This window comes from Somniosus microcephalus, chromosome 21 (genome assembly GCF_052327205.1).
Source record: "Somniosus microcephalus isolate GS21.2 chromosome 21, FLI_Smic_1.0, whole genome shotgun sequence".
Lineage (NCBI taxonomy): Eukaryota > Metazoa > Chordata > Chondrichthyes > Squaliformes > Somniosidae > Somniosus > Somniosus microcephalus.
The window spans coordinates 77,603,440-78,180,155 of NC_141007.1; the positions used below are offsets into that span (position 1 = coordinate 77,603,440).

Below are 576,716 nucleotides of genomic sequence, written 5' to 3' on the forward strand. Positions count from 1 at the left end.
AGGGGACGGTGATGTGCTGTACGGGGAGTCAGTGGGGCGAGGGGACGGTGAGGTGCTGTACTGGGAGTCAGTGGGGCGAGGGGACGGTGAGGTGCTGTACGGGGAGTCAGTGGGGCGAGGGGACGGTGAGGTGCTGTACGGGGAGTCAGTGGGGCGAGGGGACGGTGAGGTGCTGTACGGGGAGTCAGTGGGGCGAGGGGACGGTGAGGTGCTGTACGGGGAGTCAGTGGGGCGAGGGGACGGTGAGGTGCTGTACGGGGAGTCAGTGGGGCGAGGGGACGGTGAGGTGCTGTACGGGGAGTCAGTGGGGCGAGGGGACGGTGAGGTGCTGTACGGGGAGTCAGTGGGGCGAGGGGACGGTGAGGTGCTGTACGGGGAGTCAGTGGGGCGAGGGGACGGTGAGGTGCTGTACGGGGAGTCAGTGGGGCGAGGGGACGGTGAGGTGCTGTACGGGGAGTCAGTGGGGCGAGGGGACGGTGAGGTGCTGTACGGGGAGTCAGTGGGGCGAGGGGACGGTGAGGTGCTGTACGGGGAGTCAGTGGGGCGAGGGGACGGTGAGGTGCTGTACGGGGAGTCAGTGGGGCGAGGGGACGGTGAGGTGCTGTACGGGGAGTCAGTGGGGCGAGGGGACGGTGAGGTGCTGTACGGGGAGTCAGTGGGGCGAGGGGACGGTGAGGTGCTGTACGGGGAGTCAGTGGGGCGAGGGGACGGTGAGGTGCTGTACGGGGAGTCAGTGGGGCGAGGGGACGGTGAGGTGCTGTACGGGGAGTCAGTGGGGCGAGGGGACGGTGAGGTGCTGTACGGGGAGTCAGTGGGGCGAGGGGACGGTGAGGTGCTGTACTGGGAGTCAGTGGGGCGAGGGGACGGTGAGGTGCTGTACGGGGAGTCAGTGGGGCGAGGGGACGGTGAGGTGCTGTACTGGGAGTCAGTGGGGCGAGGGAGTGAGGTGCTGTACTGGGAGTCAGTGGGGCAAGGGGACGGTGTACTGGGAGTCAGTGGGGCGAGGGGACGGTGAGAGTTAGGACACAGGCAGCTGAGTTTTAGATGATGTCAGCCAGGAGAGCATTGGAATAGTTGAATCTGGAGCTAACAAAACCATGGAAGAGGGTTTCAGCAGCAAGGGATGGGAGCTGTTAATGAAAGTGCTGTAGGTGGTTTTGTAACAGTGTGATCTGCATCACAACCACCTCTGTTCACGGCTGCGATCCTCATGGTTGCTTCAGTTGACTCATTACAGAGATAGATCTAGTCCTTTCCTTTGCCAAGGCCTGACTGATTCCTGGGATGTGACCACATTCCCTAAACACTGAAATGGGAGGTTGCCACTTTTCAGCAAAGATCCATCCCTGACCATCAGAAACACTCAAGTTCTAGGGATTCTCTCCCAGTGGAAGCAAGCACTTGTAATAAGCAGCATGACCTGCCCCTCTGCACACAAACTGGTTGTACTTATCACATGACTGCTCCATATGTATAAGTCACCACTTCAGACTTGAGCTTCCTGCCATCTCTCTCTCCTGACCTCTACATTCACTGATCATGTGCTTCTCTTGTCCCCTCCTGTTACTCCTCTCCCTCTGAAGCCTCGCCCCTTTGTAGCTCTTCAGTGCTGACTCTCACTTGCTCTCCTTCCCTCTGCTCCAGAGTTAAAGCTATCTTGAATGCCCTCTTCACCACCAGCTCTGGCTATTCTACCACGGTCACCTGCCTGTGTGGTGTGGTCACTGGTGGCAAAGGTTAGATGAGCCTGACCACATTAATGGGTTCTGCTGCCCAGTCTCTGCAGCATTCCTCATACCAACTTCATTTATATTGCACTTTTATGGCAGCAAAACATTCCAAAGGTATTTCACAGGAACAATTACCAAACAAAAATTTGACATTGAGCCACATGAGATATTAGGACAGGTGACAAAGCTTATAGATGCAAATAATTGAGGGAAAAAAGGTGTGTCGGGGCAGAAGGGAGAATAAATAAAATAGTTGCAGCTTTAAGGAACACCAAATCCACTGCAGAAAAAGAGGTTTTGGGAAAAAAGCCTTGCAATTTAAACCATTTTTATGAAGTGGTGGAAACTCAGACCATGGGTCAGCAAGAGGTGCAGTAATTTTGCACGTCGTATGAGTCATTGCTGCTGTGAATTTGCTGCAATCCAGCGGGAGGCAAATCTCCATGTTTCAAACAGGCTCAAAACAGCAGGATTACAGGCCGCAGGGCCTCTCCTGACTTCCTGTTTGACAAACAGATCCAAAAATCTCAGTCGTGAGCAGACTGAAGAACAGGTTTCAATCCATTCAAAAGGTTTTTATTGAGTGTAAAAAAATGACCATTTAGTGAACAATTTTCATTTCTTTGTACACAAAGCTGTGACTAATGCATCTAATGTTTAGTGAAAAGTATTTCTCTGAAAAAACAAAGAAAAGGTTCTCGGTTTGGACGTACAGATGCTGAGAGCTTAGCAGCTTCTTGCCACCAGCCACTGTACCAAGTAAAAAGGAGAGATTACATTTGTACAATTATCGATTATCAAAATACAGAGAGAAAACAATGTATAAATCCCACCATGAGCTACAACATCACTGCCCTTCTACATCATCAGGAAGAGCAAGAAAAGAATTTCTAGGAACTATATATAATTTTTTTTTCCCTTTTTGCAATTTTATCAAAATTCGTGCGACTCTAGAACAGGAAGAGAATCGAAGAAATTTCCTGAATCAAATCACAGTTTCTCAAAATCCCTCTTTCCTCCCACCCCCCCACCCCGATAAGAAATGATGATCCGTATTAAAGGTTCATGTAGCACCATATTACAAAGATCAGGGATGAGCTCACATTGTGTTAAAAAAACCAGTTGACACCCGTGTTAGTACTGTGTGCGTGCGACACGGCGCGTGCGGGGTCAGCAGGGGTCGTGTGCAATCCTGGAATACTTGCCTTCCAAAAAAATAACTTGTTTCTGAGGGAATCGCAAATCCGATTGCTGGGGCAGTGGGCCAAGGTGACAACGGGCATTCGACAGGGATCTGCAATTCCACCCAGCCCCCACTTTCCTCCCAACTTGCATTATACACCGACAATTCAAGTACAAAGACCGGTGTGGACAGTCAGTGTCTGAAAGATGCAGTGCACCCGTGGATAACACAGAATCAGAGGGAGGGCGTCTCCAGTTTACTTTCTGTAATTAAACGGTAAGCAGGATCTTCCTTCTCTCGGATATAACTTCAAAGTCAATGAAACGGGACCGAGTCTCCACTCCAGCCCCAGTGTCTCAAAGCAGTGAATGGCAAGGTATAGGCACTTGCCCACTGCACCCCAGAGGAAGACACTGCACAGGAGGGAGGGAAAGTGGCAAGTATCCGGCGGAGGAGCCCACATCTTCTCCCGAGTAACCAGCTACAGTGGGGCACTGGTGGAGTTCGAGGCAAGCTCCCTGCCTGTCTCCCTTGTCCCAGGGCGGAAAGAACATTTTAATATACACAAATCATATCTCTCATAGATGCTGTCATTTTGAACGCTTTATATCCTCTAGGGAAGCCAGGGATTGTGTTGGGAGAACACTGAACTTAGATTGCAAACCCCAACTAAGGGCACAAAGAATCGTCGAAATTGTAGCACAGGAGACTGCCACTTCCCAACCAGAATTTGCTGGTTTTAGACGCTATTTTAGCACCACACCCTCCATTCACTTCAAATATTGCCTCATTAGCGTTAAATAAAAGGAAAATTAAATAGCATTCCAAAACCAGGATGAGCACAAGAAGCCTGTACAGCGAGAGCGAGTACCGAGCGCGCCTCTCACTTGGCTCCGCAAGCGAGGGGAGAAACGATTTTAAGTTAACAAGTGTTGGTCACGTGCAAAGACTTCCGTCCTTGTGGGGCCCACGCCGCACTCGACAGTAAAACACACGACTGGCTCAGAGGATGAGAATTGGCTGCAGCCCAGACACACACACACACACAGGCAGAGTCAGCGAGACCAGGCATCGACTTCCTGAGAGACTGCGGGTCGAGTGGGCCGTCGCAAACACGCTGGGGGGGGGGGGGTTCCGGTTTTTGAAGTTTATACTAAAAAATAACAGAGTTCAGCTTCGAATGAAGAAATGAGGCGGAACGGTCTGGCGTGCGGTGTCTGGAGACTGCAGGAGCGTTGGAAGTTAACATAACTTCACCTGAATATGTAGTCAGAGAATGCTCATGTGAGCATTTCACCAAAAAAAAATTAAACACTAAAAACATTCTGCCCCCCCACCCCAGCAAAAAAAACTTCAAGTACAATATACAAGAATGTCCAACATGGGAACTGAAAACTTGAGTCTTTTTTCATCCTCCCTAAACCAGAAAAGAACTGTCCAAATATACAGTAAAAAAATTCACCGAAGTGCCTCGCCATCGCACCCTGCAGGAGCTGCGCTGAACCGTTCCTGTGTTGGGGATCAACCCATTAAAAGGAGCAGATCCTTCGCTCAAGGGTCCCCGCTTGATACAAGCTCGGAGGCCGGGTCTTCGAGGTTGCTGGGTTAGCTGCCGCGTCACCTCGGCTTTCCTGCGCAGAGGCACCGTGAAGGAGCCGGATCTCGGCGACATCCATCCAATTCACCTCTTGCTCCAGTGAAGTCACTGGGGGGGGGGGGGGGGGGGGGAAAGAGACAACGCGTTACAAAAGTTCATCACTTCAAACAAAGGGGAGTTAAAAGAAGAAATGATTTCAGAAGCGATTCTTCCGCCTTGCCCGGTTGCTCCCTGACTCGTGTGGGGAGACCTGGCATTCAGGCACAACAGAGACACAAACCACTTCTGGCTCATAACCCGGGGAACGCAAGCTTGGCTGAAGCATTGAACAAGGCAATGGGACAGATTTCTAATTCTACAAGGAGCAGAGAGATTTTGGAAGGATGGGAGAGAGACCGAATGAGGGGGTCTATCCATGAAGCAGAGGGCGAGCTGCAGGCTGCCACCTCACACCTCCTGTGATCACAAAGAGCCAGTTAGTAGGAATTGGATAACAGTATAAGAGCAAAACAAACACTGAAGGAGATACCAGGAGGGAGACAATATGGAATAACAACAGAAAAAGCTGGAAAAACCTCAGCAGGCCAGGCAACATCTGTGGAGAAAGGAAACAGAGTTAACGTTTCGGGTCGAAACCCTTCTCCTGAAACGTTAACTCTGTTTCTCTCTCCACGGATGTTGCCTGGCCTGCTGAGATTTTCCAGCATTTTCTGTTGTTATTTCAGATTTCCAGCATCCGCAGTATTTTGCTATCGGGAGACAATATGGGTTCTGGTTGTAAATCATCACCAACACCAGGAAATGATGTTTCTCTGAAGGAGCAGAAAATAAAAAGTGAATTTTATGCTGAAACACAGACTCCCTCCTCTTCAGGCCCAATGGAGATTGCAAGAGCTGCTCCCACAGCCCACCTGGAGGTGGCGTCACAGGACTGAGCAGCATCGCCCGCCCCAGCAGACTCTGAGCAAGGCCAGGATTACTGCTCCACTTTCCAGTAACCCCAATTTTATTTAAAGGGCGGAAAAGTAAAATTTAAAAAAAGTCAACAGATATACGGGTCAGATCATCCACTTCAAATAACCCAAAGAATTTAAGAGACAGAACCCAACGGAGAGGAGGTGTTGCAGAAAGGGCCGGTCTATACTGAGTGTGACACCTTACCCACTAGATAAAACACACTGTGTACATCTTACAGCCGTAGGGCGTTTATATACTCAACTCAGTCCTCGACATCTTCCTGCATCTCCCCCGCTCCCTGCAGCCGAGATTGGGACCTCCATCGCAGGGAGCTAGCACTATACAGTACTGATCCCCAGGCCATGCGACTGGCTTGCTCACACCTGTGCACAGCTCAGACTCCAGGTTGACAAGCCCCCCGCCCCACATCTGGAGCCACACACGATACTTTTGTGTTTTCAGAAATAATTCTATTTCATTGCCTCTTCCCACCCCCACTGTAACCCCAACACATGATTCCTCTGCCCACCTTCTAGCTCCTAGATCTCTCCCAGTCCCTGCTCTGCAGACCCACGAGCACAGCCTGGAGAGATCATCCCTCCGATCACACCACGGGTATTTGTGGAGGTGGGATTGCAAAGCATGCAGAAAGAGGCTGGTCGTTGCCTGTGGAATCTTTACACAGTAAGGAGCAGAGTTGCAGGTTTTCCACTCACCTGGTAGCTGCCGGTAAACGCTGTGGAGAGACGGCCGGCAGCCTCTGGTCACCAGATGATGATGTCTCGGTGCTTACTGCTGCTGGCTGGAATACACAGGGAAGAGAGTGGTCATCAGCAACCTGGGGACTAACACCAGGCTCCCCACACACAGGCACCCGACAACACCAGGCTCCCCACACACAGGCACCCAACAACACCAGGCTCCCCCCACACAGGCACCCGACAACACCAGGCTCCCCCCACACAGGCACCCGACAACACCAGGCTTCCCCCACACAGGCACCCGACAACACCAGGCTCCCCCCACACAGGCACCCGACAACACCAGGCCCCCCACACAGGCACCCGACAACACCAGGCTCCCCCCACACAGGCACCCGACAACACCAGGCTCCCCACGCACAGGCACCCGACAACACCAGGCTCCCCACGCACAGGCACCCGACAACACCAGGCTCCCCACGCACAGGCACCCGACAACACCAGGCTCCCCACACACAGGCACCCGACAACACCAGGCTCCCCACGCACAGGCACCCGACAACACCAGGCTCCCCACGCACAGGCACCCGACAACACCAGGCTCCCCACGCACAGGCACCCGACAACACCAGGCTCCCCACGCACAGGCACCCGACAACACCAGGCTCCCCACGCACAGGCACCCGACAACACCAGGCTCCCCACACACAGGCACCCGACAACACCAGGCTCCCCACACAGGCACCCGACAACACCAGGCTCCCCACGCACAGGCACCCGACAACACCAGGCTCCCCACACACAGGCACCCGACAACACCAGGCTCCCCACGCACAGGCACCCGACAACACCAGGCTCCCCCCACACAGGCACCCGACAACACCAGGCTCCCCACGCACAGGCACCCGACAACACCAGGCCCCCCACACAGGCACCCGACAACACCAGGCCCCCCACACAGGCACCCGACAACACCAGGCTCCCCACGCACAGGCACCCGACAACACCAGGCTCCCCACGCACAGGCACCCGACAACACCAGGCTCCCCACACACAGGCACCCGACAACACCAGGCCCCCCACACAGGCACCCGACAACACCAGGCTCCCCACACACAGGCACCCGACAACACCAGGCTCCCCACGCACAGGCACCCGACAACACCAGGCTCCCCACACACAGGCACCCGACAACACCAGGCTCCCCACGCACAGGCACCCGACAACACCAGGCTCCCCACGCACAGGCACCCGACAACACCAGGCTCCCCACACACAGGCACCCGACAACACCAGGCCCCCCACACAGGCACCCGACAACACCAGGCTCCCCACACACAGGCACCCGACAACACCAGGCTCCCCACACACAGGCACCCGACAACACCAGGCTCCCCACGCACAGGCACCCGACAACACCAGGCTCCCCACACACAGGCACCCGACAACACCAGGCTCCCCACGCACAGGCACCCGACAACACCAGGCTCCCCACACACAGGCACCCGACAACACCAGGCTCCCCACGCACAGGCACCCGACAACACCAGGCTCCCCACGCACAGGCACCCGACAACACCAGGCTCCCCCCACACAGGCACCCGACAACACCAGGCTCCCCCCACACAGGCACCCGACAACACCAGGCTCCCCACACACAGGCACCCGACAACACCAGGCTCCCCACACACAGGCACCCGACAACACCAGGCTCCCCACGCACAGGCACCCGACAACACCAGGCTCCCCACACACAGGCACCCGACAACACCAGGCTCCCCACACACAGGCACCCGACAACACCAGGCTCTAATCACACAGGCACTGTACAGCACCTTTCACTCGGTGACCATCAAATAGAGTAACCTGCTTAAACGCTCTGCTAAAAGAGAAAACACAATTCTGTATTAAAGCAGTTCCTGAGCTCAGGTTGTACGAGACACAGAGTGAGAGTAGGAGAGATGGGACTAGGCAGGAGAGAGAGTCCTCGTTACCCCTCCCAGTTATTGGGAAGCACCAGCGGGGGCTCTGCAGGAGGGCACAGCCCTGGGCAGGATCGAGAATGCAGGAACCTTGCTAAGTCGCAACGATGGCAGACTGCACAGGTGCTGCTGCAGGGTTTACACTGGATTATCAGGCCAGCCTCTGTCCTGTGTATCGCCCAGGGTCCAGTTTAAGAGCTGCCCCCCCGCCTCAGGTAGGAAACTGGGCTTCACAGGGTGAGGGGAAAGGTGGGGGTCGCAGAGAGGAAATGATACAAGGGACTGGATAAATAAAAAAGATACAAAATAATAAAGACAGAGCATTGCTGAATGATGCCTGTCCATTGTTGCACTGTACTGTGCAGCTCAACAGTCAGGAGTGCAGGGGTTCGCAAAAATCCCCGAAATCCCTGAAGATCGGAAAATATTGGTCCACATCGTGGACGAAGAATTGTGTGATTTGAATTGTTTCTCGGTTGGACAATGTTTTAAAAGCATACCCAGAACTCTTGGACAACATCAGGACTTTAAGATTAAAATGGTACCTCTGAGTTTCAAACTGTGTAAATTGCAGAGGGGTTTGAAAATGGCCGTCAGAAAAGCATGGCCAAAAGAAGCAGCTCGAAGGTCTGTGTAAGTGGGAGGATCAAACAGTGGCAGTCAGATTCTGTCAATCAAAGGGGATTTCCCTTCCCTGCTGACAATCGATGTTTATTTATTGAAACTGCTGTCTTGTTGACATAGCACTCAGGCTGCGGTTTCAGGGAACCACAGAACAAAGGGGCTTCTGTTTACACAGAAATCCAACCCCATTCAACACCACTTACACATAATGGGACACATCGAAACCACGGAAAGGACTTTGATGGGGGACAGGTCAGAATCGATGGGTTTTTGAATCACCCATTACTCCCTTTTGTTCAGCCCAGGAAACTCCGGATGTGGGCGGGAACATTTCGGCCCCAGAATGCAGACACATTCAAACCACTCCAATCAGGGCTTTTCTCTTGTGTATTTGAACTTTTCGGCGCGAATTTTACACACTGACCCTTTCAGCACCAAACAGCAGGAGCTGGCAGGATATAAAGATAGCTCCGGAGACGCTATCTCTCTCTTACATCCTTGGACCACAGGTGAGCAGGTTTCTGACTCCTCAGCAAGGTAATCTAGTAAGGAGTTAAAGGGGGGGGGGGGGTAATTTAAGGGAAATTGCTAAGATTGTTTAATTAACATTGTAGCCATTTATCCCTCATTTTGCCATCTGTCTTCCCCCATTTAAGTAATTGTACAGTGATTACTAAAATCGTGTGGTGTAATTTTCTTTAGTTTAATAAAGTTTGACTTTCTCACATCCAGGCCAGTTGTCCGTTTTAATATATTAATTATAAGTCCTCCAGTCAGAACTGGAAGGGTGGGTTTAGCGATTCGAAACCGCTGTTTGGGATTGGTCAGAGTGTCGTAGCAAAAGGCTGCCTGACCAGGTGAATTACCGTAAACCAGGTAAAGGAAGGTAAATTACCGTAAACCACGGAAAAGATGCCCCCTACAGGAGGTGATTTTAGAACGGTGAGATCAATACAACACACATCCTGCTTTCCTTCCATAGAGGGAGGGGTTTCACAGTTCGTCAGACAGCAGATATTACAGGAGAGTCAGGGAAACGAGAGCGGAGGAACATTCAACCGTCAGTACTCTACAAACACGTTACTGCATCCTCCTGCATGTAACCACTCACCGCTCAACACAAAGACTAACCAAAACCCAGGAGCCTATTGTATGCAGAAAACTATAAAGTTTTAAAAACACACAGGAACATTGCATGCTGAAAGGAAGCGTTGGTTAAAGCAGGAAGCATCTGAGCCCCGCAGGGCGAGGGGGCTGCAGGTTCAAATCCCAGTCTGTGTTGAGTCAGCTAATTGCAGCCAGGATGGCTTGGTGCTACAGCTGGTTTGAGTCCTACTTGTCCACTGTGGGGGGGAGAACAATTAATGTTTAAAAATGACACAGCCAGGGGGGGCCCCCCCTCGCCTCATCAGCAACCAGTGGTGCTTATCCTGCTATGCAGACGCTGGGTGAGCACAGAAACAGGCTCCCACAGTCCAATAACCTGTCATTGTGCAGGGTCACAGATGACCGGCCCCTCACCGAGGCCTTCAGGAGAGAAGGGAAGGAAAACCATCACTATCTCTGTCAACCCTGCGCTTTGACCTTGAACTGGGGATGCTCTGAATGGGATCGACTACAACAAACACTACTCCCTCCTTTTACAGCGATTCAATTACCTGTTCTGAGCCTGCCATTGACCTGTCTGCTAGTGCTGGGAGGCGTGTGGGCCTCCGGGGCTGCCTGGGTTCGATATGGAGGAGTCACCTCGTCATCTGCTGAGAAACTCCTGCGCGTCCCGCCACTCATGGGCAGGATCGGCAGGCTGACCAGCTTCTTCCCAACTGGATTCTTCCTCTCTAAACATCAAGTCAAACTTCGTTAAGCTCTCATTATAGTGTTCAAAACATCTGCACTAAATTCACTATCTATCTTATTAAACACAAGGAAGTGGCAGAGCTCGACTGTGTACCTGAGCTAACACTGGGCCTCACTGGGGACCAGGTCCTGCTGGAAGCTCTACAGAATTCTTCTGTTGGTCCTTGTTGGTGGCTTCTATGAAACGTTAACATTAGAGAGCACAAACCACATCGACTGCCACTAAAAGTTCCAGCCCAAACTCCCTGGATAGTCCAGTAGGTAAACATGTTCTCTCTCTCTCGACACACCAGTGTCCCTGGACAAGCAAAGGGGGAAAAACCAAGGGTCCCTGTTGGGGATCCAGTGGTGTCTACTTCAAAGTGCATGTGAAACTGGGTGAGGGCAGCATTGGGCTCGGCTGTGATGACTTCTATCATCCTGTTGAGGCTCTCGCATGCTGGAGTCGGTGGATCCGCAACTCTAACCCAGGAAGACTCCGCACTGTCCGGGGAGCCAGTGGGGGAGGTGGGAACCAAACAGGACCAAGTTGCAATACACTGGGGAAAAGAAGCAACTGGAACATTGTAGCTAGACGCAGCACGACGGCTGGCCGGTGCTTACCGGGGTTGCAAGCCATCAAAAGGATTACAAACAAAAAGACACTATCCCACTCAAGAGGATCCAAAATATGTTCTTGATAATCAAGAGGCTGCATGAGTCCTGAGAATGAGCGCGCTTTAACTCAGGGTTTCCTGCGTAATGCTGTGTTTGGGAAAGGGTGGAACGTTTCACTCAATGAGAGGCAGAACAATACAGAGAATGGAACATCTACCCAGTGTTGAACAGGAGCAAATGATCACAAACAGAGTAAAGCTCCCTCTACACTGTCCCATCAAGCACTCCCAGGGCAGGTACAGCACGGGTTAGATACAGAGTAAAGCTCCCTCTACACTGTCCCATCAAACACTCCCAGGGCAGGTACAGCATGGGTTAGATACAGAGTAAAGCTCCCTCTACACTGCCCCATCCAGCATTCCCAGGGCCGGTACAGCATGGGTTAGATACAGAGTAAAGCTCCCTCTACACTGCCCCATCCAGCATTCCCAGGGCAGGTAAAGCACGGGTTAGATACAGAGTAAAGCTCCCTCTACACTGTCCCATCAAACACTCCCAGGACAGGTACAGCATGGGTTAGATACAGAGTAAAGCTCCCTCTACACTGCCCCATCCAGCATTCCCAGGGCAGGTACAGCACGGGTTAGATACAGAGTAAAGCTCCCTCTACACTGTCCCATCAAACACTCCCAGGGCAGGTACAGCATGGGTTAGATACAGAGTAAAGCTCCCTGTACACTGTCCCTTCAAACACTCCCAGGACAGGTACAGCATGGGTTAGATACAGAGTAAAGCTCCCTCTACACTGCCCCATCCAGCATTCCCAGGGCAGGTAAAGCACGGGTTAGATACAGAGTAAAGCTCCCTCTACACTGTCCCATCAAACACTCCCAGGACAGGTACAGCATGGGTTAGATACAGAGTAAAGCTCCCTCTACACTGCCCCATCCAGCATTCCCAGGGCAGGTACAGCACGGGTTAGATACAGAGTAAAGCTCCCTCTACACTGTCCCATCAAACACTCCCAGGGCAGGTACAGCACGGGTTAGATACAGAGTAAAGCTCCCTCTACACTGTCCCATCAAACACTCCCAGGGCAGGTACAGCATGGGTTAGATACAGAGTAAAGCTCCCTCTACACTGCCCCATCCAGCATTCCCAGGGCCGGTACAGCATGGGTTAGATACAGAGTAAAGCTCCCTCTACACTGCCCCATCCAGCATTCCCAGGGCAGGTAAAGCACGGGTTAGATACAGAGTAAAGCTCCCTCTACACTGTCCCATCAAACACTCCCAGGACAGGTACAGCATGGGTTAGATACAGAGTAAAGCTCCCTCTACACTGCCCCATCCAGCATTCCCAGGGCAGGTACAGCACGGGTTAGATACAGAGTAAAGCTCCCTCTACACTGTCCCATCAAACACTCCCAGGGCAGGTACAGCACGGGTTAGATACAGAGTAAAGCTCCCCCTACACTGTCCCATCAAACACTCCCAGGGAAGGTACAGCACGGGTAAAATACTGATTAAAACTCCCTCTACACTGTCCCATCAAACATTCCCAGGGAAGGTACAGCACGGGTTAGAGTAAAGCTCTCTTTACACTGTCCCGATGATATATTAGAGGAACTTTCTGTAAAGCCTTTGAGTGAGATTGCCCAATTAATCTTTAATTTTAAACAATTCTGCACTGTGGCCTGATGTCCTTTGTAATAATTTGTAACTGCTTCTTGGAGCGCGAGTCATCGAGCAGGTACGAGGTTTGGAAGACAAGGTTTTCACCAACCACACCATTAGCATCTGGCTGGCACATGCTGTGGACTCCCAAACCTAGCCATGAAGAACAGAGGGAAATATACAGGAAAGACCAACACCGCTCACCACAGCTCCAGTTTTCATTGAAATTTTACTTTCTAGGGAAATAAGAAATTTGGAACATTTTACTGGGACTTCCCTCCAACAACAGGATTCCTCCAAGCAATGTTTTCCCATTTTCCTAGTCTTCAGGCGCTATCCTGAGCCACAGGAGGATCCCAGAGAGGATGTCACTCGGAGCCCCCCCCCAGCCCCGGGGAAGAGCCAGGTCGTGACTTGGGCCCTTGCCTGAACATCGCGCCCGCAGGCTGGAGCTCTGTTGGAATGAACACTGCTGTGAACCCACTTTCACCAACTCCAACACCTCCTGGTTCACAACTACTCCCTGGGTCGTTTCTCTCCTGGCCCATTAACATTCTAGGACGGCCATATTTTTCTTTCAGAACACAAAAAGGCTTATGGTAAAAGGCCATTCAGCCCATCTAGCCCAATCCTTGCATAGTTCATGCATGACTCCGAGACACCCCACCACACGCCCAGCCAAGGCTCCTTCTCAATCGTGGACCCTCCTGGGTGTGGACAGATCAGGCTTGGCTGTGATGTTGCTCCAGTTGATAATCTGATAAAACTCACCATCAAAACACAATGGGTAAGAGCCCCTTCAATGACGTGCCTCAGGGGGACCACGACCCATGGCACCAATTCTTTTTTCTTTAACACATTTTGCAGAACCGTTCACCAGAGGTACTGAGGAAATGATCAGGAACTGGCTCAGGGAGCTCACTGAACCCAGTCGTGTGAAGGAGCTAAATCAGTGTACACGACAGAGAGACAAACACCGCAAGCCCAGACACCCCATTAAATGACCAGGTCTTTACTCATGTTGATCTGCTCTTTAGAAGTGATCCCGATAGTCTCAGTTCTTTCCACAGGACAAGTGGTCAACACATGGAATCATGTTCCAGTTCAGAAACCGACCATTTGGCCCATCAAATCTGTACTGGTGTTCTTCACCACATAAGCTACCTAATCTCCTCCCAATCGCTATTCACTCCCCGCACGCTTCAAGTATTTCTCCTGTTCAGGCAGCTATCTAGTTCCCTTAGCCATCAGCAATCACCAATCGGTTTACTGCTGGGTTGATTCTGCAGAAAGGAACAAAACCAAATCCTGAGCAGTCTGCTCCACTTTCATTGCCAGGGCATCAAAATACCTGGATGCCCCAGGTGAAGGACACTAAGCTATCATTGGTCGACAGTGGTTCGAGGCCCTGCAATGCACAACTGGCTTCCTGGAAACAAATCCACAGGCTCATCTTAAAGTCAGTGATTAAAGAGTACATTTCTGGAAAGCTGTGCTCCAACTGCACCAAGGTCAATATATTCAAAATGGACAAACCGGAGCATTTACCATCCCCACACTCACAAACCGGGGCATTTACATCCCCTCACTCACAAACCGGGGCATTTACCATCCCCTGACTCACAAACCGGGGCATTTACCATCCCCACACTCACAACCAGGGGCATTTACAATCCCCACACTCACAAACCGGGGTATTGACCACCCCCTCACTCACAAACCGGGGCATTTACCATCCCCACACTCTCAACCAGGAGCATTAACCATCCCCACACCCACAAACCAGGGGCATTTACCATCCCCACACCCACAAACCGGGGCATTTACCATCCCCCCCCTCTCACAAACCGGGGCATTTACCATCCCCTCACTCACAACCAGGGCATTTACCATCCCCACACTCTCAACCAGGGGCATTTACCATCCCCACACTCACAAACCGGAGCATTTACCATCCCCACACCCACAAACCAGGGCATTTACCATCCCCACACCCACAAACCAGGGCATTTACCATCCCCACACCCACAAACCAGGGCATTTACCATCCCCACACTCTCAAACCGGGGCATTTACCACCCCCACACCCCGGGGCATTTACCATCCCACACACACTCAAACTAGGGCATTTACCATCCCCACACCCACAAACCAGGGCATTTACCACCCCCCTCACTCACAAACCAGGGGCATTTACCACCCCCACACTCTCAAACCGGGGCATTTACCACCCCCACACCCCGGGGCATTTACCATCCCCCACACACTCAAACTAGGACATTTACCATCCCCACACCCACAAACCAGGGCATTTACCACCCCCTCACTCACAAACCAGGGGCATTTACCACCCCCACACTCTCAAACCGGGGCATTTACCATCCCCACACTCTCAAACCGGGGCATTTACCATCCCCACACTCTCAAACCGGGGCATTTACCATCCCCACACTCACAAACCGGGGCATTTACCATCCCCTCTCACAAACCAGGGGCATTTACCATCCCCTCACTCACAAACCGGGGCATTTACCATCCCCTCTCACAAACCAGGGGCATTTACCATCCCCTCTCACAAACCAGGGGCATTTACCATCCCCTCACTCACAAACCGGGGCATTTACCATCCCCCCTCACAAACCAGGGCATTTACCACCCCCCTCACTCACAAACCAGGGGCATTTACCACCCCCACACTCTCAAACCGGGGCATTTACCACCCCCACACCCCGGGGCATTTACCATCCCCCACACACTCAAACTAGGACATTTACCATCCCCACACCCACAAACCAGGGCATTTACCACCCCCTCACTCACAAACCAGGGGCATTTACCACCCCCACACTCTCAAACCGGGGCATTTACCATCCCCACACTCTCAAACCGGGGCATTTACCATCCCCACACTCTCAAACCGGGGCATTTACCATCCCCACACTCACAAACCGGGGCATTTACCATCCCCTCTCACAAACCAGGGGCATTTACCATCCCCTCACTCACAAACCGGGGCATTTACCATCCCCTCTCACAAACCAGGGGCATTTACCATCCCCTCTCACAAACCAGGGGCATTTACCATCCCCTCACTCACAAACCGGGGCATTTACCATCCCCCCTCACAAACCAGGGGCATTTACCACCCGCACACTCACAAACCAGGGGCATTTACCACCCGCACACTCACAAACCAGGGGCATTTACCATCCCCTCACTCACAAACCAGGGGCATTTACCACCCCCTCACTCACAAACCGTGGCATTTACCACCCGCACACTCACAAACCAGGGGCATTTACCATCCCCTCACTCACAAACCAGGGGCATTTACCACCCCCTCACTCACAAACCGTGGCATTTACCACCCCCACACTCACAAACCAGGGGCATTTACCACCCCCACACTCACAAACCAGGGGCATTTACCATCCCCACACTCACAAACCAGGGGCATTTACCATCCCCACACTCAAACACGAACCGACAGAAATGATCTCCTCCGCCACGACTGACTTGTGGAACTGAATGTCAGTCGTTAATTCAGGGAGTGAGCATCATTTGGCCAGATTCCAGCTGAAACTGGACAGTGAACTGAGTAGCTCCGATTTCAAACACTTACCAAGACAGACAATTAAACAATATGAAACAGACCACAGTAGAAAAATACACCAAGAAAAAACGAACCTGTGTGTACATCCTCAGGACCTCCCAAAGTGCTTTGCAGCCAATAATGATTGTGTTTTTGGTGGTGTTGGTCGAGGGATGTGGTTACAAGCGTGTGGGAACTGCCGGAGCTGTTCACAAAGACGGGCGGCCCATGGAATGTGCGGCCACAGAGGGCCAGGCACAGACTTACTTCTGTTTGATGATGTTTGGAAACATCAGACCATCCCTGCTCCCTGGTGGAAGTGTGACTCACACCCAACATGATGTCTACTTCACTCCCGGAAACACTCCTGCCCAATTTTGGGAGAAAGTTATCGAGTCACATTCAGATATTTATGAATAGTAAATACTGGGAAACGAGTTATGGTCCTCGAGGTGTTGAGGACATTCACTAATGACATTAATACCAGCAAATGACAGTAATCGAAAAGGACAGAAAGCAGTAAAAGCAGACAACCTACTTTTTTTGTGCCCCTTGTACTGGCTGGACTTTGCTTTCTTCTTCTTCATCACGTTGGTTTGATTCTCCCTCGAGGCTGGAGATGAAAGAGAAAAGCAACATGAGAAGAGGCACAGGTTGGGCAGGAGTAACTCCCAGCTTCCGCAATAATTGCCGCACAGTGCAACACACTCGCTCGCACCACTTGGAGAATTACAAAGCAGCAATCAAACTGATTAATTTAACAAGTTCTCCCAGGCACCAGCATCTCACCAGTTTGCAGAGAACCAGTGGTAAAATGTATGTGACGGGGCAATAGAAGCGACAGTGATGTAGGACTTGAAGTACAAAGATGAGAATAATTGAAGGATTCAGAGACGTAGTAAAACCCCTGGAACAGCAGTTACTGCTGGCAAATCACAGACAATCTAAACTTTCCATTTCATTTCAAGTATTAAGCAGTTTTCTGTAGCAGTACACAATATAACTGGAATTAACTGCACAGGCAAATATCACCCACAATGAGTGCACAGCATTTCCTGCACTCTCACTGCCGAGGACAGAATGGGCAGAACCTCAGTGACAGCTTGAAAATGGCATTCACAAAAGGGCGGGCAAGTGTCGTCGCCAAGCTCTCCTGCTTGCCGGAGGGATAGGGATCGTCTCTGGTCCCTTCCCAGCACCCCCGAATGATCCAATCACAGCACACAGCTCAGGCTGCGGGCTGGCCTGCTCACTTACACTGCGATGCTGGAGGTTGAAGCTGGTAGCCCGTCAGCTCGCACCAGCCCACAGGGTAGAGGTCAGGAGATTGACAGTCCACCCACTGGTCGTACTCATCCTCCCAGCCATCGAAGTGGATCCGGAGGAGCCGATGGACAATGCGGGTAACGGTCGCTACGCACACCAAGCGCGGCTCCATTAGATCCACGGCTTCCAGTTTCATTCCCACTCGGAAGCCGTGGTTTGGGACTTCCTGTATTCGAAGAGAAAGTTGGAAATTAGTCGATTGGAAATAGTTTTTAAAAATAATATCCCTGTAGGCTGTACCTAATGCCGGGGTTGGCTCAGCGGGTGCAGCATGTCACAGGGACCACACTTCACATCTGAGCCTCAGTGAGTACAAGTAGGCTACTCAACCATGGGGGCATCACAGTGGTGCCTCGCTCGACATCTGCACACAAGCCCTTTCCAGCAGGAATTATTGGACAGCCATCAGGAGCAGGAGAGAATAATTTAAGGGTTCAGCAGGGAACTCCCTCCCCAACAGCACTGTGGGAGCACCTTCACCACACGGACTGCAGTGGTTCAAGGCAGCGGTTCACCACCACCTTCTCGAGGACAATGGGGGATGGGCAATAAATGCTGGCCTTGCCAGCGATGTCCACAGCCCATGAATGAATAAAATAAATAAACAAACCTAGCTGATCTCCCCCCTCCTTAGCCCTGTAGTGCGGAGGCCAGTTGCAGCACCCCAGGCACCCTGGTCAAGATCGACAAACTCTGCGGAGACCCGAAATCAAACCTGGGTCCTGCCTGGTCTGTGCAGCTCAATACTTATTCACAGCACGTCTGATCCAATAAACTCTCTTCACATCAGAATGTGGTGTTTACTATCCAAGTGTTAAAAGCAGCCACTGCGTGCACAAACCAACGCCTAACAGGTGCTGACAGAATCTATTTGGGGATCAGTGGGGATGGCTGCAAACACAGCAGTCGTGTCAGCTCAGTCCCCAAGGACACAAAAGAACAATGTGTACAGGCTTCAAATCGGTCCTAGTGTCAGCAGAGACCACGAGCTCTCGAGGCTCAAACATGCTTTCTAAAGATGAGTTCTCCCATTCCATGTTTTCTTTTATAAAAGAGACAGTATGAAAGGATAAAGGAAGTAAAAGAATTTGCGTGTCTGACATCTTGTGCTCCTACCTTGTTGAACAGTTTGACAGGCGCTGCAATAGAGCCCGTCTCCCGAAGGTAGTCGAACCATTTGAAAGGAATTTTGGAGTAACCTGTAAAATAGACATCATCGTCTTAGTATACCAATGATACTAAACCAGACGTGTCCTTCTCTACTCCTGACCTCAGGAACTGTAGCCTAGACACCTGCCTACATCACTGAAGTTCAGTTGGTGGAACAATACAACGGCACAAAGTGGCAGGATATCAGGTCACATTCCTGCTTCCAATCAGAAATCAGCAGAGGAAAAAAATAAACTGAAGCTCAGACAACCAACACGCTTTTTTGTTTTTTCCTCATTATTCTCCCCTCCTTCCTGCAGGCGACTCCTCATTTTGTATGGCTCCAGAGGTCGGTATCTCAAACATGTGACCATTTTTGACATTTGGGCTTCAGCTGGGTATTCGGCCATGGTGGCCATCACTGCTGTGCCCGATCCCATCGTGTATCCATTGTGCACACTTGCACTTTCTAGCAGGAGCGAGTGGACGGTGACCCCTGGGGCAGGAACCCCGACTGGTTTTACCTCTCCTTAACCCAGGGACACCAAGGATAACTGTAGCAGCCCCACTTCCCTGGCCAAGATCAGTTAACTCAGCGCCGACCGGGAATTTATCCTGGGACCTTCTTGGTCTGTGTGATTTGGTATTGCATGAGACAACAAAAAGCCCTCCATGTAAGGACAATGCCAGATTAGAGCCGTGATCAGATAATCAGTTTTCTTTTTAAAAAGTGATGGTGATTGAGGGATAAACATTGGCCAGGGCACTGGGGAGAACTCCTTGCTCTTCTTCAGAAAACAGCAGAATGAACACAAGTGAAGCCCTCAACAATAATGGCAGCAGCAGTGAGCTGAACAGGCAGCAGGAGGAGGAGAGGAGGCAGTGTGGACAGAGTGTAGTGGAAGGCACAGCAAGCGTGGCTCCATTATCAGTGGCACGAAGGTGCTGCAGGGTTGATCTAGAACACAGTATTGTTAACAAGGGAAACTGGAGTAATCTGGTTAACCTGGTTCTCCTGTAGCTGGGCTCAGCAAGTCTTTGTTTCAGGGCCTATAAAAACAGGCTTTGAAGTGCGATTTTGCACTGAGTGCGGTTTTCAACAGAGTGCTGAGAGTTGGGTGAGTCAGGGAGTCAGGTGAGGCAAGGCCTCAGAGCTTCGGCGGGTGCTTCAGCGGTAGAACGGGCCTACAAAGGGCTCCAGAGACCAGGTAAGGCTTACTTTACTGGTGGTATTGAATTAATTTAATTTAAATTGATTAAAGGGGTAGGTCATGCCAGGAGAGCCCAGCCCCGTGATATGCTCCTCTTGCTCTATGTGGGAATTCAGGGACGCTGCCAGTGTCCCTGACCAACACGTGTGCCAGAAATGCATCCAGCTGCAGCTACTAACGGGCCGTCTTGGGGCGCTGGAGCTGCGGGTGGATGGGTTGTGGAGCATTCACGATGCTGAGAGGGTCGCGAATTACTCGTACAGTGAGTTGGTCACACCGCAGGGTAGGGCTGCACAGGCAGAAGGGAAATGGGTGACCACCAGGCTGAATAGAAGCAGGCAGCTAGTGCAGGGGACCCCTGTGGCCATCCCCCTTTCAACCAGGTATACCGCTTTGGATACTGTTGGGGGGGATGACTTATCAGGGGAAGACAGCAGCAGCCAACTTCCTGGCACTGGGGGTGCTCCTGCTGCCCAGGAAGGGGGGAAAAAGAGTGGGAGAGCAATAGTGGTAGGGGATTCTGTAGTAAGGGGAACAGATAGGCATTTCTGTGGCCGTAGACGTGAATCCAGGATGGTTTTTTGCCTCCCTGGTGCCAGGGTCAAGGATGTCACTGAGCGGCTGCAGGGCATTCTCGAGGGGGAGGGCGAACAACCAGAGGTCGTGGTCCACATTGGTACCAACGACATAGGTAAAAAGAGGGATGAGGTCCTGCAGCAAGAATTTAGGGAGCTAGGTAGAAGATTAAAGAGCAGGACCTCAAAGGTTGTAATCTCTGGATTACTCCCGGTGCCACGTGCTAGTGAGTATAGGGATAGGAAGACAGAACAGATGAATGCGTGGCTAAAGGGATGGTGCAGGAGGGAGGGCTTTAGTTTCCTGGATCACTGGGTCTGCTTCTGGGAAAGGTGGGACTTGTACAAGTCGGACGGTTTACACCTGAACCAGAGGGGGACCAATATCCTTGCGGGGAGAGTTGCTAGCACTGTTGGGGGGGGGTTTAAACTAACTTGGCAGGGGGATGGGATACAGAGTGGAGCTATAGTAGGGGGTGATTTACAGCCAAATACAGAGGAAAAAACAAGTCAGCTGGGAAGGCAAAGCAAATATGTGAAGGCAAAAGGGAATATGGCAAGGCTGGAAGGCATTTATTTTAATGCAAGGAGTCTTGCAAATAAGGTGGATGAACTGAAGTTGTTGTTGAACACATGGGAGTACGATATTGTTGCTATCACAGAGACATGGTTGAGGGAGGGTCAGGACTGGCAGCTCAATATTCCGGGGTATAGAATCTTCAGGCGAGACAGGAGGGGGTGTAAAAGGGGAGGGGGTGTTGCAATATTAATTAAGGAGTCAATTACTGCTGTAAGGAGGGATGATATATTAATGGGTTCCTCTAATGAGGCCATATGGGTAGAACTTAAAAACAAAAAGGGGGCAAGCACTTTGCTGGGAGTGTACTATAGGCCCCCAAACAAACAGTCAGGGGGAGATAGAGGAACAGATATGTAAGCAAATCTCAGAGAAGTGCGAAAATAATAGGGTAATAATAGTGGGGGATTTCAACTTCCCCAATATTAATTGGGATAGTCAGAGTGTGAAAGGCTTAGAGGGTGCAGAATTCTTAAAGTGCATCCAGGAGAGCTTTTTGAGCCAACATGTAGAAAGTCCTACAAGAGAGGGGGCGGTACTGGACCTAATTCTAGGGAATGTAGCCGGGCAAGTGGTGGAAGTGTCAGTAGGAGAGCATTTTGGCGACAGTGACCATAATTCGGTGAGATTTAAGGTGGTCATGGAAAAAGACAAAGACGGCCCGGAAATAAGGGTTCTAAATTGGGGGAAGGCCGATTTTAATACGATAAGGCAGGATCTGGCCAAAGTGGACTGGGAGCAGCTACTTATAGGAAAATCCACATCAAAGCAGTGGGAGACTTTCAGAAGGGAAATAGAGAGAGTACAACGCCAACATGTTCCCGTAAAGGTCAAGGGTGGGACCAACAAGCAAAGGGAACCTTGGATGACAAGGGATATACAAAAATGCATTAGGAAAAAAAGGGGGGCTTTTGGCAGTTACAAAAGACTAAAGACGGAGGAAGCCCTAGAGGAGTATAAAAAGTGCAGGGGCATACTTAAAAAAGAAATTAGGAGGGCAAGGAGGGGCCATGAAATAACACTGGCGAGCAAAATAAAGGAAAATCCTAAGATGTTTTATAAGTATATTAAGGGCAAGAGGATAACCAGGGAAAGGGTAGGGCCCATTAGGGACCAAAGTGGCAATCTGTATGTAGAGCCAGATGATGTAGGCGGGGTTTTAAATGAATTTTTTGCATCTGTGTTCACTATGGAGAAAGACGATGTAGACATAGAAATTGGGCAAGGGGACTGTGATATACTTGAACATATTAGCATCGAGAGGGAGGAGGTACTAGCAGTTTTAGCAGGCCAAAAAGTGGATAAATCCCCAGGCCCGGACGAGATGTATCCCAGGCTGCTGAGTGAGGCAAAGGAGGAGATTGCAGGGGCTCTGACACAAATTTTCAGAACCTCTCTGGCCACAGGGGATGTACCAGAGGACTGGAGAACAGCTAACGTAGTACAGGTAGACTATCCTTTATCCGAAAACCTCGGGACCAGCCGTGTTTCGGTTTTCGGAGAATTTCGGAAGGTGGGTCGGCAGGGGGGGGGGGGGGGGGGGGTCGTGCGCACGACTTACCCTTTATCTGAACTTCCGAAACCGGAACCCTCTAAAAACCGAAGGTTTTTTGAGGTTTTCGGAAGTTCAGATAAAGGGTAGTCTACCTGTACCATTATTCAAGAAGGGTAGCAGGGATAAACCAGGGAATTACAGGCCAGTGAGCCTAACATCTGTGGTAGGGAAATTATTGGAAAAAATTCTGAGGGACAAAATTAGTTTCCACTTGGAGAGTCAAGGATTAATCGGGGATAGTCAGCATGGCTTTGTCAAGGGTAAATCATGTCTGACCAATCTGATTGAATTTTTCGAGGGGGTGACTAGGTGTGTGGATGAGGGAAATGCTGTGGATGTGGTATACATGGACTTCAGTAAGGCTTTTGACAAAGTCCCGCATAGGAGACTGGTCAAGAAGGTAAGAGCCCATGGGATCCAGGGTGCCTTGGCACGTTGGATCCTAAACTGGCTGAGTGGCAGGAGGCAGAGGGTGATGGTTGAAGGTTGCTTTTGTGACTGGAAGCCTGTGTCCAGTGGGGTACCTCAGGGATCGGTGCTGGGTCCCTTGCTGTTTGTGATCTACATAAATGATTTGGATGAGAATGTAAAAGGTATGATCAGTAAGTTCGCAGATGACACAAAAATTGGTGGGGTGGTAAATTGCGAGGAGGAAAGCCTCAGGCTACAGGACGATATAAACGGGTTGGTCAGATGGGCGGAAAAGTGGCAAATGGAATTTAACCCTGAAAAGTGCGAGGTGATGCATTTTGGACGGACAAATAAGGCAAGGGAATACACAATGAGTGGTAGGACCCTAGGAAGTACAGAAGGTCAGAGGGACCTTGGTGTGCATGTACATAGATCCCTGAAGGCAGCGGAACAGGTAGATAAGGTGGTTAAAAAGGCATATGGGATACTTGCCTTCATTAGCCGAGGCATATAATATAAGAGCAGGGAAGTTATGATGGAGCTGTACAAAACGCTGGTAAGGCCACAGCTGGAGTACTGTGTGCAGTTCTGGTCGCCTCACTATAGGAAGGATGTGATTGCTTTGGAGAGGGTGCAGAGAAGATTCACCAGGATGTTACCTGGGATGGAGCGCCTCAGCTATGAAGAAAGACGAAACAGGCTGGGGTTGTTTTCCTTGGAGCAAAGAAGGCTGAGGGGGGACCTGATTGAGGTGTACAAAATGATGAGGGGCATAGATAGGGTAGATAAAGAGGAACTTTTCCCCTTAGTAGGGGGGTCAATAACAAGGGGGCATAGATTCAAGGTAAGGGGCAGGAGGTTTAGAGGGGATTTGAGGAGGAACTTTTTCACCCAGAGGGTGGTTGGAGTCTGGAACTCACTGCCTGAAAGGGTGGTAGAGGCAGGAACCCTCACAACATTCAGGAAGCATTTGGATGAGCACTTGAAATGCCATTGCATACAAGGCTGTGGACCAAATGCTGGAAAATGGGATTAGATTGGACAGGGCTTGATGGACGCGCAGACACGATGGGCCGAAGGGCCTCTTTCTGTGCTGTAAAACTCTATGACTCTATGATGCAGAATACATCGTCAACATAGCCACTCAAATTCATTTCTCAAAAGGAATCCTTCTTTCCCATTCCACCCATCACCAAACCACGAGGGGAGACAGCCACACTGTTACTAGGACTTAAAGGAAGAGGTACGCAAAGCTAAAGGATGTAGAGGTATTGTCCTAGATCTCACCCGTCTTTCGGACCAGCTCCCACCTCATGTTCCTGCAGCATATCCTGCCTATCCCCAAGTCAACCTGGTGATGGAGATGTTATTGGCTAACTTGGGTTAAGGGAATCTGTGCTTTGGACTGGCCTGGGAGCCAAGCCAAACCCCAGAGAAACAACATTATCAACCAAGTCAGCAGCAGCAGCCTTGCAGCAGAAGATAAACTGAAGTTAATGGAACAAAAAGCAGACTCTAGGCTTGAAACCCCGTCACGTGAAATTAATTCAGGCTGTGCCAATGAAATAAAACTCAATATAATAATATTTCAAACACTTTTGAAGATAAACACTATAAATCAGTGAGAAAGACATTACCTCTGGGGGGCGTAAGCTCAATCTTGTTGATTTCGCAGAACCCCACGGGAAAGACTGACGGGGAAGTGGAGTGGTAGCAAAACCAGTCCGAGCCATCAGCTGCCTCCGAGCCATCGATGGCAATCATCAGGTAGCCCTCGGCCAATACCTGAGAAGGAAATGGAAAATTCAGCAACTCGGAGAGAAATAAAACACACAGAAACCACCACACATTTTCAGGGCTCCCACACAATGTTCCCTTTAATTTTTTGGGGTGGGTGGCCTTTTTAAGGGGCTGCGCGGTCCATTCAAAATACCACTCATGCACAGTTTTTCTTATTTAAAAGCCGGTGAGCCTGGTGCGTGGGAGCTGTCGAGCGCTGCACAGCAAAAACATTGGTCCCACACGCAGCGGAGGGCAGAAGAATGCCCGGCAGTGAAGATTTTTCCTCCCTGTATAAATCAGGGAATCCCAGCACAAGACTAGCAAAGGCATGTTGGAGTCACAACATTACCGTAGCTCTGGTTTGTGAAGCAGATAGTGAGGAAGGGCATCACAGGGTTATGGAGACCTTCATGGCAACACTGTCTCGTCATCAGTTTGAGACCTTGGTGGCTCCATTTCTTTTGGATGAAGCAACACAAAAAGGGACTTGCACCACAATACACCGCTGCTCCCAGTAACAAGCACCACAGGCAGTAATGGTTTGCAGCCAGGATTACTCCCACAGCCAATTCCACATCTGGAGGTGCGGCCAAGCAAAGAACAGGCACTTCCCTACAGAGGGGCATAGGAGCACGGGGGAGTACAGAAGCAGAGGTCCATGTGGCTGGTCCCAAAAATCAATGTCCACTCCCTCAAATATCCATCCAATTCTTCCTGATTTTATTGCACACTATTTGACCAGTCTCTTCCACAAGTTAACCACTCGCTGTGCAAAGAGGCGGTTGGTCTGGACTGTGTGTGCACCTTCCCTCCTCCAGGCTTAAACTTGTTTTAGAGTTTGTCGCAATCTCGAACATATTAGGAGAGTTTTGGAATATTTCCCCATAGCGTACACTTCTCCAGAGAAAACAATTCTCCACCTTTCCTCGCAGCTCAGATACTTTAAGCTCAGCATCAGCTCGGGGTGAAGGGAACGTTGGGAGTTGCCAGCAGCCAGTTTAAGAGAAGAGGCTGACAGCATGTTACCCGCCTGCACACTCAGCTTGGAAATGGGTCTGGACACCGGACAGGGAAGGTCTCTTCACCCTCCCACCGAAGAGAGAACACAAAAAAACAGACTTGGCAAAAAAAAAAATCTTTACAAAACCAGATCAATAGCAAGGTTGTATTTCATGAACAGCTTTCAGTAACATTACACGTTCATTATAAGACCCATTAACAACCGGGGGAGTGGTTATACCCAACCTCCGTGAACAACGTTGATCCAAGTAACCCAGAAGTAGCTTAAACGAATGTGGTGACTTTAAACACCAGAAATATTCTAACACTTTTAAATGTAAAAAAAAAAAGCAGCATAACTTTGTAGCTCAAGATTGAGCATTAGAGTTTGCAGACATGAAAAAAAAAGTTTTTGTCATATCACCTGCCCATACATCCGATATTCTTGGGTTCCACTGCAGCAGGTGTAACAAGTTATGCGAGTAAAACGATTGCACTCCACCCTTCAGAAGTGGATGGTATCAAAGGATTAATATTGCAGGTTTGAAAAACAATTTAATTTGGCAGCAAGACGATGATGAGCCTGCAGGCAAGACAGGAACCGACAATCAGCACACAATCCTCCAGGTCAAGCCCAACAGCTGAGAGCGGAGATTGACACTGCAGCTTAACGTGTCAGTAGGATATAAATCCGATTGGCAGAGCATCAACAGCCAGCATCATGGAGCAATGGTGGATCGGCTAACGCCGTCATCCCAATCCTAGCTGTGTGGAACCACAAAATATAGCAGGGCAGCCTCGGGAACGTGAACTCACTTGGAACAGAGCAGAGAGATGATCCCAAACCCATTTCTGTTAAGACAATTTCTGTCAGAAGGAGGAAACTTTCCTCCCATCAGGATGAATTAGAAGTCAGGTCCCAAGGGCAGCGAACAAATCCCACACGCCAGCCAGTCCCCATTCAAACAACTCCTGACATACAGAGGGATGGCCACAGTGGCACAGTAGTGGTTTCTGTGCACTCGAGAGCTTACCTTTCTGACAGTCGCCACACAAATCGCAGAAAGATTCAGCGGGTCGATTGCTTCCAGCTTCATCCCTTCCTGGAACCACTCTCCACTCTGGTCCACATCCTTTACCTGTAGATGGAAAGATGCAGTATGACCAAAGACCAGCAAGCCATTCTTAAAAATTCATTCTCAGGATGTGGGCATCGCAAGGCCGGAATATATTACCCATCCCTGTTGCCGAGAAGGGGATGGTGGGCTGTCATCCTGAACCGCTGCATGATACAACCTTGCTCGGCCACTTCAAGGGCAGTTAACAGCCCACCATGTTAGTGTGGGGGACTGGAGTCACATAGACCAGGACGGGTAAGGACGGCAGCTTTCCTTCCCTAAAGAACCAGTTGGGTTTCTAAGTCAGACAGCTTCATGGTCACTTTCACAGATACGGATTGCCAGATATTTATTAAGATGAATTCAAATTCTCAAACTGGGATTTGAACTCTGATTCTCTGGATTATTAGTCCAGTAACAGAACCACGACACCACCGTAACCTTCCCTAATGACAGACTTTTAGGATCCTGAAATCTGGAGTACTCAACCACCAAATCTGACAAGATTCTTTATATATTGTCTATAGACAATCACCACAATAGCAATGCTACTGGACAAGACGCGTGTAATTACTCGGCAGTCAATAATCTCGGTGCTGATACAGTACACTAAAAGTAAGGCTACAAGAAGCCTAGCATAGGGAGGGAAAAGTTACAATTACAATCACACAATGTATTCTTCAAAGTATGTATGTATGGATGGCTGACTAGGAAAAAACTGATCTAGACGGTGATGCCACTTAAAGTTGAATGTGAACCTGAACCAAGTGTGCGGTTGGACAAAGTATGATGACTTGGCCACAGTCCAGTTCAAACCTGTCCTCACCAGACCTACCGAAAGGTACTTAGCCCGAGGGAACTCGGGGACCCTATTCCAGCACACAGAGGAAAAAGTACACAAGGGAAAAGCAAATCTGCATCTAAAAAGGCCTGGCCATTTAAATAAAGCTGGAGCCTTTTTAAAAAAAAGTCATCGTACTTTTACATTCAGCAGGGTAAGGGTTAAAGCGTTGTACTTGCTGTGTAATCAGTGCAAGTGTGTGAAACAAATCACATTTATCTGAGCTAACCAGCTCCACCCCATTGATTCTCTAATGGCACATGATCAAACAGTATTTACTACAGTGGCCTGCTGCATGAGGCAATGAGCACTTAGTCAAAGTAACTCTGAGCACAGGCTCGCCCTAGTAGTTTTTAAAAACACACATGCAGATTCTAAACCGGAACAGCAAACCAGAAAAACCGTCTGAAACCAGGAAGTACAGGGGTACTTGGATATTCATCGACCCAAAACTAAATTACCGCTTTTACTCTCGCACATTCCTCAGAGTTAAGGGCACACTGCCTCATGTCTACAAGCTTACCTTTGCAAACAACTGTGGTGCAGCATCACACTGTCCTTCCTGCTTCTTTGAACCATCTGAATGTAAAGGAAAGTTGTAAATTTAATTGAATATATAATGGGCACACAGCCAAGCAATGCAGGAGGCGACAGTGATCGAAACTAAACCTAGATGCAAAGTCAAACTCAAATGCAAATGAAAAGCAGGCTGGCTGGTGGCCAGCACAGAGTGAAAGTTGAGCGCCAGTCTTCACAGTATGGTAAGTTCACAGGCAGGAGGACGTTAATGGTCTGAACAATGACCTCAGTCATTTCACACTTCAGCTCTATCCTCATTTTCAAACCCATCTGAAATTTCACAGCTGACTCCCAGATTTTCCATGTCTCGCATTTACCCTGACGATCACTGCTGTGGCTATTTATACATCTTTTGTTTCTCTGGTATCTTCTAATCCTTCAGCGCTTGGGTCTACTATTGGAGACAATCTGTTACATCATTCCACTGATGACTGTGCACGCGCTCAGTCACACACACAATCCCCTCCCCCTTTCTCCTGGTTGTATTACTATGCATTTCTGTCTCTTATTTCATCAGTTCTGAAGAAGGGTAAACACCCGGAATGTAGACGGTCTGTTCTCTCTACAGATGCTGATTGACGGGCTGCCTGTTTGCAGTTTTTTCGGTCTTTGTTTAAGATAGCAGTAACGCTGCACTGATTCGACCCTCCTGGGGTAGACACCTCAAAATCAATCTGATTTAAATGTTGCAATAAAAAAAGTGAAAATAAAACACACCCGTTTAACCTTTCAATTATAAACACTTTCCCCACCCAGAGCTACTTTGCCTCGTCCTGTCTCATGGGTGCAGCCACCCATCAGAACCGTAACCAAGTGGACGCTGAGTTACCAAGCTACTCGACCATGAAAGGCACCACTGCTGAGCCCAATCCTATTTTGACCAGATGTCCACATGCAATTTCCAAAAAGATACAAAAATTCTGAAATCAACCCTTACCCGATCGCTTGAATCTGTGTCCAATACTTCGAGACCAACCAATAGAGTGAATGAGGGGGCTCAGCATGTGGCACCAGAAATCATCTGTCCCATCGTCACACTCTTCGTAGATGAGCCGTAATCGACCTCCCACTATGCTTTCGACCACTGCTATCCTTGTTCGGCAGAGGTGCGTTTTATCAACGACTTCCACACGCATGGCAGTTTTGAACGGGTACTGCATGCTCTCAACAACCTGCAAGACAGCTTAACTTTACTGAAGGGAAGCGGCCGGCATTATCTGCACTTCTGTTCCTGAAGCATGATGATGATGATGGGTCCAGCATACTGATGCTCCAATACTGCCCATCAGAGTAGCAAGGCAGTGTTTGTGGCCACAGCCTCAGTTAGAGCATCAACAAAGGGCGACATGGGGAGTGCTCCCAACGGGTCAGCAACTTTATACAGTAAGTACCCGAGCCACAACTTTCAGCAAAGTCCCAGGTTCAATCTGCAACATAGTTGGTCTCTGGTGGGCCGTTAGTAGGTGGGGGGCTACACTGAGCTTCATCAGCCCTGGGTTAGAGGTGGGGTGGCGGGGAACCTGTCAGCAATGCCCTTTTTGGTCATGTGTCTCAACAATCAGGGTCAAGGCTCACATGTTGGGCGAGAGATATCAAAGGACAACTGGTGCCCCTGGAATCAGGCCGCGCCCCTGGAACCAGGCCGCGCCCCTGGAACCAGGCCGCGCCCCTGGAACCAGGCCGCGCCCCTGGAACCAGGCCGGGCCCCTGGAACCAGGCCGCGCCCCTGGAACCAGGCCGGGCCCCTGGAACCAGGCCGCGCCCCTGGAATCAGGCCGGGCCCCTGGAACCAGGCCCGAGCAGGAGTCAACACTCAGTAAAGAAACCAAGGAGAAAATAGCAGCCAATCACACAGAGAAGCATGGAATGAAATAAAATTGAACAGAAAGGAAAAACCAATGGGAGTGAAAAAGGAATAGGAGCCGAGCGTCTTACCTTGGAGCAGAAGTCAGGTGGAAGGGTCTTGGCACCAGTTAGTCTTTTCACAAGAAAAGCTTTCCAGTTGGTGTATTTGTGTTGGATAGCTGGGAAGGGAGAGAGAGGGAATTACACAGGACACACTGTAATCAGGCAGTAACCCACAGCACGTGGAGCAGAAACATGGATCACATTCCAACAGCACTTTCCATTCAGAATGCCCAAGTGAATTTAGCAGAACACATGTGCACCTACAGAAACAACATGGCCGTTATCTTTTAAAGCAAGTCTTTGCAGACACAAGCATGAAGCAGTTTTGCTATCTGAATACCTGCGATATGGTAGAAACCCAACTTGTAAACATATCCCAATAAGCACGCTCTCATCAACTAAGAAGGCTTGAGAAAAAGTACCTTAACACTGGCGAGCCACTTATCAAAAACAGACGAAAGCCGGAGGTTCCGTCCAACCACCACAATCTGATCCCTGAAGCACAGGAATCTGCAGCCTCAAACAGCCCACGAATTCACAAGTCACCTGGCTGAAGGTTACATCCAAAAGGATGAGCTATAAAATGGGATACTGGTGGAGATGTGGTTCCAAGTACCTCGGGCAGATCGCAGATGAGCCTCTGTGTGCTTAGTCTATCACAATCTGCTCGAAGCAACAGGGTAGCCTATATGAATAGGTGGCTATATTTGGTAAGGAAAACTGTAGTTTAATCGAAACAAACGATTGAAAGTTGCATGGATTTTTTTTCTCCATATGGCAATTGATTAACGATTGATGATCTTACTACTGGGACATTACTGGAAACCCACTAATTATCTCTCCTGGGTCCAACTCCAAAAGGTTACAAAACTTTCAAAAGCCAAGTGTATTTTACTGAACAGTCAGTCACTTAATCCTTGGCTATAAAGGGGGATATCTACACATTTTCTGGAGTCTCAGTAACCTGGTTATTGAATTTGGTACCTTAGATGTACAACTTCAAAGCCTAGGCTCCACAAGAGCTCTGACCCAACCTCAGGACAGGATAGGGCAGCTCCTGCATGCCCAGTTACCCTGTAACGACCAATGTGCATTTATATAGGGTTCCTCACGTCAGAACAACTCAGAGCTTCAAAGTGAAGAAGAATGTGTACACGTAGTAGGAATGAAGCACAGGTAGAAATAGAATTAGGGGGTGGGGCTGAAAAACAGGGGAAAAAGAGGCCCTTTGAAAGTAGGGAGCAAGCAGGTAATAGCAGAGGGATTCTGAGAGGGAATTTGAGTAGGCAAGGCCAGGGTAGCTGAAGGAGCAAGCACCAACGACAGAGAAGAGGACAGGTAACAACAAACAGCATGTGAGAGAGGAGTGAAGAGTACAAGTAAAAACATGAGGCTGAAGGAGTTCAGAAAGGCAGTGTGGGGCAAGGTCATGGAGTAATTTGGAGATATAGATGACGATTTTGAAAGTGATTTGAAGGGGCACAGGGAGCCCAACATGAACCTGAGCAACGGAAGTTTGGGGCTTTGTGGCAAGGATGAGGGCAGAGGATTCTGAAAGAATAGGTGGAAACGGAGAGGCCAGCCAGAAAGAGGTACTGGAAAAGTTGAGCCTCACTGTGATGTGGACAAGGGTTAAGAGTCTCACAGGCTATGGGGGTGTGTGTTGGAGGATGGGGCAAAGGTGCACAAGATTTTGAAGGTGAAAGGTTGTAGTTTTCGGAGGGAGGAAGCAGGGATCAAATAATGCATCAACATTTCACACTACAGGAAAAACCCCATGGGGACAGTCAGGAGGTTCATGCAGTTGAGAGGCACATAGACTGATAGGCATAAGCTGACTGGAGCTGAAAAGGAGAGTTTCGGCGTGCTTACACAGAGTTGGACTTTATTATTTCGCCCAAGACTTGATGTCAAAACAGCAGTTAGAGAGTCGAGGAACAGCCCTGCAATCACAAGAGATGGCAGAAAGGTAAAGCTGGGCATTGTCAGCATACAAATGGAACCTGACCCCAAGCTTCTCAATGTTGCTGTAAAGATGATGGGGACCAAGGATGAAGTCCTGGGGCACACTGCTGGTGGCCATGTGGGCAAGCAAAGAGAAGCCATTGACGATATGTAGGGTCATTGTTGGGAAAGTATGAATGAAAAACAGTGCCATGAACTTGGACTGCCATGGACAGATGTTGGAGGACAGAATGATCAGTGGTGTCAAAGGCAGCAGAATGGCCAAGAAGGATAAAGAGGGACAGCAAACTGCTGTAAATCACAGATGCTATCAGTGTCTTCAATCAGAGTAATCTTTGTGCTGTGCGCAGGGCAGGAATCAGATTGCAGGTCTCAAACAGCTAGAGGTCGGCACAAAACACACACACACAATCATCCCTCATCACAGTACAATTCTCTCACTTCCACAAGCAACTGGTCAGATGTAGAAAAGCTCTTCCAAGGGAAAGAAACTGAAGGTTAGGAGTGAGTTTCAAATAAGTGTTGTGAGGCACACAGGAGGCAAGCATTTACACCAACAGATTCTCATTCTTCATCAAGCACCCCCAAAGATTCAGACTTCAATCTGCCTTACAGAGACCACGATGTCCGTTCCACATAGGCAAATAACCATTTTAAACTATAGAACCACCATAGAACACTTACTGCGAGGAGTAACTAAAGGCTTGCTACTAGTTGCACACCAGCCAACTGGATGGACATCAGAACCACAGATATTACACCAGAAGTCGAGACTAGAGTCATTGTCAAAACCTTCATATCGGAGCAAAGCCTTGTAACCTGTAAGAAAATGAAGATCTCCATTTGAGTCCAAGAAATAAATCTCAGTTGTTAAGAACAGTGCAAATTGAACTGATCCACATGCAGTGATGGGGGCAAGGCCTAGATTTACACCCATTGATCACCCCATCCAGCTAAGATGTCAATCTCAGCCACATTACTGCGGAAAAACACAGCTCGCTTCCCACAGTGCAAAGTCCACCCCTAAGCCACTACTGCACACCGATCATCTACTTCAGAGTAGCTCTGCCCGAGTCCTGGGAGAAGATCTTCCAGAATCCTGACCGGGGCTGCGGCAAGGCATCAGACCAGGAAGAAAATTCATGCTCGACATCTTCCTTCCCTCCGCATGGAGAAAGCACTTGGCAATGGAAAGAGGGGGAGCGATTTAACAAATCTACATCCCATTGGGCAGGTTTAAAAGTACTTGGAGGAACATGATGCTGAAAGCAATCTGAACTGTTCGAGTCTTTATCTGGAAAACAGTGGGTTTTGGCAATAATTATGGAGACAAGAAGTTTTAAAATAAAAGGACAATTAAATGACTCAGTGGTATGAGGAGACAGCAAAGGCGACATGCTGTGTTAACTCTAGACCTGCAGTTCTTATGCTGTGGTGCAGTCTACCACACAGCACTATTTTTATACCCTTGTTTCCTAACTGGTGAGGATCATTCAAGGTGGAGTCATTTTTTTTTTTTTTTTTTTTTTAATTCCTCGCCCGAATTGCAGCCCCACTCCTCTGCATCCCAGCTTTCAGCAACCAGAGGCAGGACGGACACTTCTCCACAGCTGCACAGAGTATCTTATTCTGCATCAGCTGGACAGCAGCACCTTTCCTCCAAGGGTGGGAGGGTTCCCTCCCCTCCCCCCAGCAGGAATAACCAAGAACCAGCCAAAACTCAACAGAGGAAGCAGTGTTGAAATGACTGGGCTGCAAACCAGACAATCGCTGCTCAACTGCTGCAATAACCATCAAGAGTTCTGATGTAGCAAGGACTCAAAATCACTGCTGCCGAAACAAGTGTTTGGTTGTACCTGCTAACTTGATGATGCCTGCAATCCAGAAGACCTTGGTCGGCAGGTTGCAATCCGTGTTAGGAACTTCCACCCTTACACCCTCTGTAACGTCTCCCCAGTGAGTCCCCATAGGTACCTGTTTGATAACAAAAGGGAGCAATGTTACAGATGCTGCAGTCCAAGCTATGTTTGAAGAAGTATATGCGATAGACTGTACAAGTCCGAGCAACACATATTAGTTCTTGATTAACTTGCAGTTATAGATGTCACTGTATTAACCCTTCAGCATGAATAGAGCAGAAGTACACTAGGATTCAAAGTCAGTGCCAGCAGCATCTTTCAGCATGAAAAGAGACAGATACAACATGACTACAAATAAAATAAACAGACTCTGCTCGTCCTCACCAGGCCCTGGTTACGAGCACAACTGGGCTTTAACAAAGCTGAAAGTCGTACAAGGTGACTGAATCAGTAAAGGAATACTAAGATGAGCCACAGAGGGATTGGAGAGGGCGGGGTGGAGAAAGAGGAAGAAAAGGAGCGACAGGAAAAGAGCAATAGTTGGACACAGTCAAGCGAGGAAAGAGTGGAGGAGAAACACAGGCAGAGTTAGAGAGTGGAACGCAGAAGAGAAACAGTTACAGAAGGAGACTCGTGTCCGTGACCAATGCCACAGCAGACCAAGTTGTTTTAAAAAAAGTAAATTGATCACAGAATGATTACAAGGCAGAACCATAATTGAGGGGTTCAGATGACATCAGAATCCCCTTAATTACACTGCAACTTTATCAACAGGATATTTTTAAGATGCACATACAATGTTTTTAAATACGCACGGTCTGCTTGCACGAAATTACTGGTCTTATTGTAAATGCACTCAGTACCAGCCATCTATTAACCCACACACTGATTATATCCCTTCAAGATTCCTGTGACTGTATTTTACAATTACAACTCCAGAGGAAACAATTACATCAAATGGAGTCACAATTGTGTCTTCGGGTGATCAACATAATTAAAATAGCCGACAATCCCATAATCTCAGCACATCTCTCCAGAGAATTACAACATAGTCGTCCGCATTAGAAGAAAAATGGCCACAAACAACCACTGGAGGATTGGGGGGGGGGGGGGGGCGGTGGGATAAGAGAGCAAAACTGATGGCTCCGTGGGTAGATACATGGAACAATGTAGTACCAAGCCACAGAGGCTCGTACAGTCCCACATTTGATGCAAAGTCTGTGCTGAGTTAGCTTATCTGCAGCAGGGCAGTGGTGGAGGTGTAACTGCTCCAATCAACACTCCAGTCAGCAACAGCACGGGTCACATACACAGGAACATTAGACGACCATTCGGCCCCTCGAGCCTGTTCTGCTATTCAATTAGATCATGGCTTATCTGCACCTCAAATCAGTTTGCTCACCTTTGATCTGTATCCATTACCCAACAAAAATTTATTGATCGTACTCTTGAAAATTTCAAGCCATTCGGGAGAGAATTCCAGATTTCCACTACCCTGTGTGTGGAAAAAGTGTTTCCTGATTTCACTCCGAATTTACCCAGCTCTAATTTAAAGGTTATGCTGCCTTGCTCTGGGTTTCCTCACCAAAGGAAATAGCTTCTCTGCAGCTGTCATACCAAATCCGTTTATCATTTTAAATATCTCGATTAGATCACCGCTCAACCTTCTGAACTCAAGGGAATACAAGCCAAGTTTATGCAACCTGTCCCCATAATTTAACCCTTTAATCCCTTCAGTCACATTAATGCTCCTCACCAAATTGGCCATTGTATGCATGAGGCTCGACAGTGGGCTGAGGGTGTGGGAATCCCCGTGTGGGCCTAGCCCACTCCTCCCCTCACCAGTCGCGCATACACATGCACTTCCAGCACAAGCTCACTGGCTGGCGACCAGGAGAAGGAACCCGGGCTGAGTTTTCTTCTGCTAACCCAGGTGGCTCCCATACTGCCATCTTGCTCAAGATCGGCTTTTCAGTACAGGTGGAGGATCAAACAAGGGGAACGGTAGCATAGTGGTTATGTTACTGGACTAGTAATCCAGAGGCCTGGGCTAATGATCCAGCGACATGAGTTCAAATCCCACCACAGCTGCTGGGGAATTTAAATTCAGTTAATTAAATAAATCTGGAATGAAAAAGCTAGCATCAGCAATGGTGACCATAAAACTACCGGTTTGTTGTAAAAACCCAGCTGGTTCACTAATGTCCTTTAGGGAGGAAATCTGCCGTCCTTACCCGGTCTGGCCTGTATGTGACTCCAGACCCACAGCAATGTGGTTGACTCTTAACTGCCCTAGCAAGCACAGTTGTCAAGAAGGCGGCGTACCACCACCTTCTCAAGGGCAATTAGGGATGGGCAATAAATGCTGGCTTTCGCAGCGATGCCCACATCCCGAGAATGAATTTTTAAAAACTGTTCTGGTAAATCTGCACTGTATCACCTTCCAAGGCCAATAGAGATACAGAGTAAAGCTCCCTCTGCACTGTCCCCATCAAACACTCCCAGGGCAGGTACAGCACGGGTTAGATACAGAGGAAAGCTCCCTCTACACTGTCCCATCAAACACTCCCAGGGCAGGTACAGCACGGGTTAGATACAGAGGAAAGCTCCCTCTACACTGTCCCATCAAACACTCCCAGGACATGTACAGCACGGGTTAGATACAGAGTAAAGCTCCCTCTACACTGTCCCATCAAACACTCCCAGGACAGGTACAGCACGGGTTAGATACAGAGTAAAGCTCCCTCTACACTGTCCCATCAAACACTCCCAGGACATGTACAGCATGGGTTAGCTCCCTCCAGACTGCCATATGGCACAATGCCAGTTCCTATTGTACTTATCCTTGGTGACCCAAGCAAACTTTTATAAATGGCAATTTGCTTTCCCAACATTTGTGTTCTTTAGGAAAAGTGATTGATGTCAGAGACAGGCAGTAAAACAGAATTGTACTCACGTGTTTGAAGCAGCTGACAGGAGCCCCAATAAATTTATTGCTCCAAACGTACTGACCCCAGTCAAAGCCTTCCACTGTGACTGCTGTAAAATGATTACACAAGTAGTGAGAAAACAAACTGCAGCAACAGCCTGTCAGCCATTAATAGCAGGCCCAGGTAGCAATGGTGTAACTTAGGCTAATGGGGAAGAAATGTCTCGGAGCAGCACGGTTTCTCTTCTTTGCTCGCACATTTACCCTCGTCAAGGCTTTGATTCCTTGCTGGATTATGGTTCCATGGCAGTCACCTAAATGCTCCTCACCAAATTGGCCATTATATGCGTGAGGCTCGACAGCGAGCCGAGGGTATGGGAATCTCCATGTTGGCCTACCCACTCCTCCCCTCACCAGTCGTGCATAGACGTGCACTTCCAACACAAGGGATAAACGGGTCATTTTCAGGTTGGCAGGCTGTAACTAGTGGGATGCCGCAAGGATCCATGTTGGGGCCTCAGCTATTTACAATCTATATTAAATGACCTAAATGAAGGGACCGAGTGTAATGTATCCAAGTTTGCTGATGATACAAAGCTAGGTGGGACAGTAAGCTGTGAGGAGAACACAGAGTCTGCAAAGGGATATAGATAGACTGAGTGAGTGGGCAGTAAGGTGGCAGATGGAGTATAATGTGGGGAAATGTGAGGTTATTCACTTTGGTAGGAAGAATAGAAAAACAGAATATCTTTTAAATGGTGAGAAACTTTCAAATGTTGGTGTTGAGAGATTTGGGTGTCCTCGTGCAAGAAACACAGAAAGCTAGCATGCAGGTACAGCAAGCAATAAGGAAGGCAAATGGCATGTTGGTCTTTACTGCAAAGGGGTTGGAGTATAAGAGTAAGGAAGTCTTGCTCCAATTGTACAGGGCCTTGGTGAGACCACACCTGGAGTACTGCGCACAGTTTTGGTCTCCTTATCTAAGGAAGGATATGCTTGCCTTAGAGGCGGTGCAACGAAGGTTCACTAGACTGATTCCTGGGATGAGAGGGCTGTCCTATGATGAGAGATTGTGTAGAATGGGCCGATACTCTCTGGAGTTTACAAGAATGAGAGATGATCTAATTGAAACATACAAGATTCTGAGGGGGATTGACAGGGTAGATGCTGAGAGGTTGTTTCCCCTGGCTGGAGAGTCTAGAACCAGGGGTCACAGTCTCAGGATAAGGGGTCGGCCATTTAGGACTGAGATGAGGAGGAATTTCTTCACTCAGAAGGTTGTGAATCTTTGGAATTCTCTGCCCTAGAGGGCTGTGGATAAATTGAGTATATTCAAGGCTGAGATCGATAGATTTTTGGACTCTAGGGGAATCGAGGAATATGGGGATCAGGCAAAAAAGTGGAGTTGAGGTCAATGATCAGCCATGATCTTATTGAATGGCAGAGCAGGCTCGAGGAGCCGTACGGCCGACTCCTGCTCCTATTTCTTATGTTCTTATGCAAGATCACCGGTTGGCGACCAGGAGCAGGAACCCTGGCTGGGTTTTCTTCTGCTCACCCAGGTGTGCCAAGGCCTGCTGTCTTCTCAGTATAGGTGGAGGATCAAACAAGGACAGTAGCATAGTGGTGACCATTACATTTCCGGATTGTTGTAAAAACCCATCTGGTCCACTAATGTCCTTTAGGGAAAGAAAATCTGCCGTCCTTAACTGGTCTATATGTGACTCCAGACACACAGCAATGTGGTTGACTCTTAATTACCCTCTGAAATGGCCCAGCAAGCAACTCAGTTGTATTCAAGAAGGTGACTCGCCGCCACCTTCTCAAAGGCAACTGGGGATGGACAATAAATGCTGGTCTTGTCAGCGACGCCCACATCCTGCGAATGAATAAAAAAAACACCTGGGATCTTACAGTCTGTGTGGCTCAGCTGTTCACTGGGCAAACTCGCTGACCCACACAGGAAGCAGAGCAATACTTCAAAAACTGCTCCTTGTCCTTTCCAAGTGCCTTGACTTTTAAAAACTTCAGCGAGGACCTGCTACATCTTGTCTCCAGCCTGGGAGATGAATAAGCCCAGGAAAGCATGCTACCAGCTGCGTGTGGTACATATCCATGCTAAGGGGTCACCCTTTCTGGTCAGACAGTGCTGCACTATCAATGTAATCAAGACAGAAAAGCAAGGCCACGCAGGGTTTTTAAATAACGTGATCAATGCCCGAAACCTCAAGATACACAAAGTTTTAGTTGAACTGTTAAAAATAAAGAGATAAACAAATGGGGAAATGTACAAAAACCTCAAGACAAGTTTTCCAAATGTGCAAACTAGCTAAAACTTTTTTCCTCCCTAACCCGGTCATTTGTAGTTTTCAGCATAATGCAAGGTACCAGAGACAATGCGTCACCTGCTTTACTCTTGGTTTGGTTCTGTTGTAGGCTTGCCTGGTACTGTGCGTAGGCTGCTAGTTTTGCCACTAAAGGCTGTTTCTGTAAAACTTTGGCCTTCTTTGTTGGAGGTTTTCCCTGTTGAGAAGAAAAATAAGCACAAGTGACAGATTTAATGTCCATTCCAGCAGAGCAAATTCAATGCACTTGACAAGGTCATGGGTTCAAGCCCCACTCCAGAGACTTCAGCACAAAAAATCCAGGCTGACACTCCAGTGCAGTGCTGAGGGAGCGCTGTACTGTCGGAGATGCCAGCTTTCAGATGAGACATTAAACCGAGGCCCCGTCTGCTCTCTCAGGTGGGTGTAAAAGATCCCATGGCACTATTTTGAAGAGGAGCAGGGGAGTTCTCCCCAGTGTCCTGGGGCTAATATTTATCAATCAACATCACTAGAACAGATTATCTGGTCATTATCACATTGCTGTTTGTGGGAGCTTGCTGTGCGCAAATTGGCTGCCGTGTTTCCTACATTAGAACAGTGACTACACTTCAAAAAGTACTTTATTGGCTGCAAAGCACTATGGGACATCCGGTGGTCATGAAAGGCGTTATAGAAATGCAAGTCTTTCTTTCTTTATGGAAAGGACTGACTGTTCGTTTTTGCCACTGTAATTGTGCAGATGGAATCCTTTGCGTCAACAGACTTGGGGGCTGAGATCACACTGCCCAGTAGGAGAAATGAACACTTTGTGAACGATTCCTTAGTTTGTTATTTTAACAAAAACACTGACCAAGGAAATTCAGACAATGTGCTAACAGGTTTGTTGCTAATAATTCCTGGCACAATGTCAACCCCTCCTAACCAGTTCCACAAAGTATTCAGTAACGATTGTTTAAAGAGGGAAAAAAAATAAAAACTGGCGAATCTTCACAACTTGATTTCAAGAGCCAGTGTAACAATCCTTGGACGTTCAGTGTTTAAACACTGAACCTGTTTGGCACAATTAGTAAATTTCTTGCAAAGCGGTTTCAGGCCAATAGATCAAAATGAACACCATCTGCAACATTTTGCCAGTGATGGTGCTGAGGGGTCTAGAAGGAATGATCATTGTAATTGCCAAAGGAGAAGGCAGTTTTGAAGATTGCAGATGAGGTGATGAGGCTGCAAGGAGCAGTTACTAGAATGAGAAGCAGGTGGAGGAACATGGATTGTTTTAGCTTTGATTTAATTGAAATGGTTATCTGCAGGAGCTGTACTCTGGGGAAGGTGCACATGCACTGGAACCTCATCCCACAGGTTTACCATAGGGAAAAGAGGGACAACTTATTAACATCCACACATACAAACCCGTAAGAAGCTCTGTTAACATGCGTTGTTTACATCTCCTGTGGCTTCCCATCACAAAATTTGAGAAAGGGGAGACTAAATAGGGACTCTGACTGATTAGAAAAGTCATCTAATAGTAAATCCCTGAAAATGACTAAAATGCAGTTGTGTCTATTAGCAGTACCACTGTGTAATCAGATCCGTGTGTGAAAGACATGGTTCAAAACACTGCACAAGAGACAGTTCAGTCAATCACAGTCAAAAGCGTCAATTGTAAGCAACGACATTTAGGAGCTCCACGCCGTAAGTAAAGCACAAAAAAACAGCTCCTTTAAAAAGGGTGATTGCCACCTCGGGAGGAGAATAGCTGCTGCCATTTTAAAAGACAGGTTTAGTGACAAGATCTGAAATTGTAGCTACGGTTTATGAATACCACTGGAAAGCTAAACTAACTGTTCAACTGCCATAATGGCACTTAAATGGGGAAGGCGAGCGTCAGGAAACTCCAGGTCAGTCTGGGAACCAATCCAGAGCCATCCAACCTCAAAAAACAAGCTCTATAGGCTGTGTATTGCTGCATACTCAGAACTCTGGCTCTCATTCAAATGAAGAGAGCTGTTCGAAGACGAGCCTCCGCATAACTGAAATCACTGGGAGGGAAGGAGAGCCAAGATGGCAGGTGTACGAGACACAGAAAATCAATGCTACAGTATATACAGGAAATAGTACCTGAAGTCTAGCTAAAATGCTGGCTTTTTTCGAGTTGGATGAGTAGCTTCTGGAGCAGGACACACTGCAGAATCGCTTGGTCTTGGAATAAAAAGCATCCCTCACTCCGACCATCCCACACATCTCACAGGTGGCTAGTGAAGAAGGCACAGAACCATCAGAAAACCAAGCCAAGAGCTCACCAGTGACACGTGCAATCATTCAGTCGCTGTTTCATCACTCAAACAGAGCACAGATTACAGATCATGTTTTTAAAATACACAAAAAATTAGGACTAGGGCGTCACCCTGGGTTAGAAAACTGCCCTTTCTACTCGGGGACCTAGGTTCAAATCCATTCCAGTCCGACTGGGGGACAGTCTTCTAAAACTGCCGGTTGCACAAGGTTCTACAGTAAGCGAGTTGGAGCAGCTTCAGCCCAGCTACAAGTGGGCATGGGTTCACAGCACAGAACTCCCCCAATTGGCCAATGTTACCCAGGCAAGCCATAAGAACATAAGAAATAGGAGTAGGCCATCCGGCCCCTCGAGCCTGCCCCACCATTCAATAAGATCATGGCTAATCTGATCTTGGCCTCAAGTCCACTTTCCCACCCACTCCCCATAACCCTCGACTCCCCTGTAGCTCAAATATCTGTCTATCTCTGCCTTGAATATATTCAATGACTCCGCCTCCACAGCTCTCTGGGGAAGAGCATTCCAAAGATTCACGACCCTCAGAAGAAATTCGTCCTCATCTCAGTTTTAAATGGGTGGCCCCTTATTCTGAATTCCCCCACGAGGGGAAACATCCTCTCTGCATCTACCCTGTCAAGCCCTCTCAGAATCTCATATGTTTCAATAAGATCACCTCTCATTCTTCTAAACTCCAATGAGTACAGACCCAACCTGCTCAAGGATAGAGAATTTGCTCTTCGCAACAGGCTGTACTTCCCAAGCTGGAAATGGGAACCTCAAGGTGCATTTCTATTGGTTTAGTACCAGGTCTCGATCCATGGTCCTGTGCATTTGCCAAGCCTGGTGGCTGGTAAAGATCAAGGCTTTCTGGCTGTTACCTTCAGCAGGTATACCTACTACGCAAGGCCCGTGGATCGGACCGGACAGCATTAGCAAGGCACTAAATCAATGTAACAGCAGCTGCTGACATTTGGGTGCAGAGTTAAATGGGTCCCATTCTCTTGCCTTGATAAGCACCAAAGAAAGAGAGTTATTTTCTCCCTCCGCCCCCCCAAAAAAACAAAAACAAAATTAACCCTCAGAATTTCCAACTGTATGTTATTTATTGTGCTAGAATAGGAGTTTTAAAAACTTCATTAAATTTAACACATTTTACAGTAAAATCCTTCGTCACATATACAGCAATAGCTGATCTAAGTACGACCAAAGGTAGCCTTTACTTCCTACAGAAAGTTGGCAGGGGTCTGCACTCTTGGACCAGTACACGAGTCAAAGCCTGCAGATAAATTCATCAGCTATATAATCACACCCAGCTACCCCATTAGCGGATCCATTACAGCCGAATACCATGCAAAGATAGTGACAATCGAGCAAATATTGGATTTCTCCTCAAAACATTTTTCACCTGCTTTCAAGTGACTTGCCTTTAATGTGAGCAAAATAAGATACCCAAGTGCTGGGGAATTAAACACAATCCTACTTGCTCCCGCAGGAAGCCCCCGGCCCGAATTCCTGGGCCCTTATGTTATTTAGCCATCATTTTACACCAACCATTTTTGTCCATCAGCCATCCTATGGCCTTGAAACCGAGAGTTTTGTGCTGTGGACCTGCATTTACCAGGCAATGGGTTGAGACGGCATCAAACCCATTTCAGTTTGAATCCCGGTAGCCAATCGGAAAAGACTTCCACCCCATCAGTGAGATTGGATTTGAACCCAGGTGAAAATGACTGGAGTCATCAACTGAGCAATGCTGCTCCGCTTCTCCACTGATGGTGACCCAGCTCTCTCAGCCAGCCTCACTAATGCCGCCCCCCAAGACTGTTACCCATTAAATCAGCCCTCAATGCTCATTAATAAAGGAGCTGATTGGTAAGTTCATAAACGGACAATGGGTTGAAACTTTGGGAGTAGTGTGGAGATCCTGGCGACAATGCTGGGATGAAAGTCTCCTCTTACAAATCTTTGTACCCATGGGATTTGAAGAGGTCCGGTGGGGACACTCCCAACACTTCCTGTGATGCTGGTCTATTTAAAGTTTTTCCACAGCTAGTCATGTGTGTGAGACTGCAATGACATGTTGGTCAAAAAGCTGAATTGCCCACAGACTTCGTGCTCGATCAGGAATTCTGAAAACTGAAGAGTTTTTTTTTAAGTAAGTTAGTTGGCAAATCTTGCCTAATTCATTCATTCTGACCAGACACAGGACACACATCATAGATTTCACACGAAGGAAATAGGTGACAGACATGGGTCACCAGCTTTAGGTGGCATTTGGAAACCGGTTCTAATAAGCAGAAGGCTGGAAGCTGGATAACGGGACCACTGTGTTTGGACTTGGCATTCGAGACAATAGTGTGAATGGGAAGAGCTGGGTCCAATCGTATTCTATACAGTGAACTCCAATCCACATCATGGTACTCTGGCCATCTTGTAATAGCCCATGAGAAGGACTAACTAATGCACAAGAGGGAACTCTTGGACTGACCCATTCCAGATTTGCCATCTGGGTACGTGTAGACTTGTCCATTGGTTTTGATGAGTGGGAGACTGGCCGGTATCGAGGTAACTTCCTCTTCGCTCTCGTCAGAGCTGGAGCTGCTGCTGCTATCCTCACTGCAGCTGTCATAGCCGTCAAACATTCCAAACGAATCCCTCCTCTTCCTCTCTGACCGTGGGGAGTGCTCAGTCTGCAAACAGATTACAAAACATTTCAGGGTGTACCGCAGTAGATAGCCCACACTCTAGGAGCAAGAGTGGCTTTTGCACGGCTTGCTTGGATGCTTATGTATCAAGACTGAGAATGACTTTCTCCCAAGCTTCCATTAATCCTACTCAAAACAAACACTTGGAGGTGACTGAATGTACCTTGAATGTTACTACCTCTTATTTTTCCTCCCTCTGTTCAGCACATCCCCATCAGAGCATAGATATGACAGCAAAAAGAGTGCAGAAAAACCACAGACACAAACCTGCACCTATTACTCCACTGCATACCCCTCTGCCAGTGGTCTCCTCACCTCTGGTTCCCACAATTTACTCACCCACTGCCCAAAGAGGACAAAAGCCAAAAGTAAAGGCTGCGGCTGCTGCAGTGGACTTTGCACAACACCCCGTTTGTGAACTGACCTCTCCTTCCTCCATCATTTCCAAACATAACCTGCTGTTAGAGGCGGCTAACAAGATTACAGTTGTGACCCAATAGATTTGCACCAATCAGGATCAGTACATGAAGCTTGGACAACATCTGAATAGGAAGACCCCAATAAAGTGAAGGTTTTGTTCAAAGGCATTTCAGTTAATCACAGTAACTGAAGAGAAAGTCAGTTCCATAATATTCAAGTACTGTACCCCAGCTCTCGACATGAATGAACTCTGTCTCCCTCCTCCTTCATCCAGTTTCCTGACCTTATCCCATCCCTCCTGTTGTGGGACACAGTTCCAAAAGCACCAACTATCCTCCAATATTACACCCAAGTGATCAGAGTGCCAACATTCAACTAAGAGAAGGGCTGGGTGGGGGGGGGGGGGGTCGAGACAGAGAAAGAGCATCACAGTTGAACCCAATTCTGACTTCCAAGCACACACATTTTCCAGGAGGAGTCACTGGTTATTAATTCCGAGCAGGAGCCTTCAGCCCTGCCTGGGATGCCGAGGCATATTGTACAGGCCCCTTAAGTGAGAAACGAGCCCGGATTGTGCATGCAGTCCATAATTCAGTAATACCCCGAGCTGCACATTTGTCCAGTCAGCCACTGGGGTTCACAAACAAAGCTTTATATTCCAAAAAGGAAAGAACACTCTGGTTTTATTTGCAAGCTGTTTTGCATTTCCATCTCCCTGCAGCACATACTATTCAATAGTGGAGACAATAGGAAGGTGGCAGCCCTGGACCTCAGCTGGTTGCAGTCTGTACCTAGCCCCTAGGTGTGAATGAGGGCAGTGAGCCCACCAGATTGAAAAGCACCTATTTCACATTCTACACTTCTCCTTTATACCACAGCAATAGAACAGCAGTTCACTAAGATATCACAGGTGCACTTCTCAGCAAGAATGGGATTCCCCAAGTAATACGTGGTCAGACTTCACATAAAACCCAAGGGAACCTGCCTTTTAACATTACGAGAAGCAGAACTGATGAAGCATGACACACATTTTACCAGTTTAAAAAAGAAAGTACAATCACCGCTAACCTTTCTTGGCTCATTACTCTGCACAAAGTCCTGAGATTACCATCTGTAAATTCTGTCCATTTCTATTCTCAATGGGATTCTCCGCTCAATGGTTGGCAGTGTGTCAAAGCTCTAGTCTTGCACTTCCCGGAGAATACACAACCCCCGTTTATTACACAAAGTTAACAATGCCATCAGGCACAGAGACAGCACAACTTCCAACAAGACAACCGGGACCTGTTAAATGACAGGATTTGTGGGGACTTGTTGGTAACAGCAGGTGTTTCCCAGCAAGCGGAGCATTCCTCGGACAGGGATCACATCAGCAGCTCACGTTAAAGAGTGCAGAGAGAGCACTTCAGTTTGCCGATTACTGCACACAGACCGCTTTTAATTCACATTTTTAAAACTACCAAGCAGTTATGAGAAACTGAAGTGACTGCTTTTTAGGCCTTAGTTTTAAACAAAAGTACAGAGGAGGGTGTGCAAACAGCCCATCCTTGCAAGGAAAGTTCCAGTCACCCTCATCACAGCATCGAACCGTCAGCTTAGTGGCTCAGTGGGCAGCACTCTCGCCTCGGAGTCAGAAAGCTGTGGGTTCAAATCCCAATCCAGAGACTTGAGCACATAATCTAGGCTGACACTCCAGTGCAGTACTGAGGGAGTGCTACACTGTTGGCAGTGCCATCTCTGGATGAGACATTCATAGAATCATAGAAATTTACAGCACAGAATGAGGCCATTCGGTCCATCTTGTCCGTGCCAGACAACAAAGAGCTATCCACCCTCATCACACTTTCCAGCACTTGGTCTGTAGCCTTGCAGGCTACAGCACTTCAAGTGCATATCAAAAGTGCTTTTTAAATGTGATGAGGGTTTCTGCCTCCACCACTCTTTCAGGCAGCGAGTTGTAGACCCCCAGCACCCTCTGGGTGAAAACATTTCTCCTCAAATCCCCTCTAAACTTCTGACCAATTACTTTAAATCTATGCCCCCTGGTTATTGACCCTTCTGCTAAGGAAAATCGGTCCTTCCTATCCACTCTATCTAGGCCCCTCAATTTTATACACCTCAATTAGGTCCTCCCCTCAGCCTCCTCTGTTGCAAAGAAAACAACCCCAGCCTGGCCAATCTTTCCCCATAGCTAAAATTCCCCAGCCCAGGCAACATCTCCTCTGCACCCCCTTCAGTGCAATCACATCCTTCCTGTAATGTGGTGACCAGAACTGCACGCGGTATTCTAGCTGAGGCCTAGCTAGTGTTTTACACAGTTCAAGCATAACTTCTCTGCTCTTTTATCAGCCAAGGCATAGAATATAGGAAAGTATCCTGTATGCCTTCTAAAGCACCTTATCTACCTGTCTTGCCACCTTCAGGGATCTGTGGACATGCACTCCAAGGTCCCTCTGATCTTCTTCACTTCTCAGTGTCCTACCATTTATTGTGTATTCCCTTGCCTTGTTAGCCCTCCCCAAATGCATTACCTCACACTTGTCCAGATTGAATTCCATTTGCCACTGTTCTGCCCACCTGACCAGTCCATTGTTATCTTCCTGCAGTCTACAGCTTTCTTCTTCATTATCAACCACACGGCCAATTTTTGTATCATCTGCAAACTTCTCAATCATACTTCCTACATTCAAGTCCAAATCATTGATATATACCACAAAAAGCAAAGGACCCAGTACTGAGCCCTGCAGAACCCCACTGGAAACAGCCTTCCAGTCACAAACACCCTTCGGCCATTACCCTTTGTTTCCTGCCTCTGAGCCAATTTTGGATCCAACTTGCCACTTTGCCTTGGATCCCAGGGGCTTTTACTTTCGTGACTAGTCTTCCATGAGGGACCTTATCAAAAGCCTTGCTAAAATCCATATAGACATCAAACGCACCACCCTCATCGACTCTCCGTGTTACCTCCTCAAAAAATTCAATCAAGTTAAACCAGGTGAAAGTAAAAGTTCCCATGGCACGATTCGAAATAGAGCAGAGGGGTTATTCCCAGTGTCCTGGGGCCAATATTTATCCCTCAATCAACATCACTAAAAACAGATGATCTGGTCATGATGACATTGCTGTTTGTGGGATCTTGCGGTGTGCAAATTGGCTGCCGCGTTTCCTACATTAGAACAGTGACTACACTTCAAAAAGTACTTGATTGGCTGTAAAGCACTTTGGGACGTCCGGTGGTGGTGAAAGGCGCTATATAAATGCAAGTCTTTCTTTCTTGATTTATTCCAGTGTCTCCTTCCCTACCCGGAGAGATTTCAAACATGAACTCGCTCTTGGTGTGAAGTAGTGCTTGCCTTTTACCAAGTTGTAACTATGCCCCCTCGTCCTCCTGCTGAGGTTTCATTTTAAATCATGCTGATATACTGCCATAAGGTCGCCTCAAATGCCTGCTTTCAAGGCTGAAGAGTCCAAGTTTCCTAGTCTAACTTCAGGACTCAGTCACCCGACACCTAATGGCTCTTCTCTGCAACTCCAGGGCTGGGATGTTACCCTGTGTATTGGCGACCAGAACTACGCGCAGTACCCGAGGAGTGGCCCCGTGCAGAGAAGTTTCCTGCCCTCAGTTTTGACCCGACAGAGTGAGCTTCTGCTGGGGTACCGCTCCACCCTCTGAAACGTCACCCAAGTGCCCATTTTTCATGTGAATAACTGCAGGCTACTTGATCATGAAGGGCCTGTGCTCTCCTGAAATTCATACAAGGACGCTTGCAGCAGAGCTCACTGGACTGCAACTAAATCCTGGATCATTTTTCATCTCCCAAGAGCAACAAAACCAATGAAAGCAGCCCACTGCAGCCACACCCAAGATCAGTGAACTCAGCGTGGACTTGGCACCTCGCTGGTTTTATGGCTCAGTATCATGCCACACGATGCACTAAGCCACAGTGAGTCAAGGGCTTAAGAGATTTACAGCCGAGAGTATCTTTTGGACCTGTTCAAGAAAACACATTTCAAATATTACATTGGGCTCTGGTGTTTCATCTTCGCATGCTTATTTAGTTCCCACAAGGTCTACTCAATGGAGGGACACCAAAGACCAGCTTCAGCAGTTTCCAAATAACAGAGCACACAAGCATCTCGTGTCCATTGCAATATTCATGCAACCAACCAGTTTACAGAATTAAATAATGACTAAATCAGAATACAGTGATGTGATAGTGTAGTTATGGTACTGGACGAGCGACTCATAGAATCAAAGAGGTTTACAGCACAGGAGGTCATTCGGCCCATCGTGTCTGTGCTGGAGATTCATGGGCCGGGGAGATTCACGGAGTGGTGTGATTTAGAAATCTACTGGGACTCCCAGAGGTCGAGAGTTCCAATTCCACCATGGCACGTTCTGAAGTAATCTGGTAATTTGTGGACTTGCACTAGGGGGCAAAGAATAAGAACATAAGAAATAGGAGCAGGAGTCGGCCATTTGGCCCCTCGAGCCTGCTCCGCCATTCAATAAGATCATGGCTGATCTGGTTTTGGTCTGAACTCCACTTTCCCGCTCGCTCCCCATATCCCTCGACTCCCCTGTAGCTCAAATATCTGTCAATCTCTGCCTTGAATATATTCAATGACTCCGCCTCCACAGCTCTCTGGGGTAAAGAATTCCAAAGGTTCACGACCCTCAGAAGAAATTCCTCCTCATCTCCGTTTTAATTGGGCGACCCATTATTCTGAAACTATGCCCTCTAGTTCTAGATTCCCCCACGAGGGGAAACATCCTCTCTACATCGACCCTGTCAAGTCCCCTCAGAATCTCGTTTCAATAAGATCCCCTCTCATTCTTCTAAACTCCAGTGAGTACAGGCCCAACCTGTTCAACCTTTCCTCATAAGACAACCCCTTCAACTCAGAAATCAACCTCGTGAACCTTCTCTGAACTGCCTCCAATGCAAGTATATCCTTTCTTAAATAAGGAGACCAAAATTGCACACAGTACTCCGGATGTTTTAAGAAAGGAGAGAGACAGAAAGCAGGAAACTATAGACCAGTTAGCCTAACATCTGTCATTGGGAAAATGCTGGAGTCCATCATTAAGGAAGCAGTAGCAGGGCATTAGGAAAATCATAATGCAGTCAAGCACAGTCAGCATGGTTTTATGAAAGGGAAATCATTTTTAACAAATTTGCTGGAGTTCTTTAAGGATGTAACGAGCAGGGTGGACAAAAGTGAACCAGTAGATGTCGTGTATTTAGATTTCCAGAAGGCATTTGATAAGGTGCCACATAAAAGGTTACTGCATAAGATAAGAGCTCACGGAGTTGGGGGTAATATATTAGCATGAATAGAGAATTGGCTAACTAACCGAAAGCAGAGAGTCGGGATAAATGGGTCATTTTCCGGTTGGCAAACAGTAACTAGTGGGGTGCCACAGGGATCAGCGCTGGGGCCTCAACTATTTACAATCTACATTAATGACTTGGATGAAGGGACCGAGTGTAATGTAGCCAAGTTTGCAGATGATACAAAGATGGGTGGGAAAGCAAGTTGTGCAGAGGACTCAAAGAATCTGCAAAGGGATATAGGCAGGCTAAGTGAGTGGGCAAACATTTGGCAGATGGAGTATAATGTGGGAAAGTGCGAGGTTATACACTTTGGCAGGAAAAATAAAAAGGCAAATTATTATTTAAATAGAGAGATTACAAAATGCTACAGTTCAGAGGGACCTGGGGGTCCTTGCGCATGAAACACAAAAAGTTAGCATGCAGGTACAGCAAGTAATCAAAAAGGCAAATGGAATGTTGGCCTTTATTTCAAGGAGGTTGGAGTATAAAAGCAGGGAAGTCCTGCTACAACAGTACAAGGTATTGGTGAGACCACACTGGAGTACTGCGTACAGTTTTGGTCTCCTTATTTAAGGAAGGATATACTTGCATTGGAGGCAGTTCAGAGACGATTCACGAGGTTAATTCCAGAGATGAGGGGGTTGACTTATGAGGAAAGGTTGAGCAGGCTAGGCCTATACTCTCAGGAATTTAGAAGAATGAGAGGTGATCGTATTGCAACATAAGATACTGAGGGGGCTCGACAAGGTAGATGCAGAGAGGATGTTTCCCCTCGTGGGGAAATCCAGAACTTGGAGGCACAGTCTTAGATTAAGGGTCGCCCTTTTAGAACTGAGGTGAGGAGGAATTTCTTCTCTCAGAGGGTCGTAAATCTGTGGAATTCTCTGCCCCAGAGAGCCGTGAAGGCTGGGTCATTAAATACATTTATAGTGAAGATAGGCAGATTTTTGCAAGATAAGGGAGTGAATGGTTATGGGGAGTGGGCAGGGAAGTGGCTTTGAGCCCGAGATCAGCCATGATCTTATTGAATGGCGGAGCAGGCTCGAGAGGCCAAGTGGCCTATTCCTGCTCCAATTTCTTATGTTCTTATGTAGATGTGTTCTCACCAACGTCCTGTACAGTTGCAGCAAGACTTTCCTACTTTTATACTCCATTCCCTTTGCAATAAAGGCCAACACTCTATTTGCCTTCCTAATTACTTGCTGTACCTGCATGCTAACTTTTCGTGTTTCATGAACAAGGACCCCCAGATCCCTCTGTACCTCAGCATTTTGTAGTCTCTTTCCATTTAAATAATAATTTGCTTTTTTATTCTTCCTACCAAAGTGAATAACATCTCATTTGCCCACATTATACTCCATCTGCCAAATTTTTGCCCACTCACTTAACCTATTTATATCCCTTTGCAGACTCTGTGTCCTCCTCACAACTTGCTTTCCCACCTATCTTTGTATCATCAGCAAATTTGGCTACAGTACACTCGGTCCCTTCATCCAAGTCATTAATATAGATTGTAAATAGTTGAGGCTCCAGCACTGATCCCTGTGGCACCCCACTAGTTACAGTTTGCCAACCTGAAAATGACCCATTTATCCCGACACTCTGTTTTCTGTTAGTTAGCCAATCCTCTATCCTTGCTAATACATTACCCCCAACCCCGTGAGCTGTTATCTTGTGAAGTAACCTTTTATGTGGCACCTTAATGAATGAGCATCAAAACTGCTTCTTGTAAAAACCTGCCTGTCCTTCAGTGCAGGGAGCGTGGTCACCCCTGCCTGATTGGACTCCCATCCCGCAGTATATCAGAGCAACCATCGATGGTCAATAAATGTAGCACTGCCCACATCCGAGAACAAACAGTCTGTAACGTAAAAAACTGCCACTGCCCTAGTTTGGCATCATCTGCAAATGTGACCAACTTACACTGTGCTTTTGAATCCAATTCTGAAGCAATAGGAGTGCCCGTAGATTTCTAAATCACACCACTCGGTGCATCTCCCCGACCCACATTACTCCCCTTATTAGGAGCTGCTGCTGATACATCTCTCTCAACCAATTCCTTATCCAGCTTCAAGTTTTACCTCAGATACCCGCGACATGTGGAACTTCGTTAAAGAGCAACAAGAATGTTCCCAATTATAGAGGTGGGTTGCAGCGAAAGAATACAGAAGCTTGCACTGTGCTGTCTAGAAAGGTGGTGGTTAAGGAGCAGCCTCACTGAAGGTATATAAAGTATTGGACAGCACAGATAATGTGAACCCAGAATATTACTCGAAGGTTAGTCAGACTGGTAGAAACAATAGGACATGAATTTAGATGATGATGAATGTTTGGAATGATCTACCAGGTCAGGCAGTGGACTCTGATGTTCGGAGAGCAGATGCGGTTGGGCTGATTGCTTTAAAACATTAGAGGGTGAGCTCGATGGTCAACTGTCCTTCTCTCATCCTTTACTTTCTCCTGTTCTTCCTCAAACTGAAAATGTCACAATGTTCATGTGTTTGTACTGAGCAGGCTGCACACTCTGCTGTGAAGTAGGTTTCCATCACTGTAGATTGATGAGTCAGCTCGTGGGCCAAGTCACAAGCGAGCTCAAATCAGCCTCATTCATAAATAAAGCTACTGGCTGACCCCAACACAGGTCGGCCCTTCATTCACTGAACTGCAGTTTCTCGCTCTCCCACCCCAAAATCATCCCATGGCAGAGGCTACAAATTCACCTTGCGGCTAATTCCAGAAATCAAAGCCAACACAGGTACATGAAGCGTGGGGGAATACGGATGAGAAAGTGGAAGGAAAGGAAAGAAAGAAGTGAAAGACACACACTTCCCCAGAGAAAGGGGAACCTCTCCAGTTACTGCAGCTATTTCTCGTTCACCTCCCAGACACCTGTAGAGACACAGGAGCAGATTACCCGTCACCGCCCAGACAGCTGCAGAGACACAGGAGCAGATTACCCGTCACCGCCCAGACAGCTGTAGAGACACAGGAGCAGATTACCCGTCACCGCCCAGACAGCTGTAGAGACACAGGAGCAGATTACCCGTCACCGCCCAGACAGCTGCAGAGACACAGGAGCAGATTACCCGTCACTGCCCAGACAGCTGTAGAGACACAGGAGCAGATTACCCGTCACCGCCCAGACAGCTGTAGAGACACAGGAGCAGATTACCCGTCACCGCCCAGACAGCTGTAGAGACACAGGAGCAGATTACCCGTCACCGCCCAGACAGCTGTAGAGACACAGGAGCAGATTACCCGTCACCGCCCAGACAGCTGTAGAGACACAGGAGCAGATTACCCGTCACTGCCCAGACAGCTGTAGAGACACAGGAGCAGATTACCCGTCACCGCCCAGACAGCTGTAGAGACACAGGAGCAGATTACCCGTCACTGCCCAGACAGCTGTAGAGACACAGGAGCAGATTACCCGTCACCGCCCAGACAGCTGTAGAGACACAGGAGCAGATTACCCGTCACTGCCCAGACAGCTGTAGAGACACAGGAGCAGATCACCTGTCACCGCCCAGACAGCTGTAGAGACACAGGAGCAGATTACCCGTCACTGCCCAGACAGCTGTAGAGACACAGGAGCAGATCACCTGCCCTATCAGCCAGCGCACAGTGGGAGAAACATGGCAAAACAATTGCACTTACCCCAAAAGTGTCAGCATACCAAATTTCTAATACAGGTATCGAAAACTTTCAATTCATTAGTGGGTAAAGTTAGTGAGTGTCTAATCAAGAAAACTCGCTTTCATTCCGTTCTAGAATTCACTACAAAAACAGAAGCTGGAAATCCCAAACTTTTCATTACTGAACATTTAAAAAAAAAAATTAAGTGGCAAGCACCAAAAGTGGTGACGAACTCATATCAACAGGTTGCTGCTCAGCTGCAGATCAGACATTATGGGAAGGGTAGCAAAGGTAAGAGGAAGAAAACAGGGATTGCGAGGAGTGCATTTACAACGGGCCACTGCAACATGAGGAATAACTTGCTCCACAGCACAGAAGCAACTGGCCAATATCAGCAAGATGACTGTTCAAGATCATTCAGCACAACTGCCCCAAAGAACCAGTCTCCAGGCCATCCACAAGATGCTCTGTAAGACTCACTCTTCCTCTCTACAACCTGCACACGATGTACGCCCAGTAATTAATAGCAATTTTTTTTTATTTTTTTATATAAGGATAATTTCAATTCAAGTCGAGACAGCAAGTGCTGTTAATAAAACCAGTTACAGGATTCTTTTGACCAACAAGCCATTGATCAGCAGATACAAAGATACAATAGATGATACAATCCATTATAACTGTTCTGCCTTGATCAGAAACTTTTTGTTTTAATATGTAACCAACTCAAAACTCATTGTGCAAGAGGACAAATCAAATCATACTGCATGTTATAAGCAGAATACTTGAAGGTACAAGGTACCATATTCATTTGAAATAAAAGTCGTTAGATTGCAGATCATTTCGTTCTCTCCTGTCATCAGTGTCATCTCTTTTCAGTTATGAAATTGCGAAGAACTATATAACATACTGCACAGCGAGAACAATACATGAGGTATGAAATGAGGTCACCATCTTTGTGAATACAATAGCAAGTCACCTGCTCCGAGGATTCCACAAATGCAGATCTGCAGCAAATTCATAAAAATGGGACACAGCTGGATCCCTCCACAACTTCCCGTAGGGAAAGGTCAGATTACATGGTGGAGTGATGTGAAGATACACACAGATACCAGTGCCAAGACACAGCCTACAGCTCAGTGACACTGCATGACAATGTTTTTTAAATTGAGAAAAACAGAAGGAGGACTGATGCCCATGGTGCAGGACTCCACCAAGGCTTAAATGAGGAGAAAGAGTAAGGTAAACCAATAGTGATTAACCAACAGGAATCAGGGTTACTAAAAGCCTGCAGATTGCAGAAGGAAGGGAAGGCTGAGGGAAGGAGCTCCACAGAACTCTCTCACTGCCCGAAGTCTCGGGCTTGTCCATTTCTTTTAATTGTTCGCAGGATGTGGGGAACGCTGACAATACAACATTTATTGCCCATCACTGCGGAGGTGGCGGTGGGCCTTCTCCGTATGGTAGACAGCGCAAGGCTGGGTGCGCTCAGTGATCTCGCTGCTGTGCATCCTGTAGACAGCAGCCGGGCCAAGCGGCCGGTTTCTGTGCTGTAAATTCTATGTAATATGCAGCCACCTTGTGCCAGGGGTGGAGGAGATGGACATTCAGACCAATGGCTGGGACACCCGTCAAACAGACTGCTCTGTCCTGAGTGGTGTACAACTTCCAGGCAAATGGTGAGTATTCCATCACACTCCTGACTTGAGCCACGTAGAAGGTGGTGAGGTTTTGAGGGATCAGGTGGTGAGTCATTCGCATCTGCCCTGCCCTTGTAGTCATATTGTTGATATGGCTGAACTAGTTTAGTTTCTGGTCAATGTTGATCCCCAGACCTTATCCCAAAGTTGAGGTAAAACCAACCCACAGACAATGTGCAATAAAACATTTGACGGCAAGTCCAGTTCTAACAAAGATCTGCATCCGAAACATTAACCTGTCTTTTCTCTTTTCAGATACTGACTAACTTTTTCTGGCATTTTCAGGTTTAATTTTCTACCAGTCAGTTGCCTGTGTTGAACGCAGGAGTGAAGATTCAGAAATAAAAACAGAAAATGCTGGAAATACTCAGCAGGTCAGGGTCAGCCTGAGACGAGAATGCTACCTACTGAGCTTTCCACCTCCGTAACATCACCCGTCTCCGCCCTCGCCTCAGCTCATCCGCTGCCGAAACACTCATCCATGCCTTTGTTACTGCTAGACTTGACTATTCCAACGCACTCCTGGCTGGCCTCCCACATTCTACCCTACGTAAACTTGGTGATCCAAAACTCAGCTGCCCGTGTCCTAACTCGCACCGAGTCCCGTTCACCATCTCCCCTGTGCTCGCTGACCTGCACTGGCTCCCGGTTAAGCAATGCCTCGATTTCAAAATTCTCATCCTTGTTTTCAAATCCCTCCATGGCCTCGACCCTCCCTATCTCTAATCTCCTTCAACCCCGCAACCACCCCCAGATAACCCTCAAGCATTGATGGCCATGCCTTCTGTTGCCTAGGCCCTAAGCTCTGGAATTCCCTGCGTAAACCTCGCTCTCCTCTTTCAAGACGCTCCTGAAAACCTACCTCTTTGACCAAGCTTTTGGTCACCTGCCCTAATTTCTCCTTATGTGGCTCGGTGTCAAATTTTGTATCTCATAATACTCCAGTGAAACACCTTGGGATTTTTACTATGTTAAAGGTGCTAGATAAACAGAAGAAGTTGTTGTCGAGCCATGGTTGACACTTCAATGTACCTTTGACGTGTCGTCACTGCAGCCATGTCAGCTGTGGGTTCAAGTCCCACTCCAGAGACTTGAACACTAAATCTAGACTGACACTCCCAGTGCAATACTGAGGGAGTACTACACTTCGGAATTGCCGTCTTTTGGATAAGACGTTAAACCGAGGACCTGTCTGCTCTCAGGTGGGCGCAAAAGATCCCCGGGCACTATTTCAAAGAAGAGCAGGCGTCCAAGCCAATGTTTAGCCCTCAATCAACATCACAAACAGATTAGCTGGCCATTATCGGTTTGTGGGATCTTGCTGTGCGCAAATTGGTTGCCGCATTTCCTACATTACAACAGCGACTACAATCCAAAAAGTATTTAATTGGCTGTAAAGCGTTTTGGGACGTCCAGTGGTCGTGAAAGGTGCTATATAAATGCAAGTCTTTCTTCCTTACTTCTACTAGAACCTGCCAATGTAAACGAGTCACATCATAATGACACCCTCCTGTCAGTAGCGGCACCTGGGGCGACAGGCAGACTTGCTTTTATATAGCACCTTTCAAGACCTCAGGGTGTGATTACAAGTGTGACAAGTTCTTATCGGCAACTCCTACAACTGTAGACAAAGGAATTTAGAATGCATTAAACGAGGTGACAGGAAGGCTCAAGATATTTTAATATTTTCATAGAATCATAGAATGATGCAGCACAGAAGGAGGCCATTTGGCCCATCATATCTGTGCTGGCTCTCTGAAAGAGCTATTCAATTACTCCCCTGCTCATTCCTCATAGCCCTGTAAATTTCCCCCTTCCACATCACTAAAAAAAAAATTACCTGGTCATTATCACATTGCTGTTGGTGGGCGCTTGCTGTGCGCAAATTGGCAGTTGTGTTTCCCATATTACAACCGTGACTACAAGAAGTACTTCACTGGCTGCAAAGCTCTTTGGGACGTCCAGTGGTCGTGAAAAGCGCGATGTAAGTGCAAATCTTCCTTCAAGTATTTATCCAATTCCCTTTTGAAAGTTACTGTTGAAAGTTACTGTTGAATCTGCTTCCACCAGCCTTTCTGGCTGTGCACAACAACTTGCTGTGTAAAAAAGAATTCTCCTCCAGCTCCCTCCTGCAAGTGGAAGCAGTTTCTCCTTATTTACTCGATTGAAACCCTTCATGATTTTGAACACTACTATTAAATCTCCTATTAACCTTCTTTGCTCTGAATCTGAGGAGATCAACCCCAGCTTCTCCAGACTACTGAAGTCCCTCATCCCTGGTACCATTCACAAGCACATCCCTCGTTCACACAACCCTTCATATTAAATCTTCCCACAACCTGCTCTAATGCTCAGGAGGTTCCCCGTTACTTGCATCTCTGGCTGAACCGAGCAGCAGTGCCCAGCCACAGACAACAACGCCGGACAGTGGGACAAAGAGCAGAGGGAGCTGGAGCGGGGCAGAGTGCGGGGTCAGGGGGTGGGAGGCCGGCCTCCCAGTCGCTATAGAGACGGTGCAGCGGCCGACTGACTGTGCAGCGCCTAAGCCGCAATGAGAGAGAGATAGAGAGAGGAACCACCAGAGGCCGCAACACAAGCCGCTCCCTGGCAGCAGGAGGAGGAGGGTGATTCACATCCAGGCTTCTCCCACCTCACCAGAATCCCCCGAAAGCCTGAGGCCTCGGGTAAGCCCGCGACCAGCACAACAAAGAAGCCCGCCTGCCTTCCCTGGAAAGGCCCGAGGCGCCGCACTCACCAAGTCGCGCGTGTTTTCCATGAAGCCCGGCCCCGGCACGGCCCGGCCGCTCCCCGCCCCTCAGGCTCCGGCTCGCCGCTCTCTCACTCAGCCCCGGCCCGCCAGGCCGCTCGTGCTCCCACAGCTTCTTTTATTCAAATCTCCGCTGCGGAATATCAACAAAATTAGCATATCGCTCGCCCCCACTGCGCCTGCGCCAACCTCGGCCCCGGCCTCACTGCGCCTGCGCCATCCTCGGCAGCTGCCCCACTGCGCCTGCGCGGGCACTGGCCCCCGCCCCCAGCGGCCGGTCACGTGCTTCCAGCAGCTGCTGGGGCTTTAACTGGCGAAAGGTCAAACGCATGCGCAACCAGCACTTACTGTTTCAGTCTTGTCCACATTATGCATTTCACCTCCAACGGTACTAAAACAAAAATCTTATCTCTTGCCTGTTAACTTTCTCCATTATAAATCCCTATCTCCAGATTTATTCTGCGGGTGCTGGAACTCTGAAATAACAGCAGAAAATGCTGGAAACACAGCAGGTCAGGCACCATCGTGGAGAGAGAAACAGAGTTAACATTTCAGGACGATGACCCTTCATCAGAACTGGAAAAAGTTGAAGAACTAACAGATTTTTAAGGCACTCTCGTCTCTGGGTTCAAGTCCCACTCCAGAGACGAGCACAAAATTCAATTAAGTGCAGTACCAAGGGAGCACCGCACTGTCGGAGGGGCAGTACCGAGGGAGCACCGCACTGTCGGAACGCTGCACTGTCGGAGGGGCAGTACTGAGGGAGTGCCGCACTGTCGGAGGGGCGGTACTGAGGGAGCGCCGCACTGTCGGAGGGGCAGTACTGAGGGAGCGCCGCACTGTCGGAGGGGCAGTACTGAGGGAGCGCCGCACTGTCGGAGGGGCAGTACTGAGGGAGTGCCGCACTGTCGGAGGGGCAGTACTGAGAGAGCACTGCACTGTCGGAGGGGCAGTACCGAGGGAACACTGCACTGTCGGAACGCTGCACTGTCGGAGGGGCAGTATTGAGGGAGTGCCGCACTGTCGGAGGGGCGGTACTGAGGGAGTGCCGCACTGTCGGAGGGGCAGTACTGAGGGAGCACTGCACTGTCGGAGGGGCAGTACGGAGGGAGCACCGCACTGTCGGAGGGGCAGTACCGAGGGAGCGCTGCACTGTCGGAGGGGCAGTACTGAGGGAGCGCCGTACTGTCAGAGAGGCAGTACTGAGGGAGAGCTGCACTGTCGGAGAGGCAGTACCGAGCGAGCGCTGCCCCATCAGAAGGGCAGTACCGAGGGAGCACTGCACTGTCGACGAGACATTAAACTGAGGCCCCATCTGCTCTCTCGAGTGGACATAAAAGATCCCATGGTTCTATTTCGAAGAAGAGTATGAGCGTTCTCCCCAGTGTCCTGGCCAAAGTTGGCGGAGTACAACTAGGCTGCATGTGCCGACTCAACCGAGACAAGGCAAGAACTGCCTATGTAAACTCATCACACTGCGGAAGGAGCGGACCTGGAGGAAGCAAAGCGAGAGCGGAGCAGTCCCGAGCGGAAGGAGCGGACCTGGAGGAAGCACAGCGAGAGCGGAGCAGTCCCGAGCGGAAGGAGTGGACCTGGAGGAAGCACAGTGAGAGGGGAGCAGTCCCGAGCGGAAGGAGCGGACCTGGAGGAAGCACAGCGACAGCGGAGCAGTCCCGAGCGGAAGGAGTGGACCTGGAGGAAGCACAGCGAGAGCGGAGCAGTCCCGAGCGGAAGGAGTGGACCTGGACAGAACACAGCGAGAGTGGAGCAGTTAAAAGGAGCGGCAGCAACTCAAAAGAGGCAGTTTTTGAAAAAGTGACGTCAGAGTAAAAAAGTTATATCAGCATAAGGGAAAGAGCTGATTAGTGAGTAGCTGGTGAGTGTATTTTTTAAGTGTATAAGTTTATTTCTGCTAAGTTAGTTAATAGCCTATGTTCTATGTTTCTACGGAGTTGGATATATTTCTTAAGGCTAAAGGGATCAAGGGATATGGGGAGAAGGCAGGGACAGGGTACTGAATTTGGATGATCAGCCATGATCTCATTGAATGGCGGAGCAGGCTCGAGGGGCCGAATGGCCTACTCCTGCTCCTATCATCTTTGTTTCTATGTAAATAGAGGGAAAGAGCTGATTGGTGAGTCGCTGGGGAGTGTTTTTTGTTAAGTTTTAAGTTTATTTCTGCTGGGTTAGTTCTTAGTCTATTAAATAGAGGCATGGCAGGGCGGCTCAGTCCTGTGGAGTGCACATCCTGTGCCATGTGGGAAGTCCTGGATGCTTTGCGTAGCCTGGACGACCACATGTGCGGGAAGTGTTGCCAGATACAGCAACTCGAGCTCCGGGTTTCGGAGCTTGAGCGGTGGCTGGAATCACTGTGGTGCATCCGCGAGGCTGAGAGTTACGTGGATAGCACGTTTCTAGAAGTGGTCACTCCGCAGCTTAAGAGTATGCAGGCAAAGAGGGAATGGGTGACTGCCAGACAGAAGAGGACGACCAAGCAGGTAGTGCAAGAGTCCCCGGAGTGCATCGCACTCTCCAAGCAGTATTCTGTCCGAGTACTGGTGAGGGCGATGGTTCCTCTGGGGAGTGCAGCCAGAGTCAAGTCCATGGTACCACGGGTGGCTCAGCTGCACGGAGGGGGAGGAAAAAGAGGGGAAGAGCAATAGTGGTAGGGGATTCGATAGTTAGTGGAGCAGACAGGCGTTTCTGCGGCCGTAGACATGACTGCAGGATGGTATGCTGCCTCCCTGGTGCCAGGGTCAAGGGTGTCACTGAGTGGTTGCAGGACACTCTGAGGGGGGAAGGTGAGCAGCCAGAGATCGTTGTCCATATCGGTACCAACGACATAGGCAGAAAGAGGGATGAGGTCCTGCAGGCAGAGTTCAGGGAGCTAGGAGAGAGATTAAAAAGCAAGACCTCAAAGGTAGTAATCTCCGGATTACTCCCGGTGCCACGTGCTAGTGAGTACAGGAATAGGAGGATAGAGCAGATGAATGCGTGGCTGGAAAGATGGTGCAGGAGGGAGGGCTTTAGATTCCGGAGGCATTGGGACCGTTTCTCCCATCACACCCCCATCCACATCCATGGGGCTGTGGTGGAAAGGGTGGACAGCTTTAAGTTCCTCGGAGTCCACATCACGGAAGACCTCTCCTGGTCCCTCAACACCTCCTCTTTGGTGAAGAAGGCCCAGCAGCGCCTATATTTCCTAAGGAGGCTGAAGGGATGTAACCTGTCACCCCTGATCCTCTCTAACTTTTACCGCTGCACAATAGAGAGCATCCTGACGAACTGTATCACAGTGTGGTATGGCAGCTGTAGCTCCTATGACCGGAAAGCTCTGCAGCGGGTAGTCAAAACTGCACAACGCATTACCGGCACCTGGCTGCTGACCATAGAGAACATCTACCAGAAACGCTGTTTACGGAGGTCACTGACCATCATCAAAGACCCTACCCACCCCAGCCACAGTTTGTTCGCCCCCCTGCCATCTGGGAGACGCTACAGATGCATTCGCACCCGAACGACCAGATTTAGTAACAGCTTCTTTCCCAGGGCTGTCATCCTACTGAACTCCACAAATAGACTCTAAAGCCTGCACATCTGCCAATGCACTTTATTATGTTTATGTATTACAAGCCAAATGAATGTTGAATGTTAAATGCCTTAATCAAAATGTACACTCTCGGGAGCCGCAAGCCTATATTTCGTTGTACTGCACTTGTGCACTAACAATGACAATAAAGTTGATTATTATTATTATTCTGGGGAAGGTGGGACCTGTACAAGCCAGTTGAGTTACACCTCAACAGAGCCGGGACCAATATTCTCGCGGGGAGGTTTGCTAGTGCTGTTGGGGAGGGTTTAAACTAGCTTGGCAGGGGGATGGGCACCAGCATATAGGAGTAGAAGAGGAATAAGGTGCATAAAAGAGCGAGTGTGTTGGATAGTACTAGAGAAGGTAGTACTAGAGGCAGTAGTAGTACCATATTAGATAGGAGCAGACTAAGAAAAATTCAAAAATGGGCTTAGAATGTACATAAACGCACAAAGTGTGGTGAATAAGGTTGGTGAGCTGCAAGCACAATTAGCTGTGTGGCAATATGATGTTGTGGCAATAACTAAACGTGGCTTAAAAACGGCAAGGACTGGACACTTAATATTCAAGGGTACAAGGTGTTCAGAAAAGATAGGGAAGGAAAAAAGGGAGGTGGGGTGGCAGTGCTGATTAAGGAAGACATTGTAGTGTTGGAAAGGGAGGATGTTCTTGAGGGGACAAGGACAGAATCCATTTGGTTAGAGGTGAGGAGCAAAAATGGTATGATCACACTATTGGGGGTATTCTACAGGCCTCCAAATAGTGAGAGGGAGGTCCTGTTTTGGTGCCAACTAAAACTGTAACTTTACAAAAAAAACACAACAAATGAAACTTAACAAATTAAATTAAAACTTGGTTACTGGGGTTGACAATGCTCTGCAGTCCCCGCGGTGCCCACCGGTCGCGGAAGGCCTCGAGCGTGCCAGCGGACACTGCGTGCTCCATCTCCAGGGCCACCCAGGTGCAAACGTGGCCGCGGAAGTGAGGCAGGCAGTCAGGCCGAACGACCCCCTCAACCGCCCGCTGCCTGGACTTGTTAATGGCCACTTTGGCCAGGCCCAGGAGCAGTCCCACGAGGTGGTCCCCCAACCGACCCGCTCCCCTCCGCACGGGGAGACCAAAGATCAGGGGCGTGGGACTGAAGTGCAGCCAAAAATCGTGGAGCAGCCCCTTCAAATAATGGAAAAGGGACTGCACCTTCTCACACTCTACGTGGAACATGGACACCTCCAGGCTGCAGAAAAGGCAAGCGGCCTGGGAGTCCGTGAACCAACTTAAAAATTTATTGGACAGGAAGTGAGAGGGAGGTAGAGGAGCAAATCTGCAGGGAAATTGCAGAGATATGCAAGAGCTATAGAGTGGTGATATTGGGGGACTTTAATTACCCAAATATCGATTGGGATAATGTTAGGATAAAGGGAAAGGACGGGGAGCAATTTCTGAAATGTGTTCAGGAGAATTTCCTTGATCAGTATGTCCTTGGCCCAACTAGGAAGGAGGCACTGCTGGATCTGGTGCTGGGGAATGAGGTGGGCTAGGTCGGCCAAGTGTCTGTGGGAGAACACTTGGGTACGAGTGATCATAGAAACATAGAAGATAGGAGCAGGAGTAGGCCATTCGGCCCTTCGAGCCTGCTCTGCCATTCAATGAGATCATGGCTGATCATCCAAATTCAGTACCCTGTCCCTGCCTTCTCCCCATATCCCTTGATCCCTTTAGCCTTAATATATCCAACTCTTTCTTGAATATACTTAATGAACTGGCCTCCACCGCCCTCTGTGGCAGAGAATTCCACAGGTTCACCACTCTCTGGGTGAAGAAATTCCTCTTCATTTCAGTCCTAAATGGCTTACCCCTTATCCTTAGACTATGACCCCTGGTTCTGGACTTCCCGGCCATCAGAAACATCCTTCCTGCATCTAGTCTGTCCAGGCCTGACAGAATTTTATAGGTTTCGATGAGATCCCCTCTCAATCTTCTAAACTCCAGTGAGTATAAGCCCAATCAACACAATCTTTCCTCATACGTCATTCCTGCCATCCCAGGTATCAGCCTGGTGAATCTTCGCTGCACTCCTTCCATGGCAAGAACGTCCTTCCTCAGGTAAGGCGACCAAAACTGCACACAATACTCAAGGTGCGGTCTCACCAAGGCCCTGTACAACTGCAGCAAGACATCCTTGTTCTTGTACTCGAACCCTCTTGCTACGAAGGCCAACATACCATTTGCCTTCTTAACCGCCTGCTGCACCTGCATGCTTACCTTCAGCGACTGGTGCACAAGAACACCCAGGTCTCTTTGCACTTCCCCTTCTCCCAATCTATTGCTATTCAAATAATAATCTGCCTTCCTGTTTTTGCCACCAAAGTGGATAACCTCACATTTATCCACATTATAGTGCATTTGCCATGTTTCTGCCCAATCACCCAACCTGTCCAAATCGTACTGGAGTTTCACGACATCCTCCTCACAGCATACCCTCCCACCCAGCTTTGTGTCGTCTGCAAATTTGGAGATATTACATCCAATTCCCTCGTCCAGATCATTAATATATATTGTGAACAGCTGGGGTCCTAGGACCGATCCTTGCGGTACCCCACTAGTCACTGCCTGCCACTCGGAAAATGACCCGTTTATTCCAACTCTTTGCTTTCTGTCCGCCAACCAGTTCTCTATCCAAGTCAATACCTTGCCCCCAATCCCATGTGCCTTAATTTTGCACGCTAATCTCTTATGCGGGACCTTATCGAAAGCCTTCTGAAAGTCCAAATACACCACATCCACTGGTTCTCCCTTATCTATTTTACCAGTTACATCCTCAAAAAATTCCAGTAGATTAGTCAAGCATGATTTACCTTTTGTAAATCCATGTTGACTTTGTCCGATCCTGTCACTGCTTTCCAAGTGCTCTGCTATTACATCTTTTGTAATGGACTCTAGCATTTTCCCCACTACCGATGTCAAGCTTACCGGTCTATAATTCCCCGCCTTTTTTTCCACCACCTTTTTTGAATAGTGGGGTAACATTAGCTACCCGTCAATCCATGGGTACCGTTCCAGAGTCTATCGAGTTCTGGAAGATGACCAGCAATGCATCTACTATTTCTAGGGCCACTTCCTTAAGTACCCTGGGATGTAGATTATCAGGCCCTGGGGATTTATCGGCCTTCAGTCCCATCAATTTTCCTAACACCATTTCCCTACAAATACTGATTTCTTTCAGTTCTACCCTTTCATCAGACCCTATGTTCCCCGGCATCTCTGGGAGGTTATTTGTGTCCTCCTTTGTGAAGACAGAACCAAAATATGTATTTAGTTGGGCTGACATTTCTTTGTTCCCCATTATAAATTCCCCCGATTCTGACTGCAAGGGACCTACGCTTGACTTCACCAATCTTTTTCTCTTCACATATCTATAAAAGCTTTTACAGTCAGTTTTTATGTTCCCTGAAAGCTTACTCTCATATTCTATTTTCCCTTTCTTAATTAATCCCTTTGTCCTCCTTTGTTGAATCCTAAACTGCTCCCAATCCTCAGGATTATTGCTTTTTCTGGCCAATTTATATGCCCTCTCCTTGGACCTTATGCTATCCCTAATTTCCCTCGTTAGCCACGGTTGGGTCACCTTTCTTGTTTTATTTTTATGCCACACTGGGATGAACAAATTCTGTAGTTCATCCATGCGGTCTTTGAATGTTTGCCATTGCCGATCCACCGTCAACCCTTGGAATGCCATTCCCCAATCAATCCTACCCAACTCGCTCCTCAGACCATCGAAGTTTCCTTTATTTAAATTGAGGACCCGAGTCTCCAAGTCAACTACTTCATTCTCCATCTTAATTAAGAATTCGATCATATTATGATCGCTCCGACCCAAGGGGCCTCGTACAACAAGATTGCCAATTAATCCTTCCTCGTTACATAATACCCAGTCTAAGATGGCCTGATCTCTGGTTGGTTCCTTGACATATTGGTCCAGGAAACCATCCCGTAAACACTCCAGGAATTCCTCCTGCACAGTATTGTTACTAATTTGGTTGGCCCAATCTATATGTAGATTAACGTCACCCATGATGACTGCTGTGCCCTTATTGCACGCTTCTTTAATTTCCCTTTTAATGCCATCCCCAACCTCCGCCTTACTGTTTGGAGGTCTATAAACCACTCCCACTAACGTTTTTTTCCCCTTAGTATTTCTCAATTCTACCCATACAGATTCCACCTCATCAGAGCTAATATCCTTCATTACAATTGTGTTAATCCCTCCTTTAACCAGTAATGCTACCCCACCTCCCTTTCCTTTTTGCCTATCTTTCCTGAATATCGAATACCCCTGGATGTTGAGTTCCCAGTCTTGGCCTTCCTTGAGCCACGTTTCCGTAATCCCAACCAAATCGTATTTGTTTACTTCTATTTGCGCAGCCAATTCATCCACCTTATTACAAATGCTGCTCGCATTGAGACACAAAGCCTTCAGGCTTGTTTTTTTAACGCTCTTAGACCTATTAGAATTATTATTTACTGTGGCCATGTTTGATTTAAACCGTTGATTTCTCTGACTGCCACTTTTGTTTTTCTCCTTCCTATCTTTTGCTTTTATCCTTGTTTCCCTTTCCTCTGTCTCCCTGCTCAGGTTCCCAACCCCCTGCCATTTTAGTTTAAACCCTCCCCCACAGCACTAGCAAACACTCCCCCTAGGACATTGGTTCCAGCCCTGCCCAGGTGCAAACCGTCCGGTTTGAACTGGTCCCACCTCCCCCCGAACCGGTTCCAATGTCCCAGGAACTTGAATCCCTCCCCCTGGCACCATTCCTCTCGCCACGTATTCATCTGAAGTATCCTTCTATTTCTACTCTGACTAGCACGTGGCACTGGTAGCAATCCTGAGATTATTACCTTTGAGGTCCTGTTTTTTTAATTTATCTCCTAACTCCCTATATTCCGCTTTTAGGACCTCATCCCGCTTTTTACCTATATCGTTGGTGCCTATATGCACAACAACTGGCTGTTCACCCTCCCCTTCCAAGATGTTCTGCAGCCGCTCGGAGACATCCTTGACCCTTGCACCAGGGAGGCAACACACCATCCTGGAGTCTCGTTTGCGGCCGCAGAAACGCCTATCTATTCCCCTTACAATTGAATCCCCTATTACTATAGCTCTACCCCTCTTTTTCCTCCCATTCTGTGCAGCAGAGCCACCCCTGGTGCCAGGAAGTTGGCTGCTGCTGCCTTCCTCTGATAAGCCATCCCCCCCAACAGTACTCAAAGTGGTGTATCTGTTGGAGAGGGGGATGGCCACAGGGGACCCCTGCACTACCTAATCTAAATCATAAGATTTAGATTAGCTATGGAGAGAAGCAAGGAACAATCTAGAGTGGAACTTCTAAACTGGAATAGGGCTAACTTCAATGGGATGCGAAGGGATCTAGCCAGGGTAAAATGGAACCAAAGACTGACAGGAAAAACTGTAATGAAACAATGGGTGATCTTTAAGGAGGAGATGTTCCAAGTACAGGCCAGATACATTCCAACAAGAGGGAAGGGTAAGGGAACCAAAGTAAGGGCTCCTTGGATGATGAGGGAGCTAGAGTATAAATCAACAAATAATGGAAGCCTGTAAAAAAGGTACGGTAATAATCATGGGTGATTTTAATCTCTATATTGATTGGACAAATCAAATTGGCCATGGTAGCCTTGAGGAGGAGTTCATAGTGTATCCGGGATGGTTTCCTAGAACAGTATGTAATGGAACCAACCAGGGAGCAGGCTATCTTGGATTTGGTACTATGTAATGAGACAGAATTAATAAATGATCTCATAGTAAAGGATCCTCTTGGAAAGAGTGATCATAGCATGGTTGAATTTAAAATTCAGTTGGAGGGTGAGAAAGTTGTATCTCAAACCAGTGTCCTGATCTTAAACAAAGGCAATTACAGTGGCATGAGGGCAGAACTGGCTAAAGTGGGATGGAAAAATAAATTAAAGGATGTCTTGCTGCAGTTGTACAGGGCCTTGGTGAGACCACACCTTGAGTATTGTGTGCAATTTTGGTCGCCTTATCTGAGGAAGGATGTTCTTGCCATGGAAGGAGTTCAGCGAAGATTCACCAGGCTGATACCTGGGATGGCAGGAATGACGTATGAGGAGAGATTGGGTCGATTGGGCTTATACTCGCTGGAGTTTAGAAGAATGAGAGGGGATCTCATTGAAAATTATAAAATTCTGACAGGACTGGACAGACTAGATGCAGGAAGGATGTTCCCGATGGTCAGGGAGTCCAGAACCAGGGGTCACAGTCTAAGAATAAGGGGTAAGCCATTTAGGACAGAAATGAGGAGGAATTTCTTCACCCAGAGAGTGGTGAACCTGTGGAATTCTCTACCACAGAAGGCAGTGGAGGCCAATTCATTAAAAATATTCAAGAAGGAGTTGGATATATTTCTTAAGGCTAAAGGGATCAAGGGATATAGGAAGAAAGCAGGGACAGGGTACTGAATGTGGATGATCAGCCATGATCGCATTGAATGGCGGAGCAGGCTTGAGGGGCCGAATGGCCGACTCCTGCTCCTATCTTCTATGTTTCATTAAGGAAGCAGTAGCAGGGCATTAGGAAAATCATAATGCAGTCAAGCAGAGTCAGCATGGTTTTATGAAAGGGAAATCATGTTTAACAAATTTGCTGGAGTTCTTTGAGGATGTAACGAGCAGGGTGGACAAAGGTGAGCCAGTGGGTGTGGTGTATTTGGATTTCCAGAAGGCATTTGATAAGGTGCCACATAAAAGGTTACTGCATAAGATAAGAGCTCACGGAGTTGGGGGTAATATATTAGCATGGATAGAGAATTGGCTAACTAACCGAAAGCAGAGTCGGGATAAATGGGTCATTTTCCAGTTGGCAAACTAGTGGGGTGCCACAGGGATCGGTGCTGGGGCCTCAACTATTTACAATCTACATTAATGACTTGGATGAAGGGATCGAGTGTAATGTAGCCAAGTTTGCAGATGATACAAAGATGGGTAGGAAAGCAAGTTGTGCAGAGGACACAAAGAATCTGCAAGGGATATAGACAGGCTAAGTGAGTGGGCAAACATTGGGCAGATGGAGTATAATGTGGGAAAATGCAAGGTTATCCACTTTGGCAGGAAAAATAAAAAATAAAATAATTAAAATGGAGAGAGATTACAAAATGCTACAGTTCAGAGGGACCTGGGGGTCCTTGTGCATGAAACACAAAAAGTTAGCATGCAAGTAATCAAAAAGGCAAATGGAATGTTGGCTTTTATTGCCAGGGGGTTGGAGTATAAAAGCAGGGAAGTCCTGCGACAACTGTACAACGTATTGGTGAGACCACACCTGGAGTACTGCGTACAGTTTTGGTCTCCTTATTCAAGGAAGGATATACTTGCATTGGAGGCAGTTCAGAGACGATTCACTCGGTTAATTCCAGAGATGAGGGGGTTGACATGAGGAAAGGTTGAGCAGGCTGGGCCTATACTCATTGGAGTTTAGAAGAATGAGAGGTGATCTTATCGAAACATATAAGATACTGAGGGGGCTCGACAGGGTAGATGCAGAGAGGATGTTTCCCCTGTTGGGGAAATCTAGAACTCGGGGGCATAGTTTCAGAATAAAGGGTCGCCCTTTTAGAACTGAGATGAGGAGGAATTTCTTCTCTCAGAGGGTCATAAATCTGTGGAATTCTCTGCCCCAGAAAGCTGTGGAGGCTGGGTCATTAAATACATTTAAGGTGGAGATAGACAGATTTTTGCAAGATAAGGGAGTGAAGGGTTATGGGGAGCGGGCAGGGAAGTGGCTTTGAGCCCAAGATCAGCCATGATCTTATTGAATGGTGGAGCAGGCTCACGGGGCCAAGTGGCCTATTCCTGCTCCTATTTCTTATGTTCTTATAGAGAAGATGATGAAACAAAGAAAGAGGGTGTATGATGCATGTCAGGTGAATTCTTCAAGGGAGAACCAGACCAAATACAATAAGTTGAGGGGGGAAGTGAAGATGAAAATAAGATTGGCAAAGAGAGAATAGGAGAGTAGAATGGCGGTTAACATAAAAGGGAACCCAAAAATCTTCCACTGGCATGTAAACAGTAAGTAGGTAGTAAGAGGCGGGGTGGGGCCTATTAGAGACAAAGGTGGTGATATATGCTTAGAGGCGCAGGGCAAGGCTAGAATACTCAATAAGTACTTTGTATCAGTGTTTACTAAGGAGGTGGCTGCTGACAAAATATCGGTAGAAGTGGAAAAGGTAGAAGCAATGGAAGGGGTGAAAATTAGTAAGACAGGATGTACTAGAAAGGCTGGGTATGCTTAGAGTGGATAAGTCGCCTGGTCCAGATGGCTTGCATCCCAGGTTGCGAAGGGAATTGGGGGAGGAGATAGCGGAAGGGCTGGCCATAATTTTCCAATCTTCCCTGGATTTGGGGGAGGTGCCTGAGGATTGGAAAGTGGCAAATGTGACACAATTGTTCAAGAACGGGTGTAAGGACAATCACAGTAACTACAGGTCAGTCAGTTTAACATCAGCGGTGGGTAAAGTTTTAGAAACAATAATCAAGGAAAAAATTAACAGGCACTTGGAGAGGTTTAAGCTAATTAAGGAGAGCCAGCGCAGATTTGTAAAAGGCAGATAGTGTTTGACGAATCTAACTGAATTTTTTGATGAAGTAACAGCAAGGATTGATGATGGGAATGCAATGGATGTTTACATAGATTTTAGGAAAGCGTTTGACAAAGTACCACATTGAAGGCTGGTTAACAAAATTGAGGCTCATGGAATAGGTGGGTCAGTGGCAGCTTGGATAAGGAATTGGCTTAAGGACAGAAAACAGTGAGTTGTGGTAAATGGTTGTTTTTCAGACTGGAGGATGGTAGACAGTGGTGTTCCCCCAAGGGTCAGTGCTGGGGCCACTGCTTTTTTTGACATATATATATATATAAAAATGACCTGGATATTGGAATACAGAGTAGAATTTCTAAATTTGCCAATGACACCAAACTTGGGGGTGTGGCAAACAGTGAGGATGATACCAATCGACTGCAACAGGACATAGAAAGGCTAGCAGAATGGGCAGACAAGTGGCAGATGGAATTTAATACAGAGAAGTGTGAGGTGATGCATTTTGGCAGAAGGAACAGGGAGAGGCAATATACACTTAATGGCACAGTTTTAAAGAGTGTGCCGGGACAGAGGGACCTGGGAGTTAATGTGCATAGGTCCCTGGAGGTGGCAGGACATATTGAGAGAGTAGTTAGCAAAGCATATGGGATCTTGGGCTTCATAAATAGAGGTATTGAGTACAAAAGTAGAGAAGTTATGCTGAACCTTTATAAAGCGCTGGTTAGGCCACAACTGGAGTATTGCGTCCAGTTCTGGTCACCACACTTCAGGAAGGATGTGAAGGCCCTCGAGAGGGTGCAGGGGAGATTTACCAGAATGGTTCCGGGGATGGGGGATCTGTGGTGTATGTAACCTGTTCCACCTTAAGAGAACTACCTTAAGAGATGTACTACTTTCTCTTGGCTGCTGTATACTGTAATACCGGTGGTGACCACACCGGTATATAAGTGTTGGGCAAGGATTTGCTGGGCAGTTCAGCCCTGACCTTCGAATAGTAAAGACCTGTTAAAAGTTATTCTTGTTGTCTGTGTCCAGTGATTGATCCTAAACCTAACTGGGACATACAGACTCAACAGTGGCAACGAGTCCGAACTTACCCTGCGGCAAATTTACATCCAAGGCAGCTTCGTCCTCAAAACGGGCGTCGAGAAGAGGCATCCGCCCTCATCATCCTGCTGAGCACCATCGCACGGGAGGCATCGAGAACCCGGGTTAAAAAGAAAAAGAATTCTGACCACGAAGCCCTCCATCAGCGACAGGCAGTGTTCATCCCTTCTACCACGGTGGTGGGTAAGCCGATCAGCGACACGAGCAGAAAGTCGGCCGCGTTGACTGTGGAGTAGGGGAGGGAAAACGGAGGAATAAGGGCAGAGAGCTCGACCACGGCCGGTAGAAAGGGCCGGGCTGCAATCGAGGCCGAGAGGCGCAGCGACTGGGGCAGCTTAAGGCTCGAGAGCCGCGGAGAACTCAAACGCAGCCGGTGTACAGGACCGGGCTGCGAGGCAAAACAGCGTCGGGGAGTTGAGAAGCTTAAGGCTCGAGAGCCGCGGAGAATTCAAACGCAGCCGGTGTAAAGGGCCGGGCTGCAAGGCAAAGCAGCGTCGGGGAGTGAGAACCGCTGGGGAGGCGAGAACGGCAGCGGCAAGGCAATCGCCATTGCAGCCAGCGGGGGAAGAAGGCAAATGTGGGAATCCGCCATTGTAGTCGGCGGGGGAAGAAGACGAGCGCGGGAAAGACCGACAAGCGCGGGAAGCCGCCATTTAAAAAAAAAATTTTTTTTTTTAAACTTGCAAGGATGCCTAAATATGGGAGCATTAATACCTTTGATAGTGATGTCGAAGATTGGACCACGTATGTAGAACGCATGGAAGTTTATTGTAAAGCAAATAAGGTACCAGATGATGAGAAAGCATTAACCTTATTAAGCTCAATGGGGGCGAAGACATACGGGCTATTGAAGCACCTTCTATCACCAATTAAACCGGCGGATCAGACCTTCGCGAATATTGTTACTGTCCTAAAAAATCATTTGAACCCCACGCCGCTGATGATAGCGGAACGATTTAAATTTTACAGAAGAACGCAGTTGAAAGACGAAAGCAACGCTGAATTTTTAATTGAACTACGTAAGCTATCGAAGTACTGTCAGTTTGGGACAGGGCTAGCAGATGCGCTGAGAGATAAATTTGTGTGTGGATTGTTAAAAGAAGGAACACAAAAGCGACTGCTTGAAGAGAATGATCTTACGCTTGATAAAGCTGTCACTATTGCAGCATCGCAAGAAGCCGCAGCAAGAGGCACTGCGGAAATGCAGCTACGGTCACCGGAACTCTGTACCAATCAAATGGTCTTGAGTACAGTAAAATGTTATCGTTGTGGAAAGACAACACACGATCAGAACCAGTGCTGGTTCAAAAATCAGGAATGCAGAAAATGTGGCAGGCTTGGTCACATAGCTAAAGTATGCCGGTCAGGAAAGAAGACCAGCAACAAAATGTCACCGCAGGAAAAGTACAAAAAGGTACACAAGGTGACAGAGAACAGTTCGAATGAACAGAAGTCAGATTCAGACGCCAGCAGTAATGAACTGGGTAGTCTAAGAGTACACAATGTTGGTAAGGAAGCAGACCTCCAAACAATTTGGGTCACACTTCAGATAGCAGGAGTCCAAGTGAAGATGGAATTGGACACTGGATCGGCATTGACGGTCATGAATAAGAAAGATTACAAAAGGTTATTCCCACATATTCCCCTACGGGATACGGAGATTGTATTGAAAACATACACGGGGCAAAGAGTATACCCCATCGGGAAGATAGAGGTAAAGGTGGTCCACAAGGGCAAAGAAAGCCGAGGAATGGACTGATATGTGCTACCTGAGGGAGGTCCACCACTACTGGGACGGGAGTGGATTAGGAAAATAAATATGGACTGGCATTCCTTAAAAGCACTAACGGTAGATTCCGGTACAAAAGATGTCAAACCTAAACGATTGTCCAGAATATTGGATGAGGCTAAAGAGGTGTTCCAACAGGGACTGGGAACACTGAGAGGAATTACGGCAAACATCAAGATTGAAGAACATGCAAACCCGAAATTTTTCAAAGCCAGACCGGTACCTTATGCAATACGACCTGCTGTGGAAGCTGAGCTGGAAGGGCTAGAACATTCAGGAGTACTGTCTAAGGTAGACTGGAGTGAGTGGGCCATGCCCATTGTCCCAGTCATGAAGCGTTCATCGAGCAACAAGCCGGGGGAACCGGGGAAGGTTCGCATCTGTGGTGATTTCAAGATCACTGTTAATCCGGTGCTTCACACGGTGCAGTATCCGCTTCCACGGATTGAGGATATCTTCGCTTCATTGTCTGGCGGGAAACACTTCAAGATAGACCTGGCGCAGGCGTACTTACAGATGGAAGTTGAGGAAGAGTCACGCCAGTATCTCACGATCAACACGCATAGAGGCTTGTACCGGTATAATAGACTGGTTTTTGGAGTGGCATCGGCTCCAGCAATTTGGCAGAGGGCCATGGAGCAGGTATTACAGGGAATTCCAGGTACACAATGTTACCTGGACGATATTCTGATTACAGGAGATGATGACGAGGAACACCTTGCAAACTTGGAACTGGTGCTCACCAGATTGAAAGAATATGGTCTTCGAGTTAATCGCCAGAAATGTGAATTCTTTCAGAAGCGGATCTCGTACTGTGGTCATGTCATTGACCAGGAGGGGCTTCATAAGTCTCCTGACAAGATCGAAGCTGTTGTGAAGGCTCCCGCTCTGGATAATGTATCCCAATTGAGGTCGTTTCTAGGGTTGATTAACTATTACCATAAGTTTCTGCCAAATTTATCCACGGTGCTGCACCCGCTGAACGCTCTTTTGCAGAAGGGAGTACCATGGAAGTGGAGCGAGGACTGTAAGAGGGCCTTTCGCGAAAGCAAGGCATTGATCACCTCAGAGGAAGTATTGGCTCACTTCAACCCAACGCTGCCTATTCGTTTGGCTTGTGATGCTTCTCCATATGGTATTGGGGCAGTACTCTCACACAAGTTGCCAAATGGCCAGGAGAGGCCAGTTGCGTTCGCATCCAGATCATTGACCTCCGCTGAGCGCAATTATGCTCAGATAGATAGGGAGGCTCTCAGCCTTGTGTGGGGAGTAAAGAAGTTTAATCATTACCTGCAGGGCCAAAAGTTTACGCTTCTGACAGACCACCAGTCGTTGGTATCCATTTTTAACCCTAAGAAGGGTGTTTTGGTGATGACAGCACAGAGACTCCAGAGATGGTCCCTTTTCCTAGGGGCACATCAATATCAGATAGAATTCAAATGTACAAAGCAGCATGGTAATGCTGATGGGCTGTCGCGCCTGCCACTACCTACAGAGGAGGAGGCACCGACGGTTGACCCTGTTGAGTTATTTCACTCGACCATCATCGAATGTTTACCAGTCACCAATGCAAGTATTGAAAGAGAAACCAGGAACGACCCGACACTGTCCAGGGTCTACGAAGTGACAGTGAAGGGATGGCCAGCACATGGTGATCCACTGTTACCGGCATTCTCAGCAAGACGAGAACAGCTGTCCGTCTGTCAAGGAACATTGATGTATGGAACAAGGGTGATTATTCCTCCTAAATTAAGGGAGAGAGTTCTAAAGGAACTACATGAAGGTCATCTGGGGGGAGTCAAGATGAAAAGCCTTGCTAGGGCTTATATGTGGTGGCCGGGTATCGACCAACAGATAGAGGAGCTGACGAAAAGCTGCTCAGGGTGCCAAAAAGTGCAAAATGCACCTCCGATTGCACCGCTGCATCCATGGGAATGGTCTTCAACCCCATGGCAACGTGTACATATTGACTTTGCTGGCCCTTTCATGGACTCCATGTTTTTAATTGCGGTGGACGCACATTCTAAATGGCCAGAAGTGATTAAGATGACTACCACTACCTCGGAAAAGACGATCGTGGTGTTAAGAACGATATTTGCGAGAAATGGATTGCCAGAACAAATATGTTCAGACAACGGACCGCAGTTCGTGTCAGAAGAATTCCAGGGATTCATGAAGAAGAATGGGGTGAAACATTATACCTCTGCCCCATATCATCCGGCTACAAACGGGTTGGCCGAGAGATTTGTACAAACGTTTAAAAAAGCAATAAAGGCCATGAGCGAAGATCAGATTCCACTACAACACAAGGTGGACAAATTCCTACTGGCATATCGAAACGCCACTCATGCAGTGACAAACCAAAGTCCTGCCATGATGTTCTACAACAGGAGGTTGCGGTCCAGGTTGGACTTGTTAAAACCAAATGTGCGGAGGGAAGTTGAAAACAAACAGTTCCAGCATATGAATAACAAGACCACTTGGAGTTTTGAAATAGGACAACCAGTGTTAGCCCGGGACTATAAAAACGAGAAATGGCAATCTGGAACAATTCGGGCCAGACAAGGACCCCTGATGTACACGGTAGATATTGGTGAAAATGTAATACGGCGTCATGCAGACCAACTGGTAGAATCGAGAACAAGGGTCGAACCCATGGTTACGGCAGAGACAACCGTGAAAGAAGTTAGTGAACCTGAAGCATCTACCTCAGAAGTGAATGTACCTGATGATGATGTCCAATCCATAAGAGACCAACTAGATGAGTCACCCCAGCAACGAGAATCAGAGACCCCTGAAAGGCGTTATCCAACTCGAATCAGGAGGCCTCCTCAGAGACTGAATCTTTGAACTGTTTTGCATGAAGTTATATATATATATGTTATTATGTTATGTTAAATGGGGATATAACTGTTAAGCTAAAAAGGGAGGATTGTGGTGTATGTAACCTGTTCCACCTTAAGAGAACTACCTTAAGAGATGTACTACTTTCTCTTGGCTGCTGTATACTGTAATACCGGTGGTGACCACACCGGTATATAAGTGTTGTGCAAGGATTTGCTGGGCAGTTCAGCCCTGACCTTCGAATAGTAAAGACCTGTTAAAAGTTATTCTTGTTGTCTGTGTCCAGTGATTGATCCTAAACCTAACTGGGACATACAGACTCAACAGTGGCGATGAGTCCGAACTTACCCTGCGGCAAATTTACATCCAAGGCAGCTTCGTCCTCAAAACGGGCGTCGAGAAGAGGCATCCGCCCTCATCATCCTGCTGAGCACCATCGCACGGGAGGCATCGAGAACCCGGGTTAAAAAGAGTACACAGCGCGTACTCACCCGTAGGGATCGGAATATCTGGGCCAACGTCTCATCCAAATGATGGCACCTCTGGCAGTGCAGCACTCCCTCAGTTCTGCACTGAAGCGTCAGCCCAGTTTAAATGCTCGACTCTCGACAGGGAGGTTTCAAGCCACAGCCTTCTGATTCGGAAGCAAGAGTACGACCATTGGGCCAAACTCTGACCGTACTACCCCTACCCACCACCCTAGGTCTTGACTCTCAGTACCACAAGCAAACAACTAGTAAGTTTACAGTAAGTTGTACAATGTCAAGCTGGTCTCTGATGCTTTGAGGACACATCGTCTCGGTGGATCACCTCAAACAGGTAACATTGATCACAGAGATGATTAAAGTTGTTTATAATTCCTAGTCGATCTCCAGTGTTATTGCACGAGGCGCCAAGACCAAGTCTAGTCGTCAAGTGAAGTGGGCTTCGAGGCCAGGGGATATTTGGACCAGGGTGTGCCGATATAAATCAGTCCCCATTCTAAAGTCATACATTCTGTCCTTATTTTTATATAATATTTGGATTTTATATTTCATTACATAGAATGTCCAGCACAGAAACAGACCATTCGGCCCAACTGGTCCGTGCCGGTGTTTCTGCTCCACACCAGCCTCCTCCCACCCCTCTTCATCTCACCCCATCAACATATCCCTCTATTCCTCTCTCCCTCATGTGTTTATCCAGCTTCCCCTTAAATACAGCTACGCTATTCGCCTCAACCACTCCCTGTGGCAGCGAGTTCCACATTCTCACCACTCTCTGGTAAAGAAGTTTCTCCTGAATTCCCGATTGGATTTATTAGTGACCATCTTATATTTATGGCTCCTAGTTCTGGTCTTACGCACAAATGAAAACATATTCTCTACATATTATTATACTTATAACTTATTCTTCATTTAATGGCAAAACATACAGCAATTTGGGTTCCCTGAAGTATGGACTGCGAGCTTGGAGATACAGCAGCATCGCTGGTCGTGGGGTGTACAGTAATTAGTGTGACAAATGGCAACATGTAATTCCCATTATAAATGTGCACATAGGAATTTATAATGAGAAAGATTGACAGGGAGTGCAAACAGACCGAAGATTTTTTAATACACAGATTACATTACTACAACTAGATTTAAACATTAGTGTGCCAATAGCATAATTAAAATATTAATCAAGACGCAAATAACATCGGAACAGGAGGAGGCCATTCAGCCCCTCGAGCCTGTTCCGCCATTCAATGAGATCATCATGGCTGATCGGTATCTTAACTCCATCTACTCGCTTTGGTTCCGTATCCCTTAATACCCTTGCCCAACAAAAATTTATCAATCTCAGTTTTGAAATTCTCAATTGACCCCCAGCCTCAACAGCTTTTTGGGGGAGAGAGTTCCAGATTTCCACTAGCCTTTGTGTGAAGAAGTGCTTCCTGACATCACCCCTGAACAGCCTGGCTCTAATTTTAAGGTTCTGCCCCCTTGTTCTGGACTCCCCCCACCAGAGGAATAGTTTCTCTCCGATCGAATCCTTTGATCATCTTAAACACCTCGATCAGATCACCCCTTAATCTTCTAAACTCGAGGGAATACAAGCCCAGTCTGTGCAACCTGTCTTCGTAATTTAACCCTTTCAGCCCCGGTGTCACTCTGGTGAATCTGCGCTGCCCCGCCCTCCGAGGCCAATATATCCTTCCTGAGGTGCAGGGCCCAGGACTGAACACAGTTACTCCAAATGGGGTCTAACCAGAGCTCCGTACAACTGTGACAGAACCTCCAGCCCCCGAGATAAAGGCCAACATTCTATTAGCCTCTAATTATTTTTTGTACCTGTCCACTAGCTTTCAGTGATTTCTGTACCTGGACCCCTAAATCTCTCTGCTGATCTGTAGGTCCTAGCTTCTCACCATTTAAAAAATACTACATAGAATTACATAGAATGTACAGCACAGAAACAAGCCATTCGGCCCAACGAGTCCATGCTGGCATTTATGCTCCACACAGTCCAAAGTGGATGAGCTCACACTTCCCCACATTGAACTCCATCTGCCACAGTTTTTCCCACTCACTGACTCTATCAATGCCCCTGTACAACGAGTTCTGCTTCCATCTACATGATTGACTGAGCCACCTAACTGGGTGTCGTCAGCAAACTCCGATATACGGCTCTCTATTCCAACATCCAAGTCATTGATAAATATAGTGAAAGCTGAGGCCCCAGTACGGATCCCTGGGGGACACCGCTGGTCACATCCTGCCACACCCATTATCCCCACTCTCTCTCCTACCTCCCAAACAATTCCCTGTCCAAGCCAATAGGTTGCCTCCAATTCCATGCGCTCCCGTTCTTGTTAACAATCTCTTATGTGGCACCTTAGGGAATGCGAGGGGAAACAAGACAGAATGTAATACCCTAATGAAAGATAGGATGGTCCAGTAATAAGAGTTCATTGTCATATTCACACCTCTAAAGTATCTCGGTAGTTCGAACAATCACTCCAGTCCTGACAGCTCTGGGTAAAAGCTCAGCCAGTGTAGCACTGAGCTATGTTACTGACTGTATCTCTCCTGATGTTAATCCAGCTCCCTCACACGATCACTCAGTAACCCCTCTCCCCCAGCGCCGTGTGTTACTGACTGTATCTCAACTGATGTTAATCCAGCTCCCTCATACTGTCACTCAGTAACCCCTCTCCCCCAGCGCCGTGTGTTACTGACTGTATCTCAACTGATGTTAATCCAGCTCCCTCACACTGTCACTCAGTAACCCCTCTCCCCCAGCGCCGTGTGTTACTGACTGTATCTCTCCTGATGTTAATCCAGCTCCCTCACACAGTCACTCAGTAACCCCTCTCCCCCAGCACCCTGTGTTACTGACTGTATCTCTACTGTTGTTAATCCAGCTCCCTCACACTGTCACTCAGTAACCCCTCTCCCCCAGTGCCGTGTTACTGACTGTATCTCTCCTGATGTTAATCCAGCTCCCTCACACTGTCACTCAGTAACCCCTCTCCCCCAGCACCCTGTGTTACTGATTGTATCTCTACTGATGTTAATCCAGCTCCCTCACACTGTCACTCAGTAACCCCTCTCCCCCACCACCCTGTGTTACTGACTGTATCTCTACTGATGTTAATCCAGCTCCCTCACACTGTCACTCACTAACCCCTCTCCCCCAGCACCCTGTGTTACTGACTGTATCTCTCCTGATGTTAATCCAGCTCCCTCACACTGTTAAGCTAAATGACTCCTCCCAGCCAGTTCCCCCATCAGGTCAAAACTAATCCCCATCACAGAGAGTAAAGCACTTTTTAAAGGGTTTATCCTGTGGGCCCTGCCGATGGTTAACTTGGTAAATTCACTGTATAACTGAGCGGAAAATCCCAGATTCGATTCAGAGTCTAGGATGATTGAGCTGGTCTCAGACAGGGTAGCAGTGTGTCTTTTACAGTGGGCTCGGGAGCTGAAAATCAGACAGGCTCACTGTTCCTGATAGGTATCCAGTGACACCCCCCACGTCAAGAGAGGAGAGGATCAGGATTGGGCTGGGCTGTCATGCCCCCCTTGGGCACATTGCCTAACAACACTCACTGTTTCAATTCGTGCAGGAAGAGTGGTCACTTGCATGAGGAACCAGCGTGTGGTCAACAACCCATGGAACCGAATCTCTGCAACAGCTGACGGCAGAGGAGGGGAGAGGATTGAACTAAAATAAAGGACCTGCCACTTCCGGAGAGGGAGCCTCAACACGTACTCAAACCTGCAGGACTGTGCGGCTTTGAGCACACGCTGGCAGCAAGTTCATCATTGAGCTTCAGCTAATGCTGGGCAGCAAGACACACAGCTGAGCAGAAACTACCCCCCTGGGGCTAATTCAGAACAAAAAACATTGACCAAAATTAATCTGCGGTGGTAATGTTTGACAGATGCTTGACTGAGCACCAAAACCCAGATATGCAAAAGACCATCAGTTCCACAGACCCATGGGCGACATAAACCATGTATTGGTGAGCTGTTGTGTAAGATATTTTTATTTTTACATTTACAAATGGATTTTATGCTCAGCAGAGGGATGTTGGCGCAATTTTCATATATTGTGGACACACTCAAGCATTCCCATGTTAGGCATAGAATGGGTTAGATGTGGAGGAAAACTCTTACACACAGTCCCAGTCTATGGGAGGAGGAGCTCGATGGGCTGAGTGTCCTCCTTCATTTGTATTTAGCTTTGTGAAACACTCCCAGGGCAGGTACAGCACGGGTTAGATACAGAGTAAAGCTCCCTCTAACCTGTCCCATCAAACACTCCCAGGGCAGGTACAGCACGGGTTAGATACAGAATAAAGCTCCCTCTAACCTGTCCCATCAAACACTCCCAGGGCAGGTACAGCACGGGTTAGATACAGAGTAAAGCTCCCTCTACACTGTCCCATCAAACACTCCCAGGGCAGGTACAGCCCGGGTTAGATACAGAGTAAAGCTCCCTCTACACTGTCCCATCAAACACTCCCAGGGCAGGTACAGCACGGGTTAGATACAGAGTAAAGCTACCTCTACACTGTCCCATCAAACACTCCCAGGGCAGGTACAGCACGGGTTAGATACAGAGTAAAGCTCCCTCTACACTGTCCCATCAAACACTCCCGGGGCAGGTACAGCACGGGTTAGATACAGAGTAAAGCTCCCTCTACACTGTCCCATCAAACACTCCCGGGGCAGGTACAGCACGGGTTAGATACAGAGTAAAGCTCCCTCTACACTGTCCCATCAAACACTCCCGGGGCAGGTACAGCACGGGTTAGATACAGAGTAAAGCTCCCTCTACACTGTCCCATCAAACACTCCCAGGGCAGGTACAGCCCGGGTTAGATACAGAGTAAAGCTCCCTCTGCACTGTCCCATCAAACACTCCCAGGGCAGGTACAGCACGGGGTTAGATACAGAGTAAAGCTCCCTCTACACTGTCCCATCAAACACTCCCAGGGCAGGTACAGCACGGGTTAGATACAGAGTAAAGCTCCCTCTAACCTGTCCCATCAAACACTCCCAGGGCAGGTGCAGCACGGGTTAGATACAGAGTAAAGCTCCCTCTACACTGTCCCATGAAACACTCCCAGGGCAGGTACAGCCCGGGTTAGATACAGAGTAAAGCTCCCTCTACACTGTCCCATCAAACACTCCCAGGGCAGGTACAGCACGGGTTAGATACAGAGTAAAGCTCCCTCTAACCTGTCCCATCAAACACTCCCGGGGCAGGTACAGCACGGGTTAGATACAGAGTAAAGCTCCCTCTCCACTGTCCCATCAAACACTCCCAGGGCAGGTACAGCACGGGTTAGATACAGAGAAAAGCTCCCTCTACACTGTCCCATCAAACACTCCCAGGGCAGGTTCAGCACGGGTTAGATACAGAGTAAAGCTCCCTCTACACTGCCCATCAAACACTCCCAGGGCAGGTACAGCATAGGTTAGATACGAAGAAAGACAGACTTGCATTTCTATAGCGCCTTTCATGACTACTGGACATCCCAAAGCACTTTTAAAGCCAATGAAGTACTTTTTGAAGTGTCGTCACTGTTGTCATAGATACAGAGTAAAGCATCACAAAGAAGCTATTAGTTTTTTTTACACTTTATTCCCATAATTGTTTCATATTAGCCAACAGTTGGTGAAAGTTTTGTGCACGTGACTGCAAGAATATATAATCTGAATCCTGCTTTCAATTAAGATGAAATTATATATTATTGTTATACGTGCCAATCTTGTAATCTACGCTGAACTCAGAGTTCACCTTCATAAAACTGCATGAAATCACAACGGAACAAGAAACATACTAATCAAAAGCAGGCCATGACAACACATGGAAAAGCTACCAAGAGCATATAGAACCACCAAGCAACAATCAGCACTCCTCAAACGCTACCAATAAAAAGGGAAGCTTACATGATAAATACACCATGATGTGTGTGACAGGTGAAACCTTCCACTTTGAAATCTTGTCACTTTATTATATAGGAGGTTAAGGGGTGTTTTGATTGAGGATTTTAGGATTTAAAGGAATTGATAGGGTAGATAGGGAGAAACATTTTCCCTTGCTGGGGGAGTCTCGGACAAGGGGACATAACATTAAAATCAGAGCCAGGCCATTCAAGAGAGAAGTTAGGAAAAACTTCTTCATGTAAAGGGTGCGAGAAGTGTGGAACTCTCACCCACAAAAAGCAGTCAATGCCAGCTCAATCAATAATCTGAGATTGATAGATTTTTGTTAGCCAAGGGTATAAATGGATATGGAGCCAAGGCAGGTGGATGGAGTTGAGATACAGATCAGCCATGATCTCACTGAATGGCTCGAGGGGCTGAATGGCCTCCTCCTGTTCCTCTTCCATAATATATTACAAGTGGTTATAACAGCTGTATTTCTTTTATGAGAGTTTAAGGGAGAACTCAAAGCAATCAGCAATAAAAGAACAAATACAGGCAGTGAGTCCTGTACAAACTGTCCCATCATTTGTTTGCAGGGAGGTTCTGAATAAAAGCCCGGAGTTTAACAGAACCTTTCAGTTCCAACACGTACTACTATTAACATGCAATATTTGGTTCAGAGTGAAGATGCAAATCTGTTTCATGTTTTCTTAAATTTTGTATTTCTTGGCCCTCACTGTAAAATCCGACCATCTCAATAGATTGGACAGCGTGAGTATTCAATACCTCAGGTGAAGAGCTGTTTCCTCACGGGGCAAGCACAGATCTCTTACATAGAAACAAAATCAGACAAATATGGACAGCGAGTCAAAGGAGGAGATATTAAAAGGGGCGTGGTCACAGAGTGGAGTTCTAAAGAGGGTCTTGAGGGAGGAGGAGTGGCGAAGAGGTTCAGGGAGAGAATTCACTCGTGCAGGGCCTCGGCAGCTGAAAGCATTACCGCCAACGTTGGGCCGAAGGGAGTGGGGGATGCCCAAGAGGCCAGAGACAGAAGTTTGTAAAGAGATGTGCTCAGAAACAGTTAAGTGTTTTTGATTAATTCCTGGAAAACAAGTAAATATTATTTTTCTTACCCATTGCAAGTAAATAAATAGATTTGTTCTTTCATATTCCAGTTATATTTACCCATAGATCTAAAATATATGAAAAGTTCTCCCAGGACGGTGCTATTTATGTTTAATGTTAATGTTATTTGTACTGGACTCATGGGAGCTTGCAAGATCACATTTCGTTGTTCATGTACTTGTGCATTGTACAATGACAATAAAGTTGAATTATTATTATTATATCACACTTTCTCCATCACACCTTGTTGCTAACACCCCTATTATAAAGTGAATGCTCCAAGTCACCGTGAGCAAAGGCACAGATCTGTTAGTATATAATACAAATGACAAACCAAATCACGCAAACAAATGTCCAGCATTTTTCCCTCAGCTTACCAACTGTGGGCTCAAAATAAGATTTCCAACATGATAAAACTTTTTAAAAATTACATAGTTTGCAATAATAATATAATTAAAATTATCTGTATTTTTTGTGTCTTTGAGAACACCATTACCATTTTTACTGGGTGGTCTTAGCTGCTCTCTAAAGCCTGGGCTGTAGCTGATATTTTTCCCAGAGCTATCATTGAAGGCAGTTAGCTGATACAACTGTGGCCGCAATGTGATACAGCAGGGGACATCGCCTAAAAATTAGCGCCAGGCCTGTCAGGAGTGGAGTTAGGAAACACTTCCACACACAAAGGGTGGTCAAAGTTTGGAACTCTTCTGCAAACGGCAACTGATGCTGGGTCAATGTTCATTTTAATCTGATATTCATAGAGTTTTGTTAACCAAAGGTATTAAGGGATCTGGAGCAAAGGTATATGGAGTTGGGTCACGGATCAGCCATGATCTCATTAAATGGCAGAACAAGCTCGAGGGGCTCAATGGCCTCCTCCTGTTCCTATGTTCCTCAGATTAATTCTCGGGATATGGGCGTCGCTGGCAAGGCCGGCATTTATTGCCCATCCCTAATTGCCCTCGAGAAGGTGGTGGTGAGCCGCCTTGAACCGCTGCAGTCCGTGTGGCGAAGGCACTCCCACAGTGCTGTTAGGGAGGGAGTTCTAGGATTTTGACCCAACAACGCTAAAGGAACAGCGATATACTTCCAAGTCAGGATGGTGTGTGACTTGGAGGGGAACTTGGAGGTGACAGTGTTCCCGTGCGCCTCCTGTGATCAGCAGGTGTGGGTGCATTATGATCCTATCAGGAGTATGATTATTGCAATGCAGGTGGAAGTCACTGTACCTTCACTCGCGCTGTGTCAGGATTCGTTCTTCCAAACAAGCTGGTGAATGAATTTTAAAGATTGTTTTGAGTAAAGTTTCATATTTAAACTATTATCAAATGCTTATTTTTTACGTCAGAGCCCAGCTGAGAGGGAGGCACAGAGAGAGACAGAGCATTGATTACAGTAACTACGATTGCATTTGCTTGTGTTGAGAACTTTTAAACAATGATTGTTTACAGAAAATGTATTCCTTTTCTCCATACAAATGTCACATTGTGTCTTTATTCAGGCAATAACAGTGTTTTAGTTTGTTTTATAATGATTTCAAAACAAGCTGGAAGATTAATTCTAGAAGCTTTTTGAATAAAAACATCACATCAAAACCATTTTCAACTTACTTTTGTACTTCCGAGCCGAGCTCAGAGAGGGAGAGAAAGGTAACGACTACACCAGGGCTTTCATCTCTTCAGACTTAAAATTCCAAATGATTTTTTAATGTAAAAATGTAATTATTCAGCTGTCTCATTCCCGACTGCTGCCAAACCCCAAGCTCGTCCCCTTTCCACAGCTACCAAACCACATCTCCCCTCTTCATGGCGCTGCCAAGCCTGATTATCTTCTCCTGCCTCATTGTTGTCCAACACCAATAACCCCCTCCATAAAGACACCAAACTCCAAGATCTCCCCCTCCCAGTACCACTGCATCCTCTCTCAGTAAACAACACGATAAGAGATCCGCTAGTATACATAGGAAAGGAACCTGGAACTGATGGCAATCAGCAGGTGCCGTATGATGCTACTAGGAGTATGATTATGAGAAACTCCAGGAACAGACAGTGGTACACATAGAATTACATCGTGTTTACAGTACAGAAACAGGCTATACGGTCCAACTGGTCTGTGCTGGTGTTTATGCTCCCCACGAGCCTCCTCCCACCCTTCATCTAACCCCATTAACATATCCTTCGATCCTTTCTCCCTCATGTGTTTATCCAGCTTCCCCTTAAATACATGTGGACTATTCGCCTCAACCACTCCCTGTGGTAGCGAGTTCCATATTCTAACCACTCTCTGGGTCAAGAAGTTTTTCCTGAATTTCCCACTGAATTTATTAGTGACCATCTTATATTTATAGTCTCGCCCACAAGTGGAGACATCTTCTCTCCGTCTACCCTATCAAACCCTTTCAGAATCACTTGCAGGCGAGACCGGAACTCGGGGCCATTAGCATAGGTGCATTTAAGGGGAAGCTAGATAAGTACATGAGGAGGAAAGGAATTGAAGGCAATGTTGACAGGGTGAGATGAAGTAGTGTGGGAAGAAGCTCATGTGGAGCATAACCAACGGCATAGACCTGTTGGGCCGAATGGCCTGCTTCTGGGCTGTAAAATTCCATGTAATTCTCTTTTTAAAAATGTTTCTCCCCATCTCTCCTGATTTCTGCTGGGATTCGGTTCCAATGGTCTCCACCAACACCTCATACAAGTGGCCATTCATTATGTGATCCTAGACAATGATTGTTGGTAGGCTACTTGACTGTGGAGTGCATCACATCAATGCCGATTCCCCCTCCTTACAAAGTCACCATGTGCACTTGTAGCATTGGATAGCAAATAGAAAAGGGAACAGGAACCCTGGCTAAATTTCCTCTCCCTAACTCAACAGTGCTTTGGTGAACTGTAACCCCCCCTCCCCCCCGCCCCATCTGCTGCTCAGCACAGACTGCCAATGAATCCATAGAAACATAGAAGATAGGAGCAGGAGTCGGCCATTCGGCCCCTCGAGCCTGCTCCGCCATTCAATAAGATCATGGCTGATCATCCAAATTCAGTGCCCTGTCCCTGCTTTCTCCCCATATCCCTTGGTCCCTTTAGCCTTAAGAAATATATTTAACTCCTTCTTGAATATATTTCATGAATTGGCCTCTACTGCCTTCTTTGGCAGAGAATTCCACAGGTTCACCACTCTCTGGGTGAAGAAATTGCTCCTCATCTCTGTCCTAAATGGCTTACCCCTTATCCTTAGACTGTGACCCCTGGTTCTGGACTCCCCCGCCATCAGGAACATCCTTCCTGCATCTAGTCTGTCTAGTCCTGTTAGAATTTTATACGTTTCGATGAGATCCCCTCTCATTCTTCTAAACTCCAGCGAGTACAAGCCCAATCGACCCAATCTCTCCTCATACGTCATTCCTGCCATCCCAGGTATTAGCCTGGTGAATCTTCGCTGCACTCCTTCCATGGCAAGCACATCCTTCCTCAGATAAGGCAACCAAAACTGCACACAATACTCCAGATGTGGTCTCACCAAGACCCTGTACAACTGCAGCAAGACATCCTTGTTCCTGTACTCAAACCCTCTCGCTGCGAAGGCCAACATACCATTTGCCTTCTTAACCGCCTGCTGCACCTGCATGCTTACATTCAGCGACTGGTGCACAAGAACACCCAGGTCTCTTTGCACTTCCCCTTCTCCCAATCTATTACCATTCAGATAATAATCTGCCTTCCTGTTTTTGACACCGAAGTGGATAACCTCGCATTTATCCACATTATATTGCATCTGCCATGCTTCTGCCCAATCACCCAACCTGTCCAAATCATCCTGGAGTTTCTGAGCTAGAACCTCAATTGCATGAAAGCAGAAATTCTGTGTTTCACTAGGTGTATCCGATAATTAACTTCCTGCAAAACAGATTTTCTCTGTGTAATCGTTTCTCTCATAGCGTATTGTCCAATAGAAGTAGCCGACGAGCCACACGCACACATTTTAGCAGCAAATGCCTTACAACCAATCCAGATAAATGTACGTCACATGTATATTTACTTAACATCTCCCACCATTCAGTAACCAAGGAAGTAAAGCACTCAACAATTAAAAATACTCGCACACTCTGATTTTCGTCTGACCATTTCACTACAAACGTACAAAAAGGTTAAAGTTCACGTTCGCCATGCGACTATGAGTATCGAGATCACAGGCTCAACAACACTGCCCATTCCTTATTGTTTATTTCACAGAATCATACAGCACAGAAGGAGGCCATTTGGCCCATCGTGCCTGTGCCGGCTCTTTGAAAGAGCTTCCAATTAGTCCCACTCGCCCTGCTCTTTCCCCACAGCCCTGCAAAAATGTCCTTTTCAAGTATTTATCCAATTCCCTTTTGAAAGTTACTATTGAATCTGCTTCCACCGCCCTTTCAGGCAGCGCATTCCAGATCACAACTCGCTGCGTAAAAAACATTCATCTCACCTCTGGTTCTTTTGCCAATTATCTTAAATCTGGTTACCGACCCACTCGCCAGTGAAGATAATTTCTCTTAATTTACTCTATCATAATCCTTCATGATTTTGAACACCTCCATTAAATCTCCCCTTAACCTTCCCTGTTCTGAAGAGAACAACCCCAGCTTCTCCAGTCTTTCCACATAACCAAAGTCCCTCATCCCTGGAGCCATTCTGCTCAATCTCCTCTGCACCCTCTCCAAGGCCTTGACATCCTTCCTAAAGTGTGGTGCCCAGAGGAAGAATTTCTTCACTCAGAGGGTTGTGAATCTTTGGAATTCTCTGCCCCAAAGTGCTGTGGATGCTCAGTCGTTGAGTATATTCAAGACAGAGATCGATGGATTTTTTGACTGTAGGGGAATCAAGGGATATGGGGATAGTGCAGGAAAGTGGAGTTGAGGTCGATGATCAGCCACGATCTTATTGAATGGCGGAGCAGGCTCAAGGGGCTGAATGGCCGACTCCTGCTCCTAATCTTATGTTCTTACGTTCTGCATTTACTACTCAGAAATTCAATTAATCACACATGGATTTCCACATGTGGCGAATGTGTTGGGCAACACTACTCTAATATCATTTATGTCGTATGCATTTCTTCTTGACTTCATGTGTTATGCATCATTGTTGTGACTGTTTGGACTGAAGCTCAGGTTAGGGGGAGCTGTGTCTCTGCAACAATATTATACGAGTTTTGGTGGCATTGCAAGGCAACAGTTTCTTTAAGATAATGTACGTGAAAGGGGATCAGAAAATAACAGCGCAGCTCAGAACAATGTTTGATACACTGATTCCACATACTGTTTCCATTTCTGTAATCGAAGTTATCTTTTGGCAGTGGTCAACACTTTTACTTTGTGATTGATACTGGGTACACAGTGACTATGAGCTCAGCCTGCTCAAATAATGCCTTGTGCAGGAACAACACTCCATGCCACATATAGTTAGCCTGTGATCTCACGCGTCACTGCATTGCTGAGGGAGACAAGCTTGTTACTCACAAGATGGGAGAGAAAAACCCAAGTCCGTTATTAGGCTGTTCGCTCTCTGTTCCAATGAAGCATTCCACATGAAAAGTGAAGCCAACTTTCTCTTTTAAATACTGTCTGACTTGCTGTCCATTGGCTGTTCTTACTTCAAACCAGGAAGGACCCATGCAGTAACCCTGCTAAGTTCGCTGATCTCAACTCTGCAGAACTAAGGATGGGCGAAGCGGGGGGAATCAGCCAGGGTTTCTGATCCAGATTGCTGTCCAGTGACCTCAGAATTAAAGTGTGCCATGTCACGCAGGATGGCAACTGGATCTGCTTCAGCTGGGCTACACTCTATGGATGAACAACTTTTATATTATTGCGAGGCTTGTTTCTGAGCCACTCATACCTTATGAAAGTCTTGTGATTATAAAGTAAAAATACTTACATTTATATAGTACCTGACAGCGCTAAAATGCTTCGTGCAATCCGTGATGACAACAACTTGAGTTTATAACAGCAACTGCACTTTAGGGAGCGGGCCCCTGACTGGTGGGGAGTGGAGTCTGAAACCAAAGATACTGTACACATGTCCAGAGTGTTAAAGTGGCAAAAAAGATGGGTTAACTTGGCTCAGTTGATAACGCTCTCACCAGCAGGTTGGAAACATGTCAGTTCAAGACACAAGAGCTTGAGTACGCCTCTTTAACTGACAAGCTGCTCCCTGAAGTGCAGTGACTATTGTTCAGCCAGAATACATGGTAGCCATTCTACACTATGAACAAGACTGACCAGTTCATCTGCTTGTAGCTAGGTATTGGTTGAGTGAGGAATGTGGATCTGGACACTGGGAGAACTTGCTGTTCTTTGAACAGTACCATGGGATCTTTAACTTCCATGACAGGCAGACTGGGTATTGGTTTAACATCCAACGTTTCAGGATTCCTCAGCACTGCCCAAGAATGTTAACCTCGGCTGTACACTCACACCCTTGTGTGTGTCTTCAACCTACAAGTCTCTAACCCAGTGGTGGCAGCGTTTTCAACTGAGCAAAGTTCGCCCATCCCTTTCTCCTCTATAGCCTCAACTCCAGTCCGCTGCTCAAGGGCTTGCTTGGTTGAAGGGCCCAAGCTCTGCCACTGTCGGGCTGAAAACTGCAAACGCTGCGGTTTCCTACTGCTTTTCATGTATTGTTGTAAAGCTGATTTTTATCTGGTCCTTCATTACCACACCCTCCCACACAACATAAAGTTGCTGTTAAGATGCCCATAACTGAACCATTGTGGGGATTTTTTTTAATTTTTTTTAAAAGACAAGTAAAAATGCTAAATAGGTGTGGTTAATGCAAAAGAGATTGGCTGCAAAATCTCATGATTTCTACACTGGACAGTTTGGGGATACTGCAACAGCTTGCTAATAGAGTCACGGTTAATACATTCAGGATGCTGACCTGGACAAGGTCCCAGGGGACAGTGGACGCCATGGTGTTGTACCATGATGAATCACCAAGATACAAGGGAATAGGAGAGAAAAACACAATAAACCAAGTTTAAAAAAAAAATTATATAATTTACTTTATAATCCCACATGTATAAATTAGGGACACTCATATGTGAAGTGTGCATATTTAGCATCATATTTACATAAAGTACATACAGCAGATAATAGAAACTGCAAATGTTGGAAATTTGAAGTAAAAACAGAAAATACACAGGTCACTCGGCACCTGAAAGAGAAAAGACAGGTTAATGTTTCAGATAAAAAAAAACTTGCGTGTTTATAGTTCCTCATCACGTCCCAAGCACAGTCACTGCTGTTACGTAGGCAAATGTGGCAGCCAATTTGTGAACAGCAAGATCCCACAAACAGCAATGAGGTCAATAACCAGCTAATCTGTGACTTTCTGGCAATGGTCGCTGAGTGAGTAATGCTGGCCAGAACACGGGGCAAATTTCATGTTCTTCTGTGGCTGCAGTTAGCTACCTGGGTCAGGCTGTTGGCATCCGTGGAGAGGTACCCCAGCATGACTCAGCCCCTTCGGGAAAGGGGGGACACTGGAAAAGACGAGATAAGGTCGACCATGACGAGCTATTTCAGCTGGTCCGGGACAGTCGACCCAGAAGACACAGCCTGCACTTGAAGGGGGTAAATTCAAAACTAATCTCCGGAAACAGTATTTCAGTGAGCGCATGATCAGTCTGTGGAACTGCTCTCCAGGGAGACACTGGAAGCAGTTAGTGCTGATTCATTCAAATGCAAATGAGATGGATTTCTTTCAGAAAATAATATTCTGGTATCCAGTATATGAGTAATGTGAGACATGACATGTGGGGAGTGCAGTGAGCTCGAGAGGAACAGGTGACTCTGGACCACTGGTTCCCAAAGCTCTCCCCCACTGGAGGTTTTCCTCGCCTCATGTCTGGGCCTGTTGTAGATGCATTCATAACAACTTGTATTTATATAGAGCGCCTTTAACGTCCCAAGACGCTTCACAGGAACGGTGTTAACCGAGCCACATAAGCAGATATCAGGACAGGTGGCCAAAAGTTTGGTCAAAGAGGTAGGTTTTAAGGAGATGGAGGTGCTTAGGGAGGGAATTCCAAAGCTTAGGGCCCCGTCAGCCGAAGGCACGGCCACCAATGGTGGAGCGATTAAAATCTGGGATGCGCAAGAGGCCAGAATTGGAGGAGCGCAGGGATCTCCAGAGGGTTGTGGGGTTGGAGGAGGTTACAGAGATTGGGAGGGGTGAGACCATGGAGGGATTTGAAAACAAGGACAAGAAGTTTGAGGCGTTGCCGGACCGGGAGCCAATATAGGTCAGTGAGCACAGGGGTGATGGGTGAACGGGGCGTGGCGCAAGTTAAGACACGGGCAGCAGAGTTTTGGACGAGTTCAAGTTTATCAAAAGATTTATTGCTGTGATTCGCCAACAATTTCATTGTGTTGCATCATGTGACTGGTAGAAGGCGAACTAGAGGGATCGTGATCTACTTTCTACAAGCAATTATGTTCCTAACACTGTGGGGAGGGGAAATATAAAGATAGCATCTCCTCTGACGAAAGGTCATCGACCTGAAACGTTAACTCTGTTTCTCTCTCCACAGATGCTGCCTGACCTGCTGAGTCTTTCCAGCATTTCTGTTTATATTGCAAGTAAAACCTGATCTCAATTTCAGTCATAAACATCCCATTGTGCTTTATGTTACAAGGGAGGACCTTATGTTGATTAGAACATTTTATGCCTCAACTTGAGGTCTGTTAATAAACCTTGGGTATGTTCATTGTAACAATTAGTAAATGGGACAAAAGCAGACCTGAGCAAAGAGCAAAAGATCCTTCGCGGCGCTATTTTGATTTAAGCTACTAGGAATGTGGACTTCAAAACCTGCATGTAATGGATTTACTTTGTAATTGATGAGTTGTATACGTACTGTTGTACTTCAATAAAGAATTTTTTAAAAACCTGCATTCATGCGTGCCAGTCTACTTCCCCATGCAGAAGTCCAGCGCCCGCAGTTTTTTGCTCCTGTGTGAACATCTCCGCCATTTATCGTGAAACCGTGGGCAGAGAAAGAGGAGCGAGGACTACAAACACAGCGCAGCTGTAAGCCCAGGAAGAAGAGGAGAGAAAGGAAGAGGCGCAGCCGCGCCAACACGTGACGTGTGGGAGTGCTCTATGTTTTTTGTGCAGAGGGGGCGGGGCTGGAGCGCGGGGTGCGCAGAGGGGGCGGGGCTGGAGCGGTAGTGGCTTTGAGCCTCGAGCGGCGTCGACACGGAGCTCGAGCGCGGCGCGGGAGGCGTCGACAGCACCTGAAGCTGAGGAGAAATATTTTCCCCCCCTCACTTCCCATCGGTGTTAAATTATTAATTGCATCCCGAATAAATAGATTTTAAAAAATGGAGCTGGACGACGGGGTAGTTTACCAGGACGACTCCAACACCAACGTGATGTCGGAGCGGGTGTCGGGCCTGGCGGACAGCATTTACCGCGAGTTCGAGCGGATGATCCGCAAGTACGACGAGGACGTGGTGAAGGAGCTGATGCCGCTGGTGGTGGGCGTGTTGGAGAACCTGGACGCGGTGTTCGACCAGAACCAGGAGCACGAGGTGGAGCTGGAGCTGCTGAAAGAGGACAACGAGCAGCTCATCACCCAATACGAGCGGGAGAAAGCCCTGCGCAAGCACGCCGAGGAGGTGAGTGTCCCCGGCCTTACCCCGCTCCTCCGCCGGCGGCCGCCGCTTACTCCAGCCCGCGGCGGGCGGGGGCAGACAGGGCCCCGCGTCTTCCTCCTTCAATCAGCACAGCTCCCGCTCAGACCCCTCAATCTAATCTTCGTGCCAAGCCCCGCCCTCCGCCTCCCCTGATTGGACAAATGCGTCAGGTCAGGACCCGCCCTCCTTGCTTTCTGCACACTGATTGGCCGACCGGGCCGTCACTCTCAGTTGACCAGCACGTTGAATTGCATCTGATGACAAACTAACGGGCCCCAATTTTCAAAGCAGCCCAACTTGTGCTTTCTTTCTTTAATAAGAGGTTATTCTGCGAGGCTGTGCAGACACTGACTTGTTTGGATATTGTGTTTCTCTTGCAATATCTCCTGGGATGTGCTGGCACGGTGTTCTCCTACATGTCATCTGCATGAATAAGCGTAACACGGGATGTGGGCTGAAAGCAAAATCTTAGTCAGGAGCTCCAACTCGACCAGAATTAACAATAAAATGAACTTAACTTTTTAGCACCTCATTTGTCGCAGAACCTTCTGCATCCCCACCCCAAAACAAAACGACTACCAACAGTTCACCAGAAACTAGTTTAAATGGGAACCCCCTTTTTTCCTTAATTCAGATCTTAGGCGACGGCCTTTCTTTAGTTTTGCTCCAGATAAAAGGTTTTGGGATTTCTTTCTAAAATTAATATCTTACTTGAAACGTATATTAGAGAGCACAATGAAACAAAGTGGACACAATAAAATGCATTGGATGCGATGCATAAATGAGCCTGGAGTTACTCTGAGGAGGCTTGGCAGGGTTTGGAAGTGCAGGGTTTTTTTCATTGAAAAAAAAAATAAGCCACGCTGACAACTGCTGCATTTTCATAACTCTTTGCGTGCTGTGGCTTTCGTGGTGTATTTGTGAATCAGGTTGTTTAGAGCACCGAATTAAATAACAATTAATTGGTGTTAAGCGTCTTCTAGTGGTGATGTATAGTAGGCTTTAGATGTTGAGCACACAGTGCCATGGCAGGCATGTGTACGATTATATGGGTATAGTGAATGAAAGCCCAGTAGTATGACATCATCATCTGCATCTTCAGTGCTTGTTAAACCCTCTTGCCTTCCAGTAATGGATTATTGTAACCTGGGTCTTGGACAGGAGAGAATTCCGCACCTTGCTGTTACTCAGTACAGTCCAAAGGTATGATTGAGCATCTTAATTTTTGTTTCTTTACCAGAGATCCCCTCCACCTCCCCCTTCTCTCTCGAAGGTGCTGACTCTTTTTTGGAATATGGTTTTACAAGTGTTATTTGCCGTTTAGCGCAGTGTTCAAGCTGCTACTCAGTAGAAAGAAAGAACTTGGATTTATACGCCGCCTGTAACGAACTCTGGATGTCCCAAAGCACATTGCCGCCAATGAAGTACAAGTGTCGTCACTGTTGCAATGTAGGGAACGCAGCAGCCAATTTGCGCACAGCAAGCTCCCACAAACAGCAATGTGATAATGACCAGATAATCTGTTTTCACGATGTTGGATGAGGGATAAATATTGGCCCCAGGACACTGGCGAGAAATCTCCTGCTCCTCTTCGAATAGTGCCGTGGGATCTTTTACATCTACCTGAGAAAGCAAATGGGGCTTTGGTTTAACATCTCCTCTGACTGTTCAGCACTCCCTAAGTACAGCACTGGGAGTGTCAGCCTAGATTTTGTGCTCAAGTCTCTGGACTTTTGACTTGAACCCACGACCTTCATCAGAGGCGAGAATGCTACTAACTGAGCCACATCTGATGTATGTACGTTGACACTTCATGTTTGTCGGATATTTGATGGTGAGGCGGCAGGGCATTATTGAGGGGCCTAACACTGTCATCCTTTCCCCTCCGGCTGGAGAAATGGTGCAACAGTTTGTGGGAAACCTCATTTGTTAAACTTCTGCTGCTGCTTTGGCTGAGCGCGAATTCAGCATGAACTGGAGATCTAACTTGGCACCTCTTGGTCTGTGGTTGAGCTACTTCCTAGATAAACTCAGAATTGGGAAGCTCTGGACGATGTTCCGTGCTACTGTCAACCCTCAGTATTGTATGAGATGCAGCTGACCTGTTAATTTAATACAAGGTGATAATCATAGTAGCAGACGGGCAACACAAGATTGTGCACTTCATCATCCAAAAAGCCTACATTGAACACCAGCAGTGACATTCCATACAGTCCTTCATTATATGCAACACTTGCCATATATCATCTGGAACTCTAATCCTTGAGTACATAAATTCAACTGCAGATTTATTTGTTGATCTTTGGATTAAGATGGATGCCGCAGGCTATGGGTGAACAGACTAATGGCACCACACAACAATTTTTCCCAAGTCTGTCTTGTTCTCTCAATTGGTTCAAATTCTTTAGGTATCTTGGCCGTGACTTCCGCCGTCTGGGCCTCACACTCTGGAATTCCCTCCCTAAGCTGTCCCCTTTTCCACCATCCTCTCCTTTAAAGCCCTCTTTAAAACCCACCTCTTTGGTCACCCCTCCTAATAGCTCCTTCTTTGTCTCTCAGTCCATCTTTGTCTGATTATGCATTTGTGAAGCACCTTGAGATGTTATTCTTTGTTGAAGGCGCTAGATAAATGCAAGTTATTTTCCTCCAATTTGATAATGTAAAAGAAAGTTGTTTTGAGTAGAATAGAATCGAAGTACAGGAGGGTGCCAATTGATTCATTGTGTTTGCGCTGGGTCTCTGAGCTACTTGTTTAGTCATTTCCCCTGTCCATTCCACGTTCCGTTTTCTTTTTTCTTGTATTAGTTTCCTTTTCTAAAAGCTGTCGTGGATTTCATTTCCACCATTTTTGCATGTTTGAACAGCAATGTTTTTTTTACTCCCCTTAACCTCTCCCTTTGTTCTTTTATGATAAATTTATCCCCTCAAGTCCCACCTCAGCAACCACCATTTATAGTACAAGAGGAGGCCATTCTGCCTATTGTGTATATGCTGACCTTTTGCTCGAGTCAAGACAAACTAATCCCATTGCCCTGCTCTCCCCATAACTCTACCTACTCCTGTGGCAAAGCTTTCCATGTGTTCTCTGTGTAAAGAATAGTGGATATTTCCCTTATTGAAACCCTCATAATTTTGAACACCGCTATTAGATCTTCTTTACCTGCTCTGTTCTAGCCTCTCAGAATTAACACCTCTCCTTCCTAGTACTGTATTATCTTAGTAAATCTCTTGTGTACCATCTCCATGGACTTGACACCCTTCTGAAAGTGGGGTATCTAAAACTGAACACAATATTCTTACTGTCTAATATTCTATACTAAACCCAAATAAATTGCTTTTGCACTCTGCCCATCTTTATAAAATCTTTCATCCCATACTTTTAACAGCTTCATGAATCTGTTCTGCCACTTCTGAAGATTTGTAAATCTGAACCCCTTTTTTCTTTTCTTTCTAAAGTTTCACCAGTTAGTATGTTTACTGACATTTGTCTGCATTAATTTTCACCTGCCATCCATCTGCCCAATCTTTTGACTTCTCTCTCTGCTCCTGTTGTTGCTTATGGTCCCCTTCACGGGCTTCATGGGCTATTATGGAAACTAATGTACAAAGGAGCAAGAGTTGAAGTAATGGCAAAAATCTTCAATGTGTTCAAGATCCCCCTTTTCAACAATAGACCATGTACATTCTTGTGGGGGGAGGGGTTTAGCAGGGAGTAGTACTGGTACCTGTGATTTCCTGAGTTGGCTTTCTGTGAGTGCTGCTTTCTGGTGGGAGCACCGGATTGTGAAGTCACCCCCTATCATGTAATCTTGGCCCAACAGTTGCTTTAGTGTACAGTATCAAGCTTGGTTTGACGTTTGTGTTCTGTTTTAAAGCAAACTCATGAATTGGCCAAAGTAAGTTACCAAAACTCAAATTAAGTGGTTAGGTTCTCCAACAGACACTCCCATGTTTCCACCACCCTGATCTATATGTTTTGGCCAAGCCTGAATCTACTTCTTTTGCCCTTGTCGTTTGTTTTGGGAGCGGGGAAGGGAGCGAAAGGGTTCATTAATTAAAGACTTGCCTCTTTCCGGGATAATGCCTTGAGAAATGAGGGTTCAGCCCTGGAGGAAAGTGATCTTGGAAACAGTTGGTACATTCAAAGTGGCCAGTGACTACTGGTTGTCTCTAAAAACTGCTTCGCATGAAGGAGGAATTTAGTACCGTGTTTTATTCAGTGCTTTGTGGTACCCTAAAATGTATATATAATAGACAGTGTGTGATTGGTGCTTCTGGGACAAGATTCTATTGGTTTTAGAGAGGGCCTGGATCCAGGATTCCTGCACTGCTTGTGTAAATCTTCGAACGCACGCAATAACTTTGGTGGTCTGTCACTGCAGCTGAGATGGGAATAGGAAGGAAACTTTGCAGACTTTTAGTACATTTTTTGTGTTTATCATTTTGCCATATCCCTTCCCCGGCCTATTCAATCCGACTCTAGGAAGTATGACGTTGACCTCTGGTTTGTGATGCCTGACTTTAATTTGCTACCCATCGCAACTGAGATTGGTCACTAACTGCGTGTGGAATTTGATGTAAACCCACGTCCTAGCTTTGTGTGATGCGGACAGTATCCACCTATTGCAGCAATTGCATAAAGTTGTATTGGGGAAATCCACCACACATGAATGCTTCACATATTGCAAATTAAAAACAAAACTAGAACTATCAGGGTAAATGGAGCCAATTTTAAACCAGTAAAATTGCCATTCTTAGTAACTTATTGAACTAGCCCAATGAATGACCGTCAGTTATATCACTGAAAAGGCAAGACCGTGGTAAGACTTTATTTATCTGATGTTCAGTATTTTATTAAAATGCAGTTTGTACATAGTGGAATAAATATAAAATTGGTATACTTAAAGGAATATCAGTTGTTTGTGATGGAAATGCTTGTCCCAAAATTACAGTACATTATTCCCCGCCCCCCCCCCCCCCCCCCCCCCCCGCCCAAATGTCTGGTGCTTCCATAAAACAGCTTTTCTCTGTCACCTAACCTGTGCACCCTAGAGGCTAGATCTCTGAGTATCTCTTTTCTCTCTTAGGCAATCTGACCTGGTTAAATTTAAAGTCAAGTGACTGGCTTCTTGGACAACAAGCTCAGTTTTACATTGATCTAAAATTGCCTTAAACTTGTCATGAATCGTATCTATATTGCTGATTACAACTTATATTAACTCTTGTGTAAAATCTAAAATAATTAACTGCTTTGTTAAATCTAAATTTATCTTGGCATTGATGTAATCAAAAGGCTATACAGTGCTACCAAGTGAGATGCATTGTATTCAGATTAAATTCAGTTACTCAAGAAGATTGTGGCAGTAAACTGCAACTTTTAAGGCATGAGTGCAGATCTTGATGAAGGAAGTTTAAGCTAAGTGTGTCTGGAAGATGATTACAGAACTGAGGAATGAATTCGTATGGAGTACTGACAGTGTATAGTTTATGCTGTAAAATCACATTCCAACTGGCATATGTAGTTGTGTTGGTGACTGCAGATGGTGGTTAGTAATGTTGCTCTTTGGTGTACAGTACAGGAAACTTTGGTTTATCCGGAGGTTAACTGTCCGGAATGCTCGAGCCACCGGCAAAAATCAGGAGCCGTTTCGTTAGGTTTTTTTTCAACAGTCAGGCTCTGCAAGATCTCGCTGAAGCTGTTGCTAAGCTACAGAGACGCTTGCAAGCTACGGCCGACTGTTTAGAAGCAACAGGGTTTGTTGCCAGATACGGAGCTCAAAATCTCCGTATGCTTCAACATTAGCGCTGGTTTGTCCGGCAGCTTTGATGGGACGGCAACAGCTCAGATAGCACAAAGTTTGCTGTAATAACATACTTTTTGTTTTTAAATTGGAGTACATTTTTTATGGAGTTAGCTTTAAAACGCAATCCAAGTTGAACTTCCATTTCAATAATTTCATAAATATGAGCATACTGCATTCTGAATAGAAAATAGTATGGTCATAATCGACCTCGAGCAGTCGTTAAAAGTACATCTTGAGTAGTTGTTTTGTGTGGTAAGAGTGTTGGACCATTTATGGAAAACATGCTTTTGATCATTTTAGTTTTTACTCTGCCTTAAAGCAAAGAAAAGTAACCATCTATTGTTACTGCACTTTTCCTTCGTCTTGTAATATGTTCAATGAAAACAAATGTTTTCATTAGTCTGAACAGGATCCTATCCTATAATATGGCTAGTGAATAGATTTCACGAGGGTATAATTTTGATGTCTGGTAAATTATACAGTAAGGTATTAAGTGCTTCACTCATTTCCTGTGTATTTAAAGCTGCATAATTCCACTGTATTTTTAACTCTTACTTAGTTTGTTAACAGTTTTAGGTATCTGAAAAATATTTTAAATCAATCAGTCTTTAACAAGGTATTGGTTTTTGAGTTGGTCGTCCCCATTGTTGATGTTTTGACTCATATATGCAACTCATTTGTCCCATCCAGATTTGCCCAGCCGTCTTGGCAGATGACAACATTGTAGTTAAAAATAGCTGTGTTAATCAGCACTGTTTTTATTTAAAAAAAATTTAAAAAAAATACACAAATCCATCTCAAAACATTTAACCAAGTGGTGAAGGTCGGAAATTGCATCAGTTGCAATTTTGCTGTCATTTATTTCATGCTTGCACTCATCCTGGACTGAGTCACGAAACCATGACCGTTCCAAACTGCGGTGCTGCCCCTTTAATTTCCCTCATGTATTTGAATCTTTAAGTCTGATGCATTCCTGCATATGACTTATGATTTTGGAGCACTGTTATTTTTACACTGTTCTCGTGCTGATGTTTGTAAAGACTGCTGTATAAGAGCAGATGCATGGCCAATTTGCATAAGTCAAAAGAATGGGGACTTGTGACGCTGAACCCTAACATTTTTCCCCCTTTTAACTTTATCTCGTTAACTGTCCTTTCTTGAAGGTGTTTCTCTTGTGCTGGATCTGGTTCCACGAGTGACCGTAGCCCCCGGGTACACTGTGTCCAAGCAGTCATTCTTCAAAGATGAGCTTGGATGTTGGGTGTCGTTGGGCTGTTTGACTTTTTTTGGTGAGAGGAGATCCTGACCTTGCTTGAAGTTCATATGCATATTTGCCAGCAAGGATACTGAGGCCTACTAAGGTGCCCCTACTGACTTATCCCGATCTCTGTAACCTCCTCCAGCCCTACAACCCTCCGAGATCCCTGCGCTGCTCCAAATCTGGCATCTTCTGCATCCCCGATTGCAATTACTCCACCATTGGCAGCTGTGATTCAGCTGCGTAGGCCCTAAATTTGGAATACCTTCCCTAAACCTTTTCGCCTCTCTACCACTCTCTCCTACTTTAAGATGCTCCTTAAAACCTCCCTCTTTGCCCAAGTTTTTGGACATCTGTCCTAATATCTCTTTGTTTAATAATCGCTCCTGTGAAGCACCTTGGGACCTTTTACTATGTTAAAGGCGCTATATAAGTACAAGTCGCTCTTGTTGTTGACTTGTAGTCTGACGATAGTTAAAAATATCATATCCTAGAAAGTTGCTGTGCTGAATGTTCATCCATTCAAGGCTGGGTTGATGTTTTTCTTTACAAGATATCCAGTTACATTAAATTTAAAACATTCATCCTTGGCTTCAAATCTCCATACAACCTTGTCTCTTCCCACCAACATCCGCAACTCTTCCGATGCCCTCCACCACTTCAACAGTTTCTTGGCTCTAATGGTCTCCTTTTCGCTATGGACGTCCAGTCGCTCTACACCTCCAACCCCCACCAGGACAGCCCGAGGGCCCTTTGCTTCATCGAGGTGGAGGAGAAGGGCTGCGAGCACGAGGGTTTATACAGTTGATTTTGTTTGTATCAGCTGATCGGGTGATGCAAACAAAATCAACTGATAAATTATTGATAGTTAAGTAGTTGTCTAAAAGGCAAAAGTAGCCTTTGCTATGTTTTCTCTAATTGTGTCTGTTGTCTGTCAAATTGAAAATACTTCCATCAACCAAAGTAACTGTCACCCTGTTTAGCTGTCTGCCTTGGCTCAGTGGTAGGTAGCACACACTTCTGAGTTAGAAGGTATGGGTTCAAGCCCCCCTCCAGAGACTTGAGCACATAATCCTGGCTGACGCTGCAGTGCAGTACTGAGGGAGTGTTTCAGATGAGACGTTCAATATTTGTCCTCACTGTCCCGTGACACACTTAGAAGGAGAGCAGGTGAGTTCTCCCCAGTGTCCTGGCCACTATTTATCCCTCAACCAACAGCTAAAACCAATGCTCTGGTCATTTATCTCATCGCTGTGTGTAAATTGGCTGCTGCGTTTCCTACATTACAACAATGACTACACTTCAACAGTACTTCATTGCTGTGAAGCACTTTGGAATGCCCTGAGTTTGTGAAAGGGGCTATATAAATTCAAGACCTCTATGTTTCCTTTCCTTTGCAAATGTGATCTGCAGTGCCCTGTGCCATGGACCATTAGATTTGTAATAATTAGCACAAGTTTTTTGAACTTGCATAGAATTACATAGACTATACAGCATAGAAACAGGCCATTCGGCCAAATCAGTCCATGCCGATGTTTATGCTCCACTCGAGCCTCCTCCTGTCTTTCCTCATCTAACTCTACCAGCATAACCCTCTATTCCCTTCTCCCTCATGCTTGTCTAGTTTCCCCTTAAATGCATCTATACTATTTGCTTCAACCACTCCCTGTGGTAGCGAGTTCGACATTCTCACCACTCTCTGGGTAAAGAAGTTTCTTCTGAGTTCCCTATTGGATTTCTTGGTGACTATCTTATATTGATGGCCTCTAGTTATGCTCCACCCCACAATTGGAAACATTCTCTCTCTATCCACTCTATCAAAACCTTTCATAATTTTAAAGACCTCTATTCGGTCATCCCTCAGCCTTCTCTTTTCAAGAGAAAAGAGACCCAGCCTGTTCATCATTTCCTGATATGTATACCCTTGCATGTCTGGTATCATCCTTGTAAATCTTTCTTGCAACCTCCCCAGTGCCTCCATACCTTTTTTATAATATGGCGACCAGAACTGTACGCAGTACTCCAAGTGTGGTCTAACCAAGGTTCGATACAAGTTTAGCATAACTGCACTGCTTTTCAATTCTATCCCCCTAGAAATAAACCCTAGTGCTTGGTTTGCTTTTGTTACGGCCTTATTAACATGCGTCACTACTTTTAGTGATTTATGTATTTGGTCACAGCGTTCTCCATTGGGATGAATTGTAAAACCGAAGGACAAGTAAACTGGGCTATTTAGTTTTAGAAATGTTGAGAGTTTCTGCTCTTGAAGCACTTTGGCATTTAAAAAATTGCAGTTGACTGCAATACTTGCTTCTCTTTCCTTTGGCTAGAGTTCGTAATATAAATAGAATCATAGAATGGTTACAGCACGGAAGAAGGCCATTTGGCCTGTCGAGCCCGTGCCAGCTCTTTGCAAGAGCCCTTCAGCTAGTCCCACTCCCCCGCCCTTTCCCCGTAGCCCTGCAAATTTCTTTCCTTCAGATATTTATCCAACTCCCTTTGAAAGCTGTGATTGAATCTGCCTCCACCACCCTCTCAGGCAGTGCATTCCAGATCCTAACCACTCGCTGCGTAAAAATGTTTTTTCTTGCATCGCCTTTGGTTCTTCTGCCGATCACCTTAGATCTGTGTCCTCTGGTTCTCGACCCTTCTGTCAATAGGAATAGCTTCTCTCTATCTACTCTGTCCAGACCCCTCATGATTTTGAACACCTTTATCAAATCTCCTCTCAATCTTCTCTGCTCCAAGGAGAACAACCCCAACTTCTCTAGTCTATCAACGTAACTGAGACCCTCACTCCTGGAATCATTCTCGTAAATCTTTTCTGCACCCTCTCTAAGGCCTTCACATCCTTCCTAAAGTACTATGCCCAGAATTGGACACCGTACTCCAGTTAGGGCCGAACCAGTGTTCATCATAATTTCCACACTTTTGTACTCTATACCTGTATTCATGAAGCCCAGGATCCCATAAGCCTTTTTAACTGCTTTCTCAACCTGCCCTGCCACCTTCAATGATTTGTGCACACATATCCCCAGGTGTCTGTTCGTGCACCTGCTTCAGGATTGTACCATTTAGTTTATATGTCCTCTCCTCCTTCTTTCTACCAAATTGAATCACTTCACACTTTTCTGCGTTAAATTTCATCTGCCACGTGTCTGCCCATTTCACCAGCCTGTCTATGTCTTCCTGAAGTCTATCACACTCCTCCTCACTGTTCACTATTATTCCAAGTTTTGTGTCATTTGCAAATTTTGAAATTGTGTCCTGTACGCCCACATCCAAGTCATTAATATACATCAAGAAAAGCTGTGGTCCTCGAACCATCCCCTGGGAAAACGCCACTGTGTACCTTCCTCCAGTCCAAAAAATAACTCTTCACCACTACTCTCTGTTCCCTATGACTTAGCCAATTCCGTATCCATGCTGCCACTGTCCCTTTTATTCCATGGGCTTCAACTTTGCTGGCAAGCTTATTATGTGGCACTTTGTCGAATGCCTTTTGGAAATTCATGTACACTCCGTCAACCGCATTACCCTCCTCAACCCCCTCTGTTACCTCATCAAAAAACTTAATCAAATTAGTTAAACACGATTTGCCTTTAACTAATCCGTGCTGGCTTTCCTTAATTAATCCACACTTGTCCAAGTGACTGTTAATTTTGTCCCTGATTATTGTTTCTAAAAGCTTCCCCGCTACCGAGGTTAAACTGACTGGCCTGTAGTTGCTGGGTTTATCTTTACACCCTTTTTTGAACAAACTTGCAGACTTGTCTTGTTTTGGCGGCAGTGGAGTTTCACTTATCCCGTTTCCACATCTGTCTGCAATCGGTGGAAGTGTCAGTGGGGAAGGGTGGTGTTGGGAAACCAGTCCAGCATAACTCTCCTAAAAACATTACTGAAATGTGAAAGTACCTTGTGATTAAAAATACATGGTGCCGTAGGACATATGGTGGAAGGAAAAAGACTAGCCAAGGAACAATTTCCATTTCGATGAGGATTGAATAAGATTTCTTCTTGATAGGGTCTCAGAGTAGACTAATTTTCATGACTTATTTATTCAGGAAACTTCACAATGGGTAACTGTAGATAGAAACAGCATAAAAGAATAGTTTTTGCTAGCATTCTAAAGTTGGAGGTTTTGTTATGTAATTGTTAATGGCAAATTAAATGAAAAAAAACTACAGCTAGTTACTCTTTTTTGCTCAAATTCCTGTGCCAAATTTCAAAATTAGCACTAATTGCCACAAATATGTTCTCCTTTCTCATGAATACAGTAGTTCCGGAGCTTTGTCCAAGTTCTAGTCTTCAAGTTTGAGTCGGGGCAGTGGGTTTTCATGAACAGTTTGGTCGATGGCAGCATAACACTTGTGCTGATTCTGATTCTACACACGGGGTCAGTGGATAGTATTGGAGAGCAGGAACCCTGGCTGCTTTGGTTTACTGTCCCCTACCCAGAGACAAACTTTTTTCCAGAAAATAATTGTAATTGGCACAATTGTGTATTGACTTTTGTCATAGTTTTTCCTTGTTTAGGGATAGAATCAGAATTCTCATTTATGTTCCCTGATTGAGAAAATCTTAATATGCACCACTCGGAAATTTTGAATCAGTTCAAAAACCCTAAACAAAGTCTGATGCATTACAGTGATATTTCTGTGATATGGCCAAGTTGTTGCAGTTTCTTACCAACTTTTCGTGTGTGTATAGGATGCAATTAAATACGCAGTACTTAGGCTAAGAATAAAATCATCGTAAAGCATTTTTTTAATCATAAGTACACCAAGATGTTAGAATTCATGTACTGTACTTGGATAATTCTGAAACCATATTGCTTTTGTGCTCTGATTATAATCCACAATCTCTCCAATATATTAATATCATAAGGAATTGATTGATTGGGTGGGTGTTGAACAGTTGTGCTTAGACAGGAGGAGAAAACTAAGGAGTATAATAAGTTATGGAATCAGTGAAATAAATCTTTAAGCTATTAACATTCAGAAAAGAATATGCAACAGTGTGGCAGAATATCTGAAATGAATGCCAAATTAATAGAATAAATGTTAACTGACATCACTTTGCTTAATTGAATCAGTTTGGATATAAGTTGATAGTACCACTGCTTGGCAGACTGCAAACTTTTCCCTCTTCTACTGTGACTTTCAGATTGTAGAACATCTTTCAAAATCATGTTAAACTTGGACTACAGGAACTCACCACCCATGGCCTAAACTAAAAGGAACCCTCAACACAGGGAAACAGCACCTGGAGGCAGACTTTGAATCATAGAAAGTTACAGCACGGAAGGAGACCATTTCGGCCCATCGTGTCCGCGCCAGCCAACAAAGAGCTTTCCAGCCTAATCCCACTTCCCAGCTCTTAATCCGTAGCCCTGCAGGTTAGAGCATCCCAAGTGCATATCCAAGTACTTTTTAAATGTGGTTAGGGTTCCCTGCCTCTACCACCCTTTCAGGCAGTGAGTTCCAGACCCCCACAACCCTCTTGGTAAAGAAATTTCCCCTCAAATCCCCTCTTAAACCTTCCGCTAATTACTTTAAATCTGTGCCCCCTGGTTTTTGACCCCTCTGCTAAGGGAAATAGGTCCTTTCCATCCACTTTATCTAGGCCCCTCATAATTTTATACACCTCAATAAGGTCTCCCCTCGACCTCCTCTGTTCCAAGGAAAACAGACCCAGCCTATCCAGTCTTTCCTCGTAGCTAAGATTCTCTACTCCCGGCAACATCCTTGTAAATCTCCTTAATTTGGGAAGAAGAAAAATACAAAACCAAGCAAAAAAAGACTAGTCGGCATAACTTTAAACTGTGCGTTATTCAATTTCCCCTATTTTTCGATGGGCTCTTATTTTTCGATAGGCTAATTGTCTCTTGTGGTCAAAGTTAGCGCATGCAGCCAACTGCTTATCTGTTGCAAATGCAGCTTTTGGTGATGTGGAAATGGCCAGATGACTATATTTCCAAATTCCTTTTCCATGTGAGGAGGTGCCTGGCCTCTGCTTTATTCAACGTTATGGATATGTTAAAAATATAAGCAGAGGATTCGCTTAAGCTTGGTTCAGTGATGGCACTCTTGCCTCAGAGTCGGAAGGTCATGTTTTCAAGCCCTACTCCAGAATTTGAGCACATCTAGACTTGACATTTCAGTGGAGTACTGAGGGAGTGCTGCAATGTCTGAGGCGCTATCTTTCGGCTGACACAATAAACTGAGGCCCATCTGCATGCTCAAGTGGATGTCAAAGATCCCAAAGCGCTGTTTAAAGAGCATCGAAGTGCTCTCAGTGCCTTGGCAGCATATATGCTTCCAACAACACCACCAAAAACACATTACAGGAAACTTTGGTTTATCCGGAGGTTGTATGTCCGGAATACTCGATCTAACGGCAAAAATCAGGAGCCGTTTTCTGTAAGTTTTTTTAGATCTCTTTTTTTTTCCCCAGTCAGCCACTGCAAGGTCTGTAGCTATAGCAACAGCTTCAGCTACAGATGCTTGCAGCTGCAGCCGACTCTTTAGAAGCTGTTGCTAAGCAACAGTGTTTGTTGCCAGATACGGAGATGAAAACCTCCGTATGCTTCAACATTAACTTTGTATGTCCGGCAGTTTTGATAGATTGGCAACACGCCGGTCCTGTCAGTGCCGGATATCACAAAGTTTCCTGTATCTGGTCATTTATCTCATTACTGTTTGTGGGCGTTACTATGCACAAATTGGCTAATGCATTTTCCGACATAATGGTGACTTTCAAAAGTAATTCACTGTCTGTAAAGCACTTTGGGAAGTCCTGAGAGGCGCTATATAAATGCAAGTGCTTTTTTTTGGTCTCTTTTTCTCTCGCCTGGATTTTAGCAAATCCTGCAGGTGGGCACGAACAGGGTAGGTTAGATGGGCTGATTGGGCATTTCTTGTTTCCTTGAATTTATGCACAATATGCTTCAAATGGAATTTGGAAAATCAGCAAGACTTTGATCCCGAGAGGCTGTTTCACCTGGCTAGAGTCTAGAACTAGGGGTCATTGTCCCAGGATAAGGGGTCGGCCATTTAGGACTGAGATGAGGCAAAATTTCTTCGCTGAGGGTTGTGAATCTTTGGAATTCTCTACCCCAGAGGGTTGTGGATGATGAATCGTTGAGTATATTCAAGACTGAGAGCGATAGATTTTTGTACACTAAAGGAATCGCGGGATATGGGGATAGTTCAGGAAAGTGGAGATGAGATGGAAGATCAGCCATGATCTTATTGAATGGTGGAGCAGGCTCGAGAGGCTGAATGGCCGACTCCTGCTCCTATTTCTTCTGTTCTTATCACCACTTATGTCCATTGAACCCGAAAGACAGAAATGCGAGCTGAAGAAAAATATTGTGCTAATTAATTTTATGTTTTCTTAATACCTCATTGCTGGAGAATTATTTTTTTCCCAACATTTGTACTAAACATGTACTATCAGGTTTTAGTGGTGACAGAAATTGTAGAGAATCTAACTCGTGTGCTTTGCCATGACTTTCTGATGTGTTTACATTGAAAAGTTGTTCACCAGGTGCTGAGACTGTCGATGCTCCAGAATCTGCTGTCTTTCTCACAAAATGACAGTGGTGGCCTGCAAGTTATGTGTTGTTTCTGGCCATGCAGAGGTCGGCTTGTTTATATTAGTAAGTGCTCTCAAAAGCACTGGAGAATAAAGTAATGCAACAAAGTCCCAATTCTAGCCTTGCTGATGCATGGAAGTACTGTACATAATCCAGGTGTTTCCCTACTGAGGGCTCTTGTGCACTTCCCAGTTGCTTTTTTCCAGAGTGCCCGTGGCCTGGGAGAAAGTTGCAGATCAGTGTTCTGTCCTTGATGTGTCGCATGGAGAGGCATGGAAAAAGAGGAAAATGACTTCATGTGCACACTTGGTTCCCAGTGTTCTTCAAGGAGAAATGTGGGAACTGATTACCCTGATCGTACAGATTTTTACAAAAGGGAGGGAGCTGAGATTTTGCTATCTGGAAGACAACTTGATGCCGCTCCTATACTGAGAATGCCAAACCATAGTCAGCGTGATCCTTCAGTTATGAATTCTTTCATATTCCTAAAAGGCTGTTGTATACCAGCATTTCACCTTCACTTGCCAGTGTCCACTTTCTGCTGAGGAAATACATCTGTACTTGCTGGGGTGCAGGCTGTTTCCTTATTGTACTGTGCTGAAGTCCAAATTTAGTATTGCAAGTTACTGGAAATGTGGATCAATGATGCATGGGGTGAACTGCACTGTTATTCTAGTAAAGATTAGTACATGAAGCGAGGATTTTCATTCCATTTCATTTATTTCCTTCTCCATTCTATTTCCACCCATCCCCCAACTCGCTAGGGAATTGAGGTAAAAAGTGGTGGTACGGTTTCTGTTCCATATTTCTATAAGTGAAATGAGCCTGCAGACTTTCACCACATTTTATAGGTAGAGTTCTCTGAAGATAACTTGTTCACTGTTGTAGAAACAGTTGTTGCGAGTAGGTGTCGCGTTCTCCGTTCCAACTTGTCTACTTGGTATCCAAGCAGACAACTTTGGCACATTACTGCCTTCTTCACAAGCAAGAGAAGCCAGTGTTGTCATCCATGTTACTGATCTGCCTGGGTTCCACTTCACTGCCCATCTATACAAAGCTCAGTAGCCTTGCTGAAACAAATGTAGAAAGTAAGATGAGTGGAAGAAAATACATAGTATTTTAATTTTTTTGTAGCAGGGTGGGATTGGAAAGGAAGTATGACTCATTGTTCTCCACCCTCCTCTGGAGGAATCACCTGACTTCAACTTGGTGTGTCTGATTTCAGCTTGCCCCTTCATCAACAATTTGCTGTGTGAGGAATTGGTGCGAACTCTGGCTGCAGCATTCGGTGATGGTGGCTTGAATAAAACAACACACCAGAACTATTTCAGTTCAATATTTTGTCCATTGGAAACCGTATTTACATTTTAATTTGTTCAGTACATTATTACATACACACACAAATGGATGCGAAACTGTTAATTTATTTACAATATAAAACACTAGTGTCTGTATATAAACACCTGAAAATTTAATTTTAAAAACTCAAGACAATATAAACCTTTTTAAAATATTGTGACATTTATTGCTATGCAGGAAGCTGCATGGCTTGATATTACATTGCACGCTCCAATACATGGCGGAGTGAGATGCAGGAGGGCTGAGTACGGGCCAGCAGCGGCCCACGGTAGTGCTGTGGAGCTGCGATGAGCACTCCTGCTCCTCCGCGCTCCACAAAAAAGTATTCCTTATTTCTTAGTTTAGGTTGCTGTAGAACTGGCTAAACTAGTTAGAGCTTGCATGGCACTTTTATTGCAAGGGTGATGGAGTTTCAAAGTAGGGAAGTCTTGCTATAACTGTACAGGGTGCTGGTGAGACCACACCTGGAGTACTGTGTACAGTTTTGGTCTCCTTATTTAAGGAGGGATATACTTGTATTGGAGGCAGTTCAGAGAAGGTTCACTAGGTTAATTCCTGAGATGAAGGGGTTGTCTTATGAAGAAAGGTTGAGCCTATACTCATTGGAGTTCAGAAGAATGAGAGGTGATCTTCTTGAAACATAGAAGATTCTGAGGGGGCTTGATAGGGTAGATGTAGGGAGGATGTTTTCCCCTCGTGGGGGAATCTAGAACTAGGGGGCATAGTTTCAGAATAAGGGGTTGCCCAATTAAAACGGAAATGAGGAGGAATTTCTTCTTGACGGTCGTGAATCTTTGGACTTCTCTATCCCAGAGAACTGTGGAGGCGGAGTCATTGAATATATTCAAGGCGGAGATGGATAGATATTTGAGCTACAGGGGAGTCGAGGGTTATGGGGAGTGGGTGGGAAAGGAGTTGAGGCCAAGATCAGATCAGTTATGATCTTATTGAATGGCGGGGCAGGCTCGAGGGGTCGAATGACCTACTCCTATTTCTTATGTTCTTACTCCACCTAGTTTTTCACGCATTTTGCAGAAGGGTCCTGAAACAAGCGGAGGACCCTTCTTTGCATATTTATATTGATCTATCCCTGATTTCAGGCAGCCACCAGGTATGCCTCAAAACAGTGTAGACCAATGTTTTTGTACAAATGGGATTTAATCTGCTGCTGTGCAGGACGTCCCACCCAGAAATTGGTGTACATTGCACTCGTTTTACACCCAATAACCAGGCAAAATGCAAACTAATTTCTACCCCAGTGTGTCCAATAATATTTGTTGAATGTGGTTCTTGCCAAGTGCCATAATGTATCAAGCCCACCATTTGAGTTGAATTTGACATCCCTGATCACAGAATCACAGAAACCCCACAGTGCAGATAGAGGCCATTTCGGCCCATCGAGCCTGCACCGACACATATCCCACCCGATCCCCGTAACCCCACATATTTTAATACCCCTAACACTAAGGGTCAATTTATCATAGCCAATCAACCTAACCCGCACATTTTTGGACTGTGGGAGGAAACCGGAGCACCCGGAGAAAACCCACGCAAACACGGGGAGAATGTCTGTGTGGAGTTTGCACAGTCACCCGAGGCCGGATTCGAACCCGGGGTACCTGGCGCTGTGAGACAACAGTGCTAACCACTATGCCACCGTGCTCTACTTTGATTTTCTGTCAGTTTTATATTTGTGTGTGTGTGTGTAAAAAGTAGAGTAACCTTTCTGTAAAATGCAACTGTATTTGTAGCTTTGCTGAACTTTTTTTTAATATATCTTCTACAGCTCTTGTATCTAGAAAAGTTGCTTGTGGTATTGCAGCAATAGTTAATGGTACAGTCCATTACCTCCCCTCCTTGCAATAGTAGAATTGGGTGTTGTCCCTTCGTGTTAAGATGAAAAGTAAACAAGTCAAGGAGGAACAGTGCAGGAACTGGGCAGCTGACTTATCTATTTGGCTGACTAATAACTTGAGTCATTGTTGGATATAAATCTGATGACTGGAAAAGCAAACCTGTCGGCATAAACACTGGAGCGTCTAACTTAAATCCTGCCTGAGAATATAGACTCGTAGGCAAAACTTTGGCACCTAAATATTAAACTGTATTGTCAAATGGACAGGTCTTCAACTACTTAAGTGCGTTTTTAAAAATTCTAGCCAAGACACAACTTTGGTTTTAATCAAACATTTGATTAGAATTTTCCTATTGGAAAAACTTTATTTCCCTCTTTTGAACACCACTGTTTTCAGTAAACCTCTTGGCAGTGTTTAAAGACATCCAGTCATAGCACACAAACATTCCGAACCACTTCTAAAAATGTTTAAACTTTTTCGGGAGTTTTTTTGTGCGGAGTAAGGTGAGGATGTCCATGCTAAGGAATGGAAATGTAGAGTAGGAGGAAAAGTCTGTTGACCAGAACATGTTCAAAGGTAGCCCAAGGTCGAATTTTGCAGCACAAAAGGAAGTGATTCCTCCAGTCGTGCCCACGACCGCTCTGCAAGCGAATTGCTTGGATTCACCTGCTTCACCCGCTTCCATTTTTCTTTCTCAAATACTTGGAAGAGCTATGATGGATTTTGTTTCCATTCTTATTTTTGGTGGGACATTCCATGTCTTAACAACCCTCCGTGTTTAAAAATAATTTTCCACAAACCTCTCCCTTTGCTCTTTTAGTGATGATCTACATTCTCTGTTTATCGATTCACGAACTCAACTCATCCAAAACTCGGTTGCTTGTTTGCTAACCTGTTCCCTGCCCCCCAGTGTCTCAAATTTAAAGTTCGCCATGCCCTCGTCCCTCTTTATCGCCGTAATCTCTTTTAACCCTGTAAACCCCCAAACTCCGTTCCTCTGACTCTGGTCTCTTGTGCAGACCAGTCTTGCCTTAAGCCACCTGGGCCCCACGCTTTGGATATTCCTATCTTCAACGCCTCCGCCTCTCCATGTCACTGTCCTCTAATTCATTGTTTGTGAAATGCTTTGAGACTTAAAAGACAGTATAAATGTGACGGATTACAAATTGGGAGATTGCTTCTTTTTAGGAGGATGGAGGGAGGGGAGGTAGAATGCTATTCAGCACTTCAGTAACAGAGCAGAAACTAACTAAAATGTGCTTGCACTTCTGTGTCAGGCAATTTGACCTTTAATGCACTCATTAAGAAATATTGAAATGGTGTAAAGATGTAGATCTGTATTAGGAAAAAAATGGTAGAGCTGATGAGAAGGAGGAACATAAGAACAGGAGTAGGCCATTTAGCCCCTTGAGCCTGTTCCGCCATTTAGTGAGCTCACGGTTGATCTGTGACCCAACTCGCTCCACCTTTGCTCCATGTCCCTTAATGCCTTTGGTTAACAAAAATCTATCAATCTCAGATTTAAAATTAACAGTCGACCCCGCATTAACTGCCATTTGCAGAAGAGGGTTCCCAACTTCTACCATCCTTTGTGTGTAGAAGTGTTTCCTAATTTCACTCCTGAAAAGCCTGGCTCTAATGTTTAGGCTCTGTGTGCTAGTCCTAGACTCCCCAACCAGTGGAAATAGTCTCTCTCTATCGACCTATCGGTTCTCCTTAATATCTTGAAAACTTTGATCAAATCACCCTTTAACCGTCTAAATCCCGGGGAATGCAACCCTTGTTTGTGTGAACTCTCCTCGTAATTTAACCCTTGGAGTCCAGATATCACTCTGGTAAACCTACTCTGCACTTCCTCCAAGGCCAATATATCCTTCCTATGGTGTGATGCCCCAAACTGAACACAGTACTCCAGGTGTCTAACTAGGGCTTTGTATCGAAGTAGAAGAGTTGTAGTTCAATTGTAGATCTTGCTTATTTATTAGAATGTACTGTGTAATGTCACCAATCTTATTTTGGATTTTTATATCCTGTGTAGTTGTAAAGTTCAACTGCCTTACTTGTTGTGGTACTGTTGACATGACCAAGTACTATATATGGTGTGCAGTAAAACAAAGTTCAAAAGGGTGAGTCAGAGCAACAAGGATTTTTTTGGCCCATATTGCTGAGACCTGTCCAGCTAATGACACGTGTATGATCTCATAGTTTTATTACCTTCTCGCAAATGCTTTTTCCTGCCTGTTCTTCACGCTGACCTCCTCAGGAGTTGGCAGTCCAACCTGCGCACTACTCGACAATTGCTGTGTATGTCGAACTTTAGAAAACCTGTTGGATTTAATCTGTCATTCTTCTTTGCCACAGACCTAGCAGAGACCAATTTGACAAAACTTTACCTTGAACAGAGACCTGGGATTTGAATTCTGATCTCCGATCAGGATCGTTGCTCTAGCTTGGGTTATATTGGGTCAGTTTTATTTTGCAGATGTTTAATTTCCATAGATTTTAAAAGCTACAATATTTGGAGAAATTGAATAAGCCATGTGCTGAAATATCAAAAGGGAGCATTTGAGTTGTGTGTTCTGCAATGCGGTAATAAAGGTTCATTTTCAGTATCCAATAAAGCAAAATCAGAGATTTTTAATGGAAATTATGCGGTTAAAGTCAGACGAGGTTTTTTTTGTTGCCACTTTTTTCCTTTTTCTGCTGAAGGTGTTTTTGCTGAATGTCAGTTGTTCCGGGTACCAAACCTAAGCAGCCATTCTTAATTTGTGAACTTAGATGGTGAATGTTGGCAGATTATTCAACTGTGGGAGCATTGCAGCAGAACCCAATCTGTTTTCACTTGGTGTCTGTATACACGCACTTTGCAGCAGGAGGTAATGGTTCTTAATGAAGAGCAGGCACCTAGGTTACTATCACATCCCTGTTTATCGTAACTGCTGCCCTGGGGCGATCTGGCGATGCAAAGTTTGTTTGCAGTTGTCTGAAACGGTGGAATATCTCATTGTCTAAAACAATTGAAGTGATATTTGGCAAGTGGAAAGGACAAAAATAGCTCTAGCAATTGTGAAGCCTCTGGAAGCTGTCCTTTAGCTTTTCTTTTGGTATCAAATGCTCATTTGGTAAATTTTGAAGAATATTTTTCAGCTTGGCACTATCTGATGTGAAATGAGTAAAATATTCTGAACTGTTTTTACCTGAGCAGAGGAAGTTCTGATGACAAAAATAAAAATAATTCCACATTACTGTAATGTAATATAATACACATTGGCCCAGAATTTGTGGTCAGCGGCTGACCTCGAAGAAAGCTGCCCACAGATCTAGCGATCTCTGGCGTGAATTTCAGCTTTCCCGATGTCTGTTTGAATCTGGCGCCAAATCCAGCGAATCTCCAGCATCCAGCAACAGTGGTGTCATCAAGCAGGCTGAGCACCCAATCACAGCAAACCAGGGAGTCAAATGCACAGATTCTAATTTACTTTCTATAAATTTTAGAGAGAGCAAAATATTGATTGGGACATACACATGGGGTTAAGGTAGAAGCTGACATATCATAAACGAATTTCTTTTTTAATAAAAACCATGTAATTCTTAATCATATTAATGGAAAGATTTGACATTCCACAAATATAAAATTAGTTTTTCAGGGCCAGGACAGTTGTTCAGCAGTCAGTACACCATTTAAAAACCCAGTTACAACTCATTCAACAAGGCTTAACTTTGCTGGGTGGGGAGGCGGGGGCGTTTAACAGCGATATTCCAGCGTAATAAGGGAAGTTTTTGCCAGGAACTGATTTGAATTGATTGCCGGCTTTGGGGAGTTGCACAGCGCAATCTGTGGCGGAGCAACTTCTGGATTTCCCCGTTTACACGTGCTGATTCCGGAAGTTGATGTCACTTTCAGAGGAGTAATGACGGCGAACACTGACAGTTTCACCGTCATTACCACCACGAAATCCGGGCCGAGTGTATGCAGTTACCCAGTAACGGTGCAATTTAAATAGCATGTTTCATCAAGGGAGTCTGCTGTATGCAAAGACGCGTGGTGTCGGCCAGAAGTTACCTAAAATCTGATTTTACAAATACCCATCTCTGTACATTCTAAATGAAATGCATGCATCAGACTGTGATTAAAGCACTTCATACATCTTGTGGCTTGACAACTGATTAATCCAAGATAGCAGTTTATAGCAGTAAACTGGATAGGTGAAAATTAGTCTCAGTTTTCCTGATTAAGGACTGTTTAGTTTGAACAACTTATGAACAGTTGCAGTGTTTATTTAGTGCAGTTGAACTCCGAACACTGGTGATTTTTTTTGTTTTTTTTTACTCCTGCCTGTTAATCTTATCATTCAAACATAACTGACATATCGTACTCCTATTCCAGGTCTTAGAAGTTCAGTTTTTTTGATCAGCTGCCCAACAGTTAAGTCCTGTAGTTTCGAAGTTCTGTATGCCCAGTCAAACTTGAATTTTTGGTGTTCCTCTTCCTGTTTTTATATTGAAAACTTGAGGTTGAAGCAGACTAGACCACTGCATCCAGTGAGCATGAATGCTGTGAATTGAAATTGTGCTCACTTAACATAAACCCCACCTCTGGTTAGGACTCATAGTGGGAATCATTGAAACCAATATCAAGCCATAAGTTGGCATGTTTATAGAATTCCTATCGTTATCCAATAACCTCCTGTTTAGCAGGTGACGGATTGATGAATGATGAGCTAATACAATTGGAGGCAGAGCTCACTGATCGCTGGGCTCGATTTAAAATTGTCATGCATGTCTTGAAATCCCTCCAGGTCTTTGCCCATCCCTATCTCTGCAACCTCCTGAAGCACTACAACCCTCCCTCCTTTTGCTGCTCCCATTACTCTAATTCAATTTTATGGACTCTGCACTCTGCAATTCCATCCCAAACTCTGTTGCCTACAATTCCCTCTCCTGCTTTAAAACTCACCTCACTGACCAAGCTTTTGATAACTCCTAATATCTCCTGTTAGTGGATTTCTTAGTGGTTACCATCGCAACAAAGGGTTATTCGTCCAGCGACAATACTCCGTTTATGATTCACGCACAAGTGGTTTTTCTATTAACCTTATTACTGAATATTGACTAATAACAGTATTTATTTTATATAGCTGTTCTATCATGTTATATTAAATCACAAGATGACATGCAAATAATACAACCTGGTTCCCAGACCCAAGTGATTCTTCTGTAGGCTTCCTGCGTGGCTGTGGGCTTCTGCCTGCCCATGAGATTGCCTAATAGAAGAAATATTTCCCATTCTTGTACTATTTGGCTACCTTGAGCTACAGACATTAAAAAAATGCAGATCCTGCATTTTTAGGTGTTTACCCATCTTACAATCAATCCAGCCATTGCCTCTGCTACAAGCTTTGTTTATAGCACAGTAAGTGCATAGCTTATCTCTTGCTGTGGTATGTGCTGTCTCAGAATAGAGACCATTTCTTGTTCTCCTTTATTGCAATAATAATACAAATCCAAGCGATAGGATGCTGGAATAGTTTGACTAACTAAATCATCTTAAAGCATTCTAATATCTCCTACTTTGGCTTGGTGTCTGCTTTTTTTTTTACCCTTACACCTCTGTTTCTTTAACAATAAAGGCGCTTTGTAATTAAAAGTTGTTGTTTGGCTTACAGTATTTCCCTTTTTGAGGTTCTGCAGTTTGATATTAGACTTTGTTTTGTAATATTGGTAGCTTTTGCGGCATCTGACTACTTAAGTATAGTAATGCCATATCCCAAGTAAAGTGCGTGTGTGAGGTTTGAGCTTGGATGCAATGCGTGCTGTTTTTCCTACTTCTCCCTCAACCCGACATTTAACTAGCCTGCTGTCTAAGTTGACAGGTGAAGATGGCTGAGTGAGCAAGGTATTGGAGATCTGTTAGCATCTGTGGAAGTGAATCAGCACTTTCTGGAGCAGCAGGGAAAGGAAGTGAAGGTGGGGGGGTGGAAGCCGAGTTTTTTTTTTTAAGATGAGAGTTGCTGTGTTTAATTTTTAAAAAGGTCTTGATGATCAGGTTGGTAATGAGATCTTCATGACCTTGTGATTTCTAACTTTAAGGCACTTTTGTATTTTCATGGTATATTATATTTGGTGGGAGGGGAGAATCCAAAAAGAAATAAAGACTTGCATTTATATAGCGCCTTTCACGACCACCAGATGTCTTTACAGCAGATGAAGTACTTTTTGAAGTGTAGTCACTTTTGTAATGTAAGAATCCACCATGTAAATCAAAAAGGGTGAGAAAAAGACCAGCAGGGCATGTGGGTAGGGTGATTCAGTTACCCAGATGCACAAATGTACGTACACAAGAAATAAAACAAGTGAGTTTGAAGCACAAATTCAGCTTAATGGGTATGATGTAGCCATTACAGAGATCTGGCTGCGAGCTGTACATGATTGGGAGCTAAATATTCCAGTGTAGGAATGTCTCGTTCCTATCCAAAAGACTGAGGTCCACTCAGGTGATCAAATAAACGAGGTTTAATGAAAACTAACAGAGTTTAACGGATAACTACAGGAGAACATCGAATATAGGACTAGTCAGTTCGGAGGCTCCACGAGGACTGCTTGGGCGGTCCTGTGGCTGACGTCATGACATCATCACATTTTTCCCGCCGGTGGGGGATCACGTGATGAACGGCGTGACGTCATCGCGTTTACCCGCGCTATTAAAGTGATCGCGCTCTGTACATGTAAACAGTGAAAACAAAGATACAGACTCAGGCTGTAGCTAACATTATTAAAGGGAATTACAGGAAACTTTGGTTTATCCGGAGGCTGTATGTCCGGAAACCTCGATCTAACGGCAGAAATCAGCAGCCGTTTTGGTTAGGTTTTTTTTCTTTTCCAAGCATTTTTTTAACAGTCAGGCTCTGGAAAGCGTCTCTGTAGCTTAGCAACAGCTTCAGAGACGTTTCCAAGGTACGGGCTGAGTGTTTACAAGCTGTTGCTAAGCAACAGTGTTTGTTGTCAGATACGGAGATGAAAACCTCTGTATCCTTCAACATTAGCGCTGATAGATCCGGAAGTTTTGATAGATCAGCAGCAGCTCGGTCCCGTCGCTGCCGGATATCGCAAAGTTTCCTGTACATACAATTGATCGGAGTCCCTTCGTGGCTCAGCCACACCAGGCTATATGATCTTCAGAAATTACAGGTAAATGGTGAAAGGAGGTGGAGTTGCAATATTGATAAAAGGCACAATTCCAACAGTAGAAAGAAGGGATTCCTGTTCGGGGGGTAGGCAGTGGAAACATTGAGTAGAAATAAGAAGCAGCAAAGATGCAAGACTCTGGTCAGAGTTGTCTACAGACCTGATAGTAGTGATGTGGTGGAGGGGACGGGGAATGTATAAATACAGAGATCAGGAAAGCCTGTAGCAAAATCCAGGTTGCAATAATGATTAAAATTTTTGCATAGACTGGGAGATGCAGAGTAGTAAAGGCAGTGAATTTCTCGAATGCATTCATAGTTTTCTAGAGCAATATGTTTTAGATCCGACAAGGGATCAGGCCACAGTCAATTTGGTGATGAGTAATGAACCAGAATTAGTTAACAATCTGATGGTAAGGGAGCATCTTGATAATGGTGACCATAATATGATTGAAGTTGATAATTGGGTTTGAGAGGAAGATGATTTTAAACTTAGAGCTAGGCCATTCAAGAGTGGAATCGAGAAGCATGTTTTCACACAAAGGGGAGTGAAAATCTGGAACTCCCCCCCCAAAAGGCTGTGGATTCTGAGACAATTGAAGCTTTTAAGGCTTAGATTGATAGTAAGGGTGAAGTTCGGATACAGATGTCATGATCTCATTGAATGGTGGAGGCTCGAGGGTCTGAATGGCCTCCTCGTGTTCCTATGTTGCAGCTGATGGTAAATGCACATGTCTCTGTCCATTGGCTGCACTTGGAAATATAAAATGGCCTCCTGCCTTGTTCTGGTGACAGCAGAGACTGTTGCCACATATATCATCTCTGTTTCTTGGCATGTGTGGAGCTGATTTTAAGCATTTGATGCCAGGACATTGGTCGGATTGTGTTGCCAGTTTGTTTAAAAATAAATAAATGGTACCAGCCATCACTCTCCATTTGTCTTTGTCTGTCCTCTTTAACCAGGGTGAGAGACCTTCACTGGCCAAAGAAAGCAGCATTCCCGGCATTCTGAATACACGCTTGCTTTTCTGACCTTAAACCTAACACAACTTCTTATCATGAGCTTGTTGGTTAACGAGACATTAAAATAAACACGCTGAAAAACGTCATTTTGTACGGGGTCTGTTCGGAGAAATTTTATTTAAGTTTTCTGATGGGGAAGCTGTTGCATTTTTTGAAACTCTGCAGGATTAAGGCACCAATTAATTCAGGAAAAATCTTTAAAAAAAAAAAAACTGTACCAATGAAGAGAGTCAGGCTGAAATACAAACCTGTAATTATACTGTACATGTGCACAGAAAATTGATCTGTTTTGGGGAGAGTGATATTGGGTAGAGTGGCGCTGGGAGGCTGATACAGCACTGCTGTCCAAAACTAGAGCAAAGTAAAAGTGGCACTACGCAGCGGTTGATTTCAGAGTTAAGTCGAGATTAATACTATGAATATAACTAATTTGGAAGCAATTGGAATTAACCAAATGGACCTGACGAAAGGTCATCGACCTGAAACATTAACTCTGTTTCTCTTGCCACAGATGCTGCCTGACCTGCTGAGTGTTTCCAGCATTTCTGTTTATATTGCAAGTAAAAACTGATTTCAATTTCAGTCATAAACATCCCATTGTGCTTTGTTACAATAGAGGACCTTTTGTTGATTCGAGCACTCTGCTACACTTTATGCCTCAGCTTGAGGTTTCTATCAGTAAACCTTGGGAATATTCATTACAACAATTAGTAAATGGGACAAAAGCAGGCATGAGCTAACAGCAAAAGATCCTTTCAGATACTATTTTGATTTAAGCTACTACGAATGTGGGCTTCAAAACCTGCATTCATACGTGTAAGTCTACTTCCCCTTCAAGTGAGCTGTTTCTGTTTGGCCACTTTGCTATGGGAAGTGCCAAAGTCAGAAATTTAGTAGTGACAAGATTTCAGAAAAATGCAATTTCTAATGTAAACTCTGCGCTCTGACGCAAGTCTGGGAGTGGTTTAGAAGTTGCTGACTGATATGGGGCATAAAAGAGGAGGTAGATGATCCTAAATAAACTATTTGCACACTCTTTAGACAATGGGTTTGTACAGTACATCACTTTTGAATAAGCTTGGTAATGAAGTATGTTGTATAGCTCTGTTGTGTTGATCTTTGATTAAACACAATTCGAGAAGCGATTTGACTGAGGATACATCAGCTGTTTCCAGTTATCTGAAGAGAATTTTAGTATTTTTGAATTTTGTTTTATTTCAGTGTAATCTGTTCAATTGTTTTTTCATGTGCTAAAATATATTGTGATTAAACTCAGCTGCCCTGGCATGGTTGAAGTGATCAGTGAGAGACTATGAATATCATCCACTTCATCATCTGATGCATACTTGGAATCTGAGGTTGTTTTGTTTGGTAAAAGTGATTATAATCAGGGAGGGAAGTCGGTTCTAAATTTCCAGAAGTAAAATTTGTAGCATGATCATAAGACTTCTTCTTTTAGAAATAGTTCACTCTGTCCTGATTACAAATGGAAGTGCATGCACTTTGTGATAAAGGGCTATAGAATCATTGCAGATTTGCACAGACCAGTTACTGTCTTGTCTATATGGCCAGCGTGGTCTTGTAAATTTGCATTTTGGTTTTTTTTTTAGCGTTAGTAATATGTCTTCACTGGGGTGCGATTTTAAGCTCCAGAATATTTATTTGTAATATCCTTCAGTTTTAATGATGGATCCACACTCCTGTTCTCCACAAATGCTGTCTGACTGGCTAAGTGTTTTTAGCACTTTCTAGTTTTTTTTTAAAACTCTGTTAAATGTTGCCTTTGCCAACTGAGCCATGTGGGAGCATATTTGTATTTGAGAAACCAAGGTGAAGAGGCAAGCCCCAGAGTGTAGAACACAACCAAAGTTGAAAAAGAGTAAATGAGAAAACGAGGTAAATGGGGAGGTAATGATGCTTCTAATCCCAGCTTCTTTGCTACCAAGACTCTAATCCATACCCTGCTCTCGAGGCTCAACTTGTCAATAAATACTTGCATTTCTCACACAGCAACAGATGCCATATCTCTTTATAGGGCCATAGGCACAGAGCAGGAGGGAGAAAGGGAGGGGAGGGATGGGTCTGAAGACGGAGAGAGAGGTGACAAAGCAGAAATGCTGAGAAAATGAGTTCCATAGAATCATAAAAATTTACGGCACAGAAGGCCACTCAGCCCTTCGTTTCTGTGACAGCCGAAAAAGAGCCATCTAGCTTAATCCCACTTTCCAGCTCTTGGTCCATAGCCTTGTAGGTTACAGCACTTCCAAGTGCATATCCAAATACTTTTTAAATGCGATGAGGGTTTCTGCCTCTCCACCCCCTGGGTGAAAAAAGTTCTCAACTCCCCTCTATTCATTCTACCACTTGCATTAAATCTACTCTCCCTAGTTATTCTTTCTGCTAAGGAAAATAGGTCCTTCCTATCCACTCTATCTAGGCCCCTCATAATTTTATACACCTCAATTAAGTCTCCCCTCAGTCTCCTCTGATTCTATGCTGAAGTGCTCTTGTAGAGAGCCGGCACGGGCTCAACGGGCCGAATGGCCTCATGTACTGTAACCATTCTAAAACAACCCCAGTCTGTCCAATCTTTCCCCATAGCTAAAATTCTCCAGTCCTGGCAACATCCTTGTAAATCTCCTCTGTACCCTCTCTAGTGCAATCACATCTTCCCTATAATGTGGTGACCAGAACTGCACACAGTACTTTAGCTGTGGCCTAACTAGTGTTTTATACAGTTCAAACATAACCTCCCTGCTCTTACCTTTATTAGCTGAGGCATAGAATATAAGTATCCCCTATGCACCTTATCTACCTGTCTTACTACCTTCAGGGATCCGTGGACATGCACTCCAAGGTTCCTCTGTTCCTCTACGCTTCTCAGTATCCTGCCATTTATTGTGTAGTCCCATGCCTTGTTAGCCCTCCCCAAATGCATTACCTGACACTTCTCCAGATTGAATTCCATTTGCCACTTTTCTACCCACCTGACCAGTCCATTGATATCTTTCTGCAATCTACAGTTTTCTTCCTCACATTTAACCACACGGCCAATTTTTGTATCATCTGCAAACTTCTTAATCATACCCCCTACATTGAAGTCTAAATTATTCATGTATACCACAAAAAGCAAGGGACCTCTTACTGAGCCTTGCGGGACCACACTGGAAACTGCCTTCCAGTCACAAAAACACCAGTCGACCATTACCCTTTGCTTCTTGCCACTGAGCCAATTTTGGATCCAACTTGCCACTTTCCCTTGGATCCCAGGGGCTTTTACTTTTCTGACTAGTCTGCCATGTGGAACCTTGTCAAAAATTTTGCTAAAATCCATGTAGACGACATCAAGCTAGTCAGACACGACCTTCCCTAACAAATCCATGCTCACTGTCCTTGATTAATCCTTGCCTCTTTAAATGATGATTAATGCTGTCCCTCAGAATTTTTTCCAATAATTTACCCACCACCGAGGTTAGGTTGACTGACCTGTAATTACTCGGTCTATCCCTTTCTCCCCTTTTAAACAACGGTATATTAGCAGTCCGCTGGCACCACATCTGTAGCCAAAGAGGATTGAAAAATTATGGTCAGAGCCTCCGCTATTTCCGCTCTTCTCTTAACAGCCTGGGATACATTTCATCCGGGCCTGGCGATTTAACTACTTTCAGTTCCAGAAGGCAGTTGCATAGTGGCTGCCATGGCAAAGCGGGGAAGGAGAAATAGGTCAGAGGAATGAAGAGTGCACACGGGGACATACGGCTGGTGGAAAATGCATGGGTAGAGAGGGTGAGGCAATGGAGTGATTTGAAGGTGAGGACAAGAATCTTGAAGTTAATTTAGAGCACAGGAAACAAGTGAGGTTCGGTAAGAAGTGATGGGAGTGCGAACCTTAGTGCAAGGGCGAATGCTGACTCTGGCGTTCTGGATGACTTGCAGCTTGTGGAATGGAACAATTTCTTAGTTGGCTTACCGGCCTTCACTCTCCACAAATTACAACTCATTTAGTATGCTGTTGCATATGCCCCCACGCACACTCACCATCCCCATCCTTGAAAAGCATCACTAGTTCCCTGTGCTCCAGTGAAATGATGAGGATCCTTGTTCTTCCAAATCCCTCCATTGCCAGCCTTCCCAAAAGGTTCTCCAACAGTCATAATTCACATGCAAGCCTGCCTTCTCTGGTGCCAGGTTACCTCTTGGTCTCCACTCTATCATTAGTAACCAGTATGTGCTGCCCGCTGAATTTTCACCATGAATTCCTCTACGTTGCCACCTCCCTCTTGCTTTCAAAACCCTCCTTTAAAAAAAAACCTGCAATTTGACCATGCCTTTGGGGTGCTCTCTCTCAACTCTTGTTCTGTTGATCAACTATTTCTCTCTTGCTCAGTATCCACTGCTTTTTTTCCCCCATTCCCTGCAAAGTGCTCTTGAGTCATCTCTCTGTACAAGTCCTGCAGAAATATATGCTGCTGATTTTGATGCGATTTTCTGTTGAGAACACAAATAAACCTGTCCAGGTGATCAGTTTTAATAGATTTCTCCAAAATTACTAACTTATAAATATAAATGTTTGTATTTGTAGCAAATTTCTAGGTTAGACTGTTCCTAGCTGGCGATCTCGCAGTATTTGCAATGTTTTTGTCACCAGCATTATTGTAGTGTTGTGATGAAGTGACCACTTTATTTAACCAGTTTTCTCCCTCCCCGAAGGCAGAGGCTTCTGCTGGGCTACGGCTCACTGGGCACTGCTGGCTGTCTATTGGTATCTACCTCCGTAAACTTGAGCTCATCCAAAAATCTGCCCCTATCCTAACTCGCACCAAATCCCGTTCACCCATCAGCCCTGTGCTCGCTGACTTGCATTGGCTCCCGGTCCAGCAACACCTCAAATTTAAAAATTCTCATATGATAGCAAAATACTGCGGATGCTGGAAATCCGAAATAACAACAGAAAACGCTGGAAAAACTGAGCAGGTCGGGCAACATCCGTGGAGAGAGAAACAGAGTCAACGTTTCAGGTCGAAGACCCTTCGTCAGGACTGAGGGGGGGGGGGGGGGGAAAAAAGCAGGAAATGAAACAGATTAGGAAGCCAGTTAGGGGGCTGGGAAATGGGGGAGGGGGTGAAAGAACAAAAGAATGCTTTTTATCCACACTTTGTTTGTGCCTTTTCCTTTTTCTCTCTCCCACATGGCAGCTGTCTGTCACTCTGCCAGCGCATTTCACACCTAATCCAGAGCCATCCTTTGTCTCTTGACTTGTCCGATTACCATCTTGTCTCTTGTCTTGAATATCTCTTAATGTCTCCTCACCCCTCCCAGACCTTCCCTTTTGTTCTTTTATCCCCTCCCCCATTTCCCAGCCCCCTAACTTGCTTCCTAATCTGTTTAATTTCCTGCTTTTTTTTCTCAGTCCTGACGAAGGGTCTTTGACCTGAAACGTTGACTTTGTTTCTCTCTCCACGGATGTTGCCTGGCCTGCTGAGTTTTTCCAGCATTTTCTGCTGTTATTTAAAATTTTCATCCTTGTTTTAGAAACATAGAAACATAGAAGACAGGAAGATAGGAATCCCTCCATGGCCTCATCCCTCCCTATCTCTGTAACCTCCTCCAGCCCCACAACCCTCAGATCTCTGCGCTCCTCCAATTCTGGCCTCTTGCGCATACCTGATTTCCATCGCTCCACCATTGGCGGCTGTGTCTTCAGCTGTCTCGGCCCTAAGCTCTGGAATTCCCTTCCTAAACCTCTCCGCCTCTCTACCTCTCTCCTTTTAAGTTGCTCCACTTAAAACCTACCTCTTTGTCCAAGCATTTGGTCACCTGTCCTAATCTCTCTCTGGCTTGGTGTCAAATTTTGTTTGATAATGCTTCTGTGAAGCGCTTTATGGATGTTTAACTATGTTAAAAGCGCTCTATAAATGCAAGTTGTTGAGTGTAAGAGGCGAGAGTTGGAAAACTATTCAGCTGTAGACATCATGACTGCTGCGTCTGATCCTGTTATCACCTGATGCAATCAATATGCACATTCAGCAGAGCTCCCTGAATAGTAACTGGAGAGGATCGTTTTCTCCAATCTCAAGCCTCAATTGAGGGTTGTTGGCTTTCAAGTGCATGTATCTACATTTCCACCCTCAGTATTTTCATGATTCCCTATTAGTCTCCAAATATGTCAGGTACTCCACTAGAGGAACTCACTTAGATATTTCTCTTGTGCCCAATGCCAAGGTGCTCTCCCGTAAGGGAACCTTCATTCCCGACAAACTGAAATGTGACCATCGACACACGATCTGCTAGAGTTATCTAGGGGTTGAACAGAACACCCTTTCCATTGTCATTTGTTCACTGGAAATGACACAAGTCTTCTCTTGTTTCCCTGCTGTTTGGATGATAAAAGAATAATTACTGTGGCAGATTATAATTTAGTCTGTAATCTATGTATCAGGTTTATTAACAAGAAATTAAATTGTAAGCTGGAACTGCAAATTTCATTAACTTACATCATAAAACTAATTTCCTGATTTCAAACACCAAAGATGCAACCTTTTGGTAACTCTTCAAAAAACGCTGACTGACTCTTGGACTATCACCCAAAACACACAACTTGTATGTGAGCTTGAACAGGAAGAACAGCTGAAATGGCTTAAGGCTGCTGAACAGTCTGTTTGGTTACGGAGCTATTGATAACCACCCTCCCCCTTCCCCGAGGTGCCCTGTGGCTCTCCCCGCTGTCCCAGGCTTTAGGATTGCCAAACAACAAGCACGAGATGCAGTGACACTTGGCCGGCTGAAATACCTGCCAGTTACATAACATTCTTCTGCTGGTTGGTGAGCAGTTAGCTCTGCCTCTGTTTCAGAACCAGTATAAAATGCCAACTTCCTTGTCCGATTAAGCATCAAAGGCCTTTTGATATTTGGATATTCCAAAACTTAACCTTTCAGAGCTGTCTGTTGTTCAGTTGGGACCAGCCAGCTTTCACAGCAGGCGACTAAGGCAGGCTCCGGGAATTGTCTTTAAACTCCAGCCAAGTATGAAGAGAACCAAAATAACAACAGAAAATGCTGGAAAAACTCAGCAGGCCAGGCAACATCCGTGGAGAGAAATTAGAGTCAACGTTTCGGGTCAAAACCCTTTATCAAGACCCAAGTCTGGAAGAATAATAATATATGATGTGTATTTTATAATTTAAGAAATTCCTATGACATTAAATGCGACAGGTTTTCAATTTGTCTCACTCTCCACTGCAGCCCCTCCCCACTAACTTCAACATTGGGGACAGAACTTTTTGTCTGTCACTTTTCCCCTTCCAAAAGCTGTTTCTCCCAGCATGTTTTCCTAACTCTTCTACTGTTTGTTTCACTGCTCTGAAGTGTCCTGGGACACTTGCAATGTTAAAAAGCAAGCAAGAACTTTCATTTATATAGCATTTTTCACAACCACACGACATCGCAGACCGCTTTACAGCCAATTTAAGTCACTGTTGTAATGTAGGAAATGCGGCAGTAAATTTTGCACACGGCAAGGTCCCACAAACAACACGGAAATAAATGATCAGATCATCTACTTTTGGTGTTGGTTGAGGGATAAATATTGGCCAGGAAATTGGGAGAACTCTCCTGCTCTTCTTCGAAATAGTGCATGGGATCGTTTGCGTCCAGCTGAGAGGGCAGACGGGGCCTCGATTTAACGTTTCATCCGATAGACGGCACCTCTTGACAGCCTAGATTATGTGCTCAAGTCTCTGGAGTGGGGCTTGAACCCACAACCTTCTGACTCCGAGGCAAGAGTGCTGCCCACTGAACCACGGCTGACACTTTGTCACTACATAAATGCAAATTATTAGTTCAGTCTTCAAAAGATTAAAATCGGCACTACATACAGCAGGTGTGTTCGTACTAACGGGATTTGCCCGCTCTACGCGGTGCACACTAGGTAGATTGGACTCCCTCATAACCCTGTAACATACGAGCAAATATAACTGACAAGCATGCTTCCACTGTCTTTTCTGCAAAACAATTTATTCCAACATTGATGAGGGGGCCTTGTGCCAACAGTCAGCACACTGATGAATCTGTTAACTTTGAGGTTAAAGCACTGGAACTGGGCGGTTAAACTGTGGCAGGGGAGGATGAAAGGTGACCCTCGAATCTAGAGCAAACTGTAACATGAGTTGTCATATTGCCAATAATCTTCCATTTCATAAGATCTCTTGCAAGTTGGTTACTGAGTTTATTGGGCAGGGGAACTGCTTCTCCGCACTCTATTATTAATGTCACTTGTTCGAACTCACGGGCTTTAGGACTTAATGACAGGTAATCGGACAGCGACCAGCTGCTTTGAACTACCCAAAATAGCTGGCCCCCTTCTATGGTTTAAACGGTGTCTTTATAGTTGACGCCTATGGTAATGGCAAATGGTTCTTGCTGTTTGCCCAGTATAGTTGGTTGTCTGGGAGGGGGCGACAGTTTGCTCCAGATTCACCTTCGTTCTCCCCTGTCACAGTCTAACCGCCTGGTTCCAGTGCTTTAACCTCAGCAAAGTTGACAGATTCATCAATGTACTGACTGTTGGCACAAGGCCCCCTCATCAACGCTGGAATAATTTGTTTTGCAGAAAAGACAGTGGAAGCATGCTTGTCAATTTAAGTGGTGAGGATTGAGAGGAGGGAACATCAATTCTTGAAATATGATTTGTGCATGGGTGCAAATTTAAGAGTTCTTTTTCAGTTGCTCTGAAATCTGAATAATCCAGCAAGGGCTATAATGCCTGCCATTTTCATGCACCTGTGTGACATCCAGACATTTTCAGACAGTTGTCAGATTTTCAGTGGCTAATGCATATGAGCTGTGGATTTGGAAATTCAAAACAAGATCTTTTTGTAAAGTGGTTTATAGTAGACTTATTGTAACACTGATGAAGAGACATACATCGACATTATTATGCTACTGATTTGACACTCATGGACTGTGTTACAGCCTTCTTTTGAATCTGGTTCAGTGATTCTGCAGAAAAAGCCTTGTTGGTAAAGGTCAGAGGCTGGGTATTCTGCAGCAAGTGTCTCACCTCCTGACTCCCCAAAGCCTTTCCACCATCTACAAGGCACAAGTCAGGAGTGTGATGGAATACTCTCCACTTGCTTGGATGAGTGCAGCTCCAACAACACTCAAGAAGCTCGACACCATCCAGGACAAAGCAACCCACTTGATTGGCACCCCATCCACCACCTTAAACATTCATTCCCTCCACCACCGGCGTACCGTGTCTGCAGTGTGTACCAGCTACAAGATGCACTGCAGCAACTCGCCAAGGCATCTTCGGCAGCACCTCCCAAACCTGCGACCTCTACCACCTAGAAGGACAAGGGCAGCAGGCGTATGGGAACACCACCACCTCCATGTTCCCCTCCAAGTCACACCATCCTGGCTTAGAAGTATATCGCCGATCCTTCATCGTCGCTGGGTCAAAATCCTGGAACTCCCTCCCTAACAGCACTGTGGGAGTACCTTCACCACACGGACTGCAGCGGTTCAAGAAAGCGGCTCACCACCACCTTCTCAAGGGCAATTACGGATGGACAATAAATGCTGACCGTGCCAGCGACGCCCACATCCCATAAATGATTTTTTTTTTTAAACATTCCATTGAGGGCACATACGTGGGACAAATCTGAGCTACGTTATTAAATGATTGACTACTGAGGCATGTAGTATAGTGAGTAAATGATGCACAAGCCCTTTTGATTATTCTGCCTTTTAAAGGCAATAAAACAGGCACTAATTTCTCCCATGTCACTGTTTTGATTCATTCCTTGCCTTAGACTCAAGACTTTAAAAGTGGAAAGAAACTTAAATGTTCAATCCACCCCCAGAACACATTGGCTCAGAAATTCGGGTCGGGGGCTTCCCGCGGGTGCAAGCCTCCGACCTGCACTTACCTAGCGCGCCGGCCGTTGAGCTGTGGGCCCGTGTGGGATTCCGATCCTGGGCCTCCTCCAACTGCCGGCGCGCAGTGCTTGCGTATCCCAGGGGCGCAGTTAGTTCGATGCGTCCCTTGGGATCACGTGGGCCATGGAGCTCCAATGGTAGCAGGGAATGCTTCATTCATAAGTTTGACGGGAAGAGCTGTCAAACCTATAAATACTATAAGCCCCAAAACATCACTAAAACCTCAAATAATTTTTTTTTTTAAATCACATTTTTAAAATAAATTATAAATTACATGAAACAACTATTTTAAAGAATAATTTAAATTTTTGCAAAAATTATTACATTTTTTAACGGGGCTAAAAAAAATTTTTTTTTTTTAAAAGTGATAAACCTGTGGGGGAAAAAAGTTTTAATTTAAATTAATTCACCACTTACCTTGTTAAAAGCAGGCCTTGCGACTGCTTTTTACATGTCTAACTTCTGGAGACTTACCCTCCCGGGAAAACCTGGGGAAAAAAAGTAAGTTCGATGCGCACGTGCTGCCTCTCCGGCGCACGCATTCCACCTCTTAACCCCTTCTTTCAGGAGAACGGAAGTGCCGGTTTCCCGCGCATGCGCAGTGCGTGCACGAAACCGGCACTTTCGTTGGGCCTACGCGTGAGTACCCCGTGCGTACTTGCGCGCTGGGATCCGAATTTCTGGGCCAATATTTGTGCAACTTGTATGCATGTACTGAGTGCAATTGAATGGTAAAATCTCATCACAAAATCGTGCCCAGAACTACACCTAGTGTTGGGGTGGTGGGGCTTTTGGAAACAGCTGTGCAGAAACGCAGCAATTCATGTTTCCGGTAGGTAAACACTGTGTAATAAAAATCTTTACTGCTGTAATCCAAAACAGAACATCCAATCAACAGGCTGTGCACATAAATGCATCCACACATCTGTGCAAAAAAATCAATCAATGGGGGAGGGAGGAGGACCATTTTTGCTTCTCAAGCACAGGGTGTGAACATCGGGGACAATTAAATTGTCCCCCCTTTTAAAATCTAGTACCTGGAAAAACAAAGCACTTCTAGGTAACAAGTTAAGAGCACAGGTCTCCCTCTGCTTCGCCCTAAATAATGCTCCTTAATCCTAACCGTTGAAAAACAGCCCACTGCAGAAAACCATGAAGGAAGCCGCTCGGCTCATGATGTAAACTAAGTTCACTGGTCCACTCTCCCCCGATAGCTCGGCATCTTCCTCTGCTTCAAGCATTTCTCTACTGCACCTTTTAAAAGATTCAACGGTCTCTGCCTCACTTGCTGCCCTTGGCAAATCATTCCGAACCCAAACAAATCTATACATTAAAAAAAAATCCCCCTAACCTCTCTCCTCAGTGACATTTCTAAACTAGCAACTCCGAATCACTGACTCCCCAGGCAGAGGATATCTCTCCCGATTCACGTTATCAAAACACTTCATCATTAAAAAGAACATTAAATCACCTCTTGGCCTTCTCCCCTACATGGAAATAGTACCCATGTCTCTCTCTATGCAACGATAGTTCCTCAGCCTTGGCATAACCCAGGTGCAGTTACACTGTACACTTTCAATGACTTCTAGATTGAAACACCCAAATCAGCACGAATACCCGATACAAATGAACCTCTTTGCTCTTGGACAGAAGCCCATATTTATAAAACATGTTGACTCTACAACACACAGTATATTTAATAACTAAATAAATATATCGCCACACTCTTCAACCTCTCTACATTGAGGTTATGCTTTAATTCTTCCAAATGTAAAAATTGAATAGTTTAAAAAAAACTCTGGATGCTGGAAATCTGAAATAACAACAGAAAATGCTGGAAACACTCAGCAGGTCAGGCAGCATCGTGGAGAGAGAACCAGAGTTAACGTTTCAGGTCGAGGACCCTTTGTCAGAACTGGAAAAGGTTAGAGGATGTTATTTCTGTTATGTAAAAGTTGAGATTGGTAGCTGGAACCCCGTTAATCTTTCCCTCCCTGGCCCAGGGACAGAGACCAACTCTGGAACCCCGACTCCTGCCCCAGCTGATATCAGCTAATTGAGCGCAAAATGGAGACTTCACTTGGGATGTTTTGCTCAGGGTGGATTAATATCGTACCAAACAATGCATTTGCTCACTAGCTATCAGAAGAACTTCTTTCTGACTCAATATTAAAACTTGGGACACAGTTATGCAGCTCAAAATACAAAGATGCTTTGTTTCAGCTTAACTGGAAGCAGTTGTTGCTAAGGCAGTCTATAAATCCGAAGACATTGCAATCTGCTATGCTGAAAGTCAGGAGATTTATTTTTATGCTGTACAATTGGCACGTTAGCATCACAGTCTGTTTCAGACAACAAATGTAAAACTGATCCGGTGAGCAATGGGCAGAATAAGCAATTTTCTTCTCAAGCCAGGGATTCAAATCCTGTGGGTGGGCTGCACACATGATGTGCTTCAGCACAGGCTAATTTCAGCACTTCAACACGTGTCATGGAAACCACACCATGTTTCTGCAGGATGCAGAGCTGCACAACATTCCCCTGAAGAAAAACATCTGCTGTTCTCTTTTTTTTCCCCATCCCAACAACAATTTTCTTCAGTCATTTTAACAATGATAAGGAAGTTGAGGCTTTTTATCCTTTTAATGCAATTACAGCAGTTTTATTTATTCATTCACGGGATGTGGGCGTCGCTGGGAAGACCAGCATTTATTGACCATCCCGAATTGCCCTCGAAGGTGGTGGTGAGCCACCTTAACTAAAGAAGTTAAGGATAGCATTAGATTGAAAGAAGAAGCTTATAATGTTGCGAAGAATAATAGTAAGTCTGAAGATTGGGAGAGATTCAGAAACCAGCAAAGGTTGACCAGAAAATTGATAAGGGAAAAAATAGAATGAGAAAACTCGCAAGAAATATAAAAGCAGATTGTAAGAGCTTCTACAAGTATGTAAAAAGGAAAAGAGGAGTAAAAGTAAATGTTGGTCCCTTAGAGGCTGAGACAGGAGAAATTATTATGGGGAATAAGGCAGAAACGTTAAATATTTTGTATCTGTCTTCACAGTAGAAGACACAAAAAGCATATCAAAAATGGTGGGGAACCAAGGGTCTAATGAGGGCGAGGAACTTAACGTAATTAATATAAGTAGAGGAAAAGTATGAGAGAAACCAATGGGACTAAAAGCCGACCAATCCCCTGGACCTGACGGCCTACATCCAAGGGTTCTAAAAGAGGTGGCTGAAGAGATAGTGGATGCATTGGTTTTGATCTTCCAAAATTCCCTAGATTCTGGAATGGTCCTAGCGGATTGGAAGGTCGCAAATGTAACACCGCTATTCAAAAAAGGAGGAAGAGGAAAAAAATTGGGAACGACAGGCAAGTTAGCCTGACATCAGTCATTGGGAAAATGCTGGAATCTATTGTTAAGGAAGTGGTGTCAAGTCACTTAGAAAATCATAACATGATTAGGCAGAGTCAACATAGTTTTATGAAAGGGAAATCGTGTTTGACAAATTTATTAGAGTTTTTTGAGGGTGAAACTAGCAGGGTAGATAAAGGGGAACCAGTGGATGTAGTATATTTGGATTTCCAAAAGGCATTCAGTAAGGTGCCACATAAGGTTATTGTACAAGATTAGGGCTCATGGGGTTGGAGGTAATGTAGTAGCATGGATAGAGGGTTGGTTAACGGACAGAAAACAGAGTAGGGATAAACTGATCTTTTTCAGGTTGGCAGGCTGTCACTAGTGGGGTGCCGCAAGGATCAGTGCTGGGGCCTCGGCTACTTACAATCTATATTAATGACCTAGATGAAGGGACCAAGTGTAATGTATCCAAATTTGCTGATGATACAAAGCTAGGTGGGACAGTAAGCTGTGAGGAGGACACAGAGTCTGCAAAGCGATATAGACAGACTGAGTGAGTGGGCAGTAAGGTGGCAGGTGGAGTATAATGTAGGGAAATGTGAGGTTATTCACTTTGGTGGGAAGAATAGAAAAACAGAATATTTTTTAAATGGTGAGAAACTTTCAAATGTTGGTGTTCAGAGAGATTTGGGTGTCCTCGTGCAAGAAACACAGAAAGCTAGCATGCAGGTACAGCAAGCAATAAGGAAGGCAAATGGCATGTTGGCCTTTATTACAAGGGGTTGGAGTATAAGAGAAAGGATGTCTTGCTACAATTGTACAGGGCTTGTTGAGACCACACCTGGAGTAATGTGCACAGTTTTGGCCTCCTTATCTAAGGAAGGATATACTTGCCTTGGAGGTGGTGCAACGAAGGTTCACTAGATTGATTCCTGGGATGAGAGGGCTGTCCTATGATGAGAGATTGTGCAGAATGGGCCTATACTCTCAAGTTTAGCAGAATGAGCGGTGGTCTCATTGAAACATACAAGATTCATAGAAACATAGAAGATAGGAGCAGGAGTAGGCCATTCGGCCCCTCGAGCCTGCTCCGCCATTCAATGCGATCATGGCTGATCATCCAAATTCAGTACCCGGTCCCTGCTTTCTCCCCATACCCCTTGATCCCTTTAGCCTTAAGAAATATATCCAACTCCTTCTTGAATATATTTAATGAATTGGCCTCTACTGCCTTCTGTGGCAGAGAATTCGACAGGTTCACCACTCTCTGGGTGAAGAAATTCCTCATTTTTGTCCTAAATGGCCTACCCCTTATCCTTAGACTGTGACCCCTGGTTCTGGACTCCCCCGACCATCGGGAACATCCTGCATCTAGTCTGTCCAGCCCTGTCAGAATTTTAAAGTTTCAATGAGATCCCCTCTCATTCTTCTAAATTCCAGCGAGTACAAGCCCAATCGACCCAATCTCTCCTCATACGTCATTCCTGCCATCCCAGGTATCAGCCTGGTGAATCTTCGCTGAACTCCTTCCAGGGCAAGAACATCCTTCCTCAGGTAAGGCGACCAAAACTGCACACAATACTCCAGATGTGGTCTCACCAAGGCCCTGTACAACTGCAGCAAGACATCCTTGTTCCTGTACTCAAACCCTCTCGCTACGAAGGCCAACATACCATTTGCCTTCTTAACCGCCTGCTGCACCTGCATGCTTACCTTCAGTGACTGGTGCACAAGGACACCCAGGTCTCATTGCACTTCCCCTTCTCCCAATCTATTGTCATTCAGATAATCTGCCTTCCTGTTTTTGCCACCAAAGTGGATAACCTCACATTTATCCACGTTATATTGCATCTGCCATGCTTCTGCCCAATCACCCAACCTGTCCAAATCATCCTGGAGTTTCTCGGCATCCTCCTCACCGCACACACGCCCACCCAGCTTTGTCGTCTGCAAATTTGGAGATATTACATCCAGTTCCCTTGTCTAGATCATTAATATATATTGTGAATAGCTGGGGCCCAAGGACCGATCCCTGCGGTACCCCACTAGTCACTGCCTGCCACTCGGAAAAAGACCCGTTTATTCCAACTCTTTGCTTTCTGTCTGCCAACCAGTTCTCTATCCAAGTCAGTACCTTGCCCCCAATCCCATGTGCCTTAACTTTACACGCTAATCTCTTATGCGGGACCTTATCGAAAGCCTTCTGAAAGTCCAAATACACCACATCTACTGGTTCTCCCTTATCTATTTTACCAGTTACATCCTCAAAAAATTCCAGTAGATTAGTCAAGCACGATTTACCTTTTGTAAATCCATGTTGACTTTGTCCGATCCTGTCACTGTTTTTCTAAGTGCTCTGCTATTACATCTTTTATAATGGACTCTAGCATTTTCCCCACTACCGATGTCAGGCTTACTGGTCTGTAATTCCCCGTTTTCTTTCTACCAGCTTTTTTGAATAGTCGGGTAACATTAGCTACCCTCCAATCCATGGGTACTGTTCCAGATTCCATCGAATATTGGAAGATGATCAGCAATGTATCTACTATTTCTAGGGCCACTTCCTTAAGTACCCTAGGATGTAGATTATCAGGCCCTGGGGATTTATCGGCCTTCAATCCCATCAATTTCCCTAACACCATTTCCCTACAAATACTGATTTCTTTCAGTTCCTCCCTTTCATCAGACCCTATGTCCCCCGACACCTCTGGGAGGTTATTTGTGTCCTCCTTTGTGAAGACGGAACCAAAATATGTATTTAATTGGTCGGCCATTTCTTTGTTCCCCATTATAAATTCCCCTGATTCTGACTGCGAGGGACCTACGCTTGACTTCACCAATCTTTTTCTCTTCACATATCTATAAAAGCTTTTACAGTCAGTTTTTATGTTCCCTGCAAGCTTACTCTCATTCTATTTTCCCTTTCTTAATTAATCCCTTTGTCTTCCTTTGAATCCTCAACTGCTCCCAATCGTCAGGTTTACTGCTTTTTCTGGCCAATTTTATATGTCCTCTCCTTGGATCTTATGCTATCCCTAATTTCCCTTGTTAGCCACGGTTGAGTCACCTTTTTTAAATTTTTATGCCATTCTGAAGGGGATTAATCAGGGCAGATGCTAAAAGGTGGTTGTTTCCCCTGGCTGGAGTGTCTAGAACTAGGGGGCATAGTCTCAGGATAAGGGGTAGGCCATTTAAGACTGAGATGAGGAGGAATTTCTTCACTCAGAGGATTGTGAATCTTTGGAATTCTCTGCCCCAGAGGGCTGTGAATGCTGAGTTTGTGAGTATATTCCAGGCTGAGATATAGATTTTTGGACTCTAGGGGAATCACGGGATATGGAGATTGGGCGGGAAAGTGGAGTTGAGGTCGGTGATCAGCCTTGATCTCATTGAATGGCGGAGCAGGCTCGAGGGGCCGTATGGCCTCCTCCTGCTCTTATTTCTTATGTTCTTATGAATACAGCATTGTTTCCTCGGAAGGGAAGTGGAGAAAATGCATGCTCCGAGAATGAAAATGAGTACTTTCTACCTTCAGCATCTCCTGTGGGTTACCATTCTTAAATGGTGCTTCTCTGGAGGACTATCGTGACCAAGAGCAGTTTCTAAAAGCTCATTAATAGCATTAGCCAATACTGTTAATGATGGGTAGAAAATGTATTTTTAATTCCCTTGTAGGCTCCTTTCCTATCTTTGGATAACTTAGTCAGCTATTGCAGAAGAAGACACATTTTTGCTGGTGATCAATAGATGCTGATCTGATTATACTTAATTTATTGGCTGATTTATTTATCAAACTGTTCAGCTGGGAATGGATTAACAGTAAATAATACATTTTAAGGTTAAAAGCATTCTGACATCTCTGTGCTTCACATTACATTTCCATGGGTAGCTGATGTGCTCTGCAATATCTCCAGTCCTTATTGGGGAAGTACCTTTCCTTTCCCGATGACTGGCCAGCGATACTAATTTGTTTGGCCTGAAGATCAAAGCCAAGAGGATAAAACAATGTACCTACCCCCATAAATTACTGTAAATATCTGAGATTTATGTAGTTTCACTTTGCTTATTTTAAAAGTTTGGCACCCCAAATTTGTGTTGCATTAATGTAGTTTACTGCAAATAGAACAGCTGCTTAGCATTTAAAAAGTATAAAAATATGCATTTTCTCTGTCGTCCTAGAAATTCATCGAGTTTGAGGATTCTCAAGAGCAGGAGAAGAAGGACCTACAGATTCGCGTGGAGGTGTTGGAGTCGCAGACACGGCAGCTTGAACTCAAAGCAAAAAATTATGCAGACCAGAGTAAGTAGACGGGGTGGGGGGGGCGGGTACGGTCATATAGTGGTTACCTTCGTGGGCTGGTAATCCAGACACCAGGACTAATAATCCAGTGGTAGCAACCTACAAGCATGTTATTTGGATGTTTGTTTTTCAGCAGGTAGGGGTGGCTTCAAAATGAGAAATTGTGGGAAATATAAAGCCCCAACCTAACAGTTTCTACACAGCAAATGGTAATGGTGCACCTTCTGTGAAGGCTTCCTATGAAGATAAAATCAATCAAAGAGATCTGATAGATCGTGCTGTTGAGTACAGTGTTGCTGTTGATGGGGTGAATGAAGTAGTTCTGGAGCCCTGTGCTCATCCATCCTCCTCCCATTGGTACAGTTTAAAAAAAAAAAAAAAAAAAAAAAAAATCTTTGTTCCTCATTAATTTCCTTGGGTAGTTTTTCTCTCCTTTACCCCTGCCCACCCGTGCCGTCCCGTTCTGCTGCCCAGCATGGCAGGAGTTGATTCCTTGGTGCGGTGTGGTCTCAAGTACCACTATCCTCAAGTATCTAGCTCAAATGGGCATGGAGTTGGCATTGATGGTAAGTGTTGGCAGACTATTTGGCTGTGGGAGGTGTCAAAGTGGAGCTCAATCTTGTTCTCAACTAATGTCCACACTGTTTCTAGTAGTGGTTGTTGGATCGTGATCAGGAAGAAGAAACCTGGGTTGACTGTCTTCTCCACCCCACCCTTTAACCCATTACTACTTGCTGGCCTCTGTTTAAGGTGCTGGATTGTGCACCATGTGATAACATAAGAAATAGGAGCAGGAGTCGGCCATTTGCCCCTTTGAGCCTGCCCCACCATTTAATAAGATAATGGCTGACCTTCTACCTCATCTCCACTTTCCTGCACTATCCCCATATCCCTTGATTCCCTTAATATTCAAAAATCTATCGATCTCTGTCTTGAATATACTCAACGACTGAGCCTCCACAGCCCTCTGGGGCAGAAAATTCCAAAGATTCACCACCCTCTAAGTGAAGAAATTCCTCCTCATCTCGGTCCTAAATGGCTGACCCCTTATTCTGAGACTGTGACCCCAGGTTCTAGACTCCCCAGCCAGGGGAAACATCCTCCCTGCATCTACCCTGTCGAGCCCTGTAAGAATTTTGTATGTTTCAAATGATGGTGGAATTTACCGTCAAGGAGGGAATAATGAAACCAACTACTTGTGAAGGGTGCTTATACATTGAATGAAATGTGGATATTTTGGTGATTTCTATGTCCTGCGTTCCCAGATAATTTAGTGACACATATTCCCTTTTCTCCCCTCATTCTTTTTTCCCCACCCAACCAAAAAAAAAGACCAAATACAAAATATTCTCATGTCTAAAGCTGCTTTTTTTTACTGTTGTTTAATTCAGGACATGTGTGTTTGTGGGCTGGCTCCCAAAATTTATACTCGATCCAGCTTCCTTATCCATGTGGCAGACCCAATTTTTTTTGTCATCTGTAGGTCTACGAGTCAAATAACCAAATATTAATTTGAGCTCTCAACCAGGGGGCCTTATCTCTGTTCTCTATCATTCATGTTCAGCAGCTATAGCTGGTTAAACTCCAGCGATATCATTGTGCACATTTGAGGGTCCCTAAAGCTTAGCTCTTCCAACCTGCGCTTAAGGTCTCTGGACTTCGTAAGTGGGATAACCCCATGGGGACAGTATATGGGGCAAACAGGAACTCTACAGGTCAATGTAGTTTCTCAATATCTTGATTTTGGAGACTTTAAATATGATGATAGGTTTCCACATGTGACAAGACACCCAGCCGTCCAAAAGAAATGATGTGGAATTTTTTAAAATAACTTTTTGATCTGTAGCAGTGCATTTATTCCTGACTTGCTGCACAACAGTGATCCTGTTTGATGACTGAAATAGCATATTTAGTTATTAAGTTGTGGTTTAAAATTAGATCTTGTATGTACGATTCATTTGTGATTAAGGTATTCTACTTTATTTATTTTTGATGATATTAGTATAAATCATTTGATATGCAGAAGAAGAACTCACATTTCTACAGCGCCTTTCATGAGCTCAGGACATCCCAAAGCAGAGGGGTGACCAACAGCTTGGTCAAAGAGATGGGTTTTACGTTGGAGAGGGAGGTGGGGAGTCGGAGGGGTTTCGGAGGAAATTCCAGTATGTTGGGCCTGGACTACTGATGGTGTGGCACATTAAAAGGGAGTGGGCAAAATGATGAAACTCTTATTTATAAAAAAATTAAAAATGTGATTCTTGGTTTTGTAAATCTGGGCATTGAGTACAAAAGCAGAGGTTACACTAAACCTCTGCAAATCATTTGGTTTAGGCTGCAGTTAGAATATTGTGTCTAGTTTTGGGCGACCTACTTTACGAATATGTTGAAACCAGTGAGAGCTTATAAGAGATTTACCAGATGGTACCAGGACTAAGAAGCATTTATGAGAGCAACTGGGGTTCTTTGATTAGAACAGAGGCAGTTAAGAGGAGATCCGATGGATCAAAATTGAAGGGTTTTGATAGATAAAGAAGGATAAACTATTTCCCCTCAATGGCATGATGGTGACGAGAGGGCATAAATTTCAAGATCACCAAAAGAAGGCGCAAGAGGTTTGGTGGTGGAACGCCCTTTCAGAAATCATGCGGAAGCAGAATCCAATCCATAATAACTTCTAAAAGGGAAGTGACTAAATACTTGAAAAAAGTAAAGGGGAATGGGCTGAAATGGGGAGCTCTTTCAGAGAACAGGTGAGATGGGCTGAATGACTGTCTCTTCTGCTGTAAAATTCTATGATTAGACATTTCTGTGCATGAGATTTGAACCATTCTGAAACGACTTTCTTTTAAGCCAGTAACAGTTGAAAATTTAAGCAGCTGTGATCTGACACTCCAATTGTAAGTGCCAACTGTAACCATAACAACTCATTAAATAGATACGGTAAAGCTTCTGATCTTTCTTTGGCATAAGAATCACAAACACAGCTGAATCATAGACTCATACAGCACAGGAGGAGTGTTTGGCCCCTCGTGCCTGTGCTGTCTCTTTGAAAGAGCCAGCTAATTAATCCCACTCCCCTGCTCTTATCTTTTCAAGTTTTTATCCAATTCCCTTTTTGAAAGTTACTATTATATCTGCTCCCACCGCCCTTTCAGGCAGCGCATTCCAGATCACAACAACTCTCTGCATTAAAAAAAATTCTCTCCCCTCTGGTTCTTTTGCCGGTTATTTTAAATCTGTCTCCTTTGGTTACCATCCCTCCTGCCAGTGGAAACAGTGCCTCCTTATTTACTCTCTCAAAACCCTTCATAATTTTAAACACCTCTATCAAATCTCCCCATACCATCTCTGGTCTAAGGAGAACAATCTCTGCTTCTCCAGTCTCTACACATAACTGAAGTCCCTCATCCCTGGAACCATTCTAGTAAATCTCTGCACCCTCTCCAAGGCCTTGACATCCTTCCTAAAGTATGGTGCCCAGAACTGGACACAATACAACAGCTGAGGCTGAACCAGTGTTTTATAAAGATTTAGCATAACTTCCTTGCTTTTGCATTCTGTTCCTCCATAAAGCCAAGAATCCCGTATGCTTTTTAAACAATTAGCACAATACAGTATAATGATTTTCCTCAGGCTTACACTTAGCTGTAAGCATCCTACCTGCTGCTCTGGAGAGCATGATGCCACTTTATAGTCTTCTGCTACTTTTATAGTACTCTGCTACACTTGCTAAAAACATCACTTTGAAGTGAGGTTCATTTTAAATTGAACTACGGTGAAAACCAGACCTCGGTTTTCAATTTCCCCTCTTATCATTTACTCAGGGCTTATGCTGTGCATTTATCTCTTTCTCCCTCCATTCTTCCCAATTCTTCTTCTTAGGCAGTCCCTCGGAACCGAGGATGACTTGCTTCCACACTAAAAATGAGTTCTCAGGAGACTGATGAGTCCAATGCGGGACTTAGTCTCTGTCACAGGTGGGGCAGACAGTGGTTGAAGGGGCGGGTGGGTGGGGTGCTTGGGTTGATGTGCGCTCCTTCTGCTGTTTGCGCCTGGCTTCCGCTTGCTCCCGGCGAAGAGACTCTGTTCGGCGCCTTCCCAGATGTGAGAGTAGAATGGTGGTTAACATAAAAGGGAACCGAAAAATCTTCTACCGGCTTGTAAACAGTAAGTGGGTAGTAAGAGGCGGGGTGGGGCCAATTGGAGACAAAGAAGGTGAACTATGCTTAGAGGCGCAGGGCAAGGCTAGAATACTCGGTGAGTACTTTGTATCAGCTTACTAAGGTGGTGGATGCTGACAAAATATCGGTAGAAACAATGGAAGAGGTGAAAATTGATGGACAGGATGTACTAGAAAGGCTGGGTATGCTTAGAGTGGACAAGTCGCCTGGTCCAGATGGCTGACATCCCAGGTTGCGAAGGGAATTGGGGGAGGAGATAGCGGAAGGGCTTGCCATAATTTTCCAATCTTCCCTAGATGCGGGGGAGGTGCCTGAGGATTGGAAAGTGGCAAATGTGACACCATTGTTCAAGAAAGGGTGTAAGGACAATCCTAGTAACTACAGGCCGGTCAGTTTAACATCAGTGGTGGGTAAAGTTTTAGAAAGCATAATCAAGGAAAAAATTAACAGGCACTTGAGAGGTTTAAGCTAATTATTAAGGAGAGCCAACACGGATTTGTAAAAGGCAGATTGTGTTTGACTAATCAAATTGAATTTTTTGATTAAGTAATGGGGAGGATTGATGAAGGGAATGCAATGAATGTTGTCTACATGGATTTTCGGAAGGCGTTTCACCGAAGTACAACATAGAAGACTGGTTAACAAAATTGAGGCTCATGGAATAGGTGGGTCAGTGGCAGCTTGGATAAGGAATTGTCTTAAGGACAGAAAACAGGGAGTTGTGGTAAATGGCTGTTTTTCAGACTGGAGGATGGTAGACAGTGGTGTTCCCCAAGGGTCAGTGCTGGGCCACTTTTTTTTGATACATGTAAATGACCTGGATATTGGAATGTACAAAGTAGAATTTCTAAATTTGCCGATGACACCAAACTTGGGGGTATGGCAAACAGTGAGGATGATACCAATCGACTGTAACAGGACATAGAAAGGCTAGCAGAACGGGCAGACAAGTGGCAGATGCAATTTAATACAGAGAAGTGTGAGGTGATGCATTTTGGCAGAAGGAACAGGGAGAGGCAATATACACTTAATGGCACAGTTTTAAAGAGTGTGCCGGGACAGAGGGACCTGGGAGTTAATGTGCATAGGTCCCTGAAGGTGGCAGGACATATTGCAAGAGTGGTTAGCAAAGCATATGGGATCTTGGGCTTCATAAATAGAGGTATTGAGTACAAAAGTAGAGAAGTTATGCTGAACCTTTATAAAGCGCTGGTTAGGAAACAAATGGAGTATTGCGTCCAGTTCTGGTCACCACACTTTAGGAAGGATGTGAAGGCCCTTGAGAGGGTGCAGAGGAGATTTACCAGAATGGTTCTGGGGATGGGGGATCTTAACTAAAAGGACAGATTGGAGAAGCTGGATTTGTTTTCATTAGAGCAAAGGAGGTTGAGGGGTGATTTGATAGAGGTGTACAAGATTATGACGGGTTTGGATAGGCTAGACAGGGAAAGGCTGTTCCCACCAGTTGATGGTACAAGGACTAGGGGACACAGATTTAAGGTTTAGGGCAAGAGATACAGGGGGGATGTGAGGAAAAACCTTCTTTTTTTATGCAGCGAGTGGTGATGACCTGGAACTCGCTGCCGGTGGAAGTGGACGCACTCAATGCTTTCAAGGGGAGACTGGATAGGCACTTGAGGGAAATAAACTTGCAGGGCTACGGGGATCGAGCAGGGGAATGGGACTGACTGGATTGCTCTACAGAGAGCTGGCATGGACTCGATGGGCTGAATGGCCTCTCTGTGCCGTTTTGACTCTTCAGTCACCAAGCCCCTGCACTCTGAAGTTCTCTTCCCAAACCTCTTGCACACATCGAAGCTTTCCAGCAGAGATCACTGGACAGTAGTTTGCTGCCGAACCTTGTCTGACTTTTCCCTTCTCTAATCTGGGGAAGCAGAAGCCAGTTGCAGCATCCCAATGATGGCTCCAGCTGAGATGAGCACATTTCGCACCAACCTGGGCTTGAATCGGGGAAGTCCCAGGTCTGTGGGGTTCAGTGTGCCCCATATAGTGCATTTACCCACTGACTCATTAGGGCAGCCTTTGGGTGTATAAAATCTGAATTATTATTCCCATCATCGTGTTGCCCTTTGCAGTAAAATGTCTATCAAAAAAAGATCAAGTTTTCAAATGTAACAATTTGTTTTTCTAACACTTAATTAGTGAATGTTCTGTATGTTTGTATAATTTCTCGGGGAAAACTTGGTATAATTTGCAGAAAATCTGTTTTACAAAGGTTATAATGAGAGAAGTGGGGAGTGCATTTTAAAATCTTTATGCAAAGGGTTAAGTTATTTCCTCCCTTGTGTGTTGAGCTGTGTTTCTTCCTGGAGAAAGCATGTTGTTTTGCTCATCCTGAATCTTGAGGACATCTCTGTGACGACGGCCCCATCAATATTAGATTGTATAGTCGGGATCCCCGATATCTTTGTTACAATTCCTTGCAGGAATTACATTGCTCAAGATCCAAACTTGTGCCAGCAGGTCTCAAAGTCAGCAACACCCCCAACGTAAACTTGCAGCATTTGTCTAGGCTGGGGCAGGAGGATCCAATTTAAATTTTAAAAAGTTTCTCTAGTTTGTTAGCAGATCCAGCAACTTAACTTTGGGGTTACTGTTTTACACAGTTTACACAATGATTGCAACATCCTCCCCTGTCTCTTCTTCCCCACCCCTCAACTTCAATTTACTTAAGCTCTGGAAAATAAAATATAGGGTTTTAATTTTAATAGGTGTTTAAGTGAAAGGATTCCAAGGTTATGTAACAAAATAAATAATTTGCTGATTAATTCAAAAGATGCTGGCTGTTTACATGCTAACAAATGCCATTGCACCAAGGCAAGGTCACATGAAGTTTAACGGTACATGCTTGTCGGCTCCAGTTTAGATGGGACCAATTGACTGAGGTACTTTGGGCCCATTTAAGAAGCTGAACTATAACAAGAAACAGCTTTAGCAGAAAGGAACCGCAAATGAATGGATGTTCTGGAATGCTGTGATAACTGAACAAAATGCTAAATGTCTACTTGCATCATTTTTTAGCTTCACTTGGAGGAGGAAATCGAGCGGCACAGACAGTCCACCCTAAACGTCTTCCCTGTTACCAACAGGTCCAGACTAATTCCTGCTGATAAACTGCACATTGGGAGCCGCTAGCACAAGTTTGGGTCTTGAGCAGTGTAAAAGCACATCATGTGCACCTAATTACAGTCACTTCCAATACTTTAAGAGAAAGTGGTGCTAAACTTGAATTAACTTGATTCCTACTTAAAAACCAGAACGATTGTACCCTGAACAGTCTGGTTTCAAATACTCTGTTTTTGTAAAACTCTGATTATAGACAAAAATTCAGTTTATCAAAATGCTATAATAAGGAGCAAATAAGTTGGAAAGATTTTAAACAAATGCACATTAAGCATTGGTGTTAAAATGTGAAAACAGCCTGGAAATATCACCAAGTTGTTGTAGTTCAGGATGTTAGTTTCTAAGTAGCACAACGCATGATTTACATTTGTAATTGGAAGTAGAAAATCATTTCTGCATTCTTGAATAAGTAACTGAGAGTGGCAACTGCCTGTTCCTCTTTCATTTGCAACTTGGAAAAATGGGGTCAGACATCACATAGCGTAATGCTACAGTGATGAGCCTGTGGCTTCTTAAAACTGTTTTGGCACAGCTCCACAATGCTACGTGGAGCAGCAAGACCTGTTGGTGCCTGTTGTTATCTCCATGTTACTGCTTAGTCAAAGGTGAGCGCTTCCTCATAGGGAGGGAATGTCGCTGGACTGGTCTTGTGTACTTTAATTTGATCTCCCTTCAGAATAATATTGCAATATGCCTCGGACTAAGCTGCTCATCTGCTCCCTTGGCTGTGCGGGAAGACCAAGGAAAGCAGGAGAACGTTAATTTACAAAGAGAGCGTCTGCCTCCGAGAGAGAAGTTTCTTTTAAATAATATGTCATGGGAGGATGAGAGTAGAACTGCTCAACCCTCGCCCACATGGTTTAATGAATAGCCAAACCAAACGCACCAGGTAGGACCCAAGTTTGATCTCAGTTTCTGCTGGGTTCTCTGATCTCAACCAAGGCTGTGCTAAACATGTCACAATTCACCTCCTCATTGCTTGGTTAGGGAGGAAAAGGTAGGTTGGATTCCTGCTCATTGCTAACCAGTGGCTCATTCCAGAAGTGTGTGGACACCAGGCAAGGAAAGAATTGGACTTGGCAATAAATGCTGCTCACCCCACCCTACCCTGGGTCAAAAACAAACACAAACAGGAGTAGGCTTTCAGTGCCTCGAGCCTGCTCTGCCATTTAATTAGATTCTGACTGATTTCCACCTCAGTCTTCGAAATTTCAATTGACCCAGCATCCATCCACAGCCTTTTGGGGGAAGAGTTCCAGATTTCCACTATTGTTTGTGTGGAAAATGTGCTTCCTGATTTCGCTCTGAACTGCCCGTATCCTGACGCATCCCATTCACCCATCACCCCTGTGCTCGCTGACCACATTGGCTCCCGGTCTGACAATGCCTCAGTTGTAAAATTCTCATTCTTGTTTTCAAATCCCTCCATGGCCTTGCCCTTCCTTATCTCTGTAACCTCCTCCAGTCTTACAACTCTCCAAGATCTCTGTGCTCCTCCAATTCTGACCACTAATGCATTCCAGATTTTAATTGCTCTACCATTGATAGAGGTGCCATTACACCACTAGGTGTATTCCATACGCCACCAAGTAGCAGGTAAGATAGAGGAGCAAATTTGCAGGGAATTTAGAGAGGTGCAAGAACTGTAGAGTAGTGATAATGGGGGACTTCAACTATCCTAATATAGACTGGGATAGTAATAGTGTAAAGGGCAGAGAGGGAGAAGAATTTCTGAAGTGTTCAGGAGAACTTTCTTGATCAGTACGTTTCCAGCACAACGAGGATGGAGGCATTGCTGGATCTGGTTCTGGGGAATGAGGTGGAGCAAGTGTCAGTAGGGGAACATTTAGATAAGTGATCATAGTATCACAAGGTTTAGATTAGCTATTGAAAGCAGGGAGCAATCTAGAGTAAAAATACTTAATTGGAGGAAGGCCAATTCCAGTGGGTTGAGAACGGATCTGGTATGGGTAAATTGGAATCGAAGAGTGGCAGGCAAAACTGTAATTAACAATGGGCTGCTTTTAAAGAGGAGATGGTTCAGGTACAGTCAAGGTACATTCCCAGAAGGGGGAAAGGTGGGGCAACCAAAGCAAGAGCTCCCTGGATGACGAAAGAGAGAGAGAGTAAGATGAAGCAGATGTCAAGTTGAGAATACAAATGAGAACCAGGCTGAATATAGAAAGTTCAGAGGAGAAATGAGAAAGAAAGTAAGAGGGACAAAGAGACCGTATGAAATTAACAAAAGGGAATCCTGAAGTTGTCTTTAGGCATATAAGTCATTAACGGGCAGTAAGAGTAGGGGTGGGGCCGATTAAGGACCAAAATGGAGACCTACATATGGAGGTAGAAGGCATAGCTGAGGTACTAAATGAGTACTTTGCAACTGTCTTTACCAAGGAAGAAGATGCTGCCAAACTCAGTGAAAGAGGAGGTAGTTGAGATACTAGATGGGATAAAATTTGATAAAGAGGAGGTACTAGAAAGGCTGTCTGTACTTAAAGGAGATAAGTCACCAGGACTGGATGGGATGAATCCTAGGATGCTGAGGGAAGGTAAGGTGGAAATTGTGGAGATACTGGCCATAATCTTCCAATCCTCCTTCGATATGGGGGTGGTGCCAGAGGTCTTGGAGAATTGCAAATGTTACACCCTTGTTCAAAAAAAGGGTGTAAGGATAAACCCAGCAACTACAGGCCAGTCAGTTTAACCTCGGTAGTGGGGAAGCTTTTAGAAACGATAATCAGGGACAAAGTTAACAGTCACTTGGACAAGTGTGGATTAATTAAGGAAAGCCAGCACAGACTTGTTAAAGGCAAATGGTGTTTAATTAACTTGATTGAGTTTTTTGATGAGGTAACAGAGAGGGTTGATGAGGGCAATGCGGTTGATGTGGTGTACATAGACTTCCAAAAGGCATTTGATAAAATGCCACATAATAGGCTTGCCAGCAAAGTTCAACAGCGGGGTAGAGAGGTAAAAAGTAATCGAAGTGTGACGTCACCAGGAAGCAGGTAAGTGATTGGTTGGTGAGTATTTCTCTTTTTTAAACTTTAACTCTGGTTTATAGTTACTAAGGCCTCTCTGGTGTAGTGGGGACTGTTGGTAAACCATTTAACTGTAGTGTAATTCGTGGGATTGATTGATTTAATTTAAATTCAATTAATTAAAGGGTAAATCATGGCAGGACAGCCCGGCCACATGATATGCTCCTCCTGCAATATGTGGGAACTCCGGGACACTTCCTGTGTCCCTGAGGACTACGTGTGCAGGAAGTGCATCCAACTGCAGCTACTGACAGACCGCATTGCGGCACTGGAGCTGCGATTGGATGCATACTGGAGCGTTCACGATGCTTAGGACATCGTGAATAGCATGTTTACAGAGTTGGACACACCGCAGGGACAGGTTGGACAGGAAGAAAGGGAATGGGTGACCAACAGGCGAAGTACTAGGCGCAGGCAGGTAGTGCAGGGGTCCCCTGCGGACATCCCCCTCTCAAACAGATACACCACTTTTGAGTGCTGTTGGGGGGGATGGCTTATCAGAGGAAAGCAGCAGCAGCCAACTTCCTGGCACCAGGGGTGGCTCTGCTGCACAGCACGGGAGGAAAAAGAGGGGTAGAGCTACAGTAATAGGGGATTCAATTGTAAGGGGAATAGATAGGTGTTTCTGCGGCCGCAAACGAGACTCCAGGATGGTGTGTTGCCTCCCTGGTGCAAGGGTCAAGGATGTCTCCGAGCGGCTGCAGAACATCTTGGAAGGGGAGGGTGAACAGCCAGCTGTCGTGGTGCATATAGGCACCAACGATATAGGTTAAAAAGCGGGATGAGGTCCTAAAAGCAGAATATAGGGAGTTTGGAGCTAAATTAAAAAATAGGACCTCAAAGGTAGTAATCTCAAGATTGCTACCAGTGCCACGTGCTAGTCAGAGTAGAAATAAGAATATTTCTGATGAATACATGGCTAGAGGAATGGTGCAAGGGGGAGGGATTCAAGTTCCTGGGACATTGGAACCGGTTCTGGGGGAGGTGGGACCAGTTCAAACCGGATGGTCTGCACCTGGGCAGGGCTGGAACCGATGTCCTCGGGGGAGTGTTTGCTAGTGCTGTGGGGGAGGGTTAAAACTAAAATGGCAGGGGGTTGGGAACCTGAGCAGGGAGACAGAGGAAAGGGAAACCAGGATAAAAGCAAAGGATAGGAAGGAGAAAAACAAAAGTGGCAGTCAGAGAAATCAGCGGTTTAAATCAAGTGGCCACAGTAAATAATAATTCTAATAGGTCTAAGAGCGTTAAAAAAACAAACCTGAAGGCTTTGTGTCTTAATGCGAGGAGCATTCGTAATAAGGTGGATCAATTGGCTGTGCAAATAGAGGTAAACGAATATGATTTGGTTGGGATTACGGAAACGTGGCTCAAGGATGGCCAAGGCTGGGAACTCAACATCCAGGGGTATTTGATATTCAGGAAAGATAGGCAAAAAGGAAAGGCAGGCACAGCAGTCATCATGGGTGACTTTAATCTACATATAGATTGGGCTAACCAAATTAGTAACAATACTGTGGAGGAGGAATTCCTGGAGTGTTTACGGGATGGTTTCCTGGACCAATATGTCGAGGAACCAACCAGAGATCAGGCCATCTTACACTGGGTATTATGTAACGAGAAAGGATTAATTAGCAATCTTGTTGTACGAGGCCCCTTGGGTCAGAGTGATCATAATATGATCGAATTCTTCATTAAGATGGAAAATGAAGTAGTTGACTCAGAGACTAGGATCCTGAATTTAAATAAAGGAAACTACGATGGTCTGAGGAGCGAGTTGGGTAGGGTTGATTGGGGAATGGCACTCAAAGGGTTGACGGTGGATAAGCAATGGAAAACATTCAAAGACCGAATGGATGAACTGCAGAATTTGTTCATCCCAGTTTGGCATAAAAAGAAAACAAAAAAGGTGACTCAACCGTGGCTAACAAGGGAAATTAGGGATAGCATAAGATCCAAGGAGAGGACATATAAATTGGCCAGAAAAAGCAATAATCCTGAGGATTGGGAGCAGTTTAGGATTCATCAAAGGAGGTCAAAGGGATTAATTAAGAAAGGGAAAATAGATTGAGAGTAAGCTTACAGGGAACATAAAAACTGACTGTAAAAGCTTTTATAGATATGTGAAGAGAAAAAGATTGGTGAAGTCAAGCGTAGGTCCCTTGCAGTCAGAATCAGGGGAATTTATAATGGGGAACAAAGAAATGGCAGACCAACTAAATACATATTTTGCTTCTGTCTTCACAAAGGAGGACACAAATAACCTCCCAGAGATGCCGGGGAACATAAGAACATAAGAAATAGGAGCAGGAGTAGGCCAATTGGCCCCTCGAGCCTGCTCCGCCATTCAATAAGATCATGGCTGATCTGATCCTAACCGCCCAATCCACTATGACAGGACTATCTCCTGAATCTAACAGCATTAGACACACGAAAACAGGAGCAGGATCAGGCTACACGGCCCCTGGGCCCGCTCCGCTACCCACAGGGCCATGACCTATCCGAACCTAGACTCTGGGTCTGATGAAAGGGTGGAACTGAAAGAAATCAGTATTTGTAGGGAAATGGTGTTAGGAAAATTGATGGGACTGAAGGCCGATAAATCCCCAGGGCCTGATAATCTACATCCTCGGGTACTTAAGGAAGTGGCCCTAGAAATAGTAGATGCATTGCTGGTCACCTTCCAGAACTCGATAGACTCTGGAACAGTACCCGTGGATTGGAGGGTAGCAAATGTTACCCCACTATTCAAAAAAGGTGGGAGAGAAAAAGCGGGGAATTATAGACCGGTAAGCCTGACATCGGTAGTGGGGAAAATGCTAGAGTCCATTATAAAAGATGTAATAGCGTATTTGGACTTTCAGAAGGCTTTCGATAAGGTCCCGCATAAGAGATTAGCGTGCAAAATTAAGGCACATGGGATTGGGGGCAAGGTATTGACTTGGATAGAGAACTGGTTGGCGGACAGAAAGCAAAGAGTTGGGATAAACGGGTCATTTTCCGAGTGGCAGGCAGTGACTAGTGGGGTACCGCAAGGATCGGTCCTAGGACCCCAGCTGTTCACAATATATATTAATGATCTGGACGAGGGAATTGGATGTAATATCTCCAAATTTGCAGACGACACAAAGCTGGGGGGGGAGGGTTGCTGTAAGGAGGATGTCGTGAAACTCCAGTATGATTTGGACAGGTTGGGTGATTGGGCAGAAACATGGCAAATGCACTATAATGTGGATAAATGTGAGGTTATCCACTTTGGTGGCAAAAACAGGAAGGCAGATTATTTTTTGAATGGCAATAGATTGGGAGAAGGGGAAGTGCAAAGAGACCTGGGTGGTGTTGTGCACCAGTTGCTGAAGGTAAGCATGCAGGTGTAGCAGGCGGTTAAGAAGGCAAATGGTATATTGGCCTTCGTAGCAAGAGGATTCGAGTACAGGAACAAGGATGTCTTGCTGCAGTTGTACAGGGCCTTGGTGAGACCACACCTTGAGTATTGTGTGCAGTTTTGGTCGCCTTATCTGAGGAAGGACAGTCTTGCCATGGAAGGAGTTCAGCGAAGATTCACCAGGCTGATACCTGGGATGGCAGGAATGACGTATGAGGAGAGATTGTGTCGATTGGGCTTATACTCACTGGAGCTTAGAAGATTGAGAGGGGATCTCATCGAAACCTATAAAATTCTGTCAGGCCTGGACAGACTAGATGCAGGAAGGATGTTTCTGATGGCCGGGGAGTCCAGAACCAGGGGTCATAGTCTAAGGATAAGGGGTAAGCCATTTAGGACTGAAATGAGGAGGAATTTCTTCACCCAGAGAGTGGTGAACCTGTGGAATTCTCTGCCACAGAGGGCAGTGGCGGCCAGTTCATTAAATATATTCAAGAAGGAGTTGGATATATTTCTTAAGGCTAAAGGGATCAAGGGATACGGGGAGAAGGCAGGGACAGGGTACTGAATTTGGATGATCAGCCATGATCTCATTGAATGGCGGAGCAGGCTCGAAGGGCCGAATGGCCTACTCCTGCTCCTATCTTCTATGTTTCTATGTAAGTTGAATCCCATGGAATAAAAGGGACAGTGACAGCATGGATACGAAATTGGCTTAGTGACAGGAAACCGAGTAGTGGTGAACGGCTGTTTTTCGGACTGGAGGAAGGTATACCGTGGTGTTCCCCAGAGGTCGGTACTGGGACCACTGCTTTTCTTGATGTATATTAATAACTTGGACTTGGGTGTACAGGGCACAATTTCAAAATTTGCAGATGAAACAAAACTTGGAACTAGTGAACAGTGAGGAGGATAGTGATAGACTTCAAGAGGACATAGACAGGCTGGTGGAATGGGCGGACATAAAATGTAATGCAGAAAAGTGCAAAGTGATACATTTTGGTAGGAAAGACGAGGAGAGGCAATTCCACAGGGGGTGCATGAACAGAGTCCTTGGGGTATATGTGCACAAATCGTTGAAGGTTGCAGGGCAGGTTGAGAAAGTGGTTAAAAAAGCTCACGGGATCCTGGGCTTTAAAAATAGAGGCATAGAGTACAAAAGCAAGGAAATTATGATGAACCTTTATGAAACACTGGTTCGACTTCAACTGGAGTATTGTGTCCAATTCTAGGCACCGCACTTTAGGAAGGATGTGAAGGCCTTAGAGGGTGCAGAAAAGATTTACGAGAATGGTTCCAGGGATGAGGGACTTCAGTTACATGGATAGACTGGAGAAGCTGGGGTTGTTCTCCTTAGAGCAGAGAATGTTGAGAGGAGATTTGATCAAGGTGTTCAAAATCATGAGGGGTCTGGACAGAGTAGATAGAGAGAAACCGTTCCCATTGGCAGAAGGGTCGAGAACCAGAGGACACCGATTTAAGGTGATTGGCAGAAGAAGCAAAGGCGACATGAGGAAAATCGTTTTTATGCAGCGAGTGGTTAAGATCTGGAATGCAGTGCCTGAAAGGGTGGTGGAGGCAGATTCAATCATGGCTTGCAAAAGGGAATTGGATAAGTAACTGAAGGAAAAAAATTTGCAGGGCTACGGGGAAAGGGCGGGTGAGTGGGACTAGCTGAAGTGCTCTTGCAGAGAGCCGGCACGGGCTCGACGGGCCGAATGGCCTTCTGTGCTATAACCATTCTATGGTGGCCTTGCCTTCTAAGCTCTTGAATTCCCTCCCTAAACCTCTCCGCTCTCTCTCTCTCTCTCTCTCTCTCTCTCCCCTCCTTCAGATACTCCTAAACCCCACCTCTTTGTCCAAGCTTTTGGTCGTTTGCCCTAATATCTCTATGTGGCTTGGTGTCAAATTTTGTTAATCTCCTGTGAAGCGCCTTGGGATGTTTTACTATGGTAAAGGTGCTATATAAATGCAACAAGTTGTTGTAGCTGCGGGGCCATGACTGGCCAAAATATGTCTGCTTTTTTGAATATGTTTTGTCTTTACTGCTGCCCCTCCCTATCTCTGTAACCTCCTCAGCCTTGCAACCCTCCGAGAACTCTGGCCTCTTGTGCATTCCCCAGTTCCTTCACCCTGCCGTTGGCGGCCGCGCCTTCCACTGTCCAGGCCCAAAGCTCTGGAATTCTCTGTCCGCTTCTCTCTCCTCCTTTAAGATGCTGCTTAAAACCGACCTCTCACCTATTCTAATGTCTCCTTCTTTGGCTCGGTGTCAATATATATTATATAATAAATATAAATGCAAGTTGTTGTACTGCTTTTTTTTTAGTTATAAGAAGGGATCAAGGAAGTCCAGAATGTTATTTTGTTCGTGCAGCAAGTTGTTAATCGGTCCAACTGAGGTGTGAAGAAGATAACTCGCGCATACCAGGCCCCAGTACGCTTAAATTGAAGTGTTTTGATCTGGAATTTGCTTATTTTTTTCAGATTCATCAATCTGACATTTAAAACCCAACCCAAATCTGCAACTGACGCTGCAGGTACTGCCCCATCACCCCTTCCGTTGCAGAACAAATTGCTCAGTATTGAGCACTGCGACACAACTGGAGCTCAGCAAAGCTGCTGCTCGTAATGTGTTTTTTTCTCTCAACCACAGTAGGCTTCAGTTCTCAAAGTATTCATGTTGGCCTACCTTACATACCTCCCTGGAAAAAAAAAGGCATGATTTGAATAGGAGCATTCTTTCCTGACGCTACTGTTGATATAGTAGGCTTCCAGTCAGCATTTGTAAATGTGATTATATGGAGTTGTGTTTCATCTATTTTGTGTCTTAGTAGGGCTCGTCACCTCACACCTGAAAAGCCATTTATACACTGGTGCTTGTTTAGTTTGGATCACAGAAGACCATTGTCTGTGTACCAGCTCCCACGGTTTACACTACCCAATCTAAGTCTCTTATCACGGCGGCCTAATCATAGACCCATTTTTCATGGATGTATAATTAACTTGACCGAATAAGGGAGATGGATGTAGCAGTGTGAGCCTGGGGAGGTGGTTTCTAGAATCTGAAGCACTTGGTGAGTCATATTTTGGGTGTACCTATCCCCTCTGTTGAAGTTCAGATGACCCTGTTCCTGTTTCCCCTTCTGTGGCCTGGCTGACCTAACCACCCCGAGTCCCCCACAGCCTGGACTGCCCCAATCTGATGTCGTTCACAGTTGACAAGTAATTTAGACGAGCCGACAAACCACAGCTGGTGTCAGAACTTGGAATGATTCAGGGAGTAGTGGGTGTTGGGAATAACTCTGGGTTTCTGTCAAGGTTTCCTGTTTGTAAGTCTGATTGCTTCCCAGTCCGCCTGCCTTGAGTATGTCCCAGCCTGCCGAGAGGTGGGGGAGGCAAGGCAGATGAACAAGTGAAGGAATAGGGAGACTTGTTTGCAGATTTACCAGTGGCGGTATCCTTAGCTGGAGGGTTTTGAAAGTCTGATTGTTCTTCGGTGGTCTTGGTCTGAAAGGTTTGTGAACTACTGAGTTGGATAGGTTTGATTTTTTTCCAGGATGGGTATATTGCTTGAACTGTGCTTAAAAAAATATTTTAAAAATACATATTTTGCTCCAGAGTGTCAGAATTTTGTTCTAATGGAATAATCTCTCCCACTTCTGTTGTGTCTCTCTCTCTCTCTCTCTCTCTCTCTCTCGAGCTGTCGTGGTTACACTTTAATCGTACTTGCTCTCCTCCAGGTCCTCTGGGCCACACCTCGCCGTAAAAAAAATAACTTGATAATCTATTTAACTCCACATTCCTTGCGAAACCTCTTGCTGCCTACCCCATCTGCCATCACAGCTGTGTCTGCTGTGCCCCAGTACAACATCCTGGGGATCATCATTGACCAGAAACTCACTTGACCAACCACATCAATGCCGTGGCTACTAAAGCAGATCAGATGTTGGGTATTCTGTGGCGAGTGGCTCATCTCCCGACTCCCCAAATCCTCTCTACCTCCTACACAGGTCAGGAGTGTGACGGAATATGGGTTCCTTGATTTCTAGCACTGCTAACACTGCGGTCAGATCAAAAAACAACCCAGGATGGTGATTGACCTTTTAAATCCAAAGTTTCAGGGTTATTTTTTTAGATCTGTAACTGATTTTTTTTGTACTGTGACCATTGATCTGCCAGACAGAATGTTGTGTTTTTAAGCCTCTGAGTTGCAGCTGTAATTGAGGAGCAATTGTCCCATCAGGATGCATTTGACAAAATAAGAAGTTCTCCTGCAGTGTCTGCGACTCTGTTACCTGGTGATAACCTTGATAAACCAACAGTGATTATCAGTCCTTCAGTGCGAGCAATATGTTGCATCAACCGTGAGGAAGATATTTTGCTTCTGATGTTTGCCATGGCCATTGCTACTCAACAGTGAGGGGAGGGAAACTGACCAAAAGCCCAAGTTAGTTACACATACTCTTTTTAAATGGTGCTTTAGAGGGCCTGTAATAATTGGAGGGTTTAGATAAATCAAGTTTTGTTTTTGAGATAATGTTTTCTGAACCACTTTGGGATGACTTGTGGCATAGTTAGTCCTAGTTACCCGTTCTCTTTTTTTAAAACTATTGCCCATCAGCACTTCATTCCTATGTTTACTGTAGTCAGTGCTCATTTGAAGTGATGTATGTAACCTGTTTATTCAAGGAATAAACAATCTCAATACTTTGTACTTTTTGGAAAAATACTTATTCGATTGATATTTGTCCAGAAGAAATGATGCTCCCTCTTTGACACTGTGTTAATTCAGGTTTTGCTTCCAGGACCAGAACTAACCCTGGTCAGCCTGACCAAGATTCTCCCCCTCCCACCGCCTAACCACTTCAAATTACTTGCCCCTTGGCAGCCTCAGTTAAACACATACTGTTTTGAGGCTGCAGCTGTCGAGGGTAGCTAAGCAACAGAATGCAGTCAGATACTGAGGCTGCGGCTTCCTGAGTGTTCCGTGGCAGCAATCGAATTGAAACCCAAGCCTGATGACATCAAATCGTGCTGGTGATCTCCATTCTGTCAATCACCTGGCCGACAGGCATAGTTTCAACTACTCATTGTTTTTGAAGGCTTTAGTGAAAACTCGAGAAAACCTGATCAGTGTTGGCCACCTATTCCAATGCTCTTCACGCTGGACTCTCATCCTCCACCCTCTAAATGTGAGCTCACCTAAAACTCTGCCCGTACCCTATCCCACACCAAGCCTTGCTTGTTTATCACTGCTGTTTTCCTTGACCTACATTGGCTTGTGGCCCCCACACCTCAAATGTAAAATTCTCATGCTCACGTTCAAATCCCTTCATGGTGTCACCCCTCGCCATCTTCGAATCATAGAATGGTTACAGCACACAAGGAGGCCATTCGGCCCATTGAGCCCGTGCCGGCAGCAAGAGCGTTTCAGCTCGTCCCACTCCCCCACCCTTCCCCCGTAGCCCTGCAAAATTTTTTCCTTCAGATACTTATCCAACTCCCTTTTGAAAGCCACGATTGAGTCTGCCTCCACCACCCACTCGGGCAGTGCATTCCAGATCCTAACACTCGCTGCGTAAAAAAGTTTTTCCTCATGTTGCCTTTGAGTCTCTGACCTTCTCCAGCCCTGCAACACCTGACCCCTCCTGAACTCTGTTCCTCTGTCTCTGTCCTTTTGTGCATCATTCCCTCCCCTCGCCCACCATTGGCAGCTGTGACTTCAGCCACATTGCTCAGGGATTCCCCCACTAAAGCCCCCTCATTCCTCCTCGAAAACTCACCTCTTTGCATATTCCAATATACAAGTAAATCTTTTTGTTTTTGATCTACAGTATTTGGATGTTGCTGCTGCATAAGGAGTGAACTCTGAGGATATTCAAAAATAGTTTCAAATTTGGCCTGTGTTTTTAGAGAGAAATTGTCCAGTGTCTGTTCCTTGAAGCTGAAAAGCTGTGGCTCTGACCAGTTATTAGCCAAAACTGAAAACTAGTATGCGATAGTATTTTTAACCAATTTTGGGATCCCAAGACAAGGGGAGGATGTATTAATATATACTGACCGCATTTAAGAGCCATCAGTGGCATAATGTCACAGAGTTACAGACATGACTTAATTGTTTCTGATTTAGGACAAGATTTAATATATTTTGTGACGACTCTGAAGTATATTTAGCAGGCAGATGTATTTCAAGAAAAGGAGGGTGGAGAGGAGCAGGGAAACAACACAGACAGGTGGGTATCCAGTAGTGCTGGGGGTGTTGAGTTTCCTTCTGTTGTGGTACACATCAGAACCTGAGGCGGAGATGCAGTGATGGCACTTCTCCACCATTTCTGGTTTTCGCCACCAAAAGCAGAAAAATAAAATGCAGTGCAGACCCAGTGCTTACAATCTGAATGGTCTTTGAGATTTTTTTAACTTCCTGATCAGAGGCTGTGTCCCTGTGATAATCAGTGGGTTGCTAGACCCACCCATCCTTTGCTGAACTCCAGTTTGAAGGAGCAAAGGAGAAATAATGATTTGGACTTGAACACAGTATTGCCAGATCACAGGATCAACAGAGAACAGGAAGGCCATTCAGCCCATCTTGAGCTATTCCATCCAGGAATAACCTACAGTTTCTGCATCAGTTACAGCATCCAACTGTTGCATTTTGCCGCCTCATATATTACGTGCTTTTTTCCCCCCCAAAAAAACGCAGTTCGCTTATCCTTGTAGCATAGTACGCCCACAAAATATAAGCAGATCCCATGTCTTTGCTGTCTCTGGCAGGTCAATGTAATTACTCAATGTAAAAGAGGAGGAGTGGGATACGAACGCTGAGAAACCATTGAAGCTGGAAGATGGAAGTGCCGTCGTTGTTTGCAGGGGTTTTGCCTGTGCTACCACGTGTTGATGACTCTTTGTATAGAGAAGGATGTCCTGACATCAGCCCTGAAATTGCCTTTTGCCATTTTGAATCCATGCCCCCTTGGCCTAACTTTGCTTGAAGTAATTTTCTATATTTAAATTTTTTTGATGCCTCTCTGCCCCCTCTCAGTTGTCTTACAAGATTGAGAAGTTCAAGTTTCTTTCCTCATAACCCTGTCTTCTGACGATGGTGAATCAGCCTCATGTTTGTTCTCTGCACCATCCCTGGGACTCATCGTCTTCCCTGACGTCCTTCAGCTTGCACTGTTGTAGCTATATGGGATACAGCTTTAGGCCTAAAATACCTGCATTGCGGGTCTTAAATTTTTATAGCAGATGTAGCAGTAACTTAGCAGGTATGAGGAGGAAGATTGCAGCCATTACTTAATTTAACTTTTGGACAAATCCAACAAAAGTTGATGTAAATTGTCAGAGTTTGTGTGGCCATGTGGACAGTACTGTTCTGTTAACCACAATTGGGAGATGATGGGACGTGCAAGTAAAACCTTTGGTACAAATCGCCATCTAACATTTTATTCCAGCCAAGTGTATTACTGTCTGCCTTTTTAGGCTCTTCTGAATATAGTAGGATATAGAGGACTGTTGTGATGGATAGTAACCTTTTGGGTATTGCATGAAACTGAAGGGTTATACCACTTAATTCAATAAATGAGTTTATGTAAGGTATTAAAACACCATAGTTTTAAATTGAAAACTTTCCATAGGTGACCGAGTCCCTGTTGAATTGGAAGGGGTTGTTGTAACTGTTCAGAACCACAAGATTCAATGCTTGCATCATTGCCATGACATTGTGATTCTCCAAGCCTTGGGCTGACCCACATTGTCTCGTCATTAGAAGGCACTTCTCTGTCTGGAATCTATAAATATCAACTGTCCTCATTTATTCCCCTGAGAACAATGTTCCTGGCTCACTTGCATATGAAACTGGTTTGTGCTTCCACACAGCTAACTTGTCTCAGAAACTGGAAATTCTCTGGACAGTTTTATATAGAATTAACAGCACAGAAACAGGCCATTCAGCCCAACTGGTCTGTGCCGGTGTTTATGCTCCTCACGAGCCTCTGCCCACTGCTCATCATCTAACTCTTATCAGCATAACCTTCTATTCCTTTCTCCCTCAGGTACTTATCGAGCTTCCCTTTAACTGCATCTATGCCAAGGGTTCTCAACCGGGGGGTCCGCCAGTTGGTTTATCCCATCAATATACAGGGGGGACGACTGATGTTTATGGCATACAAAGACTGTGCATGTGCAGTCAATTCAGGTTCTTACCGACACCATTTGTTAGCTTAGACAAGTTCCTTTGCATGGGCTGAGGCAGCGGGAGCCTTCCTTTCAACCCCGTTGTAATGAAGCTATTTCAGCGCACACTCTAATTATCATCGCCACGAGCACAGAGAGAGATCTGCAGACTCGGGGAAGTAAACTGTAAATGGTGGAAAATAATAAAACTGTAGTTGCTGGTACTACATGACAGGGCCGTCGGCATTTGGATTGTCTGATGTTTTGACTTGGATCCTGCCACTTAGATGTCAGGAAATAAACAAGTTTCTTCTTTAGCTGCTTTTATGTTGCTTTCTTGCTGGCTCCTGACGTATGGTTCTCCTGCAGCTGGTGGCAATCCTCAAGTTAGTTTGCCAGGTACACTAAGACCAGCCACCGAGACATTAAGGGGAGACCCAGTGTAATTTTATGAAACGGTATCCCAGCTACCAGCCTTGGCGGATCCAGCACGTTTACCTTGCAGTTACAGCCTGCTGAACAAGACCCACTTGTCACGAGCCAGCAGAAACTAATGGCAAGAAACCAATATCAAAGCAGCTTCTTGGACTGAACCAGGTGCAGAGAGGAAGGGGAGTTCAATGGGTAAGAGTCAAAGAAATAAAAACAGATGATGCGTGAAATACACCGATCCTTCATGGGGGGCAAAAAAGTCGGGTTAATGCTTCGGCTGTTGAACCTTGATCAGAACTCTGAGATGGACGAACCACTTTAATGGACTAAACACAACCAAACGGCAGGGGAAGGAACAGCAGGGCGGAAGTCAAGTCAGCCTATCACGGAGGAGCAGTTAATACAGTGACCACCAAAACTGTTGTTTGTTTGAATCAAGCAATCAAAAGGCAAAATAAGCTGTGAAAATAGTTTTTTAAAATTAGTTCATGCAATGTGGGCATCGCTAGAAAGGCCAGCATTTATTGTCCATCCCTAATTGCCCTCGAAGGTGGTGGTGAGCCACCTTCTTGACATTGCTAGGCCATTTGAGAGGGCAGTTAAGAGTCACCCACATTGCTGTGGGTCTGGAGTCACACATAGGCCAGACCGGGTAAGGACATTAGCGAACCAGATGGGTTTTTACAACAATCCGGTAGTTTCATGGTCAGCATTACTGATGCTAGCTTTTTATTCCAGATTTATTTAATTAACTGAATTTAAATTCCTAGCTGCCGTGGTGGGATTTGAGCTCATGTCTCCGGATCATTCGTCCAGGCCTCTGGATTACTAGTCCAGTGACATAACCACTATGCTACCTTTCCCTTAAAGTTGAGTAAGGCATGGGGGTGATGCACACAAAATGGAAGTGAAGCTAACGGGCGAGAAAATAGAGTAAATTACCTCGGACTCGGAGCTTTGTATTCATGGCCACGTGCTTCTCTGACTGACGGATAGGCCTAGTCTGGGCTCTCGTGCTCGGAGATACCGCTGGCTATTTGTGAAAGAGTTGGGGAAGAGGCAAGAGGGGGCTGCCTTTATCACTAAAGGATTTATGTCAATGAGGTAGGGTGGGTAAAGTCGCTCGGGGCCCTGTTTACTTCTCCATTTATCTCATGTGCCATCTGCCTCTGCCATTACTGATGCTGTTAATTCAAGTTGCTGGCGTTCACCGCCGTGTTGGGGTTTGGTATCGAAATAAGAGGGAAGTTCTGTTTCCGAACTGGAGGATGTGGACTTGGAATTTTAGTCCAGTCCGACCGGGTGTGCATAAAACAAGCCTGTAGTGAGCACTGTGCTAATTGCTCCTGGTTCATTTCCTGTTAAGCAAATGTTTGATAGGGTGGAGCAGACCTTGGGCAGCAAATGGGCACATAATGTAAATTTAGGATAAAAACAGAAATTGCTGGATATACTCAGCAGGTCAGGCAGCATCTGTGGAGGGAGAAACAAAGTTAACGTTTTAGGTTGATGACCTTTCGTCAGAACTGGAACATTAACTCTGTTTCTCTCTCCACAGATGCTGCCTGACCTGCTGAGTGTTTCCAGCATTCGCAGTATTTTGCTTATGTAAATTTAGGACTTAATAAATTCTTCTTTATGTAAGGTGTAACAGAGCTATTAATGACTAATAACTTATTTTTGTCCAAAAAAATACTTGTGTTTTACAGTCGTCCTTTGCAGGTTTTTAAAAATGGTGGGAGGGATACGTTGAGCGGAAATTTAAAAAAATCAAAGAAAAGTGAGACGGCAAAAGTGCAGGATAGCACTCGGGGTAATGATAGCCAGAGTGTGACAGGAAGGGACAGAGCGTATACACAAGAGTGTCAGAAAGAGGGGTCAGAGTAGGGGAAAATGGTAAAAAGACAAAATTAAAAGCTCTACCTGAACGCACGCAGCATTCATAACAAGATAGATGAGTTGACAGCACAAATAAAAAATAAATGGGTATGATCTGATGGCCATTACAGAGACGTGATTGCAAGGTGATCAAGGCTGGGAACTGAATATTATGGGGTATTTGCCATTTCGTAACGATAGGCAGAAAGGAAAAGGAGGTGGTGTAGCTCTGTTGTTAAGGGATGAGATCAGTGCAGTAATGAGAAATGATATTGGCCTGGAAGATTAAGACGTAGAATCAGTTTGGGTGGAGATCAGAAATAATAAGGGTAAGAAGTCACTGGTGGGAGTGGTCTGCAGGCCCCCAAACAGTAGCCACACTGTAGGACAGCGAATAAATCAAGAAATAATAGAGGCTTGTAAGAAAGGTATGACTGTAATCAGGGGAGATTTTAATCTTATTGATTGGACAAAGCAAATGGGCAAAGGTAGACTTGAGGAAGAGTTCTTGGAGTGTGTACGGGATGGTTTCTTGGAGCAATATGTTGTGGAACCAACCAGGGAGAAGACTATTTTAGACCTAGTAGTGTGTAACGAGGTTGGATTAATTAATGATCTCGAAGTGAAGGATCCTCTTGGGAAGGGTGATCATAGCACGGTAGAATTTCAAATTCAGTTTGAGGGTGAGAAAGCGAGGTCTTAAATTAGTGTCCTGAACTTAAACAAAGGTAATTATAAAGGTATGAAGGCAGACTTGGTTAAAGTGGACTGGGAAAATATATTACAGGGTAAGACTGTAGAAAAGCAGTGGCAAACATTTAAGGAGGTATTTCATAACTCTCAGCAAAGATATATTCCAGTGAGAAAGAAAGACTCTAAGAGAAGGATGAACCATCCGTGGCTAACTAAGGAAGTAATGGATGGTATCAAATTGAAAACAAAAGCATACAATGTTGCGAAGAATAGTGGAAGGCCAGAGAATTGGAAAATGTTTAAAAACCAGCAAAGGATGACTAAAAATGATAGAGAAGATAGCTTAGGAGAGTAAGCTGGCAAGAAATATAAAAACATACCTGTCGAAGCTCTTACTGTCTATGAAAAGGAAGAGAGTAGCTAAAGTAAACATTGGTCCCCTAGAGGATGAGTCTGGGGAATTAATAATGGGAAACAGGGAAATGGCAGAGACTTTGAACAAATATTTTGTATCGGTCTTCATGGTAGAAGACACTAAAAGCATCCCAGTAATGGATAATCAAGGGGCTATTGGGGTGGGGGGGACTTCACACTTTCTCTCTAGCGCTAGTGATTGTTTTATGTATTGTGTGTTCTCCTCCCACCTGTGGTGGTGCTGTCACAGCAGATAAATGGTTGGGTGTTCTCTTGGTTAAGTTTAGCTCTCTTTGTTTGGAACTCTCCAGAACTTTCCTTCCTGAATAAAGCACTTCATGTTTGAATCTCTGGGTTCTGAGTTCTAATTGTGTCTAGGTAGAAAGGTACCGACACAACAAGTGGTGACGAGGATCGGATGAATCTGCGTTGTGGGAACTTTCTTGTTTTCGACTACAAAACGCTCGGAACAGAGATTGCAGCATCACTTTAACGTTACGGGTGCAGTGAGTAAACAGAAATTTTAATTTGAAACGTGAGATAGCTACTATATTAGGAAATATCGGTGATTTTGATGAAAATGTGGAGCAATGGAGCGTTTATACGGAATGTTTTGACTATTTTGTATTGGCGAATGCGGTGGCAAACGAAAAGGTCGTGCCTACCTTTTTGAGTGTAATGGGGCCGAACACATTCAATTTACTTCGCAGCCAGATAAGCTAGGAAGTAAAACATATAAGCAACTAGTGGAAATTCTTGGAGCACATTTTTCACCAAAACCTCTGGTTATTGCTGAGAGATTTAGATTTCACAAACGGAATCAAGAGGAGGGGGAATCAGTGACGATGCTTATTGCTGCTTTAAAAAGGTTGTCAGAACACTGCGAGTTCAAGGAGGTGCTGAATGACACCATTAGAGACAGACTTGTGTGTGGTCTGCAAAGTGCAGCCACACGGAAGCGCCTTCTTACTGAGGACAACCTTACTCTTGAAAAGGCCATTGAAGTTAGTGTCTCCATGGAGATGGCAGAAAAGGAGGCTCACCAGTTGAGTTCAACAGGGAGAGTTCACAAGGTGTCGTCTGAGCCTAAAGGTGCGCGGAACGGCACATGTTACCGTTGTGGGAAAACGGGCCATCACGCTTATGACTGCTGGTGTACGGAGCTGGAATGCCGAAATTGTGGCAAAAAGGGTCACCTTGAACGCGCCTGTAGAGGTAAAAAAAGAACAGAGAGCTGGGAAGCATGAAAGCAAAATGTCTGTTTGGACGAGAGAGGAAAAAGAGTGTTCATTCAGTGCAGTATGATGGAACAAGCAAAACAGAGGGGAGCGACACCTCTGAGGAGGAAGAGGTGCACATACTGACGGTTGCAGGTGGTTCAAATGGCTACTGGGTGTCACCACTGGTGGAGGGACAATCAGTGCGGTTGGAGGTGGACACAGGTGCGGCTGTGTCCCTTGTTTCAGACACTCTACAACAAAATGCTACAGCATCTTACCCTTCAGCCAATAAACATTGTGCTAAAGACGTATACCGGCGAACCTGTGGCCATGAGAGGCGCCATTGAGGTGACAGTTAAATTGAACGGACAGACTGCGAAACTGCCACTATATGTGGTAAAGGGAAATTACCCATCGCTACTGGGACGTGCGTGGCTAGAGAAAATCACGCTGGACTGGCCTGCAGTCCGCATGATGTCAAAAGGGAAGTCAGGTCTGACTGCAGTGTTAAACAAACATGCAGAACTCTTCAATGGGGAACTTGGGAGCATGAAAAAGATCAGCGTGAGACTGGACATTAAACCCGACAGCAAGCCGAAGTTTCACAAAGCCCGACCTGTACCCTATGCAATTAGGCTAACTTGGAGGCCTTAGTCGAGAATGGAGTCCTGGAGCCTGTGAGCGTGAGCAAATGGGCCACACCCATTGTTCCTGTCCTGAAAAAGGATGGATCAGTTCGAATCTGCAGGGATTTTAAAGTGACTATTAACCCGGTGCTGTCTGCGGAACAGTACCCTCTTCCCCTCATTGATGATCTTTTTACGGGCCTGGCCGGAGGGCAAAAGTTCAGCAAAATAGACTTATGCCAGGCTTATCTACAAATGCATGTCGATGACAAATCAAAGGAGCTGCTGACAATTGTGACACACAAGGGGCTATACAGGTACTGCCGCCTTCCGTTTGGAATTACGTCGGCCCCTGCTCTATTCCAAAGGGCAATGGATCAGATTTTGAGTGGACTGCCAGGAGTCCAGTGCTACCTGGACGACATCCTTGTCACTGGGACAAATGAGGAGGATCATCTTCTGAACTTGGATGCGACACTACAACGACTGAAAGAGTACGGACTCAGAGTTCGTAAAGACAAATGTGAATTCTTTCAGTCTTCAGTTGAGTACCTGGGGCATGTGATTGACGCTACTGGCCTGCATAAGGCGCCGTCAATGGTCAAGGCGATCGTGGAGGCCCCAGCACCCCAGAATGTGAGCCAGTTAGGTTCATTTCTGGGGCTACTTAACTACCATGGGAAGTTTATTCCAGACTTAGCAACATTGCTGAAGCCGTTACATCAGTTGCTATGTCAAGGCAAAACATGGAAATGGACTGAACTGTGCAACGAAGCTTTCGCCCAAGCAAAAAAGCATTGCTGAAATCGGAGGTCCTGACACACTTTGACCCAAAGCTACCCATGCAGCTAGCATGTGATGCGTCACCACATGGTGTGGGAGCAGTCATATCCCACATCATGCCTTCTGGTGAAGAGAAACCTATCGCCTTCGCATCACGCACCTTGAACAAGGCCGAGAGTAACTGTGCACAGATCGAGCGCGAGGCCTTGGGAATTGTATTTGGAATTTGAAAATTTCATCAGTACCTGGTTTGGGAGAAGGTTCACACTCCTGACGGACCACCGCCCATTGACTTCAATCTTCGGGCCCCACACCGGAATTCCGTCTCTCGCTGCAAGCAGGATGCAAAGGTGGGCTTTACTGTTGTCAGGACACACATACGACATCAAATTTCGCAAATCAGACTTGCACGGCAATGCAGACGGTCTCTCGAGGCTACCCTTGCCTGTTACTCCCCCAGAGCCTCGTCAGATAGACATCTTCTACTTTAGACAAGTGGAGGGAGCACCTGTCACGGCAGTTCAGGTGCGAAGGTACACCTGCAACAATCCAGTCCTGTCTGAGGTAATGGACGATGTCATTCGAGGGAGAGCTATCGGAGACTCTCCTCGTTTGAAACCTTACGTTTCAAAAAGAAATGAGCTCTCCGTCCAGGCAGGTTGTCTTCTTTGGTGACGCCGTGTCATCATTCCGCCACCTCTGAGGGACCCTATACTGCAACAACTTCATACAGGCCACCGTGGGATGGTTCGGATGAAGGAAATGGCAAGAAGCTACTTCTGTTGGCCAGGTCTCGATGGAAATATTGAGGAGAAAGCCAAAACGTTCCCCATGTCAAAGGTGTTAAGTCTGTGTGTTATAATGAGAATTACTACACCGACCACAAGAGTAAATTTTAACAGGTCTTTACGATACGAAGGTCCGGGCTGAACTGCCCAATAAATCATTACACAGCACTTATATACTGGTGTGGTCACCACCGGTATTACAGTATACAGCAGCCAAAATAAAGTAGTGCCAACCTTAAAATAGTTCTCTTAAAGGTGTAACGGTTACATGCACTACAAAAGGGTCCGGAATGTTTCACAGCTGGCAACCCTACACCCCTGGGATTGGCCTGCAGAAGTGTGACAGTGAGTACATGTGGACTTCCCCGGTCCTTTCGAAGAGAAGATGTTTATGGTGGTTGTGGACGCTCGTAGCAAGTGGCCGGAGATCGCTGTGATGAGGTCTACCACGGCAGAGAAAACAATTGAGAAACTTGGTGAGATGTTAAGCTGTTAAGACTCACCGGAACAACTCGTAAGTGACAACGGTCCACAATTTGTATCACAGGAGGTTGCAACCTTCCTGCATGTGAATGGTGTCCAACACATCAGGTCTGCGCCCTATCATCCCTCTACTAACGGCCAGGCAGAAAGGTTCGTGCAAACTTTGAAGCACGCCTTGAAGGCATCGCAAGGTCAGGGCTCGATCCACCGACGTCTGAACAGCTTCCTGTTGTCCTACAGGAACGAGCCGCATGCCACAACCAAAACTTACCCCGCTTCGCTCATGATGAAGAGGCAGTTGCGGACAAGTTTTGACTTAAACCTCCAAGGGCAGAGCAGGTTGTCCATTGTCAACAATAAGCTCAAGTTGAAAAGAGAGAGAAAAGAGCCAAGGAGAGACGGTTTCACCCTGGAGAGCACGTCCTAGCTGGAAACTACAACACTGGACCGAAATGGGTCCTGCTACAGTGATCGTGCAGACGGGCCCTGTGTTTTACACGGTTGAGACTGTCGAGGACGTCGTCTGGAGAAGACACACAGATCAACTGTTGCTTGGAGCAGAGACAGCCACAGAGGCCCCAACGGCTGGTTGTACTGAACTGTTTCCGGATGATACCGCAAACCAGCATCCTTTGCCACAGTGCTCTTCTCCAACACAGGAAGTCATAGAGACTTTTCCACCTGTGCAAACTCCTGACCTTCGACTGACACAGGCACCTTCTCCATCCAGGCCTGTGTCAATGCCTACTGCTGTGGAAGCCAGCGATGACCGCCGGTATCCTGTCAGAGAGCGGCGGCCTCCAAGACGCTTGGATCTGTAGGCTTAGTGACTTACCCACAAGACTGGGGCAGAATAAACCCCAGGGTAAAGTCAGGGTTTGAGGCAGTCTACCTCTACCCTAGGTTGGTTGAGTGCATTGAAAGTAACTTACCTGTTGAGGAATAATGTGGACCTTTCATTTAAGAGGGGAGGAATATGTTATGTATTGTGTGTTCTCCTCCCACCTGTGGTGGCACTGTCACAGCAGATAAATGGTTGGGTGTTCTCTTGGTTAAGTTTAGCTCTCTTTGTTCGGAACTCTCCAGAACTTTACTTTCCTTCCTGAATAAAGCACTTCATGTTTGAATCTCTGGGTCTTGAGTTCTAATTGTGTCAAGGTAGAAAGGTACCGACACAACAGAAAGTACTCGGCAAACTAATGGGATTAAAGGTGGACAAGTCCTCTGGACCCGATGGCCTGCATCCGAGAGTCTTAAGAGGTGGCTGCAGAGATAGTGGATGCATTGGTTGTAATCCACCAAAATTCCCTGGATTCAGGAGAGGTCCCAGCGGACTGGAAAACTGCAAATGTAACGCCCCTATTTGAGAAAGGAGGGAGGACATAAGATGCAGGAGTAGGTCATTTGGCCCCTCGAGCCTGCTCTGCCATTCAGTAAGATCATGGCTGATCTGATCATCGACCTCAACTCCCCTTTCTTGCCCGCTCCCCATAACCCTTGACTCCCTTATTGTTCAAAAATCTGTCTATCTCCACCTTAAATATATTCAATGACCCAGCCTCCACAGCTCTCTGGGGAGACAGAAAGCAGGCAACTATCGTCCAGTTAACCTAACATCTGTCATTGGGAAAATGCTGGTGTCCATTATTAAGGAAGTGGTAGCAGGACATTTAGAAAATCATAATATAGTCAAGCAGAGTCAGCATGGTTTTATGAAAGGGAAATCATGTTTGACAAATTTGCTGGAGTTCTTTGAGGATGTAACGAGCAGGGTGGATAAAGGGGAACCAGTAGATGTCGTGTATTTGGATTTCCAGAAGGCATTCGATAAGGTGCCACATAAAAGGTTACCTCCCAAGATAAGAGCTCACCTGGTTGGGGGTAATATACAGTATTAGCATGGATAGAGGATTGTTTACTGTAAGTTAGCCAGAGTCGGGATAGATGGGGTCATTTTCAGGTTGGCAAACTGTAACTAGTGGGGTGCCGCAGGGATCAGTGCTGGGGCCTCAACTATTTACAATCTATATTCATGACTTGGATGAAGGGACTGAGTGTAATGTAGCCAAATCTGCTGATGATACAAAGATAGGTGGGAAAGCAAATTATGTGGAGGACACAGAATTTCCAAAGGGATATAGATAGGCTAAGTGAGTGGGCAGGAATCTGGCCGATAGTTTAATGTGGGAAAATGCGAGGTTATCCACTTTGGTAGGAAAAATAAAAAAGCAAATTATTATTTAAATGGGGAGAGATTACAAAATGCTGAGGTACAGAGGGATCTGGGAGTCCTTGTACATGAATCACAAAAAGTTAGCATGCAGGTACAGCAAGTAATTAGGAAGGCAAATGGAGTGTTGGCCTTTATTGCAGAGGGAATGGAGTATAAAAGTAGGGAAGTCCTGTTACAACTGTACAGGGTGTTGGTGAGACCACACCTGGAGTACTGCGTACAGTTGTGGTCTCCATATTTAAGGAAGGATATACTTGCATTGGAGGCAGTTCAGAGAAGGTTCACGTGGTTGATTCTGGAGATGAAGGGGTTGTCTTATGAAGAAATGTTGAGCAGGTTGGGCCGATACTCCTTGGAGTTTAGAAGAATGAGAGGGGACCTTATTGAAACATATAAGATTCTGAAGGGGCTCGACAGAGTAGATGCAGAGAGGATGTTTCCCCTCGTGGGGGAATCTAGAACTAAGGGGCATATTTTTAGAATAAGGGGGCACCCATTTAAATTGGAAATGAGGAGGAATTTCTTCTCGGAGGGTCGTGAATCTTTGTAATTCTCTTCCACAGAGAGCTGTGGAGGCTGGGTCATTGAATGTATTTATGGTGGAGACAGACAGATTTTTGAACGATAAGGGAGTCGAGGGTTATGGGGAGCGGGCAAGGAAGTGGAGTTGAGGCCAAGATCAGGTCAGCCATGATATTGAATGGTGGAGCAGGCTCGAGGGGCCAAATTACCTACTCCTGCTCCTACGTCTTATGTACAGGAGGGCTGGGGAATTTTTATAACACTAGAGGGAGGCCTCAGGCAAAAAAGGTTGAGAACCCCTGATCTCCACTAGCCGCCTCAACTACTCCTTGTGGTAGCCAGTTCCTCATTGTCGCGTCTCTCTGGGGAAAAAAGTTTCTCCTGAATTCCCTGTTGAATTTAGAATCATAGAATGGTTACAGCACAGAAGGATGCCATTTGGCCCGTCCAGCCCATGCTAGCTCTCTGCACGAGTACTTCAGCTAGTCCCACTCCCCTGCCATTTCCACTTAGTGCAGCAAATTCTTTTTCCTTCAGGTACTTATCCAATTCCCTTTTGAAAGCCATGACTGAGTCTGCCTCCACCACCCTGTCAGGCAGTGCATTCCAGATCCCAAGTCTAAGTGATTAATGGCCCAGAAATTCAGTTCCCAGCGCGTGAGTAAGCATGGTGTACTTGCGCATAGGCCCAACAAAAGTGCCGGTTTCGTGCATGCGCGGGAAACCGGCACTTCCGTTCCCCTGAAAGAAGGGGTTGACGGGTGGAATGCGTGCGCCGGAGAGGCAGCGCGTACGCACCAAACTTACGTTTTTTCCCCCAGGTTTTTCCGGGAGGCTAAGTCTCCAGCAGTTACACTTTTTTTTAAAAGCAGGCGCAAGGCCTGCTTTTAACAAGGTAAGTGGTGAATTAATTAAAATTAAAACATTTTTTCCGCAGGTTTATTATTTTTAAATACTTTAAAGAAAGGTAAGTTTATTTTTAGTCCCATTAGAAAATGTAATTTTTTCAAAAATTTAAATTATTGTTTAAAATAGTTATTTCATGTAATTTATAGTTATTTTAAAAATGTGATGGTTTTTAAAAAATTTATTTGCAGTTTTAGTGATGTTTTGGGGCTTATAGTATTTATAGGTTTGACGGCTCTTCCTGTCAAACTTATGAATGAAGCATTCCCTGCTACCATTGGCTCTCCATGGCCCACGTGATCCCAGGGGACGCATCGAACTAACTGCACCCCTGGGATACGCAAGCACTGCGCGCCGGCAGTTGGAGCAGGCCAGGATCGGAATCCCACGCGGGCCAACAGCCGGCGCGCTAGGTAAGTGCAGGTCGGGGGCTTGCACCTGCAGGAAGCCCCCGACCCGAATTTCTGGGCCAATATGTATCAAGAAAAGCAGTGGCCCTAGTACCGTTCCCTGGGGAACACCACTATACCTTCCTCCAGTCTGAAAAGCAACCGTTCACCACTACGCTCTGTTTCCTGTCACTTAGCCAATTTCGTATCCATGCTGCCACTGTCCCTTTTATTCCATGGGCTTCAACTGTGCTGGCAAGCCTATTATGTGGCACTTTATCAAACGCCTTTTGGAAATCCATATACACCACGTCAACCGCATTGCCCTCACAACCCTCTGTTACCTCATCAAAAAACTCTATCAAGTTAGTTAAACATAATTTGCCTTTAACAAATCCGTGCTGGCTTTCCTTAATTAATACACACTTATCCAAGTGACTGTTAACTTTGACCATGATTATCGTTTCTAAAAGCTTCCCCACTACCAAGGTTAAACTGACTGGTCTATCTATAGTCCCTGGGTTTATCGTTACACCCTTGTTCAAAAAAGGGTGCAACATTTGCAATTCTCCAGTCCTCTGGCACCACCCCCGTATCTATGGAGGATTGGAAGATTATAGCCAGTACCTTTGCGATTTCCTCTTTATCTCCCTCTGCATCCGAGGATGCATCCCATCTGGCCCTGGTGACTTATCAACTTTAAGTACAGACAGCCTTTCTAGTACCTCCTCTATCAGTTTTTATCTCATCCAGTATCTCCACTACCTCCTTTCACTGAGTTTGGCAGCATCTTCTTCCTTGGTAAAGACAGTCGCAAAGTACTCATTTAGTACCTCAGCCATGCCCTCTTCCTCCTTAGTAGGTCTCCTTTTTGCTCCCTAATCGGCCCTACCCCTCTTACTACCTGTTTATTATTAATGTGCTGATCGAAGACTTTTGAATTCCCTTTTATGTTAACTGCCAATCTATTCTCATACTCTCTCTTTGCCCCTCTTATTTTCTTGTTCACTTCCCCTCTGAACTTTCTATATTCAGCCTGATTCTCACTTATATCCTCAACCTGACATCTGTCATACGTGCTCTTTTTCTGCTTCATCTTACTCCCTATGTCTTTTGTCATCCAGGGAGCTCTGGCTTTAGTTGCCCTACCTTTACCTCGACTGCACCCGAACCATCTCCTCTTTAAAGGCAGCCCATTGTTCGATTACAGTTTTGCCCGTTAGTCTTTGATTCCAATTTACCTGAGCAGATCCATTCTCATCCTTCTGAAATTGGCCTTCCTCCAATTAAGTATTTTTGCTCTCGATTGCACCTTGTCCTTTTCCATAGCGAATCTAAACCGTATGATGCTATGATCACTGTTCCTAAATGTTCCCCTATTGACACTTGCTCCATTTGACCCACCTTATTCCCCAGAACCAGATCCAGCAATGCCTCCTTCCTTGGTGTGTTGGAAACGTACTGATCAAGAAAGTTCTCTTGAACACACTTCAGAAATTCTTCCCCCTCTCTGCCCTTTACACTATTACAATCCCAGTCTATATTAGGATAATTGAAGTCCCCCATTATTACTACTCTACAGTTCTTGCACCTCTCTGTAATTTCCCTGCAAATGTGCTCCTTTATATCCTTCCCACTAGTTGGTGGTCTATAGAATACATCTAGTAGTGTAATGGCACCTCTATTATTTCTTAACTCTAACCAAATAGATTTTGTCCTCGACCCCTCCAGGACATCCTCTCTCTCCAGTACTGTAATATTCTCCTTAATCAATATTGCCACCCCACCTCCTTTCTTTCATAAGAACATAAGAAGTAGGAGCAGGAGTAGGCCATACGGCCCCTCGGGCCTGCTCCGCCATTCAATAGGATCATGGCTGATCCGAACCTAGACTCACGTCCGCTTCCCTGCCCGCTCCCCGTAACCCCTAATTCCCTTATCAGTTAGGAAACTGTCTATCTCCGTTTTAAATTTATTTAATGTCGCAGCTTCCACAACTCTGAGGTAGCAAATTCCATAGATTTACTACCCTCTGAGTGAAGAAGTTTCTCCTCATCTCAGTTTTGAAAGGGCAGCCCCTTATTCTAAGATTGTGCCCCCTAGTTCTAGTCTCACCCATCAGTGGAAACATCCTCCCTGCATCCACCCGATCAAGCCCCCTCACAATCTTATATGTTTCGATAAGATCGCCTCTCATTCTTCTGAATTCCAATGAGTAGAGGCCCAACCTACTCAACCTTTCCTTCCCTATCTTTCCTGAACACCTTATATCCAGGAATATTTAAATCCCAATCCTGCTCTTTTATTGAGCCAGGTCTCCGCTATCGCCACAACATATTCCCATGTGGCTATTTGCACCTGCAGCTTACCAACCTTGCTTACCACACTTTGTGCATTTACACGCATGCACTGTAAACCTATCTTAGACCATCCTGTATTCTCTCTTAGTCTGACCCCACCTAATACCTCACTATTTCTTACTCTAGTGCTCTCTGTCTCTCCCCATCCTTTGTGCACTTTGTTTCTCCTTTCTAATGCTGCATTCTGGTGCCCATCCCCCAGCCAAATTAGTTTAAACCCTCCCCAACAGCACTAGCAAACCCTCCCATGAGGATATTGGTTCCGGCTCTGTTGAGGTGAATTCTGTCTGGCCTGTACAGGTCCCATCACCCCCAGAACCGGCCCCAGTGTCCCAGGAATCTGAAGCCCCCCCTCCTGCACCATCTCTCCAGCCACGCATTCATCTGCTCTATCCTCCTATTTCTATACTCACTAGCTCGTGGCACTGGGAGTAATCTGGAGATTACTACCTTTGGGGTCCTGCTTTTTAATCTCTTTCCTAGCTCCCTAAAATCTGCCTGCAGGACCTCATTCCTTTTTCTACCTATGTCATTGGTACCGATATGGACCACGACCTCTGGCTGTTCACCCTCCCCCCCCCCCCCCCCATAGAATGTCCTGCAGCCGCTCAATGATATCCTTGACCCTGGCACCAGGAAGGCAACATACCGTCCTGGAATTTATTAGTGACTATCTTCTATTAGTTAAGGGATGGGGGCAAAGGTGGGTATGTGGATTTACGTCACAGATCAGCCATGATCTCATCGAGGGGCTGAATGGCCTTCTCCTGTTCCTCTAGTTCTGGACTCTCCCCACACCGCAGTGTGAGGCGCTTTGGGCTTCTTGAGGTCGTGAAAGACTCTATAAAAGCAAGTTTGTTTGTTCGTTCTTCAGCTATAGAAGTTTTCTTTATTTATACATCTTTATTTGATGTAAAATGAAACTCGTGTTTCTGTTATTGTGGTTTAAAGTTGAGACTGGAGGCATGAAGTAGATACTGCTGAAGGTCTGATGATGTGGGTGTTTGCAAATCGCTGACCTTTTGAAGCTGAGATTTCCACCATGTGGATAGTAGATGAATACTGCCTTTTATACCTCTGCAAAATCCCATCTCGGATGCCTCCTTTCAAGGCTGACATGGACACTAAGAAGGCAAGACTTGCTTTTCTATCGTGTTGTCACTGTTGTAATGTAGGAATGTCGTCAGCCTCTCGGCACTTCTGTTCATTTTCCCGGGCACGGGAATCTCCATTGTGTCTGTGACTACAATTGAACATGGAGCTCGAGGTGTGTTCAACCAAAGCGCTATACAGGATGATCATGACTTCTTCTGACTTGTCCTCTACTGTTTTGGCAACGTAGTTCAACGTTCTGTTGGCTTTGTTTGCCGCTTTTCATTGGTTGGACACATTAAGTGCTGAGTTTACTAAGATTCCAAGTGTCTCCACTTCAGCTTTAGCTGTTTCAGTAACCATTCATGGAGTGCATGTTGCCAATATTTCCTTTCGATGTGCTGTAGTTCACACTTATCTCATTGTCCTGCTCACTTACACAATGTGTCTATCTTATTCTGTCATTTCTGAGCTGCTTCCTCTACGACAACAGCAACTTGTATTTATAGAACGCCTCTAACACAGTAAAACGTCCCCGTTCCACTGTTTCTTCCTGTTTGGTAGCACACGTAAATTTGACCAGTTTGTATTGGGTTTCAGAATCCATGTCATTGTAAATTAGAAACACTAGTGTCCCGAGCACTGAGCCCTGGGGCACTCCACTCATTACCCCTACCCTGACGCCACTCCTCAAACAAGTACCCATATTGTTTTTGCACCACACATGGCTATCCACTCTACTAAGCAGTCATTCCACTATGACTACCGTCTCCCTCTCTGGCTTGCAAAGTTCGTCTTTATCCAAGTTGCCCTCTAGTTTTCTAACCACCCTTTGCTGTGGCCTTGGTTTTACTTTAGTACTGTTGGACAGTGCCTGGTGTCTAAAACTAGTTCAATTTCTTTTCCTTAGTTTGTACTGTTATCCTAACTCCAGTTGTATTGTGCTGTTGGCTCTGTATAAGGTGCTAACATGACTGCCGTTTGGGCTCACTGCTTATTGTGCTGGGGCCCAGACCCCTCATTTGACTGGTTGGCATTTTTAAAACTGATCAAAATGAAATTGCCCGGGTAAATCCAACTTCCTAATTTCATCCAATCTGTAGAGCAGCTCTTCATTGTTAAACTTACTGATACAACACAGGCTGCGCAGTACATCATTGGGCCCGTCCCAGCGTTTAGCATGACATAATCTAACTGATGGTGACGAATGGAGCATTGTGTGCAGGGCTTGGGATAACTCGCTGTCCAATGATGCCAGAATGCACCAGTGGTAGATGTGGAACAACCTGTGAAGGAGGAGGGCTTGTGGGGAAGGGTATGGATCTGGTGCTCACTATTCAGTTACAAATGTACTCAGTGTAAAATTCAATCAGCACTTGGGATTTTGGTACTTGTTGCAGGTCAGTTTGACTCTTGAAACCTACATCATGCTTGCAGACACGTGCACATGCACAGGGCTCGGGGGGGGCGGGGGTGGGGGTGGAGGGAGCTGTAATTGTAACATATTGAACTGGGGTCTAGTTCACCTGTGCTGCTGTTGTCTGGACTTCAGTGATTGAGGATTCCTGGGAAAAAGCAAGCTGGCAGTGCCTGGCAAAGAGGGAAAAATCTGTTGGATCAGTTGCCCTGAGACCAGAAAGATACGAGGAACAAACTGACCACTGAAGGCACAAAAGAGCAGACAGAAAGAGAGAGCGATGTTAACAAGAGTTCACCCAGCGAGATGCCTGTTGCGTGGTTGTAGTACATAATGTGCCTAGCCAGGAGGAGTTTTGGGTTGGTGTGGGGGTGGTGAGGAAGTATAGATCAATTGTTGTGTGTACAAACAGGTCTGCAATGTTATAATTCCTGAGGCAAATCCCAACTGGAGGGAGGGAGAGCAGCAATACTGAATCCCAGTGCCAAGACTGCAGGAAAGGGTCAAAATAGAACAACGAGGAAGAAGAAAATGGCCAAGTGAAGGAACAGAGACGCAAGTGAGGTGGTGGAAATCCATGAAACACAACGTGGATTGGGAGTTCACATGGTTCAATCATGATTTTGCCTGACATTTCAATGATGGAAGCCCACTTCCTTATTGTGACACAGACATTCTACCCACCTCTTCAAAAGACTGGGCACTCCTGAAATAGTGCTAAATGGGTCAAGTAATTGCTGTGGTTTTAATTTGGCCAATCTCCATTTTTCTTGTTTTAACTTGCGATGTCTCCTTGTGCCATAAGATTCTTTGTTTGAACTTGACTACAATTTGTTGACGTCATGGTATAGGGCAACAACAGGACTGAGACTTTGGACATGATTTAATGGCATGTGTCCTAAAGATTAAAAAAAATTGTTTTACAAGCCCACCGACTCCCACAGCTACCTGGACTACACTTCCTCCCACCCCGCTTCCTGTAAGGACTCTATTCCATTCTCCCAGTTTCTCCGTCTCCGCCGCGTCTGTTCTGACGATGCCACCTTCCATACTAGTGCTTCCGACATGTCTTCCTTCTTCCTCAACCGAGGATTCCCCTCTACCGTGGTTGACACGGCCCTCGACCGTGTCCGTTCTGTCTCCCGCACTTCTGCCCTCACCCCTGCCCCTCCCTCCCGGAACCACGATAGAGTTCCCCTTGTCCTCGCCTTTCACCCCACCAGCCTCCACATTCAACGGATCATCCTCCGCCATTTCCGCCACCTCCAACGTGATCCCACCACCAAACACATCTTCCCCTCACCTCCCCTTTCAGCATTCCGAAGGGACCGCTCCCTCTGCGACACCCTGGTCCACTCCTCAATCACCTCCAACAGCCCTTCTCCTTCACCTGGCACCTTCCCGTGCAAGCGCAGGAGATGCAACACATGCCCTTTTACCTCCTCCCTTCCCACTGTCCAGGGCCCCAAGCACCCCTTCCAGGTGAAACAGCGATTTACTTGTACTTCTTGCAATTTAATATACAGGTAGACTACCCTTTATCCGGACTTCCGAAAACCGAAACCCTCTAAAAACCGAAGGTTTTTTCGTTCAGCGTAAGTCGTGCGTACGAACGAAAAAACCTTCGGTTTTTAGAGGGTTCTGGTTTCGGAAGTTCGGATAAAGGGTAAGTCGTGCGCACGACCCCCCGCCGGCCCCGATAACCGCCGACCCTGCCAGCCCCGACAACTGCCGGCCCCGACAACCGCCGGCCCCGACAACCGCCGGCCCCAACCCCCGATGACCCCGACGGACGGACGCTGAGCGTCAGCGTAAGTCGTGCGCACGACCCCCCGCCGACCCACCTTCCGAAATTCTCCTTTATCCGAAACTCGGCTCGTCCCGAGGTTTTCGGATAAAGGATAGTCTACCTGTACTGTATTCGCTGCTCATGATGCGGTCTTCTGTACATTGGGGAGACCAAACACAGATTGGGTGACCGCTTTGTGGAACACCTCCGTTCAGTCCGTAAGGGTGACCCTGAGTTTCCGGTCGCCTGTCACTTTAATTCTCCGCTTCACTCCCACTCTGATCTCTCTGTCCTCGGGCTATTGCATTGTTCCAATGAAGCTCAACGTAAGCTCGAGGAACAGCACCTCATCTTTCGATTGGGCACTTTGCAGCCTGCCGGACTCAACATTGAGTTTAACAATTTCAGATAATTATCCCTGCCCCCATTTTTCATGCAGTATGATTTTTGCCATTCCCATTTGCAACATTTTATCTTTCCTGCCTCTTACAAAAGTACAGGGTGTTCTTTCAATTCCTTCCTCCCCTCCACCCCCCCGTCTCTGCACCTGCTTAATATCTGTTACATCTCCAGCTTTTTCCAGTTCTGATGAAGGTCCCAGACCTGAAACGTTAACTCTGTTTCTCTCTCCACGGATGCTGCCTGGCCTGCTGGGTATTTCCAGCATTTTCTGTTGTTATTTCAGATTTCCAGCATCCGCAGTATTTTGCTATTATATCCAGTCTGACTGCCTTGTTGTTGTCATGGACATATTTTATACTCTTGTGAAATTTGAAATGTTGAACTAATTTCTAATACAGTGGGTTTCATTTCCATGCTCCCTCGTAACCCTCATTATGGAACTGAACCATCAGCATTACGATTATCTACAGAATAGCAAAAAGAAAGATCTGCATTTGTATAGCACCTTTCAAGACGTTGCAAAGCATTTTACAGCCAGTTAAGTACTTTTTAATACTCCTGTGAAGTACCTTGAGACGTTTTACTATGTTAAAGGTGCTATATAAATACTAGTTGTTTAGTCACTGTTGTAATGTCGGAAACGCAACGGCCAATTTGCGCACAGCAAAGTCCTACACACAGCAATGTGATAATGACCACATGTTTTAGGTGTTGGTTGATGGATACATTGGCCAGGACACTGGGGATAACTCCCCTGCTCTTCCAAATAGTGCCATGGGATCTTTTACATCCACCTGAGAGCAGGTGGAGCCTTGGTTTAACGCCTCATCTGAAAGACGGCACCTCTGACAGTGCAGCGCTCCCGCAGTACTGCACGGGAGTGTCGACCTAGATTATGTGCTCAAGTTACTGGAGTGGCAAGAGTGCTACCACTGAGCCAAGGGAGACATCTGTGTTTAGACAATGCTAAAGTCTGGTCTTTGAACTTGGTAAAATCTGGGTCAGTACCTCTTGGCGTATTTCTTGCCAGGATATTCAGTGTACTGATGTTCTGAAATAAACTAAGAGTTCGGCTGGTAATACGAATATGTTTACAGTTTAGTGTGTTCAAAGTATATCAACTTTTAGGTGTGGTGTTCAGTGTAAATATAGAGTGACTAGCAGCAATAGTCATTAAACTTGCTTGCTGACCGCAACTAGCCAGTTTTGCTGACTAACCAAAGTACACAGCTGAGATGCGCTGAAGGGAAATCTCCAGCTGGTTTCCATATCACAGAATCACAGAAACCCCACAGTGCAGATAGAGGCCATTTCGGCCCATCGAGCCTGCACCGACACACATCCCACCCGATCCCCGTAACCCCTACACCAACACATATCCCACCCTATCCCCGTAACCCCACGTATTTAATCCCCCTAACACTAAGGGTCAATTTATCATAGCCAATCAACCTAACCCGCACATCTTTGGACTGTGGGAGGAAACCGGAGCAAACCCACACAAACACGGGGAGAATGTGCAAACTCCACACAGACAGTCGCCCGAGGCCGGATTCGAACCCGGGTCTCTGGCGCTGTGAGGCAACAGTGCTAACCGCTATGCCACCGTGCTTATCAATCTCATTGCTCAAGTTCACAGCATAAATGACTGCTCTTTGTACTTGCATAGATTAAATTATTGAGAACACTGAACAGTTAATCAATTTCAGATAACTTTGAAGGATTAGATCTTTATTTTAAAATAATGTAAAATGTGTGATTGCTGAAGCTAAATTCATTTAGTTCAACTATCCACTGCATGTACTTAATAAAATGATATAGTTATGGCAAAAATGTAGCTGGTCTGAGTATGTCTCCATTTATAGTTCCTAGCGTGTGGTTTTTTTAAAGATTTGAGCAGCTAAATAAAAATCACATCCTGTTTAATGCTTCTCGTTGATGCAGAACAGACAGTGGATGTGAAGTGGCACATTTCACCCACCAGGTAGCGCTGTTCTGTGCTAGCATCCAGCTACGACATCAAAGGCTGAACAGTCCAGGAGGATAGAGGGATGATAAGCAGTAGATTTTTATGTTTTTAAAAAAAACCCTTGGCAGCTCTGGGTCTTCAACAATTGAGATGTTAAATGTGACGCATAATTACTGTCGTTGTACTCTATCCCTCCCTTCCTTGCTACCAGTTTTTGTCCTCTCCAGAATGTATTGGATCCTTGCTGATGTTGGCCAGCCTCTGGTAACTTGCCTACGCGATGATGTGAAAGATTAATCACTGACCATTATTATCTTCTTTTAAAAGCAGTATAAAATAGTTTATTATTTGGCCAATTTACCATTCCGTCCAAGAATCTACAAGAAGTGTCACAGTGTGCTTAATTTATTTGATAAGTGAGAGGAGAGGGACCATTAATGCTGGCTCTATATTGGCTGTTGGTTCTTGACTCTGGCTGACTGAAGATGCATGGATTTGTTGCTGGCAGTTTTTGTAAACATTCTAACTTTATAAATGTTTTTTCCAGTTGGTAGATTGGAGGAGCGAGAATCGGAACTCAAGAAAGAATACAATGCACTTCATCAAAGACATACAGAGGTAAGGAGGTGTGTGTAATGTGTGGGCCCTGTTGATTGGAATGGTGATATAATTCAGCGCATTTCAACTTCTTGGATATTTTTGATGGGAAGAAAGAGCTTGCATTTATATAGCTGCCTTCTTGTCCGTGGGACGTCACAAAGCATTTCACACTCAATGAATTTGTTTTGGTAGCCCAGTCACTGTTTTGGTGGCGCATGCAGCAGCCAATTTGTGCACAGCAAGGTCCCACAGACAGCAATGAGATAAATGACCAGTTAATTTTGGAGGTGTGATTGAGGGCCAAGTGTTGGGTCAGACACGAGGGGAACTCCTCTACTTGTCTTTGTATAGAGCCGTGGGATCTTTTACCTCCAGCTGAACAGGCAGATGAGGTATTGGTTTAACGCCTCATACGAAAGATGGCACTTCTGACTTCTAAGATGGCCCTCATCTGTTTGTGATGTTGGGTGAGGGATAAATATTGGCCAGGTCACTGGGGAGAACGCCCCTGCTCTTCCAAATAGTGCAGTGGGATCTTTTATGTCCACCTGAGAAGGCAGACGGGGCCTTGGTTTAAAGTCTCGTCTGAAAGACGACACCTCCTGCAGCACCCCCTCAGTACTCCACTGAAGTGTCTGCCTTGATTTCATGCTCAAGTCACTGGAGGTGTAAACTCTAGGAGACCACGTTGACTGGTGCCGCTATCGGTGCTGCGTTATAACAAGCTCTCGGATTGTTCCCTTTCTGTTGGTGGGCGGGGGGACCGGGAATCATTTTGCTTCTGCTCAGTATCTTCCTATGTTTATTGTTTCTTTTGCGAAATGAAAAATAAATGCTCGTCTACATGCTGTTCACTGACTGAGCTTGTCTACAGCAATGGAAGAATAAAGGAGTTAAATGTATGTAGCACCTTTCATGTCTTCAGGACGTCCCAAAGTCCTTCACAGCCAGTGAGTAACGTTATGTTACTGTTGGGAAGCCAAATGCCCTGCTGCACTGAGCTGTGGTCCAAATGGGCGAGAATCAACATGGGCTCTCCATCCAAGGCAAACCAGCTTCATTGCCAACCCTCAGATTGAAGGGCAGATATTTCACTGACTGAAACGACAGGCCTGTGAGTTGGGTAACAGAGAAAATGGTTCTACACTAGCAGCAAAACAAAGCCAAGTGGGTGGGGGTGGTGGTGAAAGAGAGGAGAGTTTTTTAAAGAAGGGTTTCCAGTGCCCCAACTAGTATTGATTTGTTATGCTGTTAGTTTTCTGGAGTCAGAATCTAATCTGCATTTAAAAGCTGCCATATGTTAGTGGTGTGGCTGATGTGGGTCTTTAATAGGTTGCCTCCATTAATCTTCTGTTTAAATCCTTTGTAAAATGAATCCTTTTGCAGTAATTTTATCTTGTCTTCCATCTTCATCGTTAAACTAATTGTGCCTGTCTGTCTGGTTCTTCAGTTGTTTGGGCTGATCCTCAGATGTGCTTCATGTGAAATTTAATGTTCCATGTGTTTTGTTGAAGTGTACATTCCCTGTACAAAGTCCAACAGGGACACCAAGATGTTTGTGTCGAACTAGACGATGTAAAATGAAGAGACCCTGTAGTTGTGAATGTGACCTGGAGTTTAGGATTATGTAATGTGCTAAAGTAAGATTGACAGTTCTGATTGGTAATTGTCAACGAACAAACCAAATTTCAAGTGAATAATGAAAACCAGTTTTAATTTAGAAATATGCTGAGGTAAAAAAGGGCTGAAGTGAAACTTGTGCCGCTTCCCATGTAGGCTTGTATGTGTTTCTGAGTGAAGCTGTTTTTTTAACCCATTGTGCACCATGACAGAATTGAAGAAGCCAGTTGCATGCCAAATCTCGGATTTAAAAAGTCACTTTTTTACTGCGTTTTGTATTTGAATTGAGTGGCTTGCCCGACCCTCCGATACCTGATCAGGCTGGGCCACGTTCTGTAAATGAGCCAGGCTTTTAATCCCAAGTATACCGTGACGGGGAAAAAAATAGTATGATACACTTCAAACTAAAATGCTTAATTGTTGTCGGGTTTTCCATTGAAGGTATAATTTTGCTATGTATCTTTGTACAAGTCAAAGTGGAGAGACAGATTTCATTGTCCAAAATACTTGATTTTGAAAAAACAAAAGTGCAATGCAAGGGACAGAAATTTGCTCTGCAGTGATTCCGTTTAGGTGCAATAGTAACACTGGCTGTTTGGAAATAAAGCTAACAGCTTTCCTTGTCCTTTACAGACCCTGCCAGGCTTGGAGCAGTGGTTATAATTTTGCTCGTTGCTGCTGCAGTGTACCAGAGAGGAGTGTTGCATGCTTAGTTCTGTGTCTAACTGTTACATAAGAGCATAAGACGTAGGAGTAGGATTAGGTCATTTGGCCCCTCGGGCCTGCTCCACCATTCAATAAGATCATGGCTGATCTGATCTTGGCCTCAACTCCACTTCCCTGCCTGCTCCCCATAACCCTTCACTCCCTTACCATTCACAAATCTGTCCCTCTCCACCTTAAATATATTCAATGACCCAGCCTCCACAGCTCTCTGGGGAAGAGAATTCCAAAGATTCACGACCCTCTGAGAGAAGAAATTCCTCCTCATTTCCATTTTAAAAGTGTTTCCCCTTATTCTGAAATTATGCCCCCTAGTTCTAGATTCCTCCACGAGGGGAAACATCCTCTCTACATCTACCCTGTCAAGCCCTTCAGAATCTTGTATGTTTCAATAAGGTCACCTCTCATTCTTCTAAACTCCAAGGAGTATAGGCCCAACCTGCTCAACATTTCTTCATAAGACAACCCCTTCATCTCCAGAATCAACCTCGTGAACCTTCTCTGAACTGCCTCCAATGCAAGTATATCCTTCCTTAAATATGGAGACTAAAACTGTACGCAGTACTCCAGGTGTGGTCTCACCAACGCCCTGTACAGTTGTAACAGGACTTCCCTACTTTTATACTCCATTCCCTCTGCAATAAAGGTCAACACTCCATTGCCTTCCTAATTACTTGCTGTACCTGCATGCTAACTTTTTGTGATTCATGTACAAGGACCCCCAGATCCCTCTGATCTGTAGCATTTTGTAATCTCTCCCCATTTAATGAATAATTTGCTTTTTTATTTTTCCTACCAAAGTGGATATCCTCGCATTTTCCCACATTATACTCCATTTGCCAGATTCCTGCCCACTCACTTAGCCTATCTATATCCCTTTGGAGATTCTTTGCTTTCCCACCTATCTTTGTATCATCAGCAGATTTGGCTACATTACACTTGGTCCCTTCATCCAAGTCATTAATATAGATTGTAAATAGTTGAGGCCCCAGCACCGATCCCTGTGGCACCCCACTAGTTACAGTTTGCCAACCTGAAATGACCCATTTATCCCGACTCTCTGTTTTCTGTCAGTTAGCCAATCCTCTATCCATGCTAATATATTATCCCCCAACCCCGTGAGCTCTTATCTTGTATAGTATCCTTTCATGTGGCACCTTATCGAATGCCTTCTGGAAATCCAAATACAGGAAACTCTTCGGTATCCGGCACCGACGGGACCGGTGTGTTGCCGGTTGATCAAAACTTCCGGATGACGGAGAGGGTTATCTACCGAGGCTATTTTTAAACCAAGAAAAATTAAAAAATCAAGAAATGTGCAGTATACAGTAATTGGGTACTCACCTACAGAATGTTGTGTTAAATGGATGGTGGAAGATGCTTGATTAAGTACAGTACTGCCAGGTGAGGGTAGTGCAATGCAATGACTACCAGCAGCGTGGGAGACACACACTACCCCTGTAAAATGGCGGATCAGAAGAGACGACCAGCAGCGCGGGAGAGTCAGACTCCTGTTACAGGGGTATTGAGGTGTTCCGACTTCCGACAGCGCCAAGAAGCCGAGTAGTGGTAGTTTGGAGAACTACCCCCACTGACAAACTCGGCCACCGCGGGAGACTCGGACTTGGCAACATTGCCGGTTATTGAGGTGTTGTTTTCGGAGTGAGAATTTTGCCGGTTAATAGAGAATTCTGGATATTTAGGTGCCGTTTAAACGAGAGCTTCCTGTACACGACATCTACTGGTTCCCCTTTATCCACCCTGCTCATTACATCCTCAAAGAACTCCAGCAAATTTGTCAAACATGATTTCCCTTTCATAAAACCATGCTGACTCTGCTTGACTATATTATGATTTTCTAAATGTCCTGCTATCACTTCCTTAATGATGGACTCCAGCATTTTCCCAATGACAGATATTAGGCTAACTGGTCGATAGATTGGGCACTTTGCAGCCTGCCGGACTCAACATCGAGTTTAACAATTTCAGATAATTATCCCTGCCCCCATTTTTCATGCTGTATGATTTTTGCCATTCCCATTTGCAACATTTTATCTTTCCTGCCTCTTACAAAAGCACAGGGTGTTCTTTCTATTCCTTCCTCCCCTCCTAACCCCCTCCCCCCCCGCTGTCTCTGCACCTGCTTAATATCTGTTACATCTCCAGCTTTTTCCAGTTCTGATGAAGGGTCCCAGACCTGAAACGTTAACTCTGTTTCTCTCTCCACGGATGCTGCCTGGCCTGCTGAGTATTTCCAGCATTTTCTGTTGTTATTACTGGTCGACAGTTGCCTGGTTTCTGTCTCCTTACTTTCTTAAATAGGGGAGGTACATTTGCGGTTTTTCAGTCCGCTGGGACTTCTCCAGAATCCAGGGAATTTTGGTAGATTACAACCAATGCATCCACTATCTCTGCAGCCACCTTTTAAGACTCTCTGATGCAGGCCATTGGGTCCAGGGGACTTGTCCACCTTTAGTCCCATTAGTTTGCCGAGTACTTTCTCTGTAGTGATTGTTTTAAGTTCCCCCCCACCCCAATAGCCCCTTGATTATCCATTATTGGGATGGTTTTAGTGTCTTCTACTGTGAAGACCGATATAAAATATTTGTTCAAAGTCTCTGCCATTTCCCTGTTTCCCATTATTAATTCCCCAGACATTTCCTTTAGGGACCAACGTTTACTTTAGCTACTCTCTTCCTTTTTATATACCTGTAGAAGCTCTTGCTGTCTGTTTTTGTATTTCTTGCTAGTTTACTCTCCTAAGCTATCTTCAATCTCTCTTTTAGTCATCCTTTGCTGGTTTTTAAAAATTTCCCAATCCGCTGGCATTTCCCTATTCGCAACATTGTATGCTTTTGTTTTCAATTTGATACCATCCTTTACTTTCTTAGTTAGCCACGGATGGTTCATCCTTCTCTTAGAGTCTTTCTTTCTCTCTGGAATATATCTTTGCTGAGAGTTATGAAATATCTCCTTAAATGTTTGCCACTGCTTTTCTACAGCCTTACTCTAATATATTTCCCCAGTCCACTTTAACCAAGTCTGCCTTCATACTTTTGTAATTACTTTTATTTAAGTTAACCCTGGCAAGATTTGTAAAAAGGATAATTGAAGTGAGAGCAGTTGGAGGGGCAGTAGAATGAAGAAAAGACAGACTAAATTAATAAGCATGCAAGTGAGAATGAACTGGCATAGAGCAGCAAGAAGGAAAGTGATGATGGCGAGCAAACATCAGAGCATCCCCGACAGGACTAGCGCATTGAACTGCCCGAAACCCCCACTGTTTTAACTTTCGAAAGTTGAGTCGAAGGGTACGGATTGTCTAGGGGGTTGTACGTTGTCCCTGGCATTCCCCTCCCCATATTAGAAAGCAGTACTCTTGAAAGAGCTGAACTGATTTTTAATGTTCTTGCAGATGTGGAGACTGTTGAATAGGGTCTCCTCGCTCTGCCAGGCTGCTCCAGTGAAGTTGGTTGCAGGAAGTGTTCTGGAGAGGCTCCATTGCATGAGAAATGGCAACTTCAAATTGGCCTAACTGCTGTTCCAGAGCGGGCCAGTCCTGGGAAATCACAGTGCAGCCTAGAAAATCTGCATTCTGTGATCTTTGAATATTCATTCACGGGATGTGCCCATCCCGAATTGCCCTCGAGAAGAACCATTGTTCTTTTTGTAGCGGTTTGGGACAACTGAGTGGTTCATTAGGCCAGTTCAGAGGTCAACCACATTGCTGTGGGTCTGGAGTCACATATAGGCCAGACTGGGTAAGGACGGCAGATTTCCTTCCCTAAAGGACATTAGTGAACCAGATGGGCTTTTTTTTTTTTACGACAATCCAGTAGTTTCACAGTCACCATTACTGATGCTAGCTTTTTTTAAATTCCGGATTTATTTAATTAACTGAATTTAAATTCCCAGCTGCTGTGGTGAGATTTGACCTCCTGTCTGCGGATCATTAGTCCAGGTCTCTGGATTACTAGTCCAGTAACATAACCACTATACGACTGATCTTCATGGTGCAGGTTCAAGAAGTGGGAACTTGAGAACCATTAACTTTTCAGTTCCTTTTTCTATAGTTAGAACTGGAAGACAAAAATCCATTAAATGTATTTACTGAAACACATTATAGTTATATTAAATGTAGCTGAAAAACTCCATGGTAAACGGAGTATATTTTATTTCCCAGGGTAAACTCAGGTTTTTGCTCCCCAGCTTGTATTTATGCATTGGCTTGGTGGTACCACTGAGTCAGAAGGCCGTGGGTTCAAGACAATATTTATCCCTCAACCAACATCATTCGACAAAATTATCTGGTGATTATCACATTGCTGTTTGTGGGAGCTTGCTGTGCGCAAATTGGCTGCTACGTTTCCTACATTACAACAGTGACTACACTTCAAATACATATTTCTTTATGGCACAGCATAGTTGCTAAGTGACAAAATGTGTACATTTTTGAACAAGTGGTTGTGCACGGTCTCATGAGTCTTTGTTCCACAATGCTTAGTGTTGTGTTGTTTTTCCAAGTGTTGCTCCTGATTTGGAGAAGTAACCCGGCAATTTCTGCTGTGTGACACTGGTGCAATGCTTGCAGTCCTTCATGTTATTTGCGATACTCATACCATCTAGTGACGGAAACCAAGAGCTGCAGCATTTCGGTGCCAAACAGACTGGTAAACCTCCTTTCTGATTCTAACAGTACAACTACAAATAATTGAAGTGTAATGTGAATGTATTGCAAAATCAATGCAGCAACGTCTGAATTTGGATTTTTAAATTTTGTTAGAATTTTACATTACAGAAGGAATCCCAATAAGTTGAAATATTTCTGTATGTACGTCTTCCTTCTCCCGCCCACCCCTCCGTAACAAAACAAAGACTTTAGGCAAAGTGTCATGGCCTTCGGGCTTTTTATTACAATTGAGCAGGAATGAAACTGCATTCATGGGTACAGCACCTTTAAAAGCTCAGTGGCAACAGGAAGATGTAAAGAAGAAATTCTGGCAGTTTTAAGGCCCTGCAGAGCAGCCGAGTTAGCAGTACTGTGACACTAGACAAATTATGTTTTAAAATTATTTCTTTTTAACAATCTTGCTTTGTTTAAAAAAAAATTAAGTGAACTTGAGAGAATACAGCTTTAGTATAGAAATGCCATAGAAATTTAATAAACTTTTTTTCTTAGCTGGGAAGGTTGAGGTGAGATCATCAGCCATGGCTCAGTGGGTCGCACTCTCGCCTCTGAGTCAGGGGGTTGTGGGTTCAAGTCCCACTCCAGAGACTAGAGCTCAAAAATCCAGCCTGACACTCCCAGGGCAGTACTGAGGGAGTGCTGCACTGTCAGATGTGCCGTCTTTTGGATGAGACGTTAAACCAAGACCCTGTCTGCTCTCTCAAGTGGACGTAAAAGATCCCGTGGCATTATTTTGAAGACGAGCAGGGAAGCTTTCCCTGGTATCCTGGCCAATATTTATCCTTCAATCAACATTACTAAAACAGATTATCTGGCCATTATATCATCGCTTTTTGTGGGATCTTGCACAGAATTTGGCTGCTGCGTTTCCTACATTACAACAATCACTACACTTCAAAAAGTACTTAATTGGCTGTAAAACGTTTTGGGACATCGTATAGTTGTGAAAGCCGCTATAGAAATGCAAGTTCTTTCTTCAATATTTGTTTTGAGAAGTTTGAACTGATCGATTGGAATCTTGTGGCTCAAGTTGTATCTGCCATAGAAATTTGTAAAAGCTACTTATGATCTGCAATTGATCTGTGTAAATCGGCCAGTACTGACATTAGAATAGACTGTTCACAAAGCAGTGTGTTGCACTGCAGAGCAAGAACGCCTGAAATGTGGGACACAGTGAGGAACATTATGTAAAATCCTTAACATTGTTCATTGCATTTACTGATGAAAACACTTCTTTCCTGTTTTATTTATGAATTTCTCATCTTTCTGGTATTTAAGCAGACCTCGTGAATTTGCCAGCTCAGATTTTAATCTCGGCAGTGCAGAAATTCAGTCCCACTGCTGTTACAAGAGGAGGGCGTAGAATCTGCATGTCTTTGGTCGTGCTGTTGCATATTGTTAATTCCTCATCATTGCAGTAAAGTTTTAATTGCATTGCCACTAACACAGAATGTTGCCTTTAATGTATTTTCCTTGGCAATTCACCATAAATGGAGATGACATGATTAAGTTATGATAGTGTTAACTGCAGCATGTACAGTATTTTTTGCTGTTTACTGTGTTTTATTTTAATTAATTTTTATCTTGCCGTCCAGCTCATGCCTTAAATAGAATACTCTGGGTTTTCTGCCTCTTTCTTTCCTTGTGTTGGCAAGATGGAAAGATAATTGTAATTATCTGTAAAACTAATCTGTTAGAAAATTTAGTTATTTAGATAATTGCTTGAAAAAGCCATTCTGCTACAGTGGTCCATCACCACTTAAAGTTGCAACAAATAATATAAGTTGTTGCATGATTTGTACATTTTAAATTTCAAATTGTGGAAGGTAACTTTCCCTGCTCTGCTATTTCATTCTCTGTCATTCTTTACTCTGATCTAAAACATAGGGGCCCAACATTCAGACTTCCAAAAGGCATTTGACAAGGTGCCACACAAAAGATTATTGCTTAAGATAAAAAATCACGGGATTGGGGGTAATATTCTGGCATGGATAGAGGATTGGCTATCTAACAGAAGGCAGAGAGTTGGGATAAATGGTTCATTCTCAGACTGGCAATCAGTAACTAGTGGTGTTCCGCAGGGGTCAGTGCTGGGTCCCCAACTCTTTTTACAATCGATATTAACGATTTGGAGGAGGGGACCGAGTGTAACATATCAAAGTTTGCAGATGATACTAAGATGGGAGGGAAAGTAGTGAGTGAGGACATAAAAAACCTGCAAGGGGACATAGACAGGCTAAGTAAGTGGGCAGAGATTTGGCAGATGGAATACAATACTGGAAAGTGTGAGGTTATGCACTTTGGCAGGAAAAATCATAGAGCAAGTTATTATCTTAATGGCAAGAAACTGGAAAGTACTGAAGTACAAAGGGATCTGGGGGTCCTGGTGCACGAAACTCAAAAGGTTAGTATGCAGGTGCAGCAAGTGATTAAGAAGGCCAATGGAATGTTGGCTTTCATTTCTAGGGGGATAGAATATAAAAATAGGGAGGTATTGCTTCAGTTGCACAAGGTATTGGTGAGACCGCACCTGGAATACTGCGTACAGTTTTGGTGTCCATACTTAAGAAAGGACATACTTGCTCTCGAGTCAGTACAAAGAAGGTTCACTCGGTTAATCCCGGGGATGAGGGGATGGACATATGATGAGAGGTTGAGTAGATTGGGACTCTACTCATTGGAGTTCAGAAGAATGAGAGGCGATCTTATTGAAACATATAAGATTGTGAAGGGGTTGGATTGGGTGGATGCAGGGAAGATGTTCCCGATGATGGGTGAAACGAGAACTAGGGGGCATAGTCTTAGAATAAGGGGCTGTTCTTTCAAAACTGAGATGAGGAGGAACTACTTCACTCGGAGGGTGGTAGGTCCATGGAATATGCTGCCCCAAAAAGCTGTAGAAGCTACATCATTACATAAATTTAAAACAGAAATAGACAGTTTCCTAGAAGTAAAGGGAATTAAGGGTTACGGGGAGCGGGCAGGAATTTGGACATGAGTCTAGGTTCGGATCGGTCATGGCCCTGTGGGTAGCGGAGCGGGCCCAGGGGCCGTGTAGCCTGATCCTGCTCCTATTTCGTGTGTCTAATTCTGTTAGATTCAGGAGATGGTTCTGTGATAGTGGATTGGCGGTTAGGATCAGATCAGCCATGATCTTATTGAATGGCGGAGCAGGCTCGAGGGGCCGATTGGCCTACTCCTGCTCCTATTTCTTATGTTCTTATGTTCTTAAGCTTCCCGCGGGCGGACGCCTCCGACCTGTAAAATATCGACGCATTTACCTGGTGGCCCGGGAGGTACGGAGGCTTGCGATCCCGGTCCGTGCGGGCAGAGGCCCACGTATCCCAGGGGCGCGGGCGGTTCACAAGCACCCCTGGGATCACGTGGGACGGCCCAACCAATAAAAGAATGGAATCCCCATTCATACTTATGGGAGTTCCGTACGTTCAGAACTCCCATAAGTATGAATGGGGATCAATTTAAAAAAAAAAAAAAATATACACTAACACATGAAACTTTTTTAAAAATTACATATTTAAAATTAATTAACATGCCATTTAATTAATTATTTTAAACAAATTATTTTTTGAGAAAAAATTATGTTTTAACGGGGCTAAAAATAAACTTAGCTAATTGGACAGGGTTTTTAATGTATAAATGAGTGATCAAATTTTATTTTTCTATTTTGTAAAACTCTTATGCTCTTAAAGCTCTTACCAGGCATAAGAATTTCCCGGGCATTCAGCGGGTGGAGGTTGGTAAAATAGCACGACTCTCCACCCGCAGAGGCCCATCTCCCGGGGATGGCTACAATCTGTCAAGAAGATCACAAATTCCGGGTTTTAGCACATGCGCTTCGCATGCCTAAACCCAGAACTTGTGTGGCCCCTATGAGCACGTACGCACCCGTAGGGGTCGCAAAATACGGCCCAGGAAGTGTCCTGATATCTCATTGACAATATATGTCCAAAAGGAAAGGCAGAGCTGATCTGAGAGCACCAATGATAGGGTGGGACCACAGCAAACTCTCCCCTTTCATATGTGAGTGTACAGTGGCTATTGGCAGTTGTAGCTTGCTCTTGGTATCTTTCAGAATCTTTCCCATTGCTCTGTGAGCTGTTTTGAATGTACAATGACTCAGAAATTCGGGTCGGAGGCTTCCCGCGGGTGCAAGCTCCCGACCTGCACTTACCGAGCACGCCGGCCGTTGTGCTGTGGGCCCGCGTGGAATTCCGATCCTGGGCCTGCTCCAGCTGCCGGCGCGCAGTGCTTGCGTATCCCAGGGGCGCAGTTAGTTTGATGCGTCCCCTGGGATCACGTGGGCCATGGGGAGCCAATCGGAGCAGGGAATGCTCCATTCATAAGATTGACAGGAAGAGCTGTCAAAACTTATAAATACTACGGCCCCAAAACAGCACTAAATCTTCAAATAAATTTTTTAAAAATCACATCTTTAAAATAAACTATAAATTACATGAAATAACTTTTAATCAATAATTAAATTTTTGAAAAAAATAATTTTATTTTCTAACGGGGCTAAAAATAAACTTACCTTGCTTTAAAGTATTTAAAAATAATAAACCTGTGGAAAAAATGTTTTAATTTTAATTAATTCACCACTTGTAAAAAGCCTTACGCCTGCTTTTTAAATGTGTAACTTCTGCAGACTTACCCTCCCGGGAAAACCTGCACAAAAAAAAACGCAAGTTCGATGCGCACGTGCTGCGCATGCGTACGACCTCTTAACCCCTGCTTTCAGGGGAACGGAAGTGCCGGTTTCCCGCGCATGCGCAGTGCATGCAGGAAACCGACGCTTCCATTGGGCCTACGGGTGAGTACCCCGTGCGTACTCACCCGTGGAGACCCGAATTTCTGGGCCAACGTCTCACTCCATGTGGGGGCTTGAAAGTTATGGCACTGCAATCCCTTGTTCTGTCACTAGAGGATGCTCTATTATCATTGCTTCATATGCAGTAAATGAGTTCCATCCCTTCTCTATGCACGCTGTCTATGTAGAAACATCTGTGATGTCGTCACCACGATATAACGGGCCAGATCATGCTGGAAAAATAACGGCGTGACAACGTCGCACGCTGTTTTATTGACGTGCAAATTGGCCAGCGAGTTCAGGCAATGAAGAGATACGCCATGCGTTGCGAATCTTCAGAACTTGCTGGTCGATTTATGCCGCTCCGCTGTTTGCTTCGCACAAATGGCAGCTCACACTTAGCCTTCCCGTTATTTTTAAGACCTTGCTGGATTTGCACATTAATTGCTTATAAAACTTGCCACAGAAAGTTAAGCCTGGTGATAAAGTACCTTTTTAACAACGTGATACAATCACAATCGACCTCTCTGGCCCAGAAATTGAATAATTTCAAGTGTTCAATCTCGTTCCTAATTGTAGTGAATTTTTCTAATATTTAAAAAAAAAAAATCAAATTTTACAAAGTGTTTTTTTCATGCTTTTCCTTTATCTTTTTCTTTCTCTTAATCCAATCTCTAATTCACCCAATTTCCTTCCCTGTCATACCTGTTTCTTTCTCAATCTTTACATCTCATTGATTAAGGAGATAGACTGTTGGTCCCACTGTTGACACGGGTCCCAGAAGCCCCGTTGCGCCAATGACAGCTCGCACTTCCAGCAAGTTATGGTGCACAAACATTTTGATCTGAAGGATGCAGAACAAAGCCTAACTGGTGCTGCGAGAGGCCCCACTCCAGCAAAATCTGGCCCAATGACACCTTGAAAACCACGCTAACGTTTAGAGAACTGTGGGAACAGGAAGGTTGCCATTCCTCTTGAGTGCCACTGCCTGTGGCAACATCTCTGATGGGTTAAATGCCACAAGTGGTGCAGTGCTGAGTTGTATCGGCTAGTGAAGTTCCAGTTTCAATCTCTGCTTGTGATCAGTTTGGCAATTTCAGCCTGGGCGGTGTATCCCTGGTGTGGGAAGTGGGTGGGGATCAATCAGCTCGTGTTCCAATATCTGGTTGCTTTCTTGGCAATGTGCCTATGTTGACGTTGTGCAGCATTAGGCTCAGCTGCAGAGGACCACATTTGTCCAAACAGCATCCCAACACTGTTTAGACCTGCGTACGAAATTGGCAATTCGGCAGAGTACCGAGTGGATGCTGAGGCTCACCGAGGTACTGCAACACAAATCCTTGCCTTCAATAGAAACGTGGGATGGTGGGGGGGGGGCGGTGAAATTGGAGCAAGGGGGAAGAAATTATATGGATAACCAATTGGACGTACAATTTTCTATTTATCCAGGGTGCCTTTTTACGAACCATTTTGCACCACCCCAAAAGAAAAAGAACTCTGCACTTTAGTATTTCTAGCCTCTGGATCTTCTAACCAGCTTTTTAAACTATTAAGCATCATCACTTGTTCAGTAGTCCCTGCTGCCCACCGAGTGAAGATCAACAAAAGTGTAACTAAGGTGAGGACCAGGTAATTATTGTATCTGAAACGAGGGGTGGAACTTTCAACTTCAGCGGCGCCGAGAAACCAGTCATCAGCCCCAGTTACACACCCTTTAATTTTAATCGTTCATGGGCGTCGCTGGCAAGGCCAGCATTTATTGTCCATCCCTAATTGCCCTTGAGAAGGTGGTGGTAGCCGCCGCCTTGAACCGTTGCAGTCCGTGTGGGGAAGGTACTCCCACGGTGTTGTTAGGGAGGGAGTTCCAGATTTTGACCTAGCGACGATGTCAGGATGGTGTGTGACATGGAGGCGAACTTGGAGGTGGTGGTGTTCCCCTGCACCTGCTGCCCTTGTCCTTCTCGGTGGAAGAGGTCGTGGGTTTGGGAGGTGCTGCCGAAGAAGTCTTGGCGAGTTGCTGCCATGCATCTTGTAGATGGTACACACTGCAGCCACGGTATGCCGGTGGTGGAGGGAGTGAATGTTTAAGGTGGTGGATGGGGTGCCAATCAAGCGGGCTGCTTTGTCCTGGATGGTGTCGAGCTTCTCGAGTGTTGTTGGAGCTGCAGTCATCCAGGCAAGTGGAGAGCTTCTTGATTTTTCTCCTCTGTTAAAGTCAGTGGAAAGAAAACTGATCGGGCAGGGTGTGTACCTGGTGCAGATGCGCTACCGCCCCGTTTTACCCTCCTGCCAAAGTTGAACGTTTCGCCCTAGGTTTCTTGGTCTCAGTGTATGATCAGTATATTGGAAAGGGTCATTGTATGAATGGCATCCTCTCCTGTTTTATAGCGTAGATTCCCTCTCGCGGAAAGGAGTTTGGTAAATTGCTCACAAGAATTCTGATTGCTCATTCAAAAAATTGCTATAAATTGTTGAGAAATTAGCTGTATTGTGACAGAAAGCGGCAGATTGGTAGTGGATTTGTCTTTGATTTAGGTGGAATGTAATTATATCCAGAGATTATTTTTTGGTACAATCCCTAAATAATTCTAGTGATGTTACCAATTTTCTTGTCCATATTGGTGATTTAAAAAAAAATGGTTCCACTGTAGAGTACTGTTTACAGGGAGTGGCAAAAATTCAATGAAAGGGAACTTGACTGCAATTCCAGAGTATCTGTCAGCCAAAGAATTTTTCCCATGAAACGTTGTGTAAGGGTTCCTCAGAATTTGGCACGGGAGTTTGTACAAAATGCTGGCAGATTTGATGGACGTCCGAAGCAAATTGATGCAGTTCAGTATGAAAGCACCCTGTTGCTGGAGGTCACTGCTTTGCCCCATGCATGCATATCAAGAGTCTGAGCTTCAGATGAATCTATGGTTAGCGGAAACTGTTTTTTAACCTGCTCTTTGCTGTAACTTGCTGAAACCTTGTTCCATTTCTTTTCATCTTTGGTCCTCCGTTGCCTTTTCTGTGTCTTAAGTAACTGGTTCCTTCACGATTGTGCGTGCGTGCGGAGCTTGGGGATTTAGAGGTTAAGCCGCATAACCAGAGCCGTCTGTATTTTACATGCGCATGCCTTAGTTAAGTGAATGTGATCTGCTACCCAGTTCACAAGCAGATCAGCGTGAACAAAGACATCCATCTCTGGAGAAAAGTGAGAGATTAAGCGACACATAACAAGAAATAGGAGCATGGCTGATCTTCTACCTCATCTCCACTTTTCTGCACTATCCCCATATCCCTTGGTTCCCTTAATATTCAAAAACCTATTGATCGCTATCTTGAATATACTCAATGACTGAGCCTCCACAGCCCTCTGGGGTAGAGAATTCTAAAGATTCACCACCCTCTGAGTGAAGACATTTCTCAAGGACACCCGGGTCCCTCTGAACACCCAACATTTCCCAATCTTTCACCATTTAAAAAATACTCTGCTTTTCTATTTTTCCTACCAAAGTGGATAACTTCACATTTCTCCACATTATATTCCATTTGCCATGTTCTTGCCCACTCACTTAGCCTGTCTATATCCCCATGAAGCCTCCTTGCATCCTCCTCACAACTTACATTCCCACCCAGCTTTGTATCATCAGCAAACTTGGATATATTACACTTGGTCCCCTCATCAAAATCATTGATGTAGATTGTGAATAGCTGAGGCCCAAGCACTGATCCTTGCGGTACCCCACTAGTTACAGCCTGCCAACCTGAAAATGACCCGTTTATTCCTACTTTCTTTTCTGTCCGTTAACCAATCCTCAATCCATGCTAGTATATTACCCCCAATCCCAATGAGCCCTAATTTTGTTTAATAACCTCTTGTGTGGCACCTTATTGAATGCCTTCTGAAAATCCAAATACATCATATCCACTGGTTCCCCCTTATCTATTCTGTTAGTTACAACCTCAAAAAACTAACAGATTTGTCAAACACGATTTCCCTTTCATAAATCTGTGTTGAGTCTGCCCAATCCTATTATTATTTTCTAAGTGCCTTGTTACCACGTCCTTAATAATAGATTCTATCATTTTCCCTACTACTGATGTCAGGTTAACTGATGTCACACCACCTTCAAATTCTATCACAATCGTAGGAAGGAGAATTGGGTCATCCAGTTTTAAATTGATTACATGTGGCAGAGCAACTAGTCTTGGAAGTGTAAGATGTTGGTAGGAAAGATTCTGTCATTACAATTACTTCAACATGAAGGCTATGGGGGACGCAAAATCAAAATGAATCATGCTGTTGAATAAAGTTTGGGTATTGAGGTGGGAACTATCATTATATAAGCATTTCCCCTCTAATGGTGTGGGGGGAAGCACCTCTCCTTCCCCGTCCTCCTTGTTGGCTCAGCTGCCCACACCGGAGCCAAGGTCTCGAGGAGTCTTTGGTTAGGGTTGTCACGGCCACCCTTGCAGCTGCTTGTTTAGGGAAGCATCCTGACTGGTGCTGAAAGGGCTTTGTTATAAATCATCATGAAGAAACGACTCATGAAATAACGCTGGACGGCCAGCTGGTGGCGCCGTCCAAGGAGTATAAATACTCGGGCGTGGGCCCAGTTTGCCCAGGGACATTTTGTAAGACAGGAACTAGTGAAGTACAACTAGACCTCCATGTTCTGAAACAAGTTGATTAAAGCCTTGCTTTATACTCGAACCAAGTGCGTAGTGAGTTTTATTACGGCAGGCTTCTTCCCTGATTCGCTATACAAGCCCCCAGGTCTGAAGTGGGAACTAGTTATATACAGTTATGCTGCTTAACCTCTCAATCCCCAAGCTCCACAGTGAAGTTTTAAATCCAATTTCTCCTCTCCTGGTCATGATTCATTCTTGGCTGCAGGGTGAGTACACAGCCTATTCCTGAGCCTCAGGCCTAACAGTTGCCACTCTGTTGTCAACTTGGGGCTTTGAAGAAATTGGTGCCGAGAAGCTGCTTGAATCACCTGGCCTGGATAAGAGGCCACTTTCATTTTAAATCTGACCGTAGCTTTTCACTGTAGCCTTTTGTCCTCCTGTCTTTCTGATGTGCAGCATTTGATTGAAAGTGGGTGAAAACTTTGTGATATCAGGCTGCAGTGTTTCTCAAACCTATTCTGCTGTGAATCCCCTCCCACCCCCCCCCCCCCCTTCCCTTTCTGGGAAACTTTGCCTTAAACAATTAAGAAAGCTAGCTCTTCAGTCTGTTGGAATTCCCCCAATTTCCCTAGCAATTGTATAAGTCTTCATTCTGAGCGCCCCTCTTTCTTAAAAATGCAGTATTCTCTGGTGTATTCTGAGTTTAGGGCATTGGAGCTTTTGGTTGTTCTACTTCCTCAATCATAATTGATATGCTAATCTCTCTGTTAAATTCTGTGAAGTATCCCTGACAACATGGTCACAGGCTCAAGAATACTTTGATAATTGTCTCTTGTGAATACTGATGAGAGGAATTGACGAAAAAGGTCATAGATACGCTCCTTCTCTTCCACCAGTACGATACCCGTTTCTTAAGGGGCCCTGCACATGCTGTAACGCTTTCACCCCTGTTATTCTACCCAAAGACACTCCTTTCACTGGTGCCCAATTACAATTGTTAAAGAAAAAGTAGATTACTGCTTAAGGTATGTGTTTGTGTATACATATTCCTTCTCTCCACCTTTCCCTGGCCACCTGCTAGCCATAGCTGGGAGGGTGGGAGACTGCTTCTCGGGCTGTCAAGCTATCGTAAAACTAATATTGAAATTAACTTGCGAGAAATGATCAGATTCCAAGAACTTTCTGTTGTAGATTTGAACACCATTGCAAGCTGCTGCTTCTCAATAATGCCAGGAATTTATCAATCTAGTGTTGCTCGTTCCGGCTATACACTAAAATTACACAGAACATTATAAATAGTTCTGCGGTTAGTGTCAATTATTAGAACTGCAGTTACGTCTGCCTTATTCTTGCCTAAATGAGACAGGACAATTTAGAACACTTGATTTGTCCTACATGGTCCGATGTTGGTGAGAAGGACTGTTTTGATGGTGTATTTATAACACAAAAACCATGGCCCAGTTGGGCCAAGGTGACTTGTGTGCAGTTTTTGTTTGTAAGGTATATACGTTCTGCTCATTCCTGTTTCATACCCTGGCCAGTGAAAATCTCAATGAATATTTCTGGAATTTGTTTTTTGGAAAGTAATTGTTTATCAAGTGCCCCTGATGGCACATCTGGTAAAGCCAGTGTGTAATGGAGCCATGCTGATCAGTCGGTGAAATTCCAGATGTGTGCTGAATTTGCTGGTCTACAATTGGCCTCCAAGCCTTGGCTAAGAGATCAACGAGCTAGGGTTTCCTCATTGCTGTCCCTTGACCCCTGTCCGGTGAGGACAGGATTGGGCTCCCAGGATGGATCGCTTGCAAGCATCCACTGTCGCGGTTCACAGAGTGGCCACTTGGACAGTAACTACTTCAGCAAAACTCTGTGGCTTAAGAAGTGGGTGGAATTGACCGAAAAAAAGGACTTCATGATATTTCATAGTTCAATTACCTATAACTGTGATAAATCTATTGGCCTCTCCCTCAAAGATTGGCGTTCTGATAATCCGTGTCATCGAACCGAGTAATCGGACTGCAAAACATGGCAGATTGACCAATTAGTGTGAGGTGAAGGCCTATAAAATTGTCAAATCAGCAATAAATAACCACACGGCTCTACAAACCATGCTGTGGGGAATGAACAATCCTACTGCACGCGCTTTATAAACAGTGCAGCTTTTCAAAGCATCGAAACAGTGCATTGCTTCGTTCAAATCTTTATCCTGAAAATAAATAAAAGAGGCGGACCAAGGGTTCCCACCGTTTCTGGGCATCTTGGTACCAACCGCCCTCGAACCATTCGAAGGGAACAAGAAGCCTTTATAAGGACAGTCTGTTAGCAGCCTGTATAGGGACTCTGAGAAACAAAGAATGGGCTGAGATAGTGCTGAATGTTGCATGGGGCGCAGTGAGAGTGAGAGAGTGTTCCTTTATTGGCCTTCAAAGCCCCCACTTTTGCCAGGCAGTGAGAGAAACAGTGTCATGGTGTCGGACTGAGCATCGGGACTGCGTAGGTCTGCATGCAGCTATCCATGTTTATTTTAGGGCGGCGGGGGGGGGGGGGGGGGGCGGTGAAATCCATCTATTTCAAAGGACGCAGAGAAAAATAGTTTTATCTTTGAATTTGATTTTTTTTTGCCCAGCACCAACATGATCGACTTCCCCTCCACTTTCTCTTTCTTTTCCCCTCTCTCTCCCCTTCAACATTTCTTGGGCTCTTTTTTTCCAATGCTCTTTCCTGCCCAAACCCTAATTTTTCTTGCGTTCACACTTGCTGCAACACTTCAAGGGGAGTCGATGCTTGCCTGCCTTCAACCCAGGCCTCCACCCCCGAGCATCTTCCTCTCAGCTGGTGCATGATGGCTTTTATCTTTCTGTATGCACCCTCACCTTCCAAAAAAAAAAGGTAAAAAGCGGCAAATTGAATCACTGAGTAAAAGAACACGTGAGCAGCAGGCTGCAATCCCAAAGTAAGCCTGCTGGATTTGCCAGGGCTGGCAGCGGGCAAGATAAAAAAAATCTGGTCTTTTTGGCTTTAGCTAATCTGGCAAATTTACTTTTGAGGTTTCTGTCAGCTGGACGGGACTTCCGCGTTGGGAGCTGATACCAGCTCCAAAATAAAACCAGCTAAAGACATTCTACAGACAGTCACATCAACACCTACCACATCAGACAATGTGTCTGCTCTGTCTCCAGACAGCTTGGATCAGAGGTCCTGAAAGCCTTTCTTTGTTTAAAGAGAGACTAACAGCAAGAAACCATGCCTCTCTTAACACAATCAAATCACGTGTCGAAGAGGGAATGTATTTCCTCCTCCCCTCTGCTAGAGGTGATGACTCTTGCTGGGGTATCGCTCTGCGGGTGCCAGCTGCCCTCCGGTACGTCGACCAGGTGGCATTTCTCCATAGGTGAGCTTTGAAGTAGAGTGTCAGCAGGCTATTTTACCATGGGAGTATCGCAGCTGAGTCTTAACCTTGTAGCCCGAGTCTATACATTTGCAGCTTGAAGCAGAGGTCACTGGCTAGTGATGAGGACCTGGAGCGCTGTATTTTCTGTTCCCCCCGAGCCCGGGAACACTGAGGATAACTGTAGCACCCTCACCACTGGCCAAACTTAAACATTGGGCCAGAAATTGGTGAACGGGGCTTGCCACGCGTGCAAGCCCCGTATATGCACTTACCCCGCGCTACTGCCGATCAGCTCATGGGACGCCTGGACTTGGTGTTTGAAAAAGAAGAATCCCGGGCAGCGTATGACGTCATGCCGCCCAGGAGTGCAGCCAGCGCGAAGCCAGGAGCGTGCAGTGCAAGTGAGACACGCCCCTTGAGGTCTCAGTTTCACTGGACACGCCCCCAATGTTTCTGTCAAGCTGCTAAGCATTTTTACATGCAAAGCAGCAGTTTAAATAGGTTTTTGGAAGTTTTTTGAAGATTTTGGTAACTTTTATAAACTTTTTTAAATGTTTACATTATTTTGAGTAATCTGAAGTAGTTTTAAAGAGAATTAAAGCAATTTAAAGACTTTTAAAAGCCCTAAAAGAATTTTTTAAATTCCATTTATTTATTTGGCAATGTCGTCGTCATACGTGTCTTCACACTGTTCCCTTTGGGGAACTGTATGAAGTGGTGGAAGGATTTATGGCCATGATTAACGCTCATTCCGTGACCGTAACCATCTTTGAACCAGCCATTAGGGCGGTTAGTCCTATGGCGGGAGGGTTTTACGGGCTCCCACAAGCTATACAAGGAGGGGGGTGCCACCCACACCCACGGACGCAAATATCCCACTGGATGTCAACCCAGAATTTAGAGCCGGAGCTCCGACTCCACTTGCCGGGACTGTCTGGAGCGGGGTTCGAAACCCTACCCTGATCTGGCCCAGCGGCGGGGATCCTACCGCTATGACAAAGGCCCAATCCGATTAGCAACGTGAAATGGCAGCATAGGGCTCCAGTCACGGGGAGGGAAAAGGCGCAGGAAACGTATGGGTGTCACCTTTTGTGCGGAGTGGGCCTTTTGCGTAGCAGTAAGCATCCCCGCCGCTGGGCCAGAAGGAGTAGGGTTTTGAACCCCACTCCAGACAGTCCCGGCAAGTGGAGTCGGAGCTCCAACTTTAAATTCTGGGTGGACATCCAGCGGGATACTTGCGTCCGTGGGTGTTGGTGGCCCCCCCCCCCCCCCCCCCCCCCCCCCCTCAGATGGGTTGTGGGAGCCCGTAAAACCCTCCCGCCATAGGACTAACCACCCTAATGGCTGGTTCAAAGATGGTTACGGTCACGGAATGAGCGTTAATCACGGCCATAAATCCTTCCACCACTTCATACAGTTCCCCAAAGGGAACAGTGTGAGGATACGTACGATGATGACCTCTTGCGCAATGCACCTCCTTGGACCCTCAGTCGCAGATGCGAGGGGGCAAGTCGTGCAATTGTTTAAATTTTTCATTTTATTGACATGTAAAATGTTGGCCCAGTAATTCCCTTCCAAATGCGCGAGTACGGTCGGGGTACTTACGCATCTGGCCGGATGAAATGCCGGTTTTCAGCATGCACAGTGCATGTGGGGAAAACCGGCATTTCCTGTCCTCTGAACGAAGGGGTTCAGAGGCAGAACGCGTGCGACTGCACAGGCAGCGCGTGCGCAGTATAATTCGCCGCTTTCATTAATGCTTTCAGTGAGGTCAAGTCATTACAACTTACACATGAAAAAAGCATGGGTACAGTTCTTCCAGAGGCTGCGGAGGAAGATATTTATTATCGTGGAGCTTCTGAAAGTATGTATGTTTGCATATATTCCTTTGCGTGTTATGTATATATTCCTTTACTTATGTGTATGAATGTATTATTTAATTATGACTTTCAGAGAAAGTAACTTATTGGAAAATCATAATTAAAAACATACATTCATACACATTAGTCAAGGAATATAAAACATACATACATATACGTAAAGGAATATATGTGGACATACATACATAACTCATTCTCACATTCCATTCACACAGCCACAATTGCTCCTTCTACCTACCGTTCTGAAAACCCTTTTTAAAAAAAAAAAAAAAAAATTTTAACTTTAAAACTTACTTAAAATTTCTTAAAATAACTTCCCTCCCTTTCCCAAACAAAAATATTGCATTTCAGAAGCTCCACGATAAAATATATCTTCCTCCGCAGCCAATGAATAACTTTACACTTGCTCTTTTCAAGTGTAACTTCTAAGGACGTAACTTCTAAGGACTTACCCTCACGGAATCCATCATTGAAATCCACAAAGTTCACTGCGCAAGCGCTGCCTGTGCAGTCGCACGCGCTGTGAATAGACCTCTGGTCTGGAAATGCCGGCGTTCCCTGCATGCGCTGTTCCTGCTGAACGCCGGCATTTCCAACGGCCAAATGCGTGAGTACCCCGACCGTACTCACGCTTCTGGCTGCGAATTTCTGGCCCATTAAGTAGCTCAACCCAGACCAGCAGTAGAACACAGGAATCTTCTAATCTGCGTAGTTGATTACATGCAATATGCTGCATTGACTCACTGGGAGTGAGACTGTTTTGATGAGATTTCCTTATCTTGCTTTGTATAAAGAAAATGTTTGCCACAGAAGTTTACAACACGAATGGTCCATTGTATCTGTGTTGGTTCTTTGGCACAGTTCAAAACTAATCCCTCAGTCTTGTTGTTCCCGCCCAGCCGTCTGCTTCAAATATTTTTTAAATTGATGGCTGCTTGTCACTGACTCACCAACCAGAGGATGTAGTCTGTCCCCATTCGTCCCAGTAAAACCCAGCATTTTAGAAACCTATTAAATCCCCACTTAGCCTTCTCTGCTCCAGTGGCGATAGTATCTCCAGTCTCTCCTCGAAGCTGTAGTTTCCCATCCATGGTATCACCCTGGTGAGTCCACACTGTACACGTTCTATGGTTTTAAAGTTTTTTCTATAATGGAGGACCCAAAACTGCACAGTCTCCTAACTGTGGCCTAAACATCGCCATGTACACATCTTTCATTACTCCTTTACCCTTGTTCTCTATTTATAAAACCCAAAATGTTACAAAGTATTTACAGCACACAAACAGGCCATTCGGCATAGAAACATAGAAGATAGGAGCAGGAGTAGGCCATTCGGCCCCTCGAGCCTGCTCCGCCATTCAATGCGATCATGGCTGATCATGCAATTTCAGTACCCGGTCCCTGCTTTCTCCCCATACCCCTTGATCCTTTTAGCCGTAAGAAATATATCCAACTCCTTCTTGAATATATTTAATGAATTGGCCTCTACTGCCTTCTGTGGTAGAGAATTCCACAGGTTCACCACTCTGGGTGAAGAAATTCCTCCTCATTTCTGTCCTAAATGGCCCACCCCTTATCCTTAGACTGTGACCCCTGGTTCTGGACTCCCCGACCATCGGGAACATCCTTCCTGCATCTAGTCTGCCCAGTCTTGTCAGAATTTTATAAGTTTCAATGAGATCACCTCTCATTCTTCTAAACTCCAGCGAGTACAAGCCCATTCGTCCCAATCTCTCCTCATACGTCATTCCTGCCATCCCAGGTGTCAGCCTGGTGAATCTTCGCTGAATTCCTTCCATGGCAAGGACATCCTTCCTCAGATAAGGCGACCAAAACTGCACACAATACTCAAGGTGTGGTCTCACCAAGGCCCTGTACAACTGCAGAAAGACATCCTTGTTCCTGTACTCAAACCCTCTTGCTACGAAGGCCAACATACCATTTGCCTTCTTAACCGCCTGCTGCACCTGCATGCTTACCTTCAGCGACTGGTGCACAAGGACACCCAGGTCTCGTTGCACTTCCCCTTCTCCCAATCTATTGCCATTCAGATAATAATCTGCCTTCCTGTTTTTGCCATCAAAGTGGATAACCTCACATTTATCCACGTTATATTGCATCTGCCATGCCTTTGCCCAATCACCCAACCTGTCCAAATCATCCTGGAGTTTCTCGGCATCCTCCTCACAGCACACACGCCCATCCAGCTTTGTGTCGTCTGCAAATTTGGAGATATTGCATCTAGTTCCCTCGTCTAGATCATTAATATATATTGTGAATAGCTGGGGTCCAAGGACCGATCCCTGCGGTACCCCACTAGTCACTGCCTGCCACTCGGAAAAAGACCCGTTTATTCCAACTCTTTGCTTTCTGTCTGCCAACCAGTTCTCTATCCAAGTCAATACCTTGCCCCCAATCCCATGTGCCTTAACTTTACACGCTAATCTCTTATGCGGGACCTTATCGAAAGCCTTCTGAAAGTCCAAATATACCACACCCACTGGTTCTCCCTTATCTATTTTACCAGTTACATCCTCAAAAAATTCCAGTAGATTAGTCAAGCACGATTTACCTTTTGTAAATCCATGTTGACTTTGTCCGATCCTGTCACTGTTTTTCTAAGTGCTCTGCTATTACATCTTTTATAATGGACTCTAGCATTTTCCCCACTACCGATGTCAGGCTTACCGGTCTGTAATTCCCCGTTTTCTCTCTACCACCTTTTTTGAATAGTGGGGTAACATTAGCTACCCTCCAATCCATGGGTACTGTTCCAGATTCCATCGAATGTTGGAAGATGATCCGCAATGCATCTACTATTTCCAGGGCCACTTCCTTAAGTACCCTAGGATGTAGATTATCAGGCCCTGGGGATTTATCGGCCTTCAATCCCATCAATTTCCCCAACACCATTTCCCTACAAATACTGATTTCTTTCAGTTCCTCCCTTTCATCAGACCCTATGTTCCCCAACATCTCTGGGAGGTTATTTGTGTCCTCCTTTGTAAAGACAGAACCAAAATATGTATTTAATTGGTCTGCCATTTCTTTGTTCCCCATTATAAATTCCCCTGATTCTGCCTGTGATATACCTATCAATTCCTCCAATAAAAGGCGAAGAGTTACGAAGGTGACTAAAGGTTTTTATTGACTAAATAACAGCCCACTCTCGTGGGTGATCCGATCCAAGCAGGAGGAATACCAGCCAGTCGCTCACCTTTATACCTGGCCTGGTGGGTGGAGCCAAGGCGGAGTCGGCAGTGGTCATCCCAGGTATAGCAGTGTGGCAAGAGGCGACCTCGTACCGTGATACAATAGTGGTCAGTGATACAGTTATAACGAACAGTGGTGAACAGTGCTAACTACTAACAGTGATACGATAGTGAACGTGGTTTACCACATTCACCCCTTGTTTAGAATTAAGTCCGGCGGGGTGAAGTGTACTACCAATTCTGGTAGGTCAGTCTGTCCGGAGGCTTCGTAAGCCTCTCCGATCGCCGCAGCGGTGGTGTTGCCTTATCCGGTGCTGGTGCCTTATCCGGTGTTGATGCTGGTGTTTGCGTGGTCGGCGAGGGCTCGTGGGGTTCCGGCATGCCGTCTACCTGGACTGAGGTTGGGGGGGGTGGTGGCGGTGTTTCCGGATCGGCTGAGGGTGCGAGGTCTCGTAGGGAGACAGTGTCCTCCCGCCCGTCTGGGTACGCCACGTAGGCGTACTGGGGGTTGGCGTGCAGGAGGTTCACCCTCTCGACCAGGGGGTCCGTTTTATGGGTCCTCACGTGTTTCCGCAGCCAGACCGGCCCCGGGGCGGTCAGCCAGGTTGGTAGAGTGGTTCCCGTAGTCGACTTCCTGGGGAAAACGAACATTCGTTCATGGGGGGTGGTGTTAGTGGCCGTGCAAAGTAATGACCGGATGGAGTGCAGCGCTGTCGGGAGGACTTCTTGCCAGCGGGAGGTTGGGAGGCCCTTAGCCTTTAAGGCTAAGAGGACGGCCTTCCATACCGTCGCGTTCTCTCTTTCCACCTGACCGTTACCTCTGGGGTTGTAGCTGGTGGTCCTGCTTGCTGCAATACCTCTCTCTAGGAGGAATTGCCGGAGTTCCTCGCTCATGAAGGAGGAGCCCCGGTCGCTGTGTATATAGTTCGGGAACCCGAACAAGGCGAAGAGGGCATTCAGGCACTTAATGACCGTGCTACTGGTCATGTCGGGGCAGGGGAAGGCAAAGGGGAAACGGGAGTACTCATCAACGATGTTGAGGAAGTACACATTACGGTCAGAGGACGGGAGGGGCCCCTTAAAGTCGATGCTCAGGCGCTCGAAGGGGCGGGTGGCCTTGATCAGGCTTGCTCGGTCCGGCCTATAGAAGTGCGGTTTGCACTCCGCACAGGTCTGGCAGTTCCTGGTCATGGTCCTGACCTCCTCGATGGAGTAGGTCAGGTTGCGGGCCTTAATGAAATGGTAGAGTCTGGTGACTCCGGGGTGGCAGAGCTGGTCGTGGAGGGTCTGAAGCCTATCGATATGCGCGCTGGCGCATGTCATTCGTGAAAGGGCATCAGGGGATTCGTTCAGCTTGCCTGGCCGGTACAAGATCTCATAATCGTAGGTGGAGAGCTCGATTCTCCATCTCAAAATCTTGTCATTCTTGATTTTGCCCTTCAGCTTGTTATTAAACATGAAAGCCACCGAACGCTGGTCGGTGAGGAGGGTAAATCGTTTGCCTGCCAGGTAGTGCCTCCAGCGCCGTACTGCCTCCACGATCGCCTGGGCCTCTTTCTCGACCGACGAATGTCGGATCTCGGGGCCCTGTAGGGTCCTTGAGAAGAAGGCCACTGGCCTCCCCTCCTGGTTTAGGGTGGCGGCTAAGGCGAAGTCGGATGCGTCGCTCTCCACCTGAAAGGGGATGGACTCGTCCACTGCGTGCATCGTGGCCTTGGCTATGTCTCCCTTAATGAGGGAGAAGGCCGCGCACGCCTCCTCCGTGAGGGGGAAGGAAGTGGCTTTCAGGAGGGGTCTGGCTTTGTCCGCGTAATTGGGTACCCATTGGGCATAGTAGGCGAAAAGCCCCAGGGTTCTCCTAAGTGCTTTAGGGCAGTGGGGGAGGGGTAGCTCCATGAGGGGGCGCATTCTTTCTGGGTCGGGGCCGATGATTCCGTTCTCCACTACGCAGCCGAGGATGGCAAGGCGCGTGGTGTTAAACACGCATTTCTCCTTATTGTAGGTGAGGTTCAGCCGTTGGGCCGTACGGAGGAATTTCTCCAGATTCGCGTCATGTTCCTGCTGGTCGCGGCCGCAGATAGTGACGTTATCTAGGTAGGGGAATGTAGCCTGCAGTTCGTTCTGGTCAACCATCTGGTCCATCTCCCTTTGGAAGACCGAGACCCCATTAGTGACACCGAAGGGGACCCTAAGGAAGTGGTATAGGTGCCCATTCGCCTCGAAGGCGGTATACTGGCGGTCCTCAGGGTGGATAGGGAGTTGGTGGTAGGCCGACTTCAGGTCGATGGTCGAGAATACTTTATACTGTGCAATCTGATTGACCATGTCAGATATGCGGGGGAGGGGGTATGCGTCCAGCTGGGTATATCTGTTTATGGTCTGGCTGTAGTCGATGACCAGGCGGTTTTTATCGCCGGTCTTTACGACTACGACCTGGGCACGCCAGGGGCTGCTGCTCCCCTCGATAATGCCCTCTTTCAGGAGGCGCCGCACCTCAGAGCTAATGAAGGCTCTGTCCCCGGCGCTATACCGCCTGCTTTTGGTAGCGACGGGTTTGCAGTCAGGGGTAAGGTTAGCAAACAGAGAGGGTGGCGGGACCTTGAGGGTGGAGAGGCTGCAGGTGTTACGCGGTGGGCGGTTTAACGTTTGCTGGTTGTTGACTGTGAGTGGGGGGAGGGGTCCACCGTATGCTAGGGTTACGCTTTGGAGGTGGGATTGGAAGTCCAGCCCTAGTAGGACGGCAGCGCAGAGATGGGGGAGGACGAGGAGTTTAAAGTTTTTATACTCCGTGCCCTTAACCGACAGGGTCACGACACAGTAGCCGCTGATGTCCGTGGCGTGGGACCTCGATGCCATCGAGATTCGGCTGCGCGTTGGTAGGACAGAGAGGGAGTAGTGGCTCACCGTGTCTGGGTGGATGAAGCTCTCCGTGCTTCCGCTGTCGAACAGGCAGGTCGTGGCGTGGCCGTTCACTTTGATGTCCATCATTGACTTGGACAGATGGTGCGGGCGGGCTTGGTCCAGGGTGACGGAAGCTAGTGTGTAGCTGAGCGAGTCGTTGTCATCTGCGGGCGAGGCGGTCGGGCGTGGTGAGTAAAATGGCGTCTCCCACGAGGTAGGGCCCCATGAGGCACTATTGGGGTCGGTTGCCTTAATCAAAGATGGCCGCCCCCATGACTCATGTGTGGGGATGCTGGCCTCAGTTGCCCTAAACGAAGATGGCCGCCCCCATAGTTCGCATGCGGCACTGCTGGCCTCTGAGGATCCGCTCCTGCAGGCCTTGGAGAAGTGGCCTTTCTTCAGGCAGGTTTTACCTATGGAGTTCTTGGCTGGGCAGCGCGACCTCGGGTGCTTCTCCTGGCCACAAAAAAAACAGCCGGCGGCCCGATCGCGGATGCCCGATGTCGGGGCCGGTGCCGGGGGTGGCGGGGCCGGTCGGGTCCGGGACGCCGACGCAGAGGTAGGTCCCGGGGGCGGCGCTGGGAAGGGTGCTGTGGTAGGGGTCGGGCCCGAGTCCCAGGGTCGCGAGCAGTACCTGGTGAATGCTTCCTGATCTTGGTGGGCCACTTCCAGGGAGATAGCGAGGGCTTCAGCTTTTTCCATGCTGAGGTCTTTAGCTTCCAGCAGTCTTTGCCGTGAGTACTCGGACCGTAGGCCTTTCAGGAATGCGTCGCGGATATTATCTTCAGTATTTTCGGCTGCCGACACCGATTTAAAGTCACAGTTCCTGGCGAGTGCATATAGCGCCTGTGAGAATTCGGCTACTGATTCTCCTGGCTGTTGCGGCCGTGATCTTAGGAGGTGCCTAGCGTACATGTAGTTTACCGGGGTCCGGTACTTCTGTTTCAGCAGGTTGATGGCGGTCTCGTAGGTAGTCATGTCCTCGATGAGAGTGTATACTCTCGGGCTCAGTTGTGCCTGCAGGACACTTAGTTTGGATGCCTGAGGGACGCTGGATTCTCTCAGGTATGATTCGAAGCAGACCAGCCAGTGTTTAAAGTCTGCGGCTGAGTTTGCTGCTCGTGGGTTCAGGTCCAGGTACGGCGGTCTGAGGGCTCGCAGCCAAGCTGGCTGGTGTGGCTGTGCTCCTGGGAGCTGCGCTGGTGGCTCCTCCGCCGGTTGTGACTCGTTGTCGGACATCATTAAATTTAGTCAATAAAATTGATATACCTATCAATTCCTCCAATAAAAGGCGAAGAGTTACGAAGGTGACTAAAGGTTTTTATTGACTAAATAACAGCCCACTCTCGTGGGTGATCCGATCCAAGCAGGAGGAATACCAGCCAGTCGCTCACCTTTATACCTGGCCTGGTGGGTGGAGCCAAGGCGGAGTCGGCAGTGGTCATCCCAGGTATAGCAGTGTGGCAAGAGGCGACCTCGTACCGTGATACAATAGTGGTCAGTGATACAGTTATAACGAACAGTGGTGAACAGTGCTAACTACTAACAGTGATACGATAGTGAACGTGGTTTACCACAGCCTGCAAGGGACCTACGCTTGACTTCACCAATCTTTTTCTCTTCACATATCTATAAAAGCTTTTGCAGTCAGTTTTTATGTTCCCTGAAAGCTTACTCTCATATTCAATTTTCCCCTTAATTAATCCCTTTGTCCTCCTTTGAATTCTAAACTGCTCCCAATCGTCAGGTTTACTGCTTTTTCTGGCCAATTTATATGTCCTCTCCTTGGATCTTATGCTATCCCTAATTTCCCTTGTTCGCCACGGTTGGATCACCTTTTTTGTTTTATTCTTATCCCAAACTGGGATGAACAAATTCTGTAGTTCATCCATGCAGTCTTTGAATGTTTGCCATTGCCTATCCACCATCAACCCTTTGAGTGACATTCCCCAATCAATCCTACCCAACTCGCGCATCAGACCATCGTAGTTTCCTTTATTTAAATTCAGGATCCTAGTCTCTGAGTCAACTACTTCATTCTCCATCTTAATGAAGAATTCGATCATATTATGATCACTCCGACCCAAGGGGCCTCGTACAACAAGATTGCTAATTAATCCTTTCATGTGGAGCATCATTGGTCCATGCTCCACATGAGCCTCCTCCCACCCCTCTTCATCTCACCCTGTCAGTATAACCTTCTATTGCTTTCTCCCTCATGTTTATCTAGCTTCCCCTTCAATGCATCTATGCTAGTGTCAGCCGTGGCTCAGTTGGTAGCACCCTCGCCTGAGTCAGAAGGTTGTGGGTTCAAATGCCACGCCAGAGACTTGAGCAGAAAAATCTAGGCTGACACTCCCAGGGCAGTACTGAGGGAGTGCTGCACTGTTGGAGGTGCCGTCTTTTGGATGAGATGTTAAACCCAGGCCCTGTTCGCTTTCTCAGGTGGACATAAAAGATCCCATGGCACTATTTCGAAGAAGAGCAGGGGAGTTATCCCCGGTGTCCTGGGGCCAATATTTATCCCTCAATCAACATCACATTGCTATTTGTGGGATCTTGCTGTGTGCAACTTGGCTGCTGCGTTTCCTACATTACAACAGTGACTACACTTCAACAGTACTTCATTGGCTGTAAAGTGCTTTGGGACGTCCAGTGGTCATGAAAGGCGCTATATAAATGCAAGTCTTTGCTTCGCTTTCTCTCTCTTTCACTCTTTCTTTCTCTCTTCGCCTCAACTATTCCTTGTGGTAGCAAGTTCCACATTCTCACCACTCTCTGGATAAAGAAGTTTCTCTTGAATTCCCTATTGGATTTATTAGTGACGATGGGTGAAACTAGAACTAGGGGGCATAGTCTTAGAATAAGGGGCTGCTCTTTCAAAACTGAGAGGAGGAGGAACTACTTCACTCAGAGGGTGCTAGGTCCATGGAATATGCTGCCCCAAAAAGCTGTAGAAGCTACATCATTACATAAATTTAAAACAGAAATAGACAGTTTCCTAGAAGTAAAGGGAATTAAGGGTTACGGGGAGCGGGCAGGAATTTGGACGAGTCTAGGTTCGGATCGGTCATGGCCCTGTGGGTAGCGGAGCGGGCCCAGGGGCCGTGTAGCCTGATCCTGCTCCTATTTCGTGTGTCTAATTCTGTTCGATTCAGGAGATGGTTCTGTGATAGTAGATTGGCGGTTAGGATCAGATCAGCCATGATCTTATTGAATGGCGGAGCAGGCTCGAGGGGCCGATTGGCCTACTCTTGCTCCTATTTCTTATGTTCTTATGACTATCTTGTATTGATGGCCCCTAGTTCTGCTCTCCATAATTAAATGATTTACCACCCGTCTATCCTTCTGAATTCTTTTATAGTCCTCTTAAGCTGTTTGCCAAGCCCTCTACTTTTGTGTTATCAGCAAACGTGGATATTGTGCTCCCTCTGCCCAAGTTCAAATCACTTTCATCGACTGAGAAGCGATGTACGCCACTTCTCGTCTTTCTCCAATTAACCGTAAAGGTTTTGTCTCCTCTTGCTACATTTCGTCTTACACCAGACACTTGAATTTTTGTAGCAAGCCTACTGTGACGTACCTTTATTGAATGCCTTTTGAAATGCCATATACCCAAACACTGCATTCCTGTTATCCATCTGTTAACTCTTTTATATAAAAAAAAAACCAATTACATTTGTCAAACACAACTTGCTCTTAAGGATATTCTTGCCTTAGAGGGAGTGCAACAAAGGTTCGCTAGACTGATTCCTGGGATGAGGGGATTGTCCTACGAGGAGAGATTGAGTAGACTAGGCCTATATTCCCTAGAGTTTAGAAGAATGAGAGGTGAGCTCATTGAAACATAAAATTCTTAAGGGACTTGACAGGGTAGATGCTGGGAGAATGTTTCCCCTGGCTGGGGAGTCCAGATCCAGGGCTCATAATCTCAGGATAAGGGGTCGGCCATTTTGGACTGAGATGACACAAAATGTCTTCACTCAAAGGGTTGTGAATCTTTGGAATTCTCTATCCCAGAGGGCTATGGATGCTCAGTCATTGAGATTCAAGACTGAGAGCGATAAATTTTTGGATACTAAGAGAATCGAGGGATATGGGGACTGGGCAGGAAGGTGGAGTTGAGGTAAGAGATCAGCCATGATCTTACTGAATGGCGGAGCAGGCTCGAGGGGCCAAATGGTCGACTCCTGCTACTATTTCTTGTGTTATGTTCTTAATAGTTTGCCTTTAAATCTAAGCATTATGCTGCAGCAGGATTTGTTGGGTATAATTGGTTTTCTTAGCTATTGGCATTTGTTACAAAAATGTCCTTTTGAAATGGAAAGCAACAGATTACCTCCACCAGGATCACCAAATAGTGGGGGAGCGCAGGATCAATGAGGGTGACGCCCCGTTACGTATGAACATTCATTTCAGCCAATCAATACAAACATAATGGTTCAGAGGGTGACATTAGTCAGGAGTATTCTCCTCAGTAAGTATGTCACTGAGCGTCATTCTCTTTACTCGCATTGTCGGGACTGAGCACACACTTACTGTATTTTTCTAAATTAGCTGATATTTGGGTGGGGGAGAAAAGATGGCAGCACTGAGTGAGCTCCCCCTGTCTGACATCATATCTGCTCTGTGACGTTTGTACAGGAGTCCCCTGTAAATGAAGATTTCTACCCCACGTTTAATGAAGATCAGGAAGGTGATTTGGGAATAGACTTGACCCTTGAGGATTTTGGTAGTAGAGTTGGGTTTCTGGTGCTGTGCTCAATGAAGAGGGGGTTTTGCCATCCTGATCCACTTGAGAAATAAGAACATAAGAAACAGGAGCAGAAGTTGTCCATTTGGTCCCTCGAGCTTTCTCCGCCATTCAATAAGATCATGGCTGATCTGATCTTGGCCTCACCTCCACTTTCCTGCCTGCTCCCCATAACCCGTGACTCCCTTACCATTCAAAAATCTGTCTATATCTGCCTTGAATATATTCAATGACTCCGCCTCCACGGCTCTCTGGGATAGAGAATTCCAAAGATTCACCACCCTCTGAGAGAAGAAATTCGTCCTCATCACCGTTTTAAATGGGTGACCTCTTACTCTGAAACTATGCCCCCTAGTCCTAGATTCCCCCACGAGGGGAAACATCTTCCCTGCATCTACCCTGTCAAGCCCCCTCAGAATCTTGTGTTTCAAGAAGATCACCTCTCATTCTTCTAAACTCCAATGAGTATAGGCCCAACCTGCTCAACCTTTTCTCATAAGACAACCCCTTCATCTCCGGAATCAACCTCGTGAACCTTCTCTGAACTGCCTCCAATGCAAGTATATCCCTCCTTAAATAAGGAGACCAAAACTGTACGCAGTACTCCAGGTGTGGTCTCGCCAACGCCCTGTACAGTTGTAGAAAGACTTCCCCCTTGCAATAAAGGCCAATATTCCATTTGCTTTCCCAATCTTACAAAGAATTACCGTGAACTTGAAGCAGTGGTCTGCTGTGTATAACGGAAGCATTATTTCATTCAGCACAGTAGGAGGCCATTCGGCACATCAAGCCTGTGCCGGCTCTCTGCAAGAGCACTTCAGCTCGTCCCAATCCCCCGCTTTTTCCCCGTAACCCTGCAAATTATTTTTCTTTCAGGCACTTAGCTAATTGCCTTGTGAAAACCACGATTGAGTCTGCCTCCCCCATCCTTTCAGGCAGTGCATTCCAGATCATAACCACTCACTGCGTAAAAAACTTTTTCCTCATGTCATTCCTCATTTTCCTCATTCTTAATTGGTGAATCGTGATGATGTTGGGGCACTCATATTGGCTGCAAAATGTATCAATTGTGATGGTATGAGGGAGTTGAGTTAATAACCAGTTGATCAGAAAATGAACTTGGGATGTTACAGCTGCGTTGGTGCCATTCCTTTCTCCCATTAACACCTCTAAGCCGTTGGCAGGATATCAGCACACTGTTCAAACGAAACAAATCTTCATTCTTTTTAACCAGTTTTTTAAAGAAAAAAGAGACCATGGTGACGCATCCTCAACTTTTTCCACTGAAAATGCAATGGGAGTTTGCCCGCCCCGCCCCCAAAAACACAAGTTTTTAAAGAAACAACTTCATAAAGGATTATACAATCTAAGTGATTCAAAGTAGAAAACATACAGCTGTGTAAAAGTCAGAGTACTGCAGCATCTATTATTTGTAAAACTAAGTGGCTTTAAGTTTCTAATAAAATGTCTATTCTTGAAACAAGAAAATGTTGATAAACCTGACATTTTTCCCCCTCCATCTTCATCACAGATGATCCACAATTACATGGAGCACTTAGAACGGACCAAACTTCACCAGTTGCTCGGGGCAGATCCGCAGGAACCGGGAGTGCACAGCAGAGTTAGGTAAGCATTTTCCCTTGCATTATCTCTCTTCCAGCAGAATAGAAAGATCGATGTGTTTCTGGAACATGTGATCAGTGACCCATTTGCCTAACGACAGCAGTGAACAATAGTTTGGCTGATGTCGGACAAGTGCATTGTATAATAAGTTGTTGCTGGGTAATAGGTTGGAATTAAAATAATTATGCTGAGAGCATGGATGTAATAGCTGTAAAATTGTTGGTAAAACAGCTTTTCGATCAAAAATTGATTGAAAGGGATAGTTTTAAACCTCGAAGTTTGTACTACTGGATATTCTATATAAGAGCTCAGTCTGGCTATTTGTGCTGAATGATGAGGGTTCCTTTTATGTGCATGTATTATGTAAGTGGTGGGTTTTTGCAGCCAATGAGCAGGGTAGCCGAGGGGGGATGGATAACGAAGCGATGGTTGCTAGTGCTGCAGCAGTGATGCTGAGGTGATCAGCTCCGTGGATTTTGAACATTAGCAGGATGATGTCATTCTGTGTGAGCTGCTGCAGAATGTAGCTCGCCGGCTGTGCTGATGGCATTGTTTAGTGTAGCCGCTTTTGTGGCCGTGCATGAGTGACACATTTTTCAGTCCAAGGATACACCCTCAACCCCTGTGTAACCTTCCCCACGGTGTTCTGGTCTCTGAGCACAACCATGCCAGCACAGAGCCATGAGTCCTGGTTGCATGCTTCTGTTTGTGTTTGGCTTTGTTGGCGGGGCGGTGGTCATTAATTCAGCTATCCTGGTGTCGCTATCTGTTCTGCTGCTTGTGCACTATTCCATTTCAACGGGCCTTCCAGCACTGACTCAGAATCTTCCAAGGAAAATCAGGTACTGACCAGCCCTGTGGCCTATCTCTTGTGTGCCTTTCTGATATCTTCCATGTTTATATGTGTCTACAGTATATCTATATTTCTCTCTCTCCTCTTCCCCTCCCCGTTACCTCCTACTTAGCAGCTTGTTAACATGCTTTTGTGTAAATGCATTGTGAGTAAGAGAGCACGTTCTACTTTGCGAGATTTTATTATGCCTTGTGAATTGTTTTTAAATACCCTCCGTTTTGAAAGCAGAATGTATTTGTTGAAAGTATTGAGGATTGTGATCATTGTTTTATTGTTTGTATCTGAATGAAAAAGCTGCTTGTTTCTGGAAATCTAAATCCAGTGAATGGTGGTGTTGTGCTCTGCATTCTGAGAGTAATGGTGCACGGGCTGGTCTGTGAAGGTAGTAGGCTAGTTCTATTTAGTAATAAATGCACTTTTTATTACTTTTCTGTTAGCAACAGTACATTATCTAGCTTGCAAATTAGTAGTAATATACAGTAACCAGCAATTTGTTTTCTAGTTAGTGAAGGTTTTAGTTGTGTGCATTTCCACAGTGCCTTGAAATAAGCCTCTTGCAGTAGTTTGTAAATCAGTCATTTTCTTTTGCGTAATAAGTTTCCTGATTTAACTGAATAAACAACGTAACTTTGTTTCAGTGTATTTATTGGAGTACTGCTCATGTTCAAATACTGTACTTTGGATAAGTGAAGGTGCGAGAATTTGTTAAAAATTTAAAGTGTAATTGGGTATGAAAGGCTTTACTAGCCTGCCACATGTTAACTTAAAGCAGTCAGTCTGCAAGTTTAACTGGCTTTCTGGACATAGTGCCGTTTTGAGGCGTACAAATGACACTTGTTCCTGTACTCGGGAACCTATTTTACAAATGCAATTGTAATTGTTCCATGTTGCGATTGAAAGATTTACATTTCTGAACTGCATTTCCTCTTGAAGTGTAATATCCAGTAAAGGTACACTTATTGGATAAGTTAAGGGTATAAGAGCTGGTAATTCTGGTGTTTTATGACTAGTTTGGATGTCAGCTGGTGAAGAAATAATATAACTATTAAACACGATAGCTTCAAAATATACCTAAAGAGTTAATATGCAAAGGATTAGGGTTGCCAGCGTGTCGATCATTCATGTGTAAACGTACACTGTGCGAGAAGAGTCACAGCCTAGAACTGCCCTGTTTGTGAGTTACAACCATTGCCAACAGGGAGAGTTGAATATTCAAGTTGCAGTGTCGATGTATCCATCTGGGTTAATCATTAAGTTGTACGTTAAATTAATTTTATAATTCTGAGAGTGAGTTATAAAGAGGCGTCAGCAACTTTGTCATTAACCAGTTGTGGACTTGAACAGTGTCATTTAAACCCATGATGTTCGTAATGTGGCCTGGGAGCTACTTGTGATTCACATTCTCCCATCCGTGGCCTCCGGTCCGGGAGACTTGCTAATCAATGTGTGCCTGGGCCTTTGTCAGCTTTCCAAATGAGATATTGCTGAACCTGGGACAGATAGATATAAAAAGGATGTAGCTGGATAGATACTGGGATTATGGCCCTCAACAATTTCCTACAACTTGGAGTAAAGTTCCTAGCAGAGTGCAAATGTTGTGGCTGCATTCTGCTATCAAGACTTGAACAAAACATTAATAAATTGTTTCTTAACCTGTCCCATTACCATCTCCTCGTGCCTTGAATATCTCTCAATGTCTCTTAATCTCTTCCGCCTTCTATCCTCTCACAGACCTTCCCTTTTGTTCTTTCATCCCTCCCCTCTTTCCCAGCCCCTACACTTGCTTAAAAATCTCTTCCATTTCCTGCTTTTTCCCAGTTCTGACGAAAGGTCATCGACCTGAAACGTTAACTCTGTTTCTCTCTTCACAGATGCTGCCTGACCTGCTGAGTATTTCCAGCATTTTCTGTTTTTATTTCAGATTTCCAGCATCTGCAGTATTTTCTTTTTGTATTAATAAATGGTGCTGGATGGCGTATTCAGTTGCACTTGTTTTGTTTTATTGTTTTGCTAAATTTTTGGAGGGGTTGGGAGGGGAGGGGTGTTTGGGTTGAGTTAAGTGACCTTGCTTGCATGATTTTTACACTCGAGCTAATACTTTCCCATGCTGAGACAGTTGTTTTTGCCTCGGTCTGACAATGGTGGTTGAGCTAATGTTATGATGTTGGACGCAGTTATGCACTGTTGCATGCAATGTGCTCAGTATTAATGTGTCGTGAAGGACAAACCAGGAACAGACATCTATGTTCCTTGGATTTTTGCCAGTGGATGTTGTGCAGCAAAAGTGGAAAATTAATCTAGGTACGTACAGGAGGAAATCTTTTACAACTAATTTTGTAGTGCTTGATAGAAGCACTGTTCTCCTAAACTTGCTCATCTTGTACCCTTCCTTGGCCTTTTGCTATATTTCTCACCTTGCTTCATCATAGGCAGCACCCTCACTGGTTCTTTAGTGGTCAGTTTTAATTGCTACAATTGTAGATGCAATGAGTGCATATACATTTCAAACAGTAGAGGCTTCAATTCATTCCCACACTAACGGAAAAGGGTTTGAGACAGTTAAAAACATATAGGAAGCTACAGATGGCCATCGAATCTGGTGTGGCATATCGGTCTAATAAGTTCAAACTTTGGTTCAATTTTGGTGGCAGTCATTGTTGAAAAGTCACTGGGAAGCAAATCGGGGTCACCAAGGGCAGAGAATTATTGGATGCTTTGGAACCAAACCTCTTCCAGTACTTCTGTTATAGGATATGTTATCAGTTGCCATGATTTTGTAAACCACACTTTTATTTCCACTTGTGAACAAATACAGGCACAGGAAACTTTGTGCTATCCGGCACCGACGGGACCGAGCTACTACCGATTTTTTAAAAGCTCCGGATGCCTGAGCGGGTTGTCTACCCAGGCTATATTTAACAAAGAAAAATTTAAAAATCAAGAAATGTGCAACATACAGTAATTGGGTACTGTACTCACCTACAGAATGTTGTGTTAAATGGATGGTGAAAGATACTTGATTAAGTACAGTACTGCCAGTTGATGGTAATCCATAACTCTTTATTAACTTAACAGTAAAACAAATCTTATAAACGACTGCAGTGCACCAAAACTTAAACGACTGTACAGTACAGTATAAAGTACTGTACGGTGGTTGACTGTACACTTATTCCAAGACAACTATTTCATCAGGAATATCCATGCCAGCTGGGTCATCAGGATCATGCACTTCAACAGATTCTTCAGGCACTTCCACTGCTCGAACTCTTTTGGAAGGTTTCTTAAACATGTCCCGGATGTCTGCTTGCTTCGTGGACGCTTGCCTTTTTTGTAGAAAGTTGGAATGCAGAACATGGAGCTGCATAACTTCTTGGGCAGAATAGCAAGAATGGCTTTCAGCAAATATAAGTAATCCTTCAAAATATTCTGCAGCTTTAGCCCAAGAAACCTTTCTCACTTCATAAATCTCATCCTCGTCAGTTTCCATCACACTTCCTTTTTTTTCTTTGGATTCAAAACATTATCCATTACTTCATCATCGCTTAGCGAATGCACAACAGCAACTTCTCTATCTGCATCAACCCACTGCTGAATATCACATTCACTGAGGTGACGTAGAGGGTTTGCTGGGCCTACATCATTCACCATGTCAGCCATTTCCATTACTGCAGTCTTCCACGGACTAAGATTGAACCCATGAAATTCCTCCTCTGAAGAAGAACCTTCAGCAAAAATTACAGAAGGCAACAATTTGCACCAGGCTTGTCTCAAAGTGTGACCTTTCACCAATTTCCAGGAACATGCAACATTAAAGATGGCATCTTTAAGATTGTATGCCTTCTGAAATGCTTGTATACCTGTAGGAAGTCTTTCTTGTAATGACACTTCAGATTTTGGATAATGCCCTGGTCCATGGGTTGTATGAGAGAAGTTACATTTGGTGGCAAATAAATGGTGAAAATATTTCCCGAAACCAACTTTGATTTATGCGGATGGGCTCTACAATTATCAAGCAATAAAATGCATTTGCTATCTTCAGGTTTCCCTATTCTACGGAAATGTCCCCTCACAGATGGAACAAAAGTATGATGGAACCAATTTGAAAAGATTTCCTTATCCATCCAAGCATTTGCTTGAGCTTTGTACTCAGCAGGTAAGTGCTTCACATTCTTCAATGCACGGGGATTTTTATACTTCCCAATGACGAGAAGTTTAACCTGGTGTGATCCAGCAGCGTTTGCACATGTTAGCACGGTTACACGATCCTTATTTTTCTTGTAACCTGCAGCATTAGCCTCACTAGCCCCAGCAAGTGTTGATTCTGGCAAACACCTCCAAAATAAGCCAGTTTCATCGGCATTGTATATCTGTGCTGGCGACAAATTATGTTGCTTCACAATCTGATTGAAATATTCGCAGTATTCTTCTGCGGCGTCGTGATCAGCTGATTTCTTCTCCCCGGAAACATTGAGTCGTCGTATCCCGTGCCGTGCCTTGAAGCATGATAGCCATCTATCAGAGAAAGCACACTTCTCAGTGAGCTCCATCTTTGCATAGAAATCCTTCCCTTTCTCGATTTAGCATGGGTCCGGAAATTGGAACACCCTCTGAACGCTTCAGACAAAACCACTCGTAAAGCACGGTATCCAGCTCTTCAAGCTTAGGCTTATGAAGCGTGTGCCGTTTCTCTACACTGTTAGGTGTCTCTGAGCTTGCATAAAACTTGAGCAGCTTATCCTTCTGCGCTTTGATGTCGTACATTGTTGACGAACCGATTTTGAATTCATTCATAATGTGCGCATGCTTCGCTCCCAATTCTAGTCGTTTACATATATCGATTTTCTGCTTTAAAGTTAACACCATTCTCTTCCTTTTGGTTGGATGATCTTTTGGGATTTCCATAATTCAACCCAATGAGTTGTAACAACGTTGGAGAAACACAGTACTGGAACCCTGAAAAATGACTGATCAGAAGAGGCTATCCGGCAGCATAGGAGAGTGAGACTCCACATGCAGGGTTTCTGAGGTGTTCCGACTTCCGATAGCACCAAGAGGCCGAGTAGTGGCAGTTTGGAGAACTACCCCCACTGACTAACTCGGCAACCGTTGGAGGCTCGGACTCGTAACCGGCAACATTGCCGGTTACTGAGGTGCGGTTTTCGGAGCGCGGTTTTGCCGGTAGCTCGAGAATGCTGGATTCCTGACCTCTGGACAGCACAAAGTTTCCTGTACTTGGATTTCTATAGAAACTTGTGGTCAAAATGCTTCAGTTCTTCACACAATTACTGTTTGAAGTGCAGTGCCATACTGTTCAGCAACTTTCTACAAATCGCCATCAGGTTAACAACCAGCTATCTGGGATTTTCTTTAGTTGGTATTAGTTGAAGAAGGCATGTCGGCAAGAATATCAGGAGAACTTCCTGTTTAAATATTTATGTAAGTGGGCAAAACTATGGCAGATGGAGTTCAATGTAGAGGAGTGTGAGGTCATCCACTTTGGATCCAAGAAAGACAAGTTAGACTATTTTCTTAATGGTGAGAGACTAGAAAACTGTGGAGCAGTGAAGGGATTTGAGTGTGCGGGTACATAAGTCATTAAAAACTAGTGCTCGGGTACAAAAATAATCCCAAAAGTCTCATGAAATGTTGGCCTTTGTCCCAAGTGGGTTGCGATACCAAGGAGAGGAAGTTCTGCTTCAGTTATACAGAACCATGGCCAGACCCCATCTGTTCAGTTGTGGGCACCATACTTCAGCAAAGATGTATTGATATGGAGGGGGTACAGTGCTGATTTACCAAAATGACACCAGGGCTTAAAGGGTTAAATCATGACTACAGGTTGCGTAAACTGGGCTTGTATTCCCTTGAGTTTAGAAGGTTGCGGGGTGATCTAATCGAGGTGTTTAAAATGATAAAAGGATTCAATAGTATTGTCTTGGGTAATATTACCCCTTAACTGACATCAGTTTTAAAAAAAACAGATTATCTGGTCATTATCACATTGCTGTTTGTGGGACCTTACTGTGTGCAGATTGACTGCCACGTTTCCTGCATTAGAAAATTGGATTTGAAAATGATTTAATTGGTTGAAAAGCAACTTGGGATATCCTTAGGTTGTGAAAGGTGCTATATAAATGCAAGTTCTTTTTTTTTTTTAAACATACAAAGAAGTTTTTTTTCTTCTGCTGGGGAAATCTAGAACAAGGGGGCACAATCTTAAAATGAGAACTAGGCCATTTAAGAGTGAAATTAGGAAACACTTTCCGCACACAGGGTGGTGAAAATGTGGAATTTTCTCCCCAAAAGACTGTAGTTGCTGGGTGAATTGAAATTTCCAAAACTTGATATAGATTTTTGTCGGGTAAGGGTATTACGGGATATGGATCAAAGGTGGGTAAACTAAGTTGAGATACAGAGCAGCCATGATCTATTTGAATGGTGGAACTCGGGCTGAATGGCCTACTCTTGTTCCTATGATCACATTGTGCCATGGGATCTTTAAGAATGTCTTGAAACAGCAAATTAAGCAGACTGCTGTTTTATGTCATGTTCAAAGGATGACACCTCTGCCAACGCACCACTCCTTCACTACTATACTGAAGTGTCAATCTGGATTGAGCTCATATCATAGTGTTGAGCATAAACCCACAACCTTCTGATCCAAAGGTGATATTGCAGCCAGCTGAGCCAAGCTCTTTAGTGGTTGGCTTGTGCAGACCACCTTTGGCTCCTGGTTTTGTTTAGAACTGTTTTCACCTTAGTGAATTTTTTGAAGAGCTAACAGAGCTAACAGAGCTCCCCAGACACCCTTCATTTCAAAGCCTTTCAGACCCAAGAGCTAAACCCAGAAAAGAGTCCCCTGAGTCAGCTGCTACGGAAACTAAGTACTCAGCCGGACCCTGACCAGCCCCAGACCAACACAGCCGCCCAAACACCAATCCGAGTGAACCAAATCATTAAAAAATGCAAAGAAACCTACCTGGAACATTGGAACAAAATAACCGAAAGCCAAAGCAGATTAGAATGTTACCGGGCCCTAAAAAGAGAATATAAACTGGCAGACTACCTCACGACCATCAGAGACACAAAACAGAGACAGACCCTCACCAGGTACAGACTAAGCGACCACCAACTGGAAATTGAAAAAGGCAGATACAAGAAATCCTGGCAGCCTAGAGAGAATAGAATATGCGATCAATGTCTGGCTGGCGAGGTTGAAACAGAAATGCATTTCCTCCTAAAATGCGAAAAATTCAACACATCAAGAAACATATTATTCAACAAGCTAAGCCAAACAACCCCAGATTTCAAGGAATTGGATGATCTGTCAAAATTGAGATTAGTCCTAGGAGAAGGAGACAGACCATACCTTGGGGCCAAATATGTAACAACATGTCACAACCTGAGGACTGTTTAAAATTAATATTGAACGTACCAAATGAAGTACAAAGACTGTTTAAAATTAATATTGTTTAAAAGTAATATTGTATGTACCCAACAAATGTCAAATCGATTGACACCTACAGAATGTTGGAAAACTGTACCTTTTTGCTATGTAAGCTTTGGCAATATGGTTCTCTGTAAACTTTCATGCCAATAAAGCATTTTAATTGGAATTGGAATTGGAATTGGAGTAGACAATGGTAATGCAGTAGATGTAATTTATCTAGATTTTCAAAAGGTTTTTGATAAGGTACCACATAATAGACAAATGAATAAGGTCAGAGAATGCAGAATCGGGACAAGTAGCAGAATGGATTGCTGGCTGGCTTCAAGACAGAAAGCAGAGAGTGGGAGTAAAGGGTAGCTATTCACAGTGGCAGAAGGTGGGTCGTGGTGTTCCACAAGGATCAGTGCTTGGGACCACTTGCTGTTCACAATTTATATTAACGATTTAGATTTTGGAATCAAAAACACAATTTCTAAATTTGCGGATCACACCAAATTGGTTTTGGGGGGGGGGGGGGGATAGTCAATACTGAGGAGGACTGCAACAAATTACAGGAGGACATTAATAAACTTGCAGAATGGGCAAATAATTGGCAAATGAAGTTCAACACCGATAACTGTGAGGTATTACATTTTGGTAAGAAGAATAGGGAGGTCACTTATCAGTTGGAGGGTGCGAGTCTAGGTGGGGTAGAGGAACAAAGTACAAATACACAAATCGCTAAAAGTTGCGACACCGGTTAACAAGCCCATAAAAAAAGCAAACCAAGCACTAGGGTTTATTTCTAGAGGGATAGAATTGAGAAGTAGGAGTTATGCTAAACCTTTATCGAACCTGTATCCTGTGGAGGCTCAGTCGTTGAGTATATTCAAGAAGGAGATCGATAGATTTTTGAATATTAAGGGAATCGGAGGATATGGGGATAGTGCAGGAAAGTGGAGATGAGGTAGAAGATCAGCCAAATGGCCTACTCCTACTCCTGCTCCTATTTCTTATGAACCTTGGTTAGACCACAGTTCGAGTACTGTGTACAGTTCTGGTCACCATATTATAAATAGGATATAGAGTCACTGGAGAGGGTGCAGAGAAGATTTACAAGGATGCTACCAGAAATGCAAGGGTATACAGAGAGAATGTTTCCACTTGTGGGGAAGAGCATAACTAGAGGCCATCAATATAAGATAGTCACCAAGAAATCCAATAGGGAATTCAGAAGAAACTTCTTTACCCAAAGAGTGATGAGAATGTGGATCTCGCTACCACAGGGATTGGTTGAAGTGAATAGTATCGATGCATTTAAGGGGAGAAGGGAATAGAGGGTTACACTGATAGATTTAGATGAGGAAAGAAGGGAGGAGGCTCGAGTGGAGCATAAACACCGGCATCGACTGGTTGGGCCAAATGGCCTGTTTCTGTGTTGTATGCCCTATGTTTTGCAGACAGCACATAAACTCCGATGGCTTCGAGGCCTTTGCCCGTGCAGTTCTTGAGCAGGTGCCAAGAGGTGTTGAAAGCAGACTGCAATAATTTGCCTATCAATTTCAAAAAAATTCCCCTCCCACCCCAAGGTAGTACCAGGCCTCTGATTTGCTTTAACACAACAGTTCAGGTTTCTGTGTGATGAATTACTGATGTGTACTTGCACTCTGGCACAGCACATAGATGCTCCAACATGCTTAAACCCAGTTGCATCCATTACATAGGCTCTTCATATTAAGAGACATTTTAGATTTATAGTTGGTTTGTTTTGGTCAGTGTTGATGTAGTCATCCACTCTGTAAGCAAGTCTGAGTGTGAACTACTTTTTCCCCCATTTTTAACTTGAAACGTAACTGGAAATTATTGTAATGTACATGAGACGTGGAACGTGCCCATTTGTCTTGCCCCCTCCCTGTTATGGTTTCCCACTGTGAGTAGAAGATCCAAAGTGAAACAGCAAATTCACATTTCTTTATACAATAATAGCTGGCTAGTGCTGCTAATATATTTAGCCCCTGAACTGTGCTGCATTCTTGATGCACACTCAGCCCATTATTTCCGTTAATCATAGGCTCACAGGTTCAGAAAGGACTTTTGCTCTTTGCAGAAGTAATATTTGAAATAGTAGCTATCTGCATTTGGTTGAGTCTGTACGGTCAGCTAGGTAAGCTCCTACAGCAAGGATTTGATTAGACTTGGAAGATGAAAATATCGGCATGCACGAATCACCTGAGAGTCTCCATGGAAACTCGTTTAAACGGCACCTAAATATCCGGAATTCTTTATTAACCGGCAAAATTCATACTCCGAAAACACCTCAATTACCGGAAATGTTGCCGAGTCTGAGTCTCTCACAGTGGCCGAGTTAGTCAGTGGGGGTAGTTCTCCAAACTGCCTCTACTCGGCTTCTTGGCACTGTCAGAAGTCCGAACACCTCAATAACAGGAGTCTGACTCTTTGTTTGTTAAAACTAGCCTCGGTAGGTAATCCTCTCCGTCACCCGGAATTTTTAATCAACCGGCACCATCCCGGTCCCGTCGGTGCCGGATACCAGAGAGTTTCCTGTACCCCATATGTGCTCCCTTCAAAAGGTCTCTTCATTTATATGTTGTATGGTTTGAAGTTGCTAACTCCAGGAGTCAATGTCTTGACGAGCAAGTACATTCCGGGGGAGTGGGACTAGCTGAAGTGCTCCTGCAGAGAGCCGGCATGGGCTCGTCAGACTGAATGGCCTCCTTCTGTGCTGTAACCATTGTATGATCCCTTCAGATGTTCCCAGCTACTTCTTTAGTATCTTTACAAGTTGTTTTTGCAGAGTTCCACCATGTACTCTTCTATCTCCTCCATTTCAACTGTCAGCCCAAAACATGTTGGTTTCTTGACCCCTTTGAGCACATCTTCTTCATTACATTGGTGTTGCTGTGAAGGATCCCTTTTCAAAACAGTGAGCTGCTTTGTTTGCAATTTTTGAGGGTTTTTTTGCAGCATCATTTGGCTTCTGAAATGAAAGGAGGATAAAGATCCTGAAAGAACTGGTAAATGAGTATTATTAAACTGAATACCTGGAACACAGCTCAGTATGTATGTGCTAGTGCAGATATTTATCTCCAGTTACCTTTCTAAAATTTACATTGGTGCAACAGTACTACTGAGGTTGGGCTTGTAGCATATTACTGGGAGAACTTCACTCTCGAACTTGACTCTAACCCATGCTTTACCTCACCTGGGTGCCTCGTGTGATTCTAGGGGGTAAAATTGATCTTGATGAAAAAACTGGAGAATTCCTGTTCTCCATAATTGATGAAATTTGAGTATTTGTATTGCTCGGTGATTAAGTTGTGAAATGGGCCTGTATTTATATGCACACATCCCATTGAAAATAGTGCTAGAACAGAAGTTTGTGTTGTTCCCTGCCAGATGCATATCTCCAGTCTATTTGGATAGGTATCAGATGTTGTCACCATGATTCCATAAATCTCTCTGTCTTAGAGAGATTCCATAAATATGCAATGAATGGCTATAAGAAAAAAAAATCTTCTCTGGAAGTCAGTGACATTGGCACAGTTGCATTTGTTACCCATCCCCAGTGTCCTGAAAAGATGGTGGTGGGCCTTCTTGAACTGTTGCAGGCCCTGTGGTGGTGATGCTCCCACAATGGTGTTAGGTAGGGAATTCCAGGATATTGATTCCGTGATAATGTTGGAATAGCAATAAGGCTGGTCCAGTTCAGCTTCTGGTGAGTTGCCACCCCACAGACGTTGATGGTGGGAGACTCTGTGATGGTGTTGTCATTGAACGTCAAGTGGAGATGGTTGGGTTTCTCCTTTTATGAGATGATTATTACCTGGCACGTATGTGGCATTAATGTTACCTGCCACTTGTCAGCCCATTCCTGGAAGTCAGCTACTCTCCTGGCATTCAGCTCTTGCATCTAATTCTGGATCAAGGCTGTGATGAAGTTTAGCGCTGAATGGTATCAGTGAACAGATTATTGCCATGTAGGTATTGCTTGATGGCACTCTAACCCCTTTCATCATTTTATCAGTGATTGAGAGGAGGCTGATAAGGTGGTAATTGGCGAGGTTATAGTTACCCTGTTTCTTGTGGATAGATTATACCTAGGCAGTCCGTTGTCAGGCCCCGACAACATCCCGGCTATCTTGCTGAAGACTTGTGCTCCAGAACTAGCCACGCCTCCAGCCAATTAGGGATGGGCAATAAATGCTGGCCTTGCCAGCGACACCCACATCCCATAAACACATTTTTTTTGAAATGCCAGTGTCTTGGCTGCACAGGAACAGCTAGGCTGGGGAAGTGGTTAGCTCTGGTGCATAAATCTTCAGCACTACATCCGGCATGTTGTCGAGGCCCATAGCCATTGCTGTGTCCAGTACTGTCAGCCACCACTTAATGTCATGGGAACCTTGGGAGGAAGTCGAGTGAGATCACCCACTCAACACTTTTGGCTAAGGACACTTGCAAACAGTTCAGCATCATATCTTGCACTCGTGTGCTGGGCTGCACTGTGGGTTAAGGATGGGAATGTTCATGGAGCCTTTTCCTCCTCTTCCTTGCCTGATTGTCCACCACCATTCTCGATTGGCTCTGTCTATAGCATGCTGCTTTTGGTGTTTACCATGCAGGTAGCCCTGTGTGGTAATTTCACTCAGTTGATACCTCATTCTTGGGTGTTCTCGTGCTCCTGGTGTGTCCTTATACACTCCACATTTCTACAGCTGTTGTTGGCCCACAGTGCTTCCAGATCTGTCCTTCGTTTGTACCGTGCTACAAGGTAGAGGATGTTCTTACAGTGGAGATCACAGGTTCTCTTTACAAAGACTGCACGGTGGTCTTTTCTACCATGTTGTCGTGAGCCTGCGACGGACAGGTTGGATAGGACGAGGTTAAATAGATTATTTCTTTGTCTTGGTTCCCTCCCCACCTGCCAAGTACTCCGTCTGACAGCTGTGTCCTTCAGAACTCGGCCAGGTTAGTCAGTAGCGGTATTACTGAGCCACTCTTGGTGGTGAGCATTGAAATCCCCCACCTAGAGTGCATTCTGTGTCCTTCCTACAGAGCTTCTTCCAACTGATGTTCAACATAGAGGAATACTGATTAGTCAGTAGAGTTGGGGGGACAGTAGTCAGTAGAGTTGTGGGGACAGTAGTTAATGATCAGCAGGAGGTTTCTTCGACCTTTTCATGATGTTCGCAGTCACCAACTGTATATTAATGAGACCCCTCCTCTGGCTGGAGGAGTCTGGGATGTTGGCTGATAGATATGATTCTGAGTACGGCTATGTTAGGCGGTTACTTGATTAGTCTGTGGGACAGATGTTAGTGCGGAAGACTTTGCAGATTGATTGGGTTGAGATTGGCTTAGTCTTAGACTAATACAGTGCCTGGATCATCCGTTTTTCTCATTACTGAAGTTTGCAGTGATTGTTTACAATGGGATGGCTTGCTAGGGCATTGAATCAATCACATGGTGTGGGACTGCCGTCACATATGGGCCTGACTAGGTAGAGGTGGCAGTCTCCCTCCCTGCAGGACAGTCAGAAGCTGTCATGGTTATTTTTCTGGTGCTAACCCACCGATTAGCTGATTTGTTGCCATGGTGCTATTTGCATTCACGACCTCTAGATTGTTAGTCCAGTGTACTAGAATCATAGAAAGTTACAGCACGGAAGGAGGCCATTTCGGCCCATCGTGTCCGCGCCGGCCAACAAAGAGCTATCCAGCCTAATCCCGCTCCCCAGCTCTTGGTCCGTAACCCTGCAGGTTAGAGCATCCCAAGTGCACATCCAAGTACTTTTTAAATGTGGTTAGGGTTCCTGCCTCCACCACCCTTTCAGGCAGTGAGTTCCAGACCCCACAACCCTCTGGTTGAAGAAATTTCCCCTCCAATCCCCTCGAAACCTTCCCCTAATTACTTTTAAATGTGTGCCCCCTGGTTTTAGACCCCTCCGCTAAGGGAAATAGGTCCTTTCTATCCACTTTATCTAGCCCCCTCATAATTTTATACACCTCAGTAAGGTCTCCCCTCAGCCTCCTCTGTTCCAAGGAAAACAGACCCAGCCTATCCAGTCTTTCCTCATAGCTAAGATTCTCTACTCCCGGCAACATCCTTGTGAATCTCCTCTGTACCCTCTGCAATCACATCTTTCCTGTAATGTGGTGACCAGAACTGCACGCAGTACTCTAGCTGAGGCCTAACTAGTGTTTTATACAGTTGAAGCATAACCCCCCTGCTCTTGCCTTTATTAGCCGTGGCATAAAATACAAACATTCCGTATGCCTTCTTAACCACCTTATCTGCTTGGCCTGCTACCTTCAGGGATCTGTGGACATGCACTCCAAGGTCCCTTTGTTCCTCTACACTACTCGGTGTCCCACCATTTACTGTGTATTCCCTTTCCTTGTTAGCCCTCCCCAAATGCATTACCTCACACTTCTCTGGATTGAATTCCATTTGCCACTTTTCTGCCCACCTGACCAATTTATTGATATCTTCCTGCAGTCTACAGCTTCCTTCTTCAGTATCAACCACATAGCCGATTTTAGTATCATCAGCAAACTTCTTAATCATACCCCCTATATTCAAGTCAAGATCGTTGATATATACCACAAAAAGCAAGGGACCTAGTACTGAGCCCTGCGGAACCCCACTGGAAACAGCCTTCCAGTCACAAAAACACCATCAACCATTACCCTCTGCTTCCTGCCTCCGAGCCAATTTTGAATCCAACGCTTTTAACTTTGTGACCAGTCTGCCATGTGAAACGCACTACCCTCATTTATCTTCCTTGTTACCACCTCAAAAAATTCAATCAAGTTTGTCAGACACGACCTTCCCTTAACAAATCCGTGCTGACTATCCTTGATTAATCCATGTCTTTCTAAATGAAGATTTATCCTGTCCTTCAGAATACTTTCCAAAAAATTTCCCATCACCGAGGTTAGGCTGACTGGCCTGTAATTACTCGGTCTATCCTTTTCTCCCTTTTCAAACAATAGGAGGATTTGTTCACTCAAGCAACAGGTTAACCAAGAACCCATTAAATATCAGATATCATGTTGGCCCAGAAATTCGGGTCGGGGGCTTCCCGCGGGTGTAAGCCTCCAGCCTGCACTTACCTTGTGCGCCGGCAGTTGAGCTGTAGGGCCCCGTGGGATTCCGATCCGGGGCCTGGTCCAGCTGCCGGCGCGCAGTGCTTGCGTATCCCAGGGGCACAGTTAGTTCAATGCGTCCCCTGGGATCACGTGGGCCATGGAGAGCCAATCGGAGCAGGGAATGCTCCATTCATAAGTCTGACAGGAAGTGCTGTCAAGACTTATAAATACTACGGCCCCAAAATAGCACTAAACCTTCAAATAATTTTTTTTTTTAAATCACATTTTTAAAATAAACTATAAATTACATGAAATAACTTTTAAACAATAATTAAATTTTTTATTTTCTAACGGGGCTAAAAATAAACTTACCTTGCTTTAAAGTATTTAAAAATAATAAACCTGTGGAAAAAATGTTTTAATTTTAATTAATTCACCACTTGTAAAAAGCAGGCCTTACGCCTGCTTTTTATATTTCTAAATTCTGCAGACTTACCCTCACAGAAAAACCTGTAAAATAAAACCTAAGTTTGATGCGCACGCGCAGCCTCCCCCGCGCACGCATTCAACCTCTGAACCCCTTTGTTCAGAGGAACGGAAGTGCCGGTTTCCCGCGCATGCAGGAAACCGTCACTTCCATCGGGCCTACGGGTGAGTACCCCGTGCGTACTCACCCGTGGAGACCCGAATTTCTGGGCCAATGTTGTATCTTTTTCATTTGTTCATGTATATCAAATATTTAAAGTGAAGAACCTTGTACCATATCCACTTTAAATGTGAAGCAGCGCAACAGTACCATTTGGAATGTGTCTGGCTCAGCACTGGGGTGAAGTACTGGTGGCAGAGGAGAAATTAGGTCAATTATCAGTATTGCACAACATTGAAGCTTGTTATATTAGGTGACTCTTTTTTCCTATAGCATTAGTAACAATATATTAAATATGTTCGGTGTACTATCATTTTGGGTTCTTTACTTTAAATATTTGATATATATGAACGAATGAAAAAGATACAATATGACATCTGACATTTAATGGGTTCTTGGTTAACCTGTTGCTTGAGTGAACAAATCCTCCTATTCCCTCCATCTAATATTAAAAGACAGGCTCAACTTCAGCTATGACAATTGCTGCTGATGAATATATCTGGGTTGATAAGTAACTGCATGGAACCAATCTGTAGTTAGTTTAGACAACAGTAAATGTGTTAGCAGTTTTCAAATTGCATACATGCTGTTACAATGCAAACAATTCTACATACGGTTCTTAAGTTTCGCTAGTGTCGTATTTTAAATGTTTTTTGAAAGGGGTAAACTTGAGTACAGTCCTGTGACCAAACACATTGGTGTCTCACCGCACCTGACCATTACTGGTTGTATTTAAACTCATCCCGACACGACTTCCCCACATAGCAAACTCCCACTCTCACTTAGGCAGTCAATGGCTTTTTCTCAGTGTGTTGGGTAATTTCCGAGATTCCTAGTGGTTCTGTTCATAGGATCATTGAGGTATATTGGGAAGGCAGGACTGAAGAGAGAAAATCACACTGGGGTGGAGAGAGGAAGCTGTAATTTGATATAAAATTCCCAATGCACTCCTATTTCTGATGCCCTTGCACTTGTTTATTAGAAACTACCCCATTAATCACCATTTGTGAATTCCATAGTTGTAACAAAAGCCTTTTCATGTTTCAGACTATAATAAATACTGAGTGTGTAATTTTGAACTAATCTACTGTTAAGAACAACCTTAAATCATGTTACAATATTAGCTCCTATCTTACTGGGCTATTAACTCCATCACTTCACATCTATGTACCTTGCAGCAGCCCGTGATACAACTGGTTACATTATAGTAAAAAAAATTAAATTTGTTAAGTGTAACCTACACTGGAGGCAATAATAAAATCTCAAGATCTGCTAATATTTAGAATTTTTTCCCCAGGAGTTTGACTTCATCTGAACCGTCTGATAATGCCATTGTAGTACCTGTAATGTCGACCTCCATTCCAAGCATCCTCTCTCTTTAACCAGCAAGAAGCTTTTAGGCCTCTTGCACTGCTTCATTACCTCAGACTAGGATCTTCATGGACATTTTTTATTTTGTTCCAGTTACATAAAATAATATAGGTATAAACACTTTGCTCACCCAATTTCCAACACTCTCTTGCCATCACAACATATTGTCTCTTTGTTTTCTTCTCTCGTTGATTTAGTTCTTTGGAATCATCCATGGTTGGAGCAAGTCTGCAGCAGCTTTTTATTTTGGCTCTCTTTTGGATGCATAGTGTCTTCACTGCTAAATCAGGCTCCCTCTGTTCTGAGAGGGTTCTGTACCCGAAACGTCGACCTATGTTCTCTCAGCAGATGTTACCTGAGCTGAGTGTTCCTAGTGTTTTCTGTTTTTGTTTCTGGCTCTCTTATCCTGGCAGCTATCGGATTTTTGTGGGTCTGTGAGTTCCATTGCTGGGATAAAGCAGCCACATTTAACATTGCAGACAGTGGGAGCTGGCTCACGGGCACCAGTCTCATGGAATCCAAATTAAAATGGTGCTATTATAGAGCAGCTTTAGTTACATGTGTGGACCTGAATCCATTTTATGCATTGTGCACATACAAAACCCACAGCACTGAGTGAACCAATCTGTGGTCACTTGATTTTGTGTAAAATGTACAGAGCAAGACTGTCTTCCTCGCCCCACCCCATGTCTGTTAGTTTAAAGAACAGTGGTCTGCATGAGCTGAGTGATTGATTGAGTTGGTGAGGAAGGCCAGTAACAAACAAAAGATGCAATAATGCCACAGAGCAAACAATGGCCATCTGACGTGGGAGGCGTGCAGCTGCTGACCCAGAAAGCTTTTTTCTAATATGTGCTGCTGACAGTGTTCGAACGTTCGTGAAGTTCGTAGTGGTAACCACGGGTTCATGGATTAGATTTTTTTAAATAAGCAGAAGGGGAATCTACTACAACAACAATAATCTAGATGGGGAATCTAGTAGAGTAAACTCTTTCGTATCCGGCACCGACGGGACCGGGATGGTGCTGGTTGATTGAAAATTCCGGATAACGGAGAGGTATATCGACCGAGGCTATTTTTAACAAACAAAAATAAAATAAGATTTGAATGCTATTTACATAACGTGACCAACTTTTATCTGGTATAATCCTTATCTGGACATCAATTTTCAGCTTTCACTGACGAGTGCTGGATTCTCTGCCAACTATATATTATTCCCTATACAACTGAAGAGTTCCGACCTATCACCTGACAGCCATGAATCCATCGGGTGGTTAACACACACCTGTAAACCTCCAAATGGAGAAAATTCAGCTCTTTCTCCCCGACAGGGATTGAGTACATAATCTGACTGTCCTTGCTAACTTCTCTCACCAAAAAGTGCTCCATTTCCCAGCACTGTCATTGGTTACAATGATGAGCAAAGAGAAACAGCAAAAAACAAACCCCGTAAGTTTTAAAAAGAAATGTCTCCGCATCCCAAGAGAATCCAGTGATTTCAGAAAATCAATTTCACATCAAATTGGCAATAGAACCTGGGACTTCCCTCGTCTATGGCACAGTAACATACTGAAAAATGAACTCATCCATTGAGTCTCTGGGAAACACATATTCAATTCTAAAGTAGCTGCCACTCTCAATATTCTGAAGCAAACAAAAACTAAGACTCGCACTCGGCAACATTTCCGGTTATTGAGGTGTTGTTTTCTGAGTATCAATTTTGCCGGTTATTCGAGAATGCCGGATGATTAAGTGCTGTTTAAACAAGAATTTACTGTAATTGCTTTCATTGCATTGCTGTACTTCCACAATGTAATTGCAGGGTGCATTTCCCAGTTTCTTGCTTCTCATCGTTTGGTGCTCATTTTATTCAGATCAGCAACTTTTATTTCTGCTGAGATGTGTAATGGATGAGATACTTATTTTTTGACTCTGAAATCTCTTCCCTGTCACATCCACTTGGAAATTAAAACAGAAAATGCCGGAAATATACAGTCAGCATCTGAAAAGAGAAAAGTCAGAATAACCTTCCTGTGTGGACCTTTCATCAGAATTGTTGAAAGGTTATACACCCAAAATGTTTACCTGACATTTCTCTTTACAGATGCTGACTGACCTCCTGCGTATTTCGAATATTTTCTGTTTTTATTTAATACATAGGCCATTTATCCCAACTAGTCCGGTGTTTACCCTCCGCACAAGCAAATTAGTATCCATGGCCCCTTGTTCTAGACCCGTCAACCACTGGAAACGCTCTGCTTCGATCTACTCTGTCCCATCCTTTCTGAATTTTAAACATGATCATGTTGCCCCATAATTGGCAAATTTCCAGAATTTGCAGTTTTTCCTTTTTTTTTATTTGTGTCCACTGTTACAGCTGTGTACATGAGATGCTGTATAACTTGTGCATGATGCCAGATTGCTGTACAGTTAAATATAACTTGTTAGCATTCTGGAGCTTTTCTTCAAATGGAATCATACCATGGGGCAGACTTCACACAGGAACGGAGTCATTTGGCATTGTTTATCAGCAATTCTAAACCGGATGAACTGACCAGTCCAAGGAGCCCTGAACAGATAAGTTATTTGAATAGGGTAACTCACTTACTGAAGAGGAATGCTATTACGATTAAATCAACATTTTGAAAGCCAATATAAAAATGCAACAGAAATATTCCAGCATTTGTCTCCTTAATTTGTTGTTGCTTAAATCCAATTATCTGTTCAATTTTTTTCGAACAACAAAATAGCTTCCAGTGCTGTTATTTAAAGTGTTTAATTGAAACTACTGCATAATTCTGATATTTATTGTAGCAAAATATGAATTAATGGAGTAGACGATTGTTTCGTTGGCATTGTTCATTCTCCCCAGAAGTCGTGTTCTTGCTCTGATGCAGCACAGAGATTATCAAATAGTCTGGAGAAAGTAGCCAGCATTGAAATCACTCTCGCTGTGCATGCGCATCCCTCAAAATGTTTTAAAAGTTTATACAGCACAACAAAAGCTACAGCAGGTGTGTAATGAGAAACATTTTCCCCTCTTACAAACACGTATACTGTCTCGTATTTTAATTAAAAATGTTACGCTTGGTAAAGCTTTTGAAATTTATCATCTTGTTTTTCAAATTTATTTGAAGGAAAGCTACTGGGCAGAATGTGCTAGGAGATAATGAAATGAGTGGAGCTGAGTGATGTATTTCTGAATTGAGTGTCAAATGTTGCCATGATTTCTCAGGTCCTCCGTGCAAATGGCTCCGTCTATTCCTCTATCTGTGGTTTGAAGAGCTGCAAATGAAACTCTGTCCCTATTAAGAACAAAATTCACTTGAGTAGATAAGATACTATAGAATCGAAGTGTTTTGGAATTTATGCTGTGAGCTGCATGGATTTAGAGGGATGAGGATAAATATATAAAAGTATAAATAAAAATGTGTCCGCTGCAGACGGAGCCCATTAGTCATGAGTTTCTGTGTTTCTTTCCTTGGATGCAAAGTATAGACTAAATATAGCTATCGAATTACAGCTCAGCCTCGAGCCAGCCGCTGCTTTGGGGCTCCAAATATGAAATATGTTCTGACATGAATAGTTTGATTATAAAATGTTGCATTGGCCTTTGTGTGTGCACTGAATCTGAGCATTGCATGAAATTCACTGTGGGAACCTTCCAGATTCCCACAGAAGGCACTGTTTTGCTTTTGGACAACTGATGCTTTATGTTCGACACAAATAAATGACAAACTGCAAGATGCACGACAAGTCCAGCAGTTAGTTGCAGGCACAGGTAGCAGCCTTTCATCGGTTGACCATACCTCCAGACACCCTGTGCTATTTCCTCAACTGTGGTCATTTTTAGCAGTAGGATGCATCCACATCCAACACGTGAAAGTTCACAACATGTTTGCAACAGCAAATATTAAAATTGCACAGAAGTAGCTCTGTTTTAATATATCTGGCAGGCTGTTATTTCATTGGACAGAGAATAAAGCGTCTGTTATCCAAAAGCCAAACAATGGGACATCTATGGGTGTCTGTAAGACCCCTGTAGGTGGGGGGGGGTGGAATTAAGGATGACTTTCACTGCTACTGGTCATGCATGGCAGATGGTTGTCTGTCTCTGCAGGCATTCTGTGGTCCAGTGGAACCCCTCAAATGCAGTCACCCTGGCGAGCAGTTCAGTTCCTGATTTGTTTCAGTGATGCTTCAATATTAAATCATTGCAGTTGAATGGATTTCCAGAGAAGAATGTTGTGGCTCAGCTGATTTGTCTCCATTGATGGCGAGGAGCTGATCATTGGCTGCGACTGAAATATTCTCACTCGGCCAACTAATTTTCATTTTTACTAATATGCTAATGTTGCAGAACAAGCAAGATAGTTTGGTGCTGGTCTGTACTGAGTTCTGTTGCTAAGTTGCTGTTGTAATTTGCCTTCGTGGCTGCTCGAGTAATGGTGTGATTTTCACACTGGCCCATCGTGATTTACCACATAGCTGATGATATCACAAGAATCTTCTACCTTTTCATCATTTGTTCCTTACACGCACAATTTCTTTTTACCCCTATTTGAGGTGCATCTCTCTTGGATATATTTAATTTTCCACCTTGACATTGGCCATCCTAAACCAATGGGATCCATACACTGCTCATCTTTAGCTGGTTTATGTTGTGTTCAGTAGGCTTACAATCTGGGGCTAGCTTTAAAAAAAAAAGAAGGCTCTTCACAGCAAGCCAGTCTTAATGAATCTACCAAGGTTACGGTGGGGTTACTCCTGGCTGTGTAAAGTCGGTGCACTGGGAGTCAGTGACCCAAGCATCCCAATAGGCACAGTATAAAAGCAGTTTAGCAGAGAGGGAGATTGATACTGCTTCTCCATTTGTAATACAAGCTGATTAATGCTTGCCAAAGATGCTGCATGCAGTCGACTGATATTTTACTTTTTGTGGTAACACTTTTTTTTGCATGATCCAGTAACTTGAATCAAGCAATGTAAATGACACAGCAAAATGAGAATCTAGCAGAAAAAGCTAAATTCTTAAATAATTTGAATTAAGAGAAGTATGCTAGTTGGAAGAAGCAGCATTCTCCAGCCATGCTTCAGTATTCAATAAGTATTTTTCTCGTCACAATCGAGCAGCTTGTCAACATAAGAGCATTGACTATACTGCTGGGTAATAGAAAGGGTTTGCAGGAAGTCCATCAATCTGTCTGCTTCTGTATTTTCTGATCATGCTTACACAGCTATCGGATTTATTGTCACTTCACTGGGTAACACAGTGCAATGGCAGCAGGTGGTTTATTTGCTATTTAATTAAATAATTCTGAAAAGTAGCTGAGATAAGGCAACACAATCTGGATTTATGTTTTGACAACCGATTTGAAACCTGTTTTTTGCCTTTTAAAGTTTGTTCTTAAATTGACCAGATGCCAATTGCAGCATTATTTTGAGATTTTTCAACCGTATTGACTTGTATTTAGTTTGTAATACATCAGTTAATTTTTTTTCTTGTAAGCTGTTTTACTTCAGGTAGGTCAGATTCTTTTGCTTAGAATCACAGAATGATCCAGCACAGGAGGAGGCCATTCGGCCCATCGTGCCTGTGCCAGCTCTTTGAACGAGCTTCCAATTAGTCCCACTCCCCCCTGCTCTTTCCCCAGAGCCCTGCAGAGTTCTCTGTTTCAAGGCTTTATCTGATTCCTTTTTGAAAGTTATTATTGAATCTGCTTCCACCCCTTTTCAGGCCGTGCATTCCAGATCGTAACAGTTTGCTGTGTTTTTTATAAAAAAAAATTAAAAAAAAATAATAATTCTCCTCTCCCCTCCAGTTCTTTTGCCAGTTATCTTCAATCTGTGTCCTGTACCCTCCTGCCAGTGGAAACATTTTCTCCCTATCTACTCTAGCAAAACCTCTCATCATTTGATCTGCTCTGTTAAATCTCCCCTTAATATTCTCTGCTCCAAGGGTAATGATCCCAGCTGCTCAAGTCTCTCCACATAACTGATATAATTCTGGTGAATCTCCTCTGCACCCTCTCCAAGCCTTGACATCCTTCCTAAAGTGTGGTGCCCAGAATTGGACACAATACACCAGCTAACCAGTGATTTATAAAGGTTTAGCATAACTTCCTTGCTTTTGTACTCTATTCCTCTATTTAAAAAACCAAAGATCCCGTATGCTTTTATAACAGCCTTCTCAACTTGTCCTGCCACCGTCAAAGATTTGTATACGTGAACCCCCAGGTATCTCCCTTCCTGAACCCTCTTCAAAATTGTGCCATTTAGTTTATATTGCCTCTTCATTTTTCCTCCCATACTGTTACACTTCACACTTCTCTGCATTAAATTTCACCTGCCATATGTCTGCCCAGTTCACATGTCTGTCTATTTCCTCCTGAAGTCTGCTACTATCCTCCTCACCGTTTACTACATTTCCAAGTTTTGTGTCATCTAAAAACTTTGAAATTGTGTCCCCCAATACCCAAGTCTAGGTCACTAATACATTCTCAAAGACCAGTATATATCAAAGGTCAGTGGATCGAATGCTGACTCCTGGGGGACACCAATGTATACTTCTCTCTGATAAACAACCGTTCAGCACTACTCTCTGATTTCTGTCTCTTAACCAATTTCATATTCACACTGCCATGGGCTTCAATTTTGAGTTAAGTAACTGAAATGCGAATGAGTTCTAGTCCCTTTTAAGCAATGCATGTGCAAGCAGTCTCTCTCCAGTGATCCTGAGGTTTCTGGATTCCAATAGTTATTGTATTGGCCTCATCTGATGCATCATGTCTGATTGTAATACACGGTGAATATGACTTTACCTATTTGTGTTTCCTGCATAACCCCGGATTCTTATAAATCCTGACTCTTGGTACGTGATTTGCTAGAGTTTATTGACCGAGCATGGCATTTTGATGATTGTTGGTTGAATTCCATATTCAATTAGAGGGCGAGAAGGTTGGATCTCAAACAAGTGTGCTAAGCTTGAATAAAGGAGACTATGAAGGTATGAGAGCGGAATTGAGTAGAGTGGATTGGGAAAATAGATTAAAGGGTAAGACGATACATGATCAGTGGTGTACATTTAAGGAGTTATTTTACAACTTCCAAAAAATATATATTCCACTGAGAAGAAAAGGGTGTAAAAGAAAAGACAGCCATCCGTGGCTAAGTAAAGAAATTAAGGATAGTATTCGACTAAAAACAAGGGCATATAAGGTAGCCAAATCTAGTGGGAGGATAGAGGATTGGGAAAACTTTAAAAGACAGCAAAAAATAACAAAAAGATTGATTAAGAAAGGGAAGATAGATTATGAAAGTAAATTAGCAAAAAATATAAAAACAGATAGTAAGAGTTTTTATAGTTATATAAAAAGAAAAAGGGTGGCTAAAGTAAATGTTGGTCCCTTAAAGGATGAGACCGGGAAATTAATGGTGGGAAATATGGAGATGGCAAAAACACTGAATGAATATTTTGTATCAGTCTTTACAGTCGAGGACACTAAGAATATCCCAACACTGGACAAACAGGGGACTATAGGGGGGGGAGGAGCTAAACACGATCAAAATCACTAAGGAAGTGGTACTCGGTAAAATAATGGGACTCAAGGCGGATAAATCACCTGGACCTGATGGCTTACATCCTAGGGTCTTGAGGGAAGTGGCGGAAGGGATTGTGGATGCATTGGTAATAATTTTCCAAAACTCCCTGGACTCAGCAAAGGTCCCGGCAGACTGGAAAACTGCTAATGTAACACCCTTATTTAAAAAGGGCAGTAGACAGAAGGCTGGAAACTCTAGACCGGTTAGCCTAACATCTGTGGTAGGTAAAATTTTGGAGTCCATTATTAAGGAGACAGTAACAGGACATTTGGATAATCATAATTTAATAGGACAAAGTCAGCATGGTTTTATGAAGGGGAAGTCATGTTTGACAAATTTGCTGGAGTTCTTTGAGGAAGTAATATATAGGGTGGATAAAGGGGAACCAGTGGACGTAGTGTATTTAGACTTCCAAAAGGCATTTGACAAGGTGCCACAAAAGATTATTGCTTAAGATAAAAAATCACGGGATTGGGGGTAATATTCTGGCATGGATAGAGGATTGGCTATCTAACAGAAGGCAGAGAGTTGGGATAAATGGTTCATTCTCAGACTGGCAATCAGTAACTAGTGGTGTTCCGCAGGGGTCAGTGCTGGGTCCCCAACTCTTTACAATCTATATTAACGATTTGGAGGAGGGGACCGAGTGTAACATATCAAAGTTTGCAGATGATACTAAGATGGGAGGGAAAGTAGTGAGTGAGGAGGACATAAAAAACCTGCAAGGGGACATAGACAGGCTAAGTAAGTGGGCAGAGATTTGGCAGATGGAATACAATACTGGAAAGTGTGAGGTTATGCACTTTGGCAGGAAAAATCGTAGAGCAAGTTATTATCTTAATGGCAAGAAACTGGAAAGTACTGAAGTACAAAGGGATCTGGGGGTCCTGGTGCACGAAACTCAAAAGGTTAGTATGCAGGTGCAGCAAGTGATTAAGAAGGCCAATGGAATGTTGGCTTTCATTGCTAAGGGGATAGAATATAAAAATAGGGAGGTATTGCTTCAGTTGTACCATGTATTGGTGAGATTGCACCTGGAATACTGCATACAGTTTTGGTGTCCATACTTAAGAAAGGACATACTTGCTCTCGAGTCAGTACAAAGAAGGTTCACTCGGTTAATCCCGGGGATGAGGGGATGGACATATGAGGAGAGGTTGAGTAGATTGGGACTCTACTCATTGGAGTTCAGAAGAATGAGAGGCGATCTTATTGAAACATATAAGATTGTGAAGGGGTTGGATTGGGTGGATGCGGGGAGGATGTTCCCGATGATGGGTGAAACTAGAACTAGGGGGCATAGTCTTAGAATAAGGGGCTGCTCTTTCAAAACTGAGATGAGGAGGAACTACTTCACTCGGAGGGTGGTCGGTTCATGGAATATGCTGCCCCAAAAAGCTGTAGAAGCTACATCATTACATAAATTTAAAACAGAAATAGAGTTTCCTAGAAGTAAAGGGAATTAAGGGTTATGGGGAGCGGGCAGGAATTTGGACATGCGTCTAGGTTCGGATCGGACATGGCCCTGTGGGTAGCGGAGCGGGCCCAGGGGCCGTGTAGCCTGATCTTGCTCCTATTTCATGTGTCTAATTCTGTTAGATTTAGGAGAGGGTTCTGTGATAGTAGATTGGCGGTTAGGATCAGATCAGCCATGATCTTATTGAATGGCGGAGCAGGCTCGAGGGGCCGATTGGCCTACTCCTGCTCCTATTTCTTATGTTCTTATAATGGAATGCACAGATCTGTATGTAAGTGATCTGAACAATTAGGTTCCATGGATATCTCAGGTCACTAACTATAGATGATCAGGAAAATCGACAGACTGCCCGAGATGTTAATGCAAGAGGCTGAATTCTGTTTTGTTTGAAATGCCCCTATTTACCACAGTGCATGAAGCTTTAGGTGAGGGCAGGGTAGGAAGTGCTATTTCTATAACCCTTCAGACAATGCTGCTTGAATGCTGATGACTGCTGCTTTTGTCACGATTATTCCAACACATAGCTGTTCACTTTGGAGTGGAGTGTGTGCGTGCACATGTCATATGCCAATCTGGGAAGTGTTTCCTTTATTTTTTTTCCTCAACCATTTTCTTCCCTCCCCTTTTGCCTTGAACTCGGTGGTTCCTTGCTGGGCTAGCTTCCGTGGGCATCGCCGGTGCCCTAATCAATGGCCATTATTTTGTGAGAACCGTACACAGTTAGGTGTTGCCAGGCTAATCCACTGCAGGGGGTGTCGCAGTCAAGCCCAATCCTGTCTGTACATCTACACTTCCAACAGCAGTTGTTGATTAACTATTGGGTGTAACAGCCCTGACTGTTTTCTCTCCCTGTCCTTGTCCCCTTTCTTCCCACATCTTTTGCCCCCGCCAACGTAAATATGGCGATACAGAATAAGTATGTGTAAGTACACTCAACTCAACACATTCAGAAACTGACACATGCACCATTGTGCTGAAGAGAGGCGGGGAGATCTCTTTTTATATATTTTTGTTTCTACATGCAGAGGATGTCATTATGGGACTTCCCTGCTGAAGAATTGAAGGATAAACATGGGAGACGAGCCAAGGGACTTTGCAATATGCTGAGCACCTCCTAAGTGTTTGTGAAATTCTAACTTAATTGTGATTGAGAATGCATTCCAGGCAAAGCATGCTCTTGGTTGGTCAGTATTTCTTGATTAAAAGATTTAATACTAAGAAATGAGCAGACACCTATATTCTAATGAATTAAAACCCCAGGGGTCCACTTTAACACAGGGCAAAGTGGTACATGGGTGTGGTGTGTCTCATTACTATTGCAAAATAACTCAGTGGCAGTAATTGCCTAGTTACGTGTGCTGCAAATAAATTTTTCTGTGAGCACTTAGTGGACCAGCTGTGCTCTTTCTTGGACCCACTGGGACAGCACCTTATCCTTGCCTCCTCCCGCACCACCCTGCACTGACACTGGTCTTTGCAATGTATATTGAGGTATTGTGGATTAAATCAGACCAATAATTAGAAGCACAAAAGAGATTTCTGACTACAGCTGAGTGTATTCTCGGCCCTTCTGGGTGTGTGACTACTTCATGTCGCCTTGTGCCTGAAATCATCCCAGTGCATTTGAACCAACCGGTAATGCATGTACTGCCTTGCTAGGGTCTTACTGTACTGTAACTGATTTGGTATACAATCCTTGAGGAAAAGGGATTACTGAAGCTACTAATCTAGATCATAATCTTGGTTTTGGACTCTGGGGCAGGGAGTAGGATCAGGTCTGCTCTTTCTCAGTCCTGACCGATCTGGTTGTTGCATTTCACACTACAAGACTACACTGAAGTCGGAGGAGTGGAGGCTTTCTACAACTAATGAGTGCGCGCTTCTGGTGACATGGGGCATGTTTGCTTTAAAGAAATTGGACACCGTTGTTTATTTCCATGTTCTATATTTATATTCTACTTATCCAATAGTCTAACTAGAATGCAAATCCATATGGCACCAAGAAATAATCTTTTGGGAAGTTGAAAAATAGTATTTGACATGAATAGTATTTGGGATAGGAGATGAATGATCTGTGAAGTACTTGCAATGCTTTCTTCGCAGGATGATATTTTGCCTTTTGTGGCCTGGCCCTTTCCCCTTCCCATGGCCCGAGGACCAAGTTTATTGACTTACTGCACTGGGATGGTCTTTGAAAGGACCCTGTCAAATGACCCTGATGGTGCTTGGGATATCATAAAATGGCTACAGCACAGGAGGCCATTCGGCCCATCGAGTCCATGCTGGCTCTCTCCAGGAACACTTCAGCTAGTCCCACTGCCCCGCCCTTCCCCCGTAGCCCTGCAAATTTTTCCTTCAGGTACTTATCCAACTCCCTTTTGAAAGCCGTGATTGAATCTACCTCCACCACCCGCTCAGGCAGTGCATTTCAGATCCGAGCCACTTGCGCAAAAAAGTTTTTCCTCACGTCGCCTTTGGTTCTTTTGCCAGTCACCTTAAATATGAGTCCTCTGGTTCTCGACTCTTCTGCCAATGGGAACAGTTTCTCTCTATCTACTCTCTGTCTAGACCCTTCATGATTTTGAACACCTCTATCAAACCTGTTCTCAACCTTCTCTGCTCTAAGGAGAACAACCCCAGCTTCTCCAGTCTGTCCACGTAACTGACGTCCCTCATTCCTGGAACCATTCTTGTAAATCTTTTCTGCACCCTCTCTCAGGCCTTCACATCCTTCCTAAAGTGAGGTGCCCAGAATTGGACACAATACTCCAGTTGAGGCCGAACCAGTGTTTTATAAAGGTTTATCATAACTTCCTTGCTTTTGTATTCTATGCCTCTATTTATGAAGCCTAGTATCCCGTATGCTTTTTTTTAACCGCTTTCTCAACCTGCCTTGCCACCTTCAATAATTTGTGCACATACACCCCCAGGTCTCTCTGTTCATGCACCCCCTTTAGAATTGTACCCTTTAGTTTATATTGCCTCTCCTTGTTCTTCCTACCAAAATGTATCACTTCGCACTTTTCTGCGTTAAATTTCATCTGCCACGTGTCCGCCCATTCCACTAGCCTATCTGTCCTCTTGAAGTCTATCACTATCCTCCTCACTGTTCACTATACTTCGAAGTTTTGTGTCATCTGCAAATTTTGAAATTGTGTCCTGTACACCCAAATCCAAGTCATCATTAATATATATCAAGAAAAGCAGTGGCCCTAATACCGACCCCTGGGGAACACCACTGTATACTTTCCTCCAGTCCGAAAAAGAACCGTTCACCAATATCAGTCTTGATTTTTTGTGGCATATATGTTCAAGTTCACGAAATACCTCTTGTGCAGTGAGTGCAACATGAGATCAGGAAAAATAGCACCACGCTGAAATACAAATAATGGAGAATTTACTGTGATTGTTGGTGTTAATGTCTATAAAGGTGAAAAATAACCTCCAAATGCTGCAGTGTGATGTAAAGTTTAGATCATTATACAATACAGCTTTCCACTACTCTTGAGCAGATATACCCTAATCATTTTTCTTAGTTTAGCAACACACGGCTGAACTTGACCCATGTTTGTTCCTTTATAAACAGGAGAGAGCCACCACGTTCCTTGGGTCCCTTTCAGTTGCCTGGAGGAGATGTTCTTCTTACGCCAGATGGCCAGAGGGAAGGAGCAGAGACACCTGGTACAGAAAACTGGAGGTTCAATGATCTTAGCCTGCCACGATCCAACACCAGCTTAAAAGTAAGGTGTAAACTGGTATAAGTAATGTAGTTTTCATCTCCAGTGTGATTTACATTTCAACGGTAATTATTCATGGTCTGTAAACCTCTCCCCCCCTCTCCTCCTTTAAGATGCTCCTTAAAACCTACCTTTGATGAAGCTTTTGGTCACCTGTCCTAATTTCTCCTTTTGTGGCTCGGTGTCAAATTTTGTTTGATGACATACAGGAAACTTTCGTTTAACCAGAGGTTAAATGTCCGGAAAGCTCTATCGACCGGCAAAATTCAGGAGCCGTTTCCTATAAGTTTTTTTTACTTATCGTTGCTTTTTTTTCCCCAGTCAGGCTCTGCAAGGTCTAGCTGAAGCTGTTGCTTAGCTACAGAGACGCTTTTAAGCTGCGGCCGACTGTTTTGAAGCTGTTGCTAAGCAACAGGGTTTGTTGATTCACACGGAACTCAAAAGCTCCGTATGTTTTAACATTAGCGCTGGTTTCTACGGCAGCTTTGATGGTACGGCACCAGCTCGGTCCCGTCAGTGCCGGATACCAGAGAGTTTCCTGTACCAGTGAAGCGCCTTGGGACGTTTTACTACGTTAAAGGTGCTATATAAATACAATTTGTTGTTGTTGTATCACTTTTATTGAACTCCTGACACGGAGACCCAGCCTCACCAGTCCCGCACTTCCTTCAGGCTGTGTCTTTAATTTGGATGCTATGCAATTTCAGGCTGGAGGAAGGGAATTGTCCTGCGCTGCTGAGGTGCACCATCTGGAAGGTGCCTTGTTCTACTGACGATGGAGCAGCATGCATTTTTTAATTGTAGAATGGAGGAGGAAGAGAGAGAAACTGCTGACAGTGAAGGAGTAGAAGTGGGGCAAGTCAGCCACGAGCACATCAATTGACTGCTCACTCTTTGGAAATGTGAACTTGCAACAAAAAACATGTCATTGATGGTTATATACTGTGTGAGTAAACGTAGAGATAGTCTGACCATCCGTGTTTTTTGGTGGAGGGGGGGCACAGGTGTCCGAGAATTTATTGAAAGCTTACTTCTGCTTCTGGAGATGAGTGTTGGCAGCAAGCGCTCCAAGTTGGGTGAAATAAATTCTCTCTCCTCATATCCCTTCCCATCCCAAAAATGGAAGCATGTGATGTTTCCCTTTCCTAAACCACCCTTCTGAATGAGATGGGCAGTTTATTGCTGAATTATAAGCAGTTTTTTGCTGTTGACCAATGCCCAATAGATTGTTTTACGTGGGATGCGGAGGGGATGGGGGAGAGGAGAAAGATGCACACTTTTATGTTGGTCGTGGTTTCATTGTCTCCATGATTATATCTTCATTGTTTTGCTTTGCAATACCCAGGAGTGAGAGTGCTGCCTGCAAACTGAACTACTGTTAGAAAGTTATGATCTGAAATGAATTTGCAACATCTTCAATCAATTTCGTGGAGTGTTCCAATCAAGTTCCAGCTTTATAGTACTCGGGATTATTTTTAGAGCGTTGCGAACCTCTAAATTAAGAGGGTGCTGATTGAATTGCTGATTTCCCAGTAACTTATGTCAGTGTCTTTTTGTTTTCTTTTCACTTTCACAAGTGCAGCAGCTGGCTGTGATAGTTTGCATGTTTAAGGATGTCGTGCATTCTTCAGTAGCTGCAGTGCAAGCTGCCGCTGTGCTTTGCACGTTCTGATAGTATGGCATATCCGAGCTTTGGAAAACGAGTGATTTTTTTTTTCTTCTCCCTATAAGTCTGGTATGCTCCCGCCACCCCCCCTTCACCAAATTTAGCACCACCACCACCTGCAGTGAGTCTTGTGTTGGGGGGGGATGAAGGATGGGGAGGAAGTCTGCTTAGTGTGTTGCGAATGGATGTGCCTGCTGTTACCACCCCACTGTTTCAGTCCACATAAGTATGGTGGTGTCAGCTGTGGCTCAGTTCGTAGCACACTCGCCTCTGAGTCAGAAGGTTGTGGGTTCAAGTCTCACTCCAGACCCTTGAGCACAAAAATCTAGGCTGATGCTGTTGGAGGTGCCATTTTTCGGATGCGACGTTAAACCGAGGCCCGTCTACTCTCTCTCAGGTGGATATAAAAATCCCGTGGCACTGTTTTGAAAAAGAGCAGGGGCGTTATCCCCGGTGTTCTGGCCAATATTTATCCCTCAATCAACACAACAAAAGCAGATTATCTGGTCATTATCACGTTGCTGTTTGTGGGATCTTGCTGTGTGCAAGTTTGCTGTCATGTTTCCTACATTACAACAATGACTACACTTCAGAAAGTACTTCATTGGCTGTAAAGCCCTTTGGGATGTCCGGTGGCCATGAAAGGCTCTATATAAATGCAAGTCTTTCTTGGTGTGCTAAGGACATCTTATTTTTTGAGAGAAAACTTAAATTTTGACCAAGGTGCTCAAATTCCTTTTATTCACCCAGATTTTTCACTGTTGGGAAGAAATATCCTTTCGGTTTAAATTAGACAGTCATGTAACCATTTCATCTTGAAGTCCCAAACTAACACAAATTAATTAAAAACTAGCTTTACTGAGTTTTACTGCAGCACTGAGGGAGTGCTTCACTGTCGGAGGTGCCATCTTATGGATGAGACGTTAAACCTGGAAGGGCAGACGGAGCCTTAGTTTAACATTACATCCATAAAATGGCACTTCTGACAATGAATCACTCCCTCTGCACTGCAATGGAGTGCTAGCCTAGATTACGTACAGAAATTTTGAACCCACAACCTTCTGGCTCGGAGGCAAGAGTACTACCAGACTGCCAAACTGACCCATGGCATATTTTATAATCTGTTAATAAATTATTGTATATTGGGGCTACATAAATTGAAACTTTTTTCTCATGACCTTTTCTCAACAACAACAGCAACTGAGCATTTTTATAGCGCCTTCAGCGTAGAAAAATATCACGCCACGTCACGAGGCACACTCAAAAAATGTCACTGGGCCAAAGAAGGAGATATCAGGAGCGCGGGACCAAAAGCTAGGTCAATGAGGTGCAGTTTAAGGAGGGCCATGAAGGTGCAGGAGTTTTGGGAGAGAATTCCACAGAGCAGGACCCAGGTGGCTGAAGACTCAGCTGCCAGGGATGGGACAAAGTAAGGGGTCATGCACAAGAGGCCAGAGTCACAGGAATGGAAAGTTTGGTGGAGGAGGTTACAAAGATCATGAGGGAAGAAGCCATGAAGGGATATGTAGACCAGGATGAAAGTTTTAAATCTGAGACATTGGGTGACCAGGAACCAATTTGGATTAGCGAGGTCCGGGGTTGATGGTCAAGTGAGATGGTGTGGGTAGCAGAGTTTTAGATAACCTGGAATATATGGAGAATGAGCACATTTAGTAATAACATCTGGAGATGATGAAGCTTGAATGAGGTTTCAGTGGTAGGCGGCATGGGGTAAGGGCAGAGGCAGATGATTACACCGAGGCGAAAGTAGATCACTTTGTGATTGAATGGCCATGGGTCGGGAAGCTCAGCCTGGGGTTGAACAGTCTGCTTCAGTTTTAGATTCTTTTTTTAAAAAAAAAAAACTGGTCCCTTTCTACAAGGGAAATAGTAATGTAACTGTTAACATTTCTTGTCACACATGGCTTCATTGAAAACATCTGAATCAGAAATCATTTGTGATCTAATAGTTTTTTCCACCTTTGGGTGTCTTTAATACTGCAGTCTTGTATCTGGCAAACCCCTTCTCATTTTCCTTAAGCTTGAGAATTGGTCTGGAAGCTTTGTTGGATTTGTTTTTCTGCACATGAGCAGGGACTGCAGTTGAAATTTTCACAAGTTATTGACTGGTGCAGTTAAAAATAACCAACATTCAGAGTGTTGTAGATTGGATCGTCACGTGACATTTTATTGTCCCTGTCCATTGGCATGATGATGTTTCATAAACCAGTCAGTAATTAGTCTGTGCTAAAAATACTGTATATCTATTATATGGAATTACAGATCACCCATCTTTTCACTTGATCCTTTTCCCTGTGGGTAAATCAGTTTAACTGTGCCAGCTGGTTTCCTTCCGGCTGCATTCTCTGCTTCATTACTTTACACTGATTGCAGCACACAGCTCATTGCGCACACACTGCCTGGCTCCTGGGGCTGTGACTGGGTGCACTATAAACTCAGACTATAGGGAAAGCACATTCACTTCATTGTTGAGTACCAACAGTAGACCAAGTGAGGACGATTTCCTTTTCAGCTGCAAAAACTGACCAGGCACTATTAAATTTCAGTTGGCTATTGTTTCACCATTTTCTGCCCTGTATTTTCTATTTTTCTTCTTTAAACATCACACGGAGTGAGCGGTTTTCCTTGGGCTAGATTGAACGTTTCTCACTTCATTGATACTAAAGGAGAGAAAACACTTCTTGAAAGGCCGACACTAAGTGATTACATTTTGAGCCAATATAACTGGGGGTTTATCTTCCCCCATCTTGCTTTTAATTTTTTTTAGCTAGTTTGGATAATCATCCCTTCAACACCCGTCATGAATTATTCTTGTTTACAACATTCTTTTTGTTCCTGGTGTGAGCATAATGGAACGTGCAGAATGTTTGAACTCCCAACTCTGGCTTTTTTCCCTTTTATCTACATGCCTCAGTAAATCCTGCAGTAAACAAATGCTCAAGGATGAAGAGATAGCGGAGGCAATTTTAACTTCCTCCATCCAGCGGAAACCAGGAGTTAAGAACATAGGAAATAGGAGCGGGAGTAGGCCACACGGCCCCTCAAGCCTGCTCTGCCATTCAATAAGATCATGGCTGCACTTCTACATCAGCTCCACTTTCCCGCCCCATCCCTTGAGTTGAGATGGTGCGAGTCATTTCCCTGCTCCATTCTCGCCCCCTGGTGATTTTAGCAACGTTTTCTTTGGGTGTCTGAGGCACCCGCCTGAATGGGGCTGAAGCCTCGTACAAGGAAAAACATTTACAGGGTTATGGGAAAAGAGCAGAGGGAGTGTGATTAATTGGATAGCTCTTTCTAAGAGCCAGTTCAGGGGCAATGGGCCGCATGGCCCCCTTCTGTGCTGCATCATTCTATGGTTCTATTTATTTTAACTGCTGATTGAGCAGGCCACCACACTTCGGGAAACCTGGTCTGCAGGAAGAAGAGACAATGTAAGATAAGTGTCGAACTTTGTTTTGTGGGACCAGGAGGAGTAGAAGTGCTCCTTCAGGCCTTTTGAGGAGGCAAACCTGGGCCCGGGCTGCTCCCTCCTTTCTAGGGGTGCGACCCTGCCGAAACCACCGCCGTCCTCGCAGTGATTTACCCGAGTGCCAGCGGGCAGCCACTGAGCCACCCTGTGTTTAACTGCCACTAGCCATCTGCCTCTTTCTGCTCATTTCAGGTGGGCAGCTGGCTAGCAGGTTGTGAACTAGATCAGCTGGTCCTCCCGCCGACACTCCTGGGTGAGTCATAACGGCACAGAAGGAGGCCATTCAGCCCATCGAGTCCGTGCCGGCTCTCTGGAGCAATCCAGTCAGTCCCATTCCCCCGCTCTATCCCCGTAGTCCTGCAAGTTTATTTCCCTCAAGTGCCTATCCAGTCTCCCCTTGGAAACATCGAGTGCCTCCGCTTCCACCACGTCCGTCGGCAGCGAGTTCCAGGTCCTCGCCACTTGCTGCGTAAAAAAAGTTTTTCCTCACATCCCCCCTGTATCTCTTGCCCAAAACATTAAATCTGTGTCCCCTAGTCCTTGTCCCATCAGCTGGTGGGAACAGCCTTTCCCCGTCTAGCCTATCCAAACCCGTCATAATCTTGTCCACCTCTATCAAATCACCCCTCAACCTCCTTTGCTCTAATAAAACAAATCCAGCTTCTCCAACCTGTCCTTGTAGCTAAGATCTCCCATCCCCGGAACCATTCTGGTAAATCTCCTCTGCGCCCTCTCAAGGGCCTTCACATTCTTCCTAAAGTGTGGTGACCAGAACTGGACGCAATATTCCAGTTGTGGCCTAACCAGTGCTTTATAAAGGTTCAGCATAACTTCTCTACTTTTGTACTCAATGTGATGAAATATTCCATTCATCACTGCCTGTGACTGTGGTTGGTTTCAGGTTCCCCCTTACTATTGTATTGCCTGTGACTGTGGTTGGTTTCAGGTTTCTCCTCACCATTGTACTGTGTATTGGAATGTATGGAATGTGTTGTGTGTAGGGCTCCGCCCATACCTGGCCTCTATGTAAGCCAGCTCAGCCTGGCCTCACAGCCAGTACTGCAGACCTCCAGGGAAGATACCTCTCTCCACTTCTAAGTTAATAAAAGCCTTGTTTTGTTTCGCTAACATCGAGGCTCGGGATTATTGAGGCACATCAATTTTATTAACTTATTTTTCAACACAATGGATCAACTCCTGAAACCCGAACGTTTGGATTTGGATCAGCATGCTCCGGATGCATCAGCACGCTTCGGACACTGGTTTATGTGTATGGAATTCTTCCTGGACAATTCCGCAGCCGTCAAAGACGCTACGGACGCTGCGAGTATGAAACTCGGAATTCTGCGGAATTGGGTAAGCCACCGGGTTTACCCCCTCATCCAAGACGCCGACACGTACCTGGCCGCCTGCGACATCTTAAAGGCGCATTACCAGCAGCCTACGAATGAGGTGTATGCTAGGCATCTGCTCGCCACTCGCGCACAGCGACCTGGGGACTCGGTGGAGGAGTTCCTAGGCACCCTGAAAATGCTTGGCAAAGACTGCAAGTGCCGAGATGTAAAAGCCGCAGTGTACACCGACGAGCTTGTTCGCGATGCCTTTATCACAGGCCTCAGCTCCACTTACATCCGGCAAAGACTGCTGGAAAAAACGGGATTGGACCTGAAACAGGCTGCGGACACCGCGCGATCCCTGGATGTGGCCCAGACAAACTCGGACGCCTACTCTTCAGCCCACGCCGCCACGTGTGCACCAAGGGCGCCGCCATCTTGGAAGGCATCTTCCCCGCCCGGCAGCCCCGACACCGTCGGGGCCCCGCTATCCCCCCAGAAGCCCTACGACAGCCGCGACGCGTCGGGGACCCAACTGCTACTTCTGCGGGCAGCCAAAGCACACCAGAAACCTGTGCCCGGCGAAAGGCACCACCTGCTTTAAGTGCGGTAAGAAGGGGCACTTCGGGAAGGTGTGCAGAGGGAACCCCGCTGGAAAACCAAAACCCGCCACCGCCGCGTGTGCGCCGTGGGAGCGGCCATCTTGGACGCCATCTTGCCCGACCTCGTGGGGTCCGCCATCTTGTGAGCAGACAGCGCGGACGCCATCTTGTCTCGATCAGGGCCCTACAGTGGCATCGGTCACAGTGGACCAGACCAGGCCCCACCCGCTATCCAAATCAATGGTGGACATCGAGGTAAACGGGTGCGGGGTTAAATGTTTAATTGACAGTGGAAGCACGGAGAGTTTTATCCACCCGGAACTGGCACGACAACTCTCCCTAAAGGTGGTCCCTACTCGGGGTACCATCTCTATGGCTGATAAAACCCAGACATCGACCATTCTGGGTTACTGCACGGTACAATTGTCCGTTAACGGGACTGTATACGATAATTTTAAAGTATTAATCATGAAGAATCTATGCGCGAGCGTGATCTTGGGCCTGGATTTCCAGTGCAACCACCAAAGCATCACGCTCAAGTACGGTGGGTCCCAGCCGCCCCTCACAGTGTGCGGCCTGGCTACCCTGAAGGTAAAGCCGCCTTCGCTATTCGCGAACCTTACCCCTAACTGCCGGCCAATAGCGACCAAAAGCAGGAGGTACAGCTGGGAGGACAGGCGGTTTATCGCAACCGAGGTAGACAGGCTCCTGAAAGAGCGCATTATTGAATGCAGCAATAGCCCGTGGCGCGCCCAAGTGGTGGTGGTAAGGGGTAGCGAGAAGAAACGGATGGTGATCGACTATAGCCAAACGATCAACAGGTACACCCAACTAGATGCCTACCCGCTACCCCGCATATCAGAAATGGTGAACCAAATCGCCCAATACCGGGTGTTCTCCACCATCGACCTCAAGTCAGCGTACCACCAGCTCCCTATCAGACCAGAGGACCGCCTTCGAGGCGAACGGACGCCTCTACCAATTCCTCAGAGTCCCCTTTGGGGTGACGAATGGGGTCTCGGTCTTCCAGAGGGAGATGGATCGCATGGTCGATGACCACCACTTGCAGGCAACCTTCCCCTACCTCGACAACGTCACCATCTGCGGTCACAACCAGCAGGATCACGACTCGAACCTCGAGAGGTTCCTGAAAACCGCACAAAAACTCAACCTCACCTAAAACGAGGACAAGTGCGTTTTCAACACCACGCGCCTCTGCATACTAGGCAGCGTGGTGGAGAATGGGGAAATCGGACCAGACCCCGACCGATTGCGCCCCCTACGGGAGCTGCCCCTGCCCAACACTCCCAAAGCCCTGAAAAGGTGCCTGGGGTTATTTTCTTATTATTCCCAATGGGTCCCCAACTACTCCGACAAAGCCCGCCCCCTCTTGAAAGCATCCTCTTTTCTGCTCTCTGCTGAGGCCCACGCCGCCTTCAAAAGCATTAAGCAGGATATTGAGCGGGCCACGCTACAGGCAGTGGACGAGAACACTCCATTTCAAGTGGAAAGTGATGCGTCTGACTTCGCCTTGGCGGCCACCCTCAACCAGGCGGGGCGGCCCGTAGCTTTCTTCTCGAGGACCCTCCAAGGGCCCGAGATCAGACACTCCTCCGTGGAAAAGGAGGCCCAAGCCATCGTGGAGGCAGTGCGCCACTACCTAGCCGGCAAACGCTTCACCCTACTTACCGACCAGCGGTCGGTAGCGTTTATGTTCAATAATAAACAGAGGGGGAAGATCAAAAATGAAAAGATTCTTAGGTGGCGGATCGAGCTCTCCACCTTCGAGTATGACATCATTTACCGGCCAGGGGCCCTTAACGAATCCCCTGACGCCCTCTCACGAGGGATGTGTGCCAGCGCCACCGGGGATCGGCTACAGACCCTCCACAACGACCTCTGCCACCCAGGGGTCACGCGGCTGTTCCACTTCATAAAGTCCCGCAACTTACCCTACTCGATTGAGGAAGTTCGGTCTCTGACCAGGAACTGCCGCACTTGCGCTGAGTGCAAGCCTCGGTTCTACCACCCTGATAGAGCCCACTTAATCAAAGCTACACGGCCCTTTGAGCGGCTCAGCTTAGATTTCAAGGGCCCCCTCCCGTCCGTCGACCGCAATGTTTACTTCCTGAACATTGTGGACGAATACTCCCGGTTCCCATTCGCCTTCCCCTGCCCAGACATGACCAGCGCCACGGTCATTAAATGCCTCAACAGCCTGTTCGGTATGCCGAGCTACATCCACACGGATAGGGGGGCGTCCTTCATGAGTGAAGAGCTACGCCAGTACATGCTGTCCAGGGGTATCGCCACGAGCCGTACCACCAGCTACAACCCCCGGGGTAACGGTCAAGTGGAGCGAGAGAACGGGACAGTATGGAAAGCAGCCACTCTAGCTCTAAGGACCAAGGGCCTCCCTATCTCCCGCTGGCAGGAAGTCCTCTCAGATGTGCTCCATTCGATACGGTCGCTATTGTGTACTGCCACGCCTCATGAACGAATGTTTAGCTTCCCCCGGAAATCCACCTCAGGCGTATCCATGCCGTCATGGCTCTCCACCCCGGGTCCGGTATTCGTGCGAAGGCATGTGAGGGGCCATAAGACGGACCCTCTCGTGGAGCCAGTGCACCTACTCCACGCCAACCTCCAATACGCGTATGTCCGGCACGCCGACGGAAGGGAGGACACCGTGTCAATAAAAGACGTCGCCCCAGCCGGTAACGACAACAACCATGGCAATAGCAGCAACAACAACGACCACAGCAACTCTTACGCACCCACTACTCTTTCATCACCCCCGGAAGAACATCGACCAACGGCACCCCCACCAACTACCCCTTCAACAACCCTGGCGGCACCCCCGGCAGAGACCCAGGAGGCCACCGGGGACACCCAGCTGACACCCGCGACACCACAACAGCCACGTCGGTCGCAGAGGACTACCAAACCCCCGAACAGACTAAATCTATAGAAGGGGTGAATGTGATGAAATATTCCATTCATCACTGCCTGTGACTGTGGTTGGTTTCAGGTTCCCCCTTACCATTGTATTGCCTGTGACTGTGGTTGGTTTCAGGTTTCTCCTCACCATTGTATTGTGTATTGGAATGTATGGAATGTGTTGTGTGTAGGGCTCTGCCCATACCTTGCCTCTATGTAAGCCAGCTCAGTCTGGCCTCACAGCCAGTACTGCAGACCTCCAGGGAAGATACCTCTCTCCACTGCGTGTTATCTTCTAAGTTAATAAAAGCCTTGTTTTGTTTCGCTAACATCGAGTCTCGGGATTATTGAGGCACATCACTCAATACCTCTATTTATGAAGTCCAAGATCCCATATGCTTTGCTAACCACTCTCTCAATATGTCCTGCCACCTTCAGGGACCTATGCACATTAACTCCCAGGTCCCTCTGTCCCTGCACACTCTTTAAAACTGTGCCATTAAGTGTATATTGCCTCTCCATGTTCCTTCTGCCAATATGCATCACCTCACACTTCTCTATTAAATTCCACCTGCCACTTATCTGCCCATTCTGCTAGCCTTTCTCTGTGCTGTTGCAGTCAATTGGTATCATCCTCACTGTGCCACACCCCCAAGTTTGGTGTCATCGGCAAATTTAGAAATTCTACTCTGTATTCCAATATCCAGGTCATTTATATATATCAAAAAGAAGTAGTGGCTCCAGCACTGACCCTTGGGGAACACCACTGTCTACCATCCTGGGCGAGTGAGCTAACTAGTTAAATCGGGAAGTAGCGATTAGATGACGCCAAGCTTCGGATTTGAAAATCTGTAGAGGAAGGGGAGATTGAGGACAGTAATACATTTTGGGTTGATGTAAGCTTAGGAGTAGGATACAATGAGTGTTAATTTCAACATCATGAGAATGCTGTGAGGATGAAGAATTTCTAAAATAAGGAATGCTGGGAAAAGAAGTTGGAAATGAACATTTGACTTTCCAGTTGATTCTGTTGCTGCAGCTGTTGGTATTTATTTCCTATTACAATGCTGCATCCTGCAGTCTGATCAGTGGGGGTTTGGTTGCTGCTGGTTACATCAGGAGAGCGCAGTGATTAGCTAGGCATTGGATCCAGTGGAAAATCCATCTGAAGGTCACATTTTTCATGCCGATGCATAGTTGATGTACTGAGTTTGGGGAAATGGGAGACATAGCCTCCTGAATAATAAATGGTATTGTGCGTGGGAGTTTATAATAGTGTTGGAATTGCATAAACAATGTCCGTGTTTTAAATCAGCCTAAACGTACGGAACACAACAAATACTGGTTGGTGCAACATAGGTCACAAGTACATATTGCCTCAACTTTAAGAAACAATTACAAGCTCGCTGTGAATTCAGGAGGTGGAAGTGCTTATGTGGAGGAGGCTGGGTGGAGAATGTCTTTTTGTGTTGGAGTAGTTTAAGATACAGGCCAGAGCTTGATTCAGTGTGTGCTGGTGGTGCAAAATAGACTTTCAGAATACAAGCAGTCCGAGTCTTTACACCAACATCATCTTTCATTGCAAGATTCAATACTGTTTCCAGTATGAGCTGAAATAAATCAGGCGACAGTGGGCATCCTTGTCTCACTCCAACTGTTGACCATTCTTTTGGTGCTCAGGGACTTATTATCAATGATTTCTATTGGTTTGACAAGTTTCTCGGGAATACCATATATCCTCAGGGCATGCCTTATCCCTTCTCGCTATACACTGTCAAAGGCATGCTTAAAATCAATGAAGTTGTAACAATGGATGTTGTGTTTTATAAATTAATCCAAAATCTGTCTTATCACAAACAGTTAATCTATCGTACTTCGCCCTGGTCTAAAACCAGCTTGTACTTCATGCAGTACCACTTCTACGGGCCACTTCATTCTCCTTTACAGCCTCTTAGTAAATACTTTTCCAGGTATACTCAGTAATCTGACTCCCCTCTAATCGCTGCATTTGCCCTTTTTTGAAGGTTGGTATTCTCGCCTTTCCCCAGTCTTCAGGTACTTGCTCTTCACGAGTTTTGTTAAACAGCCTTTGCATCGCTTTCCCAGAGAGCAGTAGAGAGAGAGCCCAGAAACCAATTGGGTGCCACACTGGAGAGACTGTAGGATCTTTGTGAATTAATGGATTAAAGTAGGTTAAATCTGTTGAAATCCAGCAAGAAGTGCCTCACGCACAGCTACCTGGAACTGTAGCCGTCCAGTCTTGGGCAGAGGACTGGAAAATTCCTGAGGGTGGGAATGTTTTGACGTCGTTCCATTATAAGTGCAGTATTGCGACTACATTATCATCCCTCTGTTTATGAAGAAGTATTTCGTAAAGACATGGGGCAGGGGTTGGAGTTTGACCTGTGGTCAAGTAAAACTATGGCTGCGTTAACACTGATATTACTTAGATTCAACTGAATTTTAACACAAGGAAAATCGACAGCAATGAAGGGAAGGTAGAATGTCCCGATCATTGTAAATCAATGGGAGATATTAAGCAGCAGCTCAGTTTGGAAACTATCAGGTGTTTGCAGTGGTCACTGAATACTGACTACAACAACAGTTGTGGGACAGGGTGAGCTCTATGTGCCTAGGATGCTCACAGCCACAGTTGGGGTTGTGCTAACAATAGGAAAAGCTAGATTGTAAAAGGCCCCTGGGTTCTGGTTTTGCCATTGGTTTAACGAGTTGTTCTTCACCTCCTCCCCCACCCCTTCCGAGCTCACGATTTTGCATCAGTCAGTTCAGTTTGAGATCCTGTCAGCAGGGCCCATTGTAACCTCAATGACAGTATAATGTATGCTCCATATCTGACCAGCGAATCCCAATAATCTACTATTCTGTGCTTCAATTGGCTGTAAAGTGCTTTGGGACGTCCTGAGGTTGTGAAAGGAGCTATAAAAATGCTTTCTTTCAAAGGCTTGTTTTTTTTTTACATTTTTCAGACTGCATCTGGGAATTCTTCCAGTGTGTGTTTTGATCAAAGTATTTGATGCACTGAAATGTTGACACATAATTGGCCCTCTCCGATGTACTAATTTAGCATTCATTGCCTGTGCAATAACCCCAGATACATCTCACTCGAGTTGCATTATTTCAAGTTTATTTTTATTTTTACACTCGGGTCACTCCAACCCCTAAACATTTTAACACTGGACGAATGATTGAGCATTGGCTCATTTGCCCTTTAGTGCTCCGGAGACTGGGAATTCACTGTCCTTTGACAGGGCGACATGTTCATTTTTCAATTTGATTTGGAGTTTTGTACTTGTATTTTAGGATGAACTCTCTGATGACAGCCAGGCATCCAGCTTGGTACCAACAAAACCCAACACCCCAATGTCCGCTCCGCCAGACCCTGCCGTGGGAGATTCAGCTTCTCCGAGCAAGGAAAGCCTGGAGGCTGAAGGGTTGTCGAAAAACTTGAACCAAGCAAGCAAGAAACCAGACAACAAGAAAAACATTGACGTGCAGGTTCAGCAGGAGACCAGAACTTTAGCAATTGGTAAGTGCCTGAACCTTAAAAAAAAAACAAAAAAAAAAACAACCAACCTTTGTTCAAACAAAATTTTGTTGCAAGGGAATTGAGTAATATTTATAATTATTCACTGATGTTGATGACCCCTCAGTTTTCCTCCTCCCTCACCGCCCTCTTCTAGGAAGGGGCTCCAGACTGTCCCGCCTTCAGGTAGAGCCTGCGCATCACCCTTCCGATTGGCATCTATCCCACATTTGTCTTGTGGGGAGGGATGAACCTGATTAACAGTAAGAGAAGCACTCGCTTTAGAACATGTGCATGTTGGGAGTGTCAATTCAGCTGGTAGATGCAGCCATCGCCGAGGGGGGTGAGTCTGCAGGTATATAAATGGGCACCTGGGTGCTACAAAAGCGATGATCCCTCCTTGAAGAGGGATTTGGGATGGGTGGGTGGGGGAAGAGGGGGAGAAGTTTATCAAACCTATAAAAGATCTACTCAAACAGCTATTTAATTTTTTTTCCTGAAATCCATTTTTCAAATAGCTGTAGTACTATTGTGCAAGGGAGCTGAATTAATACGTCCGTCATATCAATTACTGCAGCACAATTCCCTCATACTGCTGGCCCTTATAATGCTCCAAACTCAATGCCTGATTTAAGGAGCACTTGCTGTTTAAATAAATAAACTCACCTGGAATCACCGAACTAAGGCACGTCAAAGCTGTTCCGACTTCTTCTTTCGAGGTCGTGCGAATCCCACTCCACAAAATAGTCTCCTCCACTTGAAACTGGCCACTACTTGTGAGCAGCATGTAAGTGTTTCATGGGAGACCGTGTATCCTCTGCTTAGGGAACGTGTGGGTGGTGGAAATAGGAACGTGCAGTAAAAATACTGAAGTTGCCAGGCATACGTATCTTTATTTTCTGCTCTGAGATGTGAAGAGCACCTGTTAATGCTCGGTATCTGTGGTATGTTCTATCTGCGTTCATGTAATTTCTGTCTTAAACCAGAAATAAATTGTTCCACAAAATATTCAATGATCAATGACCAGATTTGTTGTAAGGAAAGAATCTGTGGGGTTTGCTCCTATCTTAAGGGGGAACATTGCTGCAGGGCTTAAGCTCTTTCAGGAACACAGTTAGTTTTAAAGTAGGCCAGCCGCAGCATGATAGAGAATAATGGTGCTGGGCCACATGTCAGGATCAACAGTTCCCCACACAATCCGATCTGTATTGCAGCCATCTTAATGTGAGGAGGCTACTTCCCTACAAGAAGGGTGTGCGTTCAGATTGCATCCTTGGTCTGTACTGAGTCAGCTGAGCTTAGCTGTGGTGGTAGTCGGAGTTCCATAGTTGGCCTTGGCACTCCTGGGCGAGGGAGTGGAAAGGTCAGCCAGTGTTCATGCCCCTAACGCGCTCCAGTGACCCCGAGTTAAATGTGCATTTATGTGGGCACCAGATGGAAACGAGGTTGGGCTTGGCTGCGATTCTGTTAATGGTGAATAACATGCTGACAGTCACTATTTAGGCTGACCCATGAAGAGCACCATTGAGACAACATACCAATAGATTGCCAGCACAAGTGGAACTGTACTGTAGCAAGATTGGGTCTTCGGGTGTCGGCCTTGGTTCAGTTGTAGCACTCTCGCCCCCTGAGTCAGAAGGTTGTGGGTTCAAGTCCCACTCCAGAGACATGAGCACATAATCCAGGCTACCACTCCAGTGGAGTGCTGCACGGTTGGAGGTACCATAATTCAGATGAGACATTAAACCCCGTCTGCCTTTTCAGGTGGATGGGAAGATCCCATGGCACCGTTTAATGATCCCTCAATCAACATCACTAAAGCGGGTGATCTGGTCACTGCTATCTGTAGAATGGAGATAATTAAGAGTCCCCAAGGTACAGAATGATGAATGTGTTCAATGTTTTGTTCAAGGTTTTGTCTTAGGAAACTTCTAGTGGATATATGTGACTCTGGATAAATGTGACTGTGGATAATAGAGACGCTTGCAGATGTATTTGGGAGCAGTTGTTGTGCGATGTGGCGTTTAATGAGGACAGGCTGCTGATTACTGCAGAAAACCTGGCAACAGGATTTTATTCAAGAGACTGGAGCCTGATGGTGGCTTCATGCACTGGTGCCGCGATCTTGCTCCAGGAACGGTCACACAGCCAAGGAAAATTCTTCCCCAGGCCGCTTAACTTCCAACCGTTGCCACGCCCCAGGAGCGCTAGATCGTGGAGAAAGGATGGATCCCGTTGTTGTTTTCCGCAGTCGCGGAAAGACCAGTTGCATCCTGAGGGGCCGGCTGGAGGGGGATTTACGGCATTTTTGTCAGTCAGTGTGTGTGGGCGTCGAGGGTCAAATGAGGTCGTCGTTCCTTTCTGGAGGGCAGTACAGTCATTGGCTCAATCTCATTGATATTCAAGCTGAATTGGAGGCTGTATTTAACTGGCCGGCGCAGGCACGATGGGCCAAATATCTCCTTCTGTGTTGTTGTATTATTCTAGTCTATGATTCCACTGAATGAACTCCTTACTGGCTGGAGGACCTCTTCAGTGGAAATGTTTCCTGTCCTAAAATAGTGAGGAGTTAGGAAAAATGTATTTACAGCAGATTGTTGGAGCATGGAATGCTTTTCCACGGAGTGGTTGAGGCAAAGACCATCGCATCTTTCAAGGGAAATTGGATAAATATTTGATGCAGATGAAGATAGAAGGCTATGGGGAGAGCAGTGAGATTAGATATAAGGCTATGGGGAGAGCAGCGAGATTAGATATAAGGCTATGGGGAGAGCAGCGAGATTAGATAGAAGGCTATGGGGAGAGCAGTGAGATTAGATAGAAGGCTATGGGGAGAGCAGCGAGATTAGATATAAGGCTATGGGGAGAGCAGCGAGATTAGATATAAGGCTATGGGGAGAGCAGTGAGATTAGATAGAAGGCTATGGGGAGAGCAGCGAGATTAGATATAAGGCTATGGGGAGAGCAGCGAGATTAGATATAAGGCTATGGGGAGAGCAGCGAGATTAGATAGAAGGCTATGGGGAGAGCAGTGAGATTAGACTTGGATTCCTCCAGCAAAGAGCAGCCACAGACATGATGCGTCGAATTGCATCATTTTGTGCTGTGAACGTCCATAGCTCTGTGCTTCATTGTATTTGCATGCTGGATGCAGTTGAGATCTATGCTATATGGAGAAGCACTATAACTAATAACATGACCAGTCCTGTTTAAAATCTGTTCTTACGTGTGTCACTTTGCCTTCTGGTACTGGATTTGCTCCTTCATATCAATGATAGTCAATCTATATTCAGTACACCCCGAGCACATTATTGATGTATAATGTAGACTTAGACATGTAATCGTTAATGTTGAAGGTATGACTGAAAATGAAGACAAATCAGACGTTCAAGCCATCATCGACTCGACGCCTGAATTGGATATGGATCGGGATCTCAGTGGGTACAGAGGAACGAGGTGAGTGTCAATTTTACTGATTGTCATAAAATGTTAATATATTGCCAGTTAACAGTTAATTTGTCTACCGTGTATTCTCTGTAGTTCAGCTTAGTGAAAGGAGTTCACAGCATACTGGCCTTGAGAGTACAAGCAGGCAGCTACTGTATCAGCAAACACTCCTATTTGTTTCATTTCAAGCATTATTCTCGATTTCCAATTAATTGTCCAATACCATGCAGCCCACGTCAGGCGTGCTGATGGATCAGAGCAGAGGCCCTTTCTCTGTGCCTCCGTACCCGAGGTTAAAACACTTTTAATCCACTTCCTTTTGGATGTGGCGAAACCACAAATTAATCTGGGACCTTTACTTGGGCAGCAAGGGCAGCTGGTGTGTGAAAAGTAATTTTAGGAACTGGATCCAGGTACAGCAGCATCGTGGTCATGTTACTGGACTAGTAATCCAGAGGCCTGGACTAATCCAACAACAGAAAACGCTGGAAAAACTGAGCAGGCCAGGCAGCATCCGTGGAGAGAGAAACAAAAACATCTCCGGTCTGGGACCCTTCATCAGAACTGGAAAAGGCTGGATATGTAACAGATATGAAGCAGGTGCAGAGACAGGAGGGGAGGAAGGAATTGAAGGTTTTGCTATTATATTAGGGCCTGGACTAATGACCCGCAGACAGGAGGTCAAATCCCACCACAGCAGCTGGGAATTTAAATTCAGTTATTTAAATAAATCTGGAATAAAAAAGCTAGTATCAGAAATGGTGACCATGAAACTGCTGGGTTGTCTTACAAACCCATCCAGTTCACCAATGTGACTCCAGACCCATCGCAGTGTGGTTGACTCTGAAATGGCCCAGCAAGCCACACAGTTATACCAGAACGCTATGAAAATGGACTGCGATTTGAGACGGTGATGAGCCAATTAGGGATGGGCAGTAAATGCTGGCCTTGCCGGCAACGCCCGCATCCCGTTAATGATTTTTAAAAAATTATTTGTGAGCCTGGAGTTAGTTCATTCAAGTACCGTCCATGTTGCACAGTGCTGCTTTTTAAGCTTTTTTTTTTACAATTCTGCTGTTGGTACTTATTAATGCAAAATATTAGGGCAAGCTCAAGATTCCCGGAGGTTCAGAAATCTTTGACAATTGAGCCATATCAAGTAACTTTGATTAATTCCTCCTTTTTGTTTTTTTTTCCCACAGCACACCAACCCAGGGAATAGAGAACAAAGCATTTGATCGGAACACAGAATCTATTTTTGATGAACTGTCCCAATCGGCTTCTGAACTGATTGGTGACGTGGATGAGGGGGCAAATTTGCTGGGTAAGTGGAAGGTCTGGCAGAGTGGTGACGTGTACAGCCTTGTTTAAACGTGTGATTGTCCCCATGCAGCACAGCCACAGAGAAGTCGTTTCTGAGCAGCATGCTTGTGCAGAACGTGTGAAAACATGAGGTCCCTGGCAACGTTCCCTCGAATTATTTTTTTACTTGTGCGGTCCCTTTGAATTTGCTGCGTGTGCGGTATTTCTTCCAGCCTGTGAGCGGCCTGCGCGGGACCTCCCGATTGAGGCGCGGCCCCACAGCTTAGGTGGAATGTTGGTCCCTGGACATTTGGCTGAAGCTCTCCCACCCGAGGCGGAGGAGCTGCTCCTCCCTCGAGTGGCTGGCCATGGGTCCTGCAGCACTTGGCTGGCCCACCCCTTCCAAAAAGTACACTGAGCACTGCAACTTGGAGCTGCAGACTGTTTCTACCTCCCCTCATTCCTTTCATAACAGTGTGCTATCGATTTGTCAGTTAACGAGGGACCTATTATGTTACCACAAATATTCCTTCCTATTTTGTGTTCAGGCTTATTTTGCATATGGATTTTTTGCCTCAACAAATTTAACGCCAAACTTTTATAAAAAAAAAAAAAAAAAACATTTTTTGTTCCACACCCCTTTTTAGTTTTGTGAAATTGGCTATAATCTGTGAAGAGTAAGTTAAAATAGTGGATTGGCTGAGACTGCAGTCCTAGTCCAGATTTTTATTTTATGTTCATTTTGATCAAGTTAAATCTGACTTTGAGCATATTTTGGAATTCTCAACGTAACTGTTTATGTTGCATTCCCATTTGTTCAGACTGATTTCCTTGACCGCCACAAACAACAATTACTTGTATTTATATAGTGCCTTTAATGTAGTAACTATCCCAAGGTGCATCACAGAGGTGAAATGGATGCCAGGCAGAAGAAGTAGGCGAGGTAACCTAAGAGATGGCGGTTTCTGAAAATAAGAAGGGGTAGCAAGGTGAAGGAGGTTTAGGGAGAGGGTTTCAGAGTAGGGCCAAGACAGCCGAGGGCGGTGCCACTAATTGGGGAGTGGATGGTGGGGATGCACTGAAGGCCAGAGAGACAGAGGGCGGCTACTGGTATGTGGAGCCTGAAGAGCTTACAGCAGTAGGGTCGGATGAGGGTGTGGAGTGACTTGTAAAAGGGGATGATTTTGAATTCAGCTGGGAGACGTGGATGACAGCAGCGTTCTGGACAAGTTGGAGAGGATGTGAGAAAGGGAAATGATTACACAGGTAAAAGAGCATTCAAGGAGGTGAACCTAAATAAATTGAAGGAAAGTGTGCTGGTTTCAAATTAACTTGTGTTTAATTCTTGTTGCATTGTCCATTCAGTGTCTTGCTTAAATTTTTTTTCCCCTAAACCAGTTTTTCTAATGAAAGCTTAATACATTGAAGCTGGATTTAATGGCATTTTGTCTCTCAAGTGTTGGCCTTTGATATTTTGGCAAAGTTTGACCAGAAAGACATTCTCTTGTGCAAACAATAACTTTATAGACCAGTGGCTGGCATGGCGAATTGCACTGTTCAGGATTGTTTGCAACAACTGCTTTGTAAAATAGTTTCTTTTCTTAATTGTCTTGGTTATGGAGCTTAATCTTCATCAGTCAAAAACCTTTCCTGAGCTTGCTTTCTGATGAAATGTGCATCCATTTTGCCAACAGAATTCAAGTTCAACATTTTAATGGCAGGAAATTGATTTGCTGTGATTGCACCTTAAGTTTGTTTTGCTGGTGCTAAATCATTTGAGTGGCTGGGTGGAATTCTGTCCCGCTGAATGGGTATATAAATTCCTCAGACACCCCAGGCACCGAGTGTCAGTTCACCAACAGGCTGTCGGCTACAATAATCAAAACATTTAGGTGGCCCAATTTGAAAACTGTGTCGTGCAAAACAGATTGTAGGATGCCATTACTGATGGTGCTGATGATTTTCCTGATTAATCTTTATTATCCCCATAAGCAGGGCAGTAGGAATCAAATTTACATGTTGATTTTGTGAAGGGCAAAGGGTGTGTTTTGAAGGATAAATAAAACGTGCCGGAACATTTGTGTCTGCTGCGTAATAAAACAGTTGAATAATTGAGAAATATTTTACTTCTTAATCATGCAATCTGAAAGATGGATGTGAAAGAACACTCCATATATGCACACTCTGCTCTGGATGTGTTGTGTCTGGAATTGACTGAAATTTGATTTCCACTCTAAAACTGACGCTAGGATTGGGACAGGAGTGAAGTGCTTGGTAACTTTCTGGGTGGCGAGAGACAGCAAAGCTAACATTTTAGAGTTAGTGCCAATGCCATCAAAATCAGCATTGTACATTTTGGCACACCGATTCCCCAGTAGAATCATAGAAATTTACAGCACGGAAAGAGGCCATTTAGGCCCATCGTGTCCACAACGGCCAACAAAGAACTATTTAGGTAGAGCATGTCAACATTACCTAAATATTGTGAGTCTTTGTGCTCCAATTGTCTTCAACATTTCAACCTTTCCTCTGTCTGTGTGTCTCTCTCTCTCCCTCCCTCTCTCTCTCTCTCTCTCTCTCTCTCTCTCTCTCTCTCTCTCTCTCTCTCACTGTATCTCTGTCTGTGTGCATGTGTGTCCCTCTCTCTGTCTCTGTGTCCCTCTCTCTGTCTCTGTGTCCCTCTCTCTGTCTCTGTCTGTGTCCCTCTCTCTGTCTCTGTGTCCCTCTCTCTGTCTCTGTGTCCCTCTCTCTGTCTCTGTGTCCCTCTCTCTGTCTCTGTGTCCCTCTCTCTGTCTCTGTGTCCCTCTCTCTGTCTCTGTGTCCCTCTCTCTGTCTCTGTGTCCCCCTCTCTGTCTCTGTGTCCCCCTCTCTGTCTCTGTGTCCCCCTCTCTGTCTCTGTGTCCCCCTCTCTGTCTCTGTGTCCCCCTCTCTGTCTCTGTGTCCCCCTCTCTGTCTCTGTGTCCCCCTCTCTGTCTCTGTGTCCCCCTCTCTGTCTCTGTGTCCCCCTCTCTGTCTCTGTGTCCCCCTCTCTGTCTCTGTGTCCCCCTCTCTGTCTCTGTGTCCCCCTCTCTGTCTCTGTGTCCCCCTCTCTGTCTCTGTGTCCCCCTCTCTGTCTCTGTGTCCCCCTCTCTGTCTCTGTGTCCCCCTCTCTGTCTCTGTGTCCCCCTCTCTGTCTCTGTGTCCCCCTCTCTGTCTCTGTGTCCCCCTCTCTGTCTCTGTGTCCCCCTCTCTGTCTCTGTGTCCCCCTCTCGCTCTCTGTGTCGGGCGCTCTCGCGCTCTCTGTGTCGGGCGCTCTCGCGCTCTCTGTGTCGGGCGCTCTCGCGCTCTGTGTCGGGCGCTCTCGCGCTCTGTGTCGGGCGCTCTCGCGCTCTGTGTCGGGCGCTCTCGCGCTCTGTGTCGGGCGCTCTCGCGCTCTGTGTCGGGCGCTCTCGCGCTCTGTGTCGGGCGCTCTCGCGCTCTGTGTCGGGCGCTCTCGCGCTCTGTGTCGGGCGCTCTCGCGCTCTGTGTCGGGCGCTCTCGCGCTCTGTGTCGGGCGCTCTCGCGCTCTGTGTCGGGCGCTCTCGCGCTCTGTGTCGGGCGCTCTCGCGCTCTGTGTCGGGCGCTCTCGCGCTCTGTGTCGGGCGCTCTCGCGCTCTGTGTCGGGCGCTCTCGCGCTCTGTGTCGGGCGCTCTCGCGCTCTGTGTCGGGCGCTCTCGCGCTCTGTGTCGGGCGCTCTCGCGCTCTGTGTCGGGCGCTCTCGCGCTCTGTGTCGGGCGCTCTCGCGCTCTGTGTCGGGCGCTCTCGCGCTCTGTGTCGGGCGCTCTCGCGCTCTGTGTCGGGCGCTCTCGCGCTCTGTGTCGGGCGCTCTCGCGCTCTGTGTCGGGCGCTCTCGCGCTCTGTGTCGGGCGCTCTCGCGCTCTGTGTCGGGCGCTCTCGCGCTCTGTGTCGGGCGCTCTCGCGCTCTGTGTCGGGCGCTCTCGCGCTCTCTCTGTCGGGCGCTCTCGCGCTCTCTCTGTCGGGCGCTCTCGCGCTCTCTCTGTCGGGCGCTCTCGCGCTCTCTCTGTCGGGCGCTCTCGCGCTCTCTCTGTCGGGCGCTCTCGCGCTCTCTCTGTCGGGCGCTCTCGCGCTCTCTCTGTCGGGCGCTCTCGCGCTCTCTCTGTCGGGCGCTCTCGCGCTCTCTCTGTCGGGCGCTCTCGCGCTCTCTCTGTCGGGCGCTCTCGCGCTCTCTCTGTCGGGCGCTCTCGCGCTCTCTCTGTCGGGCGCTCTCGCGCTCTCTCTGTCGGGCGCTCTCGCGCTCTCTCTGTCGGGCGCTCTCGCGCTCTCTCTGTCGGGCGCTCTCGCGCTCTCTCTGTCGGGCGCTCTCGCGCTCTCTCTGTCGGGCGCTCTCGCGCTCTCTCTGTCGGGCGCTCTCGCGCTCTCTCTGTCGGGCGCTCTCGCGCTCTCTCTGTCGGGCGCTCTCGCGCTCTCTCTGTCGGGCGCTCTCGCGCTCTCTCTGTCGGGCGCTCTCGCGCTCTCTCTGTCGGGCGCTCTCGCGCTCTCTCTGTCGGGCGCTCTCGCGCTCTCTCTGTCGGGCGCTCTCGCGCTCTCTCTGTCGGGCGCTCTCGCGCTCTCTCTGTCGGGCGCTCTCGCGCTCTCTCTGTCGGGCGCTCTCGCGCTCTCTCTGTCGGGCGCTCTCGCGCTCTCTCTGTCGGGCGCTCTCGCGCTCTCTCTGTCGGGCGCTCTCGCGCTCTCTCTGTCGGGCGCTCTCGCGCTCTCTCTGTCGGGCGCTCTCGCGCTCTCTCTGTCGGGCGCTCTCGCGCTCTCTCTGTCGGGCGCTCTCGCGCTCTCTCTGTCGGGCGCTCTCGCGCTCTCTCTGTCGGGCGCTCTCGCGCTCTCTCTGTCGGGCGCTCTCGCGCTCTCTCTGTCGGGCGCTCTCGCGCTCTCTCTGTCGGGCGCTCTCGCGCTCTCTCTGTCGGGCGCTCTCGCGCTCTCTCTGTCGGTCGCTCTCTCGCTCTCTCTGTCGGGCGCTCTCTCGCTCTCTCTGTCGGGCGCTCTCTCGCTCTCTCTGTCGGGCGCTCTCGCGCTCTCTCTGTCGGGCGCTCTCGCGCTCTCTCTGTCGGGCGCTCTCGCGCTCTCTCTGTCGGGCGCTCTCGCGCTCTCTCTGTCGGGCGCTCTCGCGCTCTCTCTGTCGGGCGCTCTCGCGCTCTCTCTGTCGGGCGCTCTCGCGCTCTCTCTGTCTCTGTCGGGCTCGGTCTCCGTCGGGCGCTCTCGGGCTCGGTCTCTCCCTGTCGCTGTGCCGGGCTCTCTGTCTGTTTATCTGACTCACTCATATGGATACTCCTGTGGCCATTGCTTGTTATTGGAAGTCCTTGTGTTCCCTTCCTACGATCTGGAGATTTGAAGCTTACGGTTGACAACACCCCCCCCCCCCCCACTACTTCCTGGTTTGCCTCCTTTGTCTCTCCAACTGTTTACAACCTGGTGTCCTGCACTGTGGACCATGGTATTTCATCTCGGCTTCTCAGATTTACTAGGTTACATTCCTCAGGGAACATAATATGTAAAAACTGTACTGAGAGGGAAATCAAATTGGTTGAGGGGTTAAGGTTTAAAGCTGCGTCCCTGTCTTCAATATTCAGTAATTCATGTGCGGAGTGCGGCGGTAAAGCTCTGGCGTGTTGAGGTGGATGTGTCTGTAAACCCAGTGCATCTCTGATCTTGACTGATTGATTGCAGTTTCTTCCAGCATCAACTTGAGCAATGTTTGTTTATCTTCTTCTGGTTTTTTTTTCTTTCACTTCACCCAAGATGGCATTGAGTTTGTCTTAAATATGGCATGTCCCCAAAAAGGAGCTTTTATATCCAGAATTCCCGCAGCCCTACCAATAAGCTTGTTGTCTGCCATTTACTAATCTGTGTGGCTTTGTTCAGGTAGGTTGGTAGAGCAGGCCATGTGTTGACAGCATGCGGATCCTGCTGACTGGCCGTGCAGCAGTGTGGCATAGATATATATACCTGCGTGTGTGTGTGAGGAAGTATAAGTACTCTGTGCTTATGATGCACATGGGCACAGAGTGGTTTGGTGTTTTGCGATGCTTGCTTGTGAAGCCCATTTCTGTCCCGTCCTTTGCATGTTCCTCGTTGCATTCTTTTGCTGACCCTGGATTTGTGCAAGCGAGCCTGGTATTTACTATGTTGCTTTCATACATTTGTGTGCACCCACGATAGCAACAGACCCAAGATAAGTATGTTGCCTCCCCTCTCATCACTATTTATTGTATTATGCAGGTGATGCGGGAGAGCACAGCATTAAGAGCACCACTTGCAGTTAATGATTAGAAATAGCCTTCATTCTCAAGCTAATTCGCGTTTTTCTTCTCATGCTTCCTTTCTCTTGGGCTGCTGACCCAGGGGAGTTTTCTGGTGTGTATATTTTCATGTACTGTATACTCTGCTTCCCATTGACATTTTCTGTCTGTAATTTGTACTGTTTGTTCCATATTTCTGTCACTGAGATTTGCTGCTTTTAATATGAAGTTGGGAATGTTTTCTGCATGTTGCTTGTACAAAAATGTGCTTTAGGATTCTAAAGAATGGAGCGTCCGAGTATTGGTGCCTGTTTCAAACGGTAGGGGAGGTTCTGGGAGCAGTGTTGGAAGAGGGGAAACTAGAGCCCTTCCAAAGAATGGAAAATTGGGAGGGGGTGCCTCCTGGGCTTGTCTTGCCCAGTGTAGACTTGGACATAGATCGCTGTTCCTACATTATCGCGAGGTCAGTATCTTGGAATTCCTTACCTAACACCATTGAGGGAGCACAAGGTTAAGACCCACCGACTCCTTTTTTCAGGGCAGCTATGGATGGGCAATAAATACGGCCTTGCCAGCGTCGACAATTGAAAGAAAAGGAGTGGCCTAGTCAGGAGCATAGCTGCCCTTACTGTGGAAGTGGGTCTGGTGGATGCCCTCTTGGGCTGGAGAATGCTGTGTGCTGTGGAATCACTGTAGTGCCAAGAAATGGAAAAATAAGTCAAATTAACAGGGAACTGGGCGATAATAGCACCGACCCCTTTCACTTCCAGACCCTGAGTTTGAATGTGGCTCAGATGAATGAGATGAGACTTTGCTGCTGCCTGTCGGTGTCCGACGTGGAATTGCACCGTAATGTAGACGAGAGTCCACAGCAAAAGCAGCCACAATTCAGCACAAAACCGCTGTGTTTGGCAGTCTGAGTCCTCAGGGAGAGAGAGCATGTGAGAGGAATGGGAAGGTCTCGCCTGATGTGCTATGGGGCTTATTTTTGAGATTGGAGATTTGGCTTGTTGGAGGCAGGCTTTACTCTGCATCTAACAGTGCTGTTCCTGACCTGGGAGTGCTTAATGCTAAAGTGCACAGTTGCTCCATTCTCCCGAAGTGCTATCATTGACCTTGATCTCAAAAACACAAATTTGTCTGAAAACGTTAAACACTAACTTTGTATCTAGTTTTCGAGGGATAGGTCGTACAGCAGCGGAATGCTTCTGTGACTGGAGTCTTCCATTTGTGCCCGAGTCTGCTTACTTGAATAGTGCACAATAACTGATGCAGATGTATTTAATAAAACACATTGACAAGGTGAAATAGAACCACAGTTCTGGAGAATAAACAGCAGCTGAAAGGGAGAGGCCAACGTGTCTGGTGGGACTCTGTTTATACGAACGGTACTCAACCTGCTGTGTATTGCCGCTGTTTTCTGTTTGACTTTGTTGCGGTTTTTCTCTTTACCTGACCCATAAATCGATTACTGTGACACCTGATGTTTATGGTTGTAAAGGCATTTCTTGCTTTCATCTGTAATAGTTTGAGTTATGTCCTTCAGACATGGAGATGAATGAATGTTCTGTGGTTTAAATCTTTTTTTAAATATCTTGCCAAATATGCCTTTCATAGATGAATGACCGTTGTGCACATTCTTTTACCGTCTGTTCTGGTTGTTGCGTGAAACTGGATTGGATGCACTGAGTGTGTTTGTTACAGTCACGTGATTCCTGGCCAAGCTTTGCAACATTCAGGCTGTGTTGTCCGTGGTGCTTCAGAACTTGCTTGTGGTGTGCTTTGCTTTCATGCTGCATCTTACGTAAATTCTTCCTTTCTTTCTGCTTCACTCGGAATGCATGGGCCCTCAGATCATAATATCTTTGGTAAGACTCCATCCGCTCTCGAGGCCTTTCTTTCGTTAAAATAGCTGTTGGTACCCAGGTGAGAATTAATTGTACAAGGGAGTCGAGGCAACATGAGTGTGAGCAGAGGGAGCTTTCTTCATCCTCCTCCTTCCTGTCGTATTGCAATACGCTTTTCTTTTTACAACGAGATCTTTTCTCTAAAGCAGCCAAACATGGGTTCACATTGAAACTTTGAGCCCAGCTTATGCTTCAGTCCTGAGTAGGTGGAACCATGGAATTAGACACAAATAGACCCAGTTTGTGACCATGTTAACACTAACTCTGTAAAATTTCCTTCGTGTTTGTGTAGCGGGGTGGCGGGGGATGATGGCATCACTATTGTGATCATTTCTTCAATTATCAGTTGTGGATTGGTAGAATGGTTGCAGTTACCCCCTCTTCCCCCGCCATGCCATTCAGTAAAGCACCATTCCTCCTGTTTCATGTCTTTCCCCCTCCGACTCGGCTTCCCTCTTTCCACAAAACCCCTTCTGCTTACGTGGTGCTCGGATTCTGCCTTTCTCCCAACAAAGTTATAACCTTCTAGTGTGAGGTGAGACCTGCTTTAGGTGGCTCTTGTGTGCATGTCTGGGTACGGTAATATAACCTAGTGTGAGGTGAGACCTGCTTTAGGTGGCTTTTGTGTGCATGTCTGGGTACGGTAATATAACCTTCCAGTGTGAGGTGAGACCTGCTTTAGGTGGCTGTTGTGTGCGTGTCTGGGTACGGTAATATAACCTAGTGTGAGGTGAGACCTGCTTTAGGTGGCTCTTGTGTGCGTGTCTGGGTACAGTAATATAACCACCTAGTGTGAGGTGAGACCTGCTTTAGGTGGCTGTTGTGTGCGCGTCTGGGTACGGTAATATAACCTAGTGTGAGGTGAGACCTGCTTTAGGTGGCTCTTGTGTGCGTGTCTGGGTACAGTAATATAACCACCTAGTGCGAGGTGAGACCTGCTTTAGGTGGCTCTTGTGTGCATGTCTGGGTACGGTAATATAACCACCTAGTGTGAGGTGAGACCTGCTTTAGGTGGCTCTTGTGTGCGTGTCTGGGTACGGTAATATAACCTAGTGTGAGGTGAGACCTGCTTTAGGTGGCTCTTGTGTGCATGTCTGGGTACGGTAATATAACCACCTAGTGTGAGGTGAGACCTGCTTTAGGTGGCTGTTGTGTGCGTGTCTGGGTACAGTAATATAACCTAGTGTGAGGTGAGACCTGCTTTAGGTGGCTCTTGTGTGCATGTCTGGGTACAGTAATATAACCTTCTAGTGTGAGGTGAGACCTGCTTTAGGTGGCTCTTGTGTGCATGTCTGGGTACAGTAATATAACCTAGTGTGAGGTGAGACCTGCTTTAGGTGGCTCTTGTGTGCATGTCTGGGTACAGTAATATAACCACCTAGTGTGAGGTGAGACCTGCTTTAGGTGGCTCTTGTGTGCATGTCTGGGTACGGTAATATAACCTAGTGTGAGGTGAGACCTGCTTTAGGTGGCTCTTGTGTGCATGTCTGGGTACAGTAATATAACCACCTAGTGTGAGGTGAGACCTGCTTTAGGTGGCTCTATGTGTGCGTGTCTGGGTACAGTAATATAACCTAGTGTGAGGTGAGACCTGCTTTAGGTGGCTCTATGTGTGCGTGTCTGGGTACGGTAATATAACCTAGTGTGAGGTGAGACCTGCTTTAGGTGGCTCTATGTGTGCGTGTCTGGGTACAGTAATATCGTGGACTAGCAATCCAGAGATCATGAGTTCAAATCGCACCATGGCAATTTGTGAAACTAAATTCAACAAATCTGGTCATTTGTTGGCATGAAAGCTGCCAGATTGACGAAGCAAACCCAACTGGTTCACTAATGTCCTTCAGGGACGGTGACCTGCGACACCTGCCTGGTCCGGCCTACGCCTCACGAGTACACACTGCTTGTTAACTTTAACGCTCACTGAAGTGGCCTAGCAAGCCCCACTCAGTTATACAGAGTGGGAAAAAAGAAAGACTTGCATTTATATAGCGCCTTTCACGACCACCGGATATCTCAAAGTGCTTTACAACCAATGAAGTACTTTTTGGAGTGTAGTCACTGTTGTAATGTGGGAAACGCGGCAGCCAATCTGCTCTCTCAGCTGGATGTAAATGATCCCATGGCACTATTTCGAAGAAGAGCAGGGGAGTTATCCCCGGTGTCCTGGCCAATATTTATCCCTCAATCAACATAACAACACATTATCTGGTCATTATCACATTGCAGTTTGTGGGAGCTTGCTGTGTGCAGATTGGCTGCCGTGTTTCCCACGTTACAACAGTGACTCCACTCCAAAAAGTACTTCATTGGTTGTAAAGCACTTTGAGATATCCGGTGGCCTCAGTTTAACATCTCATCTGAAAGACTGCACCTCCGACAGTGCAGCGCTCCCGCAGTACTGCACTGGGAGTGTCAGTCTAGATTTATGTGCTCCAGTCCCTGGAGTGCTTACGAGGAGCCCAGATACTAGATTCTTCTTGCTTGTGCTTGGGGTAGGAGTATTGTCAAAGGAGGAGATGGGGACAAACTTTGAGCTGGGGGTAAGTTCTGGACTTAGCACAGACTTGCAGATTAATCACACTTGCAATTCAGGAATTTATCCTGGAATTCAGGTAAATTGCAGCCCACCCAGCTGCTATTCAGCTTCTAGTACAGTCAGGATAGAGACTTTCCTGGTCACTGTTGCTGGCATTTGATACTGGCTAATGGATATGCAACCGAGGGTGGTGGGCATGCTGTTCGAAGATCATATTCTTTGTATAAAGACAAAAGACCTTGTACTATGGGTGACACGAAGAAACTAAACACAGCTCAAACTTAGTCACAAGTCAAGTTGCACTTACCTGAGTTCATCGGTCCTCTGGTCTCATGTGAGTAAAAGGTGGTGATGGTGCTGCACTTTATAACCCTTGTAAAATGTAATCTATTTCTTAGCAGTGGGAAAGTGTGTGCTTGTGTCTGCCACTGACTTCTGATCTTGATAGTGACCAAGGTGAGAGCTGAACTTAAGAACATAAGAAATGAGAGCAGGAGTCGGCCGCTCAGCCCTTCGAGCCTGCTCTGCCATTCAATAAGATCCTGGCTTATCAACCTCAACTCCACCTTCCCCACATCCCTTGGTTGCCTTAATATCCCAAAATCTATCAATCTCGGTCTTGAATACACTCAACGACTGGCATTCTCGACCCAGAGGGTTGTGGATGATCAAAGATTCACCACCATCTGAGTAAAGAAATTCCTCCTCATCTCAGTCCTAAATGGCCGACCCCTTATTCTGAGACTGTGACCCCTGGTTCTCAACTCCTCAGCCAGGGGGAAACATCCTCCCTGCATCTACCCTGTCAAGCCCTGTAAGAATTTTACACATTTCAAAGAGAGCATCCCTCATTCTTCTAAACTCTGGGGAATATCGGCCTCGTCTACTCAATCTCTCCTCACAGGACAATCCCCCCATCCCAGGAACCAGTCCAGTGAATCTAACAAAGGTGATGAAGGAAGGTGCTAAGTGCCCAGTTTTCTGCTTCAATTAGGCAGACTTGTGCTTGTGACCATGCCCAGCCTAGGAAACCGGGTCAGTTTATAGAGTAAAATACAGTTTTAAGTACCAGGGAAACCATCATACTGATCTTAAATTAAAATGCTACGTATTGGGAATCTCTTCTGTTGTGAAACCGCCTCCTCATGGAAGGAAGGGATGCAGTTTGCGCAGGAGAATTTTAAAAATAAAAGGGAGCCATTCAGGAAATGGAGAGTAAAACCTCTCCCTATTGGCTAATGGGTGTACAATTTAGGTGATTTGAGCCTAACTTGAACCCTCCTCCTGACCCAGAGCTGGTCATTTCCAGCCACACCGTGAGGTGATGGGGCCAGCACAGACTTGTGAATTGATCGCATCTCATCAACTCAGGATAGACGACATTTGACTAATTCTGCTCCTTCCATCTGTTGCTTCCTTGTCCTGTCCTTGTTTCATGTGCCACCTGCTGTAGCTTCCATTACATTTGCTGATCTCCCATTGTCCGCTCGTCCTAATATGGACAAACCATCTGCAACGGTAGCTCTGGTCCTTTCAACTGTGGTATGGTTCAGTCTTAGTCATTGTATTGGTGGTATTGCTTTTTGAATTCTAATTTTTTTTTCTTGAACAGCCAGCTTTTAGTGTGTGTAAATAGTCAGGCTTTTTGTGAAGAGAGTTATTAGTGGCAGCATTCAATATTGAGATGGTGCTCTCCTGAGGCAGTCATTTCAGATGGGAAATAGGCTGGGCTGACGCTGGCTTTGCAGCCTGGAGTTTATAACTTTCTACATTTAATTTCTTGCCAGGTATGGGTCGTGAAGTTGAGAATCTTATTCAGGAAAACACACAGCTGCTGGAGACCAAGTAAGTCTAGGTTGAATGTTACTGCTTGCTGCTTCAGGTGAACTTGTCTAATGCAGCTGTCTGCAGGGCAGCAATTGCTCCGCTTTCAAAAGGGCTGTCCGCTCAATGCAGGTGTGTCTGACTTCAAGAGAATTGATCTTTTTGAAGTATTTGGCAATTTTTCAATTCCTAAGCTATGGTGGGTAATTTTCCAAGAACACAGATACATTGCTGTGTCCATGACTTGTATATTTGCAAAAGATTGATGCACACTTAAAAGTCAGGCACTCTTGGACAGTTCAACCGCTTTCTTCAATGCTGAGTAGCTGAGCTGTGCAGGCCAGGAGCTCGAGGTCCATCCCTGGCTTGTGCTGAGTTAGCTCATCGCCTCTACGTTGATATTAGAGGTGCTACAGTTGGTCTCTGCACTCACTATCAAAAATTCAAACATCAATAATGGGTGTTTTGGCAAGGTACCAATGGGCAACTGGCACCTATGGGTCTGTACCTCAATAACAAGATCAGGAAGGGGCTGGGGCAAGTGGGGTGGGGGGAAGCAAGAATGATCAAGTCTTTGGCAAAAGCAACCAAGGGCTTAAGACCATGAGTAATGCTTTCAGACCATAGCCTTGGTCACCTTCTCCAAAGAAACAGCTTGTTATTTTTAAAAGGAAACCAAACAGATCCCAAGATCCACAGGTTATTATCTTAACTTAGCAGCCAATTGTTAGTCAGTTATTATTGCATCCAGAAATGGTCCAGGCAACAACAACAACTTGTGTATATAAAGCACCTTTAACGTAGTAAAACGCCCCACGGTGCTGCACAGGAGTATTTTAAGACAAAAAAATTTGACACGAGCCACATAAGGATAAATTAAGGCAGGGGACCAAAAGCTTGGTGAAAGGGGAAGGTTTTAAGGAGGAGAGAGAGGTAGCGAGGCGGAGAGGGTTAGGCAGGGAATTCCAGAGCTTAGATGAATCATGAGTGCGACCAGGTAAGTTGGTACATGTCCATGGGAATGTCCCAGCCATCATGTACCTGTGCAGGTGACACCCTTTCTGTTACAGTAGACATGTCGGTCTATTGGGGACATTCAATAGAACCAAATACATTGGGATGTCAGCAGTGGGGTCGAAAAATCTCTTTGCTCTGCTGCTATATGAATGTTGGGAGACAAATGTTTCATGACTTTAGACCTGACTAGTGCTGCTTATGCACTGTTGGTCCTAACAGAGGGGAGGTCCGGCCATTGCAGCTCATCTAAAAACTGAACTCTGATCACCTGACTGGCACGGCAAGAAATAATTCATGTGACCCTAATGCTCCCAATCCTCTTAAATCCTCACTCAAGTCACAGAATATTTTATTGTTAAATGTTAAGGACCTAACACACTGTTTTAGGTTGGTATAAACAATAAAGCAATAGCTGTAATCACTGAAGAATGTCTTTTTTGCATAATCTGAGTATGCTTGTGCCAGCTATCAGCCATTGCAAAATTGTCAAACAATGTTGTGCTACACCACCATCCTTTACTCTGGAATGGGGCGAGTAAACCGCAACGTGTAAACCAAAACCCACTGAGAATAGAATTGCATTCTCTGGCGAGGTTGCAATGCAATTCCATCAGCCTATTAAGAAAAAATACAGCGCGCCTTTAACCGGGCACGATGTGCTCTGTGGTGAAGCGGCTCAGGCAACAGTAATGTATTAACACTTGTCATTTAACCCAAAGTCCTGACCTTTTGGTATATTATGAATGAAATAGATGTAATTCAGTAAGAATTAAAAATCTAACTTAATAAACGGAAGCAAAGTTCAGCAATAATCTCACTATGACTGGAATTTATTGCTGTTTATGTCTCGGCTCTCCCAGCTAGCCACCGAAAGGGTTGAGTGTGTATGTTTGTGATGCTTTGAAGTATAACAATTCTATGAAAAGGAGAAAGAAAATATATAAAGCAGTGCTTTACAAAGTCATAATATTCATTGATGTTGGTCAACAGATACAGTATTCTCGAGATACTGTGCTTGCAGTGCAGCAATCTCATGAGCCCCCTGGGATCCCCTCAGTCCCCAGTTTGAAAGTCTATGATATAAAGAGACTCGTGCTGCTGTGTTAAATGGTGTAAGTGTAATTTCCTGACCGAATCCTGGGAGCGCTGTAAATGTCGATTAATTTAATCTGCTTTGGGAACGAGACTATATTAATAAAACTCCCGTGTATCTGTACAGCGCTTTTATTACAATATTTATAGCGTGATGTGACATAAAGGGAATCTGAATCAGGTCAGAAATTAAACTGAATCCACCGCATAGAATTGGAGCTTGAGGAAATCCACGGTCATGAAAAGGGGCGATGGTCGGTGGGCCCACTGTTTGTTCTTTCCTTCTCGGGCATTGACCATATCCATTCGTGGTTCCTCGCTCCCAGCTAGTAATACCTCGGATCAATACTTGTGATTCTTTCTCTTTATCCTTAATATCAATAACTGGCTCTGGCTCTATCAACAATTTGTTTTTTAACTTTAACCTGAGAAGTCACCTTTTATCGTTACGTATTGCTTCTTCTCTTTAGAAATGCTCTGAACGTGGTGAAGAATGACTTGATAGCGCAGGTTGATGAGCTGACGTGTGAAAAGGATGTGCTACAGGGAGAGTTGGAGTCAGTCAGACAAGCCAAGCTGAAGCTGGAGGAGAAGAATAGAGACTTGGAGGAAGAGCTGAGGAAGTGAGAACTGACTTTAGTTTCCACTGTCCCCATTACTTTAGTTGTGCTGATGCTCGTGTATTTCAATGTGCCAGTACTTGATAAATCACTCGCAGAGTGCAAATGGTTATTACCGGGCCACACACTGTACATTTTCCCAGTCATTTTAACAACCTCAGCAAAATGTCCTTGAGCATTGTTTTATTATTTGTCTGGTGCACTTACATTTCACATGGCGCTGGAGGAGTCAGTATACTAGTGACTTTCTGATCCATTTATTTATAATTGCTATGTGTTCCTTCAGGATTCGCCTGGAGACTGAAGAAGCGAAGAGCAGAGCTAAGGAGGATTCTGACGAGGTATAGAGTGCTGCCTCTCTATCACTCCCAAGATTTTGTGTGTTTTTTCCATTTTCAACTTTCCCTTCCCTGTTCTGTGAACTAGTTTCGAGCCAACAGGCAGGCAGCTTGCTGCCAGTTCTCCATCGATGCCTTTCACCAAACTGAGGCCTGGCTCTGGTTGTCCTGTCTCAAAATAGCCTTTTCCCATTCCCTTGAGAGAGCCATTGAACGGAATTCTTTGCACATCAGTTCGATAAATGTTATACTTTGCATGTACACCAGAGGGGACAGTGCGATCGCAAAATTGGGAGCTGGCACAGAGGATCTGGGATCCTCAATCAGTGGGCAAGTTTGTACAGTATTCTGTGCCATTCTTGTGGGTACAAATACATTTGTGTCTGTGTGAAAAGCAATTTGCCATGTTTGACTTTTTTTAATTCTTTTAATAAAAAAACCAGAGTGATGTTCCTACTGCTCAGAGAAAGCGCTTTACTCGTGTGGAGATGGCCCGCGTTCTCATGGAGCGTAACCAGTATAAAGAGCGGTTGATGGAGCTGCAGGAAGCTGTGCGATGGACAGAGATGATCCGGTATGAGCTCCTACCTGACTTGAAATGGCACCTCCAACTTTTTTTTTGGTTTCTTCCTAACTTGCTTCGGCCAGAATTTGAATGCTGTCTGTTTACATATCTTCTGTGTCTAGTGCCTCAAGAGAAAACCCATCCATTCAGGAGAAAAAGAAATCCACCATCTGGCAGTTGTAAGTAACCACTCCGAAGTCTAATTGTACTGGTCACACAGATGCCAGCTGATGTTTGAGATGAGTTGTCCAGCCTGACCTAGAGAGGGAAGAGATGCAAACTGGAGAGTTTAAAATCTATAATAGTGCCGAGTGGGAAATGGACAAACTCTCCCAACTTGTATCCTGTTGTGTGCATGTTTGCCGACTGAAGTTTGCTCATGTGCACAATCTGTGTTCAGTTGGAGCACAGGGAGATCCCAAGTTTGCGTGGATGGGCAAATGCCGCTGATGACATTTCTCCCCATGCCCACGTTTTCTAATAATGTGGGGATTATGTGCATGCACACAAAATCAGAACTCTTGTGTCACCCTGCAAGGCAGACTAGGTCTGATTTTTTTTTTTAAACAAAAAGCTTCAGCACAAAGTTCCTGTGCACTTCTCTTAAAAAAGGACTCCATATTTCTTGCACATATCACATTAATGGCTGTAATTACAAATCGATTTTACATTAAAATCTGCACCTTGCTGGGACCTGCTACAGCGGTCAGAGTTTGATTTTTGCATGGGCAAGCGTGGCATTGGAGAGGTAGCTGTTCGCTCACATTTGGTCTACATCGGTCTCCTAATGCACCATTGCAGCCACTTGGCAGGTGCAGGGGGAGACCTTGTCTTGTTTCAGAATTCTCTCTGGTACATATCCCACTGGATAGAGTGAGAGTGACCTTCTCGGAGCAATGTCCACCCTCCACGGTGACCAGGAGATGTAGCTAGGCTGTCCGTGCTCTGAGATTACAATCCGGTCAGCACACCAGAGTCACTAGACAGGAACGCAAGACTTTGCGCAGTTGTGCCTCACCATTCTGCATCAATCCAAAAAGTGCAACATCAGCATCAGAGGTGAAGCTTCACTCCCTGCTTCTCCATCCCGTGGAACACTCTCGCAGACAATGCTGTCATGTGGAACTTTGTCTCTGCTGTTTAAATCCAGGGTTAACCAAGGTCACGGGAACGAGGGCTGCATGGATCTGTGACTTGCCTCTTGGTCCCCAGTCTTGCTCTCCTTCCAATAAACCACTAGGGTCAAATTAACAAGTAAATGATTGCAACATTTGCCCTCAGCTGGCCCCCTGAATGGTGTCTAATAACCAATCATCAACTGTGTGTGGGGGGGGGAAATGGATTTATTTGTTCCCAGCTCAATAGCAACCGGATATTGTCCCCTCGGATGAAATGGTTTATAATACATCACTAAAATTGGTGCAGTTAAGGGACGCCCATTGGCCAGTTGAACTGGTCCTTCCATAGAAACCCATAGCCCCTCCCCTCCCGCATTACGATGTCTAACCTCCTCCTGAGTGACTTAAGGATTATGTTTTGTCACCACTGTCCTATCAAGTGATTGGCCCTTCAACTGGCATCTGTGCTGTGCTATTTTTTGATGCAATCGCTCTGTCAGAAATACTGAATGTAACTTATCCATTTAATTGTTAATGACTTATTTTCTTTTTTTTTCCATGTTCCCTGTTGGTATTCACCTTCAGACTGTGGGTACTTTTTTTTTGTTCTGATTGTTGCTTTGGTTTCTCCTTTGACTCTAACTGTATCTGCATTGAGCAACTGGGTATTTCTGATCTGTTTGGGTTGTGTCAGAGCACCTCTGACCCATGGGACAGCTGTGGCTGGGTTTGCTTGGGGTGTGCTAATTGGTTCACGGTAATAGTACAGACTTTTTTAAAATTCAAGTTGTATTCTGTTTTTCCAAACTTACTCGGCTCTTTTTTGCAAAAGCATGTTTTTTTCCAATGTGAATGTGTGCGCAAGGACCAGGTGCGTGTAGGAGTGGCTTTCAGAGGCTGTGCTGTCAATCACTGGAACATTGGGCCACATTTTATATTTGTTGCCACAGAGCGGCTTAGTTTTTTTTACAGCAGTAATTCATGAAAATTCTGCAATGGATTTTCCATCTGTGTATAGATCTTGTATGTTGTTTTATAAACCTACGGAATTGGGAAGATCAGTGAAAGGTTCAAAGTAGCTGCTCAAGTTTAACAACTTCAGCCGTTGCAATTGTGTTTTTGCAGTGGCTGTAGCAAATCCAAAGTTTAGGTAGAATTGAAGAGCTGATCTGTTGAAATCTCACCGCGCACTGTGAATCGGAATTAAAGAGCTGATCTGTTGAATCCCACTGCGCACTGTGTGAATCTGAATTAGAGCTGATCTGTTGGAATCTCACCGCGCACTGTGAATCTGAATTCAGTTCAGTAAAACCCGGAAATAAAAAGCTGGTGTCAGTAAAAGTGACCATGAAGCTGTCGGATTGTCGTAAAAACCCAGCTGGTTCACTAATGTCCTTTAGAGAAGGAAACCTGCCGTCCTTACCCGGTCTGGGCCTATATGTGACTCCAGTCCTGCACCAACCTGGTTGACTCTTAACCTCCCTCTGAAGTGGCCCAGCGAGACACTCAGTTTGTATCAAACCGCGACCAGCGGTTCAACAAGGCGGCCCACCACCTTCCCGCGGCAATTAGGGATGGGCAATAAATGCCAGCGACGCCCGAGCATTGAGTTTTTAAAAACCATGGGAGAAAGGAGCTCCTGGCAGGGGAAAGAGGAGGGGATGACAGTGAGGGTGATAGATCAACGAGGTGAAAAGAGGGCAGTGTACAAGGAGAGGGAGCCCAGAGAGTGGGCCTAGCGACAGGGAGTTGGTGGCCTTACCCAGTCTGGTCTGGATGTGACTCCAGTCCCACACCAATGTGGTTGACTCTTAACTGCCCCCTGAAGTGGCTCAACAACCACTAGCGGTTCAAGAAGGCATCCCACCACTACCTTCTCCGGGCAACTAGGGATGGGCAATAAATGCCGGTCTTGCCAGCGATGCACACATACTGAGAATGAATTTTAAAACAAATTCATTCAAAATGCCATCAGTTGCCACTGCAGTGGGTATGTGTAAAATGTATTTGAGTTATCGAGGATGTACGAAGTGAATGAACCTATATTTTACTGACTTGCAGGCCAGCTATCCCTGGCAGCTTCAGTTCGAGCTTGACTTGCAAGCCAGCTAAGCTGCTCCTGTGCACCACCTAGTGGTCAGCTCGAAAGAATCAGCCACGAAGCCCTGGTCTTGGGGAGAAAATAACCTGGACCCAGTGAACCCCAGTCCAAAAAACAAAGTGCCTTCCTTAATTTTTTGTGTATTCCACATACATAATCTTCCCACTTTGAAAATGAGCCCTTTAAAGATCAGGGTAGGTATTTGCTAACCCAACCTACTATACTTTCTCTACATAGAATCATGGAATAGTACAGCACAGAAGGAGGCCATTTGGCCCATCGAGTCTGCACCGCCTCTAAGTCCCACTCCCCTGCTCCTTCCCCATATCCCTGCAATTTTTTCCCCTTCAAGTATTTATCCAATTCCTTTTTGAAGGCTCCTATTGAATCTGTGTCCACCACCCTATCGGGCAGTGGATTCCAAATCCTAACCACTCGTTGCGTAAAAAGGTTTTTCCTCATGTCACCTCTGGTTCTTTTGCCAATCATGAGGTCAGACTTGATGGTGAACCTTTGCCCCAGGTTTTCTGATTCTTCCCCTGGCAGCCTGAGTGTTTCCCTGCCTTCGCTTTACTGGGTGGAAAATTTCAGGCTGGCCAGCCAAGCAGTGAAGAACCCAGCCACTTTGTCTTTGCAGCTACACGACATGGTGCCTGGGACGTACCTCAGGGTGGACAGGATTACATACAGCACTATGTTGATCTCAAAGGTTGAGGGATGATCGAATTGAGATCTTTATTATATTGATAAAGGGATTCGATAGGGTATATACAGAGAAACTATTTCATCTGGTGGGGGATTCCAGAACATGGGAGTGTAATCTTAAAATGAGAGCTCGGCCGCTCAGCAGTAACATCCAGAAGCACTTTTTCAAGGTTAGTCAGGGATATGGAGTCAAGGCGGGTAAATGGAGTTAAGATACAGATCGGCCATGACCTCATTGAATGGCGGAACGGGCTCGAGGGGCCGAATGGCCGCCTCTTGTTCCTATGTTCACAAAATCTGGAAAACTCTCCCTCAAAAGGCTGTGGATACTGGGGGTCAGTTAAAATTTTTAAGACTGAGATCGATAGATTTTTGTTGGGCATGGCTATCAAGGGATATGGAACAATGGCAGGTAAATGGAGTAGCGGTATAGATCAGCCATGATCTCATGGAATGGTGGAACAGACTACTCCTGTTCCTGTTAGACCCACTCACATTCAAAATAATGGCAGTAGTTCCACAGTTTCCGTTTGTTATTTTTGAGTTACTTCACAGAGCTCCCACAGTGGTTTAGCTGCTTTAGGCAGTGAGTAGTTACACCCACCAGACCAGGAAGATCCTAGATTCTGTTCGTGGTCCATGTTGTGTTCGTCGATCTCGGCAGGGTTGGTAGTCGGATCCTACAATTGGCCTCAGTGTCCCTGGATTAGGGAGGGGAAGATCCAACCGATGATCTCCTGATGGAGTCTCCAGCGCTCTCCTGCTGGGCAATGTGTTTTGAGTGTAAGACAGGGTTGGGCCTGGCTGTGACACCATTCCTCCCTCCCCAGCAGTCAAATAGGCTGCTGGCAGTCATTTGCACATGGAGCATGGACAATTGGGTGAGGTACCAGATGCACCCAATACCGGTGGGAGGGTACCCCGGGGTTGCCGGTGGGAGGGTACCCCGGGGTTGCCGGTGGGAGCGTACCCCAGCAAGGAGGCACTGTTGTCAGAGGGGTGGAAGAATATTTTGGACTTTTGATTGTCGGTCCTGAAGTTGAAATTCTGCATTCGCAAGTGAACGCATCTTGCCCCTTAAATACCTGATTGTGAAATGCAGACTTGGCTGTAATGCAGTACAAAACAATACTTCAGGGCTGGGAGGGAGGAAGGAAGTGCCTTGTGTATATGCAATTTGAAAATATAAAATTAGGCCAAATGAATCCACAGAATGTTGGTTTTATCTGCATGTGAATGAAAAAATGCATCCAACCAAGGCAGCCTGGATTCAGAGGTCCTTGAGCACAGTGTGGGATGTGCTTTTTGGGAGTGGTCTTATCAGCATGTACTGAAATTACAAAATATTTGTGTCTGTTCCTCCCTTGAATTGATTCTTTTTCTTTAATTCATCCTCCAGTTTTAGCCGTTTGTTCAGTCCATCTATTAATACAACCAAGAAACCAGTCCCACCAGTCAACGTTAAATACAATGCACCAACCTCGCACATCACTCCTGGAGTGGTTAAGAAGAGAAGTGGCGCAATATCTCAGTTGCCCAATGACAAGTCGAAGGCTTTTGATTTCCTTAATGAAGAGTAAGTGTTGCCATATTTCTAAGATTTATTGCTTTGCGCCCAGTTTTCCGCCCTTGCTCTCCTGAAAGTGTTGACTCGTGCTGTGATGGGCTTCCATGAGCACTAGTTTCTGGCCCAAGTGGCCATTCTCTGTCTGTGAGCCTAGGTGGAGAGTGTCGGCATCAATTCGACTAAGGACAGCATTGTAGAGGAGCCTGAGCCTGCCATCACTCAATGTCCTTACACATGCATGTTCCAGCAAAGGGTCACTGGACAATGATTCGGAGAGGGGACCCCATGATGATAACTCTTTCCTCCCCTCACCCATTTCCTAGTATGGGGGTCACTTGTAGCAGTCACTTGTAGCTGCCTAATTTGGGATCAGCAAATTTAACGCAGTTCAGGGATCAAACCTGTGAACTTCTGTTTTGTACGGCTCCATTGTGCACTATCTTTTTAATTTTAAGAAGTTGTGAAACATAAGTGAAAGGCCCAAGACCCATTGTGCAGCACACCACCAATATTGAAAAGAGTAATAGAGAAGATGATGATGCAAATCAGGAAGGAGTGATTAGGTGACAGTGTGTGGGTTTTAAATGCCTGCAGATTGTAGGAAGAAATCAATGAGGGAGATGAGTTCCATCGTCTCGAGGTCCTGGGAAGAATGAGTTGCAATAGGTGGTGATGCGATGGGTCTTCATTTTAATACATTGAGGATGTAAGGAAAGGAAGAGCTTGTAGGACAGTGTATTTGGGACTTCAAAAGGAACAAGAGAGGGAAGCTCAGATGAGCATTGACTATATTATCAGTGAAGAGAAGCAAGAAAGCAGCGGTGAGAGAAGATGGAGCTGGAGGTGAGAGATGAACCTCCTATCTGCTGAGCAGGTTTCTCTTGTATCCTGTTCAGGAGTGCAAGAGTGGATCTTGAAGAGTCTGTTTGGATATGGAAACAGAATTCAAGTCTTGAATAGACGGGCTTTATCGAGAGTTTTGAGTTGTTGATGGAAGAAAGGGGAAATCAAGCTTTTTGGAGTAGGCTTTAGCAACAAAAGAGTTCCATTTGAGGTCGGGGCGATGATGAAGGCAAGAATATTGATTGGCCACCCCCTTAGTCTTCATTCACCTAAGTGGTGTTCGCTGTTGGTTAGACCTGCAAGAGGCACGAAGACACTGCCTTTGAAGAATTACAAGAAACAAGATTTTCCTTGTCCTATTGAAGGGTATAGAAATCATTAAGATTAGTGATTCAACCACTGCACTGATGGTAATCGTGGCTGAGAGCACGGTGTGACCTGAAGGAATAGAGGCGGAGAGCACTGTGATCTTAAGGAATCGAGGCGGAGAGCACGGTGTGATGTGAAGGAATCGAGGCTGAGAGCACTGTGATCTGAAGGAATCGAGGCGGAGAGCACGGTGTGATCTGAAGGAATCGAGGCTGAGAGCACGGTGTGATGTGAAGGAATCGAGGCTGAGAGCACTGTGATCTGAAGGAATCGAGGCTGAGAGCACGGTGTGATCTGAAGGAATCGAGGCGGAGAGCACTGTGATCTTAAGGAATCGAGGCGGAGAGCACTGTGATCTGAAGGAATGGAGGCTGAGAGCACGGTGTGATCTGAAGGAATGGAGGCTGAGAGCACGGTGTGATCTGAAGGAATGGAGGCTGAGAGCACGGTGTGACCTGAAGGAATCGAGGCGGAGAGCACGGTGTGATCTGAAGGAATCGAGGCTGAGAGCACGGTGTGATCTGAAGGAATCGAGGCTGAGAGCACGGTGTGATCTGAAGGAATCGAGGCGGAGAGCACGGTGTGATCTGAAGGAATGGAGGCTGAGAGCACGGTGTGATCTGAAGGAATCGAGGCGGAGAGCACGGTGTGATCTGAAGGAATCGAGGCGGAGAGCACGGTGTGATCTGAAGGAATCGAGGCGGAGAGCACGGTGTGATCTGAAGGAATCGAGGCGGAGAGCACGGTGTGATCTGAAGGAATCGAGGCGGAGAGCACGGTGTGATCTGAAGGAATCGAGGCGGAGAGCACGGTGTGATCTGAAGGAATCGAGGCGGAGAGCACTAATCTGAAGGAATCGAGGCGGAGAGCACGGTGTGATCTGAAGGAATCGAGGCGGAGAGCACTAATCTGAAGGAATCGAGGCGGAGAGCACGGTGTGATCTGAAGGAATCGAGGCTGAGAGCACTAATCTGAAGGAATCGAGGCGGAGAGCACGGTGTGATTTGAAGGAATCGAGGCGGAGAGCACGGTGATAAGGAATCGAGGCGGAGAGCACGGTGATAAGGAATCGAGGCGGAGAGCACGGTGTGATCTGAAGGAATCGAGGCTGAGAGCACGGTGTGATCTGAAGGAATCGAGGCTGAGAGCACGGTGTGATCTGAAGGAATCGAGGCGGAGAGCACGGTGTGATCTGAAGGAATGGAGGCTGAGAGCACGGTGTGATCTGAAGGAATCGAGGCGGAGAGCACGGTGTGATCTGAAGGAATCGAGGCTGAGAGCACGGTGTGATCTGAAGGAATCGAGGCGGAGAGCACGGTGTGATCTGAAGGAATCGAGGCGGAGAGCACGGTGTGATCTGAAGGAATCGAGGCGGAGAGCACGGTGTGATCTGAAGGAATCGAGGCGGAGAGCACGGTGTGATCTGAAGGAATCGAGGCGGAGAGCACTAATCTGAAGGAATCGAGGCGGAGAGCACGGTGTGATCTGAAGGAATCGAGGCGGAGAGCACTAATCTGAAGGAATCGAGGCGGAGAGCACGGTGTGATCTGAAGGAATCGAGGCTGAGAGCACTAATCTGAAGGAATCGAGGCGGAGAGCACGGTGTGATTTGAAGGAATCGAGGCGGAGAGCACGGTGATAAGGAATCGAGGCGGAGAGCACGGTGATAAGGAATCGAGGCGGAGAGCACGGTGTGATCTGAAGGAATCGAGGCGGAGAGCACGGTGTGATCTGAAGGAATCAAGGCGGAGAGCACGGTGTGATCTGAAGGAATCGAGGCGGAGAGCACGGTGTGATCTGAAGGAATCGAGGCGGAGAGCACGGTGTGATCTGAAGGAATCGAGGCGGAGAGCACGGTGATAAGGAATCGAGGCGGAGAGCACGGTGTGATCTGAAGGAATCGAGGCGGAGAGCACGGTGTGATCTGAAGGAATCGAGGCGGAGAACACTGAAGGAATCGAGGCGGAGAGCACGGTGTGATCTGAAGGAATCGAGGCTGAGAGCACTGATCTGAAGGAATCGAGGCGGAGAGCACTGATATGAAGGAATCGAGGCTGAGAGCACTGTGATCTGAAGGAATCGAGGCGGAGTGCACTGTGATCTGAAGGAATCGAGGCGGAGAGCACTGTGATCCGAAGGAATCGAGGCGGAGAGCACGGTGTGATCCGAAGGAATCGAGGCTGAGAGCACTGTGATAAGGAATCGAGGCGGAGAGCACGGTGTGATGTGAAGGACATTGGTTGCAGGGCGGACTCAGCGAAGGAGAAGCTGGTGTTGGTTTGTGATTTGAGAAACTTACTGATATAAAGAAGGAACAGAGTGGGAGTAAGGACTGACCCACAAGAAACTGCCAGATAATCGACAAATGAACACGAATCAATAACTATAGCACATATAAGATGTTAGTGAGTATAGGAATAGGAGGATAGAGCAGATGAATGCGTGGCTAAAGAGTTGGTGCAGGAGGGAGGGCTTTAGTTTCCTGGATCACTGGGTCTGTTTCTGTACAAGTCGGACGGGTTGCACCTGAACCGGAACGGGACCAACATCCTTGTGGGGAGGTTTGCTCGTGCTGTTTGGGGGGGGGCGGGGCGCGGTTTAAACTAACTTGGCAGGGGGGTTGGCATACGGAGTGGAGCTATAGTAGGGAGTGATGCACAGCCAAATATAGAGGAAAAAAACAAGTCCGTCTGGAAGGCAGAGCAAATATGTAACGGCACAAGGGAGTATGGCAAGGCTGGATGGCATTTATTTTCATGTAAGGAGTCTTACGAGTAAGGCAGATGAATTGAAGGTGTTGATGAACACATGGGAATATGATATTGTTGCTATCACGAGACATGGTTGAGGGAGGGGCAGGACTGGCAGCTCAATATTCCGGGGTATAGAATCTTCAGGCGAGACAGAGGGGGGTGTAAAAGAGGAGGGGGTGTCGCAATATTAATCAAGGAGTCAATTACTGCTGTAAGGAGGGATGATATCTTAGCAGGTTCCTCTAATGAGGCCATATGGGTAGAACTTAAAATCAAAAAGTGGGCAAGCACTTTGCTGGGAGTGTACTATAGGCCCCCAAACAGTCCGGGGGAGATAGAGGAACAGATATGTAGGCAAATCTCAGGGAAGTGTAGAAATAATAGGGTAATAATAGTAGGGGATTTCAACTTCCCCAATATTAACTGGGATATTCAGAGTGTGAAAGGCTTAGAGGGTGCAGAATTCTTAAAGTGCATCCAGGAGAGCTTTTTGAGTCGGCATGTAGAAAGTCCTACAAGAGAGGGGGCGGTACTGGACCTAATTCTAGGGAATGTAGCTGGGCAAGTGGTAGGAGTGTCAGTAGGAGAGCATTTTGGTGACAGTGACCATAATTCGGTGAGATTTAAGGTAGTCATGGAAAAGGACAAAGATGGACCGGAAATAAAGGTTCTAAATTGGGGGAAGGCCGATTTTAATATGATAAGGCAGGATCTGGCCAAAGTGGACTGGATCAGCTACTTGTCGGAAAATCCACATCAGAGTAGTGGGAGTCATTCAGAAAGGAAATAGAGAGTACAGCGCCAACATGTTCCCGTAAAGGTCAAGGGTGGGACCAACAAGTCTAGGGAACCCTGGATGTCAAGGGATATACAAGAATGGATTAGGAAAAAAAGGGCATAGTGGCAGGAGGCAGAGGGTGATGGTCGAAAGTTGTTTTTGTGACTGGAAGCCTGTGTCCAGTGGTGTACCGCAGGGATCGGTGCTGGGTCACTTGCTGTTTGTAGTGTACATTAATGATTTAGATATGAATGTAGGAGGTATGATCAGTAAGTTCGCAGATGACACGACAATTGGTGGAGTGGTAAATAGCGAGGAGGGAAGCCTCGGGCTACAGGACGATATAGACGGGTTGGTCAGATGGGCAGAACAGTGGCAAATGGAATTTAACCCTGAAAAGTGTGAGGTGATGCATTTTGGGAGGACCAACAAGGCAAGGGAATACACAATGAATGGTAGGAACCTAGGAAGGACAGAGGATCAGAGGGACCTTGGTGTGCATGTACATAGATCCCTGAAGGCAGCAGGACAGGTAGATAAGGTGGTTAAAAAGGCATATGGGATACTTGCCTTCATTAGCCGAGGCATAGAATATAAGAGCAGGGAGGTTATGATGGAGCTGTACAAAACGCTAGTTAGGCCACAGCTGGAATACTGTATGCAGTTCTGGTCGCCACACTACAGGAAGGATGTGATTGCATTGGAGAGGGTGCAGAGGAGATTCACCAGGATGTTACCTGGGCTGGAGCGTTTCAGCTATGAAGAGAGACTGGACAGGCTGGGGTTGTTTTCTTTAGAGCAGAGAAGGCTGAGGGGGGACCTGATTGAAGTGTACAAAATTATGAGGGGTATAGATAGGGTAGACAAAAAGGAACTTTTCTCCTTAGTAGAGAGGTCAATAACTAGGGGGCATAGTTTCAAGGTAAGGGGCAGGAGGTTTAGAGGGGATTTGAGGAAAAACTTTTTCACCCAGAGGGTGGTTGGAATCTGGAACTCACTGCCTGAAAGGGTGGTAGAGGCAGAAACCCTCACAACATTCAAGAAGCATTTGGATGAGCACTTGAAACGCCATAGCAGACAAGGCTACGGACCAAGTGCTGGAAAATGGGATGAGAATAGACAGGGCTTGATGGCCAGTGCGGACACGATGGGCCGAAGGGCCTCTTTCTGTGCTGTATAACTCTATGACTCTAAGATGATTTGACAGCCTTGACGTAGCTTTAGTGGGAGTCCATATGATGGTTGTCTGGTGTCTCATCCTGTCAGACTTCGGAGATAACCATGGCAATGGTGGAGGATTTACCAAAATATTCAGAAGTAGACTTCCAATGGTGGGCAGCATAAATAATGAGATCACCAGCGCAATGGCTGTGCTGTAAACCGTACAGCTGGTCATGGATTAGGGCAGAACGTTCAAGGCAATGGATAATTTGAGAATTAACAGCAGCTTCTGTAACGAGGAAGGCCAAATAGGTGGCAGGGTCAGAGGAACTGGGAGTGGGGCAGATTGAAGAGCTGGTGTAAGACGGGGCCAAGTTTGGAGGCACATATGTTGCGGGTGATGGGAGGGATACCATCAGGACCAGACAATACCGCGATCAGATACTGAATGCACTGCCAGAGGTACATGGTTTTTCTTGTAAATTTCCAACTTGCCTTTTTGGAAAAGGAAAGCACAGAGTGGCATCACTTGGGTTTGTACCAGTCTCCCACACAGTAAGCTGTTGATCTGTCAGCGTTGTTGAGCAGAGGCCAAATGCTTCTGTACAGAGGAGGGATCGGAAATTCTAAGGCCAACCCTTGCTCCTCTCCCAGTGGGCTGTTTGCCGAGTAGCAATGGAACTGGTTATCTGTCCATCAGAAAAAAAGGGAGGGAAATTATAGATGCTGTTTAAAATCATTAAAAAAATATTAGCTGCTTCTCACACAAGGTTAAAGTGGTGAAGCAGCAGTTGCATTGTGTCATGCATCGACATCGTAACGAAGAAGGCATGCCAACGCCTGTTCTTCCTCAGGAGACTGAAGAAATTTGGAATGGCCCCCCAGATTCTCACCAACTTCTACCGGTGCACCATCGAGAGTATCCTGTCCAGCTGCATCACTACCTGGTATGGCAACTGCACCGCCACAGACCGCAAGGCTCTACAGATGGTGGTGAAAGCTGCACAACATACTATAGGAATTAAACTACCTGCTGTCCAGGATATCTACCCAGAGAGGTGCCGGGGGAAGGCCCTGAGAATCATTAAAGACGCGAGCCACCCCAGCCACAACCTCTTCGCCCTGCTCCCGTCCGGTAAGAGATACCGAAGCATACGGTCTCGTACCAGCAGGTTTCGAAACAGCTTCTACCCCCAGGCCATAAGACTCATGAACGTATAATTTATTATTATTTATTGCTGTTGTTTTTATTTCTGTATTTCTATTAGTATTTTATCATTGTTATGCCATATTTATTCCAATGTTGGGAGGACTCGTAAAAATCAACATTTCATTGTGCAGTACACACGTCTGCTGCATATATGACAAATAAAATTGAATTGAATTAACTTTATTATTTGTTAGTGGCAGTGAGAATACTTCAGCTACGCGCAGGGAGCAGAAGAGGGAGCAGTATCGTCAGGTCAAGGCACATGTCCAGAAAGACGATGGGCGAATTCAGGCCTATGGTTGGAGTCTGCCTCCAAAATTCAAACAGGTAAAACTTGGCAGTCTTTTTTTTCTGAAAAATTATTTTCCCCACTATTCACATCTTCAATTACAGAAAAGTTATTGGTTACTGCTGCTTCTGCTGTGCTGCTTGCACTCCAGGCCAAATATATTTTTGGTCCGTGGGCTTTAAATCAGAAGAAACCTGCCAGCCATTAATTGCGGTTGTCTGCAGGATATTGTAACCCACGTCCTCCTTGTTTGGGCACCCAGTACAAGATCCAGGTGCTGAGAGCCAAACATCTAAATTGGACCTAGCTGTTGCAAATTTATGATTTGTTGACTTGTGATTGCGATCAGTGAACTGTATCCAGATGTGCAGGAATTTTATCAGCCAGCACAGGAGCTCAGCTCAATCACTTGCTCTTTCAAATACACTGAACAGATATACACTTCTGCACAGTTCGGACTCAGCTGGCCTAACCTTTAAGTGTTCCTGCGTATGGTCCTCAATGTCAAGGCAGCAGACAACCGTCTTGCTCCTGTAAAGGTGGCGGTTGGGAATAAATGAAGGAAGCAGTCCATACGGCTTTCCTCTTCCCTGTTAACTGACTGCAAAAATTAATCTCCGCATAAATGTCACACCTGTGTTAGCTCAGACTGGTGAAGAACCATGCATTGAAAGAAAGACTTGCATTTCTATGCGCCTTTCACGACCACCGGACATCCCAAAGTGCTTTACAGCCAATGAAGTGCCTTTTGAAGCGTAGTCGCTGTTGTAATGTAGGAAACGCAGCAGCCAATTTGCGCACAGCAAGCTCCCACAAACAGCAATGTGATGATCACCAGATAATCTGTTTCTGTGGTGTTGAGGGATAAATATTGGCCAGGACACTGGGGATAACTCCCTTGCTCCTCTTCTAAATAGTGCCATGGGATCTTTTACGTCCACCTGAGAGAGCAGACGGGGCCTCGGTTTCACGTCTCATCTGAAAGACGGCACCTCCGACAGTGCAGCACTCCCTCAGCACTGCACTGGAGTGCCAGCTCAGATATTTATGCTCAAGTCTATAGAGTGGGACTTGAACCCACAACCTTCTGACTCGGAGGTGAGAGTGCTACTAACTGAGCCACTGGCTGACGCACTGAGGGACTCTGTTGTAATGTCAGGATTTTGGCGACCGCCATCAGTCCCAGCACACAGGCTTCACTCCTCCAACTCCAGTCAATTGCATATCCTGCCTAGTCCCACGTCACTTCCACCGCTGATTCTTCCCCCCCCCAGCCCCCCACAAATCCTTGGTGATGATGCCTTGAGCTGCCATGTCCCTATGCAGTAGAATTTTCTTTTCAAAACGAGGGAACGAGGCGGCTGAGCGGCGGCAGTTTAAAAAGCGGCTCCGAGACCAGGTAGGCTTACTAATCTCCGAGCTCAGAGGGAGGGAGGGAGAGAAGTAAAAAGTAATCGAAGTGTGACGTCCCCAGAAAGCAGGTAAGTGATTGGTTGGTGAGTATTTCTCTCTTAAACTTTAACGCTATGGTTTATAGTTATTAAGGTCTCTCTGGTGTAGCGGGGACTGTTGGTAAACCATTTAACTGTAGTGTAATTGGTGGGATTGATTTGATTTAATTTAATTTCAATTAATTACAGGGTAAGTCATGGCAGGACAGCCCGGCCACGTGGTATGCTCCTCCTGCGCTATGTGGGAACTCGGGGACACTTCCTGTGTCCCTGATAACTACGTGTGCAGGAAGTGTATCCAGCTGCAGCTACTGATGGACCTCATTGCGGCGCTGGAGCTGCGATTGGATGCATACTGGAACGTTCACGATGCTGAGGACGTCGTGAATAGCACATTTAGGGAGTTAGACACACCGCAGGTAGAGGTTGGACAGGCAGAAAGGGAAGGGGTGACCAACAGGCAGAGTACTAGGCGCAGGCAGGTAGTGCAGGGGTCCCCTGTGGACATGTCCCTCTCAAACAGATGCACCACTTTGAGTACTGTTGGGGGGGGGTTGGCTTAATAGAGGAAGGCAGCAGCAGCCTGGCACCAGGGGTGGCTCTGCTGCACAGGACGGGAGGAAAAAGAGGGGTAGAGCTATAGTAATAGGGGATTCTATTGTAAGGGGAATAGATAGGCATTTCTGCGGCCGCAAACGAGACTCCAGGATGGTGTGTTGCCTCCCTGGTGCAAGGGTCAAGGATGTCTCAGAGCGGCTGCAGAACATTTTGGAAGCGGAGGGTGAACAGCCAGTTGTCGTGCATATAGGTACCAACGATATAGGTAAAAACCGGGATGAGGTCCTAAAAGCTGAATACAGGGAGTTAGGAGGTAAATTAAAAAATAGGGCCTCAAAGATAGTAATCTCAGGATTGCTACCAGTGCCACGTGCTAGTCAGAGTAGAAATAGAAGGATATTTCAGATGAATACGTGGCTAGAGGAATGGTGCAACGGGGAGGGATTCAAGTTCCTGGGACATTGGAACCGGTTTTGGGGCAGGTGGGACCGTTCAAACCGGACGGTTTGCACCTGGGCAGGGCTGGAACCGATGTCCTGGGGGAGTGTTTGCTAGTGCTCTGGGGGAGGGTTTAAATTAAGATGGCAGGGGGTTGGGAACCTGAGCAGGGGGACAGAGCAAAGGGAAACCAGGATAAAAGCAAAAGAAAGGAAGGAGAAAAACAAAAGTGGCAGTCAGAGAAATCAACGGTTTAAATCAAACATGGCCACAGTAAAAAAATAATTCTAATAGGTCTAAGAGCATTAAAAAAAATAAGCCTGAAGGCTTTGTGTCTTAATGCGAGGAGCATTCGTAATAAGGTGGATGAATTGGCTGCGCAAATAGAGGTAAACGAATATGATTTGGTTGGGATTACGGAAACGTGGCTCAAGGATGGCCAAGGCTGGGAACTCAACATCCAGGGGTATTCGATATTCAGGAAAGATAGGCAAAAAGGAAAGGGAGGTGGGGTAGCATTACTGGTTAAAGAAGGGATTAACACAATTGTAATGAAGGATATTAGCTCTGATGATGTGGAATCTGTATGGCTAAAATTGAGAAATACTAAGGGGCAGAAAACGTTAGTGGGAGTGGTATATAGACCTCCAAACAGTAAGGCGGAGGTTGGGGATGGCATTAAAAGGGAAATTAAAGAAGCGTGCAGTAAGGGCGCAGCAGTCATCATGGGTGACTTTAATCTATATATAGATTGGGCTAACCAAATTAGTAACAATACTGTGGAGGAGGAATTCCTGGAGTGTTTACGGGATGGTTTCCTGGACCAATATGTCGAGGAACCAACCAGAGATCAGGCCATCTTTGACTGGGTATTATGTAACGAGAAAGGATTAATTAGCAATCTTGTTGTACGAGGCCCCTTGGGTCAGAGCGATCATAATATGATCGAATTCTTCATTAAGATGGAGAATGAAGTCGTTGACTCAGAGACTAGGGTCCTAAATTTAAATAAAGGAAACTACGATGGTCTGAGGTGCGAGTTGGGTAGGATTGATTGGGGAATGTCACTCAAAGGGTTGACAGTGGATAGGCAATGACAAACATTCAAAGACCGCATGGATGAACTACAGAATTTGTTCATCCCAGTTTGGCATAAAAATAAAACAAAAAAGGTGACTCAACCATGGCTAACGAGGGAAATTAGGGATAGCATAAGATCCAAGGAGAGGACATATAAATTGGCCAGAAAAAGCAGTAAACCTGAGGATTGGGAGCAGTTTAGGATTCAACAAAGGGGGACAAAGGGATTAATTAAGAAGGGGAAAATAGAATGAGAGTAAGCTTGCAGGGAACATAAAAACTGACTGTAAAAGCTTTTATAGATATGTGAAGCAAAAAAGATTGGTGAAGTCAAGCGTAGGTCCCTTGCAGTCAGAATCAGGGGAATTTATAATGGGGAACAAAGAAATGGCAGACCAACTAAATACATATTTTGGTTCTGTCTTCACAAAGGAGGACACAAATAACCTCCCAGAGATGCCGGGGAACATAGGGTCTGATGAAAGGGAGGAACTGAAAGAAATCAGTATTTGTAGGGAAATGGTGTTGGGGAAATTGATGGGATTGAAGGCTGCTAAATCCCCAGGGCCTGATAATCTACATCCTAGGGTACTTGAGGAAGTGGCCCTAGAAATAGTAGATGCATTGCTGATCATCTTCCAACGTTCGATGGAATCTGGAACAGTACCCATGGATTGGAGGGTAGCTAATGTTACCCCACTATTCAAAAAAGGTGGTAGAGAGAAAACAGGGAATTACAGACCGGTAAGCCTGACATCGGTAGTGGGGAAAATGCTACAGTCCATTATAAAAGATGTAACAGCAGAGCACTTGGAAAACAGTGACAGGATCGGACAAAGTCAACATGGATTCACAAAAGGTAAATCGTGCTTCACTAATCTACTGGAATTTTTTGAGGATGTAACTGGTAAAATAGATAAGGGAGAACCAGTGGATGTGGTGTATCTGGACTTTCAGAAGGCCTTCGATAAGGTCCCGCATAAGAGATTAGCGTGTGAAGTTAAGGCACATGCGATTGGGGGCAAGGTATTGACTTGGATAGAGAACTGGTTGGCAGACAGAAAGCAGAGTTGGAATAAACAGGTCTTTTTCTGAGTGGCAGGCAGTGACTAGTGGGGTACCGCAGGGATCAGTCCTTGGACCCCAGCTATTCACAATATATATTAATGATCTAGACAAGGGAACTAGATGTAATATCTCCAAATTTGCAGACGACACAAAGCTGGGTGGGCGTGTGTGCTGTGAGGAGGATGTCGAGAAACTCCAGGATGATTTGTACATGTTGGGTGATTGGGCAGAAACATGGCAGATGCAATATAACGTGGATAAATGTGAGGTTATCCACTTTGGTGGCAAAAACAGGAAGGCAGATTAATGGGCCAGAAATTAGGATCGGGGGCTTGCCGCGCGTGCAAGCCCCCGATGTGCACTCGCCCAGCGCGCCGACATCTGAAGCCTGGGCCTGCTTGGAATTCCTGTCACTGGCCCGGTTCAGATGTCGGCGCGATGTGCTTGCCTGATCCAGCGGCGTAGTTAGTGCGATGTGCCGGCTGGGATCAGGTGAGCACTGTGCAGCCAATCAGGGGAGGGGAAACTTCTTTCATGCGTTTGATAGTAAGAACTGTCAAACTCATGAAAAGTACGGGCGCCCAAAAGACTAGTTTAACTTTAAATAAAATTTTAAAAAACATCCCAATAATTAAATAAACTATAAATAACTTTAAAAAACTATTTTAAACAATTAATCAAATTTTTGAAAAAAATAATTTTTTAAGAAATCGGGTCTAAAAATAAACTTAGCTCACTGTAAAGTCCTTGAAAACAATAAAGCTGTGGAAAAAATGTTATAATTTTAAATAATAGACCACTTACCTTCAAGAATCAAGTCATTACGCCTCCTTTTTATATGTCTAAAAAGTTCAGGCCCTTGCACACGGGCAAACCTGTCAAAAAGAAGGAAGTTCAACGCGTGCGCGCAGAGTCCTGCGCGCACGCGTTGGACCTCTGAACCCCTTGGAGGAAATGCCGGTTTCCCGCGCATGCGCTGTGCATGCTGAAATCCGGCACTTCCAACGGGCCCACGCGTGAGTACACTGTCAGTACTCACACGTTTGGACCGGAATTGCTGGCCCATTATCTAAATGGCAATAGAGTGGGAGAAGGGGAAATGCAACGAGACCTGGGTGTCCTTGCGCACCAGTCGCTGAAGGTAAGCATGCAGGTGCAGCAGGCGGTTAAGAAGGCAAATGGTATGTTGGCCCTCATAGCGAGAGGCTTTGAGTATAGGAACAAGGATGTCTTGCTGCAGTTGTACAGGGCCTTGGTGAGACCACATCTGGAGTATTGTGTGCAGTTTTGGTCGCCTTATCTGAGGAAAGATGTTCTTGCCATGGAAGGAGTTCAGCGAAGATTCACCAGGCTGATACCTGGGATGGCAGGAATGACGTATGAGGAGAGATTGGGTCGATTGGGCTTATACTCGTTGGAGTTTAGAAGAATGAGAGGTGATCTCATTGAAACTTATAAAATTCTGACAGGACTGGACAGACTAGATGCAGGAAGGATGTTCTCGATGGTCGGGGAGTCCAGAACCAGGGGACACAGTCTAAGGATAAAGGGTAGGCCATTTAGGACAGAAATGAGGAGGAATTTCTTCACCCAGAGAGTGGTGAACCTGTGGAACTCTCTACCACAGAAAGCGGTGGAGGCCAGTTCATTAAATATATTCAAGAAGGAGTTGGATATATTTCTTAAAGCTAAAGGGATCAAGGGGTATGGGGAGAAAGCAGGGACAGGGTACTGAATTTTGATGATCAGCCATGATCGCATTGAATGGCGGAGCAGGCTCGAGGGGCCGAATGGCCTACTCCTGCTCCTATCTTCTATGTTTCTATGTTTTAAAAACCACATCTGTGACTGTTCTCTCACTTTCCCTAACTTCCTGCAGTGTCCACCGCTCTCCCAAGTACTTTGGGATGTTTGTTGCATCAAATACACTATGTAAATACAAGTTGTTATGTTGAAGGGAATTTTAATTACATGAAGCCAAATATACTGTTCAATTCAAATTGTTAGACAAATATGGCTCACTTACACGAAATAACTGCTTTCTTGTGTGTTTCATATTTGTTTTTCCAGTTCTGCAGAGTTTGGGGCTTTTTACTAGCGTCTTTAATTTTCTAATTTGATTTGCTTACCTTGATATCTTGTTCCAAACACACACTGTTCTGTGCCCGTCTGCTGTGCTTTGCTGGATTCTGTCTGGAGGAGTGAAACTCTGCTTTTTATTTGGGGTTTGTAATGGATGTAGGGAGAAAGTCTGCTTTAAGCTGTTAACTGGCTTAGTGGGCAGCACTCTCTGTCTCGCCTCTGATTCAGAAGGTTGTGCGTTCAAGGCCCGCTCCAGAGACTTGAGCACAAAATCCAGGCTGACACTCCCAGTGCAGTACTGAGGGAGCGCTGCACTGTCGGAGGGGCAGTCTTTCAGATGAGACATTAAACCGAGGCCTAGTTTGCACTCTCAGGTGGATGTAAAAGTATCCATGCCACTACAGTTGAACAAGAGGAGGGGAGTTCTCCCTAGTGTCCTGGCCAATATTTATCCCCCAATCAACATTGTTAAAAAACAAACCGATTATCTGGTCATTATCACATTGCTGTTTGTGGGAGCTTGTTGTGTGCAAATTGGCTGCCGTGTTTCCTACATTACAACAGTGTGACTGCACTTCAAAAGTCCTTCATTGGCTATACACTGAATCATATGAAGTCATCGAGTCATAACAGCACAGAAGGAGGCCAGTCGGCCCATCGAGTCCGTGCTGGCTCTCTGTAGAGCAATCCAGTCAGTCCCATTCCCCGCTCTATCCCCGTAGCCCTGCAAGTTTATTTCCCTCAAGTGCCTATCCAGTCTCGCCTTGAACACATTGAGTGTGTCCATCAACTAGTGGGAACAGCCTTTCCCCGTCTAGCCTATCCAAACCCGTCATAATCTTATACACCTCTATCAAATCACCCCTCAACCTCCTTTGCTCTAATGAAAATAAATCCAGCTTCTCCAACCTGTCCTTGTAGTTTTCACATCCTTCCTAAAATGTGGTGACCAGAACTGGATGCAGTACTCCAGTTGTGGCCTAACCAGCGCTTTATAAAGGTTCAGCATAACTTCTCTACTTTTGTACTCAATACCTCTATTTATGAAGCCCAAGATCCCATATGCTTTGCTAACCACTCTCGCAATATGTCCTGCCACCTTCAGGGACCTATGCACATTAACTCCCAGGTCCCTCTGTCCCTGCACACTCTTTAAAACTGTGCCATTAAGTGTATATTGCCTCTTCCTGTTCCTTCTGCCAAAATGCATCACCTCACACTTCTCTGTATTAAATTCCATCTGCCACTTGTCTGCCCATTCTGCTAGCCTTTCTATGTCCTATTGCAGTCAATTGATATCATCATCACTGTTTGCCACACCCTTAAGTTTGGTGTCATCAACAAATTTAGAAATTCTGCACTGTATTCCAATATCCAGGTCACTTATTTATATCAAAAAAAGCAGTGGCCCCAGCACTGACCCTTGGGGAACACCACTGTCTACCATCCTCCAGTCTGAAAAACAGCCATTTACCACAACTCCCTGTTTTCTGTCCTTAAGACAATTCCTTATCCAAGCTGCCACTGACCCACCTATTCCATGAGCCTCAATTTTGTTAGCCAGCCTTCTATGTGGTACTTTGTCAAACGCCTTCCGAAAAGCCATGTAGACAACATCCATTGCATTCCCTTCATCAATCCTCTGTTACTTCATCAAAAAATTCAATTAGATTAGTCAAACACGGTCTTTCTTTTACAATCCTGTGTTGGTTCTCCTTAATTAGCTTAAACCTCTCCAAATGCCCGTTAATATTTTCATTGATTATTGTTTCTGAAACTTTACCCACCACTGATGTTAAACTGACCGGCCTGTAGTTACTAAGATTGTCCTTGCACCCTTTCTTGAACAATGGTGTCACATTTGCCGCTTTCCAATCCTCAGGCACCTCCCCCGCATCTAGGGAAGATTGGAAAATTATGGCCAGCCCTTCCGCCATCTCCTCCCCCAATTCCCTTCGCAACCTGGGATGCAAGCCATCGGGACCAGGCGACTTATCCACTCTAAGCATACCCAGCCTTTCTAGTACATCCTGTCTATCAATTTTCACCCCTTCCATTGCTTCTACCTTTTCCACTTCTACCGATATTTTGTCAGCATCCATCTCCTTAGTAAACACTGATACAAAGTACTCATTGAGTATTCTAGCGTTGCCCTGTGCCTCTGAGCATATATCTTCAAGGATACCCTCAAAGCCTCCTTGAAAAGGTGCAACATCCCCACTGACACCTGGGAATCCCTGGCCCAAGACTGCACAAAGTGGAGGAGAAGCATCCGGGAAGGTGCAGAACACCTCGAGTCTCTTCACCAGGAGCAAGCGGAAGCGAAGCGCAAGTCAACCCAAGCACCCCACCCACCCGCCGTCTGCCCCACCTGTGACAGAGACTAGGTCCCGCATTGGACTCATCAGTCACCTGAGAACTCATTTTTCATGTGGAAGCAAGTCATCCTCGGTTCTGAGGGACTGCCTAAGACTGAGGAAGCATATATCACCTTCTTTGTCTCTAATAGGCCCCACCCCGCTTCTTGTTACCCGCTTACTGTTTACATGCCGGTAGAAGATTTTTGGGTTCCCTTTTATGTTAACCGCCATTCTACTCTCATTCTCTCTTTGCCAATCTTATTTTCATCTTCACTTCCACTCTCAACTTCTTGTATGTGGTCTGGTTCTCCCTCGTCATCCAAGGAGCCCTTGCTTTGGTTCCCTTACCCTTCCCTCTTGTTGAAATGTACCTTGCCTGTACTTGGAACACCTCCTCCTTAAAGATCACCCATTGTTCCGTTACAGTTTTTCCTGTCGGTCTTTGGCTCCATTTTACCCTGGCTAGATCCTTTCGCATCCCATTGAAGTTAGCCGTATTCCAGTTTAGAAGTTCCACTCTAAATTGTTCCTTGCTCCTCTCCATAGCTAATCTAAATCTTATGATACGATGATCACTCGAACGCAAGTGTTCGGCCACAGACACGTGGTCGAACTGGCCCAGCACCAGATCCAGCAATGCCTCCTTCCTCGTTGGGCCAATAACATATTCGTCAAGGAAATTCTCCTGAACACATTTCAGAAACTCCTTCCCCCTCCTTTCCCTTTACCCTAACATTATCGCAATCAATATTTGGGTAATTAAAGTCCCCCAATATCACCACTCTATAGCTCTTGCATATCTCTGCGCTTTCCCTGCAGATTTGTGTTAAACAACAATTTGCTCCTGTACCTCCCTCTCACTGTTTGGAGAACTATAATACCCCCAATAGTGTGATCATACCCTTTTTGCTCCACAACTCTAACCAAATGGATTCTGTCCTTGTCCCCTCAAGAACATCCTCCCTTTCCAACATTACAATGTCTTCCTTAATCAACACTGCCACCCCACCTCCCTTTTTTTCCTTCCTCATCTTTTCTGAACACCTTGTATCCTTGAATATTAAGTGCTCAGTCCTCACCGTTTTTAAGCCACGTTTCCGTTATTGCCACAACATCATAGTGCCCCATGGCTAATTGTGCTTGTAGCTCACCAACCTTATTCACCACACTCTGCGTTTACGTACATGCATTCAAAACCCATTTTTCTTAGTCTGCTCCTATCTAATATGGTATTACTACTGCCTCTAGCACTACCCAACACACTCACTCTTTTATGCACCTTATTCCTCTTCTACTCCTATATGCTGGTGCCCATCCCCCTGCCAAGCTAGTTTAAACCCTCCCCAACAGCACTAGCAAACCTCCCCGCGAGAATATTGGTCCCGGCTCTGTTGAGGTGTAACTCAACTGGCTTGTACAGGTCCCACCTTCCCCAGAAATGGTCCCAATGCCTCTGGAAAATAAAGCCCTCCCTCCTGCACCATCTCTCCAGCCACGCATTCATCTGTTCTATCCTCCTATTCCTGTTCTCACTAGCACATGGCACCAGGAGTAATTTGGAGATGACTACCTTTGAGGTCTTGCTTTTTAATCTCTGCTAGCTCCCTAAACTCTGCCTGCAGGACCTCATCCCTCTTTCTGCCTATGTCGTTGGTACCGTTAGGGACCACGACCTCTGGTTGTTCACCCTCCCCCCTCAGTGTCCTGCAGCCACTCAGGGACATCCTTGACCCTGGCACCAGGGAGGCAGCATACCATCCTGGAGTCACGTCTACTGCCGCAGAAATGTCTGTCTTCTCCCCTAACTATCGAATCCCCTACCACTATTGCTCTTCCCCTCTTTTTTTCCTCTCTCTCTCTTTTCCCCCCCCCCCCCCCCCCCCCACCAAACCCCGTGCAGCTGAGCCACCCGTGGTGCCGTGGACTTCATTCTGGCTGCACTCCCCAGAGGAACCATTGCTGTCACCAGTACTCTGAACAGAATACTGCTTGGAGATCGCGGTGCACTCCAGGGACTCCTGCACTACGTGCCTGGTGGTCCTCTTCTGTCTGGCAGTCACCCATTCCCTCTCTGCCTGAATACTCTTAAGCTGCCGGGTGACCACCTCTAGAAACGTGCTATCCACGTAACTCTCAGCCTCGCGGATGCACCACAGTGACTCCAGCCGCCGCTCAAGCTCCGAAACCCGGAGCTCGAGTTGCTGTATCTGGCGACACTTCCCGCACATGTGGTCGTCCAGGCTACGCAAAGCGTCCAGGACTTCCCACATGGCACAGGATGTGCTCTCCACGGGACTGAGCTGCCCTGCCATGCCTCTATTTAATAGACTATGAAATATCCCAGCAGAAATAAACTTAAAACTTAACAAAAAGCACTCCCCAGCTACTCGCCAATCAGCTCTTTCCCTCTATTTAATAGGCTATTAACTAACTTAGCAGAAATAAACTTATAAATTTAAAAAAAAATACACTCACCAGCTACTCAACAATCAGCTCCTTCCCTTCTGCCGATGTCACCTTTTTTTACTCTGACATCACTTTTTCAAAAACTGCCTCTGTTGAGTTGCTGCCGCTCCTTTAACCGCTCCGCTCCCCCCAGGTCCGCTCCTTCCGGTCTCAGACTCCTGCCGCTCGGGAATGCTCCTTTTAACTGCACCGCTCTCGCTGTGCTCCCTCCAGGTGCGCCTCTCTCGGTCTGGAATGCATTGCCTGAAAGGGTAGTGGAAGCAGATTGAATAATAATTTTCAAACGAGAATTGGATAAATACTTGAACTATTTGCAGGCTGTGGGGGAAAAGCAGAGGAGTGGGACTAACTGAATAGCTCTTTAAAGAGCTGGTGCAGACACGATGGGCCAAATGGCCTCCTTCTGTGCTGTATCATTCTGTGACTCTTTAAAGCACTTTGGGACGTCATGAAAGGCGCCATAGAAATGCAGGTCTTTTTATCTTTAGTTAAGCTGGGTTGCACTGTTGCAGGCAGTTACCCTCAAACCTCGAGACCAGTGTGAAACGAGGGGCTTGAGCACTGCAGGCAGTATAACAGATATCTCATTGATGCCATTACATATGAACTGACTAAATCCGTCAGTTAAAGTAATGAGTGCTTCTCTGAAGGATGGCTCGCGGGATGTACTTGCAGATGGAACGTCACATCTATTATTGTGCGAGCATTAAGTCTGCTCCCACAGCATTCCCAACAAAATTACGCTCCGAGTAATTTTATGTAAATGCATCTGCATTTAATCTGACGTTGACCTATTTACACGGAAAAGTACAAATGAAAATTGGATTTGTGCATGTTACACTGGCTGAAGTGGTGTCAGTGCATTGAGTGCAGCATGTATCCAGCGAACTGCCACAGTATCCTGTGTTTCTTTTGTGTTTAGAAGCCCAGGTTAGCTTTGTAGATTGAGTTGGTTAATCCATTAAAATCAAAAAAAATAGCTAACTTCAGGGCACTGGAAGATGGACTCTGCTCGCAGTCCCTCGTGCTAAAATACTGATCACCGCCATTGGGAGAAATGGTGAGTCAGCTGTGAGCTGGTTTTGTGAAAACACTGGGGCAATCAGGGAGCAGGTTTGCTGCAGTCCTTGCTGCAGATGGTTTCTTCGTACTATGCACCAAATGACAATCTGGAAGAAAAAAGGGAGTTTCAACTTCCAAAAATAAAAGTTGAGTAAAATAATACAAAGGATTACTAGTTTAAAATGTAATTGCCTTTTAAAATGTTAATTGTAACATTCTTTTTGCATTATTGGATGATGGAATATAGGGTGGCACAGGGCCCTGTACTGGAGCTAGAGCACACGGTGACCTCCTCCTGACCTCGCGCCAAAGGAACATGGCAAGCAGAGGGCCAGCCACACCAGACTGCTCCAGCTGTGACAGAGCCTTTAGCTATTGCATGCTGTCATTCTGTCTCCGCACCTTCAAAACCTACCTCTTTAACCATGCTTTCAGTTAACTTTACTCATTGGTGTCCATTCCCCTGGGTAAAGGGCCTTGGGGCATTTCTGAACAGTCTGAATGTTCATTCCCATTTTATTCCTCAAGCTGTGAGACGCATTGATGCTGACAAAATATCGGTGGAAGTGGAAAAGGTAGAAGCAATGGAAGGGGTGAAAATTGATGGACAGGATGTACTAGAAAGGCTGGGTATGTTTAGAGTGGACAAGTCGCCTGGTCCAGATGGCTTGCATCCCAGGTTGCGAAGGGAATTGGAGGAGGAGAATAGCGGAAGGGCTTGCCATAATTTTCCAATCTTCCCTAGATGAGGGGGAGGTGCCTGAGGATTGGAAAGTGGCAAATGTGACACCATTGTTCAAGAAAGGGTGTAAGGACAATCCTAGTAACTACAGGCCGGTCAGTTTAACATCAGCAGTGGGTAAAGTTTTAGAAACAACAATCAAGAAAAAAATTAACGGGCACTTGGAGAGGTTTAAGCTAATTAAGGAGAACCAACACGGATTTGTCAAAGGCAGATCGTGTTTGACTAATCTAATTGAATTTTTTGATGAAATAACAGGATTGATGAAGGGAATGCAATGGATGTTGTCTGCAGGATTTTCGGAAGGCATTTGACAAAGTACAACATAGAAGGCTGGTTAACAAAATTGAGGCTCATGGAATAGGTGGGTCAGTGGCAGCTTGGATAAGGAATTGTCTTAAGGACAGAAAACAGGGAGTTGTGGTAAATGGCTGTTTTTCAGACTGGAGGATGGTAGACAGTGGTGTTCCCCAAGGGTCAGTGCTGGGGCCACTGCTTTTTTTGATATATATAATTGACCTGGATATTGGAATACAGTGTAGAATTTCTAAATTTGCCAATGACACCAAACTTAAGGCTGTGGCAAACAGTGACGATGATGCCAATCGACTGTAACAGGACATAGAAAGGCTAGCAGAATGGGCAGACAAGTGGCAGATGGAATTTAATACAGAGAAGTGTGAGGTGATGCATTTTGGCAGAAGGTACAGGGAGAGGCAATATACACTTAATGGCACAGTTTTAAAGAGTGTGCAGGGACAGAGGGACCTGGGAGTTAATGTGCATAGACCCCTGAAGGTGGCGGGATATATTGAGAGAGTGGTTAGCAAAGCATATGGGATCTTGGGCTTCATAAATAGAGGTATTGAGTACAAAAGTAGAGAAGTTATGCTGAACCTTTATAAAGCACTGGTTAGGCCACAACTGGAGTACTGTGTCCAGTTCTGGTCACCACACTTTAGGAAGGATGTGGAAAGCCCTTGAGAGGGTGCAGAGGAGATTTACCAGAATGGTTCTGGGGATGGGGGATTTTGGCTACAAGGACAGGTTGGAGAAGCTGGATTTGTTTTCATTAGAGCAAAGGAGGTTGAGGGGTGATTTGATAGAGGTGGACAAGATTATGACGGGTTTGGATAGGCTAGACGGGGAAAGGCTGTTCCCACTAGTTAATGGTACAAGGACCAGGGGACACAGATTTATGATTTTGGGCAAGCGATACAGAGGGGATGTGAGGAAATTTTTTTTTTAACGCAGCGAGTGGTGAGGACCTGGAACTCGCTGCCGACGGAAGTGGTGGAAGCGGACACACTCGATGTTTCCAAGGGGAGACTGGATAGGCACTTGAGGGAAATAAACTTGCAGGGCTACGGGGATAGAGCGGGGGAATGGGACTGACTGGATTGCTCTACAGAGAGCTGGCACGGACTCGATGGGCCGACTGGCCTCCTTCTGTGTCGTTATGACTATGACCTCCCCCACCCCCAATTGTATCTGCCGTATTTCTCTCCAGCACATTGATGCACCTTGTTGGTTTCCCCTTAGGCGACGAATGGTGGTCCAAGTGACAGCAAGATGAAGAATCTGCCCGTGCCAGTGTATCTGCAGCCTTTGGATGACAAAGATACTAACATGAAGGTGACATTATTCTAAATAGTTGAACGATAAAGTCTATACTTTATGTCAAGGTTGTTCACTGAACATAAGAGTTGCTTAAAATCTCCCGTTCCTGGTTGGAGAATTTTGACTTTGGATTTCCTCGTCGCAGCCTCCTAAAGACTCGCTCAGCTGGGTCCTGTGGGTAGCTGCACCAACGTTCATCTTGAGCCTGGACGCAGATCCCAAGCTGTCACTTTTTAAAATGAAGCATGGGTCAAGCGTTGCAGTTGTGTGCTGGAGGTTGAAGGCAAAGAGTCGTTCATTAAGGAACCTGCATCTCATTACCTTAAACTTTCAACAGCTGTCCCGAAACCCATTGATCAGGGAGAAGCACTTTCTGCAGTTTCTGCAAACCTGAACTATTGAGCTTGGGCTGCCTGAAGTAACTGTTTCAAGAATGCTGCAGATAACTGTAGCAAAGCTCCATTTTTTTAAGCCTTTAAATGGGGGTCTAGCAATTTATCAAGATTGCTGCTAATGAGACCCCTTTGCTAATATTTCCATCTAATATCAGAAATCAAAAGTCTTCAGTTTTTGTGTCATTTGCCAGTTGTTGCTGTGAGCGGTAGACACTGCAGCTTTTATAGCTACCCGCACAAACTTAAAGCACTGCCGTAACATTCTGGACTCTTGAATTACATCGTATTTACAGCACAGAAACAGGCCATTCGGCCCAACAGGTTCGTGCTGGTGTTTATGTTCCACACGAATTGTTGCATTGTGGCTGACGGTCATGCCAAAATTTACCAACAGGCTTTTGAAACCTGAGCTTAGTTTTACTTGATCATTACTTCTTGGGTATTGACCTCCTTTCAGCCTCGGGTGGTGCCCTGCACTCTGGGCCTCAGACCTCCACTTGGCTTTCTCTGTTTCCAGCAGAAATAGGCACCCTCCACAGTAAGTGACCTTGACTCGTGCTCTCGTCTTGTTTGTGTTTCCCAGTTATGGTGTGCAGTGGGAGTTAACTTGTCGGGAGGAAAAACCCGTGATGGTGGCTCTATTTTTGGTGCTAGCGTGTTTTACAATGATGTGTCCGGTTCAGAATCGGAAAGTAATAAGCAGCGGAGAGGATCTCAGAGCAGCTTGGACCGCCTGGAGCAAGAGCTTAAAGTACGTACATTATCATTAAAGAAAATTATAGTCAAAAGTTTTAGCATTTTCATGTTATTTACATCTTTCTTGAATTATTTTAAATGCATGTATTTTTAAATTGCCTTGCCTTGAGATTTCAAAAGATCAAAGTCGACTGTGTAGAATTGTCCTGCTCTTCCATTACCCAACTTGTAAGGTGGACTGGCAAGAAAGGGCAGAGTGTTTCCATCCTTCATCCATTCACTAGCCTCTTCTACTGGCCTTTGGCAACAGAGTTGAATTGAGGATAGTATTGCTTACAGAATGGAGGTTACGTGCTTCCTAAATGGAACAGAGATAGAACAGAGCACGAGTCACCTTGGAATACCATTTTGTCCACTCCCAACAGCCCAGGTACACTGTGGGAATCAGCCGAGGCCATGGGCTAGGTATGGTTGTACAGTAGTTATCTAATTTTTATGTTCTCCCCTCGACTCCTGAAGGTGCTGACTCTTCCTGGAGTACAGTGTCTCACTGCCTAGACAGTGATGAAGAATATGTGGCCCTAGATGATTGTTGGCCATTCAACCATGGAGGGCATCGCAGCTGAGCTTGATCTTGTCCTTGCCTGGCATCCACACGTGTACTCACTGGCAGCAATCACTGGATCACTTCTGATCACTAGATCAGAAGCAGGCACGCTTGCTCAATGTTTTTTCTTTGGCTCCCGTTCCTCTTCCTAGCTTGGAGGCGCTGCTGCTAGTTGCACCGTCCCAAGAGCTGTCCGTGAGCTCACTTTCCACAGACTGGGAATTGAACCGCCACCTACTGGGCCATGTGGCTTACTGCTGCACCAGGCAGCCATCGGGGAGGGGAGGGATGCATAGTTGTTTTTTTAAAAAATATTTCTGTCCTTTTTGAGAGGGTGGGTAGGCTTGCTTCCAGACCCCTGCTGTTGCTTAGCTGAAACCATCTGCTGGGAGGTGGGGCTGTATGCCCCACCCCGGTGACTTTCCCTCTTGGAAATATTTTTCCCTCCCTCCGTCTCTGGTGGAAAACCACTTACCTGTGCTTGTACGTCTTGTCACCAGCACTGCTTGGATCAGGATCTCACCATGTGAGAACCGCAGACATAGTCCAACTTCCTCTCTCTGGTCTAACCTGATCGCTGTTGCTTTAAATGACAATTTAATTCAGACCCAATGATTTGGTCATAACAGATTCTCACTAACATTAACAAAATAAAATGCAATAGTTTGCTGCTTTACTTTTTATTATCCACACAGTTTATTTGCTTGACATACATCAGGTTGTGAGCTGGAGTAAGTCTGCTTATTAAAATCTTTGTTGTGTAGGAGCAGGAGAAGGAGCTGAGGCATCAGGAGGAGCTGTCCAGCCTGGTTTGGATCTGTACGAGCACACACTCCACCGGCAAGGTGGTGGTTAGAGATGCCAACCAGCCTGGAAAGATCTTGGACAGTTTCTTTGTCTGCAACTCGCACATCCTTTGCCTTGCTAGTGTACCAGGTGAGTTCATTTTGCACGTGCCAGGAATTTTGTTGGCAGACTTTTTAAACCGAGTTACCTGTGGGTTATGTATGAGATTTGTATATATTTTTTGGCTTTCTTGAAGCGTTTGCAGGATCCTATGGTGGTTCAGTAGATTTGAGTGTTAAGCTTGTACTGTAATAGGCTCATTCAGTTTAAAGCTTGAAATTGCACTCTTGTCTTGAGCTCTGTCTCTCACCTTTTGCCCCTCTTCTCCCCTCCCCCCTTACTTGGGGGCTAATCTTGGTCAACTGTTTATTCAGTTATGGGAAAGGAGGGCTGACCGCCGAAGCTCAGCTGTACCTCTTCATTCCTATTGATGTAGAAACAAGGATGCTTCTTGTGTAAAGAGAAGTTACGTGGATCAGGGAAGGGCTTTACAGTTTTCCCTTTCTCTCTCTTGTCCAGAACTGCCCTCTGAAGTACTGTTGTCAATCTGCTTTATAAAAACGTAAATTTAAAATGTTTAGGACCAAACTGTGTTACTGTTATCAACTCTTGTAGAGCTAATGACTATAAAGTAAATGAATTGTTCCATCTTGGTTCCCTAGTTATGCTTACTGCCATATTGTGTGAGACAGAAATAATTAGTATTTATACAGCACCTTTCACAACCGTAGGATGTTCCAAAGCGCTTTACAGCCAATTAGTCCTTTTCAAGTGTAGTCACTGTTGTAATGTAGGAAACAAAGCAGCCAGTTTGCGCACAGCAAGCTCCCCACATACAGCAATGTGATAATGACCAGATAATCTGTTTGTGATGTTGATTGAGGGATAAATAATGACCCAGGACACCGGGATGAACTCCCCTGCTCTTCTTCGAAATAGTGCCATAGGATCTTTTACGTCCACCTGAGAGAGCAGTTTAACATCTCAGCCGAAAGACGGCACCTCTGACAGCGCAGCACTCCCTCAGCACTTCACTGGGATTGTCATCCTGGATTTTGTGCACAAGTCTCTGGAGTGGGACTTGAACTCACGACCTTGTGACTCTGAGCTGAGAGCGCTGCCCACTGAGCCACGACTGACAGAAATTGTAGAAATTCTGTGGAAGAGCATTGTCGCTGTGTGAGTTGTATGCTCTTAACCAGTGGTATCGATCGACATGGTCAGATTGATGATTACTTATCTTGAATCACTGCATCGATAATTGATAGGTGCCCGAGAGACGGACTATCCAGCTGGGGAAGAGATTCCGATGGATGCTGAGGGAAGCCAGGCGGAATGTGCCTCTTTAACAGGGAGTGTCGCCAGCAACAGTTCAGCCGGAAGTGACAATCTGTTGGGAGGGATCACAGTTGTTGGTTGCACCACAGAAGGCGGTACTGTCCCTCCGAGCACGCGCACTCCTGTCAGTTCCTCACCAATCCTGGAAGGAGAGCCAGGTATGCAGTTCAGTAAGCTTTGTGTGGCGACCAAGATATCCATCCAGCAGTGAGATTTTTTTATATTTTCTGGCTTAACAAAGTTTTACATTTGTACCTTACACTGGCCTGTCAGCGTATCGACTCAAACCTCTGCTTTCCAGTGGTAGGCCTGCAGCGGAAGTATCACTCAAGGCTGTGCTCATGCGTAAATTTGTAGTTGGACAAATGGCAGAGGGAACGGGCACCTGCCAGCACCCTCAGCTGGAAGTGGTGTGCCATGGGGGAGACCTGGATTGGCCTAATCGCTACAGAGGGACATGAGAAAGGAATGTGCAAGTTCCGATTCAGAGGCTGCATGCATTGAGCCCTTTGTGTAGTTATACTCAAAGTGTAGATTCATATGTGTTTGAGAAGGTCGAGGGGAAAGAGAGAAGGGGCATAGCTGGCTATATCAATGGTAAGGAGTCATGAGGGGTTTTATATCTGCCATGCCCTCTGTAGCCTAACTGCTGCTAGTGTGAGGAGCACGTCCTTTGTCATGTCTTTGCAGCTCCACACCAGCAGGAATGGACAGCGAGTTTATACTTTTAATTGTACATGAAAACCCAAAGCCCAATAATGGCCAGAACATTCATAAAAATATATTTTACTAATGCATCTATGATATTTAGCATTTGAAGCTGTATTTGAGAGGTGCGGTAGTATAGTGGTTATGTTACTGGACCAGTAATCCAGAGGCCTGGACTAATGATCCGCAGACATGAGTTCAAATCCCACCACGGCAGCTGGGAATTTAAATTTAATTAAATAAATCTGAAATTAAAAAAAAAAAAGAGTCTAATATCAGTATCATGAAACTACTGGATTGTTGTAAAAGCACAACTGGTTCCCTCATGTCCTTTAGGGAAGGATATCTGCATCCTTACCCGGTCTGGCCGATATGTGACTCCAGACCCACAGCAATGTGGCTGACTCTTAAACTGCCCTCTGAAATGGCAGCTCACCACCACCTTCTCGAGGACAATAAATGCCGGCCTTGCCAGTAACACCCACATCCCGTGAATTAATAATAACAAATAATTTAATCGGTGTGATGGATAACCCTATCAATGGTTGTAGGTTGGGGAGGAAGTGAAGGGTAGAAAATCAATGGTGGATGAGACCAGATCCATTTGTGAGCCCCTGGGATAGAAAGTAAACATGGCCTTTTGCTGGAGTTCTGCCTTTCCACAGGCCACTCTCATTGTTACAGCAATAATCAGGCTGCTGCTGTGAAGCTGCACACTGTTTAAATCTTAAATTCCTTTTAAATTGGAGCCCAATGTGAGTGTTCATGTAGTGTTTCTAGAAACTGGGACATTATATGTAAGTAACTATTTACTGAAGTGTTAAAGCAGTGTGCCTGCCTCTGAAAGCAGCATAAATGGTTTTGTTGGATGTTTTTAAATCCTTGTGTATTCAGGGCAGTGACCTACTGCTAGTTTGTTGGACAGACTGTTCAGTGACGATGGGGTTACTAAGTCCATCTGCTCCCTGGTCTGTTGAAAGGATCTGTAGCGTAATACCTGTACCTTGTTGCAGGGGAACTCGGTGCTGAGAGCGACAGCCCTGATGAAGGTTTGCTCGCAGCAGAAGAGGCCACAGAAGCAACAGAATCCAATCTAAACCTTCCAGTGGCAGATGATGATTTAACTGATGTCAGTCAGTCCGGAGCTTACACAGAGCATGTTTTTACAGACCCTCTGGGAGTGCAAAGCTCTTCAGACAGCACGCAGACGTTTAACAGACGGTATGTGGAGTCAGTAATGTGGAATTCTCATCCAGATTAAACCATGTAGCACGACCTAAGCTATTTTGACCTATATTGCAAATTGTACAGAACATATCATTATTAAATACATCTCCCTTTCCCCAGCCTAACTTCAAACCTATTGACAAGTAATGTGTTACTTTGAGGATGTCTGTGGGTGTTGCGGTTTCTTGGTTTCCAGTGGCCTCTATTGCAGTGTAGCTGCTTTGAGAAATTCCCTTTCAGTGGCTGCACCACAGCAGCCTATCAGCCAAGGGGACGTGTCCCAGCAATCTCTGATGGTCAACACTAGGCCTGTTGGTGCACCACTGGAGCAGAGTAAATGTGGGCCTTCATTCCAAAATGGCATGCCGTACAGAAGTGATCTTTTTCACTAGAAATGTACCACTGGTCTTTCCTTTCTTTTTAAGTCTCTCTCTTTCACCCCCCCCCCCCCCCCCCCCCCCCAAAAAAAAAAAATCTGCCCCACTTTAGTGAAAGGATCTTTCCACTTCTGTTCTGGTTTGAAAATGAACCATGTTCTTTGTGCAACAAGTGCTGGCACCCAATTGAATAGCTGGCATAAATGAGAGTAATCTCAAGTGTCAGGGTTTTGGGTGTCCAATGACCTGTTTGTCAGAATGGACAAATTCTGGTCAGGGATTTATTTGTTTGAATCTGTCTTCCACATCTCTGTTATTTTTCACTGCAGACTGCATGTTTTTAGAATGATGCCAGGTGGTGCAGTGTAATGGAGCGCCAATAATGGAACACAGCTCTGATATTGTTGTTCCTCATGCAAGGGGCTCCCATTCTTGGACTTGGTATATGGCAGTGAAACTGCAGGGACACTCTTGCGTTCATTGGGAGTAAGGGAAAATGACAAGTGACAGCAACAACTAAAGAAGTGTCAGGAATAAGTAATGTGGCACAGGAAGACTATGGGGAGGGGAGTGATACAAGCGATTGAGTCTAGTTGCTATCTTTTGCCTCTATCCTGCAGGGAGTCTGACCTGTATAAAGATGGCGTATCTGCACTTCCACTGGACCAAGACCTGATGCGTGAGGAAGCCGAGAAAATGAGTAGCGTTTTGCCAACTATGTGGCTTGGGGCACAGAGTGGTTGGTGAGTCATGTTCAGAAGATGGCTGTTAATGTGGATATAACCTCCTGCCTTCAGTTTACGAGGAGAGACCGTGGCATCAGTCATTTTTCTATCATCGCCTCAGTTCGAATCAAGCCCAGACTGATGGGAGGAAAACCAATTGTGAAGGTCCCATGTGAAAATAGGTTAGGCAATCTCAAAGCTGTTCTGTGGGTGCAAATCTAGGGCACGAAGCTGCCCTTTATTCTGCACAAATTGGCAATTTCCCTCCAGCCAGTTTGGTTGTGGAAAATACTGGTGCATTAGGAGGTGCTCACCTGAGGCTGGTTAAGGCATATTGTTGGCACAGAGACGAGGAAGCTTGACTCTGGAGCTGCCTGTCCTGTATCTGAACCTGGGAGTTACTTTCTGCTAATGCTTGATCCAAAAATTAGAAGGGCTCTGACCTCTGACGCAGTTGTTCCGCGCCTTGATCCGCCACTCACCCAAAAATTATACATAAAATTGGCAAGGAAAGAGCGCTCGTCTCCATTTCAGAATCGGGTGTAGTGAAGAGATTGTGCCGTTACAAGAAGCGCAGAGTATGAGTGGTGTTACTTCTACAGGGGTGGGCTGAAAATGCAGCAGGAGTGTTGGCGAAAGGACCTGGACAGGCTGGGTCCAACCCTTCCATTTGGAATTCACACTAAGCCTCGTGGGGATGGAGCCTCTCCCCTACCCCAAAGAAGAGGCGAGGCTGAGGACCCCAGGCCAGGAGTTCACACGTCCCTGGCCTATCCTGCGTCAGGCAGACTATTGGCAGCCGGTACGCCAAATGTGTCAGCCACTCGATTGGTGGAAGTGGGCCCCACCTGGGGGGATTCAGGGCCGTGTAACAACCAGGACTCTTGAAGGCAGCAGAAGGAGCATAGGTCGTTGCTTTCTGGGGGGGCGGACAGAGAGAACCCCACCGCAGTTTACGGCTTCTCTGGGCAAGATGTGCTGCCATCGGTGCCGCCACTCATCTTAGCTATTTACATTAAAGGACCACTCCCTGACCCTGCAAACCTTTTCAGAGTGAACACCAGAGTGAACATCCATGTGTACAGAGGGTACTTTGCACTGCGTCTAAACTGTGCTGTACTTAATCTGGAACTGATTGGGAAGTAGCCTGTTCCTCAGTGGTGATGATGTTTGCTTTGAACACAAAAAAAATTACCAAAAAGTTTTTTTTAAATATTCAAAAATCTACTATAAGGTGTATGTGGTTTAATGAATGAAGATTAAATGGGGATGTTTCTTTTTAAAGTTTTCTAGACATAGAAAAATAGCAGAATTGCATTCGTACAATTAATGCTGCCATTGACATTCTCTTCTAAAACCCTGCCGCCTCCTTTTGATTCCAGTGATCTGGGAATTCCGCTGCTGCAGCAATGCTGTCATTTTCTAATGCTGGTACTGTGCTCCTTAAAGTGTGCTTGTCATTTTGACATTCTATTATTTCTAGAATCTGTTCTGTGTTAGCCTTTTTACTCTGTCTGAGAGATGTTTGGAATAGGCTACAGGTAGATGCAAAAGCATTGTGGCTATTCAAAATACAATGAGTTGGTTAATGTACCAGACGGTGAGTTTTGATGGACTGAATTGGGCTTTTCTCATCCCTAACTTGTCTTGTGCTCTTACTTTTTAAATATGAACTATGAAGAGACGGTGTGCTTTTTTGTTTCCTTGCAGTTTGTATGTCCATTCCTCTGTAGCACAGTGGAAGAAATGTCTGCACTCCATTAAACTGAAGGACTCTATTCTTAGTATTGTGTAAGTTGTAACATTTATGATATTTTGACAGATATTAATTTAACTATATTAACCATTTATCAGGCATGTTGTTTAACACTTCAACCAGCAAAGGTGTCAGTTCTTGGGGGCGAAGGTCATTTGTGGATTCCCAAATTGTGATTAGAAATCACTGCAATCTCCAAATACCAAAATGATCTGCATGATGCATTTCCAGTGTTGGAACCCTGGCTGATCTCCAGTTTTCCCATTGTTTTTTCCCCCTAGCTTTGAATTCCAAATGGTGCTTCTAACTTTAGCCCTGTGCTCGCTCTCCCTCGTTCCTCTAACTAGTCCCAGGGATGGATTTTCTACCCACTGACTAATGTATTGTCTCTTTTTGCAGATAATAACTAATGTAAATATACTGAGAATGAATAGTTAGTGTTTTTAGCTGTGTCCAGTTAACTTCCCCAAAAGTCTCAGGACTTTTTACAAAAGCACACCGCTCGTATTATAGTCAGTAAACAAGAAGAATGAAGCTTTCAGTAATCCACAATTCTTAAGTAATTTAATGCGCTCAAGAGATTAAAAGTATTCACCTATCCCCTGAATTTGATGTGTACAGATAATCAGAAAAGTTGGCAGGTCTGGTTAATTTGTTTAGCGAGTGGTTTCTACAAGTGACCGCACCAAGTTGGTTCCATTTTGTGAGGGGTTTTTCTGCAAATAATGAAGTAAATACCAGCAAGGAAACCAGTGGCAACGACATGTTGCTACTCAATTCCCTTTGAATCGGGTGAGTGTGTTGATGTTGGATGCAAATCTCCTCCAAGTTGCTGGTTTGAAAGGTGCAAGCATGGCTCTCCACTTATCCAGTCAACAGCTGAGTCTCCGAGCCGCACATTCCCGTGTTCAACTCCTGGTCTGTGCTGAGTTACCTGTGCTCAGTGGGGGCCGGCGTTGGGAGCACTCTGCATAAGGCAAGTCTAATCTGTTCTGGTGTCACCCCAATGTCGTCATAATCTTGTGAACTCTGCTGCCCACTGGATGTTGCGTCATCATCCTTCCATTTGCCTGCACGGTGCACCATACCACCAATAGTCAACATCCTGACTAGGAGCTGGGGGAGGCTACATCAAACAGGAGAATCACTGGTGCAAGGGGAATCTTTGAAAATGACTCTCGTATGTTAATAGGTCTCGCAGTTACTCACACCTTGTTTCTCTTTTTACAGACATTTAAAAGGAAGAGTATTAGTGGCATTAGCTGATGGAACCTTGGCAATCTTTCATAGAGGAGTCGGTAAGTTACTCTACTGTTAACTGCATTTCTCTGTTTGCAATGAGAAAATATTAGTGCTAAGCCAATACAGTCTGGGGTTGAAGATTTCCCCCTTCCATTAACAACATTTTAAATGCATTTCTAGAGAATGAGTTAAAGATTTCACTACACCGAGTTCTCAAAGGAAAGGTATTTCCTGAGACGGTCCCAGGATTGAACCCAATCCTGTGCTGGTAGCTGATCTCGGCTGGGGCAGCAGTGCCACCACTGTCGGGAGTGTGTAATTACAACATGACAAGTTTACACGGGCAGTTTACCATTACAAATGTAGGCATGAAAATTTATAATTGTAATATAAAAATATCAGAATGTATGACTTTAGAATGGGGCCTGTATTGTGCCACATGCCCTGCTCTAATTATCCCCAGCTACTATCCCTGGTTCATCTGAACATAGTTACAGCGTGGTACAGGATAGGTCGTTTCCATTATAAACATGGACACAGAAATTCTTAATGGAAAAAAATGGTCAGGAAGTGCGTGTCGATGCAAGATTTTTAATATACCCTGTAATGTACATACACATAGAGCCTGGGAACACTGAGATCGATTTGCTCGCTCGCCTGTCAAGCTGAGTGAGGCATCACTCTTAGGAAAGGAAGGGAGGAAATTGGAAGCAGTTCAGTAGATGGGTTATTTTTCCCCTTGAGGATGAGGCTTTTGTGTGCTGGTATGACAGAATAATTCTTTAATGTCCCAGTAGTTTATATTAATGACCTAGTTTGAATCCTGGAATTACTACAGTTAGTTTCCCTATATCCATATTGAAAATATGCTTATATTTTAAAAGTTTTCACATTGACCCTGCATTTTGTAACCGGTTTTTGCAGTGGCCAATTTCCTATGGCCCCTGCCGCAATCGCCAGTTATTATAAGTGGTTTTGCCCCGTCCGTAGCGAACACGCAAACCCCCTTACTACAAGTTCTGGATGATAGGGATTACTGAGGACAGATTTGAACACGGACAGCGTTTTCGGGCTCACCCGTACAGTGTTTATTAAGGTTAACAAAAACCTCTCCACTCGCAGACAGTACGAGCGGTGTGAACACAACAGTACAGTTTAAAACAGTACAACCCTGACTTGTCCAACAAGCCCCTGCCGTGCTGACTTACCACGGCCAAAAAACACCACCCCGTGAACTAAACTATCACAGGACTCTTCCAACGCTAAACCCCCTCTGGTTTGGTAGGAACACACAGGCACCCCCTCACACAGCTAAGTGACCTTGTGGGTGTGCAGGCTTGGCAATGCTCACCTAGATTGCCCCTTTTTATCTTGCTTGCAGCTTCCTCCCGTACGCCTCGGCTACCTGGTTCTGTACCAGCCTTGCGGCATGCGAGTCCCAGCCTTAGTCGACGTTCGTCTCGGTTGGAAGAGTAAAGCTCAGCTCTTCTTGATGTTACGTTGTGTGGAGGGCAGGAGAGAGTGCGAGCTATCCAAACTGCTCTTTTTATACCCCTCCAATACACAAACCGTTGTCTGTGGGTTTAATGGACACATGGCCTGGGGGAATGGGTTTTCGATCTCTTGAATGGTTTGAAATGGTTTTTGATCTCTTTTTGACCTTCCTGACGATTAACTTAACGAGTTCATCTTGACTAGAACAATGAGTCGTCAGCCTTGTTAATCAAGACTTGGGAGTGGGCCTCTCGGGCCATTGTTTCCAGGACAGTTTGTTTACAAATGAAGGAGTCATCTCCAGCTTGAGTGGGATTTACACTGCCCCCCACCCCACCCCCCCAAACAGCCTGTCCAGTTTTTAATAGGGGTTAAAAATCCATGAAGTCTGCGTCGACTGCTACTATTTCTATAGCAGTAACTTCCAGCAATGTTTCTGAAGGTTAATGTGTATCCCATCCTGCTTTAAACATCCTTGTATGTGATGACCATGTCTGTCTGGACTGCCGCATAGTGTTAAAGATGGCCTGAGCCCAGATATAGCCACGGTCACAGTGTTGTAACTATAGCAGCATTTCCATTGCACACCTGGTGCCACACTGGCCTCCCGTCACTCCTATCCCCAGTTTACATTTCCCTCCACTCCTGTTCGCCATTGGGCACCAGTGGCGACAGCTGTTGAGGCCCAGAAGAAAGGTCTGTGTCCATTGCTGCTGCAACACGAGCAGTCTGGCATTGGTTTTTAACTGCCACTAACGGTGAGAGAATGGTTCGTGTAGCTCTAGCTGCATTTTTAAATATAAAAGTATCGTCAAGATTGATAATGCTGTTAGGGCGTTAATAGAGATTGGGCTGTTGAAGCAGCGAGTGGGGTGACGGCTGTCTGATATCAGCGAGGCTGTAGGATAGACAGTTTCTTTCCTTTGATGTTGTAAATGGATAGTTGTATTTTTGTATAGCCTGTTTGTTTATTCTTTAGATGGCCAGTGGGACCTGACTAACTATCACCTTCTGGACCTTGGGCGGCCTCACCACTCCATTCGCTGTATGACTGTTGTGCACGATAAAGTATGGTGTGGTTACAAGAATAAAATCTACGTAGTGCAACCAAAGGCCATGAAAATCGAGGTAATGGACTGCAAAGCTCTGAGCTAAAATAAACCTGCTAAAACACATTGAATTACCTTGCTGCTAAAATGCTAAATGAAATAGGCTATCTTGTCAACTTTTCTTGGCTCAAGTTATAGTCCCCCTGAAGCAAAAGAAAAAGATTGTTGAAGTATGGCAAAAGTGGTAGAAAGTCACCCATCAAGACACTAAACTGCATCTCTTTCCCATAGACGGCCCTTTATTCCGAGTGTGTTTCGCTTCTCTGGTTCATTAATGATTTCTTAAAGGTTTCCCACGACAGCTCCCCAGTACTGTCACAGGCACCCCGCCCGCCTGCAGATACACAAGACCTGATGGTAAGGCAGCGAAATGCTCCTGTATCTGGGGTTTTGTCCGATATCTCCAGAAACTGCCACCAAAGGCAAAAATAAGCAGTTTGCATTCATGACTTGATAGTTGGTCAGGTGCTATTTTAGGGCCTGGTTACATACAGGCCAGCAATGCAATTATTGCACACAGGCCTGAGCAGACCGTCTCCGGCATCAGGCTAGGTCCCAGGCAGACTGTTACAGGTGTGTTTGTGATGTTAAAGCAACTGCATATGGCTAGATCTCACACATGCATTTTTCCATTGTCACCAGATCCGCCCCTTGGTATAAACACGGCACACGCTATAGTTTACTTTGGAACCAGTTCAGTACTATGACATGTCTAAATGATTGAGGAGAAGTCTTGGCGTTTTATTTTAGACTACTTGTACCAAGAGCCTGCTGACTTTGATGCTCTGTCGCCCCATGCAGTGGCTGGTGCTCTGGGGTGGGGGCTCTGTCCTCAAAGTCGATATCTAAGCTAGCTGCTTCAGCCTAGCAATTCACCTTGTCACACAACGCTCTATGGGCAATCAGCTAGGATATTGGGTTTGAATCATGTAAGAAGTTGCCCATCCCTTGTTTATCTGTGCTACCTCCTTCATCCCTCCCGCCCCAAAGCAAAAATCGCTGAGACTGGTGAAATCTTAGCCTCTGGTGGGAGGCCAGAGCGTGATGATTGATGGAGAGGATGATTTTGTCAGTGACCAGCTCAGTAGTCGGGTCCGGCCCTATTGTATCCAACCTCCAACCTTCTATTTCGAAAAGAAAAAAATGCGTGAACAGTACATCACATGATTGGGAAAATCTTGCTGCTTATGTTTTTCTGATTGGATTTGGAAAGGGAAGGATTAAGGACCAGTTTTGATGATTTTGATAAAGTGCACATACATAAGTGTGTAATAATTATAGCAAGCTGTGGCTTCTCCATTTCCCAGTAAATGCAGTGTTCGTGGTCTCAGTAGCAATTCTCACTCTTCTGACATTGGTAACCTTACTACATTCTAGCAAAATCCTCTTCTCCTTGTGCTTCCCCAGAAATCCTTTGATGCCCACCCACGGAAGGAAAGCCAGGTGAGACAGTTGGCTTGGGTGGGAGATGGGGTGTGGGTTTCCATTCGTCTAGACTCTACCCTTCGCCTTTACCATGTACATACCTACCAGCACCTACAAGATGTAGACATTGAACCGTATGTCAGCAAAATGCTAGGTGGGTGATCACTATGGTTATTCCATGTTTTGTGTGTTGGACTTGGTGTTACCCTGTTTGACCAATCTGAACTGTAAAAACAATTTCAAGTTTAATTAAAAGCACTTTTTCAGTTTCCTGCCGCTCTCCTCAACAACAGATGTTATTCCTTGACTGCGGGACAGTCAACTCACTTCAGTTTCCAGTATATACAGGAAACTCTTTGGTATCCGGCACCGACGGGACCGGGATGGTGCCGGTTGATTAAAAATTCCGGATGATGGAGAGGGTTATCTACCGAGGCTATTTTTAACAAACAAAGAGTCAGACTCCTGTTATTGAGGTGTTCGGACTTCTGACAGTGCCAAGAAGCCGCGTAGTGGCAGTTTGGAGAACTACTCCCACTGACTAACTCGGCCACCGCGGGAGACTCGGACTCGGCAACATTGCCGGTTATTGAGGTGTTTTCGGAGTATGAATTTTGCAGGTTAATAGAGAATTCCGGATATTTAGGTGCCGTTTAAACGAGAGTTTCTCGGTATAGATCATTAGGAGCAGGTTATTAACCTTTGCTGATGACACAGAAGTAGAGGGTTTGGCAAACTGAATAAGACTGTAAAAGAATTCAGGGAGCTGTAGACGTGTTAGCGGAGAGGTGGGAGATGCAGTTTAATTCAGAGACTGGTGAGATATGTACTTAGCGAGGAAAAACAAGGAATGGATTCAGTGCAAAGATCCTGAGGGGTGTGGAGGAACAGCGAGATCTGAGGGTTCATAATTCCATGGAAGTGCAGGTATTTAACAGGAAGTAGAAGTTTTGATTTTATAATGGGGCAAAGAGGCTGTGATAAAGTTGTACAAGGCAATGGTTAGCCCACAGTTCAAGTACTCTGCAGTTTTGGGTGCTCCATTATAGAAAAGATATTAAATACACAGCAGGTCAGTCAGCATTTGTAAAGCGAGACGGCAGGTTATGACATTGAGTGCAGACCCTTCATCGGATCTTTATGGATGCTTACTGACCTGCTGCATATTTCCAGCTTTTTCTGTTTTTAGTTGAGAAACTCTAGTTTTGAGGAGAGACGTGAGTTGCTGTGCTTATTTTCCCTGGATCAGAGAAGGCCAAGAGATTTAATAGAAAGAATAAGCTTGCATTTACAGAGATTTTTTAAGTGAAAGATTTTGATAGTGAATAAGGAAAGACTATCCCCTCCAGTTGGGGAGTTGATGTGGTGCTGTCAGTGTAAAATTGTCATTGAGAGTGAGGAGAGAGATTGGGAAACTCTTTTTTAACAAAGTATTGTTGGAGCATGGGAATGCCTTGCCTCTGGGAGTGGATGAGACCATTGCATTGTTGAAGGGAAATGTGGATAGAATGGTGAAGTCGAGAAAGCTACAAACCATGGGGTGAGAGCAGGGCCAGTGGAATTAGTTATGGCTGACTCTGGAAGAGAACTAGAACAGACAGAGTGGGCTAAATGTTCTTCTGTGTATAAACCTCTTGGTTCTGTATCTTTATAATCACCCCGTGTATCTTGCCCTCAAACACTAACAAGCTAGCTGATCATGTGTTTATTTAGCCAGTCCAAGCATTATTATTTTCAATAACGGGCGGTTAGATCCTGTAGAGTGATTGGTTTATAGCTTGTGTTATAGCCTGAGATACGTAGCCCGAGACGGGCAGCTCGTGGTGTAGCCCGAGATGTAGTTATTTTATGCTGCAGATCTCCAGTGACTTTGGGTCCACACATTCACCGGCCTTCCTTAACTTGATACTGCACTACACACGAGTGTATAATGGGGAGTGTTGGAATGCAGGAAGGTATTTTTGTCTTCCTAGGTGTGAATTCTGTCTTGATTAATCTCGAAACTTGGAGGAGAAGCCAAGTGTTGAAGGAGGAGGTCTTTTTTTTTTTTAAAGTCTCCTATAAAGGCAGTGAACTGGAGAAATATTTAAACTGCAGGCTGTTGCTCCAACAGGGAGACCTGCCATTTCAGGGTCTCCGAGCACCAGTGAGCTGGAGATCGGCATCGTTCCAGTCCTGGATGAGTATCCCACCTAATATGCTCAGCGTGGGAGAGAAGAGAATATTGTCGCCTCGAATTGGAAATAACCGTAAATTTTACACCTTGCCCTTTTTAATTTGCCGTATGTATATGGGGAGAGGAGGTAGCAGACTCCTTTCTTCCCCAGAGTAATTATATTTACATCCACACCTTTGTTTTGGTTTTTCCCTCTTTCCCCCCCCCCCTTTTTTTTTCCTCTCTCCCACATGGCAGCTGTCTCCCATTCTGCCAGCGCATTTCACACCTAATCTAGAGCCGTCTTTTGTCTCCACTAGCCCTATCACCATCTCGTCTCATTTTGAATACCTCTTAATGTCACTTCTCTTTTGTTCTCTCCCAGCCCAGCCTCTTAATCTATTTCATTCCCTGTGCCTCTTAATCTTGGTGTGGAGATGCCGGAGTTGGACTGGGGTGGACAAATGTAAGAAATCACACAACACCAGGTTATAGTCCAACAGCTTTATTTGAAATCACAAGCTTTCGGAGCACTGCTCCTTCTTCAGGTGAAGTGGAGAAATGCATAAAGACACAGCTTATATAGTCAGAGAATCATGTCAGATGTTTACAGGTAACCTTTCCAACTGCCATTTATCGCACCTCGGCAGAGAGATAATCACAGCAGTCAAAGGTGTGAATGGTGTCCAAACAGGTCAGTCAGGGAAACATTACATCAAAGAACAATGAGGTGGGGGTCACAAGGGGTAAAATATTGCAGATGCTGGGGTCTGTATGAAAAACAAAAAAAGACAAAAAACATTTTTTTTTTTTTTTTGTGGCTGGAAATCACAGCAGGTCCAGCCGCATCTGTTTAGAGAGAACAAGCCAATGTCGACTCGAGTCTGGATGACCCTGCATCAGGTGGGGTTACATGTAGCGTGACATGAACCCAAGATCTCGGTTAAGGCCGTCCTCATGGGTGCGGAACTTGGCTTCGTCGTCCAGTACTTCCCCGGAGCGGAGAAACTACGCCATGTTCTTCGCAGCCTTCAACATGTCATCGATGACGACGAACACCTCGCTAAGGCCATCCCCACGCCTCCACTACTCGCTTTCAAACAGCCGCCTAACCTCAAACAGACCATCGTTCGCAGCAAATTACCCAGCTTCCAGGAGAACAGCGACCACGACACCACACAACCCTGCCACAGCAACCTCTGCAAGACATGCCAGATCATCAACACAGATACCATCATCACACGTGAGGACACTACCCACCAGGTACATGGTACATACTCATGTGACTCGGCCAACGTTGTCTACCTCATACGTTGCAGGAAAGGATGCCCCGGAGCATGGTACATCGGCGAGACCATGCAGACACTGCGACAACGGATGAACGGACACCGCGCAACAATCACCAGGCAGGAGTGTTCCCTCCCAGTCGGGGAACACTTCAGCAGTCAAGGACATTCAGCCTCCGATCTTCGGGTAAGCATTCTCCAAGGCGGCCTTCGAGACACACGACAACGCAAAATCGTCGAGCAGAAACTGATAGCCAAGTTCCGCACCCATGAGGACGGCCTTAACCGAGATCTTGGGTTCATGTCACGCTACATGTAACCCCACCTGATGCAGGGTCATCCAGACTCGAGTCGACATTGGCTTGTTCTCTCTAAACAGATGCGGCTGGACCTGCTGTGATTTCCAGCCACAAAAAAAAAAAAAAAAATGTTTTTTGTCTTTTTTTGTTTTTCATACAGACCCCAGCATCTGCAATATTTTACCCCTTGTGACCCCCACCTCATTGTTCTTTGATGTAATGTTTCCCTGACTGACCTGTTTGGACACCATTCACACCTTTGACTGCTGTGATTATCTCTCTGCCGAGGTGCGATAAATAGCAGTTGGAAAGGTTACCTGTAAACATCTGACATGATTCTCTGACTATATAAGCTGTGTCTTTATGCATTTCTCCACTTCACCTGAAGAAGGAGCAGCGCTCCTCTTAATCTTGATAAAGGGTTTTGACCTGAAACGTTGACTCTAATTTCTCTCCACGGATATTGCCTGGCCTGCTGAGTTTTTCCAGCATTTTCTGTAATTATATTTACTTGGTGTGTTTACTAAGTGTTTGAGAGAACTTTTATTTTTGTTTGTTTTTAAGGTACTGGGAAACTTGGTTTCTCTTTTGTGCGAATCACAGCTCTCATGGTGTCCTGCAACCGCCTGTGGGTGGGCACGGGCAATGGTGTAATCATCTCCATCCCTCTAACAGAAAGTAAGTGATGGGGGGACTTGGAGAAAAATAAATGATTTACATGTATGTTCCTTTTCTCTTTGTTTCCCTAATGCTAATTATGGACGCCTCAGTATGCTCTGTACACTCATGTTGTAGTTGAGTTCTTGGGTAAGGGTAGTGGGGAGGGAGTCTCCCTATTGCCTTGTGCTCTCCAAAAAAAATAATGTCATTGAGCTTTGCCCTGGTCAGCAGCTTCATCAGGTAGGAATAACTCTGACCCTTTGAAGCACTGCATTTTTGACCACCTTTTTCATTTCTGCTTGTAAGACCTGTAATTAGACACTGTGTTGTTTTCCTGATTCTATTCTCGTGCTGTGCACTGACTTCAACCAGCCCCTGATTTCTGCCAGTGCCTCTTCATAGAAAGTATCAAAGTCGTGCTGGAAGGGTTGGTGTCCTGATGTTGGGATTTTGTTCTATTTTAGATCTGGGATGGGAAGCGAAGGGGTGAAAATCCCATTTGCAGTGCTAGAAAGTCTTGGGGAAGCTGGAAGCAAGCACGCACTTCAGTTTGGACAGATATGTTCAATGTGGATTCAGAACAGTGCCTGTGTCGTACCTGCTCAAAGGCTGACCCTGTGCTATAATTGGGTGATATTTAGATTAGAAGGGCATTCTCTTCTACACTAAAAGCTTTAATAGCAATTTGTAAATTCCAAATGCCAGCACTAACAGTAGGTGTAGTTTGCACATGTACTGATCATGGAGACGAGCACCAACCCCATTCCCCCAGTTGTAATCCCTTTCACGGGGGGGATGCAGAATGTGGTATGAGGGCAGTGTATGGCAAAGGGAATTTTTGCCTATGAAATGTAGCTTGTCTGCCAGCAGATAATGGTGGTGGTTTGTGAATTTTTCAGTGTTTCTAGTCTGTCTCACCTCATGTTGCCTCTAAAAAGGGAAAGGACAATCGGGGGCTCGTGTGCCTCTCATTCTGAGGAAAATCTCATCTAGGGTGAGGAGGGAGAGTGGGATGGCATACTTCCCCACACATTGCAGCTTCATCAGAACAGACACTGGTAGCAGGGAAGCAAAGAGAAAGACAACCCTGAATAGCAAAGGTCCATGTAAGATGTGTTGATATCTGACAGTCACTCAAGTGCTTGCCAACTCCCCTGCAGTAGAAAGGGCACACAGTTTGTCTTTTAAGCAGTTAAAAACATTCCCTCTGCACCTCCGTCACATCCAGCGTTAACTTACTACTTCAGTTTAAAACTTGCCCGTGCCTTTGGCTGCTGAGGCACATCTGCCCAGATTCCTTTAGTGGAGACCCAACGGGAGAAGGGTGTAGTGTCTGAATCCTCCACACACCACCCGCCAATCCTGCCTCCTGTCAGGCCCTTGCTAGCAATTGTGTGGTATTCTGTATCTCTGCCCGCCTTCCTGGGAGTAGGAGGTTGTGGGTGAAGGTCAGAATATCTTGCAGGGACAATGCTGCTTTGTGTTTTCCCTTCACGAAGTATACTCGTACCTGCAAACCCATTAGTGTATGGAGCATGCCTACATTTGAAGAATGAAGATCCTGCAAGGTAGGTAATGTTTCTCTTCTGCATTTTAACCCTGGTTTCTAACTTGGATTGTTCACGATTTTCCCTGAGGTGATCTGTTTGCCATTGATGAGTAATCACTGTCAATGATCTCTCCAGATGTGCATGGCCCCTGCCTGGGCCAGTGCCTCTGCTCCTGGGTAGCTGGGTCACCAGGCAGCCAGCCAGTGAGAACTCTCCATCTGGGTTCCTCCTTGGTTTTTCGTTCTTTCTTCCCCCATCACCCCATTCCCACTTGCAGAGAGGCACTGGTGCCCTTTGCCCTGTGGCTCTCCACCCACTGTGGCTCAAATCATCAGTTCAGTGGAATGGGGGATTTCAACACACTCTGGCTGCTCCCACAACAACAACTTGTATTTATATAGCACCTTTTACGGGGGGGGGGGGGGGGGGGCGGGGGCAGGTGATCAAAAGCTTGGTCAAAGAGGATGAGAATTTTGAAATCGAGGCGCTGCTTAACTGGGAGCCAATGTAGGTCAGCGAGCACAGGGGAGGTGGGTGAACGGGACTTGGTGCGAGTTAGGACACGGGCAGCTGAATTTTGGATGACCTCAAGTTTACGTAGGGTGGAATGTGGGAGGCCAGCCAGGAGTGCGTTGGAATAGTCAAGTCTAGAGGTAACAAAGGCATGGAGGAGGGTTCCAGCAGCGGATGGGCTGAGACAAGGGCGGTGTTACGGAGCTGGAAATAGGCGATTTTTGTTATGCTGCGGATATGTGGTCAGAAACTCATTTCAGGGTCAAATATGACACCAAGGTCGCAAACCGTGTGGTTCAGCCTCAGACAGATGTTAGGGAGAGGGATGGAGGCAGTGGCTCGGGAACGGAGTTTGTGGCGGGGACCGAAAACAATGGATTTGGTTTTCCCAATGTTTAATTGGAGAAAATTTTTGCTCATCCAAGCAGTCTGACAATTTAGAGACCGTGGAGGGGTCGAGAGAAGTGGTGGTGAGGTAGAGCTGGGTGTCGTCGGCGTACATGTGGAAACTGACGCTGTGTTTTCAGATGATGTCACCAAGGGGCAGCATGTAGATGAGAAATGGGAGGGGCCAAGAATAGATCCTTGGGGGACTCCAGAGGTAATGATGTGGGAGTGGGAAGAGAAGCCATTGTAGGTGATTCTCTGACTAAGATTAGATAAGAATGGAACCAGGTGAGTGCAGTCCCACCCAGCTGGACGATGGTGGAGAGGTGTTGGAGAAGGATGGAGTGGTCAACCGTGTCAAAGGCTGCAGGCAAGTCAAGAAGGACGAGGAGGGATAGTTTACCTTTGTCGCAGTCACAAAGGATGTCATTTGTGACTTTGATGAGAACCGTTTCGGTACTGTGGCAAGGGCAGAAACCTGATTGGAGGGATTCAAACATGGAATTGTGGGAAAGATGGGCACGGATTTGGGAGGCAACAACACGTTCAAGGACTTGAGAGGAAAGGGAGGTTGGAGATGGGGCGCTAGTTTGCAAGGACGGAGGGGGTTTGAGGGAGAGGGGGACAGTACCTGAGGAGAGAGAACCGTTAACAATGTCGGGTAACATGGGAGCCAGAAAAGGAAGTTGGGTGGTCAGCAGTTTGGTGGGAATAGGGTCGAGGGAGCAGGAGGTGGGTCTCATGGACAAGATGAGGTCATGAGAGGAAATCGAAGAGAAACTGGAGAAAGATGTGAGTTCAGGGCGAGGGCAAGGGGGATCCTTCGAGAAAGTTTGGCCCGGTGGGCATGGGGAAGGAAGGGAAGTGGCAGAGGCAGCTGAACAGATGGTCTCAATCTTCGAGACAAAGAAGTCCATGAGCTCCTCACATTTGTTATCGGAGGTGAGGGTGGAGGAGACAGGGGAGAGGGGTTTAAGAAGACAGTTAGCAGTAGAGAATAGGAGCTGGGGTTTATCTCCTGTGTCGCTTAACCATTCCATTTTCTTTTAATTGCAAGATATTTACATGAAAATAATGCACAAAGGAGTGATGTTTGGTTTCAAAAACTTGGGAGGTGGTTACACCCACTGCTTTTCTCTCACCCCCTTCCCTCATGAACATCTCCCCAAAATTGAGTGAGATTGAAGTTTTACTGACCTTACACTTATGAATAGACTGTGCAGCCATTCTGAAGCAGTCATTTGGGGATTGCTCAGTGGTGCTTGCTAAAGATTGTGTTGCAGCCACGGTCTTGGAGTTGGAATAAAACTGGCAAAGTTACCATTGGTGAACTAGTGGTGCACTGTCTTAATTCTCGGTGTAACTAGTTACATTCAGGTCCTTCACAGAGCCCAGTAAGTGGAGACATATCGCACAGCACCGACTCGATGTGGCTTTATTGGAGCTGGGATCGAATGTTGCTTTATTAAGCAATCTTCTACAACCCATTTTATTTACAAGGGTGATGATTCCAGCTGCCATGGCCACAGTTGGTTTAACATCTTTGAAAGGTTTTCATGATGACAAAAGGTTTTGTTCTAGAACTGTCTATAAATTTTAAAAGAAAATTACAGGCTTGAGATGCAAGTGTGGTGGGTTCTTATTAATCCTTTTCCTCTACTGTCATACTTGCCCACTCCCCCTTTGCCACCTCTTCTCACTATAGCTGTAGTCCTCCACCAGGGACGGTTACTGGGTCTGAGGGGTAAGTGCAGATCAAACCATCAGAATCTTTCTCTCTCGGGCTGCTTTAGCCAGTCAAGGCAGTTTATATCCACCTTTTGTTTATAATGTTCACCCTCCTCCCGTTCTCTTTCTCTCTCTCTCGTCTAAATGTTACCCTGGCGCTGGTCACTGCATTGCGACAGTATGTAGCCTGAGTTCTTGATGTTCCATCCCTCGACTCTGAGGGACCTTTTATTTTGTCTTGAAGGCTGTCATTTCCATGTCTCCTCACTGAAGCTGTGCAAACACTGCTGCCTGTGTTTCATTTCTTTACCTGTAATGACTTACTGTTCCATGTACTAATTTTAAAAACCCACCAGGGTGGCCATAGGTATGGAGATTGTGTCTAATGTTCAGCCTTCTATTAAAGGTTTAACATCTCGTGTTAAAAGGTATTGGGCTGGTTTATTTCTCCGTTAGGAGCAAGGAACAAATTAACTTTTTATATGCAATTGAATCCATATAACCTGCGTTATGAAATTAATTGGGTGCTTGTAGTCTGATTTTTCTCAGGCTGACGCAGGGACTTCATTTCTGCATTCAACTTAAGTTGCAAATCTTGATTTTTTTATATGTATAAAAGAAGTCACATTCGGAATCTAGTCACATGAGTAAAACGTTGCCCATTTTCTGTTACTTTGCAAGCAGGAACTTCCCACCTTGGGGAGCAGCTGAATGGTAACCGCTCTCCTGTGTTTGTTCATCTAACGTGCCAGTGTGTCTCAGTGTTAAAAATCCAGCTCAGATGTTCATCTTGCCCAGTTATTATTTTAATATTTGGGAGCCAGATTCCCGTTATTGTGCAGGTTTTGCTGAGCCTTGGTATAACGGGGAAGTTCTGGTGCATCAGCATTCTGCACCATTCCCCTCCAAGGGCCTCATTCTGAATCCAGCCTAGACCTATGAGATGGAAATGGCTCCTTTTGCTACTTGAAAGTTTCTGAAGTGAAGAGTGTGCGGTTTAATTTCAATGCATTCATAGGGGAGGGGGTGTGGTGGGATGGGGCGGGGAGACCTCAACACGGCAATCTGAGGAGGGGTTACAGGGGTGGCTAGTCCAGGCCGTGGGAAAGCTGTACTAGTGCAGCAGGAACTGCTCTTCTCAGCAGTTGGTTAACCTTGTTGGAAGAATGGAAGCAGTTTTGTTTTTGTATGGCTAATAGAGTCATAGTCATAGAGTAATACAGCACGGATAGAGGCCCTTCGGCCCATCGTGTCCGCGCCGGCCATCAAGCCCTGTCTAATCTAATCCCATATTCCAGCATTTGGCCTGTAGCCTTGTATGCTATGGCATTTCAAGTGCTCATCCAAATGCTTCTTAAATGTTGTGAGGGTTTCTGCCTCCACAACCCTTTCAGGCAGTGAGTTCCAGACTCCAACCACCCTCTGGGTGGAAAAAGTTCTTTCTCAAATCCCCTCTAAACCTCCCGCCCTTTACCTTGAATCTATGCCCCCTAGTTATTGACCCCTCTACTAAGGGAAAAAGCTCCTCAGCATCCATCCTATCTATGCCCCTCATAATTTTGTAATCTTCACATACTTGGTCAAAAAGAGATTTTTCCATTCTCAGCAAAGGTACACCTTGCCTCTCGAAGACCGAGCAGTCTGTACCCCGTGACTATATTCGAATCCTGGCAGAACACTCTGCCTCTTCTGTTCAGCACCATAAACAGCATTGTTCCAAATGTGGAAACCAGCAGATCAGGGTGTTCGAGTTCATACTGTGAGATGTTGCAAGTTTCTAAACCGGCTTAACCAATGAATGGGTTGAAGCTTCATGGATAGGTCTGCACAGGGAGAGACTCTGGTGTAGAAACTCATCTGGCGCAGTGGCGCGAAACGGGCGTTCTCGGATCGGCCGCCCGTTATACACAGTGCCTAATGTTCAGTTCCATCGACTGCAATTTCTGTTCTGTCCACTGTTTGTGTTTGCACTTTGGGGAAATTTGTAGTGTATGGGCTAGTACGTACAGCTGGGATAGGAAGTGGCTCAAAGCCTTATCTAAATGTTCGCTGTACTTTCCGAGACGGCATTGAAGTTTCCCTGTCTTCTGACTCCCCTGATCAGTACAGTGGCGTCACTGTGCATAGACTGAGCGAAATCTCATTCTACTTGACTACAGAGATTATCAATTAAAATTCTCGTTTTAATAAAATAACTGCAAAACTGAAGTTTAGACACCATTTTATAAAAACCTCACTAACCAATTTTTTAAAAGTTTTACTGCTGCCACTGATTAAATTCTATGGGTCTGAATCCAATCACATTTGAAAGAGAATTTGCTACAAATACTCCAATAAATGTAGTTTTCTTAATGTCCCAGTACCAGCAGAGTTCTCACTGACGGGAGAGAGATGCCAGCTTGGCATTAAGCACACTCCATTACCCATGTCCTCTTGCCCTAGACAGAACTGAGCATGCTTTGTTGATTTTTTTTTTCCCAGATCTTTGCTGAACTGGCGCACTCTTCCTAAAGTACCTGTTTTTACTTTAACACCTTTTCATTTTGCTTCAGCTTCAGCCAACACTGCCATACTTGTGGCTTTTTTTTTATATGTATAATGATTTTCTCCAGAAATCCTTTCAGTTTTCTACAGGTTCCATTGCTCTCACTTACCACTCTCTCTCTCTCTCTCTCTCTCTCCCTCTCTCTCTCTCTCTCTCTCCAGCCAATAAGGTATCAGGGGGATCTGGAAACCGTCCTGGAAACGTCATCCGTGTCTATGGCGATGAAAACAGTGACAAGATCACCCCTGGCACATTTATACCTTACTGCTCTATGGCACATGCTCAGCTGTGTTTCCATGGACACCGAGATGCCGTCAAGTTCTTTGTAGCAGTTCCAGGTGAGCGATTTGAGGGAATCCCTCATCCGCTGGATTATTATCTAGAACCTGAAAAATGTTGCAAAGCACTTTGCATATAATGAATTGTTTTGAAGAACAGCCACTGTGCACAGCAACACCCCACAGACTAACCAGTTGATCTGTCTTTTGGTGGTGGTGGTTGAGGGAGGAATCTTGGCCCGAGACACTGGGCGAGCTCCCTGCTCCTCTTCGAATAGTGCCATGGGATCTTCAGCATCCGCTGTACCACTGGAACAGGCAGATGGGGCTTTGGTTTAATGTCTCATCTGAAAGACAGCACCTCTGATAATGCAGGATGCTCACTACCACACTGAAGTTTCAGTCCACGTTGTGTGCTTATGTCCTGGAATGGGGCATAATGAGTGCGCTAGCAACTGAACCAAACTAATTTCTGAATGATTGAACCAAGATTTGCTGACCATGTCCTTTTTTAATGACTATTCCCCATTCACTATATGTAATAATTTGTCCCTTCCCCACTCCCACAAAGTGCAGCCAGTAACTGCTCACGTGGCCTCTTTATGTTAAATAATGGCTTGTGACCCCAGATGTGTCACAGATATGGACTGGGGGCAATGTTCCCTCTAAGCTGCACGGCCATGCAGCAATGGGAAAGATCACTCTCAGGCCGCTCACTGGCTTCATTGTAAATACTGCGCATGCACGGAAGTTTAAAGGGACAGTGTACTAAAGAAACCGGCCGCGCAGAACAAAGTGCAGCTGACAGGGAACTTTGGCCGGAGGCTGCTTTTATTTATCGTGTGCTGTTGTGGAGGAGTGAAAAGATTCCTGCTGGAACTGTTGGTGCTTGGAAATGTGGCCACATTGTGTGTTTTACTTTAGAAGAATGTTTTAATGGAGTCAGTCCATTGTTGTTAGCAGTAGACTGTGCTCCCCGCTTGCAAGGTCCACCCTCTGGCCTCAGGCTCAACATAAGTTGGAGCTCTGCCACTATCTGTGGGGTAATCTTGCGGGCCTGCCTGACGGGGGCCTTGTGGAAGCGGAGTGCTCCAGCTCTCGAGAATGACCAGGCGTGCCTCCAGTCAGTCAGCCAGGACTGAGCCACAGTGCAGGCTGGCCCTGCCATCCAGCTGATGGTTGTTACACCCGTCCTGCAGTTTCCTCATTTGTGTGTCACTGGAAAGCAAAAGTGATCTTTGCCAGTGTTAAAACACTTTTAACCTTGTTTAATGTTCGGTCATGCCCTAGGTATACCATTTGGTGATATTGAGCACTTGTTTGAAAAATTAGGAGCTTCTGCATCTGATGGATCCAGCCAGCAGTCAGCGAGATGCGTACTGGTTATGAGCGGTGGCGAGGGGTACATCGACTTCAGGATGGGTGAGGATATTACATGTTCAGTGCTTCACATAAATGTAAACTTCATTAAGGGAAATGTACTTTGCTTTAGGATTTTTCTTTCATTTTTTTTCCATCCCTTCATCTCCCGTATTTGGCTAGGGGAGGGGGTAGTTCTCTTTATTTCCCCATATCAAGCACTTTCCTAGGCTGGGGAAGGGGAATGGCTGTGGACATGAATCCAGGCCTCCCATCATATCTCATCTACTGACGGATAGGTGGGACCAACCCCAGATGGCTGCCAGGCCAATGGATTTGAGTCGGGAGCTTGCACTGTCCCGGCGCGAGTTTCAATACGACACACAAGAACGAACAGGCGACACATTTGGAGAATGTTGGTAAACCGTCCGGCAAGCAGAATTCCAGGCTATAATCAGTCAGCAATCTTGAGGCCATCCTACTGAAGCTGTCCATTGCTCTGGGCAGCCTGCACCTGGTCACCGAGGCACAGGGTAAACGCCAGACCCTGGATGTGGTGTAGAGAAGGGCCACGGGGCTGAGCTCTAGCAGCAGGGGACTGAATTGAGGACCGGTTAGAAAAATTCTTCAGCTTTGAAAGGAGGGAAATGAAAGGGACCTTGGGTTGTATATAAGGTATTGAGTGAGACATGAGAGGGGACCTTGCAGATGAATATAAGCTAGTGAATAGACTGGAAATGTTAAACCTGGAGCGCTGTTTTAAACTAAAACTGCAGGAGAGTTGGATTTAGGACTGATGTCAGGAAAGCACTTCTCTCTCTCTCTCTGCACTTGAATATCTGGAATGGCCTTTCAAGGAGGGGAGTGGAGGCAAAAACTGGAATTGTTGAAGAGGTAGTGTGATAAGAACAGAAGAAGGTAACAAGAATTCGGAGCAGCAGTGGGCCACTCGGTCCCTCTCGAGCCTGCTCCGCCATTCAATAAGATCATGGCTGATCTTCGCCCTCAACTCCACTTTCCTGCCCAATCTCCATATCTCTTGATTCCCTTAGTGCCCAAAAAGATACGGTGATGGAGAAGCGTAGGTGATGCTGGAAAGGTTGAGCTGGCTGGGCCAATCAGTCTCCCTCATCTATAATGAGCTTTGTGACCCTCCCATTCTATCTTATATCTGAGGTCCACTGATCAGCAGCACTCAAACACCCCCCTTCCCCCCCCCCCCCCCCCCCCCACAATATAATATGGTAACCAGCTCAGGTAATACAAACCATCATAGTGTTCTTCTTTCTGTTTTCACCTTTGCCTCACTGCGCGCCAGCCAGTGGCCTATTGACCTGTTCCTGTGGCGTTCACCAGCGCTACTCTGAAAATCTCGTGAGTGACTGCACTTTGTGTGGGTTCCAGACAAAAACTCTGGCTTTACAAAAACACCAATGAGACGTGTGCAGTGAGTTGTTGTGATCTGGAATGCGCTGCCTGAAAGGGCGGTGGAAACAGATTCAGTATTAACTTTCAAAAGGCAATTGGAAAACTACTCGAAGGGAAAAATTTGCAGGGCTATGGAGAAAGAGCAGGGGTGGGGTAGTGAGATTAATTGGGTCGCTCTTTCAAAGAGCTGGTACAGGCATGATGGGCGGAATGGCCTCCTGTGTTGTAAGATTCTGTGACATCTCATTAACTTCATACATCATAGCAAGAGTTGTTTGAAATGTATTGTTCCCTTTAGGTGATGAGAGTGAAGAGACCGAGGAGCTCAGGGAGACACTACAGATTCAGCCTTCGCTGGCCAAAGCAGAGAGAAGTCACTTAATCGTGTGGCAAGTCACGTTCAATGATGACTGAACGGCACAACTTCACCACAGAATGACTGAGTTACAAGAAAACCTTGCATGTTGTTTTATTTTGGTTTATTTTTGTTTTAATTTCTTCACCGCAGAGTGTTTGAGCAGTTCTTCACCATGGTTCCTCAGTTTGCATGGTGGAGTTCAGAGCGGGAGGTAGGTATCTCTGAGCTGCTCTGCTGTCCTTGTCCTTTTAAAGGGTCTTCCTACTGTTGAAAGACAGCGCTTGCTGAGCATAGTCACTTCAAAGAACATAGGCTGCCTTAGTAAAACAACAGGTGTTAGTTCTTAAGGGTTATTATGCTAACACTATTCTAAAGAACTAATTTGTATTTGCAATGATTATAAAGAAAGCTATTTATTTCTGTGTGGGTGTTATCACGGTTACCAAAGGACATTAACCCGGAGTAGCACTCATGTCAAATGATTGGTCGAGCGAGAGAGCCAGTCAGTCTGTCTTGTTTTAGAGCCCTGTGGTGTTTCGGGAGATATCATCCAATTCAGCTCAGTTCATTTTTTTATTGCAATTTGTTGTAGAAAACTGTGGACACTCTTGACAGGGAAAGTTAACAACCTGTGCTGCACCTCAGAACCATTTTATATACACTACTAAAATGTCTTCTTTTCTCTAACAGAAGTGCTTTAATTTTATTGACAGTTTTGTTGAGAAAGAAACATTTGTGTCTCTCCAAGCCTATTTTAAAAAAATATATACAAATTTTCTGGTCTGTTTTTTTTGTAAGTTGATCTTTAGACACTTTATCTTGTATTTTAATTGCTCTGTAATTTGAAAACTGAATGCTCCGGCGTTGAATTGCTCTCTGTTGAAACCCAAGGCTTCATTATGGTGAGCTCAATAGCTCATATTGCAGTGTAGCCATTTCAGTATTTATTACCTATTATTAATGAACCTTTGTGGTTCAGAATGTAACTTTGTACAAGAAAAAATATATATATGTATATCAAAGACGGCTGCTGTTTTTTGGTTGTGTTTCTTTGGCTCTGAGCTAATTTGCGTAGTGTGGGACCTGCATTATCACATCGTGGAAATTGGAAATGGTTTCATACTGCGGGTTGAGAATCGTGCGTAATCATGCCCCCTGATTTGCAATGACTGAATAAATCGGATTTTATTTTTATTCTGTAAGGTTTCCTGGGATTCTTTTTTTACCGTTTTAACAATCACAATCTATGATTCTGTCCATTTTGCCACGAAACTAGTGCCCTTGCACATAACCTTCTCTCAACGCACCTTTTCAAACAAACCTTCCCTCCCTCCAAAAGCAAGTCCTTTGTAATGCTGCCTTTTTGAAATTCAGTGTTGCCGTTCTTTCCCTCTCTTTATCGAGTTCTCTGAGGATTTGGGTGGTGCACTTGATTAGAATATTGTGCATTGGCATTGGGTTCAAATCCAGCCCAGAATGTGGGAGTGAACAGTATAGGCCCAAGGAAGCTGGGCTTGAGGGCAGTATGAAACCAGCCCCCAGTAGTTGCATGTCCACAAAACTTTCCAAAATTCAGTGCTGACAGGCAGTGTCACTGAGAACAGAAATGTGGTGTTGGTGTAGCTCAGTGGGTAGCGCACTCTCCTCCGGGTCAGAAGTATCACTATCGTTGTAGGAGTGCTGTCGTAAATTGGGTTTTAAAGCACATTGTTGGGAATGAGTTACAGGGTACTTAAGATGACCTTATCTTAGAGGGACTAGCTGTAATGATCAAACGTTTCATTTCTCCAGCAGTAGGATCTTTCAGCTCGATAGGCATGCGTGCCTACTTGGCTCAGTTGGTAGTACTTTCACCTCTGAACCAGAAGGTCATGGACTTCAGCATTGAAGAAGCGGGGAATTACAGACCGGTAAGCCTGACATCGGTAGTGGGGAAAATGCTAGAGTCCATTATAAAAGATGTAATAGCAGAGCACTTGGAAAACAGTGACTCGATCGGACAAAGCCAACATGGATTTACAAAAGGTAAATCGTGCTTGGCTACTGGAATTTTTTGAGGATGTAACTGGTAGAATAGATCAGGGAGAACCAGTGGATGTGGTGTATTTGGACTTTCAGATGGCTTTCGATAAGGTCCCGCATAAGAGATTAGCGTGTAAAGTTAAGGCACATGGGATTGGGGGCAAGGTGTTGACTTGGATAGAGAACTGGTTGGCAGACAGAAAGCAGAGTTGGAATAAACGGGTCTTTTGCCGAGTGGAAGGCAGTGACTAGTGGGGTACCGCAGGGATCGGCCCTTGGACCCCAGCTATTCACAATACATATTAATGATCTAGACAAGGGTACTAGATGTAATATCTCCAAGTTTGCAGACGACACAAAGCTGGGTGGGCGTGTGTGCTGTGAGGAGGATGCCGAGAAACTCCAGGATGATTTGGACAGGTTGGGTGATTGGGCAGAAGCGTGGCAGATGCAATAGAACGTGGATAAATGTGAGGTTATCCACTTTGGTGGCAAAAACAGGAAGGCAGATTATTATTTGAATGGCAATAGATTGGGAGAAGGGGAACGAGACCTGGGTGTCCTTGTGCACCAGTCGCTGCAGGTGCAGCAGGCGGTTAAGAAGGCAAATGGTATGTTGGCCTTCGTAGCGAGAGGGTTTGAGTACAGGAACAAGGATGTCTTGCGCAGTTGTACAGGGCCTTGGTGAGACCACATCTGGAGTATTGTGTACAGTTTTGGTTGCCTTATCTGAGGAAGGATGTTCTTGCCATGGAAGGAGTTCAGCGAAGATTCACCAGGCTGATACCTGGGATGGCAGGAATGACGTATGAGGAGAGATTGCGTCGATTGGGCTTATACTCGCTGGAGTTTAGAAGAATGAGAGGGGATCTCATTGAAACTTATAAAATTCTGACAGGTCTGGACAGACTAGATGCAGGAAGGGTGTTCCCGATGGTCGGGGAGTCCAGAACCAGGGGTCATAGTCTAAGGATAAGGGATAAGCCATTTAGGACAGAAATGAGGAATTTCTTCACCCAGAGAGTGGTGAACCTGTGGAATTCTCTACCACAGAAGACAGTAGAGGCCAATTCATTAAATATATTCAAGAAGGAGTTGGATATATTTCTTAAGGCTAAAGGGATCAAGGGATATGGGGAGAAAGCAGGGACAGGGTACTGAATTTGGATGATCAGCCATGATCGCATTGAATGGCAGAGCAGGCTCGAGGGGCCGAATGGCCTACTCCTGCTCCTATCTTCTATGTAGCACATCATCTCGGCTGACACGGCAGTGCGGAGGGGAATGCTCTGTTTGAAGACACTGAGTTCTCCCAGTGTTTAGGCCAACACTCCTCCCTTAAAACAACACCACCAAAAATGGATATCCTCTAATTTGCTCCATTTGTGGGGTCTTGCTGTGTATAGATAGGCTGCCACATTGCCTACATAAATGGACATTGAAATTGAATCCAAGAGCCAGTGGTGGTTGGGAAGGATCATAAGAACTTAAGAAATAGGAGCAGGAGTCGGCCATTCGGCCCCTCGAGCCTGCTCCACCATTCAATAAGATCATGTCTGATCTTCCACCTCAACTCCTCCCTCAGCATGATTGATCAGTGGGTTCTTGTGCTGGAGCAGTAGGAGAAATTTGGGGGGTGGGGCGGGGTGCAGACAGTTTAAAAAAAAATCTTCCTAGTATTTTTATTTTCCATTTTATGTGAAATATGTTTACATTGTGAAACAGGAGAACAAAGTTTCGTAGCAACCACCCTTCTGGAGTTTGAAGGATTCCGTTGTTTGAGGGGAAAAGCCCATCAATCGATGTTTTCTACTCCCGTTGACTCGTAATAGGTTGTTGTGACCAGAAAGTCTCCTGTCTCTTTCCATCAGGGGCCAGTGATGAGGTGAGGGAACACTCCTCATTTCCTTTGCAGTTGTTCACGGTGGCGATTGCAGGGGCCGTGAGACACCCAGGCATAATACTGAGCCCAAGCTGGATTTTAGGACAGTTCTGTCTCCTGTCTTCCAGCATCTGTCGATCTGATGCCCACAATCTGCCACTGACTGATTTTAGCAGGCTCTCAGTACATTTGCAACTCGTAGTGGAGCCTTTTATATGTAATAAAATGGCTTGAGGTGCTTTATGAAGGAATGGTGGACACTGAGCAGGTGTTAGAAACATATGGGGAGGTGGCTAACAGCACAGTTTTAAACACACGGGCTTTTAGGAGTGTTTTGCAGGTGGGAAGAGGTGGTCGGGGTTTGGGAAGAGAGGAAGTGCAGTTTCACCTTTTGATGGAAGCACATATGCCTGATTAAGATTGTCTACAAATGCAACACTGCCATCCAATGGTTAAAAAGAAAAAGACTCTGGAGTGGGACTTGAACCCACAGCCTTCTGACCCAGAGGCAGGAGTGCTACCCACGGAGCCACGGCTGCATTAAGCAGGTGATGCTGGAATCTGAAGAAATCGCCGAACATTCTTCAGATCATCTGTATTCTGCAGTATTGATGGTACTAAACGTCAGGAGCACTCTTCAAGGTTTGCAGTGTATTTATTATGATTTATACAACATATTTTGTGGCAGTTTAAAAATGCACACATATACAGAAGTACAATTTTTTAATTTTATTACTACAATGAATACTAAGACTGGTGCAAAGTGGAAAATGTTCCCTTTTACAGTCAGAATCGAACACACCCAGATCAGATACAGCACAGGTTAGATACAGAGTGAAGCTCTCTCTACACTCTCCCATCAAACACTCCCAGGGCAGGTACAGCATGGGTTAGATACAGAGTAAAGCTCCCTCTACACTGTCCCATCAAACACTCCCAGGGCAGGCACAGCACAGGTTAGATACAGAGTAAAGCTCCCTCTACACTGTCCCATCAAACACTCCCAGGGCAGGTACAGCACGGGTTAGATACAGAGTAAAGCTCCCTCTACACTGTCCCATCAAACACTCCCAGGGCAGGTACAGCACGGGTTAGATACAGAGTAAAGCTCCCTCTACACTGTCCCATCAAACACTCCAGGGCAGGTACAGCACGGGTTAGATACAGAGTAAATGTTCCTCTACACGGCCCAGTCAATGTTCACAAGAGTGACCTTCCCTGTTTTTTTTTTGTGAAAATATTCCAACATTTTTCAGTTGGTGATCTGCCATTAATCTGAGTTGCAGTAATGCCATCTGACCACAGTGTGGTGGTGTTGTACAGGGAGTGAATCATGCATGTTGGCCTGGGTAAAGTGGGTTGATACCGCAGGCTCCTGGGTCATATTGGGGGGTCGGGAGTGGGAGCAGGTTTAAAAACACCAGAGCTAAATGTACAGGCAAATCATGATAACAGAAACAAGGTGTTGTTTTGCACTTCGATATAAGGAATTCCTGTGAACAAGGTTTTCGAGACCTTCAGTCTGACCAGACACCATCAGTATTCAGTGTAACAGGACATGTATCGCAGTGACTAAATGTCTGAATAAGGTTTAAGGGAAATGTGGCAGAACAGGCTAGAGGGGCTGAATGGCCTAATCCTGTTCCTGTGTGTGTTTTATCCGCGGCATTAAAACGGAAGAAATTGACAACGATTTTCCAATGTGGTTTTGGTGCTGGTGGATGAGGAGTTCCATACAAAGGGTGGGACTGTGATTCGGTTTGTTTGGCTCCCTACGTTTGAATGACTTGTATATTTACTTGACGGTTGTGTCGTGAATCAAACGTGCCACTTCCTGTCCAACGCACTCTGATTTAACAGGGCCATCAATCTCTGGATGAATCCCATTGAATGTGACATCTTGCAGCACTTCAGAGCAACGAGCTTGGAGCCACAGTGGAAATATCAGTTGATTCAAATTGGCTTCCATCTGGAATAGTGAGTGAGCATTTTATCACAACGTGTCGTGTGTGTGTGTGTGACACATTAAAAAAAATTAATGTTTTGCTATCCACAAATAATGGAAATTGGGAGGAGACGTTAAACCGAGGCCCCATCTGCCTGCTCAGGTGGATGTTCAGGATCCCACGGCAATATTCGAAGAAGAGCAGGGGAGTTCTCCCGGTCTGGTCAACATTCCTCCCTCAACTAACATCACCGAGAAAGCAGATTAACTCCTCATTCGTCTCATTTGCTGTTTGTGGGATCTTGCTGTGTACCAATTAGTTGCCTTTCCGTCAGTGATACAGGAGCAGGAGGCCATTCAGCCCCTCGACCCTGCTCCGCCATTCAATTAGACAATGGCTGATCTGCACCTCAACTCCATTTTTCCACCTTTGCTCCATATCCCTCGATACCCTTACCCAACAAAAATCTATCAGTCTCAGTCTTGAAAGCTCCAATTGTCCCAACATTTTGGGGGAGAGAGATCCAGATTTCCACTACCCTTTGTGTGAAAAAGTGTAACCCTGTCTCTGCCACCTCTTGCTGTGTGCCTTATGATGGAGATGAACTAGCAGGGGTCAGAAAATTGATGCTTAAGTTGTTGGTTAACATATTATTGTTACAACAAGCTAAAGTGAGGTGGGATTCATGCAATGGGTTATATAGAGGGATCACCATGTGCAGTGATGGGACACTATCATCTAAATATGTACAAAAATAGTGAGCGCTTCTCACCCTTAATCTAGGGTCATTCTTGCTGGATTTTTTCTTTTTCCCCTAACTGAGGGAAAATTTTAATTACCAGGTGTATTTTTCCTTACAGTCTATCCACATAATGTATAATTGATCATTCCTTTGTGACTTGCCCTGGTGGATGTAATTCACCAGCATCCTATTACCATTGTAGATAGCAGCACCTTTAGCGAGGGATATGCTTGGTGGAGTAGTGTGGGACCATGCTTGTTTGGGCCTGTGTTCTCTCTCTTCCACCCCCACCTCCCCTACACTGAGTGCCTAGTCTTAGCTGTGCTGTTGCAGAGAGTCATGTGCTAGAAACTGGGAGCTTATTCACAACGAGAATGGGCAAATCTGAGGGTTGCTCTACATTCTTGGGCTGCTTACGCTCACCTCCTGCTGGCTGTTTTCAGAATGGCAGGGGCTGGGGACCAGGTTGACTGCCCTTTCACAATGGACACTGGGAAAGCAGAGAAAGGACGGGGAGAAAAATATTCCATAGAATTTACAGCACAAACAGGCCATTCGACCCAACAGGTCCATTCTGGTGTTTATGCTCCACACGAGCCTCCTCCCACCCCTCTTCATCTCGCCCATCAACATAACTTTCTATTCCTTCCTCCCTCCTGTGCTTTTATCCAGCTTCCCCTTAAGTACATCTATACTATTCGCCTCAACCACTCCCTGTGGTAGTGAGTTCCACATTCTCACCACTCTCTGGGTAAAGAAGTTTCTCCTGAATTCCCGATTGGATTTATTAGTGACTATCTTATAATTATCACCCCAAGTTCTGCTCTCCCGCCCCCACAAGTTGAAACATCTTCTCTATGTCTACCCTATCAAATCTCTTCATAATCTTAATAGACCTTTATCCAGTCGCCCCTCAGCCTTCTCTTTTCTAGAGAAAATATCTCTTGTCCACCAGCAACGTGAGGGAAAGCACCGGAGAGGATGTGGATCTTTTATCGCTTCTCAAATGTATGCCTTGCTGCTAGTTGGCCAGCTTCTTGGTCTAGCAAGTGCCCACCAGTGCAACGAGACCTGGGTGTCCTTGTGCACCAGTCGCTGAAGGTAAGCATGCAGGTGCAGCAGGCGGTTAAGAAGGCAAATGGTATGTTGGCCTTCATAGCGAGAAGATTCGAGTACAGGAGCAAGGATGTCTTGCTAAAGTTGTACAGGGCCTTGGTGAGACCACATCTTGAGTATTGTGTGTAGTTTTGGTCGCCTTATCTGAGGAAGGATGTTCTTGCCATGGAGGGAGTGCAGCGAAGATTCACCAGACTGATACCTGGGATGGCAGGAATGACGTATGAGGAGAGATTGGGTCGATTAGGCTTATATTCACTGGAGTTTAGAAGAATGAGAGGGGATCTCATTGAAACTTATAAAATTCTAACGGGACTAGATGCAGGAAGGATGTTCCCGATGGCGGGGAGTCCAGAACCAGGGTTCACAGTCTAAGGATAAGGGGTAAGCCATTTAGGACAGAGATGAGGAGGAATTTCTTCACCCAGAGAGTGGTGAACCTGTGGAATTCTCTGCCACAGAGGGCGGTGGAGGCCAGTTCATTAAATATATTCAAGAAGGAGTTAGATATATTTCTTAAGGCTAAAGGGATCAAGGGATATGGGGAGAAAGCAGGGACAGGGTACTGAATTTGGATGATCAGCCATGATCTCATTAAATGGCGGAACAGGCTCGAGGGGCCGAATGGCCGACTCCTGCTCCTATCTTCTATGTTTCTACACGCCGCCCGATTTCTTTCCCATTGATTTCAAATCGGGGCAGGGGTGTAAAGCGGGGCGGGTGTAAATCAGGCTGCTGATTCGCGAACACCCATTTTTCACTACTTGGGTAAATTAATTTCATCCTCATGGGCTCAAATGGAACTATCTGGATGTCTAACAATTCCCCAGTCTGGTGGGACAAAGTCACTTCTACTGGCCGTGAACGTCCTGCGTGGAACGAGCTTGACTAAGTCTCGGCCCAATTTCCGAGCGGGCCGGAACCTGCAGCATTAACTGTAACCAGCTGGTACCAATATGGCAAGAGGAAAGTGGGTGAATGTCACACTGGAGGTGAGGCTCACTACTGGGCAGAACAGAAGGAGCTTTACACCCAGCTTAGCCCAGCTCACTTACCTGACCTGTATATAACCTGGCGCTGGTACAAGGTACCTGCAATAGAACACGCTCCATTTCACAGCATTAACATCCCTTTCTGGACTCACTGGAGAGGAACTGCAGAGACCCTGGTGAGGCCTTTGAAGGTAAGTGGGTGACAAACACATCACCACGATTTGGAACGTGTAAGAAAAGATTCCCAGCCCTCAGCACGATTGTGCCATTTGGTTGTGGTTGGTGGTCAATCATCACAGCCCCAGGATATCACTGCAGGAGTTCCTCAGGGCAGTGTCCTAGGCCCAACCATCTTCAGCTGCTTCATCAATGACCTTCCCTCCATTATAAGGTCAGAAATAGAATGGGGATGTTCACCGATGACTGCAATGTTCAGCGTCATTCGCAACTCCTCAGATAATGAAGCAGCCCATGCCCGCATGCAACAAGACCCGGACAACATTCAGGCTTGGGCTGATAAGTGGCAGGTAACATTCACGCCACACAAGTGCCAGGCAATACCTTCAACAAGCGAGAGTCTAGCCACTGCCATTTGACATTCAATGGCATTACTATTGCTGAATCCCCCCCATCAACATCCTGGGGGGTCACCATTAACCAGAAACTTAACTGGACCAGCCACATAAATAATGTGGCAACAAGAGCGGGTCAGAGGCTGGGTATTCTGTGGCAAGTGTCTCACCTCCTGACTCCCCAAAGCCTTTCCACCATCTACAAGGCACAAGTCAGGAGTGTGATGGAATACTCTCCACTTGCTTGGATGAGTGCAGCTCCAACAACACTCAAGAAGCTCGACACCATCCAGGACAAAGCAGCCCGCTTGATTGGCACCCCATCCACCACCTTAAACATTCATTCCCTCCACCACCGGCGTACCGTGACTGCAGTGTGTACCATCTACAAGATGCACTGCAGCAACTCGCCAAGGCTTCTTCAGCAGCACCTCCCAAACCCGCGACCTCTTCCACCTAGAAGTACAAGGGCAGCAGGCGCATGGGAACACCACCACCTGCAAGTCTCACACTATCCTGACTTGGAAATATATCACCGATCCTTCATCGTCGCTGGGTCAAAATCCTGGAACTCCCTCCCTAACAGCACTGTGGGAGCACCTTCGCCGCAGGGACTGCAGCGGTTCAAGAAGGCAGCTCACCACCACCTTCTCAAGGGCAACTAGGGATGGGCAATAAATGCTGGCCTTGCCAGCGACGCCCACATCCCAAGAACAATTTTTTTTTTTTTTTTTAAGGGTGATAGTGTCGTGGTTCTGTTACTGGACTAATAATCCACAGAATCACAGAAACCCCACAGTGCAGATAGAGGCCATTTCGGCCCATCGAGCCTGCACCGACACATATCCCACCCGATCCCTGTAACCCCTACACCAACACATATCCCACCCTATCCCCGTAACCCCATGTATTTAATCCCCCTAACACTAAGGGTCAATTTATCATAGCCAATCAACCTAACCCGCACATCTTTGGACTGTAAGTTCAAATCCCACCATGGCAGTTTGAAATAAGAAGTAAAAATCTGGTCTCAGTAAAAGTGACCATGAAACTATCGGATTGTGGTTAAAAACCCAACTGGTTCACTGATGTCCTTTAGGGAAGGAAACCTGCCGTCCTTACCCTGTCTGGGCCGATATGAGACTCCAGTCCCACACCAACATGATTGACTCTTAACTTCCCTCTGAAGTGGCTCAACAAGACACTCAGTTGTATCAGCCAGAGAAGGCGGCTTACCACTACCTTCTCAGGGCAGTGAGGGGCAGGCGATAAATGCCGGCCCTGCCAGCGACGCCCAGATCCTGAGAATCAAATATATACTTTTTTTAATTGATAGCTCAGCTGATTAAGGCGGTGAATGGTTTACCCGGACAGACACTATCTGCTGACCCTTTCTGGAAAGTGTGTGTGCATTTAGTTAGGACGGGGTCGGACTGGTTTGTGATGGCTTGTGTGGTTAAATAGTGGGGCAACACAGTGTCCAGGCTTTCACATGAGTGGTTGGAGGCTGGGAGCCCGTACCCCCCCCCCGGGAGGGAGAGCCCGTACCCCCCCCCCCGGGAGGGAGAGCCCGTACCCCCCCCCCCCCGGGAGGGAGAGCCCGTACCCCCCCCCCCCGGGAGGGAGAGCCCGTACCCCCCCCGGGAGGGAGAGCCCGTACCCCCCCCGGGAGGGAGAGCCCGTACCCCCCCCGGGAGGGAGAGCCCGTACCCCCCCCGGGAGGGAGAGCCCGTACCCCCCCCCGGGAGGGAGAGCCCGCGTACCCCCCCCCGGGAGGGAGAGCCCGCGTACCCCCCCCCGGGAGGGAGAGCCCGCGTACCCCCCCCCGGGAGGGAGAGCCCGCGTACCCCCCCCCGGGAGGGAGAGCCCGCGTACCCCCCCCCGGGAGGGAGAGCCCGCGTACCCCCCCCCCGGGAGGGAGAGCCCGCGTACCCCCCCCCGGGAGGGAGAGCCCGCGTACCCCCCCCCCGGGAGGGAGAGCCCGCGTACCCCCCCCCCGGGAGGGAGAGCCCGCGTACCCCCCCCCGGGAGGGAGAGCCCGCGTACCCCCCCCCCGGGAGGGAGAGCCCGCGTACCCCCCCCCCGGGAGGGAGAGCCCGCGTACCCCCCCCCCGGGAGGGAGAGCCCGCGTACCCCCCCCCCGGGAGGGAGAGCCCGCGTACCCCCCCCCCGGGAGGGAGAGCCCGCGTACCCCCCCCGGGAGGGAGAGCCCGCGTACCCCCCCCGGGAGGGAGAGCCCGCGTACCCCCCCCGGGAGGGAGAGCCCGCGTACCCCCCCCGGGAGGGAGAGCCCGCGTACCCCCCCCGGGAGGGAGAGCCCGCGTACCCCCCCCGGGAGGGAGAGCCCGCGTACCCCCCCCGGGAGGGAGAGCCCGTACCCCCCCCCCGGGAGGAGAGCCCGTACCCCCCCCCCCCGGGAGGGAGAGCCCGTACCCCCCCCGGGAGGGAGAGCCCGTACCCCCCCCCCCCCCCCCCGGGAGGGAGAGCCCGTACCCCCCCCCCGGGAGGGAGAGCCCGTACCCCCCCCCCCCCCCCGGGAGGAGAGCCCGTACCCCCCCCCCCCCGGGAGGGAGAGCCCGTACCCCCCCCCCCCGGGAGGGAGAGCCCGTACCCCCCCCCCCCGGGAGGGAGAGCCCGTACCCCCCCCCCCCTGGGAGGGAGAGCCCGTACCCCCCCCCCCGGGAGGGAGAGCCCGTACCCCCCCCCCCCCGGGAGGGAGAGCCCGTACCCCCCCCCCCCGGGAGGGAGAGCCCGTACCCCCCCCCCCCCCGGGAGGGAGAGCCCGTACCCCCCCCCCCCGGGAGGGAGAGCCCGTACCCCCCCCCCCCCGGGAGGGAGAGCCCGTACCCCCCCCCCCCGGGAGGGAGAGCCCGTACCCCCCCCCCGGGAGGGAGAGCCCGTACCCCCCCCCCCCCTGGGAGGGAGAGCCCGTACCCCCCCCCCCCTGGGAGGGAGAGCCCGTACCCCCCCCCCGGGAGGGAGAGCCCGTACCCCCCCCCCCCGGGAGGGAGAGCCCGTCCCCCCCCCCCGGGAGGGAGAGCCCGTACCCCCCCCCCCCCGGGAGGGAGAGCCCGTACCCCCCCCCCCCCGGGAGGGAGAGCCCGTACCCCCCCCCCCCCGGGAGGGAGAGCCCGTACCCCCCCCCCGGGAGGGAGAGCCCGTACCCCCCCCCCCGGGAGGGAGAGCCCGTACCCCCCCCCCCCGGGAGGGAGAGCCCGTACCCCCCCCCCCCCGGGAGGGAGAGCCCGTACCCCCCCCCCCCCCGGGAGGGAGAGCCCGTACCCCCCCCCCCTGGGAGGGAGAGCCCGTACCCCCCCCCCCTGGGAGGGAGAGCCCGTACCCCCCCCCCCCCGGGAGGGAGAGCCCGTACCCCCCCCCCCCCGGGAGGGAGAGCCCGTACCCCCCCCCCCCGGGAGGGAGAGCCCGTACCCCCCCCCCCCGGGAGGGAGAGCCCGTACCCCCCCCCCCCGGGAGGGAGAGCCCGTACCCCCCCCCCCCCCCCCGGGAGGGAGAGCCCGTACCCCCCCCCCCGGGAGGGAGAGCCCGTCCCCCCCCCCCCCCCCCCGGGAGGGAGAGCCCGTCCCCCCCCCCCCCCCCCCCCCCGGGAGGGAGAGCCCGTCCCCCCCCCCGGGAGGGAGAGCCCGTCCCCCCCCCCGGGAGGGAGAGCCCGTACCCCCCCCCCCCCGGGAGGGAGAGCCCGTACCCCCCCCCCCCCCGGGAGGGAGAGCCCGTACCCCCCCCCCCCCCCCCGGGAGGGAGAGCCCGTACCCCCCCCCCCCCCGGGAGGGAGAGCCCGTACCCCCCCCCCCGGGAGGGAGAGCCCGTACCCCCCCCCCGGGAGGGAGAGCCCGTACCCCCCCCCCCCGGGAGGGAGAGCCCGTACCCCCCCCCCCGGGAGGGAGAGCCCGTACCCCCCCCCCCCCGGGAGGGAGAGCCCGTACCCCCCCCCCCCCCGGGAGGGAGAGCCCGTACCCCCCCCCCCCCGGGAGGGAGAGCCCGTACCCCCCCCCCCCCCCGGGAGGGAGAGCCCGTACCCCCCCCCCCCCCGGGAGGGAGAGCCCGTACCCCCCCCCCCCCCCGGGAGGGAGAGCCCGTACCCCCCCCCCCCGGGAGGGAGAGCCCGTACCCCCCCCCCCCCCGGGAGGGAGAGCCCGTACCCCCCCCCCCGGGAGGGAGAGCCCGTACCCCCCCCCCCCGGGAGGGAGAGCCCGTACCCCCCCCCCCGGGAGGGAGAGCCCGTACCCCCCCCCCCCGGGAGGGAGAGCCCGTACCCCCCCCCCCCCGGGAGGGAGAGCCCGTACCCCCCCCCCGGGAGGGAGAGCCCGTACCCCCCCCCCCCCGGGAGGGACAGCCCGCGTACCCCCCCCCCCCGGGAGGGAGAGCCCGTACCCCCCCCCCGGGAGGGAGAGCCCGTACCCCCCCCCCGGGAGGGAGAGCCCGTACCCGCCCCCGGGAGGGAGAGCCCGTACCCCCCCCCCCGGGAGGGAGAGCCCGTACCCGCCCCCGGGAGGGAGGGCCTGTACACCCCCCCCCCCGGGAGGGAGGGCCCGTACCCCCCCCCCTCCCCCCGGGAGGGAGAGCCCGTACCCCCCCCCCCCCCCCGGGAGGGAGAGCCCGTACCCCCCGGGAGAGTCGGCACCTTCGGCGGAGGAGTGAGAAAAGGAGGGTGAAAACTTGCAACATTTTTTAAAGAATTTATATTGCAGTTATTAATAAATAATTTGGAGTTTTGAGATTTCACAACAACAAAGTACCAAGTTCAGTTTATTCATTATTTATAATTAATCAGTTCAGTTTCATATTCATACAGGACCCGTCTCGATTAAATTCCCCCATTTCCTTGCTTTTAATTGATTTGAGATGTCCCTCATTATTTTTTCTCTTCACAGTAAAGTTCTCTGTCATTTCAGTGTTTTTTTTTTGGCTTTTCTCTCCTGCCCTGGGTGATTTGCCGTCTCTCTCTCCCATGGGTGATTTGCCGTCTGCTTTGTTGACGCAGTGTCACTGTGGCAAAGGCTAGGAATGCTCCTTATCCCTTGTGCGTCTCACTCAGGCTGACTGGGCGATCACCACGGGTGAGGGGGTGAGTCCGCTGCTCCGTTGTGTTCTGATAGTTATCGGATACAGCAGCCAAGCCAGGGCGGTGCAGAACTGTGGCTCATTTCGGGGGTTAAACACAAAGTGAGGTGTAAACTCTATGGCAATCATCTTAACTGTGAGCTGGGTGGTGAAAGTGAGCTCTAATTGAACAAACGGCAACTGTGTATTAACTTTAATGCTGTGTTGGTGTGGAGACCCGCAGAGCTTGTTTGAATCAGGTGCTTGTGTTGTAAATGTGGACACTGCAGTACTTTAAGACAAAGGGCAGCTGTTTGTTCAAATGCCAATCATGTATTGCGCGAGTGTTGAGCTGGAAGCTGTGTCCTCCGGGATAGGACAGCAGAGCGTTGGGAGTGTATTGAAAAAACGTCATCACTGAAAAGCACATCCAAGTGTTTATATCACTGACTTCACAAAAAAAAGTGTCTGGTATAAAAATGTGTGATGTGAGCTGTGTCGAAACACATTCGAGCCTTGGTCAGACCCCACCTGGAGTAACTGTGTCCAGTTCTGGGCCCCGCCCCTCAGGAAGGATATATTGGCCTCGGAGGGGGAGCAGCGCAGATTCACCAGAGTGACACCGGGGCTGAAAGGGTTAGATTATGAGGACAGGTTGCACAGACTGGGCTTGTATTCCCTTTTATAGGAGATTGAGGAGTGATCTGATCGAGGTGTTTAAAATGATGAAGGGATTCGATAGGGTAGGTAGAAACTATTTCCTCTGGTGGGTGAGACCAGAACAAGGGAATAACTTTAAAATTAGAGTCAAGGCCGTTCAGGGGTGATGTCAGGAAGCACTTCTTCACACAAAGGCTAATGGAAATCTGGAACTCTTCCCCCCCCCCCCCCCCCCCCCCCCCCCCCAAAAAAAGGCTGTGGCTGCTGGAGGTCGACTGGAGCTTTCAAGACTGAAATTGATAGATTTTTGTTAGGCAAGGTTATCGGGATATGGAGCAAAGGCGGACATTTAAGGGTCACAGACACATTACCTGCTACTGACCTTTAGGGATCACACCAAGGACCCCATACTGACCTTTTAGAGGTTACTGGGACTGGGTAACGTGCGGCCGATGTGATACCGCCTGCTTCGCGTTACGTCCCAAGACGAATTTCTACCCCGTGGTCTGCAAAAGTTTTACCCTGTGAATTGCACGGGGTCCTCAGTTAAAAAGCCAGAACTCGAAGACCAAGTCAACATCATTTCTGGTAAGTCTTATCTCGAGTATAGAGGATGAAGGCGATTTGGAATATTCCATCAATGGGACGAACCAGAAAGTGGATACAGGTGAGTCTTCTGACTGGAATCAACTTCCTGCTGTTGATATTTGCCGTGTGATATCCCAGGAAATTTGCAGCTCCACTGGTGCAGTTGAGATCACCAAAAGCCCAAAACTCCATGTGAGCCAATTCTGTTAAATATGTAAGAGGAAAGATGAGTAGATTGGAGACTCCTGTCCTCTTACACAGCCCATGCTGTCTGTGTTTAGTACCTCAGTTACTGTAGAAATCTCACCTTGGCCCCAGGAGGCCCTTCCTGTCCCAGCCTTGTTCTGTACATTGTCGAGTTTCTGCTGAATTTCTACAACTTCAAAGGGAAGCACTGAAGGGAGATGTTGATCCGATTGCTGTTCTTAGGATTCTAAAGGGACTGGATAATGTCAACCATGACGAGCTATTTCACCCTGTCCAGAACAGTAGACCCAGAGGACACGGCCTGCGGTTCAAGGGGGTAAATTCAAAACTAATCTGTAGAAATAATATTTCGGTGAGCGAGTGGTCAATCTATGGAACCTGAGGGAGATGGTGGAAACCGTATTGATTCATTCAAATGCAAATTGGAGAGATTTCTTTCAGACAATAACAGTTTGTGCTCCAGTATTTGAGTAATGTGAGACATGACGTGTGGGGAGTGCAGCGTGCTCAGGAGGAACAGGTGACTCTGGACCTCCTGGTTCCCAAAGCTCTCCCCCACTGGGGGTTTTCCTCGCCTCGTGTCTGTGTCTGTTGTAGACTCATTGATAGAGATTGATCGCTGTGATGAGTCAACTCCATTATCGTTGGATCTGAGACTCCCAGGATGGTGGAAGGCGAACTAATCTTTCTTTCTCATGATGTTCGTGAGAGAGGCTCCCAGTTCTGTTTCTCACCCACATTGCTCAGATGAAGCTTGTTTTTCTCCGGCCCAGAGCTATTTCAATTGGTGAGTCACAGCCACTTCAGCCTTAAAGAAAAAGAAAGGAAGACTTGCATTTCTATAGCGCCTCTCACGACCTCGAGACGTCCCAAAGCGCTTTACTGCCAATGAAGTACTTTTGATGTGTACTCACTGCTGTAATGTAGGAAATATTTTTTTGGTGGTGATGATAGAGGGATATATATTGGCCCAGGACACCGGGGAGAACTCCCCTGCTCTTCTTCGAAATAGTGGCCGTGGGATCTTTTACATTCACCTGAGAGAGCAGACGGGGCCTCGGTTTAACATCTCATCCGAAAGACGGCACCTCTGACAGTGCAGCACTCCCTCAGTACTGCACTGGGAGTGTTGACCTCGATTTTTGTGCTCAAGTCTCTGAAGTGGGACTTGAACCCACGACCTTCTGACTCAGAGGTGAGAGTGCGACCCACTGAGCCACGGCTGACTTAACACGGGCCACTTAGGGTCAGCGTGACACGGTGACGGAACCATCTCGAACAGTTACCATAGCAAATGCTCCAACGAACCTGCCAGAGACTGAGAGAGAAAGTACAGGGCATTTCAGGTGGAAGTTGAACTTCTCCTCCCTCAGGAACAGGAGGCCAGTCAGCCCCTTGGGCCTGTTCTGCTGTTCAATCAGATCATGACTGATCTGTATCTCAACTCCATCTAGCTGCTTTGGTTCCAGAATCTTTAATAACTTGCCCAACAAAAATCTATCAATCTCAGTTTTGACATTTTGAATTGGCCCCCAGCCTCAACAGCTTTTTGAGGGAGAGAGTTCCAGATTGCCCTTTGTGTGAAGTGCATCCTGACATCACCCCTGAATGGCCTGGCTATAATTTTAAGGCTCTGCCCCCTTGCTCTGGGCATACGAATTAGGAGCAGGAGTCGGCCATACGGCCCCTTGAGCCGGCTCCGCCATTCAATAAGATCACGGCTGATCTTCCACCTCAACTCCACTTTCCCGCCCGATCCTTGATTCCCTTAGAGTCCAAAAATCGATCGAACTCAGCCTTGAATATACTCAATGATTCAGCATTCACAGCTCCCTGGGATAGAGAATTCCAAAGATTCACAACCCTCGGAGTGAAGAAATTCTTCTTCATCTCAGTCTTAAATGTCCGACTTCTTATCCTGAGACTGTGCCCCCTAGTTCTAGCCACTCCAGCCAGGGGAACCAACCTCTCAGCATCTACCCTGTCAAGCCCCTCAGAAGCCTATGTTATCTTATATGTGCTGACTTCCCCACCAGAGGAAATCGTTTCTCTCTATCTACCCGATCAAATCCTTTAATCATAAACACCGCAATTAGATCACCGCTTAATCAATGGATTACAAGCCCAGTCTGTGCAACCTGACCTCGTAATTTAACTCTTTCAGCCCCGGTGTCATTCTGGTGAATCTGCGCTGCTCCCCCATCGAGGCCAATATATCCTTCCTGAGGGGCGGGGCCCAGAACTGGACACTGCTGCAGAGCTTAATAGAACTTTAGCCTAATTTCCTATTTGATAGAGTAGATAGGGAGAAACTGTTTCCACTGGCAGGAGGGTCAGTAACTAAAGGGCACAGATTTAAGATAATTGTCAAAAAAGATCTCAGGAAGAAATGAGAATTTGTTTAACACAGCGAGTTGTGATCTGGAATGCGCTGCCTGAAAGGGCGGTGAAAGCAGATTCAATAGTAACTTTCAAAAGGGAATTGGATAAATATTTGAAAAGGAAAAATTTGCAGGGCTCTGGGGAAAGAGCAGGAGACTTGGGACTAATTGGCTAGCTCTTTCAAGCACAGGCACGATGGGCCGAATGGCCTCCTGTGCTATATGATTGTGTGGTTGGTAAATCGGGTTGAAATGAGTCAAAAAGGGGAGAGGTGAGCCAGGTTGTACCTCACATTGTCTGTTTGCAGCCTGTACCTGACATGGATTGAGGGAGCAGCCTTGAGCTGCCCCTTGAATGAGCTGGGCCGTGCGATCAGTGTGATCTCTTGGCTCAGGCTGTCCGGTCTGATGGACCAACACTCGGCTGATTTATCGCCACATTCCTGACCATGCTCTTGATGCTCTGCGGGTCTCGGAGGGTGCTGCTCTTCCACCGAGACCGCTTCTCTGAACACTTTCAACTGTTGTTGAGTGTCGGAGTTTCCCGGCTCAGGGTTTCTCGAGTTCCTGGTGAAAGGAAATGTGGTGACGTTCCAGGGTCTTAAAGTTCAGTTAGTGCAGAATCGGTGTGAAGTTTAACCCTTTCCTCAGGGCTGCACATGGAGCAAATGGGAATCAGTATCCGGAGTTAGATTCATTCTTAATCTTTTCCTCCATTCCACTGTGTTCAACAGCATTCACTGGCTGGGAGGGCGGCCAGCGCTGGCTGGCTGGCTGGGAGGGCGGCCAGCGCTGGCTGGCTGGCTGGGAGGGCGGCCAGCGCTGGCTGGCTGGCTGGGAGGGCGGCCAGCGCTGGCTGGCTGGCTGGGAGGGCGGCCAGCGCTGGCTGGCTGGCTGGGAGGGCGGCCAGCGCTGGCTGGCTGGCTGGGAGGGCGGCCAGCGCTGGCTGGCTGGCTGGGAGGGCGGCCAGCGCTGGCTGGCTGGCTGGCTGGGAGGGCGGCCAGCGCTGGCTGGCTGGCTGGCTGGGAGGGCGGCCAGCGCTGGCTGGCTGGCTGGCTGGGAGGGCGGCCAGCGCTGGCTGGCTGGCTGGCTGGGAGGGCGGCCAGCGCTGGCTGGCTGGCTGGCTGGGAGGGCGGCCAGCGCTGGCTGGCTGGCTGGCTGGGAGGGCGGCCAGCGCTGGCTGGCTGGGAGGGCGGCCAGCGCTGGCTGGCTGGGAGGGCGGCCAGCGCTGGCTGGCTGGGAGGGCGGCCAGCGCTGGCTGGCTGGCTGGCTGGGAGGGCGGCCAGCGCTGGCTGGCTGGCTGGCTGGGAGGGCGGCCAGCGCTGGCTGGCTGGGAGGGCGGCCAGCGCTGGCTGGCTGGGAGGGCGGCCAGCGCTGGCTGGGAGGGCGGCCAGCGCTGGCTGGCTGGTTGTGTCCTGTAGGGAAGGGTCTAGGGTCTCCATTCAGACCCTCCACCCTGAGCGATGCGGCTGGGGTCAGAGGTTGGTTATGAACAAAAAGACCTTGAAAAAAGTTCCCATTTCAAAAACAGCTGTGGCCTTGTGACACGTGTACAAGAGTTCGATCAAAAGTGCAGCGGAACACGGACTTCATACCTGAACCTCCAGATATACCCAACACATTTATTGTAGGAAGCGGTCTGGGAATTACTGAAGGGGTGCCAGTGCTGAAAACCGGTTTGTTTTCTACGGCAAGCCTCATCCCCAGAAAATGTTGATTTTTGACACAATGTATTTTTCATTATTTTGGAGCTTCCAGTAATTCTCCCTTTCAGTCAAAAGTAATTTATCCCAGAATGGTTACACATCTTATAAATATGAAAATAGAGGGTTATGCTGGTAGGGTGAGATGAAGAGGGGCAGGCAGAGGCTCGTGTGGAGCACACAAGTGCCAGGCAATGACTATCTCCAACAAGCGAGAGTCTAACCACCTCCTGTTGCCAGTCAACGGCATTACCATCGCCGAATCCCCCACCATCAACATCCTGGGGGTCACCATTGACCAGAAACTTAACTGGACCAGCCACAGAAATACTGTGGCAACAAGAGCAGGTCAGAGGTTAGGTATTCTGCGACGAATCTCTCACCTCCTGACTCCCCAAAGCCTTTCCGTCATCTACAAGGCACAAGTAAGGAGTGTGATGGAATACTCTCCACTTGCCTGGATGAGTGCAGCTCCAACAACACTCAAGAAGCTCGACACCATCCAGGATAAAGCAGCCCGCTTGATTTGCATCCCATTCACCACCTTAAACATTTACCCCATCCACCACCTTAAACATTCACTCCCTCCACCATCAGCGTACTGTGGCTGCAGTGTACCATCTACAAGATGCACTACAGCAACTCTCCAAGGCTTCTTCAGCAGCACCTCCCAAACCCGCAGCCTCTACCACCTAGAAGGACAAGGGCAGCAGGCGCATGGGAACACCACCACCTCCAAGTTCCCGTCCAAGTCACACACCATCCTGACTTAGAAGTATATCGCTGTTCCTTCATCATCGCTGGGTCAAAATCCTGGAACGCCCTCCCTTCACCACACGGACTGCAGCGGTTCAAGAAGGCTGCTCACCACCACCTTCTCGAGGGCAATTAGGGATGGGCAATAAATGCTGGCATTGCCAGTGACACTCAGATCCCATAAACGAATTGGCCTGTTTCTGTGCTGTAGATTCTGTGTAATTCTATGTAAAAAGCAGTTGCAGGAACTTTAATCCAAATTTACAGGGTCCTGCTTTTTTAAATTATTAATTCTTGGGATCTGGGCATTGCTTGCAAGGCCAACATTTATTGCCCATCTCTGGTTGCCCTAATGTACCAGTTTGAGACAAGTGAATGGCTTACTAGGCACCTGTGGAACTACCCCAGTGAGAGTCAGTGTCTGTGGAACTGTACCCCAGTGAGAGTCAGTGTCTGTGGAACTGTACCCCAGTGAGAGTCAGTGTCTGTGGAACTGTACCCCAGTGAGAGTCGGCGTCTGTGGCACTGTGCCCCAGTGAGAGTCAGTGTCTGTGGAACTGTACCCCAGTGAGAGTCAGTGTCTGTGGAACTGTACCCCAGTGAGAGTCAGTGTCTGTGGAACTGTACCCCAGTGAGAGACCGTGTCTGTGGAACTGTACCCCAGTGAGAGTCGGCGCCTGTGGAACTGTACCCCAGTGAGTCGGCATCTGTGGAACTGTACCCCAGTGAGAGTCAGTGTCTGTGGAACTGTACCCCAGTGAGAGTCGGCGTCTGTGGAACTGTACCCCAGTGAGAGTCCGTGCCTGTGGAGCTGTACCCCAGTGAGAGTCAGTGTCTGTGGAACTGTACCCCAGTGAGAGTCAGTGTCTGTGGAACTGTACCCCAGTGAGAGTCAGTGTCTGTGGAACTGTACCCCAGTGAGAGTCAGTGTCTGTGGAACTGTACCCCAGTGAGAGTCAGTGTCTGTGGAACTGTACCCCAGTGAGAGTCAGTGTCTGTGGAACTGTACCCCAGTGAGAGTCAGTGTCTGTGGAACTGTACCCCAGTGAGAGTCAGTGTCTGTGGAACTGTACCCCAGTGAGAGTCAGTGTCTGTGGAACTGTACCCCAGTGAGAGTCCGCACTTTCAGGATAAAGGGCAGTGAGAGTAATGCAAGGAAAAAAGCTATTTTCTTTAGTTATTTTGATGAAATGGAAGTGTTGGATTATTAGATTAAATATAAGAACAGGCTGATCTGACAGGAATGATATAATCTACTGATAATAATAAGGATCTGATATGGAATCCAGTGTCAGTCTGCCTGCCAATTATTCAAAAACATGTACCGCGGATGGGAAAACACCCACAGAATCGGGAGTCTGTGATTTGATACTGGTCTGACAGGCTTGGTATATCGCACATTTAGTAACCTTTCACCCAATGACGATTATGTACATTCAGCCCTCAAGCACCTCTCGAACTCTCAGTTCTGACCTTATCTGCTTGATCTCATGAGAATTAAATCATTTAAATTCTGTGCATAAATCGGACCTAAATCTAATCACTTTGGGATCTTCTCCCCCCTGCTACAAACTGGGCAGCTCCTGGGGAATGTGTGTGTGGAGTTACTGGTCCAGCTCTGGCGATGCCCTCGCTCACGTTCCCTGGGATCCTCACTCTCATCATCTTCCATCTTTCACCTCAGTGGACCCTCCTCTCTTCCTCCCATCTGATGCCCTCAGGTCAAACCGTCTTCTTAAACCCCTCTCCCCTGCCTCCTCCACCCTCACCTCCAACAACAAATGCAAGGAGCTCATGGACTTTGTTGTCTCTAAGATTGAGGCCATCCGTTCAGCTGCCTCTGCCACTTCCCTCCCTTCCCCTAGCCCACCAAGCCAAACTTCCTCTAAGGTTTCCGCCTGCCCTAGCCCTGAACTTGCATCTTTCTCTAGCTTCTCCCCGATCTCCCCTGATGCCCTCTTCCTGCTCACCTTATCCATGAGACCCACCTCCTGCTCCCTTGACTCTATTCCCATCATCTAACTTCCCTTCCTGTCCCCCATGTTAGCTGATATTAATGGTTCTCTCTCCTCAGGTACTGTCCCCTCCCTTTCAAATCTGCCATCATCACCCCCGTCCTCAAAAAAAAAAAAAAACAACAACAAAAAAAAAACACCCTCAACCCCTCTGTCATTGCAAACTACCGTCCCATCTCCAACCTCTCTTTCCTCTCAAGTCCTTGAACATATTGTCGCCTCCCAAATCCGTGTCCAACCTTCCCACAACTCCATGTTTGAATCCCTCCAACCAGGTTTCCGCCCTTGCCACAACATTGAAATGGCCCTTATCAAAATCACAAATGACATCCTTTGTGACTGACCATGGTAAGCTAATCATCCTCGTCCTCCTTGATTTGTCTGCAGCCTCTGACACGGTTGACCACTCCATCCTTCGCCAACGCCTCTCCACCATTGTCCAGCTGGGTGGGACTGCACTCACCTGGTTCCATTCTTATCTATCTAATCGTAGCCAGAGAATCATCTGCAACGGCTTCTCTTCCCACTCCCGCATCGTTACCTCTGAAGTCCCCCAAGGATCTATCCTTGACCCCATCCTATTTCTCATCTGCATGCTGACCCTCAGCGACATCATTCGAAAACAGAGCATCGGGTTCCACATGTACGCTGACGACACCCAGCTCTACCTCACCCCCACCTCTCTCAACCCCTCCACGGTCTCTAAATTGTCAGACTGCTTGTCAGACATCCAGTACTGGATGAGCAAACATTTTCTCCAACTAAATATTGGGAAGACCAAAGCCATTGTCTTTGGTCCCCGCAACAAACTCCATTCCCTAGCTACTGACTCCATCCATCTCCCTGGCAACTGTCTGAGGCTGAACCAAACCTTGGTGGTGTATGTGACCCCGAGATGAGTATCCGACCTCAATGTCACCAAGACCATCAGCTTCCACCTCGGTAACATCACCTGCCTCAACTCATCTGCTGCTGAAACTCTCATTCCTGCCTTTGTCCCCTCCAGACTCGACTATTCCGACACTCTCCCGGCCGGCCTCCCATCTCCCACCCTCCGTAAACTTCAGCTCATCCAAAACTCTGCTCCTCGCATCCTAACTCGCACCAAGTCCCGTTCGCCCAACACTCCCTGTGCTTGCTGACCTACACTGGCTCCTGGTCTGGCAATGCCTCAATTTTAATATTCTCATCCTTGCTTTCAAATCCCTCCATGGCCTCTCCCCTCCCTATATCTCTGTAACCTTTTCCAGCCCTACAATCCTCCAATTCTGGCCTCTTGTGCATCCCAGATTTCCATCGCTCCACCATTGGCAGCCGTGCCTCCAGCTGCCTGGGCCCTAAACTCTGGAATTCCCTCCCTAAACCTCTCCGCCTCTCTCTCCTCCTTTAAGACGCTCCTTAAAACCTACCTCTTTGTCCAAGCTTTTGGTCACCTGTCCCAATATCTGCTTATGTGACTTGGTGTCAAATTTTCTTTGATAATCGCCCCTGTGACGCGCCTTGGGATGTTTTGCTATGTTAAAGGCACTATATAAATACAAGTTGTTGTTGTTGTGAGAAGCTACCTTAGTTCAGCATTTGGGAGAGGAAGTGGGGGCGGTGGGGGTGTTTGAGGTCGAGGTGCAATGTTAGAAAATGATCAGTCAGCATCGTTTATCACTGACACACAGCCTGGACCAACCTTGGACTGTTTGTGTGTTGTTGCTGACTGACAGACTAACAAATGGCTCACTCATCTTGTGCTATCATCCATCACCTTAATGATCGAGTTGGCGATTAATTTCTCCGCCCTCAAGCTCACTCTTAGCTGCACATCCATCTGCAGCACCAGGTGGTCCTGTCCTGGCCTGGCCTCAGCTTTGCACATTCTGCCCCTCTCCCCACCCCCTCCTGTCTCTCGGTCTCTCTTTCACTTCCAGTTGATACACTCAAGTTTAAAAAGCAAAGGAAAAACAACCTTCCATTTTGGAGTGCTGGAAATTTCAGGAGATTCCATGTTCCGGAGTTGGCCAATGTTCAAAGATTTCAGCTAATGGAAAATTTCTTCAGGTACTATGAATTACCCTGACTGTTATATTATGCAAATGCAGGAGCTAGTTTGCACACAGCAAGATCCCACAAATTGCAATGAGATAACTGACCAGTTGATCTGATTTTGATGATGTTGGTTCAGAAATAGTGCCGTGGGATCATTTACATCCATGTGAGAGGGCAGACGGGGCCTCGGTTTAACGTCTCATCCTAAAGTAATAATTGGCCCAAAATTCTTTTAATGAAAAATAGGAGAGTGTTTACCTTTCCCTGTGATTAATGACTGCCGGGCCTCACCAAACAGCTGGGATTGAATTATTCCTGTAACGCCAATGTGATCAAATACAGGAAACGCAAATTCTAAATTGGAGGTAGAGCAGTGGCAATTGGTATGGGTAATGATGGGCTCAAAACAATTCCTACCCGAAAGTGTTTGAATACTTTACCTCTGTGTAACCTTTCGTTTTCCCACTCATTTATCTTAATGTAGATCTGAGCATGTCGGGAGCTCAGCCAATGGCCATCCATCGCCACATCGAGCCTCATTCTCCTCCGCCAAAGCCGTTCGCTGTTGAAAGGCTGGTTCTCATTGCATGCTCAGAACTGGGAGGTTTCACTGCCTCCGGGACTGTCTTTGCAGAATTACTCTGTATCTAACCCGTGCTGTACCTGCCCTGGGAGTGTTTGATGGGACAGTGTAGAGGGAGCTTTACTCTGTATCTAACCCGTGCTGTACCTGCCCTGGGAGTGTTTGATGGGACAGTGTAGAGGGAGCTTTACTCAATTCAATTTTATTCAATTCAATTCAATTTTATTTGCCATATGTAACCAGTACTAGTACAATTACAATGGAATGCTTACTCCCCGTAGGGACGCGTCAGCTATTCATACAGCGCCGCGTTCAGGAGTCAATACAATGGCTTCCAGTGGCAGTGGGAGCACGATGTCCCTCGGCCGCTCCGTCCTCCTTGTCACCGCGGCCTCCTCCTCACTGTTGTCGGCTCCAGGTGGTGGCCTGCTTTCCCGCTCACGATCCGACCTCTGGCCGCCATGCCCGGCTCCCCCCCTCCCAGTCGGAATGCCTTCCCGCCGAGGAGCTGCCAGCCGACATGCTCCAGCGGATCGTCGTGGCTGCTGCTGCTGCTTGCCGCACTGCGCTGCCTCTGCCCGACTCGCCGAACACTTCGCTCCGGTTGTGGGAGCGAGCGGCGAGAGTTGGCCGCCCGAAGCAGGGAGAGCAGAGCGCGCTCAGCACCGGACCGTCTCGGCTGCCATCTTGACTTTTTTTGTATCTAACTCTGTATCTAACCCGTGCTGTACCTGTCCTGGGAGTGTTTGATGGGACAGTGTAGAGGGAGCTTTACTCTGTATCTAACCCCTGCTGTACCCGCCCTGGGAGTGTTTGATGGGACAGTGTAGAGGGAGCTTTACTCTGTATCTAACCCGTGCTGTGCCTGCCCTGGGAGTGTTTGATGGGACAGTGTAGAGGGAGCTTTACTCTGTATCTAACCCCTGCTGTACCCGCCCTGGGAGTGTTTGATGGGACAGTGTAGAGGGAGCTTTACTCTGTATCTAACCCGTGCTGTACCTGCCCTGGGAGTGTTTGATGAGACAGTGTAGAGGGAGCTTTACTCTGTATCTAACCCGTGCTGTACCTGCCCTGGGAGTGTTTGATGGGGTCAGTGTAGAGCGAGCTTTACTCTGTATCTAACCCGTGCTGTACCTGCCCTGGGAGTGTTTGATGGGACAGTGTAGAGGGAGCTTTACTCGGTATCTAACCCGTGCTGTACCTGCCCTGGGAGTGTTTGATGAGACAGTGTAGAGGGAGCTTTACTCTGTATCTAACCCGTGCTGTACCTGCCCTGGGAGTGTTTGATGGGGTCAGTGTAGAGGGAGCTTTACTCTGTATCTAACCCGTGCTGTACCTGCCCTGGGAGTGTTTGATTCTGCAATATATGGAAACGCAGATTCTCCATCCCTCCCTAAGCATAAATTCACCCCAATAATAAAGAAATAAAAAGTTTTGGGGGAATAATTTCAGGGCGTGGGGAGGATTGCCGGAATCAGGAACTAAAGTTCTGACGGGCGGGGAGGGAGTCGGGTTTGTTTTTTTGCAGGAAAGGGGACGTTGAGGTCACATTGGAAGTTTACTAGAGTATGAAAGGATAAAAAGAGCAGAACAGAAGTGAGAAGGGAAGTCATGGCACTATTTCATGCAAAGGGGGGTTGAGTTGTGTAATCAGTTACCAGGGAGCAGTTTGAGGGTGGTCCGGGTAAAGGGGTCAAGAGCCTGTTGGACATTTTGTGGAGAGAAGGGTTTGGGGAGTCGGTGGGGAGGTGTGCTTTACACCTATCCATGAGGGGTGGGCTTTTTTAGTGTGTCTGACCCTTGCCCCTGTTTGTTCTCGTTCAACCAACTTCACTAAAAACAGATGATCTGGTCATTTATCACATTGCTGTTTGTGGGAGCTTGCTGTGCACAAATTGGCTGCCATGTTTCCTACATTACAACAGTGACTACACTTTTTAAAAAAAAAGTATTTCATTGACTGTAAAGCGCTTTGGGACGTCCTGTGATCCTGGAAGGCGCTATATAAATGCAAGTTCTTTCTTTCTAGTTCAGGGTTGGTTCTGTGCTGGACGGAGTGAAGGGACATTCGGCCGTGGTGGTGACGATGGAAGCATGAGTTTCCTGGGAGACTGGCCGCTCAGCGCAGTGGATAAATACAGCGCCTGTGAGCTGTCCCTGAAGAGGAAGGTGGCCCTGAGTAAGGATCGCCACAACATCTACGCACTCCGCTTCTCCCCAGACACCAAGGCTCTGGCCGTAGGCTTTGGGAACGGTGCGATCCAGGTACGGGACCATCAAACCGCTGCCTTACAAACCCAGCGCTCGCTTCTCATTTACATCATGATCAGCTTGTGGAATAGGGCTTGTAGTACAGTAACAACCTGCATTTATACAGTGCCTTTACCGTCGTCCCAAGGCACTTCACAGGAGCAATTATCAGACAGAATTTGACACCGAGCCACATAACGAGATATTGGAAATAACAACAGACAATGCTAGAAATACTCAGCAGGTCAGGCAGCATCCGTGGCGAGAGAAACACAGTCAACGTTTCAGGTCTGTCACCCTTTGTCAGAACTGGAAAAAGTTAGGAATGTAACAGGTTTTAAGCAGGTGCAGAGGCAGAGAAAGGGTGGGAGGGGAGGAAGGAACTCAAGGGACGGTCTGTGCTCGGGTGGAAGGCAGGAGAGATTAAGGAGTTGATTTTCAGTGTGCAGGGGGCTAAAATCCCGAATTCGGGAGTCCCGACACCATCCCGCCCAAAACCCGCCTCCATCTAAGTTTCAAAGGAGGCGGGTACCCGCCCCGCACTGGGACCCGCCGACCCGAGGCGGGAAGGGATTAGTGCCAATTAACTGCCTGTTAACAGGTAGTTAACAGGCAGCTTTTAGCCTAATCCCTATTTTGAAGGGTGTCGTGTGGGATTCCTGACGGCTCCAAACCACGCCAGGTTAGAGGAGTCGGGCCGTCGAGTTGAAGGACTTGGCGGGGTCAAGATGTCGGTGTTCAGTTGAGTGATGGGTGCATGAGTGCAAAGGTAAGTGTGTCTAAAGTGTGTAAAGAAGTTTAAATTACCTGTACTTACCTTTACAGCCTTCCTTCCTCTAGGCTTCGGGAGTCCATCATTCAGCTGGCACGAAGATTTCTAACTGAGTCTGTGTAGAAGGACTCAGGTTAGAAGTAAGACTGTCAGTGTTTTGACAGCTTCAAACAGCTGTGAAACATTGATATTTCATCTGTCAACACGTCTTGACAGATGAAATTTCAGTCTGTGACGTCACCTGTTGCCGGGTGGCCCTTAATTGGCCTGCTGAGCCCACTGGGCGGGCTCAACAAGGTCAATCAAGTGAAAATCGCGTGGATTGGCCGCATCTCGATGAAGGTGGGACTACAACCCGAAAGTTGTAGTCCCACCTCCTTCCCGACTTCTGAATGAAAATCCAGCCCTAAATGTTGCAAATGGGGATGACAGAATCAGCAACAGCTTCCGCCTGAAAAAATGGGGGCAGGGGTTATAGTCTGAAATTGTTGCACTCGATGTTGAGTCCAGAAGGCTGTAAAGTGCCTAATCGAAAGATGAGGTGCTGTTCCTCGAGCTTACACTGAGCTTCATTGGACCAGTGCAAGAGGCCGAGGACGGTGAGGTCCGAGTGGGAGTGGAGCGGAAAATTAAAGTGACAGGCGACCGGAAGCTCGGGGTCACCCTTACGGACTGAACAGAGGTGTTCCACAAAGCGGTCACCCAATCTGCATTTGGTTTCCCCAATGTAGAGGAGACCACATCGTGAGCAGCGAATACAGTATACTAAATTGCAAGAAGTACAAGTAAATCACTGTTTCACCCGGAAGCGGTGTTTGGGGCCCTGGACAGTGGGAAGCGAGGAGGTAAAAGGACCGATGTTGCATCTCCTGCGCTTGCACGGGAAGGTGCCAGGGGAAGGGCTGTTAGGGGTGATTGAGGAGTGAACCAGGGTGTCGCGGAGGGAGCAGTCCCTTCGGAATGCTGAAAGGGGAGGGGAGGGGAAGATGCGTTTGGTGGTGGGATCACGTTGGAAATGGCGGAGGATGATCCGTTGAATGTGGAGGCTGGTGGGGTGAAAGGTGAGGACAAGGGGAATCCGATCGTAGTTCTGGGAGGGGCAGGGGTGAGAGGAGAAGTGTGAGAAATGGAACGGACACGGTCAAGGGCTTTGTTAACCATGGTAGAGGGGAATCCTCGGTTGAGGAAAAAGGAAGACATATTGGAAGCACTGGTGTGGAAGGTGGCATCGTCAGAACAGATGCGGCGGAGACGGAGAAACTGGGAGAATGGAATAGAGTCCTTACAGGAAGCGGGGTGGGAGGAAGTGTAGTCTAGGTAGCTGTGGGAGTCAGTGGGCTTGTAGTGAATGTTGTCTCCATTTCTGGGGATAGGTTATTGACCAAGAGAAGTCAAGGAAGGGAAGGGAAGAGTCGGAGATGGACCATGTGAAGGTTTCTGCCATCCCCATTTGCAACATTTAATCTCTCCTGCCTTTCATATAACACAGACCGTCCCTTTAGTTCCTTCCTCCCCTCCACCCACCCACCCACCATTTCTCTGCCTCTGCACCTGCTTAAAACCAGTTACATGCCTAACTTTTTCCAGTTCTGACGAAGGGTCACAGACCTGAAACGTAGGGGTTGATTTATCAGTGTGCCATGAGGCTGGCTTTTAGGCGTGCGGGTGTAGGATTCGCAAAATTGGACTTTATATTAATATGGGTCAAATGGCAGAAGAGGCCGTGATTTTAAAGACTGTTTTAAAAGAAGCCCAGAAAAAGGGGCATACAAAATGGCCACCATACCATGTGACCAGCTTATTGGGACACTTTAAAATGGTTCCTGCGCAACCTCAGACAGATTTGTGGATTCAACCCACAGCAAGTTCTGGAAGCCGTTTCTGAGAGAATGAAACCAGACCCACAGGTATGCATATGGATTAGATGCAGATCTAGTCGAGATCGGCCTGGAGACAGAGGCCATCAAAATGTTGCCCCAGACAAAAGGGGACAATTTCATATTCATGAGAACAGCACCCAGGACTAGATAACGAGATCAGCAGGACATTAAAAACAATGAAGGTAATTCCAGACCAGAGATGTGTAGTGTATGTGCCTTTAAGAGCCCCATGTGTGCTGTAATGCCACTCGGGCTATATAAGCCTGTATATTGTGTTATATCCGTTCGTTCCCCTCCAGACTTTGCTTCGTAAACACCTATGAACCAACTCCTGTCTTCAGTGTCTCTATCAACACACAGACACAACAGTGGCGACGAAGTGGAAATGGACTTACCTGCAATTCGGCAGCACCTCAAGGACATCGATTCCTCTGGCGTCCAGAAGAATCAAGAAAGTGAAAAAAGCTGTGGTTTCACCAGCTGGCCAAGCTGGTGGCAGGTACTGCGCTAATCCTTCCTGGGCGTCAGGCTGGGGCTTCAGCGGCTGGTTTTACAGCTGGGCCAAGCAGCGAAAGCGGAGGCAAGCAGTAACAGACTGGGAGGGAGCACTCGGGAGACGGCCGGCGCTGCAAAAAGGTCGGCGGGAACGAGTCTCCAACTGTCAATAAATAAATAAAATAAAGAACGGAAACTGTGGGAAAGAGCGTTGTCATCGGCAGCAGCGGCGGGAAAGCGCGGGAAGCGCCATATCTTTTCTGCAGAAAAGAAAGGGAAGCGCCATATCTTTTCTAAGATGCCTAAGTCTGGCAATATTGATGCTTTTGATAGCGAGATAGAGGATTGGACCACATATGTGGAAAGAGTGGAGGTATATTGCACTGCAAATGGAATAGAAGATGGAAAAAAAAGCTTCAGTACTGCTGAATCTAATGGGCGCAAAGACATACGGGCTGTTACGGAATTTAATCACTCCAGCCAAACCAAAGGACAAGGATTTTAAAGAAATTGTTGATACCCTACAGGAGCACTTAAACCCAACACCGCTGCTGATAGCGGAACGATTCAAATTCTTCAAGAGAAATCAACACAAGAATGAAAGTAACGCTGATTACCTCACCGAATTAAGAAAGCTATCAAAACACTGCCAATTCGGGGCAGGACTAGCAGATTATCTTTGAGACAAATTCGTCTGCGGTCTCTTAAGTGAAGGAACACAGAAAAGGCTGCTTTCTGAAAAAGATTTAACACTGGACAAGGCTTTCAGTATGGCTGTATCATACGAAGCAGCCGCAAGAGCTGCAGAAATACAACAAAAGACACAGGACTTCGGCACCCATGAAATGACACAGGGTTTCGAGAGATGTTATCGCTGCGGCAGATCCACCCATGACCAGAGGGACTGCTGGTTCAAGGACAAAGCATGCAGGCAATGCGGAAAGATTGGACACATTGCACGGGTATGCCGATCTGGACAAAATAAATCCACAGACAGGAAAAAAAAAATCAATAAAGAAAAGTACAGAAAGGTACAAATGATGACGGACAGTAGCTCCGAAGACCAGAAGAGCGATAGCGACTCCGAAAATAAGAGACTAAGCTGTCTCAAATTACATAATGTACTTGCCAAAGATGATTACCAGACCATTTGGGTTACCCTCACGATAGCAGGGTCCCCAGTTAAAATGGAGCTAGATACAGGATCAGCTCTGACCGTAATAAATCGACGGGATTACGAGAGGCTATTTCCGCATATACCTTTAAAAGACACATCCATTATCTTAAAAACATATACAGGGCAGAAAGTAGACCCCAAAGGAAAAATAAGGGTGCCTGTTGTATACAACGGCAAGGAAATACCAAAGTTGTATTTATACATTCTACAAGATGGTGGCCCACCACTGTTGGGGCGTGAATGGATCAGGAAAATACGTTTAGACTGGCACTCCATTCAGGCACTGACGATAACCAGTAAGAAAAAAAACGATGATGACGTCATACCTGAACGATTAAAAGACATCTTGGCCAACGCCAAAGAAGTGTTTCAAGAGAAACTAGGAACCTTGAAAGGCATCACCGCCTGAATAAAAGTGGAAGATGCAGCAATTCCCAAGTTTTTTAAAGCAAGACCAGTGCCATACGCAATTCGTCCAGCAGTCGAGGCAGAGCTGGAGAATTTGGAAAATGCAGGCGTATTATCCAAAATAGATTGGAGCGAGTGGGCAACACCCATCGTTCCAGTCATGAAGAAAGCATTGAATAATGATAAATCTGAAGAACAGAGAAAAATTCGCATCTGTGGAGACTTCAAGGTGACGGTAAACCCGGTCCTTCACACGGTACAGTATCCTCTTCCGAGGATAGAAGATATTTTCGCCTCACTATCCGGAGGGAAACGTTTCACCAAAATTGACTTGGCACAGGCATATCTACAGATGGAGGTTGTAGAGGCCTCTTAAAAAAAATATCTCACGATAAATACACACAAAGGCCTGTAACAGTACAATCGACTGGTTTTCGGAGTAGCATCCGCTCCAGCTATCTGGCAAAGAGCTATGGAGCAAGTCCTGCAAGGGATTCCGGGGACTCAATGCTACCTAGACGACATCCTTGCAACAGGAGAAAACGACAACGAGCACCTTGCCAATTTGGAGCAGGTGCTCACTAGGCTGAGAGAACGGGGCCTACGAGCAAATCGCCCCAAGTGTGAATTTTTCCAAAATCAAATATCATATTGTGGCCACATAATTAATAAGGAAGGGTTGCATAAGTCACCTGAAAAAATTGAAGCGGTCATAAAAGCCCCAGCACCTGAAAATGTTTCACAATTAAGGTCGTTCCTGGGATTAATAAATTACTATCATAAATTTTTACCGAACTTATCAACTCTTCTACACCCGCTTAATGAACTGCTACAAATAGGAGTAATTTGGAAATGGAGCGAAGACTGTAAACGTGCCTTCCATAAATGCAAAGACTTAATCACATCCAAAGAAGTTTTGGTTCATTACAACCCATCACTGCCAATCAGACTGGCGTGCGATGCATCCCCTTACGGCATAGGAGCAGTATTATCACACAAATTCCCTGATGGCTCGGAACGGCCGATAGCTTTTGCGTCACGCTCATTGAACTCAGCTGAGTGTAACTATGCCCAAATCGACAGGGAAGCACTCAGCCTGGTATGGGGAGTGAAGAAATTCAACCATTACCTACACGGACAAAAATTTACCTTGTTGACTGACCATCAACCCCTCATCTCCATAGTCAACCCTAAAAAGGGTGTTCCCATTATGACAGCGCAAAGGCTACAGAGGTGGTCCCTTTTTCTAGGGGCACACCAATACAACATAGAATACAAAGGATCAAAACAGCATGGGAATGCTGACGGTTTATCGCGCCTACCATTGCCAACGGTAGAAGAGGCACCTACAATAGACCCAGTGGAGATGTTCCACGCAACCATAGTGGAATGTCTACCAGTAACAAATTCTGCCATTGAAAAGGAAACGAGAAATGACCCGACTCTCTCACGAGTCTACGACTTAATGGTGAAGGGATGGCCAGCACATGGCGAACCACCGTTGCCAGCATTCTCGCAAAGAAGAGAACAGCTGTCAGTATGCCGAGGAACCTTGATGTGTGGATCCAGAGTGGTGATTCCACCCAAACTCCAGGATAAAGTGCTAAAGGAGCTTCACAAGGGGCATCTGGGTGGAGTGAAAATGAAGAACCTAGCTAGAGCGTTTGTATGGTGGCCAGGTATCGATGGAGACATCGAAGAAATGACCAAGAGCTGCCTCGGATGCCAGAAGGTCCAAAACGCTCCACCACAAGCCCCTCTACATCCATGGGAGTGGCCCTCATCTCCCTGGCAAAGGGTACACATCGACTTTGCTGGTCCATTTATGGACTCGATGTTCTTAATCGTGGTTGATGCACACTCCAAGTGGCCGGAGGTAATAAAGATGTCCTCCACCACCACGGAAAAAACCATCACAGTATTAAGGACCATATTTGCCAGGAATGGGCTGCCGGAACAGATCTGTTCTGATAATGGACCGCAATTTGTGTCCAAAGAATTCAGGAAGTTCTTTAAAAAAAAATTAAAAAAAACAATGGTGTTAAGCACTACACGTCCGCCCCATACCATCCCGCCACCAATGGATTGGCTGAAAGGTTTGTCCAGACCTTCAAGAAGGCCATAAAGGCCATGGGTAATGAAGACATAAAACTTCAGCACAAGGTGGATAACTTCTTGTTCGCATACAGGAATGCAACACATATGGTTACAAACCAAACTCCCGCCATGATGTTCTTCAATAGAAGCCTAAGATGCCGGCTGGATTTGATCAAGCCCAACATCAGAAGGGACGTGGAGAACCGGCAATTTCAAGGCATGAATGAAAGGCCAACTAGAACCTTCCAGATAGGTCAACAAGTTTTGGCCCGGGACTACTGCACCGAGAAATGGCAGCCTGGAACTATCTGCACACGACTAGGACCGCCGATGTATACTGTGGACATCGGAGAAAGCATAATAAGGCGCCACGCTGACCAAATCATAGAGTCATCCGAAAAGGGACAACTTACACCACAACTCTATACGCCTAACGATGAAGTAGAGATACCTATATCTACCTCCGATCCGGTGATACTGGAACCCGATGAACCCGACACTGGCATTCAAGCCGAATCAGCCTTGCCAAAAGAACCTACTACACCACCAGAAACTACTACACCACCAAGGCATTATCCGGACTGAGTCAGGAAGCCTCCAGAGAGACTGACTTATATTAATTAACTGCAGCAATGTATAGATTATTTTTCTTGTAACATGTAATTAATAATTACTTAAAATATTATGTACTGGTTAGCTAAAAGGGGAGGAATTGTAGTGTATGTGCCTTTAAGAGCCCCATGTGTACTGTAATGCCGGTAATGGCCACTCTGGCTATATAAGCCTGTATATTGTGTTATATCTGTTAGTTCCCCTCCAGACTTTGCTTAGTAAACACCTATGAACCAACTCCTGTCTTCAGTGTCTCTATCAACACACAGACACAACAAGATGGGCCTCTTACCAGCCGTTTAGGACATTTAAAAATATAATGACTACCCCACTGTGCTCCCAGCCCACCAAAAATAAAACAAAGACTAACCTGATTTTGGGCGGGAGACTGAGGTTTCTGGAAGAAAGTATATCTGGAAGACTTTTCGGCAGTTGGAGGGAGCTGAAAAAGCTGAGAGTTTGGAGCTTGAAGAGACACGCAGCTTGTGGACACACACAGCTTGAATCCGGATACCCAGAAGAAGAAGCAGGGAATCGCAGGAGGAAGAAGAAAGCCAACATCGAGAAGGCCGTCTCGAAACCAGCGTTCCGCCCCGGGGAAGCACATCGGGAGATCATCGACCATCCCTGGGCCGTTGCCGGAACGAGAGGCCATCGACCCAACTTGGGAGAAGAGACAAAAAAATAAAGGTCCCAAGCGAAGAAACCTTCCAGCCACCCCGGCTCAGGAGAAGAGAGAAAAGAAAACTGAAGAAGCGATGGGAGCCAGCCCAAGGCTCCTCTAACCAGGGTCGAGCCGACGATCCTCGACCCCGCCGACATACAGGCCCGCTGGTGTCCAGCCGCCCCCGACCCCCACCTCGAGAGAGGTGTAGCGCAGCTCGCAGGGGCTCCACGATCCACGTGGAGACGAAACGCCTGAAAGGACCAAACACAGACTCGATTTCAAAACCTTGCACTTCCTAGTGGGATTGGTGAGCATGTTTCTGGCCCTTCACAATCCGATCTAGATAGGTTTAATAAAGGGGGGGGTGGATTTAAGGGTACAATTAACATGAGTTGTCCCTCGATGTTCCGTGTGTTTCCTTATTTCATGATGATCTTTGTAGAGTATAAGATGCCTGTATTTGCCTTAGTTAGTACTGTGTCGTTATGATTTGCTTGTGTTTTTCCCTCCAATGTACTCCCTTATCTGCTTGCATTTGATTTGATATTTTTCCTTATGCAATAAAATTTCATTTTGTTTCATCAAACTTGGTCTACAAGAGTTTTCTCTACATTGTAGTTCCTGCCCCAAAGTCCAGAGTACAGAATCTAAGGGGCGAGTGGGTCGAACCACTCAAGGTTTTACTGTGCAAGAGAGAGAGGCCTCTAGAGAGAGAAACCTCAGGGAAAGCTCTCTCAAGGAAAACCCCTTACATGGGGGGCTAAAATCCCGAATTCGGGGGTCCCGACACCATCCCGCCCAAAACCCGCCTCCGTGTAATTTTCAAAGGAGGCGGGTACCCGCCCTGCACTGGGACCCGCCGACCCGAGGCGGGAAGGGATTAGTGCCAATTAACTGCCTGTTAACAGGTAGTTAACAGGCAGCTTTTAGCCTAATCCCTATTTTGAGGGGTGTCGTGTGGGATTCCCGACGGCTCCAAACCACGCCAGGTTAGAGTCGTCGGGTTGAAGGACTTGGAGGGGTCGAGATGTCGGTGTTCAGGTGAGTGATGGGTGCATGAGTGCAAAGGTAAGTGTGTTTGGTGTGTCTAAAGTGTGTAAAGAAGTTTAAATTACCTGTACTTACCTTTACAGCCTTCCTTCCTCTAGGCTTCGGGAGTTCATCATTCAGCCGGCACAGAAAGCTGAATGGCTGCGATCTGTCAAAAGTGACAGCCTGCAGCTTTCAGTGCCGGCGAGATTTCTAACTGAGTCTGCGTAGAAGGACTCAGGTTAGAAGTAAGACTGCCAGTGTTTGACAGCTTCAAACAGCTGTGAAACACTGATATTTCATCTGTCAACACGTCTTGACAGATGAAATTTCAGTCTGTGATGTCACCTGTTGCCGGGTGGCCCTTAATTGGCCTGCTGAGCCCGCTGGGTGGGCTCAACAAGGTCAATCAAGTGAAAATCGCGTGGATTGGCCGCATCTCGATGGAGGCGGGACTACAACCCGAAAGTTGTAGTCCCGCCTCCTTCCCAACTTCTGAATGAAAATCCAGCCCGTTAACTCTGTTTCTCTCTCCACGGATGCTGCCTGGCCTGCTGAGTGTTTCCAGCATTTTCTGTTGTCATTTCAGATTTCCAGCGTCCGCAGTATTTTGCTATTGTAAGGAGATATTAGGACAGGTGACCATAAGTTTGGACAAAGAGGTAGGTTTTAAGGAGCATCTTGAAGGAGGAGAGAGGTAGAGAGGCGGAGAGGTTTAGGGAGGGAATTCCAGAGCTTAGGGCCCAGGCAGCTGGCGGCACGGCCACCAATGGTAGAGCGATGAAAATCAGGGATGCGCAAATAATGGAAAAGAAACCCACGGAATAATTTGAGAACCCGTTCGGGTGGAGTCCCTTTCCTGATCCGTATTTCTGTCCTTCACACCAAACGTCAGTATTTCATTCTAGCATTCAGTGTTTGACAGGTAGTTCCAGTTGTCAACATTTTCTGACATAACTCACGGGGTTAAAGTTCCCAGGGTCACCCGAAAATGCCACTGGGCAGCGTTTCCCTGTGTGGGTTTAGACTCTTGATCACAGAACAACTATCGGCACAGATCAAGCAGATTGGAGCTAGGAGACCTGATAGAGGTCTTTAAAATGATGAGGGGGTTGGATAGGGTGGATGTGGAGAAACTGTTTCTACTTGTGGGTGAGTCCAGAACAAGGGACATGAATATAAGATCGTCACTAACAATTGGGACAGTGTTGAGGGAGTGTTTGATGGGACGGGGTCACAGGGTTGGTGCGATGCTTGGAGACTCCTGGAGTAACATTTGGCTTTTTCTGTACCAGCTTCTGAAGCCGGAGAGTGGGAAGTTGAAGAAAGATGTGTTTGTGGGACACCGCACCCATGAGGCTGCCATGTGCCTCTCCTATCACCCAGGGCAACACAGTCTACTGTTCTTGGGCAGTGCAGATGGCAATATCAGGATCTATGATATGGAGCTGGCCTTAGATCCTGTCACTATCGCAGGTACAGTATCCCGAGCCCCATTGACAACCCAGGGCACTGACCTCTCCCAAACTATGACACAAAAAACTTCCTGGAAATAGTGGCGAACCAAGGCTCTAGCGAGAATGAGGAACTGAAATAAATTAGTATTAGTTAAAAAATAAAAAAATAAAAAATAGTACTGGAGAAATTAATGGGGCTGAAAGCCGATAAATCCCCAGGGCTTGGTGGCCTACATCCTCGGATTTTGAAAGAGGTGGCTATAGAGATAGTGGATGCATTGGTTCATTTTCCAAAATTCCAAAGATTCTAGAATGATTCCAGCGGATTGGAAGGTAGCAAGTGTAACCCCACTATTTAAGAAAGGAGGGAGAGAGAAAACGTGGAACTACAGACCAGTTAGCCTGACATCAGTAGTAGGGAAAATGCTAGAATAATAGGATTGGGCAGGGTCAACACGGATTTATGAAAGGGAAATCGTGTTTGACAAATCTGTTTATTGAGGTTGTAACTAGCAGAATAGATAAGGGGGAACCAGTGGATGTGGTGTATTTGGATTTTCAGAAGGCATTCGATAAGGTGCCACACAAGAAGTTAATAAACAAAATTAGGGGTCACCCTTACGGACTGAACGGAGGTGTTCCACAAAATTAGGGGTCATGTGATTGGGGGTAATATACGAGCATGGATTGAGGATTGGTTAACGGACAGAAAACAGAGAGTAGGAATAAACGGGTCATTTATTGGTTGACAGGCTGTAACTAGTGGGGTACCACAAGGATCAGTGCTTGGGCCTCAGCTATTCACAATCTACATCAATGATTTGGATGAGGGGACCAAATGTAATATATCCCAGTTTGCTGATGATACAAAGCTGGGTGGGAATGTAAGTTGTGAGGAGGATGCAAGGAGGCTTCAAGGGGATATAGACAGGCTAAGTGAGTGGGCAAGAACATGGCAAATGGAATATAATGTGGAGGAATGTGAAGTTAGCCACTTTGGTAGGAAAAATAGAAAAGCAGAGTATTTTTTAAATGGTGAGAGATTGGGAAATGTTGGTGTGCAGAGGGACCTGGGTGTCCTTGTACACGAATCACTGAAAGTTAACCTGCAGGTACAGCAAGCAATTAGGAAAGCAAATGGTATGTTGGCCTTTATTACAAGAGGATCTGAGTATAAGAGTAAAGACGTCTTGCTGCAATTATATAGGGCCCTGGTAAGACCACACCTGGAGTACTGTGTACAGCTTTGGTCTCATTGCCTAAGGAAGGATATACTTGCCATAGAGGGAGTGCAACGAAGGTTCACCAGACTGGTTACTGGGATGGGGGGATTGTCCTATGAGGAGAGATTGAGTAGACTAGGCCTATATTCCCCAGAGTTTAGAAGAAGGAGAGGTGATCACATTGAAACATACAAAATTCTTACAGGGCTTGACAGGGTAGATGCTGGGAGGATGTTTCCCCGGTTGGAGAGTCTAGAACCAGGGGTCACAGTCTCAGAATAAGGGGTCGGCCATTTAGGACTGAGATGAGGAGGAATTTCTTCACTCGGAGGGTGGTGAATCTTTGGAATTCTCTGCCCCAGAGAGCTGTGGAGGCTCAGTCGTTGAGTATATTCAAGACAGAGATCGATAGATTTTTGAATATTAAGGAGATATGGGGATAGTGCAGGAAAGTGGAGATGAGGCAGACGATCAGCCATGATCTAACTGAATGGTGGAGCAGGCTCGAGGGGCCAAATGCCACCCTCCTGCTCCTATTTCTTACCTTCTTATGCTATCTTGCATGAAATCAGCAATGGCTGGGACCTTTACTTAACTTGCGCTCCCAAGTTACTTTTCAACTCCACTCCTAACCCTGTTATACAACCATCACAGCCTGTAACTCACTCCCAGGCACCTGTTATTCTTTATTTTATATAGCCCCCCCAACCCCCGATTAGATTCCAGCCTGTAACTCACTCCCGGGGACCGGTTATTCTATATATAAACCCCCCCGAACCCCTCATCTTATTGGACAGATACAGCCAAAAGCAGAGGACTGGCCCGATATTCCCGGCACTATTAGCTGTGGATGTTTATGCAGTGGATGGCTGACGTTCCCAGGACAGGTCCAGGGCGTCCCGGTGGGCGGGTCACCGACAGGAGAATGAGTGGCTGCAGGATTCCCATTCTGCCACTGGATGGCAGTAGCGCACCCCCTACAGCAGCGCCCCCTAGAGTCAGAGCGGCAGCGCTGCACCGAGTGCAATTCAACTTGAACCGAAATTCCCGGAAGTCAAAGAATGGGAAATTCGGGTGGGTGTGGAACGGGCGGCTTATCCGCTTCCGCCCATCAGTTTCTCCAGTTTAACCAAGTGAACTGATTGATCGGGTCGCTGCTGACATCCAGTGGGTGTGGGTGACCCCACCCCGTGTGGGCTGTGGACCCCAGAAACCCCCCATAGTTGGGGAGGAAGGTCAGACCGCAAATTCCCACTGCCCCACTCTCCTCTCAGGGAGGGTGCGAAGATACCAAGACAACACCTCTGAACATGAAGTTCATGTTTTATATTTAAACTCAGAAAATGTAGGATGCACCGAGGTCAAAAAGACCAGAAGACGTGAAATGAAGGAGTAGGATTGGGAATAACAACAGAAAATGCTGGAAAAACTCAGCAGGCCAGGCAACATCCATGGAAAGAAATTAGAGTCAACGTTTTCTGAAACGTTGACTCTATTTTCTCTCCACGGATGTTGCCTGGCCTGCTGAGTTTTTCCAGCATTTTCTGTTGTTATTTTGGATTTCCAGCATCCGCAGTATTTTGCTAACGTACGAGTAGGATTGGGTGTTGAAAGCCTGTACACAGTGCGAGGAGTCTTTATTTGAACAGTGAGGATACAAGGAGGAGGGAGAGTGAGTAAGTCGGGGGATTTAGAGCTCGGGAGGATCAGGAGAGGTTAGTTCAGTAGCAGGGACCCTTGTAATATGGAAAAATAGCGGTGAAAAAGATGGTAATGGAAAGAACTGTGAGGGGAATGAGGGACGACTCCTGACGAAGGGTCCCAGACCTTAAACGTTAACTCTGTTTCTCTCTCCACGGATGCTGCCTGACCTGCTGAGTGTTTCCAGCATTTTCTGTTATATCAGGAAGAAGATTCTGTAGCCGTCGCTCCTCAATCACATGCAAGTGTATCTCCATGACTTACTGTTTGATTCAGTTCATCGCCACCTTCAACCTCAGGGATCTATTCAAATGTCGCCTTTGTATCGTGTCATGACACTGTGGCAGTGAGTCAAGGTTTGGTGTGACTCTAAGCATAGGTCTTGTAGCCATGAACCTGATGTTCACACACTGTTCTGTGGGTTTTTTTGGGGGGCGGGGGGGGGGGCGGTGGTTTCACTGTAGAAGAGAATAATGAGATCAACGCCCTGGATTTCTCCATGGATGGCAGCATTTTTGCCACAGCCGGGAAGGATAAATCTATTCGACTCTACGACAGCAAAACCAACCAGGTAGGGAGAGAGATCACTGGACATGGACTGCCCTTATTGTGGACCGCTAAATGTGTGGGAGATGAGTATAGGGAACGGTTTGACTAAAACCTGCTGGGAGGAGGAGAGACTGAAGGAGAGCGGGGACAGATATGGCAATGTTGGAACACAGGAACAGGAGGAGGCCATTCAGCCCCTTGAGCCTGTTCTCCGATTCAATTAGATCATGGCTGATCTGTACCTTAACTCCATCGACCTGCCTTGGTTCTGTAACCCGTAATACCCTTACCCAACAAATATCTATCAATCTCAGTTTTGAAATTTTTGATTGATCCCCAGCCTCAATAGCTTTTACGGGGAGAGAATTCCAGATTTCCACTGCCCTTTGTGTGAAGAAATGTTTCATAACATCACCCCTGAACGGCCTGGCTCTAATTTTAAGGTTATGCCCCCTTGTTCTGGACACCCCCCACCAGAGGAAATAGTTTCTATCGAATCCTTTAATCATCTTAAACACCTCGTTCAGATCACCCCTTAATCTTCTAAACTCGAGGAATACAAGCCCAGCCTGTGCAACCTGTCCTCGTAATTTAACCCTTTTATGTCGAGTGGATCTTGCGGTGCTTCCTGACCTCTTGTTATTTTGGCCCGTCCTTAATAATATCCTCAGTTTCTCTCAGGTTTGAGGTACTCTGCTCTTGGGCCTAAGCCACAGGTTCGTTGTCCAACAATTTCATGTTGCTTTTCATTTCCCCCTCCCTCCCCTACCCTGGGCTCTGCTCAGAACCTCCCCTCACCAGAGTGAAGTGATTGAGCCTACACCCCAACTTCCTCTTCCCCGCCGCCCTCCCCTGGAGCCCCAATGCAACACTTCAACAACAGCAGCAGCTTGGACACAACACACTGGGATCAGCCTGTCGCATTCTCAGCACGTGTTAGTCCAGGTGTCACAGAGGCCAATCCCTATTGCTCCAATTTATTGCCCAGTGAGCCCACTTCCTGGCAGGTATCTGAGCATCTGACGCCTCTTTGCTCTACAGATATATCCACAGGTTCTCAACGGCATCTAAACTGCCAGCAGTTGTGCAAAGCGAAGATATGTGTGGATTCACTGACCTCTCCACCATTCCCAATCTTTTACACTGCCGGGCAAGTTCAGCTGGTATTAGTCCCCGTAACGCCTTCCAGAGGGCGCTGGACGGGTTCCTGACTGGGGCAGCGATCGCATCGTCTGGAAGATACGTGTCTTTAAAGATAATACTCGGTCCGTGTGATCTCCTGGACTGGGTTCCATCACCTGAGGGGGTCGGAGAGGAATCTTCCAGAGAATCTTTTCCCTTAATGGCCCTGGGTATTTTCTCTGGTTTTTCTTGCCTCTCCCAGGAGATCACCTGGCAGTGGGGGGAGGAAGTATTTCGTCAGGATGATCTGAACATCATGATGTGGGGCAGGCTTGACTGACCAGCTGGTCTTTTCCTGCCCATCAGTCTGGTGTGCTCGTAGTCCGATCCTGTGCTGGCTGATGTTTGTGGTGTGACGGACTGGGCTCTCTCTCTCTCTCTCTCTCTCATGTGCAGCATATACAGAGCTCCTGACTTCTCCTCTGGCGATGACCTGTCACTGACCAGTGGCCACACGAGCCTGATCTTTAGCTCTGAAGTTTCACCCGGACGATTATCATCTTTTCATCACTGGGGGCTGGGATCGTCGCTCAAGGTCAGCATCTCGCACACTGGTTCCTGCCATTCCTGTCACACGCCAGACCAATATCGGGCTAAATTCTGGCCAGTTTTGTGGATCTGTGCCCCATGGGTTAAAGTGTCCCAAACTTGGGGTCCTGACGACCCACAGAGATCACAAAGGAGCTGTTCACTCTGCACTGCAGCCTGGATTGAAACCTAGGCCTCTGGGCTGATATAAGAATCTACTGACCCACTGCATCATTGAGTTTATTGACCAGTTTTCAAAAGCTCCCCATCTTGAATCTAACTAATGATTAACCCTACTAGAAAGAAAAATTTGCATTTATATAGCGCCTTTCACAACCTCAGGATGTCTTAAAGCACTTTACAGCCAATGAAGTACGTTTGAAGTGTAGCCACTGTTGTAATGTAGGAAACTGGGCAGCCAATTTGTGCTCAGCAAGCTCCCACAAACAGCAATGTGATACTGACCAGATCATCTGTTTTAGTGATGATGTTTGAGGGATAAATATTGGCCCCAGGACACCGGGGAGAACTGCCCTGCTCTTCTTCGAATAATGCCAGGGGATCTTTTACATCCACCTGAGAGCAGACGGGACCTCGGTTGTAACGTCTCATTTGAAACGCGGCACCTCCAACAGTGCAGCCCCTCCGACAGCGCAGCGCTCCATCAGTACTGCATTGACGTGCCAGTCTGGATTATGTGCTCAAGGTGGATGAGAACCCTCAACATTCTGATTCAGTAGCTGAGCCACACTGACAGTGACGGGTGCAAGTGGTGGGAGGGCGAGAGGTCAGTCTCTTGGCTCCGTCTCTCTGCCACCTCCCAGTTTAACAGACCTGTCCAGAGTGTAGTTCGGAACAGCTGGAACCACTGGGAGGGAACGAGGAGCCAAAACCGAATTGGCTCATTTCCCGTTCCTCATGGTGTTGAGCCTTGTTGTCTCCTCGGATTGAGACTGATGCATGTTCCAATTTTCTTTATCTCTCTCTCCTTCCTGTAGGTCTGGGACAAGCGGGTGGCGAATGGGGCTCGGAGAGCAATCCATAGGCCCCACATCTTTGGATCCAGCATCGATATCCAGGTTAGCGGTGATCATAGCTTGGATTGTGCTTCTCACACGGACCGCGTGCGAGGGAGTGTGTGAGGGAGCTGGATTAACATCAGTAGAGATACAGTCAGTAACACAGGGTGCTGGGGGAGAGGGGTTACTGAGTGACAGTGTGAGGGAGCTGGATTAACATCAGGAGAGATACAGTCAGTAACACACGGCGCTGGGGGAGAGGGGTTACTGAGTGACAGTGTGAGGGAGCTGGATTAACATCAGGAGAGATACAGTCAGTAACACACGGCGCTGGGGGAGAGGGGTTACTGAGTGACAGTGTGAGGGAGCTGGATTAACACGAGGAGAGATACAGTCAGTAACACGGCACTAGGGGAGAGGAGTTACTGAGTGACAGTGTGAGGGAGCTGGATTAACATCAGTAGAGATACAGTCAGTAACACAGGGCACTGGGGGAGAGGGGTTACTGAGTGACAGTGTGAGGGAGCTGGATTAACATCAGTAGAGATACAGTCAGTAACACAGGGCACTGGGGGAGAGGGGTTACTGAGTGACAGTGTGAGGGAGCTGGATTAACATCAGGAGAGATACAGTCAGTGACACAGGACGCTGGGGGAGAGGGGTTACTGAGTGATAGTGTGAGGGAGCTGGATTAACATCAGTAGAGATACAGTCAGTAACACAGGGCACTGGGGGAGAGAGGTTACTGAGTGACAGTGTGAGGGAGCTGGATTAACATCAGTAGAGATACAGTCAGTGACACAGGGCGCTGGGGGAGAGGGGTTACTGAGTGACAGTGTGAGGGAGCTGGATTAACATCAGTAGAGATACAGTCAGTAACACAGAACTCCAATTGACTCTCAGCATGCACAGTTCTTGGGGGGAGAGTTCCAGATTTCCACTAGCCTTTGTGTGAAGAAGTGTTTCCTGACATCACCCCTGAACGGCCTGGCTCTGATTTTAAGGTTCTGCCCCCTTGTCCTGGATTCCCCCCACCAGAGGAAATAATTTCTCTCTATCTACCCGATCGAATACTTTATTCATTTTTAGCACCTCGATCAGATCACCCCTTAATCTTCTAAACTCGAGGGAATACAAGCCCAGTCTGTGCAACCTGTCCTCGTAATTTAACCCTTTCAGCCCCGGTGTCATTCTGGTGAATCTGGTGAACACACCCCCTCCAAGGCCAATACATCCTTCCTGAGGTGCGGTGCTCTAGATGGGGTCTAACCAGAGCTCTGTACAACTGAAGCATCACCTCCACCCCTTTGCGTTCCCACCCCCGAGATAAAGGCCGACATTCCATGAATGTTTTTGATTGTTTCTGTACCTGTCCACTCGGTTTCAGTGATTTCTGTACTTGGAGCCCTAAATCGCTCGGCCCCTCGTTCCTAGTTTCTCACCATTTAGAAAATATTCCGATTTATCTTTCTTGGATCCAAAGTAGATGACCTCACATTTGCCATAGTTTTGCCCACTCACTTAATCTGTCTATGTTGCTTTGTAACGTCCTGCTCCCATCCGTTCAGTTTGTACGGGTGACCCTGAGCTTCGGTCGTCTGTCACTTTAATTCTCCGCTTCACTCCCACTCTGATCTCTCCGTCCTCCGCCTCTTATATTGTTCCAACGAGGAACAGCACCTCATCTTTTGATTAGGCACTTTACAGCCTTCTGGACTCCACATTGAGTTCAACAATTTCAGACTCGAACCCCTGCCCCCATTTTTCATGCTGTCTGATTTTGCCATTCCCATTTACAACATTTTATCTCTCCTGCCGCCTACCTTAACACAGAATGTTCCTTCAGTTCCTTCCTCCCCCTCCCCGTCTCTGCACCTGCTTAATATCTGTTCCATCTCCAGCTTTTTCCAGTTCTGATGAAGGGTCCCAGACCTGAAACGTTAACTCTGTTTCTCTCTCCACGGATGCTGCCTGGCCTGCTGAGTATTTCCAGCATTTCTGTTGTTATTTCAGATTTCCAGCATCCGCAGTATTTTGCTATTGTACACTATTTACTGTCTTTGTGTGTCTCTCTCTCCTCCCTTGTTCCTATCAGTTTCTCTCTCTCTGCTGTCTGTCTCTCTCCCTGTGAGATACAGTCAGTCTCACACTGTCTGCCTCTTTGTGTGTGCCTCTCTTTCACACTCTTTTTCTCTGTCAGTCTCTGTCTGCGTGCATGCATCTGTCTTCCCGCATGCGTCTGTCTGTTTCTGTCTGTGTGTGTCTGTGTGTGTGCATGCATCTGTCTGTGCCTGTGTGCGCACCTGCCTGCGTGTGTGTGTGTGCCTGTCTGCGTGTGTGTGCGTCTGTGTGCGCTGCAGAGATAGTGGATGCACTGGGATTAATCTTCCAGAATTCCCTAGATTCTAGAACAGTCTCCAAGGTTTGGAAGGTAGTAAACATAACCCCGCTATTTTAAGAAAGGAGGAAGGGAGAAAATGGGGAACTACAGGCCAGTTAGCCTGACATCAATAGTCGGCAAAATGCTGGAATCTATTAGGGACGTGGTAACAGGACACTTAGAAAATCATAATATGATTAGACTAGAGTTAGCACGGATTTATGGAAGGGAAATCGTGTTTGACAAATCTGTTAGTTTTTTTGAAGATGTAAGTAGTAGGATGGATAAGGGGGAACCAATGGATGTGGTGTATTTTCAAAAAGCATTCGATAAGGTGCCACACAAGAGGTTATTAAACAAAAATTAGGACTCATGGTATTGGGGGTAATATATTAACATGGATTGAGGATTGGTTAATGGACAGAAAACAAATAGGATTAAACGGGACTTTGTCAGGTTGGCAGGCTGTAACTAGCGGCGTACTGCAAGGATCAGTGTTGGGGCCTCAGCTATTTACAATCTATATTAATGACTTAGATGAAGGGACTGAGTGTAACGTATCCAAGTTTGCTGATGATACGAAGTTAGGTGGGAAAGTAAGCTGTGAGGAGGACGCAAAGAAGCTACAGAGAGATATAGACAGGTTGACTGAGTGGGCAAGAACATGGCAAATGGAATACAATGTGGGGAAATGTGAAGTTATCCACTTTGGTAGGAAAAACAAAAAATAATATTTTTTTTTTAACAGTGAGAGACTGAGAAATGTTTGCACTCAGAGGGACCTGGGTGTCCTTGTACATGAATCACAGAAAGTTAACATGCAGGTACAGCAAGCAATTAGGAAAGCAAATGGTGTGTTATCTTTTGTTACAAAGGGATTAGAGTATAAGAGTAAAGACGTCTTACTACAATTATACAGGGCATTGGGAGGCCACACCCGGAGTATTGTGGACAGTTTTGGTCTCCGTACCTAAGGAAAGTCATACTTGCCATAGAGGGAGTGCAACGAAGGTTCACTAGACTGGTTCCTGGGATGAGGGGATTGTTAAGTCTGTGTGTTCTAGTTATTGTTAATAAGAATCACTGCACACAGACCACAAGAATAAATTCAACAGGTCTTTACTAGTCGAAGGTCAGGCTGAACTGCCCAATAAATCATTACACAGCACTTATATACCGGTGTGGCCACCACCGGCATTACAGTATACAGCAGCCAAGATAAAGTAGTGCATCTCTTAAAATAGTTCTCTTAAAGGTGGAACGGTTACATACACCACAATCCTCCCTTTTTAGCTTAACAGTATATATTCCCCATTAACATAACATAATAACATATATACACAACTTCATGTAAAAACAGTTCACAGATTCAGTCTCTGAGGAGGCCTCCTGATCCGAGACGGATAACGCCTTTCAGGGGTCTCGGGTTCTCGTTGCTGGGGTGACTCATCTAGTTGATCCCCTATGGATAGGACATCATCATCAGGTATATTCACTTTTGAGGTAGATGCTTCAGGTTCACTAACTTCCTCCACGGTTGTCTCTGTCGTAACCATGGGCTCGACCCTTGTTCTCGATCCCACCAGTTGGTCAGCATGACGTCGCATTACGTTTTCACCAACATCTACCGTGTACATCAGGGGTCCTTGTCTGGCCCGAATTGTTCCAGATTGCCATTTCTCGTTTTTATAGTCCCTGGCTAACACCGGTTGTCCTATTTCAAAACTCCGAGTGGGCTTGTTATTGATATGCTGGAACTGTTTGTTTTCGACTTCCCTCCGCACATTTGGTTTTAACAAGTCCAACCTGGACCGCAACCTCCTGTTATAGAACATCATGGCAGGACTTTGGTTTGTTGTTGCATGGGTGGCGTTTCGATATGCTAGTAGGAAATTGTCCACCTTGTGTTGCAGTGGCATCTGATCTTCGCTCATGGCCTTTATTGCCTTTTTGAACGTCTGTACAAACCTCTCGGCCAGCCCATTCGTAGCTGGATGATATGGGGCAGAGGTATAATATTTCACCCCATTCTTCTTCAGGAATTTCTGGAATTCCTCTGACACGAACTGTGGTCCGTTGTCTGAACATATTTGCTCTGGCAATCCATTTCTTGCAAATATCGTTCTTAGCACCGCGATCGTCTTCTCCGAGGTAGTGGTAGTCATTTTAATCACTTCTGGCCATTTAGAATGTGCGTCCACCGCAATTAAAAACATGGAGTCCATGAATGGACCAGCAAAGTCAATATGTACACGTTGCCATGGGGTTGAAGGCCATTCCCATGGATGCAGCGGTACAATTGGAGGTGCATTTTGGACTTTTTGGCACCCTGAGCAGCTTTTCGTCAGATCCTCTATCTGTTGGTCGATACCCGGCCACCACACATAAGCCCTAGCAAGGCTTTTCATCTTGACTCCCCCCAGATGACCTTCATATAGTTCTTTTAGAACTCTCTCTCTTAACTTAGGAGGGATAATCACCCTTGTTCCATACATCAATGTTCCCTGACAGATGGACAGCTGTTCTCGTCTTGCTGAGAATGCCGGTAACAGTGGATCACCATGGGCTGGCCATCCCTTTACTGTCAATTCGTAGACCCGAGACAGTGTCGGGTCATTCCTAGTCTCCCTTTCAATATTTGCATTGGTGACAGGTAAACATTCGATGATGGTCGAGTGAAATAACTCCACCGGGTCAACCGTCGGTGCCTCCTCCTCAGTAGGTAGTGGCAGGCGCGACAGCCCATCAGCATTACCATGCTGCTTTGTACCTTTGAATTCTATCTGATATTGATGTGCCCCGAGGAAAAGGGACCATCTCTGGAGCCTCTGTGCTGTCATCACCGAAACACCCTTCTTAGGGTTAAAAATGGATACCAACGGCTGGTGGTCTGTCAGCAGTGTAAACTTCTGGCCCTGCAGGTAATGATTAAACTTCTTCACTCCCCACACAAGGCTGAGAGCCTCCCTATCTATCTGAGCATAGTTGCGCTCAGCGGAGGTCAATGATCTGGATGCAAATGCGACTGGCCTTTCCAAGCCATTTGGCAACTTGTGTGAGAGTACTGCTCCAATACCATAAGGAGAAGCATCACAAGCTAAACGAATAGGTAGCGTTGGGTTGAAGTGAGCCAACACTTCCTCTGAGGTGATCAATGCCTTGCTTTTGCGAAAGGCCTTCTTACAGTCCTCGCTCCACTTCCATGGTACTTCTTTCTGCAAAAGAGCGTTCAGTGGGTGCAGCACCGTGGATAGATTTGGCAGAAACTTATGGTAATAGCTAATCAACCCTAGGAACGACCTCAACTGGGATACATTTTCCGGAGCGGGAGCCTTCACAACAGCTTTGATCTTGTCAGGTGACTTGTGCAGCCCCTCCTGGTCAATGACATGACCACAGTACGAGATCCGTTTCTGAAAGAACTCACATTTCTGGCGATTAACTCGAAGTCCATATTCCTTCAATCTGGTGAGCACCAGTTTCAAATTTGCAAGGTGTTCCTCATCGTCATCTCCTGTAATCAGGATATCGTCCAAGTAACATTGAGTGCTTGGAATTCCCTGTAATACTTGCTCCATGGCCCTCTGCCAAATTGCTGGAGCCGAAGCCACTCCAAAAACCAGTCTATTATATCGATACAAGCCTCTGTGCGTGTTGATTGTGAGATACTGGCGCGACTCTTCCTCAACTTCCATCTGTAAGTACGCTTGCGCCAGGTCTATCTTGGTGAAGTGTTTCCCGCCAGACAATGAAGCAAAGATATCCTCAATCCGCGGAAGCGGATATTGCACTGTGTGAAGCGCCGGATTAACCGTGATCTTGAAGTCTCCACAGATGCGGACCTTCCCCGGTTCCCCTGGCTTGTTACTCGATGAACGCTTCATGACGGGAACAATGGGCGTGGCCCACTCACTCCAGTCCACCTTAGACAGTACTCCTGAACGTTCTAGCCCTTCCAGCTCAGCTTCCACAGCAGGTCGTATCGCATAAGGTACTGGTCTGGCTTTGAAAAATTTTGGGTTTGCATGTTCTGCAATCTTAATTTTTGCCGTAATTCCTCTCAGTGTTCCCAGTCCCTGTTGGAACACCTCTTTAGCCTCATCCAATATTCTGGACAATTGTTCAGGTTTGACATCTTTTTTTCCGGAATCTACCGTTACTGCTTTTAGGGAGTGCCAGTCCATATTTATTTTCCTGATCCACTCCCGTCCCAGAAGTGGTGGACCTCCCTCAGGTAGTACATATAAGTCCATTCCTTGGTGTTCTTTGCCCTTGTGTACCACCTTGACTTTTATCTTTCCGATGGGGTATACTCTTTGCCCCGTGTATGTCTGCAATACTATCTCCGTATCCCGTAGGGGAATATGTGTGAATAACCTTTTGTAATCTTGCTTATTCATGACCGTCAACGCCGATCCAGTGTCCAATTCCATCTTCACTTGGACTCCTGCTATCTGAAGTGTGACCCAGATAGTTTGTAGGTCAGCTTCCTTACTCACATTGTGAATTCTCAGACTACCCAGTTCCTTGCTGTTGGAGTCTGAATCCGAATTCTGTTCATCCGAACTCTTCTCAGCCACCTTATGTACCTTTCTGCACTTTTCCTGCGGTGACTTTTTGTTGCTGGTCTTCTTTCCATACTTTAGCTATGTGACCAAGCTTGCCACATTTTCTACATTCCTGATTTTTAAACCAGCATTGGTTCTGATCGTGTGTTGTCTTTCCACAACGATAACATTTCGCTGTACCCAAAGCCATTTGATCTACGCTGAGTACCGCTGCCTTCAGCTGCATTTCCGCAGTGCCTCTCGCTGCGGCTTCGTGCGATGCTGCAATAGTGACAGCCTTATCAAGTGTAAGATCATTCTCTTCAAGCAGCCGCTTTTGTGTTCCTTCTTTCGACAATCCACACACACGAATTTGTCTCTCAGTGCCTCTGTCAGTCTTTCCCCAAACTGACAGTATTTCGCTAGCTTACGCAGTTCAATTAAATACTCCGCGTCGCTTTCCTCTTTCAGTTGCGTTCTCGCATAAAATTTAAATCGTTCCGCTAATATCAGCGGTGTGGGGTTCAAATGATTCCTCAGGACAGCAACAATATTAGCGAAAGCCTGATCCGCCGGTTTAGCTGGTGATAGAAGATGCTTCAATAGCCCGTATGTCTTCGCACCCATTGAGTTTAGTAAGGTTAGTGCTTTATCTTCATCTGATATTTTATTTGCCTTACAATAAATCTCTATGCGTTCTACATACGTGGCCCAATCTTCAACATCGGCATTGAAATCGTTGCTGTTACCACGCTTAGGCATCCTCGCAATCTTCCACCACCGTGATAGAAGGGATGATCACTGCCTGTTGCTGATGGAAGGCTTCGTGTCAGGATTCTTCCTTGCTCTTCAGACCCGAGTCTTTTCTCAGCAGGATGATGAGGGCGGATGCCTCTTCTCGACGCCCGTTAAACTGCCTTGGATATATCTCTGCCGCAGGGTAAGATCGTCATCGTCGCCACTGTTAAGTCTGTGTGTTCTAGTTATTGTTAATAAGAATCACTGCACACAGACCACAAGAATAAATTCAACAGGTCTTTACTAGTCGAAGGTCAGGCTGAACTGCCCAATAAATCATTACACAGCACTTATATACCGGTGTGGTCACCACCGGTATTACAGTATACAGCAGCCAAGATAAAGTAGTGCATCTCTTAAAATAGTTCTCTTAAAGGTGGAACGGTTACATACACCACAGGGATTGCCCTATGAGGAGAGATTGAGTAGACTAGGCCTATATTCCTTAGAGTTTAGAAGAATGAGAGGTGATCTAATTGAAACATATAACATTCTTAAGGGGCTTGACAGGGTTAATGCTGGGAAAATGTTTCCCTTGGCTGGGGAATCTAGAACTAGTGGTCACAGTCTCAGAATAAGCGGTCAGCCATTTAGGACTGAGATGAGAAATTTCTTCACTCAAAGGGTTATGAATCTTTGGAATTCTCTACCTCAGAGAGCTGTGGATGCTCAGTCGTTATATTCAAGACAAAGGTCGATAAATTTTGGGGAATGAAGAGATTTGGGGATAGTGCGGCAGGTGGAGTTGAGGTAGAAAATCTTCTTGAATGGTGGAGCAGGCTTGAAGGGCCAAATGGCCGATTCCTGCTCCTATTTCATATTTTCTTATGTCTGTGTGTGTGTGCGCGCGCGTGCATCTGTGTGTGTGTTCGTCTGTCTGTATATGTCTCTCTCTCTCTCTCTGTGTCTCTCTGTCTCTGTGTGGGTCTCTGTGCATCTGTCTGTGCGTCTGTCTGTGTGCGTGCGTCTGTCTGTGCGCGCGTCTGTGTGTGCGCGCGTGTGTGTGCGCGCGTCTGTGTGCGTGCGTCTGTGTGTGCGTGCACACGTCTATCTCTGTGTCTGTCTCTCTGTTCCTCTCAAAAACCGACATTTCTGTCGATAGCTTGCATACTTGGGCAGTGTTTGATCCCTGATTAACTCACTGATGCTGGTTGACAGTTACTCCACATTTCAATAAACAGTGGAATGCATCCAACAAACGCAGACTGGAGAATTTTACCGTAAATCTTCCCAATTACAACAGCAGGAAGAGGTGACAGAACAAAGGATGTTGTAGTAGGTGCTGGGAATACTAACGGAGTCCCGCCACTCTGACAGGACCTGTCGCGGGAAGCTTCTAGTAAAGACGCCTTCCTTTTCCTTCTTCCCACAAGGGAACAAGATGGTGACGGGATCGTGGGCCACTCGCGACTCACTACAACTGTGGGACCTGCGCAATCTGAAGGTGGAGGAGACGCTGCCGTTCCCGGTTTCCTGTACGCCGCGCGGGTTTGCTGCTCGGACACGGTGATCGCCGGCGGCAGCGGAACCAACAGCGCCCACGTCATCAATCTCAAAACGCACGAGGTGTGTGACAGAAAGGTCACGGGGTCAGGGCACTGGGGAGTACCGTCGGCTAGACACCGTCCCGTCACCTTTAGCATCGCAGAACCAGCTTTTATAGATGCTCCCTTACTTCAGGAAACGTCACTGATTGAGGTACTTTCAAGATCTAGTTAGTGACGGCCCTAACAGTCAGTGTCTGACAACACATCACTTAGACAACAGGTTGGAGGCAGGCAGCTCGAGTTAGGATACTGAAAGAAAGACTTGCATTTATATAGCGCCTTTCACAACCTCAGGACATCCTAAAGCGCTTTACAGCCAATGAAGTACTTTTTGAAGTGTAGTCACTGTTGTAATGTAGGAAACACGGCAGCCAATTTGCGCACAGCAAGATCCCACAAACAGCAATGTGATCAAATCAAATCAAATCAACTTTTATTGTCATTGTTAGTGCACAAGTGCAGTACAACGAAATGTAGGCTTGTGGCTCCCGAGAGTGTACATTTGGATTAAGACATTTAAACATTCAACATACATTTGGCTTGTAGTATATTAACATAAATATAACCATAATAAAGTGCATTGGCAGATGTGCAGGCTTTAGAGTTTATTTGTGGAGTTCAGTAGGATGACAGCCCTGGGAAAGAAGCTGTTCCTAAATCTGGTCGTACGGGTGCGAATGCATCTGTAGCGTCTCCCAGATGGCAGGAGGGCGAACAGACTGTGGCTGGGGTGGGTAGGGTCTTTGATGATGGACCGTGACCTCCGTAGACAGCGTTTCTGGTATATGTGCTCTATGGTCGGTAGCCGGGTGCCGGTAATGCGTTGGGCAGTTTTGACTACCCGCTGCAGGGCCATACTGTGATACCATACTGTGATACAGTTTGTCAGGATGCTCTCTATTGTGCAGCGGTAAAAGTTAGAGAGGATCAGGGGTGACAGGTTACATCCCTTCAGCCTCCTTAGGAAATATAGGCGCTGCTGGGCCTTCTTCACCAGAGGGGAGGTGTTGAGGGACCAGGAGAGGTCTTCCGTGATGTGGACTCCGAGGAACTTAAAGCTGTCCACCCTTTCCACCACAGCCCCATTGATGTGGATGGGGGTGTGACTTCCGCCTTTGGACTTCCTGAAGTCCACAATGATTTCTTTGGCTTTCTTGATGTTAAGGGCCAGGTTGTTATTGGCGCACCACTTCACGAGATGCTGGACCTCCTCCCTGTAGGCTGACTCATCGTTGTTGGTGATCTGGCCTACTACCGTGGTGTCATCCGCAAATAAATGATAATGACCAGATCATCTGTTTTAGTGATGTTGGTTCGGGATAAATATTGGCCCCAGGACACCGGGGAGAACTCCCCTGCTCCTCTTCAAAATAGGGCCGTGAGATCTTTTACATCCCCCCCTGAGAGAGCAGACGGGGCCTCAGTTTAACGTCTCTTCCAAAAGACGGCTCCTCTGACAGTGCAGCGCTCCCTCAGTACTGCACTGGAGCGTCAGCATGGATTATGTGCTCAAGTCTCTGGAGTGGGAGGGTTCTACCGCCTTTATTTTGCAAGGGCTTCCCAGGTTTATCCTGGACTGATTTTGTAGACACTGTGCTGGATTTATGCAGCCTGGACTATTCTGGTCTAAACATATCATAGATCTGGGCAGGAAGCACGGCTTCTGTGTAAGGATAACTGGATGGTCGGCCCGAGGAGTCAGGACCCTGGAATTCCAATTGAAGCCGCTCGGAGATTGTCCATTACCGTTGTGTCTGAAGGATTCAGATGTTGTGGGGTGATCTTGAGATTCATGCGGTACATTGAGCCCCAGCTCCCTGTACTGTCTGATTCAGAGGCTTCCCCTCAATACAGGAAACCCGACACACACACCAGGCGCTGGGAGAGATACCGACACACAAGAAATAGGAAATGGGAGCAGGAGTAGGCCATTCGGCCCCTCGAGCCTGCTCCGCCATTCAATAAGATCATGGCTGATCTGATCTTGGCCTCAACTCCACTTCCCTGCCCGCTCCCCATAACCCTCGACTCCCCTGTTTTTCAAAATTCTGTCTATCTCTGCCTTGAATATATTCAATGACTCCGCCTCCACGGCTCTCTGTGAAGAGAATTCCAAAGATTCACCACCCTCTGAGAGAAGAAATTCCTCCTCATTTCTGTTTTAAGTGGGCGACCCTTTATCCTGAAACTATGCCCCCGAGTTCTAGATTCCCCCACAAGGGGAAACATCCTCTCTGCATCTGCCTTGTCGAGCTCCTTCAGAATCTTCTGTGTTTCGATAAGATCACACCTCATTCTTCTAAACTCCAATGAGTACAGGCCCAACCTGCTCAACCTTTCCTCATAAGACAACCCCTTCAACTCAGGATAGGGTTGCAAAATTCTGGGAATTTTTAAAAGAGGAAACTTTCCATGGGAATTTTGAGTTTTTTTGCACACTGATGGTTTTTGTCTCTGACCCTTATATTATCTTTGTCGTCAAAATAGACATACTGTTCCATACAAATAAAAACAGGCTTTCAAAACTTTATTTAGGTTATAATTTTGAACTTTATTGAACCCCCACAAAAAAGACCCATCTAAAATAAAATAAAAAGAGCGTCCGCTTATTTAGCCTGTAATTTGTCCTTATTTTGTCCCTTTGAGTCTTCTACTCATGAGTCTTCTGAGTCTTCTACTCCTCATTGCTCCTCCTGATTCTCTGACTCTGGCTCTGACGTGTCCATTTCCTCCTCTGTGTCAGTGTCTAGCTGTGTGGTGGACACTTCTGTATCTGGCTCAATAAGTTGTAGGTTCGCCCGGATAGCCACCAGTTTCTCCACTCTCTTGTTAGTCAGCCTGTTGCGCACCTTTGTATGCGTATTCCCAAAAAGTGACCAGTTTCGTTCAGAGGCCGCTGATGAAGGTGGGATTTGGAGTATCACCGATGCAATAGGTGACAGGGCCTCAGATGCACAAAGTCCCTTCCACCAGGTATGTGCACGGATATGCTTGCATGATTCCCATATCCCATCCCCATTCCAAAGACCTTGCTTGGTAGAGAACTTTGCCAGACTTCCCAGAACTTTGCCCACATCCAGATTGAGATGGTGTGAGAGGGTAGAAATCACACTGTAAGCGCTGTTGATCTGTTCTCCAGAAAGTATTGGTCTCCCAACATGCTTTGGGTCCAGCATGTATGCTGCAGCATGAATCGGCTTGACACAAAATTCTTGACGCGTCTGTATGAATTGAACAATTGCCTTCTCCTCTGCTTTGAGCAGCAGGGATGTGGGTAGGGCAATGCTGATTTGTTCTTTTAAATCAGTAAAAAGCCTGAGAACATCTGACAAGACAGCGTCATCTCCTTCAATCTGAGCAATTGCAGATGCTACTGGTGAGTAGTTTAAGGCTGCTAACCACTCTCTCCCAAAACACATCATCCAGCAGTATTTTCTTGATGGTGGTTTCCATATCCCCAGACTGGGATATTGCCATTTCTTGCAGCCACTCCTTTCCCTCCAGAAGGCTGTTGTACATTATGACAACACCACCCCATCTAGTGTTGTTGGGCAGCTTCAGTGTGGTGTTCTTGTTCTTTGTCATTTGCTTGGAGTTGTAGGTTACTGCAACTACCTGTTTTCCCCTGACATACTTAACAACTTGCTTGGCTCTTTTGTACAGTGCTTCCATGGTTCTCAAACCCATGATGTCCTTGAGGAGCAGGTTAAGCCCATGAGCTGCGCACCCAATAGACGTAATATGAGGGTAGGCCTCCTCCACTTGAGCCCAAGCAGCCTTCATATTCGCAGCATTGTCAGTAACTACTGCAAAGACCTTTTGTGATCCAAGATCGTTGATGACCACTTTCAGCTCATCAGCAATGTATGTGCCTGTGTGTCTGTTGTCCTTCGTGTCTGTGCTCTTGAAGAACACTGGGAGAGGAGTGGAGACGATGTAGTTTATGATGCCCTCCCCTCGTACATTTGATCACCCATCTGAGATAACTGCAACACAGTCTGCCATCGCTATTGTTTCTTTGAGCTTTCCTTGGACTCTGTTATACTCTGCCTCCAGCAAATAAGTAGACAAAGCATGTCTGGTGGGAGGACAGTATGCAGGGCGAATAACATTGAAAAATCTCTTCCAGTACACATTGGCTGTGAGCATGAGGGGTGAGCCTGTTGCAGATACAGCTCGAGCAAGGCACTCATCTGCATTCTTCTGGCTATGGTTATCCATTGTATCAAAGAACCTTCCAAGTGGGCCAGGAGTTGCTGATGATAAGGAGCCTGATGCTGAATGAGAACCATCATCTTCTTGAATGGAAGCAGAGGAACTCTGGGCTGACTGCTGTGAGCTTTGAGTGAAGTTGTTGCATTATTAAAACAAGCCAAGTAAGAAGATAAACATATATTGATTAAGAAATTCCTTAATAATTAAGATTCCATCTCTGTTAGTAATTTTAAGAGAGGACCTGTGGGGAAAAAAAAAAGAAATACAAAAAAAACAATATTATGCTAGCATGTGCTTTTTTGGGCAAAATTCCCAAGCTAAACTTCCCGTGGAAAATTTCTGGAAATTTACCGGAAACTTTCCACCCCTTTGCAACCCTAACTCAGGAATCAACCTGGTGAACCTTCTCTGAACTGCCTCCAATGCAAGTATATCCTTCCTTAAATAAGGAGACCAAAACTCTACGCAGTACTCCAGGTGTGGTCACAAAATGAAACGTAAATTTTAGAGAGCTACCACTGGTGAAAATCACCCCCAATTCTGGGCACCGCACTTTAGGAAGGATGTCAAGGCCTTGGAGAGGATGCAGAGGAGATTTACTAGAATGGTACCAGGGATGAGGGACTGGAGAAGCTAGGTTTGTTCTATTTAGAACAGAGAAGGTTGAGGGGAGATTTGATAGAGGTGTTCAAAATCATGAAATGTTTTGATGGAGTAAACAAGGAGAAACTGTTTCCAGTGGCAGGAGGGTCGGTAACCAGAGGACACAGATTGAAGGTCATTGGCAAAAGAACCAGAGGGAGATGAGACATTGTTGCGCTGCCTGAAAGGGTGGTAGAGGCAGATTGAATAGGAACTTTCAAAAGGGAATTGGATAAATACGTGAAGGGAAAGTTTTGCAGGGCTATGGGGAAAGAGCGGGGGAATGGGATTAATTGTTCGCTCTTTCAAAGAGCCGGCACAGGCACGATGGGCCGAATGGCCTCCTGTGTTGTATCATTCTGTGATTCTATGTAAACGTGTTTCGAGGACACAGTGACATCACTCACGAGCGATACGGTTAGAGATGTTTTTCTGATACTATTTTTACATCATCACAGTGTAAACAACAAAAGAAAAACCTTTGGCAAAATGTTTTCACGTTGAGGGAGTCCCTTTAAATCCCAAGTGGAAGTGATCACCTGACCAGAGCAGAAATCTCCCGCATCTTGTACCTAAGAGTTTAATTATATCTCCTCTGACACTGTTACGATCTCTCTGGTCTCTCAGTTTCTGTCCCAGCTGCGAAGTCTTGACCTTTAAGCCTCATTTCCCAGTCGAGCTACTCTTCTCCAGCAGTGCTGCAGGTCTCCACCAGGCGGCAGCGTCGCACCAGGCTGGAGCTTGTTTCCTGTGGTGGGAGTTCTGTGATGGAGTAAACTCCATATTAGCAGGCGGTGTACGTGGGGAGGCAATGCTTCTGTGGTCACGCCCCTTTATCACAAACTACCAGCCGTAGTTACCAGTGACTGAATGCATAGTCTCAGGGAACGGTCGTATCTCTGACAATCTGCTTATTTCAGCCTCTCTCTTGATCTGTTTTTCTTTCTCTCCAATCCCCCAACCTGCCACAATAACAACTTGCCTTTAACATAGTAAAACATCCCCAGGCGCTTCACAGGAGCGTAAATCAAACTAAATTTGACACCGAGACACATAAGGAGATATTAGGACAGGTGGCCAATAGCTTGGTCAAGGAGAGGTTTTAAGGAGCGTCTTAAAGGAGGGGAGAGAGGTGGAGAGGTTTAGGGAGGGAATTCCAGAGCTTGGGCCGAGGCAGTTGAAGGCACAGCCAAGATATCTTGGGGGGGCTGTGGGGCTGGAGGAGGTTACAGAGACAGGGAGGGGCGAGGCCACGGAGGAATTTGAAAACAAGGATGAGAATTTTAAAATCGAGGCGTTGCCGGACCGGGAGCCAGTGGAGCACGGGGTGATGGGTGAACGGGACTGGATGTGAGTTAGGACACGGGGCAGTGAGCACAGGGGTGATGGGTGAACGGGACTGGATGTGAGTTAGGACACGGGGCAGTGAGCACAGGGGGTGATGGGTGAATGGGACTGGGTGTGAGTTAGGACACGGGGCAGTGAGCACAGGGGGTGATGGGTGAACGGGACTGGATGTGAGTTAGGACACGGGGCAGTGAGCACAGGGGGTGATGGGTGAACGGGACTGGGTGTGAGTTAGGACACGGGGCAGTGAGCACAGGGGGTGATGGGTGAACGGGACTGGGTGTGAGTTAGGACACGGGGCAGTGAGCACGGGGTGATGGGTGAACGGGACTGGGTGTGAGTTAGGACACGGGGCAGTGAGCACGGGGTGATGGGTGAACGGGACTGGGTGTGAGTTAGGACACGGGGCAGTGAGCACAGGGGGTGATGGGTGAACGGGACTGGATGTGAGTTAGGACACGGGGCAGTGAGCACAGGGGGTGATGGGTGAACGGGACTGGGTGTGAGTTAGGACACGGGGCAGTGAGCACAGGGGGTGATGGGTGAACGGGACTCGGTGCGAGTTAGGACACAGGCAGCAGAGTTTTGGATGAGCTGAAGTTTACCGAGGGTTGGAGACAGGAGATGAGACCGTGCTACCACCAGAGAGTGGTTAATAAGCACCAGCAGGGTATTCGACTACAGAAGGCATCACAACTAAGCCCGCTCCTGTCCTTTACTCCAGCTCTCGCCAGCGGGGAGATAACGGGTATTGTGGGCAGCAGCATGATCCCTGGCTGGCTCCCCCACCCATTCCCACTAATCCGTGCCTTTGTTACCTCCAGACTTTACAATCCACCGCTCTCCTGGCCAGCCTCTCATCTTCCGCCCTACATAAACTTCAGTTCATCCAAAACTCTGCTGCCCGTATCCTAACCCATCAGCTCTGTGCTTGCCGACCGACGTTGGTTCCCAGTCCAGCAACGCCTCGATGTTAATTCTCATGCTTGTGTTCAAATCCCTCCATGGCCTCGCCCCTCCTGATCTCTGTAGCCTGCTCCAGCCGTCGCCCCCCCCCCCTCCCACGAGATCTCTGCGCTCCCCCAATTCTGACCTCTTGCGTATCCCCCCGATTTCCATCACTCCACCATTGGCGGCCGTGCCTTCAGCTGCCTGGACCCTAAACTCTGGAATTCCCTCCCTAAACCTCTCCACCTCTCCCCCTTTAAGACGCTCCTTAAAACCGACCTCTTTGACCCAGCTTTTGGTCGTCTGTCCTAATATCTCCTGATGTGACTCGGTGTCACATTTTGTCTGATTTGCGCTCCTGTGAAGCGCCTTGGGACATTTTACTATGTTAAAGGTGCTATATAAATGCAAATTGCTGTTGTAAACTCACCGCGGTTCCGCCTCGCACAAAAACAGGAGGGAATTTCGCCGGGAACTCTGCAACAACAGCTGGACAACTCTGACATGCTCCAATATTGGGAACGGTCATGGTCAAGCTTCACCTCCCACTCAGTGCCAACAAACAAACCGATTTCAAGGTCGTTGCTAGAGTCCGAATTACTCGGACCCTCAGAAAAGAAAAATAAACTTTAAAGATAAAGTTTACGTGTTGGCAGAGAGCTCCGATCTCCCGTCAAATCATAGAACACCACCCAGCCCCAGATACATGAAAATAACAATTTGGAATTTACACACGGCCTTATCATAGTTACAGGGCTGTGGGGAAAGGGCAGCAGAGTGGGATTAATTGGATAGGTCTATCAAAGAGCCGGCACAGGCACAATGGGCCGAATGGCCTCCTCTGCTGTGTGATTCTATCTCTCCGAAACATTTCAAACACTGCACGTGCAACGAATGGCTTTGAGATGTAATGACAGCCTCTCGCCCAGTCCCCCCTCCTGCTGTCGCCGCGCTGGGTGGGAGAGAGTCCAGCCACTTGTCTCCCACCCGGTTCCTCCACAGGGATCTGATCGCTGCCCCCACACACCAGCCCTTCACCCCTTCCCCACCCCCTCACACCGTCTCTCGAAGCGCTGTCCCCTCCGATACCCCAGTGCCTACAGACTGAGTGTAAGCAGGATATTCCCCCGGGGTGGGGGGGCGTGGCAGCTGATCCACACCTTCCACAGGGGCAGGAGCTCGGGCTGATCATCCCGTCCCTCCCTAAACCAGGGGCCTGAGGCCATTGGAGCACATGTCCTTATAAGGTTATTCTAGTTTCCATCAGTGAGAACACACACTCTCTCTCACACACACACTCACACTCACACTCTCTCACACACACTCTCACTCACTCACTCACATTCTCACTCATACACACTCGTGACCCCCCCCACCCCCTGAGCCACAGTGTAAAAAGGTCAAACTTTATCAATGGAAGCAGGAGGTGTTGCTAATTGGAGCATTGACTAATCAGTGGCCATGGTCCTTAATCAGCTGGCACCCTGGTAACCGTGGCCGATGATCTGATGATGGGATGTTTGTGTCTGATAACATTGAGCCCTTGTAATCTGGAGACAGCTCGTGCAATACAATGGAAGTGTGAGCCCAGAACGAGAGGGCACGAGGAAACATTGAAGAGCTTTGACCAAGGTGAGATTAGAAGAGATTGTTTTTTTAATTAAAAGCAATGACCCTGAGATTTACATCCGAGCTGGGCCCAGACTGACGATAAATGCACCAAACCAAAAGTTCAACATTTTCTGTCCCTATATTCAGCCCCAAAAATAACCCCTGACCTTTCGCACTCCCATTCCTCGCTCAGTCAATTTTAAGTAACCTTCACCACAATAAACATGACTGGATCCAAAGTGTACTCTTGAAACTTGAGGTTATTGGGATTCTCTGGCCTCTTGAGCATCCCCGGTTTCCATCGCCCCACCAATGGCGGCCGTGTCTTCAGCTGCCGAGGCCCTAAACTCTGGAATTCCCTCCCTAAACCTCTCCGCCTCTCCTCCTTTAAGACACTCCTTAAAACCTCCCTCTTTGACCAAGTATTCAGTCACACCATCTAAAGTCCCCTTCTATGGCTGGGCTTTCTGTGCTAGTGCCGCTCTGGAGTGCCTTGAGGAAGTTGTTGTTATTGTTGGGCCTGCAGATCAGTGATGACAAGCCCAGGTCTGAATGTGCTTTCAATCTACCACCGAGTCTTCACACTACACCGGCTCTATAATTAGGGCTGGCTTTTCAAACTGTCATCTGTTTTTGAAGCTGTTGTCAGCTTTTTGCTAGTTTCCCAGCTGTGTGTGTGACATCACATCATCGGCAAAGTGTGTCTAACAAACAAGCTCAAGGCAGTGAGATGGGTCAAGGCCCCAGTTTTAGACAGAATGCACCCTGGGTTACTGAAGGAAGTATCTCATGGAGCGGGACGTATTGTTAGCGAATCATCGCAAATGGGGACTGTGTCTCAGGATTGGAGAAAAGGGACTGTGATGTTGATCTATAAATAGGGAAAACCCAGACAACTGAGGCCATTCAACCTATCTATTGTAGGGATAGCCCGAGAGGTACAGTCGCCAACCCTCCACGACTGTCCTGGAGTCTTCACCAATTAAAGACTAATCGCCAGGACAGTCTCCGGGAGAAAAATCGGAGACATGCATGTGTATATAGGGGTGTATGTGAGTATGTACGTGTGTGGGTCTGTGTGTGCGCCCATAGGGTGAGGACAAATTATCACTGGTGGGGGTGGAGTTGGAAATTCATCTGTCAGCTGCCTGTGCAGGAAAAACAGTGTTTGTTTAAATGCCTGGCGAGTAATGTGAGAGGCTCACGGCCCTTCCACCTGTTCTCACATTGAAACTTGATCCCGTGGCCCTGTGTTGCTGTAGAGGGAGCTGCTCGATGACCCTCTCTTTCCCTCTCGCTCACACAGGCCCATGTGATGTTTTCAATGAGATTCACTAACAGATTGAATTCTGCTGAAAGCTTTGGTTCATGCTGGCTGGGAATTGTTCCGTGGGCCCCAGTCGCAAGACCTGAGCATCGCTCTGCAGTCTGAAAGTGATCTGGTTACCCCCCCCCTGCTCCCAGATCACAAGCACACTCTTATCCGAGGAGTTCGCCCTAGGGTAAGGCAACAACAACAACAACTTGCATTTATATAGTGCCATTAATGTAGTAAAACGTCCTGAAGTGCTGCACAGGAGCGATTATCAAATAAAAATTGACATCAAGCTACATAAGCAGAAATTAGGACAGATGACCAAAGCTTGATCAAAGAGGTTGGTTTTAAGGAGCCTCTTAAAGGAGGAGAGGGTTGGGGAGGGAATTAGAGCTTAGGGTCCAGGCAGCTGAAGGCACGGCCGCTAATGGTGGAGCGATTAAAATCGGGAATGCGCAAGAGGCCAGAATTGGAGGAGCGCAGAGATCTCGGAGGGTTGTAGGGCTGGAGGAGGTTACAGAGATGGGGAGGGACGAGGTGATGGAGGGATTTGAAAACAAGGATGAGAATTTAAAAATTGAGGCTTTACTAGACTACGAGCCAATGTAGATTAGCGAGCACAGGCATGATGGGTGAATGAGATTTGGTGCAAGTTAGGACACGGGCAGCAGAGTTTTGGATAAGCTCCGCTAGTGCGGCGCTCCCTCAGCACTTCCCCCTCTGAAAGTGCGGCGCTCCCTCAGCACTGCCCCTCCGACAGTGCGGCGCTCCCTCAGCACTGCCCCTCCGACAGTGCGGCGCTCCCTCAGCACTGCCCCTCCGACAGTGCGGCGCTCCCTCAGCACTGCCCCTCCGACAGTGCGGCGCTCCCTCAGCACTGCCCCTCCGACACTGCGGCGCTCCCTCAGCACTGCCCCTCCGACACTGCGTTTCCTCAGTACTGCCCCTCCAACAGTGCAGCGCTCCCTCAGTACTGCCCCTCCAACAGTGCAGCGCTCCCTCAGTACTGCCCCTCCAACAGTGCAGTGCTCCCTCAGTACTGCCCCTCCAACAGTGCAGTGCTCCCTCGGTACTGCCCCTCCAACAGTGCAGCGCTCCCTCAGTACTGCCCCTCCAACAGTGCAGTGCTCCCTCAGTACTGCCCCTCCAACAGTGCAGTGCTCCCTCGGTACTGCCCCTCCAACAGTGCAGTACTCCCTCAGTACTGCCCCTCCAACAGTGCAGTGCTCCCTCGGTACTGCCCCTCCAACAGTGCAGCGCTCCCTCGGTACTGCCCCTCCAACAGTGCAGCGCTCCCTCAGTACTGCCCCTCCAACAGTGCAGTGCTCCCTCAGTACTGCCCCTCCAACAGTGCAGTGCTCCCTCGGTACTGCCCCTCCAACAGTGCAGCGCTCCCTCAGTACTGCCCCTCCAACAGTGCAGCGCTCCCTCAGTACTGCCCCTCCAACAGTGCAGCGCTCCCTCAGTACTGCCCCTCCAACAGTGCAGTGCTCCCTCGGTACTGCACTGGGAGTATCAGCCTGGATTATGGGCTCAAGTGTCTGGAGTGGGACCTGAACCCGGATCTTTCTGACTTGGAGGCGAGAGTGCTGCCCACTGAGCCACGACTGCACGAGCCGTTCGCTGATTCTCTGGTTTTCTTTGCGTGATTCGGTGGCGCTTGGCGGCTAGTGTATTTCACCTGGAGAAAGGCGGACGGACCAGGGGAGTGTTCTTGTCCCGCACTCTCTGTTTAGATTGAGTTGTCGAGTGATGATTCACCAGGCTGTGTATTCCAGATCTGCCCACTGACTGCAGAAAGCTCCGGGCAAGGGTGACACTCGGGATCTGCCTGCAGTGTTCCCGCAAAATAAACAGCCCATCCCCCCCCTTCTCTGACCCAGCGTGTCTGTCGCTGTGTGTAAGTGCAGCCGGTCAGAAGGGAAGGTTCCTGTGGAAAGTGGCATTCCTTTAATTAGGAGCAAAGCGATTCCCACAGTCAGGAGCAGTGGACTTGGGAACTGTTGATGTCTGGGCCTGTCAATCGAAAGCTATTTCATCCCTGGTGCGCGGCGATTCCTGGGTCATTGTTCCGTTTCCCTCCACGGTCGCTGTGTGAAAGGACAGTGAGCGAAAGGGCTCTACTCCAGGACTCTGTGCTCAGTCGTTGTGTCCAGTGGTGAACTGTTTGTGGACCAAGCTACATGGTCAAGCTGTGTCTGGATCGAGCCATGGGAGATGGTATCAGGGATACGGGTCAACGGCAAGTTAAACTGCCCAGTGGCACAGGGATCTTGCTGTTGGCACATGCACAGGCGCGTTATGTCCCTGTGCCACCCGGGGTTTATGTCCCTCTATCCCACCCCGTTTTATTATTCCGCAGATCCCTGTGTTTCTGTTACCTGCCGTTGCACACTGTGCGGCTGTGAGACCGCTACAGCCGAGGTCAGTGTGATGTGGCCCTACGGCCTGGGACCTTCGGTCAGAAGGTTTCACAGAAACCCCACAGTGCAGATAGAGGCCGTTTCTTCGTGTGAAACCAGAACAAGAAGCACCAGAGAACGTGAGTTCAAATCCCATCGAGGGCAGTTTGAGAATTTGAATTCCATTCAAAATATAATCTGGAAATAAAAAGCTGGTCTCAGTAAAAGTGACCATGAAGCTGTCGGATTGTCGTAAAAACCCAGCTGGTTCACTGATGTCCTTTAGGGAAGGAAACCTGCCGTCCTTACCCGGTCTGGGCCTATATGTGACTCCAGTCCTGCACCAACCTGGTTGACTCTTAACCTCCCTCTGAAGTGGCCCAGCGAGACACTCAGTTTGTATCAAACCGCGACCAGCGGTTCAACAAGGCGGCCCACCACCTTCCCGCGGCAATTAGGGATGGGCAATAAATGCCAGCGACGCCCACATCCCGAGCATTGAGTTTAAAAAAACCTAGGGAGAAAGGAGCTCCTGGCAGGGGAAAGAGGAGGGGGTGAGGGTGATAGATCGACGAGGTGAAAAGAGGGCAGTGTACAAGGAGAGGGAGCCCAGAGAGTGGGCCTAGCGACAGGGAGTTGGTGGCATGGAGTGGTCATGTCTGGCACCATGCCGAAACCACTGAGGGAGCTCCCCGGGGTGCAGTTGAAGGTTCTGGTCCCATCCCCAGTCTGGGCTGAGTTAGTTGGGGTTGGCAGTGGAGTAAACCAGCCAAGGTTCCTACGCGCGCACACACTGTGTGCAAACTGGCTGCCACGTTTCCCACACAACAGTGACCATACTTCAAAAGTACTTCATTGGCTGTAAAGCGTTTTGAGACGTCCAACAATGCCTCGATTTTAAAATTCTCACCTTTGTGTTCAAATCCTTCCGTGGCCCGGCCCTCCCTATCTCTGTAACCCCCATCACCCCTAGAGGGCCAGTTAGTGTCCTGCTTCCAGACTCCCTGTGTCACTTGTCTGGGGTGGGTTAGTGAGTCTGGGGATGGGGGGTTCCCCTCCCTCTCTGTGGGGTAGCTTCTCTCAACACATCCCCACCAGTGAGAGCATCATGTCTGTGACCGCTCTGCCCCATTAACATTGCAAACAGCCACAAGTAATGTGGCAAGTGTTCTGGGTTCAAAGGGCGTGACCTCTGGTGCCACTGGGGGCGCTGAGATTCCTTTACTGAGATTATTTGTCGTGACTGCTCTTGGTAACTGGCTTTGTGTTTGTGTTGGTGAGGTGTTTTGGAAATTTGGAAAGTCTGTGCAGAATATCCTCACAGAATAACTCCGAAACTCCCCAGCAAAGATAACCCTGGGCTCTGGCACTGCCCTGTCTTAACAACATCTCCCATCCCTTTGATTCAATTAGAGGATCCGGTATCCACTGCATCGCACTATGTCCTTGAGGGGACACTGAGGGTGTTGAATACATTAGCAGTAAAACCTGCGTAAAGCCATCGCAAGGCGTTTCATCGTCTGTCACACACAAAGCAAAAATAACCGGGGAGTATCCCGTATCAGATGTCCTGAGTCTCCGCTCTAATATTAGGAGGACGAACTTTACAGGGGTTTGCCTGTGTGGTGTCAGCTGGAGCTATGTTTAAATAGACAAGGGCATTCCTGCTGTCCCACACTGCAAGGGACGGATAATAATGCGGATCTCGCCCATCACCCACCAGGTCCCCATTCCCTATGAGGAAACCCAGAAAACTGGGAACCATCTTCCTCCTATCTTGGGCTCACCCAGCGATGTGGGAATTCCAAGGGTTGGGGGGGAAGTTCCCAGATATTGCCAGTTGTGCTTTTTTTTTTAAGGATCAGGTAGCGGTGGAGCCAACAACCTCACCTCCGTACCCAGGGATCAGGCCACCTTGACCAGAAGGATTGCACACGTCACGGAGTGTTAGCTGTGCCAAGGTCGAAGGAGGTACCAACAGAACCAGTGGCATCCAACACTGACACCTGGCACTCGGACTGACCCTGTGTGTACGGTAGTGTAGTGGTTAAGAACATAAGAAATAGGGGCCGGAGTCGGCCATACGGCCCCTCGAGCCTGCTTGGCCATTCAGTAAGATCATAGCTGATCTTCGACCTCAACTCCACTTTCTCGCCCTGGTTCTGTTACTGAACTACTCGGAGAACGCGAGTTCAAAACCCACCGTGGGCAGATTGAGAATTTGAATTCAGTTTTTTTAAATCTAGAAATAAAAAGGTGGTCTCAGTTTGAAACTGTTGGATTGTCGTAAAAACCCAACTGGTTCACGAATGTCCTTTGGCTGTAAAGTGCTTTGGGACATCCTGTGATTGTGAAAGGCGGTGTGGAAATGCAAGTCTTTCTTTAGCAAAGGAAACATGCCTAAAACAGAGGAATATTAAAGGGTATGGGGAATGAGGGGGAGAGTGGGATTAGACTGGGTGGAATATTAAAGGGTATGGGGAGTGAGGGGAGAATGGGATTAGACTGGGTGGGATATTAAAGGGTACGGGGAGTGAGGGGGAGAGTGGGATTAGACTGGGTGGGATATTAAAGGGTATGGGGAGTGAAGGGAGAGTGGGATTAGACTGGGTGGGATATTAAAGGGTACGGAGAGAGCAGGAGAGTGGGATTAGACTGGGTGGGATATTAAAGGGTATGGGGAATGTGGGGGAGAGTGGGATTAGACTGGGTGGAATATTAAAGGGTATGGGGAGTGAAGGGAGAGTGGGATTAGACTGGGTGGGATATTAAAGGGTACGGAGAGTGAGCAGGAGAGTGGGATTAGACTGGGTGGAATATTAAAGGGTACGGGGAGTGAGCAGGAGAGTGGGATTAGACTGGGTGGGATATTAATGGGTATGGGGAGTGAGGGGAGAGTGGGATTAGACATTAGACTGGGTGGGATATTGAAGGGTACAGAGAGTGAGGGGAGAGTGGGATTAGACTGGGTGGGATATAAAAGGGTGAGGGGGAGTGTGCGATTAGACTGGGTGGGACATTAAAGGGTACGGGGAGTGAGGGGGAGAGTGCGATTAGACTGGGTGGGACATTAAAGGGTATGGGGAGAGTGGGATTAGACTGGGTGGGATATTAATGGGTATGGGGAGTGAGGGGGAGAATGGGATTAGACTGGGTGAGATAATGAAGTGTGAGGGGAGTGTGGGAAGAATCAATGGGTCGAATGGTCAGTTTCTGTACTGGAACATTCCATGATTCTACCAGCAAAAAATAAGATAATTTTTGCAAATTCCCCACAGATCGGGAAGTTACATTTCTGCAGGTTTCCCTGAATCTCCTGCTGTAATCGCAGCTTAAATCCCCGATTAAACGGTAAAGAGCCAGGAGAATCCCACAGGAATTGTACCCCGTGTATTCCAATCGTTGTTAGGATGGGTTCAGATGTAACGGGCCCCAGACTCTGGGCCAATTCTGGGCTCCCGCTCCCAGCAGGGGGCCACAGCTCGGGGAATTGGGGAGCAATGATTTAGCCCGTCTCTGGTTTACGCTCCCCAGTGCCACTACCTCACTGAGAGGGTGGGTGTGTGGACATCGGTGGTTCTTTCTCTCCCACCCTGCCGGTTATCACCTGAACCCCTCCTGACGCAGGCTGGGGTGCCTTCCACAGAAGCCATCAATCGCCCCTCTCCGAAACATCACCCAAGTCGATGGGGGAGTCCCGGCTATTTGACTGCATGGGGCAGCCTCGGCCAAGCATAATCCTGTTCTCAGCCAAACATCTGCCTGCGAATGCACTTCCCCTGAGGGGTCACTGCATCGTGAACCTGAGGATTGGGAGCAGTTTAGGATTCAACAAAGGAGGACAAAGGGATTAATTAAGAAAGGGAAAATAGAATATGAGAGTAAGCTTGCAGGGAACATAAAAACTGACTGTAAAAGCTTTTATAGATATATGAAGAGAAAAAGATTGGTGAAGACAAGCGTAGATCCCTTGCAGTCAGAATCGGGGGAATTTATAATGGGGAACAAAGAAATGGCAGACCAACTAAATACATATTTTGGTTCTGTCTTCACAAAGGAAGACACAAATAACCTCCCAGAGATGTCGGGGAACATAGGGTCTGATGAAAGGGACGAACTGAAAGAAATCAGTATTTGTAGGGAAATGGTGTTAGAGAAATTGATGGGATTGAAGGCCGATAAATCCCCAGGGCCTGATAATCTACATCCTAGGGTACTTAAGGAAGTGGCCCTAGAAATAGTAGATGCATTGCTGATCATCTTCCAGCATTCGATGGAATCTGGAACAGTACCCATGGATTGGAGGGTAGCTAATGTTACCCCACTATTCAAAAAAGGTGGTAGAGAGAAAACGGGGAATTACAGACCGGTAAGCCTGACATCGGTAGTGGGGAAAATGCTAGAGTCCATTATGAAAGATGTAATAGCAGAGCACTTGGAAAACAGTGACTCGATCGGACAAAGTCAACATGGATTTACAAAAGGTAAATCGTGCTTGACTAATCTACTGGAATTTTTTGAGGATGTAACTAGTAAAATAGATAAGGGAGAACCAGTGGATGTGGTGTATTTGGACTTTCAGAAGGCCTTCGATAAGGTCCGGCACAAGAGATTAGCGTGTAAAGTTAAGGCACATGGGATTGGGGGCAAGGTACAGGTAACTTTGCTATCCGGAGGTGAGCTATCGGCAATCTGGAGCCACCGGCAAAAATCAGCAGCCGTTTTTTATTCTTTTTGTTTGTTTTTTTTTGCTTTCTTTGAACAGTCAAGCTGTGCAAGGTCTGTAGCTATAGCAACAGCTTCAGCTACAGAGCTTTAGGGCCACACCCGAGTTTTTAGAAGCTGTTGCTAAGCAACAGTGTTTGTTGTCAAATACGGAGATAAGAATCTCCGTATCTCTCAACATTAACTCTGGAGAGTACGGCACTTTTTAGGGAACGGCAGCAGCTCGGTCCCGTGGGTGCCGGATAGCACAAAGTTTCCTGTATTGACTTGGATAGAGAACTGGTTGGCAGACAGATAGCAAAGAGTTGGAATAAACGGGTCTTTTTCCGAATGGCAGGCAGTGACGAGTGGGGTACCGCAGGGATCGGTCCTTGGACCATAGAAACATAGAAGATAGGAGCAGGAGTAGGCCATTCGGCCCCTCTAGCCTGCTCCGCCATTCAATACGATCATGGCTGATCATCCAAATTCAGTACCCTGTCCCTGCTTTCTCCCCATACCCCTTGATCCCTTTAGCCTTAAGAAATATATCCAACTCCTTCTTGAATATATTTAATGAATTGGCCTCTACTGCCTTCTGTGGTAGAGAATTCCACAGGTTCACCACTCTGGGTGAAGAAATTCCTCCTCATTTCTGTCCTAAAAGGCCTACCCTTTATCCTTAGACTGTGACCCCTGGTTCTGGATTCCCCGACCATCGGGAACATCCTCCCTGCATCTAGTCTGTCCAGTCCTGCCAGAATTTTATAAGTTTCAATGAGATCCCCTCATTCTTCTAAACTCCAGCGAGTACAAGCCCAATCGACCCAATCTCTCCTCGTACGTCATTCCTGCCATCCCAGGTATCAGCCTGGTGAATCTTCGCTGAACTCCTTCCATGGCAAGAATATCCTTCCTCAGATAAGGCGACCAAAACTGCACACAATACTCAAGGTGTGGTCTCACCAAGGCCCTGTACAACTGCAGCAAGACATCCTTGTTCTTGTATTCAAATCCTCTCGCTATGAAGGCCAACATACCATTTGCCTTCTTAACCGCCTGCTGCACCTGCATGCTTACCTTCAGCAACTGGTGCACAAGAACACCCAGGTCTCGTTGCACTTCCCCTTCTCCCAATCTATTGCCATTCAGATAATAATCTGCCTTCCTGTTTTTGACACCAAAGTGGATAACCCCTCATTTATCCACGTTATATTGCATCTGCCATGCTTCTGCCCAATCACCCAACCTGTCCAAATCATCCTGTAGTTTCTCGGCATCCTCCTCACCGCACACACGCCCACCCAGCTTTGCGTCGTCTGCAAATTTGGAGATATTACATCTAGTTCCCTTGTCTAGATCATTAATATATATTGTGAATAGCTGGGGTCCAAGGACCGATCCCTGCAGTACCCCACTAGTCACTGCCTGCCACTCGGAAAAAGACCCGTTTATTCCAACTCTGCTTTCTATCTGTCAACCAGTTCTCTATCCAAGTCAATACCTTGCCCCCAATCCCATGTGCCTTCACTTTACACGCTAATCTCTTATGTGGGACCTATCGAAAGCCTTCTGAAAGTCCAAATACACCACATCCACTGGTTCTCCCTTATCTATTTTACTAGTTACATCCTCAAAAAGTTCCAGTAGATTAGTCAAGCATGATTTACCTTTTGTAAATCCATGTTGACTTTGTCCGACTCCAGCTATTCACAATATATATTAATGATCTAGACAAGGGAACTAGATGTAATATCTCCAAATTTGCAGACGACACAAAGCTGGGTGGGCATGTGTGCTGTGAGGAGGATGCCGAGAAACTCCAGGATGATTTGGACAGGTTGGGTGATTGGGCAGAAGCATAGTGATGCGCCATCAATTACTCAAAAGACTGAGGTTAAGCGAGTAACAACCAGGCTTTTATTAACTAAAGAATGAAGGTCTAGTCTCGAGTGGTCGACCCGTCCAGAATACTAAGGGACTGGGAGGTAGTCACTTATATACCTGGAATAGTGGGAGGAGTCAGCCGAGGCATGTCCAGACCTGTACCTAGTGGAATACACATACAGACAGGTATAACAGTGGTTTACCACATTCACCCCTTGTTTAAAAATGAGTCCGACGGGGTGAAGTGTATTTAAAAGTTCGTGTATTGGAGTCTCTCCGGAGGTCTTGTCTGCCGCTGTGATCGACGTGGCGACGGCAGGGGTGGTGGAGCTTCCGGCGTCGCGTCCCGTGTAGGCTGGGGCACTGGAGTGTAGTCCTCGTGGGTGACGGTCCAAGGCGAGCCGGCTGCTGGGGTTGGATATCGGGTCGTGGGGGGGGGTGGTAATGGGTAGTGGGTTACAGCGGTCCCCGAGGGTGTCGTGGGGGTGGGGGTGGTAATGGGTAGTGGGTTACAGCGGTCCCCGAGGGTGCGAGGTCTCGTATGGAGACTGTGTCCTCCCGCCCGTCCGGGTACGCAATGTAAGCGTACTGGGGGTTGGCGTGGAGGAGGTCGACCCTCTCGACCAGGGGGTCCGTTTTATTGGTCCTCGCGTGTCTTCTCAGTAGTACCGGCCCTGGGGACGTCAGCCATGGCGGTAACGCTGTCCCCGATGTGGACTTCCTTGGGAAGACAAACATTTTCTCGTGAGGGGTGGCATTGGTGGCAGTGCAGAGCAGTGACCGAATCGAGTGGAGCGCATCAGGGAGCACCTCCTGCCAGCGGGAGGTCGGAAGGCCCCTAGACTTTAAGGCTAGTAGGGCGGCCTTCCAAACTGTTGCATTCTCTCTTTCCACCTGTCCGTTCCCCCGGGGGTTGTAACTGGTGGTCCTGCTTGTGGCTATACCCCTAGCGAGCAGGTACTGGCGGAGTTCGTCGCTCAAACGATGAGCCCCGGTCGCTATGGATATAGCTGGGGAAACCGAACAGGGTGAAGAGGCTGTTCAGACATTTAATGACCGTGGCACTGGTCATGTCCGGGCAGGGGATAGCGAACGGGAAACGGGAGTACTCGTCAATGATGTTGAGGAAGTACACATTGCGGTCGGAGGAGGGGAGAGGCCCTTTAAAATCGACGCTCAGGCGTTCGAAAGGGCGAGTGGCTTTTATCAGGTGGGCTCTGTCTGGTCTATAAAAGTGCGGTTTGCACTCAGCGCAGACTTGGCAGTTCTTGGTCATGGTCCTGACCTCCTCAATGGAGTAAGGCAGGTTGTGGGCCTTGATGAAGTGGAAGAACCTGGTGACCCCCGGGTGGCAGAGGTCATTGTGGAGGGCCCTCAGCCTATCGATCTGCGCGCTGGCGCAGGTGCCACGTGATAGGACATCTGGGGGTTCATTGAGCTTCCCAGGCCGGTACAAGATCTCGTAATTGTAGGTGGAAAGTTCGATTCTCCACCTCAAGATCTTGTCATTTTTGATTTTGCCCCTCTGCTTGTTGTTGAACATAAAAGCAACTGAACGCTGGTCAGTGAGCAGGGTAAATCGTTTTCCGGCCAGGTAGTGCCTCCAATGACGCACAGCCTCCACAATAGCCTGGGCCTCCTTCTCAACCGCGGAGTGTCTGGTCTCCGGGCCCTGGAGGGTTCGTGAGAAGAATGCCACAGGTCTCCCCGCCTGATTAAGGGTGGCGGCCAGAGCGAAGTCGGACGCATTGCTTTCCACCTGGAAGGGGATGGATTCGTCCACTGCGTGCATGGTGGCTTTGGCAATGTCCTCCTTGATACGGTGGAAGGCCGAGCGGGCCTCTGCTATCAGGGGAAAAGAGGTGGATTTGATCAGCGGACGGGCTTTGTCTGCATAGTAGGGGACCCACTGGGCGTAGTAGGAAAAAAACCCTAGGCACCTCTTCAGAGCTTTTAGGCAGTGGGGCAGTGGGAGTTCCATAAGGGGACGCGTCCGGTCCGGGTCGGGACCGATGACCCCGTGTTCCACAACACAGCCAAGGATGGCGAGGCGGTCTGTGCGGAATATGCACTTCTCCTTGTTATATGTCAGGTTCAGGAGTTGGGCGGTGCGGAGGAATTTCTCGAGGTTTGCGTCATGGTCCTGCAAGTCATGGCCGCAGATGGTCACATTGTCTAGGTAAGGGAAAGTGGCCTGCAGCGCGTTTTGATTGACCATCCGGTCCATCTCCCTTTGGAAGACGGAGACACCGTTGGTAACACCAAAGGGAACCCTAAGGAAGTGGTAGAGGCGGCTGTTTGCCTCAAAAGCAGTATAGGCGGTCTTCGGGGCGGATGGGGAGCTGGTGGTACGCTGATTTCAGGTCAATGGTCGAAAAGACGCGGTACTGCGCGATCTGGTTGACCATGTCCGCTATGCGGGGGAGTGGGTAGGCGTCCAGCAGGGTGTAGCGGTTTATTGTTTGGCTGTAGTCGATGACCAGGCGTTGTTTCTTGCCGGTCTTAACGACCACAACCTGGGCTCGCCAGGGGCTGGAGCTGCCCTCAATAATCCCCTCCTTCAGGAGCCGCTCCACTTCGGTTTTGATGAAAACCCTGTCCCCGGCACTGTATCGCCTGCTCTTTGTGGCGATGGGCTTACAGTCGGGGGTGAGGTTAGCAAACAGTGGGGGGGGGGGGTGGGACTCTGAGTGTGGAGAGGTTGTATCTGGTGCGCGGCGGGCAATTTGGAGGCTGCTGGCTGAGGACTGTGAGTGGGGGGAGGGGGCCACCGTAACGCTTTTGAGGTGGCACTGGAAATCCAACCCCAGTAGAACGGCAGCGCAAAGTTGGGGCAGGACCAGGAGTTTAAAATTATTGAACACAGTCCCGTCTACTACTAGTGTCACCACGCAGTAGCCGCCAATATCCGCTGACTGGGACTCGGCGGCCATAGAAATCCGATGGTGCGCAGGCAGGACTGGGAGAGAGCAACGCCGCACCGTGTCGGGGTGGATGAAGCTCTCTGTGCTCCCTGAGTCAAAAAGGCAGTTTATTGCATAGCCGTTTACCTTAACGTCCATTTTGGACCGAGCCAGTTGGTGCGGTCTCGTTTGGTCCAGCGTAACAGAGGCCAGCGTAGGGGTCGGTGTGTCGCTGCGGGTATCAGATGGGGGGAGGTTGGCGGCCTGCTGCGTCCCGGCTGGTGTCCAAGATGGCGGTGTCCATGATTCCCATGTGGCTGGAGTCGTCCAAGATGGCTGCTGCTGTGGTGGTTCGCACATGGCTGGGGAGGCCCAAGATGACGGCCCACACGCGGCGCTGTTGGCCCAAGATGGCGGCTCGCACGGCCCACACGCGGCGCTGCTGGCGTTCGGGGTGGCTTTGGCCTTGCAGACGCTAGCGTAGTGTCCCTTTTTCCCGCAGCCCGAGCAGGTCGCATTCTTCGCCGGGCAGCGCGCTCTGGGGTGTTTGGTCTGGCCACAGAAGTAGCATTTCTGGCCTTGGGATACTGCTGTCTGGCTTTGGGACACTGCTGCGGTGGTTGGGCCGTTGTTGGACTGTGGCTGGGGTGGCACGGTGCTATGGGGCTGTCCTACCGTGTCCCAGGTTGTCGTTCCCCGCGGCGTCCACGGTGCAGAGGAGTAGGCATCCATGCCCCGGTAGGCTGCGTCCAGCGTTAGTGCGATTTCGGAGGCTTTGTCAAGGGTGAGGTCACTCTGCTCCAGCAGTCGCTGTCGGGTGTAGTTGGACCTGTGGCCCGCTACGAAGGCATCCCGGATCAGTTCCTCCGTGTACTTAGTGGACGTTACCGCCTTACACCCACAGGCCCAGCCAAGCACGGACAGTGCTTGGAGGTATTCCTCAGTCGATTCCCCAGGTTGTTGCTTGCGACTCCCCAGGAGGTGCCTGGCGTAAACTTCGTTCACAGGGCGCGTGTACTGGGTCTTGAGGAGCTGGAGGGCGGCTGTGTACGAGGTCGCGTCCCGGATGACTGAGTACACTCGGTGGTTCACCTTGGAGATCAGGACAGACAGTTTGTTCGCATCCGTTACGACCGCAGTGGAGGCAGTCAGGAATGCCTCGAAGCACATGAGCCAGTGAGCAAACTTGGTGGAAGCGTCCGCTTCCCGACTGTCCAGGTCCAGGCATGCTGGTGTGAGGATCTTCTCCATTATAAAAATTTAGTTAATAAAATTGATGCGCCATCAATTACTCAAAAGACTGAGGTTAAGCGAGTAACAACCAGGCTTTTATTAACTAAAGAATGAAGGTCTAGCCTCGAGTGGTCGACCCATCCAGAATACTAAGGGACTGGGAGGTAGTCACTTATATACCTGGAATAGTGGGAGGAGTCAGCCGAGGCATGTCCAGACCTGTACCTAGTGGAATACACATACAGACAGGTATAACAGTGGTTTACCACACATGGCAGATGCAATATAATGTGGATAAATGTGAGGTTATCCACTTTGGTGTCAAAAACAGGAAGGCAGATTATTATCTGAATGGCAATAGATTGGGAGAAGGGGAAGTGCAACGGGACCTGGGTGTTCTTGTGCACCAGTTGCTGAAGGTAAGCATGCAGGTGCAGCAGGCAGTTAAGAAGGCAAATGGTATGTTGGCCTTCGTAGCGAGCGGGTTTGAGTACAAGAACAAGGATGTCTTGCTGCAGTTGTACAGGGCCTTGGTGAGACCACACCTTGAGTATTGTGTGCAGTTTTGGTCGCCTTATCTGAGGAAGGATGTTCTTGCCATGGAAGGAGTTCAGCGAAGATTCACCAGGCTGATACCTGGGATGGCAGGAATGACGTATGAGGAGAGATTGGGACGATTGGGCTTGTACTCGCTGGAGTTTAGAAGAAGGAGAGGGGATCTCATTGAAACTTATAAAATTCTGACAGGACTGGACAGACTAGATGCAGGAAGGATGTTCCCGATGGCCGGGGAGTCCAGAACCAGGGGTCACAGTCTAAGGATAAGGGGTAAGCCATTTAGGACTGAGATGAGGAGGAATTTCTTCACCCAGAGAGTGGTGAACCTGTGGAATTCTCTACCACAGAAGGCAGTTGAGGCCAATTCATTAAATATATTCAAGAAGAAGTTAGATATATTTCTTAAGGCTAAAGGGATCAAGGGATATGGGGAGAAGGCAGGGACAGGGTACTGAATTTGGATGATCAGCCATGATCTCATTGAATGGCAGAGCAGGCTCGAGGGGCTGAATGGCCTACTCCTGCTCCTATCTTCTATGTTTCTTTGATCAGGAGCAGGAACCCAGGCTGGTCTCCCCCTCCCCCAATGTACTGGGGCCAACTGCTGCCCCACTGAGGGGGTTGGTCCTGAATTACCCCCCTCCCCCATTATTATTATGGGCTGCGGAGACAGGATGGTGCTTTGTTTTTTTAACTAAGGCGCAGTGACATCTCTCGTCCTCTCGTTGAGCGATGTGGGGGGAGCACTGGCGAGTACGATTACTCCGGGGGTAATGCCCGCTCTCCTTGGAGTCTGAGCTGGACCTCCTGTGGGCTCGGGGTCGAAGTGACATTCACTGATTGAGTGTCAGAGGGAACTCCCATTAACACAACGTGACCCCACAGTGCTGCAATCCCAGCTCGGCCCCAATATTCATTAAAACACCCCCAGGCTCACAAAACAAATGTTATTAAAAAGCACATTCTTTGATTAATGCCGATTATTAACCCAGCACCGTTAGCTTCAGTCCTCCATTGAGCTGTCAGACGCCCACCCATGTTTCCTGCCGTTTACGTTTAGTACGTGAGTGAGATTTTGAGAAGTTTTTTAACGTTCTCCTCAGCTGCTCCCGCGAGGTGTGGGGAAGTTGTTTGCGACCCAGGTGGGTCATAGCTGGGGTGTCACAGAGCGGGCTTTGAATAAACAGAAGCGTGGAGGGAGACTGAGATCGGAGCACCGTCTGTTTATAGGACAGGCTTTGGTCATTGGATTGGGGCCTGGGGTTATGGGGCGACTCTGGGGTTTCAGGGTTCAGGACGGGCCCGACCAGTTTATTCAGACAGTGCAGCATGGAAATAAACCTTTGGATTCTGTGCAGCAAGTTTAAAGGGTTGCTGCTACACCCCACCCCGCCGACAACCCTCCACTCTCCGACCCCCTCCCCCCACTCCCCGACCCCCCCACTCCCCTCCCCGACCCCCCCCACTCCCCGATTTCCCCCCCCCCCCCCCCCGACTCCCCCTCCACTCCCGACCCCCACTCCCCGACCCCCCGCCACTCCCCGACCACCCCTCTCCCCGCCACCCCCCAATTACTGAATCGGAAAGAACTTGCACAGCGCCTTTCACAACCTCAGAATGTCCCAAAACGTTTTACAGCCAATGAAGAACTTTTTGAAGTGTAGAAACATGGCAGCCAATTTGCGCACAGCAAGCTCCCACAAACAGCGATGACCAAATAGTCTGTTTTAGTGATGTTGGTTGAGGGATAAATATTGGCCAGGTGCAAAGGCCCACTTCAGGCGTGGGACCAGGGTGCCTGATTTTCTTGGCCTTTCCCAATATTGTGGGCAGCGCTCTTCCGGCTGGTGATGAGCACGCATTTCCTGCCCGCCATACTGGAGGCTTAGGTGGCCCTTCAACGCCTGAAAAAAGGGGCCGAATTTTTAGTCCGGAGAATGATGAAGCTGCGTGTGGATTTGGCCAGGGATCTGTTTGTGTCGCGAGTGACAGATGGATCTCTGGGCTGCAGCAGCTGTCGATTCTCTTTCTCCTTCTCATGCTCTTCTCTGCCAAGCTTCAGTGACGTGCGTGAATGTACAATAAAGTTTCGGGTTTCATTAACGACACTTGTTCCTTCCCTCTTACATGGTTAGGCTTTGCAGGTTTTAGTAGGCCGAACTGACCAGCTGATCGCCAAGCATAGCCTTTCTAACTCGAGAGCTAGAATATAAAGGAGAGCTATACAAAGTCCCGGTTAAAGAAAGAAAGAACTTGCATTTATATAGCGCCATTCACGAGCTTAGGACGTCCCAAAGTGCCTTACAGCCAATGAAGTATTTTTTGAAGTGTAGCCACTGTTGTAATGTAGGAAACGCGGCAGCTAATTTGCGCACAGCAAGCTCCCACAAACAGCGATGTGATAATGACCCGATAATCTGTTTTTAGTGATGCCAAGGCTAAAGGGATCAAGGGATTTGAGGAGAAGGCAGAGACAGGGTACTGAATTTGGATGATCAGCCATGATCGCATTGAATGGCGGAGCAGGCTCGAGGGGCCGAATGGCCGACTCCTGCTCCTATCATCTATGTTTCTATGTGGGTTGATTGATAAATATTGACCCCGTGGCGAACTCCCCTGCTCCTCTTCGAATAGTGGCAGTGGGATCTTTTACATCCACCCGAGAGGGCAGGTGGGGCCTGGATTTAATGTCTCATCCGAAAGATGGTTAGACACATCTGGAGCACTCTACTGTTCTGGGTACCGCACCTTAGGAAGGATATATTGGCCTTGGAAGGAGGGCAGCACAGATTCACCAGAATGTTACCAGGGCTCCAAGGGTTACATAGAAACATAGAAGATAGGAGCAGGAGTAGGCCATTCGGCCCTTCGAGCCTGCTTCGCCATTCAATGAGATCATGGCTGATCATCCAAATTCAGTACCCTGTCCCTGCCTTCTCCCCATATCCCTTGATCCCTTTAGCCTTAAGAAATATATCCAACTCCTTCTTGAATATATTTAATGAACTGGCCTCCACCGCCCTCTGTGGTAGAGAATTCCACAGGTTCACCACTCTCTGGGTGAAGAAATTCCTCCTCATCTCAGTCCTAAATGGCTTACCCCTTATCCTTAGACTGTGACCCCTGGTTCTGGACTCCCCCGCCATCGGGAACATCCTTCCTGCATCTAGTCTGTCCAGACCTGACAGAAATTTATAGGTTTCGATGAGATCCCCTCTCAATCTTCTAAACTCCAGTGAGTATAAGCCCAATCGACACAATCTCTCTTCATACGTCATTCCTGCCATCCCAGGTATCAGTCTGGTGAATCTTCGCTGCACTCCCTCCATGGCAAGAACATCCTTCCTCAGATAAGGCGACCAAAACTGCACACAATACTCAAGGTTCTGAGGCAAGTTTACATAAACTAGGCTTGTGTTCCCTGGAATATAGAAGGTTAAGGGGTGATTTGATTGAGGTTTTTAGGATTTTGAAAGGAATTGAGAGGGTAGATGGAAACTCTCTCCGCTGGTGGAGGAGTCTAGGACAAGGAGACAATATCTTAAAATCAGAGCCAGGCCATTCAGGAGAGAAGTTAGGAAACACTTCTTCACGTGGTGGAAGTGTGGAACCCTCTCCCACAATAAGCAGTAGATGCCAGGGCTCAATTAATCATTTTAAATCTGGGAGCGATAGATTTTTGCTGGACAAGGGTATAAAAGGATGTGGAGCCAAGGCAGGTGCACAGAGTTAGGATACAGATCAACCGCGATCTCATTGAATGTCAGAACAGACTCGAGGGGCTGAATGGCCTCCTCCTGTTCCTCTGCTACGAGTGGTATAGGTGCAGTCATTCAGAGACCGTGTGCAAGTCCGCAGCTGTCAGCAGTAACCACAGTCAGTGGTTATTTAGAGACACGCCGGGCTTTTACACATTGATATTCTGAAACAAAACCTACTCAATTTGTCAGTCAAAATCAACACCTGCAGTAAGAGGCTGCTCATATGTTTTAAATTCTCTGTTTCTCTCGTTGAACTGCGAACTGATTTCTGGGTTACTGTTCCATCGTACCCAGCTGCCCTCCGATCTCCGCTAACTGCCCGTCTATCACATGTCATTACTGAGTCTTGGCCACCAAGGAATATAATATCACTTAAAGATTAACGTGTGCAAATTCCCCAAAGAGTGAGGGTTTTACAAGCGACGTATAGCTAACCTGTTACTTGTTTATCCCTCCCCAGCCTCCAGTATCTTCCCCTCTATCTCTTAAAGAAAGAAACTTATATTTCTATAGCGCCTTTCACAACCTCAGCACGTCCCAAAGGGCTTTACAGCCAATCAAGTACTTTTATGAAGTGCAGTCACTCTTGAAATGTAGGAAACGCGGCAGCGAATTTGTGCACAGCAAGATCCCACAAACAGCAATGGGATAATGACCAGATAATCTGTGTGTGATGTTGGTTGAGGGATAAATATTGGCCAGGACCCCGGGGAGAACTCCCCTGCTCCTCTTCGAAATAGTGCCGTGGAATCTTTTTACATCCACCTGAGAGAGCAGACGGGGCTTCGGCTTAACGTCTCATCTGAAAGAAGGCACCTCTGACAGTGCGGCACTCCCTCAGCACTTCACTGGAGTGTCGGCCTGGATTTTGTGCTCAAGTCTCTGGAGTGGGACTTGAACCATCGACCTTCAGACCCAGAGGCAAGGGTGCTGCCCACTGAGTCACGGCTGACACTTGCTGGGCAACGGTTCCATTGGCACTGTGCCAGTGCCTCCTGAAGGCCCATTCTCCACGTGTGAGCATCAACGGGTACTCAATTGTGTAGGGAGCTCTGCCAAGTCTCATCCCCCCCCATTCCCCCAACAACCTCAATGCACTTCCAGTGAGAGTCTCTGGTTAGAGCCGGCAGCGGGAATGAGGGATGATTTTCCCCCACTTCCTAACCCAAGGGCACCGAGGGGAAAACAGCAGAAAGATAAAATTGATCTCTTTGATCAAATTGATGATTTGTTTTTGATCAGAGCTCCTGATTGCAAGTTTCCCCTCGTTTAGCAATATATTTCTAGGTCGTTGCCGCCAAGTCCTTTACCAGAACTTTCCACAGATTTCCTTCAAGAGTGGGTATAGGTTCTGAGCAGCTGCTGCTGGTGTCTGTTACTCAGACAGCTCGCACAGGAATCTACTCAGTCCACTGCCGTGCTGCCGGGATCCTTCTCTCACTGTCACCCTGGTGACAGGTGACAAGCAGGGGGAGGTGAATAATCTTATCAACTAATCTGGGCCTTGCTCACAATTACACATCATTCAGCCTTGGCATGCCTGGCATGTTGTCACGCTTCGTGCAGAGGGGAGGGTAACTGGCTGCTATGGGTCCGTGGCTCAGTGGGCAGCACCCTCGCCTCTGAGTCAGGAGGTCGTGCGTGCAAGTCCCACTCCAGAGCCTTGAGCCCATAATCCAGGCTGACACTCCCAGTACAGTGTTGAGCGAGTGCTGCACTGGCAGAAGTGCTGTCTTTCATATGAGGCGTTAAACCATGGCCCCATCTGCCCTCTCAGGTATAAAATCCCACGGCACTATTTTGAAGAAGAGCAGGGGAGTTCTCCCTGGTGTCCTGGGGCCAATATTTATCCCTCAACCAACTTCACTAAAAACAGATTATCTGGTCATTAGCACATTTCTGTTTGTGAGATCTTGCTGTGCACAAATTGGCTGCCGTGTTTCCTACATTACAACAGTGACCACACTTCAAATGTACTTCACTGGCTGTGAAGCGTTTTGGGGCATCCTGAGGTTGTGAAAGGCGCTATAGAAATGCAAGTCTTTCTCACCTTTCGGAGGGGCTGGAGATTGGAGCAGGACCTCGCTGGCAGAGCTTTAATTAACTGGAACATTTGAAGGACACTCTGTGCAGTGGGTTAATCTCAGTCATGAGCGCCGGCTAGTCCGAGGCTCCCAATTTAATTAATTTCTTCACCATCTCACTTCCTCTTGACTTTTTAAGGATATGTTGCTGAGGAAACTCTGGAAGCTTTGACTGCCGTGTGACTCATGGGCTAAATAGGAAGAAATGTCAGTGGGAGTGAGAACTAGCAGCACAATCGACACTAACAAGGAGCTTTAGTCATGGGTCGGAGGCAAAGAGTGCTGTCATTTTTGAACGTTGAAATGATTGAGGGTGCGGGCTTGCGTTTATACAACAACTACTTGCATTTGTATAGCGTCTTTAATGTAGTAAAACATCCCGCAGTGCTTCACAGGAGCGTTATCAAACAACATTTGACACCAAGCCACGTGAGATATTAGGGAAGATGACCAAAACCTTTGTCAGAGAGCATCTTAAAGGAGGAGCGAGGCGGAGAGGTTTAGGGAGGGAATTCCAGAGCTTGGGCCCAGGCAGCTGAAGGCACGACCGCCAATGGTGGAGCGATTAAAATCGGGGATGCTCAAGAGGCCAGAATTAGAGGGGCACAGAGATCTCGGGGGGGGTTGTAGGGCTGGAGGACATTACACAAAACAAGAATGAGAATTTTAAAATATACAGCACCTTTCACGACCTCAGGACGTCCCAAAGCGCTTTACAGCCAATGAAGTACTTTTGAAGTGTAGTCACTGTTGTGATGTAGGAAATGCGTCAGCCAATTTGAGCACAGCAGGATCCCACACACTGCAATGAGTTAAATGACCAGATCATTTGTGTTTAGGTGTTGATTGAGTGATAATTATTGGCCACGACACCAAGGAGAACTCCCCTGCTCCTCTTCTAATAGTAGCCATGGGACCTTTTACAGCAATGGACACTGACCGCCCGACCAACTCACTCAGGTTCTTGCTAGACGGTGAGTTTCAGTAACCGGGGAGCGCGTGACACCAAGTCTGATCATGCTCTCACCTGCACTTCCACGCAGGGGTCACTGGACAGTGTCCAGGAGGAGGAACCCTGACTGACCCTCCCCCTCCTTGGGGTACTGAGGCCAAGTCCTGCACCCCAACTGCCCCCGCAGCTGAGATCAGCTCCATCAGAACAAGCCGCAGATGGAACCTGAAACCTTCCCAATCTCTAAGGTTCAGCACCACACTGAACAGTGCTTTTAGCCTCTGGGAGGACAATCGGCAAGTACAGCACGGGTTAGATACAGAGTAAAGCTCCCTCTACGCTATCCCATCAAACACTCCCAGGGCAGGTACAGCAGGGGTTAGATACAGAGTAAAGCTCCCTCTACGCTATCCCATCAAACACTCCCAGGGCAGGTACAGCACGGGTTAGATACAGAGTAAAGCTCCCTGATATACCTTAAATAGCTACAGAGACTGGTAGTTATAACTCAAACAGTTGGCTTTTAATAGCTTAGAACTGGACAGAACAGAACACACATGTTAGCCTTCTGACCAGCTTCTCAGAAGTGAACTAGGAGGCGGAGCCAGGGGCGAAGTAACAGAATCAGGACAATCAATGGCTCAGCAGAGTGGTATACAGTACATCAGCATTCCTGGCCAACCAAGAAAACAGCAGGGTTACAATAGATTACAATAGGAAACTATACACAGGTAGAATAAGGTATATACTTATAAGACTTATTTCACCACATTCACCCCTCCTATAAGTTAAGTCTGACCGGGGGTTTTACAGTTCGTAGTGAGCGACGTAGCGTCGGCCGAGGAACCTCTTGGGGGACTTGCTCAGGTTCCTCCACCGTCCCGGCGTCTGCTGGGTTTTCCAAAACGATGTTTTGTACGTCTTGTACCTCCGGGCATCCCACCCCCACAGGCGGCGCATCACGGTGCTCCACACCCGCATCTTCGCAAGCAGCATCGCTCTCTCTTCTGCCGGTGCCAGGTCCTTTATTGAAACAGTATCCTCATGTCCATCAGGGTATTGGATATATGCGTACTGAGGATTGGCGTGGAGGAGCTGTACTTCCTCCACTAGGGGATCAGTCTTATGACCTCTCACATGTTTTCGTAGCAGTACAGTGCCCGGGGACATCAACCACCCGGGTAGTGAAATACCTGAGGAAGATTTCCTGGGGAAACCGAACATCTTCTCATGAGGAGTAGCATTTGTTGCGGTGCACAGCAGAGACTTTATGGAATGCAGTACATCGGGAAGAACTTCCTGCCAGCAAGAGGTCGGTAGGCCTTTCGATTTTAAAGACAGAACGACTGCCTTCCACACTGTCGCATTCTCCCTCTCAATCTGCCCATTGCCCCGGGGGTTGTAGCTAGTGGTTCTACTAGTAGCAATCCCTTTTGATAGTAAGAACCGGCGTAACTCATCACTCATAAACGACGTCCCTCTGTCGCTATGGATATAGTTGGGCATACCGAACAGACAGAATAAGTTGCAGAGGCTTTTGATTACCGTAGCACTGGTCATGTCCGGGCAGGGAATGGCAAAGGGGAAACGAGAGTATTCGTCTATAACGTTGAGGAAATAGACATTACGATCAACCGATGGGAGAGGACCTTTGAAATCAAGGCTTAGGCGCTCGAATGGCCGAGTTGCCTTGATGAGGTGAGCTTGTTCGGGCCTGTAGAAGCGGGGTTTGCATTCCGCACAAACGCGGCAGGCTCTGGTCATCGTTCGGACCTCCTCAATGGAGTAGGGTAAGTTGCGAGACTTGATGAAGTGATTCAATCGGGCGATTCCTGGGTGGCAGAGTGCGTCGTGGAGACTTTGGAGCTTGTCAGTACTAAGGCTGGCACATACCCCTCGAGATAGGGCATCGGGTGGCTCGTTGAATGCTCCTGGCCTGTACATAATATCGTAGTCGTAAGTGGACAGTTCTATCCGCCATCTTAGGATCTTGTCATTTTTTATCTTGCCTCTCTGCTTCGTGTTAAACATGAAGGCCACAGACCGCTGGTCAGTGAGGAGTGTGAAACGTTTGCCGGCGAGATAATGTCTCCAATGTCTGACCGCCTCGATAATTGCTTGTGCTTCCTTCTCAACGGAAGAATGCCTGACTTCAGGACCCTGTAGTGTACAGGAAAAGAAGGCTACCGGTCTCCCGGCCTGGTTGAGGGTTGCAGCCAACGCGAAATCAGAAGCATCACTCTCTACCTGGAAGGGTATCCTCTCATCTACAGCACATACCACGGCCTTTTCAATGTCCCGTTTGATGTTGGTGAATGCCTCCTGCGCTTCTACTGATAGAGGGAAGGACGTCGGCTTGACAAGGGCTCGGGCTTTGTCCGAATAGTTGGCCACCCACTGAGCATAATAAGAGAAGAATCCCAGACACCTTCTTAAGGCCTTAGCGTTATGTGGCAGTGGTAGTTCTTTAAGCGGGCGTAATCGTTCAGGGTCTGGCCCGATTACCCCATTCTCTACCACACAGCCGAGAATACACAGACGAGTAGTGTTGAAAGTACATTTGTGCTCGTTATAGGTCAGGTTTAGCTTTTGGGCAGTCTCTAGAAATTTAGCGAGATTCCGGTCATGCTCCTGTTGGTCGCGTCCACAGATAGTAACATTGTCCAGGTACGGAAATGTTGCCTCCAACGCATTCTCATCTACCATACGGTCCATTTCCCGTTGGAAAACGGAAACTCCATTCGTGACCCCGAAGGGTACCCTAAGGAATTGGTACAGGCGCCCATTTGCTTCAAAAGCCGTATAAGAACGGTCGTCTACTTTTATGGGGAGCTGGTGATAGGCAGACTTTAAGTCAATAGTGGAAAATACACGATACTGGGCAATCTGGTTCACCATCTCGGAGATGCGAGGCAAGGGATAAGCGTCTAGTTGCGTATATATGTTGATGGTCTGGCTGTAGTCGACCACGAGCCGTTTCTTTTCGTTAGTTTTAACCACCACTACCTGAGCACGCCACGGGCTATTACTATTTTCGATGATACCCTCCCGCTGTAGCCTTCCTACTTCTTCTTTTATAAATTTTTTATCTTCCGAACTGTACCGTCGACTTTTGGTCGCGATAGGTCTACAGTTTGGGGCGAGGTTCGCAAACAGGGATGGCGGGCTTATCTTTAAAGTGGAGAGGCCGCAAACTGAGCGGGGGCTGGGATCCGCCATATGCAAGTGTGACGCTCTCGTGGTGGCACTGGAAATCTAGGCCTAGAATTAGTTTCACGCAGAGCTGCGGCAACACAAGGAGTTTAAAATCTTTATACTCTGTGCCCTTAACAGTCAGTGTTACTTTACAGAAACCGCTTACCTCCGAAGTGAGGGACTTAGATGCCATCGCGATTTTGCTCCGGGTAGGGTACACCTTTAGTGAGTACGGTTTGATGAGGCTAGGGTGAATAAAACTCTCAGTACTCCCGCAATCGATTAAACACTTCGTCGGGTGTCCGTTTACCTTAACGTCCATCATAGACTTTGATAGTGGATGCGGTCTGGACTGGTCAACCGTGACTGAGGCGATCGTAGATCCGTAGGCGGCCGCTGAGACGGTATCAAATTCTGGGACCACGTGTAGGGCCGCGGAGACTGTATCAGGTACGGGATTCCCCTTACATACCTTGCTGAAATGTCCCTGTTTCTTGCACTTGAAACATGTGGCGTCTTTCGCAGGACATCGGTGTCTGGGGTGCTTGAGCTGGCCGCAGAAGTAGCATCTTGGTCCGCGGGACATCGCTGCAGTGGTGGGGCTGGGTGGAGACTCCCGTGGTGTAGGGCTAGTCCGAGGCCCAAGCGGAGAGGATGGCGCCTCCTTGCTCGGCGCGCACAAGGCTGAGAGGGCCGCATGGCCTGACGCATAGGTCTCGGAGTTGTCCCTTTCAAGCAACCTCTGCCTAATGTAATTCGATCGAAGGCCCGATATAAACGAATCGCGAACCGCTTCTTCCTGGTACAAAATGGCCGTCACGGCCTTGTAGTTGCAGTCCTTCGCCAGGGCCTTTAGATTCTGTAGAAAATCATCCAGCGATTCCTCCGGTAGTTGCCTGCGGGTAGCCAAGAGATGCCTGGCATACACCTCGTTAACAGGCTTCAGATATTGGGCCTTGAGAGTCGCGAGTGCATCCTCATATGTAGAAGCGTCCTCGATTAGCGAGTAAGTCCGATGACTTACTAGGTTAGTCAGTAGGCCCAGTTTGTTGGCCCCATCATCGAGCGATGCAATGAAATGTTCGAAACACCGGAGCCAATGTGCGAATTTCTTCGATGCGTCCGCCGAATGTGGATCACTGTCGAGACGCTCCGGCTTCAGGAGTCTGTCCATCCCTGGAAGTAATAAGCTATTAAAATTGATATACTTTAAATAGTGACAGAGACTGGTAGTTATACCTCAAACAGTTGGCTTTTAATAGCTTAGAACTGGACAGAACAGAACACACATGTTAGCCTTCTGACCAGCTTCTCAGAAGTGAACTAGGAGGCGGAGCCAGGGGCGAAGTAACAGATCAGGACAATCAATGGCGCAGCAGAGTGGTATACAGTACATCAGCATTCCTGGCCAACCAAGAAAACAGCAGGGTTACAATAGATTACAATAGGAAACTATACACAGGTAGAATAAGGTATATACTTATAAGACTTATTTCACCACACTCCCTCTACACTGTCCCATCAAACACTCCCAGGGCAGGTACAGCACAGGTTAGATACAGAGTAAAGCTCCCTCTACACTGTCCCATCAAACACTCTCCGGCCAGGTACAGCACGGGTTAGATACAGAGTAAAGCTCCCTCTACACTGTCCCATCAAACACTCCCCGGCCAGGTACAGCACGTGTTAGATACAGAGTAAAGCTCCCTCTACACTGTCCCATCAAACACTCCCAGGGCAGGTACAGCACGGGTTAGATACAGAGTAAAGCTCCCTCTACACTGTCCCATCAAACACTCCCAGAGCAGGTACAGCACGTGTTAGATACAGAGTAAAGCTCCCTCTACACCGTCCCATCAAACACTCCCAGGGCAGGTACAGCACGGGTTAGATACAGAGTAAAGCTCCCTCTACACTGTCCCATCAAACACTCCCCGGCCAGGTACAGCACGTGTTAGATACAGAGTAAAGCTCCCTCTACACCGTCCCATCAAACACTCCCAGGGCAGGTACAGCACGGGTTAGATACAGAGTAAAGCTCCCTCTACACTGTCCCATCAAACACTCTCCGGCCAGGTACAGCACGGGTTAGATACAGAGTAAAGCTCCCTCTACACTGTCCCATCAAACACTCCCCGGCCAGGTACAGCACGTGTTAGATACAGAGTAAAGCTCCCTCTACACTGTCCCATCAAACACTCCCCGGCCAGGTACAGCACGTGTTAGATACAGAGTAAAGCTCCCTCTACACCGTCCCATCAAACACTCCCAGGGCAGGTACAGCACGGGTTAGATACAGAGTGTCATAAATCGCAACAATTACAAGAAGGACTCTACTCATTGGAGTTCAGAAGAATGAGAGGCGATCTTATTGAAACATATAAGATTGTGAAGGGGCTTGATTGGGTGGATGCGGTGAGGATGTTCCCAATGATGGGTGAAACTAGAACTAGGGCGCATAGTCTTAGAATAAGGGGCTGCTCTTTCAAAACTGAGATGAGGAGAAACATCTTCACTCAGAGGGTAGTAGGTCTGTGGAATTTGCTGCCCCAGAAAGCTGTGGAAGCTACATCATTAAATAAATTTAAAACAGAAATAGACAGTTTCTTAGAAGTAAAGGGAATTAGGGGTTACGGGGAGCGGGCAGGAAATTGGACATGAGCCTATGTTCGGAACGGTCATGGCCCTGTGGGTAACAAAGCGGGCCCAGGGGCCGTGTAGCCTGGTTCTGCTCCTACTTCTTGTGTTCTAATTCTGTGTTAGATTTCAGGAGATGGTTTTATACCTGTTCCTGGCTGGGGTGGAGATCACCTTTTACAGAAGGTAAGTACTGTAGAAAATATAGGGACAGTGATCTCCTGGACGAGTTTCGATCACCTAGATGGGTCGGAGAGGAATTTCCCAGATTTTTTTCTCCCAAATTGGCCATTGGGTTTTTATCTGGTTTTTCGCCTCTCCCGGGAGATCACATGGGTTTGGGAGGAATGTAGAGTGATAGTGGATTTGAGGTTAGGATCAGATCAGCCATGATCTTATTGAATGGTGGAACAGGCTCGAGGGGCCGATTGGCCTACTCCTGCTCCTATTTCTTATGTTCTTAAGTAACTCAGGAAGTATTACCGAACGGCCAGCTGAGGGCGCCGCCCGAGGAGTATAAATACTCAGGTGTGGGCCCAACTTGGCCAGAGACAGTCTGGAAACAGGAAGCTAGTGGCTACTAACTAGACCTCCATGTTTTGTTACAAGTCGATTAAAGCCTTGCTTTTTGTTCAACCAAGTGCGTAGTGAGTCTTTATTACATCACAGAGTAAAGCTCCCTCTACACTGTCCCGTCAAAGACTCCCAGGGCAGGTACAGCAGGGGTTAGATACAGAGTAAAGCTCCCTCTACACTGTCCCGTCAAACACTCCCAGGGCAGGTACAGCACGGGTTAGATACAGAGTAAAGCTCCCTCTACACTGTCCCGTCAAACACTCCCAGGGCAGGTACAGCACGGGTTAGATACAGAGTAAAGCTCCCTCTACACTGTCCCATCAAACACTCCCAGGGCAGGTACAGCACGGGTTAGATACAGAGTAAAGCTCCCTCTACACTGTCACGTCAAACACTCCCACGGCAGGTACAGCACGGGTTAGATACAGAGTAAAGCTCCCTCTACACTGTCCCGTCAAACACTCCCAGGGCAGGTACAGCACGGGTTAGATACAGAGTAAAGCTCCCTCTACACTGTCCCATCAAACACTCCCAGGGCAGGTACAGCATGGGTTAGATACAGAGTAAAGCTCCCTCTACACTGTCCCATCAAACACTCCCAGGGCAGGTACAGCATGGGTTAGATACAGAGTAAAGCTCCCTCCACACTGCCCCGTCAAACACTCCCAGGGCAGGTACAGCACGGGTTAGATACAGAGTAAAGCTCCCTCTACACTGTCCCATCAAACACTCCCAGGGCAGGTACAGCACGGGTTAGATACAGAGTAAAGCTCCCTCTACACTGTCCCATCAAACACTCCCAGGGCAGACAGCACGGGTTAGATACAGAGTAAAGCTCCCTCCACACTGCCCCGTCAAACACTCCCAGGGCAGGTACCCCACGGGGTTAGATACAGAGTAAAGCTCCCTCTACACTGTCCCATCAAACACTCCCAGGGCAGGTACAGCACGGGTTAGATACAGAGTAAAGCTCCCTCTACACTGTCCCATCAAACACTCCCAGGGCAGGTACAGCACGGGTTAGATACAGAGTAAAGCTTCCTCTACACTGTCCCATCAAACACTCCCAGGGCAGGTACAGCACGGGTTAGATACAGAGTAAAGCTCCCTCTACACTGCCCCATCAAACACTCCCAGGGCAGGTACAGCATGGGTTAGATACAGAGTAAAGCTCCCTCCACACTGCCCCGTCAAACACTCCCAGGGCAGGTACAGCACGGGTTAGATACAGAGTAAAGCTCCCTCTACACTGTCCCATCAAACACTCCCAGGGCAGGTACAGCACGGGTTAGATACAGAGTAAAGCTCCCTCTACACTGTCCCATCAAACACTCCCAGGGCAGGTACAGCATGGGTTAGATACAGAGTAAAGCTCCCTCTACACTGTCCCATCAAACACTCCCAGGGCAGGTACAGCACGGGTTAGATACAGAGTAAAGCTCCCTCTACACTGTCCCGTCAAACACTCCCAGGGCAGGTACAGCACGGGTTAGATACAGAGTAAAGCTCCCTCTACACTGTCCCATCAAACACTCCCAGGGCAGGTACAGCACGGGTTAGATACAGAGTAAAGCTCCCTCTACACTGTCCCATCAAACACTCCCAGGGCAGACAGCACGGGTTAGATACAGAGTAAAGCTCCCTCCACACTGCCCCGTCAAACACTCCCAGGGCAGGTACAGCACGGGTTAGATACAGAGTAAAGCTTCCTCTACACTGTCCCATCAAACACTCCCAGGGCAGGTACAGCACGGGTTAGATACAGAGTAACGCTCCCTCTACACTCTCCCATCAAACACTCCCAGGGCAGGTACAGCACGGGTTAGATACAGAGTAAAGCTCCCTCTACACTGTCCCATCACACACTCCCCGGGCAGGTACAGCACGGGTTAGATACAGAGTAAAGCTTCCTCTACACTGTCCCATCAAACACTCCCAGGGCAGGTACAGCACGGGTTAGATACAGAGTAAAGCTCCCTCCACACTGCCCCGTCAAACACTCCCAGGGCAGGTACAGCACGGGTTAGATACAGAGTAAATCTCCCTCTACACTGTCCCATCAAACACTCCCAGGACAGGTACAGCACGGGTTAGATACAGAGTAAAGCTCCCTCTACACTGTCCCATCAAACACTCCCAGGGCAGGTACAGCACGGGTTAGATACAGAGTAAAGCTCCCTCTACACTGTCCCATCAAACACTCCCAGGGCAGGTACAGCACGGGTTAGATACAGAGTAAAGCTCCCTCTACACTGTCCCATCAAACACTCCCAGGACAGGTACAGCACGGGTTAGATACAGAGTAAATCTCCCTCTACACTGTCCCATCAAACACTCCCAGGACAGGTACAGCACGGGTTAGATACAGAGTAAAGCTCCCTCTACACTGTCCCATCAAACAGTCCCAGGGCAGGTACAGCACGGGTTAGATACAGAGTAAAGCTCCCTCCACACTGCCCCGTCAAACACTCCCAGGGCAGGTACCCCACGGGGTTAGATACAGAGTAAAGCTCCCTCTACACTGTCCCATCAAACACTCCCAGGGCAGGTACAGCACGGGTTAGATACAGAGTAAAGCTTCCTCTACACTGTCCCATCAAACACTCCCAGGGCAGGTACAGCACGGGTTAGATACAGAGTAAAGCTCCCTCTACACTGTCCCATCAAACACTCCCAGGGTAGGTACAGCACGGGTTAGATACAGAGTAAAGCTCCCTCTACACTGTCCCATCAAACACTCCCAGGGTAGGTACAGCACGGGGTAGATACAGAGTAAAGCTCCCTCTACACTGTCCCATCAAACACTCCCAGGGCAGGTACAGTACGGGTTAGATACAGAGTAAAGCTCCCTCTACACTGTCCCATCAAAGACTCCCAGGGCAGGTACAGCACGGGTTAGATACAGAGTAACAATCGGAGAAAGCTGTAAGGAGCTTATGGGCTTGACTGGGAAAGTGCGAGGAGGTGAGCTGCTGAGGGCAGGGCGGCGGGGTGGGGGGAAGGGGATTCTCTGAATGCCAGGAGTGCTCAGCGGGACAAATGGAATAAGAGCAGCCTTGGTGATGGATTCCTGGTACAAGAGGCGTAGGGTGTGTGTGGTACATCCTGTCGGGGAGGGGCAGTGCCAGGGCAGCATACCGACTGAGAAAAGCCATTTCAGATCTTGCTAAACTTAGTAGAACACAACTGTGGGATTGAGGAACTTTATGAACCCGTGGCTCCTTCCAAAGGGATTGCTGGGGTTTAACCTCCAGCACCTGCCCTGGGGGTGTCGCCAAGTCAGCTACTCATTAAAAATAAAGTCGGCAAGTAACACAGAGTAACCTGTTGCTGCATCCTATTAGCCTTGATCGGATAAACAGAGGTGTGAATGGGGCCGGTCTCCCCGTACAGAGTTGTGAATGGGGCCGGTCTCTCCGTACAGAGGTGTGAATGGGGCCGGTCTCCCCGTACAGAGGTGTGAATGGGGCCGGTCTCTCCGTACAGAGGTGTGAATGGGGCCGGTCTCCCCGTACAGAGGTGTGAATGGGGCCGGTCTCTCCGTACAGAGCTGTGAATGGGGCAGGTCTCTCCGTACAGAGGTGTGAATGGGGCCGGTCTCTCCGTACAGAGGTGTGAATGGGTCAGGTCTCCCCGTACAGAGGTGTGAATGGGGCCGGTCTCTCCGTACAGAGGTGTGAATGGGGCAGGTCTCTCCGTACAGAGGTGTGAATGGGGTCGGTCTCTCCGTACAGAGGTGTGAATGGGTCAGGTCTCCCCGTACAGAGGTGTGAATGGGGCCGGTCTCTCCGTACAGAGGTGTGAATGGGGCAGGTCTCTCCGTACAGAGGTGTGAATGGGGCCGGTCTCTCCGTACAGAGGTGTGAATGGCAGGAGGCTCGTGTGGAGCATAATGACCAGCATGGATGAGTTGGGCCGAATGGCCTGTTTCTATGCTGTAAATTCGATACACAGAACCCGCCGACAGGACACACTAATCCTGAGGAAAGTCTCCTAGGAGACGTTAAGTTGCATTCTTGTACTTTATTCAAAATGCCGATCGCACAGTATACAAACCCTGTGGCTGTGCAGTGAGAGGGTCAGTGTTAAAAGCAAGGTTTATTTTTAACAAACACGGACACAAATCTGCTCGGATGTGAAAGAGCAGGACAGGACAGGGGTGGGGTGGGGTGGGGAGAGAGTCCATGGGCCCATCCCGAAATCAGCCCTATATCTTAGCAACAGCTTAGCAAATAATCTCTCTGCAGCTTGTGACCATCTGTTTCAGGAGTGCTGATATTTGAACATTCCTTTAGATACTTAAAGACGAGCCATTAGTTAGAATATCACCATGCGGTGTCAAAATGTGATCGGAAAACTTAAAATGAGTTTTAATTGAAAGGAAATCTGTTTCTTCTTATGTCTATAAATTACTGCCTCAGGTATAGTTTCTAAAACAGCGAGGGGCCCTACTCGAGAGTTAGAGGGCGGAAGGTGTGAGGAGTGAGGCCCAAGGAGGTTTGAAGATGAGAATGATCTGTATCTAACCCGTGCTGTACCTGCCCTGGGAGTGTTTCATGGGTCAGTGTAGAGGGAGCTTTACTCTGTATCTAACCCGTGCTGTACCTGCCCTGTGAGTGTTTGATGGGACAGTGTAGAGGGAGCTTTACTCTCTATCTAACCCGTGCTGTACCTGCCCTGGGAGTGTTTGATGGGTCAGTGTAGAGGGAGCTTTCCTCTGTATCTAACCCCGTGCTGTACCTGCCCTGGGAGTGTTTGATGGGACAGTGTAGAGGGAGCTTTACTCTGTATCTAACCCGTGCTGTACCTGCCCCGGGAGTGTTTGATGGGACAGTGTAGAGGGAGCTTTACTCTGTATCTAACCCGTGCTGTACCTGCCCCGGGAGTGTTTGCTGGGACAGTGTAGAGGGAGCTTTACTCTGTATCTAACCCGTGCTGTACCTGCCCTGGGAGTGTTTGCTGGGACAGTGTAGAGGGAGCTTTACTCTGTATCTAACCCGTGCTGTACCTGCCCTGGGAGTGTTTGATGGGACAGTGTAGAGGGAGCTTTACTCTGTATCTAACCCGTGCTGTACCTGCCCTGGGAGTGTTTGCTGGGACAGTGTAGAGGGAGCTTTACTCTGTATCTAACCCGTGCTGTACCTGCCCTGGGAGTGTTTGATGGGACAGTGTAGAGGGAGCTTTACTCTGTATCTAACCTGTGCTGTACCTGCCCTGGGAGTGTTTGATGGGACAGTGTAGAGGGAGCTTTACTCTGTATCTAACCCGTGCTGTACCTGCCCTGGGAGTGTTTGCTGGGACAGTGTAGAGGGAGCTTTACTCTGTATCTAACCCGTGCTGTACCTGCCCCGGGAGTGTTTGCTGGGACAGTGTAGAGGGAGCTTTACTCTGTATCTAACCCGTGCTGTACCTGCCCTGGGAGTGTTTGCTGGGACAGTGTAGAGGGAGCTTTACTCTGTATCTAACCCGTGCTGTAGCTGCCCCGGGAGTGTTTGATGGGACAGTGTAGAGGGAGCTTTACTCTGTATCTAACCCGTGCTGTACCTGCCCTGGGAGTGTTTGATGGGACAATGTAGAGGGTATTTTACTCTATCTAACCCATGCTGTACCTGCCCTGGGAGTGTTTGATGGGAGAGTGTTGAGGGAGCTTTACTCTGTGTTTAACGGGTATTTACTCTGGGACAAGCTATTTTGCACACACACAGCAAGATTATGTCAGGGGGTGACACCATGATCTGATGTTCCAAGGCGGGAGCTGCCGCTTATTGAAGCTTCTGTCGGAGAAGGGGTGTTGCTGTGTCACAGACCCATCTCCATCCCATGCCCCCTTGTCACAAGGCTCCACACCAGGACTGGAAAATCCCCCCTCAGCTTCCATCCTCAGTCTGTGCTGAACTGATTCGAGAGGGAGAGGGCACCAGAGTTAGTTTCAGCATCACTGGGCTTAGGATGGGAACGGATGCTGTTCTTGATTGCAATCCAGTAAACCATACTAAACCGAGCTTGTGTGTGGACAGGAGAGGTCAACTTTGATGGCACCCATGCTGGAATAGTTTCCTGAAGATTGTTGTTAATGGGCACAAAGTCTAGCCCCGAATTCCCAGACTCTCACATGATGATTGGTGTGGTAAACCACTTTTATCGTTCACTATCGTTACACTATGGTTATCACTGTTTATATCGTTACACTATGGTTATCACTGTTTACACTGTTGTATCACTACACAAGGTCACCTCTTGTCACGCTGTTATACCTGGGCTGACCACAGCTGACTCCGCCCATGACTCCGCCTGCTTGCCCAGGTATAAAGGTGGTCGACTGGCTGGTATTCCTCCTTGTTGGACCCGATCACCCACGAGGGTGGGCTCTGTTATTTAGCCAATAAAAACCTATAGTTACTAACTTAACTCGTCGCTTTTCATTGGATGAATTGATAGGTATATCAATTGGCAAGTGGGGTGAAGCACCAGAGGACAGCTGGTATCCAGGGAACTGCACCCCAGTGAGAGTCAGTGCCTGTGGAACTGTACCCCAGTGAGAGTCAGTGCCTGTGGAACTGTACCCCAGTGAGAGTCAGTGTCTGTGGAACTGTACCCCAGTAAGAGTCAGTGCCTGTGGAACTGTACCCCAGTGAGAGTCAGTGTCTGTGGAACTGTACCCCAGTGAGAGTCAGTCTCTGTGGAACTGTACCCCAGTGAGAGTCAGTCTCTGTGGAACTGTACCCCAGTGAGAGTCAGTGTCTGTGCAACTGTACCCCAGTGAGAGTCAGTGTCTGTGGAACTGTACCCCAGTGAGAGTCAGTGTCTGTGGAACTGTACCCCAGTGAGAGTCAGTGTCTGTGGAACTGTACCCCAGTGAGAGTCAGTGTCTGTGGAACTGTACCCCAGTGAGAGTCAGTGTCTGCGGAACTGTACCCCAGTGAGAGTCAGTGTCTGTGGAACTGTACCCCAGTGAGAGTCAGTGTCTGTGCAACTGTACCCCAGTGAGAGTCAGTGTCTGTGCAACTGTACCCCAGTGAGAGTCAGTGCCTGTGCAACTGTACCCCAGTGAGAGTCAGTGTCTGTGGAACTGTACCCCAGTGAGAGTCAGTGTCTGTGGAACTGTACCCCAGTGAGAGTCAGTGTCTGTGGAACTGTACCCCAGTGAGAGTCAGTGTCTGTGGAACTGTACCCCAGTGAGAGTCAGTGTCTGCGGAACTGTACCCCAGTGAGAGTCAGTGTCTGCGGAACTGTACCCCAGTGAGAGTCAGTGTCTGTGGAACTGTACCCCAGTGAGAGTCAGTGTCTGCGGAACTGTACCCCAGTGAGAGTCAGTGTCTGCGGAACTGTACCCCAGTGAGAGTCAGTGTCTGCGGAACTGTACCCCAGTGAGAGTCAGTGTCTGTGGAACTGTACCCCAGTGAGAGTCAGTGTCTGTGGAACTGTACCCCAGTGAGAGTCAGTGTCTGTGGAACTGTACCCCAGTGAGAGTCAGTGTCTGTGGAACTGTACCCCAGTGAGAGTCAGTGTCTGTGGAACTGTACCCCAGTGAGAGTCAGTGTCTGTGGAACTGTACCCCAGTGAGAGTCAGTGTCTGTGGAACTGTACCCCAGTGAGAGTCAGTGTCTGTGGAACTGTACCCCAGTGAGAGTCAGTGTCTGTGGAACTGTCCCCCAGTGAGAGTCAGTGCCTGTGGAACTGTACCCCAGTGAGAGTCAGTGTCTGTGGAACTGTACCCCAGTGAGAGTCAGTGTCTGTGGAACTGTACCCCAGTGAGAGTCAGTGTCTGTGGAACTGTACCCCAGTGAGAGTCAGTGTCTGTGGAACTGTACCCCAGTGAGAGTCAGAGTCTGTGGAACTGTACCCCAGTGAGAGTCAGTGCCTGTGGAACTGTACCCCAGTGAGAGTCAGTGTCTGTGGTACTGTACCCCAGTGAGAGTCAGTGTCTGTGGAACTGTACCCCAGTGAGAGTCAGTGTCTGTGGAACTGTACCCCAGTGAGAGTCAGTGTTGTGGAACTGTACCCCAGTGAGAGTCAGTGTCTGTGGAACTGTACCCCAGTGAGAGTCAGTGCCTGTGGAACTGTACCCCAGTGAGAGTCAGTGTCTGTGGAACTGTACCCCAGTGAGAGTCAGTGTCTGTGGAACTGTACCCCAGTGAGAGTCAGTGTCTGTGGAACTGTACCCCAGTGAGAGTCAGTGCCTGTGGAACTGTACCCCAGTGAGAGTCAGTGCCTGTGGAACTGTACCCCAGTGAGAGTCAGTGTCTGTGGAACTGTACCCCAGTGAGAGTCAGTGTCTGTGGAACTGTACCCCAGTGAGAGTCAGTGTCTGTGGAACTGTACCCCAGTGAGAGTCAGTGCCTGTGGAACTGTACCCCAGTGAGAGTCAGTGCCTGTGGAACTGTACCCCAGTGAGAGAAAATGAAGTGAACCTATTTGATTGGTCATGCAAAGGTTAATGAGAAAGCTGAAGTGAGGGATTGTCGGAGGACGTTCTGCTGGTGATGTGGAGCAGTTGTTGTTGATGTTGGGTTTGCATGGTGATACGTTGGCTTTCAGTATCTGGCTCGTTGCTCATTTCTCCCTGAAGATTGTGACTGAATGAAGTGGATGAGCTTGTGATGGAGGGGTGTGACGTTAAGAGCTCTGCTTGTAATTCCGTTCCCTTCCCAACCTTTATCCCTTTACGTGCCTGCTTTGGCTGGTGATGCAGGGCCTCTGTCTGGTGTTTGAACAGTGACTGGCGCTGTTTGCTGTGCAAAGCTCGGCCCATTCTAAAGCTGTTTGATCTCTGGTGGCACTTGCTGCCTGCAATCCCAGCTCTGACGCAAGACAAGACTATAAATATTTGAGGATGGATGGAAATAAAGGACAGAGGTGGTTCTTTGAGTTGTGAATAGGGGAAGATAGCTGAGAGCAGTGGGACTTTGATTAACCAGAAATTATTGTTACATTTAGCTGACTGTACCCAGATCTTGCTCCGAGGTGCTGGGAAATTTCTGATCCCTTGGATATGCTGGAATATTAGGGAGCATTAATCATAGAAATACAGAGACATTGCACCACAGAAACTGTCCGTTTCGCCAGCATGCTCAGTGAGCCCGTGAGGAAATACAGATACGGCGATAGATTGAAAAGGTTGGGGCTTTTTTCATTAGAACAACGCAGATTAAAAGGCCATGTAATCTTCCGAGATCAGCGCGTTCCTCCAATTCTGGCCTCTTGAGCATCCCCGATTTCCATCGCCCCACCATTGGTGGCCGTGCCTTCAGCTGCCGGGGCCCTAAACTCTGGAATTCCCTCCCTAAATCTCTCCGCCTCTCTACCTCTCTCCTCCTTAAAACCTATCCCTTTGAACAAGCTTTGACCAACTGTCCTAATATCTCCTTATGTGGCTCGGCGTCAAATTTTGTCTGATGATGCTCCTGTGCAGCGCCTTGGGACGTTTTGCTATGTTAAAGGTGCTATATAAATGCAAATTGTTGTTGTTGTTGGCCGTGTGCTGGCCCTTAAAGAGTTAAACGATAAAATAGGAGAAATTAGCGTTCGAATCCTAAACTGAAGCAGGTGAATGTCCACCTCCAGTGACCCACGAGGTCTCGGCATTATCCTTGCCTCTTGCTCCAGTTGCTCATTGTGATTTATTAATAATGCAAGGGCCTGAATGGAATTGGCAGCTTTACCTGCTCGGCTCAGCTTCCAGGTATTGAATGGGCATCGCGGATCGAGTGTGACAGCCTTTGTGATCACAAGGTCACTGCTGGGTCACATTGACATGGAAATCTGTACACAGGCAACGGTGGCTTCGGTTACACAGGGTTCTGGCCTCTCTCTCTCTGTCTCTGGCCTCTCTTCATCTCCTCTCTCCCTCTCCTAACTCTCTGACTCATCATCTCCGTCTGTCCCTTAGCTATTCACACAATGCTGCCCATTCCAGGAGAGAGGAAGGAAAAAAGTACTTTTAGGGCGAGAAATGGCCCAGACTGCCCTCCCCTACACCCCGTGGCGCTGACCCCTCCTGGGTTACAGTTCCATGGGCACTAGCTCCATTTGAGCGGCTCGACAAAGTGTCCATTCAGTAGGTTTAAAGCTAGAATCACAGAATGATACAGCACAGGAGGCCATTCAGCCCATCATGCCTGTGCCGGCTCTTTGAAAGAAATATCCATTAGTCCCACTCCCCCTCCTTTCCCCAGAGCCCTGCAAATGTTTTCCTTTCCAACTATTTCTCCAATTCCCTTTTGAAAGTTACTATTGAATCTGCTCCCACCGCCCTTTCAGGCAGCGCGTTCCAGATCACAACCACTCGCTGTGTAAAAAAATTCTCATGTCCCCTCTGGTTCGTTTGCCAATCACCTTAAATCTGTGTCCTCTGGTTACTGACCCTCCTGCCACTGGAAACATTTTCTCTTTATTTATTCCATCAAAACATTTCATGATTTTGAACGCCTCTATCAAATCTCCCCTTAACCTTCTCTGCTCCAAGGAGAAAAATCTCAGCTTCTCCAGTCTCTGCAATGAAGGCCTGGGATATTTGGCCATGGAGGGCAGCGCAGCTCAGCCTGATCCTGTGGACGCCTGGCAGCTGCATTGGGACCTAGCAGGAGTAGGCAGCAGCAAGCCGCTCGCTAGCCCAGGGAGCTAAGGGAAGTCGGAGCACCCAGACTGCTTCGCACAGCCCAGGACTCGAACACCAGACCTTGCTCTGTCTGTGGGGCTCAGTTTCACCCTGGGCAGATTATTTCAGTGACTGTTGAAGTTAGTTTGCTTGGTATTCCCATGGTGAGCCCAATTTTTTTTTTTAAATGACAGGATGTGGGCAACGCTGGAAATGCCGGCATTTATTGTGAATCTCTAGTTGCCCTGGAGAAGGTGGTGGTGAGCCGCCGCCTTGAACCGCTGCAGTCCGTGTGGTGAAGGTACTCCCACAGTGCTGTTAGGGAGGGAGTTCCAGGATTTTGACCCAGCGACGATGAAGGATCGGCCGATATATTTCCAAGTCAGGATGGTGTGTGACTTCAGAGGGGAACTTGGAGGTGGTGGTGTTCCCATGCGCCTGCTGCCCTTGTCCTTCTAGGTGGTAGAGGTCGCGGGTTTGGGAGGCAAAAAGACAACTTATTTACTATCTGAATCCCGTGACTTTTGTGAGATTCTATCCCGAGATCTGTCTCTGGCAGTCTGTCCTTTCCCATTTTCCCTGACTGAGCACATCTGCTCCGCAGTAAGTGACCTGATGTGACGAGGGTGAGGCAGAGTCCTAAAACACCCACTCCAAATCAGCAGTTGATAGTAAACACACACAGTGCGGGGCTGAAGTCCACTGACGTTATGTGACACGCGCTGGATCCGCGGTGCTTTCACCCTGAGGGAAACTGCAGAAAAGGGGTAAGGTCGAGGGTCAAAGGCCTGGACTGTAGCCACATTTCCTGGGGAATGAGAGCCTCTGCCCTCCGAACTCCCAGGCCTTACAAACATCTCATTTATTCAGTGTGATTGAAAGAAATCAGATCAGGTCTCTCTGAAAGATTTCAAAATGTTTCACGCTTAGTGAATTACATGAAATTACATAGAATTTACAGCACAGACACAGGTCCATGTCGGTGTTTATGCTCCACACGAGCCGCCTCCCACCCCTCTTCATCTCAACCTATCATCATCATCTTCTATTCCTTTCTCCCTCGTGTTTATCTAGCTTCCCCTAAAAGGCATCTTTGCTATTCACCTCAATGACTCCTTGTGGTAGCGAGTTCCACATTCTAACCACTCTCTGGGTAAACAAGTTTCTCCTGAATTCCCTATTAGATTTATTAGTGACTATCTTACATTTATAGCCGCAAGTTCTGGTCTCCTCCTCAGTACTGCCCCTCTGACAGTGCAGCACTCTCTCAGTACTGCCCCTCCGACAGTGGGGTGCTCCCTCAGTACTGCCCCTCCGACAGAGAGCGTCAGCGGGCGAAATCTCGGTGGAAATCGCTGAGCGGCGGCAGTACAAAAGGCTCCAAGAGACCAGGTAGGCCTCGGAGCATCAGCGGGCGAAATCTCGGCGGAAATCGCGGAGCGGCGGCAGTACAAAAGGCTCCAAGAGACCAGGTAGGCCTCAAAGCGTCAGCGGGCGAAATCTCGGCAGGAATCGCGGAGTGGTGGCAGTACAAAAGGCCCCAGAGACTCAGGTAGGCCTCAGCGTCAGCGGGCGAAATCTCGGCGGGAATCGCGGAGCGGCGACTATAAAAAGGCTCCAGAGACCAGGTAGGCCTCGGAGCGTCAGCAGGTGAAATCTCGGCGGGAATCGCGGAGCGGCGACTATAAAAAGGCCTCAGAGGCTCAGGTAGGCCTTAGAGTTTACCAATCATAATCTCAGAGGGAAAGCAGGTAAGTGATTGGTTGGTGAGTATTTCTCTCTTTATAAACTTTAACTCTGTGGTTTATAGTTTCTAAAGTCTCTGTGGTGTAGCGGGGACTGTTTATAAACCAGGGCCCTTAAATATACTATTTAACGATAGTGTAATTGGTGGGATTGATTTGATTTAATTTAATTGCAATTAATTAAAGGGTAAGTCATGGCAGGACAGCCCGGCCCCGTTGTATGCTCCTCCTGCGCTATGTGGGAACTCAGGGACACTTCCTGTGTCCCTGACAACTATGTGTGCAGGAAGTGTGTCCAGCTGCAGCTACTGGCAGACCGCATTGCGGCGCTGGAGCTGCGATTGGATTCATACTGGACCATTCGCGAGGCTGAGGAGGTTGTGAATAGCACGTTTGATCAGTTGGTCACACCGCAGGCAAAGGTTGGACAGGCAGAAAGGGAATGGGTGACCAACAGACAGAGTACTAGGCACAGGCAGGTAGTGCAGGGGTCCCCTGTGGACATCCCCCTCTCAAACAGATACACCACTTTGAGTACTGTTGGGGGGGATGGCTTACCAGAGGAAGGCAGCAGCAGCCAACTTCCTGGCACCAGGGGTGGCTCTGCTGCACAGGATGGGAGGAAAAAGAGGGGGAGAGCTATAGTAATAGGGGATTCAATTGTAAGGGGAATAGATAGGCGTTTCTGCGGCCACAAATGAGACTCCAGGATGGTGTGTTGCCTCCCTGGTGCAAGGGTCAAGGATGTCTCAGAGCGGCTGCAGAACATCTTGGAAGGGGAGGGTGAACAGCCAGTTGTCGTGGTACATATAGGTACCAACGATATAGGTAAAAAGCGGGATGAGGTCCTAAAAGCGGAATATAGGGAGTTAGGAGGTAAATTTAAAAATAGGACCTCAAAGGTAGTAATCTCAGGATTGCTACCAGTGCCACGTGCTAGTCAGAGTAGAAATAGAAGGATATTTCAGATGAATACGTGGCTAGAGGAATGGTGCCAGGGGGAGGGATTCAAATTCCTGGGACATTGGAACCGGTTCTGGGGGAGGTGGGACCAGTTCAAACCGGACGGTTTGCACCTGGGCAGGGCTGGGACCGATGTCCTAGGGGGAGTGTTTGCTAGTGCTCTGGGGGCGGGTTTAAACTAAAATGGCAGGGGGTTGGGAACCTGAGCAGGGAGACAGAGGAAAGGGAAACAAGGATAAAAGCAAAAGATAGGAAGGAGAAAAACAAAAGTGGCAGTCAGAGAAATCAACGGTTTAAATCAAACATGGCCACAGTAAATAATAATTCTAATAGGTGTAAGAGCGTTAAAAAAACAAGCCTGAAGGCTTTGTGTCTTAATGCGAGGAGCATTCGTAATGAGGTGGATGAATTAGCTGCGCAAATAGAGGTAAACGAATATGATTTGATTGGGATTACAGAAACATGGCTCCAGGGTGGCCAAGGCTGGGAACTCAACATCCAGGGGTATTCAATATTCAGGAAAGATAGGCAAAAAGGAAAGGGAGGTTGGGTAGCATTGCTGGTTAAAGAAGGGATTAACACAATTGTAAGGAAGGATATTAGCTCTGATGATGTGGAATCTGTATGGGTAGAACTGAGAAATACCAAGAGGCAGAAAACGTTAGTGGGAGTGGTATATAGACCTCCAAACAGTAATGCGGAGGTTGGGGACGGCATTAAAAGGGAAATTAGAGAAGCGTGCAATAAGGGCACAGCAGTCATCATGGGTGACTTTAATCTACATATAGATTGGGCTAACTAAATTAGTAACAATACTGTGGAGGAGGAATTCCTGGAGTGTTTAAGGGATGGTTTCCTGGACCAATATGTCGAGGAACCAACCAGAGATCAGGCCATCTTACACTGGGTATTATGTAATGAGAAAGGATTAATTAGCAATCTTGTTGTACGAGGCCCCTTGGGTCGGAGCGTTCATAATATGATCGAATTCTTCATTAAGATGGAGAATGAAGTAGTCGACTCAGAGACTAGGGTCCTAAATTTAAATAAAGGAAACTACGATGGTCTGAGGCGCGAGTTGGGTAGGATTGATTGGGGAATGTCACTCAAAGGGTTGACGGTGGATAGGCAATGGCAAACATTCAAAGACCGTATGGATGAACTACAGAATTTGTTCATCCCAGTTTGGCATAAAAATAAAACAAAAAAGATGACACAACCGTGGCTAACAAGGGAAATTAGGGATAGCATAAGATCCAAGGAGAGGACATATAAATTGGCCAGAAAAAGCAGTAAACCTGAGGTTTGGGAGCAGTTTAGGATTCAACAAAGGAGGACAAAGGGATTAATTAAGAAAGGGAAAATAGAATATGAGAGTAAGCTTGCAGGGAACATAAAAACTGACTGTAAAAGCTTTTATAGATATGTGAAGAGAAAAAGATTGGTGAAGTCAAGCGTAGATCCCTTGCAGTCAGAATCAGGGGAATTTATAATGGGGAACAAAGAAATGGCAGACCAATTAAATACATATTTTGGTTCTGTCTTCACAAAGGAGGACACAAATAACCTCCCAGAGATGCCGGGGAACATAGGGTCTGATGAAAGGGAGGAACTGAAAGAAATCAGTACTTGTAGGGAAATGGTGTTAGGGAAATTGATGGGATTGAAGGCCGATAAATCCCCAGGGCCTGATAATCTACATCCTAGGGTACTTAAGAAAGTGGCCCTAGAAATAGTTGATGCTTTGCTGATCATCTTCCAGCATTCGATGGAATCTGGAACAGTACTCATGGATTGGAGGGTAGCTAATGTTACCCCACTGTTCAAAAAAGGTGGTAGAGAGAAAACGGGGAATTACAGACCCGTAAGCCTGACATCAGTAGTGGGGAAAATGCTAGAGTCCATTATAAAAGATGTAATAGCAGAGCACTTGGAAAACAGTGACAGGATCGGACAAAGTCAATATGGATTTACAAAAGGTAAATCGTGCTTGACTAATCTACTGGAATTTTTTGAGGATGTAACTGGTGAAATAGATAAGGGAGAACCAGTGGATGTGGTGTATTTGGACTTTCAGAAGGCTTTTGATAAGGTCCCACATAAGAGATTAGCGTGTAAACTTAAGGCACATGGGATTGGGGGCAAGGTATTGACTTGGATAGAGAACTGGTTGGCAGACAGAAAGCAAAGAGTTGGAATAAAGGGGTCTTTTTCCGAGTGGCAGGCAGTGACTAGTGGGGTACCGCAGGGATCGGTCCTTGGGCCCCAGCTAGTCACAATATATATTAATGATCTAGACAAGGGAACTAGATGTAATATCTCCAAATTTGCAGCCGACTCAAAGCTGGGTGAGCGTGTGTGCTGTGAGAAGGATGCCGAGAAACTCCAGGATGATTTGGACAGGTTGGGTGATTGGGCAGAAGCATGGCAGATGCAATATAACGTGGATAAATGTGAGGTTATCCACTTTGGTGGCAAAAACAGGAAGGCAGATTATTATCTGAATGGCAATAGATTGGGAGAAGGGGAAGTGCAACGAGACCTGGGTGTCCTTGTGCACCAGTCGCTGAAGGTAAGCATGCAGGTGCAGCAGGCGGTTAAGAAGGCAAATGGCATGTTGGCCTTCATAGCGAGAGGGTTTGAGTACAGGAACAAGGATGTCTTGCTGCAGTTGTACCGGGCCTTGGTGAGACCACATCTGGAGTATTGTGTGCAGTTTTGGTCGCCTTATCTGAAGAAGGATGTTCTTGCCATGGAAGGAGTTCAGCGAAGATTCACCAGGCTGATACCTGGGCTGGCAGGAATGATGTATGAGGAGAGATTGGGTCGATTGGGCTTGTACTCGCTGGAGTTTAGAAGAATGAGAGGGGATCTCATTGAAACTTATAAAATTCTGACAGGACTGGACAGACTAGATGCAGGAAGGATGTTCCCGATGGTCGGGGAGTCCAGAACCAGGGGTCACAGTCTAAGGATAAGGGGTAAGCCATTTAGGACAGAAATGAGGAGGAATTTCTTCACCCAGAGAGTGGTGAACCTGTGTTATTCTCTACCACAGAAGGCAGTAGAGGCCAATACATTAAATATATTCAAGAAGGAGTTAGATATATTTCTTAAGGCTAAAAGGATCAAGGGATATGGAGAGAAAGCAGGGACAGGATACTGAATTTGGATGATCAGCCATGATTGCATTGAATGGCGGAGCAGGCTCGAGGGGCTGAATGGCCTACTCCTGCTCCTATCTTCTCTGTTTCTATGACAGTGCAGCACTCCCTCAGTACTGCCCCTCCGACTGTGCAGTGCTCTCTCAGTACTGCCCCTCCGACAGTCTGTGACTCTGCCCCAAATCCCACGAGTGGGGTAATTTGAATATTAGGGGTGGGAGCCGGCATGAGTACAGGTAGACTACCCTTTATCCGGACTTCCGAAAACCGAAACCCTCTAAAAACCGAAGGTTTTTTCGTTCAGCGTAAGTCGTGCGTACGACTTACGCTGAACGAAAAAACCTTCGGTTTTTAGAGGGTTCCGGTTGCGGAAGTTCGGATAAAGGGTAAGTCGTGCGCATGACCCCCCCCCCCCGACAACCGCCGACCCCCCCGCCGGCCCCGACAACCGCCGACCCCGCCAGCGCCGACCCCGCCAGCCCCGACAACTGCCGACCTCGCCAGCCCCGACAACCGCCGACCCCCCCGCGGACCCCGCCAGCCCCGACAACCGCCGACGACCCCGCCAGCCCCGACAACTGCCGACCCCCCCCGCGTACCCCGCCGGCCCCGACCCCCGCCGACCCCGACTGACTTACGCTGAGCGTCAGCGTAAGTTGTGCGCACGACCCCCCGCCGACCCACCTTCCGAAATCCGAAATTCTCCTTTATCCGAAACTCGGCTGGTCCCGAGGTTTTCGGATAAAGGATAGTCTACCTGTACTGACACTACTGGGGGAAGCTGCTCCTTGGGATCAGGTGGGTCTGGCTTTTTACTCCAGTAACAAAACCACATAATAATCCAAAGAACGTGAGTTCAAATATCACCATGGTAGTTTGGGAATCTAAATTCAGTTTTAAAAACCTGTAAATGAAAATCTGTAATCTGTAAAAGTGACCATGAAGCTGTCTGACTGTGATCCGAACCCAACTGGTTCACTCATGTCCTTTTAGAGAAGGAAACCTGCCGTCCTTACCCAGTTCTCTTGCTCCAGCTGGCTCCACATTCATGGAAGCCGTTTTTAGAAATGTACCCTTTAGGTAGCAGCCTGCAGTGGTTCCTCTAAGGACCCCCGGTTAGGCCTGCAGTGCGTCTGGTGCTACCGACCGAACTGTGTTCAGGGCAAACCAGTTTGGAAAAGGAGTGTGTCGGGGGGAGTGTGTCGCTCTGTGTCGGGGGCGTGTGTCGCTCTGTGTTGGGGGGAGTGTGTCGGGGGGCGTGTGTCGCTCTGTGTCGGGGGGAGTGTGTCGAGGGGCGTGTGTCAGTGAGTGTGTCGCTCTGTGTCGGGGGGAGTGTGTCGCTCTGTGTCGGGGGAGTGTGTCGCTCTGTGTCGGGGGAGTGTGTCGCTCTGTGTCGGGGGGGGTGTGTCGCTCTGTGTCGGGGGGAGTGTGTCGCTCTGTGTCGGGGGTGTGTGTCGGGGGGAGTGTGTCGCTCTGTCGGAGGGAGTGTGTCGGGGGGCGTGTGTCGCTCTGTCGGGGAGTGTGTCGCTCTGTGTCGGGGGGAGTGTGTCGGGCGTGTGTAGCTCTGTCGGGGGGAGTGTGTCGCTCTGTGTCGGGGGGAGTGTGTCGGGGAGTGTGTCGCTCTGTGTCGGGGGGAGTGTGTCGCTCTGTCGGGGGGGTGTGTCGGGGGGCGTGTGTCGCTCTGTCGGGGAGTGTGTCGCTCTGTGTCGGGGGGAGTGTGTCGGGGGCATGTGTCGAGGGAGTGTCGGGGTGTGAGTCGGAGAGTGTGTCGGTGTGTGTCAGGCTGTGTCGGACCCATGAGTTAAGCTCAGTGTATTTGACTAACGAAACAATTTGAAACGATCATGTGTGCTGTGTTTGCCTGATTTACCGTGTGTATAGTTGGGCTAATTAACTGCCATCTGTTTAAGTGACAGACTCATTAGTTCCAGTGAGAAAGATTAATGCCTCATTGTCTGACAAACAACCGCAATACAGACCGGAAGATGAATTTCCCATCATTTATTTAGTTGACAATTTCCTTCCCCCATCTGGAACCACAAACTCTCACTGGGGTACAGTTCCACAGACACTGACTCTCACTGGGGTACAGTTCCACAGACACTGACTCTCACTGGGGCACAGTTCCACAGACACTGACTCTCACTGGGGTACAGTTCCACAGACGCTGACTCTCACTGGGGTACAGTTCCACAGACACTGACTCTCACTGGGGTACAGTTCCACAGACACTGACTCTCACTGGGGTACAGTTTCACAGACACTGACTCTCACTGGGGTACAGTTCCAGACACTGACTCTCACTGGGGTACAGTTCCACAGACACTGACTCTCACTGGGGTACAGTTCCACAGACACTGACTCTCACTGGGGTACAGTTCCACAGACACTGAATTTTAATCGTATAAAGACCAGAACGTTGCACTCCCCATCCCCCCTGTCCCCACCCAGCTAAGCCCCTGCTCTCGGAAGGAGGTTAGCCTTCTACTCTCTGTGACCTCTCAATCACTGGTCTCCCCCGTAAACAGACTGCCCTCACCACCAGCCTGCTCTCGCTACACAATATGTAGACGTACAACTGCGTAACCTGGAGGAGTGTAACACGGACCCCTTTGTTATATGAACTGGATATCATCAAATCACAGAATCATACACCACAGAAGGAGGCCATTCGGCCTATCGTGCCTCTGCTAGCTCTTTGAAAAAGCTATCCAATTGAGAGAGACACACGGGCCATACTGTACCAGACGGGAGTGAATCACTCCCTTTTACCCGCTGTGTGTGCTGTACGTGTACAGGAGCTGACACTGAGACACACACGGGCCGTACAGTACCAGACGGGAGTGAATTGTTCCCTTTTACCCGCTGTGTACTGTACGTGTACAGGAGCTGACACTGAGACACACACGGGCCGTACAGTACCAGACAGGAGTCAATCGCTCCCTTTTACCCGCAGTGTACCAGACAGGAATGAATAGAAGCCTTGTTGGGTATGTGGTTCTCCACTGTTATCTGGTCAGGACAGAGCTACTAAACCACAAAGTTCCACACCCTACAGCTAGTAATTGGCATCTTGTCGGATCTCTCTTCTCCTGGGAGTTCAGTCATTGGGATTCTTTTTCAATTTGAATTGGAAAAAATTCAAAATATTTGGCTAAGAGTAAAGCTCCCTCTACACTGTCCCATCAAACACGACAGGTACAGCACGGGTTAGATACAGAGTAAAGCTCCCTCTACACTGTCATCTACACTCTACACTCCCGTGCTCTCGTCGAATTACAGTCTGCAGACGACGTTTGCGTCAGCGCACACTCGGATGTTGAACTCCAAACCATCGTTAACACCTTCACCGAAGCGTACGAGAGCATGGGCCTTACACTAAACATCCGTAAGACAACCTGCCCCCGCTACACAGTACTGCCCCCCGATTATCAAAATCCATGACGAGGCCTTGGACAACGTGGACCACTTTCCATACCTCGGGAGTCTACTGTCAACAAGGGCAGACGTCGATGACGAAGTCCAACACCGCCTTCAGTGTGCCAGTGCAGCCTTCGGTCGCCTGAGGAAGAGAGTGTTTGAAGACCAGGACCTCAAACCCGGCACCAAGCTCATGGTCTACAGAGCAGTAGTAATACCCGCCCTCCTGTATGCCTCAGAGACATGGACCATGTGCAGCAGGCACCTCAAAGCACTGGCGAGGTACCACCAACGCTGCCTCCGCAAGATCCTGCAAATCCATTGGCAGGATAGGCACACCAACGTCCGTGTTCTCGCTCAGGCCAACATCCCCAGCATCGAAGCTTTGACCACGCTCGATCAGCTCCGATGGATGGGTCACATCGTCTGCATGCCCGATACAAGACTCCCAAAACAAGTGCTCTACTCAGAGCTCTGACACGGCAAGAGAGCCCCAGGTGGGTAGAGGAAATGTTTCAAGGAGACCCTCAAAGCCTCCTTGAAAAAGTGCAACATCCCCACCAACACCTGGGAATCCCTGGCCCAAGACCGCACAAAGTGGAGGAGAAGCATCCGGGAAGGCGCCGAATACCTCGAGTCTCTTCGCCAGGAGCAAGCAGAAGCCAAGCGCAAACAGCGGAAGGAGCGCACGTCAACCCAGGCACCCCACTCACCCGCCCCTTCAACCACCGTCTGCCCCACCTGTGACAGAGACTCTAGGTCCCGCATTGGACTCATCAGTTGTAATGTATGTACCTTTAAGGGGGGAACTACTTTCGACAGCTCATGTATGCTGTAGTACCGGCAGTGACCACACCTGTATATAACGCTGAGTAGTAATCTGTTGTTTCAGTTGCAGTTTGAACCACGTTGAGTAAACACCTGTTGTACCGTTCTCTGCAGTCCTTTTCTTATTATTACACGGATGTAACAGTGGCGACGAGCAAGTTAGAACCTACCTGCAACTCTGCATCACCTCCCAGGGATTCACTCCTGGAGAACAGTGGAAGAAGGTCGAGTCCAGAAGCACGGGCGTCAACCACGGGCAACCGCCTAGTCATCCAGCGGAGATTTGAGCATCACAGGGGAGGCTGTCGAGAGCCAGGCTTGGCTTTCCAGTCACGATGGTCCAGCGAAACGGGCTGGCAACAGGTACTGCGCAGACCCTTCCTGGACAGCGACGGGCTAGAGCCCGATCAAGCGGCATAGAAAAAGACCGAGCAACGTCGACGGGGGAGAGAGAGAGGGCAGAGCGCACAGGGTGCAGCCGGTGGTCAAGGGCCGAGCAGCGTCAACGGGAGAGAGGCGAGAGAGAGCAGAGCGCAGCCGGTGTTCAAGGGCCGAGCAGCGTCAACGGGGGAGAGAGGCGCGCAGGAAAACGCGAGGCGCTGCCATTGACACGAGGACCGTAGAGAGCGGCGTTGGCAGCAGCGCAGGAGCAGCGCACGAAACCCACAGGGCGTCGCCATTTGCCACGAGGACCGCCGAGAGCAGCGTTGGCAGCAGCGCGGGAGACGCCATTTTAAGCCGCAGCGGGGAAGAAAGGAAAGCGCGGGAGACGCCATTTTAAGCCAGTCTAACCACACCCAAAAATGCTGAAGAGTGGCAGTATCACAGCGTTCGACAATGAAGTCAAAGATTGGACGACATATGTCGAACGCATAGAAGTATACTGCAAGGCGAATGAAGTGCCAGATGACAAAGCGCCGGTATTGTTGAATTCAATGGGTGCAAAAACGTATGGCTTACTACGAAACCTAGTAACCCCAGAGAAGCCAGAAGAAAAGGATTTTGAAAACATAGTGTCAATCCTACAGGAGCACTTAAACCCCACACCGCTGCTGATAGCAGAAAGATTTAAGTTTCACAAAAGGAACCAGCATAAAGATGAAAGTAATGCTGAGTATTTAACGGAACTGCGCAAGCTATCGAAACACTGCCAGTTTGGAACGGGACTAGCAGATACTTTAAGGGACAAGTTTGTGTGTGGGCTTCAAAGTGAAGGAACCCAGAAACGGCTTCTATCAGAAAAGGATCTTACGCTGGACAAGGCTTTCAGCATTGCAGTATCACACGATGCAGCAGCACGGGGCGCTGCAGAGATACAACGGAGACCGCAAGAATATGGCACAAATGAAATGTCATATGGAACAGTGAAGTGCTATCGCTGCGGCAGAACAACACACGACCATAATGATTGCTGGTTCAAGGACAAAGTGTGCAGACAGTGTGGAAAAGTAGGACACATAGCAAGAGTCTGCAGGTCAAGAAAGAAAACCAGCAGCAAGAAATCTCCACAGGAGAAGTACAAGGAGGTACATAAGGTGACGGAGAGTAGTTCAGACGAACAGAAGAGTGATACAGACTCCGGAAGCAAGGAGCTGGGTTGTCTGAAACTACATAATGTGATCAAAACGGAGGATCACCAAACTATCTGGGTCACGCTCAAGATAGCAGGAGTCCAAGTGAAAATGGAATTGGACACAGGACTGTGTCCTCCCGAAGGGACTACAAGCGGCTATTCTCACATATACCCTTGAGAGATACAAAGATTGTCTTGAAGATGTACACGGGGCAAAAAGTCTACCCCAAAGGAAAAATAAGGGTGAACGTCATATATAACGGCAAGGAAACACCAAAAATGGACCTATATGTATTGCCAGATGCAGGACCACCACTACTAGGACGTGAATGGATCCGGAAGATACAGCTTGATGCGCTATCAATTACTCATAAAAGACTGAGAGTTAAGAGAGTAACTAAAGGCTTTTATTAACAAAAGAATGAAGGTCTGCCTCGAGTGGTCGACCGGTCCAGAATACAAAGGGGGCTGGGGAGCAGTCACCTTTATACTAGGACTTGTGGGAGGAGTCAGCCGAGGCATGTCCAGGCATGTACACAGTGGAATACAAACAGTGGTTTACCACATTCACCCCTTGTTTAAAATTGAGTCCGGCGGGGTGAAGTGTATTAAAAGTTAGTGTATTGGAGTCTCTCCGGAGGTCTTGTCTGCCGCTGTGATCGACGTGGCGACGGCAGGGGTAGTGGAGCTTCCGGCGTCGAGTCCCGCGTAGGCTGTGGCACAGGCGTGTCGTCCTCGTAGGTGTCGAGCGGGTCGCTGGGCCCAGGCCTGCCGTCTGCTGGGGCTGGATATCGGATCGTGGGGGGGGTGATAGTGAGTAGTGGGTTACTGCGGCCCCCGAGGGTGCAAGGTCTCTTATGGAGACTGTGTCCTCCCGCCCGTCCGGGTATGCAATGTAAGCATACTGGGGGTTGGCGTGGAGGAGGTCGACCCTCTCGACCAGGGGGTCCGTTTTATGGGTCCTCACGTGCCTTCTCAGTAGGACCGGCCCTGGGGACGTCAGCCATGGCGGTAGCGATGTCCCCGATGTGGACTTCCTTGGGAAGACAAACATTTTCTCATGAGGGGTGGCGTTAGTGGCAGTGCAGAGCAGTGACCGAATAGAGTGGAGCGCATCGGGGAGCACATCCTGCCAGCGGGAGGTTGGAAGGCCCCTAGACTTTAAGGCTAGCAGGGCGGCCTTCCAAACTGTCGCATTTTCTCTTTCCACCTGTCCGTTCCCCCGGGGGTTGTAACTGCTGGTCCTGCTTGTGGCAATACCCCTAGTTAGCAGGTACTGACGGAGTTCGTCGCTCATAAACGATGAGTCCCGGTCGCTATGGATATAGCTGGGGAAACTGAACAGGGTGAAGAGGCTGTTCAGACATTTAATGACCGTGGCACTGGTCATGTCCGGGCAGGGGATGGCGAACGGGAAACGGGAGTACTCATCAATAATATTGAGGAAGTACACATTGCGGTCGGAGGAGGGGAGAGGCCCTTTAAAATCAACGCTCAGGCGCTCGAAGGGGCGAGTGGCTTTTATCAGGTGGGCCCTGTCTGGTCTATAAAAGTGCGGTTTGCACTCAGCGCAGACTTGGCAGTTCCTGGTCATGGTCCTGACCTCCTCAATAGAGTAAGGCAGGTTGTGGGCCTTGATGAAGTGGAAGAACCTGGTGACCCCCGGGTGGCAGAGGTCATTGTGGAGGGCCCGCAGTCTATCGATCTGCGCGCTGGCGCAGGTGCCACGCGATAGCGCATCCGGGGGTTCATTGAGCTTCCCGGGCCGGTACAAGATCTCGTAATTGTAGGTGGAAAGTTCGATTCTCCACCTCAAGATCTTGTCATTTTTGATTTTGCCCCTCTGCTTGTTGTTAAACATGAAAGCAACTGAACGTTGGTCAGTGAGCAGGGTAAATCGTTTTCCGGCCAGGTAGTGCCTCCAATGACGCACAGCCTCCACAATCGCCTGGGCCTCCTTCTCAACAGCGGAGTGTCTGGTCTCCGGGCCTTGGAGGGTTCGTGAAAAGAAGGCCACGGGTCTCCCCGCCTGATTGAGGGTAGCGGCCAGGGCAAAGTCGGACGCGTCGCTTTCCACCTGGAAAGGGATGGATTCGTCCACTGCGTGCATGGTGGCTTTGGCAATGTCTTCCTTGATACGGTGGAAGGCTAAGCGGGCCTCTGCCGTCAAGGGAAAAGAGGTGGACTTGATCAGCGGATGGGCCTTGTCCGCATAGTAGGGGACCCACTGGGCATAATAGGAGAAAAACCCTAGGCACCTCTTCAGGGCCTTGAGGCAGTGGGGCAGTGGGAGTTCCATAAGGGGACGCATCCGGTCGGGGTCGGGGCCGATGACTCCGTGTTCCACAACACAGCCAAGGATGGCGAGGCGGTTTGTGCGGAATATGCACTTCTCCTTGTTATATGTCAGGTTCAGGAGTTGGGCGGTGCGGAGGAATTTTTCGAGGTTTGCGTCATGGTCCTGCAAGTCACGGCCGCAGATGGTCACATTGTCCAGATATGGGAAAGTGGCCTGCAACACATTTTGATCTACCATCCGGTCCATCTCCCTTTGAAAGACGGAGACCCCGTTGGTGACGCCAAAGGGAACCCTAAGGAAGTGATAGAGGCGGCCGTTTGCCTCAAAGGCAGTATACTGGCGGTCCTCAGGGCGGATAGGGAGCTGGTGGTACGCTGATTTCAGGTCAATGGTCGAGAAGACGCGGTACTGCGCGATCTGGTTGACCATATCAGCTATGCGGGGGAGTGGGTAGGCGTCCAGCAGGGTGTGGCGATTTATTGTCTGGCTGTAGTCGATGACCAGGCGCTGCTTCTCGCCGGTCTTAACGACCACAACCTGGGCTCGCCAGGGGCTGGTGCTGCCCTCAATAATCCCTTCCTTCAGGAGCCGCTCCACTTCGGTTTTAATGAAAACCCTGTCCCCGGCACTGTATCGCCTGCTCTTTGTGGCGATGGGCTTACAGTCGGGGGTGAGGTTAGCAAACAGTTGGGGGGGGGGGTGACTCTGAGTGTGGAGAGGTTGCACCTGGTGCGCGGCGGGCAATTTGGGAGCTGCTGGCTGCGGACTGTGAGTGGGGGTAGGGGTCTACCGTACGCCATCGTAACACTTTTAAGGTGGCACTGAAAATCTAACCCCAGCAGGACGGCAGCGCAGAGGTCGGGCAGGACCAGAAGTTTAAAATGATCGTACACGGTCCCGTCTACTACGAGTGTCACTACGCAGTAGCCGCCAATGTCCGCCGACTGGGACTCGGAGGCCATAGAAATCCGCTGGTGCGCAGGCAGGACTGGGAGAGAGCAACGCCGCACCGTGTCGGGGTGGATGAAGCTCTCCGTGCTCCCAGAGTCAAAAAGGCAGATTGTATCGTGGCCATTTACCTTAATGTCCATTGTGGAGCTGGCCAGCTGGTGCGGTCTCGCTTGGTCCAGTGTAACGGATGCCAGCGTAGGGGTCGGTGTGTCGCTGCGGGTATCAGATGAGGCGGTGTTGGGGGCCTGCTGCGTTCCGGCTGCCGTCCAAGATGGCGGCGTCCATGATCCCCATGTGGCTGGAGGCGTCCAAAATGGCTGCTGTACCGGTGGTTCGCACATGGCCGGGGAGGCCCAAGATGGCGGCCCGCATGGCCCACACGCGGCGCTGCTGGGGTTCGGGGTGGCTTTGGCCCTGCAGACGTTAGCGTAGTGTCCCTTCTTCCCGCAGCCCGAGCAGATCGCGTTTTTTGCCGGGCAGCGCGCTCTGGGGTGTTTTGCCTGGCCACAGAAGTAGCATTTCTGGCCTTGGGGCACTGCTGTCTGGCCTTGGGACACTGCTGCGGTAGTTGGGCCGTTGCTGGGGTGTGGCTGGGGTGGCACGGCGCTATGAGGCGGTCCTACCGTGTCCCAGGCTGTCATTCCCCGCGGCGTCCACGGTGCAGAGGAGTAGGCATCCATGCCCCGGTAGGCTGCATCCAGTGATAGTGCGAGTTCAGAGGCCTTGTTGAGGTCGAGGTCACTCTGCTCCAACAGTCGCTGTCGGGTGTAATTGGATCTGTGGCCTGCTACAAAAGCGTCCCGGATAAGTTCCTCTGTGTACACGGCGGCCTTTACATCCTTACAACCACAGGCCCGGCCAAGCACAGACAGTGCCTGAAGGTATTCCCCAGGTTGTTGTTTACGACTCCCCAGCAGGTGCCTGGCGTACACTTCGTTCACTGGGCGCGTGTACTGGTCCTTGAGGAGCTTGATAGCGTCCGCGTACGAGGTCGCGTCTTGGATGACCGAGTACACTCGGTGGTTCACTTTGGAGGTCAGGACATCCAGTTTGTCCTCGTCCGATTTGATTGCTGCGGAGGCGGTCAGGAATTTTTCGAAACACTTAAGCCAGTGAGTAAACTTGGTGGATGAGTCCGCCTCCCGATGATCTAAGTCCAGGCATGCTGGTGTGAGGATCTAGATTGGCATTCCATACAAGCACTGACTGTAGATGCCAAAAAGGATGACGACGTCACACCTGGACGACTGTCAAAAATGCTAACTGACGCACAAGAAGTGTTCCAGCAGGGACTCAGAACACTAAAAGGCATAACAGCGACGATCAAAATAGAGGAAAATGCAAGCCCAAAGTTTTTTAAGGCCAGACCGGTACCTTATGCGATCCGCCCAGCCGTCGAAGCAGAGCTGGAAGGTTTGGAACGTTCAGGAGTACTGTCCAAAGTGGACTGGAGCGAGTGGGCTACACCCATCGTTCCTGTAATGAAAAGGTCGTTGAGTAATACACCTGGGGAACCAAAGAAGGTTTGCATCTGTGGGGACTTTAAGGTGACAGTGAACCCAGTCCTTCACACTGTACAATATCCGCTTCCGCGGATTCAAGATATTTTCGCCTCGCTATCTGGAGGGAAACGCTTCACTAAGATTAATCCACCCAAGTTAAGGGAGAGAGTGCTCAATGAGCTTCACGAAGGTCATCTGGGAGGGCTGAAAATGAAAAGCCTTGCTAGGGCTTATGTGTGGCGGCCGGGGATCGATCAGCAAATCGAGGACCTGACAAAGAGCTGCTCAGGATGCCAGAAGGTCCAAAATGCACCACCACATGCCCCTCTACACCCATGGGAGTGGCCCTCATCTCCATGGCAATGGGTGCATATTGATTTTGCTGGTCCATTCATGGATTCAATGTTTTTAATAGCCGTGGATGCGCACTCGAAATGGCCTGAGGTGATCAAAATGTCCTCCACAACCACGGAGAAAACTATTGCAGTCCTACGGACCATTTTTGCCAGGAACGGCTTGCCAGAGCAGATTTGCTCTGATAACGGACCACAGTTTGTGTCCGAAGAGTTTCGAAGATTTATGAAAAGGAATGGGGTGAGGCATTACACTTCCGCCCCGTATCATCCAGCCACAAATGGATCGGCTGAGAGGTTCGTACAAACCTTTAAAAAAGCAGTAAAGGCCATGTGCGATGACGACATTCCACTGCAGCATAAGGTGGACAATTTCCTGTTAGCCTACAGAAATGCGACACATGCAGTCACCAACCACGCCCCAGCCATGATGTTCTTTAACCGAAGGTTGAGATCTTGTCTGGATTTGCTCAGACCAAATGTACGAAGAGATGTTGAGAGTAAGCAATTCCAGCACATCAATGAGAAGCCGACAAGGAGCTTCAATGTAGGGCAACCAGTCTTGGCCCGCGACTACCGAACAGAGAAATGGCAACCAGGAACGATATGCACACGGCAGGGGCCACTAATGTACACAGTGGATGTTGGGGAGAACATTGTGAGACGCCATGCTGACCAGATCCTAGAGTCACAGGAACGAGTCAACCCCATGTCTCGGCCATACGTACCTGGGGAGGAACCCGACATACAGGTCGCATCTACCTCAGAAACAATAGCATCGGAAGCTGATGAACCAACCGACGACAGGGGACCAGAATCGCCTCCGCACCAAGAGCAAGACACTCGGGAAAGGTGCTATCCAGAAAGGATCAGGAAGCCTCCCCAAAGACTGAATTTATAAATAGACTATTTTCAGCTAATGTTGCATGTTAAAAGTGTTAATTGTAATTAGTTTGATATTTAATTGTTAAATGAGTGTGATGGTACTGTTAATCTAAAAGGGGAGGAATTGTAATGTATATACCTTTTTAAGGGGGGAACTATTTTCTACAGCTCATGTATACTGTAGTACCGGCAGTGACCACACCTGTATATAACGCTGAGTAGTAATCTGTTGTTTCAGTTGCAGTTTGAACCACGTTGAGTAAACACCTGTTGTACCGTTCTCTGCAGTCCTTTTCTTATTATTACACGGACGTAACATCAGTCACCTGAGAACTCATTTTTAATGTGGAAGCAAGTCATCTTCCATTCCGAGGGACTGTCTAACAAGAAGAAGAGATACAGAGTAATGCTCCCTCTACACTGTCCCATCAAACACTCCCAGGGCAGGTACAGCACGGGTTAGATACAGGGTAAAGCTCCCTCTACACTCCCATCAAACACTCCCAGGGCAGGTACAGCACGGGTTAGATACAGGGTAAAGCTCCCTCTACACTGTCCCCATCAAACACTCCCAGGGCAGGTACAGCACGGGTTAGATACAGAGTAAAGCTCCCTCTACACTGTCCCATCAAACACTCCCAGGGCAGGTACAGCACGGGTTAGATACAGAGTAAAGCTCCCTCTACACTGTCCCATCAAACACTCCCAGGGCAGGTATAGCACGGGTTAGATACAGAGTAAAGCTCCCTCTACACTGTCTCATCAAACACTCCCAGGGCAGGTACAGCACAGGTTAGATACAGAGTAAAGCTCTCTCTACACTGTCCCATCAAACACTCCCAGGGCAGGTACAGCACGGGTTAGATAGAGTAAAGCTCCCTCTACACTGTCCCATCAGAGCCTCAGGAGAGTGACTCAATGTGCCTGTGTGATGTTTCTCACACCCACCGTCCTTGATGCCTCTGAGTGTTTGCAGTTGGTCTTCAGTTTAGTGTTGTGTAACCAGGCCCAGGTCTGAGGTGAAAGGTCGGTGCTCTAACTCTAATACCCAGTTCTCCCCTGTCCACCTTGCCCCTGAGCAAAGATTTCTCATTCCTGACTTGTACTATTATTTTTAATTGCAGACTGTCGGTGGTATTTACTTGATCAAGGCCGTACAGCCCATCGACATGGGACGGAATGGCAAACTGATAGCGGTTGGTGGCGTTGGTGGGAATTTACACATCACAGAGCTCCTGTGACCCTTCAGGCCTACCCATCGCCCGGGCCTACTCCACCCTGGGCCTACCCCCCCTCACCCGGGTCTACCTGCTCACCCGAGCCTACCCCACCCAAGGCCTACCCCCTCCTCACCCTGGCCTGCCCCCTCACCCGAGCCTACCCCACCCCGGGTCTACCTGCTCACCCAGGTCTACCCCACCCCAGGCCGACCCCCTCCCCCAGGTCTACTCTGCCCCAGGCCTACCTCCTCACCCGAGCCTATCCCCTCCTCACCTGGACCTGCCCCCCCTCACCCTGGCCTGCCGCCTCACTCGGGCCCACCTCGCCCGAGCTTGCCCTCCTCGCCCGAGCCCACACCACCCTGGGCTTACCCTCTCCTCACCCAGGCCTACCCTCTCATCTCTGCTCCCGATGCCTCACCATCTGCTACATGACAACAACTATGAGTCCTGTTCTTAAAACAGAATTTGATAGAATTTCTGGTTTAATTTGTTTCATGGATAACTGACAAACTTATGACAGGGACAGTGCCTGCAGTGAGTATCTGGGCCTGTGATAACCCTCAGCGGAGAGGAGAGCCTGCATCTCCCCCTTCCTTCCAGCAGCATATCCTGGGTAAGGTGACATGCCCATTGACTATTCCCATTGACAAATGGTTCCCTTGTTTAAAAAGCAACAGAGACATTGCAAAAATTAGTCAAATTACTGGATATTTTTAAGCAAAACCATGGTCAATCCAAACAATATAGAATATTAAGCCAATATTTCACTCTGGCTTAAAATGAGATTCTTCACTGCAATTTATTTACAAATTAAAAATCTGTTGAAAGTTATGATGCTGATGAGTGAGGCAGAGAGAACGAGAGACTGAGGGAACAAGGGAGGGAGAGAGAGAGAGACTGAGGGAACAAGGGAGGGAGAGAGAGACTGAGGGAACAAGGGAGGGAGAGAGAGAGAGACTGAGGGAACAAGGGAGAGAGAGAGAGAGAGAGAGACTTAGGGAACAAGGGAGGGAGAGAGAGAGAGACTGAGGGAACAAGGTGTGATGAAATATGCCATTCATCAGGCACTCTGTATTCTCTGTGTTTGATTGTGCCTGTGACTGTGACAAGCAGGGGAGTTTAGTTTCAGTTTCATTTCCTTACCTGTATTGTATTGTGTGTAGGGCTCCGCCCATACCTGGCCCCTACTTAAGCAGGCCCCAGCGTGTCTCACAGGCAGTACAGCAGATCTCTGGATGAGAGACACTTCTCCACTGTGTATTGCTTTCTGAGCTAATAAAAGCCTTGCTTTGCTCCGTTAACGTTGAGTCCCGGATTCATTGAGGCACATCAATTTTATTAACTCAATTTTCAACGCAATGGATCAACTCTTGAAACCCGAACGTTTGGATTTGGACCCGCATGCTTCGGACGCATCGACACGATTCGGACACTGGTTTAAGTGTATGGAATTCTTCCTGGACAATTCCGCAGCCATCACAGACGCTACGGACGCTGAAAGTATGAAACTCGGAATCTTGCGGAATTGGGTAAGCCACCGGGTTTACCCCCTCATCCAAGACGCCGACACGTACCCGGCCGCCTGCGACATCCTAAAGGCGCATTACCAGCAGCCTACGAACGAGGTGTACGCTAGGCATCTGCTCGCTACTCGCACACAGCGACCTGGGGAATTGCTGGATGAGTTCCTAGTCACCCTGAAAACGCTTGGCAAAGACTGCAAGTGCCAAGATGTAAAAGCCGCAGTGTACACTGACGAGCTTGTTCGTGATGCCTTTATCACAGGCCTCAGCTCCACTTACATCCGGCAGAGACTACTGGAAAAAACGGGATTGGACCTGAAACAGGCTGTGGACACAGCGCGATCCCTGGATGTGGCCCAGAGAAACTCGGACGCCTACTCTTCAGCCCGCCACGTGTGCACCAAGGGCGCCGCCATCTTGGAAGGCATCTTCCCCGCCCAGCATCCCGACACCGTCGGGGCCCCGCTCTCCCCCCAGAAGCCCTACGACGGCCGCGACGCGTCGGGGCCCCAACTACTACTTCTGCGGGCAGCCGAAGCACACCAGAAACCTGTGCCCGGCGAAAGGCCACCACCTGCTTTAAGTGCGGTAAGAAGGGGCACTTCGGGAAGGTGTGCAGAGGGAACCCCGCTGGAAAACCCGCCACCGCCGCGTGTGCGCCGTGGGAGCGGCCATCTTGGACGCCATCTTGCCCGACCTCGTGGGGTCCGCCATCTTGTGAGCAGACAGCGTGGACGCCATCTTGTCTCGATCAGGGCCCTACAATGGCATCGGTCACAGTGGACCAGACCAGACCGCACCCGCTATCCAAATCAATGGTGGACATCGAGGTAAACGGGTGCGGGGTTAAATGTTTAATTGACAGTGGAAGCACGGAGAGTTTTATCCACCCTGAACTAGCACAACAACTCTCTCTAACGGTGGTCCCTGCTCGGGGCACCATCTCTATGGCTGATAAAACCCAGACATCGACCATTATGGGTTACTGCGCGGTACAATTGTCCGTTAACGGAACTGTATACGATAATTTTAAATGACTAATCATGAAGAGTCTATGTGCGAGTGTGATCTTGGGCCTGGATTTCCAGTGCCACCACCAAAGCATCACGCTCAATTACGGTGGGTCCCAGCCGCCCCTCACAGTGTGCGGTCTGGCTACCCTGAAGGTAAAGCCGCCTTCGCTATTCGCGAACCTTACCCCCAACTGCCGGCCAATAGCGACCAAAAGCAGGAGGTACAGCTGGGAGGACAGGCGGTTTATCGCGACCGAGGTGGACAGGCTGCTGAGGGAGCGCGTTATTGAACGCAGCAACAGCCCGTGGCGCGCCCAAGTGGTGGTGGTGAGGGGTAGCGAGAAGAAACGGATGGTGATCGACTATAGCCAAACGATCAACATGTACACCCAACTAGACGCCTACCCGCTACCCCGCATATCAGAAATGGTGAACCAAATTGCCCAATACCGGGTGTTCTCCACCATCGACCTCAAGTCAGCGTACCACCAGCTCCCTATCAGACCAGAGGACCGCCCGTACACCGCCTTCGAGGCGAACGGACGCCTCTACCAATTCCTCAGAGTCCCCTTTGGGGTGACGAATGGGGTCTCGGTCTTCCAGAGGGAGATGGACCGCATGGTCGATGACCACCACTTGCAGGCAACCTTCCCCTACCTCGACAACGTCACCATCTGCGGTCACAACCAGCAGGATCACGACTCGAACCTCGAGAGGTTCCTGAAAACCGCACAAAAACTCAACCTCACCTACAACGAGGACAAGTGCGTTTTCAACACCACGCGCCTCTGCATACTAGGCAGCGTGGTGGAGAATGGGGAAATCGGACCAGACCCCGACCGATTGAGCCCCCTACGGGAGCTGCCCCTGCCCAACACTCCCAAAGCCCTGAAAAGGTGCCTGGGGTTATTTTCTTATTATGCCCAATGGGTCCCCAACTACTCCGACAAAGCCCGCCCCCTCTTGAAAACATCCTCTTTTCCGCTCTCTGCTGAGGCCCACGCCGCCTTCAAAAGCATTAAGCGGGATATTGAACGGGCCACGCTACAGGCAGTGGACGAGAACACTCCCTTTCAAGTGGAAAGTGATGCGTCTGACTTTGCCTTGGCGGCCACCCTCAACCAGGCGGGGCGGCCCGTAGCTTTCTTCTCGAGGACCCTCCAAGGGCCCGAGATCAGACACTCCTCCGTGAAAAAGGAGGCCCAAGCCATCGTGGAGGCAGTGCGCCACTGGCGCCACTACCTAGCCGGCAAACGCTTCACCCTACTTACCGACCAGCGGTCGGTAGCGTTTATGTTTAATAATAAACAGAAGGGGAAGATTAAAAATGATAAGATTCTCAGGTGGCGGATCGAGCTCTCCACCTTCGAGTATGACATAATTTACCGGCCGGGGCCCTTAACGAATCCCCCGACGCCCTCTCACGAGGGATGTGTGCCAGCGCCACCGGGGATCGGCTACAGACCCTCCACAACGACCTCTGCCACCCAGGGGTCACACGGCTGTTCCACTTCTTAAAGTCCCGCAACTTACCCTACTCGATTGAGGAAGTCTCTGACCAGGAACTGCCGCACTTGCGCTGAGTGCAAGCCTCGGTTCTACCGCCCAGATAGAGCCCACTTAATCAAAGCTACACGGCCCTTTGAGCGGCTCAGCTAAGATTTCAAGGGCCCCCTCCCGTCAGTCGACCGCAATGTTTACTTCCTGAACATTGTGGACGAATACTCCCGTTTCCCATTCGCCTTCCCCTGCCCAGACATGACCAGCGCCACGGTCATTAAATGCCTCAACAGCCTGTTCTGCCTGTTCGGTATGCCAAGCTACATCCATACGGATAGGGGGGCGTCCTTCATGAGTGAAGAGCTACGCCAGTACATGCTGTCCAGGGGGATCGCCACGAGCCGTACCACCAGCTACAACCCCCAGGGTAACGGCCAGGTGGAGCGAGAGAACGGGACAGTATGGAAAGCAGTCACTCTAGCTCTAAGGACCAAGGGCCTCCCTATCTCCCGCTGGCAGGAAGTCCTCCCAGATGTGCTCCATTCGACACAGTCGCTATTGTGTACGGCCACTAATGCCACGCCTCATGAACGAATGTTTGTTTTTCCCCGGAAATCCACCTCCGGCGTATCCATGCCGTCATGGCTCTCCACCCCAGGTCCGGTATTTGTATGAAGGCATGTGAGGGGCCACAAGACGGACCCTCTCGTGGAGTCAGTGCAGCTACTCCACGCCAACCCCCAATACGCGTATGTCCGGCACGCCGACGGAAGGGAGGACACCGTGTCCATAAAAGACGTCGCCCCAGCCGGTAACGACAACAACCACGACAACAACGATCACAGCAACTCTTACCCACCCACTATCCTTTCATCACCCCCGGAAGAACATCGACCAACGGTGCCCCCACCAACTACCCCTTCAACAACCCTGGCGGCGCCCCCGGCAGAGACCCAGGAGGCCACCGGGGACACCCAGCCGACACCGCAGCACCACAACAGCTACGTCGGTCACAGAGGACTATCAAACCCCCGAACAGACTAAATCTGTAGAAGGGGTGAATGTGATGAAATATGCCATTCATCAGGCACTCTGTATTCTCTGTGTTTGATTGTGCCTGTGACTGTGACAAGCAGGGGAGTTTAGTTTCAGTTTCATTTCCTTACCTGTATTGTATTGTGTGTAGGGCTCCGCCCATACCTGGCCCCTACTTAAGCAGGCCCCAGCGTGTCTCACAGGCAGTACAGCAGATCTCTGGATGAGAGACACTTCTCCACTGTGTATTACTTTCTGAGTTAATAAAAACCTTGCTTTGCTCCGTTAACGTTGAGTCTCGGATTCATTGAGGCACATCACAAGGGAGGCAGAGAGAGAGAGACTGAGGGAACAAGGGAGGGGGAGAGAGAGAGAGAGAGACTGGGGGAACAAGGGAGGGAGAGAGAGAGACTGAGGGAACAAGGGAGGGGGAGAGAGAGAGAGAGACTGAGGGAACAAGGGAGGGAGAGAGAGAGAGAGAGACTGAGGGAACAAGGGAGGGGGAGAGAGAGAGACTGAGGGAACAAGGGAGGGAGAAAGAGAGAGAGAGAGAGACTGAGGGAACAAGGGAGGGAGAGAGAGAGAGAGAGAGACTGGGGGAACAAGGGAGGGAGAGAGAGAGACTGAGGGAACAAGGGAGGGAGAAAGAGAGAGAGAGAGAGACTGAGGGAACAAGGGAGGGGGAGAGAGAGAGAGAGAGACTGGGGGAACAAGGGAGGGAGAGAGAGAGACTGAGGGAACAAGGGAGGGGGAGAGAGAGAGAGAGACTGAGGGAACAAGGGAGGGAGAGAGAGAGAGAGAGACTGAGGGAACAAGGGAGGGAGAGAGAGAGACTGAGGGAACAAGGGAGGGGGAGAGAGAGAGAGAGACTGAGGGAACAAGGGAGGGAGAGAGAGAGAGAGAGACTGAGGGAACAAGGGAGGGGGAGAGAGAGACTGAGGGAACAAGGGAGGGAGAAAGAGAGAGAGAGAGAGACTGAGGGAACAAGGGAGAGAGAGAGAGAGAGACTGAGGGAACAAGGGAGAGAGAGAGAGAGACTGAGGGAACAAGGGAGAGAGAGAGAGAGACTGAGGGAACAAGGGAGGGAGAAAGAGAGAGAGAGAGACTGAGGGAACAAGGGAGGGAGAGAGAGAGACTGAGGGAACAAGGGAGGGAGAGAGAGAGACTGAGGGAACAAGGGAGGGAGAGAGAGAGAGAGGGACTGAGGGAACAAGGGAGAGAGAGAGAGAGACTGAGGGAACAAGGGAGGGAGAGAGAGATTGAGGGAACAAGGGAGGGAGAGAGAGAGACTGAGGGAACAAGATGGCAGAGAGAGAGAGATTGCGGGAACGAGTGAGGCAGAGAGAGGCACAGCGAGGGAGTGGTTGAGAAAATATGAGGGAGGGACTGAGGGAACAAGTGAGAGGTTTAGGGAGTGTGGGGCCTCGGTGGCTGAAGGCACGTCCAGCAATGGCGGACGTGCCTTCAATGGAAGGAGGGATACACAAAAGTTCCAGAGTCACAGGAACAGGAGTTCGGGGCGGTGGAGGGTTGTAAGGCTGGAGATGGTTACAGAGATGGGGCGGGGAGAAGCCATGAAGGGATTTGAAAATCGAGGCGTTGCCGGACCGGGAGCCAATGTAGGTCAGCGAGCACTGGGGTGATGGGGGAACTGGACTTGGTGTGAGTTAGGACACGGGGCAGTGAGCACAGGGGTGATGGGGGAATGGGACTTCGTGTGAGTTAGGACACGGGCAGCAGAGTTTTGGAGGGTGGAAGGTGAAAGGCTGGCCGGGAGAGCGTTGGAATAGTTGAGTCTAGAGGTAACAAAGGCATGGACGAGGGTTTCAGCAGTAGAGGAGGCGAGGCGAGGCGGAGACGGGCAATGTTACGGAGGTGGAAGTCGGCGATGGATAATATATAGGACCAGAAGCTCAGCTTGGGCTCAAAAAAACTTATAATAGGAACATCGGAACAGAAGGAGGACATTCAGCCCCTTGAGCCTGTTTCACTATTCAGCTGGATCATGGCTGATCTGTATCTTAACTCCATCTACCTGCCTTGCTTCCGTAACCTTTACCCAACAAAAATCTATCAATTTGACATTTTCAGTTGACCCTCAGCATCAACAGTTTTCTGGGGGGAGAGTTCCAGATTTCCACTACCCTTTGTGTGAAGAAGTGCTTCCTGAACAGCCTCGCTCTAATTTTAAGGTTATGGTATCATGTATCATTGCTGCACATAATTCCTATACCTCCCATCACAACATCCAGTTGTGCCTTAAATGATTCCGGGATTCCTGCCTCCATTATCCTACACGGAACAACAATTGATGCTTGTGTTAAGAACTTCCTGACATCAGTCTTTGTTTGCCGCTCACTTTGATCCTGGGCCCTCTTGTACTTAACCTGAAGCAGTGCTCCGATTTACCTTTCCTGTACTGTGTACTACCTTGTATACCTCTGTAAGGTCACCTTGGTCTATCCAAACAGGCAGTGGCCACTCCCTGTGACTGAAATACATTCACTTTAAGACTTGTTTTTCACCCATGTGAATAATCTGTTAATGTACCAGGGACTGTGTCAGCCAAACCTATTCACCTGTATTATTCAAAGTCTTGAGCCAGTGCCAATGTATGTGCAATGTCATGCTGGAGAATCCCTTCAAACCAATTGGATCACAGGGCCAGAGATCAGTACCCTTCAACCAATCAGCTGGTGATCACCACTATCCTTCAACCAATCAGCTGGTGATGACCACTATCCTTCAACCAATCAGCTGGACGGGATCACGACCTTTCAACCAATCAGCTGGTGAGGACACACTGAGCATTGTCCGGACTCTCTATCTCGGACAAAATAATGTTTCCCTGACCCACTGTGAGCTGCTCTTGACAGACCCGCTAATAGGTCCTTGTCGATTTTTTCAGTGTGGAGTCTTTGGGTAGAGCAGCAGTGAGCTTCTCAATAACCCACCTTTTGCTTGTGAGCATCTAACATAAGACTCTACAGACAATGGCCCGGGGTTTTGTTCAGGCCAGCCTGTCCCCAGTTTTTGTGTCATTTCACCCCTCTTAGTTGGCAATCGATTGAGCAAACACATTCCCTACCCTGCCTCCCTTTTTGCTTTTCATTCATCCCCACACCACTATTTTACCACTTTCTTGGGCTTCCCACCATCCAGTACTCACCCCAAATAGCCATGTTGATGTATGAGCCTAGATAGTGAATGTCAGTAGGCTTTTCAACCAGGTGATGTATCACAGATCATTCCAATCTTCATTCAAGAACCCATCCTTGCGCCCTATTTAGCAAGAGTCATTGGGTAGTAATAATCATAGAATGATACAGCACAGAAGGAGGCCATTCGGCCCATCGTGCCTGCGCCGGCTCTTTGAAAGAGCTTCCAATTAGTCCCACTCCCCCCTGCTCTTTCCCCAGAGCCCTGCAAATTTCCACCCTTCAAGTATTTATCCAAGTCCCTTTTGAAAGTTACTATTGAATCTGCTTCCACCGCCCTTTCAGGCAGCGCGTTCCAGATCACAATGCCCCGCGTTTAAAAACAAAAGTCTCATCTCATCTCTCTGGTACTTTTGCCAATTATGTTCATTCAGAATTCCAGCATCTGCAGAATTTTGCTTTTGTATCTTCACTCTGTGTCCTCTGGTTACCGACCCTCCTGCCACTGGAAACAGTTTCTCCTTATTTACTCTATTAAAACCCCTCATAATTTTGAACACCTCTATTAAATCTCCCCTTCACCTTCCCTGCTCTAAGGAGAACAATCCCAGCTTCTCCAGTCTCTCCACATAACTGAAGTCCCTCATCCCTGGTACCATTCCAGTAAATCTCCTCTGCACCCTCTCCAAGGCCTTGACATCCTTCCTAAAGTGCGGTGCCCAGAATTGGACCCAATACTCCAGCTGGGGGCTAACCAGAGCTTTATAAAGGTTTAGTATGACTTCCTTGCCTCTGTACTCTATGGGTCTGGTTATAAAGCCAAAGATCCTGTAGCAGAAATCCTGGCTGGTGTTCTCTCCCTAGCTGAGGCCTTGTGGCCATTTACAAAACCCAACTGCTGGTTGAGAGCAGCTAACGTGGCACTGAATGGGAATGGAACCTGGGCTCTTTCTGGTTCCGAGAGCCCAGTATCTGACTGAACCATTGAGGGAGTTCCTCAGTTTATTTTTAATGGACATTTTGCGCAAAGTTCAGCTGTCTCCTCAAAAACCCTGACAGATTCGCAGTAAAGTGGTCCTTGGATTAGAATTCCACAACTGCACGTGAAATGCCAACAGCTGAGTGTGAAAACACACACCGGTTACATAAAAGTGATTGCATGTTCAAAAGAGACACAGCTCCCCATGATGTACCAGGAATGAGGGACTTCAGTTACGTGGAGAGACTGGAGAAGCTGGGATTGTTGTCTTTAGAGCAGAGAAGGTTAAGAGGAGATTTAATAGAGGTGCTCAAAATTATGAGGGGTTTTTATTGAGTAAATAAGGAGAAACTTTCCACTGGCAGGAGGGTCGGTAACCAGAGGACACAGATTTAAGATAATTAGCAAAAGAACCAGAGGGGAGATGAGGAGATATTTTTTACAAAGCGAGTTGTTGTGATCTGGAATGCGCTGCCTGAAAGGGCGGTGGAAGCAGATTCAACAGTAACTTTCAAAAAGGAATTGGAGAAATACTTGAAGGGGCGAAAGGAGTAATTTACAGGACTATGGGGAGAGAGCAGGGGGAGTGGGACTAATTGGAGAGCTCTTTCAAAGAGCCGGCACAGGCACGATGGGCCGAATGGCCTCCTTCTGTGCTGTAAGATTCTGTGATTCCATGAAAGCCCTTGGAGTCTCCCAGGTGAATGTGGCGAATTAGCATCTCTGTGAGAATCAGCGCCCTTGGGCAAGGAGGGGAGAGAAATCTGTACCAAAATGATCAAACAAAGTCTGTTGATGACTGAAGGGCGGAGTGAGCAGTTGCAGGAAACCGCAAACAAGAAGCTGGCAAAGGTGTTAACAAGGTACAATTACCAACATTTCGCTCATTACTGTGCTCCTGGTGACATTTCTGCGTTTAATCCCCTTTCAGAGTCTCCAAGCCTTTAACACCGGTCCCATTCGCCCTCAGGAGGGATTATGCAAACAGTTCCATTTCTGAGCAGGTTATTTATAAATGACTTTGGCTCAGGTTTGGCGATGGAGAGGAGCAAGCTAGCACTCTGTCCCTCCAATAACTGCAAGTATCAGCTAGCACTGGCTCATCGTGCCAAGGATCCTGGTCCATTTCCCTCAGAAATCCTTCCCAAAATCCAGCTCTCCTGACTCCGTTCCTGCTCTTACAGCCTGCGCTACTGCTGGCAAACGGATCAGGTGTGTCACCTTCACCTCCCTTCTCCAGTGAATATTTCAGCGCAGCTACTGCAACACAATGTCAGGAATAAGAACAGAGTGTGCTGCAAATCCACAACAGGACAGTCAGTGTCTGGTACAGAAAGAAAGACTTGCATTTCTATAGCGCCTTTCATGACCTCAGGATGTTCCAAAGTGCTTTACAGCCAATTAAGTACTGTTGAAGTGTAGTCACTGTGACCAGGTGCTCACTCTGTTGACCTCCGACGTAAGGGGTGTTCTACGCGGAGTGAACACACGGAAGGCTGCTGGACCGGATAGCATCCCTGGACGGGTACTCAAGGAATGTGCTGATCAGCATCTCTGTGAGAATCAGCGCCCTTGGGCAAGGAGGGGAGAGAAATCTGTACCGCCATCTTCAATCTGTCATTGGCCCAGGCAGTAGTCCCTACATGCTTCAAGACCGCTACCATTATTCCTGTGCCAAAACAAACGGCTGTGACGTGCCTGAACGACTATCGACCTGTCGCACTCACACCCATCATAATGAAGTGTTTCGAGAGACTGGTCTTAGCCCACATCAAAGCCAGTGTTCCTGCCTCCCTTGACCAACACCAGTTTGCCTATCGTGCAAACAGATCAACGGAGGATGCAATCACAACTGCTCTACACTCGGCACTGAATCACCTAGATGGTAAGGAGACCTACATCAGAATGCTGTTTATAGACTACAGCTCAGCATTCAACACTATCGTCCCCAACAAGCTGGCCACCAAACTCCAAACTCTTGGCCTGAACACTTCCCTCTGCAACTGGACCCTGGACTTCCTAACAAACAGACCCCAGTCTGTCAAATTAGGTAACCACACCTCCCCCCCGACCCTGAACACGGGGGCCCCACAAGGATGTGTGCTGAGCCCCCTCCTCTACTCCCTCTTCACCCACGACTGTGTGGCTGTTAATGGTTCCAACACCATCATCAAGTTTGCAGATGACACCACGGTAGTAGGCCAGATCACCAACAACGATGAGTCAGCCTACAGGGAGGAAGTCCAGCATCTCGTGAAGTGGTGCGCCGATAACAACCTGGCCCTTAACACCAAGAAAACAAAAGAAATCATTGTGGACTTCAGGAAGTCTAAAGGCGGAAGTCACACCCCATCCACATCAATGGGGCTGTGGTGGAAAGGGTGGACAGCTTTAAGTTCCTCGGAGTCCACATCACAGAAGACCTCTCCTGGTCCCTCAACACTCCTCTCTGGTGAAGAAGGCCAGCAGCGCCTATATTTCTTAAGGAGGCTGAAGAGATGTAATCTGTCACCCCTGATCCTCTCTAACTTTTACCGCTGCACTATAGAGAGCATCCTGACAAACTGTATCACAGTATGGTATGGCAGCTGTAGCTACTATGACCGGAAAGCCCCTGCAGCGGGTAGTCAAAACTGCCCAACGCATTACCGGCACCCGGCTACCGACCATAGAGCACATATACCAGAAACGCTGTCTACGGAGGTCACGGTCCATCATCAAAGACCTTACCCACCCCAGCCAGTCTGTTCGCCCTCCTACCATCTGGGAGACGCTACAGATGCATTCGCACCCGTACGACCAGATTTAGGAACAGCTTCTTTCCCAGGGCTGTCATCCTACTGAACTCCACAAATAAACTCTAAAGCCTGCACATCTGCCAATGCACTTTATTATGGTTATATTTATGTTAATATACTACAAGCCAAATGTATGTTGAATGTTTAAATGTCTTAATCCAAATGTACACTCTCGGGACCGCAAGCCTACATTTCGTTGTACTGCACTTGTGCACTAACAATGACAATAAAAGTTGATTTGATTTGATTTGATTTGATTTTGATTGATTGATTTGATTTGATTTGATAATGTAGGAAACGTGACAGCCATTTTGTGCACAGCAAGCTCCCACAAACCGTAATGAGATAATGATCAGATAATCTGTTTTAGTGATGTTGATTGAGGGATAAATATTGGCCCCAGGACACCGGGGAGAACGCCCCTGCCCTTCTTCAAAATAGTGGCCGCGGGATCTTTTACATCCACCTGAGAGGGCAGACGGGGCCTCAGTTTAACGTCTCATCTGAAAGATGGCCTGGATTTTGTGCTCAAGTCTCGAGAGTGGGTCTTGAACCCACAACTTCCTGACTCGGAGGTGAGAGTGCTACCCACCGAGCCAAGGCTGACATGACAGGCTAGTATTCTGGGTGTGGGCCAGCAGGTGTTCTGATGAAGGATCCACACCCGATTGCGTTGACTGCCCTGCTGTATATTTCCAATAGTTGTTTTATTGATCCGCGAGAAATAGCCGATCAGACAATTCAATACTAACAGCGACCGTTGACCGTGATTTCCCCTTTTTATTACGCCACTAGCTGTGTTTGAATTGCTTTTGTGGTATGCAGTGGTCAATTAAGAGTTAAATAGCTCAGTCACCGTGCAGCTTTGTAATTAATATCAGTCCCCAGCGCTCATGAAATAATCCCCCACAATGCACTGCACTCCTCCCCTGTTTAATACAAATGTTTACACATGAAAATCAATGACCTTCTACAGAGGAGAATGTGACAGGCACAGTACGGAGAGAGATAGAGAGTAACAGCCACAGAGAATGAAATACACACAGAGACAGAGACAGAGACGCACACAAGGAATACAGAGAGACACACACAGAAACAGACAGAGACACGGAGAGGTAGAGATACGCAAATAAAGATAGTGACACAAGGAAAGAGAAAAAGGCACAGTGAAGTGCGATATACACAGCGAGAGAAATTTACACAATTCACAATTCAAATCGCTTTATTGGCATGATAAGTTACATCTTATGTTGCCAAAGCATCAAAATACATTTATGGTTTAGCACATAAACGCAGTTCTATTCATACAGTGTATAAACAGGTATATCCCTGAGTGTATACACACTGATAGACACACACAGAGTGTGGCATACACACAGAGATAGTGAAATATATACACACAGATAGTGAGACATACAGAGAGATAGGCACACATGCACGGAAATAGAGAGACACACAGATTGAGACAGGCACACACAGAAACAGATGCAGAATGAGACACATACAGAGAGATAGGCACACAGGCACAGAAATAGAGACACACAGATTGAGACAGGCACACACAGATAGAAACAGATACAGAATGAGAGACAATCAGGCACAGACACACATATTGACAACTGTATAGAGAGAGGACAAGATGGAAAGACAGATAGGGACAGATGTGCAAACACAAAATGGCTGTGTAATGGTAGAGTTTATTCAGCAGGACAAGAGTTAGTTTATTCAGGGTAAGGGCCACTCACTGTGTAACTGTACAGAGTCACTGTTTATTCAGGGTAAGGGTCACTCACTGTAACTGTACAGAGTCACTGTTTATTCAGGGTGAGGGTCACTCACTGTAACTGTACAGAGTCACTGTTTATTCAGGGTAAGGGTCACTCACTGTAACTGTACAGAGTCACTGTTTATTCAGGGTAAGGGTCACTCACTGTGTAACTGTACAGAGTCACTGTTTATTCAGGGTAAGGGTCACTCACTGTAACTGTACAGAGTCACTGTTTATTCAGGGTAAGGGTCACTCACTGTGTAACTGTACAGAGTCACTGTTTATTCAGGGTAAGGGTCACTCACTAACTGTACAGAGTCACTGTTTATTCAGGGTAAGGGTCACTCACTGTGTAACTATACAGAGTCACTGTTTATTCAGGGTAAGGGTCACTCACTGTGTAACTGTACAGAGTCACTGTTTATTCAGGGTAAGGGTCACTCACTGTGTAACTGTACAGAGTCACTGTTTATTCAGGGTAAGGGTCACTCACTGTGTAACTGTACAGAGTCACTGTTTATTCAGGGTAAGGGTCACTCACTGTGTAACTGTACAGAGTCACTGTTTATTCAGGGTAAGGGTCACTCACTGTAACTGTACAGAGTCACTGTTTATTCAGGGTAAGGGTCACTCACTGTAACTGTACAGAGTCACTGTTTATTCAGGGTAAGGGTCACTCACTGTGTAACTGTACAGAGTCACTGTTTATTCAGGGTAAGGGTCACTCACTGTGTAACTGTACAGAGTCACTGTTTATTCAGGGTAAGGGTCACTCACTGTAACTGTACAGAGTCACTGTTTATTCAGGGTAAGGGTCACTCACTGTAACTGTACAGAGTCACTGTTTATTCAGGGTAAGGGTCACTCACTGTAACTGTACAGAGTCACTGTTTATTCAGGGTAAGGGTCACTCACTGTAACTGTACAGAGTCACTGTTTATTCAGGGTAAGGGTCACTCACTGTGTAACTGTACAGAGTCACTGTTTATTCAGGGTAAGGGTCACTCACTGTGTAACTGTACAGAGTCACTGTTTATTCAGGGTAAGGGTCACTCACTAACTGTACAGAGTCACTGTTTATTCAGGGTAAGGGTCACTCACTGTAACTGTACAGAGTCACTGTTTATTCAGGGTAAGGGTCACTCACTGTGTAACTGTACAGAGTCACTGTTTATTCAGGGTAAGGGTCACTCACTGTGTAACTGTACAGAGTCACTGTTTATTCAGGGTAAGGGTCACTCACTGTAACTGTACAGAGTCACTGTTTATTCAGGGTAAGGGTCACTCACTGTAACTGTACAGAGTCACTGTTTATTCAGGGTAAGGGTCACTCACTGTGTAACTGTACAGAGTCACTGTTTATTCAGGGTAAGGGTCACTCACTGTGTAACTGTACAGAGTCACTGTTTATTCAGGGTAAGGGTCACTCACTGTGTAACTGTACAGAGTCACTGTTTATTCAGGGTAAGGGTCACTCACTGTGTAACTGTACAGAGTCACTGTTTATTCAGGGTAAGGGTCACTCACTGTAACTGTTACAGAGTCACTGTTTATTCAGGGTAAGGGTCACTCACTGTAACTGTACAGAGTCACTGTTTATTCAGGGTAAGGGTCACTCACTGTGTAACTGTACAGAGTCACTGTTTATTCAGGGTAAGGGTCACTCACTGTGTAACTGTACAGAGTCACTGTTTATTCAGGGTAAGGGTCACTCACTGTGTAACTGTACAGAGCCACTGTTTATTCAGGGTAAGGGTCACTCACTGTGTAACTGTACAGAGTCACTGTTTATTCAGGGTAAGGGTCACTCACTGTGTAACTGTACAGAGTCACTGTTTATTCAGGGTAAGGGTCACTCACTGTGTAACTGTACAGAGTCACTGTTTATTCAGGGTAAGGGTCACTCACTGTAACTGTACAGAGTCTCTGTTTATTCAGGGTAAGGGTCACTCACTGTGTAACTGTACAGAGTCACTGTTTATTCAGGGTAAGGGTCACTCACTGTGTAACTGTACAGAGTCACTGTTTATTCAGGGTAAGGGTCACTCACTGTAACTGTACAGAGTCACTGTTTATTCAGGGTAAGGGTCACTCACTGTGTAACTGTACAGAGCCACTGTTTATTCAGGGTAAGGGTCACTCACTGTGTAACTGTACAGAGTCACTGTTTATTCAGGGTAAGGGTCACTCACTGTAACTGTGCAGAGTCACTGTTTATTCAGGGTAAGGGTCACTCACTGTAACTGTACAGACTCACTTTATTCAGGGTAAGGGTCACTCACTGTAACTGTACAGAGTCACTGTTTATTCAGGGTAAGGGTCACTCACTGTAACTGTACAGACTCACTTTATTCAGGGTAAGGGTCACTCATTGTGTAACTGTACAGAGTCACTGTTTATTCAGGGTGAGGGTCACTCACTGTGTAACTGTACAGAGTCACTGTTTATTCAGGGTAAGGGTCACTCACTGTGTAACTGTACAGAGTCACTGTTTATTCAGGGTGAGGGTCACTCACTGTAACTGTACAGAGTCACTGTTTATTCAGGGTAAGGGTCACTCACTGTAACTGTACAGAGTCACTGTTTATTCAGGGTAAGGGTCACTCACTGTAACTGTACAGAGTCACTGTTTATTCAGGGTAAGGGTCACTCACTGTGTAACTACAGAGTCACTGTTTATTCAGGGTAAGGGTCACTCACTGTAACTGTACAGAGTCACTGTTTATTCAGGGTAAGGGTCACTCACTGTAACTACAGAGTCACTGTTTATTCAGGGTAAGGGTCACTCACTGTAACTGTACAGACTCACTTTATTCAGGGTAAGGGTCACTCATTGTGTAACTGTACAGAGTCACTGTTTATTCAGGGTAAGGGTCACTCACTGTGTAACTGTACAGAGTCACTGTTTATTCAGGGTGAGGGTCACTCACTGTAACTGTACAGAGTCACTGTTTATTCAGGGTAAGGGTCACTCACTGTGTAACTGTACAGAGTCACTGTTTATTCAGGGTAAGGGTCACTCACTGTGTAACTGTACAGAGTCACTGTTTATTCAGGGTAAGGGTCACTCACTGTAACTGTACAGACTCACTTTATTCAGGGTAAGGGTCACTCACTGTAACTGTACAGAGTCACTGTTTATTCAGGGTAAGGGTCACTCACTGTAACTGTACAGACTCACTTTATTCAGGGTAAGGGTCACTCATTGTGTAACTGTACAGAGTCACTGTTTATTCAGGGTGAGGGTCACTCACTGTGTAACTGTACAGAGTCACTGTTTATTCAGGGTAAGGGTCACTCACTGTGTAACTGTACAGAGTCACTGTTTATTCAGGGTGAGGGTCACTCACTGTAACTGTACAGAGTCACTGTTTATTCAGGGTAAGGGTCACTCACTGTAACTGTACAGAGTCACTGTTTATTCAGGGTAAGGGTCACTCACTGTAACTGTACAGAGTCACTGTTTATTCAGGGTAAGGGTCACTCACTGTGTAACTACAGAGTCACTGTTTATTCAGGGTAAGGGTCACTCACTGTGTAACTGTACAGAGTCACTGTTTATTCAGGGTAAGGGTCACTCACTGTAACTACAGAGTCACTGTTTATTCAGGGTAAGGGTCACTCACTGTAACTGTACAGACTCACTTTATTCAGGGTAAGGGTCACTCATTGTGTAACTGTACAGAGTCACTGTTTATTCAGGGTAAGGGTCACTCACTGTGTAACTGTACAGAGTCACTGTTTATTCAGGGTGAGGGTCACTCACTGTAACTGTACAGAGTCACTGTTTATTCAGGGTAAGGGTCACTCACTGTGTAACTGTACAGAGTCACTGTTTATTCAGGGTAAGGGTCACTCACTGTGTAACTGTACAGAGTCACTGTTTATTCAGGGTAAGGGTCACTCACTGTGTAACTGTACAGAGTCACTGTTTATTCAGGGTAAGGGTCACTCACTGTAACTGTACAGAGTCACTGTTTATTCAGGGTAAGGGTCACTCACTGTGTAACTGCAGGGAGACGCTGTTTACTCAGCAGGGTAAGGATTGATGAATGTGTGGTTTGATGTGCCAGTGTTTACACAGGAGCTGAGCTTGTTGCCTTGTTGCAGTTTGCAGGTGCTCTTTAATGATGAGAAATGCTAATAATCATCTTGCTGGTTTAAACAGTTGTGATGGGATTAATCATGTTGCAAATATTCTCAGCCAGTTTCCCCACTGGTGCCTGCTGAGTGCTGACTTTATACAGCGATGTGATTTATAATTGGGAGCATCTCTTTCATCTGACTTCCTCAAACCATAGGTTAGGTGGTCTTAAAGGGGCAATCTTTTGTCTGACTGTCCAAGTGCCTTGGGATGTTTTACTATGTTAAAGGCGCTATATAAATGCAAGTTGTTGTTGTCCAATTTTTCTCCCTCTCAGTTTTCTCTTCCCCTCTTCTGAAGCAGTTGTCCTTTGCTGGGGCACCGATCTGTGGGTGCTAGCTGCTCTCACACCCTTACCCCAGGATGGCCACTCTTTATTCCTGAATTTATGTTATGGGTTGGTAGGCTGTTCTACCATGGGGGGCATCAATGAGTGATGCCCACGCTCACTTTCCAGCAGTGGTCACGGAACACCAGGCAGGGCCTGATATTTCTCTGCCATCGCTGAGGTAACTAACATCGTCACCCCGTGCGCACACCCCGGCACCGATCAGCTAACACAGCACAGAGCGGGGTGGATCCTGGGACCTTCCTGTCCACGTGGCTCAGAAACACACCGGCGGCAACAACCAACCCTGCTTCTCTCATCCATCTCATGCTGTTGAGGTGATTTGAATCACCAATTGTGGCCATTTTGCACAAGAAAAGGCCTTGGAGAGAGAGCGCGCAGAGGAGATTTACTAGAATGGTACCAGGGCTGGGATTGTTCTCCTTAGAGCAGAGAAGGCTAAGGGGAGATTTAATAGAGGTGTTCAAAATCATGAGGGGTTTTTATTGAGTAAATAAGGAGAAACTTTCCAGTGGCAGGAGGGTCGGTAACCAGAGGACACAGATTGAAGGGAATTGGCAAAAGAGCCAGAGGGGAGATGAGGTGAAATATTTTTACGCAGTGAGTTGTTGTGATCTGGAACGCGCTGCCTGAAAGAGTGGTGGAAGCAGATTCAATAGTAACTTTCAAAAGGGAATTGGATAAATACATGAAAATGAAAAATCTGTAGGGCTCTGGGGAAAGAGCGGGGGGGAGTGGGACTAATTGGACAGCTCTTTCAAAGAGCCGGCACAGGCACGATGGGCTGAATGGCGGCTTTCTGTGCTGTAAGATTCTATGAACAAAGTAAAATATCAGTATCTGAGTAATTGGAGACATGACGTGTGGGGAGTGCAGCGTGCTCGGGAGGAACAGGTGACTTTGGACCTCTGGTTCCCAAAGATCTCCCCCACTGGGGGTTTTCCTCGCCTCGTGTCTGGGTCTGTTGTAGACTCATTGATAGAGACTGATCGCTGTGATTAGTCAACAACTCCATTATCATTGGATCTGCGATTGAAGGATGGGAGAGGGCGGACGCGATTTTGATGTTCCTGTGATGCAGCCCCCAGAATGTGAGGTGACTAAAGCAGCTTTAAGTGCAAACCTGAAGGATCTCGTGGGGGCCTTATGGTAAAGCCCAGGCCAATGTTAGACCCGAGTTTCATGCTCCTATTGACTGGATGAGTGATTATGATAGCAGTACAGGTGGAGGAGGGGGCGAGGACCAGAAGTGGGTTCTAAATAAATCAGTGTAATAATAAGCTATCAGTGAGCTCTCCAGGACTGGGCTGACCCAAAGAGTAAATCCATCGCACGCAGTTTAAGTGTCTGACTGGCTTTACTCAGTTTGTTTTATACACTTATCACTTAACACTCAAGAGCATTGAGAGAGGGTAAAGTGGGCTGCTGTTCAAATTCTCATTTATTTGGAACCATGCTGCTTTATGTTTACAATAACAGGGCTATTCTAGACTGCGGGAAGAGCTGAGAGAGCTGGCTTGAGTCAAGCAGGCGGAGGAACAATCAACAGATTAGTATTTATAATGGCAGCCTGTGGAGAGGCGAATGGAAAGGCACATGATTAAAGAAATGGGCTCACCAGGGGGGTGTCTCTTAAAGATTGATCTCGCTATCGAGACTCCTTATCCCTCCATGGCCTCGCCTCTCCCTATCAGCTGTAGCTACTATGACCGGAAAGCCCTGCAGCGGGTAGTCAAAACTGCCCAACGCATTACCGGCACCCGGCTACCGACCATAGAGCACATATACCAGAAACGCTGTTTACGGAGGTCACGGACCATCATCAAAGGCCCGTCCCACCCCAGCCACAGTCTGTTTGCCCTCCTGCCATCTGGGAGACGCTACAGATGCATTCGCACCCGTACGACCAGATTTAGGAACAGCTTCTTTCCCAGGGCTGTCATCCTACTGAACTCCACAAATAAACTCTAAAGCCTGCACATCTGCCAATGCACTTTATTATGGTTATATTTATGTTAATGTATTACAAGCCAAATGAATGTTGAACGTTTAAATGTCTTAATCTAAATGTACACTCTCGGGAGCCGCAAGCCTACATTTCGTTGCACTGCACTTGTGCACTAACAATGACAATAAAAGTTGATTATGATTAATATCTCCTCATGTGGCTCGGTGTCAGATTTTGTCTGGTTACTCTCCTGTGAAGCACTATGGGACATTTTACTATGTTAAAGGTGCTCTCTAAATGCAAGTAGTTGTTGTTGATGATGATTGTACTTTCAAAACTTTGTTTAAAGAGCAGTTTCACCATGAGAATGTCTCTTAAAGAAAGGTGTCACCATCCAAGCCCCTCTCCAAGACAGGTTCCCACCATCAGGACTCATCTTCAAGAGGAAGGGGCAGAAATTGGAACTCCTTGTGCCTGCTTTGGTTTGGAAAAAGGACCAATTTTGCGGGGCTATGTCCCGGGCCCCAAAGCTGCCTGAAATACGTCAGACCCCACATTGGGTTGGATGATTATTGCCAGCGTCCCTGGTGGCTGCTTATAACAGGTTTCCTGGGCCTAGCAAGGTAAATGAAACAACTCCCATGTAGAGCCAGGAGGAGCAGCAGTGAACCTGCAGGCTCCATGGCACGCCTGAGATATACTGCCAACCCCCACTCACCCACTAGCCGCTCTGCTTCCTCCCCCCCGGCAGCACTTACCTGAGGGTGAGGCAATCGGCCCAAATTTAGTGTCAGCCAGTGGCTCGAGTGGTAGCACCCGCACCTCTGAGTCAGAAACTCGTGAGTTCAAGTCCCACTCCAGAGACTTGAGCATAAAAATCTAGGCTGACATTCTAGTGCAGTGCCGAGGGAGTGCTGCACTGTCGGAGGGTCAGTACTGAGGGAGCGCCGCACTGTCGGAGGGGCAGTACTGAGGGAGAGCTGCACTGTCGGATATTGGTCAGTGACGGTCGCAGTGTACTGAGTGTAATATTGGTCAGTGACGGTCACAGTGTACCGGGTGTAATATTGGTCAGTGACGGTCACAGTGTACCGGGTGTAATATTGGTCAGTGACGGTCGCAGTGTACCGGGTGTAATATTGGTCAGTGACGGTCACAGTGTACCGGGTGTAATATTGGTCAGTGACGGTCGCAGAGTACCGGGTGCAATATTGGTCAGTGACGGTCACAGTGTACTGGTGTAATATTGGTCAGTGACGGTCGCAGTGTACCGGGTGTAATATTGGTCAGTGACGGTCGCAGTGTACTGGTGTAATATTGGTCAGTGACGGTCGCAGTGTACTGGTGTAATATTGGTCAGTGACGGTCGCAGTGTACCGGGTGTAATATTGGTCAGTGACGGTCGCAGTGTACCGAGTGTAATATTGGTCAGTGACGGTCGCAGTGTACCGGGTGTAATATTGGTCAGTGACGGTCGCAGTGTACTGGGTGTAATATTGGTCAGTGACGGTCGCAGTGTACTGGTGTAATATTGGTCAGTGACGGTCGCAGTGTACTGGTGTAATATTGGTCAGTGACGGTCGCAGTGTACCGGGTGTAATATTGGTCAGTGACGGTCACAGTGTACTGGTGTAATATTGGTCAGTGACGGTCGCAGTGTACCGGGTGTAATATTGGTCAGTGACAGTCGCAGTGTACTGGGTGTAATATTGGTCAGTGACGGTCGCAGTGTACTGGTGTAATATTGGTCAGTGACGGTCGCAGTGTACCGGGTGTAATATTGGTCAGTGACAGTCGCAGTGTACTGGGTGTAATATTGGTCAGTGACAGTCGCAGTGTACCGGGTGTAATATTGGTCAGTGACGGTCGCAGTGTACTGGTGTAATATTGGTCAGTGACGGTCGCAGTGTACCGGGTGTAATATTGGTCAGTGACGGTCGCAGTGTACCGGGTGTAATATTGGTCAGTGACGGTCGCAGTGTACCGGGTGTAATATTGGTCAGTGACGGTCGCAGTGTACCGGGTGTAATATTGGTCAGTGACGGTCGCAGTGTACTGGTGTAATATTGGTCAGTGACGGTCGCAGTGTACTGGGTGTAATATTGGTCAGTGACGGTCGCAGTGTACTGGTGTAATATTGGTCAGTGACGGTCGCAGTGTACTGGTGTAATATTGGTCAGTGACGGTCGCAGTGTACCGGGTGTAATATTGGTCAGTGACAGTCACAGTGTACTGGTGTAATATTGGTCAGTGACGGTCACAGTGTACTGGTGTAATATTGGTCAGTGACGGTCGCAGTGTACCGGGTGTAATATTGGTCAGTGACAGTCGCAGTGTACCGGGTGTAATATTGGTCAGTGACGGTCGCAGTGTACTGGTGTAATATTGGTCAGTGACGGTCGCAGTGTACTGGTGTAATATTGGTCAGTGACGGTCGCAGTGTACCGGGTGTAATATTGGTCAGTGACGGTCGCAGTGTACCGAGTGTAATATTGGTCAGTGACGGTCGCAGTGTACCGGGTGTAATATTGGTCAGTGACGGTCGCAGTGTACTGGGTGTAATATTGGTCAGTGACGGTCGCAGTGTACTGGTGTAATATTGGTCAGTGACGGTCGCAGTGTACTGGTGTAATATTGGTCAGTGACGGTCGCAGTGTACCGGGTGTAATATTGGTCAGTGACGGTCACAGTGTACTGGTGTAATATTGGTCAGTGACGGTCGCAGTGTACCGGGTGTAATATTGGTCAGTGACAGTCGCAGTGTACTGGGTGTAATATTGGTCAGTGACGGTCGCAGTGTACTGGTGTAATATTGGTCAGTGACGGTCGCAGTGTACCGGGTGTAATATTGGTCAGTGACAGTCGCAGTGTACTGGGTGTAATATTGGTCAGTGACAGTCGCAGTGTACCGGGTGTAATATTGGTCAGTGACGGTCGCAGTGTACTGGTGTAATATTGGTCAGTGACGGTCGCAGTGTACCGGGTGTAATATTGGTCAGTGACGGTCGCAGTGTACCGGGTGTAATATTGGTCAGTGACGGTCGCAGTGTACCGGGTGTAATATTGGTCAGTGACGGTCGCAGTGTACCGGGTGTAATATTGGTCAGTGACGGTCGCAGTGTACTGGTGTAATATTGGTCAGTGACGGTCGCAGTGTACTGGGTGTAATATTGGTCAGTGACGGTCGCAGTGTACTGGTGTAATATTGGTCAGTGACGGTCGCAGTGTACTGGTGTAATATTGGTCAGTGACGGTCGCAGTGTACCGGGTGTAATATTGGTCAGTGACAGTCACAGTGTACTGGTGTAATATTGGTCAGTGACGGTCACAGTGTACTGGTGTAATATTGGTCAGTGACGGTCGCAGTGTACCGGGTGTAATATTGGTCAGTGACAGTCGCAGTGTACCGGGTGTAATATTGGTCAGTGACGGTCGCAGTGTACTGGTGTAATATTGGTCAGTGACGGTCGCAGTGTACCGGGTGTAATATTAGTCAGTGACGGTCGCAGTGTACTGGGTGTAATATTGGTCAGTGACGGTCGCAGTGTACTGGTGTAATATTGGTCAGTGACGGTCGCAGTGTACTGGTGTAATATTGGTCAGTGACGGTCGCAGTGTACCGGGTGTAATATTGGTCAGTGACGGTCACAGTGTACTGGTGTAATATTGGTCAGTGACGGTCACAGTGTACTGGTGTAATATTGGTCAGTGACGGTCGCAGTGTACCGGGTGTAATATTGGTCAGTGACAGTCGCAGTGTACCGGGTGTAATATTGGTCAGTGACGGTCGCAGTGTACTGGTGTAATATTGGTCAGTGACGGTCGCAGTGTACCGGGTGTAATATTAGTCAGTGACGGTCGCAGTGTACTGGGTGTAATATTGGTCAGTGACGGTCGCAGTGTACTGGGTGCAATATTGGTCAGTGACGGTCGCAGTGTACTGAGTGTAATATTGGTCAGTGACGGTCGCAGTGTACCGGGTGTAATATTGGTCAGTGACGGTCGCAGTGTACCGGGTGTAATATTGGTCGGTGACGGTCGCAGTGTACTGGGTGTAATATTGGTCAGTGACGGTCGCAGTGTACCGGGTGTAATATTGGTCAGTGACGGTCGCAGTGTACTGGGTGTAATATTGGTCAGTGACGGTCGCAGTGTACCGGGTGTAATATTGGTCAGTGACGGTCACAGTGTACCGGGTGTAATATTGGTCAGTGACGGTCACAGTGTACCGGGTGTAATATTGGTCAGTGACGGTCGCAGTGTACTGGGTGTAATATTGGTCAGTGACGGTCGCAGTGTACTTGGTGTAATATTGGTCAGTGACGGTCGCAGTGTACTGGGTGTAATATTGGTCAGTGACGGTCGCAGTGTTCTGGGTGTAATATTGGTCAGTGACGGTCACAGTGTACCGGGTGTAATATTGGTCAGTGACGGTCGCAGTGTACCGGGTGTAATATTGGTCAGTGACGGTCGCAGTGTACCGGGTGTAATATTGGTCAGTGACGGTCGCAGTGTACCGGGTGTAATATTGGTCAGTGACGGTCGCAGTGTACCGGGTGTAATATTGGTCAGTGACGGTCGCAGTGTACCGGGTGTAATATTGGTCAGTGACGGTCGCAGTGTACCGGGTGTAATATTGGTCAGTGACGGTCGCAGTGTACCGGGTGTAATATTGGTCAGTGACGGTCGCAGTGTACCGGGTGTAATATTGGTCAGTGACGGTCGCAGTGTACCGGGTGTAATATTGGTCAGTGACGGTCGCAGTGTACCGGGTGTAATATTGGTCAGTGACGGTCGCAGTGTACCGGGTGTAATATTGGTCAGTGACGGTCGCAGTGTACCGGGTGTAATATTGGTCAGTGACGGTCGCAGTGTACCGGGTGTAATATTGGTCAGTGACGGTCGCAGTGTACCGGGTGTAATATTGGTCAGTGACGGTCGCAGTGTTCTGGGTGTAATATTGGTCAGTGACGGTCGCAGTGTACCGGGTGTAATATTGGTCAGTGACGGTCGCAGTGTACCGGGTGTAATATTGGTCAGTGACGGTCGCAGTGTACCGGGTGTAATATTGGTCAGTGACGGTCGCAGTGTACCGGGTGTAATATTGGTCAGTGACGGTCGCAGTGTACCGGGTGTAATATTGGTCAGTGATGGTCGCAGTGTACCGGGTGTAATATTGGTCAGTGACGGTCGCAGTGTTCTGGGTGTAATATTGGTCAGTGACGGTCGCAGTGTACTGGATGTAATATTGGTCAGTGACTGCGTACTGGGGTGTCTGTAATACTGGTCAGAGTCAGGATGTGGGGTTGGAGGGACACTTGTCCCCACTCAATGTAACCCAGTAGTCCTGTTACTAATTGTACTGTGCTGATTCCAACAGGGGACCTGATGTGGTGTGTGAGCTGTTTCAAATTGGAAAACAGCCTTCAGATAAAGAAATTCCAACCAGTGTTTCCACTGTTTACCTGAGACTGAGCATTGCGAGCTGGGCCCAGATTTAACCAGAAATAACAACAGACAATGCTGGAAACACTCAGCAGGTCAGGCAGCATCCGTGGAGAGAGAAACAGAGTCAACGGTTCAGGTCTGGGACCCTTGGTCAGAACCGGACACAGTTCGAGATGTAACCGGCTTTAAGTAGGTGCTGAGGCAGGGAAAGGGGGAGGGGAGGAAAGAACCAAAGGGCCGTTCTGTGATAGGGTGGAGGGCAGGAGTGGTTACATGTTGCAAATGGGGATGGCAGAATCATCAACACCTGCACCCTGAAAAAATAATCTGGGGTTATAGTCTGAAATTGTTGAACTCAATGTTGAGTCCAGAAGGCTGTAAAGCACAAATTTAACCAGCTTGCTGTGAAATTTCTAGCACAGAGGTCCTACGGGTTCCAGTGTTTTTAATTATAGTTTCTAAATAACATCTGACTTCTGCAGCGACACGCATGATCACTAATGTGAATAAGCAATCTCATCTTTCACTCTGATGTTGTAAACTCCTCCATTTGAAACCTACTAATCAGTCTTTGCAGAGGACATTGCCCCTCGCTGCTTCTCTACAGAATTCCAATGGTCCAAACCCCTTCCCCTTCCCATTCACTCCCAGTGAACCCAGAATCCCACTGAACCAAACACCTTTCCCATTCACTCCCAGTGTACAGAATTACTGATCAAACATAAACCATCATTCTCTGGCCAACACTGGATATCCAGTCACTAATTCTACAGTGACAAGCGTGTTAATGGATTATGTCATCGCATCACAGGTTCTGATATTGCAAACTCCTCATTAAAAACCTGGTAATCTGTCTATTTTACATTGTTTACCAGGGGAGTAGGCTTTTCAAACATTTTTGCACAGAATCCCAATGGTCCAAATCCCTTCCCATTCACTCCCAGTCTATACAATCCCAATGGTCCAAATCCCTTCCCATTCACTCCCAGTCTATACAATCCCAATGGTCCAAATCCCTTCCCATTCGCTCCCAGTCTATACAATCCCAATGGTCCAAATCCCTTCCCATTCGCTCCCAGTCGATACAATCCCAATGGTCCAAATCCCTTCCCATTCGCTCCCAGTCTATACAATCCCAATGGTCCAAATCCCTTCCCATTCGCTCCCAGTCTATACAATCCCAATGGTCCAAATCCCTTCCCATTCGCTCCCATTGTACAGAATTTGAACGTATTATGTAGGAGCGTGCCCTATGTGTTAGTGCGGTGAATGCTGAAGATATGTATCACACGGCAATGGTACCATACGAATATAAAGTGAGCAGTGTGAATCTAGCAACCTCCAGGTGAAAGCTGTACTCCACCCTAGGGTTCGGTTTAATCTGAAACAGGCACTGTAGACATGAACACACCATTAAACCCAACAGCCAGATGGTCAGCTGATTGCAGCAGCTCTGCTGCCCCACTCGCTGCGACTTGTGTCACTGCCAGTTATCGAACACAGAAACAGAACTTGTAAAACTGGTCTGAGCTCGGTGGCTTTTGATCAAACCGTGAATGGTTGAACTTTCACCAGCTGCGCCAACCTTTAACCTCTTTACGATGTGTTTGAGCGTTACGGCTAATCAGTTAAACCTTATAAATTCTTTAAGAACTACATTGATCCAGAGCAAATCTGACCTCTGATCCACAACAATGAGCGAGAGTACGGGTGAATGTTATCACAGGTATTTAGGACTAACGTGCAGGCCTCACCCACAGCTGAGCATTACCTGATGTAACCTGCCGGTTCTGGTCCAACCATACATTAATGGGAATCGGTCAAGCCCTGAAGAGTTGAGTGGCATTAGAGGCCTGTACTTAAAAGGGAAACAGCACTGTACAGCAACTACTGTCGAAGGAAACTAGTGCTGCTTTTAACTTCACTACCAAAAGATCTTAAAGGGCAACTATCTTTGCAAAGTGTTTAGCAAACTTTTGTCTGTCAGTTTTCAAACATTTATCCAGTGAAAAATGCCATCTCAAAACATCATTGATTAATTCGCAATTTAATCAATGAAAGTCCCTCCACAGACACTGACTCTCACTGGGGTACAGTTCCACAGACACTGACTCTCACTGGGGTACAGTTCCACAGACACTGACTCTCACTGGGGTACAGTTCCACAGACACTGACTCTCACTGGGGTACAGTTCCACACACACTGACTCTCACTGGGGTACAGTTCCACAGACATTGACTCTCACTGGGATACATTTCCACAAACACTGACTCTCACTGGGGTACAGTTCCACAGGCACTGACTCTCACTGGGGTACAGTTCCACAGACACTGACTCTCACTGAGGTACAGTTCCACAGACACTGACTCTCACTTAGGTACAGTTCCACAGACACTGACTCTCACAGGGGTACAGTTCCACAGACATTGACTCTCACTGGGGTACAGTTCCACAAACACTGACTCTCACTGGGGTACAGTTCCACAGGCACTGACTCTCACTGGGGTACAGTTCCACACACACTGACTCTCACTGGGGTACAGTTCCACAGACACTGACTCTCACTCGGGTACAGTTCCAGAGGCACTGACTCCCACTGGGGTACAGTTCAACAGACACTGATTCTCACTGGGGTACAGTTCCACAGGCACTGACTCTCACTGGGGTACAGTTCCACAGACACTGACTCTCACTGAGGTACAGTTCCACAGACACTGACACCCACTGGGGTACAGTTCCACAGACACTGACACTCACTGGGGTACAGTTCCACAGACACTGGCTCTCACTGGGGTACAGTTCCACAGACACTGACTCTCACTGGGGTACAGTTCCACAGGCACTGACTCTCACTGGGGTACAGTTCCACAGACACTGACTCACTGGGGTACAGTTCCACAGACACTGACTCTCACTGGGGTACTGTTCCACAGACACTGACTCTCACTGGGGTACAGTTCCACAGACACTGGCTCTCACTGGGGTACAGTTCCACAGACACAGGCTCTCACTGGGGAACAGTTCCACAGACACTGACTCTCACTGGGGTACAGTTCCACAGACACTGACTCTCACTGGGGTACAGTTCCACAGACATTGACTCTCACTGGGGTACAGTTCCACAGGCACTGAATCTCACTGGGGAACAGTTCCACAGACACTGACTCTCACTGGGGTACAGTTCCACAGACACTGACTCTCACTGGGGAACAGTTCCACAGACACTGGCTCTCACTGGGGTACAGTTCCACAGACACTGACTCTGACTGGGGTACAGTTCCACAGACACTGACTCTCACTGGGGTACAGTTCCACAGACACTGACTCTCACTGGGGTACAGTTCCACAGGCACTGAATCGCACTGGGGAACAGTTCCACAGACACTGACTCTCACTGGGGTACAGTTCCACAGACACTGACTCTCACTGGGGAACAGTTCCACAGACACTGGCTCTCACTGGGGTACAGTTCCACAGACACTGGCTCTCACTGGGGTACAGTTCCACAGACACTGACTCTCACTGGGTTACAGTTCCACAGACACTGGCTCTCACTGGGGTACAGTTCCACAGACAATGACTCTCACTGGGGTACAGTTCCACAGACACTGACTCTCACTGGGGTACAGTTCCACAGACACAAGCTCTCACTGGGGTACAGTTCCACAGACACTGACTCTCACTGGGGAACAGTTCCACAGACACTGACTCTCACTGGGGTACAGTTCCACAGACACTGACTCTCACTGGGGTACAGTTCCACAGACACTGACTCTCACTGGGGTACAGTTCCACAGACACTGACTCTCACTGGGGTACAGTTCCACAGGCACTGACTCTCACTGGGGTACAGTTCCACAGACACTGACTCTCACTGGGGTACAGTTCCACAGACACTGACTCTCACTGGGGAACAGTTCCACAGACACTGACTCTCACTGGGGTACAGTTCCACAGGCACTGACTCTCACTGGGGTACAGTTCCACAGGCACTGACCCTCACTCGGGTTCAGTTCCACAGACACTGACCGTCACTGGGGTACAGTTCCACAGACACTGACTCTCACTGGGGTACAGTTCCACAGGCACTGACTCTCACTGGGGTACAGTTCCACAGGCACTGACCCTCACTGGGGTACAGTTCCACAGGCACTGACTCTCACTGGGGTACAGTTCCACTGAATTGTGAGTGCTAGTGTGCTATTTGTCCGTGTGGGCTTCACGGCCAATCCAGATCCTGTCCTCACCTTTAACCCTGAAGAGACACACACGCCTCTCCGGCAGTACCAATTGAACCGCCCCCTAGAACTGTTGGTCATTCACACTTCACAGGCAGTTACGCCATATCCTCTTGCTCCAGATTTACTGTTACTCAGTAACAGGTCATTGAAACAGCTGCAGCTTTGAAACTCAAGTAGTGAAGTGCTGCAGGAGACAGCCAGCGCTGACCTTGCCCGGGTGCAGACTGATCTATATTTGAAAGGAAGGGGACTTTTTTACATGTTTTTGTAAACTATTCGCTCTGAAGTGGCTACCCGCGTACACTCCCACACACGCATGCACCTACACACACCTACACATTTACACACACACTCGCGCACACACACACTCTCGCGCACACTCACTCGCGCGCACACACACTCACATACAGAGACACGCGTGCGCACACTCACTCATGCACACTGTCCCATTCATGTAATCATCCAATGTATCCCGTCCAGAACAGACGCAGTTACTCAGAGTGCAATGTTGGTGCAAGTGCTGTGACGACTGTCAGACTTCAGCATGACTGCAGTACATGGCCAGGTTGTGACAGTTAAGATTTGCACATTTATTTTCACTCACTCTAGGACTTGGCTAACATGCAGGAAAAGCTGTCAAACAATTTGTTTTTCAAAAACTTATGTCAAGTGTTTGGTGAATAAGCAAACTGATTCCCTTAAATAGTCACCGTTTTAACTTCCACAATAACTGCACACTAGCACAAATCACTCAGTATTAGAGGAAAGGGAGTCAGGCTGCTTTTTGAAGCACCTGTTATAAAGTTTAGTTCATAAACTACAAGAAATATTGGAGCTTAAATCATGCAATGATCAGCCATTTTAACTAACTACAAGTAGATGCCAATCATACAATCACCTCCAGGTGAAAGGGCAGTCAGGATGCTTCCTGTAATTGACTACAAATGTAGTTACAGCAATATCAAGACAACTAAACATCTGTAAAAACCATTGCCTTGTTAATTTTGTTCTCATAAAAGAGAAGTGAGAGTAAAGCTCCCTCTACAATGTCCCATCAAACACTCCCAGGGCAGGTACAGCACGGGTTACATACAGAGTAAAACTCCCTCTACACTGTCCCATCAAACTCTCCCAGGGCAGGTACAGCACGGGTTAGATACAGAGTAAAGCTCCCTCTACACTGTCCCATCAAACACTCACTCCCAGGGCAGGTACAGCACGGGTCAGATAAAGAGTAAAGCTCCCTCTACACTGTCCCATCAAACCCTCCCAGGGCAGGTACAGCACGGGTTAGATACAGAGTAAAGCTCCCTCTACACTGTCCCATCAAACACTCCCAGGGCAGGTACAGCACGGGTTAGATACAGAGTAAAGCTCCCTCTACACTGTCCCATCAAACACTCCCAGGGCAGGTACAGCACGTGTTAGATACAGAGTAAAGCTCCCTCTACACTGTCCCATCAAACTCTCCCAGGGCAGGTACAGCACGGGTTAGATACAGAGTAAAGCTCCCTCTACACTGTCCCATCAAACACTCCCAGGGTAGGTACAGCATGGGTTAGATACAGAGTAAAGCTCCCTCTACACTGTCCCATCAAACACTCCCCGGGCAGGTACAGCATGGGTTAGGTACAGAGTAAAGCTCCCTCTACACTGTCCCATCAAACACTCCCAGGGCAGGTACAGCACGGGTTAGATACAGAGTAAAGCTCCCTCTACACTGTCCCATCAAACACTCCCTGAGCAGGTACAGCACGGGTTAGATACAGATTAAAGCTCCCTCTACACTGCCCCATCAAACACTCCCAGGACAGATACAACACTGGTTAGATACAGAGTAATGCTCCCTCTACACTGTCCTATCAAACACTCCCAGGGCAGGTACAGCACGGGTTAGATACAGAGTAAAGCTCCCTCTACACTGTCCCATCAAACACTCCCAGGGCAGCAAAGTGATGGAAGGTGTTGTCGACAGTGCTATCAAGCGGCACTTACTCAGCAATAACCTGCTGACGCCCAGTTTGGGTTCTGCCAGGGCCATTCAGCTCCTGACCTCATTACAGCCTTGGTCCAAACATGGACAAAAGAGCTGAACTCAAGAGGTGAGGTGAGAGTGACTGCCCTTGACATCAAGGCAGCATTTGATCCGAGTGTGGCATCAAGGAGCCCTAGCAAAACTGAAGTCAATGGGAATCAAGGGGAAAACTCTCCATTGGTTGGAATCATACCTAGCACAAAGGAAGTTGGCTGTGGTTGTTGGAGGTCATTCATCTCAATCACATGACATCACTGCAGGTGTTCCTCAGGGCAGTGTCCTCGGCCCAACCATCTTCAGCTGTTTCATCAATGACCTTCCCTCCATCATAAGGTCAGAAGTGGGGATGTTCGCTGATGATTGCACACTGTTCAGCACCATTCGAGACTCGTCAGATACTGACGCAGTCCGTGTCCATATGCAGCAAGACCTGGACAACATTCAGACTTGGGCTGACAAGTGGCAAGTAACATTCGCACCACACAAGTGCCAGGCAATGACCATCTCCAACAAGCGAGACTCTAACCATCTCCCCTTGACATTCAATGGCATTACCATCACTGAATCCCCCACTATCAACATCCTGGGGGTTACCATTGATCAGAAACTGAACTGGACCAGCCATATAAATACTGTGGCTACAAGAGCAGGCCAGAGGCTGGGAATTCTGCAGCGAGTGTCTCACCTCCTGACTCCCCAAAGCCTTTCCACCATCTACAAGGCACAAGTCAGGAGTGTGATGGAATACTCTCCACTTGCCTGGATGAGTGCAGCTCCAACAACACTCAAGAAGCTCGACACCATTCAGGATAAAGCAGCCCACTTGATTGGCACTCCATCCACCACCTTCAACATTCACTCCCTCCACCACCGGCGCACTGTGGCTGCAGTGTGTACCATCTACAAGATGCACTGCAGCAACTCGCCAAAGCTCCTTCAACAGCACCTTCCAAACCCGCGACCTCTACCACTTAGAAGGACAAGGGCAGCAGACGCATGGGAACATCACCACCTACAAGTTCCCCATCAAGCCACACACCATCCTGACTTGGACCTGTATCGCCGTTCCTTCACTGTCGCTGGGCCAAAATCCTGGAACTCCCTTCCTAACAGCATTGTGGGTGTACCTACACCATATGGACTGCAGCGGTTCAAGAAGGTGGCTCACCACCATCTTCTCAAGGGCAATTAGGGATGGGCACTAAATGCAGGCCTAGCCAGCAACGCCCACATCCCATCAATGAATAAAAAGAAAGGTACAGCAAGGGTTAGATACAGAGTAAAGCTCCCTCTACACTGTCCCAGCAAACACTCCCAGGGCAGGTACAACACGGGTTAGATACAGAGTAAAGCTCACTCTACACTGTCCTGTCAAACACTCCTAGGACAGGTACAACACGGGTTAGATACAGACTAAAGCTCCCTCTACACTGTCCCATCAAACACTCCCAGGACAGGTACAGCACGGGTTAGATACAGAGTAAAGCTCCCTCTACACTGTCCTATCAAACACTCCCAGGGCAGGTACAGCACGGGTTAGATACAGAGTAAAGCTCCCTCTACACTGTCCCATCAAACACTCCTAGGACAGGTACAACACAGGTTAGATACAGAGTAAAGCTCCCTCTACACTGTCCCATCAAACACTCCCAGGACAGGTACAGCACGGGTTAGATACAGAGTAAAGCTCCCTCTACACTGTCCCATCAAACCCTCCCAGGGCAGGTACAGCACGGGTTAGATACAGAGTAAAGCTCCCTCGACACTGTCCCATCAAACACTCCCAGGGCAGGTACAGCATGGGTTAGATACAGAGTAAAGCTCCCTCGACACTGTCCCATCAGGTACAGCACGGCGGTTAGATACAGAGTAAAGCTCCCTCTTCCAGTTCTGATGAAAGGTCATCAACCTGAAACGTTAACTCTGTTTCTCTCTCCACAGATGCTGCCAGACCTGCTGAGTGTTTCCAGCATTTTCTGTTTTTATTTCAGATTTTCTGCATCGCAGTATTTTGATTTTGTTTTGGGACCGCCTGAGGTTGTTCTATAAATGCAAGTTCTTTCTTTGATAACGATTTGCATGCCCTTGCTGACTGGCTTTAATTTTCAGCCTGCGACATTGCACTGTGATAATATGTGGGTCATCAGATCTGCCCATTTACAAAGACGGGTAGCATTTCTTCCCTGATGCTTTATTGACACAACAAAGGCCTGTTGATTCACAGAAGCTGGGAGCTGTAACTGTGCCACATTTATAGTCTGAATGGGAACTGGGACTGTGAGAGTCAGGGAGAGAGCGAGCTCAGCAGCCTCCAGTCCCGGTTTTTGCTTGGCGATGTTTTTTCTGTGATAGTAACTCTCCTCCTACATACACTCCCTGCAACCTCTCCATCCATTTCTGTGGACTTTTCACAACCAGTTAAAAATAGAATATGTTTTGTAATGCTCTGACAGCAAATCGATGGACAGCCTCATACCTGAAGTTAATCAGCTTTAAAAGAACTTTTGCTTTACTAAAGGGAGGTCATTTAAAAAAGTGAACGGAATAATTATAATTGGTGAGTGTTTGAAAAATTAATTCTGAAGTAAACTGGGAGAATCTGTTAATGTTGATACTTTATAATTGAGTGCATTCATTCTTGTGTGTGTGTTATTTTCTCTCCCCTGTATAAACAAGCGACTCCCCTTTCAGTCAGGATAATGAGGTGCAGTGCAGCACTTTGGGATGAAAGAAAATAGCACTTGAGGTTGGTCATACGCAGCACGGACACAGATAAGCTTTGAGAAGTGTTGCCATGCCAACATTGACATCATGCACCGCAAAGCAGGATTGAGAGGTCCCTGAATGGAGGACTGTTTGTGTTGCAGCTTCACTCTGCTGCCAGCAAATCCAATTTAGGCCCGGCTGAATCTTATGCAAGGGCACGTTTTGTTGATGGTTTCATTAAAGCAGAGACCATCACATTTTTACTGTCTGAGAATGGAGTTTGCGATATCAGATCTGAGGTTATGCCGGTCAGGAAAGGCTGAACAGGCTGGGGCTCTTTTCTCCTGAAGGCTGAGGGGTGACAGAGGTCTTTAAAATGATGATAGGGTAGACATAGAGAGGATGTTTCCACTTGTCAGGGGAGTCCAAAAATAGGGGCCATAAACATAGGATAGTCACTAATAAATCCAATCGGGAGTTCAGGAGAAACTTCTTTACACAGCGAGCGGTGAGAATGTGGAACTCACTACCACAGGGAGTGGTTGAGGAGAATAGTATCGATGCAACTAAAGGGAAGCTGGATAAACACAGGAGGGAGAAAGGAATAGCAGGACACTCTGAGGGGGGAGGGTGAACAGCCAGAGGTCGTTGTCCATATCGGTACCAACGACACAGGCAGAAAGAGGGATGAGGTCCTGCAGGCAGAGTTTAGGGAGCTAGGAGAGAGATTAAAAAGCAGGACCTCAAAGTAGTAATCTCCGGATTACTCCCAGTGCCACGTGCTAGTGAGTACAGGAATAGGAGGATAGAACAGATGAATGTGTGGCTGGAGAGATGGTGCAGGAGGGAGGGCTTTAGATTCCAGAGGCATTGGGACCGTTTCTGGGGAAGGTGGGACCTGTACAAGCCAGATGGGTTACACCTCAACAGAGCCGGGACCAATATTCTCATGGGGAGGTTTGCTAGTGCTGTTGGGGGGGGTTTAAACTAGCTTGGCAGGGGGATGGGCACCAGCATATAGGAGTAGAAAAGAGGAATAAGGTGCATAAAAGAGTGATTGTGTTGGATAGTACTAGAGAAGATAGTACTAGAGGCAGTAGTAGTACCATATTAGATAGGAGCAGACTAAGAAAGACTACGAAAAATGGGTTTTGAATGCATGTACGTAAACACACAAAGTGTGGTGAATAAGGTTGGTGAGCTACAAGCACAATTAGCTGTGTGGCAATATGATGTTGTGGCAATAACGGAAACGTGGCTTAAAAACGGTGAGGACTGAGCACTTAATATTCAAGGATACAAGGTGTTCAGAAAAGATGAGGAAGGAAAAAAGGGAGGTGGGGTGGCAGTGTTGATTAAGGAAGACATTGTAATGTTGGAAAGGGAGGATGTTCTTGAGGGGAGAAGGACAGAATCCATTTGGTTAGAGTTGAGGAGCAAAAAGGGTATGATCACACTATTGGGGGTATTCTACAGGCCTCCAAATAGTGAGAGGGAGGTAGAGGAGCAAATCTGCAGGGAAATCGCAGAGATATGCAAGAGCTATAGAGTGGTGATATTGGGGGACTTTAATTACCCAAATATCGATTGGGATAATGTTAGGGTAAAGGGAAAGGAGGGGGAGGAATTTCTCAAATGTGTTCAGGAGAACTTCCTTGACCAATATGTTCTTGGCCCAACTAGGAAGGAGGTACTGCTGGATCTGGTGCTGGGGAATGAGGTGGGCCAGGTCGACCAAGTGTCTGTGGCAGAACACTTGGGTACGAGTGATCATCGTATCATAAGATTTAGATTAGCAATGGAGAGGAGCAAGGAACAATCTAGAGTGGAACTTCTAAACTGGAATATGGCTAACTTCAATGGGATGCGAAAGGATCTAGCCAGGGTAAAATGGAACCAAAGACTGACAGGAAAAACTGTAACGGAACAATGGGTGATCTTTAAGGAGGAGATGTTCCAAGTACAGGCTAGGTACATTCCAACAAGAGGGAAGGGTAAGGGAACCAAAGCAAGGGCTCCTTGGATGACGAGGGAGATTGAGAAGATGATGAAACAAAAAAAGAGGGTGTATGATGCATGTCAGGTGAATCCTTCAAGTGAGAACTAGGCCAAATACAATAAGTTGAGAGGGGAAGTGAAGATGAAAATAAGATTGGCAAAGAGAGAATATGAGAGTAGAATGGCAGTTAACATAAAAGGGAACCCAAAAATCTTCTACCAGCATGTAAACAGTAAGCGGGTAGTAAGAGGCGGGGTGGGGCCTATTAGGGACAAAGGAGGTGATCTATGCTTAGAGGCGCAGGGCAAGGCTAGAATACTCAATGAGAACTTTGTATCAGTGTTTACTAAGGAGGTGGATGCTGACAAAATATCGGTAGAAGTGGAAAAGGTAGAAGCAATGGAAGGGGTGAAAATTGATAGACAGGATGTACTAGAAAGGCTGGGTATGCTTAGAGTGGACAAGTCGCCTGGTCCCGATGGCTTGCATCCCAGGTTGCGAAGGGAATTGGGGGAGGAGATAGCGGAAGGGCTGGCCATAATTTTCCAATCTTCCCTAGATGAGGGGGAGGTGCCTGAGGATTGGAAAGTGGCAAATGTGACACCATTGTTCAGGAAAGGGTGTAAGGGCAATCCTAGTAACTACAGGCCGGTCAGTTTAACATCAGTGGTGGATAAAGTTTTAGAAACAATAATCAAGAGAACAATTAACGGGCACTTGGAGAGGTTTAAGCTAATTAAGGAGAACCAACACGGATTTGTAAAAGGCAGATCATGTTTGACTAATCTAATTGAATTTTTTGATGAAGTAACAGAGAGGATTGATGATGGGAATGCAATGGATGTTGTCTACATGGATTTTTGGAAGGCGTTTGACAAAGTACCACATAGAAGGTTGGTTAACCAAATTGAGGCTCATGGAATAGGTGGGTCAGTGGCAGCTTGGATAAGAAATTGGCTTAAGGACAGAAAAGAGGGAGTTGTGGTAAATGGCTGTTTTTCAGACTGGGGGATGGTAGACAGTGGTGTTTCCCAAGGGTCAGCGCTGGGGCCTTTGCTTTTTTGATATATATAAATGACCTGGAAATTGGAATACAGGGCAGAATTTCTAAATTTGCCGATGACACCAAACTTGGGGTGTTTGGCAAACAGTGAGGATGATACCAATCGACTGCAACAGGACATAGAAAGGCTAGCAGAATGGGCAGACAAGTGGCAGATGGAATTTAATACAGAGAAGTGTGAGGTGATGCATTTTGGCAGAAGGAACAGGAAGAGGCAATATACACTTAATGGCACAGTTTTAAAGAGTGTGCAGGGACAGAGGGACCTGGGAGTTAATGTGCATAGGTCCCTGAAGGTGACAGGACATATTGAGAGAGTGGTTAGCAAAGCATATGAGATCTTGGGCTTCATAAATAGAGGTATTGAGTACAAAAGTAGAGAAGTTATGCTGAACCTTTATAAAGCGCTGGTTAGGCCACAACTGGAGTATTGTGTCCAGTTCTGGTCACCACACTTTAGGAAGATTGTGAAGGCCCTTGAGAGGGTGCAGAGGAGATTTACCAGAATGGATCCGGGGATGGGGGATCTTAGCTACAAGGACAGGTTGGAGAAGCTGGATTTGTTTTATTAGAGCAAAGGAGGTTGAGGGGTGATTTGATAGAGGTGTACAAGATTATGACGGGTTTGGATAGGCTAGACGGGGAAAGGCTGTTCCCACTAATTGATGGTGGAAGCGGAGACACTCAATGTTTTCAAGGGGAGACTGGGTAGGCACTTGAGGGAAATAAACTTGCAGGGCTACGGGGATAGAGCGGGGGAATGGGACTGACTGGATTGCTCTACAGAGAGCTAGCACCGACTCGATGGGCTCAATGGCCTCCTTCTGTGCCGTTATGACTATGATATGTGAGATGAAGGGTGTGGAGCATAAACCCCAACAGAGACCAGTTGTGCCAAATGGCCTGTTTTGTTGCTTTTAAGTCAATGTGAGCGAAAGATTATTGAAGTAGGAACTATCGATCTCTTAGCAAAGAACACACTCAATGTTTAAATGAGGTACCTGACCTCTTCCCTTTGAACTGTTCATTTAAACGTGACTCACCCTCGCACATATTTTTTATTCATTCTCAGGATGTGGGCATTAGTGGCAGGGCCACTAATGAGCCATTTATTGCTCATCCCTGGTTGCCCAGAGAAGGTGGGGGGCCGCCTTGAACTGCTGCTAGCGGTTTGGTACAACTGAGTGGCTTGCTCGGCCCAGTTCAGAGTCAATGAGGTTGGTGTGGGACTGGAGTCACACAGAAGCCCAGACTGGGTAAGGACGGCAGGATTCCTTCCCGAAAAGGACATTGGTGAACCCGTTGGGTTTTTACAAGAATCCGACAGCTTCATGGTCATTGAGACCAGCTTTTTATTGAAACTGAATTCAAATTCTCAAACATATAGCACGAGAATATAAAATATCATCATCTTCTCACCATCCCCCCAATCACTCCTCTCTCCAGAAGTACAGCCAATTGCCCCTTGACCCCATTTACACCCTTCGCATCAATGACCTTCCCTGGGAACTTGTTCCACAACTCCGTTCCCCTTTGGGTGGAAACCTTCCCTCTGACTTAACTTCTTACTCCTAACCTTCTCATGCCTAAATGTGGGTGCCCTGGGGTTTCAACCCCTCAGCAGAGTGAAGTTCCCTGGATCAACCAGGATCATAGGGGTCATTATCAAGAACCGTCTCCACCCCATAAAGAGATATTAGGACAGATGACCAAAAGCTTGGTCATTGAGGTAGGTTTTAAGGAGTGTCTTAAAGGAGGAGAGAGAGGCAGAGGGGTTTAGGGAGGGAATTCCAGAGCTTAGGGCCCAGGCAGCTGAAGGCACGGCCGCCAATGGTGGAGCGATTAAAATCGGGGATGCTCAAGAGGCCAGAATGGGAGGAGCGTAGAGATCTCGGCGGGAGAGGGGGGGGGGGTTGTAGGGCTGGAGGAGGTTACAGAGATAGGGAGGGGCGAGGCCATGGAGGGATTTGAAGCTTTACACTGTTTGCAGTTTTGAGGTTGCGGAGTGCAGTGGCAGGAAAGATGAGGAGATGGTTCCTTTAGACACTTCTGATTAAATGCCCAGTAAAAGTCAGAGAGGAAGCTCGAGTGAAGCATCGCCCTAAGGAATGAAAGCGTGTTGACTCTTTATATTGATTAACATTGTAATTACTAAGTAACAGCTTAATAATTATAATCTTTGGTTCCTAGATAACCTTTAGTATTAAACACCATTTCAGTGTAGTCCCTAATTAATAAAGTTCTTGCATATTATTCATTTTGTACTTGCACGGTTGATGATGGAAGATAAAATAAAGTGAGCTATCTGCAGGAGTGAACTGCAGTATTAACCCTGTGCAGACCGTGGCGTCTCCAGCTTTAAACTCCTGCTACTTTCTCTCCTTTACATTTTGAGACGGGGGGACCCTGTTCGTGAAAAGACGATTCTCTGCTGGAAATTATTGATAACCACAAGCCTTGCACAGAGAGATCCCAGTGCTCGGGATCGTGTTCTGCCTTGCCTGAAGCCGGACCTGCCCATCCCTGCTGCAGGTTAGGGCGATGTGGGGGGGATTTGTCTATTGCCTATTTTAGCCGTGTGACAGGGAGATGGGGCGGAAGGGCAGTGAAACAGTAACAATTGTTATTTCATAAACCATAGAGTCACAGAATGATACAGCACAGAAGGAGGCCATTCAGCCCATCATGCCTGTGCCGGCTCTTTGAAAGAGCTATCACGTTAATCCCACTCCCCTGCTCTTTCCCCATAGCCCTGTAAATTTTTTCCCTTCGAGTATTTATCCAATTTCCTTTTGAAAGTTGTTATTGAATCTACTTCCACTGCCCTTTCAGCAGTGCATTCCAGATCACAACAACTCGCTGTGTAAAAATATGTTTCCCCATCTCCCCTCTGGTTCTTTTGCCAATCACATTAAATCTGTGTCCTCTGGTTACCGACCCTCCCGTCAGTGGAAACAGTTTCTCCCTATTTACTCTATCAAAACCCCTCATGATTTTGTTTTAACTGAACTGTTGTGCTAAGGTTTGTTAGTGCAAATCAAACACTAGATCCACATGGCCAGATCATTCCAGTTCCTGTACCAGGGCCCAGCCCAGTGGTGCTCCTGCTCCTGTACCAGGGCCCAGCTCCAGTGTAATTCCTGTTCCTGTACCAGGGCCCAGCCCAGTGGTGCTCCTGTTCCTGTACCAGGGCCCAGCCCAGTCCTGCTCCTGTTCCTGTACCAGGGCCCAGCCCAGTCCTGCTCCTGTTCCTGTACCAGGGCCCAGCCCAGTGCTGTTCCTGTACCAGGGCCCAGCCCAGTGCTGTTCCTGTACCAGGGCCCAGCCCAGTCCTGCTCCTGTCCCTGTACCAGGGCCCAGCCCAGTGGTGCTCCTGCTCCTGTACCAGGGCCCAGCCCAGTGGTGCTCCTGCTCCTGTACCAGGGCCCAGCCCAGTGGTGCTCCTGTTCCTGTTCCTGGGCCCAGTCCAGTAATGCTCCTGCTCCTGCTCCTGTACCAGGGCCCAGCCCAGTGATGCTCCTGTTCCTGTTCCTGGGCCCAGTCCAGTAATGCTCCTGTTCCTGTTCCTGGGCCCAGTCCAGTAATGCTCCTGCTCCTGTTCCTGTTCCTGGGCCCAGTCCAGTAATGCTCCTGTTCCTGTTCCTGTACCAGGGTCCAGCCCAGTGATGCTCCTGTTCCTGTACCAGGGCCCAGCCCAGTAATGCTCCTGTTCCTGTACCAGGGCCCAGCCCAGTAATGCTCCTGTTCCTGTTCCTGGGCCCAGTCCAGTAATGCTCCTGTTCCTGTTCCTGGGCCCAGTCCAGTAATGCTCCTGTTCCTGTTCCTGTACCAGGGTCCAGCCCAGTAATGCTCCTGTTCCTGTACCAGGGCCCAGCCCAGTGATGCTCCTGTTCCTGTACCAGGGCCCAGCCCAGTGATTCTCCTGTTCCTGTACCAGGGCCCAGCCCAGTGATGCTCCTGCTCCTGTTCCTGTACCAGGGCCCAGCCCAGTGATGCTCCTGCTCCTGTACCAGGGCCCAGCCCAGTGATGCTCCTGTTCCTGTTCCTGTACCAGGGCCCAGCCCAGTGATGCTCCTGCTCCTGTACCAGGGCCCAGCCCAGTGATGCTCCTGTTCCTGTACCAGGGCCCAGCTCCAGTGTAATTCCTGTTCCTATACCAGTGCCCAGCCCAGTCCTGCTCCTGCTCCTGTTCCTGTACCAGGGCCCAGCCCAGTGATGCTCCTGCTCCTGTACCAGGGCCCAGCCCAGTGATGCTCCTGTTCCTGTACCAGGGCCCAGCTCCAGTGTAATTCCTGTTCCTATACCAGTGCCCAGCCCAGTCCTGCTCCTGCTCCTGTTCCTGTTCCTGTTCCTGTACCAGGGCCCAGTCCCAGTGCTGTTCCTGTTCCTGTACCAGGGCCCAGCCCAGTGATTCTCCTGTTCCTGTACCAGGGCCCAGCCCAGTGATGCTCCTGCTCCTGTTCCTGTACCAGGGCCCAGCCCAGTGATGCTCCTGCTCCTGTACCAGGGCCCAGCCCAGTGATGCTCCTGTTCCTGTTCCTGTACCAGGGCCCAGCCCAGTGATGCTCCTGCTCCTGTACCAGGGCCCAGCCCAGTGATGCTCCTGTTCCTGTACCAGGGCCCAGCTCCAGTGTAATTCCTGTTCCTATACCAGTGCCCAGCCCAGTCCTGCTCCTGCTCCTGTTCCTGTACCAGGGCCCAGCCCAGTGATGCTCCTGCTCCTGTACCAGGGCCCAGCCCAGTGATGCTCCTGTTCCTGTACCAGGGCCCAGCTCCAGTGTAATTCCTGTTCCTATACCAGTGCCCAGCCCAGTCCTGCTCCTGCTCCTGTTCCTGTTCCTGTTCCTGTACCAGGGCCCAGTCCCAGTGCTGTTCCTGTTCCTGTACCAGGGCCCAGTCCCAGTGCTGTTCCTGTTCCTGTACCAGGGCTCAGTCCAGTGCTGTTCCTGTTCCTGTACCAGGGCCCAGTCCCAGTGCTGCTCCTGTTCCTGTTCCTGTACCAGGGCCCAGTCCAGTGCTGCTCCTGTTCCTTTACCAGGACAAAGCAGCCCGCTTGATTGGCATCCCATCCACCACCTCAAACATTCACTCCCTCCACCACCAGCGTACCGTGGCTGCAGTGTGTACCATTTACAAGATGCACTGCGGCAACTCGCCAAGGCTTCTTCGGCAGCACCTCCCAAACCCGCAAACTCTACCACCTAGAAGGACAAGGGCAGTAGGCGCATGGGAACACCATCACCTCCAAGTTCCCTTCCAAGTCACACAGCATCCTGACTTGGAAATATATCGCCATTCCTTCATCGTCGCTGGGTCAAAATCCTGGAACTCCCTCCCTAACAGCACTGTGGGAGTACCTTCACCACACGGACTGCAGCAGTTCAAGGCGGCAGCTCACCACCACCTTCTCGAGGGCAATTAGGGATGGGCAATAAATGCTGGCCTTGCCAGCGACGCCCACATCCCAGGAACAAATAAAAATAAGTTTCATATTCCAACAATATTGGATTCTACTCTATTCTAAGAATGATTTCTGTTTGTGTTAGGGGGCAATGTGAGGATAGGTTAGTTTGGGTGATTCACCCATTCTGGCCACATTTGGTGCTGAGCCTGGGTCTAGCGTGAGCCGATGGATACTGTGTGATGTGCTGCTTTGTGCTGTTAATCTGTGCCAAGTCCTTTGAGTAGGCATTAATGAGTTGAGCACACAGCTGTGGCCCGTGCTACTCATGTAAATGACACATTTGTTTTCTGGTTGCACGGTGTTGCCTCCCTATTCCAGTAGGACTTGCTAATGAATTATCCCGTCAGCCTGCCCCTTACCTGCCGTGAGCTTACTACTGTCGGAAGTCACACACAACGTTTACCAGATGGCGAGGCTCCATTGCCTGGCAACATGGAGTTACATCCCCTGCACAAACACCAACAGCGCCCTGGGGTCAAGTTCCGCTTTGTGCCCAAAATGTGCTTGAAATTACAGCGGTTAATTAGGCTTCAAGTTTCTCCTCAAATACATTTGGATAATCACCAACGTAAAATCTCCCATGAACCAGTGCAATCGGGCAGTGGAATAGAATCCTTTTTTTTTTTCTTTCCATTAAAAAGTATTCCTTGATGTGTTTAAGAGCGGTAACCTGGTGCAGTTTTATTAATACAGCTGAAAATGGGTTTATCACCCAAAATAAGTATTTTTAATAAGAGTGTCCAGTCCTCCGCCTGTGAGTAACCTGATTTAAAATCACTGAAAATGACTTATAAAAACTTTACTGAACCATTTAATAGTTTCATTGGTGTACACTAGTCAGTTTCTTCATAAATTAAATGTTTTGATATGAAAAAATGTTTTAAAATGTGCCTGTGCACCTAAGAAAATGAGCACAATTTGAAGAGTTTTCCAGAACCAGCACATTCGGAAGAATCTCGCAATTCCAACCTGGGAGCATGGCGAGTTTTGTGGGTGGGGCCTGGTCCGGGCAAATTGAATTTTGAACCAATGGAAAAGATCGTGGAAAACACGGGTGTAAGTGGTTTTGGGCATGGCTCACTTATGTTTAATATCCCCCGATCTTTTTTGTGCTGGTTCGGCCGATTCCACCCGAATTGCACTGATATAACTCGCAGAAACTCGAGCCCTCTGTGGTGCAGTTTGAATGGTGCATCTTAGGGTGTGTTTGTGTGGCAGCGTGGGTACCGGGGCAGTGGGAGGAGAGGCTGTACTGTACGGTACTGGCCTCCTGGGGCTGCTCACATCCCCCCCCCGCCCGGCCCACCACCACAAATTCAATAAGGCAGAAGTGGAACCAGCAGATCCGGAGGCAGCTCACAAGGCCCATGAAAGAGGAGGACTCTCCCTTGCTGGTGGGACAACGTAAGTCGGCCAGGTTTAAGGGCAGGTTTTCTTCTCTTGCTCTTGGGCATGAAGGATGGCCAGGGAGCAACACATGGAAAGAAATCGAGTGTGGAGGATCGCACACCTGGAACAAAGCTCACCTGATTTTCTGTCCGTTAACTTAACAACAACAACAACATGCATTTATATAGAATAGCAAAATACTGCGGATGCTGGAAATCTGAAAAAACAACAGAAAATGCTGGAAACACTCAGCAGGTCAGGCAGCATCGAGGAGAGGAGAAACAGAGTCAATGTTTCGGGTCAAACCCTTCGCCAGAACTGGAAAAGGTTAGGGAGGAGAGATTTTTAAGCAGAGGCAGGGAGGAAAGAACAGAGGGAAGGTCTGTGATAGGATGGAAGGCAGGAGAGATTAACTGACAAAAGGGATGATAATGCAAGGCAAAAGGAGAGGTAATGGGACAAGTTAAGAAACAAAAGATGGCTCTAGATGAGGTGTGGATGATGATGGCAGCAACATTAACAGCTACCATGTGAGGAAACGAGAAAAAAAGGAAATACAGGGGCCAATTTATAGTCTGAAGTTGTTGAACTCGATATTAAGTCCAGACGGCTGTAAAGTGCCTAATAGGAAGATGAGGTGCTGTTCCTCGAGCTTACGTTGAGCTTTGTTGGAACAATGTAAGAGGCCGAGGACAGAGAGATCAGAGAGGGAGTGGAGGGGAGAATTAAAGTGACAGGCGACCGGAATCTCGGGGTCATGCTTGCGGACTGAATGGAGGTATTCTGCAAAACGGTCACCCAATCTGCGTTTGGTCTCCCCAATGTAGAGGAGACCACATCGTGAGCAGCGAATACAGTATACTAGATTGTAAGAAGTACAAGTAAATCGCTGTTTCACCTGGAAGGGGTGTTTGGGGCCCTGGACAGTGGGAAGGGGGAAGGTATAAGGGCATGTGTTGCATCTCCGCTTGCACGGGAAGGTGCCGGGCGAAGGGGAAGGGGTGATAGAGGAGTGGACCAGGGTGTCGCGGAGGGAATAGTCCCTTCAGAATGCTGAAGGGGGGGAAGGGAAAGATGCGTTTGGTGGTGGGATCACGCTGGAGGTGGTGGAAATGGCGCAGGATGATCCGTTGAATGTGGAGGCTGGTGGGGTGAAAGGTGAGGACAAGGGGAACCTTATTGTGGTTCTGGGAGGGAGGGGAAGGGCAGAAGTGCGGGAAATGGAACGGACACGGTCGAGGGCCATGCCAACCATGGTAGAGGGGAATCCTCGGTTGAGGAAAAAGGAAGACATATCGGAAGCACTGGTATGGAAGGTGGCATCGTCAGAACAGATGCAGCGGAGACGGAGAAACTGGGAGAATGGAATAGAGTCCTTACAGGAAGCGGGGTGGGAGGAAGGGTAGTCCAGGTATCTGTGGGAGTCAGTGGGTTTATAGTGGATGTTGGTCGATAGCCTGTCCCCAGAAATGGAGACAGAGAAGTCGAGGAGGGAAAGGAAGAGTCAGAGATGGACCATGTGAAGGTGAGGGAAGGGTGGAAATTGGAGGCAAAGTGAATGAAATTATCTAGTTCGGGGCGAGAGCAGGAAACGGCACCGATACAGTCATCAATGTATCGGAAAAAGAGGTGAGGGAGGGGACCCGAGTAGGACTGGAACAAAGAATGTTCTGCACATCCCATGAAAAGGCAGGCATAGCTAGGGCCCATAGCAACACCTTTAATTTGGAGAAAGTGAGTGGAGTCAAAGGAGAAGTTGTTCAATGTGAGAACAAGTTCAGCCAAACGGAGGAGGGTGGTGGTGAATGGGGACTGGTTGGGCCTCTGTTCAAGGAAGAAGTGGAGCACCCGCAGGCCGTCCTGGTGGAGGATGGAGGTGTAGAGGGATTGGACGTCCATAGTGAAAAGGAGACAGTTGGGGCCAGGAAACTGGAAACTGTTAAAGTGGCGGAGGGCGTTGGAAGAGTCGCGGATGGGACTGGACAAGGGGAGAAAAAAAGAGTCGAGATAGGAAGAAATCAGTTCTGTGGGGCAAGAACAGGCTGAAACAATGGGTCTACCAGGGCAGCCCTGTTTGGATCTTGGGAAGGAAGTAGAAGTGGGCTGTACGGGGTTGAGGGACTATGAGGTTGGCGGCCGTGGAGAGCTCTCCAGAGGAGATGAGGTCTGTGACGGTCTTGGAAACACTTTCTTGATGTTCGGTAGTGGGGTTAGAGGTTCTAGAAACATAGTAAAACGTCCCAAGGCGCGTCACAGAAGCGTTATAAAACAAAAATTGACACAAACAAAAGAAGGAGATATTAGGACAGATGACCAAAAGCTTGATAGAAAGCTGGAGAGGTTTAGGGAGGGAATTCCAGAGCTTAGGGTCTAGACGGCTGAAGGCACGGCCGCCAATGGTGCAGCGATGAAAATCGGGCATGCACAAGAGGCCAGAGCTGGAGGAGCAGAGATCACGGTGGGCTGTAGGCCATGTTCCCTTTAAACTGCACAGCAGCGCAGCTCTCTGCTGGCTTTTAAACGGAAAAACCGCGCACGTGCAGTATTTTCAATAGGCCGCGCAGCCCGTTAAAGGGGCCGCGTGACCCCCAAAAAATTACCAGGATCATTGGTTTTGGGCTGGAGCAGGTTGTAGAGATAGGGAGGGGAGAGGTGATGGGTGAGCGGGACATGGTGCAAGTTAGGATACAGGCAGCAGAGCTTTGGATGAGCTGAAGTTTATGGAGGGTGGAAGAGGAAGAGGACCCCTCCACTGCCTCTGTGTTGTCCTTACCTCCAATTAAACATTGGGAACACCAAAACCATTGTCTTCGGTCCCCACCAGAAACTCCGTTCCCTCGACACTGATTCCATCCCCCTCCCTGGCCACTGTCTCAGGCGGAAACACACTGTTCATAACCTCTGACCCTGAGCTGAGCTTCCAAATCCATATCCTCTCCATCACAATGACCACCTACTGACTGCTCCCGGCTTACCTTACCTTTAACCTTCTCTGCTCTAATGAAAAAAGCCAATTCTCTGGTCTCGCTTCATCCCTGGGATCATATCAGTGAATCTCTTCTGTCCCATCTCCATGGCCTTGATATTATTCCTAAAGTGAAGCACCAAAACAGCACACAATATTCCAACTGTGGTCTAACCAATGGTTTATATATAATCACCCCTTTGGTTTTGCACTCGAGAACTATTTATAAAATCTAGGATCCCTTAAGTTTTTTTTAGTTTTATCAACCAAATTTGTCTATCTAAACCCCAAAGTCTCTCTGCTCCTGTGCCCCTTTTAAAGTTTTACTATTTAATGAGTATTTCCTCTCCTTATTCTCCATCCCAAAATTTATCACCTCACATTTTTCCACATTAGATTTCCTCTGACATTTATCTGTCCAAAATACTAACCTGTCCCTCGTCCTCCTTAAGTTGCACACAGTCCGCATCATAATTACCCACACTCCCCTATTATTGAAGGGATATAATCTTAAAATCAGAGCTTGGCCACTTAGGAGAGAAATCAGGAAGCGCTTTTTCGCACAAAAGGTAGTAGAAATCTGAAACTCTCTCCCCCAAAAGGCGGTGGATGGTGGGGGTCAATTGGAGCTTTTAAGACTGGGATTGATAGATTTTTGTTAGGTAAGGTTTCGAGGGTTATGGAGCCAAGTTGGGTAAATGGAGTTGAGGTACAGATCAGCCATGATCTAACTGAATGGTGGAACAAGCTCGACAGGCTAAATGGCCTCCTCCTGTTCCTATGTTCCTATCATCTGCAAATTTTGATAATGTGGTCCTTATACTTAAGTGAAGATCATCATTTAAATATATCGAGAAGACCAACACTGACCCTGAGGACAGCACTGTTTACATCCTCCTGTCCAAATAACATCCATTAACCACTGCCCTCTGCTCTCTGCCCTTTACCCAACTTCCTACCCATGCTGCTTCACTCCCTTTAATACCGTGGGCCTTAATATTATCAACAGGCTTCCTGTGTGGCACCTTATCAATCGCCTTTTGAAAATCCATACACACAACATCCACTGCATTTCCTTTATCAATACAGGAAACTTTCTTTCATCCGGCACGGACGGGACCGACGTGGTGCCCGTTCATCAAAAATTCCGGATAACCGAACGCTATAGTAAAAGATAGGGAGAGCTGACAGCTCCGTATAAAGCAACAAACCCTGTTGCTTAGCAACAACTGTAGAACAATGGCCTCAAGTTTCAAGCGTCTCTGTAGCTTAGCAACAGCTGCAGCCACACCCTTGCACAGCACAGATGGAAGAAGGCAAAAAAATATGAAGTAAAACCTACTCCTGAATTTTGCCGGTTAACCGAGATTTCCGACGATTTAGGTGCCGGTAAATCGAAAGTTTCCTGTACTCTGTTAAGTCCTCAAAAAAACTCGATTAGGTTTGTGAGACATTACTTACCTTTTATAAATTCACACTGGCCTTAATTATGCCATGTCATTTTAAGCTTACCCCTGCCAATGTTGGTCTATAGTTACTCATGTTGTATCCGCGTGTTAATGGAGACACGGAATGCAGGAGTTGGTTTAACAGGTGTTTACTGGACAAAGTCTGGAGGTGAACTAAAAGATACAAGACACGATACAGGCTTATATAGCCCGAGTGGCCACTACCGGCATTACAGTACACAGGGGCTCTTAAAGGCACATACACCACAATTCCTCCCCTTTTAGACAACCACTACATAACATTTTAAGTAATTGTTATTAACATGTGTACAAGAACAATAATCTACACATTTGCTGCAGTTAATCAATTATAAGTCAGTCTCTCTGGAGTAGGGTTGCAAAGGGGTGGAAAGTTTCCGGTAAATTTCCGGAAATTTTCCACGGGAAGTTTAGCTTGGGAATTTTGCCCAAAAAAGCACATGCTAGCATAATATTGTTTTTTTTGTATTTCTTTATTTTTTTTCCACAGGTCCTCTCTTAAAATTACTAACAGAGATGGAATCTTAATTATTAAGGAATTTCTTAATCAATATATGTTTATCTTCTTACTTGGCTTGTTTTAATAATTACAAGTTTTGTGTGTGACTGTGAACAAATGTGTCCTGATTGGTTGGATGAGTGGATGAGCGATTAGCTCCCTCTATTTGTAATATTTGCATATCGAATTGTGATTGGCCTGCAGGCATCTGTAAGACTGCTATAGTTTTTTTAAGATCCAGGTTAGGGGTCCTGAGGGAAGTCATTTTGTTTTCTGCTGATGTTGTGATGATGCAGTAAGTAAATCAGACTTTATACCAAATAAACCAGTTACTTGTTGAACTCTGTTGTCCTTCAATTTAAAATATACAAAATAATACACTATTGGTGATGTAGCGTCGTGTGTGTACAGGTCATGCTTCCATCACATGGAGCATCAGCAAAAATGTACTCACCCTGTTGCAATCGTGCTGATCGACCGCAGTTCGACACAGATGAATGCCCTTTATTTCTCTGCATAGAACAATGCCACGTTTACTGTCGGATGTGTGGAAGCATTTTACCCCAGGCATTAAAGATGGAAAGACTGTGTACATGTGCAAACACTGTAGAAAGCCATATGTAAAGAATGCCACAAAGATGCAGCAACCTACAACTCCAAGCAAATGACAAAGAACAAGAACACCACACTGAAGCTGCCCAACAACACTAGATGGGGTGGTGTTGTCATAATGTACAACAGCCTTCTGGAGGGAAAGGAGTGGCTGCAAGAAATGGCAATATCCCAGTCTGGGGATATGGAAACCACCATCAAGAAAATACTGCTGGATGATGTGTTTTGGGAGAGAGTGGTTAGCAGCCTTAAACTACTCACCAGTAGCATCTGCAATTGCTCAGATTGAAGGAGATGACGCTGTCTTGTCAGATGTTCTCAGGCTTTTTACTGATTTAAAAGAACAAATCAGCATTGCCCTACCCACATCCCTGCTGCTCAAAGCAGAGGAGAAGGCAATTGTTCAATTCATACAGACGCGTCAAGAATTTTGTGTCAAGCCGATTCATGCTGCAGCATACATGCTGGACCCAAAGCATGTTGGGAGACCAATACTTTCTGGAGAACAGATCAACAGCGCTTACAGTGTGATTTCTACCCTCTCACACCATCTCAATCTGGATGTGGGCAAAGTTCTGGGAAGTCTGGCAAAGTTCTCTACCAAGCAAGGTCTTTGGAATGGGGATGGGATATGGGAATCATGCAAGCATATCCGTGCACATACCTGGTGGAAGGGACTTTGTGCATCTGAGGCCCTGTCACCTATTGCATCGGTGATACTCCAAATCCCACCTTCATCAGCGGCCTCTGAACGAAACTGGTCACTTTTTGGGAATACGCATACAAAGGTGCGCAACAGGCTGACTAACAAGAGAGTGGAGAAACTGGTGGCTATCCGGGCGAACCTACAACTTATTGAGCCAGATACAGAAGTGTCCACCACACAGCTAGACACTGACACAGAGGAGGAAATGGACACGTCAGAGCCAGAGTCAGAGAATCAGGAGGAGCAATGAGGAGTAGAAGACTCATGAGTAGAAGACTCAAAGGGACAAAATAAGGACAAATTACAGGCTGACGCTCTTTTTATTTTATTTTAGATGGGTCTTTTTTGTGGGGGTTCAATAAAGTTCAAAATTATAACCTAAATAAAGTTTTGAAAGCCTGCTTTTATTTGTATGGAACAGTATGTCTATTTTGACGACAAAGATAATATAAGGGTCAGAGACAAAAACCATCAGTGTGCAAAAAAACTCAAAATTCCCATAAATTCCCCAAAATTCCCATGGAAAGTTTCCTCTTTTAAAAATTCCCAGAATTTTGCAACCCTACTCTGGAGGCTTCCTGACTCGGTCCGGATAACGCCTCGGTGGTGTAGTAGTTTTCGGTGGTGTAGTAGGTTCTTTTGGCAAGGTCGATTCGGCTTGAATGCCAGTGTCGGGTTCATCTGGTTCCAGTATCACCGGATCGGAGGTAGATACTATGGGTATCTCTGCTTCATCATTAGGCGTATAGAGTGGTGGTGTAGGTTGTCCCTTTTCGGATGACTCTATGATCTGGTCAGCATGGCGCCTTATTATGTTTTCTCCAATGTCCACGGTATACATCAGCGGTCCTAGTCGTGTGCAAATAGTTCCAGGCTGCCATTTCTCGGTACGGTAGTCCCGGGCCAAAACTTGTTGACCTATCTGGAAGGTTCTAGTTGGCCTTGCATTCATGCCTTGAAATTGCTGGTTCTCTACGTCCCTTCTGATGTTTGGCTTGATCAAATCCAGCCGGCATCTTAGTCTTCTATTGAAAAACATCATGGCGGGAGTTTGGTTTGTAACCACATGTGTTGCATTCCTGTAGGCAAACAAGAAGTTATCTAACTTATGCTGTAGATTAATGTCTTCATTACCCATAGCCTTTATGGCCTTCTTGAAGGTCTGGACAAACCTTTCAGCCAATCCATTGGTGGCGGGATGGTATGGGGCGGATGTGTAGTGCTTAACCCCATTGTTTTTTAAGAACTTCCTGAATTCTTCGGACACAAATTGCGGTCCATTATCAGAACAGATCTGTTCAGGCAGCCCATTCCTGGCAAATATGGTCCTTAATACTGTGATGGTTTTTTCTGTGGTGGTGGAGGACATCTTTATTACCTCCGGCCACTTGGAGTGTGCATCAACCGCGATTAAGAACATTGAGTCCATAAATGGACCAACAAAGTCGATGTGTACCCTTTGCCATGGAGATGAGGGCCACTCCCATGGATGTAGAGGGGCTTGTGGTGGGGCGTTTTGGACCTTCTGGCATCCTAGACAGCCCTTGGTCATTTCCTCGATGTCTCCATCGATACCTGGCCACCACACAAACGCTCTGGCTAGGTTCTTCATTTTCAGTCCACCCAGATGCCCCTCGTGAAGCTCCTTTAGCACTTTATCCTGGAGTTTGGGTGGAATCACCACTCTGGATCCACACATCAAGGTTCCTCATCACACTGACAGCTGTTCCCTTCTTTGCGAGAATGCTGGCAACAGTGGTTCGCCATGTGCTGGCCATCCCTTCACCGTTAAATCGTAGACTCGTGAGAGAGTCAGGTCATTTCTCGTTTCTTTTTCAATGGTAGAATTTGTTACTGGTAGACATTCCACTATGGTTGAGTGGAACATTTCCACTGGGTCCACTGTAGGTGCCTCTTCTACCGTTGGCAACGGTAGACGCGATAAACCGTCAGCATTTCCATGCTGTTTTGATCCTTTGTATTCTATGTCATATTGGTGTGCCCCTAGGAAAAGGGACCACCTCTGTAGCCTTTGCGCTGTCATAATGGGAACGCCCTTTTTAGGGTTGAATATGGAGACGAGGGGTTGATGGTCAGTCAACAAGGTAAATTTTTGTCCGTGTAGGTAATGGTTGAATTTCTTCACTCCCCATACCAGGCTGAGTGCTTCCCTGTCGATCTGGGCATAGTTACGCTCAGCTGAGTTCAATGAGCGTGACGCAAAAGCTATCGGCCGCTCCGAGTCATCAGGGAATCTATGCGATAATACCGCTCCTACGCCGTAAGGGGATGCATCGCACGCCAGTCTGATTGGCAGTGATGGGTTGTAATGAGCCAAAACTTCCTTGGACGTGATCAAGCCTTTACATTTATGGGAGGCACGTTTACAGTCTTCGCTCCATTTCCAAATTACTCCCGTTTGTAGCAGTTCGTTAAGAGGGTGCAGAACAGTTGACAAGTTCGGTAAAAATTTATGATAGTAATTTATCAATCCCAGGAACGACCTTAATTGTGAGACATTTTCAGGTGCTGGGGCTTTTATGACCGCTTCAATTTTTTCAGGTGACTTATGCAACCCTTCTTCGTTAATTATGTGGCCACAATATATTTGTTTCTGAAAAAATTCGCACTTGGGGCGATTTGCTCGTAGGCCCCGTTCTCTCAGCCTAGTGAGCACCTGCTCCAAATTGGCACGGTGCTCGTTGTCATTTTCTCCTGTTACAAGGATGTCGTCTAGGTAGCATTGAGTCCTCGGAATCCCTTGCAGGACTTGCTCCATAGCTCTTTGCCAGATAGCTGGAGCTGATGCTACTCCGAAAACCAGTCGATTGTACTGGTACAGGCCTTTGTGTGTGTTTATCGTGAGATACTTTTTAGCGGCCTCCTCAACCTCCATCTGTAGATATGCCTGTGCCAAGTCAATTTTGGTGAAACATTTCCCTCCGGATAGTGAGGCGAAAATATCTTCTATCCTCGGAAGAGGATACTGTACTGTGTGAAGGACCGGGTTTACAGTCACCTTGAAGTCCCCACAGATGCGAATTTTTCTCTGTTCTTCAGATTTATCATTATTCAACGTTTTCTTCATGGCCGGGACGATGGGTGTTGCCCACTCGCTCCAATCTATCTTGGATAACACGCCTGTCTTTTCTAAATTCTCCAGCTCTGCCTCGACTGCTGGACGAATTGCGTATGGCACCGGCCTTGCCTTAAAAAACTTGGGAATTGCCGCATCTTCCACTTTTATTGAGGCGGTGACGCCTTTCAAGGTTCCTAGTTCCTGTTGGAACACTTCTTTGGCGTTGGCCAAGATGTCTTTTAATCGTTCAGGTATGACGTCATCATCATTTTTTTTCTTACTGGTCACCGTCAGTGCCTGAATGGAGTGCCAGTCTAAACGTATCTTCCTGATCCATTCATGTCCCAACAGCGGTGGACCACCATCTTGCAGAACGTATAAATACAACTTCTGTATTTCCTTGCCGTTGTATACAACAGGCACCCTTATTTTCCCTCTGGGGTGTACTTTCTGCCCCGTATATGTTTTCAAGATAATGGATGTGTCTTTCAAAGGTATATGCGGAAATAGCCGCTCGTAATCCCGTCGACTTATGACGGTCAGAGCTGATCCTGTATCTAGCTCCATTTTAACTGGGGACCCCGCTATCGTGAGGGTAACCCAAATGGTCTGGTAATCTTCTTTGGCAATTACATTATGTAATTTGAGACAGCTTCGTCTCTTGTTTCCGGAGTCGCTATCGCTCTTCTGGTCTTCGGAGCTACTGTCCGTCATCATTTGTACCTTTCTGTACTTTTCCTTATTGAATTTTTTTCTGTCAGTGGATTTTTTGTTTCCAGATCGGCATACACGTGCAATGTGACCCATCTTTCCGCATTGCCTGCATGATTTGTCCTTGAACCAGCAGTCCCTCTGGTCATGGGTGGATCTGCCGCAGCGATAACATCTCTCGAAACCCTGTGTCATTTCATGGGTGCCGAAGTCCTGTGGCTTTTGCTGTATCTCTGCAGCTCCTTTTGCTGCTGCTTCGTATGATACAGCCACACTGAAAGCCTTGTCCAGTGTTAAATCTTTCTCAGAAAGTAGTCTTTTCTGTGTTCCTTCACTTAGGAGACCGCAGACAAATTTGTCTCGAAGAGAATCTGCCAGTCCTGCTTCGAATTGGCAGTGCTTTGACAGCTTCCTTAATTCGGTGAGGTAATCAGCGTTACTTTCATTCTTGTGCTGATTCCTCCTGAAGAATTTGAATCGTTCCGCTATCAGCAGCGGTGTTGGGTATCAACAATCTCCTTAAAATTCTTGTCCATCGGTTTGGCTGGAGTGATTAAGTTTCGTAACAGCCCGTATGTCTTTGCGCCCATTAGATTTAGAAGTATCGATGCCTTTTTATCATCCTCTATTTCATTCGCTGTGCAATATACCTCCACTCTTTCCACATATGTGGTCCAATCCTCTACATCATTATCGAAAGCAGTAATATTGCCAGTCTTAGGCATCCTGAAAAAAAAATGGCGCCTCCCGCACTTTCCTTTCTTCCCTGCCGAGAAAAAAAAATGGCGCCTCCCGCGCTTTCCTGCCGCTGTCACTGCTGACAACGCTGTTCTCCGCGGTTTTTATTTATACAAATATTTTTAATAGTCGGAGACTCGTTCCCGCCGGACTCTCTGGGACCTTTCCCTCCCTCTGCTTGGTCCGAACGCCGACCTGCTTTGCAGAGCTGCCGTCTCCCGAGTGCTCCACCCTTCGTCTCTGTTTGCCTCCACCTTCGCTGCTCGGCCCCGCTGCAGAGCCAGCCGATCGAGCCCCAGCCCACCGCCCAGGAAGGATTATTGCAGTACCTGCCACCAGCCCGGCTAGCTGGTGAAACCAGTTTTTTCTTTTTTTTTCTTCTCTTCGACCTTCGTCTGAGGAATCGACCTCCTTGAGGTGCTGCCGAATTGCAGGTAAGTCCGTTTCCAATTCGTCGCCACTGTTGTATCCGTGTGTTAATGGAGACACGGAATGCAGGAGTTGGTTTAACAGGCGTTTACTGGACAAAGTCTGGAGGTGAACTAAAAGATACAAGACACTATACAGGCTTATATAGCCCGAGTGGCCACTACCGGCATTACAGTACACAGGGGCTCTTAAAGGCACATACACCACAACTCAGTTTATCCCTTTCTCTATTTTTGAACAGAGGTGTTACAATGAGAACTCTCCAGCCCTCTGGCGCAACCTCCATTCCAAGGATGTTTGAAAGATTGTGGTCAGCTCCTCTGCTATTTTCTCTCCGACTTCCCTCAGCATTCCAGGATGCATGTTGTCAGGGCTCAGTGCCTTTCACACCGAGCTCCACCTGCTGTTCAGTAGTATTCACATATCTATCGTTATCCTAGACTACAGATTACTCCATCTCCTGCTCTTGTATCCTTTCATCCATTTATTCATTTACGGGATGTGGGTGTCGCTGGCAAGGCCAGCATTTATTGCCCAGCCCTAAATGCCCTTTAACTGAGTGGCTCGCTGGGCCATTTCAGAGTCAACCACATTGCTGTGGGTCTGGAGTCACATATAGACCGGGCCGAGTAAGGACGGCAGATTTCCTTCCCCTAAAGGACATCAGTGAACCAGATGAGTTTTTACGACAGTCCCGTAGTTACATGTTCACCATTACTGAGACTTATTTATTAACTGAATTTAAATCCCCAGCTGCCATGGTGGGGTTTGAACTCATATCCCCAGATCATTAGTCCAGGCCTCTGGATTACTAGTCCATCACCGAATCCCCCACCATCAACATCCTGGGGGGTCACCATTGACCAGAAACTTAACTGGACCAGCCACCTACAGTAAATACTGTGGCAACAAGAGCAGGTCAGAGGCTATTCTGCAGCAAGTGTCTCACCTCCTGACTCCCCAAAGCCTTTCCATCATCTACAAGTCAGGAGTGTGATGGAATACTCTCCACTTGCCTGGATGAGTGCAGCTCCAACAACACTCAAGAAGCTCGACACCATCCAGGACAAAGCAGCCTGCTTGATTGGCACCACCTTAAACATTCACTCCCTCCACCACCGGCTCACCCTGGCTGCAGTGTCTACCATCTACAAGATGCACTGCAGCAACTCGCCAAGGCTTCTTCAGCAGCACCTCCCATACCCGCGACCTCTACCTGGAAGGACAAGGGCAGCAGGTGCATGGGATTACCACCAAGTCACACACCATCCTGACGTGGAAATGTATCGCCAATCATTCATCGTCGCTGGTTCAAAATCCTGGAACTCCCTCCCTAACAGCACTGTGGGAGTACCTTCACCACACAGACTGCAGCGGTTCAAGAAGGCAGCTCACCACCACCTTCTCGAGGGCAATTAGGGATGGGCAATAAATGCTGGCCATGCCAGCGATGCCCAGATCCCATGAACGAATAAAAAAAATAACCACTATTCCACCGTCCCACTTTCATTCCCATTATCACACTCTACTGTGAGAACAGAGGCAAAGTATCCCCGTCATTCCTCCATCATCCATAACAAGATTTCCGTTCTAATCTGTAACTATCTCTGATTAGCCCTATCCTATCTCTAACCATCTCTGATTGACCCTACCCTATCCCTAGCCATCTCTGATTGGCCCTATCCCCAACCATCTCTGATTGGCCCTATCCTATCTCTAACCATCTCTGATTGGCCCTATCCCCAACCATCTCTGATTGGCCCTTCTCTTCTCTTCTTCTTCTTAGGCAGTCCCTCGGAACCGAGGATGACTTGCTTCCACACTAAAAATGAGTTCTCAGGTGACTGATGAGTCCAATGCGGGACCTACAGTCTCTGTCACAGGTGGGGCAGACGGTGGTTGAAGGGGCGGGTGGGTGGGGTGCTTGGGTTGACGTGCGCTCCTTGCGCTGCCTGCACTTGACTTCTGCTTGCTCCTGGCGAAGAGACTCGAGGTGTTTGGCGCCTTCCCGGATGCTTCTCCTCCACTTTGAGCGGTCTTGGGCCAGGGATTCCCAGGTGTCGGTGGGGATGTTGCACTTTTTCAAGGAGGCTTTGAGGGTGTCCTTGAAGCGTTTCCTCTTCCCACCTGGGGCTCTCTTGCCGTGTCAGAGCTCCGAGTAGAGAGCTTGTTTTGGGAGTCTCGTATCGGGCATGTGGACAATGTGGCCCATCCATCGGAGCTGATCAAGCATGGTCAAAGCTTCGATGCTGGGGATGTTGGCCTGAGCAAGAACACTGACAATGGTGCGCCTATCCTGCCAATGGATTTGGTGGTACCTCTCCAGTGCTTTGAGGTGCCTGCTGTACATGGTCCATGTCTCTGAGGCATACAGCAGGGCGGGTATCACTACTGCTCTGTAGACCATGAGTTTGGTGCCAGGTTTGAGGTCCTGGTTTTCAAACACTCTCTTCCTCAGGCGACCGACGGCTGCACTGGCACACTGAAGGCGGTGTTGGACTTTGTCATCGATGTCTGCCCTTGTTGACAGTAGACTCCCGAGGTATGGAAAGTGGTCCACGTTGTCCAAGGCCTAGTCATGGATTTTGATAATCGGGGGGCAGTACTGTGTGGCGGGGGCAGGTTGGTAGAGGACCTTTGTCTTACGGATGTTTAGTGTAAAGCCCATGCTCTCGTACGCTTCGGTGAAGGTGTTGACGATGGTTTGGAGTTCAACCTCCGAGTGTGCGCAGACGCAAGCGTCGTCTGCATACTGTAATTTGATGACAGGATGGGACGACTATGGATCTGGACTGGAGGTGATGGAGGTTGAACAGTTTCCCGTTTGTTCTGTAGATTAGCTCCACTCCAGTGGGGAGCTTACTGAGGGTGAGATAGAGCACTGCAGCAAGGAAGATCGAGAAGCGCGTTAGTGCGATGACACAGTCTTGCTTGACCCCGGTCCGTACGTGAATTGGGTCTGTGGCGGATCCATTGGTCAGGATCACGGCTTGCATGTCATCGTGAAGCAGGCAGAGGATGGTGACAAACTTTTGAGGGCAGCCGAATTTGAGGACACTCCATAATCCCTCACGGTTGACAGTGTCGAAGGCCTTTGTGAGGTCAAAGAAGGCCATGTACAGCGGTTGGTGCTGTTCCCTGCATTTCTCTTGTAATTGACGTACGGTGAAGATCATGTCCATTTTGTCCCTTATTGACCCTACCCTATCCCTAACCATCTCTGATTGGCCCTACCCTATCCCTAACCATATCTGATTGGCCCTACCCTATCCCTAACCATCTCCGATTGGCCCTACCCTATCCCTAACCATCTCTGATTGGCCCTACCCTATCCCTAACCATATCTGATTGGCCCTACCCTATCCCTAACCATCTCTGATTGGCCCTATCCTATCCCTAACCATCTCTGATTGGCCCTATCCTATCCCTAACCATCTCTGATTGGCCCTACCCTATCCCTAACCATCTCTGATTGACCCTAACCATCTCTGATTGGCCCTACCCTATCCCTAACCATCTCTGATTGGCCCTACCCATATCTGATTAACCATATCTGATTGGCCCTACCCTATCCCTAACCATCTCTGATTGGCCCTACCCTATCCCTAACCATCTCTGATTGGCCCTACCCTATCCCTAACCATATCTGATTGGCCCTATCCTATCTGTAACCATTCTTTTACTTTTTTCTGTGTTTATAAAATCCTCTACTATTTCCCTTTATGTTCCTTGCTAGTCTTTCTTTATACCTCCTCTTCATCTTTCTCACCTTTTTTTGCTTTCCTTCTGTACTTTTTACATTCGCCCTGATTCTCCTTTAGCCCTAGATTTGTAACATAGCTCTTTAATTTTAATTTTAGTTTCTCTAATTATCCTAGGAACGCCAGGTTTGGCTGCACTGTCTTTCCTTCTTGTGGGAACATGTATAGTCTACACCCTAATCTGCTCCTGTTTGAATATTTCCCATTGTTTTGATGTACTGTCTTACTAAATATATTTCCTGCCAGTTTGTCTGGGGTAGATCTTTCTTTTCCCAATCAAATACCTTTATCTTTGACTGTTCCCTCTCATTTACATATGTAAGGAGCTTAACGCCTGCTTTAGGTGGCTGTGAGAAACGCCTGAAAAACAGACCAACCCGACATTGGGTTGGATGTCTTTCTGGCGTTCTTTGGGCGCGTTTTACACCCGTAAAATCCACCAGGTCCAATTTCTATCCCAAAGAAAGCATGTGGTAGGTCCCAGGGATGTGGTACAGCTGGCTACAAACATATTGCACATTGAGACAGTCAGTCGCATGGGTGGTGGTACTGAGCAAGGGAGCATGTGCTCCTCGTATGAGTACAATATAACAAGGGTAATACAGTGATCATGGGGGACTTTAATGTACATATAGGCTGGGCAAACCAAATTTGCAGTAATAGTGTGTAGGACAAATTCATGAAATGTAGGCAAGAGAGTTTTCTAGATCAGTATGTTGAGGAACCAACTAGTGAACAGGCTATTTTAGATCTAGTATTGTGCAATGAGAAAGGGTAATTAATAACCTTGTGGTAAAGGAGCCTATAGGGAAGAGTGACTATCACACAGAATCACAGAAACCCCACAGTGCAGATAGAGGCCATTTCGGCCCATCGAGCCTGCACCGACACATATCCCACCCGATCCCCGTAACCCCTACACCAACACATATCCCACCCTATCCCTGTAACCCCACGTATTTAATCCCCCTAACACTAAGGGTCAATTTATCATAGCCAATCAACCTAACCCGCACTATAATATAGAATTTTATATTGAAAGGGTCTTAAATCTAAACAAAGCAAACTATTTAGTTATGAGGGGCGAGTTGGCTACGGTAGATTGGGAAACTACATTAAAAGATATGATGGTAGATAAGCAATGGCTAGCATTTAAAGAATTAATACATAATTTACAACAAATATACATTTCTTTAAGGCACAAAAATCCCACAGGAAAAGTGGTCTAACCGTGGCTAACAAGAGAAGTTAAAGATAGTATTAGATCAAAGGAAGAGGCTTATAATGTTGCTAAAAAGAGCAGTAAGCCTGAGGATTGGGAGGATTTTAGAACTCAGCAAAGGAGGACCAAGAAATTGATAAAGGGAATATAGAATATGAGAGTAAACTAGCAAGAGACATAAAAACACAGAGTGTAAAAGCTTCTATAGATATGTAAAAAGGAAAGATTAGCGAAAGTAAATGTGGGTCCCTTACAGGCTGAGACAGGAGAAATTATAATAGGGAATAAGGAAATGGCAGAGAAATTAAACAAATACTTTGTGTCTGTCTTCATGGAAGAAAACAGAGAGTCGGAATAAACGGGTCATTTTCAGGTTGGCAGGCTGTAACTAGTGGGGTACTGGAAGGATCAGTGCTTGGGCCTCTGCTATTCACAATCTACATCAATGATTTGGATGAGGGGACCAAATGTAATATATCCAAGTTTGCTGATGATACAAGGCTGGGTGGGAATGTAAGTTGTGAGGAGGATGCAAGGAGGCTTCAAGGGGATATAGACAGGCTAAGTGAGTGGGCAAGAACATGGCAAATGGAATATAATGTGGAGAAATGTGAAGCTATCCACTTTGGTGGGAAAAATAGAAAAGCAGAGTATTTTTTAAATGGTGAGAGATTGGGAAATGTTGGTGTTCAGAGGGACCTGGGTGTCCTTGTACACAAATCACTGAAAGTTAACCTGCAGGTACAGCAAGCAATTAGGAAAGCAAATGGTATGTTGGCCTTTATTACAAGAGGATTTGAGTATAAGAGTAAAGACGTCTTACTGCAATTATATAGGGCCCTGGTGAGACCACACCTGGAGTACTGTGTACAGCTTTGGTCTTCTTACCTAAGGAAGGATATACTTGCCATAGAGGGAGTGCAACGAAGGTTCACCAGACTGGTACCTGGGATGGGGGGATTGTCCTATGAGGAGAGATTGAGTAGACTAGGCCTATATTCTCTAGAGTTTAGAAGAATGAGAGGTGATCTCATTGAAACATATAAAATTCTTACAGGGATTGACAGGGTAGATGCAGCGAGGATGTTTCCCCTGGCTGGGGAGTCTAGAACCAGGGGTCACAGTCTCAGAGTAAGGGGTCGGCCATTTAGGACTGAGATGAGGAGAAATTTCTTCACTCAGAGGGTGGTGAATCTTTGGAATTCTCTACCCCAGAGGGCTGTGGAGGCTCAGTCATTGAGTATATTCAAGACAGAGATCGATTGATTTTTGAATATTAAGGGAATCAAGGGATATGGGGATAGTGCAGGAAAGTGGAGATGAGGTAGAAGATCAGCCATGATCTTAATGAATGGCGGAGCAGGCTCGACGGGCCGAATGACCAACTCCTGCTCCTATTTCTTATGTTCTTATGTTTCCACTTGTGGGGCAGAGCATAACTAGAGGCCATCAATATAAGATTGTCACCAAGAAATTCAGTAGGGAATTCAGAAGAAATTTCTTTACCCAAAGAGTGGTGAGAATGTGGATCTCGCTACCACAGGGAGTGGTTGAAGCGAAAAGTATCGATGCATTTAAGGGGAGGCTAAACAAGCATATGAGGGAGAAGGGAACAGAGGGTTATGCTGATAGATTTAGATGAGGAAAGACGGGAGGAGGCTCGAGTGGAGCATAAACGCCGGCATGGACTGGTTGGGCTGAATGGCCTGTTTCTGTGCCGTATATCCTGTGTAATCCTATATGTAATTTATGAGTCTTTTGAGCTGTGGGTTCCTGCCGCTCTCTAAAAGCCCTGTCATGTTGCCGCCTGTTGTCCATGGGGGAAGTGAATGAACTGGCCTGCGAGCGATTGTGATCTTTGCAGCCGTGGCTCAGTGGGTAGCACTTTCACTTCTCCCCTCAGAAGGTTGTGGGTTCATGTCCCACTCCAGAGACAAGATCACATAATCCAGGCTGACACTGTAGTGCAGTACTGAGGGAGGGCTGCACTGTCGGAGGGGCAGTACTGAGGGAGCACTGCACTGTCGGAGGGGCAGTACGGAGGGAGCGCTGCACTGTTGGAGGGGCAGTACTGAGGGAGCGCTGCACTGTCGGAGGGGCAGTACTGAGGGAGGGCTGCACTGTCAGAGGGGCAGTACTGAGGGAGCATTGCACTGTCGGATGGTCAGTACTGAGGGAGCACTGCACTGTCGGAGGGGCAGTACGGAGGGAGCGCTGCACTGTCAGAGGGGCAGTACTGAGGGAGCGCTGCACTGTCGGAGGGGCAGTACTGAGGGAGCACGGCACTGTCGGAGGGGCAGTACGGAGGGAGCGCTGCACTGTCAGAGGGGCAGTACTGAGGGAGCGCTGCACTGTCGGAGGGGCAGTACTGAGGGAGCGCTGCACTGTCGGAGGGGCAGTACTGAGGGAGCGCTGCACTGTCAGAGGGGCAGTACTGAGGGAGCGCTGCACTGTCGGAGGGGCAGTACTGAGGGAATGCTGCACTGTCGTAGGGGCAGTACCGAGGGAGCGCTGCACTGTCGGAGGGGCAGTACTGAGGGAGTGCTGCACTGTGGGAGGGGCAGTACCGAGGAGCGCTGCACTGTCGGAGGGGCAGTACCGAGGAGCGCTGCACTGTCGGAGGGGCAGTACTGAGGGAGCGCTGCACTGTCAGAGGGGCAATACTGAGGGAGTGCTACGCTGTCGGAGGGGCAGTACAGAGGGAGCGCTGCACTGTCGGAGGGGCAGTACCGAGGAGCGCTGCACTGTCAGAGGGGCAATACTGAGGGAGTGCTGCACTGTTGGAGGGGCAGTACCGAGGAGCGCCGCACTGTCGGAGGGGCAGTACGGAGGGAGCGCTGCACTGTCGGAGGGGCAGTTCTGAGGGAGAGCCGCACTGTCAGAGGGGCAGTACTGAGGGAGCGTTGCACTGTTGGAGGTGCCATCTTTCGGATGAGACATTAAACCGACGCCCGTCTGCTCTCTCAGGTGGACGAAGAAGATCCTTTGGCACTATTTCGAATAAGAGCAAGGGAGTTCTCCCCGGTGTCCTGGCCAATATTTATCCCTCAACCAACATTACTGAAACAGATTCTCTGGTCCTGGGGTTGTGAAAGGGGCTATATAAATGTAAGTGGTTTTCTTTCTTTCTTCCTTCCTCTGTTTCTTTGTTCCTTCCTGTTTCTTTTTCCTTTCCCCAGTGGAAGACTCCAGAAACCTGGGAGTTGTCTGAACATTAATTTTTTTCCCTACAATATGTTTAGTCTGGTGCCCCAGTTTGGGACTAGGTGCCCACACCCTCACATTGCTGCTGTACTATCGTGGTAATAATAGGCTGCCAGCTTCCTCTGACGAGATGTACATCAGACTGTCCCATTCTGGGTCATTTAGAATCAGACAGTGTCCTTTCCTTTGCAGTCTATCTAAGCCTCATACTCAAATAACAAGGCAAAGCTAACCAAGATTATAGGGTTTTAGAACATTCGACAGATTTTGCTGGAATTCTTTTTTGTAAGCAGGAGTAATCCTGCGCAGTGATGAGGGAGGCGGTGTTTTCAATCTATCTGTGTAACGTGGATTCTGGCGAGGGGGAGCGTGGAGGAGGAATTGGTTTTCATTTTGCATGAGTCTCGGAGCCATCTGTGGCACTGTTAAAACCGGGGTGGGGGGGTGGTGATGGGGGTGGGTTAGGCTTCATATCATCATCCTACAGTCAACTGTACTGTATAAAATGTGGAGACGCCCAATGGACTCGCCAACAACACATTGGGAGGGGGACATACTCTCTGGTCAAAATGTGTTAGCGACATTGTAAACTTGGCGGGAGGTTTCAGGAGCAAAACTTTCCAAGACCCCCTGTGCCATGGGCTGTTGTGATCTGGAATGGACTGACTGGAAGGGCGGTGGAAGCAGATTCAATAGTAACTTTCAAAAGGGAATTGGATCAATACTTGAAAAGGAAATAAATTGCAGGGCTGTGGGAAACGAGCAGGGGAGTGATACTAATTGGATAGCTCACATATCGGCCCAGACTGGGCAAGGACAGCAGGTTCCCTTCCCTGAAGGACATTAGTGAACCAGATGGATTTTTACAACAATCTGACAGCTTCATGGTCACTTTTACTGATACCAGATTTTTATTTTCCAGACTTATTTTTAAACTGAATTTAATTTCTTAAATTGCCCGTGGTGGGATTTGAACTCACGGTCTCTGGATTTTTAGACCAGGAACATGGAGTCATCGATATACCGCACAGAGAGAGGCCCTTCGGCCCATCGATAGAGTTATACCGCACAGAAAGAGGCCCTTCGGCCCATCGATAGAGTTATACCGCACAGAGAGAGGCCCTTCGGCCCATCGATAGAGTTATACCGCACAGAGAGAGGCCCTTCGGCCCATCGATAGAGTTATACCGCACAGAGAGAGGCCCTTCGGCCCATCGATAGAGTTATACCGCACAGAGAGAGGCCCTTCGGCCCATCGATAGAGTTATACCGCACAGAGAGAGGCCCTTCGGCCCATCGATAGAGTTATACCGCACAGAGAGAGGCCCTTCGGCCCATCGATAGAGTTATACCGCACAGAGAGAGGCCCTTCGGCCCATCGATAGAGTTATACAGCACAGAGAGAGGCCCTTCGGCCCATCAATAGAGTTATACAGCACAGAGAGAGGCCCTTCGGCCCATCGTGTCCGCACTGGCCATCGAGCCCTGTCTATTCTAATCCCATTTTCCAGCACTTGGTCCGTAGCCTTGTATGCTGTGGCGTTTCAAGTGCTCATCTAAATGCTTCTTGAATGTTGTGAGGGTTCCTGCCTCTACCACCCTTTCAGGCAGTGAGTTTCAGATTCCAACCACCCTCTGGGTGAAAAAGTTTTTCCTCAAATCCCCTCTAAACCTCCTGCCCCTCACCTTGAAACTATGCCCGCTGGTTATTGACCTCTCTACTAAGGGGAAAAGTTCCTTTCTATGTACCCTATCTATGCCCCTCATAATTTGGTACACCTCAATCAGGTCCCCCCTCAGCCTTCTCTGCTCAAAGGAAAACAACCCCAGCCTGTCCAGACTCTCTTCATAGCTGAAGCACTCCAGCCCAGGTAACATCCTGGTGAATCTCCTCTGCACCCTCTCCAATGCAATCACATCCTTCCTATAGTGTGGTGACCAGAACTGCACACAGTATTCCAGCTGTGGCCTAACTAGCGTTTTGTACAGCTCCATCATTACCTCCCTGCTCTTATATTCTATGCCTCGGCTAATGAAGGCAAATATCACATATGCCTTTTTAACCACCTTATCTACCTGTCCTGCTGCCTTCAGGGATCTATGTACATGCACACCAAGGTCCCTCTGATCCTCTGTCCTTCCTAGGGTCCTACCATTCATTGTGTATTCCCTTGCCTTGTTAGTCCTCCCAGAATGCATCACCTCACACTTTCCATGGTTAAATTCCATTTGCCACTGTTCTGCCCATCTAACCAACCCATCTATATCGTCCAGAATCACGACACTACTGTACCCATCGCATCTCCCACAGCACTGCAACATCAGCCCAGCTCTCACCAGAGTGCCAGTCAGTGACCCAAACTTGGCAGAAGCAAATAAAAAGATACGACTTTCCATGCTGGGTATTCGAGCAGTATGAAGGGGGCATGCACATTGCAGTGTGGTCAGATGGTCAGTGGGGGCAGATGCTCAGCGTGGTCAGAGTGGTCAGATACTCAGCGTGGTCAGATGGTCAGTGGGGGCAGATGGTCAGCGTGGTCAGATGGTCAGCGTGGTCAATGCTCAGCGTGGTCAGATGCTCAGCCTGGTCAGATGCTCAGCGTGGTCAGAGTGGTGGGATGCTCAGTGTGGTCAGATGCTCAGAGTGGTGAGATGCTCAGAGTGGTCAATGCTCAGCGTGGTCAATGCTCAGTGTGGTCAGATGCTCAGAGTGGTGAGATGCTCAGAGTGGTCAATGCTCAGCGTGGTCAATGCTCAGTGTGGTCAGATGCTCAGAGTGGTCAATGCTCAGCGTGGTCAATGCTCAGAGTGGTCAGATGCTCAGCGTGGTCAATGCTCAGAGTGGTCAATGCTCAGCGTGGTCAGATGCTCAGCGTGGTCAATGCTCAGCGTGGTCAATGCTCAGCGTGGACAATGCTCAGCGTGGTCAGATGCTCAGCGTGGTCAGAGTGGTGAGATGCTCAGCGTGGTCAATGCTCAGTGTGGTCAGAGTGGTCAGATGCTCAGCGTGGTCAATGCTCAGCGTGGTCAGGTGCTCACCGTGGTCAATGTTCAGCGTGGTCAGGTGCTCACCGTGGTCAGCGTGGTCAATGCTCAGCGTGGTCAGGTGCTCGCCGTGGTCAGTGTGGTCAGATGCTCAGCGTGGTCAATGCTCAGAGTGGTCAGTGTGGTCAGATGCTCAGTGTGGTCAGATGCTCAACATGCTCAGTGTAGTCAGATGCTCAGTGTGGTCAGATGCTCAGCGTGGTCAATGCTCAGAGTGGTCAGTGTGGTCAGATGCTCAGCGTGGTCAGAGTGGTCAATGCTCAGCGTGGTCAGATGCTCAGCGTGGTCAGTGTGGTCAGATGCTCAGTGTGATCAGTGTGGTCAGATGCTCAGTGTGGTCAGATGCTCAGCGTGGTCAGATGCTCAGCGTGGTCAGAGTGGTCAGATGCTCAGTGTGGTCAGAGTGGTCAGATGCTCAGTGTGGTCAGAGCGGTCAGAAGCTCAGTGTGGTCAGAGTGGTCATTGCTCAGCGTGGTCAGAGTGGTCAGATGCTCAGAGTGGTCAATGCTCAGTGTGGTCAGAGTGGTCAATGCTCAGTGTGGTCAGATGCTCAGCATGGTCAGTGTGGTCAGATGCTCGGCGTGGTCAGAGTGGTCAATGCTCAGCGTGGTCAGGTGCTCGCCGTGGTCAGATGCTCAGTGTGGTCAGAGTGGTCAGATGCTCAAGAGTGGTCAATGCTCAGTGTGGTCAGAGCTGTCAATGCTCAGTGTGGTCAGATGCTCAGCGTGGTCAGAGCGGTCAATGCTCAGTGTGGTCAGAGCGGTCAATGCTCAGTGTGGTCAGATGCTCAGCGTGGTCAGATGCTCAGTGTGATCAGAGTGGTCAGATGCTCAGCGTGGTCAGATGCTCAGCGTGGTCAGAGTGGTCAGATGCTCAGTGTGGTCAGAGTGGTCAATGCTCAGTGTGGTCCGATGCTCAGTGTGGTCAGAGCGGTCAGATGCTCAGTGTGGTCAGAGCGGTCAATGCTCAGCGTGGTCAGATGCTCAGAGTGCTCAGAAGCTCAGAGTGGTAAGTGTGGTCAGATGCTCAGTGTGGTCAGAGCGGTCAGGTGCTCAGTGTGGTCAGAGCGGTCAGATGCTCAGTGTGGTCAGAGCGGTCAGATGCTCAGTGTGGTCAGAGCGGTCAGATGCTCAGTGTGGTCAGATGCTCAGAGTGCTCAGAAGCTCAGAGTGGTCAGTGTGGTCAGATGCTCAGTGTGGTCAGAGCGGTCAGATGCTCAGTGTGGTCAGAGCGGTCAGATGCTCAGTGTGGTCAGATGCTCAGTGTGGTCAGAGCGGTCAGATGCTCAGTGTGGTCAGAGCGGTCAGATGCTCAGTGTGGTCAGAGCGGTCAGAAGCTCAGTGTGGTCAGAGTGGTCAGATGCTCAGTGTGGTCAGATGCTCAGCGTGGTCAGAGTGGTCAGATGCTCAGCGTGGTCAGCGTGGTCAGAGTGGTCAGATGCTCAGTGTGGTCAGAGTGGTCAGATGCTCAGAGTGGTCAATGCTCAGTGTGGTCAGAGCGGTCAATGCTCAGTGTGGTCAGATGCTCAGCGTGGTCAGATGCTCAGTGTGGTCAGAATGGTCAGATGCTCAGCATGGTCAATGCTCAGCGTGGTCAATGCTCAGCGTGGTCAGATGCTCAGCGTGGTCAATGCTCAGCGTAGTCAATGCTCAGTGTGGTCAATGCTCAGTGTGGTCAGATGCTCAGTGTGGTCAGAGCGGTCAGATGCTCAGCATGGTCAATGCTCAGCGTGGTCAGAGTGGTCAGATGCTCAGCGTGGTCAATGCTCAGTGTGATCAGAGTGGTCAGATGCTCAGAGTGGTCAGAGCGGTCAGATGCTCAGAGTGGTCAATGCTCAGCATGGTCAGAGTGGTCAGTATGGTCCTGCTCCCTGGTGCTCAATCAGGAGTCTATGCAGAAGCTTTCCACACTCAGGGTTAAGAGGATGTGGCAGTTGGGTCTGAGTCTTTGGCTTCCTCTGTGCTCTGCATCCTTGAAGAACTCAAGGCTTCAGCGAACAAGGAAATAACATTGAGCGTTTGAAAGTGCAGAAATCAAGCAACAAAGGCAAGGATCCCAGACTGTCAATGACTTGATACCAATTTAACAGGCACCGATTCAGCGGGTTTATTAGATTTAGCCAAGAAATTATGTGGATCTCTTCTAACACCATGCATTCCCAACAGTCGATTATAAAATGTTCCTCAACACCTCATCGAACCAGTTCTTCAATCTGCTCCCTCTTTCTTGGGTTCGTTGTTCAAACTTTGAGATGAGACTTTTCTGATGCAGAGTGGCAAGAGAGAGAGAGAGAAACAGAGAGAGCTCTTTCCCTCCGCCTCTCAGACAGCACGGGTTAGAAATCCGTCAGGGGTGGTAGTGCTAACCGGTGGGTATCGCACCAATCGCCTGTTATACGCTCGATTCTATTCCAGTCACTGGGACTGGATATCGGGTGGGGAGTGTAACCGGCGGCAGATACAAAACCGATCATTTTGTAGAATTTCTACCCCCATGTTTTGAAAATGCAAATCAGCGACACTGACTCCTGGAACGGCTGCTCACTGACGTTCTGAGCTAGATCAGGAAGGTGTCAGTACCCCTGGTGTATGCCATGAACTGATCTCAGCTGTGGGGGAGGTAGGGGCACCACAGTGTGTCCGAGCTAAGGAGGGACAAATGGGCCAGGGTTCCCACTCCTCAGTGCTATACACTGAATCAGATGAGGACTAGTCCAGATCTGTTTTGCTCATCATGACTGAACAGCCTGTCAGCATTCCTCAACATTGGCCACTTGGGCATGGCATTCCTCCCTCAGGACTGCACTGGTTACGTGCTCAAATCCTCGAGTGGGACTTGAACCCACAGTAACCTTCCGATTCAGCAACAAGAGTGCGAGTACTGGGCCAAGGCTGATACTCGCAAGTACCTTACAGTCTGTATTCTCTGTATAGTTCGTCCTGCGTTGGCAACACTTGGCTGCTCATTTTGAGAAGTTCACAGCAAATGCAACCGAGAGGTCGTGAAGTACGCTGTTTAAAGTGATCTCAACAGATCAGGCAGAGCATGGCTTAGAACGAGTTACTCTCAGGAAAGCTGCCATGAGTATCTGCAACAGTCTCCCACCTCACGGTAAAGCCATTTCACGTCACTAAGCTTTTTTTAATAGCCAACCTCCTTTTCTCTCTCTCCTATAGAACACAAGCTTACAGCACAGAAGGCCATTCAACCCATCGTGCCAATGTTGGCTCTTTGCGAGAACAATCCAAATCAAATTCCACTGCCCTGCTCTCTCTTCATAGCTCTGTACCACCCTCTGCTTCAAATATTCATCCACTCTTTGCACCAACGATGCAATGGTCCCTGCCTCAACTATTGAAGTTATATTCCACGTCAGTTACATCTTCCAATACTGTTCTCTATCACCACAGGAGATAGCAACCTGCTCACAGCCACACACCAACCAAGGCCGCACTCAAACCAGCCACCAGCAGTCCGAGGGAGATTAAGCAGAGTCCCAAAGGGTGACTCCCTGCGAGAGGTTTTCTCCCTCTCTTTAGGACAGAGGGTGGATTTTATGCAGTGCCTGCTTGCTGCACTCAGAGGGGTAACAAATCAAATCAAATCAAATCAACTTTTATTGTCATTGTTAGTGCACAAGTGCAGTACAACGAAATGTAGGCTTGCGGCTCCCGAGAGTGTACATTTGGATTAAGACATTTAAACATTCAACATACATTTGGCTTGTAGTATATTAACATAAATATAACCATAATAAAGTGCATTGGCAGATGTGCAGGCTTTAGAGTTTATTTGTGGAGTTCAGTAGGATGACAGCCCTGGGAAAGAAGCTGTTCCTAAATCTGGTCGTACGGGTGCGAATGCATCTGTAGCGTCTCCCAGATGGCAGGAGGGCGAACAGACTGTGGCTGGGGTGGGTAGGGTCTTTGATGATGGACCGTGACCTCCGTAGACAGCATTTCTGGTATATGTGCTCTATGGTCGGTAGCTGGGTGCCGGTAATGCGTTGGGCAGTTTTGACTACCCGCTGCAGGGCTTTCCGGTCATAGTAGCTACAGCTGCCATACCATACTGTGATACAGTTTGTCAGGATGCTCTCTATAGTGCAGCGGTAAAAGTTAGAGAGGATCAGGGGTGACAGGTTACATCCCTTCAGCCTCCTTAGGAAATATAGGCGCTGCTGGGCCTTCTTCACCAGAGAGGAGGTGTTGAGGGACCAGGAGAGGTCTTCCGTGATGTGGACTCCGAGGAACTTAAAGCTGTCCACCCTTTCCACCACAGCCCCATTGATGTGGATGGGGGTGTGACTTCCGCCTTTAGACTTGGGGACTGGAGCCTCCTGAGGACGATCCAACACTTGCTCCTTGTGTTGCTGCTCTGACATGGATCTCTCGCTCTGCTTCAGTACGATAGATTCAGCCCTGTGTATTTTAAAAAGAGACTCACCATCGGGACCCCTTCTAAGGAGGAAGTCTCAACACAGGACCCCTTCAAAAGAGGGAATCTCACCACCAGGACCCCTTCAAAAGAGGGATTCTCACCACCAGGACCCCTTCAAAAGAGGGAATCTCACCACCAGGACCCCTTCTAAAGTGGGAATCTCACCACCAGGACCCTTTCAAAAGAGGGAATCTCACCACCAGGACCCCTCCTAAAGAGGGAATCTCACCACCAGGACCCCTTCTAAAGAGGGAATCTCACCACCAGTGTAGTGTATGTACCCGTCTACCCTTAAGGAAATTATTGTATGTAACCGTTCACCTTTAAGGGAACTACTTTAAGTGTGGCACTACTTGTTTGGCTTCTGTATACTGTAATACCGACAGTGACCACACCAGTATATAAGTGTTGTGACAGGATCACTGGGGCAGATTCGCCCGGACCTTCGAATAGTAAAGACCTGTTTGTTTGTTACTTCTGAAGTCTGTGTATTTATTAACTGCACAACCCACAGACTTTACAGTGGCGACGAGTCCGATCGTACCCTGCGGCAAGACTACCAAAAGCAACGAAGAGCGTCGAAGGGAGACAACCGCCCTCGTCGTGCTACCAAAAGAAAACACGAGGCTGCAACAACAGAAAGCAGGAAGACTAACAACAAAAGCTGTATCAGCAACAGGCACTGACTACCCTTCTGCCACGGTGCGGAGTGAGCCGACCAGCAAGAAACAAGGCGGCTGAAGAGACTGTGAGTAGGGGAAGGTGTAGAAGTATCCGGAGGATAAGGGCAGAGCACTCGACCTCGGTCGAGGGGGAGCTGTGCCGGCCAAAAGTCGGGTCCAACGGCGTCGGGTGACAGCCGGACCGCGATCGGCAGGAAAAATCCGGGCAGCGACCGCAGCCACGAAGCGCTGAGCCTGCGAGTAGGCGCGGGAAGAGAAACCCAGCTGCAGCCGGGGGAGGGAAACACCGGTCTGCGAGAGGGCTGGGGAGGCGAACGGGAACCGTGCGGGTGAGAGCCGGGTGCGGAGAGAGAGACTGCGAGGAGCCAGTCCAGCGGCTGAGCTGTTCTCCACCAACGGGGTACTCAGAGCCGGCAAAACCGAACGTGCGGGAGTGGGAGAGAGACACAGCCGAAAACGGGGTGAGAGACTGCGCGAGAGCCAGTCCAGCAGCTGAACTGTCCTCCGTTAACGGGGTGTACCCAGCGCCGGTAGAGCCGTGCGGGCGGGAGGAGAAGACAGAGCCGAGTAAGGGGAGCTGTGAGAGAGCCAGCCCAGCGGCTGAACCTGTCCGCTGCGGGGAAAGCGTACCCCTTCCACCAGGAAGAAACGCGGGAAGCCGCCATTAGGCGGAGGAGCCGACAGAAGCGGGAAACCGCCATTGAAGTGGGCGGGGAGAGAAAGGAAGAGCGGGAAACCGCCAAATTCGCGGGAAAAGCCGCCATCTTAGAAAACAAAAATACATAAGAATTTAAAGAAATATTTGTGTTGTACCCAAAGAAAGGAAGATGCCTAAGCGTGGGGACAGCAACGATTTTAACTCCGAAATAGAAGACTGGCCCACGTACGTGGAACGTATTGAGATACATTGTAAGGCTAACAAAATAGCTAAGGAGGAAAAAGCTGTAACCTTACTTAACATGATGGGTGCGAAAACATTCGGGTTGTTGAAACATCTTCTCTCTCCAGCTAAACCGGCGGATCAGACTTTCGAGGATATAGTAGCAGTGCTGAAGGATCACTTGAACCCCACACCGTTGAAGCTGGCTGAACGATTCAGATTCTATGCGAGAACGCAGAAGGAAGACGAAAGCAACGCGGAATACTTGGTCGAACTGCGGAGGCTAGCGAAACACTGCCAGTTCGGAGGGAATCTGACAGAGGCACTGCGAGACAAGTTCGTATGTGGATTGTCCAAAGAAGGGACGCAAAAGCGACTACTGGAAGAGAACAACCTCACACTTGACAGGGCTGTCCTTATAGCCGCATCATACGAAGCCGCAGCAAAAGGAACGGCGGTAATGCAGCGGAAGGCGGTGGCACTAGGGGTGGACCACATCACCTCGAGGACTACGAAATGCTATCGTTGTGGGAAGACAACACACGACCAGAAGCGTTGCTGGGGTAAAAACCAAGAATGCCGGAAATGTGGCAAGATCGGGCACATAGCTAAAGTGTGCCGGTCAGGAACGACGTACAACAATAACGAGTCCTCACAAAAATGGTACAGAAAGGTACATGAGACGACTAGGAAGAGTCTGAAGGAACAGAAGTCGGACTCACACTCCAAACACAAAGGACTGGACAGTCTGAGAATCCACAACGTGAGCAATGAAGCCGACCGACAAACTATTTGGATAACGTTACAGATTGAGAAGGTCCAAGTAAAAATGGAAGTAGACACCGGATCGGCGTTGACTGTCATGAATAAGCATGACTATAAAAAGTTTTTCAAGCATATTCCACTACGGACTACGGATCTAGTGCTGCAGACATACACGGGGCACAAAGTATTCCCCATCGGAAAAATAGAGGTTAAGGTGAGATACCAGGATAAAGTTCACCACCGGTTAGATCTGTATGTGTTGCCTGAGGGAGGTCCACCACTTCTGGGACGAGAGTGGATCCGAAAAATAAAGATGGACTGGCATGCACTAAACACCATGACGGTGGAGTCCGAAAAAGAGGATGTCAAACCTGAACGGTTGTCCAGAATATTAGACGAAGCTAAAGAGGTATTCCAGCAAGGACTGGGAACGCTGCGAGGTATTAAAGCAAAGGTCAAGATTGCAGAACATGCAAGCCCAAAGTTTTTTAAGGCCAGATCGGTACCGTACGCAATACGACCAGCAGTAGAGGCAGAACAAGAAGAACTTGAACGATCAGGGGTTCTGTCAAAAGTAGACTGGAGTGAGTGGGCCACGCCCATTGTTCCCGTCATGAAATCCTCACCAAGTAATAAGCCAGGGGGACCGGGGAAGGTCCGTATCTGCGGAGATTTCAAGATCACAGTGAATCCGGTACTTCACACGGTACAATACCCGCTTCCGCGGATTGAAGATATTTTTGCTTCATTGGCTGGAGGGAAGCACTTCACGAAGATAGACTTGGCTCAGGCATATTTACAGATGGAGGTTGAGGAAGAGTCACGCCAATACCTCACCATCAACACTCACAGAGGCTTGTATCGCTATAATAGACTGGTCTTTGGAGTAGCTTCGGCGCCAGCAATTTGGCAGAGGGCCATGGAACAGGTGTTACAAGGAATTCCAAGCACGCAGTGCTACTTAGATGATATTCTAATCACAGGAAAAGATGAGGAAGAACACCTCACGAATTTGAAACTGGTACTCACCAGGTTGAAGGAGTATGGCCTTCGGGTTAATCGCAAGAAGTGTGAGTTCTTCCAAAAACGGATCTCATACTGCGGTCATGTCATTGACCGAGAGGGACTACATAAGTCACCGGAAAAGATAGAAGCGGTCGTGAAGGCCCCCGCTCCAGGAAACATGTCACAGCTAAGGTCATTCTTGGGGTTGATTAATTATTATCACAAGTTTCTGCCAAATTTATCTACGGTGCTGCATCCGCTAAATGAGCTGTTGCGGAAAGAAACACCATGGAGGTGGAGTGAAGAATGCAAAAAGGCTTTTCGCAGGAGCAAGGAGTTGATTACCTCTGAAGAAGTGTTGGCTCATTTCAACCCAGCATTATCCCTTCGGCTAGCTTGTGATGCTTCCCCGTACGGAATTGGGGCAGTACTTTCGCACAGACTACCAAATGGCTCGGAAAGGCCAGTGGCATTCGCATCCCGATCATTGACACCAGCGGAACGAAATTACGCCCAGATAGATAGGGAGGCCCTCAGTCTTGTGTGGGGCGTGAAGAAATTCAACCATTACCTGCAGTGTAAGAGGTTCACATTGCTGACAGACCACCAGCCGTTGGTGTCCATATTCAACCCAAACAAGGCCGTTTCTACCATGACGGCACAAAGGTTGCAAAGATGGTCAGTTTTACTTGGGGCACACCAGTATGATATTGAATACAAACGGTCCAAACAGCATGGAAACGCTGATGGGCTATCACGCTTGCCATTGCCGATGGTAGAAGAAGCGAGGACAGTGGACCCAGTAGAGTTGTTCCACTCATCAATAGTGGAGTGTCTGCCGATAACAAACTCAATGATTGAGAATGAGACAAGGAATGACCCGACTCTTTCACGAGTCTATGATTTAACGGTGGAGGGATGGCCAGCACAGTGCGAACCAACACTGCAAGCATTCTCACAGAGGAAAGAACAACTGTCAGTGTGTCGAGGAACCCTGATGTGTGGGTCTAGAGTGGTGATTCCACCCAAACTCCAAAAGAAGGTACTCAAGGAGCTGCACGAAGGACACCTGGGTGGCGTAAAGATGAAGAATCTAGCAAGGGCGTTTGTGTGGTGGCCAGGCATCGATGGGGACATAGAGGAGATCACGAAGAATTGCCTAGGATGTCAGAGGGTTCAGAATGCGCCACCACAGGCTCCTCTGCACCCATGGGAGTGGCCCTCATCTCCCTGGCAAAGAGTACACATCGACTTTGCTGGTCCATTTATGGACTCGATGTTCCTAATAGCGGTAGATGCCCACTCCAAGTGGCCAGAAGTAATTAAGATGACCACCACCACGACGGAAAAAACCATCACGGTGTTAAGGACTATGTTTGCTCGGAATGGCCTGCCAGAACAGATCTGTTCTGACAATGGACCGCAATTTGTATCTGAGGAATTTAAGAAATTCTTAAAGAGCAATGGGGTTAAACATTACACGTCAGCCCCATACCATCCCGCCTCCAATGGATTGGCTGAAAGGTTTGTCCAGACCTTCAAGAAGGCCGTAAAGGCCATGAGTAATGAAGACATAAGTTTACAGCATAAGGTGGATAGTTTTTTGTTGGCATACCGAAATGCAACCTATGCGGTCACAAATCAAACTCCCGCGATGATGTTTTGTAATAGACGCCTACGATGTCGGCTGGATTTACTCAAACCAAACGTCAGAAGGGACGTAGAGAACCGGCAATTCCAGGGCATGAACGAAAGGGCCACTAGATCCTTCCAGACCGGTCAATGAGTTTTGGCCCGGGACTATCGTACTGAGAAATGGCAGCCTGGAACGATTGGAAAAAGGCTAGGCCCGTTGATGTACACTGTGGACATTGGAGACAATATAATAAGGCGCCATGTTGACCAGATCATAGGGTCCGCCACAAATGGGCCCCCGACTTCACCACCTTACCCGGATAAGGTTGAGACTGAGTTACCCAGAACACCTACGTCCAATCTGGTAGTTCTGGAGTCAGAGGAACCTGACACTATGCTTCGAGCCGATTCAACTTTACCAGAAACACCTACTAGCCCGCTTGGAATGACGACACCACTGCGGCGTTACCCGGACAGAATCCGGAAACCTCCAGAAAGACTGAATCTATGAACTGTCTTAAATAAATCTGTATATATATATGTGATAATGTATGTCCACTATGGACTCAGTATGTTGAAAGCTAAAAAGGGAGGATTGTAGTGTATGTACCCGTCTACCCTTAAGGAAATTATTGTATGTAACCGTTCACCTTTAAGGGAACTACTTTAAGTGTGGCACTACTTGTTTGGCTTCTGTATACTGTAATACCGACAGTGACCACACCAGTATATAAGTGTTGTGACAGGATCACTGGGGCAGATTCGCCCGGACCTTCGAATGGTAAAGACCTGTTTGTTTGTTACTTCTGAAGTCTGTGTATTTATTAACTGCACAACCCACAGACTTTACAACCAGGACCCCTTCTAAAGAGGGAATCTCACCACCAGGACCCCTTCTAAAGAGGGACTCTCACCACCAGGACCCCTTCTAAAGAGGGAATCTCACCACCAGGACCCCTTCTAAAGAGGGAATCTCACCACCAGGACCCCTTCTAAAGAGGGACTCTCACCACCAGGACCCCTTCTAAATTACAAATAATTCTGAAATGCTTTAACATTATTTTGTACATTTCTATTTATTTCAGATGCGGTGAATATTCATTCAGTGAGTGCTGGGTACATCTCTTGGGGGAAACCAGCTGGGGAAGTAGGGGCGGAGGGGGTCCCGAGTCTCGCTATGCGTGGGGACTGAATTGAAATTCATGCAGATACAGCTGGGCTAATAAGTGGGCCTGTGATAATTGGACCAGGAGAATGGACAATACAGATGTTTCCAGATGGAGCCCACTCCCTCCGCCCCAACCTCACCACCCCCCTCCATCAAATATTATTTTGTCCCGTCCCGGGATGAGCTTTCCTCCTAGCCTGGGCCAGAATGGTGTCAGCTCGCTGCTGCCAGTTAAATGCTGCCAGTGTTCGAAACAGATGGCTTTTCTTCTGTGCTATTCCCAAAGTAATTAATCATGGTCTGGACTCGGTGGAGTGTTAATCATGGAATGAGCACAGACGAGCTCTGTCCCAGCTGTGTTTGCCCAATAATAATCCCATAGTTAAGGTAAATGCCACGGTTCATCAACTCAAACCAATCGGCTGTGTGGTACGTCCAAACTAAACCAACACCACGTTATAGTAAAAACCAAAGCTCCTTTTACATGGTGCACAGGATACTTTCTGTGCCCCTGTGGGTGGGGGAGGAGGCTAATTGTTGTCCCAGCTGCTCCGTTACACAAGAAATCAGAGTTTGCCGGCCGTGTTCCAATGTCCGCGGCCTCTGGTAAACTGAGCTCCCATCCCCGCCACCCCACAACGCATCCATTGAAAAATTCTCATCCCTGGGTTCCAATCCCTCCATGGCCTCACCCCTCCCTAGCTGAGCTGAGCTTCCGACCGCATATCCTCTCCATCATCAGGACCGCCTACTTCCACTTCCGTAACATCGCCTGTCTCCGTCCCTGCCTCAGCTCAGCTGCTGCTGAAACACTCGTTCGTGCCTTTGTGAGCTCCAAACTTGACTATTCCAACGCTCGCCTGCCGGCCTCCCACCTGCCACCCTTCGCAAACTTGAGTTCGCCCGAAACTCTGCTGCCCGTATCCTGACGCACACCAAGCCCCGTTCACCCATCACCCCAGTTCACTGCCCGTATCCTGACGTACACCAAGCCCCGTTCACCCATCACCCCAGTTCACTGCCCGTATCCTGACGCACACCAAGTCCCGTTCACCCATCACCCCAGTTCACTGCCCGTATCCTGACGCACACCAAGTCCCGTTCACCCATCACCCCAGTTCACTGCCCGTATCCTGACGCACACCAAGTCCCGTTCACCCATCACCCCAGTTCACTGCCCGTATCCTGACGCACACCAAGTCCCGTTCACCCATCACCCCAGTTCACTGCCCGTATCCTGACGTACACCAAGCCCCGTTCACCCATCACCCCAGTTCACTGCCCGTATCCTGACGTACACCAAGCCCCGTTCACCCATCACCCCAGTTCACTGCCCGTATCCTGACGTACACCAAGCCCCGTTCACCCATCACCCCAGTTCACTGCCCGTATCCTGACTCACACCAAGCACCGTTCACCCATCACCCCAGTTCGCTGACCTACACTGGCTCCTGCTCCACCAATGCCTCAAATTAAAAATTCTAATCCTTGTGTTGAAATCCCTCCATGGCCTCACTCCTCCCTATCTCGAACTTCCTCCAGCCCTACAACCCTCCGAGATCTCTGCACTCCTCCAATTCTGGCCTCTTGCGCATCCCCGATTTTAATCGCTCCACCATTGGCAGCCGTGCCTCCAGCTGCCTGGGCCCTAAGCTCTAGAATTCCTTCCCTAAACCTCTCCACCTCTCTCTCCTCCTTTAAGACGTTCCTTAAAACCTACCTCTTTAACCAAACCTTTTGTCACCTGTCCTAATATCTCCATGTGGCTCGGTGTCACATGTTGTCTGATAATCGCTCCTGTGCAGCGCCATGGGACTTTTTATTACGTTAAAGGCGCTATATCAAATCAAATCAAATCAAATCAACTTTTATTGTCATTGTTAGTGCACAAGTGCAGTACAACGAAATGTAGGCTTGCGGCTCCCGAGAGTGTACAATTTGGATTAGAACACTTAAACATTTCAACATACATTTGTACATATATATTAGCATAAATATGACCATAATAAAGTGCATCGGCAGATGTGCAGGCTTTAGTGTTTATTTGTGGAGTTCAGTAGGATGACAGCCCTGGGAAAGAAGCTGTTCCTAAATCTGGTCGTACGGGTGCGAATGCATCTGTAGCGTCTCCCAGATGGTAGGAGGGCAAACAGACTGTGGCTGGGGTGGGTAGGGTCTTTGATGATGGACCGTGCCCTCCGTAGGCAGCGTTTCTGATATATATGTTCTATGGTCGGTAGCCGGGTGCCGGTAATGCGTTGGGCAGTTTTGACTACCCGCTGCAGGGCTTTCCGGTCATGGGAGCTACAGCTGCCGTACCATACCGTGATACAGTTTGTCAGGATGCTCTCTATAGTGCAGCGGTAGAAGTTAGAGAGGATCGGGGGTGACAGATTACATCCCTTCAGCCTCCTCAAGAAATATAGGCGCTGCTGGGCCTTCTTCACCAGAGAGGAGGTGTTGAGGGACCAGGAGAGGTCTTCCGTGATGGTGCCGGGGGGGGGGGGGGGGGGGGGGGAGTTTAATGGAAACATAGAAGATAGGAGCAGGAGTAGGCCATTCGGCCCCTCGAGCCTGCTCCGCCATTGAATGAGATCATGGCTGATCATCCAAATTCAGTACCCTGTCCCTGCCTTCTCCCCATATCCCTTGGTCCCTTTAGCCTTAAGAAATATATCCAACTCCTTCTTGAATATATTTAATGAATTGGCCTCCACTGCCTTCTGTGGTAGAGAATTCCACAGGTTCACCACTCTCTGGGTGAAGAAATTCCTCCTCATTTCTGTCCTAAATGGCTTATCCCTTATCCTTAGACTGTGACCCCTGGTTCTGGACTCCCCGACCATCGGGAACATCCTTCCTGTCTCTAGTCTGTCCAGTCCTGTCAGAATTTTATAAGTTTCAATGAGATCCCCTCTCATTCTTCTAAACTCCAGTGAGTATAAGCCCAATCGACCCAATCTCTCCTCATATGTCATTCCTGCCATCCCATATGTCATTCCTGCCATCCCAGGTATCAGCCTGGTGAATCTTCGCTGAACTCCTTCCATGGCAAGAACATCCTTCCTCAGATAAGGCGACCAAAACTGCACACAATACTCAAGGTGCGGTCTCACCAAGGCCCTGTACAACTGCAGCAAGACATCCTTGTTCCTGTACTCAAACCCTCTCGCTACAAAGGCCAACATACCATTTGCCTTCTTAACCGCCTTCTTAATGGGACAGTGTTGCTGTGTGCAGGGGAGTTTAATGGAACAGTGTTACCATGTGGGGGAGTTTACTAAGAACAAAAGAACATAAGAAATAGGAGCAGGAGTCGGCCATAAGGCCCCTCGAGCCTGCTCCGCCATTCAATAAGATCATGGCTGAACTTCTACATCAACTCCACTATTCTGCTCGATCCCCATATCCCTTGATTCCCTTAGTGCCCAAAAATCTATCGATCTCTGTCTTGAATATACTCAACGACTGAGCCTCCTCGGCCCTCTGGGGTCGAGAATTCCAAAGATTCACCACCCTCTGAGTGAAGAAATTTCTCCTCATCTCAGTCCTAAATGGCCGACCCCTTATTCTGAGACTGTGACCCCTGGTTCTAGACGCCCCAGCCAGGGGAAACAGCCTCTCAGCGTCTAACCAGTCAAGCCCTCTAAGAATTTTATAGGTTTTAATGAGATCACCTTTGATTCTTCTAAATTCCAGAGAATATAGACCCATTCTATTCAATCTCTCCTCATAGGACAGCCCTCTGATCCCAAGAAACAAACTAGTGAACCTTCATTGCACCCCCTTGAAGGCTAGTAATGACATTCTTAGGTAGGGAGACCAAAACTGTACACAGTACTCCAGGTGTGCTCTCACCAGAGCCCTATATAATTGCAGCAAGACTTCCTTACTCTTATATTCCAACCCCCTTGCAATAAAGGCTAACATACTATGTGCCTTCCTTCTTGCCCAATCACTTAACCGGTCTATATATTAATAATGGAACAGGGTTACCGTGCCTGGGGTGGGTGGGGAGTGGAGTTTAATGGGACAGTGTTACCATGGGGGGGGGGGTTTAATGGGACAGTGTTACCATGGGGGGGGAGTTTAATGGGACAGTGTTACCGTGGGGGGGAGTTTAATGGGACAGTGTTACCGTGGGGGGGGGTTTAATGGGACAGTGTTACCGTGGCGGGGGGAGTTTAATGGGACAGTGTTACCATGGGGGGGAGTTTAATGGGACAGTGTTACCATGGGGGGGGGAGTTTAATGGGACAGTGTTACCATGGGGGGGGAGTTTAATGGGACAGTGTTACCATGGGGGGGAGTTTAATGGGACAGTGTTACCGTGGGGGGGGGGGTTTAATGGGACAGTGTTACCGTGGGGGGGAGTTTAATGGGACAGTGTTACCGTGGGGGGGGGTTTAATGGGACAGTGTTACCGTGGCGGGGGGGAGTTTAATGGGACAGTGTTACCATGGGGGGGAGTTTAATGGGACAGTGTTACCGTGGGGGGAAGTTTAATGGGACAGTGTTACCGTGGGGGGGGGTTTAATGGGACAGTGTTACCGTGGGGGGGGGTTTAATGGGACAGTGTTACCATGGGGGGGAGTTTAATGGGACAGTGTTACCATGGGGGGGAGTTTAATGGGACAGTGTTACCATGGGGGGGAGTTTAATGGGACAGTGTTACCATGGGGGGGGAGTTTAATGGGACAGTGTTACCATGGGGGGGGAGTTTAATGGGACAGTGTTACCATGGGGGGGAGTTTAATGGGACAGTGTTACCATGGGGGGGGAGTTTAATGGGACAGTGTTACCATGGGGGGGGAGTTTAATGGGACAGTGTTACCATGGGGGGGAGTTTAATGGGACAGTGTTACCATGGGGGGGAGTTTAATGGGACAGTGTTACCATGGGGGGGGAGTTTAATGGGACAGTGTTACCGTGGTGGGGGGGGGGGTTTAATGGGACAGTGTTACCGTGGGGTGGGGAGGGGGGGGGAGTTTAATGGGACAGTGTTACCGTGGGGGGGAGTTTAATGGGACAGTGTTACCGTGGGGGGGAGTTTAATGGGACAGTGTTACCGTGGGGGGGGGGGGTTTAATGGGACAGTGTTACCGTGGGGCGGGGGGGAGTTTAATGGGACAGTGTTACCGTGGGGGGGAGTTTAATGGGACAGTGTTACCGTGGGGGGGAGTTTAATGGGACAGTGTTACCATGGGGGGGAGTTTAATGGGACAGTGTTACTGTGGGGGGGGAGTTTAATGGGACAGTGTTACTGTGGGGGGGAGTTTAATGGGACAGTGTTACTGTGGGGGGGAGTTTAATGGGACAGTGTTACCGTGTGGGGGAGTTTAATGGGACAGTGTTACTGTGGGGGGGGAGTTTAATGGGACAGTGTTACCGTGTGGGGGAGTTTAATGGGACAGTGTTACCGTGGGGGGGGGGGGGTTTAATGTGACAGTGTTACCGTGGGGGGGCGTTTAATGGGACAGTGTTACCGTGGGGGGGGAGTTTAATGGGACAGTGTTACCGTGGGGGGGGAGTTTAATGGGACAGTGTTACCGTGGGGGGGAGTTTAATGGGACAGTGTTACCGTGGGGGGGAGTTTAATGGGACAGTGTTACCGTGGGGGGGAGTTTAATGGGACAGTGTTACTGTGGGGGGGGAGTTTAATGGGACAGTGTTACCGTGGGGGGGGAGTTTAATGGGACAGTGTTACCGTGGTGGGGGGGGGGGGGGGAGTTTAATGGGACAGTGTTACCGTGGGGGGGGGGGGGGTAGTTTAATGGGACAGTGTTACCGTGGGGGGGGTTTAATGGGACAGTGTTACCGTGGGGGGGAGTTTAATGGGACAGTGTTACCGTGGGGGGGAGTTTAATGGGACAGTGTTACTGTGGGGGGGGAGTTTAATGGGACAGTGTTACCGTGGTGGGGGGGGGGGGGGAGTTTAATGGGACAGTGTTACCGTGGGGGGGGGGGGGTAGTTTAATGGGACAGTGTTACCGTGGGGGGGGTTTAATGGGACAGTGTTACCGTGGGGGGGAGTTTAATGGGACAGTGTTACCGTGGGGGGGAGTTTAATGGGACAGTGTTACCGTGGGGGGGGTTTAATGGGACAGTGTTACCGTGGGGGGGGTTTAATGGGACAGTGTTACCGTGGGGGGGAGTTTAATGGGACAGTGTTACCGTGGGGGGGAGTTTAATGGGACAGTGTTACCGTGGGGGGGAGTTTAATGGGACAGTGTTACCGTGGGGGGGGTTTAATGGGACAGTGTTACCGTGGGGGGGAGTTTAATGGGACAGTGTTACCATGGGGGGGGTTTAATGGGACAGTGTTACCGTGGGGGGGAGTTTAATGGGAGCTGTATTCCTGGAACCACCTGCACACGAACTATTCCACTAGAATGGGAAAGCCTACATTTAGAAAAAAGAAACTTATTTTTGATATAGGTAAGTAGTTTGCCCCCAGAAGTAGTGAACTAGGTTGGGTTTTAGATTTTCAGGTCAGTTCGACTTGAACTGCCCCAGCTCATTGAACCTGAAGCCAGATCCCGCATCGATAAAGTGCAAACTCAGTGCCAACAGGACAGGACATCTGTCCCAGCTCCAGGTTTCTGTTTGTGTTAAGATTCCGCACATTGGTCTGCAGCAGAGAAGGCTTTTGTTAAACGAACTGTTTGACCTGGCCAAGTTGAGGTGAAGGTGACATTCTGGCTTGGTTCTGTAACTCTACCACTGTCTTTAGCATCAGCTCGCGACACCAGGAGTCAACAGGTTGGTAATGAAAGGTCCGGTATCAAAACCCATTCTTCCTCCCAAGACTGCCTTACCTCACTTTAAAAAAGTAATCCTTGGCACCTTGATTAAATTACCTATTCTGTTTTACAATCTTCAGATGCTACAGAGCCATTTCCAGTTTTCCAAACTATACATGGTGATTGTTTGCTGCCCGCTGGTGCTTTGCTGCTGTGCCAAGGAGTGTTGGGGTGTGGCTCTGTACCCCGGAGGGAAATTTACAAACTCAACCATGCTATCAGGGCTGAGGCAAGAGGCGGGTGGAGAAGGGGGAATTGCTTAGTGAAATCCAATTGTTCCCATAGGGAAAAAGAGACAGGTGTCAGTGAGCATGTCATACTGACACACCCCTACACACAATCCAGGCACCTGGCTTGATGCTGGCACACTCGGGTCATACTCGCCTTACGCGCTAGGGAATGGCATGTGACACTGGGGCAGCAAGCAAGAGAAAGAAGACTAATATTGTATGAAGTTGCACATTTATGGAGTAGAAGTTCCGATCAGGATAGCAGAATTCACCGGAATAGTGCAGATTTGGATTTATAAGAACATAAGAATTAGGAGCAGGAGTCGGCCATTCGGCCCCTCGAGCCTGCTCCGCCATTCAATGAGATCATGGCTGATCATCGACCTCAACAGCACTTACCCGCCCGATCCCCATATCCCTTGAGTCCCCTAGAGTCCAAAAATCTATCGATCTCTGTCTTGAATATACTCAACAACTCTGCATCGACAGCCCTCTGGGGCAGAGAATTACAAAGATTCACAACCCTCCGAGTGAAGAAACTCCTCCTCATCTCAGTCTTAAATGGCCGACCCCTTATCCTGAAGCTATGCCCCCTCGATCTAGACTCTCCAACCAGGGAAAACAGCCTCTCAGCATCTACCCTGTCAACTCCCCTCAGAATCTTGTATGCACCTCTCATTCTTCTAAACTCCAGAGAGTATCGGCCCGTTCTACACAATCTCTCCTCATAGGACAACCCTCTCACCCCAGGGATCAATCTAGTGAACCTTCGTTGCACCGTCTCTGAGGCATGTATGTCCTTTCTCAGATAAGGAGACCCAAACTGTGCACAGTACTCCAGGTGTGGTCTCACCAAAGCCCTGAACAATTGTAGTAAGCTTTCCTTACTCTTGTCCTCCAACCCCCTTACAATAAAGGCCAACATGCCATTTGCCTTCCTAATTGCTTGCTGTACCTGCTTTCTGTTTCTGTTTATTCAGGATATTCTCCAGAAGATCTGGATTCAGGCCGCCTTCCCCTTTAACCAAGATATTGTCACACTTCCCATCTCAGACCGCAATCCATTTATATAGAGCCTTTCAGGATGTTCCAAAGCGCTTTACAGCCAATTAAATACTTTATGTGTAGTCACTGTTGTAATTTCAAAAAACGCAGCAGCCAATTTGCACACAACAAGATCCCACATACAGCAATGTGATAATGACCAGATAATCTGTTTTTAGTGGTGTTGGTTGAGGAATAAATATTGACCCAGGACACTAGGGAGGACTCCCCTGCTCTTCTTCATGCCATGTGATCTGGGTTTCACGATGACTTAGGAGGGCAATCTTCCTGAGACTGCTCCCAGGCTCTCTGGATTGCCTGGGCGTAGCGATTAGTGGAAGATCGGGTATGTCGGAGTGCATGCCTGTAAAGAAATGCATCCGATTTTCCTTCCATTCTTCGAATGGTGCCATGGGATCATTTACGTCCACCTGAGAAGGTAAACAGGACCTCGGCTTAACCTCTCATCTGAAAGACGGCACCTCCGACAGTGCAGCACTCCCTCAGTACTGCACTGGGAGTGTCAGCCTGGATTATGAGCTCAAGTCTCTGGAGTGGGACTTGAACCCATGACCTCCTGACTCAGAGGCGAGAGAGATACCCACTGAGCCACAGCTAACATTGCTGGCTTCACACCACTCAAAATGATCAAACAGCGAAAATAACTTAAAACACTTTAATGGACATAAGACATGGAAAGTCAGAGTTGTCAACACTTGGGAGAGAGGCAAGTGGCATTTATTATTGGCAAGACTGATGTATATTTAAATACATGGAGCCAAAGCTTATTTTTAAGAGTAACATATATCAAAATAGGTGGCATTCCTAAACTTAAAGCGGGTGATGAATGTCCTAAGGAAGGACAGTTGGGTGGTCAGGATAATGTTTAACTGATGCTCATTCTGGGCATGGGCCAAGTACAACCCTAATCTCTAGATTGAATGACTAGGGTGGAATTCTCCTCCACTGATGGGACACACTGGCCTATGATGCTGGCTGGCTCTGACCTCAGCGGGAGCAGATCCCAGAGTCTCACTGTAGGATCCAAATGGTTTGAAATGGACAAATGCCACGGTAGGAATGCACAGCACGCCTGGCAAAATATCCTGGGAATTGTGGTTTATGTCTTCCTTCAGCAGCTCCCTGGTTTAGAATGATAGAACTACAACTCCAGCAACACTGCCCCAACAAATAATACTCACGAGTCAAGCAGTAGCCTCTTCAACTACCAATTGCCCCACAAAAGATGGGACCTGCGATATGTGTCCAGGTAGGATTCCTAAATGGGGGCGGACCTCAGTAGGACGATCCTATCTCTAGTTCCTATCTGGATTCTTGCTGTTATTGTTGTCTAACGGTCTCCATTTACACAGCTCTGTGAGCTTCCACGATAACCATAAGAAAAAAAAGCCCACTTGCTCCCATAGGAGGATTTTACAACAGTCACACCTCCTTCTCTTGGCCTATCCTGGCCTAGATGGGCACCGCCCCTTAGATAGGATATATTGGCCTTGGAAGGAGTGCATCGCAGATGTACCAGAATGATACCGGGACTCCATGTTACGAGGAGAGATTACATAAACTAGGCTTGTGTTCCCTGGAATATAGAAGGCCTAAGGGGTGATCTGATTGAAGTTTTTAGGATTTTGAAAGGAATTGATAGGGTAGATACAGAGAAATTTTTTCTGCTGGCGGGGGAGTCTAGGACAAGGGGGCAATACCTTAAAATCAGAGCCGGGCCATTCAGGAGAGAAGTTAGGAAACACTTCACGCAAAGGGTGGTGGAAGTGTGGAACTCTCTCCCACAAAGAGCAGTCGATGCCGGGGCTCAATTAGTCATTTAAAATCTGAGAGCGAGAGATTTTTGCTAGCCAAGGGTATAAAAGGATGTGTGAGCCAAGGCGGGTGGATTGAGTTAGGATACAGATCAGCCATGATTTCACTTAATAATGGAACAGGCTCGAGGGGCTGAATGGCCTCCTCCTGTTCCTCTGTTCACCTGATCAACTCGCTGCGCCATTGGAGAGCTCTTGTTTCTCTTTTTTAATAAGACAAAATCTTGAGAGACAATCAATACTTGCTTCAACTAAACTCCTTAAGATGGGATGGGCTTACATTCTACCTCACTTACAAAAATAAAAATACCTGGAGGGGTAAATTTTAACCTAACCCGTCCAGCGAAAAACTGACAGGATCAGATCGGCTGCCCGTTTTATACCAGTTCCAATTTGATTTTCCATTGACTTCAACGGAGAATAAAATCGGGTGGCCAATATGATCCCATTAGCTTCCCACCAGATGCGTTGGGTTAAAAATCACCCTCCTAGTGAGAGAAATATAGCACAGGTCTGGTCCTTTTAACAGACTGTGGGATGTCCAAATAAACTGGCCTCTTGTGCAACCCTGACTCCCTTCACCTCACCCCCACCATTGGCGGCCGTGCCTTCAGCTGCCTCGGCCCTAAGCTCTGGAATTCCCTCCCTAAACCTCTCCGCCTCTCTACCTCTTCCTTTAAGTTGCTCCTTGAAACCTACCTCGTTGACCAAGCTTTTGGTCACCTGTCCTAATATCGCCTTATCTGGCTCAGTGTCAATTTGTGTCTGCTAATGCTCCTGTGAAGTGCCTTGGGACGGTTTATTACATTAACGGTGCTATATAAATGCAATTTGCTGTTGTAAATGGAGAGTAGCTAACTGAACAGGTCTGTAACTGGCTCCCACGGGGTCCGTCTTACATAAAGTTGAAGTGTAAGGTAAAGGACCTGGCAGGAATGATGGAAAATATTGTTTACTGAATGGAAACAGGTCTCTGTACACCAGCCATGGCCATCTCATCACCTGTGTCACCTTAACAACAGAAAACAAATTACTCCTGCGACATCATCTTTCTATCACTCACTGTCAGATCTTAAAGATCAATGGTTACATTTTACCGAGCGCAAGCAATCCTGCTCGTGTCACTGACCTTCCATGGGATAGGTGGCGTATAAATTCAAAGAAGCAGATATAGCAAAAGGAAAGTGGTGTTTAGAAAGTGCTATTTAATGCCGCTGAATGTGATTGCGGCCATACATTGAATGGCTAACTATGTATTTAATATTTTAAAAATCTTATATCTGCCCGTACATTTTGAAATTTCCTCATTATAATTTCCTATCTCCAGGTTTATAATGGAAATCGCTATGTAATCTTGTCACGGTGTAATTACAGCCTCCCCCGACAAGTTTAGATAGGTCGTTTCTATTCGAAATGTGGACATAGGAATTTATAATGAAGATAAAAACGAAGGACACAACGCCTGACTTTAACATGGAGACTGAATGATGTCAGTGCTCCCTTGGTCTAATGCCCATCCTCCACCATCTAACCCCACTCAATTCAATTCAATTCAAATTGCTTTATTGGCATGACAAGATACATCTTATGTTGCCAAAGCACAGAAATACATGTATGATTGACCACATAAACACCGATCTAGACATACAGTGTATAGACAAGTATACCCATATATACATAGATATATGCACATATAATATGCATATAATCTTTTCTTAGATTTAATGTGTCACTGGTTGTCCCTCTGCTTGTGGCAAGCTGTAACATAGTTTGCCGCTATAGTTACACATTTTCTCTGTTCCCCCAATAGATATGGGAGTTTTTGGAGGTCATTCAAATTTTTGAATTCAGGGCATATTTTTGTGAATTTTGGGTAGAAATTCTCCCTCATGTCCTGATAGTTTCCGCAAGTTGTGAGGAAGTGCATCTCTGTCTCCACCACTCCCTGACTGCAGTGAGAGCATATCCTGTCCTCTCTTGGCAGCCGGGTCTGCCTGTGTCTGCCTTTTTCGATGGCCAGGCTATGTTCACTAAGTCTGTACATTGTCAAGGTTTTTCTCAGTTTGCTATCCTTTACCATGGTCAGGTATTCAGCCATGGTGTATTGTCTGTTTAGGGCCAAATAGCACTTGGTCTTGCCTTGCTGTGAGCTAGACATTCTTTTACGCAGCGAGTTGTTGTGATCTGGAACGCGCTGCCTGAGAGGGCGGTGGAAGCAAAATAGTAACTTTCAAAAAGGAATTGGATAAATAGTTGAAAAGGAAAAATATGCAGGGCTCTGAGGAAAGAGCAGTGGGGAGTGGGACTAATTGGAGAGCTCTTTCAAAGAGCCGGCACAGGCACGATGGGCTGAATGGCCTCCTTCTGTGTTGTACAATTTGATGATTTCTATGATATTTTTATGACTGCAAATTAAAGATTCAAATTTTCATCCCACCAGTACTGTTTCAGTCCTTTTGATTATATTTACTTAGAGGGCCAATATCAGCATCTTTAGAAAGATCAAGCTGCTTCGTAGAGTTCTCACTGCTTCATTTCTATTTACTTTCCTTGCTCTTTTTTATAATGTTGATGTTTTAAAAAGCGAACGCGGAGGCCAAGGAGGAGCTGGTTTGCTGCAGTTACCTAACAGTGTGTGGGAGCTGGATTGGTACGAGCACTCATGTAATCATTAACCACTACTGATTGTACGATCACGCAGTTTCCACGGTGCAGGTTACTGCAGTCCCTACTCTTGCTGTAACTCCTCCAGTCAGTTCCCAGAGCATGTTATCAACGCTCACTGCTACAATAGAAATATATTTTTTAAATCACAAAAGAACAATGTGTTAAAAGCTCATCAGAACTCTTTGTAACCATTTCACACTTAAAGGGTCCCTGATGTTGTGACGCCCTCTTTAAAAAGGTCGCGGAGATGTTCCTGAGATACACAGACTGCTGCTTGTTGTCTATTCTTCCCATGACAAATAAAACCACCTCCAACCAACACGTGCCATTTCCCACCACTGCTCTGCGCAAACGCTAATCGTTAAAACGCAGGCCACAGTTATTGGCTTATGCACTAAGCCGGGTCGATATCCAGAAAGGGTCAAGGAAGACGGAGTGTAATTTTGGTTAGAATGGATGAACACCCACTAATCCTGGGTACAACAGCTGTTCCAGCCTTAAGTAACAACTATCATTAAATTAATCTCTGCGAGACCCTGGAATTGCAAAGTTACTGCGCTGTGTGATCAGCAGGTGCATCATTCACACCAACTCCCCAAAATGTTTTCTCAAACTTTACAAAATGTCTAAAGGGGCCATTCTGGGCCAACATCTCACACTTAAACGTGGGCGTGAGGCACGATTCTTGTTTTATAATAATGTGTTTACTATGTACAAATGTACACTTTTTCAGTGAGTTCTCCGAATGTAGGTGGCGCTGGCAGGGCTGCCCATCACTGGGTGCCCCATCAAACGGAGAGGCCTGCCAGGCCCTTCGAGGGGCACTGAGCCAGCCACGTGGAACAGGCTACATGTCACGCAGGCCAGGTGCAAGTGGCAGGTTCTCTGTCCTGAAGGACATTCGTGAAAACATTCGGCTTTTGCAAACCCGCAACCTCCACCACCTAGAAGGACAACGGCAGCAGGTGCACGGGAAAACCATCACCTCCAAGTTCCCCTCCAAGTCAAGCACCATCCTGATTTGGACATATATTCATCGTTCCTTCGTCGCCGCTGGGTCAAAATCCTGGAAGTCCCTCCCTAACAGCACCGTGGGACCACATTCACCACACGGACTGCAGCAGTTCAAGAAGGCGGCTCTCCACCACCTTCTCAAGGGCAACTAGGGATGGGCAATAAAATGCCAACCTTTCCAGCGATGGTCATATCCCGGGAATGAATTTTTAAAAATTGGAATCCTTAAAATAATGCCAAGGTCTGGTGTATCTCTGTGTCAGTCTAGTTTCCAGCCCATCCAGAAGTGTTGGTGGGAGCAGTTCAGAAGTGTTGTGGAGTTTCAGGGCCACAATTACTCATTTGCTATTCCAGTACCGTACCCAATATTAACTGCAATATCGTTTTACACTTTGTTACTTAGCTGTACAATTGTTGCACTATTTGGAAAACTCAAGCTCAATTATTTATAGGATCTACCATTCTTAATGTGCAACTCGGTGTAGACCAGTCTTAGCTGGGTGTCCCGCCCTTGCTGCATTGGATGTGCAATTGCTGTTCACGAGGATCTCGACCCTTACGGGGGTGCCCTTGAAACAATCTATGCCCAATCCCAATGAGCAGAGCACGGTGTCACTTTGTACTGAACTGGTACAGAAATTAGCCAACTGGGCCAACGCCCAGCAACAACCAGGATTGACCTGGTCAGTTGTCAGATCACCCACTCGGGAATGAAACTGCACCATCTCACATTTCTCACAAACACCTCCTGCAATAAATCACTTTAAGTGCAGCGACTCGTTACATAGGGAAATGTCCACAGCAGGATAACGCAAACATAAATGAGTTAAACGGCTGTTACTCTGTTTTTGGTTGTATTTGTTCAGGAAGAATGTTGACTAAGATCCTAGGAGAACTAACTCACTGCTCCTCTTCAAATAACACCAGAATTATACTGGGGGGTAAAAGGGTTAAATATGAGGACAGGTTGCACAGACTGGGCTTGTATTCCCTCGAGTTTAGAAGATTAAGGGGTGATCTGATTGAGGTGTTTAAGATGATTAAAGGATTTGATCGGGTAGAGAGAGAGAAACTATTCCTCTGGTGGGGGGAGTCCAGGACAAGGGGGCAGAACCTTAAAATTAGAGCCAGGCCGTTCAGGGGTGATGTCAGGAAGCACTTCTTCACACAAAGGGTGGTGGAAATCTGGAACTCTCTCCCCCAAAAAGCTGTTGAAGCTGGGGGTCAATTGAAAATTTCAGAACTGAGATTGATAGATTTTTGTTGGGTCAGGGTATTAAGGGATACAGAGCCAAGGCAGGTAGATGGAATTAAAATACAGATCAGCCATGATCTCACTGAATGGCAGAACAGGCTCGAGGGGCTGCATGGCCTACTCTTGTTCCTACATTCCTATAAATAGTTGCCTCAGATCTTTAATGTTCAACAGAATGGGCAGACGGGGTCTCAGTTAAATATCTCATGTGAAAGATGACACCTCTGACAGTGCAGCACTCCCTCAGTACTGCACTGGTGTCTCTGGCTGGATTATGTGCTCAAGTCTTGAACCCAGAACCATTTGACCCAGCGGTGAGGGTGCTATCACTGACCAAGCTGACAGTCGCAAGGCAGATAAATTGTGTGCTGTAGCACTCTGTTGTGTATATCAAAGACGATTAAACGTGAAAGGGGTCTCTACGAGCTCCTAGCTGCTCCCACTGCCTGCTGAAATGAAAGCACGTTTAACTCTGAACTTTCCACGGACTTTCAACTGACATCATCAGCCACTCACCTCTGAACAACGGCTGCTCTCGGAAAAGGGGCCTACATTTCAAAACCAGCAACGTAAATTATTAAAATTCTAACTGCTAAAATCTGGAAATGATTGAGCCCGGCCAAAGCCTGACCCAAGCAATACGAGAGGCAAATTCCAAATGTCTGCTGTGTAGCTGCCTTGGCTCTCTGGAGAAGTCTTGCACCCAGCAAGCAAGTGTTAAAGAAACAAAGGTGGTCTCAAGGGTGTGAAACATTGGGGTTGCTGCTCATGCTCCTTAGCGCAGGAGAAATTACTGTAACTTTATAGAGTGGTTTCATCTATGCTAAGAAGCATGGGTAAGCACCACTGCCATTTTAAAACTTAAACACTGTGGAGCGAGCTTTACTCTGTATCTAACCTGTGCTGTACCTGCTCTGGGAGTGTTTGATGGGACAGTGTAGAGGGAGCTTTACTCTGTATCAACCCGTGCTGTACCTGCCCTGGGAGTGTTTGATGGGACAGTGTAGAGGGAGCTTTACTCTGTATCTAACCCGTGCTGTATCTGCCCTGGGAGTGTTTGATGGGACAGTGTAGAGGGAGCTTTACTCTGTATCTAACCCGTGCTGTACCTGCCCTGGGAGTGTTTGATGGGACAGTGTAGAGGGAGCTTTACTCTGTATCTAACCCGTGCTGTACCTGCCCTGGGAGTGTTTGATGGGACAGTGTAGAGGGAGCTTTACTCTGTATCTAACCCGTGCTGTACCTGCCCTGGGAGTGTTTGATGGGACAGTGTAGAGGGAGCTTTACTCTGTATCTAACCCGTGCTGTACCTGCCCTGGGAGTGTTTGATGGGACAGTGTAAAGGGAGCTTTAGTCTGTATCTAACCCGTGCTGTACCTGCCCTGGGAGTGTTTGATGGGGCAGTGTAGAGGGAGCTTTACTCTGTATCTAACCCGTGTTGTACCTGTCCTGGGAGTGTTTGATGGGACAGTGTAGTGGGAGCTTTACTCTGTATCTAACCCGTGCTGTACCTGCCCTGGGAGTGTTTGATGGGACAGTGTAGAGGGAGCTTTACTCTGTATCTAACCCGTGCTGTACCTGCCCTGGGTGTTTGATGGGACAGTGTAGAGGGAGCTTTACTCTGTATCTAACCCGTGCTGTACCTGCCCTGGGAGTGTTTGATGGGGCAGTGTAGAGGGAGCTTTACTCTGTATCTAACCCGTGCTGTACCTGCCCTGGGATTGTTTGATGGGACAGTGTAGAGGGAGCTTTACTCTGTATCTAACCCGTGCTGTACCTGCCCTGGGAGCGTTTGATGGGGATACTGGATGAAGTAGATGTGGTATTAGCATTTATGGCTATGCTAAGCCAAACTTCGCCAACATTTAAATGAAAAGAAACTGTGTTTGAACTTTAAGTAAAAACTCTTTATAACCTTGGAAATAGTTAACTAAGGCATTGCATAAAATCAAATTGGCGTAACGATTTCAAAATCAGTTGGATTAGTGACAATCCAAATATAGTCAAATGGCTTGATGAGGTCAGTAGCAGCAAAACGAGTGCTTCTAATCTTTGTATATAGAGGACAAACCTGGTGACAATCTGCGCACGCTGACAAATAAGAATTTGATTCTCGGGTGCAGAGACCGGCCTATCCTAGTTTTTAAATGACCAAATCTGTCTTGTTTATGAGGAGAATGTTTTCCAGGGTGTCCGGAAGAGTAATTCTAGATCAGCTAGAATACAGGAACAGGGATACCTTGCTGCAGCTGTACAGGACACTGGTGAGACCACACCTCGAGTACTGTGTACAGTTTTGGTCGCCTCATCTGAGGAAGGATGTTCTTGCCATGGAGGGGGTGCAGCGGCGATTCACCAGGCTGATACCAGGAATGGCGGGAATGACCTATGAGGAGAGACTATGTAGTTTAGGGATGTACACACTGGAGTTTAGAAGATTGAGAGGGGACCTCATAGAAGTGTATAAAATTCTGACAGGTCTAGACAGACTGGATGCAGAAGGAATGTTTCCCTTGGCGGGTGAGAACAGAACTAGAGGACATAATTTAAGGATAAGGGCTAAACCATTTAGGACAGAGATGAGGGGGAATTTCTTCACTCAGAGAGTGGTGAACCTGTGGAACTCATTGCCACAGAGGGCAGTGTACGCCAGCTCATTAAATATATTTAAGAGGGAATTAGATATATTTCTACGGGCAAAAGGGGTTAAGGGTTACGGAGAGAAGGCGGGGACGGGATACTGAATTAAAGGATCAGCCATGATCTCATCGAATGGCGGAGCAGGCACGAAGGGCCGAATGGCCTACTCCTGCTCCTATCTTCTATGTATCTATGTAGCTTGCTCCCAAAGCCTCTGTGTGTCGCTGAGGCCCTGCGTGCACTTACACTGTCTGTTATTCGAAACTTTTCTTCAAACTTTCTTCTAAAGACAAAAATAGGATTAGCCGTGACTGGTGGTGCGAGCAGCTCTGTGTAGTTGTGGCCACACCGACCACACGTCACCTCGGGTTAGCAGCAACGCTGAGATGTTGAGAAGCTGAAATAGGGAGGTGTTCAATCTGGCCTGTCCCTTTAAGGCCACTGTTCTGGCATTGTCTGTGTCCCAAACCCACGACCTCTACCACCTAGAAGGACAAGGGCAGCAGGCTCATGGGAACACCACCGCCTCCAAGTCACACACTATCCTTCATTGGAAATATATCGCCGTTCGTTCAATGTCACTGGGTCAAAATCCTGGAACCCATCCCTGATAGCACCTTCACCACACGGACTGCAGCGGTTCAAGAAGGCGGCTCACCACCACCTTCTCAAAGGCAATTAGGGATGGGCAATAAATGCCGGCCTTGCCAGCGATGCCCAGAACCCATGAATGAAAACAAAGAAGTGTTCAACCTGGCCTGTCCCTTTAAGGGCACTCTCTGTGTGGAAGTGGTTCAAATAGGTGCATCCGGAGGTCAATAAGTGGCTAATTGCTGCAGGAAGTTTCCACAGAGAGGCAGCTGCTTGTGAATCCCTGGCTCCTGTCCTTGACAAAGAGAGAGCACCTTATTAAGGTCATAAAAAGCCGCAGGAAGAGCCTGGTCTTTCTTTTTTTAATGCTTTTGTCAGTTTGAAAGGAGATGGGCAAGAATTTTCGTATATTATTTTTCCAATCTACATTCTGGGAGTGCTTTGAAGAAAAAGTAATCCGTCAGACTTTCCTTTCCGTTTCACAGACTGTGAGTGCCACTAAAGGTTTTTAAACGTTAACTAACATCAACCCCTGAACGTCTCCCTGCTGTTCCGTAATGGCTGGTAACCAATTCAGAGCGTACTGTTATCGTTTGTGCCAGAAAATATCCCCACACCAGTTGGCACGTAACCCCGTGACCCTTCGAACTGAGTTATCATCAGAAACTGAGCCTAGATCCATGAACTGAGCCCACCCTGAAACCCAGCCAGCACTGCAGCGCCAGCCCTTTAAAGACTCCTGAAAAGATGGATGATTTATCCCAATGCACCATAGCTTTGTTAAATGCCCAAATTAATAACTGCTGAGAATTAGATTAATATTGGGTTAATAATCCCTTAGACTTGGCACTGAAAATAACTTTTGTAGCAGTTGCAAATATAAAGAAATAGTCTATTTTTTCTCCCTTAATGTTATTTTTCCAGATTACAGAAAGCGATATAATTTGAAGAGCCACAGTCTATACTCTGTGGAGGGCGGTGGTAACAGATGTTTTTAATGCAAATTGTTCTACAAAGAAAATAGTTAAACACTTTTTGTTGAAGATATGGCCCTTGAAATAATGTCTGTTGGCTGTGATTCTCCCTTTGCTAACGTCCCAGGAAATCACTTGCATCACATTCTTGCAGGTTTGGATTGCATTCTTCTTGCAGGCTGCAGTGTTGGACTATACATTTCAAGGCAGTGCTGCGATTATCAGGGAAATGTTCGGGGTGCGTCTTTTTGACCAAAAAGACCGAGTGAGACAGATCGCAAACTCATTTGGGCATGTGGAGCTATGTTCACTTGTCAGTGAGAATGATCATGTTTCTAAACTAAAATATGAGTGCTCCTCAGTCCAAACCAGCGAGACTTGGGATCTGAGGATGAGGGTTGGGTGTGATGCTCTCCCTCTGTTCATGAAATGGCATGAATACAGATGGCAATCTTTGCAGAGCCTGCCTTAGGCCACTATCCGGTTTCAGACCAGAAATTTATCTTCCTTGAATGGGTTCTCTAGAAAATTTCTAAAATGTAAACAAGACACTGAAAACGTCCCTTTAGAATAGAAATACATTTTTCTCCTTGTTCCTGTGAAATGGCAGCACCAGTGATCCCGTCGCTAGCTAAACATCACGCTGTCCGGGAAACAGTATCCCAACGTCTCGTAGCGGTGCAGATTGAGTGACCGTTGACAATTTGTGAGCTTTTCAGGTCACAGCTGGCTGCTGCTCCCAAACCAAGGTGCTAACCTTAGGCTGCGGCCTTCGTGTTGACCACTTGCAGAGGTTGTGCCCTTGCAGAAATACAAACAGAAAGTGCTGAAGATACACAACTAGGGTGACCAACCCTCCAGGCGTGGCTTGGAGTCTCCAGGAATTAAGATTAATCTCCAGGACGCCAGAGGGAGTGTTAAAAAATTCTGTTCTAAAAAAATCTTTTGTTTACTAGTCATAAAAATATTGGACATGGGAAATGAGGCTGTTTGACAGACAGTCAAGAATCATCCAATTGGGCAATGAAGAACATAAGAAATAGGAGCAGGAGTCAGCCATTCGGCCCCTCGAGCCTGCTCCGCCATTCAATGAGATCATGGCTGATCTTCTGCCTCAACTCCATTCACCGGCCCTATCGCCATATCCTTTGATGCCCTTACTAGTCAGAAATCTATCCACTTCTGTTTTGAATATACCCAATGACTGAGCCTCCACAGCCCTCTGGGGTAGAGAATTCCAAAGATTCACCACCCTCTGTGTGAAGAAATTTCTTCTCATCACACTCCTGAATGGCCTACCCTTTATCCTGAGGCTGTGGCCCCTGGTTCTAGGCTCCCCAGCCAAGGGAAACATTCTCCCAGCATCCACCCTATCAAGCCCTGTAATAATTTTGTATGCTTCAATCAGATCCCCTCTCATTCTTCTGAATTCAAGAAAATACAGGCCTAGTTTACTCAATCTCTTCTGATAGGACAGTCTGTTCACTTTCCGATTGGCCATGGGAAGGCGGAGCACTGTGAGGATGGATGTGTCGGACAACCAATGGCGAGAGTGTGGGGGCGGAGCATCGCGAGGATGGACGTGTCAGGCAGCCAATGGCAAGTGTGTGGGGGCAGAGCACTGAGGATAGACATGCGGACAACCAATGGCGAGAGTGTGGGGGCGGAGTATCACGAGGATGGACGTGTCGGACAACCAATGGCGAGTGTGTGGGGGGCGGAGCACTGCGAGGATTGACGTGTCGGGCAACCAATGTCGAGTGTGTGGGGGGGCGATTGGAGGCAGGAGGTCATGTGATGAAGGAATATGTCCAACCAATGGCAATCCTATACACAACTGGTCTGTCATCATCTGTAAAGAGAAAAGACAGGATAACATTGTAGGGCCACATGTGTTGCACATTGGCAGGTGTACAGTTTATTCTTCTTCTGACGAGTCCATGCCCGATACAGTAACCTGCCTACTATTTACAGATGCTGACTGACCTGCTGTCTCTCTCCAGAATTTGCAGTTTTATTTCCTTTTTATTTGTACCCTTGCAGGTTGCACATGAGTAGCTTACACAGCTGCAGAGGTTGCACACTAGCAGATTGCATGGCCAGAGGTTGTACGCCAGTAGGTTGCATGGCTGCGAGGGTTGCACGCCAGTAGGTTGCGTGGCTGTGGAGGTTGCATGGCTGCAGGGGCTGCACACTAACAGATTAGGAACAAGGGAACAGTAGTCAGCCAGTCAGTCCATCATGTCTGCTCCGCCTCCAATCAGATTGTGGCTGATGTGTACCTCAACTCCATTTGCCCACCTTTTCTCCATCTCCGTCCTGAAATTTCAATTGTCTCCAGCATCCACAGCCATTTGGAGCAGAGAGTTCCAGATTTCCCTTCGTGTGTAAAACTGCTTCCTGATTTCACCCCCGAACGGCCTGGCTCTAATTTTGAGGTTTTACCCCCTTGTTCTTCATCCTCCCACCAGAGGAATCGTTTCTCTCTCTCGACCCCATCAAATCCTTTTATCATTTTAAACATCTCGATTAGATCACCTCTCAAACTTCTAAACTAAAGGGAATACAAGCCAGATTTATGCAACCTGTCCTCATAATTTAACCCTTTTAGCCCCGGTGTCACTCTGGTGAATCTGCGCTGCTCCCCCTCCGAGGCCAATATATCCTTCCTGAGGGGCAGGGCCCAGGACTGAACCCAGTTACTCCAGGTGGGGCCTGACCAAGGCTCTGTACAACTGAAGCATCACTTCCTCACTCTTATATTCCAGCCCCCTTGAGGTAAAGGCCAACATTCCTTTAGCCTTTATGATTACCTTTGTGCCTGTGCACTACCTTTTATTGATTTGGGTTAATGGACACCCAAATCCATTTGATTCTCCACAGCTCCGAGTCTCCATTAAGAAAATATTCCGGTTTCTCTTTCGAAGATCCAAAGTGGATAACCTTACACTTCCCCACAATGAACCCCATCTGCCATAGTTTTTCCCACTCACTGTCTATGTAACTCCCTGCTCCCAACCACACAACTTAATGGGCCTCCTAACTTAGTGTCATCTCCAAGTCATTGATAGACGTGGGGAAAAGCTGAGGCTCCAGTACAGATCCCTGGGGAACATCACTTGTCACACCGGAGAACATTCCCTACATTCCCTCTCTCTGTCTCCTACCTCCTAACCAATTACCAACCTGTGTCACAAGGTTACCTCCAATTCCATGCACTCTCACTTTTGTTAATCTCTTGTGTGGAACCTTATTAAATGCCTTCTGGAAGTCCATACCGACAACATCTGTAGGTCCTCCCCTATCCACCATGCTAATAAGTGCTTCAAAAAATTCAACTAGATTAGTCAAACAGGACCTACACTTCACAAATCTATGCTGACTCTCTTTGATCAGCTAATATTTATCCAAGCACTCAGTTATTCTGTCTCTGATGGTAGATTCAGGTAACCGCCCCATAATTGATGTTAACCTGACAGGTCTGTATTTACCTGCTTTCTCTCTTCCCTCCCTTCTCAAATAATGGAGTGACATTTGCAATTTTCCAATCCAAAGGCACAATTCCTAAATCTAGAGAGCTTTGGAAAATTATGACCAACTCATCTGCAATTTCTTCACCAGTTTCTTTTAATATCCTGGGATGGAAACCATCAGGTCCTGGAAATCTGTCTGTCTTAAGTCCCATTATTTTCTCCATTACCATTTTAAAACTTGTATTAAATCAACTAAGTTCCTCCCCTTGACTTATTTCTAGCTTCCCTTGTACCGCTAGCATTTTCTCTTCCTTCACTTTGAAAACAGATACAAAGTACTCATTTAACAAGTCTGCCACTTCCTTCTCCATTCTAGTCTTGCCTGCATCCTTCTTTAATGGGCCCATATTCCTTTTTATCTCTCTTTCTCTTTAATATATTTATAAAAACTTTTGTTATTAGCTTTGATAAGCAGAGTTTTGTTTATTTGGAAGTTTTTTCAATTCCCTTTTTGCATTTGATTACTTTCTTTGTATTGCTTTGCTTTTTATAGCTCTCCTAGCCCACTGGATTTCCACTTTTCCATTCATTTATGTAAACTTTTTATTTTAGCTTGATACTGTCTCTTACCTTGTTTGTTTACCATTGTTGGTTAACTACACAAAAGAAGCCTTTGCCGTTTAGGGTTATGTACTGGTTTTGAATCATACCAAATACTTCTTTGATTACTTCCCACTGTTTGTCACATTAACAGTTCAGCCCAGTTTACTGCGATCAGTTTATCTCATCCCTTGAAGCTTGCTTTACTGAAATTTAACACCTTGGTTTGTGACTGTCCCTTCTCTCTCAAACAAGATTGTAGAGTATGCAAGAGATGCACACTTGAGGAGCTGGGGTGGCTGCAGAGGATGCACAATAGCACGCTGCATGGCTGCACAATAGCACGCTGCGTGGCTGCAGAGAATGCACAACAGCACGCTGCGTGGCTGCAGAGGATGCACAACAGTGCGCTGCATAGCTGCAGAGGATGCACAACAGCAGGTTGCAGGAGATGCACAATAGCACACTACATGGCTGCAGAGAATGCACAATAGCACACTGTGGCTGCAGAGGATGCACGCTGCGTGGCTGCAGGGGATGCACAACAGCACGCTGCATGGCTGTAGAGGATGCACAGCAGCACGTTGCATGGCTGCAGCGGATGCACAGCAGCACGTTGCATGGCTGCAGCGGATGCACAGCAGCACGTTGCATGGCTGCAGCGGATGCACAGCAGCACGTTGCATGGCTGCAGCGGATGCACAGCAGCACGTTGCATGGCTGCAGCGGATGCACAGCAGCACGCTGCATGGCTGCAGCGGATGCACAGCAGCACGTTGCATGGCTGCAGAGGATGCACAACAGCACGTTGCATGGCTGCAGAGGATGCACAGCAGCACGTTGCATGGCTGCAGCGGATGCACAGCAGCACGTTGCATGGCTGCAGCGGATGCACAGCAGCACGTTGCATGGCTGCAGAGGATGCACAACAGCACGTTGCATGGCTGCAGAGGACGCACAGCAGCACGTTGCATGGCTGCAGAGGGTGCACAGCAGCACGTTGCATGGCTGCAGAGGATGCACAGCAGCACGTTGCATGGCTGCAGAGGATGCACAACAGCACGGTGCATGGCTGCAGAGGATGCACAACAGCACGCTGCGTGGCTGCAGGGGATGCACACTTGAGCTGGCACCAACACAGTGGCGGGCGGGGTTGCACAGTTGAGACTCGAGGCTGCAACGCTGCAGAAACGGCCCGCTTGCCGAGCTTGGGCCGCTGCAGCCCGGCCAGCGCCCGCCTCCGCGCTGATTGGCCCGCTCCGGCTGCGCGGCGCCGGCCCGTTTGACTTTCAACAGCCCTTCATCGGGGACGCGCGGGGCGGGGGGCGTACGGCGAGTGACCGCGCCGCCGAGAACAGGCCTGACGATCCAACTACTGCCCCCATTAGTAGTAGTATTTAAACAGATACCTGCCTGTACAGTGCCGCTCGCTCGATTGCCCGTGAAGCGGTGCCGCGCCTGGCCGTGCCCGCGCCTGGTCGTGCCCGCGCAGCCCCGAGTGCGAGCGAGCGAGCGGTTTGTTCTCGCGGCCGCCGCGCGCCCCCCGCTCCTCACCAATCTCCGGCATGTTTTGCTGGACTCCAGACCTACGCAACGGCCTTAGATACCAAAAGCCAATCAGAAGGCGGTGTTCGCCTGCAGTGCCCGCCCCCACCGCCTGACCGGACCAATCGGCGTGAGGCACTGCCTGCCGTCAGCTAGTGCCGCTCGCTCAGTGTCCCTCCGCGACCTATGTTTACCAGAGACGATGTTTCTATCGACACTTTGTACCTCATAGCATGTATTACAACGATTTCCACAGTGCCTCTATTCGCCAATAAAGTTTTGCCCATAAGCGGCTTTTGCTGTTCTGATTGATTTCTAACCAAAAATTAATTATAAAGACACGTACTATTTTCCGAGGCCTTCCGTACTATTTTCCGAGGCCTTCATTTAAAAAGCTGAGGCTTTTCGGACGCCAACAGTGACGGACGTGACCTCTCAGCCAATCACAGTGAAGCATTTTAGCCCCGCCCTTTACCTCCGCTCCATTTAAAAAGAGAGCCCAAAAGAGGGCGGAGCCAATTGCTGCCAGCCGTCCAATCGAAACGCCCTAAAGCGAAGTGGGGCGTGGTTACAACCGTGACGTATTTAAAGCTAAAGTAGTCCCGGGTAGTCCGCCGTGAAGCGGCCCCGCCCCCTCCGCCGTGCGGCCGCGGAGGGAGCGCGCCTATAAATAGGCGGTGCGCTGCGAGCCGATGGCAATGAGTTGTAAACGCTCCCGGGTGGAGGGAGTGTATCTGCGGCGGAGGAGGAGCGGCACTGCCGACAAGAAGAAGGAAATTATATAAAATATATAACATTATCATTAATATAAGAAAGCCACAAAAATATATATATTAAAAAAACTACACTTAAAAGACAAGAAGAAAAAAAAAACAAGCGACGAGCGGCTCCCTCAGATTCTCCCTCACTGACTCTCCATTCGCACCGCCGCCCGGATCAGCCGAGTAAGTACCAGAGCTGGAGCCTTCTCCGTGAGGGGAGTGAGTGTGAGGGAGCGAGTGTGAACGACGTGAGTGTGAGGCCGCTGCCGCAGTCGGTTGGATGGCTCGCTCCCGCCCCCGCAACCCGCTCTCCCCCCTCCGCAACCCCCCCTCCCCCCCCCCCGCAACCCCCTCCCCCCCCCCCCCCCCCCGCAACCCCCTCCCCTCCCCCCCCGCAACCCCCCTCCCGCCCCCCCGCAACCCCCCCCCCGCAACCCCCTCCCCCCCCCCCCGCAACCCCCTCCCCCCCCCCCGCAACCCCCTCCCCCCCCCGCAACCCCCTCCCCCCCCCCGCAACCCCCTCCCCCCCGCAACCCCCTCCCCCCCCGCAACCCCCTCCCCCCCCGCAACCCCCTCCCCCCCCGCAACCCCCTCCCCCCCCCGCAACCCCCTCCCCCCCCCGCAACCCCCTCCCCCCCCGCAACCCCCTCCCCCCCCCCGCAACCCCCTCCCCCCCCCGCAACCCCCTCCCCCCCCCGCAACCCCCTCCCCCCCCCCGCAACCCCCTCCCCCCCCCGCAACCCCCTCCCCCCCCGCAACCCCCTCCCCCCCCCGCAACCCCCTCCCCCCCCCGCAACCCCCTCCCCCCCCCGCAACCCCCTCCCCCCCCCGCAACCCCCTCCCCCCCCCGCAACCCCCTCCCCCCCCCGCAACCCCCTCCCCCCCCCGCAACCCCCTCCCCCCCCGCAACCCCCTCCCCCCCCGCAACCCCCTCCCCCCCCCGCAACCCCCTCCCCCCCCCGCAACCCCCTCCCCCCCCCGCAACCCCCTCCCCCCCCCGCAACCCCCCTCCCCCCCCCGCAACCCCCTCCTCCCCCCCCGCAACCCCCCCCCCCCCCCCCCCCGCAACCCCCTCCCCCCCCCCCCCGCAACCCCCTCCCCCCCCCCCCCCGCAACCCCCTCCCCCCCCCCCCCCCCGCAACCCCCTCCCCCCCCCCCCCCGCAACCCCCTCCCCCCCCCCCCCCCCCGCAACCCCCTCCCCCCCCCCCTCCCCCGCCCCGCAACCCCCTCTCCCCCCCACCCCGCATCCCCCTCCTGCCAGTTAACTCTGTCGTTACTTTATTTGCTCCCCTCCCTCCTGATTGCTGGGTGTAATCGCTCTGTGTCACTGGTATTAAAGGGCTAGTAATTTTGCTGGCTGTCTGCCTGTGGCATTTAAAGGGCTTGTGTAAAGCTGGCCTGGTGCCTGCTTCTGATAGGTGTGGTATTTAAAGGGTGTATGGTGTCCTGCCTGGTACTTGGAACCTCTTGCCTGGCTGGCATTGCGAGGGTGCCTATGTTTGAGTCCTACTTCTGTAGCTCTGTCATGGGGAGGGTTAATTGGCTGATTTGCATTCTGCCTGGTATTTGCAGTTCGTGACGTTCATTCTGTGCGCTTCACAATCACGAGTTTGACGTCAATGTGGGACCTGGAGCAAAAAAGAAGCTGGGAGCTTTCCAGATATTATCTCTCACCCCTGAACATACACAGCCCTTTTATATATAAAGAATGTCCATGTTTTTTCCCCTTGGATCTGTTGCCTGGTTATTTTGAGGATGTTATTTATTCTCGATCCTGCAGATTGCTGCACTCTGATCTGTTTTTCTAATTCCAATTGGACAGTTGCCTCAGTTGCTCAATCTGTGACGTAGGTGTTTGATTTATTTTGAAGGTTGTCGATTTATTTTTTTCGAAAGCCATCTGCCTTTAATTTGACCTGTAGTAATTTTGAGTCGGTGTTGCTCTTCGAATACTTGAGGTGGTGGGACGTAGGATCCTTTTCAGTCAATGTAACCCTTCCGTCTCCATATAGTTTAACATTTAATACGAGGAGCACCTTCTTGACACTAAACTGCAAGGTGTAAATTATTCAATTACTCTGTATAACATGAAAATGGATGTGATCTTGAAATAATGGCATTGAAGTTTTGTCTTTCTCGCCTTACTTTATTGTTTTTTTCCCCCTTTCAAGGAACAAACATTGCTAACTTGAGGAAAACAAAAGTTCCACCCTAACCAGCACTTTGTAAGAAACCTGAAGCTTCTATCTGAGGCGATCTAAACACTGCCTTTCGGGAGTTTAATATATATTATATATATTTTCTTTTGGTTTGCAACGCAGAGTTTACAACTCATTCTGGTGATTGAGCAGCTATGCAGCTTGAAATCCAAGTAGCCCTCAATTTTATTATCTCATATTTGTACAATAAACTCCCAAGACGCCGAGTCAACATCTTTGGGGAGGAGTTGGAACGGCTGCTGAAGAAGAAATATGAAGGTCACTGGTACCCGGACAAGCCATACAGAGGGTCTGGGTACAGGTGTATACACGTAGGGGAGGCCATCGACCCAGTCATCGAGCGAGCTGCCAAAGAAAGTGGATTGGACATGAAGGACGTTCGTGACAACCTGCCTCAGGACCTGAGTGTCTGGATAGACCCATTCGAGGTGTCGTATCAGATTGGGGAGAAGGGGCCCATCAAGGTGTTGTATGTGGATGATAACAATGATCCCGGGACTGACCTGGACAAAGAAATCAAAAACAGCTTCAACCCTGAGGCCCAGGTCTTTATGCCCATCTGTGACCCAGCCGGGGGCTCATCTGTATCCAGCTCCCCGTCTCCCCCATTTGGTCACTCTGCTGCCGTCAGCCCCACTTTCATGCCTCGTTCCGCCCAGCCTTTAACATTCACCACTGCCACCTTCGCTGCTACAAAGTTCGGCTCGACCAAAATGAAGAGCAGCGGCCGCAACAACAAGGTCGCTCGCGCATCCCCCACCAACCTTGGCTTGAACATGAATAACCTGCTGAAGCAGAAAGCCATGTCGACATCCATGCACACTCTCTATGGGCTTGGCGTGGGCAGCCAGCCGCAACAACAGAAGACTTCAGCCCTCTCTCCCAATGCCAAGGAGTTTGTTTTCCCTGGCATCCAGGGGCAGGGCGGTACCAGTGCAATGTTCCCAGGGGAGAGTCCCCTAAACCTCAGCCCTCTCCAGTATGGTAACGCCTTCGACATGTTTGCCTATGGAGGCCTCAATGAGAAATCCTTTGTGGATGGTCTGAATTTCAGCCTCAGTAACATGCAGTATTCTAACCAGCAGTTCCAACCTGTCATGGCGAATTAAAGGGGGGGAGGGAAATTCTATACATATAAATATTACGCCCTAATTGTAAAAGTTTAAACTTAACTGAACCCAAGGGAGTTCCCCCTTAACCTCCTTGAGATAACGTTTTTCCTTTTTTTTTAAATGTTTTTTTGGAATGGGCGGGGGAATATGCTTGTAGTTTGGCGCTTGGTTATTTAAAAGCATCAAAAAATAGTTTTGTTTTTGCCAACCAAGCACAAAGATGATTTTATATGGACTGTACCTTTTTAAAAAGAAAAAAAAAATTTAAAAAAAGAAAAAACAAAAAATGTTGTGGAGCGGAGACCTCCTCGAACAGTATTTACACTTGGACAGGACATGGGCTGATTGAAGAATTGGCACTAATAATAAAAGTGGGATTTCTGGTCTTTTTGTAATTGTATAATTTAATTTAGTATGAAGTTTGTAAAATATCAGAGTATATATTGTTTCTACAACATGGTATTGCATTTATATCTTTTTACTACTTCAGTGACCTGTGATGGCTGCGATAGCTTGCATTATATTTTTTTTTACAAATCGTTGTAAAAAAAATAAATCCATATTCAGAGGCATCAAACTACTCTTAAAAAGATTGTGTACAGGATATTCCCTAGTGATGGTGTTTAAAGTGTAGAAATTTCAGCTTTTTTTGGAAAAACATGAGAGTTGTATTTTCTGTTAAGAGTTTAAAAAAAAAAGTAAAACATTTTTTTTGCTATATATTATGGACAAATGTAATCGTAAATATTAATTTTGTACCTACCTTGTGCAATACTTGATAAAAACAGTATAACAAAGTATTTTGAGTCTGTGTCTTACCTGTTAAGAGGGACTGAGATAGTTTATATTGGTAAAAGTTTGTATTAAAATGCTTCAAAAACTACAAGTCTTGGGGCTTCTTTTCCTCTGCTTCATATCATTGTCAAATAATATTTAATACTATATGTGCACCACATTGTGAAGGCCTGAGCATTTTTAAATTTTTGGTGATAATAGTTCATTACATTTTTCTTAATTCTGCACCATTCCCCAAGTCAGGAAGTGGAGCAGCTGGGACCCAGTGGCAGACTGCTGGTGTTGCAGCCTCATTTTTTAGACCAAGATTTATAAATACACTTGCCCAAAATAAACGATGCAGCAGAGGATCTGTATTCCACAGACCTGTGCAGCCTCTTTCAAAAGGAAAATAAGCTGATTGTGTTCCCTTGAGTTTAGACGGTTGAGAGGTGATCTAATTGAGGTGTTTATAAAAAGATAAAGGGATTTGACAGGGTAGATCCAGTGGAACGATTTCATCTGGTGGGGGAATAGAGAACAAGGGGGCAGAACCTTTAAATTAGAGCTAGGTTGTTCAGGAGTGAAGTCAGGAAGTAGTCACACAAAGGGTGGTGGAATTCTGGAACTCTCCCCTAGAAGGCTGTGGATGCTGGGGACAGTTAAAATTTTCAAGACAGATTTTTGTTGGATAAGGGTATCGGGATATGGAGTAAAGGCAGATAAATGGAGTTACAGTGCAGATCAGCCATGATCTAATTAAATTGGGGAACAGACTCGAGGGGCTGAATGGCCTCCTGTTTCTGTTTTCTGTGATCCGCATCTGCACCTTTTGTCTTGACCATCCTGGCGAGTGAGGCTGTGTATTAACTCACTTGTGTACATCAGGTGCCCGATGCCAATAGTTGCATTACTTGTGCAGTAACTGCGATGCATAAGCAAAGTGGCACATCTGTGCAGTTAGTGTGTGAGCTGTACAGGGTGGGCGTGTGTCCTTTTATAAGATGCTGACCACTACGTTTTTGTGTGAAAGTAAATCTTCACCTGTGATGTGTTGCGCACTGGTTGCTGCCCAGTGACGCTTGATGTAGTTGCTGCTCTTCGCTTTAGGAAGAGGGGCTTTTCTACACCCCACCCACGTACCAACTGTTCGAAGTGTTGAAGCAAAACCTGCTTTTCCTGCTGGAGTTGGCACTTTAGGTGAAAGGGGAACAAAATAGCAGCACTGTGACTGCTTCATTTTGCGAGCGCTATTCCCTTTCCTTGCCAATGTGAGAGCGTGGACAGTGATGGGTGGCAGACTATGCAACTGAGGGAGGCATCGCAGCCTCCCCTGATTTCCCCTTGTTCACTGGACTGTGATTGAGGCAGACAGGAACCCAACACCTGTCTGGTCAGTCTTGTGTTCTCAGCACTTGTTGCTTGAGAGACCAGAAATGGTGTGTGTATTTTAAGCCACAAATAAGCTGAAAGATGTGTTAATCAGCAAGGCGGAGGAAAGTCTTTAGCAAGTAAGGTCTGTAGCAAAACAATTGTTCCGTGCAAGAAATCCTTTTAAACTTGGCTCTGTTGCTTTGCATAAAGTCTGCATCTCCAGAGCCACATTCCAATCACAGAATATTGTAGCAGGTGAGAAGCCCGTTTAGCCCATCTGTGCTGGCTCTCCAAAAGCTATCCACCATGTTCTAGGAGTAATGCTGCCCAGACATGTGTGATGTATGTGGCTTTATTAGCGGCTGACTCGAGTCCTGACTGAATTCTACTGGCAATGTGTGGGGAGGGGAGTCCATTCAGCGATTTAGCTCCCACAGGGAGTGTTTTTAAAAAGATCTCCCATCAGGGAGTTTAAGTATACTACAGTCTGTGTGCTTCTGGCTATTTATAACTTACTTCCAGATTCAGCGTGGAATGTGCTTTGCTCTGAGCCTCATTGTGGATGTACTTTCACTGGATATCTGTGCTTGTTGGAAAAGTCTCGCTAGTGACTTCTAGTGTACTTCGTGGTTAGTTTATTACTTCGTTAATAAATACACAACTGTTGAAAATCGCCAGAGGCTCCATTTTGTCCAGTAAATGGCAGGCTTCAGATTTTCAAAATGGAGGATGCAAATCGGTCAAATTAATTTTGGAAAATGCTTGCCAAATGGTGGTGCTGGTTACTGTCCTAATAGTTAGCCAGTTACGGTTAGCTGCAGAAATAATCAGTGCGAGGGCAGGGAGGATATATCCGAGGAATAAGTGAAAGGTCACCTATAATTAATCTCTCAGGCTGTTGGAGGGCAGGTTTCACTGCGTGGTATCTATGATGGGTTCCTGAGAAGTTGAAGGATCTGTGTCCTGGGGTCTGAGCTGGCCCTTTTGCTCTGACTAATCTTGGAGGGTTTTTATTACTGAGAAACCAAGATAAAGGGCTAAAGCCTGTAGTGCAGGACATCACTTTCTTGAGGGCAATTAGCGATGGGCAATAAATGCTGGCCTTGCCAGCAATGCCCACATCCCAGGAATGAATTTAAAAAATCACCACGGGGATGTCAAGTAGTGATTAGGCGATGCCAAAGCCTCGAGTGTAGGAAAGGAAAAGGGTTTATATTTATATAGCGTCTTGGATATCCCAAAGTGCTTTACAGCCAATGAAGTACTTTTTGAAGTGTAGTTGCTGTTGTAATGTAGGAAAAGCAGCAGCCAATTTCCCACAAACAGCATTTTGGTCATGACCAGATGATTGATAATTTTCAGGTATTGATTGGGGCATAAATATTGGCCAGGACACCAGGTCGATCTCACTTGTTCCCCTTCGAATGATCCTGTGGGATCTTTTACGTCCACCTGAGAGAGCAGACGGGGCCTCAGTTTAACGTCTCAATCAGAAAGATGGCACCTCTGACGGTGCAACTCTCCCTCAGTACTGCTCTGGAGTGTCGGCTAGGATTGTGTGCTCCAGTTTCTGGAGTGGGACTTGAACCCATAACCTTTTGACTCAGTGGTTAGAATGCTGCCAACTGAGCCACAGGTGACACCTAGGAGAAAGGGAGTTGAGGAGCTCTAGGTTTTTGAAGTGATGAATCTAAATTTCACCATCCAGTGTTTCCATTTTTTGGTTGTATTTTTGAATGTTTTGTAGGGGGTGAGTCAGAGGAGGGAGGACTGACAGGAGAGTTACTGGGCCTAAGGGTGTGAGGGAGCAGCATTAGTGACTGGAGAGCTGGTTTATGCTGCAGTGTGAAGCAAGTCCCTGGCAATGTTTAGTAACTATTCTCGCTTTTCCCCCACCCAGAAAAGTCCTGGTTGTGAGGTGGCATGTTTTTTATTCTATTTTTTCCATGCTGGAGTACAGCCTCGGGCTTGTCTATCTTGCACCTGACTTGTGTTGTCACAAAGTACAGCGGTGTGTCTGTTTTGCTGTAAATTATTAAATGGTGGATTGGACTGCATATAGAGAATAGTTCTCACCAAGTGTGGGAAAAGTTTGGGTAGAAAGGAAAACGTGAAATAAAAACTGGAAATGTGGCAAAATGTTTCCAAGGTGACATACAGGTGGGAGTCCAAGCCAAGCGAAGGTAGGGGGGAACTGTGCAGTAGACCAGCAAGGGAGGGTGTAGGTAGGGAAGAGGAAGCCTGGATTGGGTTTGGAGGAGGTTGCAGCGGGAGAGATACATAAACAAGGACAAGGATTTTGAAGTTTGCATTAGGGGAACTGGGAGCCAGTCTAGCTAGGCTGGAGGATGAAGTAGAGTCTGGAGATGACCAGGGTATGGATGAGACCTTCAGCAGCGGTGGGACTGAGGTAGAGGCCGGAGATGGAGATGGAGGTGGAAGCAGGTGATGAATTGGACATGAGGTTTGAAGCTCTGTTCAAGAGTTGAAGAGGACACTGGTTAGGGCTTAAGCAGGTTGGGAGGATTGGATGAGGAGCTAGGGTGCAGAGCTTCAATTTTACTGATTTTAAACAATGTAAATTAAAAAAATCTGGCTAATCTATAACTTGATGCTGGATAGATAGTCTGGCGACGAGCGTGGAGTCTAGGATGTGCTTACACCTGAACGCTGACCCTTTATTTAAAGATAATGTCATGGAAGGAGATCCTATAAACGAGGATAGAAGGGAGTCAAGGATGGAACATACGAACACTGGGCGTCCCGTCAGTGGGGCTCTGTAAAAGATCGGTTATCAGACGATCATTAGGAGCCTGCACTGAAGAGGCTTTCGGAACTAACTGCATGGACTATAAATGATTCCAAAACCTGGTAGGATGTAGTTGACTAGTTTTGTTAGCGCACTAAAGTGGGCTTTGCTGTTCAATCAAAAGGAATAAATTAGTTGCTGTTTTTAACGAATTGTGTCTTTCTGTGGCGGTGTTTAATCCATAGTGCGGGATTGTGCTACAGTTCGTGGGGGTGGGGGTGAGGCTGGAGTGTTCTGCAGTATGCAGGAGCCTGCCCACTGTGTAACATAGGGCCAGCATGCACAGCAGAAAGCAGATGGGAAACAGATTTGAAAATTCCTTATGTCTGGAATGGCCAAGGTAGCAAGGAAAAGAATCCCTCTGAAACCACTTGGCCAGATAGTAGGGGTTCATTCCCAGCTGTTAACCCAGAAAGTCCTGGCTTTTTCAGGGAATCCTTGGCTGCCCAAACATTCCAGTTCCCAGTTGCTGTGCAGCAACACAAAGAACCACTCTCCAGAACAAAGGGGCACAACCTTAAAATTAGAGCCAGGCCGTTTAGGGGTGATGTCGGGAAGCACTTCTTCACACACAGGCTAGTGAAAATCTGGAACTCTTTCCCCGCCCCCCCCCCCCCCCAACAAAAGGCTGTGGATGCTGACTGACAACTGAAACTTTCAAGACTGAGATCGATAGATTTTTGTTGGGTAAGGGTACCAGGGGATAGGGAGCAAAGGCGGGTAAATGGAGTTAAGGTACAGGTGAGCCATGATCTCATTAAGTGAAAATCTTCCAAAACTCCCTGGACTCAGCAAAGGTCCCGGCAGACTGGAAAACTGCTAATGTAACACCCTTATTTAAAAAGGGCAGTAGACAGAAGGCTGGAAACTATAGACCAGTTAGCCTAACATCTGTGGTAGGTAAAATTTTGGAGTCCATTATTAAGGAGACAGTAACAGGACATTTGGATAATCATAATTTAATAAGACAAAGTCAGCATAGTTTTATGAAGGGGAAGTCATGTTTGACAAATTTGCTGGAGTTCTTTGAGGAAGTAACATATAGGGTGGACGTAGTGTATTTAGACTTCCAAAAGGCATTTGACAAGGTGCCACACAAAAGATTATTGCTTAAGATAAAAAATCACGGGATTGGGGGTAATATTCTGGCATGGATAGAGGATTGGCTATCTAACAGAAGGCAGAGAGTTGGGATAAATGGTTCATATTCAGACTGGCAATCAGTAACCAGTGGTGTTCTGCAGGGGTCAGTGCTGGGTCCCCAACTCTTTACAATCTATATTAACGATTTGGAGGAGGGGACCGAGTGTAACACATCAAAGTTTGCAGATGATACTAAGATGGGAGGGAAAGTAGTGAGTGAGGAGGACATAAAAAACCTGCAAGGGGACATAGACAGGCTAAGTAAGTGGGCAGAGATTTGGCAGATGGAATACAATACTGGAAAGTGTGAGGTTATGCACTTTGGCAGGAAAAATCGTAGAGCAAGTTATTATCTTAATGGCAAGAAACTTGAAAGTACTGAAGTACAAAGGGATCTGGGGGTCCTGGTGCACGAAACTCAAAAGGTTAGTATGCAGGTGCAGCAAGTGATTAAGAAGGCCAATGGAATGTTGGCTTTCATTGCTAGGGGGATAGAATATAAAAATAGGGAGGTATTGCTTCAGTTGTACAAGGTATTGGTGAGACCGCACCTGGAATACTGCATACAGTTTTGGTGTCCATACTTAAGAAAGGACATACTTGCTCTCGAGTCAGTACAAAGAAGGTTCACTCGATTAATCCCGGGGATGAGGGGATGGACATATGAGGAGAGGTTGAGTAGATTGGGACTCTACTCATTGGAGTTCAGAAGAATGAGAGGCGATCTTATTGAAACATAAGATTGTGAAGGGGTTGGATTGGGTGGATGCAGGGAGGATGTTCCCGATGATGGGTGAAACTAGAACTAGGGGGCATAGTCTTAGAATAAGGGGCTGCTCTTTCAAAACTGAGATGAGGAGGAACTACTTCACTCAGAGGGTGGTAGGTCCATGGAATATGCTGCCCCAAAAAGCTGTAGAAGCTACATCATTACATAAATTTAAAACAGAAATAGACAGTTTCCTAGTAGAAAAGGGAATTAAGGGTTACGGGGAGCGGGCAGGAATTTGGACATGAGTCTAGGTTCGGATAGGTCATGGCCCTGTGGGTAGCGGAGCGGGCCCAGGGGCCGTGTAGCCTGATCCTGCTCCTATTTCGTGTGTCTAATTCTGTTAGATTCAGGAGATAGTCCTGTCATAGTGGATTGGCGGTTAGGATCAGATCAGCCATGATCTTATTGAATGGCGGAGCAGGCTCGAGGGGCCAATTGGCCTACTCCTGCTCCTATTTCTTATGTTCTTAACAGGCTCGAGGGGCTGAATGGCCTCCTCCTGTTCCTACGTTCTCTAGTGTTAGATTTCTACAGCCCCTTGAGGGTCAGGGGTCACTCCATTCCTGTATATTACCCCTGGAATATTCTGTTTTTTAAATCACTAAAGGTTATCAGATTCTACTCTGCTTTACCCATGTGGGGGTGGAATTGATCTTTGGCGCTAGCACACAACGGGCAATAAGAGGGTAAAACGGACAACCAATTCACTATTGCTCACTGAGACCAATTTCACCCCCACTCCTTATAAATTACAACATGGGGAGAGGCCATTCAGCCCATTTAGCCTGTGCCAGTGCTGCCTCCCCGCCTGAGCTCCCTGATCCCATCTTTCCCTGTAACCTTTAACATACTCTAAGTACTCAGCAAATTCCTTCTTTATTGACTTGTCTTAAGAACATAAGAATTAGGAGCAGGAGTAGGCCTTACGGCCGCTCGAGCCTGCTCCGTCATTCAATAAGATCATGGCTGATCTTCGACCTCAACTCCCCTTTCCTACCCAATCCCCATATCCCTTAATTCTCCTGGAGCCCAAAAATCTATCGATCTCGGCCTTGACTATACTCAATGACCGAGCATCCACAGCACTTTGGGGCAGAGAATTACAAAGATTCACCACCCTCTTATCCTGAGACTATGCCCCCTAGTTCTAGACTCTCCAGCCAGGGGAAAACAGCCTCTCAGCATCTACCCTGTCAATCCCCCTCAGAATCTTATGTTTCAATGAGATCACCTCTCATTCTTCTAAACTCCAGAGAGTATAGGCACAAACTACTCAATCTCTCTTCATAGGACAATCCTCTCGTCCCAGGGATCAATCTAGTGAATCTTCGTTCCACCGTCTCTAAGGCAAGTATATCCTTTCTTAAATAAGGAGACCAAAACTGCACAGTACTCCAGGTGTGGTCTCATCAGAGCCCTGTACAATTAGAATCATAGAATGGTTACAGCACAGTCAGAGGCCATTCGACCCGTCGAGCCCGTGCCGGCTCTCTGCAAGAGCACTTCAGCCAGTCCCACTCCCCGCCCTTTCCCCATAGCCCTGCAAATTTTTTTCCTTCAGATACTTATCCAATTCCCTTGTGAAAGCCACGATTGAATCTGCCTCCACCACCCACTCAGGCGGTGCATTCCAGATCATTACCACTCGCTGCGTAAAAAAGTTTTTCCTCATGTCGCCTTTGGCTCTTCTGCCAATCACCTTAAATCTGTGTCCTCTGGTTCCAGACCCTACCGCCAATGGGAACAGTTTCTCTCAATCTACTCTTGTCCAGACCCCTCTTGATTTTGAACACCTCGATCAAATCTCCCCTCAATCTTCTCTGCTCTAAGGAGAACCCCAGCCTCTCCAGTCTATCCACGTAACTAAAGTCCATCATCCCTGGAACCATTCTTGTAAATGGTAGCAAGACTTCCTTACTCTTGTCCTCCAACCCTCTTGCAATAAAGGCCAGCATGCCATTTACTGTCCTAACTGCTTGCTGTACCTACATGCTCTGTGTTTCTTGTACTGGGACACCCAAATCTCTCTCAACACCAACATTTAATCATTTCTCGTCATTTAAAAAATATTATGTTTGTCTATTCTTCCTACCAAAGTGAATAACCTCACATTTCCCCACATTATACTCCATCTGCCACCTTACTGCCCACTCACTTAACCTGCCTATATCCCTTTGCAGACTCTGTGTCCTCCTCACAGCTTGCTGTCCCACCTAGCTTTGTATCGTCAGCAAAATTGGATACATTACATTCGGTCCCCTCGTCTATGTCATCATTAATTAATATAGATTGTAAATAGCTGAGGCCCCAACACTGATCCTTGTGGCACCCCACCAGTTACAGCCTGCCAAACTGAAAATAACCTGTTTATCCCTACTCTCTGTTTTCTGTCTGTTAACCAATCCTTTAATAATAATAATAATTCAACTTTATTGTCATTGTACAATGCACAAGTACATGAACAACGAAATGTGATCTTGCAAGCTCCCATGAGTCCAGTACAAATAACATTAACCGTAAATAGCACCGTCCTGGGAGAAGCAAAGCCGCTGCGTCTGTGCGCGCCGCCATTCCATTTCCACCATTCCTCCTGTCCGACAATCTTCAGCCCAACGCCCAGGCCTGCTCACCAGCCGCCCCTCCCGGGGCTCCTTCCGTGACCTTCTCACCAACTGCCCCTCCTCGGGGGCTTCTTCTGTGACCTTCTGCACCTGGTCTTCCCTGATGGTCACCCCTCCAGCTACTAACCAGGCCTGGCTCTGATATAGCTTCCAAGCCTTGCCAGTGACCCTGTCCCTAGTCCCAGGAACAGGGCTATTATCCATGCTAATATATTACCCCCAACCCCATGTGTCCTTATCTTGCTTAGAACATAACATAAGAACATAAGAAGTAGGAGCAGGAGTAGGCCATACGGCCCCTCGGGCCTGCTCCGCCATTCAATAGGATCATGGCTGATCCGAACCTAGACTCACATCCACTTCCCTGCCCTCTCCCCGTAACCCCTTATTCCCTTATCAGCTAGGAAACTGTCTATCTTCGTTTTAAATTTATTTAATGTCGCAGCTTCCACAACTCTGAGGTAGTAAATTCCATAGATTTACTACCCTCTGAGTGAAGAAGTTTCTCCTCATCTCAGTTTTGAAAGTGCAGCCCCTTATTCTAAGATTATGCCCCCGAGTTCTAGTCTCACCCATCAGTGGAAACATCCTCACCGCATCCACCCGATCAAGCCCCCTCACAATCTTTTATGTTTCGATAAGATCACCTCTCATTCTTCTGAATTCCAATGAGTAGAGGCCCAACCTACTCAACCTTTCCTCATAAGTCAACCCCCTCATCTCCGGAATCAACCGAGTGAACCTTCTCTGAACTGCCTCGAGAGCAAGTATATCTTCTTAAATATGGAAACCAAAACTGTACGCAGTATTCCAGGTGTGGCCTCACCAGTATCCTGTATAACTGCAGCAAGACTTCCCTGCTTTTATACTCCATCCCCCTTGCAATAAAAGCCAAGATTCCATTGGCCTTCCTGACCACCTGCTGTACCTGCATACTAACCTTCTGTGTTTCATGCACCAGGACCCCCAGACCCCTTTGTACTGTAACACTTTGCAGTTTCTCTCCATTTAGATAATAACTTGCTCTTTGATTTTTTTCTGCCAAAGTGCATAACCTCACACTTTCCAACATTATATTCCATCTGCCAAATTTTTGCCCACTCACTTAGCCTATCCATGTCTTTTTGCAGGTTTTTTATGTCCTCCTCACTCACTGCTTTCCCTCCTATCTTTGTATCGTCGGCAAACTTGGATACGTTGCGGTCCCTTCCTCCAAATCGTTAATATAGATTGTAAAGAGTTGGGGTCCCAGCACTGACCCCTGCAGAACACCACTAGTTACTGATTGCCAGCCAGAGAATGAACCATTTATCCCAACTCTCTGTTTTCTGTTAGATAGCCAATCCTCCACCCATGCCAGTACATTGCCCCCAATCCTGTGATTTTTATCTTGTGCAGTAATCTTTTGTGTGGCACCTTGTCAAATGCCTTTTGGAAGTCCAAATACACCACATCCACTGGTTCCCCTTTATCCACCCTGTTATGTCCTCAAAGAATTCGAGCAAATTTGTCAAACACGACTTCCCCTTCGTAAAACCATGCTGACTCTGTCCAATTAAATTATGCTTATCCAAATGCTCTGTTACTGCTTCCTTAATAATGGACTCCAACATTTTACCAACCACAGATGTTAGGCTAACTGGTCTATAGTTTCCAGCCTTTTGTCTGCCTCCCTTTTTAAATAAGGGCGTTACATTAGCAGTTTTCCAATCTGCTGGGACCTTTGCTGAATCCAAGGAGTTTTGGAAAATTACCACTAATGCATCCACAATCCCTACCGCTGCTTCTCTCAAGACCCTAGGATGTAAGCCATCAGGTCCAGGGGATTTATCCACCTTTAGTCCCATTATCTTACATAGTACCACCTCCTTAGTGATTTTAATCGTGTTTAGCCCCTCCCCCCCCTATAGCCCCCTGTTTGTCTAGTGTTGGGATATTTTTAGTGTCCTCTACTGTAAAGACTGATACAAAATATTTGTTCAGTGTTTCTGCCATCTCCATGTTCCCCACCACTAATTTCCCAGTCTTGTCCTCTAAGGGACCAACATTCACTTTAGCCACCCTTTTTCTTTTTATATAACTGTAGAAACTCTTGCTATCTGTTTTTATATTTTTTGCTAGTTTACTTTCATAATCTATCTTCCCTTTCTTAATTAATCTTTTAGTTATTCTTTGCTGGCTTTTAAATGCTTCCCAATCTTCTATCCTCCCACTAGATTTGGCTACTTTATATGACCTTGTTTTCAGTCGGATACTATCCTTTATTACTTTACTTAGCCACGGATGGCTGTCTTCTTTTACGCCCTTTTTCCTCACTGGAATATATTTTTCTTGAAAGTTGTGAACTATCTCTTTGAATGTACACCACTGCTCATGTACCGTCTTACACTTTAATCTATTTTCCCAGTCCACTTTAGTCAACTCTGCTCTCATACCTTCATAGTCTCCTTTATTTAAGCTTAGTACGCTGGTTTGAGATCCAACTCTCTCACCCTCTAATTGAATATGGAATTCAACCATGTTATGGTCACTTGTTCCAAGGGGATCCTTTACTAGGACATTTTTAATTAATCCTGTCTCATTACACCGGACCAGATCTAAGATTGCCTGCCCCCTGGTTGGTTCAGTTACATACTGCTCAAGGAACCCCTCCCTAATACACTCTATGAACTCTTCCTCAAGGCTGCCCTGCCCAATTTGATTTGTCCAGCCAATATGAAAGTTAAAATCCCCCATGATTATATCTGTTCCCTTATTACAAGCCCCAACTATTTCTTGATTTATACTCCGACCAATAGAGTTGCAACTGTTAGGAGGCCTATAGACTATGCCCACTAGTGACTTTTTCCCCTTATTATTCCTTATCTCCACCCAAACTGTTTCACTATCCTGATCCTTTGACCCAATATCATTTCTCACTATTGCAGTGATTCCATCCTTTATTAACATAGTCACCCCACCTCCCAGTCCTTCCTGTCTGTCCTTCCTAATTGTCAAATACCCCTGGATGTTTAGTTCCCAGTCATGGTCACCTTGCAGCCATGTTTCTGTAATGGCCACCAGATCATACTCATGTGTAGTTATTTGTCCCGTCAACTCGTCTACTTTGTTACGAATGCTGCGTGCATTCAGATAAAGAACCTTTAAATATGTTTTGTGACAATTTATTCCTGCTTTTACCCCTTTTACTACTCTACCTTTATCTTTATACATTCTGTCCCTTCCTGACATGCTCTGGTTTTTAATTTCCCCACTGCTACCTTACTCTTTTGCCTTCTCCGCTGACATTTTTATTTTTCGCTCTCTTGAAACCTCCCCCCACTAATTAGTTTAACAACCTTTTATGTGGCACTTTATCGAATGCCTTTTGGAAATCCACATTTACTACATCCCACTGGGTCCCCTTTATCGACCCTGCTAGTTACAACCTCAAAAACTCTAATAAATTTGTCAAACATGATTTACCTTTCATAAAACCATGTTGACGCTTCCTAATCATATTATAATTTTCTGAGTGCCCCATTACCACTTCCTTAATAATTTACCCTCACCTGTTTTAGCTTTTATTTCACATTATTAATTATTATACCTAGTCTGTGCTTTGCATTCTGTTCCAGGTCCAAATCTGTGCCGTGTAGTTTTTTCCCCAGTTGTTGATTGGCTATAAAATGCCTTCAAAAGCTGTTTTTTTTGTCAATTGGGAGATTGAACTCTGCACTTTGACCTTGCTGCAGCCTCGGAGTTAAAATCGCAAAAAAAGGAAAGACTTGTATTTCTCCAGCATCTTTCATGATCTTAGGATGTCCCAAAGCGCTTTACGGCTAATGAAGTACTTTTTGAAGTGTAGTCGCTGTTGTGATGTAGGAAACACGGCAGCCAATTTGCTCACAGCAAGATCCCACCAACAGCAATGAGATAATGGCCAGATAATCTGTTTTTTAGTGATGTTGGTGGAGGAATAAATATTGGCCCAGGACTCCGGGGAGAACTCCCCAGCTCTTCTTTGAATAGTGGCCATGCGATTTTTTATGTCCAATTGACAGGGCAGACGGGGCCTCGGTTTAATGTCTCATCCGAAAGACGGCTTCTCCCACAGTGCAGCACTCCCTCAGCACTGCACTGGAGTGTCAGCCTAGATTATGGGCTCAAGTCTCTGGAGTGGGACTTGAACCCATGACCTTCTGACTCAAAGGCGAGAGTGCGACCCACATCTCCAAATAGGCCCAAGGATCCAACAGGAACTCAATGGCCCATATATTATAAAAGATGTAATAGCAGAGCACTTGGAAAACAGTGACAGGATCGGACAAAGTCAACATGAATTTACAAAAGGTAAATCGTGCTTGACTAATCTACTGGAATTTTTTGAGGATGTAACTGGTAGAATAGATCAGGGAGAACCAGTGGATGTGGTGTATTTGGACTTTCAGAAGGCTTTCGATAAGGTCCCGCATAAGAGACTAGCGTGCAAAGTTAAAGCACATGGGATTGGGGGTAAGGTACTGACTTGGATAGCGAACTGGTTGGCAGACAGGAAGCAAAGAATTGGAATAAACGGGTCTTTTTCCGAGTGGAAGGCAGTGACTAGTGGGGTACCGCAGGGATCGGTGCTTGGACCCCAGCTATTCACAATATATATTAATGACCTGGACGAGGGAACTAGATGTAATATCTCCAAGTTTGCAGACGACACAAAGCTGGGTGGGCGTGTGTGCTGTGAGGAGGATGCCGAGAAACTCCAGTATGATTTGGACAGGTTGGGTGATATGGTAGATGCAGTATAATGTGGATAAATGCGACGTTATCCACTTTGGTGGCAAAAGCAGGAAGGCAGATTATTATCTGAACGGCAATAGATTGGGAGAAGGGGAAGTGCAACGAGACCTGGGTGTCCTTGTGCACCAGTCACTGAAGGTAAGCATGCAGGTTCAGCAGGCGGTTAAGAAGGCAAATGATATGTTGGCCTTCATAGCGAGAGGATTCGAGTACAGGAGCAAGGATGTCTTGCTGCAGTTGTACAGGGCCTTGGTGAGACCACATCTTGAGTATTGTGTGCAGTTTTGGTCGCCTTATCTGAGGAAGGATGTTCTTGCCATGGAGGGAGTGCAGCGAAGATTCACCAGACTGATACCTGGGATGGCAGGAATGACGTTATGAGGAGAGATTGGGTCGGTTAGGCTTATACTCGCTGGAGTTTAGAAGAATGAAAGGGGATCTCATTGAAACTTATAAAATTCTAACAGGAATAGATAGACTAGACGCAGGAAGGATGTTCCCGATGGTCGGGGAGTCCAGAACCAGGGG

The 576,716-nt window shown here is 47.3% G+C and overlaps 3 protein-coding genes and 1 pseudogene across 12 annotated transcripts; 3 read left to right on the forward strand and 1 right to left on the reverse strand.

Moving 5' to 3' along the window:
• Nucleotides 1-2,290: 2,290 nt before the first annotated feature.
• Nucleotides 2,291-92,844, reverse strand: mbtd1 (mbt domain containing 1). 4 transcript variants are annotated; one of them, XM_085964006.1, is made up of 19 exons: nucleotides 89,871-92,844; nucleotides 85,188-85,227; nucleotides 44,386-44,587; nucleotides 41,723-41,856; nucleotides 39,686-39,803; nucleotides 37,308-37,390; nucleotides 34,349-34,466; nucleotides 33,177-33,311; nucleotides 30,555-30,643; nucleotides 29,557-29,791; nucleotides 28,564-28,619; nucleotides 27,116-27,220; nucleotides 24,938-25,085; nucleotides 18,939-19,021; nucleotides 17,754-17,988; nucleotides 17,035-17,109; nucleotides 10,433-10,612; nucleotides 6,184-6,269; nucleotides 2,291-4,618 (listed from the first exon to the last, which is right to left on the reverse strand). In XM_085964006.1, exons 3-18 carry the CDS (start codon nucleotides 44,537-44,539, stop codon nucleotides 6,232-6,234), a joined length of 1,986 nt encoding a protein of 661 aa, XP_085820132.1. In that variant the 5' UTR covers nucleotides 44,540-44,587; nucleotides 85,188-85,227; nucleotides 89,871-92,844; the 3' UTR covers nucleotides 2,291-4,618; nucleotides 6,184-6,231. The 4 variants fall into 4 exon arrangements, with proteins under 4 accessions (XP_085820132.1, XP_085820131.1, XP_085820134.1 ...); XM_085964005.1 differs by lacking the exons at nucleotides 85,188-85,227; nucleotides 89,871-92,844 and adding an exon at nucleotides 58,450-58,644; XM_085964008.1 differs by lacking the exons at nucleotides 10,433-10,612; nucleotides 85,188-85,227; nucleotides 89,871-92,844 and adding an exon at nucleotides 58,450-58,642.
• Nucleotides 92,845-93,153: 309 nt separating this feature from the next.
• LOC147102990 (C-Jun-amino-terminal kinase-interacting protein 4-like) lies at nucleotides 93,154-336,703 on the forward strand. 6 transcript variants are annotated; one of them, XM_085964001.1, is made up of 30 exons: nucleotides 93,154-93,616; nucleotides 137,200-137,320; nucleotides 180,193-180,263; nucleotides 214,389-214,483; nucleotides 244,557-244,710; nucleotides 258,061-258,286; nucleotides 261,640-261,739; nucleotides 262,933-263,054; nucleotides 275,529-275,586; nucleotides 278,145-278,297; nucleotides 278,581-278,635; nucleotides 279,076-279,206; nucleotides 279,320-279,376; nucleotides 284,521-284,697; nucleotides 291,997-292,129; nucleotides 306,941-307,033; nucleotides 307,997-308,164; nucleotides 309,481-309,652; nucleotides 310,831-311,058; nucleotides 312,622-312,829; nucleotides 313,833-313,955; nucleotides 315,648-315,728; nucleotides 316,924-316,991; nucleotides 319,409-319,557; nucleotides 320,946-321,117; nucleotides 325,268-325,381; nucleotides 329,519-329,557; nucleotides 332,248-332,424; nucleotides 333,697-333,786; nucleotides 335,450-336,703. In XM_085964001.1, the coding sequence occupies exons 1-30, from the start codon at nucleotides 93,320-93,322 to the stop codon at nucleotides 335,563-335,565; spliced, it is 3,948 nt and encodes a 1,315-aa protein (XP_085820127.1). In that variant the 5' UTR covers nucleotides 93,154-93,319; the 3' UTR covers nucleotides 335,566-336,703. The 6 variants fall into 6 exon arrangements, with proteins under 6 accessions (XP_085820127.1, XP_085820128.1, XP_085820129.1 ...); XM_085963998.1 differs by having other exon boundaries at nucleotides 93,155-93,616; nucleotides 333,655-333,786; XM_085963999.1 differs by lacking the exon at nucleotides 329,519-329,557 and having other exon boundaries at nucleotides 93,155-93,616; nucleotides 333,655-333,786.
• A 3,795-nt stretch (nucleotides 336,704-340,498) lies between these two features.
• LOC147102991 (uncharacterized) lies at nucleotides 340,499-455,613 on the forward strand (annotated as a pseudogene). The gene is made up of 9 exons (XR_015073171.1): nucleotides 340,499-341,390; nucleotides 362,799-363,034; nucleotides 373,452-373,630; nucleotides 376,982-377,108; nucleotides 378,657-378,807; nucleotides 379,795-379,882; nucleotides 388,914-389,254; nucleotides 401,528-401,589; nucleotides 455,462-455,613. The product of XR_015073171.1 is annotated as an uncharacterized LOC147102991 (transcript).
• Nucleotides 455,614-558,515: 102,902 nt separating this feature from the next.
• tob1a (transducer of ERBB2, 1a) lies at nucleotides 558,516-562,805 on the forward strand. The gene is made up of 2 exons (XM_085964009.1): nucleotides 558,516-558,770; nucleotides 560,760-562,805. The coding sequence occupies exon 2, from the start codon at nucleotides 560,942-560,944 to the stop codon at nucleotides 561,914-561,916; it is 975 nt and encodes a 324-aa protein (XP_085820135.1). The 5' UTR covers nucleotides 558,516-558,770; nucleotides 560,760-560,941; the 3' UTR covers nucleotides 561,917-562,805.
• The last annotated feature ends 13,911 nt before the right edge of the window (nucleotides 562,806-576,716 follow it).

Coding starts and splice junctions, on each gene's coding strand:
- tob1a (XM_085964009.1), top strand. CDS start 560,942: ATGCAGCTTGAAATCCAAGTAGCCCTCAATTTTATTATCTCATATTTG.
- LOC147102990 (XM_085963998.1), top strand. CDS start 93,320: ATGGAGCTGGACGACGGGGTAGTTTACCAGGACGACTCCAACACCAAC. Junction 308,165..309,480: donor GCCTGGAGCAAGAGCTTAAA/GTACGTACATTA, acceptor TTTGTTGTGTAG/GAGCAGGAGAAGGAGCTGAG. Junction 332,425..333,654: donor GTTCTTTGTAGCAGTTCCAG/GTGAGCGATTTG, acceptor GTCATGCCCTAG/GTATACCATTTGGTGATATT.
- mbtd1 (XM_085964005.1), bottom strand. CDS start 58,470: ATGGAAAACACGCGCGACTTG. Junction 34,467..37,307: donor CTGTCAGCTGCTTCAAACAC/GTGAGTACAATT, acceptor GTTATCAAACAG/GTACCTATGGGGACTCACTG. Junction 19,022..24,937: donor TGAGCTTACGCCCCCCAGAG/GTAATGTCTTTC, acceptor TCTATTTTACAG/GTTACTCCAAAATTCCTTTC.